The sequence below is a fragment of the Uloborus diversus genome, chromosome 3, assembly GCF_026930045.1.
Source record: "Uloborus diversus isolate 005 chromosome 3, Udiv.v.3.1, whole genome shotgun sequence".
In the NCBI taxonomy this organism is placed as follows: Eukaryota; Metazoa; Arthropoda; class Arachnida; order Araneae; family Uloboridae; genus Uloborus; species Uloborus diversus.
In genome coordinates this window covers 189,600,223-190,176,938 of record NC_072733.1, presented here as the reverse complement: position 1 = coordinate 190,176,938, position 576,716 = coordinate 189,600,223, and the positions used below count along the sequence as shown (strand labels likewise).

General features: G+C 32.8%; 4 protein-coding genes across 4 annotated transcripts; 3 read left to right on the top strand and 1 right to left on the bottom strand.

Moving 5' to 3' along the window:
• Positions 1 to 10,448: 10,448 nt before the first annotated feature.
• On the top strand, positions 10,449 to 55,416 carry LOC129218467 (multidrug resistance-associated protein 1-like). Its single transcript, XM_054852746.1, has 18 exons — positions 10,449 to 10,565; positions 10,704 to 10,788; positions 14,522 to 14,715; positions 17,486 to 17,662; positions 18,629 to 18,796; positions 22,910 to 23,109; positions 24,051 to 24,198; positions 27,129 to 27,224; positions 28,958 to 29,072; positions 31,535 to 31,679; positions 32,453 to 32,618; positions 33,340 to 33,539; positions 37,562 to 37,688; positions 38,133 to 38,234; positions 45,764 to 45,910; positions 50,617 to 50,775; positions 51,989 to 52,155; positions 55,218 to 55,416. The coding sequence occupies exons 1-18, from the start codon at positions 10,536 to 10,538 to the stop codon at positions 55,414 to 55,416; spliced, it is 2,625 nt and encodes an 874-aa protein (XP_054708721.1). The 5' UTR covers positions 10,449 to 10,535.
• A 94,512-nt stretch (positions 55,417 to 149,928) lies between these two features.
• Positions 149,929 to 173,060, top strand: LOC129219097 (ATP-binding cassette sub-family C member 3-like). Its single transcript, XM_054853417.1, has 5 exons — positions 149,929 to 150,032; positions 151,150 to 151,324; positions 159,683 to 159,937; positions 161,621 to 161,705; positions 172,990 to 173,060. The coding sequence occupies exons 2-5, from the start codon at positions 151,190 to 151,192 to the stop codon at positions 173,058 to 173,060; spliced, it is 546 nt and encodes a 181-aa protein (XP_054709392.1). The 5' UTR covers positions 149,929 to 150,032; positions 151,150 to 151,189.
• Positions 173,061 to 173,972: 912 nt separating this feature from the next.
• Positions 173,973 to 254,779, top strand: LOC129218466 (multidrug resistance-associated protein 1-like). Its single transcript, XM_054852745.1, has 19 exons — positions 173,973 to 174,096; positions 175,235 to 175,319; positions 176,772 to 176,965; positions 185,624 to 185,800; positions 191,782 to 191,949; positions 192,047 to 192,231; positions 193,888 to 194,023; positions 199,703 to 199,798; positions 202,220 to 202,340; positions 204,066 to 204,210; positions 206,070 to 206,235; positions 208,984 to 209,183; positions 211,866 to 211,992; positions 234,643 to 234,744; positions 237,419 to 237,562; positions 241,148 to 241,306; positions 245,224 to 245,390; positions 254,338 to 254,532; positions 254,618 to 254,779. The coding sequence occupies exons 1-19, from the start codon at positions 174,076 to 174,078 to the stop codon at positions 254,727 to 254,729; spliced, it is 2,700 nt and encodes an 899-aa protein (XP_054708720.1). The 5' UTR covers positions 173,973 to 174,075; the 3' UTR covers positions 254,730 to 254,779.
• A 3,149-nt stretch (positions 254,780 to 257,928) lies between these two features.
• Positions 257,929 to 552,952, bottom strand: LOC129219096 (ryanodine receptor-like). Its single transcript, XM_054853416.1, is given in 121 exon segments — positions 257,929 to 260,382; positions 260,384 to 260,419; positions 263,308 to 263,359; positions 263,532 to 263,632; positions 264,581 to 264,645; positions 266,335 to 266,442; positions 266,992 to 267,040; positions 283,416 to 283,547; positions 283,648 to 283,794; positions 285,126 to 285,186; positions 286,967 to 287,079; positions 288,576 to 288,618; positions 288,721 to 288,851; positions 295,423 to 295,668; positions 296,220 to 296,306; positions 296,395 to 296,500; positions 298,628 to 298,683; positions 298,765 to 298,897; positions 302,720 to 302,953; positions 303,382 to 303,585; positions 308,060 to 308,154; positions 308,732 to 308,830; positions 308,977 to 309,133; positions 311,538 to 311,595; positions 312,551 to 312,654; positions 314,794 to 314,873; positions 317,587 to 317,652; positions 322,186 to 322,256; positions 323,845 to 323,926; positions 324,519 to 324,623; positions 324,771 to 324,842; positions 324,941 to 324,997; positions 325,221 to 325,309; positions 326,163 to 326,317; positions 326,395 to 326,471; positions 329,556 to 329,635; positions 332,113 to 332,212; positions 339,084 to 339,149; positions 341,776 to 341,830; positions 341,942 to 342,054; positions 342,471 to 342,564; positions 344,141 to 344,253; positions 346,387 to 346,530; positions 346,605 to 346,664; positions 347,349 to 347,513; positions 350,717 to 350,851; positions 353,021 to 353,108; positions 354,684 to 354,754; positions 356,941 to 357,119; positions 357,459 to 357,574; positions 357,997 to 358,050; positions 359,486 to 359,621; positions 363,385 to 363,521; positions 365,786 to 365,812; positions 367,498 to 367,579; positions 371,249 to 371,487; positions 371,966 to 372,076; positions 372,264 to 372,391; positions 372,570 to 372,774; positions 378,486 to 378,609; positions 378,736 to 378,811; positions 381,419 to 381,490; positions 382,343 to 382,459; positions 385,011 to 385,100; positions 386,860 to 386,938; positions 387,713 to 387,876; positions 389,346 to 389,486; positions 391,414 to 391,504; positions 395,513 to 395,733; positions 397,499 to 397,659; positions 398,728 to 399,114; positions 400,205 to 400,444; positions 400,767 to 400,896; positions 406,299 to 406,425; positions 409,523 to 409,671; positions 411,087 to 411,211; positions 412,251 to 412,524; positions 416,781 to 416,879; positions 420,616 to 420,776; positions 424,020 to 424,135; positions 425,502 to 425,654; positions 426,819 to 426,956; positions 429,124 to 429,321; positions 429,914 to 430,107; positions 433,831 to 433,995; positions 435,702 to 435,879; positions 435,983 to 436,688; positions 439,250 to 439,303; positions 441,432 to 441,517; positions 441,894 to 442,242; positions 443,029 to 443,106; positions 443,414 to 443,513; positions 444,484 to 444,604; positions 445,231 to 445,315; positions 446,199 to 446,278; positions 446,780 to 446,853; positions 448,908 to 449,070; positions 449,569 to 449,646; positions 451,126 to 451,229; positions 452,267 to 452,371; positions 453,161 to 453,371; positions 453,526 to 453,718; positions 455,003 to 455,241; positions 456,081 to 456,214; positions 457,017 to 457,135; positions 457,633 to 457,740; positions 459,668 to 459,803; positions 459,885 to 460,074; positions 461,293 to 461,414; positions 462,976 to 463,023; positions 463,116 to 463,238; positions 464,344 to 464,500; positions 464,626 to 464,700; positions 468,117 to 468,210; positions 469,948 to 470,053; positions 471,170 to 471,282; positions 472,633 to 472,708; positions 473,467 to 473,544; positions 473,780 to 473,878; positions 482,079 to 482,183; positions 552,807 to 552,952. Coding segments are annotated over 121 exon segments (15,192 nt in total). The 5' UTR covers positions 552,864 to 552,952; the 3' UTR covers positions 257,929 to 260,295.
• Between the last annotated feature and the right edge of the window lie 23,764 nt (positions 552,953 to 576,716).

The window sequence follows — 576,716 nt, the reverse complement described above, 5'->3', positions numbered from 1 at the left end:
GTCATATTAGTAATTTACCTCATGTGGCAGTATCTGGGACCATCATCTTTGGCAGGAATGGCTGTGATTCTAATTTTAGTGCCAATAAGTTTTTACTTAACAAGACTTAATGAGAAATATGTAGTAAGTATGATTTTCGTACGTATATTTCCAAATCTCATACTTAAAATTAACCAATCGTCTGCTTTGGAGACATGAAAATAAGGTTTCGGTGCTTTCACTGCAGTAAAATATTTTTTTCATGAGACGAATGATTTTACAGAATCTGAACAATTTTCTTTCTTCTGAAAATTTTATTAACAAATCAGGTGTGAAATATAGTGCAGACTATCTAGAGAAGTTATGGTAGGGAGTAAATAAATTTACTCATCAATGTTGTCAATTTTTGTCTGTTCGCATTCCTGGGAAATAGCAACATCAAAAATAAGGAGAAATTAGACTTAAGTCAGGATCATTATTTTACAAAAGTTTAATTATATTCCTTTTCATGCATATCAAATGACTCTCCTAGAAATCAGCATGCAAAAGAAACATTACATTTTTATAAAATAAAATGCAATATGGCACAAAATACGGTTGAACCAGCCAAACAGGAAAATTCTTTTATGAATTTCTTTTGGGAGTGAACGAATTTATAACACCCTGCATATTCTTTTTGATTACAGGTAAAGCAAATGGCGGAGAAAGATATTCGGTTAAAGTACATGAATGAAATTCTTGGTGGCATCAAGGTATCAAATCATTTCATTTTGAAATATTTCAGGAAAAAGAGTTTTTGAATTTATATTTAAATAGATTGTTTTTAATTTAACTTTGTAAGAACCAAAATGTTTGTTTTACACATTTCAGTGTTTAACTTTCACCAAATGAAGTCAAATACAAAAAAGATAAATAAGTAATTAATTAATAAATAAAGATGTGTAAAATAGTAATCGAAATTCAAAAACTCTTTTTTCCCATTATTCAACTGCATGAACTTCTGGATAGAATTAATGAAATTGACGGCTGTAGTTAAATCTTAATAGGCTCTCACTACCCACCATTTTGCTCCTCCATTTGGAAAATATACGAAATAAAAATATGTATTTTTCTTTATGTTTCAAAACATAAATGAGCGGAAGTTGTTTGACTTCCTTTGCTTTGTACTTTAAAAAATATGAGCTTCAGCATAGTTTTCAAAGGGAATCTTTAGGACTGGTTTAAGCCAATTTTGCTAGCGGAGTGAAGTTACAAAGATCAAACTTTTATCATCCTTATATATTATTTCTGTAACCTGTTTTTGGTTTCTACGCGAGATTTTCCTCAATTCTTGATCGATTTCTTTGATTTACACCTTATTTTAAAGCTTATCGTGCAGGCTACTGACGAAAAATAGACTCACGGTCTAAAAATTGTTTTTTCGGGCAAAAAAGTCACATGTGAGGCAATAAGAAGCAAAGAGATGTAAGTGGACATTTTCAAGTTTTTGTGTAAAACGCGTATAAAGATTACGTGTTAGGTAGGCTTTCATTGATTTTTTTCCTAAATCATGCTATACAGCAGCACCTAACAGGGCCACTAGTACCATCTCTTGCCCCAAGACAGAGGAGGGGTTCACCTACCATTTGTACTGGTTATTTCCAAATTTTTAATTTTGCCACTTGCATCCCTTTGCTTCCCACTACCTCATATGTAGTTGTATGGGCTCTTCATATCCCTACACAGTGGCGTATCTAGCATGGGGCTACCATCCTGGTGAAGATATTCATTTGATTAATAGTGATGATCTTTGCGATCTTGTACGGAATCTGGCACTAACTAAAGGCCAAACTGAACTGTTAGGTTTTCGTGTGAAAGAATTTAATTTGCTATCACCATGTACGAGAACTCCACAACTTCGACACAGACACAAAGAACTCGTGCAGTTCTTTGCAATAAGTAACAATATGTGCTACTGCACGGACATCACACTGAAGCATGGCGACTGTTTATTGGTTCCTCCAAGGCAAGTTTGAAGACTGTATTATTACACAATGGGAACATGTATGCATCAGTACAGGCTGGATATTCTGCCCATTTAAAAGAGACGTACGAAACCATGTTGCTACTTCTTGAAAAATTCGCTATCGCGATTGCAATTGGAATATCTGTGGTGATTTAAAAGTAATTACTATTCTCATGGGAATGCAATAGTACACCAAGTACTGCTGCTTTATCTGTGAGTGGGACAACAGAGATAGGAAGCACCACTATATGAAGAAGAATTGGCCCATCAGAGATAAAATGCAGCCGGGTAGTAAAAACGTCCTTCGTGTGCCGTTGGTTGAGTGTGAAAAAATTATTATGCCTCTTCTTCATATAAAGCTGGTGCTCATGAAAAACTTCGTGAAGGCACTAGACGACAACTCAGGTGCTTTTGACACCTATTTAACAAGTTTCCAGAGTTGAGTTATGCGAAAGGGAAAGGAGTTATGTTATTCATAGGTTCACAAATAAGGAAGATCATTGTGGACAATCACTTGGAAGACTTACTCAGCAGCACTGAAATACATGCATGGTTAGCATTCAAGTCTGTTGTAGTCAATTTCCTTGGAAATAATAAATCTACTGAATATGTAAATATTGTGCAGAAATGCATTAGTGCGTACAACTCGATGGGTTACAACATGTACCTCAAGATTCATCAACTCACATCTCGACTTCTTTCTCGAGAAACCAGGTTCTGTCAATGATGAACATAGCGGACGTTTTCATCAGGACACCTCGATGATAAAGTCACACTATCAGGGTCGATGGAGTGCATCAGAATTTGCTGATTACTGCTGGATGCTTCAGCGTAACAAGCCAAGTACTCAGCACAAACGCAAGTCTACAGCTAAGAAATTCAAACTAAACTAACTTTAAATTAAGGAACTTTATGTTATACTTATGCATTTATTTGTGTATTATACCTTAAACTAGATGATGCTATATAGTTTATGATGTGCTCTACTGTAGCTTGTCTGAGAGTTGTTTGCCTTGATACAATGCTAAACATATATAAATGGTTAATGTCAGATATCTGAAAAACTGTGGGTCATAGAGACAAACGGTTTTCATATTTGTAATCAGCATGTCTCAATTGTCTTAAAACAGGTGTTGGATGCCAAGATATCCTCCGAAACTTTTTTTTTTTGTGTGATCAGTGTTATTAGTTAAAGATGTTATAGCGTGAAAGATTTTTTTTTATTTTTATCTTTTATTTATTTATTTATTTATTTATTTATTTATTTTTTTTTTTTTTTGTACATTTCAAAGTAAAGCACAGAACCAGCAGAAACGATGCTTTCCCCCACTTACTTCGAGGTCTTCAACAGCTTTCTTTGAGTTGAGTTTAGTTTAAAAGAAACATTTTGCGTGTGTTTTATTTATTATCCTTTTTTTTATTTAGCTTCTGAAATTTTATGCATGGGAAATTCCGTTTTCAGAAAAAGTCACAGAAACCAGAAATACAGAAGTCAAATTTATTCGCTTTTCTCAGCTGTGTTATGGAGCTACAAGTGCTATATTTGCATACACACCATTTCTGGTAAGTTTATTTTCATACACATTTTTTGGTTGAAAATTAGAACATCTTTCACTGGTTTGGAATACTCATTTAGACTATTCTATTCGGAAGAGTGTCTTACATAATCGCAGTAGTTTTTGATGATTGGTTTAGAACATTCATGATTTGAATTTTAAAACCCAATTTAAGTCATAATTTCTAAACCACTGATGTCCAGCTTTTGCTAGAAATAAGCTTCTGACCAAAAACATCATTTGGATCCAAGGAAGTGGTATTTTCGATCTGAAAATATACATTCTGTAGCAACAAGAAGGAATTTTCCAAATGAAACGAAATTATACAAACGTGAGGACAACATTCATGTAAGAAAGTTAAAACAAAATGAGAGCAAAATTATCATTTATAAGACGAAAAATCTGAAATGAATGGAAGTTTTAGCGGCCTGCTGGACCACTTATAGCATAAATGCAGGAAGCGGTACTGGTGAGGATTGAGACTTTAAAGTACCGTACGATGTCTTACGTCATCTCATTGACCATTTACTGTAAAGGCGTCACTAATTCGATTTTAACTTGTCGACTGTTCAATTTACCGTCCAAAGCAATGCCAGATATGTTCGATCTGTGACAAATAAGGGGATCAAACTGGCCAGTGAAGGTGATAATATGGAAGAAGAAATCTTCTGACACCCTCACTGTGCATGACCGAGCGTTGTCCTGTAAAAAATGGCCCCTGAGCGCCCTGCTATAAGTGCCAACGCGTGTGACTAAATCAAGGCACAAACGTACCTTTCGGCTATCGTGGGGTTGTACATTAATATTAGTACTCACCATGTATCATATGCCATGGCACCCGATAGTATCAGCCCAGCTGTATGTGCGGTGCGTCGCTGAAAGCAAAGGCAGTATTAGGGCTTTCACACTGCCGCCCCCCCCCCCTTTGGAGTAGTGTCGCGTTCGACGGAATTCGGTTGCAACTGACTCTATCCGGATCGTCTTTAAAGTTTGACCAAGGAGAGATAGCGGATGACCTTGAAGCAGAAACATCATTTGTATTATTTGTAATAGGTTCTTCGTTACTATTTTACAACAAATAGAATCAGCAGAACGTGCCTCTTACTAATCGGCACTTTTTTTTTTTTAAACTGATTCTACCTATTACAAATGATACCAATAATGTTTCCGCTTCAATATCAATCGCTATTTCTTCGTGGTCTAGCATTAGCGACGAATCCAGGTTCAATTTCGGTAATGATGAGAATCACGAGCGCTTGTGGAGACCCCGTTGTGAACGTCCTAATAATGCTTTTGCTTTTCAGCTGCACACCGCATTCATATCTGGGTGCTGTTCTGGGTGCTACTGTATACGAAACATAGTTTCCCCTATCCAAAACACCATGATAGCCTAGCGGTACGTTTCTGTCCTGCTTCAGACGCATGTATTAGAACTCATAGCGTAGCTCGGAGGAGCCTTTTTTTTTTAGCAGGACAATGCTTGGTCACAGACAGTTAGAGGACTTTATTTTCCACATTAGCACCTTCTCTGGCCTGCTCGATCCCCTGATTTATCACACATCGAGCATGTCTGGGGTTACTTTGGAGTGCTTATAAGTTTGATTGAAGTAGCGGCTCCTTTACAGTAAATGTGGAATGATATGACGTAGGGCACCGTACGATAGTTTTAAGCATCAATCATCGCCAGTATCGTCTCCAGCATTCATGCTAGAGATGGTCCAACAGAGCACTAAAACCTCCATTAATTTGAGATTTTTCGCGAAAAAAATGATCATTTTGCTTTTATTTTGTAATCACTTTCTTGCATCGGTCTTGAACTCACGTATAGTAAAATTTCGTTTCATTCTGACTACTCCTTCTTGATGCGTCGGTTTTTTTATTTGTTTATTTTTATTTTTATTTTTTATTTTATTTATTTATTATTATTATTTTTTTTTTTTTTTTTTTGCTATAGAGTGTATACTTTTTTCTGTAGTTAATATCTATCTTTGTGTGACAGTTAACTCTTTTTCTTGACAAATTATTCTGTTTCATTTTCTTTCTAACTTTTAAGTACTTTGCATCTACAACGGCGTTGTTATTCCATACCTTGTGAACTCTCATTCTGTACATATTGCCAACTTTCCATATTTTCTCTCTCATTCTTTCTTTTTTCCTCTTCCTCTACTATTACTAAACGCCTGTATGTGTACGCTTGTTAACCAGGGCTGCCAGAGCTTCGGTTTTCCCCGAAGATTTTGGGTTTTTGGGATTTTGCTTGAAATTCGTTGGTTTTGGGCTTAATTCAGGGAAACGATATATATATAAGTAAAAAACGAAAACAACGGGCATAAAGTACAAATATAGTAATAAAATAGAGTTAAAAACCTATTTTATAAAATAATCTCTAATAAAATAGAGTTTTAACTCTATTCTATTTTATTACTTTATTTTTACTTTATGCATGTTGTTGTCGTTTTTTACTCACTACATAGATCAAAGTTTTCGACTGCTTTTTTACAAACGATATATATGTTAAATTAAATATTTTTGAGATAAAATATAATATGCCCATTATAGATGTAACTTTTTGGCTAAGAAATGTAGCTGCGGCAAAATTAAAAGATTGCTTGGGAGGACGGGGGGCGGAGTCGATCCCTCTATAGCTATGGATGTCATTTCCTTGTACTAATTGTATAATTGCATCAAAATATAAACTCTTCTTGTTATTATTATTTTTATTATTATTTTTTGTTTGCAGCAGACGATTTTCGCACCATTTTTTTTAAGTAATTGTTACGAAGAAATAATTATTTAGAGATGAATTTTAGTATTTTTGCTTCATTTTTACTTCCTTTTACAAAAAAGGAAGTATTATATTCGCAAAAACATTTTCCCTCAAAAATCGACCTTAATTTCCATTTTGATCACCCTCGAATGAATGTTGAGTTTTTTTTTTTTTTTTTTTCGACTCGACCACACGTGGATAAGTCAGGGTGGCGACAGATCAGGGAAATCAGGGAGATCAGGGAAAAATCAGGGAACTTTATTAATCAGGGAAAAGTCAGGGAAATATCAGGGAATTTTGAAAAAATAACAAAAAATCAGGGAAAATTGATTTTATCAAGAAAAAAAATTTTTTTTTTGCTTTACAAAATTAAGTTCTCTAATTCCCTATGCATTTTCCGCCAATTATCTGTTCAAAAAAAAGAGTAAAAGTAATGAGGTGCAATTATACACTGCCGCATATTTGCGCATCTTTTTTCCTTAACGTCAAAATATTGAATCTTACTTATTAACCACAGAATGAACTTCCTAAGATTGCTTCTGTGTCTGTTAGGTTGTTTATTTTACCTAGCTCGAAATTTCCTTTCACGCTTTCAATGCTACGTAAAATAAACAACCCTACAGGCAAAGAGGAAGCCTTCATTAATGCCTTAGTTCCTTTGCCTTTATTCCATTGTCTCGAAGTAATTAGCATACTGTAATCGCAATTTCAAGAAGAAATCTTTGGTTTTTGAATTAATACTACAAAAGCTTAAAAGTTATTGCTTCGTGTTTTTAATTTAATTGCTAAAATTAAACTTTCAATCAATTTTTTTTTTTTTTTTTTTTTTTTTTTTTTTGCCGTTATACTATTTGCAGTCACCATAGATCATAAAGGTTTTCTTTTCTTCAGTCTTAAATGATACTTTTATTTTATAACCTAGTTGTATTCTTCTTTTATATGTTTTGAAATTACCTAATTGCTTTTTTTCTTTTTTTTTCTATCATTTCAAAGTTGTTTGTTACAAAAGCAATCTAAGATTTTTTTCGCTACATACATTTGAAATAGAGTTAACTTGTGTACTTAAGTAAATATCTTTCTTTTTTTTTTATTGTTCAAATGCTGTATTCATTCATTAAAACCTATGTTCTTGATTAGAGAAAAGCTCCCTATGAATGGATGTCAAATGGTTTCATCTTTTTTGCATAAATATGTCAGTTAGTTATATAAGAATAATTACATTACTTCTATTCTTCTTAAAATTCTTATGCTAAGTGGTTTCTGGAAGTAAAGTGTTTTTTTTATTTTAATTTTCTATATTCTTTCCATATAGAAAAATTTAATATACTATTTTGTAGGTTTTCCCCCCCAAAAAATTTGACTTAATATGTTTTTTTTAAACAATTTTATTAAAAAAGTAGCATCTTTTAAAAATATATCTTTAATTCAACAACTTAAAACGTTTAAAATACTGCATTTTATACAAACATACAATGGATTTCAAGTAGAGCAAAGAAAGAAAACCATTATCATTGGTAACGTAAATCAGGGAAATTTGGTGAACTTAATCAGGGAAATCATGGAAAAGTCAGGGAACTTTTTTTCATAGTTTCTGTCGCCACCCTGTAAGTGCCTAAGAACGTATAGACACACGAAATATCCATTTTTACGATTCCCGAGTAAGTTACAACGTGTTTTCTCGTGACGTCTGTATGTAGGTATGTATGTATGCGCGTATGTGCGTATGTATGTCGCATAACTCAAGAACGGTATGTCCTAGGAAGTTGAAATTTGGTACGTAGACTTCTAGTGGGGTAGGGTCTAGTTGTGCACCTCTCCTTTTGGTTGCATTTGGGTGTTTCTAAGGGGGTCTTGTACCCCTTTTTGGGGGGAAATCATTGTTAATTTCGATGTAAACTCAAGTGGTGTAAAAATTTGGCGGACACTTGGCGATATATCGCCAGTTTTTTAGTCGTCAACTTGGCAACAAATTTGGCGATTTTTTTTGAGCAATCACGATTGCTTATTGCTCTTATTTGACTGTTTTGATGTCCTATCATTTTATTTTCCCACTGCCACCCTCCGCACATCACCGTCGACCGGGTCCTCACGATGCTGCTCCTATAGCGAAAGCCGTCATCAAGTTGCCTCCATGTCCTACACGCATGCGCATACATACACAGCTACACACACGCACACATACACACACACGCATACATACAGACACCTACACATACACACACATACAAACAACTACCCACACATTCATGCCTGTACACAGACACAAACACATATGCCTACACACACATACACATATCCCCCCCCACACACACACATTCATACACACAATTACCCACACACTTATGCCAGCACACACACAAACACACATGCCTACACACACATACACATACCCCCTACACACATACACATACCCCCTGCACACAAACACACATACCCACCACACACAAATACACACGCTTACATACACACACTCGTGATTGCGAAAAACATAATTTGAATTCAAGATGTCGAAATTCAAATTGATTTTGTTTTTAAATTTGGTTTCAATATGGCCACTGTTGGTGATATTTAGAGAGTAAACTATTGAATCACATTAAAATTATCGATAATGGGAAAATGACATTAAATACTAGTGAAAGGAAGTCACGTAAGGCACACATCAGCTCGTTTTTTTAGAGATTAATAAATATATTGCAAAAAATTAAATAAATTTTAAGAATCATTATTAATTACATGATCTTAATGTTTTTCCTAGATCTTTGGAATTTTATGAGTCCAATCTTAGGTTTGGCAAAATATCCTAATGGCAGCCATGTTGTTTACCCTTAACTAGTTACTTGATTCTTTTGTAACTTAACGGTCAAGGTGGGGTGTACGCAACATTATATTCCCTCTGAAGTGAGCAAAGTTTAGTCAATTAAAGTGGGAAAATTTGCAATGGTTTTTGTATTATTTATTTACGTCAGTACAACTGAAACAATACCGTAAGTTACATACATATACATGAACAGTATTATAATATTATTTTAATATTACAAAGCGTTTCAGTGCAAAAAAAAAAACTAAAAAACATTAATTTGAATTTTGACATCTTGAATTCAAATTATGTTTTTTCGCAATCACGAGTGTGCGTATGTAGGCGTGTGTATTTGTGTGTGGGGGGGTATGTGTGTCGTGTGTAGGGGTATGTGTATGTAGGCATGTGTGTTTGTGTCTGTGTGCAGGCGTGAATGTGTGGGTAGTTGTTTGTATGTGTGTGTGTATGTGTTTGTGTATGTGTGTGTAGGTGTATGTGTGTGTATGTGTTTGTGTGTACATGTGTGTGCGTGCGTGTGTGTGTAGTTGTGTATGTATGCGCGTGTGTGTAGGACATGGATGCAACCTGGAGACGGCTTTCGCTATAGGAGCAGCAGCGTGAGAAGCCGGTCGACGGTGATGGTGCAGAGGGTGGCGATGGGAAAATAAAATGATAGGACATCAAAACAGTCAGGTGAGAACAATAAGCAATCGTGATTGCTCAAAAAAAAGCAAATTCTAGCTTTGGAGGCTCCTGTCTGTTAGTAATAAATATTTGTTGTTGTTACTGAAACCACCCGAGATATCCAGTCCGAGTAATATAATATTTCGATCTGAGGCTAGCTTCTGCAGCTTCCGTTTGATTAGCACCATCAACACACGATGAATGATCAACAGCAAGCACCATCTACTAATATATTTCGACATAATTGATCCAGACGGAAAAGCCGAACAACATCAGATTCAGTACCTGAGAGATTTTGATTTGTAATGGGAACTTAGAGGACTTTCTGGCCAACGACAGATTTCATGTGTATCAGTCATCACTATCATGGAATAGTCTCCGACCTGATTCTTTGACCCTTGAACTACAAGCTCGTTGCCTCACTCATCGGGCGACCTGTAATACATAGTCAGCTTTGTATCGTACTCCGTTGTTCTTCCTTCATGAATTATGACGTTTGAATAACTTTCATAACAGTTAATTAAAATATAACGTTGACTAAGACTATTTCTGACTTTATGACCGTTTTTTAGTAAACTGATGAAACTGATTAAAGCCACAATATATGTACACTTGTTTTATTTCTTTCAGATGACACTGACCAGTTTTGCTACTTTCATACTAGTAAATTCAGAAGATGTTTTAACTCCCACTAGAATATTCGTCACTTTGTCACTCGTCGAACAGCTTAGAGCTGCTCTCTTTGAAATGCCAGATGCTGTATCCCAATATATACAAGTCAGTTTTATAATCCTCATTTCGTTATTTCTAATCCTGTTTGGTAATTTTAAAAACCTATTACTTTTTCATATTTTGAGATTACTTTAAATAATCGTGCAATATCAAAGATAATTTAAATTATATTGATTTCCATAGGCTGTATCATCAATAGAGCGATTGCGAAACTTTTTTATTGCTAACCAACAAGATTCTCAAGTAGTTGGAAACAACACAAGAGAAGGTAATTATCAATAGACTCAACGAATTATTTGTATTTTTATACCAGTTCTCATTTTTAAAAAAGTATATTTTTAATAACGCTTCCACTTTAAAGATAAAAGCGTTTCTATATAGTCCACCCTCTTATGTCGTTATGTTAAAATTACTTAAAATTTTGTCGCACTTGAAGTTGATTAAATAGAACGAATGAAATACAAATAAAAGAGTCGATGTTTAAAGCTCAATGCATGTTAATTGTAGCATAGAAATTAATAGATTAATTCAGGTATTAAGCAACAATTATCATCAGAAAAACTAGCTCAGCAATTGGAGTGGGCATACTGCTACGAACCTTGGCACTAACACATGAAGTGGCGGTGATTCTGGGGGCAAAGGAGGAGACATTCTCCCCACCCCCATCTTTTATGGTTAATTTTTTATTTTATTTTCTAATTTAGAAACCAAAACTAGAAATTATAAAAATGCAAAAAAATTAAAAGTGTTATTAAATTATCATTCCATGGCGCGAGATTCATTTTTGGTGACATTATGAGTGCTACTCGGGTATAGTAGTTGTTTTGTCCTAGGGTAGGTATAGGACAAAATAACACCTGTAAAAAAATGAAAATATCTTATTAATAAGGGATTGGGCCTCCATTTGCCTGAGTTACAGCTTGTATTTGACGTGGGACTGACAAATAAAGGTCTTGAATGTAGTTCATTAGAATTCGCACCTATTCCTCGTGCAAGACCCGCCTTGAGCTCAGATGGAATACGTGGAGGAGAAAAACGCTCACGGACTTAGTTCTCTAAAAAAATTAAAAAAAAACCCAAAGGTTCAATTATGTTCAGATCAGGGGACTAGAGACACCACTTTAGATGTTTCACTTCATTGTACTGCTCATATATCCATGTTTGAACTCAGTGGTGCTTGTGAATAGGGGCGTTCTCATCTTAAAACACCAGACGTTCTCCCGGAAAAGGGTGTGAAGCATAAGGGGAAGTTGGTGGTCGGCGAGAATGATTCGATACTGTTCACCTGTGATTCTCTCCCTCATGGCAACAAGAGGCCCAAAATCCACGAGAAGATATTGCTCCCCACCTTCTCACAGGACCCCCTCCATGCTTCACGATAGAAACCAATCTGTCAATATGATATGCTTCAGCTGGTGTTCGCGGACGAGCACATGTCCGGTATTCTAGAATAGTGTGAATGATGACTCGTCAGACCCTATGGCTTGATCCCATTGCTCCCCCATGTCCAGTTTAGGTGGTCTCTGTACCACCTCTTACTAGCATTTTGCGTCGAAGCTAACGGTTTTGAAATAGCTATTCTGCCATGAATGTGGGCAGCATGCCACTCCCGTTGAATAATATTCATTGATTACGGGCTCTGAAGGTTTGTGATCAATACGGACGTTATCTGCGGCAGTGTATAGCTTGACAGCAAAGAGAAGGCGGATGACCTGGAAGCGAAACCTCATTTCGCATCCTTTGTAATAGGTAGAATCAACCAGAAAGCACCTAAAAGTGAGAGTCGTTCTCACTGATCCTATTTATCCCAAAATAATAACAATCAACCTATTACAAACGATACAAATGATGTGTTTGCTTCAAGGTCAGCCGCCTTCTCTTCGCGGTCAAGCTTTAGTCAGTCTTGCGTTTTCGGTGTAAAATCCTTTTCAACACGCGTCTATCACGATCCTTCAACTTCGACTTTTTCCCACTGCTGTGCTTCGCAGAAGACACCTTCCCCAGGTTTGTATAGGCTGTTATAACGCTTGATAAAGTGGCCCTTGAAACATCCACAAGACTGGCTGTTCTGGACACTGATGCTCCAGCGAGACGAGTTCCAATTACCATGCCTTTTTTGACGTTGGAGAGGTCGGACATAATCACGCTTTGCTAAATACAGATTTTTTGCATGCAACCCTCACACTGCCAAATGCTTGGTGGATATCTTCCCTACTGCCGCGACTTGGTATAGCTTGACCACGAAAAGAAGGCGGATGACCTTGAAGCAAAAACATCATTCGTATCATTTGTAATAGGTTGTTTGTTATTATTTTGGAATAGCTAGCATTAGCGCGAGGATGCCTCTTATTATTCTGTGCTTTCTGGCAGATTCTACCTATTACAAACGATACAAATGATGCTTCGCTTCAAGGTCATCCGCCATCGCTTCGTGTTCAAGCTTTAGCAAACTGTTGCAACACGTTTCGGTCATTTATCCGGCGGTCGAACAAAGACTCAATTTTAACTGGGTGTTCCTATTATTTTGTCCTATACCGGTATACGTTTTGCAGGCGGATGCTTAATCGTATGAGAAGTTATTAATCCTAAATTCAGCGATCGTTGTAGCATGAAAAGGAAGGTCTATCTAGAGTTTGTCTGAGTAAGTCATATGCCATTGTGACATATCAGCCAAAATACTGTGGGAAAATGTTGAAACCACATCAATATATTGGGACAACTAATAAATGAATAAGCTTATTCTTCAGCAAACATGTGACACAGCTGAATCACACTGTTCAACGTACTCGTACATGCAACTCGATCTTTACTAGTCAATGTTTGTAATACCGTAACGCATCACAGATCTCGTTGATGATTTAGGTCTTGATACAACATAAATATACAACAAAAAAAAAAAACACGAGTCAACACTTAAAAAATTAGTGCTTTAATGCAGTGTATTATTTGCATTCAGTAACGTGAATGCTGGCTACTTTGGTCCACATTTTGGAACTTTTTTCACCTTATCCCAATAATTTTGTTATTGTTCCTGTTTCTAGGCTGTGGTAACCTATTTTACACATCTAGGTTTTTGTTAGTTTCATTTTTGAATAGTTATCTTTTTTTTATTTTTTTGGTGTTATTATTGTTTTTTTTTTTTTTCTTTTTTGGAGGTGGGGGAGGGTAGAGGGCAATATCACTCTTGCGTTTGGGTTACTTTGATCCAAAGTGGTCTTTCCTATTTAAAATCAATGTATGACTAACAAGAGCCAAGAAAAGACTTGCGTTCATACGACAATTTATTTATTTGAAGAAGAAAAAACGTATTTCATGAAGTTTCAGTCACATATATTTGTTTTAATTAAAGTTAATATTCCTTTATAATGTAAGTTTGGATCTAGTTATATTCTCAAAAATTGCCGACGGAGAACAATAGTTTAGGATCCTTTGTTTTTGAGGTTTAATAACTTTATTAATAGTATTGTATAGCAAAGGATCTTTAATTGTCGGCGACTTCCAAAACTTCCCAGTGCGCTCCATGCACTCAGCAATAGCTCCTTCTTCTCTCACATCAACAGGTAAAGTAGAGAAGTAGCAGTTAGAGCTATCCTTGGAAACCTGAGCCCATTCAATTGCACAGCAACAAAATTCCGTAAATTTTCCAAAAAGTTTCCGAAAAATTCCAAGAAGTAAACATAACTGGACCGACTTCTAAACTTCCATTTCCTCTTTATCTACCGTAGTAAAAATCATGTCACAGTCTTCTGATGAAATGATATTGTAATAGCTTTCTTTTTATCCGTTGATGAGAGTTCCCAGTTTTTTCTTGTGTTTTACCTGCTTCAGCTGTTCCTTTCCTTTTCCGAATCTCTGTCAGATTTGTTGAAGTTTTTATGCTGTGCCAAAGGGCGTTAGCGTTGACCTTTTGCATAACGTTTACATTGAAATAGATTTTTATTTAGCAATAATTACCCTTATTGCGTAGATTTTAGTAACAGAATAGCCTTTTATGTCCTTAGGTGAGATGCTTGCTCTTTCCAAAGCTAGTTTATCTTGGTCACCAGAGGCTGAACCCACACTAGAAAATGTTGACCTCAGTGTTTCAGCTGGCAAACTTATCGCAATTACAGGACCCGTAGGATCAGGAAAGTCTTCCCTGCTTTCAGCTATTTTGGGAGAGTTGTACAAAACTGCAGGAACTATTGATTTAAAGGTAAAAAGGAGATAATTATCTTAAACTATCCATGGAGAGTCGCTGTCAATGACTTATTTCTTCATAAAAATTAATGAAAATTTCAGATTATTCATCAAATAGTTATTTATTATGAAAATTACAGGAGCAAATATTTATTAACTTTGTCGTCAAGACAAATTATCTAAAATATGATTTTTCTTCTGTATCGAACTAACTTTACTTCCGATTTAAATTTGTTTTTTGTTTTTTTCCCCACAGCGTAATTTCCGTACGTCTAAAGAGTAATTATGTGACTAATTTCAGCAGCTTCTGTTCATTAAATATTGTTTTTCCTTTAAGAAAAAAAATGGTTCATGATCACATTTTTGAAGAAATTCTTGTAATTATACAATACATGTAGAATGCTTTTGCAAAATAATCTGACGTTATGTAAAAAAAAACAGATTGAACAGTTGGATGAAGCCCATCGGCATTACACTAGAACACTTTTTATATTTTAGGTAACAAACAAAGAGTTAAAATTAGCTGGTTAGTGTAGATGGAGTTCTATTGCACTTCTAAAAGATGAACAGAAATAGATCCTACCGTGCTTATTGGTGTAAACTTTTATCAAACGGCATTTCAAAACCGATGCTACTAAGCTAGTTTATGGAATATGACTCTCCCTTCCCGTTCTGATTGATTTTGCAGCATATAACTGAAGTATTGTTTGCTGTACAGTTACGAAGCATGTGCCAACGCTGCTGCCAACAAGTCTTTAAAATGCTCAAAAATTTTGTTTATGTTGCTTCTTTCTCGTGGCTTTGTTCGAAATGATTTCGGTAGCATCAAACTGCAGCCCCTACGTTTTCAAACCAATAACTATTTGTCCAGAAAAAAGAAGCATTTACTTTTCAAGGTAATAAATAAATAACCCCGTTGATGCTGATCGAATGAAACTAACATTTAAAGCTGTTTCGATTGATTAACATCCAATTGGGAATCGCTCTTCATTCTTCTGTGGTTGATCTAAGTACAAACCAGTTCCATTTAAATGTCATCTTACTAGGTATCATTCCATAAAAATCCTCATTGACTTGTCCGATTGAATCTGAATTAACCTTCACACAACACTCAAATCTGTTTTTGTGCGGTTTTTTATTTGTGCAAATTATTATCATTATTTTATTTATTTATTTATTTATTATTATTTTTTTGTCGGATAAGAAAATTTAAATCAAATTGGAACCTAATTGACGAGGTTATCGATAAAATGTGTGCGAGGTAGATTTTGAACCAGTTTACTACAAGAAATTTCGCGTACTGTCAGACTTCGAGGGATAATAGTTAAAAGAGAAACTAGGGAGACTTGATCCAATTTTTGGTTTTTTTTATCTTCCTTTTTTTTTTTTTTTTTGTAGAATAGAACGAAATAAAAATATATGTTAACAGTTTATCATTACGCATATTATTAAGGCTAAAAATAATACAGTGAAAACTGTGTAAGTTGACCACTTGCGGTGCTCTACTTTAGTGATCAACTTAAACAGGTGATCAACTTACAGAGGTTGATTTATATGATAAAGATTGATTCCGTGCCTGAAAAAAGCGGTCAACTTAGACAGGTGGTCAACTTCACAGATTTTACTGTTGCAGAAATCTAAGCAGAAATGGTGTAAGAAAATTATATCCCTCAAGTCTGTATATGGGTCAAATGTCCCTAAATCTGGGAAGATTTAACCATTTAGGGAGACATGACCCACCTTCATGAATGTAAGAAGACTATAGATACTGAAATCAAAAACGCAGGTCTGATGGTGCTTTTTGCTTTAATAAGTGACACTTGAAGTGAATGAACAAATGTTCACTCTTTAGGTGAAGTGTTAAAAATTTTTTTTTAATAAATTTTACTCCACATCGGTAGAAAAACAGAAGTCGAACAGAAAACTTAATCAGCTCAGACCTAAACAATAATTCAGTTATTTTAATTTGTAACAAATCATTGGGCTTAGAGATTATAGGAATATTTTAGTTATTTGTCAAATAAAAAAATCAGACCTTCATAGTCACAATACTAGAATTATTGCTTATAAAGTAAAATCCTTGGGGCTTAATCACAATATTTTAGCTATTCATAAACAAAAATTCATTGAAAAAAAACTCAAATTATTCTTTGGGTCAAGTCTCTCTAGTTAGCTTGGGTCAAAGCTAGTTCAACCAAATAAAATCATTTGGTCTAAATCACCGTATTTTAGCTATTCATGAAAAAAAAAAATCATTGAAAAAGCACCAAATTAAGCAAAACCATCAAATTAGTCTTTTGGTCAAGTTTCCCTGGTTAGCTTGGATCAAAGCTTCCTAGGTAGCTTTCTTTTGTTTACCTTAAATTTTCAGCAACTTACTGCATATCAATATATGCCTAAAAAAGTGACAAAAACATACATTCTTTTAAAATTCATTTCCCTCTATTCTAGAGGTTAAAATTCAATAGAATCCAAAATCTTCAAACTTTACTTGAAAGGTGCAGAACCATCCAACACTGAATTTCTTGCAAACCACGCATAAAAAACTTTTTAATTGTGTACCTAAAATTATTTTCAAAGCTACTCGTTCAATTTTGAGCGATTCTTTTAATGCGTTTTCTTTTATGCGGTCCCCTTCCATCGCACAAAAACATGTTTTAGTGTACATTTTACTTGAAAGAGAATGTTTATGTGTTACATTATTATTTTCGTTCAATTTTCAAAAATTAAATTTTTGTGCTACTTTTTCTTGAAAAGTTAACTATATATTGCCTTCATGTTCTTAGGGCAGTATTGCATATGTTCCGCAGCAAGCGTGGATACAAAATAGAAGTTTAAAACACAATATTTTGTTTTTAAAACCAATGAAAGAAGAGTTCTATAACAAAGTTCTAGACTGCTGCTGCTTAAGACCAGATCTTGATATTTTGCCTGCTGGTGATGAAACTGAGATCGGTGAAAAGGTATGATTATTTCCATTGAAATACAACATACAATATTAACTTTGCCAATATTAAATATCTTTGTAAAGCTGCACATTTATTTTATTTTATTTTATTTTACTTTATTTTATTTTATTTTATTTTATTTATTTATTTATTTATTTATTTATTTATTTTGACATTGAAAAAAGTCCATTTTTACCACAAATTATTAAATAATTTCTAGTTTCTATGCTTGCAGCAAAAAATTTATCTATAAATATACAGTGTGAAAGAGAAATACAATAAAAATATAATTCGTGAAAGCAGTTTTTGCACTTTAACGGACAATTTTAATAAGAAGGTTAAGTTTATATTTTATAGAACTATATTATTTTTTTTAAATCATGCTTTCTAAGGATCTGAAAGAGAATGCATACATAATCTGCGTTTCATAATATCCGTTAAAGCATTTATTCAAATTAGAGTACAGAGCTAAATCAACTACTTAAAGGAAAATCAATACGTGTCAGTGTAAATTATGTTATAAATTTAAAACTTCCAAATCGTTATCACCATACGGCTTTTCTGTTTTTTCGTAACAATATGATACTTTTGCATATCAGTAAACAAATACTAGAAGCATCTTAAGAGTACCCTAAAGTAGTAGTTTTTATTCATACTCTGAACTAAGTGCATAAAAGTCAACAAAGCCAGACTTATAGGTTTTAAATTTATTTGCAACATAGTACGTGTTTTCGGGCACATTCTTTTATTAAAAAGGAAGAGTATTAAAAGAAAAGAATTTCTAAAATGGGATGAGTGTCAATAAAAAATTGCGACTTTCAAATTTTCAAATGAAATTCATATAAAAAAAATCCATTTTTGCATTTTCAATTGATAACTGTACATTAAACCGAAACTAGTTTTTAAATGATGTTTTCTCATTCACAATTGAAAACTTCCTTTTATATTTTCATTCATTTTTTCAATGTTTTTTACTGTCAGGGAATAAATTTAAGTGGTGGTCAAAAGCAACGAGTGAGCTTGGCTCGAGCAGTGTATCAAAACAAGGACATTTACATCCTAGACGATCCACTGAGTGCTGTTGATGTTCACGTGAGAAAAGCACTTTTTGATGATGTCATAGGCAGTAAAGGACTGTTGCAGAACAAGGTAGCTTCATCTGTCATATATAATCAAAAAAGAAGCTATTCTAAAAGCATTTTTGCAGGGGTGCTCACTTAGGGGGAGGGAGAGGGGTCATGGCGCAGACTGCGCCATTGAAATTTTAAGGGGGTAGTTGTTTTGAGGGGTATTTTTCAATTGCTTTTTGGGGGGTTCATGATATTTAGGGGGGTGCGCCCTTGCTCTTAGGAGAGGAGCGCACCTCTGGTATCTGTGCACTTTTATAGTATCATAAAAGGAAAATATAAAGCATAGAAGGAGGGGCAAAACTTGAACGTTATGTGAGTATCCATTAAGTGTGTACTTTAGCGCTAAGAGTGGAAGTGAGGAGTGTTTTTCTTTTTATTGGAGTAGTTTACAAGAATATTAGTTTTGATAAGTTAAATACATCTGCCACTGTGTTGTCACATTGGTTTTCCAACATATGGTTAAGCATGCTTGTTTTACACAGTTATGCAAAAACTAAGGGCGAGACGGTTTTCTCAATACAACGTTGTGCAAAAGCTTTCCTACTCAACAGAAATACCAGAACATGCCTGAGACGTAGGATCATTGGAAACGTAAGCAACAATTTCTAAAAAAAAAAAAAAAATACTCAGTCATGAGACTGCCGACAGAAGTGAAAACTGAAAACTACGAAATAAATTTGCTAGTTTTGTGCGCGCGCGTGTGTGGGTGTGTATTTAATTTTCATTTAAAATTAATTGCAATATATTAAGTAGTGTATATATAATAGAAGTACGAGGATTGCTATTTATATTTCTGGCCTTGGCAATATTAACAGTTGCTAAGCGACCGTGTACGATTCCAAACCGAAATTTGATGTTTTAACCATAAAATCTTCAAAACAGTTTGCCATTTTTATCGCAATTTGTTGTTTACATTGAAAATGAAACTGGAATTGAATCGTGAACATTTTCAGGCGATTATTTTCAAAACATTCGACGAGGAATAACAAGACAAGAGTGCATCGATGAATTTAATTAGTATTTACACAAGGTAAAGCACCACCTTACAGATCTGTAAACAACTGGAGAAGTAATTTGATCGCAGTCAGCGTTCACTCGAGGATGAATTCTGTGAAGATCGTCCAAAATCTGCTGTTGTGACAGAAAATATTGATACTGTTCGTGAACTGATAAAACAAGATCGTCATATGTGAAATACCGTGAGATTGAAGCATCTTTGGGCATCAGTATGACAAGCATCAATAAGATATTACATGGACATTTGGCTGTGAAAAAAAAATTGTTCCCGTTGGACCCTGCATATTCTGACAAATGCTCAAAAGAAGGCTCGTGTCGATTGGTGCATGGATATGTTGAAAAATTTCGTTCAAGATACATCAAAAGCAGTGTATAACATCTACACAGGTGATGAGTCATGGATCTATGCATATGAGGCCGAAACAAAACAGAATTTGACTGTATGTATACAACCAAAATAACCAAACCAAATACAACGAAAGTTGTTCGTAGAAGAAGCACATCGAAGTAAATGGTTTCTCGTTTCTTCGGCATTACCGGTCATGTCATGGCAGTGACGTTGGAGCAAGGCAGAACAGTCAATTATGAATAGTACGCGACCATTTGTTTCCCAGAAGTCATCGGAGATATTTGTAAAAAGCAGAAGACGCGGCGAATCATTATCCATCACGATTACTGCGAGCTCACATGTATTGGTTCAAACAAAGGAATTTTTGACCGTCCAAAACATCGAATTAATACCCAAACATCAAAAATTAGTTAAGAGGTCAACGATCTTCGACACCCCAAGAAGCGGTTAATGCTTATGCACATTTTGGAGTTACTTCAGTTGGAATGGAAAAAATGCTTTGAACATTGGTTCATACGCATGCTAAATAACATTGATCTATATGGAGAATATTTTGAAAAACAATAAAACCAATTTTAAGCATATAGCTATCTGTATTTTAATCGTTATGCCAGAAATATAAATAGCAACCCTCGTATATGTAATTGTAATATGCATAAAAATACTTGCTTTATATAAGTACATAGTTATAATTTTCATTCAAAAATTGTTGTATTGCGTTTATAGACTTAGCAGCTGAAATATAAACAGCAACCGTTACAATTAGCTGTCCATTTGCAGAGTGACAACGACAAACACACGCATCACCGATATCAGAAACAATATTGTTTTTCCCTTCTCAAAAGATGTCCAAATTATCTAAGACGTTTTCACTTCAAAGTATCATATAAGCTTTAAAATGCTTTTTCTAGAAAAAAAAAGCACTAACCCGGGTGAGGATCGAACTCACGCTCCTTGAGATTACTTACTCAGGAATCGGATTGTGAGACTCAAGCGCTGCTATTAGTGCTATATAAGGTTAGCAATTTTCAACGAAAGCGACATAGTAAAAGAACTGAGAAAAGCCGCGCATGCGCTGTATTCCAAACGTCGGTGACGGTGTTGCAAAATAAATGTTTTTTCCTCACCTGAAAAATGCTCAACGCGCCTAAAGAAGTTTTCACTTTAAAAAAAAAGAAAGAAAAGAAAAATAGCATGGATCCCATTATGACTAAAGGCCGAAACAATCATGCGACAGGTGTCTAGCAAGAAACATTTACCTATCTTCTCGTGACTGCGGTGTAGGTTTCATTTCGTTTGCCTATGCTCAGTACGACATTGTCAATGAGTTTAAGGCAATGCTACCCAAGTCTTATTGTATCGCCAATCATCGTTCCAGGATCGCTACTGGTGGTAAGCTACGTGCTCCCAACCGTCCCCTTAGAATGCCCTGTATACGACTATTCTCGAGGGTTATTTAGATCCGGAGACCTTGCAAACCAATAAAAGTGCTCAATATCCCCACTCTCTAACAGCTTATCGACAGCAATTGTGCAATGCCTCGGTGGTTTTAGTCGTTAAAAATAACTGAGGATAGTACCTCTAAAAAGACGGATATAAGGAAGGAATTTGTTACAGTATAAGGCCCTAGCGATTGTACCTCTTTCGAAAATGTGATCGTCTGTTCGGTTAGCAAGCTTCCTCAAATTAGAACTCTGCGACCTCCTTTCGATGATGTTGGAGGGTTTATTGCGAGTTCCCTGCTCCCTCTAGGTGTGCGTGTTCAGAAACCGTACTGAAAGACTAAATTTGTTCTCATCCGAAAAGTATTCTGCTCCATTGATTATCTGTGCAATTCTAGTTGTCCCGGAATCACAGAAAACCCGTTCTCGATGAGCAGATGTTAAAGGTGCACACCGTACAAGTCGTCATAGAAACAAACTACCACTATACAGGATCCTGGTCATGGTAAAACGCAAAATTGGTCGTCCAGTCTATTGCATCTGTGCGACGATTTATCCCGCCGTCTGTTCCGTGGTCATTCTTTGATGTAGGGCAATATATTAGTAATTAGCTGCCGTAGTTGCTTGTGGACTACCACCGTTGAACCGTCGAACTGCTCTTCTTGTAGTTTGAAGTGCTTTCCAAAACCGTTTAACAGTGCTATGAGTATAGTCTCAAGCTTCATAACCATATGTTTCACACTACAACCTTCCTCAGTCTTACCAATGATTCGACCTCGAATAAAATCACGTAGATGTCGTCTAATACAGATTCCCACTCAGGCAGCGACTTAACGTTTAAACTGATATATGTGTCATTCTTTGTTAAAGTAATGTTCTTGTAATGATTTTACAATGCCTTATCATATGAATCCCTTTGCAGATTTTTTCTTAGAAGAAAAAATACAAGTGTACTTGTGAGATATTTATCTTTCGGGAAGTGCTTTGCTTCGCTTTTTTTACTAAAGATTTAACTAAATGTAGCAAGCAAACAAATACGCATTTTAAAAATATGGAGGGAGACCACTTTTACACTGAGCGATACATATATCGTCTAATTGCGTCCCCAAAAATTATGAACTCTCAGTCTGCCACCGTACTTTTTATCGTACTTGCCTTTTCCTTCAGATGATATGCTAATCTATCAGCTTCGAGCTTAATTTTGCTTAAAAGGGAAATATTTTAATAAAAATCAATGGTACTCTTATATTAGATTAAGTCGATGACTTCGTAGTTCAATCTGCCAATTAAGTGCATCATTACTGTAGAATAACATATTTTACAGACTAGAATCCTGGTAACACATGACATATCTGTACTTCCTGGCGTCGATTTGATTGTGACCATAAAAGATGGAAAGATTGTAGAAACCGGGACATATTCTGAGCTTATGAAAAATGAAGGAGCTTTTTCAGCCTTCATCAGTGAACATGCTAATCCAAATTCAGCGGTAAACACTGCTGAACAACCGAAAAATTATGGAAGGTAACTCATTTATCTTTTATATACAGGGTGTGGCAAAACTAATGGTCCATACTAAAAGCGGTGATAGACCTTGCCAAAATAAACAACTTTCACAATGCAATGTGTGGTCAGAAAGCAAGCGGCAGGCCGGGAGAGGATACTTTGTTCGCAGAAATGGGGAATATAAAAAAGACTAAAAACAATAATATGAAGACAAAGATCCTTTACTTATAACTTTATAACTACGTTATTTAGATGGATGCAAGTACGTAACTTCTTCCAGCAGGTAGTGCCCGATTTATGAACATGTACCAGCAAGTGGACGCTCATCGCGTAAGCAGAGGAACTTTCCCGAAAAAGCGCTACAGATCTTTATGATATGACATGAATATTCTAACGTGTCCGTTGTTCAATGCATCGCTGATATGAAACTTGTTTTGCAGCTTGCGGGCACTCATTTGAGCATTTGTAATAAATAAAGGTTCTGTATCTTCATATTGCTGTTCCTGATCTTTATTGCATTCCCCATTTCTGCGAATCAAGTACCCGCTCCCAGCCTTCCGTTTGCGTTTATGTCATATCATAAAGATCTGTAGCGCTTTTTCGGGAAAGTTCCTCTAGTTATGCGATGGGCGTCCACTTGCTCGTACATGTTCATACATCGGGCAACACCTGCTGGAAGAAGTTACGTACTTGCATCCATCTAAATAACGTAGTTATAAAGTTATAAGTAAAGGATCTTAGTCTTCAGATTGTTGTTTTTACTCTTTTTTATATTCCCCATTTCTGAGAACAAAGTACCCTCTCCCAGCCTTCCGTTTGCGTTCCGACCCAACATTGCATTGTGAAAGTTGTTCCTTTTGGCAAGGTCTATCACCCCTTTCAGTATGAACTATTAGTTTTGCAACCCCCTGAATAATTATAGCTTATGGGCTTAGCTCTTATCTTTATTTTTCACATAGGTCATTATCTCGATTTGCTTCAACGGACTCGGAGAAATCCAAGAAGTCGCTAGAGCGATCATCAAGTCAAGATAAAAATGTAAAAGCGTTGTTAGAAAAACAGGACATGGCAAGACTTATAGAAGAAGAAAAAATGGAAACTGGTGGAGTAAGATAAGATCTATTGATGTTTACAACAAGTACAGTTAGTACCAGATAATTATATAGCATTGTCTATTATGTTTCTTTTTTGAACGATTCTTCATTTCGAAATATGCTTATTTTGAATTTTTATCCTAATTATGAAGCAATTTTATGCCATGGGACTTTCATTTAATAGTTTTGTCAAATGGTTTAAAGGTTAAGAAAGTGGTTCTTGTACCACTATAGAAAATGATAGCTAATCACAGCTTCGTTTTAAAATGATTTAATTTCTAATAACAACATTACTTATGCAACAGTAGAACTTCTTGTCCTACTGAAGCCCAGTGGCTCAGTGGTAGCTCTTCGCGCTCCTACCACTCAGGCCCGAGCTTTATTCCCGGGTAGAGCATGTCGACTCAGCCGTTCATCCTTTTAGTGGATCGATAAAATAAGTACCAAGCGTACTTGGGAACTAAACCCTAGGGGTTCCGCGTTCGGATGACCAACTAACCGGAACATCTGCCTAGCACACCACAGCCCTTGATTCGGAAGACTGAGATGGGCACAGTAGGTTTTGGACCCCAGTTGACAAAAAATGACATTATTTTTGATTGCTAAAAGCCTGTAGTATAAATAGTAGTTGTAAACAAGTAGTTGTAAACATTTAGAGGGGGTCAAGGAGGTTCCATTGTCCTCCTCCTTGATTTTGCAAAGCTATGTATTTACATGTAAGTGGGTGCGGTTGTTGTTGCTTTTGGTATAATTTACACTTTAAAAGCAATTCAGAAACGTTTCTGGAAAATAATGGGCAGCTGATGCGCCGAACTTCTGCCCGTAATGTATCTTGCAAAAGACGGGAACGTTTTCCGCTAAATGTCGGCAACCTTTCTGAAATTATCCTTGAAATTTTCTGAAGAATTTGGAAATCTCGCCGGTTTAAACCAGTCATGTCGCGGGATCCTTCAAGAAAAATTACTTAGGTTTATGGTAATTGATTAGAACCTTCCTGAATTACCAAGAAAACTCATGAAGCATAAATCCAAACATGGCCAAAGCTAAGACAGAATTACAAGTAAGAACCAAGCATCTTCCTTCCCTTGCAAAGCTGCATTTATCCGCCGTCATTGGGAGCATAGTCAATCGAACTAAAGCCGGTTCACTTAAAAAACACGCTCAGTTATTCTTTAAACTAGTAACTAAAAATAGTTTTCACAACAGTGAAAAGTCTGCATTAGCGCAACTTGTAGCAATTTAGGAAACTTTTCTTTTTTGCAAAAATACTTGATTTTACGGGAAAATAGATGAAAATCTGAAATCCCAAAATGTTCCACGGAAATAATCAGTGACCTTTCGGAATTTTTTTACACTGCATTACATTGAGTAGGGTGATCTAAAAAAAAAACGAATGTCGATGTTTCAAGTCGCACACCCTCTTATATTTTTTATTTTAGTTCAAAACGATTATAAAAAAAGTTTAATATAATTTGAACTATTGCAACCCGCGCGTGCCAATTTGCGTCCGAAAGTGTTTGTACTAGACTGAATCGATTTTTTTTTCTTCTGAAGTTTGAAATTTCATGTTCATAAAACGTTGCTCCTATAAACGTTGCCACTACTAACGTTGCCACAAGTACAATGTACCACAAAAGTATTTATCCAAATTAAAAAATACTTAGGTGTTTAGCAGGAAAACTAAAATTTGTAATTTTCTTCAAAAAATTGATTTTTTTTCTATATATTTATATACAAATGTGAGATATATTTTATGAAGAAAAAATATTAACAGGAAACTCGGTGATTAGAGCTAAATAGAAATTTTTGCTCTCTTGCAATATTTAAGTCTCCCTTATATTACTCAAAGTATGGATTTTTTAAAGTTCAAATTAAATGTTTTATTTTAAATACATTTTTTTATTATTCATTTGCAAATATTAATTTTAAAATGTGCTCACTTTTGATTTTTGAACTTGATATTTTATTGAGATGTATATGTAATTTTTTAAAAAATAAATCGAAAAAATCCATTCTTTGAGGAAAATCATTAATTTTAGGCCTCCTGATGGGCACCTGAATATTTTTTAATTCGGATAAATATTTATGTGGTATATGTGGGGCTATAGAGACATCGTTTTATCAAAATGTAATTTTGAACTTCCAAAAAAAGAAAAAATATATATTCAGCCTAGTACACAGGGAGGGCTGGTTTACACTTTCGGGCATAAGTCGGCACGTTTTGCCGTTGCTCAAATTATATGAAACTTTTTTTACAATTGTTTTGACCTAAAAGGAAAAATATTAGAGTTTGTGCGACTTATCAAACATCGATTTTCGTTTTTTTTTTGGGGGGGGGGACACACACCCTAATATACACCCTGGAAAAGTTCGAAATGTCGAGGCCTGGTTGTATCGCTCATTTATGAGTAAAGTGTTTTATTTTTCCTACTTATTTTGCAATGTTTTAGCAGTAATTTCTGTGCCTATTTAGAGAAAAAAGGATAGAATACTTAAAGTTAATACGCGAAAGTTGCTTGTAACAGCTTTAAAATAGCTCATTTGAAAATCCTAAGCTTGATAGACTTTCGATTGTAATAAAATGTTGAAATGCAATTTAAAATACACATTATTTTCAAATGCTATATTTGGAACGTCTAGTTTATGTCTGCAGTGTTTATTATTTAACGTATTTTTAACACGGATTTTTTAAGACTCAGTTGTGAGGAATTTTATTATTTTCGTTTTTGCCTGGTAAAAGCAAAAGTAGTTCAACAGTGATACGCAAGGGGTTTTTTTATGCCATGGAATTGCTTCACTTGTGCTCTGAACATTATATCTATATCTTAAAATATCTCTAAAAAAAAATTATTGTCATCAAAAACTATTATTGCCAGAAAATGTTGAGTTCTAATCATATTACTACATATTGAGTTTTCCCTAATTCATTAATTTTCCTTATAGGTAAAACGAGGAGTGTATTTAAGTTACGTTCGGCACTTTAGCTTACTACTTTTCATCCCAACAGTATTAGGGTTTCTTTCGTATGTTACTTTTGAGGTAAGTGAATTTTCACATATGAAATGTGCTCCAAAAAAAAAAAAATCATTTTAAATGCGTTTCGAAAATTTATCTTAACGGTGTTGATAAATGAAATGAATTATATATGTCACGGTAAGTGTGATAAATCCGGTGATTTTGTAAAATCCTCGGTGATTATTCACATTCCCTACTAAAATTGGTAAATCTGATCAATTATTGAACATGAAGCAATATTTGTTACATTTACCGGTGAATTTATATAATCCCCGATTCGTGATGGGGAATTTAATAAAAGTCGATATTTAGCCGAAATTCGTTCAGTTGCCGCAACTACCTGGCTTTTCTATGGCGTTTGGTGTCTCTACGCAACGATTGTTCACAGACTCTTCGTCTTTATGTCATACGTACTTGTCTGCGTCTGTGTATGGATTGACCTTGTTAGTGGGATTTTTAATTTCCACTTTATACAGTAACCTTTCATTAATCGATGCCCTTTAAAATTTTTTACCGATTAATCCGGACAGTAGGAGAAGGGGAGGGGGAGTAGAAAAGGCATTCTAAACAACCAACTATTTACCAACTAATTAACCAACTCATCAACCTACATCAAGGAAGAATAAATGGACGAATTACTGCGTTCCCATAAATTCGAAACTTGTGACAGTTAAATGTATTCTGCCAATCTGGCCTCTGACTCAGTATTACTTATTTAGCAAAAAAAAAAAAAAAAAAATGCTTTCAATTGAATATACTCTATGCGTTTTGAGTTTTTTCTAAATATCTGTAAAAAGATGTCTCTATTTTATAAAGAAGTCAACTAAAATTAAAAAATGAAATTGTGAAATCAATTTAACCGTTTGGGAGGGGCTCGAGCTCCCTGGATTTCCCCTAAAATCCGCTGCTGTCTGACATGATACCATCTGATTTCCTATCATTCCGAACAATATGTGACAAACAAAAAAAACTTGAAAATTTAACCGATATCCAAAATGCCATCTCCAGATATTTTGCCCAAAAAAAATTGCGCGATTAATTTCTATTCATCTGGGATTGAAAATGTATGCACTACACAGCAGAAAGTTGTTGATAACGGTGGTAATTACATTTTTGATTAAAAATAAAAACGTTAAAAAAAATATTTGTTTGAACAAAAGGATAATAAAATCTGGTATCCCTAAAATTAAAATGGATAAACAATAATCCAAAGTGTCGGGAAAAATTTGTAATATTTTTATGAGAATAACTGTTTTTTGTTTCCAATTGGGCTGTGTAAGAAACCATTCGGCCTTTACCAGACTTAATGCGCTCCCCGACAAGGCATGAGTCCTTCACGTGACACCATCAAGGCGCTGATGCATGACACAAGAAGTGTTTGACGCCCAGTTTCCACCAGAGGGAGGCAAATAGGCTCTTTTTGATACGAAACTGCACTAGGAGTTTAATTTTGCCGTGGGAATTCAAAGCCAAACGAATACCCAAGGCATCTTTTATATGCCTCATAATCGCACGAAATGAGCGCTGATGATTTTCTGCATTTCGAAAATCCACCGACTGGTCACCTCAGTGTAGACCTCAGGTCAGAACCGGGTTCCAGGTGTAGAAGGCCAGCGCTTTATCATCACGCCACCAGCCGGTAAACATTTTTCAGAGAAAAATTTCTCTTAAATAAGGCGTCCATTCAGAAGTTTTCATCAGTACTTTTTTTTTTTAAATTAATATTATCTTGTAATAGTTCCTTTCTCCAAAATTAGGCTGGAGCAAATGTCTGGTTAAGCAAATGGAATACTGACGCATTACAGAATACAACAAACACTACAGCAACAACTTGGAGACTTTCAATATATGCAGCTCTTTTATGCGGGCAAGGTACTTTTGAAATATTGTTTCACAATCACATTTTCTTGTAATCCACTAATGAATTTCGACTACTTTTTCTGTCGTGTCCGTATATTCATGTGTTCCTACGAACGTATAGGCAGCCCAAGTATCCATTTATACATTAACACGAGGCTTCTTGTGATATCTAGATTAACGTATGCATGTGTGTTGGTACGCATATATCAAGAATAGTTCAGAAACGGTAGGATGTAGAAAGTTGAAGTTTTGCATGTAGGGTCTGCATGGGATTTTCGCCGTTCCCTTTTATTTTCTTGGAATCGGGTGTTCCACAAAGGCTCTTTATTTGTTTTTGTGGAAGAAATATATTTATTTTAATCCAAACTGAAATAACTTCATAAATTGTCTACCACATTAGCAATACATCGTTCAGTTTTGTTGTGAATTGCTCGCCACCAACTTCGAGATAAGTAGCGAATAGAACCGTTTAGAGACAAAATGAATTGTCAAATCCGCTGTGGGTTTGGCTATATTGATGATATTAATCGAGATTCTCATTATAACCTACGTTAACACTTTCAAAATTTGTTACACGAATCTTTATATGCACTAGTTCGTTACAAGCTGGGGGGGGAGTAACTATCTTAATAATTTTTCTACTCACTCTAAGTCATTATTATAAATGAAATTTTGTTCCTTTTACACGTCTCACTTAGATTTATTTTTGTTATTTCAGAATCTCAGACGCCAACAAAAAAAATCAACATTTTTACATTTGAAAGTGTAATTTTCTTATTCATCAAATCATTATAGGCACTGCTCAATCACATTTATAATTGGGAGGAACTGGACACCACTGCATTTTTGCTGATATAAAATGAGAGAAAATATTTCTAGTTCATCCAAGAGAAGTAGCATTTTTAGACTCTTACCACTACATCAACTACAAATATTTTTTCACATACTAGTGTATTTGTGCCTAAATACAGAATTGTCCCATTCCTCCCGACTCTCCCCTAGTAAGACGTTAAAGACCAAGAGCTGGCTACACAAAAAAGCGATCATAAGATACATAATAAAAAGTTATGCATAGGGAGAAAGTACATACATAGGCAAGCATTTATCGCCTGGTCTGCCAGGGCGGGTAAGGGACCGGGCGGGGGGGGCGTTTGGTCAACGAATTCAAATTTTCTGCAGAAAAAACTGCATTTTTTGTTTAAGGTAACCACTTCAAATCTTTAAAATATCTTCAGATTATTTTTAGATTTCTGCAGAAGTAAATCAGCAGATTTTTTGAAGAAAACTCGGCACATTTGCTTACTTCTGATTAAAACTAGGCTTTTTCGCACTAAACAAAATGTGATGCTGATACGATTACATTAGTTATGTTGATGTATTTACATACATGTATTTTAATTACAATTATGTCATGAGATAAATGTATTTACACGTATGTGGGCTTGTTTTCTTCCTGTACAGCAGTATAACAGACAACACGTACTACAACATAATAACACATAACAATTGCATAACACGTATGTGTTTCGTGTGAAAAAGCCTAGTTTTAATCAGAAGAAGGCAAATGTTCCGAGTTTTCTTTAAAAAATTTGCAGATTTACATCTGTAGAAATCTCAAAGAATTCTGAAAATATTTTAAAGATTTGAGGTGTTACTTTTAAAAAAAATGCAGTTTTTATGCTGAAACCTGCAGTTTTTGTGCAGAAAATTTGCCTTCTTTGATCACCCGCCACCCCGCCCGGTCCCTTACCCGCCCTGGCCAGACCAGGCGATAAATGCTTGTCTATGTATGTACTTTCACTGCAAGCAATTTTTTTTAATGTACCTTATGATCGCTTTTTTTTTTTCTTTTGTGTAGCCTTGGTCTATTTAGTAGAAGTTTCCCCTGTTGCTGTTGAGTTGACCAGGTTGAGTCAATGAGAAATTATTTCACTTTACAGAGTAATTATTCTCATAGCCTCTTGCCAAAACTTTCTGTATCTTTTTGATAGCAGCTTTAAAGAGTACACACCTTCAAATTCTGCAAGTTCTTAGGTAAATTGCATGAGGCAACGACATTAATTGATCCTTAATTGTGGAGTTTTGGGAATTGATTACTTACAACCAAATCAACACCACTATAGCGTGACCTAGCAATTTTAATGACAGTCAACGAAACTGCCATTTCGTTCTCACTTGCTACTCTTTTCTAGCCTCCTAAATCGTCCTTACTCAAAAGAAAAAGGAAACTTAAAGAGAAACGACAAGGATTCAAAAGAGATTAAAAAAACAATCTGCAGTTGTTTTCAGCAGCATTAGCCTTGAAGAATAAAAAGAAAGAGTTTTGACATTCTTCTTGATCTTTATTTGATTAATTATCACAAGTTTGAAAAGCAATTAAAAATATGCTCTTCATTGCTTTAAGTGGGAGTAGTTTTGTTAAATGATGCCATTCAAAAGTCAGACGGATTCAACAGTTTTTTAATAACTTTCAGCAATTTCGTATACTGTCGCCATCATAGCTCTACTTTTTGGCTCAACAGTAGCAGCAAAGTTGTACCACAAAGAAATGCTGAACAGTGTTTTAAGATGCCCGATGTCATTTTTTGACACCACTCCATTAGGACGCATAATGAACAGGTACGCAAAATTTCTGTTAACTTCTCCTCTCGGTTATTCTGTAATACAGTCAAATCTCATTTGTTTATTTTCTAAATCCTAAAAGATAAAGCAATGATATAGTGGCTTAGAAAAGTTTGAATTTGCCAACTTTGAAGCCATTTTCAATGAAAATTAAAACTGTAAATTAAGAATTTTTTCTTTTTTTATTAGAGTTTAGTTTAAAAAACTAAGGAATGCATTAAAAGAAGGTTAGAAAAATCAGTGGAATTAATCTTTTAACATGAAGTCTCAGGTTTACTGTACATCAAGAAAGAGGTGGTGGTTTCGTTTCCGTCAGTCAAACCCGGGGATCGAGCTCAGGTCGTCTTGATGAAAGACAGCGGTCCAAACCACTAGGCCACATGGGTTTTCGCAAATAAGACTTTGCGTCACTATCCTCAGTAAGAACTTTTGTCTCAGGAGTTCTATTAAAACTGAGATCGTTAATTAATAATATAAATGAAAACAAAAGTAGCATTAAATGAGAAATTTCCTAATTCATCTTAATTTTTCTGCAAATATGCTATAAAGTTGAAGGGAAAAAAATCCGAAAAACACCCCCCTAAGCAGAAATTCTATTATATTCTTGATATTTTTGACCTGTAATGCGTGATTTAATGCTATGAAAATGTTGAAAAAATTAGGATATCGCAATCCATAATTAAATGCAGTAAAGTAACGGACATTATCTATAAATAAAATTAAAATCTTGCAAAATCCTTCTATTTCAAGATAAATATTTCTTGTAACAGATTTTCTGCTGATATGGACATAGCAGATATGCAACTTATTTATGTTCTCGAAGGCTGGTTTGATTGTTTGTTCTTCGTTACTTCTGGCTTCGTTGTCATTGGAATATATACTCCAATATTTTTGACTACTCTCTTACCCCTTGGTGTATTGTATTATATATTACAGGTAAGTGAAAACAACGCTTAATTAACTGAATTTTTTGTAGTTTTATAAACATTAGCTATGTAATGCGTAACCCAACGATGTACGGACAATCTCGAGTACTGCGAAAGTCCCTGGTGGAGGAAAGGAATTTAGTCAAGTGTCACAAGTCCAGCATTATCTCCTAAAGAATGCAATTAAAAAATAAACCTATTAAAATGCGGTCATACAGCAGTTCGCGTCCGCACTAAAATTTGGTTTTACATAACATTCAGTGAGAAGCAAAGGGATAAAAGTGGACTTTTTAAAATTTCAAATAAAACACGTGTTTAAATTTTAGATCCTAGGTAGGCTTTCATTGCTTTTTTATAACTCATGCTGCATTGAATACGAATTTTAAATTACTCATTTCGAAACATTTTCCCCTTAGAATACATTTACTTCGTCAAAGAAGTTTATGCTAGTTACACAGGAGTTGAAATGCATCTTTTACTTTCTTGAATTTAAAATTTGCATATAAAACGTACTAATGAAATGTGTATATAATGTGACATATGTCTACAAATATCGTGTATCTTATATAAAATATATAAAGCATAAATCTCTTTGGTTGTAGGAAACCTTGAGTATATCATCCACTTTATTACACAATGAAAATCTTTATCCCAGCAGACAACTTGTTTACTTTGCATGTGTTATTGATTGTTTTATTTACATAATACTAATAACAAACATAATTTTACAGAAATTACACTTAAGTGCATCAAGGCAAATCAAGAGACTAGAATCAACAACAAGATCTCCCTTATATAGCTATTTCTTGGAATCGATTCAAGGAGTTTCCTCTATCAAAGCATACCAGGCTGAAAAAGAATTCATTGAAAATTTCGATGAGATTTTAGATAAACATATAACTTGCTACTTTAACACACTTTCTTGTAATTCGTAAGTTATATGTTTTCATGATTTGAATAAAAATTCTTTTTTTTTTTTTTTTTTTTTTTTTTTTTGTTTAAATATAAAGCTTATAATTTAAGATTATTTTTGATATAAACCACTTATTGTGTAGTTGAATGTGTAATATTTCACTTGGATCACAATTGATTTCAACTGCTTTCAGCTGTAAAGTGCCCCCTAAGGACATTAAAAAATGTGAAATTCATGTCACAATATTTTGATTTGCTTGGTCTTGGTGACAGTTGTCTTTACAATTGTCGAGTAAAATAGTTTAAACTACTCCATTTCTTTTATTCGATGTATTTCTCTAATTTCGGTAATTCAGTGTGTTCCATGTCAAATATGCATTATGCCTTTTACCTCGAAATACGTTTACTTTTACCATGTCCTGACTTTATACAAATAATGCAAAATAAAGAATCATTTGACGCAGTATAGCCCTCAAGGGCTCTTGCGCCATTAAAACTAAATAAACCAACCAATCAAATATGTATTAAAACACATCGCTCGTATGGAAAAAGAGTGCCACAATACGAAATGTTTATTTATTTATTTATTTTTTCGCTTAAAGGACTTCAAATGACGTTCTCTTCTTTGTAAATTAGACAGTTTTTTTGTTCTAATATTAACCACTGGAGAGCATAGCACATTTACCTTTCTTATAGCAAATTTCTTGAGGAGTTAAACTTCAAACGCTTCTCCTGTAAAATTTCATTCCTTTGTATTGTGGCACTCTTCGTCCAAATGAGCGACATATAGAGACATGGAATGTTGAACCTGTAGGTCCGGCTATTAATTTCCAGGACTGACGTAACTGCAAGAGAACGAAAAGCCGGAAGATGTCGCTAATGATTGCATACTGAAGAGCGTTTTCTTGTGCATGCACAGTACAATCGGCTCGGCACCATTCTGAAGTAAGTAGTTCTCGTGGAAAGGGTGCATTAAAACGTAGCTCTTCAATTTCTGTTGTCACCATAATGCGAACTTTTTCAATTGCTTCCAACGTGCGTACGGACTCGACCGACCTGTATGTGGATCATCATAGGAGCTTTTGCGCCCGTCCCGAAAGTGTTCAAACCATTCAAAAGTTCAAGTAAACTTGTTTCAACATTTCATATGTTTCTGCAGCTGTCTTGCCCAATTTGAAGCAAAATTTAATGTTAATTCTTTGCTCCATTTTCCCTTCGACGATAGGAATTTGAGAGCTACCTTTTAATGCGTTTTTCCACAAGAACCACTTACTTTAGAGTGACGCCGATTGCACCGCACATGCGCAAAGAAAACGCTCTTCAATATGCAATCATTAACGCCATCTTCCGGCTTTTCGTTCTCCTACAGTTACGTCAGTCCTGGAAACGCCGGACCTTATTTATTTGGGTGCTGTAAATTTTGCACAGAAATATAATTTTAACTCTTTTAAGCATTAAAAAAAAAGGGGATGAAAATTTTAGATTATTTCTTCCATGACTTTTTATGCAGCTTTTTATTTACCTCAGCAGCATTTTTTTTTTTTTTTTTGTAAAGAGTACTCAAACCTGTTTTTGCGCAATCTTTTTTTGTGCGAGGTTTTTTTTTTTTTTTTTTTCGTGCGGTCTATGAAAATTTTACACAAATTGGGACTAGATTAACTAACCTATCTTCAAAAACGAGTGCTTAATAGTATAATTTTGAGCGATTTTTTTATGCGGTTTTTTTTATGCGGTCCCTATCTACAGCACAAAACCAGTTGAGTGTACTGTATCTAGGAACACAGCAGGCAGTGAATTAGTAAAATTTTCAGTACCAGAACGCTAGTGAGAAATGGTAATTCCTAACAGAGGCCCAACCAGGAAGTTGTTTAGGGGGTAAATCCCCAGCATTAGCTTTTAAGCCATATTGTCAGTTCTAGTATTGTAATATATTAAAATGCAAAGTCTGTTACGTCCCTCTCCCCCAACCCGAAAGAAAAGTTTCTGTTCAAACTACTGAGTCGGATCTGGAGTTTAAAAATGGCAACATATTTTACAAAATTGATTAACTGAAAGAGTTGAGGCGGGTGACCGTAAAAGGTGTTTTTCGAATGACCCCATCACTGTACCTAGCGTAAAAGAAAGAACTACAAATATTGTGAGGACAGTTTTGGCTTTTTAGCTCGTGAAATGATGCAGACAACTTTTTTTTACAAGCAGTTGCAATATTATAGGAGATTCGTTGGATCTTTTTCGTATAACGATATAATTGCTCAGTCGAGGATTAAGAATTTGAAAACGGAGTTACATGGGTTTTGTAGCCAAAATCACCTGAACTTAAGTTGTTCATCATTATGCCAACCTCTACAGCTACATGGCATATGGTAAAGGATCATGAATGGCTGTGGCAAAGGCCTTTAATTTTGCTTTGTAAATGGCTGCATATTGTTTTTTACTTAACTTTTTAAAGTTGCACTTCTTATAAAAAAAAAAGTACGTTTAATATTAATTTTCCAGTACGTCAAGAATGAGGCCTAAATGTTTTCTAGAAAAAGCAATTTTCTTTTCCTTGTGTAAGGAATGTGTAAATCAAAGTCTTATTTCATATTGTACGTATAGGTTAAGTTCTACTTGTTTGAAGATTTTAAAATTTTATTTTGAAATCCCACTTGTTAATGAAAACTACACGTGAATTTAAAAGAAAAAAAAGCTAATTAATGGATTGCTAAGTATTTATATCAACATGAAGTTTAATTGGAAAATATTGACTCTCAAATAATTTGTATCTTTTAGCTTGAATAGAGCATATAAGTTATAATATAAAACTAGATAACCGACAAAATATTACGTTTTTTTTTGCATGTTAAATTTGTTTTCTAATTTCTGTTAACATGAGCATGAAAAAAAATAGAGCTTTTCCGTTTCGAGAAAAATATCAAATTCATATCATACAGTATCCTCTTACTGTCATAGTAGGGGAGGTAAGGCAAAATGTATTTGCAGATCCACCTACCTGGCATTATTTTAACTATGTTCTTAGACATGCAGTTGATTTCAATCAATATATAGTTCACTCTAAAGATCAAGAAAAATGTTAATACAAGTCATTTTAAACTTTTGTACTGATAGCGTATCATATTATGCTACATCAAAAAGTTTTTGCTTGAATAAAATAAGAAACGTTTTGTTATAACCATTACAAGTGTTGATAGAGGCTTACTGATGCTCAGTGTAGTATTTACTCATTTAATATCAGGTTTGCTTTGATTTGAAATGTATAATACAATTTCTCAAGTGCATTCTGGGCAAAGTGAAAAAAGATAAAATGGAGTAATTTATTTCATTTATTCATTCATCTATGCATTCATTAGTTTATTCATTAATTAATTCATTTAAGCATTCATTCATTCATCTATGCATTCATTAGTTTATTCATTAATTAATTCATTTAAACATTCATTCATTCATTTATGCATTCTCCTATTTTTTGCTCATTTATCTAATCATTCATTAATTCCATTATGCTATCTTTAATTATTTCTTACATGTATTAACTCAATCATTCATTCATTCATTTATATATGTATGCAGTGGAACTCCAAGAAAAATATTTTAAACAACCAAATAGAAAATATTTCATCATCATAAAAATAGTTTCGTTGTCTCTTTTGGCCAGGTATGAGCAAATTGATAATTCTCAAATTTTGTTACTAGGTAAATTTACGTAGTAACAAAAAAGAAGTAGTAGTAAAAAAAACCTTTCAATAGAAGTTCCATTATAAAATACATTGTTCTCTATGTACTGTAATTTTCAAAATAAATTTCTCATATGTTCATTTTGAACGAAAATTATTTATCTACCTTGTGTTAATTTTAGTTATCTACTTACTAAACATGGTCCCTTATTCCCTTACTTATCAAAAGCTTTAGGAGGAGGATTTAAAACAAAGAAAATTCTTCCACAAATCTGTCATTTTACATGGCAGAAACAAGAGCATTCACTCACCTGTTGGAATGTGTTTCAATTTTACGAAAATACATCACAATCGTTTTCTTTTTCAGGTGGCTTCATTTCTGCCTAGATATACTGGGATGTACAATGGTTCTAGTGGCAACATCTCTTGCAGTATACCATCGCAGCTACTTGGGAGCCGCTGTTGTGGCGTTGATGATAACTTACGCGCTGCATGTAAGAAACTTCTCCAATGCAATATTTTTTTCCATTAAAAATATTCCACAGTGTACTCTACTTTTTCGGAATAAGTATTTATTTTCAAACTCATATTTGAAAGCAAATTCTAAACATCTTTATCTTCGGATTCACTGAGTGAAGACTTTAAGAAATGAAGAGTGAAAGTCTATTTATTTTTAATACAAAATGTGCTGAAATTCTTTTGCCAATCATACCGTGGTGGCCAGATCTATAAGAACAACAAAAAATTGTACAGGAAAAAAAGTGAAATTAAAGCGATCACCTTCTCTTTCTCAAAATCTAGTTTCCAACCAACTGTAACCAAGATTTGGTGAGTTTTTCTTTGTCCTTTTTCGTTTGACCACCACTGTATGTGTCTAAAAGCTTCTGGTATAAAGCAAAATGAACAGCTTGAATACAACTGTCTTACTGTCTTTTTAGATGAAAAACGCAACAGCATGGATAGTGCGAATGAATACAGACCTAGAAAACAAATCTGTTTCAATAGAGAGAATTGACGAGTACACGCATTTGGAATCAGAGGTAATATAAATTCCATGTTTTTTCCATGATTTGATTTTATTTTGTTTGTTCAAAAGCCGCCCGGAAAATAAGTAACAATTTGGAATTTTTTTTTTTACACAAAAAAAAAGGCAGCCATGGGCCAACAGAAGTGAAATCTATAAAATATATTTTTTATGTTTGTGTACGCGCGCGCCCGCGCGCGGTGTGTGTTTAATTTTCATTTAAAACTAATTGTAGTTTCAAAAATTAAGATTTTATAACTTGAGGCATGTCAAGTAACTCGGGGTTCATTTCAAAAAAAAATCAGATTTAACTTTTTGAAATGTGATTTAAATTTTAAAAAAATCCAGTTTTATTTATTTTTTCAAATTTGTATACATCATTCATATTCAATTTAATGATTTTTTACGCCCTGACCATCATCATTATTATTATAATATTCCAAAGCTGATACTGTAGGTTTATGGCAACTAAAATAGGAAATTAAAAACTTTGATTTGAATCTATTTAAATATCTTTTAAAGTGCATCAACTGCAGTTTTATACACCGTTGTGCTAAGAATGTAATCATTGGACATCGTTAAATTCTCTATTTAAAAATTGAATTAATGGTAGATTTTTATCATCTGCAAAATTGATGTTGAAATCACCACTCAAAATCATTGGCAAATCATCAAAGCTCTTGCTGATTTTATCTTGAAGTAATGCAAAAGCGTCTTTAGAATAAATAAGTAAATTTTCATACGGAAATTCTCATATTGCGCTTGCAGACTCATCCGGTGAAATATAAACCGCAACCATTTAAATTAGCTGTCCATTTTCAGAGTGACAACGGCAAACACAATGTCTAACCGATATCAGAAACATTGTTTTTTCTCTTCTCAAAAAATACCCAGGACACCTAAGGAAGTTTTGACTTCAAAATATTATATAAGAGTGGGGACTGACCTCACGATCGGCAGCTTGTTCGGTTCTTGAGACTGACGCGTTGCCGATTGCGCCACTGAGCCTTGGGTTCTTAACGAAAAAAACGCACGTAAAGGAGCAGAGAGAAGCCGCGCATGCGCTGTATTCCAAATGTCGGTGAGGTGACGATCTTTCGGTGTCGCGAAGTGGATGGTTTTCCCCCACCTCAAAAATGCTCAATGCACCTAAAGAAGTTTTTACTTCAAAAAAAAGGGGGTAATAACAGTAATAGTTAAGATGAAAGAGCATCTCATAAACTTTTTTTCTACATAGTTGCCACTTGGGATAGATATTTGTCGAAATGAAAAACTGACTTCCTTACACTCTTTTTTTCTTCAAAAATTGCCACCAGTGAAGAACGTCACAAATGAGAACATTAATTTTTTGCATCGTCAACGCTGTCAGTGCAATTGCTTCTAAAATCACGCTTCAAAGTCAACATGAAGTGACAATCAGAAGTAGAGATTCTGCTGACCAAAACTTAATTCGGAAATTGAGTTGGGAACAGTTGGATCACCCACCATACAGCCCAATCTCGCATCTCCTGATTTCCCTTGTTCTTGAGTTTGGATAAGTAATTTTAGAGGCTATTTGAATTTACATTAAAAATGAAACAAAAAAATGTGCTCCCAACAGTGGCTGTCTTAACTGGTGACATCTTTTTGTGAAGAGGGTTAGAAAGGAAAAGTTGGTTTCGCGCTACGACAAACGTCTGTTTTAAATATGGTGACAAATTTGTAGAAAAATTAAACATGAAATGCTCTTTCACGTAAAACTAAATTTTGTTTCAAAATAAGTGTTTTAATTTGCATTTTTCAAATAGGTGCTTATTTTCTGGTAAGCCCGCGTTAGTAGTATTTGCCATCATTGCCGATTTGCTGGTTCATCTTTTAAAATATTCAATTAACCTATGGTTGCCTATTTTCTTCATTTTATCTACATTCGGCATCATATGACTAAAAGTATTGTTTCAAAAATTCACATTTTTAAGGATTTCTCAAGAAATAAGAGACCAACTGCTTTGTAACTTTTGTCTCATAAAAAGTATGCTCTAGCTGTCATTTTCCAATAAAAGTTATATTACCAATGCATTTAGGGGATCAACAAAAAATTGAGGTCAACAAAACTGATTTTCGGTCATCGTTCACCGTAAATAGCTGAGCATAAGCTCTAAATTTCAGAAATTGGTTTAATTACTATGTACAATTATTTTACGTACTTTCGAGAAAGTATCACTGATATTCATGAACTCATAAGCTATTCACATTCCTTTCAAAACTAAGAAATTTATTTGAAGGTTTTTGACTCATGAAACGCAAAGTTTTCCGTCAAAACTTACCGAACTTTCGGAAAACTTGACAGCATACAAGAAAACTAAAATTTGAATTTAAAATGTCGAAAATGTGATGAAACATGATTGTTTAAAATAATTTTTCTTAGCACCATGCGCGAAACATAGAAATTTATAGTTTTCAGGCTCATCTAGACCCGAACTAGATTCCCCAACTCATAATAAAATCCCAGTTCAATATCTTAAAAACTCAGAATGTTATCTGCGATCTAATGAGCCGAATTTCAATAATTCTTGGACAGGCGACGAATTGTGAGGGGCCGTTCACTAGTTTGTAACATTTGCTTGCAATCCTTCAGAGTGATTCATGACAAAAACAGATTACATTTGAGTCCCGACTTACGCGAGGGATGCGTTCCAAGACCCTTCGCGTAAGTTGAAATTTCGCGTTGTGGAAAAGGGTATGTGTAAAAACTTTTATAAACATACCTATACGATTAAAGACACTTGTAAATACCACCTCAAACTGTTAAAAACAATTTCTTAACTATACATTACTGTTTCTTAAATACAAAATTGAATTTTTATTTATCGTATTTAAAAAAAGTTTTATTTAACATAAAAAACTGCTACGATGCACAAAATCAATGATCAATGGGAAAGGAAGACGTAAAATAAACCACTACGGTACGTACATTATGTAGTAAGAAAAACAAATGCACTATAGTTGTTGAACTTTCTCTTTATCTTTCTATCTTCACAAACTTGAAACGAAACAGCGCTCTTAGGTGTCATTATATTTCATTAACTTTCCCATATAGAATGAAAAAAATAAATGGAAAATGAGGAGTATAAAGTTATTTCTATAAGCGATGTTCAGACTATAGTACGGTGTGGGAACTTCCGCTCTCAGTGATGCCAAAGGGATGAAGGTCACGAAAAAACCGCGATTCCATGCGGAAAATTTTCGCGTTGTGGGTGAAAAATTCGCGTTAGGAATAAAATTCTTTACCGGGGAAAAAATCGCGTTATAGCCATTTCGCGTAATTCGGATCACGTTGTAGCGGGAGTCGACTGTATTTGTTTCGACTCATTAGATCGTTGATAAATTTCTGATATTTAAGATATTCAACTGGAAGTTTATCATGAGTCGAGGAATCTAGTTAAGTTTTAAGTTATCAAAGTTATAAATTGCTTGCATGCGCAGTGAAAAATCGCTTGAAATGTCCATATTTTATCAAATTTTCAACATTTAATTTAAATTTTTAGTATTTTACTTCTCTTATATGCAGTCAAGTTTTCTAAAAGTTTGGTAAGCTTTGATGGAAGTCGTTGCGTGTTATGACCCCAAAAACCTTCCAACAACATTGGTAGTTTTGAAAGATATTCTTATATTTTCGTGAATATCAGTTATACTCACTCGAAAGTATTTAAAAAATTGTGCATAATAAGGAAATTTCTGAAATTTACAGCTTATTCTCAGCTATTTACGATGAATGATAATCACAAAATGAAAGCAAAATGAACATTTAGTACTGGAAAAATCCCAAATCTTCTTCTTCTTCCTGAAAATTCTCAGGAGAAAATAGTGTTGAGGGCTGCGTATACAGAGCGCTTTGCCTCCCTTTCGTATCATATATTGAATTAAAAACAGTTGGGATGAGGCTAATCTTTTTATAGCCGTCTTTAATATAATGAAACTTGCTAAGAATTAAATTCTTTTTACAATGATAGATGAACCAATTGAATTAACACGAGTACATTGTGTGAATAACTGAAGTAAACTGACTAAAAAAGAAGAACAAAGAGAGGACGGGATCAGAAGAAGGCGAGGATAGCCCTTCCGTATCTTGGATCCTTATGTAAATCCAGACTAAAAATGTCATTTAAACTTAAGTTATTAGCCGTTATAGTATTTATAATGAAGTTCCTTTGTTCAATGTTTCTGCTTTAATTCCAAATTACGTGCTCGGAATTTTCAATTTTTCGGCAGATCTCGAAGATGGGGGTGTTTGATTTCCTTAGTTTAAAAAGTTTTTCTTTAGTTAAGAAGGAATCGGTTAGGATTCTATTTGATTTTGTTTCTTCGCTTCTATTTTTAACCCACTTATAATTTCCATTGATATAATCAGCTTTTCAGCAAGGCAACAATCCCTCACCTCCACTGCCCAAGAAACCTCTCTTCTACAATAGCTAGGCTACGTACTGGACATTTCAAGGGCATGAAGATTCTACCAAATAATATTAAATCCTATCCCATCTGCAAGCACTGTCCCTATTCACAACTAACCCCGGACCATGTCTTTAATTGCCAGACCATTATTCGCTCCCTCCTCCAACTTGGAGCACCACCACATGAAATCCTTTACAGTCATCGGGCTCCAGAATTAGCGAATCTTGTTTTTAAGACTTTTGGAGCCATTTAAACCTTTCGCACTCTGCACTTCTTTGGACACGACGACAACAACAACAACAATTTTCATTGATGGAGTTTACAATGTTTTTGTATTTGGAAAAATATTTTGATCCCTCCCATGTGATTTGCAACTCCTTATTCCTCTCTTTTTTTTATATGATTTCGAGTGTCATTCCATTAACAGATATGAGACATAGGTGTTTGGGAGCATGACTCTACTTCTTTGGCTAGATGGTTAACCTATGAATATTTATTAATATACGAAGCAAAACATTAAAATTACAAACAACTCGATGGGTAAAGTATTATTATTTTTTATCTTTCGGAAACAACAAATAGCCAGTCACATTTTTACTACATTCGAAAAGCTACGCTTAAAAAACAAACTTAGTTCAACAGATTTTGCATTTAACCGTGCGGTTAATTGATAAACACGTGCTGCCATCTGAGCCACAACAGTTCAAACAGCCTGCAATAACAAAAATTGTATAAATTTTCAAAAAAAAAAAACACTTCTCCTCAATATCTTATCTTAGATATTATTTCTGTGGATTATTTTTCTGTCGGTATGCGAGATCTTTCTTCTTTCTTGAAGAAATTCCCCCCTCATATTAAAGCTTACCGGACCGGTTAATGACGAAAAATAGACATACGGTCTAAAAATCAATTTTTTGGAAACGCCCCTTGCTGCTGCAAAACCTTAATCGAAGAGTTTCTTTCTTTCTTTTTTTTTCTTTTAAGTTTTGACTCCGTTCAAATAATTAAGCATATTATATCTATACTGATAATCAAAAGCAGTATAGTTTGAACGCGCTAATCTCGGGAACTACTGGTTTGAATTGAAATATTCTTTTTCTGTTGAATAGTTCATTCATTGAGGAAGGCTATTGGCTATATAACATTACGCTATGACTAATAGGAGTGGAGCAGCAATAAAAAATGTTATGAAAACGAAAAAATTTACGTTAGTATAATATAAAATGTTTGGAATGAAGAATACGAGTAGCCATGGTGGCTTGACCTGGAAGTGTGGGCTTTGCGATCCAGTGGGGGTAGGTTCGAGTCAGCCATGAGACAAATCTCGAGAGTACTTTTCAGAGAAAATCCTAAACGATGCTAAAAATGGTTCTTAAAAAATATTATATACGTATCATAGTATTATTTTTCTTAATAATTAACTAATAATATGAAGCTAAAGAGTTTGTTTGTTTGAACGCGCTAATCCCGGGAACTACTGGTTCGAATTGAAAAATTCTTTTTGTGTTGAATAGTCCGTTTGTTGAGAAAGGTTATAGGCTATTTTTTTAATGATAACTTCTTATGGGAGGGTAAACCGATTTGTGACATAACGCGCGTTACGGCGCAACTATCGTCTGGCATTCCTTTCGCTCGCGCATACAACAGAAGCGTGCATGGTCGGAAATATTTTGTTTCTTCACTCTTTGGGTCAGCGTTAAGCGTTAAGTGATAGTAGAAAAAGTAATGAAACTAACAGAAGATGGGGAGAGGGGCATGATCGTCCCAACATAACGCAATCTCCTAACGAAAGGTGAGTTTAATAATGCAATATAGTACCAATAACATTGTAAACAAAATATATTCAAAACAGCATTTAATCTTTAAATTGATTTTCAAAACAAAAACATTTTTGCGATTAACTATACTAAAAATATCTCGCTTTATTTACGGTTTTGAACGGTGATAAGGTGTACATATTTTAAACGAACTTCCTCCCCGCAGACTCCGCAACGCGGAGTTGGGGGACAGCCGAGGAAACAAAAAATAATAAATAAACATTTAATTTGTGCCTCACAGAATAAAATCTAAACTGACTTTAACTTTAAAACAGTCACTTGTTAAAAAGTTAGTTATTTGAGGGGGGTCTAATAAAGTGTGCGGTTAGGGTCCCTGGTGATTTTTGCAGGGGGGGGGGGGCAGAATGATACTAAAATTATTCCATCTTTTGAACGTATTGTGCAAATAAAGCGTCAAAATATAAGAGCAGGAGACGTAGCAGTTTATCAGAATGATCTTGATTGCATAAATATTGTCACTCCAAATATAGGATTACATGATAATAATGCTACAAGCTTTAATACGGCTGCACTAAACGATACTGGTGAAATGTGTATAGTGGAATATTTCAATGAAGCAAAGAAACAAATTATTATTGCCAACATGTATATATATATATATATATATATATATATATATCTGAACAAAAGTATTTCAAGTATTATTCAATTTATTCATAAACAGTTTTTAAATTATACACAAGAAGATTCTGCTTTAGTTACTAAAGATTATTATACAATTACTTTAATTTCAACCGGAGATTTTAATGTTAATTTTGCTTCTGATCGAGCTAAAAATTTACTATCGTTTCTACAATCCAAATTACAATTACAAATGATTAATAAGTCAGAAGAAGCCACTACAAGTCACGAAACTGTACTTGATGCGGTCTTTGCAAGATTTTTAGCTAACATACAATGCATAAATTTCATTGCTTATTATAGCTACCATAAGCCAATGGTTACTTTCATAGGATTAAATAATGATAATAATTTGAAAGTTATCACTTCTGCCGAGCGTCCCGTGACGCACATTTTTTTATTACATTTTTAACTTTGATATTTTTGAGCCATCTACTAATACCTTGAATAATTTAAAACACCTCTTTGGCTTTGAAATGATCCTTGTTATGTTCAATTACAAAAATAATGAACGAAAATTTCCACTAACACTCACTTATTTTCTTTTTTCTGTTAAGATTTTATTCTGAAAAACTGAAAGCATTCATGACTCATTGAAATTATAGTTTTACTTTCATATCATAAAAAGTTTGCATGACTTACAGTTATTGTTTTTTAGGCAGACTGGAGTATTCCCGAAAATGAACCTCCTAGCAACTGGCCTAACAAAGGCGAAATCATTTTTGACAATTATAGCACAAAGTACCGCAAAGACTTAAATTTAGTTTTAAGGGACATAGACTTTCGTGTCAACTCCAATGAAAAGGTAAGAGAGGTTCTTTCTTCATTTAATGAATTTTTCATTTTTATAACTTATAAAATGAGAGGAAAAATTTATCAAAGTGAGAAGCGCGGGAAAAAAAAATGTGCAAATGAGGTTCTACTTGCATAGGTCAGAATAAACGTAACTTCAAGCACCGTCTGAAACAGCTCTAAAGATTTGTAAAGTATAAGGACAAACCCTTTCTTCGATTTCTCAGCATTGTTAGACTTCAGGTCATTGCTTGTATTTTTCTTCTGCCAGATTTATTAACAGATGCTCTTCGGTCTATGACCTGGATCTTTAGGAATCTTATCACACTTGGAAAATTTCTCATTCTCTTGTAAACGTACTTGAATCGAATATTTCAGAAAGGGGGGCCTCCGTGGCTTCATGGTAGAAGCTTCGCTTCATATGCCGGAGGTTGCGGGTTCGATTCCCGCAGGTGCCCTAGGTGTTATTTTCCTCTCGATGTGCTGTAAATCTTTCTTGTGTTGTCTTATCTGTTAATAAAGAAGTTTAACCTTTCGAGGCAATTGCAGCAATCATTCCGTAGTTGTTGATTATGGACACAACAACAACAACATTTCAGAAAGGGCATAAGTCCCACTAATGAAACTTTTCAGGATTAAATAAAATGTGTTTATTTCATTCATATATGAACTAAATTCTACAAGAGTTTTTATGACTAATCTAGCCACAAGTAGGATCATTACCTTACTTAAATTACGTTTCATTTCGTCACTGAAATTAATTTAAATTTTTTTAAAATTTTTGACTTATGGCATTTCTGCAATTAATAATCTGAAAGACTAGTTTAGAGTGATGAAAATGTAAAACAAGTGCAACAGATTTGTTTCAAACTGTTTTATGATAATTAAAACAATAAAACAAAGTGACAGAAATAATTAGTGAAGTCCGTATGCATCATAAATTCATTATCTGAAGAAAATAGTCTTGTTTTTTCCTCTTTCTCTCGTCTTGTTTTTGTGAAATAATAAAATCTGGTGTAAAAAATAAATATAACTAACAAACTGAGAAAAAAACTAAAGTTTCACATGTGTATGTATAAAACCATTCATATTCTTTAAATACATCCTCAATGGAAATCTTCTTTCATCCTTCTCTTGTATTGTGTTCTGTACCAAGTTCAAAGTACATATTAATATGATTATGTTCACAATTGTACTGAATAATCATCTTGACATCTGTTACTTCTTCCTACATTACGAAAATTTTCCCTTTCATTTCTTAATATTGACAAAGGTAGTTCAGCAGACAAGCGTTACTTTGCAGTATGCTCTTGAAAACCGTCTATAACATAACTAGCCTGAAACCGTTTCATTGGTGTTCTATCAAATATTTAAACATCGTGAATGTTGAGAATTGAAAACATTTGTCAACTAGTAGAACCTTTTTTTTTTTAAATCTCAATTTGGGAGATAAATCCTCTAAAAAAATGAAGGGCACCCGTTTTATCAGTTACAAATTTCATTGTTTTCAACATATTTGACGGTGAATCTTGATGTGATTTCAGAATTTCACAAATCTGTTTAACATTCATTTTATTGTCCCAAAATCCCGATCGCAAGGATTAAACGAATGTCCTCTCAGAGGAAAGTCATCAGCAATCTTGTTTAATTTCATCAGTGTTATTTCTAGAAAAAGTTTCCTGCAGTGTTGTTCTTATTTTGATTAGCGTATACCTCACTGAAAGTGTAGTTTCTTAGGATTCCTACACTGGTAAAACTACAGGTTGCATTTGGCATTTTTCAAGGGTGAAAAGCTTGTTCTCCAGCGGCACTCTTTACGGCGCCGAAATTGCACTCTTAACACGGGCGAAAAACCGGCACCCTTCACCCAGCGTGCACCGCGGTGAAAAACGGAACCCTATGGCAGAACATTGGCACCCTCTGTTTCCTGTTGCTGAGCCCCCCCCCCCCCCCCCCTCGGTTTTGTGTGCATTTCCGTAAACAATTGTATACATTATAATTTATTATTTTGAGTTATAAAAACTACGTCTTGGTACATTTTCCACATTGAATAGTTCTGAAAATGATTAAAACTTGTACTTTATGGCATTTGATCACATTTCAACTTTCGAACATAGTTTAGAAGTGTTCATGACTTAAATTTGTCTGCCGTGCAGTAATTTTCGTACATCCACTTGGATTGCTCAGTAATTTTAATATGTTATTGACATTTACTGCAGCACGATCGTACCGAAAATGAAGAGCGTAGGTATATTCAATTATATTGCAATCATGGAGAAATAAAATCGTTTCATCACGTTCGAAATTTTAATCAAGAGCACCATATTAGTACGTACGTATATATGTTTCGACATTTGAATATCTGTATTGAATATAAAAGAGCACAAGTCTTTCGATAAATTAAAAGCCAAAACAAATTCTAACGAGTTATTCATTCTTACTATTACTAGAGTGACGAAAAAAGCTCAGTCATTTGCTTTAAGCAATAACGCCGTGGAAAGCTAGTTAACTTACACACGAGATAATAAATAAAAAAAATCAATACGGATAAGAAATTTCTTTTTCTCAATCCGCTTTCCTTTTTTTTTTTTTCGTGCTTTTATGTTTTTGTTATTTGCATCATCGCAATTAGAGTTTCCGTTCACTTGCTAAGTGCATCACATTGCTAACAATAAATCTCTTAGTTAAAAATCCACAAGATTGTTGACAATACAAGCAAGTAAAACCACATAGTCAAAATTAATAGTTGAAATAACTTTTTAAATATCATCTAATTTAAGCGTTTTGATTATTAAATGTTACTTATCCGGTGCTGGTAGCTATTTTTAGGTAAAATTTATGCATGATAGAAATAGCAAATGTACATAACGGCTAACTGAAGAATCAACGTACCTTTGAAACGCTTTTAAATATGTTCGAAAGCCTTAAAAGCTACACTATGATCAAATGCCTGTACTTACGCGAAACTTTGAAGAGTAAATCGCAGAAACTTATGAGTTTTAATCCAATTTCGTACTTCATTCAATGGGAAAGTGCATGTGCGTAGTTATTCTTGCGTCCGCCATTGATTGTGGTTGAATGATGTCAAAGCGGAGAGCGCATGCGCCAGCGTTTCACCCATGCATTTAGGAGGTCCGCTTTCCCATTTATTAGCGTCATTCACCTTGATCACATTTCCTAGCCTCTATTGCACCCTGAGGTCCCGTGTTTTCACCCCAGGGAGCCAAATAGTTAGTCAAAGGCACCCGTAGTTTTGACAGTGTAGGGTGTCGTTAATAAGATCCCTGAGAAACTAGCGAATTTCATTCCAATACTTTTCTGCCTTATCTCTACCCAGGTCATAATTTCGAATCCTGCTCCCTGACACCCCCCCCCCCCCGTACTGATGAACCTACCATTACCGTTATAACACTAGATTAAAGGAGTTATTTGTTTTTACTTCATTTCGCCAACAAAAAACTAATTTTTCTATGATCTTGCCTTATACTCACATTGCGTCTTACTATTCCTTCCTTCGCGTTTAGTGCAGAAAGAGCATGAAAAGTACTTTTGCCTTATGCCCTTTCTGCACTAAACAAAAACTGGCTCCTAAATAAAGTGCTTTGTTGTGCAATGATTGACTTCTCTTCTTCACTAGTCGATTTCTCTTCATACAAGTACAATAAAACCACAGCTAACTCAATTTCGTAAAAAATGGGACCTATGTGCTCTTTCTGAAGTATTCGATTCACTTTTTCCTGGACTCAATTTTATCCTGATGCTTGAAAGCAAATACTGTTTATAATTGTGACCTCTTTTTCCATTCCTTGGCCTTTTGATTGATCGCCTTTGTCTCTTGTCCTCAAATCTCGTAAGTTGACTTTTAATATCCTTGAGCATTAACTATGTCCCTTGGTTTATGATTGGTTGTGTTTCGTCTAGTACCATGTGTTTTCATTATTTGACTTTTAACTCAATTGGAGTCGGACTCAATTGGTATAAATAGCAGTTAGGTCTATTTTTTGTGATTTTTTTTTTTTTTTTTTTTGAAATTTTTACAAAAACAAAAAGTGAAAAAATCACATTTCCACTATTTTAACCAAGTTGCATTTACATATCAATTCAAATATTACAAAAAGGAAGCTCCCTTTTTTTTTTTTTTTTTTTGAAAAAACAAAAATATTTTTGAGCTCCCAACGTTAAAACAGTTTTTAATCTGTTGTTGGTTTGAGATGGCAGCTCGCTTTGTATATTTCTCCAACAATCACAGAGAGGTAGGTGCTCCTGTTGCTAGTCGCAGTTGATTGAACTTAGCAGAATGAGTACTGTAAAAATGTTCTGTGTTTTTCAGTTTCATATGAATGCAGAGGCTTGAAAACGTGAAGTTCATTGTTTTTCTACAGGTAACCGAAATAAACTGTCCTATTGGCTAGGATTAGCGCGACCTGTTTTCGGGATTTCAATATGTTGCGCTGAGTTGGAATCCTGTCATTTAGTATCGAGAAATATGTTAAAGGAATTATATTTCCATAAAAAAAAGCCGACTCTTCTTACCGATAAATACAGGGTACATTTATATTTAAATTGATTACACAGTAACTGCATACATGTCCTCTCCCCTCCCCCCCCAGATTGGAATATAAAAATATATAAATGGAAAACGATTTTGCAGTTCGCTATTGTAAAACATTACTATTATTATAAATTATTATCCAACTTTAATAAGGGATTTTTTTTCAGGTTGGAATAGTAGGACGGACAGGCGCTGGAAAATCATCAGTTACTTTGGCATTATTCAGAATTATTGAACCTGTATATGGAGCTATCTTTATTGACCGGACAGATGTTTCTAAAATTGGATTGCACGCTTTAAGATCCAATATAAGCATCATCCCTCAAGTATGGAAAATTTGATTACAGCTTAAGCTACAAATTTCATTATGGGATTATATATTTATTACTTGTTGAAAGTTTGAGTATTCTGTTGTCTTTTACAAAAAACGGTGATTGCGGAACGCTTTTACCTTTCAACTACAATTTTAATTTTTTATGCTAAATGTGCGTGTTTTTTTTTCCCCTTTGAAACACAATCAAATGAGAATCGCCTTTCATTGTGAACTTATTTTAAAATCCACATTTTTATTTTTTATTTATTTATTTTTTTTTTTTTTTTTTTTTTGAGTACATTCACAAGATTCGACATCAGTTCTTTTATGCACTTGTGGTTGTATCTTATTCGAAGTTCCAACGCATTTTTTTCATACTGTAACGGTTCCTCAAAACAGTCGCTAATTTCGTGATGGTGTTTTTAGTGGCCCTATTGTATGAAGGATTACAAAGAAGTTGTATTTTTTCCCATAATTCAAGAAAACTACAAGCAAATGATTATTAAACGTTCAAAACTCTTGTTTTGCAACGAAACAGATTCTTTGAATGTTACGTTCGTCACGATGGAATAACCCGTGTAGGGATGTGAATAGCCCACACAACTACATGTGTGACTTTTGTCCTACTTAAAATGTTGTATCCAAACTCTAAGTGCAATTACCTTTCCATAAGTATCATTACTGCTTAATCAATGGTGTAGTTTGATGAAATAATCGATTTTTAAAAAAAATGCTAATCGATTCTTTAAAAAATGCTTGTATGCAAATCAATTGAATAAAAGCTTCTTTATGATCATTCCACGAAAAAGTCATCCGCTTGTCCCGCCCGTGACGGTTCATATGTTTCATTAAAAAGTAACAATTTTAAACAGTAATGCCGAAATATTTGGCTTAATATATCACACACAAGTTTGTAATTTGTTAAGCAGAAAAAAATTGTTCATAAATATTTTAAAGTATTATTTTAAAGAAAAAAATATGAGGCGTCACGTGCCAGAGAAAGTGACCGTTTTTCGTGGAATGGCCCTTAATGCTTTGTAGTTATGCTTGGCTAACAATATATATATATATATATATATATTTGTAACTTTGACTAGCAATTCATGTTTTTCTTTAACCCGGATTTCCCTACTTCTCCCTAAATAAAAACTGAATCATTATGTGTAATTTTTAAAGAACATAAGTATATAAAAATAAATTTTCGAGTTTTGAATTTGTTTCTTTAGGACCCTGTTTTGTTCACTGGCTCTCTAAGATTCAATTTAGATCCAAATAATGATTACGATGATGAAGAAATATGGCGTAGTCTGGACAGCTCTAATTTGAAAGATTTTGTATCTAGTTTAAACAAAGGTTTGGAACATGAAGTAGAAGAAGGTGGACTCAATTTAAGGTAAAAAAAAATCTGACTTTTTTTAGCACAAATCACTGTAATTAAATTGAAATACTAACTGTTTGTCACATCCATCGTTACATTGAAAATGCATTAATTTTTATGAGCAATTATTTAACATTTATGTGCAATATTTCGGAATAAAAGTCTAAAAATGGAATATCTTAAACAACAAAATGTAGTTACATAAATGTTAAAAGATTTTCGAATGAACTGTGTTCACTGTTCTTTCCCCGAATTATGTTTATCACATTGCTCACCGTCGACAAAAGCGGCACAGCTGAAAAATAGTTTAAAAAGAGAAGTAATTGATGATTTAAAATTAATTTTAATGCTCCTTATAGCCACAAAGCTAGTTTTCATAACTAGTGTCTGATGGCGTAAAGACGATATCATCATTAAGGTTTAATAATTTAAAAGAAAATAATTTCATTTTCAACTTTACAACACTAATTTATATTACAGAAACCAACCAGTAAACATACCACCATAAAACATCTGTGTATATCGCAGGAATTGAGCATAAAACATCTATATTGCAGGAAATAAGCATAAATCAGATACAGTAGAGAACCAATTATCCGGGAAGTTCGGGACCATCGCTACTCCGGATATCTGAATTCCCCGGTTTTCTGGATCGCTAAAAAGAGCTATTGGCCGATTGTTTGTAAAACTTAAATTACTATAATAAATAGTTATGCATATTAAAATAAGAAGAAAACTTCATAAATGCTTATAAATATTGAAATATTAAAAACTAATAGTGAGAGAATAATTTAAACACCAAAAAACTCAAGTTATTCGTAATACCTGAAACCCTCACATTCTGTTTGGAAAAGAAAAAAAAATCACCACTTTTCAATGTTTTAAAACGAAAGAAGATGTAAGGAAGGGCAAAAAATAAGTTTTTGAACCTAAATGTGCGATTTTTCTACTAAATTTGCTTTCATGATCGCGTTTTTTTTTTAATTATTATTATTATTATTATTTTTGTAAAGGTTTTGTGTTTGCGATTACGGTAGTTATTCATAACTAATACTTTTGCATTTTGCTAATACCAACAGAAATTTTATTTATGAGTTCTTGCAGCCTTATTAGTATTGCGTTTAATGGATTTCTAGATTTCACGATCAGATAACTCTCCGGAAAATTCGCGAATCTGGTTTTCGGTGTTTCATACACTTTTGCGACGTCACTTACGCCAAACGCCTTTAATTAGAGGCCATTCAATAAAATACTCAATATTCAATAAAATACTCAATAAAATGCCATAATAAAATGCGACAATATCCATTTCCTTAGCTTTCAGTTAGAACAAAACACTAAAAGTTCATATTTACGAATGTACTTTTTAATTCAAGAAAATATTTGGGAAGTTTTGCCCCGCATAAAGGACAACCATTTGAAGTTATTGTTTGCAAGCAGTTTCCCGAGTTTTCCGTGAGTAATACGGTGTTTATTAAGAAATCGTGCATATTCTTTTTGGTATTTCAGAAAAAATGCTTATTTTTTCAAAAATTACCAAAATGGCGGGAAAATCGGGAAAAAGTTGCCGGTATTCTGGTTCCGGATAAAAAGTTCTGCACTGTAAATCTAATATTGCGTATAACTTTGAACTTATCCTATGCTTTTTTTTAATGTGTCACTTTCGCCGGTATGCGATATAAGATTGACCTCATGCTCACGTATTAAATGTTTAGGAGTCTTCACAGCTTGATCAAACTTTTCAACTCTAAGTTGTGCAGCAATTTGTAGGTCATCCTAATTACGTTTCCCAGTGATTGCGTAGCCCCAGTCTTGATTCAACAACTGCATGAAATTCCTCAAAACTTGTAATTACACTAGACAACAAAGAAATTGCTTCTTAAGGAAAATGACCCAATTCTGAATGAATGTAACGAGCTGAACTAGAATATCAAATTCGAAAAAGGCAGAATGGCTCTCGTTGCAAAGAGATGTACATTTTGGGTTAGAAAAGTGCGCTATTGAAGACATTAATACACGTTTAAGAAAGATTGTTTCACATTGCATCACCTCTTAACCATTATTTCTGATCGGTATCCACAGACGAGATCAGGAAATTGGTTGCGCAATATCAAGCAAGAGTAAAATAAACGAGACACTTGTCACTTTGTGCATAATGTCATGTTGCGTTTTACGAAGCTTTCTAGACTAAGTATGGAAGAAGTTTAAGGGGGCCAAAAATTAAACAGTTCTTCAGAGACACCAAGATTAAGAAACTTCTTTTAAGTTTAAAAAACAAAATAGCTTTAAAAAATGTTTTGTCAAGTGTCAACAAACTTCCTGAAAAGTGCCAATTGACTAACCACAAGGATCTGGTACTGGATTATGGACTTTTTTCTTATTTTCGGTAGAAATACAGTCTTAAAAATCCACTTCATGGGCTCTCACTTGAATTTCTTCCTTAAAAACTGTGGGCAGTTATGTCTGTGATGAGCATGATAAATTTTTTTGTAAGGACTAAATAATTGTTTGCCTAAATAATGGAATCAGGGGAATTGGTCAAAGGCAATACTGGCTAACTGCTGTTCGACGCTCATCAGAGATGCTATCAACAACCGTTATAAGATACAGACCAAAATAAGTTAGAAAAATAGAACAGATTCAGAGACTCCAAATATGAATCAGTTTTTGTTGAAAGGGTGTAAGTCAACTTACGAACAGTGTTGACTGCCAACACTGTTCGCCAATTGTGTACGCCAATTTAACGAAAAGTGACCCATATGTGCAACAAACATACTTTTCTAAACATCGTATGCATTACAAGACAAACGTCAGCAATACAACTGTTTCTTTGCTTTTATCGTGCTCAACATGTTGAATCATGTTAGAATTGACTATTTTCATCTAAGAGCGTTTGCATAATTTGGTGCCTAGTGATATCCGCAAGCAATCATTAGAAGACTTGGTTTGGTTTATGTGCACGAAATCTCGTTTAACTCAAACTGAAAGTTAGTAATTGCTCTGGAAAAAGCAGAATACTAAATATTGATTTAATATATGATAATTGCATTCTCACTAAAAGATGTGCTTATTTTCAGCGCTGGACAAAGACAGCTATTTTGCCTTGCCAGAGCACTTTTAAAGAAAACTAAAATTCTGGTTTTAGATGAAGCAACCGCAGCTGTAGATATGGACACAGACCAAAGAATTCAAAACACTATTCGAACAGCTTTAGCAAATCATACAGTACTTACGATTGCTCACCGATTGAACACAGTAATAGACTATGACAAGTGAGATTTTAAAATGCTTTATTTGAATTAATCATTTGCATATTTTTTACTAACTGTTGCTAACTTAATGTCATGACTGTAATTATATGAGTATACATTTTTCTAATTGTGCGGGCTGGCTGCCAGTGGTGAAAATTCAAAATTTCAATTTTGTAAGAGATTAAACTAGAAATTTGAAGTAAACTCGAGTAGAGAATAAGATTTAACGCATCTTGAAATTTTGATTTTAACCCTTGTAGATAGGGTATACATCTTGAGAATTGGACGTCTTCCTTCAAACGTTGCATTATGTCTATACATTAAAGCTTCCAATCCCGCACCGAATTCAGTCCCACGAGATTTCTGGATTGTAACGAGCCAATCCCGTGGGATCCCGGGATTATTCTTCTAAAAATTAAATTTTTATATTAAATAGAAAAAGTTGTGCTTTTTAGGAAGGACTGTTTTTATTTGAATTAATAGTCTTGAATTCCGTACAGCAATTTTAAAGCACTACAAAATCAGATCCTAATTAGCAACAAATTATCGTTTGGTAAGCAAAAGTGTGCCGCTCGTATGAGATGGTAAAGGATTTTCGTTCTAAAAATAATGCGCTTGATGAAAACACGTGGTGTGGCTCCACTGCAATTGGTTTTACTAAATCCAATTGATTGTGGACAGTTAGAAAAAGATCCGCATTAACATTATCACCTTCTGAAATACATTTTTCCTTTCATGTGCTGGGTTTTAGCTCAAGAACTAAAAATTTTTTGACAAAAACGATGCCTCTTGGTTGTGTGTTTTGCTGTATCCAATTTAACTTGCATTGATAATACTTGTTATTTCATTAACATTAGCCACTGTATCAGTGAATTTGCATCGTTACAGCAAGGGGTGAATACTGCTTGATTTCACCATTCCACCAAGTCGTAGTCTCAGTTAAAGTGCTTGATACTTTCGCTAATTTTACCCCTCACTTTAAAGAGAAATTCAAAAACATGAGCAGTAACTTACTGCACTGTCCTGCAAGTCATCCTGTGTTCACGCAGTTTTCTGTTACCCCTTTTAAAGTCGTCTTCCTTCTTTGGAGGGCACTTTTTGAAACTTAAAGGTTTTGAGTGCTATTACTAAAGCTTGCAGAAGTGCTCCAACATTGCATTCAGGCTACTCCAGCGGGTTTTGGAATATGTATTACATTTTCTCTATTTTATCTAAAGCGTAATTTACTGGATTTTAAATTTTACTGATGATTTTCGAAAATTCTTATACTTTCTACTCATTTTCTCGATTGCTGAACGTATGAAAACTGAATATTTGAACGAGAATACCAATTCATTCTCAAAAAATATACTCTATTTTTATTGTGTTCTTAAATGGTAAGTCCATCATTTGTCATATGAGACATAGTTTTTCTTACTGTTCTTACAGCTATACGAGGAAGAAGATTCGAACTTCAGATGATGCTTGTAAAAACAGTTGTTTTATGAGCGCCAAAAGCTGAAAAACGCTTAAATGGAAAAAAAAAAAAAATTCGGGATTGAGCACAAAAATTGATCCCGCAGGATTCGAGATCGGGATTTCGGGATTGGAAACCCTACTATACATATGGCTTTATTACTACGTATATGTATGTTTTTTATGGTACTGTTTCGGTTGTATTTAAAAATACAGTAATAGAAAAATCATTAAAAATTTTCCTTCGTTAACTTTCTAAAATTTGTGGAGCATAGAAGTATGGGGTTATGCACACCGAACCCCTTCACTTACGTTACAAAAAAAAAAATAATAAAATCCCCTCGCCAATTTAGAGTTGTTGCATCCAGTGGCATACCTATGAGGTCTTGCGCCCCTGACAGATTTCATGGATGTTCTCCCGCCCCCACCTTAGAATTGATATTTAATAAACCAATGATATTAATGTTCGTTCTTCTTGAACCAAAGATAGGGTACATTTTTCAGGTCTATTTGTAAAAGGCCTTTTATTTATTTATTTATTTATTTCAAAATGCATCATTTTTAAATTTTGTTGTTTAAACAACCGAGGAAAATATGTACTATAATTGCAAGTTACAAATTTATTGAAAGAAAGAACTTGAAAAGAAAACGTAAACTAAAAATTAAAATAAGTAGAAAAAATAAAATATTACTTGGAGCCCTGTTCCAAGCGGGGTCGTAACCAGAGCTGTGGAGTCAGTCGGAATGGAAGAGCAGGAGTCGGGCTGATTTTGGGGTGAAGGAGTCGGAGTCGTTCGAAAACGTGCCGACTCCGGGCTTCTTTTTTTTTCTTTAATTTTCACTGACTCTCTTTGCATTTTTTAAACAACTGACTACCAATTTGTTTGATTACATGTATAAAGGCCTACTAATAAGAAAATAACTCAGTGTGGCAACCAGCTGCCTTGATTGCTTATCGAACTTTCTGTAACAGCTACTTATGCCATCCCCTAGTTCGCTTGTTTTTTAACTGTCTTTAACTGATAGCAACTGTCAGCAAACAGTTTTGTTGTCTAACATTTTTTAAGTAATCACTTTCAAATAAAAATCAAATATATTTTTATTTCGATCTTAGTTATAAAATAATAAAAGAAATGTATATCGCTTGAGCAAATCAGGAAGCTTCTGAGGGTGCTTGGCACGAAAGCGCGAATCCAACAGATCCGATGAAGTATAAATGTTTTTTTTTTTTTGAATCTAAGGAGACTCTATACATATATATGTGTGTGTGTGTGTGTGTGTGTGTGTGTATGCGCTTGATTCTCACTGAAAAGTACACAATAAAATCAGTATATGATTAATTAGTTGCAACATTCAATAATTGTAGTTAATCTTAAAATCTTCTTATTAAGGTTAATTCTAAAGCTGCCAATGAAATTAAAATTAAAAATTGAGCCAAGAAATGTAAGTATAATAAAAGCTATTCGTACAAAGCTGTATACCGCAACATTTTGTGCAAAATTTGCTCCAGACGTACATGTACCCGACCTGTCTCCGCAGTATAGTGCAATATTTTCGTTGAAATTTTAAAGATGAAATTTAAGATTAATTAATGGGGATAATTTTCAGAATTAAAAGTATTCATATTTTTATAAACTCTGAAATTAACTTATCAACTTGAGGTGTCACTCACCAGATGGGTGTTACCCGGGAGGAGGGGGGCGCCTCCTCTCACGAAAAGTTTTTTGACTCGGCAAAAAAGTTTTTTTTTCCTTTTAAGTTACAACTTTAAAAAATTGAAAGCACAGGATCTGATCAACATCTATTTGTTAAACATTTAAGGGGAGCAAATTAATCATTTTCACTTTTTTTTTTTTTTTTGAGCAATCACGATTGCTTATTGTTCTCACTTGACTGTTTTTGGCGTTCGTTTGATTTTTCCCACCGCTACCCTCCGCACCATCACCGTCGACGGTCTCCTCACGATGCTGCACCTCTCCGTCTCCAGCCGTCTCCAGGTTGCATCCATGTCCTACACACACACGCGCATACATACACAACTACACACACACGCGCATACATACACAACTACACACACACGCACAAACACATACGCACACATACACCTACACACATACACAAACACAAACACACATACAAACACTTACACACACGCATACATACAGACACCCACACATACACACACAAAAACATACACACACACATACACAACTACCCACACATTCATGCATGCACACAGACACAAACACATATGCCTACACACACATACACATACCCCCCACACACACATTCATACACACACATACACATGGTGGGGGTATGTGTTGTACACACAAACACATACCCCCCACACACAAACACACACGCCTGCATACACACACTCGTGATTGCGAAAAACATAATTTGAATTCAAGATGTCAAAATTCAAATTATTTTTTTATTTATTTATTTATTTATTTTTTTTTTTTGAAAATGGGATTTTTAAGCAATCTCACTTTGAAAACCGCAACTATATTGGATAACTTGATTTTCAAATTGAATTTCTCACTTTTAATGCATCTTAGGTTTACAATCAAATACAACGCGAAAATTTAATAAAAGTGAATTAATATTTCAATCTCTGTTTAGCGGGTTTTCCTTCTTCCCATGTGGAGGGGGATTTGAAAAAATAAATAAATAAATAAATAAATAAGCCGGAGTTTGGGTCGGAGCCGGACGTTTCAAAATCCAGGAGTCAGAGTCGAGCATTTTTCTTCCGACTTCGCAGCCCTGGTCGTAACCACAGAGAGTGTTTCTGAGCTTCTAGTTCATGAAGAAATCATTGCTTAGTCTAAGAATCATCAATATGAACCTTATGTATAACTTTCTCCGAGTGTAATTCATAAGTATAATTTTCTCCGAGAAATAGGGGGTCCTGGGAAGAAACCGCCGGAAATGCTCCGAAATTACAGTTTTTAAAATGCAGTTTTCGACATTCATTGATAATGTCAATTATTGGGAGAAAGAGAAGTTCGAAGGCGTCCCCCCGGCAATTTTTCAAAATCGAAACTCCTACAAAGCGCTATTGTTGATCACCTTCGATTAAATTTGGGGGAGGGGGGTTCTGGGGTTCTCCTCCAGAAATTATTCTAAATTGTAATCCTAAAAACGCAGTTTTAGACAATTTTTTGCAACGTCAGGGACGTGACCTTTTCTTGATTTTTTCGAGAATGAAGCCTTAAAAGCGTGATTGCAATCCATTTCTAGTAATGTTAGAAACTTGTTTTTCGAAATCCAAGCTTCATGAAACGCAATTTTAGTCGAAATTCAATGATGTTTTTGTTAGTCGTTTTTGGGTATCTTCGTCGAAATTTTTTTGAAATTGAAGCCGAAATGTATGAAAATCAGTAATGATGGTGGTAATAAGGGGTAAAGAACGCTCAAACGAGAGGGCAGGCAAAGACTCAATAAGAGCTCCAAGAACGCATTTGTAAATCCTCATGTACCATTGACAGATGGCTTTGCAAGCATTATACAAATCATGACAGTACTGTACTACAAAACGTGTTGAACGAACTGGATTACGGATCAGATTTTTGTCATGCAACAAAAGACTCACACATTGAATACTTTATAACTAGAGGAGGAACGTTTTGCTTTAGTTTTGCATGTCACTAATTTTAATACTTGCAAATAGTTTCGAAAACATCAATTTTTAAAATTGGTCAATCTTTTGTGTCAGCCTTGCATTTAAAAAAATAAGTTTTTACTCATTAATGTACTTGTTTGTTGTTTTCGCTCCGGACATTAAGTTAAATTATGTTAAAAACCAAATTGACATGCAAAAATATCCCTCAACCGAATATCCAGATATTCAGAGTTTAATAAGGTAGTGAGTTGAAATATCTTATAACAGAATCGAGAACTTAAAAGAAAAGTCTGAAATAACGACTTTATCTGGCCAACATTTGTTCAAACATCTTCTTACCTAATTCTTTACATTGCTGATATTTTTCTTTAAAAATTAACCAAATTAAGATACATTTTACAAAGAGAAGAAGCTCGGACTTTTTTCTTTCAAACTATTAGATTGATCAGTCTTGTCATTACCTAATAATATTTATACTAGTACTATTTTAATAGATGTAATGAAACTATTTGCATCGCAATGTTTACCTCTTTGAAAACGCAAAAAAATTTTCTTAATTTGTTAACGAATGTTCATTTTTAATTTTAGGGTGATTGTCATGGATTGTGGAAAAGTTACCGAAATTGGAAAACCCGAAGACTTGCTCCAAAATAAGGAATCGGTTTTCTTCAGAATGGCCAAAGATGCTGGATTGGTGTAGTCCTTTCTATAAATTATCTTCAAAAGAAATGCGTATATTTTGTAAACATGGCTTTCTAAAAACCGAATGACAGTTGTAAATAAATTCGTTTCATTATTTATGAATTTTCCTTTCAAAAGAAGCTTTATGCAAGCAGATTTGGGATAACCAAATGCACGTTTGTGTTAATGCGTACATAACATTAGAGTCGCGCTAATTCGGTACTTGATAATCCGAGTGTATCATGGAAATTTTGCCACGGCTAGCCGAAAAAGACACGAGCGAAAACAATTGCTTGCGCATTCCCGATAACCCAGAATTTTTTTAACTCTGCCATTTTTCGGTCCACAATCGCACTTGGTAAGGTTTTTGGGACTCTACTGCACTGAATTTTTCATGGATATTTATTTTAAAATACATATAAAAAAATGTGACGGTAAATTTTCCCGTGCACTTTACTTCTAGTTGCATTTAGAAAATTTAATAGCTTTCCCTTCTTTCGAATTGTTGCTACAATTCTACACATTTGTACCAATAATGACTACAGTTTATTTATGATTTTGTTTGAACTTTTTTTTTTTTTTGAAGATTTCAGGGTGAAGTGCTGCAAATGAAAAACATTTATTGTCCGTTTATCTAGAGAAGGCACTTGAATCCTCTTTCGTCTCATGGAATCCGATGATTGTATTTCGCTGTTTTCGGCAGAAGGTATATTCGGATCATAACATTTTCCTGTAAAAGCAGCAGTTTTTAAAATGTAAGATTAAGAATAACTAAAATGACAACAGACAAGCGATGTAAAGAACACTCGGACATTTTTGCACATTAAAATGCACGCCCAAGTTAAGGCTGTTTGGCAGTGTAACTTAGAAGTGCGAGAATTGCTTACCGATCACCCCCGCGTAAAATGGAACTCTGCGTTCGATTAGGCGGGGCAAAGTGCTTTTCTCCTGAAAAATACACTACTTACCAAGCATCTCTTCCTTAAATCAGTACCGTAAAACGTAGTTAATCAAAACAGAGGTGTGAAATGGAACGAAACTGCCCAATTATAAAGAAATTCCCATAAATGTACGTTTGTATATTTTCCTAGCCATTTTTAGGAAGGTAATATCATGAGGACAGGTGTTCAGAAATAAAAGTCATTCTGGAAACACAATTGGACATAACAAGGCCGCACGTGTAAAGTCAAATAACCCAATGTTTATATCATTTGCAAACAGTAGACCTTTTCGTGCTCTAAACCTAAGGAAAGTAAATTTCGTGAGGTATAGACTTGTACAACAATCTCAAGAATTCTTTGAGTTTCTCGCGATGTTACCTTAAAACGGTACAACTTTGTGCCAAGGGAGCAACAATGGGCCACTGTTGCCATGGTGATGATTTTGCTCTCTAGTGGCCTCTATGTCGAACTTATGAGATGAAAAAAATTCTCAGGTAGTGTAACCATTTAGGTAGTTAAAGACGCTTTATCAGAGATTGCCATTGTTGTTGTATACCTTAAATAACTTAGTCGATCTTAGTGCCTGATTCGATTCACTCGTGGAAGAGCCAAAAGTCTCCTTTGGGCAAAGCACTTATGCTGTTTTCCAAGATCTGGTAAGTTTAGATTTGCTTTACTATTTTGTCAGTGATGAATTAAGTCGCTTGTTGACTTAAAACGTTTCATAGTTTTTACAAGCGCTCAACATTTATCGAAAATGGGAATGTTGGGATACAACAATAGGCCACCTACTTTTCATGGTTTTTAGTGGCTTGGGGCTTCATTTTATTCTATGTAGGGATGCTTTCGTCATATTTTGAGTTGTATATTGTAAATAATAGCAAGAAAATACAAAAGGAAGTTTGGGGGCTGTCTTATCTTCGCTCGTATTCATATGAGTTTTTGCAGAAGGTGCTGACTGAAATCCGGACTAAATATAAATTGGATTATTTAGTTTGATCAGATTTGAAATGTGAAATGTGATTTCACATTTCAGTTTTCAAAATCTTTGTTGATCTCGTTTAAAACTTGTCAGATCTACATATTTTCTGAGGAGAAGACAAGAAACTATTCGCAAATCGCAAAATTAATCGTCTGAACTTCTAAAGAGGACACACATTTTTAATCCTAAAAAATCCCCAACTTCCAATCATATTTGCTCTAAAAAACTTCAGTATTAAAGTTCTCGGAAAGAACCTCATAGCGACTCTTTGACCAAATACGTGTACCCATACGATGATGAATATGTGGGAAAAAATACAAAATGATGCCCAGTACCTGGATATAACAAAAAACGGAGAAGGAGGCAAGGTCACTTCCAGCAGATGTCATAAACTTCAGCCAAAATGAAAATATTCAAACATCTGCTTGTTTCAAGAACATGATTATTTTTATAAACGACAGGAAGAACTGAATTTGTATAAAATCTTTACAATTCTCAATTCAAACACATTTTTCTTGCAATGAATTTTGATCTCTGTTAGGTTTTAAGTTTTTCCTTGAATTTTTGACGTCATACCTTTACTTGCATAAAGAATAAAGATTAGCATCAGTTTGTAATTTGGCCAATAAAATCAGAAAGGTCAGTTTGCTTTCTGATGAATGGCTCAAGAGTGTGTGAACCGTGGATTTTTGAAACTAATTTCGTACTGATTTAGGGTAAAGGCACCAGTAACAAACATGATTAAGACATAGCTCTCAGGTTAACTCAATTTTCTGAGCCTTTTAATGTATTTAGACTTTTAAGACTACTTTTCTCTCATGCAACTACATCTCAAATAACGTTTTGTTGCCTTTGCATCCTTTGATTAGTTGATTCTATTTTTAATTGCTCAATTTCCAAAAAAAGTCCGACCCCCAGTAACAGACACAGAAAACTCTCATGATACCCAGCAACAGATAGGATGGGGAAAGGATGAGTAATGGACAGAATTTCCCTCTTCTCTTCAAAATGTGCAAAAGTTCTTTATTTTTAAATCTAAAACCTCATTAAATTCAAATGAACATGAAACACCGACAGACCTCGAAGTGGCTGTTCATAGCCTTTCACCAACCCTAAATAGGTGAAAGAGGCAATGCTTGGTAAATAAATGTTAATGAATGATAGCACAGCACCCTTAAATCTGAAATTATTTTCAGTGATAAAACCATCGGCTAATATACTTTGTACAAAAGTATACAAATGTAGCGACTAATTTGGGACTCAATTTTCAACCTAAATGAAGCGACAAATTAGGGGCCGAGAAAGTAATTGATTTTTGACTCTAGATAAATTCTAAAATTAGTAATCTTAATCAAAAAATAAATATTTTTGTGCTGAAAAGTAAAAGGATAAACAACAATGTTAAAAAAGCACAAGTTTTCAAAAAAATGAAGACACGTGCTTCCGTGTTACAAGGAGTGGTAACATGGAAGCACGTGTTACTAGTACGGATGTGTCTGCCGATAAGCAAATTGACAGATTACAGAGATGATGATTAATTTTAATACTACCAATTTCTCTATCACATTTTTTCTCTTATAATTTCGACTGTGGAAATAGTAGTTTATTTCTAAGAGACGATTTATTTTTCTCCACTTTCAAATTTTCCCAAAATAACTTTAAAATTTCTTCCAATTTCTTTGATCAAATTTTCATATTATTGTTAATAAAACTTCATTGTGTTAACTATGTACGAAAATTTTAAAATATTAGGGGTTAGCTTCTGGTCAGCATGCTAATTTAGGAGAACGTTAAGTTTAATTAAAATTTTTTATTATATATAGCCAATTAATCCAAGACTTTTATTCTTCATAAAATTTATAAGGTTATCTAAAGGCACTATGCTAAAGGAGAAAAGTATATACACGTGAAAAATGTTGCAACGTTGTATACATATGAATATTAATTCAAAATAGAAAAAAAAATAATGAAATATATAACATTGCATCAACTATTAGCTTGTAAAAAAAATAATAATAAAGTTTGTACTTAATTTTTGTTAATCAAATATTTAATAATAATAAATTTTTTTTTTTTTTTTGTTGAAATCAAAAATTAATAATTCAAAGAGTAAGTTGTAAAATGTATGATGCAATCATATGTATGGTTAGAAGGAACACAAGAACGGAAGGGAAAAAAAAATTTTTTCATCCAAAAGCTGGAGTCAATTTATCATGACATAAACTTAAGAATGATCCTTTATCATTTCATTCAGTTTTACGCATTTTCTAAACTATTTGTTTTGTTTTTACTCTGTACCCTTTCAGGCTAAATGTTAAAGTAATGTTTGCAGAAATATACATGTATTTATTGTTAGCAAATGTTTCATTATAGATTCTTGTTGAAGATTTGCTTAAAAAAATATTTTGGAAAATATTTCTTCCGCCGATTGATCGGCAGATTTTGACCGATTATAAGTAAGAGGTTCTACCAATTAATCGGCACATCCCTAGTTACTAGGTAAGGTATTTTCGGTTCAGAAAGGTGTGAGCTTAAGTAACTTATTTTATCCACTTGCGTCAGCTGATTGCAAAGAGCTATAAAATATTTAAATATATATGTTACTGAGAGTTGTAATTTCCGAAGTGTTCTTTAGTTACATTTCGTTAATAACTTCAATTTATTTAAGCAAAAGCAAAAACAGCTATCAATGGTAAATATTAACAGTTATTTTCCTAATAATAAATATTTTTAATGAGTCAAAGAAGTTTGTATGTTATGTCCCTATAAACTGCTGCAGGGCAATTCCACGAAAAGTGGTCCTGACCCACAAAAAAATTTCCTTTCATATAATATAGAAACAAACCTTATTTTTTGACAGAAAAATATCTACTTTTTAATTCTAGCATCAATTTTGAGTTTAAAATATTTTTATATCAGATTTTTTATTTATTTGATAACATTTATACGAAGTAAAAAAAAACGTATTGTTAGTAAAATAAATGTAAGAACCATTTTTTTTTCACTTAATCATCAATTTTTTGGGGGAAAAACTATCAATATCATGAGCACCAGACGCTTTTCTATAATTATTTCTCAATTATTTTTAATAAGTACTTTTGATAAGTTTTTACCCCCCCCCCCCCCCCCCCCCCCAAAAAAAAAAAAAAAAAAAAAAAATATGCAGGTCACTTTTTATTGGTCACACACGTAACGCAAAAGGAACAAAAGTTTTCCTCCAAGGTCAAATTGGGGGACTAGAAGAAAAATATCTCGTATCATAAATTAACTTGATACATAATACCTGCAACCAGACTTTCATCTTCAAACATTCGGCAGAAAAGTTTTAACGAGACTTTTTGAAAGATGTCACACACGTAACGCTCCTGAGTAGTTTCCATTATGAAACCATTTTTACGGAAAAAGGTACTTTACATAATTCAACTAAAAATATTGTGTGCAGACACTGAAACCAAGACTCAATGAGTGTTAAAAATAATTGTAATAATAATAATAATAATAATAATAATAAATAAATAAATAAGACTTGTTTATTTCATGCCCAAAGAGCAATTTAAACTAAGTATTCGCAATACACATACTTTAAGATCAAAATTACAATGTTCTATTTACCTTAAATTGTATTAATATTTTTTGATAATTTTTGGTTTTTGCGAAGAGAAGGGAATAAATTCTACAGATGATTTAAAACATTCCAAATAGTTTTGAACCACATAAGTAAAAGTTAGAAGTTCGTGATAGTTTATGAGCTTGACATTACTATTTAATTCGTATACAAATTAAAATTAATTTCACTTCATTCTTTGTTTTGTGAATATATCCTTTCAATTTAAGTATTTACTGGCTGTGTTGCCCGGCGTTGCACGGTCTACCTCGAGAATAAGAGTTTTGTCGAGTGACGCATTTTCTACAATTAAGCTTAAATAAAAGAAAAAAATAGTGTACAACTTCCCGTCAATGTGTAGAAAAGAGCAATTTTATGCCTAAAAATTTAAATTCAGACGTCTTAGGGTTTTTTTTAATTCAAAAAATATTATTATTGTTTATAATAGGCCTAACTACCCCGTTTCACGGATTTTCTAGTTAAAAAACCGCTAGGGGGGGGGGGTTCGAACCCTCATAGGGGCGAAAATACCCCTGTGTGAATTCTTGAGCATCAAAGGACTTCAGTGCCAAATTTGGCAAAGATCCGATGTAAACTAAATTTGAATTAGGAAAACCCCCGTGGGGGGGAGTCACAGCCCCCCTCCCCCTCAGGGGGACAGAAATTTCCATGTGAGTACCTGAGCACCAAAGAACCTCTGTGCGCAATTCGGCAAAGATCCGACTTAAACTGGATTTTTATTAGGAAATCCCCCTCAACTGTGTGTGTGTGTTGCACGCCGTCACACACGTAACGCTCTAATGTCACACACGTAACGCTAATAAAATATGTTTTATTGCTATTGTATGAGCTGTAGAAAAAACATATTTATGGAATACTTTCTTGGTATACTTAGACACATGCACAAAAAAATACTGTTCATTTACCTTTGAAAACTTCACAGGAAATTACAAAATAATATGAGGTACAGCTTATTTTCTGATTTTCCGAGTCATACACGTAACGCTGCATTTAAAATTCAATTTAAAAAAAAATTTGAATTATCCTACGAAAAAAACACTACCACCTAAAAACTCTTATATATGTTTCGTAACTTCAATAGAAATTATTGAGAGATTTAAAAAAAAAATATCATATTGGTTTTTATTGTTTTTTGCAAAGAAATGGTGTTAAAAAGTCACACACGTAAGGCTGGAATGGCCCTGCACAGTTACCAGTCGTATACTATAACGACATTATATAGCTTGATTTCAAAAACAGTTTCCACCAAGACGAAGAGAACATTGATTTTACTTTTTAGACATCTGTAAAAATGTGTTACGTATTTTTTAAACAAATGTGAACGCTGAACATATTTTAACTTTCCTCCACATTGAAAAAGAAGGAAATACTGAATCATTTTTCCATTTCTAAACGTTCTTGTGCAGTCCGGAAATGCTTTCGTTCGTTGACTTATTTCAAGTCACTAATTAGTAAATTATTGGGCATAGCTTCCGGTATAAGTATCTTTATTGATAATAAAACAGAATGTCTCGATTTATGTTTGGATGTAAGTCTCGCTAACTCCGTCCCACGGCCGTTTGGTTGATGATGAAGTTGGGCACAAAATCAATTAGGTGCATGTGGATGTGCAGTTCGAAACGCTTTTCTTCTCCTTAAATTCAATTTTTTGTTCTTTTTTATTTCAAGTTTCAATCGAAAAATGACATAAATTGGCTTTTCTATGTGAAGAAAGGACAGCATCATTTCAAATTTTGTACCACTGTAATAAAGCCCGCAAAAAGTACCCCAGTTGAAGAATTTCCCAACAGGCCGAAGCTCCAGGCACTTTAATTAGAAAAGATTAACAAGTTTGAGAAACTAAATTTAAAGAAAAACTAAGTTCCTTTTTTTCCCAAAGAGTACATTCAAATGCCCGCACTTGGGACAGTACCCTTGGGACGCTCTGAGGAATTTCGTTTTGAGAACTGATACACCTGTCAGTATTCGACCTGTAAGAAATGAATGTGGTTGTCATTTGATGTAATATGTATGAATTAAACTTTAATGCTGTAGCTTTATGTGTAAGTTGAATAACTTTGAAAATTTCGACAAAATATGCGACTTTCAGCTATGGTTACCTACGCTAACTGAACAACATTAGTTTGATTTTTTCCACACTTCATCTGCCAAATTCATTTCTGCGTAGCTAATTCAGGTCAACTTATTTATTCATAAATTTGAGAAAGAGCAAATACGCTCTAAACTTGGAACAATGTTCCATGTTTGGATACAAAGGCATGAAAAGTGTGCACGAGGAATATAGAGGAAATAATTTGTATAATTGTTTTAAGAAAAAACATAGTTACATTTTTTTTTTAATGATGACTATTCTGATGACGATAAATGTGTTATATCGTTACAGGACAAAAAACTTTGTCATTGTTAAAAATTCATAGATGAACAAAAAACGTTTTGCCTGCGTATTGGTTGGGCTTTCCAAAAATACTTATTTATGCTTTTAAATGTAGAGGGGAACGCGGAAAAATTACATACAAAAGAGTTAGGAATGCTAGGGAATACAATTAATGTTTTCTAGGGCAAGTATACATTCTGAAATTTGTGAAAGTTGAAACTGTATTATTTCCAGCAAATGTTATTTTTTGTTGATTTAGTTGTAAATATACTTCTTTAAGAGTATAATTGATCTCCCAAGCTATTATCTATCGCTACATACGTAAAAGCACAATCAAAATGTTAAGTGTCCCATGTTAGAGGCCGGTTCCCTCCTCCGTTTTTTTTTTTTTTTTTAAACATATATCTACACATCTATACCTTGTCCTAAGGTAAAGTAGGGGAATGGTGGGGCAAAGCGAAATGGTTAAGATGGCTGAGTTTTTTCTAAATGAACAAATCAGAAATTTGTTTTGAAAATTACACTACATTAAGAAAGAACATAGTATTTTCATTTTTGGCATTTAATTTGAGTCTTCAAAAAAAAAGGGGGAAATTTTTCACCTTTTTTTTTTTCCATGGGGCAAAGTGAAAAGTAAATATTTTAATAATGAAATATTTTCCATTTGATTATAAAACATATTTTTGATCAAAAGAATCAGTAAATAAATGGATGAATGAATAAATGAAAAGATAATGAAACAAAAAACGAATGATTAAATTAATAAATCAATTAATATATGAAGAAAAATAAATGAGCGAGTAAAAGAGTGAATGAATAAGAAAATAAGTGAATGTATAAGTGAATTACTAAATAAATTAATAAATGAAAACGTAAGTGATTTATATTAAATGATGAGTGAACAAATGAAGCAAGCTATTTCACTTTGCCCCGTATGTACAGTCTGACCTCTATATATCGAAGTAGCAAATTGCCGGAAAAAAATTCGATATATAGAAATTTCGATTTATGGAAACGATCTTATTTTATCATAAAAGTATCCTAAAACATTAAAATAAAAGCTAATTTTCGTGTATAAAACCCAATTTAAAATTTATACGAGTATCGGATTAAATGAAAGTTAATGATTAAAAAATTATCAGAAATTACATTTTTACGCCAACCATACATCTTCGTATTCTTCGGCAATTCAACTTGATCGCAACATTAGGGGATTTTCGTTTTAACAATGTGATCGAGAGAAAAGTAAAAAAATCAATCTGCTTAACTTGAATGATTTTTGCTGAAGCTAAGAAGACTAGAAATGATAATCAACAATCAAAAGGGATAATTTGAAACTGATTTTACAGCGTTACTGTTTATACTAAGATTTGAAATAAACTTGAGGGAATTTAAGAACTTCAGAACGGAACAACGACTTAACTACACACCCTTCAACCCCAGATTTCTTATGAGTTCCGTAGCAACCTTTAGTGAACCTAATTTTCTCCTCTAACCTTCATTTTTCACGAGACAAACAGTCTAAAGTGGAAAAAAATCTACGAATGTCTCGAAAAAAATTTCGATATATAGAGATTTTTTCGATACATAGAAACAATTTTTCTATATAATGAACATAGAAATTTGTTGGGATTTCGATATATAGAAAATTTTGATATGTGGAAGTTCGATATATGGAGGTTCGACTGTACTTGACTAATTGTACAATTTATTCAAAATACAAATAAGCTTAGTATTAACTAAATTAATACTGCATTGAAGGTCTCAATTAACATTTAAAATGCTAATAAGAGGAACTTTATCATCCTATAGTAACAAAAGTAATTTTTGACTCACAACAAAATATTACAATATGAGTATCAATTTTTTTAAATTGCCTGTGTTAACAAATGCTTTAAACTTTGGCGGTATTTTTTTCCTGACTGGAATAGACTTCATATGGTACTACATAGTTTAAATAATACCAGATAGGTGGCGCTAAAAGCAGAATAAATATATCACCATTTCACTTCGGCCCGCTATTTCACTTTGCCCTATGTTCCCTTACTAAGGCTCTTCCTAAAAATAGGATTTTTTGTTCAAGTTGAAAATATATGACCAATGTGCAACTGAAGTTAAAAGTTCGAAACTTTCCTAAGTATGGGCATTTGACTGTACGCGAGCTATAAACAGCAGAAGAGGAAAAGAACACGTCTTGTGAAAACAAAGCGATTTTAATAAGAAAAAACTTGAGACTTACATTTCTGAAAATATTTGGACAAGCGCTTCCCTCTAACATCAAAAATTTCGGTTTTAAAAATACACTTACGTAACATTTCAGTGAGATAACCTCTGAACCCCATCTCCTATTCATTTCGAATACTTTTTTCAGTTAAGAGCCCAGAACCCCTTCCCGTGTCTCGTCCAAGTTTCCTGAAATTTCGAAAAAATTAGAGTAGGGAGAAGGAACTGGTTTTTATTTTTCTTTCAAAACATCGATCGAGGACAGTCCCTGAGCCCCATCTCTTACCCTAATGTCAAAAAAGGTTTATACTCGCGTTAAGACATAAAATTCAAAAATTTCTGCTGAGCCACCTGCATCTTTTTTCCCCCTAAAACTACCAAAGACCGTCAAAAATTGCGTTTTTAAAACAACAGTTTCAAAAAATTTCCAGGAGAAAATCTCCGAAACCCCTATCAGATGAGGTAAAACCCGAGTAGCATCAACTCATCGGCCGATCATCGGCCATTCATCGAAATCCGATCAAACTTTGATCGGCCGATGATCGGATTCCGATGAGTTTTCATCGGAAATTGCTCCAATATGTCTCATCGGCAATAGTACACTGTTAAAACTACAGGATGCATTCGGCACCTTTCAGGGGAGAAACGCTTGTTCACCAGCGGCACCCAATACGGAGCCGAAATCGCACCTCTAAATAGGGTGAAAAGCAGGCACCTTTTAAAAACTAGACAGCCGGAGTGAAAAAAAGGATCCTTCGGAGAGAGAAATGGCACCCGTACTATAGATCCTCCTTCCCCCCTCCCCCGTATTGTGTGCGTTTTTGAATACAGTTGTGTATTTTTATTTTTAGTTTTGTTTTGATTTATGATATTCTACGTTTTGGACATTTTTCACATTGAACTCGGTATTGGAAATGATTAAAACATGTAATTACAGCATTTGATCATATTTCAGAGTTTTCAACATAGTTAAGAAGTGCTCATAGCGTTAATTCATCTGATCGTGCTCTAACTCAGTGTTTCTCAACCTCTTTTGACCCACGGGCGCGGTAAAAGCAAATGAAAAACTTTGCGGACCGGTGAAATCTTTATCGTTTTCTTAAAAAATCATAAAATAAATAATATGAATAATAACTCTGGGGTCGTTAAAAAACATGTGAAAAAATTCAGGGTTCTGATGTTTTTTTTTTTTTTCTTACAAAACGTAATGTTAAAAATTAATAAAACAATAAATATCTACCCCTTCACTTGGTATCAAAGATCTGTCACAAATACGTTACAATTTAAAAACGAGTAATTATTTAAAACATGTGAGAAATTATACATTTACTAAAACATGACGTATTCCGAAAATGAAGCATAACTGTACTTATGAATTATTTACATGATGAGCCAAAAATATTCAGGGATATTACAAGTATGGAAAAACAAAATCGTTTCATAAACGTTAATCAAGTGTAACAAAATAAAATGCACATAAAGTTTTTCAACAGTTAAATAAAAACCAAAAGAGAAAGTTCTAACGCTATCGAGGACCGCTAACAGGAAATGATTCTAACACTTGAATGAAAAAGCAAAAGAAAAAAAGAGCTAGACCGAGAGAGATTTTTTTTTTCGCTAGCTTTCTGTTATAATCTACGAAGCAAAAGAAACATTTTTATTAAGGTTCTTTTGGTGATTAATAAAAGCTGCTTATCGAGTATTCAAGAAAATAATGACAGATATTTTTAGTAGCGTTTTGAATGATGGAAATTTCACGATAGTAACGGTAAACGGGAACTAGAAGACTAACGGTTACTGAAAAGCAATAAATGCACTTTTAAACACTTAACTATGTTTGAAAGCCCTAAAAGCTACAAAGTGATCAAAAGCTGTACTTACTTGTAATTTCGGATAATTAATCCTAGAAAAGTTGTGTTTTAATCCAATAGTGTACTTCATTCAATGTGAAAGACACACAAACGCAGTCATCATTTGTCCGCCATATTGAGGTGGTTGAATGTATATCTAAGGCAAAAAGCGCATGCGCAATGAGTCTTTCTGCGATTGCATGCTGTTTTGGCTCCTCTGCTCTATTTTCTGGCCTGCGTTGCACCTTCAGGCACTATGCTTTCACCTTAGAGGGAATATTTTCACTCGTCTGGAACTCCTGGTTTTAACAGTGTAGAATCCGATCATCGAAATCCGATGAATTTTGCTTCCTATATACCGATGAGATTTAGGGCTTCATGCAAGTGAAATGTTTGCGGGTTGCGAGGCCGCAATTGACGTCATCTGCGATTTGTGCCATGCAAGCTGTAACAAATTCAGCCTGCGCCGCTGCAAGTTGCAACTCAACTCTGTGGGGAGAAAAATTCTCGCCACAAGTATATTTGCGAGCGGTTTTAATGTCGGACGTGTTGTAGTGTGTTGCTCCTCGTATTTTATGAACGATGTAAAAGATCCAATTCAAATGAGGAATATGGATTTGGTTAGTTGATTTCAAATATCAAAAGAAACAGCAAGATATATACATAATTAATTGAGAATTCTGCTCGGGTGCATTCAAACAAAATGGGCTGCAAAAGAGTATGCTAGTAATACTTTAAAATCTACATACTCTATTGCTGACCTTTTTTGTTCAATAAAAGCTTAAATTGTAATGACAAGCAGGTAAGAATTGCCCTTCTCCAAGGTATTTATATTTTTTTAAAGTTCTGCTTCTGTTAACCTGAGTATTATAAGCTAGAAATGATCAGAATATCTTGATATAGTTTGTTATTTTGGCAAAAAACTTCATTAAGGAATGAAATAACTTTTGTTTTTAGTTACATGTTTTGTTTATTAAAGCCGATGGATTTAATTGGAAATCAAAAACAACCAACTGTACTCTTAAGTACAGTTAGAACTTCAACTACTAAAAACTCTTTTAATCAACATCTTTTTTCCTCGAATTTTACTTGAGTAAATGTTCATAACACTCAATAATTCTGGTTTTAAAAGTTCTATTAAATTCGAAAGTTTTCCATTCAAAATGTAGATTTTTTTTACAATGTTTATCTCTGGTTTTGATTGGTGTTTTATCTAGATTTTGAATGCTTGTATGCAAAAACTGATTAACTTCTTAAAACTTAAGGTACATTTGAATGAAGCGTTTATTGAAAAGAAGCGATTTCCTTTTAAAGTTCTCAAATAGTTTTTTTTATTATATCATGAAAAGTATTGTAAGATAGTCTGAGAATATTGATGATTCCAAATTTAAGTGAATTTCAATGCTGAAATAGTTTTATTTCAATTTCAAAATGAATTAAAGTTAAACTAAGAAATTTATCCAGTCCCATGCACAAAACCTGAAACGATCGGGCTAGGGAAAGCTAAAAGTATAGTGCCTAGAAAGAGTGCCTCTACCTCTTTCTAGGCACTATACTAAAAGCGCTTCTTCTTTTTCCCGCTGGTACAGAACAGGTTAACGTTCATTAGTCACCATTAGTGTACACTAAGGTTCTTCAACTGCCTTGCATCTTTACCGTTACGAGTTCAATGCGTTATCGATCAGGAACCTTGTTTGCGCTAAAGCCCCCCACAGAGGAGGAATTTTTGTGGACAAGACTGATATTGGGCCACTTGTTTATGCTCTAAGTAATGTAGATTTAAGAATTAAAAATCAGTTAAGTAGTGCAGATGTAATAATCAGGTTTCAACTTCTCAGGCTTCAGTGACCATGGAAAGTTTGACGTTATTGGAACACTGTTAAAACTACAGGTTGCATTCGGCACCTTTCAGGGGTGAAACGCTTGTTCACCAGCGGCACCTAACACGGAGCCGAAATTGCACCTCTAACTAGGGTGAAAAACAGGCACCTTTTAAAAAATAGGCAGCCGGGGTGAAAAGAATGAACCTTCGGAGAGAGAAATGGCACCCTTACTGTAGATCCTCCCCCCCTCCCCCGTATTGTGTGCGTTTATGAATACAGTTGTGTATTTTTCTTTTTTTAATAGTTTTGTTTTGATTCATGATAGTCTACGTTTTGCACACTTTTCACATTGCATGAATTCAGTACTGGAAATGATTAAAACTTGTAATTACAGCATTTGACCATATTCCAGAGTTTTCAACATAGTTAAGAAGTACTCATTGCTTTAATTCATCTGATCGTTCTCTACATCAATGTTTCTCAACCTCTTTTGACCCACGGGTCGGTAAAAACAAATGAAAAACATTGCGGACCTGTGAAATTTTTATCCTTTTCTTAAAAATAAATAAAATAAATAATAATAATTATAATAACTCTCGAGGCGGTAAAAAACTTGTGAAAAAATTCTGCGTACTGATGAGTTTTTTTTTTTTTTTTTTTTTTTACAAAGTAATATTAAAAATGAATAAAACAAAAAATATCTACAGACTTTATTTGGTATCAAAGAGTTGTCACAAATATATTTAAAGTTAAAGACGAGTTATTATTTGAATAATCATAGTTAAGTTAATGATCATTTGTGAGAAATAACCGCACCGAAAGTAAAGTGTAGATGTACTTATGAATTATTTACATGAACAGCCAAAAATATTCTGGGATATTAAAGTTACGATAAAACAAAATCGTTTCTCAAGCGTTCAACATTTCAATCAAAATAACAATAAAATAAAATGCGCATAAAATTTTTCGACAGTTAAAAATTTAAAGAAGCTCCTAACACTATCGAATAACCACTAACAGGAAATGATTTAAACACTTGAACGAAAAAGCAAAAGAAAAAGATAGACGGAGAGAGATTTCTTTTTTATTTTTTGCGCTCGCTACAGGAAGCACAAGAATCATTTTTATTTAGGTTCTCACTTGTTAATTATTGAAAATATCATTGCGGTTACTATTTCGGTGATTAAATGTTGCTTATCGAGTACTCAAGAAAATAATGATAGATACATTTAGTAGCGTTTTGAATGATGGAATTTTTACGGCAGTAACGGTAATCTGAAAATAAACAACTAACGGTACTACGGTATCGTAACGGACTAACGGTAACTGAAAAGCATTAAACGTACTTTTAACTATGTTTGAAAGCCCTAAAAGCTACAAAGTGATCAAAAGCTGTACTTACTTGTTATTTTAAAGAATTATCCTACAAAAGTTGAGATTTAATCCAATAGTGTACTTCATTCAATGTGAAAGACGTAGAAGCCACGCGTAGTGCAACCTATCATTCGTCCGCCATATTGAAGCGGTTGAATGGTGAATGTATGCCGGAAGCGCATGCGCCAGCAAGTCATTTAGCGATTGCTTGCTGTTTTGGCACCCCTGTCTACGACTGTCTGCTACTTTCGCACCTCTGCTTTACTTCCTGGCCAGTATGGCACCCTTGGTCACCATGCTTTCACCTTAGGGGGAATATGTTCACTCGTCTGGAACCTCTGGTTGTAACAGTGAAGGGTGTGTTAAGGAATAAATAGGAATGTCTAAAAATAGATTGTGCATTTGTTAAGTTAAAATGCATACATTTATCTAATTTCAGTCGATCATCGGTGATTTTTTTTTTTTTTTCAAGTTGAAAAGGCCGCTACATAATAGGCCCTGCTGATAATTAGTAGTTTATCATACAGTCGGACCCCAATTTAACGAATTAACTGGGACTTAAACTTTTATACGTTAAATCAGGGTTATTCGTAATATCCGGGTTTGAAAATTTTTTTTTAAAAAATGCACTTACCTTACCTAAACCCCGAATAAGCAACTGCGCAAAAATATCCATAATTAGAAAGTGTACACTTTTTATTCAGCATTCCACGACTTTTTACACGCTAGTTAATTTGAAATTTTAAACTATCAAGGAATAGATGTTTGACAATTTCCTTGATAATTGACTCGAAAGAGTTCTCTTTCGACTTTATGGAGAGAAGAAAATACTTTTGCAGCCTGCTGCATGAGATATATGTTTTTAGTTTCCAGGCCATGTAAAGCATTTGAAAAATAAGTTTTAATGGGGGTTTCAGTATTTCTTTCTGTATCAGAAGCACTATTCCTTGGTTGCTACCTCGCCCTCCCCGTCAAAAATTGACGATTACAAGAAGCCTTCTGCTTCGAACAATATGGATGTAGCATTTGGAAAACAATCCGATATTTACTAGCTCAAATTACCAAAGAAAAAATTTTTCGGCTGTGAAAAGAATTTGTTATTTAAGGGTTTATTATTTTTAAATAGGGGTTTTTGCCTTTATATTAGTCGGGGGAAAAGAAGAATTCGTTAAATAGAGGTTTGTTAAATTGGGGTTCGACTATATATATAGTTTGTTCTAAAACCATCCGCCCTCTTCTTGGGCGCACCTGCGAATGAATCACTTGAAAAGCAAACCACTCTAGAGATTTGTTCAATTACTCAATAAGCCCCTCACATGAAACTTTTGTACATCGCAATTCCCTGCTCCAACTCTGAAAAAACCGGTTCGCATGTGAAAAGAATTTGTTCCTGAAAAAGCGCCTATACCCATCAAGTAAAAACTCGATCCTTGTCGTGCATTCTGAGACACACCTAGCATTTACTCTGGTAGGAAACAGAGAAAAAAATTTCCACATTTACATGGAAATAACCGGAATGCGATATAAAGCATGTTTTTTGAAGTTCCACGCAAAATGCGGCAAATGGTGCAGTTAAAAAAGAACATAAGTAGAGGGTGTTCTCTCAGATATTTACCTAAAATATTCTCACTTTTTAATTTAAATATTTTTTAAATTTTAATAACTCAGAGTTTGAACCTGTTAGAATCCTCTCATCTTTACTTCAAGAACTATCAATGGCGGATTAGCCATGTCGCAATTGTGAGAGGACCTCACGAACAATTCACATGATAAATGCATTAGACCTATGATAAATAACAAACACCCCACCTTGTAAACTAGCACAGGGACACATAACCAATGTCTCTCATAAACCCACCCATATGATAATTCATTGACACCTTTTACTCAAAAGCATATCATTTAACTGCCATTTACTTTTGCGGCGGTAAATAAAACACATGGTTGGTTGATTAACTATATCGTTGTTCCAGTGGAACACTGATGCAACTGCAAAAAGTGTTGCTTTACAGTAGAACCAAATATACATAAAACAACCGCATACAATGAAACATATTTAAGTTACTGCCCTGGTGGCTGAATGTTGCAAAACAAATCTGCCAGTGTTCCTCCATATGAGGTGGCCACGTTTGGACCCATTGACGACAATAACTCATTTTCAATTAACTTTGCAGTTACGTCAGTTTTCCACCAGAACAGCGATATGTCAAAGCTTGAAAGGTTCATCAAATGGTAACTGCAGGGGCTCATTACTGAATAGGCCATGGCCAAGGACCCCTACTTTTTAAGGGCCCCAGATGGCTAAAATTGTAAGGTTTGATAACGGGGGGAGGGGCTTGTCTGGGCTAGGAGCCCCAATATCTCAACCGGGCCAGGTTAATTTGTAGAATGAAAAAGAAAATAAAAAAAATCTGTCAATGAGCGTGACGGGGCCAACTCTCAATAGGTGATTCTGATAAAGATTTTTTGCTAAGTAAAAACAATATGATACTGGAATACATTCAATATATTTTCAATCTAGGGACTTATATCCCAACTCGCACCTATGGATGTAGAGTCGTGCCTCGTATAACACGGTTAATTTGTTCTGTGTAGTATCGAAATCGTGTTATACGAGACTTTTTTATAAATGTTTTTTATTCATATTTTAACCTAATTAATCATGTACATATCATAAATCATGTCCGGAGTAACAGGCTCTCCAGTTTCTCCGGATCAAATGTGTAGATCAACTACATTATCACATGATATCAGGGTTCGAAAATATCCAAAATATCCAATATTTTGATATATATTGAATATTTTGATATACAGTCGGACCTCCATATATCGAAGTAGCAAATTGCCGGAAAAAAATTCGATACATAGAAATTTCGATATATCGAAACAATATGTACCGGTCAATATGTACCGTATTATATCAAAACCATGTTCCGTGTTATATCGAAGCCGTTTTATACGAGACCTGGAAATAATGTAAATCAAGGAATGTGTACCGTGTTATATCGAAACCAAGTCATAAGGTGCAAATTTTATAATAGCTGCAAATTTCGGCTCAATAGAACATACAAATGAAAACTGGTAACCAGAACATGCAAAGACCCACTGATTTAAAAACAACGAGTTGTTATAAACGATAAAACTTAATTATTTTAAATATTTCAAATTAAAATTGTTATGCACAACAAGAAAGCAAATTTATAGCATAACAATTGAATTGGTTGATGTTCCTGGTGTAGATACTTGCCGTCTTCGACTTTAAGTCGCGCTGCAATTTCTTCCTCTTTGTCATATTAAATCATTCCTGTACGTATACAGGGGTGTCCAAAAACATGGCACATATCAAAATTTTTAAGGGGTATCTTTTTCTTTACAGAGCCTTTGTGGTATTCAAGGATGGACACACAAGAGGGCGGGAGGTATGGTAGGGGATAAAATTCAGTTCACTCTTCCAGAATTTGTTTGAAATGGAGTTTGCACCTCGAAAATAAAAAGTTTAAGACAATCTTTTGTGATGTAAAAGGGTGAGTATCTCGGAATTTGAAATCAATCGCAAGGGTGAATCTAGAAAATGTTCAAGGAGGGAGCGGTTGATTTTTTAACTAATCTCTTTGTACGTATCTGACTTACACTGGAGGGGGGGGGGAAGCACATAAATTTTATTTAACACAACAAAAACATAGAGATCCAAGCAGGTCTCCAAACTAACTCATTTTCTTTTCCGTTGAAAGAGGTATTTTAAAATTGCGTTTTAGAACTTCAGTTTTGTAGAAACGCTTTGAAATCCCTTCTCATAATATGATCCAAGGTTGTCTAAAACTGCGCCTTTTTGGGTCTTCAGTTTCCAAAAAAATAAAAACTATCAGAGGAAAGTCACTGCACTGACTCCTTCCCGAAACAATACCCGAGATGTTTAGAATCGCGCCTATAAAACAAATTTTGTAAAATGCCCGGGGAGGGTCTCCAAACTACTCATCCTAACATCATCAAAACCGTCTGAAATTACCTTTTTTAAACTTCAATTCCGAAAAGTGTCTGCGAGGGAGATTCCTTACCTTAACGTCATCAAGGACTGCTGATTCTTGTGTTTTAGAACTACAATTTTTTAAAATTGCCCGTGCAGTTCCCTCAAGGGGGTGGGGGCGATCGCCTCTCCCTTGTGACACACTGACACATCTCAAAAATAAGGTTAAAAAATGTGTTTATTTTGTGGTTGTCTTGAATTTTAATAGAACTAATTAAAATGCACCAGGACATCCTACAAATCAAAATGGACAATTTTTGACTTGTGGCAGTGTTGTATTAGGTATGCGATATACTGTATCAAGATGCAGTTAAACTCTCTTAAAACGACCTGTGTTTATAAAGAAATCACGGCTACAACAAACATTTTATTCGTTAAGTTTGGTTTGCCATCTAATTACATTAAAAAGTTCACGTACAATAAGTACATTAAATTGAGGGTCTCGGCTAAGGCAAGCGAAATTTTCTGACCTCTTTACTTAAAATCTTTGTTGTTCAATGCTGTAATTTTCTTTTTTGGAAATTATTCACCATTTTGTTAGGTAGTAAAAGTCCCATTGTGTAAAGAGAAGAAAATACTAATTATTTTACATAGAAAAAAAAGCCTGTACATTTTTTTACCTGTGCACATTTTAATTTACTCGCTGATAAAAGTGTTCATCTTCCATTGTGAATTAAAAACTTATTCCGCAATTGTCGATTTTCATTTTCCTTTTTCAAAAACATTCATTTATAAGAAATAAGAATTTTTTTCTGAACGTACTAATAGTAAGAGTTTGGTGTGCGTATCATTAGTAATGTTTTTTAATACATGTAAGCAGTTCTTCGTTTTTCCACAGTATCGCTCATTCACAGCTGTTGCGAATCATGGCTAATACGAACAAATTCGCAGATTTTTTACATTTCGTATTAACCGAGTTTAACTGTACTTTCAATCTCTCTGATACCCCTAAAAAGGTGAACAGGCAGGGCCCGACCAACCAAAAGTGATACCCAGGCTGTAGTAAGTAGTGGTATCACCATTCACCAGAAAACCCGTAAATTTTCAACGTAGCTGTTGTGTTATAGAAAAGCAATCGAGCATTCATACTTATAATCTCACAGGTAGAATGAAAGTGGCACTAATATAATTGTATTCAAATTTAAAAAATACCCCTTTCATTCTACTTGTGCAATATATGTTGCACACTTATTGTGGTACAAATTATGAATTCATTGTATATTGCTATCTTGTACATATAAGCTAAGAAAAGCTTCACACGGAAAATTAGTGCAAAGTAATATTTATCCATGTTTTTTTTTTTTTTTTAATCTCTTTTCTACCGATACCTTCATAAAGTTTTTAAAGGATATCCTTTTTTGTGTTTATATGGCAACTTTAGGGAAGAAGAGATAATCATTTTAAATTAAAATGAAAATTAAGAGTATTCTGTAACATAGCTAGATCTATCATATCTTGTCAACATGGGATAAATGCAGCTGCTATACTTAAAAAGAACTTATTCAGTTGAAGTATAGAATTTGGAAGTATATTGTAGTCTTTGATGAAACTTTTGAAGAAACAATTTTCTGTCAATATGTACAAGGAATAGAATTCAAAAAGAAATACATATGAAATTTCCATTTAGCTTGAAGCAAATAAAACTGAATTATGTTCATTTATACCAACACACTGAAAATACCATTTCAACAGAATCTTAAATACAGATCTGAAGTTGCAAATTTTCGGTTGGACAAAAATATGAACTGAAACATTACATAGCTTTGACATGTCAGGGTAAACAATCAAATCATGCATAGAATATAACGATAACAAAGCTTTCAGTGATTGTTACAAGCTAAATAAAACATTAACTAGTATATCAAATTTGAATTCAACCCTAGATCTGTGTCCTTCGAGTGTAAAAATATAAATTTATTTTATTTTCTGTACCTACATTTAGAAGTTAGGATTACTGCTCGAATGAACTTATCTCTTTATCTCGTTAGTTTCAACATGTATTCAAATATGCTCCTCTAAAAGAATAGACAAAAAAAAAGTTGATTCCTTCAAGTATTCGGTGGATCATGTTGTCAGTTGTTGAAAAAATTAAAATGATTTAGAATTTTAGACTGAAAATGCGTTTTTCAAATTTTGCTCTAATGCTCTCATCTGCGCGGCAACCATACAAATTTAAACAGCATTTCGCGGCAGCTGGAGATCACGTGATCCGTGAGTATGACGTCACGTGAGCAGAACCCCATTGGCTGAGAATCGTTTTCATCGGTCGTAGTTGCCGAGTTGGAGAAGAGAGTTGCGAATCTGCGGCGGTGTTACACTTGCATCGGATGGTGGCCGCAGGTCGCTCGCAGTCCGCTCGTAATCCGCAAATCGCAACTGCGGAGGCTGTTTCACTTGCATGAGGCCCTAAAATTATTTTACTCATTCAGATTTCCCCATTAGCTGGTGTGGCATTAAAAAACAAGTTTTGCTCCCTGATTCCTTGCATTATTATTACAGATAAAGTTGTCACATTGAACAAGAAACATTTTCGATTGCACCGTTGTTCTTATAGCGAACGCAAGTAAAAAACTAATTCGCACTTGTTGCTATTAACGTCGATCTAAATACTGAATTCCGTTCTGTTCTTGTTCTTTGAGTTAAGAGTTCCTTTAAAAATGTGCTCACTCATAACCATACTGAAAGGAATCTTCCGAAAGCTTTTTAAACATGGTTTTGTATCACACCTTAAAAATACAGCCAGTAACTGCCGTCAACCTCAAAAATCTCTCCGCCCCCCTCTTCTTACTCCTAGAAAGCTGAGGGGGCTGAGAAAGTTTTACAAATTGATATGTAGATCTTAAAAATAAGCAAAATAGGTTTTAGAGATGAAAATTTTATTTAACTGTTATTAATGGCAAGTAACAATTTTGATGCATTTGAATTTAAAACAAGCAGCAAAATGTAATGCAAAATAGATTCCCCATTTCCCCAAAAAGCCCACGCAGGGACAAAATTCCAAGAAATTTTGAGGGAACTAGACAAAGGAGAAGTACCTTTTGATAGATTCTAAACAGGTATTTTTTCAGAATGTACATCTAGTTCATTGATACAAGGGAAACCAATGTTTTGGAAACTGTAGCGAGAAATATTTTCTCATACTAGGGAAACATTAAGAATCATTGCAATAAAGCACTACGCCTTACAGCGCCACCTCATTTCGTCCTCCCTTCCCCTGCCCATTTTACTTTATCAATTTTCCCTTCAAAATATTTTTTGTATGTTATACTATATTGTACAAGAGCAATATATATGCATATTTTTTCTTGTTCCATTTTTTTTACTTGAGTAAAATGCTTGTTTTCAACACAATGCATTTTTTCTTCAATCTTATATTTACACTTAGTCATTTCGGAGGGGGCCTGGACCCCCCTCCCCCCCCCCCCTTGGCTACGCTACTGCCTGTCCCATATTTTCTGTTCTTAAATCTGGCAACCCTGATCACAAAAGATGAAATGCCATTCAGTGTTGCCATTTACGGTCCAAAATATTTAATTCGCATCTTTACTCACGTGTATTGGCAATGATATGGTTGATATCAAGCGTAGAGCACAATTGTAATTCGCTTCTTGATTATCATAACGTGGAAATGCGGTAGAAAGATGCGCCATAGTGCATCATTTGTGACGTCATAAAGATCACGCCTTGTTTGAAGAATCGGACATTTTAAAAAATTAATTAAAAATAACTGTTGGGAAAATGAAAGTATTTTCTGAGTCCATGTTATTATTATTTTTTGCTTATTCTATCAATTTCAGTGACTTTTGACTGAAGGAAACAACCTCATTATTATCATTCGGTAAATTTTATCTGACGATTTGGAAAAATTATCATTATTCGGCAAATTTTGGAGCTCCTTTCGGCAAGTTGAGAGTTTCCGCCTCACAAAAGTATAACTTGAGAGCGCCCCTGCTCTCTACCTTCGTTACATTTTGTTTGCATTAAAATCGTATCCTTTTTAACTGTTGTGTTATTCAAGAAGAAAATGGACAAGCTACTGAAACTAAATTATTCCTACTGATTTTCGACATTTCTATGTTTTGCATGTTAATTATGCGCATCAGTCACTTATTCCTTTCTATTACTTAATTTGAAAATGAGAAACTTTAAGTAATTCCTTAATATTACTGTTATTAATTTCACTGACTTTACTTTAACATTTCAAAAAGCCGTTTTACAAAATAATAAATACTGCTTGTGAACTTACTTTGCCCATAAAAAGCATTCAGTTAAGTGTTAATATACTTATAGTAAAACATTCGATGTTTCAAAATACCGATGTTGCAAAACATCGATGTTTTGATCGATCTATAGGTACCACTTTAAACATCGATATCGCACCTCTAATGCGTAAGATCTGATCGCCATTGCGATTATTTTCCGGGGGGGGGGGAGGTAGAAGCAGGTGCGCATCCATGGGAGGTCATGGGAGTCGTCACCCCCCCCCCCCCCCTTGTCCTAACTAAAGATAGCCTAAAACTGGATTTTGGAGATTTCTATTTTGAAAAATATGAAGTAAAAATGCATTTTCAAGATTACAAATTTGAAAGTTTCCCGGGGGTAAAGTCTCGAACCCCCTATTGTTTTGTTGCACATTAGCCCACTTAAAATTTCGTTACCCACAAATAAAGTTGTTGCATAAATTTGCATAAATTTCAGGTTTTCATTTTTTTTCTTTTGTGTTTGTAAGGGGGGAGGGTGACACCACAAATTACCACCCCAGGTGTCACCCATGCTAGGTTCGCCACTGTGTACACTAAATACCAATTTTATCAGAAAACAACATATATCACGTGTAGAAACATTTCATTTTCAAAGCAATCGATCCCCTTTCATGACGGCCTGATCCGAGCACTCATGAGGAAGATTTCGGAGAAAGATCAAACTCGTTTTAAATCAGCGATTGCATGCTGATTTCGCAGTTTAAAAGCCCCGTTTTTCGAACTGAACTTATTTCTGCGCAAAAGACAAATTCTGTAATAAGTGCTAATTGTTACATGGGTGTTCATTTATTTTTTGAAGCATATAAAATTACCTTATGCTTATTTATCTTCAATGAAAATAGTAGACTATAATTGGCCATTCATTAAATACGTAAGGGTCCCGAGGGGGGGGGGGGGTTGGAAAAGCCTCTACGTACCCTTACTTGGGGGGGGGGGAGGTCAAACTCATTCTTACGTAATATTTTCAAGTCGGTATTTCACATTAGAAATTGTGCGGTCAAGTGATTTGGCAGATTATGTTCCATTTGCGTCTGGAAGGTAAGAAACGTGGTAAGATAAGATGTTTTTTATTTGTTTTACAAAGAATTTATAGTGTAAAATATAATAAGAGTCGCGTTGTGTATGTCATGTTTTATTTGTAATTAATATTACATCAAAACAAAAAAATGTTGAAAAAACATTCAGTTTAGATTCTAACTTTTCAGCAACTATTTCTTTACGCAAAAGGTTTAATTTGATAATGTGAATTTAATAACGATTCCAGTGATGTAACGATTCCAAGGTTTGTTATTTTATCATTTTGAAAAACGAAATGGAATCTTACGTAAGAATGGGGGGGGGGTGAAAAATCTTACGTACCTTACATTGGGGGAGGGGGGTCAAAAATTGCCAAAATCATCCTTACGTAATTAATGAATGGCCCCTAAGTATTCAATAACTGCACGTCTCTTATTTCTCTTTTCTCTACTAATAATAAAGCTGAAAGTCTCTCTGTATGGGTTTATGTCTGAATTTAAGCGCCTATACCGTTCGGCCGATTTTCATGATATTTAGTACAAACGTTTAGTAGGAATTAAAACTTCCTCACCATTTACAATACGCTTAAAATGCGTTTCAATAAAATGTTTTTCGAAATGCAGAGCACAAATTGAGCAATATTTATCGAAAACTTTATCTAACCTGGGAATTAACGAATTCCACTTTAGTTTTTCTTTATCTGCTGAAGCTTTAAAAAGCGTTACTTTTTCCTTGAATGTTTTATATCCACTTTTGCACCCTGGTACGAAACAAGATGAAGCTTTATTTCTTCTAATGTTCAACTTTGATGCCTCTATTAAAAGCTTTAAACGCTGTTTCATGAAATATTCACAAAATAAAGGTAAAAAAGAGAAACGCGGAACTAAATTGTAACAAAATCCCGCGTCTACTCATGTAAACACCGCGAAATTGAACGTGCACCTCGACTGCACTGCCCTCTAGCGGTTTTCATACAATTTGTCTTCAAGAATCGTTGGGAAAAAAAGCGCCGGTTTCGGCACAGGTCGCTACTCTTTCTAGGCACTATAGCGAAACTGAAGGAAAACGAAGCCCGTAATCCTCCTTTTTTCCCCCTTTGATTTTTTAACGCTTGGAGAAAGTCGTCCAAAAGAAAATAGCCGAGGTGATGAGATTGTATACCACGAACAGTTATAAAGAGGGGTGCCCATCCTCCCTCCCAAGTTCAATGGCACAAATCCTCCCCCCCCCCCAAAAAAAAAACCTCAACCCTCTTTTCCTTTTTAAACTTTTGGCTCACTTTTTTTTATTTATTTTTCTAAATATTATTTACTTATTTATTTATTTTTAATAATTATTATTATCATTTTTGTTCAGAAAAGTTTTGTGCAACGCCAATGACACACACACATACTAAATAAATAAATGAAATAAAATATAAACAGAATAATATAAAATATATTATTTAAATTAAAAATAAATCAATAAATAAACTTAAATAAATTTTTAAAAAATTAAAAATCCCCCCCCCACCCAAAGAAAAAAACTTTAACGGCGCAACTCGCGCCATATTCCCCCCCCCCCCTGTGGTGGCGCCTGGAAAATAGCTTCATGCCTTAGCACGCTAAAATAATGAAATATCCAATCAACGGAAACGGAAATGGAATAAGGAATGAGTCATTATTCGGACACCGATAATACGTGATAAGAACATAGCGCCAAGAAAAAAGGCTTCATTTTGACTCCGCGCGAAGTTCATGTCGGTCGTCTTTCACTTCATGAGCTAGTCTAGCAAGATCAGGTCTGAAGATCCATGCATTCAGTACAATGTCAAGGACAGCTTTGCCTTGAGCAGTGTCAGCAACCTTTTATTCTCCTAATAAGATTGAAATGAATACTAGTGTGAAACAAGTTTACAGTTTATAAAGCGTGAAGCATTGATATCATCTTGCAAAAAGAAATAAAATTTGAGATGAATTATTCTGACAGTATGCTGTGCCCACGCGATAAATTTTGGGTAAGTAACATTCAATTCATTCACTTTCTTTCTTCAAGCCTCAAGATGGCTACAATATGTTCTGAAATAAACCACGTACTAGTGAAGAACTTCTATGCATCACTTTCTTAAAAAATCAAGCAGGAGTAATTGTGTGAGCAGTAATTGCACAAGCTGCCAGAAATCACTTTTTGGATGGGATTTTTGGTCATAACATCCCTAACATGTATAAAACTACCGTATGGGGAGGTGTTTTGGCCCCAAATATCCTTCCCCTGTCTGCGCCACTGCACAAGCTGCCCAACACACACTGTTTTCCAAACAAAATGGAGATTTAATAATTAAAGATTTTGCGTCGCATTGAAAACATTTCTTAATAATCATTGTTATTTCAATTATATCTAACAGTTAATAAAACACAAGAAATGGGAATTTCGTAAGTTATAGAGATAAAGTTGAAATCATCCAATAAATGGGTGTACTTTTTATTCTTATTTCCATATTAAAGGTATTGTTTACTGATTTTCTGATTTTTAGGGCAATGCACTGCATACGTGAATTTTTAATACTATATTTATTCGCTTTCTGCTCTGAATATTAGTTCAAGTGCAATCATTCAACTTATTTAAGTCATGAAGCCTGAATTGTCGCATGTTGTAACACGTTCAATACTATCGCCAAATGTTGGTGATGTTTGAAATCGTGCCAAAACGTCCTGTCATTTTGCAAAAAGTTTAGTTATGGAGTAGGAGATGAACTCGCTACCCCCTAATAGAGTCAACCAAACCTTACATTCTTAATTTATGGGCGAAACATGGGGAATCTAGGGAGAATATCTCAAAAAAAGGTGGGGCGCGAGTTCAATCCCTGAAAAATATCAAAACTTACTCAAATGAGAATTTTGACACTACTCTTTGTAGATAAATCGGGGGTTCTACTAGGGCAGGGTTTCTTTTTTCTGGGCGAAGGAGGACTCTCATTCTCGGTAGTAGCGGATCCAGGGGGGGATAGGGGGGCTATACCCCCCCCCATGAGGTTTGAACTTACGCTAGATATAATCGGAAGTGTTAGTACTGCAATACGGATTTTTAAGACTGCAATACTTTTGCGAGTTTAAATAATCATTATAAGCGAATTAAATAAACCACTGTATATGTAGTGGCGTATTAATGGAAGAGGGGGAGGGGGGTCTAGGGGACTGAAACCTCCATTCGGTCAACACTTAAAAGCTGATTAAATTATGATCTGCAATGATATGGAAAGGCTTGAAAGAAATAGTTTCGTTCTGCAATCGGGGGTTTTTAATTTGAAAATTTATTACTTTCAAATTAAACCAGTCATATATATTTTACTTCATTCCCAGGGTAAGAGGGCTATAGCCTCCCCCTCACATGAAGTCAAAACCTACTCTAGACAAAACCGTAATTTCGAAGATTATAAATACTTTATATTTAAATATGCATTATACTTAAATGTGTAAACTATGGATGGTGGCGTATTAATGATGGTTTGGTGGGCAGGGATGGGGGGGGGGGGGCTAAAGGAACTGTAGTGCCTTCGCTCATTATGTCAAAATTTACAACATATTACAATATGATTCACAGTGGCATGGAAAGGCTTGGAGGAAATGGTTTCGTCCTGTTATCGATTTTTTTTTTAAATCTGAAGTTTATTTTCTTTTAGATTAGCGGTAGCCACATTTCACTTCGTTTCCAAGTAAAAGGGCTATATCCCTCCCCCTCCCTATGAGGTCAAAACTTGCGCTAGATAAAACAGTTTTCGGAGATTTTAAATATACTGCAATAATTTTACAAAGAGAGTCTAAAATAGTTTTTAGGCCTCTAATTTCGGAAAATTTTCAGGGCAGATCCCCGCTTCCCTCTAATGTCGCCAAAGAGTACTGAAAATTGCATTTTTAGCTCTCAAATTTCGAATTTTTTGGGAGGAAATTGTCTAGCTTTTTTCTATTTTCAATTTACTCGAACCTTCACGCCTAACTTGGACAAACATAGAATAAAATGGTATTTTGGCGCTCCAAATTCAAACTACTCCTGGTGTGGAACTTATTTTCCTTATCTATTTTTATCTAGCCTTCAGGCTTGAAACCTTTCCTTGGGAGACAACCCATTCCATCAAAACATAACCTAAAATTCTGTTTTCAGAACTTCAATATCAAAACATTTCGGAAGACAACCTCGAAACCTGACGATTTTTCTAGCGTCGTCCAAGTAAGCATAAAATGTGTTTTAAGGACTTCGAATTCGAAAATATTCTGGGAAAGATCTCGGAAACCTCACCCCTTTCCTAAATTTACCATAAAAGAAAGTATAAATTTATCTCCTTAAGATTTCAATTTCGAAATTTAGCCGAAGAAAATACCTGAATTCTTCCCTGCACGCTTAACGTCCTTAAACGCTACTGAAAATTGCGCTCCTAGGACTCCAACTTTAATAAATTTTCTGGGTTCCAGGACTACACTTAGTTTGAAGACTTAAGTTGTTGGAATATTTTTATAGAGAACTTTCAAACCTTCCCATTTCCTAAACGTCACCAAACATAGCCTAAAATTGCGTCTTTCAGACTTCACTGACGAAACCTTTCCAAGGAGACCGGTCTTCTTTCCTAAACGAAGGAAATGTCAGAATTAAGTTTCCTTCTGAAATTGCGTAAAATTCTTTCTTGAAGACTCAAATTTAAAAAAAAAAAATCTAAAGTAAATCCCCAAAACCTTCTTTTTTTAACGTTTCCCAAAAATAGTTTATAATTGTGTTTTCGTGAGTGCTACCACGAAAAATTTCCAGAGAGAGCCGTTGGACCTTTCCCATCACATTAACGTCATTACAGATAGCATAAAATTTTGTTTCTTAAACTTTTATTTGCAAATTTTCGAAAGTGCTGCAAATTTGATAGCTAAATATCGCTAAAGATAGCTTGGAATTGCTATAGTTCAAACGACTCAGGAAGGAACCTTAACCCCATTTCACCTAACGTTACCACCAAAACATTCCGAAAATTTCGTTTTTGACATCAATTTTGCATGTTTCTACGGGAGGGTCCTGACATTCTTGCTGTTACCCGAATGTATTTTTACCTACCAATGTGATAATCTGCTCAGCTTTATATGAGGTTCTTAGCCTGATCATAGCTTTGACTAACCCCAGAATGATGAGCACAAAGCTAGAGCGCAGCTGCAGTCTCTGGATGCTGTAACTGACCTTTTCGGTGTTTGCTTGCAGTTCCGCCTCAGCTCCTGCTATTTGTAGCTTGATTTCCATTTAAGGTGCTCTTAGTGTTTTCAGACCTTTAAAATGTTCACGAAAGTATTTATATTCTCTAGTATACTATATAAGCTTTGTTCATAGGTAAAAACCTAATACTTTTTTGAAGTCCTAAATTCTTCAGGAGAGGGATGAGGGACCCCTTGTAGATAAACTTTCACATTGTTCAAACGAGGATGTACGTCCCTCTCAGAGCAATGCCTCCCTTCCCCCAGATTGAGTGTCCGCAAAAACGAAGAAAATGACCCTCTAAAACAGTGACTCCCCACTTGAAAATAGGTTACCCCCCCCCCCCCCCCCGGTCGAGTTCTAGATTCGCCATTGGTTCTCGGTATTTGTAAGTTTAATATAATGTACAATGACGACGAGGTTTTCCTCACAAGTGGAAATGGCTTAACATTTTGTTACTAGAGGAAACATTCCTGAATGTTTTAGCTTTATGAAAAACTATATAAATTCTATGGCTTATCTAATATACCACGAATATTAGGCAAAAATTCTGAATGAAAATAATTTTACAGATACGCTGAGTAAACTGAGCAAGACCATTTCCTTTTAAAAGTAAAAAGTAGGTATATTTCACCATTTCTTCAATGTGTTCCATGCTCCATTTAAGAAAACAAGACATTAACATTAACGAAAATTCAACTACACAATTTAAATGTTGCAAAAACACCCATTTTGAAAATTTGAATACATTTTAAAAAATTGACTTTTTTGATGTAGACATTTAAATGTAACTTGTAACAAAGATACAGCTTAATACATGCAACGTAAAAGAACTTGAGAGAGAAAGCGTTTTAACAATAAGAGAGAGCTGGCACGGTGGGACAAAAGTACAGCTCTTTTTTTTAATTTCTTTAATTTAGTTTTAAATGAATTTTAGGTGCAGAACAAGATTATGGAACTAAAGCTCACACAATTTCTTTTCATAATGTTTCCTCAATATATTCATTTTAAAAAAGTTGAATTTTGAAAGTTGTCCCATGTTGACCAACTTGGAAACAGAGAAAAACATTGGACGTCTTCAAAAAATTATAATTCATTACTTTGTCTTTTTAAATCATCTCACAAGCCATACTGCCGTGCTAAGCACAGATGTGGTATCTGCAGTAGAGCTCAAAATGAGAAATTGATGATTAAAGTTTTACAACTCGTTTCTTTGATTTATGACTTAATTAAATGCTCAACTTGCGGTAGTTGTTTCGTAAATAACTTATCTAAAAACCGTAAGAGAGTATTTTCGTAAAAATCTTAATTTAAAATTAATAAATGTAGTTACGAGAAATTTTCTTTTCAAAACCTTTTTATATACTAAGTTATTTTCACCGTAAGTGACAATTACTAGGCATTTTTAGGAGTATCTGCACAGATACGACAAAAGTAGCTTAGAAAAACGTGCTCAATGTATCATTAAATAATACTGAAAACATCTGCTTTCTTTGGACTTGGCTGTTTCACTTTATTTTGTTAATACAAATCTAACAGAATCTACCTTCTGAAAGATACCATTTTCAAAACTCCAGACAATTAAAACTGTAATCCATAACAATTTTCTGTTTTTTATATTCAAAGAATGTTCTTTTTAATTCGCAACTCCAATGAACTATAGGGGGCACTGAAGTCACTGTCTAATGGCGGAATTGAAAACTAAAGCAAACGCACATGGTAACGAAGAAAATGCTAAAAGTGTTGTGATTTTTGTTCGTAAGTATGATTTTTTCGCTTTATTCTTTTTAAATTAATTTTCAAAGTCTTGTGGATATTCTGGCCCACGTAGAAAGAAATGAGAATTCAAGAAGCATTACTAAACGTCAAACATTAATGCAAAGTACGTAGTTCATAGTTCTAAGCAGCCATTTTCACGATGTTGAATTCGATATTTATCAATTCTTGATAAAACTAAATAATAATTGTGGCCTGACAAGAATAACAATTAATGCTAGAAAATTTAATATGACATTACAAATTATTACCAAAAGAAGATGATACTTCTTTGCTTTGCTTTGGCTAGCACTTGTTTTCCATTTGTATCTGAGTTATTTCTCTTGAATTCCCGAATCGGTTAATTTAAAAATTTTCTGTTTCGATTTTTCTAATTTCTGAGTTACGATTTAATTGTGTCATGTTATGCAAATCATCAACAAAATTCTCACGGATATATGGTGGTAGTTTTCTTTTCAGTTGATTGACCATTATTTCCTTTCACTTATCGAATTCTGTAATCTTACTACCATTTTATTCCACTCATGATAAAAATTAAAAATGGTTTAACTAAAAACGCGAAATCTCGCCAAGGCTACTTTGCTCGCACAATACCAAAACTATATAACCCTAAACAAATTTGGCGATACCTTTCAGCTGAGAATAAAAGGAATAAAGTAAATTCTTTCTCGGTTATTCATTTTGTTCTACGATAATATATTCAAGAAAATATTTTGCATACTGTCCATTCCAACTAAATGCTGCTGTAAAATATGGTAAGTTTAATTAATTTAAGATTGAAAAAAAACCCATATTCTTACGAATTCATACAAAACAATAAAATTTTTTACCTTGTATAACGTTATCCAAGTTTGTTAATCCAGTATTTTCGCTTTTACCAATTATTAAGGAAATAATGAAAACTAACATTATTTTGAGAAGCTCGAGAATACTACTAAGTGACGAATTAATTTCTGTAGCTGAAAGCAAACTAAGACACATCGATTGCGTTAATAAATACTCAGAACAAACTGCCTGTGTTTACGTCAACAGACACACGTGGAACGTTTCATTTGCAGTTTTGTAAATCACCGCAAGGTAGCGTATTCGAGCGCTGGAGTTCCGAATAATGTTTTATTTTCTAGATTCATTTTTACCGAGCATAGAGATAATTTTGGCAGCAGACGATACTTAAATAAAAATATTACTGGCCGTAGAATGAAATGAGTTTTTTTTTTTTTTTTGCATGAAAGAATTAAATATGAATGTTTTTACATGCATTTCATTTTTAGAATTTGCATTTTAAAAAACCATTTAAATAGAAAAAGCTGAATATTTACTTTAACAATTATGCAAAGTTGTATTAGTTTTTATTATCAACCTGTATCAACTATTCAACGGTAAACTAATTTTAATATTCTGTATTACAATAAAATACTACATTATTAAATATGCTGCTTTACTAAGGTATAAAGGTCGTATCTACAAATTACTAAGGAAAAAAGTGGTAACTGCGCAGATACCACTTTAAAGACTTAGTATTTGTCACTTACGTTCAAATTGCCTTAGCAAACTAAGCAAATTTGCAGTTACGACTTTTTTCTTAAAGCTTTTTTTAATATTTCGCGTTCACAAATCGCCAAAAAACTTGAGATTTAGGTAAATTAAATTACTAACTACTACCTGGTGACAATACCTCAATTTTGATAAAATGTGCAGATACCACATCTGTGCTTAGCACGGCAGCATAGGTTTTAGTAAGTTCAAAGTGTTATTACACGTTGCGAAACGCAAAAACTCAGAATAATGCATTCAGATTACAATTCATAATAAATATTCATTAGTAATATTGTAATACTATCGGCAGATAATTGGGCTAGTAAATGCACTCTTAAGATGTACGTAAATGTCATCGAAAATACAGTTTAAATAAAACCGCATTAAAATCAATGACCGTTAATAATCTAATTTTAAATCTTGATGTACTAAAATGTATTAACTTTGCATTATTTAAAAGGGGTTACTTTACAGTGGACAATGTTGGACGTACAATACGATTAGGACCGGATTTATGTTCTCGACATTATGTACCCCCCTTAGTGTTGTGTGCGAGAGCACACAACACTAAGAGACTCACGGCCCGAGAAACTAAAAAAAATTAATTAAAAGAGAACCTATACTTAAATTTTACATAAGAAATTTTTTACAATGATTTAGTAAAAATTTGAAGAAAAATAGAAACTAACATATATTACGTTAGAACTGCAGCGAATCTTAATTAATAGAAATAATTTACTAGGAGCCACCAAAATCAGAATTCCAAGCATTTTTTTAATCAGAAAAAAATGTTGTATGTACAGAAAGCATTAAGAATCCTCAAAGTTTTAAAATATCGTAATGAGAATCACGACAGTTCTAAAAATTTCCAATCTGAAAAAGCGTGTGAAGATTTTTTTCGCCTCCAAATTAGGGAATTTCTGTGAAAATTTCGCTTAAAAATGAAATTAAAGAACAAAATCAAGTTTTTAAAAAGTCAGCAAGGTACACACCTCCGTTGTTCAAACGCTATTTGTACCAAATTTCAGGACTGAAAGTGAGCCAAAATGGTCGAAAATATGAAACATGAAATAAAATCGCAAAACAAGTTTTCAAAAATGCACAAAATGTGTTTTTGTTGCAATATTGAAATTATACAATTCTTAATAAAAAGTAAAATATCATTCATGCAAAATCCAGCACTTATGAGGACAGCCAATGAAGTTAACGGTGGTGTGGTTTGATCATTCAATAACAAGGAAAATAAAATCATTCACGCAATTCCGAGGACCGTGTAATAAATTATTTTAATTATCAAAACTAAACATATGTAAACAAATCGTTCAAACTACAGTAGGGGAAACTAGGGAGGTTTGATCTATAGGGAGACTTGACCCATGAGGATTTTTTCCACGAAAAGGATATTTAGGAAAATTTTAGTCATATTATTGGTTGATCAGTCACACAACAGTATTTTGCAGGGATAAGCCATTTGAGAATAATAAGTGGTTTTCAACAAATTCAGTGTTAAATGATACTACACCTAAAAAGTAAATGTTGAAGATTTTAGAATTTTTTAGATTTTATCCTCCAGTTTTGAGGGAAATGAATTTTAAATTATACATGTTTTAGTCGCTTTTCCAGCTATCTATTGGTATACAGTAGTTTTATCTAACTTTAATCTTAAGTTGCTAAAAATTGAAGGTAAACAAAAGAAAGCTAACTAGGGAGCTTTGACCCCAAGCTAACGAGGGAGACTTGACCCAAAGACTAACTTGATGTTTTTGCAGTGAACTTTTTTTTTTTTTTTTTGAATACATAACCTATTGTGATTTGGGCCTAATGATTTGATTCATTCGCTTCAAGTATCACTTATTTAAGCAAAAAACACCATAAAACCAGCGTTTTTGATTTCAATATCTGTGAGTCTTCTTTCATTCATGAGGGGGGTCATGTCTCCCTAGGTGTCGGGTCAGTCTCCCTAGCTCTAGGGACACTTAACCCATTTGCAGACGTGATGAATAAAATTTTTTTGTACCATATCTACTTAGAATTATGCGATTGTGTTTAGCCATAATAATGCGTAAAATAGCAAACTATTTATGTATATTTTTTATTTCGTTATATAACTATTCTACAAAAAAATTGAAAATAAAAAACCAAAAATTGGGTCAAGTCTCCCTAGTTTCCCCTACAGCATACTGAAAAACAAGAAAAAATATTTAAAAAAAAAAACAGTACAACACCTAAAAGTTTACATCTGTGAATAGAGGAATAGCATCAACTTCGAAAGGACGGATTCAAAGCATTCAAAATTCCCCAGAAATGCTTGGAAACTGACCGAAGTATTTTCTGGAAAACTGTTTTGATTAGTTTAGATGAACGAAAACCCAATGAATGTCGGTTCATCACAGAACGAAAAAGACTTGAACGTTAAAATAAATGGAATAAGATTAATTAAAGAGGCAAAATGAAATTGTACAAAATCAAATAGTTGAAAAGAGAGCAATAATCAAGGATATATTAAACAGAAAACCCCGCAAATCGGGCTAAAACATAAGCTTGTAAGAAATACAGAGCAAAAGTTGAATCTTTAACCAAATTCCATAATGTGTGAAAACCCTTTCAAAACTAAGATCTACAGAGGGAAAACAGTTTAGGATTTTTTTTAAAACTTGGGTTGAAATTAAAAGATTTGTTGAATCTTGAACAATATAAAGTTATGGGACACTTGTTTTCTTGCTAACCTGACTTTTAAATAAAATGAGTTGAAAAAATAAAGATAAAAATATCCACAAAACAAACCTAAAAGTACAAAAACCGGTAAGTTATAGTCCTTAAATTAATAATAATTATGAAGACACACATTTCAGCAAATGAATTCAAAATATAGGTAGAAGGATTAAAGCAGCTCAAAACAAACAACAATAACTTGCTTAAAAATTCGTTACTCGATTGTGGGGGGAGGAGGGAGACAAGCAATGGTAGTGGGTGGTTCAGGGCCCTGCTGATTTTTTTCGGCGGGAAGGGGGGCTATAGATCCGGGCCTGAATAGAAAACTGTCTTACTGTACCCCCAAAGCAATATTTTTAATCAGGAGTCAAATTTGCGCAAAATTTATTAATGAAATAAAGAACATTACATGCATGCAATAAAGAAATTTTCAGCTTAAATTAATGCATTGATTTTGACTATTGAATAATAATTTATACCTCAACTTCCAAAAAGTAAAACTTGCATGATTTAGCCAACATTGATGGCAAAGATAAAAAGAACTGCAGCTTCCAAAAAAGTTGAAATGTGGCAATGGCCAGTAGGGTGCGTCTTATTTTTGAAAATGCTATTTTTTCATGAGGCACCCTCTCATTTTGTTCCTTTGGATGAAAAAAAATCACATATCTTAAAAATAAAAATTGAATAAAATTAAGAGGTTGCTACCATTACTGCAAAATTTGAAATCTTTTTTTTTTTTTTTTTTTGCATTGATTATTATAATATTTATTTATGTTATCTTTTTGTCATTAATTTTAATTAGTAATAAATTAGATTTTACTGACTTTAAAATTATTTCATATTTTATTAAATCATGTTAATTAACTGTAGCTACAATCAACTCTCAACCTCTTAACTAACTGTTGGTTAGCAACTCAAAGAAACACAAGTTGTCAGTTAAGAACTCAAAAAGAAAATTAAAAGAGTTTTATTTCTATAATCAAACGCAAAATTATAGGAATCCATCATTAGATTACTTGCTCTTGCTGATGATACTGATACTTTACGCAAGATTTCACTTCCAGGAGAGAAATTATTTCTAACTGAAAGAAAACTAGGAGGACAAGGCGATATTGGTAACAAATAAATCTCTATTTAAAAAGGCAACTGAACTTGCGTGAAAAGAAGAAATTTTGAAAGTAAGAAAATCATGAAGAATCTAAATCAACTGTAGTGAAAGTTTTTTTTTTTTATTTTGCCTTTGTTGTAATTGAATGTACTTTGACTGATTCTGAATCTGAAGAACAAGATTTTGCAATATAGTTTATCTAGATTTGGCCTTTTGTTGTTGAAAGGTATTTTCACTTACAAGAAGGAAATTATTGCTTCAAGTAATTTTATTTGACATCTATGTGTCATTTCTGAAGAGACAAACTCCAAATTGGTCTCTTTCTTAAAGAAACCTAGAAGAACAACTCCTCCAATGAAACACTGAACAGCAGATGTTGTAGAACTAAAACCAAAGGGAAAAAAAATAAAGGATTTCATTACTAACATTCAGATTGTTCACCACAAAGGTTTTTTCAAGTTTTTTTGAAGAGATATTATCAAATAGTTTGGATGATGAGTAGCAATCAGAAAAAGGCTTGTATATTTCACATTACTAGAAACAAAGGGGGGAAAATTACAATATTGGTGAATGTAAAAGACTGTAATTGTAAACCAATGATATGAATGGCGTAGTGGAACTTTTGCATGATTTTTGTTTGACATTATTATACAGCATAGCAACCATGAAATGCTTATTATTTTTTGTATGTATAGGAAATAAGTATTTGGGTTATGTTTCTACCTTAACCAACCGAATTTCATGTTGATGTCAAATATTGCAATAGAAAATTGGGAATATATTTTTACTTTATTTTTTCACACTGAACACAATTTTAATCGCTGGTAGCAACCTCTAAATTTTTTTCAAATTCTATGAAACTTTTAAGTGGGTGTTTTTTCATCAAAAGGAAGCAATTAAAGGGGTGCCCTATAAGATATTCAAAATTTTTTCAAAAAGTGCATTATCAGACGCACCCTAATGGCCTGTCTCCACCGAGTTGCAAACAGGTTAACTAAAAATCGGCATATTTTTAAGTTTTTAGTATTTGAATAAAAGGAAAAATTCCATTTGTCCCACTGTATCCCCTAAACAAAAGAACTCCGTTCTCTCACAGAAACTCTATACCTCGGGTATTATATCCCCCAATATTTTAAAAAGTAAGCGGGTTGTTCTTTCTCCCAGTCTCCGATAGGCTTTAAAAGAAAGACGGTTAAATGCAAAAAAAAAAAAAAATAAAAAAAATAATTACCCGATGCAATAAACAACAAAGGCTACATCTCTACATAATCACTTTCAGTGCTGAGGTATTTGTCATACTTATGGACAAGCTTTGTATATCCTCTTCATAAAATGTTGCCGCAAATGATTTGAAGTGAGTTGTGACGACTTTTTTCGAGCCGGTTGTAATTTTTGAAGCGTTGCCTCTCAAATCGATGATTCACTTATGGTGAACCTTCTATTTTCCATTTGAACAAGGTCGTCTGTTGCAACAAATACTTCCTTGCTCAGTGCCGGATCTGGGGGGCGGGGGGAGGGAGCAAGGCTGGGCCATTGCCCCGGACAACAACTTCTGGAGGTGGCAAATAATTTCGGAATAATTTTGGTGTTCTTTTCGTTGAAACTAACGTGTAAAAAATAATTATTAAATAAAAACAAAAAAATCCGACTGCGTAAAAACCAAAAAAAAAAAAAAAAAAGTATTACTGAATAACTACTCGATTGAAATAGTTTTATAATCGATACACACATAAGACAAATCATAAATTCAAAAGCGGAATAGAAGAATCAACAGTCGGGGCCCATTCCTATTTGACCAAATAAGGAACCCCGTAAAATTTGAATTGGCCCCGACTGTTGATCTTTCTATTCTGCTTTTGAATTTATGATTAGTCTTATGTGTATCTATTATATAAAACTATTTCAATGGAGTAGTTATTCAGTAATACTTAATAAAATTCTGAACTACTAGGCTTATATTTTTTTTTTCTTTTTAGTTTTTTTGGTTTTTAAGCAGTCGGGTTTTTGTTTTTATATAATAATTATTTTTTATTTTACCCTTTTTAGTTAATTTTCATTGACTTAGTTATTATGATCATAAGACGGCAAATTTCGCAATCTTGTCATTTTATTGAGAAAGTTAATAGCGTGAGGATTATTAAGTAACTTGCGGTAGTCTAAACTACTGGTTGGTCTTTTTCACGAATTTTAATCGATAGTGTTTAGTTCTTTGGTGGTTTTATGTGCAAACATAGATTGTGCATCCTAATATACTTCGCTGAAACGATTCATGCTTGGCTTTCTAACCTAAAATTTGTTTTTTCCAAGGAAATGTGCCAACCGCCTTGTCTAGGGGTCAGAGTAGTCTAACTGCGATAAGAAGGTCCCGAGTTGGAATCCCGGCTCGGGCATGGTAGTACTTTCTCTCTCCTGCCCATGTCCTTTCTTTGTGTGAATGTGCTGTTATGCTGTGAATGGTCGCCTACCCTATAAACGGGTCCTTATGGCATGCCGTCACCTCCGAGCAACAGTAAGATATATCGGTGTTATTTCTGGGATTAGGTATCTTACTGTTGCTCTGAGGCGACGATGTGTGTGCTGTGGAAGCTTACTTCACCCTAATTCACGGTACAGTTGAAAAGGTGAAGCAGCGCACTCCAAATTGTCACTTGCCTGCCTAGCTAGCAAACAACCAAGACATGTGCGTGTGGGGCTAGTTGTTCCTTTTTTGTTGGGCAAATTGTTCCAAAGAAAAACTAGCTTATAAAAAAGGACCAGCTGGCCTGAAGGAAATTCTTGCCCCTGTTCATCTGCATCAGCAATGCAGTAAACGAAAACAGACACTATGATACTAATAAATATTGCATGCAGATATTTTTACCGTAAAAGGCAGAATGTCGATCTTCACCGATGATTTCACCGGAAATATTCGGTCTTTCTTATAAAAACAAATAGAAAAATATAAAAAATTCGAAGATCAAAATATCTTTCATACTTTGATATCTAATTTCGACTTAGATCCCATTACTTTGTTTGACGATATTTGTAAATTAGAAAAGTTGTGGGTAAAAAAGTCAATTTCATGCAATTTCTCTATTAAATGATTAAATATATAAACAGTGGCGGATCCAGACTATGGATTTGGGAGGGGAATTTTTTTAGAAATTATGCTCAACGAGGGTATATGAAAGGTATATGAAATTACAGTAGAACCTCGTTTATCCGTGCCTCGTTCGTCTGGATCAAATTTTCTGAAAAAACATTTTTATCTTTACATAAATAACAATTTTAAATTACGCTTGCAATAACAAAGCTAAAATACACCAAACGTTCGCGTTTTACATGAAATACACCGCCAGCTCAGTCATTCCAGCCCAGGACTGCAGTTTCGTGCTTCTCACTCATCGTACTCATCAGCCCGGCATAGGAAGTGACTGAGCTGGAGGTGGAAAACCTCTTAAATGTAAAGCTCCTGTACAGATTTTTCAATAAATTACGCTGGTCCAAAAAAGAGACGGTCCTTGAGGAAAATCCAAAACTACCGTAAAAAATCGCGTTTTAGGTTTTTTTTTTCTTCTTTTGATAAAACGTAAGTGGAAGACTGGAGCAGTGATTTTCTCTCGATTTTATTTTTTTTTTTTAAATTGAAGTCACTGATGACGTTATAGAGTCGGCGGCTAAGTTTGGAGAAGGAGCGCAGAAAAGTGACTCTCTTCTAGAAATGTTTTAGAAATTCATTCTCTAAAAAGGCATTTTTAAGGTTATTCGGGGCGATATTAGGAAATGGTGTGGTAATCGGAGTTTTCTCTCAGAAAATTTGCACAGCAAAGGGACGAAAAGTGAAGTTTTGAGCTTTCTTTATTCTCTTAAAGGAGGTCATGACACCTTTTTGCCACCATTCTTGGACTCTATTAATACACTTTAATTTGCTACTTGAAGCCAGAGTCCTGACTGGGCTACCCCAGATCGAGCAGTGGCTCAGACTCAAGGTATTTTGGAATATTTTTGTGTAAAGATTTCCCTCAGTGATAATTCACATTTTTGATCATTTACTAAACCATCTTTGATAGGGTGGTTTAGTTGTGACATTTATTACACAGTCATCTGAGACAAAATCCTCAGAATCGTCTAGGATTTTGGAAAGGGAACGTTCTTCCGGTTTCCCCTTCGCGGATATACCCCCACCCCCAGTATAAAACCCATTGTTACAGAAGTTTGTTGCCATAAAACAGTAACATTAATAGTCATTGTTATGGGAATGTTGAATGAAGGCTTCTCTGAAGCATGTATCAAGTTTATTCCCTGTCATTGCTCTATAGGTGAAGGCAAACTTAGCTTAGAAGCAATGTACTGTTCACCTCTGAGACGATGAGCTATGGCCTTGAACAAGACCATTTCTTTCAAGGCAGAGTAATCAGTAAGAAGAGGAACCGTTAGGTGCATAGTTGGGCTACCATTGCAACCCTTTTATTGGCGTGAAAATCCTGTACCGCTTGCTACTTCTTACCTGAATTATATTGTTCGCCAAATGAGCAATAACACTGCATACTAAATCCGCAAGTTCTTAAGCTGTTCTTCCTCAGCCCTGTATCAACAAATGGAATCGTATAATCCCTGGGCTTAATTTGCCAGAGGTGGACAGTTATGCTGTGACTAAGATCTGTGTTGCCTTCACAATGCTACAGGTTAGATTTGCGCCAACTATAGATCGTTATCACCTATGCCAATAATAGATATTGAGGCTAAGTAAGTAGATATGGAATTGTGTCACAAGCAACTTGTATGTTGTGAAACATAAATTAGTTTGGGAAACCGTTTATATTTAAATGGTTATAATTAAATTAGCATACAAATGAATCCCTGAGAGGAACAGACAAATTTGTAGTGCCAATCGCCCAAAGTTTAAGGAGTGTTTAGTTTTTTTTAGTATGGAGCATTTTATGTAAAAATAAGGTGAAGTTTCGTGATGCTCTAATTCCGTACTATTTCTAGAATACATTTACACTAAGAAAAAAAAATTGAAAAAAAAAATGACTTCAAAATTGCTTTGAAAAATAGTTTTATTCTTTGAACACCATCGATAATACTTTTACTTTAATAAACGTAATTTTTGAAGTTGGTGAATCATTAATAGCCATAATTCAACTACGACTATAAATTTAACCGGGCCCAGTTTCTACAATACCACACGCAGACATTATGAATTGATGACTGCATGTTTGAGTAACGGTATAAATGTTTCGTTCCTAACTTAGGATGATTTTCGTAAACTACGAACGAAGTATGATTACACATGGTTTTATTTTTGTTTTTTGCACCAACTTCAAAAATTACGTTTAAAAGTATTATCGATGGTGTTCAAAGAATAAGATTATTTTTCACTTCCTAGAATATGTTTGAAGTTGGTTCTTTTTTTTTTTTTTTTTTTCAAAATTGTTTTTTAACACTTTCAAAGCCTCTGGCACTGGAATAAAAGTATAGATTTCAACGAGAAAAAAAAAACCCCACCGATCAGGTATTTTGACGTGAGAATTTTTGATTGAAAATTGTGATGCTTTCATAATATTAAGTCAAATTGAAGCAAAAAAAAAAAAACATACATTTTCAATTAAAAAAAATTTGCACTGTAATTTGGGACATAAAAAGGCAAATTTTTACTAAGTTTCGTGAAAAAAAAAAAGAAAGAAAGAAAATGTGGGTGCATAAAAATAAAAATCAAAAAATTGGTTTTCTGAATTTTCTGCATAAATTTTGAGGCTACGTGAATGTGTAATTACAAAAGTTGTAGATCTTTTTTTCCCGACAACTTTGCTATTTAAAGTTTTCTATGAGACTCGTATTTTTGCCAGAAGTTGTGATAAACCGTTTACACCCTTTAAAATCCCAGAGGTGGATACAGAAATAATTTTCGGAGGGGGCACAAGAAATTAAAAAACTCACCTCCCCTCTCCCCCCTCCAAAAAAAATTAAATTTTTCATATCGAAGTTTTCATGACTTTATTTTCAAATGTCTGTTTCCCCCCCTCTTTTTTCAGGATACCTCAAGGCCAATAGATATACTTTTAAGTACATAAATACTATTCACTTATAGCTTTGAATGTGGAAGTAAAATCTCTTTAACATTTCAAGCCAAATAAACATTAAACACTAGATAATTTCACCGAGAAGCTGTAAAATGAGCGGTTTAAATTAGGAACATTTTCATAATGATCATGACACGAGGACAAGATAATTAAATAAACCCGTACCTCATTTAAGTTTTTTAAATTATATTTTAACTACAAAATATTGTTTAAATAAGAATTTTTATTAAAGAATTTCAAAGCATTTGATGATTTGTTCTTAAAAATTTAAACATTACATTGGTGAATGCCTTTGAATCTGAAACCTGTCATGAGAAAGCCATGTTTTATATCAATAGAAAGCTCTAGTTTTTAACTTTACAATGGTTTTCAAATTTTTATTCTACTGTAATTAAGGTAGAAGTTAAGTCATTTGCATGTCACAACTTTCAGTTTACTTTGCACTTTTAAAGTTTATAACAGCCCTGTATTTCGTAACATTTTTGAAGTAGAATTAAGAAAATTGGCAGAATTACTTATCTTGTCGCATATGTCCTTCACAGGAAATTTCATTAAAATCGGAAATGGTGAGGAGGTCAAGGTGACTGACCTGACATATGGAAATCCACAATGTAAAACATCTGAACATTCTTGATTTTTTTTTCCAGTACCTTGCCATTGCGATCCCAGTCTAAGTTTTGGTGTGGTTGAAAAATAGTGTTAGAGCTATAATTTTTATTTATTTATTTATTTATTTTTTTGAAGAAATTCTGATGGGAAATGTTTTGAGATATTCAAGGTCAAAAGTCACGGTGAATGACCTTGAAACTTAAACCTGTCGTGAGAAAGTTATAGTTTATATTAATAGAATGCTCTATTCTTTAGTTTTACAATGTTTTTGAATTTTTATTCTACTACTAGCCGCCTGCGGCGACCAGCTGGTCCGCCTTTTTACGCCATTCGCCTTTTTGCGCCAGAGTTGCCGCCTTCGGCGGCTGCTTAGACAATTTAGCGACGGTATTAATCAATGTTTTTCTCTTTTTTCTCAATATTATCATTCGCCTTTTACACCGATGTTGCCGCCTTCGACGGCTGCTTAAACAAATTTCGTGGCGGTATCAATCAATCTATATCTATGTATATCATTAGTAGTTTGAATAAAATATTTTCTAGATCTATCTCCAGTTCCGTCGTTTGGAATATTTTTAAAGGAGGGGGTACGACGTACTCTTCATGCAAATTTTGTCGAAAAATAACAAAAAGCACTTCCACTTTTATGTGAAAGCTTTGTTTCTTCAAAGTCATGGTGTGTGTGGGGAGGGGGGCCCTGACACCCCGTTGAAATTCCTTAAATGACGGACATGCCTCTTTCTTGCTGTCCATCTGCTATATCGAACTCTATATTTGTCTATCTATCAATCTATACGATCTGCGCATATCTACCTCCTGACAGTACAATCTTTTTTTATTTATATAAGTATTAATTCGAAAACAAAAACATTTTTTGTCCACTCAACCTCTATCTATCTCTGTATCTACCTAACCTAACCGCCAATTCGTAACAGAAACGAAGATCATGCAAAAAATCGCGGACTTTATTTATTTAATCAAAATAGCCCTCAAAAATAAAAGCTCTTTCAGTAAGTTACCGCCGTACAGCCAGGGCTAAGTTCCCCGTAGTGTTCAAAAAGTAGCGCTTGCAAAAAAAAAAAAAAAAAAAAGGGTGAAGAGAAGGCAAACGATTTCAGTTGGATCACGTGATGAGGTAAACTCGGAACTCAGCCGGCAAGCGAACAGCGCGCGTTGTGTTCTGCCATTAAAAAAACTGTAAAAAAAAAACTATTGCGTATTTTTCAAAACTTTTTTCTTCTGAAGGGGGCGGAATGTTTTTACTATTACCGACTAAAATTTTAGAATTGAGGGTTCAATACTTGTCGCAGGATGGGTTTCGAAAAAAACTAAACCCAGAAAAAAATGTAAAATAAAGGTTTTTTCAAAAATCAATAAAAAATACAAACATTGCTCTATCTTCAAAATTTTTTCAATCATCATATTTAAAACTAAATTTCCTACTTTATAGTACAAAAAATATTTGTGTGGTGCGATTGGTTCGGGGTCTGTGAGGTAAAAAGTACTAAAAAGTGCAAAAAAACGCGTAAAACAATTAATAACTTTTTTTCTAATAAAAATATCAAAAATCGAAGCCCGAGGTGCACATTTTCAGCAAAAACTGCACCTGTGTACCAAATTTCATCTTTCTAGGCCTTACCGTTTTCCCGGGATGCGCGCCACAAACACACACACACACACACACAAACATCTTGTTTTATTATATGTATAGAAGATAATTAGGAGAGAAGTTAGTCATTTGAATGTCACAACTTTTCGTTTTTTTTCGTACTTTTTCAGTTTCTTTAACAGCCCTGTATTTCGTAAAATTTTTAAAGTAGAATTCTAAAAATTTGCAGCATCTTGTCATATGTGTCCTTCACACCAATTTTCGTTAAAATCTGAAATGTTGAGTTCAAAAATTTATTTATTTATTATTTTTTTTTTTATTGATTTGACGTGGAATTACTCACATGCCGTTTCAAATAATATTATGGTTTTGCCAAGAAACTATCATGTGATTTATTTCATATTGCATTTTTACAAGCTGGGAAAAAAAAAAGATTATTTCGCAAATAGCTCCCTGGATTGAAATGACTTTTCTAGACACATCTTCACACAGTTAAAAAAAAAATAGTCAATAACTGATCCCATCAAAGAAGAATAAATAGGCGAATCACGGTATTACGTTCCTTTGAATTCGAAACCGGTAAGTTAAATTGCCGCTTTGGTTTCTGGCTCCAGTATTACTTCTTTAACGCAAAAAAACGCTATTATTCCTTGTAACATTTGTGTATTTTGTGTTCTTTTTGAATACCTGAAAACATTTCTTTAGGTTATAAAGAGAGGTCAATTACAAAAAAAAAAAAAAAAAGGAAATAGTTAAATTAATTTTTCTTTTATGGGGGTGCTCGGGGTCCCCTGCCAACCCCCTAAAATCCACTACTGCCCCCTCCACTTTCCCAACCTCAGGTCGCCCGTAAAATATTTTTCCTTTACTTTTTTACTCAAATTATTGGCGCTGGCCTCTAATGTTTTTGCTGTTGTAATGATTTTGATTTCTGAAATTTATAAGTTTTCAAAAATCAACAGTCAATCTCTAAATGGGAGACTACTGGTGGTGCTTTTACCCGGTGTATTTTGGCATATCTGTGCGCGTGTGTTTACAAAAAAAAAAAAAAAAATTATGGGTCGCCATACTCCTCCCTCAACATAGTTTTTTTACATCGTGAAGGCCTTGAGCACAGGGTTCAGAACGACATTATTTGATGTTATATACAACAGAATTTATTAAGTAAACGTGCATACTTTCATCCCATTTCTTCCTCATTATTGATTTTATTTATAATTGTATATAATTACTCATTAAGTTTGGAATAACTACACAACATATTTCAGTTGTTTTGGGGGAATAATTATGAAATGCACTTGTAAGGGGGCCTCCACCACACCAACCACTTCAAGTGCCTATATGGGACTCCAGATCCTTTTTTCCTATCCTGAATCCCCCCCTCCCCTTAAATGAACATCATTGCTATAAAATGGTTTTTATTTCATCCAAAACACATTGTCACACTTCTTGTTATCTCCTCCTTACCTCTAGTAGCAAACTGTCACAATTTCACGATCTCCCCCCCCCCCAGAGCGTGAGATAATTTGTGGATGAGCCTTTAATGGGATTTAGCCTTTGTTAAGAAGAGGAGAGGCCTATAGTTTTTGTCTCTCATTTTATTGGTTCAGAAAAGCGCTAAATATAGTGTAATGTAATCGTTGAAAACATTATGGAAATTAGCGGGTACTAAAAATGACGTTCGGTTAGGGACCGAAAGATTCTGAAAGCGTCAGGGTGAAATAGTGCAATATCTTCGCTTTTCAGTATGATTTTCTTATCGTTCATGCTGCCATCTAGTGAATAAATGTACGAGTATCGATAAAAAATATTATAATATGAATAAGGTTGCAAAGCCCTATTAATGGAGATTCTCCTTTCTTTTTTTTAGTATTCATTTGTTCTTCATAATTAGCAAAAACATAAATATTCGAATAATTAAAATGGCTAATAATTTTGTTTACGGTGGAAAAAAAATGAAAAAATTCTTTTTCATTTACGTGCATGATTATTTAAATTAGATAGTGCAATCTTATAAAGGAAAGAGAAGAAGAATGCATCATTTTTGGCTACTCTTGGTATGAATGGGTGAATAAATAAATTTTCAAATTCAGTAATATTTTAACATGATAAAATTCAAATTGCCTGCAATTGTTAGTAATAGTAAAAATATTCAAATAGACAAGAATAAGGTAGCATTACTAAAGGTTTTTTTTCATTTGTGTTATTCTGAATAAGTACATTGCGCATTCACATGAAATAGACTTAATATATTTAACAGCTACGATTCATGAAAACAGTAATTTAAAGTTGGACGAAAAAATTACAAACATTGAACGTTCTTGGGAATTATGGTATTTGTTACATTTGGAGGTTGTAAAATTAATCCTCTGAACAAAAAAGTTCATGTAACCTCAACTGATGAAAGTATTCAGTCAAGTTCGCAAAAAAGTATTTTAGAAATGAAAAAAAAGCATTAAAATAGAATTATTTTCTTTCTATTCATTTACTTTTTACAATTAGCATTCATATGAATTAATGCCAGGTGAAAAATAACTACTTACAATACAATAAAAGTTATTAAACTAGTTTGTTGATAATCATATTTTTAAAAAATGAAAATGGTGCTGAAAAATGTCTGTTATTTAAAAGTGAACAACGAAAATTTTTGAATGAAAAAAAAAATGATAAAAATGAAATTAATTTGAATTTTGACCTCTTGAATTCAAATTATGTTTTTTGCAATGACGAGTGTGTGTGTGTATGTAGGCGTGTGTGTTTATGTGTATGTGGGGGGGGGGGTATGTGTGTTTGTGTGTAGGGGTTATTTGTATGTTTGTGTAAGCATGTGTGTATGTGTTTGAGTGTGTGTATGTGTGTAGGTGTATGTATGTGTGTGTTGTGTGTATATGTTTGTGTGTGAACGTGCGTGTATGCATGCGTGTAAGTGTAGGATATTGACGCAACCTGGAGACGGTTTTCGCTATAGGAGCAGCATCGTGAGGTGGCCGGTCGACGGTGGTGCTGCAGAGGGTGCTGGTGGAAAAATAAAATCACAGGAACGCCAAAAAACAGTCAAGTAAAAGCAACAAGCAATCGTGATTGCTCAAAAAAAAAAAAAAAAAAAAATCAAATTCGTTTACAACAAATTTAATGATGATCATATCAGTTAAAAATATGAGGTTCAGTTTCACATCAACTACAGACAAAAACCCTCAAATATTTTACTCTGCAAGACTCTGATATAATAAACACATTTCCTATGTTAAGATTCTATATGAAAATAGTTTTATTGAAAAATGATAAAGGTTAGAAAGGACTACTTAACATCAGGGAATGTGATTTTTTAATTTTTTTTAGTCAAAAAATTCGAATATTTTTATTCAATTTTTTTTAAGTCTTGAAACATTTGTAGATATCAATTATCATTATTGATCTTTCAGTGCAAGTTCAGAGGCATAGTTCATAGCAAACTTTTATCATAAAATGTTTGTACATTGTGCATAGCAATCTAGAATTTTTCCCCCAGTCCCTTCTCTCCCCTTTTTCACGCAGCTTTCAAAAAGAATTTTCTCTTTTTATTAAAAGAAAACTGTCACACATGATGATAGAAGTTTTACAATGACAATTAGAAATCCTTGCGAACAAATTTCGTCACCACTAGGTTTCAACTCTAGCTGGATCCCCCCCCCCCTTTCCCCAGCTACTACCACCAATCATTCAACTGTACTTCTAGGAAACATTGGTACTACTATATTTCCTAGAATGATAACTTTTATACTTTTTTCAAGATAAATTCTTAAAATTTGACAATTTTCTATGTTTATCAGCTCAAAGTTGACTCAAGTTCTAAAATAAAATCAATTGGGGGTGAATAAGGCAATTGTTAATTAATTAAAAAATTAATACTTAAAATGAGTGAATAAGTAAGCGAATTCAACTATGTCACTTTGCCCAGCATGCACTTGACTAATTTAAAAAAACGTTTAAAAAAAAAGTTCTTGACTGACAATAAGATATTAAAATATGAGCACCATTTTTTTTAATCCTAATGTTATCATTTTTTAGTACTCAATGTGTTCATAATTTGGAACCGTACACGCTTATATTGAGCAGTGTTCGTTGATTTAAATCAGTTTGATTTAAGTTATGATTAAAATCATGATTTAAATTAAGTAATTTAGAAAAAAAAAACCCGTTGATTTAAATCAAGAAAATTTTTTTAACAAAATCATTGATTAAAATCATTTGATTTTATTTTTATTAATTAAATTTGAATTTTTAGAATGTATTGCTCTCAATGTGCATGCATTATACAATATTAACTTCAACTTGCTAAACTACATATAGATTACTCTTGCAATATTGCTTTTATTCCAAAATTACACTTCGGAAAAAAGTATATATAAAAAATTGCATTTTTTCTTATAACACCATGACTTTAAGTAAAGTAATTAAGTAAACTTATTAAGTAAAGTAATTGTTTAACACAGTATTTTACACTAAAAATGTACAAAATGATGGAAACCTTATCATTTAGCCAGGGGTGCCCACCAAGGGAAGGGAAGGGGTCATGCCGCAGACTGATCCATTGAAATTTTTAGGGGTGGGGGGTGTTTTTAGGAGTATTTTTCTCAATTTTGGGGAGCTCTTGATCAGGGGGGGGGGAACTTCGTGACATTTAGGGGGGGTGTGCTCTTTCCCTTTAGGATGAGGGGCACCCCTGATTAAGCAAAGCGTAAAACAAAATCGCATCTTGTCTAAACGTTATAACGTTTTTATGAATCTTCAGAATTTATTGAATATTTAGAGAACTAATGCTAATTTTAAGAGTAAGCTGAAAGGTTCATCAGTTCAGACTGCTTTATAATCAAGTTTTAAAAATAGCCTTACTCACCCCAATTAAATCTATTTCAGAACTTTTGTCGACTCTAAGCTGATAAACATAGAAAACTGCCAAATTTTAAGATTTTTATCTTCTAAAAGGTATGAAGCAGGATTGGTGGTAGTAGCTGGGGAAGGGGGGGGGGGCAGAGCAGCTAGAGTTGAAACTTAGTGGTTGATAATCAAAATTTGTTCTGAAGGATTTCTAATTGTCATTGTAAAACTGTTATCATCATGTGTGAGAGTTTTCAGTTTAAAAAAAGAGAAATTGTTTCTTGAAAACTGCTTGAAAAAAGGGGAGAAGAGACTGAAGGAAAAATTGTAAATTACTATGCACAATGTACATGTACAGAAATTTTATGATAAAAATTTATTATGGACTATGCCTCTGGACTTGCACCAAAAGATCAAAATTAAAATTCTATGAACCTTTTTTTTAAATTTTAAACGCTAAATTTATTTTGAATCATGCATTATTTGTGTTTAAAACTAGTCTACTTATACCTATTATTCAAACATAGCTACTGCTATGAAATGAAAATAGCTAAAAAGTTGCTGTTTCCCCCATTATGTGGGAAATATATTATGTTTGTAAATGTAAAGTATGGTTGGTTGGGGTAAGTGGGATTCCTTTTGAGAATAGTTCGTTTTTGAAATCTTATGCATAAAGTTTTGAAGCAAAAAATTTTAAACTTATTGTCTTATTTTATCTTACATATTATTAGTAAACAAAAATTCTTCATTATTTTCTAAAATAATGCTTTAAATATTCTTAACGATTATATATTTTAAAAAATCGGATGGGGCTCCCACTTACCCCACAGTAAGGGCAGGGCCGGCTCTAGTAGTTCTGTCGCCCTAGGAGATATTGACTAGTGCTGCACCCCTATCACCCCCATTGAATAATAATAATCATAATATAAAATAATAACATGGGTTTTGCATATCCAAGCTGTGGTACACACTTTAAGTTGTCTTTTTCATTAATAAAGTAGTGCATCTTATATCATTGAAACGGATGTTAATATTTTCAAAAGACTTTTAAACCACGCAATTTGCCGCCCCTAAAACTAAATTGAATTTTTAGTTATATTCCGAACTATGCTTTGCATGTCCAAGCACTGATACACACTCTAAATTATTTGTACTTTTAGCCTTGAAGCAGTGAATCTTATGGCGCTGAAACAGATTTTAATACTTCGAAATTTGCTGCCCCTAAAATCTGCCACCCTAGGCGGCCGCCTACCCCAGGAGCCGGGCGTGAGTAAGGGGTAAATGGGTCCCCCCCCCTTTAATTTAAATTTAAATAAAGCATATCTAAAAATGCGGTAATGCGGTCTTACATGATAAAGTATGTACATTTTTAGTGTGAATCTTTTTTTTTAATGCATCCATTTATATAAGATATTTACTGTCTTTGAAATCTGTATCACGGAAAATTTTAAAACGAAAAACAAAGTAATTTCATTTGTGAATTCTATTGAAAGTCTATAGGGACATACATTTTACTTTTACGAATAAAGGTGTGTTTATGAACGGAATACAGTTGATTAAGATCAATTTGAGTAAATTTGCCAAAACTATAAGTTAAATAAAAAAATTGGAAACACTAAATGACTGCGTCTTTGTAAAGTTGGCTAAGAAAAAAAAAGAACCATCATCGTTTCATCCTCAGTAATTATCCCAACATCATCTGCACAATGCCAATAAAAAGTGTCACTATTTCTATTCGTTCTTGAAAATACAACACTTTTTTTTAAAATTTGTATCATCAACTTTCCAACATTAGACCTACTTAAATCGAAATGATTTTCTGTCATCTCCGTTTCACAAATACATAATCACCAGCTTTAGCAGTTTTTAGCTCAACTATCAATTCCAATACTAACTCGTCATAGTTGTCTTGTATTTCGCCAATACAAATACTTAATCAGAGTTGCTCTTTATTTTGAAATCCTAATTATTATAGGGGAGCCCAATTACCCCATTGTGAGGGGGTAGGTATAATGCCCACTTAGTAGATGGGTATAATACCCACTTAGAGCAAAAATGTACAGGGTAAGTGGGACCCCTCCTCTTAAACACTTATTAATATTTTATTCAAAAATTCTTGTTGCTGTATGAACTTTAAGTTATACTATAGGTGAAAAATTAATTATCATAAAAAATAATAAAAACTAACCTGGAAACACTTCTTTGAAAAATGTTGCTTAAACTCGCAAAAAAAAAAAAAAAAAAAAATCAGAATTATTTTTTTTTTTGACTAAGTGCTATGACTTAGAAAAATTTCACGAATCCCAAATATATGTTATACCAATTACTGTGATGAAATTTAACATGATCTGTGGAAAAGAGTTTGAAAGAGTTGAAGAGAGTTTGAAGAGAGTTGTTTATCCCTATTTCAGTTTTAGGGGGGGGGGGGACCCACTACCCCCAACCAACCCTAATATACGAATGTTTCAAGGTTTAAAAAAATCTGAATGAAAAAATCCGAGTTTTTTGATTCAAAAAGAAAATTAAAAAATGTTAAATGATGTCACGTAGTCATTTCTAATAACCTTTATCATTATTACAATAAAACTATTTTCATATAGAATTTTAACGTTTAAAATGTGTTTCACATATGAGCGTCTTGCAGACTAAAATGTTTGATTGCTTTTTTTTTTTTGTATTTGATGTAAAACTGAAACTCATATTTTTAACTGATATGTTCATCATATTATTTGTTTAAATTTGTTGTAAACGAATTTGATTTTTTTTCCAATTAAAAATTTTTGCTGCTCACTTTTAATTACCTGACATTTTTTCAGCAACTTTTTCACTTTTTAAAGATATGATTATCAACAAACTAGTTTAATAACTTTTATTCTATTGTACATAATTATTTTTCACCTGGCATTAATTAATAATGAATACTAATTGTAAAAAGTAAATGAATAGGAAGAAAATAATTCCATCAAAACTTTTTTTTTTATTCAGTTCTAAAATATTTTTTACCGAAGTTTATTGAGTACTTTCATGAGTTGAGGTTACATTATTTTTTTTGTTCAGAGAATTAATTTTACATCCTCCAAATGCAACAAATTCCAATTCCCAAGAACGTCCAATGTTTGTCGTCCAATTTTAAATTACTCTTTTTATGAATCATAATTCTTACATATCCTACGTCTATTTCATGCAAATGCGCAATGTATTTATTCAGAATAACCCAAATGAAAAAACGTTTAATAATGCTACTTTATTCCTGTCTCTTTGAATAATTTTATTATTACTAACAATTATAGGCAATTTGAATTTTATCATGTTTATATATTACTAAATTTGAAAATCTTTTTATTCACCCATTTACACCAAGTGTAATCAAAAATAATACATTCTTCTTCTCTTTTCTTTATAAGATTGCACTAAAGTAAATAATTATGTATGTAAATGAAAAAGTCTATTTTTCATTTTTTTTCCACCATAAACGCTAAATGTAACCTTTTTAATTCTTCAAATATTTATATTTTGGCTAATTATAAAGAATAAATGAATACGGAAAAAAAAGAAGAAGACAACCTTCATTAAGAGGGCTTTGCAACCTTATTTTATAATTAATATTGATTAATAGTCATACATCTGTTCGCTAGATGGCAGCATGAACGATAAGAAAATAAAGTAGAAAAGCGAAGATATTGCACTATTTCACCCTGACGCTTTCAAAATCTTTCGGTCCCTAACCGAACGTCTAAAAATGTGCCGGGAGTTTTGATTGTTAGCTAATATGAGTTCTTACAGAGGAATTCTGCAGTATTCTTCGGGAGTTGATTAAAAATGGGAGTTGTATTTATTTATTTTTTAACCAAGTGCTGCAAGTTTTTATTTGCTCTGTGTAAAAGCTAGGAAAAGAATGAGTTAATTTTGGAATGAAGCCAGGTTGCAAATAGAATCGTAGAAAGGACCTGTTAATATTACGAACTAAGATGAATGAAAAAGAATTAAGTTGAATTGCAACTATCAATGAAACAATGATGTCAAGTTAACAATCTCTTAAAGAAAAATAATAAAGCTGTAGAGGAAGAAAAATTCACAAGAACTGAAAAATACTATTCTATTTTTAAATGGTATATTTTTCACTTTGTTATTATTTCTTGTAATCATGGGCAATGTCATTATTTTTTAATGTTCATTGAAAAAGTTATTTAGGTGTTTAAAAAGTTAATCAAAAAATTATTATATATAAATTAATTAAATTATAAATATTCAAAAAACCTGGAAATTATATATATAGGTACAAAACAATAAACCTAATTCATTCACTTACCGGCAATAACAACAAAAATCTGAAGAGCAAGGGATGCCGAATGCTTTACTATAAAGAAGAGAAGAGGAATAAAAACTATGTTTTACTTGTGTGTTACTATTGGGCAATTCCACCGTTAGAGACGTAACAATCGCAGACTTTAAATACACATAACTTCAATTTGGTTTCATAAAAAGCTACAATTTTGTTTCCTGTTGTATGGTTTGGTGTTATTTATGCTACCAAAAATTTGGGTGCAGATTACTTGATTACGAAAAGTAACAAAAATTTAAAATTGCCTGTTACGGTTGTAACTCGGAAAACAGCAAAATGTATAAATTGTGATACAATTGCCAATATTCCTGTAAATTATTCATAGATTTCTAAAATTTTCTTTGAAATACTTGTTCTAGAGATTTCAAGCTTTCTAAAACTATAAAGTTTTTATGGACATTGTTTGTAAAATTTATGATGGAAATCAGTATATTTGTTATGGACGTAATAAAAAAGTGTTGTGGACGTAACATGTCTGATATGCTAATTGCACAAAGCAAATAAAAGCTTATATAGGTAATAATTTTTGTTAACAGAGTGCAATGGTCTAGATTAACACATTATTTTGACACTTTAAGTTATTCTTTAATAGTTTTCAAAGATTTGGGGATGTAGGGAGCAGAACCCTTGCATATACCACCATGTAAATAAATATAAAAACTAAATTGGTGCTTCATAAGAAGTAAAATTATCCAAGGGGAAGTTAAGCAAAAAAAAAAAAAAAGTGTAGAATAATTCAGTTACAGATAAATTTTTCAAATTTTTAACATAAACATTGGGGGGAGGGGGGGGGGGAGGGGGAGAGACTTCTATAAGCCTAACTTTTGTTAAGTTGTTTTTTCCTATGAATCTATGAGTTTTTGGGATACTTTTACAGTTTGAGAAATTTTCTCTATTTCTCACCAAACATATTAACTGTCTAATTTCTTTTAAAATTTAACAGTTGCCTTTGATTTCGATCGTTGTTAATAGAATTGGCACGTTTTTTGCCAAAGGGGGGGTGGGGGGGGGGGGGGGAGTCAAAACTGTCATTGGAAAAATATATTTTTGCCAACATTTGCCTAAGTAAATCTTAATCTTGCTTCAAAAACAGATGTGCTTTATCTGAGGATCAGATGTAGCCAGTTTAATATTTAGTACTTTTAACTCTTAACCTAATTATGTGTTTAAATTTAAGTTTGAATGCTGTAAAATATTCAATTTATCAATGAAACAGTAATCTAAATATTAATTTTTTGTGGAGAGTAAATCGCAATAAAGTAACTCAGTAACTTTGCTTTAAACTCTATTTAACAACATGACACATTTTTATCTCTAAGTTAATTTTTAATAAAGAAGTCCTATCAATTTAGCTATGGCGTCAGAATGGTAGAAGTTTGAAGAGAAAAACTATGATAAATGTATGTAATATAAATTTGAAAAAAAAAAACTTTATTGATGAAAATTAAGCAGAAAAAAATCCTTTGGATTTCATCATGTTAAATGGTAGAGTAATTTTCACTAAAATCTACTTGGAGAAACACAATTTTTTGTGTCACATATATATATATATATATATATATATATATATATATATATATAATATATATATATATATATATATATATATATATATATATATATATATATATATATATATATACTGCTCAACATTGAAAATGCAACACCAAAAAGGAGTGTACAGAAATTTATGCAAATTTTAGAGTAGATTTACATCACTGAGTTATGTAAATGATGTGAAATGCACAACTCTCCGACGCACGTGAAGTAAGATATAAGGGAAGGAACTTGCAGAATGAGCAATATTCGTGTCGTTATTTCTGACTTGAGAATTATCAAAGAAATTTTGCTTTTGTCTTGGAGGATACATGTAACAACGAAAGAATGCCAGGCCGACGTCAACCAAGGCACTTCCAGCAGATACACTATTTTACGAGGGGTATGGTTTATCGGACTGAGAAGGGGAGGTTGGTCCGTACTTCAAATCACAGCCGATACCCACATGGATGCAAGCACGGTGCATCGGCTGTGCCGAAGATGGTTTGAACAATGAAATGTGGCAAGATTGAGGGGTGCAGAGGGGCAGCCAGAGTGACGTCAGAACGGGCGCATTCACTGACAAGCTGTAGCAGACCCACAAGTCACTTGTTCCTCGATTCTGCAGCAGGTGCAAGATACCCTGAATGTTCCAGCCTCAACCAGAACCATTTCCCGTTGTTTGATCACATGTGGTCTGCAACCACAGCGTACCGCTAAGAAGACTGCCATTGACCCCACAACATAGACAGCAACGTTTAGTATGGTGCCAGACTAGAGCGACGTGGATGACAGAATGGCAAAATGTCATGTTCTCAGATGAATCCCGCTTCTGTTCATCCAGTGATAGTCGCCGCATACGTGTGTGGCGTCGCCGTGGAGACAGATCTAATTTGGCAATAACTGTGGAACGTCCCACCGTACAATAACGTGGCATAATTTTTTAGGGCGCAATTGCATACAATTCCATATCACCTCTAGTTCGTATTCAGGGCACTATGACGGCACAACGATACATGGATAATGTGCTGTGGCCGGTGGCAAGCCCTTACCTTCAAGGGCTACCTAATGCAATTTTTCAGCACGATAACTCCCGACCACACAGTGCTCGCATCTGCAACATGCTCTCCAAGGCACACAGATGCTTTCCTGGCCACCATACTCTCCTGACTTGTCACCAATCGAACAAGTGTGGGATGTGATTGGACGCCGTGTGCAGACTCTGTCCCTGCTTCGTTCAGACGAAAAACTGTGGCAAATAGTTGAAAGGGAATGGAGAGCCATCCCTCTGGACACCATCCGCACCCTTATTGACTCTATGCCTAGACATGTTTCTTCGTGTATCGCTGTCCGCGGTGGTCCTAACATCCTACTGAGCCAACGCTGTTCTCGCTCCGTATTCTGCCTATCATTTTGAAATTAAGATACTTTATTATTCCTTGCTGTCTCTGTCTTTTTTCCAAATTTCATCACTTTCTGACCACTCTTTCTTGGCATTGCGTTTTCAATGTAGAGCAGTGTATATATATATATATATATATATATATATGCATATATTTTTAACTCTTTAAATAAAGTGCATTGATGAAGCAAAGTTCGAGAAATTAAGGAACTGTCTCTCTAGAATATTTTTATCCAAGTTATTCAGCATTAATTGCTAGTGTAGAATTATTAACACAAATTCAATTTATTGTATGATTTGTAGGACAAAAAATCTTACATTGAGAGGAACACATACATGTGTATTTCAATAATTTAAAAAAAAAAAAATAAATATCCACTAACATTTATAAAAATTTGTTTGAAAATTAGAGTATCAGAAGTTTTGTTTATATCATGTTACATGTCATACATTATATTTTCACTGCCCATCTGTATTTTTTTTCTATTTAATTGGAAGTATTACATGCGTTACAGACGTAACATTACTGCTTTTTGTTACGTCCGAAACAAAAAATGTTACATCTGTTACGCCATTTTTTTTAAAACTAAAGAAATTATAATTTTTTAAACTATGTTAAACAATTACTCTGATGAATTGCTAAAAGGAAAAAAAAAGGATTTCTTTTAATTTTGATTTTTTAGGAAGTAATGGCAACTTTTGCTAAATTTTTGTTACAGACTTAACATTAAAATTCATTTTTTAAAAATTTAAACTGCCTGATTTCATGCTGCAAAAAAATTAAATAAATGCATGTTTCTATTATCATGTTAATAGTTTTAAACTGTATTGCAATTAATTTTGTTTATTTCAATTTTGTTATTAGAAATAAGCATTTGAAAATGTGGTATTTTTTCTGATTGTTATGAAGACCCGAACATCATACTTCCAACTAGGAGAAAAAATTTTATTTAACTTTTTTAAAAAATCATTGCAATATTCTGAAAATACACATTTTAAAGCTTTGCAATGATACATAATATAGCAACATAACTACAATATGAAATTTTGACCTACTAGTTTCACTTTTCATTCACCCTGTACAAGTTTTTGTCTTCGTGCGTAAAATAAATCTGAGAACTAGACATTTTTGTGAATGGTAACGGATGTACTATTTTTGGAAAAGACTTTCAATAGAAGGCTAGTGTTGATTAAAATTCTCTGATTTACTACATCTCACAAGTAAAAAAATATTTTTCTTACCGATTAAAGTGTACTATGATCCAAAAACAATCAAAACATTTAAAGAATTTTTTTTTATTATAATGAAAAAAAATATTTTGTGTCGGTAACGGACGTACCAACAGTGGTAACGGATGTACCCTTTTTCAAAAGATTAATAAGAGTGAAAATAATTGATGAAAAGGTGTGTGTGATTAAATCGAAATTTTAATACAAGATTTTAAAAATGATTTTGAACTTGGTTGTCAAAAATTGAAACATTAAATGAATCCATAGTATCAACACAGTCATAATAATGTGGTAGTATGATGCAATGATAATATTCAGGTCCGTTATCTATAAATATCTTACTACTTTCAGTTTTCTTTAAATATTTCACCTCATACCCAACATCCCCTCACGTAAGATTCGTAAGCTCAGCTATGAATAACAGTTCTTTGCAATTAGTTGCAGTTTTAACATTGGCAAAATGATCCTAATTTTTTAGTATTAGGATCATTTTCAGCCTCTTCACAGTCGGCTCTGTTTAATTTCCACTCCTTCATTTTATCTATTCCTGAAGACTCATCAGGTACAAGGATTTGATAGTCTTTTATAGATTTATGTAATGTAGTCTTAGGGTATTAGGTACAACGGCTGTTGTCGAGCCAAGTTAAATTTTTATTAATGTTTGGAATTGCAACATACAGGGCATAAAACTGGTCAGTAAAAGTCAGTTAAAATCAGTATTTAAAAAATTGGTCAGTATAAGTCAGTTTTTGCAGAATTTAATCAGTAAAGTCAGTTTTTTTTTTTTTTGTTTTGCAAATTTACCAAATAATTAATTTCAAGATAATATTCCCCGTCAATTTTGTTTTCGTTTTCTGGTAAACTTTGAAAAAACGCAATAAACTGCAAATATAGCAGCCAAATTTCGCCAACCTGGTAATCTGTTTTACTTGATAAAAATCTTTGAAGCATTCTTTTATTGGATTGGAACAATCTAGTTTTATAGAAAACCTAGCTACCACCCCTCCCCCCTCCTTGATATTGAATATATTCTTTGAAACATTTTCCTGTTTTTGCCCAAAGTACAAGGTAAGAATTGTTTGTTGAAATGAACACTTGTTGCATTTATTTAGAAAAACAGAAAATAGGGTATCTCATAATTTTGATGTTTTTTAGCATAGGCAAGTGGTGCGCCAAAAAAGTTGGGGGTCGGAAGTGAAAAGCCTCCCCAAAAGCTGATTTTTTTTTTTTTTTTTTTGAAAATTAGGCTATATTTTAGATGTTAGCATTACTTTACTGATTAAAATACCTCTAAAAGTATGGAACGTGGCCTCAAAAATCAGGGTGTATGGAAAATCAAAACTTCCAACTTTCAATTTAAAGTTGCATTCCTATCAACTAGCATAGGAAAAGTCTATTTATTTGTCTTTTTAGTCCTTTATTTCTGTGGAAAAAAAATCAATCCACTCGGTAAACAAACACTTTTCAATCGCATGCAAATTTTTTATCCTGAAAAGTTACGGGGGGGGGGGGGGGGGAAGGATCCTTTACTTTTGGAAGTGAGGGGACAGTTGCCTCCTTTGTTCTCCCGTACGAGTGCATTTTGATTTTTGATTTCATGATATTTATGATTGAGAAACAGTTACAAATGTTAATATGAACTTGTGATTCTTTTACCCTTAATTATTTCAAACACGTGGTTTTCCATCAAAAGTATCAAGTTTTGCATTACCTATGGGGGGGGGGGGGAGTCATTTTGATTTTATGCTTGGTCTATTGCTCCTTTAAGGTCCTTGGTCAAAAAATATTAGCTTCCATTTTCATATAATTTTCTTACTAAATGTTCCCACACATTTTCCATTGAATTTTTGTCTGGACTAAGCGATAGGCAATCCATGACATTGATACTACATATTTGTTGTGTTAGGCACATGAGTAGGTGCTTTGTCTTTCTGAAATTTGCAGAGTGGTAATCCCAGCTAATCCTGCATCAAAATAAAATGGCCCTCTAATATTTGCTGATAGTCATCGGAGATCATGCCAAAAATGCTCGTCTATTGAATTCAAAAGCATCTAAAAGTCATTACTTTATCCTCTACCTTCCCTCTCCACAAAAAAAAAAAAAAAAAATTTGCGTCTTGAATCATGCCAGTAAAATTTTTATTTATCGGGCCCATCGAAGTTCCACTTTTTCTCAGTATTAAATATTGTTGACAGCCATCTGCACCAATAGAACCTCATTTTCTTTGCCGGGTTTAAATGTAGGGTTTGTTGTGGTATTGGATTTAATTGACTAACGTTTTCGGCGATTTGTAACAAGAAAATGCTTTCTCAACTATTAGCGAGTATTAAAGGAACATCTTATTCCAATACAGAATTTGCTGGGCGGACCAAACTGTATTTCAGCAAGAAAAAGCGCCTACTGATTCAACCAACCCAACAAATTTGTAGTTCAACATGAATAATATCACTGTCATGGAATGACCATCGGTTAGTCAAAACTTGAATCGATTGTAAAATGTGTGGCAACATCAGGCACCAAAATTATTATGAAACTGGAAGCCAATATTTTTCGACACAGGAATAACTTAATACTTACGACGGAAAACCATGTGTCTGAAGTAACTAAAGGTAATGGAAGCACAATTTCATATTTTCATTTGTAACTCTGTTTCTCAACCTTGAATATAATTCATAAATTAAAAAGTATCTGTAATTATAGGACACCCTATTTTCTAGTTTTCTTAAGAAATTTCACACATGGTGTTTTTAAAATAAGTTACCCTAACTTGTGTTTCACGTACTGGTTATCATTATACACATATGTGATAAAAATCCTTCCATTTGTATTTTTACTCTGAATTGTATTTTATGTTTGTGTCTATATTTTTGGAACAGGGTGCAGTTTTTGTACATGCAAAAATATTTACATATTAATGATTAAAACAATCTTATAAATGTGTTCAGAGTTTTATTAAAAGATGTTTTTAACCAAAAATTAACAGGGTTAAGTGTTATTAATTTATACATTTTTTCCACTTTGTATTTCCTGATTTCAGAATTTTTGTTAAAGTTGTTTTCCACTGAGTTTTCAAAGTAAAAAAAATGTGAATGAACGACTGCTCTCAATCATTTATATATTTTAAACAGTTGAAGATCTTTTAATTTACTTTTCTAGTTTCAGAAAAGTTTTATTCATTAATCAGGGTTCGCTGATATATATCAGTCGATATATATCACGATATATATCCGATATTTATTTTGAAAATATCATGATATTTTGATATTTTCCATATTTATTTTTTCAACTATGGTATTTTCAATGTAAAAATGAAATTAATCATAGTATCATTGTTCATTCATTATTAAAAATGTCCAAAAAGTTATGTACTATATTTTTATGATATATTAATACATAATTGTGACAAAGTAGTCCTTTTTTTATTTTCACAAAATTATTAGTAATGTAACAGTTTTATTCACATTAAAAGTGCCTAATTAAGTATTAAACATTAGTCAGAAAAAAAGAAAATTTCTTATGACTCATATAACTGTAAAAGTAGCTAACAGAATAAAAATGAATAAAACAGCTAATGCTAAATTAAAACAAATAAAATTCATAAAAATTAAATTAAATATTAGGTATCATATAAAAATAATAAAAGAAACCTTAATTTTAAGTCTACATATTGTAATAACAATATAAGAAAATAAAGAGTGATTTAAGGATGCATTTACTATTTTGAAGACTTTAATTTGTGTTGGTTGAAAATATCGAATAGATATCAAAATATCCGATATATATCAAAATATCGGATATTTTCGAACCCTGTTCATTATACAATAAATATATGAATTAAACTAAACTTTCAGTCAAAATTTGTACCAATACATTATGTTGCTGCACATTACAGACAAAGCTAGTATATATTTTACTAATTATGATACTCTTTTCTCGTTACTCCAAAGTTTAATTTTTTAAATTTTAGTCAGTATAAGGTCAGTATTTAGTAAGTATTGGTCAGTATTTTATAAATTTTGGTCAATAAAGTCAGTATTTTTTACCCTCCTAACAGTTTTACCCCCTGAACATATTAATCATGCATTTTCGGATTGTCCTCCATTGCAAGTGAAAAAAATTCTGAAGCAGCAAATCTAAGTGTCGAGTATTTTGAGAACTAGCCCAGTAAGCACTTGTAATTTTCTTTTGACTTTTAAAAGTTAAGAAATCCACCTGTGATACAACTTTTGTTCATGTGCACTTTCTTTACAAATTTCTATACTTTAACCGTGTTTACCATACACATGAATTAAGGATGGTTTTAGTTGCTTTTTCAGTAATTTGAATTGAAAATGGTTTAAGAGCGAGAATGTCTAAATAAATATTAAAACATTACCAAGATAAATAACCAACATTTTTTACTTTTTTAAAATTAAATCAACAAAAACATTCTAAACGTACTTTTTTTAATATGATCGTTTTATTAATTTTTTTAAATTTGAAATTAAATTATAGATGAATTAATAAAAACAAAAATTTTTTGTATTTAGAATATACAAATAATCTAAAACCGTCTAAAAACGGAAGATCTAAAAGTGCATAATTTCGGTAACGGACGTACTGGTACATCCGTTACCATTGATTTACGAAATTATTTTCATCAAATAATAATTATTTTTTAGTATAATGTTATTCAACTGAAACAAAAAGTAAGCCTCCGATTTGGGAGTTTTCTGCTGAAAAATAAATTAATAGCATCATTTTAAACCGAAATTAGTAACGGACGTACAAAAGTAATTCAGAAAAAAATTCATCGGCATTTTTAGACATATTAAATCTATTGTTAAAAAAACTTTTTGAATTATTCAGACCCGTTGAACATTATGCAAATAAAACAGGTGAAAAGAAAAAATATATTCGATATTTTCCTTTTTGAATATGGTTGTCTAACTTATTACTCTTGTGTACTGCTGTTTCTAACCAATTGATAGAAGCCTAAACATGAACTAAATCTATTGCAAGTATAAGCATTTTCAACAGATTTTCAAAATCTGCAAGCTTTCACCTTTAAAATGAGGTATCATTCAAGTTTTTCCGAAAATTTGAATTTTTGAGAAAAAGTTTTAATTTGAGATGATTTTGCCCGGTTACAGTACCCGGATGTGATAAATCACATTCTGTGTGGCCAAAATTTAAACAATAAAATATTTTTTTCTCATTTAGCAACTTCAATATATTCCATCAGTTGTATTAAAATGTTTTATTCACTTGAATTATTTTCTAAACTTTTATTCTTTATAGTAAAAACCAGAAACACAAATTCCTGATTTTTCTGAGAATGACCCATTTATATTCCTCCTTTTGCTGTGAATTTTTTTTCTTTTTTTTTGACTTTAAAGTTGACTTATTGATGTACTATGTCTTTCAGATTATAATCCATGGATTTTATTAATTTTTTTCTAGGGTAATTATATTATTTTTATTATCTTTGGGCAAGTTATTTAATATATTTTTTTTGAAGTAAAAAGCTATTTAAAGGTGGTTTTTCAAGCTTAATCCAAATTATTTTATTTAAATAATTAGATATTGCTGCTAATTTTAAAAAGAAAACAAAAATGAAGTTGTGTACGAAATGTTATTATAACTAATGTTCATTTGTAAACATTAATTGGCCAGAACATTAAATGTGTTTTTGGTCTCTCATGCAAAATTTTAAAAATTGAAGCTGATTTTGGTGCCTAGCACCTTGAGTAGAAGATGGTTTTTAGTATCAATATGTTTAGTGCTTTGTTTGGATGTTTCCATATGTTGCTATAAATATTGCTTCCTAATTAGTGACATGTTTCACTAATGCTCAACAAATTCAGTGATATAAAACAAAAGTACTCTGAAAGTTTTTCTCTTTTTTTTTTGCTTTATAGGATCCAAAAGTTTTATGGGATGCAGAAGTTCCAGATTTGACAGAGTGCTTCAAGACTCTTTTATGCATATTTTTACCAACTTTAATTTCAGTAATCTTGGTCTTGTTCGATATTGTTCAGTCCTTTAAGCTGAAGGATGCATTACCATATCCTTGGACGCTCCTGACAGTAATAAAATTGGTGAGCATATTTATGTGACTGCAAGAAGTATGAACTAGCTCATTTTTATCTGAAATATTTATTCACAAAATTTTTTTTGCTTGTCCGTTTCAGTCATTTTAGAAATCTTGGAAAAGTTTTTGTCAAGATGATTATAAATTTATGAAGACAATATAATTAAGCTGTTAAACCTGATTTGAAACTAACATCATGCTTTTATGTAAAAAAAAAATATGCTGTCAAAATTTCCATTTTATAAAAATACCTTGATGTTATGCTAAAAGAAGACTTAATTGGGTAATAATTTGCTTTTGTAGGTATTCTTCATTTTAAGAATAGTATTCCTGTTATACATTTCTCAAAGAGCGTGGCACCCTCTTCATTTTTAAAAACACCTTGGGGCGCCCTGCCAATGGACGTATCCAGAAGGTGGGGCAAGGGATTGCAGTCCCTCCCCCCTTTCCAAAATAAAAAAATATTTAAAATAATAAAAAAAAAAACCTCGTCTGAATTAACAGTTGCGTCAATTTTTAAATTTAACAATGAGTTTGTCTGTAGTAAATTTGTCATAGAGTAAAATGTATGCTTTTATAGGAGTCCATTGAAAAGAGAAATTTATTGGTGTTTAGTTGGGTTAATACCACTATCATTTCAGAATTACATTGCTTCTAAAATCTTGGAGGGAGGGGGGAAATAGACCAGTTCCCTAATTTCCCAAATGATGGGCCCGTCCAGGTGGCCTTGAACTTTATTTTTTCGGATAGCAGAAACTTTCAATTAGCTAAATGAAACTCCAAATTTTGCCGAGTCATTATAATTTTGCCGAATGGAGCACCAAAGTGTCGACGAATGATGATAATTTGCCAAATATAGCTCCAACTTATGCTGAATGAGGAAAATTTTGGGAGAACACAGTGACCTCCCATCGGGGCTCCCCTGGGCCTGCCCCTCCCCCCTCTTCCATGTTGAGCTAGATATGCCCTTCCCTCTCTAGAGCTGAAAAAATATGCCCTGCCTTTTATTTGCCGCTGTGTAAGTCTTTCCAGAATATGAAGTTTTGAAACTAATGTCATATGCCCCCATCTGGGTGACTTTTTCCTGCTGGCGCCAACAAAGCGTCGCCAAGAATCGAATGTACGACATGTTTATTTTGTCAAGTTCACATGTCGTTGATATTTCTCAGTGATGCTTTTTTTTTTGCACCAACAGGTTAGTATAAAGTGGATTAAAACAACAACAGCCAAGCATGAAAACATCGTGAATGTAAGCTTCATAAATAGCCAAAATCTAGAAACTTTTACCGTAATTAAAATATTCCACTACATATTTTTTATGTGTAATTTTTTTAATGTATAATTTTTTGATAATATTCCACTACATAAATATTTTCATTATTTTGTAGCTAAATTAACATCCAATTCTGCTTTGTGTTTAAAGTTAGGCACTTAGCACCTTGGCTACTTCCATTTTCTGAATTACCAAATTAGGCGACTGCGTTTCTCATGTGGCTGATATGTTGAAAAAGAATGCAAACCTGGCAAGTCCACTCATCTTTTCTTTCAAAAAACGATGTTCCCTGAACACCCCTCCACCAACCTTTCTTAGTGGGTTGTCTGTCAATCAAGGAGTTCTTTTGCGAAGGAAAGAGTTCCAAGAGCATAGGAGAAGAATGGAAACTGGTTTTGATCCAACCACACTTTAAGTCCACAAAACTGTAAATTCTGTGAGGTCTCTCCCACCTTTATGAGAAGGCAGTGTTTATCCTCAGGCGTTCTTCCAAAGCCATAAACTGTCTTCCACCCTGTTGTGTTAGGTGCATATTTCCAGTGGATTTCTAGTGAACTAAAGGGAAAAAATTGGCCACTGAGGCAAGTTTTTTTGAGTCGTCAATTTTTCAAACTAGGTGGCCCCTGGGAGAGTGGCGACAGCTTTTATACTAAAGCTAGATTCAACTGTTTTTAACTTGTAAAAAATATTGTTTTAAAGTATATGAAGAGTATACCTTACAAGTGAGAGTAGAAAACTGAAAATTATTGCATGGAATTTATAATTTTAAAATTGGAAAAATGGTTTTGGCATTGAATTTGCTTCCAAAGAAATTGCAGGTTAGTAGTTGCAAACACAAACTAAGTAGTTTTTCATTCTTTTTCTCAAATGAGAAATAATTAGAACATTCTAAAAATAATTTCTGTTAATAAGTATGATTCTTTGGTGCATGTTATTTTACATAATAAAAATATATATATATATATATATATATTTTTTTTTTAACAGGGGATCAGCGTTATTCTAACCCTTCTATCTATTATGGAATTTGGATTCACTTTATTCGAAATAATTAATAACTCCATTCATCTTGTGTCTGTACTTCCAAGTATCTGCAAAATTTTGGTTAATGTAAGTGCACAAAATAATGTCATTTAACATCAAAGTTTAGTACATATTTGTTTGAATGTTTTACCTTATTATTGTGTACTTGTTAAAATTGTTTTCAGCTATAAATTTTTCTTTCAGTCAATATGTTTATGGTATCATTTTTTATTAACACTATCAAAAGACTGACAGAAGAAACTTCCTCATTTGATTTCCCTTAGTAGAAATATCCTCCGTCAAAATTGTTTTCTTTCCTTCATCTCTGTTGTGTTCGCCTCACTTCTTGAACCTATTATTTCTCTTATATCCCATTAACATAGTGGCTATGTTTCATCAGTACAAATGGCGTATTACAGTGAGCCATCTCCAGAAATGTTTTGCTCTCTGTTTTCGTAGTTAACATGGGAAATTGTCTCATTTGCTTTAATTGTTCACGAACAAGTTAACAAAACCTTTGACCTTTGGTCAAATCCTTTGACCAAAGACCTTTGGTTTCTCCTATCTTTGGCCAATTGGCTTCGCTTCCTGTACCAGCCTCCTCCTCTTTTGTCTGCTCCTGTTGCCTTTTTGTGCTCAAGTTACTCCTTACCCCCCCCCCCCCCACTGCAGAGCTGGTAAGTTGCAGACTTGCACCCTCACCTCCTCAAGCAGTAACGTTGCTGGTTTTCTCCTTTGTGCCAGCATCCAGAGGAGCTGGAAACAGGGAGGTGGTAAAGAGTTGACACCAGCATCACTACACTGTACGAGTGCAATGCTAATTACAACAAGGTTTTGTCCAGTTCCTCGAGGGGACCGTTTATACAAATACAAATGTGACAACTAGCAACAAGCTCTAGGCCCAGCTAGGCAGGTCCTAGTCAATTAATTAGTCCTCAATGATGATCAATGGCCCTCTTAAAGCTATCCACCCCCTTGCTCATTACCACCTCTTCTGGTAAGCTGTTCCAAGTGCCCATTACCCTACTAAAGTAGTAGTTTTTCCTGATTTCCAAGTTAGCCTGAGATTTAAATAGCTTAAAACAATGACCCCTCGTCCTGCTTTCCGTGCAAAAATTTAATCCACTAACATCTTTCATTTTGATAAATTTAAATCACTGAATCACGTCCCCTCTGGCCCTCCTTTGCTCCAGGCTATACATATTAAGCCTATTAAGTCTAGTATCATACTCTGAATCTGAAAATCCCCTTACTAGTCTAGTTACCCTTCTTTGAACCCTTTCCAATACAGAAATATGTCTTCAGATAAGGCGACTAAAACTGAACAGCATACTCCAAATGAGGTCTTACTAAATCCTATATAAAGGCAGAAGAACCTTCTTAGATTTGTTTGAAATAGATTTTGAGACATAATGCAACCCATTTTGTCGCCTTTTACAATATGCATGGACTACGTTGGGACTCTTCAGCTCCAGTCATGAAATGGAGGTGTCGAATGTTTAAAAGGAGGAACCGAAAAACAATCTCTGCAGAGTCCAAATGTTTCACACAATTCAAAAACGTTTTTAACTGGAGCAAATATTCCAATAAAGCGATGCAACTCAATTCTTTTAGAAATATTACTACATAAAGTCTGGTGGGGTAAAGTGGTCATAAAATCTTAGGTTTTCAACTTATGTGAATAATAAATACAACAAATTCTTTAAACATTTAAACTTTTTTTGTTTTTCTTTTACACTGCATTGTTAAAGAACACAGTACATTGAGTTTTAGGAAAATAAATATTGATTTAAGTAGTTTTATAACACTTTCTTTTCCCTTTGTATTTATGACCACTTTACCCCATGGGGTGGGGGAAATGGGTCATGGCATGGGGTAAAGTGGTTAATAGTTAAAAATAGATGCAAAACCATTATAAACAACCCTTATATTTGTATATTTCGGTTAATTTTATAGTTACAAGTATATGCACAAGCATATGTGTGTATACACAAGTACATACGTGTCATGTAAACATTAGTAAACACTTTCATATATAAGTAGATACATGCATACACGTGCCTACTAAAGTATATACATGTATACACGAGTATATAAGCATGTATACGTGATTACCTACAGGAGTGTATGCGTGTCTACACGAGTATATACGTGTCACGTGTACGTACGGGTATATACGCATGTAAACGAATATCATATGCGTGTATGCACTTGTATCTCAAGTACATATGTGCATACCTGAGTATATAGGTGTACAGTAGACTTATACATGCATATATAAGTGTACATACACACATATACGTGTATACACGAGTTAATTCGTGGATACATCCAGTGCGTGTTTGTATTTGTCTACTCACATATATATATTGTGAAGACTAGTATATACGTATGTATATAGTCGTAACGTATATACGGCAAACACTATTATGTACCTGTATAGATGTATATACGTACATTTACATGTATACACCAGTACATGTATGTATACACGAGTATATAAGCTTATATACAGTGTTATATAAGAGTGCTTTGTGATTGCGATGCACATGTATTACAGCTGCAGGCTGCAAATTTCATCAATCGCTTTAAAACTTTCTCGAGACCCAAAATGTTGTGTAAAATTTTCTTTGTGTAACATATATATATATATATGTATATAAATTTGTGACTTGTTTTGCATCCATCAGTTTCTGGCTTTGCATGCATGTACGCGTCAGCATTGCGTTTGTGACCATATGTTCCTTATGTGATTCTTGCTTCTTATCCTCCCCTCTAATACATTTTAATATTTTGCCCAAAAGTTTAAACTCACCCTGTCTACTTGTATATCATATGCTCGTATGTAAGTGTCTACTCGAGTACGTACGTGTATATTCGTATCTTCCCGAGTATATAAATGTTTATATATATATACTAGTATAAGCGAGCATATACGTGTATAGTCGAATGTATATCTGAATAGATAAAAAATATTTGCAGATACCCATATAACTATTTATAAGTGCATTTATGTGAATACGTCTATATACGTGCCTACAGGAGTATATGCATATGTATATACTCATATATTTAACCCTATTTACTGAAAAAACAATACATATTAAGTGAAATTAATATTTAATTTATATCTGCCTTATACTTAACGATTAAGTGACATTAGAACAATATTTGTTAAGCCTAATATTATGACCACTTTACCCAATCTTACTTAAATTGTTCTAAAAAGTTATCTAAAAGAGATTCAGCTAACTGCTAATGAGTAAGAGTTCTTGAGACATGTAGGAAGCTTCCTATGCAGTCGATCTGTTCATAATTCCAACAAACAAAATTTCCCAAGGAAGTTAAAAGAAGTGTTTAAATTTAAAAACTTTTCATATTCACACAAACTATATTTTTTAACAAATAAAATTTTGCCAGTAGTAAATTTTGTATTCAAAATATAGTTTCTAACTGCCCTACTCTATAGTAAAATTTTCACATTTATTCGAACATTTATTTCCAAGCTATCAACATTTATATTTGATGAATGACCACTTTACCCCATTGACTACTTTCCCCCACTAGACCCTACTAGTTTTTTGTGAAACCTTAAAAACTACTTGCCACTTCTATTCAATTGTATCTGATAATGTAGTACTTCATCTAAACTAGAACCACAACATAGCTTTTGGTTTTGAATTATTTGGTTTCATAATGTACATTTATCAAATATGTCATCAATATTTGTAGCATAGTTTATAATTTGATCAATATAACTTGTATAATCTCTTCCTAATCAGACAAGGCAATTTTAATTCATTAAAACCACTCTCTTAGCGACTAATAATCTGTTTTCTAGTTTGTACTATGTTTTCAGAAAAGATAAATCATGAGCTACTATTTTATTGCATCTCTACGTCAAGGTTACCATTCCTTTAGATAACAAAAAAGTGTGCAGAGATAGTTTATATTGTTTTTCTAATAGCTTTCAATAAGGTACCACATGTTGCTCTTTTCAATGAACTTGCTGATATAGAAATAGGAGGATAAATTTTCTTTTATGTTAGCAATTAGTACAGCACTGCAAGTAACACAGTTAATGAAATTCTTGGATTTATCAATGCGTGTGCTTAAAACAAATCTTAAATGCTTCTTCTGCCTTTATATAGAAGTTTGGCAAGACCTCATTCGGAGTATGCTGTTCAGATTTGGTCTCTTCATCTCAAAAATGATTTCTTTGTTGGAAAGGGTTTAAAAATTTGCCATGGTCACAAAATTTTCCATGTTTCATTTCAAATCAATTCCTCTAAGGTGATGGATCACTGGCTGTAGGCTACTGGAAAAGACAGAGTTGTCTTTAGATCTGCATCCAACTGATGAATAATTATTAGAGTTGGTTTTATCTTACTTCGAAATGCTAAGCATTTAATTTGTTCAAAAATTCTATTTAAAATGAAATTTGTAAAAAAATATCCTTAATTTTTCTTAGATTTTTATCATGTATGAAGTTTTTTCTTATTGAATTTCAAATTAACTTTATTCATAAAACTTTTAGAAAACTGTTTTTGTATTAATTCTGATCTGTTTTTTTTTTCAGTCTCTTGTTTTATTTAGAATCATTAGACATAGGTTTTTAGGATTGAAAATCTCAAACATACTATTTCTTCTTTGGTTTATTCAGACTGTATGTGGAATCATTTTGCATAGGTCTTCGGTTGTCAGTGCATTTTATGAGGTAATTTATCTTTTAACTTTGCAAAAGGTAATGCCTTTTGAACTTTGAAATTATTTCTTTTGTTTTATAATTTTTGCTATTTTCTCTAAAATTTCTCAAGGTTTATGGTAAATTTAAATAATTTTATAAAGTTATTAAGTAGACATGAATGAAATCAACTAAAGGGCGTTTCCACATGACTCACGTTACCGTTTGATGAAGTTTTACAAAAGTAAATGGTATATATATTAAAGAGATACCATAGATGACTTAAATAAAGCTATTTACGGTCATCTTGGATACAGGAAGAAGCTAGGGATATTGTTATTTTAAATTTCATTACAAACGGATGGTATTTAAACCTGAATTTAGTACTGTGACTCATGTTACAAAAAAAAGAACTCAAGTTTTGTTGATTACTAAAAACATAAAATTTCTGCTCTTTCAGAATAATAATGTCTGAAAAACCTTTTTTTTTGGAATAAAATACATTTCTAAGTTATGATGTGCAAAAAATTTCATTCATTCTACAGTTGTTGAATAGGTTAATCAATGTTTTAACCGTGACTCATGTTACAATGTTTCGTGACTCACGTCACATTTCTCACTTTGGTCTTCGACATAAATGTCCTCAACAGTTGATACTAGCAAGATGCAAGCTATTATGCAGCTTGAGGATTTTGTGTTTTCCAGGGAGGAGGTTTTATTTCATTTGAAAAAAATTAAAGTAACTCAAGCTCCGGGACCAGATAATATTTATCTAAAAATTTTAGTTGAATGTGCAGAGGAATTAGTGGATGTTATTTTAAATATTTTCAATACTACTTATAACTCAGGGACAGTGCCAGAGGACTGGAAACTGGGTAACATAACACCGCTTTTCAAGAAAGGGTCTAAAGGTAATGCTGGGAATTATAGACCTGTAAGCCTGACTTCAGTGATTTGTAAGATTTTCGATACTTTGATCAAAATCAATATTATGAATTTCTTAGAGACTAATAGTCTGTTGACTAGTTTGCAGTATGGGTTCAGGAAAGGTAAATTGTGTGCTACTAATTTATTGCATTTCTACGACAAGATTACCTTGACTTTAGGTAACAAAAAGTGTGTGGATGTTGTTTATATTGATTTTCAAAAAGCTTTTGGTAAAGTACCGCATGTTGCTCTTCTCAGCAAATTAGCTGATATAAGAATAGGAGGAAAAACTTTACTTTGGGTTAGAAATTGGCTGACTAGAAGGAAGTAAAGAGTAATTGTGAGGGGAAATCATTCGAAATGGAGTGATGTTTTAAGCAGAGTTCCTCAGGGTTCAGTTTTAGAGCCTCTCTTGTTTATTATTTTTATGAATGATATCAATGAAAATATTTATGGAAGCATGAATTGTTTGATAATGTAAAAGTTATGGGGATTGTTGAAAATGAAGAACATGTAAAACAGCTTAAAGAGGATTTAGATTATATTAATAAGTGGGTGGATAAGTGGGGTATGGCAGTAAATGTAGGGAAATGTCAAGGGCTACACTTACTTAGGTCATGGAAATAAGCGTACAAGTTGTCGTTTACAGGGTTCAATCATTAGTCAGGCTGAAAATATTATTGATCTGGGTGTTTTAATAAATCAGGACTTCAAGTTTAGTCAACAGTGCAGCATTGCTAGTAACAAAGCCAACAGAATCAGTGGCGCACACAAGGGAGGGGTCCAGGGGGTCCGGACCCCTCCCATTTGCATTTTTCTTTTTTTAACTGATTATGATTCTATGTACTTAATACACAAAATATTTCCAAACAAAGAAAACAAAAATTTCAGTTCTAATAATAGGGAAAAAAATCCTCTTGTTAAGATTTTTTAGAAAATGTGTACATTTCTTGTAACGAATTGCACAAGCGAGAGATCTTTCTCGACTTTGGAGAAGGCTAAAAACATACTTAAATAGTACTATGTATATTGAACGTTTAATGTGTTTTTGTACTGCTGAATTCAAGCAATGTCACCATCACACACTGAGGAAGTTATAAATAAAATTGAAAAATGAACTAGAAAACTAAATTTTATTCTACGATGTTTTGTAAACCTATAGTGACTGTAAATGAAAACAGAGTAATAATAATGTTTTTAGTTTTGTAATTACAGGTTAAAATGAGATTTTTCTTGTTCTTCAGACTTGATGCTTCTTATACTTGAATTTGGGCATCTGTTTTCATTTATGAACAATGATAAAAGTAAATACATTGCATAAATTCGTTTGCTTTCTGGTAATTTAAGTATCTGTTATTAATATTTGTTTTATTAATTAGTGCTAATTATTTATTCAATAATTTATTTTTTACTGTTTTTGTTCTCAAGAATCAATAAAATCAAGTCAATATGTTTGACGGCATATTGGGGTATGATATGAAAATGGGACTTTTAACTATGGACCCTCCCCTTGCAAAATTTCTGTGTGCGCCACTGAACAGAATGCTTGGGTTTATCAATAGATCTATTTCAAACAAATCTAAGAAGGTTCTTCTGCCTTTATATAGGAGTTTATTAAGACTCCATTTGGAGTATGCTGTGCAGTTTTGGTCACCTTATCTGAGGAGAGATATTTGTGTATTGGAAAGGGTTCAAAGAAGGGTAACTAGACTAGTAAGAGGACTTTCAGATTTAGATTATGATACCAGACTTAATAGGCTTAATATTATTATTAAGCCAGGCTTAATATTAAGCCTGGAGCAAAGGAGGATCAGAAGGGACATGATTCAGTTGTTTAATTTTATCAGGATGAATGATGTTAATGGATTAAATTTATGCTCCGGAAGCAGAGGACGAGGGGTCATTGTTTTAAGCTATTCAAATCTCAGGCTAACTTGGAAATCAGGAAAAACTACTACTTTCGTAGGGTTGTGGGCACTTGGAACAGCTTATCGGTAGAGGTGGTAATGAGCAAGGGGGTGGATAGCTTTAAGAGGGCCATTGTTCTTCATTGGGGACCAGTAAGTTGACTAGGACTAGCCTAGCTGGGCCAAGAGCCTGTTGCTGGTCGTCACATTTGTATTTGTAAAGATATTACTGATTTCAAAAAATCTATTTTTGTAATTTTTTTTTTTTTGCAATTTCACTTGATATCAATGTAGGCTAATGGTTAATTGCCTATTTTAATGAGTCAATAAATTTAAAAAATTGATTTTTAATTAAATATTTATAAACATTAAAGAATGTTAAAGCTTTTAATAAAACCCACTTTTGAAAAAATAAAATTCAGTTATGCTGTAGAAAGAACTGTGGTACAAGTGTAAAGTATCATCTTGAATTGATAAAAATTTGAGTTTTTAGTGTATTTATCAACTTAGAGGATAAAGTAGTCTTTCTTTGTTTTCAAGCCACTTCCAGTATTTTCGTCTTGTTTGCATCATAGTGATTTCAAATTCTACCTTGATCTTGATATACACTAGGAATTTTTACAGATTGCAATATACACTATCACGTTCCAGCTAATGCCAATTACATTTAATATTGCATAATGGTTGCAATAATTGTTAGCTGTTAGAAGTGATCTCATCAAAGAAATTACTTTTATCAACTACGACTGATAAATAGTGGATTTTAAACAGCTCAAATAAGAATAAATGAGATGTTGAGCTAGCATTTCAAAGTTTTCCCACATTGTAACTAAATCTTATCTACCTCAAGCTAATCTGGTTAATCCAGTCCTTTCATAAAATTCTTAAATTTAGCTTTGGTTTTCTTGGGATAAAGACTTTTCTTTGGATGAATTCTCTGGACACTGAAACCTTCTTCTCAAATCTATATTGCATTTATTGATGAATAACTTTCTCGCAATTACTGCTTTGAAGCAATGAGAGTTGAACAAATTTTTACTTTTTTTGGAATATGCCTCTCTTCTTGTGCACTTGTTGAGGCAATTTTAAAGAAGTCTAATTTAGCAACTTTTTCACTTGAAGTTTTCTTTCTTTATATTTGAGTTTATCTTGAATAGCTTGAGGCAACTTCTTTAGTTTTCAACTTTCATCTCCCTTTCCTCTCTCGACAATGTTTCTGTTGATATGCATCAGTTTTTTTGGCACTATTGCTGACATTCTGCTGCTGATGCCTTTGTTTAAAAACTTCTTTTTTACGGTAGGAAAAGACAGAAGTACAGAAGACAGAAATCTTCATGCAGAACACGTAATATAAACAGATATAAGCAATTTGAAGGCAAAATTATTGACTCTTGCAATAATTAAGACATTATGAAACTATAGACCGAATGAAATTATGCTAATTTATTAATGTCAGTAGTATTATTAATCACATATATAGGCATACAGGGTGTTCCGTTTTTACCTGCAAGACCTTTATTTTTACAACCGTTAGTCCTGGATGTATACTTCCAATTGCAAAAATGTTCAAAATCAGATGCAGAGTTAAGGTATTGAAAGTTTGAAGTAAAAATAAAAGTGAGTCCAAAAATATAAAATTTAACTTTTTAAACATGCTCTAGGTACCCTAACTTACATTTAGGGAAATAATCTCCATCAAAAAATAATTCCAACACAAAAAGTTTGAAGTTGTTACGACCAATATTCACCGAGATATGAAATGCAGCGTTTTGCGACTTACACCACTTTTCACTCGCCTTCAATAGCACCTTTTGGGGGAAAATATAGCGGTTAACAATATTAAAATTATATGTGTGTATAGCATGTGGTTTTTCAAATTGTTCGAGGTTTTGCAGTGTGTTTTTGTGTATCACAGCAAAACTTTTGCATTTATTTTTGAGTAGCAATAAAAAATATAAATATCTTTTATTTTTTATTTTTACTTTGACAACCTGTCATTCTTCTGAAAGGGCGATAAGTTCCAATCTCATCTTCTGTAGGTTCCCTTAAAAGTTTAAACTGGAATATCTCCTCAAGTTTTGGTCACACAAATGCCAAGTTTTTTGTGTCAGTCATAGTTTTCAATGGTGATCATTTCTCTAAATATAAGTTAGGGGACCTACGGTCGGTATAAAAAGTTAAATTTTGTATTTTTTGGCTCATTTTTATTTTTGCTTCAAACTTTCAGTATCTTAACTCCACATCTGATTTTGAACATTTTTGCAATCAAAAGTATGCATCTAGGACTAATGATTGCGAAAGTAGAGGTTTTTGCAGGTTAAAAGGGAACACCCTGTTAAACAGAACACTTAAAGGCTAACCTTTCATTAGCCCCTAAAATAACATTAGGGTACATTATATACCATTAGAAAGTTAATGTTATCTTGTATTGGCTGTGACACACAATATGCGCGACTCACGTTACAAGATAAATATGCTTATTTTTAAACTATAATATTAAAAATATTTAAATTGATCTATAATTTCTTTTTAGTTACATAAATGAGTCGAAGAAACAGTAAGATTGTTTTAATTTACGATCTATAAAATTAATAAATATTAAAGTCGATAATTCGACTCACGTTACACATAATTCAATGATTTTACAATCAACTCCTTTCAAATACTTTTAGGAGAAATTTTAAAATACAGTAGAAGACCATTATAATGCACACCTTGGGACCAGAGCTTTTGCGTTATACAGGTTTTTGCGTTATATAGATCATTTCACAAATTTTGAAACTAATATTCAGAATATATCTATATATTAGCACTTCAGAATGAGTTTTATCTGCAATGAGTGTAAAGCACCAATATTACAATTAGTTAATCACAAATAAATATGTTTCACAATTGAAATCCTGCACTTCTGCTAGCTTCATGGTTTGAATAACAGCTGCATTTTCAAGAGCCATCTGGTATTTTCTGTATACTATGAGTACTAATTTTCAATTTAAAAGCTTTGAAATAAGATGGAAAGATAAAAAACTTTCAAAATTTAATTTGCCTAACAATTTTTATTTTTGCAAAGCAAAACGGAGGGATTTTTTAAACTTCAAAACCTATTTACTTCTGAAAAGTAGTGCGGTTTATAGAGAATTGCATTATACAGGTCAGCGTTATAACGGTCTTCTACTGTATGCTACAATAATTAGCTCCTTATGGAATGAATTTCTTGGAAAAAGGGTAAATAGTTGGCAGAAATAGGCTAAAACATTAGAAACATGCCTGTTTAAAATTGCTTGTAACGGAGAGAGAATTCACTTGAATGTAAGCTCATAAAACAAGCCCTCTGATGGAAAAAAATAGTTCTCCAAGAGTTACCAGATTCTAACTTGTAAACTTCAGTTAATACAGAGAACATTAAAAAAAAAAAAAAAAAAATTAGAGCATTTTTTCAAGATTTTTGTTTAACACCAAGCTCCCATGTTTTATGGAATTGCCCTAAAGATGTTTTTTTTTCCAATCTGTAAAGTGAAAATTTCAGTACATGAAGAAAGAACAATGTATTTTTTAACAGAATTTGCATGGAAACATTATTTTTCATTTTTGGCAGTTCATTTGTACCTTAAAAAAGGAAAATTTCTACCCTTTTTTTTTTCATGTGGCGAAGTGAAAAATAAAATATTTTTCAAGAGTAATATTTTTATTTGATTAATTAAAATGTTTTTGATGAAATGAAAGTGTAACTAAAAGAAAACATGAATGAATAAATTAATATCTGAGAAAAAATAATTGAAGAAAGGAATGAATAAAAAAGAATAAAAATGAACAAATAACTAAATGAATGAATTAATAAATGAAGGAATACAGCAGTGATGTAATAAATGAATAAGTAAACAAAATGAACCATTTCACTTTGCTTTCCGTACCTAGCAAATTGTATTAAGCACTGAAAACATGCCTAATATTTACCTAATTGCTACTATAGTTCTCAATACTTAAAATGCTAATTACTAAAGCTTTATCATTTTATTACCCCTAAATTATTTTTGAAACCCACATATATTACAATATGTGTTGTATCAAAACTGAAAATATTTTACTATTTCACTTTGCCCTGCTATTTATTTCACTCTACCTCACATTTCTCGACTTTTCTGCTAAGGGAAATGTTACTTTGCTGAATTCTTTTTATATGAGAAATTAATATTGAATTACTGTTTCTTATTAATATGGAAGTTTTAATCCCACTTTTTTTTCTTTTCAGGGGCTCCCAGCTAAAAGAACTGATCAATTTGTCTTAGATATGATATATTATCCTCTAATTTATTGTCAGTTTATCTTATCAATGTTTTCAGTTAAAACGCCACAGGAGGTAAATAAATGCTCAAATCCTTCTGACTTTATGTTTTTTTTCATTTGAAGCAAAATGTTTCCTTTGTGCTAAATCTTGTAAGGGTAAATCCATGCTTGAGTATACAGCATGTGACATTTTTTTTTCATTTATTTTAGTGCTGATTGAAAAAGCTGTTTTATATTTAAAAGCATGCAAATTAATTCTTATGTAAGATAGATGGGAGTATAAAAACCTGTTATCTAAGTAGACCTAAGTAACAAAAATAAAATTTAAAACATTCGTTGCTGCTTAAGAATGCACTCGTAGATAGGTAACACTCATAGATGGCACTTGAAACCGGTCATTTTGCTCGCTTGTTTTAACCAGTTATTTTAAATCTCCCATAGCTAGGCCTTATTACCTGCACCTACCTTATATTAAGTTTAACTCAAAAGCATTCCACAGGTAGTTTAATTCAATTACCATAAATCAAAATTCAAGATTATGAGTTACACTACAAGAGTAGAACTAATTTTTGGTTTCCATTTTAAAACTGTTGCTTCTGACTGCCATGTTAGTGAATGCTTTGTTGTTGTGTACTTTTTCTGATGTGTTCTAAATTACAGAACATGAAATAAGAGCATTTGTAATAAAATAAACTCATTTTGAACTGAATTTAATCTGTGTGACTTCTACTGTAAGTGAATTGTGAGACTAAGTTCTGAAAGTTCTAAGACTATCTAAGTTCTGCATGAAGTAGCCATTTCAAAAGCTTGGTGGTGCTGCTACATGCATAATAAAATCTTGTTAACATTCAATTAAATGTGTTCAGAATATATCCCATTTATATATGTATACTCCACCTACAAATAAATAGTAGACTTTCTTTTAATTTAGGAAAACGCCGCTTTTGCAAGTACTTAGTTTATTAGGTGCCACTGTTAGTCAACGTAAGAGGCAGGGCCGATCCTAGGGTGTCATCTGCCCTCGTGCAAAGACCTAATGTGTCGCCCTTCAAGAGTAATTTGCATATTTGACTAATACTTAATATCCTTATTCATCTTTCTTTAAATTTCTTTATCAAGTTCTAATTGGGGGAAAAAATGACGGATGAATTCATAAAAAGTAAGAAAAGTCTAGTGCTAAGGAGCTCCTTAGGGATAATTTCTATCTTTGAAGAAAGTAATAGGTATACCAAAAATTACTGGTCGTGAACGCATTTTAGTCTGTCTTCGGTGACATCACAGAAGGACAGAGGCGCGGCACGGGGAACGACGGTGGAGGGAGTGCCTCCCCCTCCCCCAGAAAGTCGAAATAGTCGTATTAACAATACATATTTTATATTAATCTTTGGTTGTGTAAGGTTGCAAGGAAAAAAAGTCGGGAATATTTAAAATCAAAGTAAAAAATTTCAAAATTGACGTCAAAAATCTCAAGTTTAGGAACTTTTTCGAAATTTTCGGGGAAAGTGATGTTGAGGTTCTTTTCTGAAATTCTTCCAAACTTGAAGCTATTTTTGAAGATTTTAGTTTCGGAACGATCGCTGCTCACCTCGAAACTGGTGAAGAAATGTACTTTGATTTTTCAATAAAAATTTGGATTTCAGCATAAATATTCAACTTACATTGTGAGAAATTCTTGAGAAATTTTGCTTTATTAAAACTGTATGCGACCTGCGGCCGCCCCTCGCTTTGGCCGCTCGTGTGCGGTGCAAACGCTGCACACCTGCTAGGATCGGCCCTGGTAAGAGGCAATGAAATTTAAAATTGGAAAATGAGTCGTGAATGTTTAAAGATTGAGAAATACTTATGTACGTCACGCTTAGAATGTGAGTGGCATAAGTACTCCTAACATAGTTTTGAGTAATTGAAGGTATTTAAAAGAAAATCTGCACAAAATCAGGACTGTTCACCTTGACTTTATACCAAAACTTGCACCCATAGTCTTGACCAGGTACTTCCAATGTCTCAGAATCAGTGCTGCAAATGAAACAAGGAGATTTTTGATAAGGTGCAACACAATGAGGCCTATAGCCATTCTTTTTCAGCGAGGAGATTGTTAAGTAATAAAGGGGAAAACTAACATGAATGGACTTAAAATGTTCAATGTAAAAACTGAGTTGGGTCTGCTACAACAACAAAAACACAGATTCCCACCTCATTCCCTACTATGTCGAGTGTCAGGAACTTAAGTTATATCTCTGAGAAGGCTTCTGTTGTGATTCTCGATAAATTTCAATTCAAGAAGTACTAGTCTGAATTACATATTACATTTTCTAATACTAATTGAACTTTCTGGTCTATTTTTCTCAAATTTAGAAATAGTTTCACTGGTAATAATTTAAAGAAATATGGCCCACTTTTTTTTCTTGTTTGACAGACAGTATCATGCTGCAAATTATTTTTTCTAATTGGCTTTATATGGCCAGCTCCCATCTGGAAGCTCCTGACCTAGAGATACTGTTGCTTGTTGCCTCTTTTGTTTTTTATTTTGTATTTGTGTAAATTAGGCTATGCTTCAATTCACTAGATTCTCTTTAGAGGATATTTTTAATAATCCACTTTTATTTCTGGACTTTTTGAATGTTTTTAGACTGTGCAATTTGGTCTAGCTTTGCTTGGTCAGATGGGATTGGTACCAGTACTACGAAGTTATAGATTGCAAGAATCAAAACTATTTATACTTTGGCAGTTTTTTTTATTTGACTTCTCAAATTACATTTGTTGTTTACAAGGTTTGTTGAGCAAGGCATACACACATTATATGAGGGGGGGAGGGGGGGGGGGGTCCAAGAGATACTTTCCCTATATGAAGTTCTAGAAGCCTACCTGCCGAACTAATCAAGCCAAAGTTTATCACATGGTTGTTTAAAGGTATATGCTGGAGAATTTTAAACAATGCAGTGTTTAGGGTTACCATGAAAGAAGTTTGAAATTTTTTGTAGCACTCTTTTTCCTTGCATAAACTGATCAGCATAGTAAAAAACCTCAAATGGTGCTGCGACAATTTGTGTGAGACAAAATTGCCAGCTTTTAAACCATTAACGAAAAAGAGCATTATCAAGGACAACTTTGCATAATTCACGGGGATAGACAGAAATTGGAGACCAATTGCAGAACAATGTGTGCGGCTAAAATGTGTCTGCAAGCAACTTTCCTTACATGTCAATGATTCCAATTGCTTTTGTGATTTTTCAATGTGCTGATCAATTTCTGTAAAAAAAAGAAAAAGAAAGTAGACATTACTATTCAACAAATTTGAAATTCTCTCATTTCAACCTCAACTGTGAGCTTTGTGTTGGTTAAAAGCATCATAATATCCAGCCAGTGGCATATCTAGCATGGGTGACACTTGGACAGTAATTTGTGGTGTCACCCCTCCCCCCCTTCAAATAAAAAAAAAGGTTTTAATATTCTAGGAAAACATAAAATCCATACATTTTTCAGAAAGAACTACATTTGTGTGACTACAGATTTTTAGGGTGGGTTAATGTAGGAAGGACAAATAAAACTATGAACGCATTTTATATAGCTTTCCCTAGACACATATGTGTAATAATTATGTGTAGACCCATTGCGAGGTCTAAAAAGTAAGGAGGTGCATGAAATTGATGGCCGCAATTGTCGCAAACACAGGGGAAAATAATGGGTTACAGTTTTTTGGTTAAAGAGGAACTCAGTGCTAGGTCTAAGTTTTGACAATATGAATCTAATCCTGAATATAATTTTCACTCCATGATGTCTTGGGTGGGGATGAAGAGGTTCTTGGGGTTCTCCCGCCCTCCCCAGATAATTTTCAAATTTGTAGCCTTAAAAATGCATTTTGGTATCTGTTTTTTATTGAAAACTTTTGATTCCACTTTGAGTGACACCCGAAGCGGACCCCCCCTCGCCCCCTGGCCACACCACTGTATCCAGCACATACCTTCAAACAACATTGTCTGAAATTTTGACTTGTCAGATAGGCTGCTACTGTTTCATATATAGGGAAAGTCTCTTTTGGACTGCCCTGTATATTTGCGTATGCTATGTAAAACAACTTGCACTCTTGAAAAAATATGTATTGGTGGTGTCTAAATTTATCAATTTAGTATTGTGTCTAATTTTAAGTTTTTTATTATGTTTAGGACAGAAGCGCATTTGAAACAGAGACTTTTTTCTTATTCAGCTTATATACATGGCTTGATGGGTAAGTATTGTTTATTCATGCTTATACCTCATTTTCAGGAAATCCCAGTTATAAATTATTTCTAAATAGGGTCCAATCTAAAACTTCTTGCTATGGATTGAGATCTATCATTAAAAATTATTTTGTAATGGGGCTGGGGGAAGTATTTGTAATGATGAAAAAAAAGCCGAATTCAAGTATATGTTGTAAATTGTGCCTGAGCTACTTTTTTGTATAATTTATCTTGTTTAAAATTTTTTAGTCATTGAAATATGTATTGTTTAACTCTTATACTGCAACTTTTTTGATGGTGAAGCAAGTTTACATACTAATTTCCTTATGCATCCTTCAAATGCATTATCGTATTTCTTTGTGTCATTGCTTAATTACTGTTGTTGCATCTTTAAGCAAAGCCGTAATGATCTTAGTACATATTAATGTAGGAAATCGTTTTGAAAGTGTTTAATTGCTCAATTTAGCATTTTAATGCTGTTAATTAAAAAGACTGAACAATTGTGGTGTATGTAGTAACTAAGCATCCTTCTATTATAAGCATTATTAATTCTTAATCGGAAATGATATTGAAATTAAGAGAGGTGTAGCATTTGCAAATACAAAAATTAGAGCACTGGTGGATGATAATGGTATCAAAATCCAAAGAATGGGGAAATTGCTGACTTATTTAATAACTTTTTTCAAATGTGTTTTTAATAAAAATTGCATTTCATCAGTTGATATGAGTCAGACACGAGCTAATTTACTGCTTGAGGACTTTGTGTTTTCTACAGAGGATGTATTATATAATTTGAAACAAATTAAAGCATTAAATGCTCCAGGACCTGATAATATTCATCCAAGATCTTAGTTGACTGTGCAGATGAATTACTAGACATTATCTTAAAAATTAGACAACACAAGAAATATTTACAGCTCTTGGAGAAGAAATAACACCCAGGGCACTAGGGGGAATCGAATCCGCAACCTCCAGCATATGAAACAAAGCTTCTACCATAGAGCCACGGAGGCACCTTCAGGTTTGGTCTCCTTATCTTAAGAAAGATATCAATTTACTGAATCGGGGAAAGTAGGTTCAAAGGGGAGCTACTAGGTTAGTAAATGAACTTTCTAATTTAGATTATGATTCAAGGCTTAGAATGCTTAATATGTATTGTCTTGAGCAAGGGAGAGTAAGAGGTAACATGTTCCAGTTGTTTAAGTTTATCAGAATGCAAGATATTTATGGGATACATTTCTGCACAGATAGCAAAACCAGGGATCATTGTTTTAATCTTTTCATATCCCTAGCTAATCTTGAAATCAGGAAAAATTTCTACTTCAAAAAGTTGTTGATATTTAGAATACTTTACTAGAAGTGGCTGTTTCTTGCAGTGAGGCAAATAGGTTTAAGAGGGCCCTTGATATTCATTGGGGATTGACAAATTGAGTAGGATCAACCTACCTGGGTCCAGAGCCTGTTGCTGGTTGTCACTTTTATAGTAGTATTGGTATGTATAGTAGTATTTGTAGGTAGAATTTTGAAACAATAGCAAGTTGCTTTCATTGCATTAGATTTAAAAACGGATAGGTCTGAGTGGAAAACTTTGTGACAGTGATGAATCCAAAAGATAGCAGTCGTCAGTTCATCTCAGCAAGGTTCGGAAATGCAACTTGATGTAACGTAACCTGATAAAATAGCGTTGATCATGTATATATATATGTTTAAAAAACTAGTAAATTAAAAAGTCATGAAGAGATTAAAGTGTATATTATGAAGATATTTAAGTTCAGAGTAAAAAATTAATAATGTAAAATAAACAAATAAAATTGTAAAACCCCTCTCCTGCAGACAAAAATTTTTGTCCCGTTAGTGTCTGCTTTAGAGAGTTTTTACTGTATTTGTATATCGCCAGCAATAAGCTTTAGGACAACTCGACTAGTCCAAATAGTAAAAGATCCCACTGCAAATTTCTACCACCATTTGTTTTTTAAACAAGACACAATTTTTATACACAGTCAAACCTGGTTATCACATCACCCTTGGGGCTGTCAACAAAGCGTCATTATAGCGGGAGTGACGTCTTAACTTGAATAGTTTAAAAATACCTTGAAACATCATTTTAATAAACTTACATATGTAATAAATTAATAGTTTTTGTTATTAATTAGATTCAACTTTTCTAATTTTGAATCAGTTTTTCCAGACTTTCTATGAAATTGATTTTAAAGTGAAAAGAGATTCTGACAGCTAATCCCTACTATTCGAACATTGAAAAACTCTGTCTATTTCTTTCTATACTTTAAAAGTTTATTTATCGTCAGTCTACTAAGTTCAATAATGTTCTATTCCTCTCTGGGGGGGGGGGGGAGAAGCTTGCAATGATCAATTTCCATTAAGTGCTACTGCTATGGTTTCTCTTCTTTTGCTACTTCTTTAGTTTTAAAATCTATTTGCTTTGGATTCATTTCTATTGTTCAGTTAACTTTCCCAGATGTTTTTATTATTTTACTGAAAAATATTTCAATTGTAAAGAAAAATTTAATCCTGTCTAAGCAAACCAAAGTATTGTGGAAGCCGGAGTTTCAGAGTAAAACCCCGACAGGAAATCCAAGGCCACTTAACATTAAAATTATATGCAAGAAGTTCGGTACCTTGAATAAGTGATACGACAGCCAGAGTGTCGTTTAATCTGCTAAGTAGGTTTAATTGTGTTACTAGTTGCGCTGCACGGTCTACCTTGAAAATTAAAGTTGTGTCAAGTGGCGCATGGTTAACAATCAGGCTACTATTCAGGCTCTAAAAAAAAATTATGGTGTAAAATTTCCCATCAACGTGTAAAAAAAAAGCAATCATATGACTCAAAAAGGTAAAATTGACTTCTATGTATTATTAATATAGGGAAGAGTGATGGGTACTGAATGATTATCGGAAACATTGGCAAGTGGCGTAAAGGGTCATTAGTGCTTTAGTAAGTTGTCAGGTCAAGGTATGTAGTCACACCGAATCTTATACTGTAGAAAGAGGGCTATAGAATGTAGAAAGACTGCTATATGTTGCGTGATTTGTTATTAGGCACCCAATGTTTTTTCACCGTTTTTTTGGTTGAAAAAACATCTAGCTTGAATGCTCTTTATTAATGACAGCCTGATGAAAGGTGCGGTTTAGTTTCCTTAACAACATGGTGGCAACATATGAAACATAGGCATACAAAAGCTCACAGTGCTTACTAAGATGTATCCACAAAAATGCCTATTATGTAGGTTATGTAGAAGATAAGATTTCAAATTATATAAGCATTACTAAAAATAAATGCTTTACTAATTTATATATGATTTCTCTTTTTTCCCCCTTCATTATCTAAAATAACTCCAGCCGTGTTTATTTTGTTTGGAAACTCATTCTTTGTTGGTATCATGCATGTATCATTGTGTCACATGGGAGAATTCCCACTGTCTGTTATAAAAATATGTAAGCTACTTATTTAGTATGTCATCTGTGTAATTATGTCCTCTGTAAGTAAATTCCTACTAAAATGTATTGATTGCTTTTGATTTTTAAATATTTGCTAGCACCATCCCTGGACTTTCCAGTTTGAATTTTTGATGCAATTCTTGTTCATTTAGTTGTGTGTGTGTTTATTATTTCCATGTAAATTTTGAACTCAAATTTTTGAGATGCCTTGTCCTACAAACAATTTGTTCTCATAATAAAGTTCTACCTTACTAAATACTTTGTTTTTCTAGAATAATTTTCAAAGGCACAAGAAAGAAACTTTTACCATCTGATTTAACAGCATTGCCTTTTAAACTGAAAGCTAGATATTTGTGGTTGAAGTTTGAGCATGAATGGAAGAAGACCTACATGAATGAGTATCTATACATATATATATATATTTGTTTTTAAATATATTTCTCTTGACTAACCTGTCCTTCATTTTATTCATACTCTTGGTTTGATAAAACTAAAAAATAGATTAAAAAAACTTTGAATAAGGCAAATTTCTCTGGTCTTTCAAGTTTACTTTAAGGTTTTTTTGTGTAATAGTGGGGTTGTAAGCCTTAAATTTTTCTATTCACCATTTGGATTTCATGGCATTTATATTTACTTTATTTCTTTGAAAACTGCATTATTTTCCTAAAATATGTTTCATTTTTATTCTTCACAAATATCCATTATAAATCTTTATTAATCCTTGTAAAAATGAAACCTAGAAAAGATTTATTTACTTAGTCAAAGTATTTAAATGGTACAATCAAACATGTATCAAAGTTTAGAAAAAGGAAAATTTATAAGTTATTTTATGTGTCTAGAACTTGTTGTCCCTGATTTAATGTTGAATTCTTTTTATGACCTTAACCTAGATGGAAGTGTAAATTTACCTGTCCAATATATATTAGAAGTCATAGGCCTAAAAATGATATTCCTCATAAGCTGAATAAATAATGGTAAACTTTTTCAGCTGTGATGAATGTTTATTTCTTGAAAATTTAAGATTATCTGTTTCAGTAATTTATTTTATCTTTAGAACAAATATTAATTTTTCAAAATCATCACTGTCATTCCCTTGTCGGTTTTGCATTTGCTCCTACACCATCTAGAACAATCCATATCACCCTTCACTAAACTTTCATCTGCAGGTGAATAAGTTTGACGAGAAATTTGATAAACAATAAACATTTTTTTTTAAAATTAATACCGTGATGCACATATTAGCACATTTTTTTTTTCATTATTTTAATTGTTAAATTTGAAATTGATTTAAGAGTAGCCCATACCAATGTTGCATCAGCCTGAGAGATTTGCTTAAAATCCCCCCCCCCCCAAAATAGTTTATTAAATTTAATAAACTATTATTAATTAAGTTTAATAAACTATTATTAATAAACTAGTATTAATTAAGTCAACAAGTCACCTTTTATAACATACATGATACCTGTATATGGAGTCGCCTCCTGTGGGTTTCCTGCAAAATGTATGAATAATATCTCTCCAGCAAATTTACAGTTGAAAATTTCACTCAAATCTGTATAAGGTCGAGTCGTTTGATAATAAGGATTTAATTTCTTTGCTTGCTTGATATTGATGAGATTTTTGCAGTATATCCCTAAGACCTTAAAATATTTTTGTTAAAGTTGTGCTCAATTTTAATTTACCACCAGTCTTTGACTGCAATGAATCTGAATGCAATGAATCTGAATAAATAAATAAATAAAATCTAGTTCCCTAGTAGTATTCGGGGGGGGGGGGGATTGTGAACCTGTGGAGCTTTTCCTGAAAATAAAATTGTAGCAAATGATGAGTTCAAAAACTTGTATAGTTCTATGAACACTTTAAAAAAAAAAATCTGTCTTTTTAGAATATGGCAGTAAGATTTTATTGTTTGAGGTCCACTTTTTGCTGACTTAACATCTTATGTGTTAATATGTTAATATATTATAAACTAAGTTTATATAAAATGATGTATATCTTGTGTTCATTTAAGAACAACAAAACAAAAGAAGCAGTGTTAGATAGAGATTTTATGCTGTCCAGCTTTGTTTTTCTGGTGAAATATTAAAACTTAACTTTTTAAATTTTGTTTTCTTTTCCTTAAATTTTGTAAAATATCAAAAGTTTTTGCTGCATTTTTTATCCTGCTACAAAACTTGATTTTCCGTGATACAACTTTTTTTATGGAACTTGATTTTCCTTGTTCTAAAGAGTGCTGCAAATCTGTCTGACTGAGTATGACTCCTGCAGAATGTGGTAAATTCTTATGTACTAATATATAATAGCAAAAATATGTGCTAACACCATGTTTAATTCCTTGCTTGCTATCATCAAATGCTTGTATTTGACAGGTTAAATAAATTATATTCCTTACAGGGACAATTTCTGTGGATCTGAAATTGAAATCCCCAGTGCACCTTGTCGCAAACTACACAAATTGTCTTCAACTATAATAAGTGCTTTTCCAACCTGGATTTTGTGTCATTTTGTGCTCAATATTTTATTTACTATTACACAATTTCTGCCCCCTATTTTTCTGGGGTAAGTGTTTCATTGTAATGTTTATTAAGTTAGTCTACTACTGAAAACTAGTTGAATCAAACCATTAGCTTTTTTGTGGCAATGTTTAGGAAGGTAATGCATTTCAAGTAACTTATAAAACAAAAATATGATTGCTATTATTGTCTTTATCTATTCATTAGCAGCTAATGGACTTGTAAAATGCTTTTTAATGTGATGTAATTCGTGTGGTTATATGTTCAGATGAATATTCATTTTTTTCCTTTTTTGCCATATTGTTTTGCTTGTTCCATTTTTTGTGCAATTGTATTCATCATTGTAAAAGATGAATTGTATTAATGGCATTAGTTTAGTTTTTTTCCATGTGTAATGTGATGTACAAGATCATGTACAAGGAAAAATAAATAGTCTAAAGGTATAACATACAATTAAATATTAATAATTAATTTATATTCATACTTGGTATGAATATAAATTAATTCATACCAAGATTAACAACCTTTTTTTTTTCTTGTCTCTTTCATTCTCAGCATTCAGAAATGCTAAAAAACAACTCCTGATGTTACAATTTTTCTTCAAAAACCAAAGTGAAAAAAAAAATGTAGCTAAAAAAAATTGTAGCTATGCTATGAACTAATAATAATAATAATAAAAACATACATTCTTGATAAACTATAAAAATGCATTATAAATAAGATGTGTACCACACAATGACTCTCTTTGAAGACAAAATTTTTTTTAAAGTGGTCCATGGAATTAAACTATGTTCCTAACTAGGGTTAGTACTTTCTGACATTAAATTAGAAACAAATTTGAAAAGCAATATGATGACTTGAAATAAGTCTGATCTCTTTTACAAAAGCAGTATTACATTTATTAGTTGAAAGTAACCATTCAATGCTATTTCAAAACGTAGTTCAAGACAATATTACAATTCATGTTTTGTACTTAATATGGAGATGATTTTAGTATTTTTTTAGAATTTTATTTCTTTAAATCTTTCACTATTTAACTTCAAGTTCTAAAATGAAAACTGCAAAAGCTCGAAATCCATTTTTATTTGAACTTCTCATCACATATTGAATATTGCTGGATAGTTTAAGAAAGTAAATACATTTGAAAAATCTATATCCTTTAGCTTTCTTTTGGAAACTTTGTATGATAGTAATTACCCTTGGATGCCTTATTTGTTCTGTGGAATATTAGCTTTGTCCCTAATTTTGAACCAGTGGGTTTCTACTGTGGCAACAATATATGCTGTGATGTCTGCTTTGCAAGTGAAGTCTGCTTTAATGTCTGCAGTGTATCGAAAGGTACTTATTTTGAAATGAGTCTTATCGCTTTCAATGTATATTATTCATGGTGTTATGGCTTGTACTTTTTACTTGCTTCTGATATTTGAATGCTAATCTATATAATTTCTCTACCACCCACTGAGATTTCATTTAATATAAATGTGTGCAAATCACTTAGTTTAAATTATTACAAAAGCAAATGTCAATCTTATAATATTCCATAGCTTAGAGAATTAATTTGATCATCTGTTTTATGTAGATAAAGAGTTTGAGCATATTATTACTAACTTATTTGGTTTTTTACATGCCAATTGCACAAACCACCATTAATTGCTCTGGTTACTAAAGCTAATAATTGATATTGTAGTTACTTTCATGCTTGTTTGCTGTAATCTTTCCAGGATGTTTCTGGCTGATGTTTTGCCTGATATGTCTCAGGCATTTTCAGAGCATAAATTCTAAGGCAAATTTTTTACCATATGGATCTTAATCCTAGTCCTCAAGAAATAGGGCACCAGTTTCAGATATGATGTCATATGATGTTATTGTTTCTGATTGGCCTACATAGTAGGTTGGATTATATATATTTATAAATATTTTTGTGTATTTACTCAAGAAGGAAAAAAAAGAAACTTGAAATTAAAGAGCTGTTAGATAAGCTAATTTTAAGTGTTTTATCGTCAATATTTAAACATAAAATTTGAAAGTAAAGATAAATAAATATTGCATTTATATATATATATATATATATCAATAGAACAATAAACGGACAAGGTAACAACACAGATAAATGATAGATGAAACCAGTACTCTTCAGCTGTGGAAACTTCATCCTATGGTCGAAAAACCAGAAATTTAATACTAAAACTAAGAATAGGATGTGCAATTCCGAAAAAGTCAACATTCAATATTACATTGGGCAAAAACACCACATGTAAAAAATGAATGCAGATTTTTGGAGCTAAGACTTAAAACTAAGTACTTGAGTTTCGTCACTGACATTAGAAGCCAAGGCTGTCAATAACGTCCCTCCACCGTACCGCCAGCAAAAATCAAAAGTCTAACCTATGTGTCCAGGTGTAAAAGTAAAATCCGCGTCCATCGGGGCCATTTCCGTGCCAGTCGATAAAAACATTCAATCCAATGAATATAAAAACTAAATAAATGTGTCATCCATAAAAACAGTTCCAAAGACGTTCCAGGTCGAGGGAAAAACTTAATTCACAAAAACATCATCAACTGGAGTCCAAACATTTGATTTACTCTAGAAAAATCATACATGTGACAAGTAAGACGGTTACAGTAAAGCGAAGTATTGGTTAAAGGCAATGCTACAGAAAATATTTTTTTACGAGATTATCTGGGAAATGGTTTTCAAGTGGTTTATTTTTAAGTAGATTAATTTCTTGGTTGAATGCTGTAATCGTGTTGCAGATTCTTTTGATTCTGATGGCGGTATGGTGGAGGGACATTATTGATATCCTTGGCTTCTAATGTCCGAGACGAAACCCCAGTGCTTAGTTTTAGGTCTTAGTTCCAAAAATCAGCATTCATTTTTTACTTGTGGTGCCAATGTAATCTTGAATGTTGACTTTTTCGGAACTGGACATCCTATTCTTAGTTTTAATATTAAATTTTTGGTCTTTCGACCATAGGATGAAGTTTCCACTGCTGAAGAGTACTGGCTTCATCTCTGTCATTTATGTATGTTGTAACCTTGTCTGTTTATTGTTCTATTGATGTTTATATTTATCTGGCTTATTTGTTTGGCTGCTTTGCGCATATTTGGGCTTCTGGTTTATGGTACTCTAATTTTTTCCTCTTTAATACATTTTCAATATATATATATATATGTGTGTACTACATAAACTTTGTAATCCTTGAAGCCTTTGTCAACAACTACAAAAAATATTCTAAGTAATTGAAATATTATAATTCATTATGGTATATTATATAATATACTAAATATACTATAAAATGTTTTTTTTTTTTTTGAAAAGGAGATTATTTTTTTGTTGACCAGTAAAACTCTCCAATGATTAGTTAAATTTTTCTGTGGACCACTCCCAGTCAGACAGACTAGTGGTTGAGAACTAGGGATTGCAATCCTGTATCCCGCACTGAATTCTATGCCACTAGTCCTGTGTACCTCAATCCAGCAGGATTGAAATTCAGGAACTAAAGGATTTTTTTTTTTCATTTAAAATGCTGGGGGTCTTATACTGATGTCTGAATCGCGTTCTTTTCTCCTCTCCTCCTCTTCTCCACTCATTTTACTCTTTTCTTCTATCCTTTATTTTAAGAGACATGATGAAGTGCAATCTGCCTGTAATATTTGATGAAACTGATCTATTCAGTGTTACCGCACTCGCAGCACACTATGAATTCATTTTGTTATTCTATAAACTCATCATTAAGTAGTAATTGCACATTAGGAGGACTATTAAACAATTTAAGAGAAGCATAATCATGATACATTAAACAGAAATGCACTCCTAGAAGTGATCAAAGTAAATGTTGAAATCCATCTCTGGTTTCTCATCTATTTCTGAATCATCAAGGAATTTCTTGCATTAGAGGATTGCATACAGAAAAAGCTTGATTTATACCAAGTCAACAGTAGTTTTTTGAGGAAGAATTCGATCAGAAGGTTCTGTGACTTTAAATACTGTATGTTAAGCAAAACTTGGCAGTCAGAGTCAAACTTAAGTGAATGTTTGAACTTAACTTATATTCAACAGAAAAGAACAGATGCAAGAGTGTTTTGCTGTATATCATAATAAGAGACAGCCCAATTATCTGAATCTGAGGGCAAATCCTAACAGTATTTTTGTGTCCCTAAGCGCAACAAAGTGAAGAATATTATAAAACTCACTCTACATCTAGGGGAGAAAGAAATCAACTTTCATCATAATATTACAAGTTACAAGATGAGGAGGGAAATGAGATCAATGACTCTAAAAAGAAAGAGATTGAAGCTGATAGACCTGAGATATTATTAAACAATGCTCTAGTTAGTTACTTAATAATTTTAAGATCATAATTTTCATAATTATTTTGAAATTGTCTTACAAATGTTGAAATGTCATATTGTTTTCAAGCTTTTGGTTTTATCATACTTCTCTCTGTTTTCAATTGTAACTTATTAAATTAATTCTAAGTTTGAATACAATTGAGACCTCTCAATCCTGCAGGATTAGTAAGTCTCAATCCCTAAATCCAGCAGACCCAAAAACAGTTTATAATTGCAATCACCATTGAGAAGCCCCGCTTCATAGTATCCACAAGAAAAAGTAGATGTCTAGCATCAAAGACAATTTCAAAAACCAATGTCTTTCATTGAGACTACAGATATCCCCCCCCCCTTTAACTCTCATAACTCTTTAGGTGAAAATATGTTTTAAAGTTTTTTTTGAGCAATCACGATTGCTTATTGCTTTCATTTGACTGTTTTGATGTGCTATCATTTTATTTTCCTGCCAGCACCCTCTGCAGCATCACCATCGACCGGCTCCTCACGATGCTGCTCCTATAGCGAAAACCGCCTTCAGGTTGCATCCATATCCTACACACACACGCATACATACACAACTACACACACACATACACAGAAACACATACACACACTTACACCTACACACACAAACACATTTACACACGCACACAAACACATACACACCCATACACACACAACTACCCACACATTCATGCCTGCACACAGACACAAACACATATGCCTACACATACCCTGCCCCCAAGCACACAAACACTCATACACACAACTACCAACACTCATGCCTGCACATAGATACAAACACACATGCCTACACACACACATACCCCCTACACACAAACACCCCACACACACAAACACACACGCCTACATACATACACACACACACTCGTGATTGCGAAAAACATAATTTGAATTCAAGATGACAAAATTGAAATTATTATATATATATATTTTTTTTTTTGTATCAAGAGTTAGAATACTACCCTTGAAAAAAATCGTCATCTAGGACGGAGTACCCTCTGGACTACTACCTTCTATGCCTTTAATGTTCAAAAGTGTCGCAATAACCCAGTGCAGAAGCAGATGAATTCTTTTTTGAAAAAAAAGGGATTATTTCCTTTTCCCTTCTAGCTCTTCTTCTTTTCAAAGTTTCTTAACATTTTTTGACTAATGAAACCAATGACACATATTGTTTCAAAATTGTAATATTAAAAAAAAAAATTGTGGTGAAAGGCTGCCCTTCTTGTTTTGCACCTTTAGATATGGCACTGCAACTGGTATATCTTTAATGCACTATATCAGGCTACCGAGCTAACTCATCCTTGTTCTAGCATTTGGAAAAAGGAGTGCTAAAGTATGAATAGAAATAATATCAGGAATGTAGTTGGTTTTCCCATTGACCAGTGTACCATAAAGGGAGATCTTGCTGTAATATATGTCAGCAAAGTGTTCAAACTGTGAGGTTTCCTTTACAGTAAGGAAATAGTTTCTTGAATCATATGTGCTTGATTGTGAAATTCTTTGTCTTGGATATCATATAATCGAATCTTGGAACATTTGTGACAAGCCTATTATGTGCTTGCTTAGTTTTACTTCTGCTACAAATCTCTTTGATAAACTTTTGATGCTTAGTACAATTAATCGGTGGTTGCAGTGCTTGGTTCCATTGAGCCCCTCTTTTTCTCACTCTATTGCAGTTTAAAAGTTTAAGCTAACTAATTTTTCATTCCAAATTAAAGTCTCAATAACTCCTGTCTTCGACCTTGGAGTGGTTTGAATGCTTCTTCGGATTAGCCAATGGGAGATTTCCTTTGGAATTGATACCCAAGCTGTTGAACTTTCTTATAGGTAATGAGAACACCAATGATGGAAATCTTTAAGTCTTCTTTTTTTGTAGTGAAAGTGATGGTTGGATAATTGCTGTTAATATGTTCACAAAACTTATTTGTAGTGGTGGCGATTCAGGGGGAGGGGGCAAGAGGGAGGGGCGACTGCCCCCACACTTTTTTCATTATCAAAGATTGCCTCATCGTTAAGATTTCAATTTCAAAGTATTCTGGGTGAGATTACCTGAACATTAACTTGACCAAATATTGTTTAAAATTTCAGTTTTAAAACTTCAATTTTGAAAATTTTCAGTGAGAAAATCCCTAAAGCGCATTCCCTCCTTCTATTAAACTCAACCTAAATTTGCATTATAAAGACTCCTGTTTGAGGGAAAAAAATCAGGAAGAGAATCCCCCTAGATAGCATAAAATTGCATTTTTAAGACTCCTATGGACCCTATTCACGGTTTCGCAATGGTCCCATCAGCTGTCCGTCTGCGAGTATTTTGACCAACAACCTAGTGTTAGTGGTATTTGAGGACTACTGGACTTCATAGGCATCATGAACAGGCTTAGGGCTTATTCAGACTTTGGACTGCATGAAAAATGCCAAGAAAAGGGAAAAGTAGAAAGAGAATTTGAGTTTTCACCATGCTTCTGATGAGGAACCAAAGAGCCTTAAACCCATAAAAATACGATAACAAGGATAGCATTTTGTATTAAATGAATTGTTCATCATTCTTATACAACGTTTCTTAGTTAAAAACCTTAAAAGCCTCTCATTTTTAAGTAGAAAGAAGAGCTAATAAGCCGCATAAATGAAAGTGTTATTACACGCTGTAGTACCCAATTTTTGTCTGCTTCAGTTCCCACAATGCACTGCAGTGAGTTTTTGACCCGCAGTGACATCAGGTAAGTAGGGTCCTTTTTTGGGGGGGGGGGGGAATCCGAATATCTTTTCCTGAAGTCCCCAAAGGAAGTTCAAGACTGAGTTTTTAGGATTTCATTTTCTCAAAAAAAGAAATACTGGGAGAATCTCCGAACCCTTTGTTCCTCCTTAAGTCAAAAAAGAAGTTTGAAATAACATTTTAAATGGTGTTTAAAAAAATGTTTTAAACTTTGCAAAATGTCTGTGCGAGAACCCCAAACCCCTTGCTCTAAATTTGCTAAAGACAGCTTTAATTTGCATCTTTAAGACATCATTTGAAGATTTTTTTAACGGGAAGAGCCTTCCTTACCCTTACATTACCAAAGACAGTCCAAACTTCTTCGTTTTTGTTATTATTATTCTTAATTTGGCTTTATTTAAAAAAAAAAAACATTACGAAGACAACCCTGGAAACTCCTCTCCATTCCCCAAACGTTCACAAAACTCTAGTAAAACGGCGTTTTTAAAACTACAATTCCAAGGCATGTATGCAAGAGAACATCAGAAGCCCCCCCCCCCCCCACTCCCAGTCACTGAAGATAGCCTAAAATAATCTGCGAATCCCTAAAAAATTTTTGCCCCCACACTTATAAGCCCCACTCGCTGCCTCTACTTATTTGGCTCATCCTCACGATGGCCACAACTAATAAAATAGGTTGATTTTAATCTTATTATAACCTCCGACAGGGTGGGATGTAATTTCAACCTTATTAAGATCTTTAGGACAACCTGACTGTCAGAGTAATATGAACTCATTATATAGCCTTGGTTCAAACAGATAACCCAACATATCACAATAGCAGAACCTCAGCCTGACTGACCTAAAGAACTTCTCAATGGATACAAGAATTCGATGCAATTGCTGCAAGAAAATTTTGCATCACGTGTGCTATTGTTATTAATCTCTCTTATTCACTACTGTTTTATTTTCATCATCAAAAAAAAAAAAAAATAAATAAAAAAAATCATGTTTTCAATGTGGATAAAAATCAAGATCCACACAAAATATTTTGTCAAGACTTTTCTTTTGAATTCATTGGTGCTTAAAAGCTGAGATGCATCATTCACAATGTTGAGAAAAATCCTGGGTGTATACCAGCATTCAAGCTTAGAGAACTGTCATGATTTTTATACAAGCCTTATAAATGTGATATAGATGCTTCAATAGTTACCTCTGAGCTGGCAGAGCGGTGTAATGGTTAGACACTGGTATCTTATGTCTAAAGGCACCTGGCTCCAGTTGGCAGATTTTCAAGATGCAGAACATCAACAGTGTTCATGTTGTATGATTATGCAGCATGTAAAACATCCTTTAAGTACTCATTTGACTCTAAATGCTCTTGGCAGAATTAAATTCCTAGTGCAGTTTTTCATCCAAGAGAGCCCAGGTGCTTCTATCTGGTGGAAAATCTGGGCATCAAAAGTTCTTGTGGTTATGGTATCTGCCAATATTGGTGCTACATGAAAACATAAATGCTGTATTGGAGGATTGCATTAGGTCTGCAAAAGGTAGTGCATCTGATGCAGCCTTATTAAAAAGAAAGAAAAAAATAGTCATCTCTGATTTAATGGAATGTTTAATAGACTACGGACAACATTGGCTGACGCTATATGTTTATAAATTTATTTGTAGTTAAACTAATTTTTAGTACAATAAATGTAAGTGTTTCAAACATACAGTTGCTTCTTTTTTGCTTCAATTTTACATTTAGATTGACAAAATAGTATATTATGAGACCCTGATTTTGGAATCCTGAAATCCAGCCAAAACCTGGAACTTTTTCCTTAAATATTAAAAGTGAAACAATGAAAGTAAAAAAAAAAAAAAAAAAAAAAAATTCCCACTTTTTAATGTTCAAAATGTTTAATGTTCAGCAATTACTTTTTGAAAATAAAGTGCCTTCAGTTCAGCTTCTTTTAAAATGTTTTATCAATGCCAAATGTTATGCGTAAATAAATGTTTTGCTGTAATTGTGCAGCAACCTTTTAACATCCACTTTTGGTTAACAATATATTTTTTTTCCTTCTCATAAATATGCAATGAACAAAAGTACAAAATTATTTTTAATAGATATGATTTATTTATTGTATTGATCGGCACATTGCATTATAATAAAGCAACATCCCTTTACTATACCCACTTCAAATTGTCTCTTACTTTTGTTTTAGCAAAATGAAATGTACTTGCATTCAGATTGATAAAAAAATAAAAGAAATTTAGCACAAACATTAGCAAAAACAGATCTATTGTGGCAAATACTCCACAGCAAGAGAGTTTTCATTATTTTTTGACTCAAAATCCAGAAAAGTTCAGGTCCTAAGCATTCCTATTCAGGGTCCCAAACTGTGGTAATGATAAAAGTTTTGTAAATTGTTCAAATATTTATTGCAAAGTGCTCTGCAAGAATGCTAGGCTTTTATTTACCAAAAATATTGAATTTTTGTGATTTGATGTGTGTGCAGCATGAAAGTTAAAGCATTGTATGTGCAGCATATGTATGTTTTTTTTTTAATTTATCAAACTTTATTTTATATCTATAAAACTACATGCTATGCTTTTCTGTTTTTGTAATATTTTTTTTTTTAATTTTTAAATTCTTTTGTAGGCACTAAAAATGTCCTGCACTACTAAGCAGTTATACAGCAGTGGAGAAATGGTGAATCTTATGTCTGTGGATGTAGAGAATGTTCACCAATTTGTTAAGTTTTCCTCACTCATAATGGAAATTCCATTAAAATTATTGATTGCTTCAATTTTTTTATGGAATACTTTAGGAATCTCATTTTTGTCTGGATTAGCTGTGATGTTTCTTGTTGTGCCTTTGAGCTACATAAATGGTAGAATTTTGTCTATGTTGCAAGTTAGTATCAATTTTAATCTTAAGTGTGACATCTATATATGTATACAAGGACTGTATTTTTTAAATAAGGTTCTTTAAGAATGATAGGGAAAATTGTTCATGATCAGCGCAGTGCTCGTGAATGATTGCTCCCAGCATGCTTTGCGCAGGTTTATATAGCACTTGCAACATATTGTCCGTCTGTGATCTGAGCTGTAGATGTTTATGATGTATTGACAATTGAGTTGCCGGTCTACTGTGAGAACCTATCTGCAATTTGATTCTTGAGTGCAATAAACTTAGTAGCCATACAAAAGAAGTGTCTTCTGGAGTGAAGTTTTTTTGCAAAAATGTTAAACTGCATATCTTTGCACAGCAGCAAGATCACTATGTCTTTTGGATAGAAGCAATAAACTGGATCATCCACCTTACCATTTGTAATTTGGAGCCCTTGATTTTCACTTGTTTCAGTAGGTGTAATTAGCAAGAGATGTATTTTTTGGATATTGAAACACTAGTTTGTTAAGCAGTATGTGAAACATTTGAGGAAAAATAGATTTGATCCTGTCTAAACATGTTAAAGTATCATGGTGACCAGAGTTTCACAATGAAACAGTCCTGAAATCTGGGGCCACTTAACATTTGAATTTTGTGATATGAGTTTGTTATTTTGGAAAAGTAATGTGGCATCCATGTGTTGCGATACTGAGGGTTCTCTGACCAAAATAAATGCAGGCTGTAAAACATTAATATTGGCACAGAATGTATCTGTGTTCATAGCATATAATCCAGCATAAATTCCAGCACAAAATATATGAAAATGACTACCATTGACATCTATGTGCTGTTGTTTTCAAATTGTGAAACATGCATTGCAGCTCTGGTTTAACTGTGAGGATTATTACCTGGCACTTTAATTTAATCCATAAGTAATAATGACTGGGAAAGAGATCAGGTGATATTGGAGGCCAGGCCATCTGTCACTAGCTGTTCTCTCCTCACAACACCGCTTGCATTCTTGACAAGGTTCTCCAAATGGTTCGTGTTATTACTTAGCCCATCTACAAGTTTTCTGCAAAGTATTTTCCAGTTTTTCTGGCTATCTTAAATCTTATATATTCTGAGTAACTTTTATTTTGGTTTCCCTATATATGTATGCTGACTGCTTCTTGTCATTTTGTTGCATTTACACATTTTTTTGTTTCACTCAATACCAAAGTTTAATTTAAGGTGATTATAATTTTGTTAATGTTTAGCTCATGTATAACCTGAAAAAATTGCTCATAACTAGTTTGATATAAAAATTACAAATTAATAAGATTATGTCTTATCAATCAATAGTGACTGCTGGCTGAAACACTCTGTAATAGGTACCGTTTGATAAAAATGAGTATTCTGCACTCAGTGGTAAAAATAATTATGGTCTAAATGAGATCATGATGCTCAACATGTTCCTACCTGACTACAACCTATTGTAAAGTAAAAATGATATTATAAAATAAAATTTGAGACAATTTTGAAAAACGTAAAATGTTTTTTTCAGAACATGGTTTTTCTTTCTGAAAATCAACTCAGAAGTATAAGTATTATAAGAACAACAGATTCATGTTTTAGTGTATATTTTATTTTACATGGAAATTCGAAACTTTACTTTGATTGTTGGTGTGCCTACAATTACAAATCTGGGTTCTAATTATGTTGCAGCGCAAACAGATGACTGTCAAGGATGAACGACTGAAAATTATGGATGAAATTATTCATGGAATAAAAGTAAGATTTAAAGTACTAAGTAAAGTGCTTAAATTCCTATTTTTCTAAATTCTAATTTCTGTATCTTTTTTTTTTCTGACTTATAAAATAATTTGCAAAAAAGATATTTTTCTACTATTTATCTTTAATTTCCTCTGTGTTAATCTAAGGTAATGTAACTGTATAGTCCAGTAAAATAGCATTTTTTTCCCATGGAAAATATTACTATCCTAGGTTTTTCTTCTCAAAAAGCTTTGGTATGCCTTCCTAAATGACACCTTAAAATTTCAATTACAGCAAAAAAATTTTGCTGCTAGCTACACCCCCCCTTTTCTGCGGGGGGGGGGGGGGGGAATTTGAACTTGGGTATCCAGGCAAATTAGGTATTGTTTTATGTGGAATTTTTAATGCTGAAGCTAATGACAAATAATAAGGCTTCTAAAAATAAGAGATGATCTGACACACTTTGAGCTATCTGTGAGATGCCATTTATCTGTTTATTATCATTCATTGATGGTTGAGTTTTCATTTTTTGCCAATAATTATATTGAACAGTGTGTGGCTTAGAAAGAAAAGATGATGAATAAGCAGTGACTGTGCCAATATAGTAGTATGCTTATGTTTACTGGAATCAATAGGGCTTCCAAGGCAGTCACGGGGGACTAAAAAAGCGACTACTGCAATTATTTTGAAAAGTTGCAGACTGTGATGACTATTTTAGCCCAAATTAAGACAAAAACGACTATTTTGTATCAAAAACTGTTACTATATCATTCTAAAAGCAACTGAAATGTAAAAAATAAGACAAATGTTTAAAAAAAAGGAAGTGTAAAAAAAATTTTAGTTTCAAATATCGTCGCCCAAACTTTCTAATTTCGAACTCGCTCAGGTCTGCTAAACTACGCAAAAAATCGCCAAATGGGTTACAAGGGCAGATTCAGGGGAGGATCAGAGGGACCCCCTTGTGACAAGAATTTTATTATAATTATTATGAACCTTCAAAATTTTAAATCCAAAAAACAAAAAATAGTGTGTGGAATCAGTTAACCTTTTTTTGTTTGGTCCTGTAAGGTATTTCTTTTGAAGATTCATTGCGTTCGTTTACTCGGCTATTGTTATTTTGAATATTTTGTTCACTTTCGAAAGAAGTCATCTCTAATGAGCTTAACGATTATTCAGAGCACTCTTCCACCTTAAAACACATGAATGTGTGCTTTTTCCAACCAGCTGTAGTCTTGTATATTCAAAGCTTACGGCAATGTGACCAGCCTGTCTCCCTAAAGAAAAATGAGTTTTGATAAGAATTTGAGGGAGAATATGAGCCCCCAAACACTTAGCAGGGGGGGGAGATCTGAAAGGGTTTTTAAACTCATTTGAAAGGGGGTGTTGCCTTATAGCCCATGAATGGGTGCCATGTTAAGGGGGATTAACATCCCTGCTCAACTGATACTTTTTCTACATCAGAGGTTAATGCTGGCTATTGTAACTTAACCCCCTTTACGAAAATTTCTGGGTCCGCATTGATGAACTACACTGCCTTTTATGTATATCGCCAAGGATAAGTAATAAAACAGATTTTTTTCCTCCTGGCGCCATCAGGCACCTAATGCATATTTCTTGCCAACAAGAATAACAAATAACATGAATAACCTCATGAAGGGGAATATAAGTTTTAGTTTTGGTGGTTGGCAATTACAACCTTGTACAGGAGTACTTGGTACAGAGGGAAGTGGTTTCGATTTCAGAAACAAATGCATTTAATCTCATTTCACAAATGCTGAATAAATAGCAAAACAAAGTTTAAAGGAACAAAGTAGATATTTTTTTTAGATATTTAGGTTACTCCACATCAGCACTTCCCAAATTGTTCTGCAGAACCCAGGGGGTTCATAGAGATCCACAAAATTCTCAATCTTAATTTTCCAATCATTTTTTTTAACTTAAAAAATCTACTTAAGGAATGAACTTTCAAAACTTAAGCTTAAATTTTAAACTAAAATTGAATCAATTATTGCAGAAAGGGCATAAGTCGCATTTTTTTAAAAATTGAGTTAGCTGTGGTTTTCCCATATTTGTATATAGAGACATCGACTTGTGTAGCAGGGAAGTCGATTTTTGTACAACAAAGCACTTTATTTAGGGGTCACATTTTTCATTTAGTGCAGAAAGGACATAAGTCTCGGACTTATGCCCTTTCTGCACTAAACGTAAAGGAGGAAATAGTAAGACGCAATGGCAAAATCCTAGAAGAACTAGCTTTTTTGCCGAAATGAAGTAAAAACAAATAACTCCTTCGATCAAGTATAATTTCGGTAATGGTTGGTTCGTCAGTTCAGGGTGTTTAGGGGGGGAATTCAAAATCACGGAATCAGAATGATATTCGTTATTTTCTCAATGGCTTTATAAACATCACTCTAGAAACTGCAAAAAAACTGTATGCTTTCAGTGAGATATACGCTGGTCAAAATAAGTACAACACTGCTGAAGACTTTTTCTAGAAATAACACTGAAGAAATTTAATAAGATTGCTGATGACGTTACTCTGAGAGGACATTTGTTTATCATTTGCGACCGGGATTTTGGGACAGTAAAGTAAATGTTAAACATATATGACAGATTATAACCATGTGAAATCCAATCTCTTCTAAGTGAAATCCTGAAATTACATCAAGATGCATCCTCAAATCTGTTGAAAACAATAAAATCTGTAACTGCTAAAACAAGTGCCCTTTATTTTTTAAGTGGACTTATCTCCAAAATTGAGATTTTAGAAAAAGATTCTACTGGGCGACAAATATTTTCAATTCTCAACATTCATGATGTTTAAATATTTTATAGAACATCAAAGGAACGGTTTCAGGCTAGCTATTTTATAGACGGTTTTCAAGAGAGTATTGCAAAGTAATGCTTGTTGGCTGAACTACCTTTGCCAAAGGAAAAATTTTCATATTGTTAGAAGAAATAACAAATATCAAGATGATTGTTTAGTGCAATTTTGAACATAGTCATACTAATATATACATTGAACTTGGTACACTAAACTAGACAAGAGAAGGATAAAAAAAAAGATATTTTGTTGGATGTTTTAATGTTAGAGGTTGTTTTAAAGTTAATTTGGCTCACCATTTTTGACACTTTTCGGTTTTCTTTTTAATTAAAGAATTTTGCACCTTTTTTTTAAAGTGATATGCTTCCAAAAAATTGGGGAACCTAAGTTGCAACTTATTTAGCTTATTGATGAATCCTAGTGCTTTTATCACTGTTGGATTTATCCTATACCCAGTGGTACAAGGAACTGTTTACTAAATAAACAGAAAGTATCCCTCTCTTCTAAATTAACTGCTCCATTTAAGTCAAATATTTTGTCCCAAATTGGTTGCTATATTTTGAAACTCTTGTACTAGATATTAAAACTGATAATTTTATTTTAATATTTTTCAGAAACTTCAGGATGCTATCAAACAACAACATTTACATACCAGGCATTCCCTCTTGAAATAAACACCAAATTAGTTTCATAAATTTAGAGTTTATTGTGTTAAGCAAAGCTCCATTTTTTAAGGACTCTTTCCCTAATAATTGCATAAAGCTCTCTTCTAGCCGGACGATTTACTGATTGTAGTCCCAATGCCGTGCCGTCCCTATATGCAAGGTCGTGCGGCGCACGACGGCGCCAGAGTCAAAAAGGCGCCAAGCTTTGCCAATCAAAAATGTTCCAAATGGGAGGGAAAGTTTCCAAACCAAATAATATCAATAATAATAATAATAAAATTGAACTTTTCATTATATATATAAAAGTAGCTGTGAAATTATACTGCTCATTAAAACAAGCAATCCTCCTTGCTGCCTATCTATAAGGAAAAATTATTCCTTTTTCCCGTCTAAATATGCTATTCAAAAGCGCAATCTCTTACACTGAAAACATATGATGCTAATTAATCCATACATTAGCAATTTTCGTCATATGTGGAGCCATGAATGGTATTTCTATAATTTCACAAGGTTGAGCATACGAAGCAGCGCAAGAAATTTGCTATTCCCTAGTTTGGTTCTTGCGATGAATATGCTATATTATAATTCGTGGAATATGTCTTTTTGTGATTTTTAACTATTGTTCGTGGTAATTTCACTGCAGCATGTTATCATACATTAAAAACTACGATAACCACATATACATATTATTTACTTGTGCGTAATATGCATATATTGTAGTTAATAACTTAGATTAAGCTTTTAGTTCCGAAAAGTAACGACTTGACCATAATTACTCAATTCCTCCACCCCATTTTTCTTCAGCTATTTGTGTACTAGTGGTACCTGCACGGCTTTGCCCGTAGTAGAAAATTAAAAGGTCATTTGGTTCGCAGGTATATTTACAAATTTTGAATGATGAATTTCTCCCCAATTTGCTATATTTATTTGCTTGCCCCTGTTACGGTTCCACGTTATGATAATTTCGTAATTTATTCGTCCACATTGTGATAATTTGCTCGGTAAAATGTTCTTAAATTTGGAAGAGAAAAAGAACAAAATCGAATTTTCAAAAAACCGCTTCGAGTTGCACCCCAATGCTACAAACTAATTTTGTATCAAATTGCATGAAAATCGGCCGAACGGTCTATGCCCCTCACAGAGATCCTGACAGACAGAGATCCAGACATCCAGATTAAATTGAAGAAATAGCTTTGGACAATGTGTTTGTTTTATATATTAAATTCAATGCCTTGTTAACGATTTCGTATTTTAGAATTTTTCGTTTTACCCGCAAGTTTCAGGCTCAGGTTTTAAGGTGGAATATTCTCTACAATATTATCCTTCAATTTATAAACATAATTAGTACCCTCCTGTTCCGTGCCTCAACCAGAAGGGGGTAGGGGTCCACAGGCACCCCTCTGGTTGCACCACCCCATGGCCTCCCAGCCCAAGACTTAGTTGAATGTTTTTAAACTAAGATGAATTAAAAATATTTACTATTGAAGGGGGGAGGGGAACGCGTCTTTGGAAAACAAAGTGATTTTAATAAGGAAAAAATAATAATATTGCGGTAAAACTGTAATTTCCTTTCAGCTAATTGGTCAGCTACTCCCCCTCCGTCCTATTTCTTTTTTTCATTATTGTTTTTATTTTTTCTAGCACGAAAAAATAAGTTAGAATAGCCTCCGAACCACTTCTCCTAATGTCCTAGAATACTGCTTAGGTTTTTAGGACTTGAATTTTGAAAACATTTCCAGGGGGAAGCTCCAGAATTTCCTTCTTGTAAAAATCTTCAAAGTTGTCTACAATTGCATTTATGGAAGTTAAATTTCGAAAAATTGAAAAGGAGAAAATGGGTATTGATTTCTATTTATTTTTCAAAAAAAAAAAGATCGGGTAGAATCCCCGCGTTCCATCCCTCATTCTAACGTCAATAAATATGGCCTATAATCGCATTTTAAGGCTTCAACTTTCTTAAGTTCCCGCGGAGTCCCTTGTACCATTTTTTCCAATAACACCATCAAAGACCGTCTAAAATTGCGTTTTTCAAACTAAAAGTTTCAAATATTTTCCGGGGAGAACCCCCAGACCCCTCTTATTAAAAGTTTTTTTTTTTTTTTTTCAATTTGTGCCCCCCTAAAACTATTTTCTAGTTAAGCCACTGCTCCTGTCATGTTTTGACATTCATAAAAGTTTTATTAACTGTTCATCACTTAGAGATTAGATAGATATTCAAAGTGGCTTTATATAACTTAGATATTAAAATATTTTCTTCTTCCAAAACGCATTATTAGCATATCAGAGGAGCTGCTGAAATCGGAATAACTTCGAGATATAAAGTAAAAACGTACACCATATTGCGAAATTAAATATTCACACATTATTTTTTGTATAAATTAAATGCCAAACTTTTTTTTTAAATTTTATATTTGTCTACAAAATCTTTCTCCAGGTATTAACTATATTTTCCTCGAACGCCAGAGCGTAAAGGCGCTCAAAGGACATTTGCACGACGGCGCCGATCAGGCTTGGCGTGGCCCTGTGTAGTCCTTCAAAATGACTGTGGCTTAAGAGTATGCAAGCTTTAGATTTTTGAGACTAATTTGGCAATGATTTAAGGAGGGAATATCAGTAAATGTTATTGGATTGCATAGCAGTCTGAAATCTCTAAAAATGTTCATACAAAATCATAAAATTATCAGTATCAAGAATCAGTACAGAAGTATTTACAGTAGATCCTTATCTTATGCAGACTTGATTATACAGTTTAAGATCTGATGTCATTATTTTGTTTTACGTGGATGAGTTTTGATTTTACACAAATTCGGTGTTGCATACAGTAAAATTTTCCATTCCTTCAAAATCCAAACTTTTGAAATTGCCGATAACATGCAATAAAAGTGATGCTAATAAGTGAGCTTGGGCCCTTGGAGAAATTTTTTTTATGATTGGTTCCAGAGCTCTTTCCAGAAGTAAGGATACTAAACTCACACAATTCAAAGCTCACAGGAAGAAAAGGTTTTAGAAGTGACAAATGAGGAAAAAACCAAGGAGGGTACAGATATCAATGGCACACAAGCAAAAACTTTCACATTGGAAACTTTTGAGCCATTCCTTGACAGTGGCAAATGATCTTTCTGATTTGTTAGTGAAGGAAGATCCCCTCTTGGAAGTAATACGAGAGATCACAGATGCGGTTATACCCTGTAAAAAAACTACTGAGAAAAATTATTAAGATCTGCCAAAAGACTATCATAACCAGCTCTTTTTTATAAACAATAAGTTAATTCATGTTTTCTTCACGCACATTGTGCGTATGTATTGAAATAAATGCCCATTAAACTTATATATTTATCTTAACACTACTAATAAGTTAAATTTCATAATTTAATTTATGCAGTATTTTCATGGAACTTCTAAATGAAACGGTCTGCTGTAAAGGTTACAGGTAATTTGTAATGGAAGGGGAGTAGCATTTTTATTCAATTACTCTACTCATTCTTTATGCTATCTTATGTATGTTATCTTAAAACATGTTCTATATGTTACCTTAAATCAACATCTGCAATTTCTTTGATGTAGGTCTTGAAGCTTTATGCATGGGAAATTCCATTTATGCAACAGATCAATGCCATTCGTCAAAAGGAAGTTAGCTACATCAGAAAAGCACTATTTTGTTATGCTTTCAGCTCATTTTCATGGGGTTGTACACCTCTTCTTGTATGTAATATTATCTTATTTTGAGACTAGTATATAATACTTTATATTTACTCATTGCCATAGCTACCCATAGTGTGCGGTGCTTATATTATGTGTGTATGGAGCCAGGAGCAAACAGACTTGGTTGTTTGCCTCCTGGGAGTAAAAAGTCAAAAAATTACTAGTTAGCCATTACTTTGAAGATGTGAGAAAGACTAATGAAAGTAAATGAAATGCAGAATAGCATAATCAACTGATATTGATTTTCTTGTACATATTTGTAAATGCATTTCCTGTGTTTTCACAAGAATTGTGTCATCATTTAAAGAATTTCTTGAAGTTTGGACTTGTAACAATATATGTACATATATATATGCAAATGATTAGATTTTCAACATATTTGTGTAAAATAGGTGACGGTAGCACCACCTACAGTGCAGTTAATTAAATAGAATTGCAGGTTTCTCACACACAAATTACTTCTGAGCATTGTTACCTGGGGGAAAATGTTGAAATAACTCCTGTATGAAGGAAAAATACTTTCCAATATGTATTTGAGATTGATAGAGGTTGAATTGTGGTTCACTGATATTGCAGTTTATTATATTGCAGTATTGCTTTAGGCGTCGGCGGAGATACTAAGACTGCTGAATATGGAATTGCCGGGTTCAAGACAGTCATAAGAAACGCTGTGCTATACCTCAGAGGTACACTGTTACTAACAGCAGAGATGACAATCATTGTGACCGTTGGACCTAAAGGGATTGTACAGCCATGTTGTGAGCCTTGAATGATGAAATGCAGTCATTGGCAAGACAACAAGAGTCTGCACAAACATTTTTACATCATTAGCGGCGATGGCTATGGCTTTGTCTACCTTTGACGCTGCATCACAGATTGAAGTGCCTTCTGCTGTGTGATCATAGACAATCCTGGAAGCAGAAATGGCATCACATTATGCTTTAAGATGAATTCTGGCTGTGCTTACAACAACATGATGGTTGCTATCATGTTTGGCAGCATCATTGAGAACACACAGTGCCAGCATACCATGGGCGTCGCGGCTGGGGGGGGGTCCAAGGGGTCCAGACCCCCCAATATTTGAGGACCGGACCCCCTCAATATTTGAAAATCGAACCCCCTCGATAAATGTCAAGACGAAATTCATTATTTTGGGGAAATTATTTTTGCTTTGAAGATTTTAAACAGTTGCATAAGACATAATTTACCATGTTTAATTTATATCAAATAAAACGAAATGAACATCGAAAAAAAATGAACTAAAAAAAAAAAAAACAAAATAGGAGATGTGTATAGTGAACGGAAAGTGAACTCCAATGACAAACCATTGCTCTGCTCTCTGCGCACACTAGCTTCAGTGGAGGGTGCTAGAAAGGGGACACCTTCTCCCGAGTGCAATGTCAATCATCCATAGTCGTGTCGCCGGCCTCCCCATCTTGAAAACCATTCCAGCGTATTTGTTGCTATTTAGAGGGAAACAACGGGACAACTCTAAGATACTGAAACTAGATGGACAACTCCCCCCCCCCCCCACTTTTTTTACCACTCTCGTGCTAATAAGTCAACAGAAATCAGACAGGGATCTAAATTTCTGCCCCTTTCTTTCTTATCTCGTTTCTCGGCACTTCCAGGTTTCTGTTTCTCCGATTCGATTCAATTTATAGCGATCCTGATGTTACCCAAACAAAATGAGACACCATACCTCTTTGGCGGTTTTTTGCAGCTGACAACAACACCAAGGCTAAAGGATGCACAAAAATTTAGAAGACCAAGTAGCTAGTCAAAGGTTAAGTTTGGAGTAGAAAGGGAAAGGAGAGACGTGTCATGTGTTTGACATTATTCAACACGTTGGTTTCAAAGTACCTTACCGAAGCGCGGTTTCTCAAATGTGTTTGCGGCATCTCAAACTTGACCAAAAAAGCGTTACATTACAGAGAAAAAGAGGAGGAAAATTAACGTGCTATTTCAAAAGCAAATCGTAAGCCAGCATAACGATGGATACTGTGATGTCGCTTCCGATATACCAACGAAAAAAGAAGCGCAAGATGACCAGGGAAAAAAAAACAGAAATAAAAGGAGCTTCCCTATTGGGAAACGTTCCGACAAAAATAAAGATAATTTCATGTGGTCTTATGGTCTCCTTGAGAGTAGGTGACCTGAAGAGCGCTCCTATTTTGGTAAAAATACTTTTTTTACATATTCGATTACGGCTATGGAGAGAGCCGAGTTGGCTTGAAACGAGAAAATGTAGCAAACCTTCTACATCAAATGAACCTGAGCAATTTTTAACTACTGAATCATCCAATCATCATCAACATGTACGGAACCATCTTCCAAAGGTCAAAAGACCGTGATAGATAAGTACCATTCTGTTTATTGTAATACATGCAGGAGCTCCCCGATTTTATACTATTCAAATGGGGTTACTTCTCGATTTTCCAAATGAAATTCCTAATTACCCACATCACTACATCTAATGAGAATATCTTTTTAGTGCAATATTTCACAAAAAAACTACTCGAAATTTGAAGACTCGTCAGACAAAATTTTCTGGGAAAGGAAAGTTTATGAAAGTTCACAGTGACCTCCTATCGAGTAGCCCCTGAATGCCTGCTAATCAGGTATGCCTTACAGTCAATATTTTGACATTATGAGTCCTATCGGAGCTAATGCGTTCAACTTCCTCCTTTTTTTTTTAAATGTTTCATCTTTTATAAATTTTAATGGAATAAATAATACTCCTTTTAGTTATTAAAGCTTAACAGAAAATTATCCATTAATAATCCTGCTTTATTGAACAAATTTTATTGAAATAACCATTTTAAAACTTATTGTCACGTGTCAGAAAAAAGCAGTTCATTTCTCTCTTTCCCATCGTCCGCTGATCAGAATTCAATTATACACCAAATGCTGTTTGTTCTCTGTGTAGGCCAGTACTTTTCAATCTGTGGGGTGTGCCTCTCAAGGCAGGCCTGTCACTTAGAGGATCAGGAGGGGCATTTTCCTCGCTGACTTTGAGAAATCAGAAATTAATGTATTTACATGGGCATGGTTTTTGCTGTTTTTTTGGTTTTATATGCATTGAGTGTATGGAGGATTCAACAAAAAAGCAAAATTTTGGTGCATTTGTTACAAAAAACCTGAAAAAATTAAGAAAATACTTTAAAAGGTTGCATTATTAAAATACGATATCATGAGAGCTTAATTATTTGTGTCTTATTTTATTTTTGTAGTTGTGTTTTTCGTAGGTTCGTGAATGTCATAACGGTGAATTATATACTTTAATTTTTTAATTAAAAAACATCAAATTAAACTCCTTCGAATCCAACTTGTGCCAAGAACTTAGAACTGCAGGGTTTATCACTATGTAACATAAAAATTTAATTATACAGTTGTTGCGGCTTATATGAGTCACATTTTGTTCTAAACAGCTCTGATTCCATAAAGCGACTGATTCAATAAAGCTGGATTTCGTTTTTGATGATTTCATTCATTAATAACGGTTAATTCAACTGTCCACTGTTTCAAAATGTTGAAAATTTGGTGCGGCTACTCTTGGTGTGCCGCCCTTCGTCGTGTAAAGCTGAAAGAAGCTTCAGTGCGCTGAGAAAGCTGAAATTGTATCTAAGGTCGACTATGACACAAAAGCAGTTGAATCATGTTGCTTTATGTTACGTTCACAAAAAACATCTTGGACGAAATTGATCACAAAAAACAGCACGGATATTCGTATCCCATGTGTAGTCTAGAAAAAATGTATTTGTTGGTATTTAATTTTTTTTTCTTATTGTGTAATATGTAAATCAAGATGTACCCGTTTAAAAGTATTGTATTAAATGTAAACTCATTTCTATTTGATGTCAAGTTTTTGTCTCATATATATATATACACACACACACACACATATACATATATATACACGAATTTTTCTTAATGCAACTTGAAAATGACAAGAGTCAGAATGGTCCCCCCCAAAAAATCTCAGCTGACGATGCCAATGCAGCATACATTAAACTTCATCATGCTGGCCCATAAGCTGAAGTGGTGGTATGGGGAGTCTGTGGCGCATTACTTGGACACTTATTGTTCACATTGTCATTACTTTGAACAGTAGACTTTTTTTTTCTTAGTGTTATGGCCCATTGCTCTTCCCAGTAGTCAAGCCCTGCAAAATGCTGTGTTTCATGAGGACAGTGCCTGACCTCATGTTGCTGGTATTGTATGCTGGTCTTAGTACACAAAATATTCCGATGCTTCCCTGAACAAAGCATACTCTTTATATTTCACTCATAAAAAACATATGATTAATGATTTTCAAGTGATTAACTTCAACCAAGTATGATATTTATAGTTTGAGTGTGTCTCAGATATTAATGTTCATAAAGTTTTTTAAAAGTTATACTTGGAAAACGCATAGCATGTTTGTGTTAAATCAACAAGAAAAACTTAGTTCATGCGTTTTTTCTGTGACAAGCCATTGTACAACTTAATTGATGAAATATGCCAAAGATCTAAAAATATCTTCTGTAAAAAGTTTATTTTAAAATGTATAACTTCAAACATTTAAAAAGAGAACATAAAGTATGTTAATTTCTAGAAATTTTAACAGAAACTTTGTTTTATTATATGTACAATTTTATAGTTTCATAGATGGAACCATAATTTTTTTAAATTCATAATTAACTTTTAGTTTTGTGTAAAGATCTTGATTTTTTTTCAGTTGACTCTATTATTGAGTATTCTTGTTTTTGCATGTTTCTGATGCATTTAAATATTCTTAAACTGTTATTATTTTGGGTATTTTGCAATAGTTAATATTTCCCTTTACGTTTGATGAAATCAGTTTTGGTGGAAACAGTTTCTCTCTTTATGTTTTAATTTTTGCAATCAAGTTCTTCATTCTCTGCAAAATAGAAATGACCATTATTGTTATTTTTCTCTGCTAAGATTGTGAATTTATCTTTCTCTAAATATTTCTAATCAAAAAAATCTATTTAAAACTGTAAGATCTTTAATTTGTAGGTAAAAGTTGCAGATGTGCTATTAATATTATTATTTTTTTAATTTTTAAACATTTATTTGTTTTCCAGATTGCTATTGCTAGTTTCACTACATTTGTTTTTATTGATGAAACTAATACTTTAGATGTGAAAACTGTGTTTGTAACACTCAACATATTGCTTATCATAAGATATACTCTGTTTAGAATTTCTGATATGACATCCTGCTATGCTAAGGTAAGCAAACACAGAATATTACCTACCAATCTTTCTAAATCTGTTTTTATATCAGTCAGGGTGTATACATCAAGAAAGCATATGAAACAAAATTAAAAATATTTTTCTGTACATGTTCTAAAATCATAAGTTCATTCTGATGAAGGTTGTTTGAAGTAGGTTTGCCAGTTAGATCAATGCTTATAGGTGACTGAACTATTTAGCAAAGCTTGATGTTAAGAGTTCTTTAACTGTCAAAATTGAATAAAAAAATTTTCATGCCAAAAATTAAAGTTTAAAATGAGGCATTATGGGATTTGTGAATCTCCTCCCCCCCCCCTTTTTTTTCTTGAATCTAACTACTGTTTCAATAGCTATCTCTTTCACTAACAGACAATCTGTTAACCCAAGTTCCATTCAGTATGTATTTCATTTAAACAAGCTATTGTTTTTTTATTGTCATGTTTATAGATAGCTTGAATTATGTAGGAAAAATCTTTTTCAGAGGTTACCGTATTTTCTTGTGTGTTATCCGCGGGCAGCCCGTAATCCGCAGGTCCTAAAATTGGCCTGAAGAAAAAAAAAGCTTTGTATAATCCGCAGCGGCGTATAATCCGTAGATAATACGATGTGGAAAAAAAAGTTTGAATTTAACATACCATTTGAGCAACTAAACTAAAAACGTGAAAAGGTAATTACTTTGAAGGCATAATCAAAATTAATCTAAAATACAATGATTTCATCTTGAAAGCATGATTATAGTATGCTAATTACTTGAAAAAGAGTTAAGACAAAGGAGCAAACCGTCTAATCATGTGCAAATGGCTTCCTAATTCAGTGTATTTTTGTTTATTTTACATAGCCTGAATTGCATAAGTGGAACATTCAAGCAACATAAAATAATCAACATACAGGCAGAAAGCGAGAAGGAACATGGAAGCTTTGTAAAATAAACAACATTCAGTCGCCGTACGGTCTCTATCGTTGAGTCCTACTGTAAATATTGAGGTTCAATGCGTTGGTGGTAAGAAAAAAAAAATCACAGATAATCCGCACCTCATAAACTTTGCCTGTTTTAACAGATAATCCGCGGATTATACGCAGGAAAATACGGTATTGTGATTTTTTTCCCTAATAACAATATTTGAATTTTTAATAGGGAAATACTTCATTGACTCGTCTGAGGAAATTTCTCTCATCAGAAGAACGTGAGATGTCAGTTGTTGGAGAGGAGCCTGATGAAGGTAGTATTTTTATGTTCACAAATGATAAAAAATCTATAATTATCAGACTATTCTATATATTTTAAACAGGTTTTGTGAGATGTACTCTTCTTAAGCAAAAATATATAGAAGACATAAAAAATTCTTAATTCTTTAGTAATGAAGTGAAATACTTACCAAAGAAGCAAACTTTTTTCCCCCGAATATTGTTTCATCTTCTGTTTGATTATTTGAATTCCTTTTTGAGATACTGGTTTTTCTTCACTTTTTTTTAATAGGCATATTCTTCATTTTTCTTTTATATACTATCCAATCAAATTTAGCATAGAAAATCGGGAAACTGTAAAATGAAATAAAAATAAAACCAAATGAATCACACTCCATAAGAGAAAACTGATATTTATAGTTTATTTGATGTGGTAAAATCCTTATGAAAGCTGTTAATTGGTTTTATGATTATAATTGCTCTAGAAATAAAATGGCTGGAACTTCAAAGAATAAACTGTTTAAAATAATTGTACAGTTTTATATAATAAACTTTGTTTAAGACGTTTGTACCTCCAAAAGTAAATTTTTACCCCCACTTCCTCCTAGAAACTGGATGTTCACCTTACCATGTAATCTATGCTAGAGCAGTATTAGTTCAACATAAATAGTTTTTAATAAAGGGTGTTTTTTTAGAGGTAGAGAACTTTAGGTTCAAATAAAACACAGTTAAATGTTGTTAATTGCAATGAATGTTGCTTTATTCGATAGATGATTTTTTGCTATTTTTATTTAAATATGATTTTTGGTATATGGCCACCTCGACTGGCTCGGAGAAAGTCCAATTTTCTCACTTTTTGCAGCAATAGAGGCCGTCTGTCAGTAATAAGGTGGCAAATGTTCTCTTCCACGGTGTCCATCGTCTGTGGCTTATCGGTGCAGACCAGAGACTCCACAAAAAGTAGTCGCGTGATCTTGCAGGCCAATTCATGGGTCCATTCGGCAAAATTATTCTTCACCGAACGTTTCTTTCAATAAATCAATTGTGACATGTGCTGTGTGGCATGTTGCACCGCCTTGTTGTCTATTCATGATGAAATGGCAAACTGAACATAAGACAAAACAAGTGACAGCTATCAAAATGGCACACATATAAAACAGGTATGCCAACTTAAAGTTCTATACCTCTAAATAAAACACCCTTTACATTTAGCATTAAAACTAGCAAATATTGTAACGTTCCTTTGTTCTTTAATTAATCATGGTTTAGAATTTTGTTACACCATAATAAGATAATTGCTAAACTTTACATGTAAACATTGCATGTATAAACTTTGAAGAACATTGTATTTTGCACTATGTCATCATTTAGATACTTTTAATTCTTTCAGCTATTATTTTTTAAAATATATTTGCTTTATGGTTATTTTGATTTGTTATTGTTACAGAAGCTTGCTGGTAGTTTTATATATTTACTTCAATTTCTAGGGAAAGTAATATCGATAAGGAATGCAGTGTTTGCTTGGAATATAAAATCGGCTCCAGAACTTCAAGGCATAAATTTGCATGTTGATAAAGGTTCACTTACTGCTATTGTTGGTACTGTTGGAAGCGGAAAATCATCTTTGTTATCTGCACTTGTGGGAGATATGCATAAAATTTCAGGGTCTATTGATGTAAAGGTAAAACTAAATGTTTTTCAAAATTATTTTTTTTTTTTGGTAACTTGATATAGATTCTCAAGATGCTTTGTTTTTCATCGAACAAGATCACTTTCACTGAAAATTGTAGCATCTTAACCAACGTATTTACATATTATTTTTGAGAAAATGGGTCACGTACAAAAGAAATTTCAGCCATTGAGTTACTAAAAGGAATTCCACAAGAAAATAAAAAAGAGAACTAAAGATTAACTCTGTTAGCTTAATAGGTCTTTTTTCCTCCTCCAAAGTAATACCCCCGAGTTTTGGTTTCCCATTTGGCAATTTAGATTGACATTAACTAGTTTTGGTTTACATACTGTAGACTTTTGTTTTGCAAATCAAGTTCTTTCAATATGCCCAAACTTTTGAAAGAAATAACACTGACAAGTTTATTTAAATTTAAGATTGTTGTGATTGTGATCCGTTCCAGAGGAACATGAACTTGATTCATTCATTGCCTTGAATTCAGTTTTTTTGTATATGTTTCTTTTTTCCAACTGGCCTCTCTTTTCCCCCCTACTCCCATCTCATGGACATTCACCTTTTTATGCACAAGCTCTGATGGGCCCATTAAGGCCAATTTATCCCGTTAGGGCCTTTACTGTAAGCAAAACAATTTTTAGCGTTCCCTCTGAATTTGTTTCATCTTCCTCAAAAATTTATTATGAATAGCTTTATTGTGCAAACCACTCACAAAAACATCTCTTAACATAATATTAAGCATTCCCTCCTCATAACATGGAACTGAAAAGTGTTATAATTCTGCCAAATAATCACTTACTGTTTTCCCCTCTCACTGCTTGCGATTCAAGAGTACATGTCTGGTAGGAGTAATTAGTGGTTTGGGCTCAAATGATCTTTAAAGATTGTTTTTTAAGCAACCAACCACAGTTTTTATTTGATGGATTATCAGGCGTGAGCAGATTCTTTAGCAAAATTTTGGGAACATACTTAAAATAAAAGTAAACCCACATGTGTTGTCAGAAAATTTTTGCACCTTCAAATATGCTTCAAAGTGTTCAAGAAATGAATCAAAACATTCTTGATCTTCTTCAAACTTTTGAAAATGTAGTGAAACTTTAGAACTTTAATTTAGTTCCCCTTCTGGTGTAACTGCCAATGTTTCCCTTAAAATCTTGTTTTGCTCAATTAATGATTGAACTAGTTGCTTCATGACAAAATATTATCAGAAAATATCATTATTAAACTTTTACCTTGGTTGACTTCGGGTTTACCCTTATCCATTATGTTCTTCCAAAGCACTTGGTGAATTTTGCAGTAGAACTTCATTATTTAATGGCTTCAAATAAACATTTTATCGGCGCCACTGTGCTGTAAGTTGAGACGAGGAATTTTTAGGAATAGTAAAGTACTTTTAATTACACTTGACAAACATCACGGTACACGCAGCTATTTACATTGTAAAACAGAGCGTAATGATAACTGTTGCAGTTTCTGCTAGAAGGTTACATCAATCATTTTGATGCTTTTTTAGTTCAGATATCGATACATGACAAAGAGCTGTTGGACCATCTATTAATATTTCCTCATCAGATGTGCTTTCTACAAAAGTATCACTTTCACTAGTTCTAAGGAATACTTTTGCAGAATGGCATGGCCTTTTTGTTGTTAGACCGTGAGTTTAAAACATGCCTCACATAAAGTTGGCAATATTCACATTGAGGAAAATAAAAGTACATGTTTTTAAAATAAAAATAAAACTGTTCCATGCATGGGAAAATATTAACTATTATCTTCTTGGTTGTTTAAAAATAGATTGAACTGATGTTTAAAAAGAAAATAAGTTATAAATTTATTCTTAAGTAAAAGTCAATAAAATAGCTCCTTGTCCTCAAACGTATTAAAATTTAATGTAAATGTAAATACATTAGGCTTGCTTCCAACTATCAATATACATAGGACTTACATATTATATTAAAGGTGTATCAGAGAAAAACACACAACAAGATGACAGATTGAGATACATAAATGAGAAAATATTCTTTTCTAACATTTTCAGTCTCACAGAATTCCTAATGCAAGTTAGTGATGACAGAAGGAGGTATTTAGCATTGATCCTGAATGTACTGTTGGTAATTGGTGGAATTTAATCTTCTTAATCACAATTTTTTTCTACTGGCACTTTAATGCGCCATCATAACTAGATTGCTTAAAAGAGGATGAGTATAGTGCAAAGATTTTTCGTTATTTATTCATTTATTTATAAATTCTAAATTTTATAGGGAATATTTAAATATTTTCTTCGCATTTTTGTGGTGTGAAGTTTGCTAATCTCATTGACATAAATAGTTAATCTGAAATAAAATTATAAACTATTTCCTATGGGTCATTCTTCAAAAAGTGTAACTTTTCTGTCACATGTCTTTTACAGTAAAAACTTTAAGGAACAATTCATTTAACAATGCTTTTTAATTTCATCAAAAATATATCGATTTAAACCTGCCAACAATTTTTTAATAATTTTTATTATAGTATATTTTTGGTTCGCAACATGTGAATTCTCACCTCCGTGGCATATCATACACCTTGTGTGACTGTTTATGTCGCTTAATAACATGTTTAATTAAACGCATATACTTATTTATTTATTATTCCTTTCACAAGTATCTCGAATACTAATTGTTTCAGTATACTTAATATTTAAATATTGTGTTTTAATTTGTTTTAGTAGGATAAGGAGTCATGTCGCTCAAATTCTCACCTCCATTACCTAAACACAAAATGCCATTCCTCATTAACACATGGCAGTAATGACATCAAAATTTTTTTTCCTATGATACAAGGGATTTCCATGATACCTTTGTTTACTTTAAGCCATAAAGAAAGTGAGATTTTTTTCTAAAAACAAGAAGATAGATTTTGTTTTAAAAACTAAGTCTGGTTACTATGACTTCTCACCTCCATGAACTAGAACTTCAGGGAGGTAATTAAATGTAAAAAATGAAGTTAACATGTTTTCATATGCTTCACATGTGCAGATTGTAACATCGAAGAAAAACGAGCTGATATGTGCATCACATGACTTCCTTTTACTCCAATTTAATCTCATTTTCCCATTATTGGCAATTTTAATGTGATTCAATAGTTTACTCTCTAAATATCACCAACAGTGGCCAAATCAAAACCAGATTTAAAAGAAAAAAAATCGCCAAATTTGTCGCCAAGTTGGCGACAAAAACTTGAAGACCAAAAAACTGGTGATGTATCGCCAAGTGTCCGCCAAATTATAACACAAATTGAGTTTACATCAAAATTAACAATGATTTCCCCCCAAAAAAGGACAGAAGACCCCCTTAGGAACATCTGAATGCCACCAAAAGGGAAGGTGCACAACTAGACCCCACTAGGAGTCTACGTACCAAATTTAAACTTTCTAGGACATACTGTTTTTGAGTTATGCGAGATACATACGCACATACTCACATGCATACGTACATACAGCCGTCATGAGAAAACTCGCTGTAATTAACTTGGGGATCGTCAAAATGGATATTTCGGGTGTCTGTACGTTCCTAGCGTCATTCACATGTGTTTGAGTAAAAAAAAAACCAACATTTATTTGGGGGTGAGCAAAATAGAAATTAAGGCCAATTTTTGAGTGAAATGTTTTTTTTTGTGAATACAATACCTTTTTTGTAAAAGGAAGTAAAAATATTTCCCTGAAAAATGTATCCATTTGGCCTATATTAATGTAAAATTCCTTACCTCCGTGAATCTCACCTCTGTGACAGACCTCAATGTCATTATTTCTGAGGTGAAAATAAATGATGGAGGGAAAATACATCGATCTTACGCATTATACCAAAATTATAAATTTCGTGTATATTCTCAAATTTACAAAATACTACTTTTAACACACATTTGAACTAAAAAGATAACTACTTATTAAGTCATACTTTAATTAAGAGAGCTTAGATTCCACTTCTCATTAAAATAGATGATTGTTAACACAATTAATAAAATTACTTCTTTGATATTAAATTGGCCTCGATTTTTAAACATTCATAGTTTTTTTCCCCCCCCTGAACAAGGGTTTTTTTTTTTCCTGTGAACAAGTTTTTGTTTTATTTATGAGTAAAATTATTTGAACTTAGCTGGGCCATGTTTAATAGTTACTTCTAATAGGTAACACTTTCATGTAAGAATGAAAAAAAAAAAGGAAAACAAAAAGTTTAGGACTCGACCAATGCATCGGCGCGAATGGTTCAACAATTTAGCCATCAGCATCGGCGGCCGATGTTAACTTGCAGGAAACATCGGCCTTAAAAACATGGAAAAGCCGATGGAATTGGCCGATGTTTTCGAAACAAAAAAGATCTTTGCTGGTTTACTTTCACTTCAGTATGAATTTCTATTTTAGTCACCCCTGAAAGAGTTTTAATACTGCATTCAGGTACCAAACAAGTTAATTATTGCGTTGTTTCTTGCGGCTGGATGTAGGTATGTATCTCTCATAAGTCATAACTCAAAAATGGTAAGCTATAGAAAGTTAAAATTTCGCATGTGGGGTGTGCGTACGTTCCAGTCGTGCACTTCCCTTTTTGTTTTCGATCGGGTGTTCTAAAAAGCCTATTTGTTTATTTTTTTTGTGGCTATTAATTACTTATTTCAATGCAAAACTAATATAGCGTCTCAGACTGATGATCATTTGGTGATACTCTCTATAACAAAAAAAGTTGACGCACCAAGAAGGAGTGATCCGATTGAGACGAAAATTGGTGGATAGGAAGACAATTCACAGAATATTAAATGATTAAGTTCTTAGAACAATTGAATAATTTATGTCAGAGTTACAGTAACAAGTTCAATAAGGTATTGACCCGCCTCTAGCCTAGATACAAGCTGAAGCACGACGTGGGAAACACCGATAAAGCTCCCGGAGGTTGTCCTGCGGTATTTCCAGTCAAATTCGCTCCAATTGTCGGACGAGGTAATCAACATTCCTTGCCAGATGCAATCGCCATCCCATCCTATCCCAGACATGCTCGATGGGAGAGAGATCTGACGATCTGGCTGGCCACGGAAGAGTTTGACAAGCTTGCAGACAGTTCATAGCAACACATGCCGTATGTTACCTGGCATTGTCCTGCAGAAAACCAGCCGAGGGTACTGCAAAAGAAAGGGCAACAAAACAGGTCTCAGGATGTTGTCGACGTACCACTGTGCAGTAAGTGTTTCTCTAATTACGACCAAAGGGGTCCAGTTAGCAAAGGAAATGGCATTCCAGACCATAATGCCTTGTTGACAGCCAGTGTGGTGTGCAAAAGTGAAACCAGGATCCCTCCTCTGCCCTGGGTATCTCCCAACATGTCTTCGATGATCATCAAGACACAGTTGGAAGCGGGATTCGTCGCTAAAGACTATACATTCCCAGTCGGCACCATTCCAACCTGATTGAGCCATGCACGACTGTAATCTGGCTCGGCAGTGTGTAGGCGTCAGTGGCAGGTGGGATAACGGTCGGCGCGAGCGTAGATTTCGTTGTCCCAACCGTCTGTAAATGGTCATGATGGACACTGGTGTTTGTGTTGAACGTCTGGTGGTGCATAGAAATGAAGAAAGCGCTGTGACAGCTGATCGTATAATCACTCTGTCATCACGATCTGTTGTGACCCTAGCTCGACCGCTAACATCTTGACGCTGAACTCTGCCATTTTCCACCCATCCTTGCCAGCATCTTCGAATCCCCGCATCGCTTTGACTCAAATGACGAGCGATTCTCCGATTTGACCAACCGGCCTCTTTCAATCCAATGATATGACCTGGTTTAAACTGTGACAGTTGCTCGTAATGAGCACGAACCATGCGGCGAGGCATTTTTAAGTTGTTGAAAGGTAATCTGATTCGCAATCAAACCAAAAGTTTTAACAACTGTTGAAGAACTGCTCTTTATATACATCTGCTGGATGCGCAGTTTTGATGCACTGGAGATTAAACTATTCATTCATTGGACACCAAATTTTAATCATTTGCACATCTGGTCAAAACAATCATGATACAAAATTTGAAAGCAATCGGATGACTGCTTCTTGATGCGCCGTTTTTTTTTTGTTATAGAGTGTATATTGCCGAATTGTAGACCATGGAAACAAATATGAGATGGCGAAACCAGTTTTTGTGTCATTTGTTAGATTCCCGTTGAACCGACGGTAATTTTTAGAACATTTGCGTGCCCCCCCCCCCTCTGCCTGTATTTCTGAAATTAAACTCTAGTTGCACTTCCGAGTTGTTCAAAACTAACACCATTCATAAAATTCGAGATTTTTTTTTCAAACTTAATCTATTCTTTAGGAAGAATTTAGAGCATTAATCTAAGAAATTGATTAAAGACATTTTGAATGATGACATAATTCAGAAATCAAAGGGACTTTTGAATTTTTTTTTTTTTTTCGGAAGTGCTGAAGTCGATTCAGAAACTCTTCCGAGGCGTTGGTGGTAGCGGTTCTGTACTAAACAAATGAGGCTAAAGTTGGGAACGAAGTTTAATGTTGTGAGTTACTCTAAAACCAGCGGGTGACCCCCGCCCCTCCCTCGTCGTTTCAAGCATTTCTTAAATATTTAGCGATTATTTATTTTGTTCAAGAAATGCCATTTTGCGTATTTCTCATTCTTGTTTCACCTTTATTTCGTAATGCGCCATCATTTTTGCATCATTAATAGCGATCGATTTTTTTCTATTGTAAGTAACTATTTTCATGTATTTTTATAAAATCAATAACGAGTTATTTTCGTTTTCATCATATTTTTAATCATATGTTATAGAAAAGTTTCAAGGATTTTCTATTAAGCAATTTTTCAAATTTCAGCAAATTATTGTTAAATTGAAAAAATTAATTTGAACTTGTTTGTAGTGCTTCATAAAAAATTTTTAACAATCAAATTGTTCAATATTATGTGTGCAAACATCAGATCAAGTAGTATATGTATTCAGTTATTATTAACTTGGAGTAAATATTGAGTTTGTTTATTGTAGCTGCGTTTTAAGAACCTCACTCTTTTCATGGCTATTTCTTTTTTCAGAAAAAATTATGTCAGCTTTTATGAAAAATGCAAATTTTTCTATTCATAAATTTTAAATAAGTATAAAAATATTCCTATTATGATTTAATATTGTAATTTATCTCTTACCTTTTTTGTTTAATTTCATGACGAAAAAATGTCTACGAGCAATCTTTCCACTTTAATTGCGTAATTTGTTGACAGTTTCATATTTTTATTCTCAATTTTTTTTTTTTTTGAATGGTTAAACAACATAATTTAAAGTTTTTTTCAACTATGTATAGTGTACATAAATTATTACAATATTGCTGAAATCTTAGTTATATGTTCAATTAAAAAAAAAAATAGTTGGTAATTAAACAGTGTCTTTGTTTTTCTTCTTTTTTCTTTTTTTTGATTGTTGTTCTTCCTCTATCATCATACAACAGTCAAAAAAGAGAAGCATAACTACATCCTTATAGATTGTACGTAGTACGATCCTAAATTTCGGAGACAAGCTGTATAAAACTTTACCCAGAATAGTTCACATTACCGAAGCACATCCACTTTCAAAGGGTCACCTTGAGGGACTATGTACTTCTTCCAGTGTTCATATTACTTTTGGAAACACTCCTGGAAGCCTTTTTTGCAACCTACTATGACGCAGCCTTATCTTCTCTTAACGGAAGAAAGCGGCGTCCATGTAAATGTTTTTTTTTGCTGGGAACAGGTAAGAGTCACACCGAGCTAAGTCCGACGAAACGTTATGTTATTTGTTTGTCATATCAGAGCATTGCTCAAACAAACCTTGCATCCTCAACATGAAAGTCGCCTTCTTCCCCACAATGAAGTTAAAGCAGCAGCGCAAGAGGCCGTAAAAGAGGTTGCGAGAAATGGCTGCCAGGAGTGCTTCTAAAAGCTATACAAACGTCGGCAGAAGTGCATAGTCGTTCAAAGTGATTATTTTGTAGATAGATGTGCTTCGATAATGTGAACTATTCGGGGTAAGGTTTTATACTGCTTGTCGTCGAACTTTTAGATCATTCTACGTACGTATGAGTTTTCAACTTACTATTTCATAATGTTTCTGAGTGACGCAAGTTTATGCGTATGAAGACATCACAAGAGAACTTGCGATAATTAACTGAGGAGGTGTTCAAAATGGATATTTTGGTCATCTATATGTTCTTAGGTACATATGCGTGTACAGATGTGCCGAAAAAACTTGTGAAGTATAAATTGAGTGATTGTAGAATAGAAATTAGGTCGAAATTTAATTTTTTTTTGATTAAAAGTTCTTATTCGTAGAAAGGAAGTAAAGTGAAATGAATAAATGATCCTTTAAATCTCTGACAATCTTATCATTTTTTTTCCCGTTAGATTTTTTTTTGCCAACGGCATCGGCCATTGGCAATCGGCCATTTGGAGGAAAACAATCGGCCATCGGCCATCTTTGAACAATCGGCATCAGCCCATCGGCCAAAAACTGCCATCGGTCGAGCCTTAAAAAAATTTCAAAATTGAAAAATATTTGCATTCAAAAGTTACATTTTCTGGAAAATGACCCCTATATGTTTCAAGTTGTTTTATGTAGTAAAACTTTTATGTGAGCTGATATCTGATCTGAATATATTGTAGGGTACATTAGCTTATGTTCCCCAACAAGCATGGATTTTGAATCAAACATTTAAAGAAAATATAGTTTTCAATAAAACAGTTGATTTGGAAAAGTATGAATCTATACTTCAGTGCTGCTGTTTATTGCCAGACATTAATCAGTTACCTGCTGCTGATCAAACTGAAATTGGAGAAAAGGTATACAAGTTTTACTTTTCTCTCTTTGGCATAATTTTCAGAGGTTTGTTTTGAGATAATATAGAAACTAATTTGGAAAAATAGTAGATATTATTGAATTTCTAAAAATGTCTTCAGTTTTTTTCAAACTTTATTCTTACAATTTAAAATGTATATTAAGGTGGGTCTTTTAATATTTTTTTAAAATGTTATCGGGCAGAGGATTAAAAAGGTGCTAAATGATCCCAAACTAGTATGTGTAAAATTTATTACATTCTGATAAGACTTTGCTTCCGGTGAATGAAGTTCGGATTTCCTAAGCCAGCTAGGATATGTCTCATACTTTACTTACAGAAACCAATGGTCAAACTTTTAATTTGCACCTGGTTTAAGTTCACACCTGCCATTTTAGGTGTTAGTTTGCTGAAATGTGTGAACCAGAGTCTGGAAATTACCTACACATATGCATGTTAATTTAGCTATTTTAATATAACTTCGATTGAAATAAAGTGAGCCAGATTTATTTTTTGCTCCTATGCCCAACATTTGAAATCACGGATCACATTAGGTCTGGTTGGAAGTGCAAGTTGTTTGGTAATTCTTCTGATATCAACTGCAATATGTTGCCTACCTTTGAAGATATTATGAAGTACTAAGAATGAAACCATCATAAGCTAAAATCTGATAAAGATACTAAAAAAGAACCATTTTACAAGGAAATAAAATAAATTAATAGGAAAAAAAATTGAAGGATTTTGGTCAAATATTTCCTGCCAACTGTGCAACATAAATGAATAAGAGGTGCTAAAAATCTACCTCTTGAAATGCAAAAATCTTTTGAAATCCTATTCAAAAATACATAAGAAAATAATTGGAACCGCTTTACCTAGGTAGTAAACTGCTATTTGACATTTCATCTTGTAAATGCAAAGATATTAACTAGATTTGTCCGAAAAAAATAAATAAAAATACACAAGGGCGCCCATATGCAAAATTTTAAGGGGGGGGGGGGCTCAAATATTTTCCTCATGGTTTAGCAGGATATTTTCCCCTATAGAAACAAATTTCAGTACAGATTAAAGTTATTAGAGCTTGACATTTTTATTAACTTATTCATTAATGGCTGGAGAAAAAATGTTTTTACATTTTTGCAAGGAAAAAAGTACTAAAAGCAAGGAAGTTCTAATTTCTAAGGGGGGCTTGAGCCCCACTTGCCTCCCTATATGGGCGCCCATGAAAATATTTGAGAGAGAAATATTGCAGATTCAGCCTCAAGATAAAGTGAAGACAATTTCAATTTCATTGTTTCAGCCCATCTATTCTATCGAATACGAACAGTGAGAATGAATTCAAGGTATCTTTACAAGCTTCAAACTTCAAACGCTTAATCAATAAATTTGCTGCTACAAACAATGCGGCTGACTTAAATTTGTTTTCATGGACATATGGTAGATATAAAGTATTAGACAAGGGTGGCGCAGCTATTGCTTCAGCTGTTCTTTACCCCACCACTTCAGAAATTATTGATGAAAACATGCTTCATCGGAAGCCCAAAATAGCACGAAAATCTGCCCTGGCGCGAGACAAAGCCTGGCAAAATGTCTCATGTTCGATGGCTAACTTGTTCTAATCAAAGTTTGTGTTTCAGTGGAATCTCCTTAAAATTTTATAATTCTTACAATATATGTTGTCAATAACTTTAATATGGTTATAGCTTGTTGTATGCTTTATTCTGGTTTTGCTATCAAAAGTTACCCTTTATGTAAAGATGGGGCTCGGCACTTGTTCAAACTCATCACCCCAACTAGATATTTATCCACTCAGTCGAAGAGCAAAATAGTTCCTGTAATCCAAAAAACTTGTTTTCGCATATTCTAAAAATTAAAGTTTTGAACTGCTGACAGACTTGCAACAGCATATCTGTGAATTGGCAGCCTGTTGAGTTTTAGATGCTCGTAGTGTTCAGCAAAATCAACTCAAAATAGACTCCGACTTTTTCAAATTCTTGTTAATTTTGATGCTGAATCTTACATTGGTTTTATTGACTGGAAAAATGTCTCTGATCCACCAATACTGAAATCAAGCTCTGACAAAGATATTCAACTGTTTGTTTCAGGCAGAAAAGAACTATCTTTACTACGCCTGCCATGCCACACACAGGCTACTGAAAGGCAGTTAAAACTGACAGAAGTTTCGACTACATTGTGCAAAAAATCTGAAAGCGAAACCTTAATAAAGAACTAACTGGAGTCCCGGAAATTTAGTCAAAACTTGATAGTGAGAAGGACTTTCAAGCTATTTATTGATGAATATGGGGGAGGTTTTTTTTTTTTTTTCTTTTTTAGTCAGCCGGTTGCGATTGGCATTGAAAATTTTGGTCAGCAATTGGTAAGTGGGGGCCCCTAATCTACACTTTTAAACAAAATATTTTGTGTTTCATATTGAAATCTGGGAGCAAAACTTCAAGTAAAACTATGAAAATGATTTGTGTTACATTACTAGTAATATTTAATTTTAGAAAATAAAGAAAGAATTAAAATCAATATTTATAACTAGCTTGTATTTATGTGCAGAAGTCAGTCATAGTTTATAAAAGGCTTAATTTTTTAAGTCTTTTTAACATTGAATTAGATCAGCGGCTCCCAACCTGTGGGTCGCTATCCAAAACAGGGTTGCAAAGCATTTTTCATAGGGTAACAACGTTGTTCCTACTTTTTAAATGTATTTACCTACAGTATTCTAAAACTTTTACATCAGAGAAAAGTATAGGTCGTTTTTATTTTGATTTGTAGTTGCATTAATTACTGCTGTGAAGTATCCATTCTTCATTGAAACAGAAACTTCATTGCAACAGTTATAAACACAATGCTAAAGTTGCTTTGCTTTTGCCAAGCTCCACTGAACACTCTTGAGCAGATATTTTTTTTCTTTTTTTGTGGCACTCAAAACATGCAGTAAGTCTGTTTAGAAAACAAGAAGTTTCTTCCATTTCTATGTATTTCAGTATCAAAAAGCTGTATTAATTAGCTGCACTGTATGGATTGTTAAGTTTTTAGTTTCAATCAGCCGACTTAACCTTCAAAATATTTGTTGAAGTCATTTTGGCTTGGATTCATTAGTAAATACTTTCTTTCAATAACTAACTTAACTCAGTTTAAAATTTTTATAACTCTTTCTTATCTTAGTATTAGTTAGACCTGTAGAATGTTCACCAAAAGTTCTATTGTTCTCTTCTGATTTGCATAAATGTACTAGATCTTCATTGTGAGGTAAGTTATAACTTATCAAAGCCAAGATTTTGTGTTTTGAAAATTAATACTATTACTTTAAAAGTTGTACAAAATAACTTTTACAAAATTACTGATAAAATTATTGAAAAAAAAAATATTATAATAAATATCCAAAAATATAAATTAGCAGTTCATTTAATGAATTTTGAAGTTTGTTTTAACATTAAGAAATTTAAGTCCATGGAGATTAAGCATAAATATTCAAAAGAATCTGATGAGTTTTGGATTTTCAGAGGTTACCAACAGTGGCTTATAGAGGCTAATGTTTACTGTAGTGTTGTTGACAGTATGGAATTGCAGAAGGTGTTTCAACATTTGAATGCCACTTTTAACATGCAAAAAAAAAAAAAAAAGACTTGAAATTCTTTCAATGTCAATTTCTGGATTCTTGCATGAGAGTGTTGAACCAACAGCAAAATATTTTTAACAAAATTTGGATTAGTGCAGGCGCTATAGAAGAAGTTCTTTTGAATTTTTCTGAGCAGAAAACTTTTCACACAAATTATGAACTGCTTATGAAACCATGGTAATTGAAGACTAAAAATTAGGTCTTGCAGAATCCAGCATCAAAAAATTGTGACAAGTATCAGTATTCAAAAGTAGTAAAAATTTCAATCAATGTATAGAAAGATATTTTAAAGGAAATTAAATGCTCCCCAGTTTTATTGATTTAACTTAATAAATAGACAAATTAATATGCTCATTGCTCAGTTACCTATTTTGTGAGTTATGTCATTCAACAAAAATTATAGAAGCGTTTTTGTGTCGCAGTGCAGTTGAAACTACTTAAAGAAACAAAGAACAATTTAAACAAACTGTCTAGTTTTTTAGAGTTAGTGCATTTAAATGGAAAAAGAAATGTATTGAATTTCAGACCCCGTAGACAAAATGCAAAAACTGGCTTTCAGGCTTACTGTAAAAATCATGCTATATTATGCATTGTTCATTACTTACTGTAGTCTCAAGTAACTTGAGTTACCATCATGCGAAGCATATACAGTGCTTGTATGTATGTATATATATATATATATATATATATGTATGTATATATATAAATAATGAAGGGCTCGGGACAGAAATGTGACCAGCCACAAAGAGTGACTTTTCGATCAAAATTTTTGTTTTGCATAACTAAAATTGAAATAAACATGACAATGTATTATGTCATTTGGAGAAAAACATAATGCGTTTCATATCTGGTTTTAGTATTTCAGATTATAGAATGTATGCCTTTAAAAAATTCTACAAATATGTTTTATAAGTTGAAATTGTGGGGGGCCTACTGAAAAATTCACATCATGTAGCATATCACATTGTTGCCCCGAGCCCTTCATATGTAGGATACACATATGGGGTCACAGGATGTTCAGTTGGCACAAAAGGGGGGTGGCAACCTGAAAAAGGTTAGAAACTGTTGAACTAGATAATAAATTTAAATACCAGTAGTTATTATTGTTTTATTTACATACTTTTCTTTACTATATTTTTATTTAAATAAAAGAAAGAGCATTTTCTTTCTCTGACATTCCTTCAGCATGTTTGTCTGCAGAAAATATGTGAGCAGTAAGATTTCAATTGTAGAAACAAAAAATTGTATTTACTTATTCTTTTATGCTGAATGACTCTTGATGAAATTTTAAGATTGTACTAATGAACATAAATTGTATTCTATTTTTTTATTTTTATCTGGTCCTGGATTATACCATTAAAGTATATTTCATTATTATTATCACTGATGTTGACAGTAGAAAAAGTATTTCAATCATTTTTCAAAGTTGTAATCTTAATTGGTGATATGAATATCTCTGAAATGTGTTTTCACAAAAATAACTCTTGCTCGTTTAGGAATTTTTTTTGTTTGTTTTTTCATGTACTTGACTTAAAAAATGAATTTGAGTTAAGATGCATTTCTTCTTATAATTCAACTTTACTTTAGTATGCATGATTTATTTACATTTGAATTGGTAAGTAGAAATAATTCTAGCAGTGTTTTGTAACATGTTGCTGTTTAGAGTGCACTGTTGTCTTTTTGTAGTTTCCTGCTACTTTAATGATGAATCCTGTAACCTTTTGTAGCTACTATTTTAAGTATCAGTTTCTCTTTTTTTACAGTATGCAAAAACTCTAGTTATTCAGTGGAGATACCACTTTTCTCTGAAAAGTATCCCACCTCTTTTTTACACAAATGCCATTTCTGATATTAAAGCGTTTCTTTTCTTTTCTTTTTTTTTTTCTTTTTTTTTTTTTTTTTGGTTCATGGAAACTCCTGATGTTGTAAACATTTAATACATTCTAAAAGTAAACAATTTTACTGCATTTTAAAAGTTGAAAAAAAAAATGCTTCATAATGAGTTCTATCAGTTATTTTATTTATTTCTGTATTTGTATTTTTTGCAAGTCCCTAAACAGATCCTTCATCAAATTCATGATTGTAAAGCTGACGCTTAATTTTACTAGATTCTCTTTTGGAGCAGTGTGCCAATTTCAAAATGTTTCCTACCTGATGTCTTTTTGCTCCCAAGTCAACACTAAGAATATTGTGAAGAAGTTACATTAATGAGTTTTCTATGACATTTTTACAACAATAGTAGTTGGAACAATTAAGTGATAACTTTACAATATGCTTCATGAATTCTGTATTAAGTAAGCAGTAATAGATCATGAAAATTACTGTACATTAAATACATATGGTTGTGGTAATCTTATTTGCAGGGTATAAATCTTAGTGGAGGTCAAAAGCAGCGTATTAGTTTAGCTCGTGCTGTTTATCAAGATGCAGATGTATATTTGCTGGATGATCCACTTAGTGCAGTTGATGCTCATGTTGGTAAAGATCTCTTTGAAAATGTCATAAGTAATTCAGGAATTTTAGCTTATAAGGTCAGATACTTTTTTTATATCAAATTTGAATGTATTTGAATTGGTGAAAAGAAAATTAATTGAATTAAAAAAAAACTATTGTTCATTCTCATTTTAGACCAGAATTCTAGTCACTCATAATGTATCCGTTCTACCACTTGTTGATATGATTATTGTCATGGAAGAAGGAATTATTAAAGAATGGGGAACATATGAAGTTCTCAAAGAAAACAGTGGATCATTTTTAGATTTGATCCAGGAACAAAAAAAGGAACAAATATATGAAAATTCCGAAGAACAGATGTTAGTATGAAAAATATTTTTTCTTCTTTTTGTTGTTTTCAATGCTAAAACACAGTCAATGACATTTTAAGCAGAATTGAATGTTTACTTTGTAAAAGCAACAAAGACTAAAATCTACAAAAGTTTGTTCTGTTTTGTGCATCAGAGATAGTTTCATTGCCAGATGGCCCTCTGTTTATGCCACTGTAATTTTATAAAAAAGAATTTATAAGATGCTTGACTAGCAAAACATTGTCTAATTCAATAATGTTTTGATTTAAAATGTTTAATAACCTTTTCTTGCACTTGTTTTCCCTGTTTTTTGCAAGGAAAAAAAGATAAACACTAAAGTTTTCATAGTGTATATTTTTATTTATATTGTATAAAGCCATAGTAAATAGCCAACACAAATTAGCAATATTTTTAAGTGATATATCTGTTAAGATGCAAAAAAAAAAAAGTATTACACAATTAGCAAAAAAAAAAATAAATAAATAATTAGAGTAAGGCCATACTTGTACTATTTCTTCTGTTCTTTTGGTTTATATCTTCCTCACTGACATAGACTTCTCTTGTTACCCAGAAATGACTGCTGTCTTTAAGTTAGTTATATTTATGCTGTATTTTGTTTTTACATTTCACTTGCTGCAGAAACTTAAACTACTATGATTTCTCCATAGTTTTTACAAGTTACTGTGGACTATGCAAATGATAAACTGTTCTATGAAAAAATCTGATTTGTATCATTTTCTGATTAGCTTTCCACTTACCTAATTGATTAAAAAACGCTTTAAAACTAATTTCTTCCTTATTGATAATCTATGTCAGAGTCAAAGAAAAAGCCATGAAACTATGTACATACAGAGCATTTGTAAGTTGTTTCTTAATTTGAGAAATGAGGAAGTGTCACTGCGGATTTGTTTCGTTTTCTTATCAGAACTGTTCAAATGTTAGGATGTTTTTACTTTTATTCTCTTACACGTTTTGATCATTTTACTAATTTCAGAAATGGATTCAAAAAATTGTGACATTTCATGAGTGTCACTATTAATAATCTTGATTTTTTCATAATGCAGTATAATATCTCCTGTAAATGAGCCAAGTAATTAATATGCGATTGTATTTCTTACTGAAATTTGCCTTTAAGGGAGCTTCTTTTCTACTTTTCTTTTAATTTATTACTAAGTGTAGATTACAGGTATTATTAGTAATTTTGCAATTGGATAATTTTCTTTTTTTATTATAAGAAGCATCAGCGTGATTTAAAAAATATCTATAATAATCACTGATTTTAATGTTCTACTTTGCTTTTTAATTACACATATAAATATTTTATTTGTAAATTTCTATTGTAAATAATTAGGTTTTTGTCATAAGGTACTCAATTAGAGATAGGTTGCAGTATTAGTATGGTATTATAGTGCTTTGAGTGCATTTATACTATTGTTAATTTACAATCCTGAAATAGCAAATGTTAAAGTATTTTAATTCTTTAAAGAGCTGCTACTATTTATTCTTACACTTTAATTCATGATAAAAGGAAACATCAAATTTTTTTTTAAATAATAATTTATCAACCAATATTTTTTTTAATTAATAAGTGGGTTTTAAATATAGATCATTACCTGAATGCAGGATATTAAAATTTTTAGGAGTGAATTTTGTATCTTTTCACAGGATAGAAGGTTCAGATTGCTGTGATCATAAAAACCAAACTTCAAACTTACTGAACTTTGAAGCAAGCTCCCTTCATGCATTACCTGAACATCAAAATGGTAAACTTATTGAAGAGGAAGCATATGAAATAGGTCAAGTATGTATTTCATAATTAGATTGTTGGACAGAAGAAAGTATTTTATAAACTTTACCTGGTAGCTTTCTCCAGATATGCATACACTATATGACCAAAAGTAGTGAGACACTCTCAAAAAGTCACAATTTCAAAGATTTCCCTAGAAATAAGAGACCAATTGCTATGTAATTTTTATCTTATAAAAGGTATGCTCCAGCTGTCATCTTCCAATAAAAGTTATGCAGTCGAATCTCCACATTTTCTTTATGTCGAAATCCTGCCAAATTCCATGTCTATTACATTGAAAAATTGTTTCTGTATATCAAAAAAATCTCTGTACAGCGAAAAAAAATTTCAAGACATTTGTAGATGGTTTTCCAGTTTAGACTGTTTGTCTCATGAAAAATGATAGTTTGGAGAGAAAACTACATTCACTAAAGGTTGCTACAAAACTCACAAGGAACATGGGGTTGAGGGGTATGTAGATAAGGATATGTTACGTTCTTTAATTCTTAAAGTCCATCTAGTTTGTTTCAAATCTTAGTTGAAACCAGTAATACAGTAAAATCTGTTTTAAGTTATCTCTTTTGTCTATTGATTATCATTCCTAGTCTTTTTAGCTTCAGTGAAAATCATTCAAGTCAAGTAGATTGATTTTTTACTTTTCTCTCAATTACGCTGTCAAAATGAAAATCCCCTAATGTTGCGGATCAAGTTGAATTGCAATGAATGAAGATATATGAATGTGAACAAATGTCATTTCTGATAAATTTAGTATTTCCGCAAGCAGAGTGCTGCTATTATGAGAAATCAGAAAGCTGTTATAAAAGTACTGAACCTTACAGGACACTTTCACTCAAAAACATGAAACAGCGTTACAGTTGGTTTTTTAGAAACTATGCTGCACTCAGTAAATGTTTCACGTTTAATGTCACGAAAATTTGCTGTAAATTTAATGTTTTAAGAGTTTTTTTATGATAAACTAAGATTGTTTCTATACATTGAAATTTCTATATATTAAATTTTTTTCCAGCAATTTACTACTTTGATACATGGAGGTCCAATTTGAGGAAAACAAACATGATTTTGTGATCATCATTCATCGTAAATAGCTGAGAATGAGCTGTAATTTTCAGAAATTAGTTAGATTCTTACTGTACAATTATTTTACATACTTTCAAGAAAGTATCTCTGATATTCACAAAGACATTTCTTTCAAACTACAAATTTTGTTTGAAGGTTTTTGGCTCATAACATGCAAAGTTTTTCCTCAAAGCTCACCAAACTTTCAGAAAACTTGACAGCATACGAAAGAGGTATAACACTAAAATTTGAAATCAAAATGTTGAAAATGTAATAAAATATGGTCATTTAAAGCAATTAATTTTTCACTGCACATGCACGAAAGATAGTAGTTTATATCTTTCACATAATCTAAAACCCAACTAGATTCCTCAACTCATGATAAAATTCCAGTTGAATATCATTCCAGTTAAAAAATTCAGAAAGTTATCGGCGATCTAATGAGCCGAATTGCAATGATTCTTGGATAGACGACAAATCATGAAGGGTTAAAAAAATTTTTTTAAATATTTCAGCATTTTTTGATTTAGCTCTGTTTCCATCATATTTTAATATGCATAAATTTATTTTTATAATTTGGGTTTTATAAACAATTGGATTACTTTTTTTAAACATCCAGAAAACCCTGAAATCCATGTCGTCTCATCAGAGCAACAGTGAGATATCTTATCCCAGGAATAACGCTAACATATCCTACTGTTGCTCTGAGGTGATTACATATCCAATATAGCTATGATCCAGAACATTTTGGTTAATTGGTTGCCTTCTGTACGCAGACATACATATAGTTTAGACTTATATAGATATCATTGTATAGTCCTAATAGAAAAGTTCTTATTGAGCCATCTTGTGAAGTATGAAAAAAAGATTAAATTGACATGCTTGATAATCATTTTTAAATTATCCAAATGAAAGCTAGGTATAACCTCTTCATGTTAAAATGCTTACTAACTTCAAAATTGTGAATATAATGCTATATTTTTAATGGCAAAAATTAACTAATTGTGTATTAACTAATGCTCTAAATATTAAACTTGAATGTGTTCCGTGTTATGACAAAAGAATTTTACAAACCTCAAGAAACCTCATTGTTTACTAGTCGAAATTAAACACAGAGATCCTTACTATATATACAGAGACTTTATATTTTAAGGGGAAAATAAGTATAAGTATTATAATGTGTCAGTTTTAAGTATTTACTGCTATGATTTCGTTAACCTTTTTAGGGGGTTTGTTAAGCCTTCTAACCTGTCATTGATTCTAGGTAACATACCATTTGATTGGCTGCAAAATTCATAAAATTGATTTTATAATGTTACCATGTGCTGTAGAATATAGTTTGCACTCTGAACTAATGAACTATAACTGAAGAAAACTAGATATCGCTACCTTTCGCAAATTTAATGACTACTAGTAGTTACAAAACATGCTGTTGGTCAGCCCAGTAGGAAACTAGGGCCCCAGCCCATGTGGAGGGAGGGAGGGGGTCCAGTTCAGATTTAGAGTAGTATGAATTTAATAATTTTTTGGGAGGAGGGGGGCTCAGTGACCAAACTGACAATGGGCCTGCCTTGGCTCTCAATGGCCCTGTCTGTTTGTGGTTTTTGTATGTTGTGTTGAAATATTGAAAAATTAAGTTATGACTTTATTATGTTACAATGTTCTTGATCATTTTTTGGCTTTCTTTTTTTTTTTTTGAATGACAGTTAGTGTTGGGTTAGTCGTCCTGCTTTTGTAATTTTCATCATAAATAATAAAAATAAAAATTATAATTCTAAAAATCTATAAATCTGGGTTTCTAAGTGACAAAGGGTTAAGATTTCTTGCTCTTACCACATTAGTGGCATTTTAGGGTTTCAGATGATGGATAAAGTCTCTAAAATCGCCTCAAATTTAAGCACAACAAAAGACCTACTCAACACTTTCTACCAAAGTTTTGAATATCTTTATAAAAGCTTCTCCAGGTCACACTTTTTATCAAACTTTAATATTATTGATCAAATTTTTCTAATGATGGATTCTATAATTCATAAGAAAATAAGAATCATATTCATATTTTCAGCAATGTGAAACATGTTTTTCTCGTTAGATTGGTTCCTTGTTTCACATAAAGATCAGGCAGTAACCATTGTACTTTAGATGCAGTAAGCAAACATATGTAAAACATTTTAACATTATAAGCTGGATTTTTCTCAATTTTCAGTGTAAAGCAAAAGCTGATCCAAATAACACAAAAAATGGAATACATGGTTGAATTTAACGCTTACGGTAATGATCAACAAGATGCCCCCCAAAAACCAGAACTAAGACAGAACTTCCAACGAACACCAAACAAGTCTTCATGACATCCAGAGACTATAGAGTTTCTCCTTTATTATCAATCTTCAATAGCCTTAGCAGAGCTGAAAGTAGAAAATTTTACTTAGAAGCTGAGTATATAATTACACTGGTAGCTGAAATTATTTTAGCACAGAAAAAATTCAGAAGTAGGGGAGACTGGGGTAGTAGTGACATTTTTGTCATTTTTGATATTACGGTAAGATTTGAACTGATCTGATACATTTAATGCATCATATCATTTGAGTAGACCTTGAGCAATATATTTATAAAAAAAATTATCAACATTTTAAACGTTTTTCATGCTATAAAATGGAATTTGCATAGCCTCTAAGTTTGTCCCAACTTGCCCAGTACTGGGGCTAGTAGTGACAAGCTTGAGGCACATTGTGACACACAAAAAACCCACACATATGCGTTGTAACATGTACAAATTATGTATTAAATGCAATTAAATGGGATAGCTTAGGTTAAGAATGAAATAATTTTTCATTTATAATGTTCTTAACACAAAAATGAACACCTTTATGTTTTCAATAACACTTTAAAACAAAATGAAAATAAAATAGTTAAATTGTTAACACTTATAGACTTTGTTTTAGAGACACATTAAAAAACTGTTTGTCAGAAAAGCTAAAACGTAGACCAACACTAATTTTTTGCCATATTAATCTTTGACTCTGCTTCGGCTACATAATTCTTTCAATGTGTAGATCCATATCCTACAGGCCTACCTATTTTTATAACCACTCATTATCATTGCTTGTTTCAACATCCAATGTGCTGTAAAAGCAATTAAAATAATTTTTCTTTTTTGGTACATTTGACATGAGACCAGTTTTTAAGTGCCATGCATTGACCTAGTCTTCTGCGGGTCTGTAAACTTTGTATTGCTCCAAGAAAACTAGACATAAACAGTTTTTATCATCTTCAGAGCTATCTGAATCTCCCTTCTTCATTTTTTAAATAACCTTGGTGTAAATTTTTGTGCACTTTTTGGCAGTTAAAATTTAATTTCTGTACAGTTAAAATTTTGTGCTTTTTTCTTCAATTTGTTTCTTGCGTTCTCTTGCTTTTTGTTCTGCTCGAATTTTCTCTTTAGGTGCAATTGCTAGAATGACAGGTTTTTAACCATTTACAAGCGGAGTGCTTGAACCTTTGATTTCCAGTTTTATATAGCCGTCTTTTTTTCATAAAACGTACCGCTATTAGAATGCTAATGTCAACTGTCATAGACTCATCTAATTCAATGACATTTCTCACTTCTGAAGACTGATCTGAATTCTCAACTGTCACAGACTAAATTTATCACTGAAGTGCTGGTAACAGCTTCATAGTTATTATTTTCACTATCATTTTAGTCATCACCGCTGTCATCTCTGACGGATAATGGACCGGTGGCAAGTAGTGACAGTGTCACAACGTGCCTCCTTAATTCTGTCACAACTGGCCCCGTGTAACGACATTTTGAACTTTACTCAATAGTTTCTGAAATATTATCATGATCAACAAATGAAAGGCATAGAATAACAGCTCAAAACATAGGTATTTAAATAATGTTGGAAAAGTTTTCACACCTCAGTATCCTTAGTGGCAATGACAATTCCAATTCAAATCACAAAATTTACTTTTGCTGTAGAAAACACGATAGATATTTTTATCTTGGAAACAGTTCGCTATATTTCCAAACACAAGACACTGAGACTGTCAACCTGCTCACTCACATGTCGCGACAGGTGTTGAAACCTATCCCCTCAGTCAGGAGGCTCGATGGCACAACTTGCCTCAGGCACAACTAATCCCGGTCTCCCCTACATGTTAATTTTCTCTCGAATCCAAAAAGTGAAATCCACGCTTCAAATGATGCAGGATTAAAATTTCTTACCATGATTCATCTGTAAGAGGTCCACAAAAAAGTTGGGTCTCAGACACTAAAAGGGAAGATAAAAGCTAGGAATATTTGGCTACAAGTTACCATCCCATAGCCAGAGCTAAAGTAGACAAGCAATTACTGAACTGCTCATTTGCATCATCCAGAGGCTGCAGTCTCATGCTTATTACTATCATCAATCTGGAATAGCCATTAGAGTTTTATGTATTATTAATTATTCTTATGTGCTCTGAATTTACTCTGAGCTATATATCATAACTATGGTTTTAATAATAATATTAATATCAAGATATGACATGAAGTTTGTATTAGTACAATTTTGTTATATGCATTTGTATAAATTTTATTTTATACTATGCCTAATAAATGACTCCTTTTTTAATATAAAGGTGAAATGGATAACATACTACAACTACTTAAAGTATTCAAAATTTTATTATCTTCTTCCAAGTATATGCTCCTATATGGTATACCAAGTATTTGAGGTAAGATATTTACTTCAAAACATATTGAACTTGTTTCTTGGTCTCATGAACAACCAAATAAGGTTTGAATAAATGCTAAGAACATTAAGTGCTGTCCGGAAATGATGTCACACTTTGAAGGGGAGGTTTTTTTTATGAAACACTGACAGTTTGTGGCCAGAAGGAAGGAGAAGGTAACAAGAAGTGTGACATCGCATATTTTTCTAACGGTATGCTTATGAAAAGCAGCGTGACAAGTGACGAGGGGGATTGAGAAAAAGTGTGACACTTTATGACACAAGAGGGGAAGGGGGTCAGATTTTTGAAGAAAGCAGCATCATTTATGAACAGCTCCTTATCTCTTATTTTCTACCACTTCCCAGCTCATTTTATCTTTGGGTTATGTTCAAAAAACGTTTTGCATATTTTTATAAATGCGGTTGGGGATTAAAAGGCACCCATCCCCAAATAAGGATCATCCATCAGCAAGGACTAGTGTTCCCGTCCCTTAACAAAATTCTTAAAGCACACCAGTAGCCTAAGCAAAATTCAGCTAACACCAAATGGAAATGTCATGAATCTCCCAAGATTTGAGCAAGTGACAACAAAGGTGTTAGAACCTATAGACAGAAAACACTTTGCAATCACTCAGGATATGAGTAACATTTTTCTCATGAAAGAGGCAACCCTACAAGTTGGATCATTACTGACACCCATTATAGTAAGGTGCAATGACCAGAAAGAAGACCAATAGCCTTCCTGATACTACTTCTCTTCAGACTTAACAGCTTTTTTACCCTAATACTAGAGAAACCCCTATTTATTTTCTTTGCCTGAGGTTGCCCATCCAAGTTACACCAGTAATGGTACTGTTTTTTCCTAAAAATGTCAATAAACAGCCACCCTAGCGAGATTCTTTGAAATCCCTGCTGCTGGTTCAGGTCCAACAAAAGGAGTATCAGAACCTTTCCTTGCAAAGTATTCAGCCATTTCATTACTCTTCCTACCTGGGTGTCCAGGTACCCAGCAGAGAGCCACCTTATTCAGCGTTACAAGAGTGCACAGCTTATTATAGCATTCCCAAACAATGTGGGATATCATTACAACGTTATTTAACGCATGTAAGGCAGCTTGACTATCACAGCAGATATGAGGCAGTGAGAAGCAAAGGGATGTAAGTGAACATTTTCAAGTTTTGAGTAAAACACATTTAAAGATAGCATCCTAGGTACGCTTTCATTGAAATTTTTTTCTAAATCATGCTGTATAGCAGGAACTACCAGGGCTACTAGTACCATCTCCAGGGCCGGATTTGGAAGTGTGGAGGCTCCGGGGCAATGAAGGAGTGGAGACCCCTAATCAGGGTTCGAAAAGATCATCATATTTTCGAAAATATCCGATACTTTGATATAAATCCGAATATTTTGATATATATGTTTTTATCCGGTATTTTCGACCCGTGAAAGTTAGGATATTTTGTAAAAATTTTATTGTGGGGGCCCCTTTGTTGTGGAGGCCCCGAGGCAGTAGCCCCGCCTGCTCTTCCCTAAATCCAGCCCTGACCATCTCTTGCACCAAGACAGAGGAGAAGTTCACCTTCCATGTGTACTGGTTATTTCTAAATTTTCAATTTTGCCACATACATCCCTTTACTTTTCACTGCCTTATATGAACTCATCTGTTCCTGTAGCCTGGATTAAAGCGAATTGTATAACACATCAGATAGCATAAACCTCAGCCTGATATACAGAGGTAAATCTACCCAAGGGGCATGACTATTCAGTACCATTGCTGGGACAAAAGGTCCCAGCCCCTGTGTCATTCATTTTAGAAACATCAGTGTGCCAGATAGTCCATATTTTGTTGTGAAAAAAAGGAACATTTTCCTAATCACCCTAAGAGAGAAAGGTGACTTGATAAGGCCTGTCAAAAGCATAATCTCTATGCATATAATCAGTAGGCAGGCCAGAAAGAAGATATCAAAGCACTCCCCCATCAAAGTGCTTCCTGGAAAGATATCTATAGTAGTGTTTCCAGAGACCCAAACACCTTAGTCTCTCCATGCACAAAAAAGCCTCAGCTACAATCTGCATATAAAGTCGACATAAACCAAAAAATAGTGCCAGTGCTGCAGTAGGTTTGGTCCTAATAATATCAGTCATGGCTAAACAGAACTTAGTTTTGATCTAAAGTCATATTAATTTCCAGCTTTTTTTTTTTTTTTTTTTCATGGTCTAGTGACTATTCAGTCATTATGTGATAAAAGCTTTCTATGAATGTATTCGTTGCATTTTGGAAGATATATAGATATATAAGAAAGATGTGAAAGAATAAGAGGCTGTGATTTAGCAGTAAAAACAATCTGTTAAGTTTTAATATGTATGCATGGAATTCCTTTAGAAACAATTTGTTAATAAATCTTACATGCTTTATATTTTAAAGATTTTCCTTACTTACTCGCTGAGTATATGGTCACCAGATGATAGAGACTCGGAGAATAATAATTTCAATTCCAGCAAGTATAAACATCTGTATGTGATCCTTCTTTGGGGTTTATTACAAAGTAAGTGCATTCTTAAGAAGGGGAATTTTCAAATGCAATTTCTTATGCTGTGCTTAAATTTTGAAAAGTGTGCATGTCAAGTTAAATGTTCCTATTGCACCAATGGTTTTATTTTCATTTTTGTTTGTTGTAAAGCACATTGTAAGTAACTACATTGAAAGGAATTTACAGTACTTTTAATAAAGAAAGAAAAATATTTGTGGTGCAAAACTATTACATTAAATATTTTAATGCTTTCTGTGTGGATATTGAAAAGGTTTTTGTGATGATGTTGGAGCTGACATTCAAGCATTTCAATAGTGTATTTTCAATGCTTCCAAAAAAGGAAAAATAGTGTTTTTAATGTTTAAAAAAATTGAATGAATGAGGCATTTAGGTCCCATCCAACTGGTTAAACCACAAATAATGGTAGGTACAGGGGATCCTGGAGTGAAGAGTGAAAAGTATCAAAATCAAAACTCAATCCATGATTCATTCCATATTTCAAATGAAATGCTCTCTATCAGATCGAAAACCGCTGCCAAAAACCTGTTTTATTTCAAAAACCATTTCAATTCATGCTTCTACCATCAGATAGTTCAGTTTTTCTTTAAAATATTTTTTCAATGCCCCTTGTTATGCGTAACAAAGCGTTTTGCTGTAATTTTACAGCAATCTTTTTAACATTCACTTTTGGTTAACGATAATTCTTTTTTCTTCGCATAAGTATAAAATACAAAGCTTATTGATCAAAAGTGCAAAATTATTTTTTTAAATACTGATTTATTTATTGTATTGATCGGCAGATTGCATAATAATAAAAAGCAACATCTGTATACTAAACGCTGCTGCAAGGTATCTCCAATATTTGTTTTAGCATAATGAAGTATACTTTCATTTAGACTGTACAAAAATAAAAGAAATTTAATGCAAATATTAGCAAAACCATAAAAAATGACAATTATGGCACGACAGGAGTTTTCACAACTTTTTGAGTCGGAATCCAAAATAAGGAAAATTTTGAAATCTGGAAAGGTTGTGGTCCCATACATTCCAGATTTTGGGTCCCAAACTGTTAATATATTATTTTCTATCATGCATGTTATTAATTAACTGTTTTTACTACTAAATTTTTTTTTTCAGTTGATTTCGTACCCTTTGTCGTATTGTTCTTGCATCCATACGTTGGCTTCTTTCATGTTGAAAATATTGGCTCTTTCTAATTTTAAAGTATCTATCTATGATAATTCGCAATTTTTGTTCTTTGTTAACCTTGTTTTGACCATTTATGATAAATACCAAGTTATTTAGTTTATTTCAATCAGAAGTAGGCGAGGTGAAATCTAAAGAATGCTGTAGAATCTTAACTGCTACCAAACATGACTGGAGATTAAAAAATAAATGCCTTTGTGTTGAAATAAAAAAGTTAAAGAACATATGAAATGCATAAATTGCAAAAAAAAAATGTAGATTTTGCATCTTGTGTATTTTATGTATGGTTTTATGTAACTGGAGAACTGGAGGTATCCCACATGAAACTTCCTTCATGATTTTTGATTTTGAGTCACATAAATCTGGAAAATAAATAACATGTAGGTAATTTTACTTTGAAAAAAAAGTTCAAATGTATCCATCTATTGACTTCATATGCAGTTATTTATGTTTAGATTTATTTTATCTTTTGCTTGTGTGCTATAAATTGTAATTTCTAACATCCTGATTCAGTATCATTAATTTTTTTTTTAGTTTTTTCCGTTGTATCTGCAAACAGCTTTTTAGCATTAGCTGCTGGTGAAGCATCACAGAAATATCAGGAAAATTTGATCTACTGTCTGCTGAAATGTCCTTTATCATTTTTTGATTCTACGCCACATGGTCGGATTATGAATAGGTAATAAATGCTTCTTTTATATTTGATTCGAACCTTATGAGAATTTACTAATATACAATTATATATTACTTCTTCTGCTTAGTTGCAATTGTGATTTAAATTACATTGTGCAATCTGTTGACTAACTCGAAAGCCTTTTAGAAAGTTTCTTTGTAGAACAAGATAATTTAAGAACAGTTTGCTGTATGTTGGTTGTAAGAGCAATTGACTGATCATTTGATTCTAAAAAAATCTTTTCATCATGATTATGCTCAATAACATTACAAAATTTTAAAATAAAACTGCCACAAAAAAGGGGAAAAAATGCTGATAAAATTTTAAAATTTTTTTGATGCCTTGAGACTTGATTTTGCGGGAAATAACTCCTTAAAAATGTTTTGTCATTTATCAATTTTCATCTATCAATTATCTTCTATTAATCGAGTTTATTTTACTTGCTTTTACATTTTTAGTCTAATGTGTGCATATAAAATTATCTTCATATTGTATTTTTATACAGTAACCCGTTGTATTTTTTTTTACAGTAACCCCTTGTTATATTGGAAGGGTTTATTATTAATATGTAAGCATACAAATCAGAAGGAGGGGAAGGGAGTCATAGGTATGGACATTAAGACTTCAGTAGGCTGTAGGTTTTCCAGGCCTCTCCCTGACACTTTCTTGAAATTGAAGTCTGCAAAATGCAGTTTTAGGCCATCTTTAGTCATGTTGATGTGGGTCATGATCCCCTTTGTATCCAGGTTGGAACCAGCAAGACCTAGCTGTGATTATATTTCTATGCTAGGGTTCATGATGTTGTCTAATGTTTTCCTATAGACCAGGTTTTCTCAACCCTTTTGACTCTGCATTCCCTTAAGAACACTAATGCAAGGTCCCCCCACCCTTTGCCATACTTTGTCCATGCAAGTAGCACACTAGCAAAATTAGAATTTTAAACTAAAGCTTTCTAAGATGACTGAAACTGGTGATTAAATGAAATTATAGATTAAGTTTGCACATAAACTTTAACATTACTGCACATAACTTGGTTTTGAAGATTTATTAAAACACATAAAATTATAGAGTAAAAGAACTAAATACAATTAAATTTGAGGTAATCAAGGATGTAGAAGAGAGAACCTTTTCTAATGCCAGTCATTTTCAAAACATTAATGGGAGAGATGCCACTGTATGTCCTTGGAAATTTTCTTGATATTTGGTTATAATTGTGACAAAGTGCTTCTTAGGTCACTTTTAATGCCTTGCTTGGTATTATGACTTCATATGTGCCAATGCTGAAAATCCAGATTCACAGAGATATGTGAAAAAAAAGAAAAAAAAACTGCTCTAAGAACCTCAACAACAAGAAAAGTGATAATGTCTAAATTTAAATTTTATTTTGCACATTGGTTACTTTGATGTTTTGTTGTCTAATGTAAATTTTGTCTTCTTAGCATTAGTTGTTGTGAATAAATATGTTTTTTATTTTACTGTGTTTTCACAAGCTCTACCTAAATGAAAAGTTTGGTTAAATACTAATGCATAAAATGTTGCCCATTCTTTTAGAACCTTCCTTTGGTGTAGAACTTCCCATCATTGATTCAAAAAAAAAAAAAAAACAGCCGCAAAATGAAATTTTCTTTCTTGTTATCTATTTACATTGTCATAGCAATGCATAATATAGTCCTATATTTCTACTTTTTTCTTATGCAAGTTTTTAAAGAATGATAGATTACATAAATACAATCATACCAACTTTAGAATTGTGCAAATAACAAAACTTTTTATTTGTGTAGATATAAAGGTGAATTATTTTTGCATGCACTATTTTTTTTTAATTTTTTAACCTCAAGCATAACACTTTGCTTCTCTTTTCTTAGGTGCAGTAATGATCTAAATGATATTGATAATGCAATGCCAATAAGTTTGGATTGTTTCTTAGTGTGCTTTTTCCTGTCATTTGGCACATTTATACTTATTGGTGCAGTTATACCAGTTTTCTTAATTGGCTTATTTCCTATTGTTGTTATATTATATGTTACGCAAGTGAGTACTTTGATATTAATTTTTGTACTAATGCATTTTTTTTATGAATGTCAAAGTAGTATAAATATTTTCTATCTTTTAATTAAAGGGTTCTCCCTTCTTTCCCTGGCTCACTTATATTCACATGCTCGCTCAATGACTGCTGTGTTCGATTCATTTTGAAAACTACTCTTCTAAAAAAATGAGACAGAGAGGATATGACGATCCTTTCTCATTTGGATCACAAGCAGTACATAGTTGGCATAAATTGAGATGCCAGGGATATAATTGGAAATTGAATGGAACATTAACAAAGAAACGAGCTGATGTGTGCCTCACATGATTTCCTTTTACTCCAATTTAATGTTATTTTCTCATTATTGGTAATTTTAATGTGATTCAATAGTTTACTCTCTAAATATCACCAACAGTGGCCAAATTGAAACCAAATTTATAAAAAAAGAAAATTCGCCAAATTTGTCACCAAGTTGGTGACAAAACTTGGCGACCAAAAGACTGGCGATATATTGCCACGTGTCAACCAAATTGTAACACCACTTGAGTTTACATCTAAATTAACAATGATTTCCCCCCAAAAAGGGGCAAAAGACCCCCTTAAAAACACCCGAATGCAACCAAAAAAGGAGGTGCACAACTAGACCCCACTAGGAGCCTACGTAGCAAATTTCAACTTTCTAGGGCATACCGTTCTTGAATTATGTGACATACATACGCATGTACATACAGACGTCACGAGGAAACTCGTTGTAACTTACTCGGGAATCGTCAAAATTGATATTTCGCGTGTCTATACGTTCTTAGACACTTATCCACGTGTGATCGAGTCGAGAAAAAAAACTCAACATTCATTTGGGGGTGAGCAAAATGGAAATTAAGGTCGATTTTTGAGTGAATTTTTTTTCGCGAATACAATATTTCCTTTTTTGTAAAAGGAAGTAAAAAGGGCTTATTTAATTTATAATTGGCTCAATCAAATTTATTTTTATCATTAAATAAATAAAACATACTGTTAATTTAAATGTCAAACAAATAAAGTTATTTGCTTTTTAAACAAAAAATTCAATCGATAAATTACTTTTGGAGGAAATGAAGTTTGCAGAACGTGAAATGCTTTTAGTTCTCTTCTGTAAGATTTCTAAAAATTGATTGAGCTGTTTTTGATGCTAAACACCTCAAATAGCCTAGCTCTTATGCAGTCATAAAAACATTGATGTATGTAAAGACGAGGTCTTCAACAATTTTGTGAAGAAATGAGGAGAAATGGGTATAAAATGAAAATGAAGGTAATTATATATTGCCCCCCCCCCCTTTTACCCTCCTTTTCTCAGTTTTGAATTTACTGTGATATCTATACAAATTAATTATTTTTAAGCAAGTGATAGAAATGAATAATTACTGAACCATTGAAAACTTTTATATACACATTAAATTATATTTTCACATTAGAATTGTATTAGAAAAGAAAGCAACAATTTTCAATATTTTTCAAAAAAAAAATAAAATTCTGGATGCTCTGCAGTACCAGGGAAATGTTATTGGACTGAGAAGAGCAGGTTGATAACTTTGCCACATCAGAGAAAAGGTTCCTAAGCCACCCCCCTCCCCCAGAAAGTAAATTTTGGCCGTGCAAGTAATACATAGCAGTTAGTGGGCCTCAACAGTGTTTTCTACTAAACTGGTAGACCCTGAAACTAAAAAGGTTGGGAACCGCTGATTTATGAGGTAATTTGTTACCATGATTATAGTTTTGTCAAATCATTTATCATGAAATAAATTAATTATCCATTTAATTGCAATTACACATAAACCAAATCAATGATTAACTATATTATTATTTGCTTTTGGAATAAATTAATTATTATTTTTTAAATTTTAAATTTGTTTATAATGCTTATTGATTATAAATTTACAACGATAAATGGAAATGTATTTTCATTCAACAAAATAGAAAAAATATTTTCTACTTTAAATTGCATAAAATTTAATATTACTATAAGTTTTGACCGAATATTCAGTATTTGGCAAGATATGGTATTCAGTGCATCTCAAAATTCAGTCATATTTTTACTGTTACTACCATAGCAATAATTAAACCTGGAATTATTAAATTTGTGCGAAAAATAGGGGCTTACAAGTTATTTTTTTTATTTTAATGAATGAGAAAGTATAAAGCAGCTTGCTGTTTGATCTGGCGGTGTATTTTAAATACATACTTGTTTACCTTATTAGAAAAAAATTATCGATCTTTAAAGGGGAGAAGCATGCAATGACATGTGGTAAAATGTACACAGGTTTCAAAAGCTTGAATTTAATATCGTCTGTAAATATTTTTTTTTTCATGCCACATCTAATATGATTTTCTGTATAGTGAAATCCTGTTATAACTAACTTCAAGGGACCACAAGTTTTGTTTGTTGTAACATTAATTTGGTTGCAATGGAACTCAAATAATGCAGTAGAAATAATATTGGGACTGAAAATTTATTTTGTTGTGATGGGATTTTACTGAATCAGAAAAAGTTTTCAAAGTAAATTATCTCTTTGGGGGGAAAAAAAGAATGATTTGACTTGCAAAATAATGTTCATTTCTGATTATTTTCTGAAGTAAGTGAGCTGTGTACTGTGGTGCTTACTGATTTCTTTCTCTTTTATAAGTCATATAATCAAAAAAAGCAATATTGCAAAAAAAAAGGGTAAAAATTGCTAGTTCATGTTTTGTAATGTATTTTTTGTTTTAATGTATTTCAGAAAGGCTTCTTGATGTCATCGCGTCAATTGAAGCGTTTGGAATCTACTTCAAAGTCTCCAATTTATAGTCATTTTAAAGAAACAATTCAGGGAATTTCAAGCATCTATTCTTATAAAGTTGTTCAAGATTTTATTGAGACTTTTGAAAGAAAAACAAATGCATCTGTTACATGTTACTACCATTGGATTTTAACTTCTGAGTAAGCTAACTTGTATTGAGAATATCTATTAATCTACACATAGTAAAGAAATGTGGCACAAAGTGATATGTTTTTCAAAATAAACAAATAAGAAATTTATTTTGAAAATTGCAGCATGTTAAGAAAGTACTTTTTTTTGCAGTAGATGTTATACTGAAATGTTAGTGTTGATTTTTGGCATCAAATTTCTACCTTCAAATAAAATTGAAAAATTATTTTGCCTCACACATGGGTTCATGGTTTGAAATGAATTAATGTTTTACTTGTTTACTTTGCCGAAAACATTCAGCATTTGAATAGGCTTGTGCTTCTTTTTTTTCACCAATATCTGTATTAATCAAAACTTGTGTCCTGAATTTTTTGACTTTGCACTTTAAAAATGATGGCAAAATTAATAGATCTGCTTTCAAAGACCCAAGACTGAATGTAAATTTGTTTTCATAATTCTATCTTGCTTTTATGAACAAATAAGCATTTAAAACGATCTTTTCCAAAGATTTAAATGATTTTGATTTTTCTTTTCCAGAGGAGCATCTCCATTTCAAGTCACATGCAAGACGTAGTAATTCAAAGCTAAAGAGCTTGTTCACAAATCGTAATTTTGCATCTTAAATATAATTTTGCATTGAAGAATGACCCCTTTTCTTTGAAAGGATGTGATGCCTTAGTGCAATTTGAGATAAATTCACTGTACTTATATTTTAAACTGCAAAATTTGGCTTACATGAAGCATATTTCTTTTACCGTTTTATGCCTGTAATAGGCATCAGGTATATACTTGTAGAAAGATGTCCAGATGTAGCTTTGAAAATGATTGATTTGGCTTATTATGAAAAGTGTGCTACGGACCCTATTTGCTGTTGAATAACATCAAGTGCATCAATGGTTCTGAAAGAATATCTGAGCAAGAAATAATATTAAATTAAGAAGTTAAAAAACATCTGACTCAAATGAATATAGCTAATAATACACTTAATCCAGTCTCCTTTCAAAGTTATGTTTAGGAGCCAAGATGACACAGACGAACGCAAATGCATATGTTTCATTACGCAGTAAATAAATAAATTTGTGCCAAGGAATAACAGGAAATATCCAACTTTGTTTAGCACAAATAAGCATTACAGAATACACGTGTTTCTGGGTTTCAAGAAACCCCTTTTTCAATTCAAAGGTGTGAGATTCTAGATGTAAAGACACCCAGTAAAAGAGTGTGTTTACTGGGAGTCTTTACATTTAGAAGCTCACACCTTTGAATTGAAAAAGGGGTTCCTTGAAACCCTGAAACATGTGTAGTGTGAAAGCTGCTTATTTGTGCTAAACAAGGTTGGATATTTCCTGTTATTCATATGTTAAACATTTAACTTCCTCAGTTCGGGTTAAAAAGAATTCATACATTGTCAGATTTTTACCCTTGATTAATTTTTGAAATTATCTGTTTATAAGTATAGCACAAGATCTCTTCTGCAAAAAGATAACTTTAGGTGCTCTTTTTTATACCTTTTGCTTTGGGATACATGTTTTTTTTCTTTTTGCTATTTTCTATGCCTTCTTTATTAGAATCATTCTTATCTGGAATTGGTGCTTAGAGTATATCAACATCGCTTATGTTTTCGTCATTCAAATCTTGAATGTTGATTTCAAACATTGTTCCAGTTTGAATGAATTCAAAATTTGCTAAAGTTGTTTATCTTCTCACGAAGTAAAAGACACTGATCATTGTTATATTTCTGTAGAATTCTAAGTCTATGTACTTGCAGAAAAAATGATAAAAATGGAAACTTATCACAGTTAGCTTGAAGTTTCAGACTGACTCGATCGCTGCACCATATTGTAGATAAATAAAATTTCAGTGATATTCCAAAAGCTAAAATGTAATTTCTGGTTTATCAACTATAATATAATTGCAGTTCGTGTTAGCTATTATAAAATCTATTACCCTTATAATAACACCTGTTGCCATAGATAGGACAAAAAACTAAATAAAAGCATTAATTTTCATGGATGAAAGGTCTTAGGAGATTAAAAGAATCTTTGCTGTCTGAAGAATTGATAATTTCTAAATTGAGTTTAAAAAAATTGTTGCTTTCTAAAATTCTCATGCTTTTGGATTTTTACCCTAGTTAAAATTTTTAACAACCAGAATAAACGCAGTAATGAATATATCAGTTGTTAATGTTTCTCTGTAAATTATTCTTTTTTACAAATGTTTGAAATTTTGACTTATTTTGAAGTTAGGTATGATTTTCAAGTGTGTTTTTAAAGGGTTTCTAGTAATTTAAATTATTCATTATTTCTGACTCATACAAGTTTTTTTTTTTTTTTTAATTGTTTGTCAATCTTGAAACTTTTACACTGCCTTCCTTTTATGCAATAGCTTCTGTATCCTTGCAAAGTTTTCATTTATGGCTATGGAAGATTTTAATTGATGGATGTTCCTAGAAATCAAAGTTTCTTTAAGTTATTCATTTTCTCATTTTATAAAATTTGTCTGTAAGATTTAATTTATGTGTGTATTTCATTTTATAATTTATGGTTTCGAACTCAGTTTATATGTTCTTACTTTGTAACTGAATTTTTCTTTAAAATATCATAAATTGAGCAGCAAATGTTAACTGCCTCTTTTTGTATTACTTCCATGTAGTTCATTTCAGAATATATCTTTATCAATTCAATTTGTTTTAGATGGCTGTGTATACGCATGGGATTCTTTGCTGTGATCATTATTCTAACATCGGCGATTCTTTGTGTGCAAAATCGGTTTAACTTGAATCCATCAACAATAGGGTTAATACTAATATATTGTATGACGGTATGTTTATATTTTTCAACTTATATTTTTTAGTATAGATTCAATTTTTGCTACTACAATACAAAACAAAATAAAATGGCAGTATGAAATCATAAATTTGATTTTCACATGTATAATTTTCATTGATTTATCTTAAAAGACTTTATTATCTTCATTCTCTGCCTTTTATACATTTTTTCAGATTATATGTTTATTCATGTAAACAAATACTTGTTAATAATTAATTCCTTAAAACAACCGAAGTTGTTGATGAAATAGGTTAAAAGTTTAACTCTTTCTTAACCAAAACTATAAGGCTACCTGTAACTATTTAAAGAAAAGCTTTGTGTGTGCTTATTTACTTAAAACAGTTATAAATGTGATTCTTTTTGTGCTGGCAAATAAGGAAGAAATTTCTTAGGAAGAAATAAATATGAACCATACACACATTACAACAGAGTACTAACAATCCCCGATGGCAGGTCACCTGGAAGACTAAAAAGAATACCTTGACGACTAATCCTTTCAGAACAAGAATCTTTTAGAAGCCATGTTATCATGTTATACAGAATTTTCCTATTAAATGTGAGAAATAATTTTTCTTGCCCTTAAACATGTCTCCGGGCTCCTAAGGTTTCACAATTTTTGTCATTCTCTGTATGTATATATAAGTACAAAGGAAAGCTGAAAAGTTCTCAGCCTGCCTCAGGAACTGAGTTACAAACTCCAAAATTGTATATGTTTCTTGCCTGGGTGCTCTTGTCATTTGTTTTTATAAAAAGTTTCTCAAGTTGTTCTCTCAAGTAATTTATTTACACGAATTTTAGCAGTGGGAGTCCTGCATGTTTCTCTTTAAAATGGATAAACTTGAATATTGTGCAGTCTAAAATTCTTAATTTTGCTTTGGATGGAGTAGCCTCTTAAGAAATTTACCCTACATTGAAAAAGTTTACCTGGACTCTACTTCTTCCATATCAACCGTCAAAAAATGACCAGCTGTTCCCCATGACCCCCGAAGATGACCCATGTGAGTCACTGCCAAAAACCGCAACCATAGCAGAAATCATCAGAAAAGCGCATAATATCATGTCTGAGGATAGACAAATGAAGATGAAAGAAAGCTAAGGCTGTGCGGATATCAGAAAAAGGATGTTAAACATCTTGCACAAAGAATCAGGGGTGCACAAGCTCGGCGCAAGATGGCAGCAGCATCTGCTCAATGCCAATCAAATGCAGATTTTTGTAGTCATGTTTCAATCAATTCAATAGCGATCAAGCATTTCTGTACAGTAATTTGTCACTATAGATGAAACATGGATTCACCACTACAGGTCAGAAGCAAAACAACAATCCAAACAGTGGGTGAAAGTCAGAGTTCAGCGCCAAAATAGAGAAGTCCATCCATCTGTCGGGAAGGTTTTGGACAACTTGTTTTGGGGTGCGAAAGGGATCCTGTCAATTGCTTGCCTTGAGAGGGTAAAGTAATTAAGAGTCGGTTTTTATAAGAGTCAGGCAGGTCAGATACGTGCCATTTTTGATTTCGCTAAAAATTCTACAATATAATGATTTTAGAAGACATAGCTTTTCTTTTCTTCCAAAAAAATTTTTTGTAACCCACGAAATTCCAAAAGTTGGTCCCAACTTAGGATTTTTCTCAAATCGACATTTTTTAATATTCAATTATCTCTGCGCATTGAGCATCAGCAAAAGTAATCTTTATGATTACAACATGATATTTAGTGCCTCAAATGAAATACATCATAAATTTTATGGCTGACTTTCAGTGGACCATGGCAGGGGTGGCTAAACTGTGCCGAAGAAAGTAAAAATGTGTCATGTTTGAGGCATCCTGGTTCCATGCACTGAGGTTCAACCATAGTTTTTGCGAACAATTTGTGTAATGATGTATATAAATTATTAAATAGGCTCATTAAATGCATAGTTAAATGCTCACTGCTGCGAAAAAATAGCAGTTTTGTCATCAAAATATGATAAAAGTACTTTTTAGGGGCCTGTATCTCGGTGCACTGAGGGTCAGTATAGAACTCACTGCCTGCATTTCAAACTAGATAATGTGTATTTTCTTAATCAAGTGACAGAACTATGGGCGAATTCTTTTCAAGAACACAATACGTATTTCAAAACAGTAAAATGAACTAACATATCCAGGTTTAAAACTTTCCTCCAGGGACTTCCACATACAATTTAAAAAACTAGTATGAACAAAAACTTACCATAAAAGAGTTACAAACTTGCAAATAGACTGATTATGCTTACTCACATACTTTATACTATGATAACTGGAAGCAAAGTGAAAAAGAACGGTTATTATTGCGGTAAAAATGTAAGTTACATTTGTAACACTTTTTTGAAGGTGTTTTAGATATATTTTTAATTATTTTAATTAAGATAGCTTTTTTTCGTTTGTATTTTACGTTATAGTACGTTGACATTCGTTTATTATCATCGTTAATTATTTTCTCTGCACTAAACTACCATGATAGCAAACAATTACTAAGGAATATTTTATCACTTAAGGCTGTTGTCCCAAGAGATTGGCGCCAAGGGAAAATCAATCTACTCCCGTAATCAAAATCAACAGCAAATAGCCTCCCGATCTTTGTTGCATACGACGTGATTTTCAGTCTAGAATGGATTGAGATAATATTGTAGAAAAATTTTGCGTTTTTATAATTTAAATTAATTTTAAATGAAAATCTCGCTTGGCGACGGTTTCAGAATAGCAACCATACACGCACTAAAAACTGAGCAACTTAGCTTCCTACTACAAATCCTGTAATACTATTGGGAAAAAAAACATTCATCGATGATTCATAAGACTTTGAGGGTCTTAATAATAATTTTTAAAGTTCATTTTAATCAATTTTTATATTTTAAAGTGTGGATGTTTTAAAAACTTGTTCAATCTACGGACATTTAGTTCCAACTTCCTCATGCAGATGTCGCTGAAGTAAGAAATCTGAAAAATACCAGTGTCTGGCATTTTTCCTAATCAACTCTACCATAAATCACTTCAGCTTTCTCCCCTTTTTCCCAATGCGAGCCACTTGTGAGTTCCTCCTTTCTTCATAGTCTGATAACGATGTTTCCCGAGGGCCCAAGGAATCGACACCCCATCGAGAAGGGGTTGAATGCGTTCCTTTTGCTAATTTCAGCTTTTCACTGAGGCATTTCGCAATTTTTGATTTTGTCGGTCTGTATTTTGTTGTTGTGAATGCCATTCTCTAATAAAATGAAAAAAAAAGTAATAATAAAAGCGATTTTTTGGCTATTTTGAAACGAAAAACATTTATATATGTTTTTTTATTTTTATTTATGAGATAAATGAAAAATCATAGTGTATTCGACTATGTGTGAGCAAAAATTTTTAATTTACCTAAATCTGTCACGTTTGCTGTAATTGTATAGTTTGGTTTGAAGTTACCGGTTTATTAACGACTGCTTCGGTTTAGTCACTTAATAAAGAGGATTTCTTCTCTGGAAAAAGCAGGCTCCATCAAATATCTGTTGTTCGATCGACACTCAGAATAATTTCTGAAATTTCAACTTTTCATCATTGTTTTCCTAAATATTCTTGACTTAATATCTCAATAAGAAATAGTATATGATTTACACAAACATCGTATATGGGCCATAAAAGAGAAAAACGAAAGGTGAAAAAATGTGCAGACCAAATCCAAGAAGCTTTCCTGTTTTGAAAGTTTTAGGGTTGTGACTATTTTTCAAAAAAATGAGGAATCTCATTTCAATAATGGTTTGGAAAAGAATTTGATACTGTTAAATTTATTCTTGTCTTCCTTTTCATTTTCTTTTTGATTTCCCCTCATGCAAATTGATCATTAACTTAATTTCATCTAAATATTTAACATTTATGACTCCTTTTTGCTCAGTATTTCCGTAATAATTACCTACACAGCACATAACAGTAAATTTTAGTGGGGGGGGGGGGGGGGGGGGGCTTTTCATATGTAGTCAAAACTTACAAGAGACTAAATAGTCATCTGCAATGGTACGGAAGGGCTTGGAGGAAGTAATTTATTTCTGCGATCGAGGTATTTTTATCTGAAGTTATTACTTTCAAATTAAATCAATCAAATATAGATTACTTTGTTCCAGGAAGGTTTCACTCAACTGGAATTGATAATTCCTCAAATGGATGGTATTCGAGGAACTCTGCAGTTTATGCAGTCAATATGCATCACAGCTCGCAAGATGAGTATATACTTATCATACAAAGCGGAAAATGTTTCACTCAACTGGAATTGATAATTAAACAATTCTCGAAATTCATTCTCTTAGAAACGGTTTATTGGATATAAAGTAAATATAAAATCAAAAACATATTTCACTTATTATTGAAATTTTTTTATATGCAATTTGATGACTAATGATACAATGAAAAATGTGGCGGTGACTATAAATAAATATTCATACACGAAATAATAGGAACTCTGCAGTTTATGCAGTCAATATGCACCACAACTCACAAGATGAATATATACATATCATACAAAGAGGAAAATGCTTCACTCAACTGGAATTGATAGTTAAATAATTCTGGAAATTCATTTTCTTCAATAAAGAAACGGTACATCCGATATAAAGTAAATATCAAATCAAAAACAAAATTAACTTAATATTGACATTTTCTTTACAAGCAATTCGATGACTAATGATAATGAATAAAGTTGCGGTGATTATAAATAAACATTCATACTCGAAATAAATTGCTACATTTTGCTGAGGAGCGCCTCAAATCGATTGTACACAGTCAATATGCATCACAGCTCACAAGATGAATATATACATATCATTACAAAGCGAAAATGTTTCACTCAACTGGAATTGATAGTTAAATAATTCTCGAAATTCATTTTCTTCAATAAAGAAACGGTGCATCCGTTATAAAGTAAATATAAAATCATAAACATAATTAAAATAATATTGACATTTTTTTACATGCAATTTGACGACTAATGATAATGCATAAAGTTGCGGTGATTATAAATAAACATTCATACTCGAAATAAATTGCTACATTTTGCTGAGGAGCGCCTCAGAGGGATTGTATACGAGGAACTCTGCAGTTTATGCAGTCAATATGCATCACAGCTCACAAGATGAATATATACATATCATTACAAAGCGAAAATGTTTCACTCAACTGGAATTGATAGTTAAATAATTCTCGAAATTCATTTTCTTCAATAAAGAAACGGTGCATCCGTTATAAAGTAAATATAAAATCAGAAACATAATTAAAATAATATTGACATTTTTTTACATGCAATTTGACGACTAATGATAATGCATAAAGTTGCGGTGATTATAAATAAACATTCATACTCGAAATAAATTGCTACATTTTGCTGAGGAGCGCCTCAGAGGGATTGTATACGAGGAACTCTGCAGTTTATGCAGTCAATATGCATCACAGCTCACAAGATGAATATATACATATCATTACAAAGCGAAAATGTTTCACTCAACTGGAATTGATAGTTAAATAACTCTCGAAATTCATTTTCTTCAATAAAGAAACGGTGCATCCGTTATAAAGTAAATATAAAATCAGAAACATAATTAAAATAATATTGACATTTTTTTACATGCAATTTGACGACTAATGATAATGCATAAAGTTGCAGTGATTATAAATAAACATTCATACTCGAAATAAATTGCTACATTTTGCTGAGGAGCGCCTCAAATCGATTGTACACGAGGAACTCTGCAGGAATACAGATGGGTGAGTGCTATCATCTAGTGCAAGGAAAGTCAGTTTCTACTGGGAGTTAATTTCAAATTCGAATGTAACAACTTACCCCGGTCTCCCCTACTGCTCTGGGGCACGTTATAAAGCGATTCACATAAGATCAATATAAATAATATTTATAATGTGTCAAGGGCGTATATAAGGAAGGGGCTGAAGGGGCCCGGGCCCCCTCCAAAATCTTTAAAAAAATTTAAATAAAGGTAGTTATTTTTGGTTTCAGTTGCTCACAAACAATTTCCAAACTTTTAGCTACAAAAAAAAAAAAAAGGAATAAATAAATATGATAGTGATAACTATTATAATACGTTAGATCAGAGATTTCCGAACTGGGTGCCGCAGGAAGAGGTGTCCATGGTAACAATAATATGTATATAAAACTAGATTAGGATGCCTTGAGAAAATTCAAATTCTTCAAAGGCTGCCGCGAATCGTTAAAGTTTGGGAATTCTGCTTTAGATGGCAACAGGCAATGGTGTTCAGAAGGGGTCAGGGGATCCGTACTCCATACTCAAGAAAAGAATGTGTCTTGGGAAAGCGAAGTTATTTTTACAAAAGAAAAGCAAATAATATTAAGGAAAAATCTCAATTCTTTCAAAATAAATCTTTAAATTAAAATGTTTTTAACAGATGCAGTTTATAGCTTAGGAAAGTAAGTTCGCTTTCTTCGTCCGCCCCCCCCCCCCACACACATTTTTTTTCTCCCTTGTCTTTCTAAAAAGAAGAGTTTTTCTAAATATTTCTCTTCTTAACTCTCGTCCCCAGCTAGAAATTTAAAATAAGTTTTAGTTGTTCGGTTGGACTAATAATGGAAATGAATGTTCTAAAAATGCATTTATTTAGGCGTTTTTCATTCATTTCTGGAGGAATATCCCCGAACCAATCCCTATTCACTAAGGTTACTAGTTACTACCGAAAATAGTCTAAAATTGTGCCACTCCTTACCTCAAGACGTCTCCAAAGATGACCTGAAATTGCGTTTTACCTTTCAGGGGAGGATTCTTGAACTATTCCTTTCCAAAAATTACCTAATGTTGGGAAAAATCTGAATTACTTTTGAAAAGAACCTTAAAATAAAATTTTCAAAAGTGACTGACTGTTGATCAGGTAATTACGTCCAACACCTCCTATTTCTTTACCCCTTCCTCCCCATTTTTTTTTCTTTTTCCTAAGTCTTCAAAGTGCTGCACTTCGTCAGCCCTCTCCACCCACTAAAACCACTAAAGAGCTTCTCAAACCTCGTTTTCAGGGCTTCAATATCGAAAAATTTCCAGGGGACAATTACCAAACGCCTTGTCTGCCAAAAGCATCGAAAATCGTTTAAGATTACTTTTATGGAGCTTCAATTTTGAAAAATGGCCGAACCCCAAACATTACCAAATATGGTTCACAGTCGCGCTTTTAAGATTTCAATTACGAAAAAAATTCGGACGAGGGTCCGACTGCTCCCGTAAGAAATTTGAAAATGAAAAATTTACAATTGCGAAAAATTTAAAGTCGAGATCATTTAAATCCCTCCACCTAGTATAATTGAATATCTCTTCGTTTTTCAGGACTTGAATTTCAAAAGAGTTTTTGGGGAGAGCTCCAGAACTGCCCTGCCCGTAAAATTATCGGAGTCAGTTTGAAACTGCGTTTTTAGAAATTAAATTTGGAAAAATGGGCTTAGAGGTGATGGATTTCGCTCTATTTTTTTTTAAAAAAATCAATCCGGGGCAACTTCAAAAAGTCCTATTCCGCTCATTACACTAACTTTAACAAATATAGCCTATAATGGCATTTTTAAAATTTCAATTTCTAAAAATTTCCGCAGAAGGGCTCCGAATTCTTCCTCCCCGTGGCATCGCCAGAGACCGTCTAAAACTGCGTTCTTAGGACTGCAATTACAAAAAAATTCTGGGGGAGGACCACCGATCTATTCTCCCACCAGAAGCGAGATTTTTTAAGAATGCCCGCCAAAAACTATTTTTTGGTTGCGGCACTGTATGACAGTATAAAGAGGACAAACAGTATGAAGTCTTTCCCCGCATCGAAAAAATGAAAAGATAAGGGCACTGTTACTCACCCCTCAAAACAATAAAATTACAAAAAAAAAGTGGGAGGGGGAGCTATTCTTGGTTGTTTGGGCCCCCTCCAAAATAAAAACATACATACGCCACTGCAATATGTATATTCATTTGCAATTATCAACTAATACAGCATGGTTATCTATTTATTTATTTTTTTCCATGGCCCTATAGTTTCATAAAACATGTTTTCTATCATTCTTTGAAGTTTTAAAGCAATTCCTTGTAATGGCACGCAGATGAATTACTGAAACATGATATAGACTTGAGTTAGACTTATAAGGGAAAATATAATGATGAAAAATGGGGAGATAAAGAGTAACCGAGATTTTTCTCGAATGCTACGCATGTTAGTATGTTTCACATAAGACAGCATCTTTATTTTCAGAAGGAAGAAAAAAACTTTTTTGCTGTTTCATTGTTTGCTCAAAAAGACATTTTGAATTTAGAAGGAAAAAAAAACACGATTACATTCCGAATGAATTCTGTTACTTTTTGAAAAAAAGTTACGTTTACATGCTCTTTTGATCAAAACTGTGTTTTGGAATCAAACCTAGCTTAATTCTTTAATATCTATATCGCTGAATCTTTGATGAGCACTGAACTTTAATGTCTTGTGCGTTAACCATTTTATCAGTCGCCATCTTTATTTATAGCAGCATCTTTATCCTATTATTTTTTTCATCTACGAATCAACGATTTGAATAATTTACTCTGTTATTACGTTAACTCACTTGTGTTCTTACAATTCCTCACTGTTCAATGGTATTTCATTAGTAAATTGTAACTGGAATACATTGCAAAGAGTCTAAAGTTTCCGCTTTTGAAAACTGCATATTTGAAAAAAAAAAAAAAGTTTAAAAAATTTTTGATGACTCTTTTTTGTTCTTCGGTTTTTAATTTAGCATGTTTCCTTTATTTAAAAGCAATCAGCCTTTTTCGTTCGTCATTCATTTTTATTTATTTTCGAGACTTAATATTAACAGAAAACAATTTAAATATTAATAATGTAAAAAAGAAAATAAACGTCAATCACTCAAGAAACCAGCACTGAATAAACTTAAGTATAACACTAAAATCCTTGTCAAACTCCAATCTTGTTGCGACTTCTGGATAAACGTAACGACACTTTCTGAAATTGACACCCTCTTTTCGTCTTCACTTACTGTTTTACGCTGATCAATTACCATGATTGAAACACATTTGATTTTCATAAGATGTGTGAAAGTAATCATTATTAAATGACGAGAAAAAATTGTAACTTTGAAAAATGAAAAAATGCTAATATTTTTCTTTTAAGAACAAAAAAAAAAAAAGAATTTAAAAAAAAAATGTGGTTAAAGCAAAATTTGCGGCCCCTGAAAATTGTGGCGTACTTAGGTCTATTGGGAAATTGGGCCCTGGTATCAATACCTTTCAGAAAAACTAATTCCCACAAATGCATCCATCACAAATCGCGCGGAAGCTAAAATTTGACCATTTGTTGCTCTTCAACTATATCCGGAGAAATGTTGAAAGAGCAAACCGGTCTTCGGCTTTGCATTTGCCTGAAGGGAGAGGGGTTCGCGTTAATAGCTCCCGCGTCGGAGCTATTAACGCCTAATTACTCCCCTCTGTGTGAAGCTGTTTAGAAAGGGCCTTTATTCCCCCCCCCCCCTATAAACCGAGTGAAAATCCGCGCCATCTACATTTGAAAGTTGGCAAATGAAGATAGGAAAATTGTCCCTTAAGATAAAAGCAATGCTTTTGACATTATAAAACAAGGTTATGGTAGCCTAACTGACTAGTGGTACAGTAAAAAAATGAAAGACAAAGCATTGTAGCTTGAGTACAACTAACTGGATGCGTTGCTAACTCTCATGCAATTTTTTCATCTTGAAGTGCATTTTATGAGTCTGAAGAACCATTGGCCATAGTTATGTCACTTGTTTGTGAAAAGACGTACACTCTAGTTTGAAATGTAGGCATCAAGTTCTATACTAACCCTCAGTGCACTGAGATACAGGTCTCTAAAAAGTACATTTTTCATCATATTTTGATGTTTTTCTTTCACTTTTCTTCTAGTTATCATATTATAAAGTATGTGAGTAAGCATAAGTCCTCTATTTGAAAGTCTATAACTCTTTTATGGTAAGTGTTTGATCATACTAGTTTTTTAAAGAGTATCTGGAAGTCCCTGGAGGAAAGTTAAAACCCAGATATGTTGACTAAATTGAAAACTGAATAGTTCATTTTACTCTTTTGAAATACGTAGTGTTCTTGTAAAGAATTTGCTCATAGTTCTGACACTTGTTTGTGAAAATACATATAGTCTAGTTTGAAATGCAGACATCCAGTTTTGTACTGACCCTCAGTGCACTGAGATAATGGCTCATGAAAACTACTTTTTAGCATTTTTGGATACAAAAACTGCCATTTTTTGGCAGCGCAGAGGGTGAGCCATGCAACTAATGAGGGTACCCAGTAAGCAAAATATCTTGCCTCCGTATTGCATAAAGGCTGGGATCAAAGTCGTCCTATATTTCCTATAAATCCTATATTTTTCAAAAAAAGTCAAAAACCATCCTATATTTCCTATGAATCCTATATTTCCAAAAAAAATCCTATATTTTTGATACCCCAGGGGAATTCTACACCTTATGCATAACGAGTTATGTGACTTTTCATTGAAAGTTATGCCCCGCTTCATCAAAAAAGAAGCTCTTAAAGGGAAAATTGGCGAAAATTTACTTGAGTTAGATCCAATAAAAGATTTGAAGTTTCATGTTGATAAAACGTTGCCTGGATAGTCCCAAATATACCACAAAAACATTTATTCAAGTTACAAAATATGAAAGTATCCTGTACTTGGCAGAAAATTTATAATTTTCTTCAAAAAACTAATATTTTCTATATCTTTTTTTTTAAATCAGGTAAATTTTTAGAAATTATAAAGCTGAAAAATATAAACAAAGTATGTAATTAACATTAAGTAGGAGATTTTGCTCTCGTGCAAAATATCTCCCACATCGTACTCAAAATTATGGGTTTTTTCATATTTCAGTTAAATTTTTAATTTTAAATATATTTTTTTATTCATTTGCAAATATTGATTTAAACATGTGTTTGCTAATAATTTTTGAAATTGATTTTTAACATAAATTCATGTATAATTTTTTTAAAAATAAATAGAAAAAAAATCAATTTTTTGAAAAAAGGCTTCCTGCTGTATAACTTAATATTTTTTAATTTGGACAAATGTTTTTGTGGTACATATGGCATATGGGGCTATAGAGGCAATGTTTTATCAACATGAAATTTTGAATTTCCAAAAAAAATTTCTCGATTCAGCCTAGTAGGAAGTGCTGGTTCACAATTTCAGACGCAAGTCAGCACATGTTGGCGTTGTTGAAATTGTATGAAAAATTTTACAGTTATTTTGACATAAAAGGAAAAATATAAGAGGGTGTGCTATGTGAAGAAACAATTTTAGTTTTTTTTGGATACACCCTAATGTACATCAATGACGAAGATATTCCTAAGAATGTAGCACTATCCTAATTTGACCACACTTGTTAAGGCTGTCCTGATTTTCTCTCATGGCCAAACTTCCGACAAGAGAGGCTTAACAAAAGAATTGTGACTAGTGACAAACCAAACATGAGTTTAGACACAATGGTTGCTCTCAGAGTGATAGAAGACTCAGGAAAACACCTTGTGGGAAAAGATGTTTATGTAAATAAAAAAAATGATCCAGCTGTGCAAAGCAACACACTTGAAATATAAGCAACAGAAAGAAAATAATCTGGAAGGAATAAGAAGGAAAAATATAAAACCTAAATCAAATGATGTAACAAAAAAATTTGTCTTGGGATGAACTGATATGATTTAAGGAAAGTATTAATTCAGCTCAGGCAATGATAGATGAGGGGAATTCGAAATTAAAATTTAGGACTCGAATGTAAATGCATGATTGACATTGAGGCTCGGCAAGCCGTAATAGACACTGGTACTAAAAAATTTAACATCTGCTCAGAAACAGCCAAGCAGTTCTATGTAATTTGTTGCTAAACCATTTTCAATTTAAATCGAAATGAAGTGTTGTTTCCCATAATATTATAATCGTTTTTATTTATTTATTTTTGTGTATGAGAAATTTAAATTTTTATATTCCGACAGTAAAGAATCAAAAAGGTGTGTCTAACAATTTTTGTGTACATATTTTTTTATCAGTAGCACTAAAAGGTAACTTTTTTATGATGTGCATGCAAAATTAAATCATTTTTTTAGTGTCCTATAAATCCTCTATTTTTTCAAACTGTGTCCTATATTTTTTTTTTTTAAAATGTCCTATATTTTGTCAGTTGGTCACTTTGATCCCTGCATAAAGGTTGACATGCAAGAAAAATCATCTTGCATTAATGCTGCCTCAATATTGTTATGTTACTCCATTTATGCTGTCAGGAGGCTGCCACAATATTGACTGACAAGGTGTATGCAGCGTAATATCAGGAAAATATCAAGGTAGGCTGCTTTTGTAATGCTGCATGCGTATTGATATGACAGGATAATATCAAGATGTTGTCATGACAGCATGAAATCAAGGTCTACGCAAGATGATCTTGCTTTTGTAATCTTGCATACGTATTGATATGACAGGATAATATCAAGATGTTGTCATAACAGCATGAAATCAAGGTCTAGGCAAGATGATCTTGCTTTTGTAATGTTGCATACGTATTGATATGACAGGATAATATCAAGATGTTGTCATAACAGCATGAAATCAAGGTCTAGGCAAGATGATCTTGCTTTTGTAATCTTGCATATGTATTGATATGACAGGAAAATGTCAGGATACATTGACATGACAGTATGAAATCAGTATGTTTGCAAGGTGTTTTATCTGTTTATTTATTTGTATTATTTTCACTTCAAACTCGAGAATTAAATTTCATTCTTTAATTATTTCTGTTGTTCTTCAAGACTGATTAGTTTTTTAGCCTTAGAATATTTTCTTAAAGCTGACATCTGATCGGAAATTCATATAAAGATATTAATAGTACTCGCAATTTAATTTAAAAAATGAAAAGTTCTTCGTTTTGCGTAATACTTGACTTATTTTTTTTAAATTCATGCTTCTAATTGTATTATTATAAAGACATAAAATACTTAGTAAGGAATAATTGCGGAAGTTTTTATAGCACATTAAATAGTAAAGATAGCAATAAATAAATAGATACAATGAAGTACATTTCCGAATGGATGTCAGCATTGAAAATATCCTCTGGACAAAACATATGAATTTATCTTAAAGAATAACATAAATAATCATTGAATAAAAATAATCTTACTCGTGAGATTGAAGTGATAATACGAAATTCTCGGCTGCTGATCCTTTGTTTCAAAGTCTATAGGGACGGTCTTGGCCATTTCTATCATTGATCGCACATCGTCTGCGATATGGCTTGTCTAGTACTATATTAATAAACAAATGCCGTTATCAGTCATTCATAAGTTATTCCTAAAACAATACTATTCCACACTAATAACTAAGCAACCAACTTAGCTAAGCCTAAAGAATTCAACGCCACGTGCAGCGTGGAGCTCTATCGAAGGTCAAAGGAGGAAGATAACAAGCCAGCAATGCAAGGGACGCTGGGTATAAAGAACTGTGCGCATACGCAAGTTTCAACAAAGTTTCCCCTGTTCTATTGTGTACTAATTACCTTGATACCGGCGACAGCATGAAATCAATACCATCTTGACGGCGTCAGCATGTATGCAATGCTGATATTGTAAGGTAATATCAATATTAGTATTTTAAGATGAATGCAATGTTACATACGTGTTGTTATTTCAATATTGCTTTTTAATCTTTATGCAACCTTTATGCAGTATGAAACACGTCAATTTTGACGCAGCCAATATAATATCAAGATCTGTCAAGGTTGTTGCAAGAAATTTTGCTAGTAGGGTATTGAATGATTTATATATATTCTTGCACAAATTACGTACAAAAACCATGGTTGAGCCTGAATGCAGGGAACCAAAGGGCCTCAAACATGACACTTTTTAATTTTTTTCGACAAAGTTTGGCGACCCCTGAAAGGCTGCACTGAAGGTCAGCCACAAAATTTACGATATATTTCAATTTAGGTACTAAATGTCATATTGTAAACACAAGACTATTTTTGGCTGATGCTCTATACCGTCCATCTTGGTTTTCGACACTAATGCTTTCTCTATGGGAAAATCTGCTAACAATTCCAAGCATAACCCGAGACATTATTGGAATATTTTCATGCAGTTTGTTTTAAACAATGGCTATGATGCAGAACTAGCGATGCGCTTTTTTGTTTTTTCTGTGATGATTTCAAAACATTTTTTATAACATTTTAAAACTTTAAATGACTATTTTCACACGTTTGAAATATGATATAGAAAAACTGAAAAAGGAGCGCAAGAGATTGAACATTTCTCTTTAAAAACATATTTTGAGTTTGTTTCTGAGACAATTTGTTCTATTGATATTCTCCATGGAGTAAAGCCTTGTTTTCGAAAAATTGAAAAACTGCAAAAAACACGCCTTCCACCAGACTACACCCATTTCCCCCACACACCCCACTTTGAGGGACCACTTTCTCTTCTCCCCCGGGGTCTTTGGCTGCTTCTCCCCTTTTCCCCTCTGCCTCAATGGCATCCAATAAATTACTGGATCCCTACTAATGACCATTCATTCTTTGTCGTTTTTTGTGTTGGTCTTTTATCTCTGTGACTCGACGACATCCGTTCTAAAAAGAAAACCCTTTTTTTCTTTATTCGAGTTCTTCGATAAGTTTTTGAAATTATTTAGATGATATATTTTTCAATGCTGTTTTAATATAAGTACACCGTTTGAATGTAGAAGTTATTTTGTTTAAAGAATCTGTGTAAATTACTGCATCTTATAATGGGAAAAAATGTGAGTCTTCTCATTTGATGATTCATATACATATTTCAAGAATTGTCATTGCTTGAACTTTTGTCTTAATCATTTGTGCATAACCAAGATCAAAGAGCTCTACTATCTTAATTCACAATGGTTTTTTCGAACTCTTTTAATGTTTCATGTTAGATAAAGTTTTTTTTTTTACAATATCAATTTATCAGTCATTATAACTGTGAAAAAGAAGGAGATTGCGAACAAGAAAGTTCACTATGGTAATACTCTCATCAGCTAGTATATAAGTGTACAACTATCTTTTTCCCAGATCAATGTTTTTTTTTTTTAATTTTCATATTATTTGGTGTTCCTCCTATACTCAAGATGGAAAGGGATCACATTTGATTAATCCAATTTTATATATATATTCAATTTCATGCATTTTATACTCCCCTGTGACACTTTGGAGCCCAAGTGAAAGTATTTTTTCTAAGAATCAACAAAGTCATGACGAATGCAGCACCTCGTATCAAAATGCTTCTACTTTGAAGATTGTACATATTTCAAGAATTATCATTACTTTTACTTTCGTCTTGATCATTTGCGCATGCATACAACCAAAGAACTCTATTCACAATTTACAATGCATTTTCCGAACTCTTTTGATGTTACATCAAGTTTCTTTTTGCAAAGCAAATTTGTCTATCTTCGCAACTGCGTGAAAAAGGAATGAGACGGCAAATAAGAAAGTTGAGTGTGGTGATACAGCCATCAACAAGTAATTTAGTACCTCACAACCTTTTTTCTACGACCAATGTTTTTGGAATTTTCATATTATTTTGTTTTCCTCCAATACTCAAGGTTGAACAGGATCATATTTGATTCATTCAATTTCATGTATAAAGTGATGCATTTTTTCAGCCCAGATGGCTATTTAAAACCCCAAGTATAAGTATTTTTTCAAAGAATCAACAAAGCAATGACGCCTGCAGCACTTCATATCAAAATAATTCTCGATAGTTTAAGAAGTATCATTAGTTGAACTTTCGTCTTGATCATTCCTGCGTGCTAAATCAACGAACTCTATTCACAATTTACAATGCATTTTCCAAACTCTTTTTCATGTTACATAAAGTTAATTTTTGCAATGCGAATTTTTCAATCATCGTGACTGCATGAAAAAGAAATGAGACTGCGAACATGAAAGTTCAGTATGGTGATACTGTCATCTGCAAGTATAATGTAGTACTTCACTAACCTCACAACCTTTTTTCTCCGGTCAATGTTTTTTTTTTCATATTCTTTTACTAATTAAATCTAATTAAAAACTGCAGGGAAAATACTTGTACAGGGCATGAGTGTTTTCGAAAAATTTACTCTTTATGCTTTTTTATTAATTGTAACATTCATCAAACTAGCAATCAGCAAAACCTAACTACACAACTACCAAATGTTTTTATTTTATGCTCACACCGACATCCGCCGAAATTCTTCGACATTTATTTAGGAGTAAATATTTTCGATGCTTCTTATAACTCGGGGACAGTGCCAGAGGACTGGAAGCTGGCTAACATTACACCGCTCTTCAAGAAAGGGTCTAAAGGGAGTGCGGGAAATTATAGACCTGTGAGTCTAACTTCCGTGGTTTGCAAAATTTTTGAAACATTGATAAAAATAAAGATAGTAAATTTTCTAGAGACTAATAATCTATTGACTAGTTTTCAGTACGGTTTCAGGAAAGGAAAATCTTGTGCAACTAATTTATTACATTTCTATGATAAAGTTACCATGGCTTTGGACAATAAGAAGCCTGTAAATGTTGTTTACATTGATTTTCAAAAAGCTTTCGATAAGGTACCGCATGTTGCTCTACTTAGCAAATTAGCTGATATAGGAATAGGAGGGAAAACTTTCATTTGGGTAAAAAACTGGCTGACCGGAAGGAAACAAAGGGTAGTTGTAAGGGGAAATTATTCTAATTGGAGTGAGGTTTTAAGCGGGGTTCCTCAAGGATCAGTTTTAGGGCCTGTTTTGTTCATTGTTTTTATGAACAATATTCACAAAAATATTTCTGGGAACATGAATTGTTTTGCTGATGATGTCAAAGTTATGGGGACTGTAGAAAATGAAGAACAAGCAAATCAGCTGCAAGAGGATCTAGATCATATTACTGAGTGGGCTGATAAATGGGGTATGGCTGTTAATGTTGGGAAATGTCAAGTGCTACATTTAGGGCATGGAAATAAGTGTACAAGTTATTATTTGCAAGGTTCAGTCATTAGTGAGGCAGACAAAGTTACTGATCTGGGGGTCTTAATAAGTCAGGATTTAAAGTTTAGCCAACAGTGCAGCATTGCTAGTAACAAGGCCAATAAGATGCTTGGGTTTATCAATAGATCTATTTCAAACAAATCTAAAGAAGTTCTTCTGCCCTTATATAGAAGTTTGGTAAGACCTCATTTGGAGTATGCTGTTCAGTTTTGGTCTCCTTATCTTAAGAAAGACATTAATGTATTGGAAAGGGTTCAAAGGAGGGCTACAAGGCTAATAAATGGACTTTCTCACTTAGACTATGATTCCAGGCTTAGAAGGCTAAAAATGTACAGTCTTGAGCAAAGAAGAGACCGAGGGGACATGATTCAGTTGTTTAAATTTATTAAAATGAAAGATGTTACGGGGCTGAAGTTTAGCACTGAAAACAGGACAAGGGGTCATTGTGTTAAGCTATTTAAATCTCAGGCTAACATAGATGTTAGGAAAAATTATTATTTTAGCAGGGTAGTGGAACCTTGGAACAGTTTACCAGAAGAGGTGGTAATGAGCAAGGGAGTAGATAGTTTTAAGAGGGCCATTGATCTTCACTGGGGATTGTAAATTGACTAGGACCAGACTAGCTGGGCCCAGAGCTTGATGTTGGTCGTCACTTTTGTATTTGTATTTTTCTATGATTATTTTGCTTTTCTTTTCAAGAATAGTTTCAGCAATTTCTGTAAAAAGCAAAGCAATCTTTTATTGATAAAGTTATAAAGATCATCAGTGTTCCGCTCACCCCCTCCCACTCAATTACATATTGAAAAATACATAAATGAATGAACTGAACGAATAAATATAAAACAAATAAATGATGATTATGCCGCCCATCAATTGCAAAACAAATGCAGAATTCGATTTGAAGAGTAAATGTGGAGAATTGTCCCGCGGTTTCAAAGTTTTCAAGTAAAAGTGAGAAGGGTGGCAGGAGAATGAATTCTTTTTTCCCAACCCTCATACTCCTGAGTCCTTTCCGCTACGCCGATCTGTTGTCATGGTGGGAAACAGGCCGGAGGGGGGGGGGGGGGGACATGTTCTGGAACAGAATAGGAGCTTCTTAGCTCTCTGCCCTCGTTCGACCACAAAGGCGTACCGATGGGGACAGCTTAGATTTACAACTGTCCTTTCAACAACTCAATGATTGATGCTGTCCATCATGAAATCTGACCAATTAGCAGTGCAAAAAAATAGAGTTAGACCCATAGACTAATAATAAGAGTAGACCGAGCTATGGCAACCCTTCTGCTGCTCATAAACCAAACCATGTGACTGGTGGATATCCTAGCAACAGCGGGCGTTAATCGTAGCAGACGATCAACGCCAGCGCGAAATAAAATAAATAGAATTTATGGAACACGGAAGAATGATCTTTTATGGAGTCCGATTTGTAAATTTGTTATTCTAAGTTGTAAATATTTTGTTAATATAGTGAGTTTTTCGTTTAGATAGTATTGTGCATTTTCTTTAGTCAATTTCAATAACTCTCTAAGCAATAAAAGATGCAAGCGACCAAGAAGAATCAGCAAACGGTAAGATTTTTACCTACAGTTTCAATTTAAGATACCGATTAGTACATTTTTGCGTTAACGCAAAACGTTTACGCCATTTCGTTCACGCCAACGCTGACAGCTCCAAATGAAATAAAAGTTACCGAAAACTGATCAAAAACTATTACTAATGTCAAAATAATGCATAACTAAAAGAAAAACAGTTCAATCTCTGCACCTGGAAGTTTTTTTTTAATGAAAACACATTGTCTTAAAATACATGTCGAGTGCCAAACTATGGATAATGCTGCCATCTAGCAACCATGCTGCCAAAGTCTTCGCCAAGCCCTTCCACTAGTCACATGATACATCTATGAACCAATTTTCTTCATCAGCAAGAATGATAAAGCTCGGTCTACTTATTATTAGTCTATGGTTAGACCCTCCCAGATACACCCCATGTGTTGCCACAGATTCCGTAATTTCGCAGAGTCTAATTTTACGGAGAGCTTTAGAAGAGCCTTAATACACAGAAATAATCACATTTTAAAAACGCCAATTTGGAAAAAACCTCTACGTTGGGCTCCACTTTGTGAATTTTTACAGGTCCCGAAAAAAATTTTTGGAGCAAAAGAAAAAATATGGGGTTTTTTTTCTAAAATTTTTAAAAGAATCCACCATAAAAATTTGAGCAAAATTAAATATGGCGTATATTCGAACACCCCATTTCTGCCCGCTTCTTATAAAAACTGACTCTTAGGCAAATATTACTCTTACCTTCTTGACTAGATAGGTGCCTAAATTCTGGAGAAGAGTCCTGGCTTGAAGAAGAAAAAAAAATATTTCACCAGGAAAACGCACCAGTTTACAAGGGTGCGTTGGCGATAGTTAAACTACAGAATTTGAGATACTATTTGCTCAGCCATTCCTTCTGTTCCCAACTGGCACCCTCAAAATTCTGTCCTTTAACAAACTTGAAGAAATTTGTTTCTGAGAAGGGGCTTGAGAGGGGTGAAAATGAATATTTTTACAGCCTTCTAGATTCTTGTTTCCGGGAAGTAATACTAATAATTGAGAATGGCTGGACTAAGTTTGTTAAAGTCAAGGGATATTATGTAAAAAAAATAAAACCAATTTTAAATTGAAAATTGTTTTTCATTGTGAGGCCAAGAACTTTTCCCCTTACTCTTGTATATATATATCACCTGCTATAGGCTGATTTATACCTACAATGAAACCTCAGTAAGCTCACCTTTTAAGGGACTGTAATCAACTGGTCATCAGATAGAATTGATAAACAGAGTAAAAATTTAGTCATACTATTCCTATGATATTGTGCACTGTATATGTAAAACTAATTTAGTTTGAAATCTAACTGAAGTCGGCTCTCGATAACTCGAGGTCCCAAGGGACTGGCTAAAACGTTCAAGTTATTGGTAGTTCGAGTTATGGGAAGTTTCCACTACAGTCTCAAGAGTTTGGGACCCAATGAAAGCTTCGAGATAAAGGAATATTAGAGTTATCAAGATTCGACTGTATGTTCATGCTGTCAATTTGCAATTTTTGACAGAAAGAGTATTTTTCTGAATTTTTGTTTTACATGAAAGAGCTAGAAAGCACTTTCTGCACTCAGTACACCATTTAGCATACTTGAGCATTTTCCTATTGCAAATATCTTCAACTGGATCAGGGTATGCTTTTGAAGTCCTTTTCTTTTGAAATGGTGTGATTTTCAGGTAGTAGAAGTTTCAGGAGTAGGTTTTCAGGAAGTAGTACCATCTCACATGATACTACTTCCTCTTCATCAACAGCTTTCTTCACTTTTTTGACTAAGCAGTGCTACTGACAACATAGATTCCTCAATATTTCTTCTAGGCAGAATTCTACACAGGGTTGCTAGTTTTTTTCCATTGAAAGAAAAATCTTCAAAATCTGCCCAGTCAAATTCTGGCATGGGAGATGCTTTAAACTCAACATCTTGCTTTGAAGTCGTGATACATTTGGCTTGATTGAAGCAATTCTTTATTTTCTCTGGCTGAGCTTTGTTTTAAGCCGAGCTTTTTCCAAATGAGTGTCCATAACATTGATAGATACAGCTCATGAATTTGCAACCACAGGGGTGCACTTTCACAATAGCATTATTTTGGAGTTGAGCTTGATAATGTATTTTAAATGCCTGAATGATGCCTTGGTTAAAAGCTGGGTTTTAGCTGTTGTTTTTAGGCACAGAAATTTTAATTGTAAGTGTCACATTTCTTAGACATTTCACTTGTGAGTAAATGATTTCTTTTCACAACTGACTACAACTGTATTTATGTCGAGGACTGCATACTAAGTGCCTTGCCTCCATTATTTTTTATACCGATAGATGGCAGTACCATCACCGGATCGAACAGTTAATGAGAATTTAGAACTAGACCAGGAGCTAATAGCTACCTGGTACTAGCACCCCCAGAGGTATCGTTTCACTTGGAGGACACTGAGACCACGAGCATATTTAACGTCGCCCAGTCCCCTTTAATGACGACGGTGGGTCTTGACCATCGAGGTTCGAACTCAGGGCCCTCCGGCCCCGAATCCGACACTCTACCAATCGGGCTACCACGGCCCCTGAGTAAATGATTAGGAAGGTTTTCAGTAGGTGTCAAACTACAAAGTGTAAATTAACTTTGTGAACAACAGCCAGTACAGTTTTCTGTGGTCACAGAACTATTCACAAAGTTGTTCAAATAGAGAATTTAACTGACATTGGAAATAGATTATGAACGATCAATCTGAAATTTTGGTAAACTTTGGATGGTCAATATAGAGAAGTATATGCTTCATTTATCATGTAGATAACTTAACATTTTGAACCAATTTTTTTTAAAAGGACTAAAATAAGGATAAGATTCATGGTTTTTGACACAAAGTGCAAGTCTTATTCGTATATTAATGTCTAATGTGCAATTCAGTTCTAAATTTCAAAATAAAAGAAGGAAAATTATTACTTCAATTTTGTTTCTTTTAGATAAAAAGAATCTGCATCTTAAGGTTCAAATTATATTTCATTCAAATTGACATAATATTATAAAAACGGCATTAGTCAACAGTAGTTTTTTTTTTTTTCTATTATGGTAAATTTTCATTACAATAAAATTGTTTTTAGTTGAAAAATATGATTAAAATTTTTTTGGCAAGAAAAGTTCCACCAAATTAAAGCAGAACTATGTAGCCCTCCTGTGAGTGGCAGCTTGCCAGTCAGTTAAAAGGAGATCTTTCCACTTATTCAAGGTCCTAGGAAATTGAAACATTGTATGCTTAACCTCCAAAACCAAAGGAGGATCTCATACAATCAGCACATCTCATACAATCAGCACAGTATGAACAAATACATAGAGGGATCAACGAAGTCAAATTCAAAGAAGTGATAAAAGTATCACAGTGAAAGAATAAATTGTGACATGATAGTGCTAATAGTGCTCAACCAAAGCATATTTCATAATCCTTTTAGCTATTCAAATAGCTTTGTAGATAGAGTAGAAAAAATATGTGCTTAGTTACTGGGCTAGTCAAGTTATCTACATATTAAGTTAACGTTCTACTGTATTTAAATTTCAATAAATTTTAGCTTTTTTATCTAAATGATACTTTATATACTACATTACATATGCATTTTGGCTGTCCACCGATAGAGTTGCTGCATGAAAGAATGGATGCTCGCACATGAAGAATGCATTAAGTCAGAAAATAATGAGAAACCATTATGCAGTCCCATTAGAAAACAGAAATATCATATAGTTGTGTGTATTTAACCAATAATTTCAATTCAGGTGTTGAGTATCAAAACCAGGTCAATGCACTTTTTTAAAGCACTCACTGATTGAGCTGTTTTTCAAAGAAGGCGTTTTTTTTTTTTTTTTTGACAGTAGTTTTTGACCTGATTGAATTAGATACGATCCAAACTACTTTGTAATATGATAATATCCGTGAAGAAGTATTAAATCATGAAATAAAAATACTTTAAAAATTGTGTATTGAGCTTATTTTGTTACTTTACATCTGAATTGCTTTGATCTCGCTGACAATTACTCTTAACATTTGTAAATGCAATCTAAAATTATCTTATAGATGTCTTCTGCTCTGAAATTTTTGATTCTGAATGGAACTGCTTTAGAAAATAGCTGTATATCCTTGGAAAGAATAGATGAATATTCAAATTTAACTCCTGAGGTATGTGATAAAAGTTTTAAAAATTAATAAAAGTCAGATGAAACATAAATTTTTAATTTACATTGAATAATTCAATTACTTTTCTTTACATTTCATATACAAAGTAATTATAAATTCCAAAATAATACTGTTTTTCTTTTTCATTTTGTTGCAATTAACACTTGGAAGCAAATAACTAATCTTTTTATCGAAATTGAATGCATAAAAAATTTATAACATCCCTAAATTAACTCAATATTATTTTTAATGATCATTATTCAGTGTTTATGATTATTCAGTAATTATTGTTCTTTAAATGATATTAACTATTAATTACATTTGAAATGCAAGAATGTGATATGCTGCATGATGTGAATTTTTCAGTAGGCCAATTTCTAACTTTTAAAGAACTCTACAGATTTTTTTTTTTTTTTTTGGTTTTATACATTCTATATTCTGCAATACTAAAACCAGATATGTTTTTCTTCAAATGACATAATTCATTTTCATGTTTATTTCAGTTTTAGTTATGAAAAACAAAAATTTTGATCAAAAAAACACTCATTTGTGGCTTGTCACATTTCTGCCCCAAAAATATGCTTATTTAAAAAAAGTTTTTATTTGATGTCCATGTGAAAAGTCCATGTGAAAATGACCAAAGTTGCTTTCTGGCAAATAGACTCGATTTTTTTTTCAAAATCATAAATTTTCACAATTCTAGAATATGTTAAACAGAGAATATGTTTTACTATAATAATTCAGTTACATTATCATCTATTTCATTGTTTGGTTCAAGATTATTATAGTACTTGTAGTGAATCGGGGAAATGAATGGAAGGAGTGATTTCAAATCATTAAATTTTTTCTCATTTGTTTTGAGGGCCGCCTTGTACTTCGGTTCAAGTGAGTGAAGTTGAATATCAACAAGTTGACCAATTCTGATGAACTGCACTTTGTTGAATTCTCAATTTAATGAATGTTTGATAAGCTTGATGTGTTCTTGGAGGTGAAACGAAACGCTAAAGCTGATGAAAAGTAAACTGGTGCCCTACAATGTTCAATGTGTTTCCAAGTTTGAAGAACCACTAACCTGTATAAAAATGAGGACATTTAAAGAGCAATATTATGACATGCCACACTATCCTCCTATAAAGTTACAACAATATTGACTCCTACAAACAATTGTGTAAAATTCTTTATGATATTATTAAATAAGCTCTTAGCAGGAAGAATTTCCACTCAAAAACTCAAAAGACTTTATTTGGAAAAAAAAAAGAATTTAAGATACCTTATTTTGCTGCCAATGATATGAAACTTCTGGAGTACAAATAGTATGATTAACCACTAATTATTTTATGAACTTACCTGTTCTGAAGCTGATGAACCATGATTTGAAGGTTGATAATCTTTATCTTCAACACTTACATCCAAAATCTAAAGTAGAATCATCACTGTAATCGTTAAGTAATTTCTTTGAATTCAACGAGTTCTTCTGAGTACATGACATGCCCTTCCCAGGTTCCGCCATCTTAGCAAATGGCTTGTCATATTCTTCATCAAAAACTGCTGACGTTTCTTTGGAGCAATAATATTATTTGATATTCAGTGGTGCCAGGTGTCGAATTTTCACAAAATAAAACAATTAATTGCCTTTTCATTTGAATCATCCCCTCTCCTGCACTACCTCTTTATTTCTCTTTTGTTTATTTTTCCTTTTTAATAAATTTCCCGACTTTTAGAAATTGAGCTTAATCATGCAATGTTTGGCTAAGTATTAGTTGACTTCACTTTTCACTGCATTATACTTTGCTGCTGTGCTTTACTGTGGGAATTGATTAGATCAGAGATCCCCTCCTTCACTCACCACTTACTGCATTAATCAAAATTCTTATCTAGTAAGCTCTCTTCAACTCTCAGTTATATCTCTACAGCAAGTTCTGCTATATAGAAAGAACTGACAATATTTTAAAATCCTCCATATTTCTTAGCTTTCATTCCCCATTGTTTTTAGATCCTGGAGTTGTCGACTAAATGCAAAGATAAACTAATGGCTTAGAAAGAAATTTTGAATAAATTCAACTTATCTTTGGCTAGAAGTTGCTTTTCTTTCTAATATTTTTAGATTACAAAATTTTTACATCTTTTAAAGATAAAATTTTTTATTGAATTTTTACTTTTTTTACTTGATTTTTAATCCTTAAATTAATACAAATCGTATCTTTGGGGAGTACTAGTTTTTGAACAATTTGTTTTTATTTATTTTTGAAGTAATGTATTTGTGTAGTGAAAATGATTATCTCCTGTGAAGCTGAACATGATTCTGCTGTCTGCTATAAATATCAACTTTAAAGAACAATAAATATATTATTTACTTGATTTTTGTAATAGTCCAGAGAAGACCTTGATTTTTTTTTTTAAAGTTAATTTGTTTGTTTATTTTGAAATTTCAGCCTAATTTGTTGTTTTTAAAATGCTTATTCTGTAGTAGGAAGAAAAATAACTCTAGATATGCTTAGCAAGTTTATTTTTTTTAAAAGAACTTTTTCATGCATAATACAAAAGGAGAATGTAAATTGTACTTTTAAATAAAAGTAATGCATTTTAAATAGCAACATGCCATGATTTTTTGTTTTAATTTCATACATGATTTTTTGTTTTAATTTCATACATGATTGTAAGTTTTGTACTGTTGCAGGCTCCTTGGGAGAAAGTACTGAAACCTCCAGAAACATGGCCAGAAGCAGGCTGCATAAAATTTCAAAATTACAGTACTTGCTACAGAAAGGGTTTGCCATTAGTTTTGAAAAACCTGAATTTTGATATCCCTTCTGGTAAAAAGGTAAATGAATAGAGAACAAAATCTCTTTAATGTAATTTGAAAACTTAGTAGAAGCTTTTGTGAACCTTTGAAATAATATCTCTATAGTTTATGTTGCATTTACTAAATAAACTATTGAAGGATTTAGTACTTACTTTCTTTTTGCTGAATAAAAGTTAAAATAAATGTAGGAATGTTTTAAACGACCTCTTATGCTTGTTCTTTTATTGTCAGATTCAATTCACACCCTAAAAGACAAGTAAGGGCACCACTTTTTTTTCCTTTACGAATGTCTCACTTCTCTAGTTTATTTATTGTTATTGTTGTCAAATTCAGAATAAATCCTTAAAAAAGTAAATTAGCAAATTATAATTAATAGTGTTTTATCATTTTAACTCCATGTTGATGAAATCATCTTTATGGGCTTTCTTCCATTAATTCATTGAAAGCTGATATAAAGGTCATCAGGCTGATCATGGTCAAGCACTTGGTTGTCCCCCCAAAAAAATGAAAGTTTTTTTTTAAAGTTGCACCCCCTCTTATATTTTTCCTTTTACGTCAAAACAATTGTGAAAAATTTTCATATGATTTGAACAAGGGCAACCTGTGCCAACTTGCAACTGAAAGTGTTAACCAGCACTGTGTCACCAAATCAAAAAAAAAATTTTTTGGAAGTTAGAAATTTCATGTTAATAAAATGTTGTCCTTTGTTAACATGAGTCCACATGTGTTGTTTGTCCACATGTACCTCAAAAATATTTATCCAAATTAAAAAAATATTTAAATGTTCCGCTGGAAACGTAAAATGTATAATAATTTTCTTCAAAAAATTTATTATTTTATGTATATATATCAGTTCAGAAGAAGGCCAGGGAAATGTCTGCAACCAGACTGTCTGCAGCCTTAGACACACTGGACCTACACTTAGAGGCATGGTCTGGGGAGCAATTTTCTTTAACAGCAGGAGCACTCTCCTGGTTATCCCAAACATACTGACTGCAATTGTGCACGTCAGTCTGGTGATTCAGCTTCTAGTACTGCCATTTATGAGTAGCATTCATGGGGGAGTTTTCCAACAGGATAATGCTGGCCTTCATACTGCTGTTGTAATGTAACGTGCTCTACAGAGTGTTGACATGTTACCTTGGCTTGCGAGATTGCCAGATCTGTCTTCAATTGAGCACATACAAGATATTATTGGACAACTGCAGAATCATCCCCATCCAGCACTGGCCATCCCAGTAATTCACATAACAAGTACAACAGGCATGGAACTCTATACCACAAAGTTATATTTGGCTCTTGTATGACACAATGCATGAACATTTGCAGACTTGCATTCAAAATTCCGAAGGCTGCATCACCAATTAATGTAACAACATTTTACATTTGAAATGCATTTTCTTCTACTAAAACTAGCCTGTGATCTTGAAAATTTAATCAACTGAACATGTTAACTACATATTTGTATTGTCCCAATTTCATTACTCTACTGTTTTCTTGGTATTAGGATTTTTTTTCCCCCATCAGTGTATGTAAGTTAATTTACACAGCAATGCATCAAGACATTGAATAAATAAAATAAAAATGACTTGTTTTGCCAAGAAATGAAAAGCAAAGTAAAGCATAGGAGTTGTTACTATACAGTAAAATAATTATGTAAACATTTTATAAATTGAGTTTTTTCCAATATGCCTCTTTACAATAGTGCTTCTTCTGTTCAAAAGAAAAATGAGATATTTTATTTTATAATGCACTGAACTTTGATGGATAGTGGAGAGCAAAGCTCAGGTATTTATTAGAGGACAGAAAAGTACTTTCTCCACTAAGTACACCTAGTCCCACTAAGTACTATTAACAATCAGCCAGACAAATACAATATTACATTAATTTCTAGTAGAAATGCTGTGATGAAAAACAATGATTAGTTCTCTCAAGTATATCATGGTTAACAAATACACAAAAAAAAAGAGCCTATTAAAAAGAAATATTAGAACAAACTTGTGTATATACTCACATACTCCTAGATCCCTCATTTTGCAAAGTAAAAAAATAATGGGGGAGAAAAACTGAAACAAAAGAATATACATCGATACTTGATTTTTAGAGGAAATTTGGGAATCTTTTGCCGCATTTTTTGTTAACCAATTCTTTGCAAAGAAACTAAAATTTGTAAAACTTATTAATGATCTAGAATGTACGCTGCTTGCATATGTGGGGAAAAGATTTGTTTTTCCAATCACGATTTTTGTAAAGGTATCGTTTTTGGGAATACAATTTCTATTGACTTTTTACTTTTATTCTGAGTTATCACTAACATACAGATTTTTAAATTTTTGCTCTTCCTTATTATATTCTCTTATTAAAAAAACTTTCCAGTTTACACTCCATAAACTACACACAAAAAGGGAATTTCCCTCATTTCTCGAACAGTCCTGTTTTTACTGAAATTTAAAGCTTTTAATTAATAATTAGAGTCTATAATTGTATCCAAAGGAAAGGTGTCAGTTTCAATTTCTTTATTATGGAATTGGGAATAGTTAAAGGAATTGGGCTGAAATGGGGTAGTAAAAAAAAAGTCAATCATAAGCGCTGCATGGGGCAGAAAAGCTGTGCACTTCCAAAAATTTAACTTTTAAACTCCTAAACAAAGTATCATTTCTTCTGAAAATTAGTGTACTTATATGAAAACAAAACTAGCTTTCCTAAGCTATAGAAACTAGTATTGCTTGCAGTGGGGTTGGAGGGGGGGTCAGTTCGCCTCGGGTTTCACCCGTCTGAAATAAAACATCCAAAGTGGAAATTTTTGTAAAGATATGATGCTAAAATGCATTTTTAAGACTACAAATTTGAAATTTTTCCGGGGGGGGGGGGACTTCGGATCCCCCCTACCACCCCACATCATGGAGTGAATATTGTACTTAGGATTAGGTTCATATTGTCAATACTTGGACCAAGTAGGACTTTCTCTTATACCAAAATACTGAGCCCTATTATCTTCCCTTGTGTATGAGATATGTTTGAAATAACTAAGGGGCCATCAATTTCATACACCCCGTACTTTTTTGACCACTCGACAGTCTGCACATATGCGTCTAGGCAAGTTATATAAGAAAAGGTTCATAGTTTTTATTTGTCTTTTGTACATTAGTCCACTTAAAATTTAGTTATCACACAAATGTAGTTTCTGAAAAATGTATGAATATTATGTTTTCTTGTTTACATAGAATATTAAAACTTTTTTTTTGTTTATGTTTGTATACAGGGGGGGGGGGGGTGAAACCTCAAATTACTGCCCTGGATGTCACCCATGCTAGATTAGCCACTGATGGCTTAAAGCATAGCAACAAGTATACCATCTAGTGGGACTGTAAGCCTTCACTTAAAATCAGTTTCCAAAATATTGTTGTTATCCTTATATGACCCCTTCTCTTGTATTTTCATAAATAGCGTAAATATGTGTAATCGGATAGTTTAATGTTCTTTCTAGAAAAGTCAAAACATTTTAAACAAAAACTCAAAACCTGACAAGTTATAATGATTTTCTAATACTGATGATGTCATCCAGCTTTGATTATCCCTCTTAAAGCATTACCATTTTTCTAGGTTGGAATAGTTGGAAGAACAGGAGCTGGAAAATCATCATTAACTCTTGCTTTGTTTCGAATTCTTGAGCCATATGAAGGCTCAATTATAATAGACAACATTGACATATCAAACATCGGCTTACATGATTTGCGCTCGAAATTAACTATCATACCACAAGTAAGTTGTTTTAAGTGAGTTTTTGATTGTACAGTAGAGTCTCAAAAATCCAAGGTAGTTGGGATAGAGTCTCAAAAATCCAAGGTAGTTGGGGCTTATGCTGCTTTGGATTACTTAAAATTCCAATTATCCGGAAAATTCTTCCAGATTAAAATTTAAGTTTTGGGATTGCATATGGAAGAGCATCTTTTTCATCCTTGCACAAAGAAAAAGAGGTAATGTAAAAATTTATCAGTGAAATTTAAACATAAACTTAGTTTTTTAGTTACCTCTAAACAAATGTCGACTTTTTTTTTTGTTTTGACTGGTACCTGTTTATGTGTGCAAATTTGTAGGCAACCAAACATGCATTTTGACAGTGCCTGAATCCATTTCGATGAGTTGTCATTACGTCTGTATCTATGTGCTTGAGAGTGTATGTCTGGAACTCGCATAGCACAAAAACATTTAGTATTAGAAGGTGTACATGACTTGTGCAGTGTCAAGTTGTGAACGTTCTTTTTCAACTCCAATCAGTTATTTCGAAAGGCATGTTTACACGTTTTTTTGTCGCACATTAGTGTAAGTTTTATCTATCAAGTTATTATCTTCACAGCATCTCCCAATCCGTAGTTTGTAGTAGATGAATATGACGTGTCACTTGGAAAGTGTTGTTGACACCAACTTCTCAATGCATTTTTTATTGTTTGCTGTAATAAGTTTGACAGTTGCAAAATATTTCTATTTTTAGATTTTAATGAAATCATTTTTTTGGAATGGAAAAATGTAACTGAACACATTAAGTAATCACCTCGAATTAGGCAGAACCTCTAACTTTTGAGGCTTGGATTTTCAAGATTTTACTGTATTACGTTATGAAGTTTTGCATAAAAGGTTGTTATTTTAGATCTTTAAATTTTTAGCTATTTTAGAGCTATTTGAAGATTTTTTTTTCTATTGTTCATATTCACTACATCATTATTTTATGATAATCCATAAATAGACTACACAGGTACTAATTTAAAAAAAAGACTGACTATATATATACAATGGAAATACATTGATTATTAACACATAGTTTTAAGTATTGAACCATTTCAAACTCATACAATGCCATGTGTTTAGCATTTGGGTATTTGAAGTATTTAGTACTGTTTGCCGCCTGCCTTGTCTAGTGGTCAGAGAAGTCTGACTATGACAGGAAGGTCTGGGTTCGAGTTCCGGCTCGGGCATGGACGTACTTTCTCTCTCCTGTCCTTGTCCTTTCTTTGTGTGAATGTGTTGTTATGATGTGAATGGTTGCCTACCCTATAAACGGGTCTTTATGGCATGTGTGTACTGTACAAGTCGGACTTCGCACCAAATTACGGTACAGTTGGAAAAATGAAGCAGCGCACCCCAAATTGCCAGCCTAGCTGGCACACGACAACAACAGCAACAGTACTCTGTTTGTATGCATTTCTACTATTATTCAGAATGCGTATTAAAATCTTGCACTGGTAAAGAAAATTTATTTGAAGAGAACTGTTTCTGAATTATGTATAGTATTTTCTACTTTTTATTTTGATTGTTACCTCAATATGTCTTTACCACAGCATTAATACACTTTTACAAAAGCACTTTTTGTATTTTCTAGAAGATTTAGGCAATATTCAACTTTTTGCCAGGCATTAGTGCAACTAAACTTTACTTCGAGGAGGGGGCTTGGTCACAACAGCCTTAAATGGCTATAAACTGCCACTTTAGGAGTTTCAATATCTGATAAAGTATTGGGATCTGGGGAGTTGACCACATACCCCCCCCCCTTCCGTATTGGGGCCAAATATTTAGTAAAGCGACCATTTTGAAACAAAGGCCACTATTTTAACTAAAATACAGACAAACTATTTTGCAGTTAACTTGTGAAGAAATGGTGACCATTTCATTGAAAAAGCAGCTAAATTGAATAAAACATTGAATTGTTTTCCTTTTTCCCTTGGGTGAAAAAAATTGTAAAAATTGGAAGTTCGCTAACAAGTCAATCCCTACTTCTGGAAAAAATTGGGACAGTTTTGGCGCATTTTTTAAACTAAGCCTTTTAAAAGGTAGAAAAATTAAATGGAATAAACATGCATATGAGTGGAAATGTGAAATTTTCATAATTTTGTATGAGAAGTTAAGTTTATGCAATTGGATTTTTTTTTTGTAAAGGGTTCATTTTTGCTATTGCGATTTTTGTTAAGAGTTCCTTTTGGCAGCCACATTTATTGTTAAAGTATTGTTTTTACTCTGAATGAATGTCAATAATGTTTTGCTTTATAATTTTTTGTAGCCTTACTACATTTGTTTTTCGTTAAACAATTACTAATATCCAAACGATTGACACTATATTTCTAGGGCTTTTTTTTTGCAGTCTTTTACTGCTTTGTTTAATTAATGGTCAAACAATGTAAAACTATGTCAATATGTGTTGTAAAGTTACTAAAGTGTTTACTTAAAGGGGTTTGGCTAAATTTGGAAAACATGTTTTTGAATTCCTTTAAATACTTAGAAATTTTGCCCCACATATAAGTTTAACCCCTGCTTTGAATCTGATCTGCAGTAAATTTTTTACTTATGTACTAGTATATGCAGTATAGTTATTTTGAATAATGCTTTTTGATGATTTTACATAATGAAGAGAGAAAGTATTGCAGCGACTGTCTGGGGTTATCTTGGGGCTGTGGCTGCTTCCTCCACTTCTCTTTCCAGAAAATACATAGAGATGATATGCAAAATCATGTTTTTTTTTTCTTTGCAGGGTTTGAAAGAATCTACTGGCTGCTTAAAATTCTAAATTAAGGGCTTTGTTAGAATAATTATTAGTTAGAATGATAAGAAGTTGTGGCCTCTATATATTTGTAATTTCATGTGAAACGGGTTGCTACAAATTGAAATAAAAAAAGAACAAAATCAAAAACTAGAAATAGAACTAGAGGGAGAGATAGAGGGGGTACATATAGGTGCTTAAGTCAATCCTTCTAATTAGCTTTCTGTCGAATCTTAAAAAGTTAGTGGAGCAGTCGTAGATCTACACAAAATACATTAAGATGCTGTTTCTTTTTTACTTGTCAAGAATATTTCATGGAATTAAAATTCTAATTATATAATAATGAAACAGGCATAAGTATTTCAATATGTTGTACGGATATACCTTAAAATAGTAGATGTAGGAAAGATAGAAATATCTGATGCATTTAATCTGAAAACATTTTTTATTTTATCAACTTTTTTGTTTTGACACATTAAAAAAAAAATAGCCTTTTTCTTTTAAAGAAGCATTATCTCTAATATACGCTTTCCTTTTACATTTTTGTTATTGAAATAAGTTTGATACAAAACCACGTTTGATAATTTATATTGCAACCACCATGACACAGGTTGCGCACATCAAACAAGAGCTTCATTTAACATAGTAGCCCTGCTTGCATACAAGGTTGCCAAGATATGTTTATTTATCAAAGTATCATGCATTTTACAATGGCATAAAGATTATTTTTCGAAATTTTGGGAAACTATTTTAGAAACAAGTTTCTATATCTGACAATTATTTTTAAGAATATTTTTCCTATAACAGCAACTATTTTTAGTTAGGAAACTTAGTAATAGCCCTGTACCCATTATTATTTTCTTTGATGTGTGTCAACATTGGGGATCAATGTGCAAATACACAGTTCCTTGCAAATCAGATAATGCACTGATATTTTGTTTTAAAGATGTCTTAAGAGAGAAAAAAAATAAAATAAATTTTCTTGATCAGTGTAACACTTTATAACACTCTGTATATCGGTTAGCAGGCATAGGTTTGCCCTAGTCTTTCTACAAAGCAAACTTTATCAATGTTGTCATAGTCTCTGCATGAACTGTCATTCTTCTCTTTTTACTTTTTTTAATCTTTATCGAGCTTTGACCTCTTACAGGACCCTGTATTGTTTATTGGAACTCTACGCTTAAATTTAGATCCAAATGGAAAGCATAGTGATGATGTTATATGGTCAACCCTTGAAAAAACACATCTTAAAGAATATTTTATGTCTTCTTCAAAAGGTTTAGATTTTGAAGTCTCAGAAAATGGAGAAAATTTAAGGTAATATAATATTACTTTCTTAGTGAAATTTATTACTTAGAAAATCCATTTTTCATGTGTGACATGGCTAGGGATACTTACGGAAAATGGATCGAACTTTTAACTGTTGCTCTCTCAGTAGATTGTGATCAATGCATGACTATATTGGTACTCATCACAGAATTAGGGCAAGAATCCTTTTTCACTAGTATTAAAGAAAAGTCAGGAACAAATAAGGGATACCCTGCTTCTAAGAAAAATTAACAGATTTATTTATTTATGTTTTTTTTTTTAAGTGGTGTACTCTGCTTGGTAGCTAGTTCTGTTAAATATTTCAGTGGTTAAGAGACTAGTGATGTCATATGCCTTCGATCCACTTATTTGTTTATCAACTGCAGTTCATTTCAAAGACTTATAAATAAAACTTTGGCTGAAATATTGCTCCAATTTTACGTAGGACTACTTTTAACAGTATTCCATATATGTAATAAAAATATGTAACAAAACAGAAGTAACTTAGAAATTTCAAAGTACAAAAATCATTAGCCGAGCTTAGCCATAATGAAAGTTGTATAAATTACATGGATTGATACACATCTGTAATTAATTACAATAACCTTTGAGTGATTTATCAAGAAAGAGATTTTTATTACAAATCTATTCTTCATGCAATTTAATTCTAAAGAAAGAAAAAGTAATTAAATTAGTAAACTACGAAAGTTTTAAAAAAATCTGAATTTTAGTTAAAATTTCTAATAAGAAATTTTTTAAATTCTGGCATTCTGGCAAAAGTTATGAAGTCTACAAGAAAATTTTGATGAATCACTGCAATGAATTATATTTTGTAGTTAGCATTTGTATTAGTTAAATTACTGAGATTATATTCCTTTTAAGAGAAAGGTTTTAATACTAAAATTTGGCCCATGTGGTTCTCCAGAGTGATTAGAGTTGCTGTAAATTATAAACAAGCTACTTTTTTCTTTGACTTAAAGAAATGGTCAGTGTACAGATAGGTTCTAGTATTGTAAAGCAATGCATAATTTTAAGTATTTGTTAAATATCCAAAAAATAGATTTGCACCAATGTCTAACAGAGAACATTGACAGGAATCCTAAGAGATTTTTTGCTTATGCTTATTCTAGAAAAGTTTGAAATCATTCAATTGAGCTACTAGTCCATAAGAATGGAAAATTTAATTTAAAACGATAGGGATATTGCCCAACCTTCTAAATGATTTTTCTTCCAATGTTTTTAACAAACACTCTCTTAGCAGTTGACACCAACAAGACACAAGCTATTACACAGTTTGAATATTTTCTGTGTTTTAAAGGAAGGGTGTTTTATTTCATATGGAAAACGAGCTGATGTGTGCATCACATGACTTAATTTTACTCCAATTTAATGTCATTTTCTCATTATTGGCAGTTTTAATGTGATTCAATAGTTTGCTCTCTAAATATCACCAACAGTGGCCAAATTGAAACCAGATTTTAAAAAAGTAAATTTAAAAAAAATCGCCAAATTTGTCGCCAAGTTGGTGATAAAACTTGGCGACCTAAAGACTGGCGATATATCGCCGTCATCCAAATTATAACACCACTTGAGCTTATATCGAAATTAACAATGATTTCCCACCGAAAAGGGGCGAAAGACCTCCTTTGGAGCATCCGAATGCAACCGAAAAAATAGGTGCACAACTAGACCCCACTAGGAGTCTGAGTACCAAATTTCAACTTTCTAGGACATTCTGTCCTTGAGTTATGCGACATACACACACATGCACATACATATGTACATACAGACGTCACGAGAAAACTCGTTGTAATTAACTCGGGGATCGTCAAAATGGATATTTTGGGTGTCTGTACGTTCCTAGGCATATATACACGTGTGGTCGGGTTGAAAAATACACTCAACATTCATTCGGGGGTGAGCAAATAGGAAATTAAGGCCGATTTTTGAGTGAAAATTTGTTCGCGAATACAATACTTCCTTTTTTGTAAAAGGAAGTAAAAAATCAAAGTAAGTAAAGCTCTGAGACCTGTTATTATTTATCCATACCTGCCAATTCTTCCGGTTTTTAACGGAAGACTTTTATTCTAATCTTCCAATTTTCTGGCCCGAAAACAAAACTTACTTTTTTCGCATTTTCCAGCTAATTTGTTTTTTCTATGATTTTTAATCCATTCCACAAAGAATTTGCTTCTCTAAATTGTAATAATGGTTCAAACAACAAGTTGATATTCGCTAACTGCGCTCAGTGGCGCCGACTCCATGGGGCTTGAGGGGGCTCGAGCCCCCTCAAAAAATGTTTTGAGGGGCAGAGCCCCCCCCCCCAACAATTTAAGAAAATTTTTAGCTATTTTATGCTTTCTAAACTCAAATTTGTCTTAGTATTTTTTATTTTCCTTGTTTGAAGATAGTTACCTTGTAAAATACATTCCGTAATGAGTTAAAACAAATAATTATTACGTTAAAAAGCAGGTTAACTGAAAACGAGTGGTGTGGATAATGATAGTGTTATGGTGCTGCGAGCACTTAGAATTTGTCCCAGTTTGTGAACCTGCGGATTAAGTCTGTCCAATCAACAACGGGGCAGAAGCGATTGAACAACTTGGCTGTTCTTCATAACCACTGAGATATTTTGGATGAATTGAACATTCGATCAGTCATAGACTTCAAATTCAGTAATCTAGTCAGGCGGTCAACATTAGCACCTTTCTAAAGACAGCCCTTATATTGGTGTTTAGATTAATTTTAAAAATCTCTATAAAATAGAGAATTAACTACATTTAGAATGTTAGATTTAAAATTTCAAAATATTAGTACTATTTTATTACTGTATTACTATAGTATTGCATTAGTTATTTTCAAATACTTAAATATTTTTAGGGTATAAGACCCTATAAAAACCGGCTATTTACATACTATATTAATTTTATTAACTAATATTAAACAAATTAACTTTGAGATATTATCTTTATTTAATGAACTCTGCGCCTTATTCAAAGCAAGTTTAAATTAGCTATTTCGCTTATTAATCAAAGTACAACATCAATATTTTATGATTTATTTTTTAATGATAGTTTAAGATTTATTTAAATATAATTTCAATCTTTTCATAGATATATATTCCCTGTTCTGTAATAGTCTAAAAACAAAATTATTATACTATAAATTACATTAACTTTTTACGAAAATACCGTACAAGTGTTTTTTTTCCCATTTTTCAAAGCCAAAACATGTGTCGAGTTAGCGAGAGTAGAGTTTTCGGGATTCTAATGTTGATAATTGGGGAGTTTTTTAGCATTTAAAATTTTTATACCTGTATTCAATAACCGTGTACCCATTACACTGTACATTAAAAAATACCCCTTCAAAATGCTTCTAACACCATTTTTGATGATTCTCATGTAAAATGAGCCCTTGTATCAAAATATGACCATTGTTTTCAACCATCCCCCCCCCCTTTGATATTGCGCCCCCTAATTTTATTCTGTTTTCGGCAGTTACATAGCAATTATTTATATTTGATAGGAAAATCAGAATTGTATTAACTATTATTATTCTTCTGAAGGGTTAGAGAAGTGTATAGTTCACAAGCATGAACATTTGTAGCAAGTTGGGACACTCAAGCGAGCACTCCCCGCCCCCCAAAAAAAATTCTAAAAAATCCTCACAAACTATTTTTTTTTTTTTTTTTGATAAAGGTTCATTTTTAAATTTTTTCACTTATTTTCTTGGTGTTAAACCAAAGTATTGGACTCACTTCCCATGCCCAAAATTTTTTTCCTGCAGTAAAAAAAAAAATTAATAAACACTTGAAAACATTGCACATTACATACTAGTCACACTGCAGATTGTAGACGCAAAGAAACTTTCTGTATTATTGACGTTTATTCCAATTACATTTACAGATATAATTAAGATTTAAAATGCAATAAAGTATACTCATAATATGGATTAATATATTTTTATATTTCAGAGGGTATTACACTCATTGTTTATCACCATTGGATTAAATGCTTCGAAATAATCAAAACATTTGATCAATCGTATCAACGTCAGATTTTGTTTTGTATAAAACATTATTTGTGACTTTTGGTTGCTCCAGAGTTGCTTTTGTTATTATGTGAAGTGGAAAACAATATTACGGCTTTTTTTCTTTTTGTTGATGTACAAACATATTGTTACATCTTGAGTGATACCGAATTAGGAACTTCGTATCTCTCAATATGTTGACAATAATATTTCAGTTGGAATATATGATCTGTCTTTTTGTTTTTGATACACCTTCGAATATCAGACAGCATGACAGCAAAGATTGAGCAGGATGGAGCAAAGATTGACAGTGAGGATAAAAATTACATATAATATTTTTCGATGCAACGGGCCACATGTATGAGCCCCGTGGATCAGAGTGAGGGAAAATTTTGGTCATTGACGCTAGAGTTAAAAGAATCTTTAAAACTTTTATTAATCTAAAATAATCTACCAACTAGATTATGCAAATCCATAAACATCACAAAAACTTCTATTAATTTGTCTTTGTGCACAATTTCAAACAATTGCCAAATGTTACTACTTATTTTGGAAACATTTCGGATTAGAATGTTTTGCATCATTTTATGGTCACTAAAAGTATCTTAGTATTTGGCAACAATACCTTTGACAAAAATTAGTAACAGACAATTTTGCAAAGTAGGGGGACTATTATCCAAGGTATCCCAAAATGATTATCTCAAATTTGGTAATATTTTCAATTGCAGCATGAACCCACAATGATTGAAATTTCCCAAAATAACTAAGATAAGTATAGGGGAGTTATGGGCGGCTACATTTTTTAAAAACAGTTTGTACTTCAATAGCCTTATAAAGAAGGTTTTAAACTCTATGTTCAAAAAAAAAAAAACTTGATAAATCTTTTTAAACAAGGGAAGTTTTAATTTCATATTTTGTAAATTCTTCAAATTTGTATATGCTTAAATGTCATGCTTTCGTTTCGAAATGAAAACGATTTTGTTCTTTATCCTTATTGCTATTTTACTTTTATGCGTAAGGACGAAGCTCGATTTTTAATCACACTTTGAGTTCTTTCAGTTGAAACAGAAAACAAATGAAAGTAGCAATTGTTTCTCATAATTATTACTGACCCAGGCAATGCCGGGTATTTTTACTAGTCTGATATATTTATGTGTAAGAGATTTTTTTTTTTAAATAGTTTTGGCTTATGAATTAGAAATTCTCTTTTTTTTGCATAGACTTTTAATAAGATTATATTCCCTTAAAATGTAAGTAATTTATTTTTGGATAACAAGTAATTGCTCATAAATACATAAACAAAAATTTTTTTAGAGCTTTTGGTAAACTTAATTCTGTTGATAGTTTGAAATGTACCTTTAATGCCAAAATTTTTTCAATGATTACTTTGAGCTTTGAACTTCTTGTCTATCAGTTTTGAAATGAGCAGGTATGAAAATTGTTTTGTTTCATTTGTAATTAATCTATTTTTAATTTTTATGAATATTTACAGTGGTTCAAAATTATATCTTTGGTTTTTAAACTTAAATCTTCTTTTTTTCACTTGAAGAAGTTGGCTGGTATGTTTATTCAAAAATATTAGTTGAATGTGCATTGAAATTAGTGGGTGTGATTTTCAATACTTTCAATGCTTCTCATAACTCAGGGACAGTGCCAGAACTCTCTACCTGGCTAACATAAGGTTGCTCTCAAGAAAGGGTCTAAAGTTATTACAGGATATAGTAGATCTGTGAATCTGACCAGTGATTTGTAAAATTTTTGAAACTTAGATAAAATCTAGATTCTGAATTTTTCAGAGACTTATAGTCTGTTGTATGTTTTCAGGAGAGATAAATAATGTGCTGCATTAGTCGGTTATTGCATTTCTATGACAAGGTTACCATAACTTTAAACAACTAAAAGTGTGTAAATGTTGTTTATATTGATTTTCAAAAAGCTTTTGCTATGGTACTGCATGTTGTTCTGCTCAGCAAACTTGCTGACATGGGAATAGGAGGATAAATTTTAATTTGAGTTAGAAAGTAGCTGACTGGAAGAAAACAAAAGTTGTGAGGGGAAATCATTCTAAATGGGGTGATGTTTTAAGTGGAGTTCCTCAAGGATAGGTTTAGTCCCTCTATTGCTTATTAAGTTTATGAATGATATTGGTGAAAATATTTCTGGAAACATGAGTTGTTTTGTTGATGAGATCAAAGTTATGGGGATTTTAGAAAATAAAGAACAAGTAAAACAGCTGCAAGAGAATCTAGATCATGTTACTAAGTTGGCAGATAAGTAGGGCAGGGGTTCCCAAACTTTTTTGATTCAAAGACCTTTTAAAGAATTTGAATTTTCTCACACCACCCTAGCCCATTGCTCATAAATTAACAGATTGAAACTGTTTATACTTAGCGGCACCTCTTGCTTCTTCCTTTCTGCACCCACTTTGAGATATCCTGAAGTAAGGAATGGCAGTTAATGTTGGGAAATGTCAAGTGCTGCATTTAAGCCATGGAAATAAGTGTGCAAGTTGTTATTTGCAGGGTTCAGTTATTAAGTCAGGCAGAAAATGTTATTGATCTAGGTGTTTTAATAGATAAGGGTTTCCAGATTAGTTAACAATGTGGCATTGCAAGTAACCGAGCAATAGAATGCTTGAGTTTATCAATAGATCTATTTCAAAAATAAAAAAGTTCTTCTGCTTTTATATAGAAGTTTGGTAAGACTTCATTTATAGTATGCTGTTAAATTTTGATCTCCTTATCTCGAGAAAGATTTTTTTTTTTTTTTTGGAAAGGGTTCAAAGAAGGACTACTAAATGAGTAAGGGGACTTTTAGATTTAGATTATGATACCAAATTTAAAAGACTTAATATATATATCCTGGAGCAAAGGAGGGGACATGATTCAGTTGTTTAAATTTATGAGAATGAAAGATGTTGATGAGTTAAATTTTTGCCCGGAGTAGTCGAAGTCCAGAGCAGAATAGTCCCAACATAGTCCATGTGTGTTATAAAAGGCAACTAAAATTGATACCCAATCTAAGGTGTGAGGCACCATGCTGATGAATGGATGGCATCTGAAACGGTCTACTCAAGGAACCGGGCAAAACCTCATTGTAATTTGCCTTGCACTCTTACACGGTGGTTGTGCAGGTGTTGACCTTTTACCACCGTCCAGTTCCCAGCTCCTGTGGAGCTGGATACTGGCTTGAAGGAGAGAACCAGCAACCTTGCTGCTGGAGGAGGTAAAGGGTGCAGGTCTGCAACCCACCAACTGGTGAGGGGGCATATCTACAACCCACCAACACTGCAGTAGGGAGGCTGGGCGTACTTGTTTATGCACAAAAATGCAACAGGCTCAGGCAGGTTAGGAGAGGCTGTTACAGAAGGCGAAAGCCACTGGGCTAGCCATTCCTGAGAAGGTAGGAGAAACCAAACGTAATCGATTGGAGGTTTCAACTCCTTCTCCTGCACAAACTGCTGCATCTTAAATACTAAGAACTGGTCAACCACAGTCCTATGCTCAAGCAGTGCATATGTTTAAGATGGCTGCTGTGAGAGAAACCTTCCCGTCAGTGAGGTTATCTGGCGATTAAGTTGAACATATTCAGCTTGTCTTTCTAAGGAGGACATACTTGATTCTCTCTGAGGATCACATGCCAGAAATGCAATAAGTAACAAAAATAGTATTAGGAAGGCTTTTGGTCTTCTTACTGGTTTTTACATTTTAAAGTGACACCTTACTATAGTGGGTGTTAGTCATGATTCAATTTACAGAGGTTACCTCTTTAAGGAGGAAACTGTTGCTCACACCCTGTGTGATTGTGAAGTGTTTTCTGCCTATAGGTTTGAACACCTTGGTCATCATTTGCTTGAACCATGCGAGATTAATGATATTCCTATTAGATGTTCGCTGAATTTGACTTCAGCTACTGGTCTGTTTTAAGACTTCTGTTTGGAGACTAGTACAGTAGACCTCTGGTTGTAGTGCTTGATTCGGTTGAGCCCCCGTTTCATTCATTTCATTGCCCTGAAAATACAACCAGGGGTCACCACTTTAAGCTATTCAAATCTCTAACTAACCTGGGAATTAGGAAAAATTACTACTTTAGTAGGGTTATGGGCATTTAGAACAGCTTACCGGAAGAGACTGTAGTGAGTAAGAGGGTGTATAGCATTATGAGGGCTATTAATCTTCATTGAGGACCAATAAATTTACTAGGACCAGCTTAGATGGGCCCAGATCAGTTGCTGATCAGCACTTTTGTATTTCATGATGTGAACCAATCATACAAATACAAAAGTGACAGCCTAGCTAGGCTGTTCCTGGTTTATTTATCAATCCCCAATGAAGATTAAGAGCCCTCTTAAAACTATTCACCCCATTGTAAGTAACAGCTCCTTCTGGTAAACTATTCCAAATCTGAACAACCCTGTTAAAGCAACTAGTAATTTTTCCTGATTTCAAGATTAGTTTAGGATTTGAAAAGCTTAAAACAATGATCCCTGGTTTTGCCATCTGAGCAGATTATTAGATCATGAATGTCTTACACTTTAATAAATGAAAAAAAAAAAATGATTATGTTCCTTCTTACTCTCCTTATTTCACATAAACTGGGCTGTAACAATGTTTACTGAACTCATATTCTCATGTGAAAATTTCAGAACAAAATAACTTCTGTTCATGTTAGAGAAATAAATTTTGCTCGAAGAACTAGCTTGAAAGATTTTTTTATTAGTAATTTATTATACTAAGTATATTTCAGCTAATATTGATTTAGTAGTAACATTTGCCTAGTTTATGGCTGGTTTATGCAATGTAACTTGCTTAAGAAATAACTTTAAAGTATGCTTATAAAAAAGAGAAAAAATTTATCTTTATATATTCATTTTATCTGTCACTTGTTAATTCTTTACTTTCACCTGATTCTCTGGATTTTATTTTAGTGCTGGGCAAAAGCAGCTGATTTGTTTGGCAAGAAGTTTGCTAAGAAGTTCGAAAATATTGATTTTAGATGAAGCAACTGCAACAGTCGATACGAAAACAGACTCTCTAATTCAAGACACCATTAGATCAAGTTTTAAAGATTGTACTGTAATTACCATAGCTCATAGACTCAATACAGTACTGGATAATGATATGTATGTTTTCATCATTCAAATATTTATAAATAATGCATTTATCACTTTAAATAATAAATTTAATTTGAAACCTATTCCTTTGTAGAATTTTTGTGATGGACAATGCTGAAGTGATTGAAAGTGGAAAACCTTCTGAACTTCTGAACAGTAATTCTGTATTTTCTTCAATGTTGAGTGATGCTTCCTTTTCTAAGTAGTGATATACCATTCTTATGTACATAATTTAGTGTAATTATACTTTGTTGTTGATTTTGTCTGTTCCATTTTCTTTCATTTAAGTGACATACTTTAAACTATATTACATTTGAACCTTTGTTGAAACTTCACATATAAGTTATTTTACTAATCTTATTTTCTTTTAAGCATTACATTTAACTTAAAATGTTTCCAGATTCTGACTGGTGCTGGAGCTTAACTGTTTCAAATGTTTGAAACACTTTAAACGTTATAAGGTGCCACTCATTTTTAAAATAACTTTTATGCGTGTTTGGAAAAAAATAGTGGCTGGTAAAGAATTCTATATAATGGTGTGGCATAGTATAGCTTGACCACGAAAAGAAGGCGGATGACCTTGAAGCAAAAACATCATTTATATCATTTGTAATAGGTTGTTTGTTATTATTTTGGAATAGATAGGGTTAAGGAGACCATGCATCTTACTATTCGGTGCTTTCTGGCAGATTCTACCTATTACAAATGATGTTTCGCTTCAAGGTCATCCGATTTCTTTTCGTGGTCAAGCTTTAAGAACACTTTCCCAAATGTATGTCTTGAGTAAATTTTGGTAAACAAAGCCGAGTCACCAAGAAAATATTCATGGACTCTTAAATATTAAAATGTCTAATGTAGCTCTGCTTACTGTTGAATTAGTTTAAATTAGTAGAGCATATTTTAATAACTTAAAAATTGTTAATATATATAATCAAGGTATATTATATAATACTGAGAATGTACTCAGTAAAAGTGCAGTTAATCCTATTAGTTGGTAGTTTCTGCTCTTTAGTTTAATAGTTCTTCAATTGAAAACATTTCAGTTTATTTTCTCTAAAGAGCTTTCTTATCAGTGATAGTTCTGTACCTCAGAGCCAGACTGACGTAAGTCACATAATCACTACTTTACAAAAGAGAGGAAAAAGGTTTATCTGGCGCATACAAAGGCTGGGATGCATGCTCTTTTGACACTGTTAAAAAAGTACAAAGGATTTTTGTTTTTAAGAATTACTTTGCTGTGGCTCAATATGGAATAGGATTCTACATACAATGCACTAATAAACAGAAAATCAAAATTTTTGAACTTGCCCTAGTCTGACTCAGAGGTACAAAGTTGTTCTTTAATTCTTTTCTTAAACTTTCTTTTAAATATTTTTTGTTGAAAAATATGCTTTGTCCAGGGCTAATGTTGACAAATTTGTGTTTGAAGAAAAATGATGAGTTTAGACTGTTGGTGAACCTGCACTAGGGTGGTTCTTAAAAAAGAAGATTCAAAATTTTTATATTGCACCCTCCCATTTTGGCTTTTTATCTTAAGTCCTAAAGTTAAGACTATCATAAAAATTTGAGACAAAAAATTCTTAGGAGTCATTACTGAGCTTCAAAGTTATGAAGATTCAACATTTTTTTCAAAAATTGAAGTAATGTTTTCATTGAACTGATAAATACATAATAAAATTAAATACCAACTACTGAATACAGGAAATTTACATTTCCCTTTTTACAAGGTCAACTCATATTCAGCTTTAGGAAAAGATACTAGCTTAGCAATAGCTAAAGTTGTTTATGAAACAATTAGAATCTTTGTAAACTCATAACCAAGTCAAATGTCTGAGTTTTGAAACACTTTTTTAGTAACAACAGGAGTGTTTATTGACAAAAAAATAATCAGTGTCTCTGGATTGCTTGACATTACACTTTTCTTGAAATCATGCTAGGGCATAATTAGTCCAGTAGACATGCATCAGACCTTCTCACATAAGATCCGGTAGTTCTGTTTTTTGTTTTTTTTTTTTTTTTGCTGAGACGTATGATATTCGTCCAATAAACAATCCAAGTTTGTGTGTTGTGGCATATTATCTGCTGCGGCAATACTATGCTCAAGGCTGACCTGCCTTGAGCATATTATTGCCGCAGCAGATAATATGCAGGAAAATACAGTGCAAGGAAAGTAACATAGTTGTTAAGTTTTATAGAATTCGCACTACTATCAGTCTTCATACTTATTTAACTTATTTGTTTATGCTCAGTAAAAACTCCACTCAGCTGTATCGCATGACATAATCTGCGATCCCATGTTTTTGCTGGCTGGAAGACGTTGCCTGTATTGGATGTTTAGGCAGATTTTACACGTTCTTGGGCATGACTGGTTTCTGCATTCTGTAATTGGAAGGATGGAGCCTGATGACGTTGGCATCTTATCTGGCATCAGTATGCTTATATGAGAGCAATATAAGCAAGTGTTTGACTGTTGAAAATTGCTTCTTCTGTTTCAGTAGCAAGTTGCTACTGGGACACCGGCTGGGATGTTCTGCCCTAAGTTTCGACATCAAGTCTGTGTTTGTCTGAGAATATGCCGCAGATGGTACTTAGCTTAATCAGCCATTTGTGTTGATATTCCTCCTTGGTTGTTGAGGCTGCTGTCTTGTGGACTTAACCATTTTGTCTCGTTAGGTCTCGTTGTTGTTGGTCTGGTAGGCAGCCATTATATACCACTTGTCAATTTTTCATTTTAGTTGCTTTTATTACAACCCCTGACAAAGCTGAGTGAATGAAGTCAGAGTGGCAAATCTGGCAACACTGGAACTACTTCCTTGCACGTTTTTCCAAACTACACTCTGCTACTTTGGTTGTCAAAAATCTATAGCAATAGGTACCTCATACTAGTGGCTGGGACATGATAATTCATTTAGATGGATGGAGGGAGGGGGTGGCATAGCAAAGAATGCGCCAGTAAAACTTTTAGGGGGAGAATTTTTTTTTTTTTTTTTTTGAAGGGTTCTGGTTCTCATTCTTGGGAGGGGGGGGGGGGGTAGGCTCTGTTGAAAGATAGTAAATAATATAAAGATTTGTAATCTATATAGCAAAGAATAGACATACAGTGATGAGTGTAAAAGACGACATTAAAACATTTTCAGTCTACTTTTTTTTTGTCAAAGAGCCCTGCATTGACTGGCATGTAGGGAGTAAGTGAGGTTGACCAGCATGTGGAAAAACTCAAGGCTACTTTGTCCCCCCCCCCTCCCCCACCCTGAAAAAAACCTGAAAATGTTTTTTCAGTCAAACATGCAGATGTTTCAAGTTAAACAAAAAGCTGGATAAAATTAATGAGTATGTTGTTAATCCAGGTCATTCATTACAGATTTAGTTACAGTACAATAAAATGATTGACTCAGAAGGAATCACAGCAATTATTTATTTTTGTTAAAATTTTTAAGTTTAAATTCCAATAAGAAAGGTATGTTTATTTTTTATATTCATTGAATAGCACTATGAAATTCATTATGTAACAACAAAATATTTGAATTTTAGGAGCAGAAATGTTTGCTTCATTTTTATTTACTTTTTTTAAAGTAATTAATTAAATTTTTCTTTTCAGAGTAATAAAAAATACCATTATCAATATATCTTTAAACAAAATTAAACTGTTTATTACTAAATTCATTTTTTAAAGTTATACACATATTTTTGTAACCTTGTTTTTCCAGTAATATATAAGAAAAGATCCTGCAAATATTATTGAAAACCTGGTGAACCTCAAATTTTGTGGCTTTCCCTCTGATGCTGGGCAATACAGGAAAAAATATTACAATAGTTGAACTTAATTTTAATTACCATCAGTAGCTTTTATCTTATTTTTCTAAAACAACTTTAAACAAAACAAAATTTACATAATCTTGCATGCTTCAGTTGGTTCAACAAAAGAAAAGGGTATTCCACTTCTATAAATTACATCAATTTATTCTTTATCTTGTTCATACAAGAACCTTGTTATTGGAGGTTAGTTGCAGGAAAAGGATTTTACTTTATACACTGCTCGACATTGAAAATGCAACACCAAGAAGGAGTGTTCAGAAATTTATGCAAATTTTAGAGTAGACGTACATCACCGAGTTATGTAAATGATGTGAAGTGCGCAGCTCTCCGACACACGTGTCGTTATTTCTGACTGGAGAATTATCGAAGAAATTTTTTTTTTCTTGGAGGATACGTGTAACACGAGAGAATGCTAGGCCGCCGTCAACGAAGGCACTTCCAGCAGATAGACGATTTTACGAGGGGTATGGTGATCAGACTGAGAAGGGGAGGTTGGTCCATACGTCAAATCGCAGCTGATACCCACATGGATGCGAGCACGGTGCATCGGCTGTGCCGAAGACGGTTGGAACAACAAAATGTGGCAAGATTGAGGGGTGCAGGGGCAGCCAGAGTGACGTCAGAACGCGTGGATTGACGCATCGACCGACAAGCTGTAGCAGACCCACAAGTCACTTGTTCCTCGATTCTGCAGCAGGTGCAAGATACCCTGAATGTTCCTGTGTCAACCAGAACCATTTCCCGTCGTTTGGTCGCACGTGGTTCGCAATCACGGCGTCCGCTAAGAAGACTGCCATTGACCCCACAACATAGACAGCAACGTTGAGTATGGTGCCGGGCTAGAGCGACGTGGATGACAGAATGGCGAAATGTCGTGTTCTGAAATGAATCCCGCTTCTGTTTATCCAGTGATAGTCGCCGCATACGTGTGTGGTGGAGACAGATCTAATCTGGCAGTAACTGGAACTTCCCACTGCAGGACAACGTGAAATAATGGTTTGGGGCGCAATTGCGTACAATTCCATATCACCTCTAGTTTGTATTCATGGCACTATGATGGTCAAACGATACTTGGATAATGTGCTGTGGCCGGTGGCAATCCCTTACCTTCAAGGGCTACCTAATGCAATTTTACAGCAGAATTTTTTTTCAACGCCAGACCACACAGTGCTCACATCTGCCAACATGCTCTCCAAGGCACACAGATGCTTCCCTGGCCACCATACTCTCCTGACCTGTCACCAATCGAACATGTGTGGGATGTGATTGGATGCCGTTTGCAGACTCTGTCCCTGCCTCGTTCTGTGGCAAATGGTTGCAAGGGAATTGAGAGCCATCCCTCTGGACACCATCCGAACCCTTATTGACTCTATGCCTAGACCTGTTTCTTCGTGTATCGCTGACCACAGTGGTCCTACATCCTACTGAGCCGACGCCGTTCTCGCTCTGTATTCTGCCTATTAATTTTGAAATTAAGATCATTTATTATTCCTTGCTCTCTCTGTCTTTTTTCCAAATTTCATCACTTTCTGACCACTCCTTCTTGGTGTTGCATTTTAACTGTCAAGCAGTGGTAAAAACATACCTGTCATTGATGTTAAAAATGTTCACGAAACTTTCAGAAAATGCTCCTTTTTTTTGCGTCACTCTCTTTAGTTTCACTATTTTCTCAAAATGATGAGAAAAGTAACCCATTAAATAATTCAATAAAACAATGAAAATATGAAAAGTAAAAATCTTGCTGCAAATTAATGAGTGAAGTGTATATTTGCAAAACATCTTTGTCTTTATTTTCACATTCTGTACATAAATAGCCCATGCGATTCGTTTAGTATTTCAGAAATCGCAAGAAGTCAACAGTCCTACCAATCTTTCTATTCTTCTTCCTCGATCGACTTCTTTACAAAAATCGAAATCTTTAAAGATTGTCTTCATGTAATGATCCCATTCAACATTTCATCGTAATTGACTTTTAGCTTGTGCCTCCCATGAGTTCATCTTCATATTGCTTTCTGAAACAGTCACCAACAGGGAAGAAGTCCCAACATCGCTTTTGGTAGAATTCCCAAACATAAGTTTCCTATTGGATAAAAAAGATTATTTTAAAAGCTTCCAAATTAAAAAACTGGACAGCCTCTTTAAATTTACAAATATATTCTGAAAGTTTTTTTGAAACAATGCCGAAATGGGGTTTAAAAAATCAATTTTTTAAATCCTGGCGTAATTGTTTTTTTATTTAGATGGTGAAATTTATTAACACGTTGAATGCTGTGTAGGTCACTGGGCTGTAATTCTGGTTCAGATCTCACAGATTCATGGCAATTAACATGTCAACATTTTGAAACTTTCCATGTGTAGGGAATAAATATTTCAATACGGATCTTCTCTGCACAAACAGATTTTTTTTTTCTCTAAAATATTTCTGTTGTAACTTATTTGCTAAAATATAATCTCATAGCGTACAGTACCAGAGCTGATGAAAATTGGTTCGAACCCCTAATAAAAGTACTTCCATACTAACATTTTCAGAGGTAATGCTTACAGAAAAAAAAAATTTTGAAAGTAAACTGTAAAACTCATGCATTTATGCATGGCATTATGATGAAGGATGCATATGCATTATGCATATGCATACTCATACTCATGCATATGCATGAGTATGAATTTAAATTTTAAGAATATGCAAACCTATACAATATATGTTTATTTAGTTTCCGAAAAAACGATCACTTTTTTTTAATCCCTATAAATTGTTACTCTTAAATGTTTGAATGTTTTCTTGCATGGTACATAAAAAATACTGTTTGCTCATGATTGAGATCTTGCTGGTAGCTAATATTTAATATTGCTTAGCAAAGAATAAAGCTATTTTTTCTAACTTTTTAAAATGAGTAGTTTAACAATCAATTGCTATGAAATATGAAATGATGTGACTTCAGTTTTCTTGTTTTTAAATATTTTCAAACTGTATAAAGAAAGTGTTTCCAGAAATCAATTGATCCTTTCACATCTCATTTAGTAGCTGTCGGGCAGAGCGGGCCGAGGCGCCCTCAAGCCTGAACACATTTTTTTATTTAATTTTTTTTAATTAATTAATATTTTTTACTATTTTGTTGCAATTTCCTTTTTTCGCTCACAAACCTGTGTGACTTCCCTTCGCTTTTTTTTCTTTTCTTTCAACTCGTAAACTTGTGTACCATTTTTTTTTCTTTTCCTTTCTTGTTATTTTCTATTCTCTCTGTCTCTCTTTTTTTTTTTTTGCACCTTTTTTTCTCGCTTTTTACACCTTTTTCACCTTTCACCCCTTTTTTTTCTTGCGCCATTTCGAGGCCAAGGTTGACGCCCTCTTGCGGGACCCAGTCTGCCCCTCGTAGCTGTATAGATAAGAGTTTTATATTTTTTCAGTGTTTTCAAAAACATAAAATTCTTATGTCAATTTCTATTACTAAATGAGATGAATCAATCAAGTATATTTTTAATGTAATTAATCTAAATAAAATCAGATTTTTTTTTTGTCAAGTGTAGTGTCGAAAAGTCTTCTTAAGTTCCCTCTCCCCTCCTTATATCGTGCTTGTCTCGAGAGAAGTGTGATATGTCCGAAAGCGCAATATAACCTAGGTCATTTAAACTAATAATATTTCTAGCATTCAAATGATTAATATGTGTGTCTATAATATGTTTTTTTTTATAATATTTTGGCTGCTTTAAAAAGAAAACAAAAAAAGGATGTAAAAATTTTCAGCTCTTTCAAAAACGTGAAAAAATAATTTAATACATTTCAATAGCTTTTTAGTGAAGTAATTATTACTTTAAATGGAACAAATTCATTACACTCCTGTTTTAATAATGGACAAAAAAAGAAAGAAAACAACAAATTTTCCTTAGAAGTATGATGCTTTACTACTTACGTGGACTAACAGTTAAAGAAAAATTTTATTACCTTTTTTTGAGGGGGAGGCAGAGGAATGGCACAATATATCTGAATGACCAATGTAACAAGGTGTTACTGTTATTCATACTTTTTTTTAATCTTTTCCTTTGAAAATGCTATCTAAAATATTGCTATAAGATTGGGTCATTTTTTTTAACCTTTAAAAATTGAAACTGTATGAACTAATGCATTCATATGGATTTAAAAACCTGTATCTAATGATAGCATTGGGAACTGATTGCTCCACATCTATTTCTCACTATGTTGTGAAACATTTTGATAGAGGATTTCAGTATTGCACAACAAACTAAATATTCTAACTCTTAACTTTTTTTTCTCCCTGATGGATTTAAACATTTTTATTTTTTTATGTACCTATATGAAGGTGGTTTGTCATTTTTTCTACAAAACTATTTTTCCTAAACATTTTTTACATATTATATTATTTGGACCACCAAAACACATTTTATGCTTTTAACTTTTTAAAGTTTTTTTCTTCATCTTTAAAAAAACCTATTTGAATTTTGTAAGTTTTTCTTTAGTAGCATGTTTCAAAAAGTATTTTCTAGTTCATTTTTCTCTTATCCATTTTTTGCATCAAAACTTTCTTCATTTCGTTTCACTTTCTTTTTGAAACATTAAAAAATGCTTCTAAGTTTTTCTTTTTTCAAATATTTTTACAGCAAATCACTTCTTTTTCTTAAATCGATGTTTCATAATCTTAAAAATTTTTGTGTTCATCCCACTTTAACTGTATCTTCCGTTTTGCAGACCTGTTATGAAATTAATTTTCAGTTGTTGCCTCAATATTTAAATGTTTACATGAATCTGTAAAGATGAGGTATGGTTTGAGACTTTAAATTTATTTACTATTCTAGGAATTGATGATTTTAAAAGTTTTTCAAACTTGTTACTTGCTTGAAATATATTTTTTTCTTTTCAATAACTCAAATGCACATAAGTAGATAAATGTAACTTATGTACGCATAGACCTGAAAGCATATATTTTGATATCGTTAATTTAAGATGATACTTACTTGACCAGTATATTCTGTATCTGGCTTATTGATTAGATGCATTAAGAAGAACCTGAAATGAAATAATAAATCTGAAGAGCAATATAATTTTTCATCATAGATTTTAAAATGCTAGCAAATTCAAAGCATTAACAAGGCTTTATAATTGTTTAGTTAACATCTTATCTCATTATTTTTCAGATTTTTCAATTATTATAATTTCTTATGTTGTAAAAATTACTTACATGTAATTTGCAAGATTGTGCTCTTTTTGTACATGCGTGTCAAAACCATGTGGGACTTTATCAAAGTAGTCTTTTCCAATGCCACATATGAAACAGTTTGACTGTAAAAAGAAAAAGAAATTATGCAGTACAAAAAAAAATAATAATCCAGTTTATTAGTTATGTCTTGCAGGGGGAAAAAAATTGTTTCATTTCCTATTTGACAATGTGCTAGATTTTATTTCTTAAGACTTTTTTTTTAGTGGGGCTCAAATTTCAATTACTTTCCTGAGCATTAGGTTTACTGAATTTTTAGAAAGATTGCAGACTAATGATTTAGACTAAATTAATATTGAACCCTTCAGCTTTTGTTAACTCCATTGTGTTTAGTTAGATTCAGCGGCTATGAGTTTATTTTTTTTTCACTGTTTAATATTGATTAGGTTAAAGATTTTAAGTATAAAACAACGCCATATTTCATATAACTAAATAATATAATTTTGTTTAATGCATTTAGATCTTTCATACCAATGTTATTTCATGCAATGGAATAAAGGAGTTTAGTTAAAGGAAATTGTAAGTTTAATATGCAAATAAAGTTGAAATGATTGTGAAACGTCATGCACACAGTAATACAAATTGCATCACTCTGGTTTAAAAGCGATAGAGTTTGAGAAACTTTCTCTTATTTGTCTTTAACTCACATTGTTTGCTACATGTGGTAGAAGATTCCCACCTATCTGCCTACCTTCTTGTTATTTTATCTTGCACTCCATTAATGCTTTGATTACTTCAGTTTTGTTCTATTTTTAAGCAATATGTTCGCAAAAATATTCCCTAACCAGATAAATATGCAATAGGTAAACCATACATTTTTGAAATTGTTTCAGTAACTGATTTTGCATGAGAAAACTAATTGCAAAGAACATCAATGTTTTTAAAATGCATTTGATTGTTTGATGCAAGTTTTAAAAGTTTTATTCATTAATTTAATAACGAGAAGTGAGTTGATTCTAACATGAAGTTGTTTGCATGAAATTATAAAATAATACTTGAAGTGAAATACTCACCTCCATGTCATCCACTACACTTTGAAGTTGGTCTCTCAACTCACCAAATGCATCAATGATCAAACCTGAGTTAGGAAAAATTTATTAGTTGTACAATGTGTAAATATTATATAATTATTAACACAATTTTTTTCCTAATTTTAAATTTTTTCATTAGCAATTTGCGTGAAGTCATTACAAAGCAATTGTTTCCGGGGAAAAAAACCAAATGAAGATGGGATAGAAAAGTTTTGAACAAAAAAAATATTGATAGACTTATTTAAGTTTCCTTCACACTAATGAAATAAAAGAAGGGCTTGGGGGCAGAAACGGGACAAACCCCAAGGAGTAACTTTTCGAACAAAATTTTTGTTCCTCATAACTAAAATTGAAATAAACATGACAATGGACTATGTCATTTGGAGAAAAGCATAGCTGATTTAGGTATTGCAGAATATAGAATGTATAATATGTTTGAAAAATTTTACAAATATTTTTTATAAGTTTGAAATTGGCCTACTGAATAATTCATATCATGTGGCATATCACATTCTTGCCCCGAACCCTTTAAATATATGATATCCTGATTATAACACTCAAAAATTGCAGTTTATCTTAACATCTTCATATTTTGCTTAATTCTAAAATTTAAATAAAAAATTTGAGAGAAGGAATAGGCAGTATACAACTTTGTACAAATAGCATTACTATACTGCCTATATTTTTTCTTCTCAATTTTTAATTTGGACCTCTCAATTTGACTGGCTGCTGTAGAATTAAATTAAATATAAAGATATTATGATAAACTGCAATTTTGGAAGGTCGTAAATAAGAAATCGTGTACTTATTTCATAATTTTAGTAAAAACCACGCTGTAGGTTTGCACTTGGTTTTTTTAGAGTGTAGTTTATAGAAATAGTCTTTAGATTTAAAAAATAAAGCATTTTTATATTAATTTTTTTTAATTGAATTAATTTGAGGCGAAACGTTTTGAAAATTAAAACACATTTACCTGTTACCTATTCATATATATATAAATTTAAAAATCTATTCACTTTTGCTGAAATAAATGTGCTGCGCATTACAAGGTAATACCTTAAATTTACCGCTAATCAGCTCTAAATTTGCAAGTTTGTATGCTCGAATTCAACAACAACTTTGAACGGACATAGTTAAAAGGAAACAAGAGAAAAGCTGTCAAAAACCCTTTTAAACTGCAGACTTGACTTGAATCAAATAAAGAGTCACAAACCTGCGTTATTTGAATAGTTCCAAATTCCCCAGAATTAACAAATCTATGCATGTTTACGTTCAGCCTCGAAATTAGTTCGTTAACTTTATTAATAAAATTCACTTCATAATAATTATTATTTTTCATTGTTTTTGGCATCAATAAAAAGTGGAATCAGCTAGCGTTAGGACAGGGAAAGTAACTTAAGAAATGATCTTTAAAAAGCCATTAACACAGCCTTGTGTTGTGATATCACAATACTTTAAATCCTGCAATAGTGATAGATATTATGTGTTATGTTTTCAAAAGAAGAAATCATGCAGAAAGGAATTTTTTCTTATAAAATTCAATTTCAATCCCAATAAAGGAAAACTTTATTCCTTGTAAATAGTTCCTAACACAAGAAGTCATTTTGATGAAATTCGTTATGGAGATACTTTTTAATATTATGTATTTATTATTAATACACCTTATATAAGGAAATCCCTTTATATAATTTTTTCCCCATTAAATTTTTGAAGTAAAGATAATGTTTTGTGATTACCTTGAATGATAGCAAGCAAAATGACAATGACGAAGAAGAAAAAGGTGATATCAAAAAGGATTCTGTACGCTTCATAGTCGTCGCCATCTGGAGGCTCAATTTCATCACCTGGAGGGAAAAAAAAAAATATATAAACTATATAAAACTACTTAAGTTTATGTATGCAAATATAATTTTTACCTAACTTTAAACATAAGAAAATCGTTGTTAAAAATAAAACTGTATTTTCTCTGTAATTAGATAGAAGAAAAATAGTAAAATTTGAAAATAATAAGAATACTTACAAAATCTTTCATCGCAAATGTTTTAGTCTGCCTTTCGAAACAAAATTGAGAAAAAATGCTAGCAGGTGCTCGGATTGTTGCTCAAGAACGTCCAGTTTTGTAGGTACAGTGAAACCTGTGTAAGTTGACCACTTGCAGTGTGCACTATTTTAATGGTCAACTTAAACAAGTGGTCAACTTACAAAGGTTGATTTATATGATAAGGGCTAATTCCGTGCCTGAAGAAAGCGATCAACTTACAAGGGTGGTCACTTTCACAGGTTTTACTGTATGAGGAAACGGGTTTTTTGAAACAGGACACCTGTTTTTCTTTTAATTAATGTTTCCAAAAAAATAGAAATTGATTTGAAAGTAGAAATTTTGAGACACTTACCTATGCCACCACCAGCTCTCACACCTTTGTACAAGTGGAAAACAAAGCACTGAAATAAAATAGAGTATGAGTATATATTTTTTCCTAAAAATACTGATTTGTAAATGTAAATTGGTTAGTAAAAAAATATTTTTGCCTTTTCTTTCAGCAGTAACATCGTTTCAGATTGAAAGTTCAATACAGAGCTCTTATGATTTTTGAAACTTAACGTGGAGCGCTAAAATTCCATTTGAAGTTACAGTACTTGTATATTTGATGAGAATAGTTTAAAGTACAAACAGTGCTAAACAGTTTCCTTTTTATGCATTAAAATTTTCTAATGTTATCACCCCATGCGTTATATTTTACATCTCAAGCGTTAAATTATATAAGGAAAAGAGAAATGCACTTCGATTTTGACTCCAAGATACCTACACGTTAGTATCATTTTCGGACGTGCGCATAGGAACTTGCTATTTTTATTTGGCCATGAATATTAGATGAAAAACGTCAATACACTCTCGAGTAATTTTGTTTCATTTAATATTAATTATTTCATTTCTTAATTAAAAGTTGCAGACTGAATTAAAAATTATCTATGGAGCTCAGTTTGAGAAGCTCTAATCTGTAATAACCTCTAAACCAATCAGCTTTATATCCTTTACATTTTAGATTGGTTTCACTCTAAACAGAACTTGCTTCTTAAGCACAGTAAAAGGTTCTTAATTGTTCCTTAAAACAACGTAAAAGAAGGAATCTATACATATAATAAAAATAAAATGTTTGTGTATGTGTGTGTGGCGCGCATCCCGGGAAAACGGTGAGGCCTAGAAAGAGAAATTTGGTATACAGGTGTAGTTTTTGCTGAAGTTGTGCACCTCGGGCTTCGATTTTTGAAATTTTAATTAGAAAAAAAGTTATTTAATGTTTTATGTGTTTTTTTGCACTTTTTAGTACGTTTTACCTCACAAACCCCGAACCAATCGCACTACATAAATATTTTTTGTACTATAGTGTAGGAAATTTAATTTTAAATATGATGAATAAAAAATTTTTGAAGATAGAGCACTTTTTGTATTTTTTATGAATTTTTGAAAAAAACTTTAATTTGGATTTTTTCCTGGGTTTTATTTTTTTCTAATATCATCCTGCGAGAAGTATCCAAGCCTCATTTCTAAAATTTTAAGTTGGTAATAGTAAAAACATTTCGCCCTCTTCAGAAAAAAAAATTTCTTAAAAATACGCAATAGTTTTTTTTTTACAATTTTTTTAATGCTGAACACATCATGTCTTTCCACGCATCGGTCGAAAAAAAGCGTTCTTCAATCTCTTATGTCTCTGAAGTCACTATTTGGATTTCGATTCGATATTTATGATGGAATCTTAATCGCAAACAAATGTTAATCTTTTTTTTTTACCTATATAGCTTACTTCTACATTTTATGAAGTGATGACCACGTGTTTTTCCGGCAGCGCTTGCTTTTTTTCTTTCCTTTTTTTTCTTTTATTTAGGGATTGCATTTATTTCTTTTTCAATACCCCCCGCCGAAGCTGGACGTTTTGCTGTATCTATATTAAGTTACATTGCATAGTTGTGCGCATTTATTTCAATAAAAACAGCGAGATTTTTTTTCTTTGTCAAACGCTACTTTTTGCACACTACGGGGAATTTTGGAGATAACTTTTTTTTTTTTTTTTTTGCCCTACTTAAATAAAAAGAGCGGTTTTTTGAGTGATCTTTGTTTTTATTAGGAAATGGGCGGGAAGGTTGAAATAAATGGAGATGGATAAGAAAATTTAGAGATAGATCGTAAAGGTAGATAGCCGCCGAAGGCGGCAATCTTTGCGTAAAAATGCACAAAATAGCACAAAAAAAGATAGATGGATTGATTAATACTGCTGCCAAATTTATTTAAACAGCTTCCGAAGGCGGCAAATTTGAAGTAAAAAGGTAAATGACAAGTTAGCCAAACAGCCGCGGTAGGTGGCTGCCTGCATAGAATGGCGAATGCCGAGGCCTTCGAGATAAAAAGGCCATCCAACTAGCAAATGACGTCATCGTTTGTCGATCCACAATGATATTGGGAAGGGTGCACTTCGATTAATATTTTGGTTAAATAAAACTATTTGGTTTATTTATTATTGTCTTCTGTTATTCAAGTAGCATTACAAGTTCTACTTTTTCATTTGAAAACATAAAAAGGAACCGATAATCATACATTAAAAAATACACTGAGCTTAATTAATAGTCTTACAAAGTATTCAAATAACTAAACACGATTTTATTTTACAATCATGTTAAAACAAAGTGATAAATAAACACAGTTTTATTTTTCATTAGAAATTGTTTTTTAACTAATCGCATTTTAAGTACTCGTATATTGTATTGAAACATTAAGAGTAGGGGAATAATGAGAGTTCTGCAACAGGAGGCGGTGTTGCGGTGTTAACACCGCCTCCCCCTCCCACTCTTCCTCCCACCGCGGTGTTAACACCGCCTCCCCCTCCCACTCTTCCTCCCACCGCCTCCTCCACTTCCTCCCCACCCCCTCCCGACCTTGGGGTTGACCCTCCCCACGACCGGGGCCGCCGCGAGAACCCGTAGAAGGTGACGAGGGTTTTTCCCGCGTTTTAGATATTTTTCCCGCGTTTTCGGACTTAGAATATTTTGAACTTGTTGTCATGACAACCAGAGTTTTTAGTTTTCGGTTGGCAACACCTGTTGCTATGCTTTAACTTATGCGGTGTTTAACGTTCATGGCGCCATCTATTGAGAGGTTTATTTTTATTTTTTTATTTCTACGAATTTAATTATTTTTATTTTTACAGAGTGTTGAAGTTGGGAATCGAACACCCAAACTTTGAGTTAGCAAAAACGTATGCTAACCACTATGCTATATTTTTCATTACTCTTTCAGTCTTAATGTGAATCTGTACCATGACAACGAATATTACAATTAAATTAATTTTAAAACCATCAGTTAATTTACTCTTTAGTACTAATCATGGCATATCATTAACTGAATTTCAGCTCATAATTGAAACTATCATCATTATTATTATTATTTTTCATAATAACAAAGTTTTCACTTAAGTAAAGATTTATTTAAATACAACCCATTCGAGATTTTAGATTTATTTCAATGCTTTGTGGACTTGAAATATATTTTAAACTTTGATTTTCTTTTTCATGCATTTCAAACTTTATCCTTTTTATTTTTTCTAACTTGTTAAATTTTCTTTTTTCTTTGTCAAATTTACAAATAATTTTTCTAACTTGTAAAAATTTCGAAGAAATAATTTTCTTAACTAATTTTTTTTTTTTTTTTTGACTTTCATACAACAAAATATTTTTTCTTATTTGTTAAATTTTCTAAGAAATAATTAACTTAAATATTCTTTCATACATTTTGAACTTTAACGTTTTTTCCTGTCATTTAGCACTTTGATTTTTTTTTTTCACTATTTTAGCGTTTTTCAATTATTTTCAGTCTTTAACTATTTTCTTAACTTTTTAGTCTTTAACTAATTTCAAGCATTTCAGACTTAGATTATTTTTTCGTGATTTCGATTTTTTTTAGTATATTTTAGAGTTTGATCATTTTCTCGCTTGTTTTTACTTTATCGTTTTTTTTTTTTTTTCCCGATATTTTTAAACTTAGAAATTTTTCACAAGTAGTGACAGGAATCGAACCTTCAAATTTTTCAAAACGTTATCATGTCTTCAATTTTTGCAATCATGTCAAACTTGCAATCAATTTACTCGTAGTAGTAATTAACACTTATCATTAACAAATTTTCTCAGATTTTAAAAAATCAACTTAATTAATTTTTTCCAGTAAGCAAATTGCGCACTCAAGTTACATTCCAACACTGCATATATGTTTCAAGAGTTTCATTGAATTTATCACATTCCATTTAATTAACTCTAATAATTACTTTTTCATTAATACTTAACTTAATCATTTTATCATACATTTATTCCAGTTACAAAATTATGCTTAAAAGTTATTTATTTTTCTTAGCACAAGAGATTTTAACATGTTCCTACTAAAATGCTTTTCACTCTAGTTTGAGTTTACTAAAATAGCAACTCATTTACGATTTAGATTCATTTAATCGTCTTTGATTCTTTTTTCATTGTTAATATTTTACATTATCACATACGTTATTATTTTTATACATTTATCCATTTAATTTTCCAAAATCTACAATCAATTTACTCTTCGTATTAATTAACACTTATCACTATCAAATATTTTCATGAATTTTAAAAATTATCTTCTTAAATAATTTTTTACTGTAACCAAATTTCCCACTCAAGTTATATTTCATCACTACATATGCTTTTCATGAGTTTCATTTAATTTATCGCATTTCATTTAATTAACTCTAATAATTATTTTTTATCATCGATATTTAAGTTAATCATATTTTCCTTTATTTATTTTTCATGCAAACACTCTTGATGGAATAAAACAAATTTTTAAACTTTCATGAATTAAATCCCCTCTGACTATTTTATTTTACTTTACCATACTTTACTATTTTACTTACTGCGTTTTACTATTTATCATTCATTACAGCTTTTCCAAAATATTACTTTACAACCAACTAATTTCATTAACAGAATTTTCATTACAATTTATAAATTTCACTTTTATTTAATTATTTTTACCTACGCTAAAATAAAACACATCACATAAAAAAGTTAAACATCAATGAAGAACCCGAGAAATGTTAAAATTATAAGTCAAGTATCAAAACTTCATGTCAGCAAATTTTAAAAATAGACTTACCGAAAAATAACTTCTACTGAAATTCATTTCAAAACTTGGAATCAATTTACTCTTAGCATTAATAAACACTTATCATTAAGAAATTTTCATGGATTTTAAAAATCAACTTATTTAATTTTTTCCAGTAAGAAAATTTCGCACTCAAGTTACATTTCATCACTTTATATGCTTTTCAAGAGTTTCATTTAATTTATCACATTTTATTTAATCAACTCTATTAATTATTTTTGATTAGTATTTAACTTAGTCATTTTATTGCATAGTGTTTTACTTTATTATTATTATTTTTTTTTTTCATACAAGCACTCTTGTTAGAATAAAACAAAATTTTCAACCTTCATGAATTAGAATCACTTTGGCTATTTCATTTTCCCAATAATATTTTACTTTAACAACTAATTTCTTTAACAAAATCGATATCATTTATTTTAGTCTTTATCCTTTTCGAACGATACATTCAAATGGACAGCTATACGTTAAATTAAGAAACTTAATCTAAATTTTGACAAATTAAGTTATAGCTAAATACTGACTAAAATTAAGTACAAAAGACTAACCTTTTTGGGGTGAAATCCCTCAAGTACCAGCTATCGCGAAGTTATTTAAAAACAGTGAATGAAATTGTAATAAGTGGATTGTTAATTATAACTCAATCTCACAAAATTACAATTACACGCATGTTTTATTTGAAATCACTGCATACGGCTGGCTGCCCATCGTCGATTTGCAGAACGCATGCCGTGATATCGCAAATCAACTCGGCTGTTGAAAAAAACTACCGTAATGCTACAGCACTTCGGATCGTCCACACTCACCGAGACGAATTGAGAAAATGACTTTATCAATATTGCTATCTACCCCTTTACCGATAACAGATAACAAACCCCACGTGCGAGTATTATTCACCACCTGGCCTACGTCTTTCAAGTGATGTCACTGTTTCTGACCAATTAAAATTAGTTCACGTTTCTCAAATATCAAGCACATAGATCGGCAATAGCCTGATGTCTGGTTTTCCAAACAAAATTTTAGATTTTAATTCGTAGTTTCGAATTAATTTCTTTTTCATTTCAAACTTATAAAAAAAAATTTCCAGCTTGTAAGAATATTTCTTTCAAAAACAGATTTTTGATTCAAAACAGTATTTTTTCAAACTTGTAATATTTTTCTACTTAGAAAATGAAATCAAAAATTTTTGTTTTCTTTAATCATATAAAATGTTTTTTAAGAAATAATTTCTCAAACTTGTAATATTTTTCCACTAATTAAAAAAAAAAAATCAATTTTTTTTTTCAATCATATAAAAATAAATTTTTATTCTTACAACAATAAATTTTTCCGCAAAAATATTTTTTTCAAATCAAAATAATAATAATAATAATATTTTTGTAACATATTGTTTTTTTTTTTCCTTTCAATCTTTTTTTTTTTTTTTTTTTTTCAAAAATTTTCAAACTTACAAAATAAAATTTTTTCAACTGAATCTTCAAACGAAATGATTTAATTAAATTTAAAACTCAATATCACTTTACTCTTAGTATTAATAACCAATAGCACTTAACCATTTACTCTTTGCACTCTAAGTATTAATTAACACACACGCATTACAAATAATAATAATAATGTTTAAGATACTTACAAATCATCCACTCAAGCTTTCAATCACGTGTAATTGATCATGTCAATTTGCATGAGATGCGAAACCGTCATCGACATTCGGTGTGATGTGAAAACCTGCTACCATCTTAAAATTACTCGTAGTAGGTCAGGATGAATTTGGAAGTCAAAGTGTTGGCATTTTCTAAAAATCTGAATACTGTGTAAAACAACACAATTCTGCTCAAAAGTTCATGTGATATTCTATGACGTCAGTAGCAAGAGATTTATGTACACTTCTCATTGGTTAAAGTGAATATTCATTGGTTTATAGTGGATGTTTGGAGAATCATTTTCAGGGTGATTCTGAGCTTTGAAAGAGATCGTGAAATTTTATTCTATGTACTTAGGATTTTTCTTCACCAGCTAGTGTTAAAACCTAGTTTGATTTATTTTTTAAGTTCACAGGAAGTTGTTTTAGTATTGTGACTCCTAATCCTATGAGAGTTAAGAATGACTAACGCTGGTGAAAATCATTCTGAAACTTTGAAGCCTGAAGATGAACAGATGGGATGCAACGAACATGAAAATGAACATTGAGGCTTCTCCACAGCCTGATGATATGATACACTTGGGTGATTGTATTTTCACTTTAGGTGAATGCTTTTCGGAAACGTACACGCGTGCATATTAGAAGATATACGTGTGGGAAAGATGGTATTTTTCGACCAACTATGGATGGTATTTCCTTAGAACCAGATGTGTGGAGATCAGTTATTTCAAGCCTACGTAAAAATATAAATCAAAAATTAATCGAAGACCGTGATTTCGTTTTTGTTATAAAAAAGGAGAGTCGAGTGCGAATGGTAACATCTGTGTTAGTGTGCAAAGATTGTTCAAACTGAAACGAGAAGTGTTCCAGTTGATGCCTGATAGAGTTCTACTTTTGGAAAGCCAGATTGACAAATTGTGCTACGCGTCCCCTTGTATCTCACGTAGTGTCAAAGACAAACTTATGACTTATACTCTAAAAGAGTACATCCTTTCGGAAATTGAGAAAAAATATCCCTGTGATTGTCGATGTGATAAAATCAGCACATATACATCACAAGAAGTTCGTAAACTGGCTGATTCTCTACGTAAGTGACTATTTGATGAGCTCATATGCAACATAAACTACCTTTCTAAAAAAGAATGTGTGGATTGTAAAAATGGATTCATTTTTTTACATGAGAGTGCATGAATGTGAATCATTAACAAGGGGTCGAAAGTTCGACACTTTTTTCGAACGGGTTCTTTTTAATGTTAATTGGGAAAACTTGACTCGTGACTTCGTTACTTTGAATGTTGATAGTCCATGTTTAAAATGTCATGTGTCTGATTTATTTGATGCAATCGATGTTAAAAATACGCTTGAAAGTTTTGAAGAGTTTTACTTAAGGATGAAAGTTTTTTTAATTGTCTTTTACTGTGTGTGTGAATAAATTGTGTTTATCATTTTAAAAGAGACTTGTGTTTTGATTGAGTTGTTGAATATGGTTGATGGATTATACTTTGAAATCACTCTTACATATATTTTTTATATGCACTTTATTGTAAGTAATCTTTATACTATCGGTGTTGTCTTCATCTTATTGTATGGTTTTGTAATTAAGACTGAATGAAAATATAATTTTTGTAATATTTCTATAGTTTAATGCATGCGAAGGACTTCAAATAATGCTAAGTGGAAAGTCAAAATTAGAACCGTAAAGCTTAAACATGACAATGGTTTGAAAACAATACACAGTTATATTCACATACACAAACTCGTAAGTATCAATACACTTACATTAAAGAGAAATATTAAAGACTTATAAATTCTCATATGAGATAAGAACGCTCTTTCTTAACTTAGTTGGTCACATGATCGATAAAAGATCCTCACCTATTTGTGATTTGTCATGAAATAATATACATCGATAGATATGTTACTAAGTGTGTAATAGTTTTTATTTTTCTTAAATTCAAAGTTAAAACCAATTTGTTAATTGTAGGATTATATTAAGTGCTAAAAAAATGCGATATTTTCGCTTATAATTTCGGTTGATAAGTAAAGTTTTATTACAAGTTCCCTCACACGAATGAACAATAACATGCTAGATGGATATTTGAAAGCTTGAGTGGATGATTTGTAAGTATCTTAAACATTATTATTATTATTATTTGTAATGCGTGTGTGTTAATTAATACTTAGAGTGCAAAGAGTAAATGGTTAAGTGCTATTGGTTATTAATACTAAGAGTAAAGTGATATTGAGTTTTAAATTTAATTAAATCATTTCGTTTGAAGATTCAGTTGAAAAAATTTTATTTTGTAAGTTTGAAAATTTTTGAAAAAAAAAAAAAAAAAAAAAAGATTGAAAGGAAAAAAAAAACAATATGTTACAAAAATATTATTATTATTATTATTTTGATTTGAAAAAAATATTTTTGCGGAAAAATTTATTGTTGTAAGAATAAAAATTTATTTTTATATGATTGAAAAAAAAAAATTGATTATTTTTTTTTTAATTAGTGGAAAAATATTACAAGTTTGAGAAATTATTTCTTAAAAAACATTTTATATGATTAAAGAAAACAAAAATTTTGATTTCATTTTCTAAGTAGAAAAATATTACAAGTTTGAAAAAATACTGTTTTGAATCAAAAATCTGTTTTTGAAAGAAATATTCTTACAAGCTGGAAATTTTTTTTTTATAAGTTTGAAATGAAAAAGAAATTAATTCGAAACTACGAATTAAAATCTAAAATTTTGTTTGGAAAACCAGACATCAGGCTATTGCCGATCTATGTGCTTGATATTTGAGAAACGTGAACTAATTTTAATTGGTCAGAAACAGTGACATCACTTGAAAGACGTAGGCCAGGTGGTGAATAATACTCGCACGTGGGGTTTGTTATCTGTTATCGGTAAAGGGGTAGATAGCAATATTGATAAAGTCATTTTCTCAATTCGTCTCGGTGAGTGTGGACGATCCGAAGTGCTGTAGCATTACGGTAGTTTTTTTCAACAGCCGAGTTGATTTGCGATATCACGGCATGCGTTCTGCAAATCGACGATGGGCAGCCAGCCGTATGCAGTGATTTCAAATAAAACATGCGTGTAATTGTAATTTTGTGAGATTGAGTTATAATTAACAATCCACTTATTACAATTTCATTCACTGTTTTTAAATAACTTCGCGATAGCTGGTACTTGAGGGATTTCACCCCAAAAAGGTTAGTCTTTTGTACTTAATTTTAGTCAGTATTTAGCTATAACTTAATTTGTCAAAATTTAGATTAAGTTTCTTAATTTAACGTATAGCTGTCCATTTGAATGTATCGTTCGAAAAGGATAAAGACTAAAATAAATGATATCGATTTTGTTAAAGAAATTAGTTGTTAAAGTAAAATATTATTGGGAAAATGAAATAGCCAAAGTGATTCTAATTCATGAAGGTTGAAAATTTTGTTTTATTCTAACAAGAGTGCTTGTATGAAAAAAAAAAAATAATAATAATAAAGTAAAACACTATGCAATAAAATGACTAAGTTAAATACTAATCAAAAATAATTAATAGAGTTGATTAAATAAAATGTGATAAATTAAATGAAACTCTTGAAAAGCATATAAAGTGATGAAATGTAACTTGAGTGCGAAATTTTCTTACTGGAAAAAATTAAATAAGTTGATTTTTAAAATCCATGAAAATTTCTTAATGATAAGTGTTTATTAATGCTAAGAGTAAATTGATTCCAAGTTTTGAAATGAATTTCAGTAGAAGTTATTTTTCGGTAAGTCTATTTTTAAAATTTGCTGACATGAAGTTTTGATACTTGACTTATAATTTTAACATTTCTCGGGTTCTTCATTGATGTTTAACTTTTTTATGTGATGTGTTTTATTTTAGCGTAGGTAAAAATAATTAAATAAAAGTGAAATTTATAAATTGTAATGAAAATTCTGTTAATGAAATTAGTTGGTTGTAAAGTAATATTTTGGAAAAGCTGTAATGAATGATAAATAGTAAAACGCAGTAAGTAAAATAGTAAAGTATGGTAAAGTAAAATAAAATAGTCAGAGGGGATTTAATTCATGAAAGTTTAAAAATTTGTTTTATTCCATCAAGAGTGTTTGCATGAAAAATAAATAAAGGAAAATATGATTAACTTAAATATCGATGATAAAAAATAATTATTAGAGTTAATTAAATGAAATGCGATAAATTAAATGAAACTCATGAAAAGCATATGTAGTGATGAAATATAACTTGAGTGGGAAATTTGGTTACAGTAAAAAATTATTTAAGAAGATAATTTTTAAAATTCATGAAAATATTTGATAGTGATAAGTGTTAATTAATACGAAGAGTAAATTGATTGTAGATTTTGGAAAATTAAATGGATAAATGTATAAAAATAATAACGTATGTGATAATGTAAAATATTAACAATGAAAAAAGAATCAAAGACGATTAAATGAATCTAAATCGTAAATGAGTTGCTATTTTAGTAAACTCAAACTAGAGTGAAAAGCATTTTAGTAGGAACATGTTAAAATCTCTTGTGCTAAGAAAAATAAATAACTTTTAAGCATAATTTTGTAACTGGAATAAATGTATGATAAAATGATTAAGTTAAGTATTAATGAAAAAGTAATTATTAGAGTTAATTAAATGGAATGTGATAAATTCAATGAAACTCTTGAAACATATATGCAGTGTTGGAATGTAACTTGAGTGCGCAATTTGCTTACTGGAAAAAATTAATTAAGTTGATTTTTTAAAATCTGAGAAAATTTGTTAATGATAAGTGTTAATTACTACTACGAGTAAATTGATTGCAAGTTTGACATGATTGCAAAAATTGAAGACATGATAACGTTTTGAAAAATTTGAAGGTTCGATTCCTGTCACTACTTGTGAAAAATTTCTAAGTTTAAAAATATCGGGAAAAAAAAAAAAAACGATAAAGTAAAAACAAGCGAGAAAATGATCAAACTCTAAAATATACTAAAAAAAATCGAAATCACGAAAAAATAATCTAAGTCTGAAATGCTTGAAATTAGTTAAAGACTAAAAAGTTAAGAAAATAGTTAAAGACTGAAAATAATTGAAAAACGCTAAAATAGTGAAAAAAAAAAAATCAAAGTGCTAAATGACAGGAAAAAACGTTAAAGTTCAAAATGTATGAAAGAATATTTAAGTTAATTATTTCTTAGAAAATTTAACAAATAAGAAAAAATATTTTGTTGTATGAAAGTAAAAAAAAAAAAAAAAAATTAGTTAAGAAAATTATTTCTTCGAAATTTTTACAAGTTAGAAAAATTATTTGTAAATTTGACAAAGAAAAAAGAAAATTTAACAAATTAGAAAAAATAAAAAGGATAAAGTTTGAAATGCATGAAAAAGAAAATCAAAGTTTAAAATATATTTCAAGTCCACAAAGCATTGAAATAAATCTAAAATCTCGAATGGGTTGTATTTAAATAAATCTTTACTTAAGTGAAAACTTTGTTATTATGAAAAATAATAATAATAATGATGATAGTTTCAATTATGAGCTGAAATTCAGTTAATGATATGCCATGATTAGTACTAAAGAGTAAATTAACTGATGGTTTTAAAATTAATTTAATTGTAATATTCGTTGTCATGGTACAGATTCACATTAAGACTGAAAGAGTAATGAAAAATATAGCATAGTGGTTAGCATACGTTTTTGCTAACTCAAAGTTTGGGTGTTCGATTCCCAACTTCAACACTCTGTAAAAATAAAAATAATTAAATTCGTAGAAATAAAAAAATAAAAATAAACCTCTCAATAGATGGCGCCATGAACGTTAAACACCGCATAAGTTAAAGCATAGCAACAGGTGTTGCCAACCGAAAACTAAAAACTCTGGTTGTCATGACAACAAGTTCAAAATATTCTAAGTCCGAAAACGCGGGAAAAATATCTAAAACGCGGGAAAAACCCTCGTCACCTTCTACGGGTTCTCGCGGCGGCCCCGGTCGTGGGGAGGGTCAACCCCAAGGTCGGGAGGGGGTGGGGAGGAAGTGGAGGAGGCGGTGGGAGGAAGAGTGGGAGGGGGAGGCGGTGTTAACACCGCGGTGGGAGGAAGAGTGGGAGGGGGAGGCGGTGTTAACACCGCAACACCGCCTCCTGTTGCAGAACTCTCATTATTCCCCTACTATTAAGTCTTTAGAAGTATTCAAATAAATAAATGAACTTTCATTTTACAATTACATCAAAACAAAAAATAATATTACTATTGTATTTGAATAAGAATTAAATGAAATTTTAAAAAATAAATAAACATTTTTACTTAAGTAAACGGGAAACAGGACTGCAATATGTTTCAAAGACATAACATCAAATTAAAGTACATAATACCAGATTATTAATGTTAACTTAGCTGAGCAAATTTATGCTTTTAAAAAGACGTGAATGCTTGGGTGCCATCCCCAAAGTAGACGGTGCCCTACCCCCTTCAATTATGAAACCTTCAAAAAAAAAAAAAAAAAAAAACATCTCCATCTCCCTTAAAATTTCAAGGGCACAGTTATTTATAACTATAGCCGTTGAAAAGCTATCATTACTATGAGACTATGATTCCGACCCCCCCCCCCCCTTCGGTGGACACTCTCGAAAAATTACACAGGAATTCAACTTGAAAAACGTTAATTAAAGAATGAATGACACATCATGAATACTGTATGTTGTATATCAAAAAATGTATTCAATATCTAAACAGCCTTTTTTTTTTTGGAATTCGGCTACTTTCCCATTTTTAGCTTTTTCTGCTGCTAATGATTCTTGTGTGTGTGTGGGGGGGGGGGCTTTAATTGTTCATCATTTTAGGCTTTTGAAAAATTATTTTAAAAAGCATTAATTGATGACAAAGTAATATTTTTCAAAAAACTTTTCATAGAATGACCATTTTAGCAACTTTCTTTAATACTTAAAACCTCATATATGTTAAATTTAGATCAACATTTTGCTAAGTATGCTCTTTTAGGAAATCAATGTGACAGTTTTGTGACAGGGGGAAGGGAGGGGATAACAAGAAGTGTGACATCACGCGTTGTTTATAACAATATGCTCATGTTGAACAGCGTTACATGTAACAAGGAGGAGGGGGGGGATTTGTTCAAAAGTTTGTAACATACTTTATAGACAGCCCTTTAATTCAATTTATGTTACAGTTTCAGAGTTCCTGAAAGCTTATTAACAGAAAACCCAAGGAGTTCAAAAAATATGTAGTTCAAGACATTTTGCCCTTTTTAAGCATAAACAAACAAGCATAGAGCATTTGGCAAAAACACGTTGTGTATCCACTGCTCAAAATTAATCTTTCGCAAGCCCAGAAATTATGAATACCGTTAACTTAACCACAATGTGTGCATAAATATCATAAAACCTAAAGACAACAGTGAAAAAAAAACCATATATATATTTTTTAATTTACGCACAGAACCAGCTTGTTTGAATAACATTGCAGGGGCGTAGTTGGGGGGAAATGTTTAAGTATCGAACCCACGACCTCCGGCGTTCAAATCTAATCTTTTATCTCAGAACTACGGAAACCCATCAAGGAATGTTTTTTGATCAAAATAACACATGCTAGCGTATAAAACAATTTAATCGAAACCGAAAATATAAGATTAGTTCAGTTAAAAGCCTGTTTCAATAAACTTGTTTACATTTTTACTGAATATCAACACCAAGTTACGCTTCTGATAGCAACAAGTATATTCGCAGAAAATTTTGACATATGTATATTGTTAGTTTGGAAAATCCATTTCGAATAAATGCGTGTTCAAAGTTGAAAAAATAAAGAAATAAAAAGTTGCAAGTTAACCGTTTCAAATATTAAAGCAGTATGCTGAAATTACAAATTACAGACAAAGATATCGGAAAGGAAACTGACAATTGTTTGTGTAATGGAGGAAAACTTAAGAAATCTTAACTGCATAAAATGTAAATTTGTTTATCTGAGAAAAGAGTACTTACCTCCGAACTTTAAAATTTATTCCATGAGGCGTCCAGCTTTTTGCTTTACATGCAGGTTGTTCGGCAGCGGAACTCGCTGACTCACTTTTCACTCAGCAGATACTTAAGGCTTATATTATACATATATTTTTTAATTGCCTCTACATTCCGGTACGTGGGAAGGAAGAGATAAATCCAACAGAATTGTATTCAAAAATGTGCATCCGAAGTTACATATTTCCTATTTCATCTATATCAACCAGAGCAAGCAACACTACTGGTAAACTGCACTGTTTTTAAGTTTCGCGCCAAGTTCAAAGATCGACTACTGGTGGCGTAACGAAGCGGGGGGGGAGGGGAGTTGTCTGGCCTGTTATCACGTGGGTCTCGGTGGCGCGCTTACCGGGAAAACGGTAAGGTCTAGAAATTATTCTATTCAAATTAATAATAATAGTATAGATATAGATTGATTGATACCGCCACGAAATTTATTTAAGCAGCCGCCGAAGGCCTTACTTTACCTTGGCGTAAAAAGGCGGACCAGCTGGTCGCCGCAGGCGGCTAGTAAGAAATAAAATAGCATGTAAAGTATTTATCTATTTTTTTTTCACTATCACAAAAATAATATATGCACCCAAACTGAAACGAACTATTATCACGAAACTTAACATGTATGTAATGTATGAAGAGTTAAGCAAATGATTAGAAATTCAGAATAAAAGATAATTTTCAAGTTATAGCATGAAAGAGGTTTCAAATCAGTAAGTAGTGTAACCAACTCGGGCAGCAATGTAAGCCGAAACATGGTGTGACATTGAGTCAAGTAAGTCGACCATGACCCCTGCAAAAGATCATGGCATCATTTTTGTGACCGGCCCGTTGCTTCACCAGTGTTCCAGGACGATTGATACATGTGCTTTCAATGTATGTCTCAAACGTGCTGTATTTGCGAGAGGTCTGGTGACATGAAAAACCATGGAACTACGTCATATCCTTAAAGACATTGTTGGGAGTGTCACATAGCATGTGGACGACCGTTGTCATGCTGGTAAATGGCCCTTGGGTGACTTGATAGTACTGACAGTGCAATCAGCGCAAAAATGTCTTCCACATAACTACAAATCAGAATAGCGTTTTGAAAGAAGACTACAGGTGATCGCGTAACCCAACAATATACACCTTATGTTATAGCCGTATGGCACTCAAAACAAATGCCGGACCCGACCGCTGGTCTGACTAAATCCACCTGCGTCTACGTTGGTCATCAGTACTGAGATTGAATCAAGATTCATAACTGAAGAACACATGCCTTCAGTCGATTGCACTTCAACTTACCGGAGTTCGGCAAAAATCCTAGCAACACCACCTATGATGTGGGATCAGTGGTAGGTGTCCTAATGGGCGTTGTCTCTGTATAGTATCATTGGCTAGTCGTCTCCAAATGGTTTCCCTTGATACCACAGGATGCCTGAAGTGTTCTAAAATGCGTCAAATCAATGTTGCAGAAGTAACCGCTCTTATGATTGCTAGATACTCGCCCTCATATGTGTTCCTAGGACACCCTGCTCCGCTGCAACGCTTCTCTGATTTATTGTCGCCAACACCGAACAACTACCATATCAATCTGACTGAGTTAGTAGCCAATACGCCTGTTCGACCAACCTGCTTTTCTGAAGCGTACTATATGCCCCTTCTCGAAGTCCGACAACTGCTCATGCAGCTGCCGCTTGAGATTCACCTCTAGTCCCAATAGTGTCCATCTGTCTACAGACTCTTTCGAATCGCCCTACCGCACGATTAATCACACTTTGAAAGTCTCCTAGTTGTAAATCTTATGTTCACATATCGCGTAAATCATTTGAATACCTTGTACCAGTCCCATCATTGTGGCTCGATTTCTTCTTGGTGCATATATTTTTATGTGACAGTGTATAGTATGTATATTAAAGTTTTCTACCTAATATATAGAATCTATGAATGAAAAAAGTTATTTATTGGTATTGAAGGTAATGTAATAATGTTATTGCCTTACCGTAAGCATGTTGTGGCATTTGTGGTCAACTTCTTCATCCTCTTCTTGAACATAAAATTTGCGGAAAAAGTTGAAGGCAATGACAGTGTAGATATATACAATAATGGTTAGTAGCATTACAGTCAGGACCAACTAAAAGTACACAAAGTTTTGTTTTATTTTAATCCCTTTTTTTTAACTATTACAAGAATATTTTTATTTCTGTAAAAATTGGTTAAATAATTTTGCTTACCTGCTTGCCGTTGTGAGTTACGGACTGCAAGATAGTACGCAAAGTTTTAAAACCAACAGCAATGTCGAGTAAATGAGCAGCAAAGAAAAAGAAGTTGAAATTTCCCATCACCGAAAAAGTGAAATACCAAGTGTTGTATAAAAAGGCCTGCAAGAGAAACAAGATTTCTTGATCTATAGTTTTTGAGGAGAAAAGAACATTTTCCTACGTAGCAATGATCCATCATAAGTCAACCCTATACAGATTACAATTGTATTTGATTAGCTGTCACTTACATTTGAAAGTTTTTTTTTTTTAATGCATTTGAACTGCTTATTTCATCTACTTCATATTATTAAATGTTTGTTAAAAGTGTATCAATTATTTCTAGAATTGATAAAAAGAAATTTCTTTCATGTAACTTCATATTGCGACGCTTATTGCTAAACAAAATTATGCTGGAGAAAGTGCTTTTAGTGTAACTTAAAACATAAGCAATATGGCGAGCATCTTCTTTCATTGATTCTATATTCTTTTGTTGAAGAACATTGGGTGAACATTGTTCCAGGCAGGTGGAATAATGCATGACCTCTTGTTCAATTTTCTTTAATGTGTAAATGTAAAACATAAAAATAATATCGCACTCCTAGATGTAAATGTCAAATGAGTCTTTAAAATTCAGTGACAAGCCGTAAACTTAACTTTTCTCAACTAAATATTTCGTTGCATTACATCATTAAATGAGAAAAAACTAAAAAATGGGAAGAATTGGTACATTTTAAAAGTGAAATATCAATTTTTAAGACATTTTCTTTTGGAAACATATTAAGTCTTTGAACTAGTGAAGCACATCGATTCAATGGTGTCATAATAGCCTGATTGGTAAGGACTCGTAATTGGAGGGCCGCGAGTTCGATGCCGGACGGTCGAAGATCCTCCATGTTTGTTAATAGGGACTGGTGCGCGTTAAATCTGTTGGGGTCACGGAGTCCCCATGTTTCCATTTCAAATCAATACCTTTGGAGAGCTATTCTCCGTTTTTTTTTTTTATATCTAGAACAGGAGAGAAGTTCCGTTCCTGTTCTAGATCTAACCACAGAGCTGACGGCTCCATCCAACACGTTAGTTCACGTTTAGTGGGAGGTAAATGGCACCCTAGAACATAGTGTGTTGTGTAGTGACTTAGTATATAAGATGCTGGCTAACCTTTGAAATAACCCTGGTACGATTGCGAAGCGCGGAAGCTTTTTTTCTCATAGTGTATTTTCATGAGAAGAATTTAAAAATCTAGTTCAATAGTTCACGAAGCTATTGATGTTTGTTCAAGCACCATTACATTGGTGAAACCTATCACCAATTTAGATATATGCAAGTTTTAACCAATTTTTTGGTGAAATATTAGACTATATATTTTCAGCAGCAAAAAATTTGAACTATTTAATCAATACTTCTTTACAGTTTTAATAACACATTAAAAACTTTAGTGAATTATAACTTACGTTATCTGTTATTGTGACTCCTGCCTTCCATATCTGATATTTCCAGTCCATACTTGTTAACCTAAAAAAATTATAAAATGATGTCATAATTGTAGCTTTATAAAACCAAAACAGTTTCATGTCTTCACAGTTCTTGAATATTTTTTACCAGGAAAAATTCCCAATCTTTATTATTATGAACTCTAAATTTCTGGAATTACTGGAAAATAGTTTTATTCAAATTCCTTTGATTAATACTCTCTTTTAGACGATTCAGAAACTGGTATAGAAGCTTTTTTAGCTGTAATTTCGTCCTCCAATGTCATTCAGCCTTATTCTCGTACGGGCCTAATTTGTTTATATGGCGATTTCGACAGGGTCACTTAACGAAATCATGATCAAATTTGAAAGGAAGCTATTCTCCTACTTCGATATCGAAATAAGACGACAGAGTGGTGTAATGGTTAAGAACTCTCACACCCAAAGGCGCAGGATCAAACCTGGCTCCAGTTAGTGGATTTTCAAGATGCAGAAAATCGACAGCGTCCATGTCGTTTGTTTATGCGGCATGTAAAAATTCCCACGAGTACTCGTTTGGCACGAAGTATCTCTTGGCAAAATAAAATTCCTAGTGCTGTTTCGCATCGAATAGAGTCCAGGTGCCTCAATCTAGGGTGTCAAAATTCTCATGGCAATCGCATTCCACTGATAGTGATGCTATGTGAAGAGTTGCTATGCCGGGAAGCGAACTAGGTTATCTGCATAAGGTAGTGCCTCTACCGCACCCCATTAGAAGAAGGGGGGGGGGGGAGAACAAATTCATGCCGGAGAATAAAAGTCAAAATATACTTTTGAAAAGTTAGTTTTGCCTAAATGTAAAAAAATAATAATTTTAAATAAGAAGACTTCTGCTCAAATGTTCCTATCATTTTCACTCTCAGGATATTTTACTATGATTTGCAATATATATATATATATATATATATAGATGTTTTATGCCCATGGGTATCCTAGTGGATAGGATTAGTATTCAGAATAAGAATGAGAAAATGTGAATTTCTTCAAGATCTAATAAATTAAACATTCGTATATTGACGCAGAATGGTTAGAGAAATTTTAAAAAAAAAAGTACCTTTTGCTACAATTTGACTTTTTTGATTGGGGGGGGGGGGGGGTTCCATGCCTCCTGAAATTTTCTACGCATTAACAGGAAAGGAAGGAGTTATACCACACACTTAAATTTTTTTTATGGGAATTTAATACCAGCAGTGGCACCTTTTCCTTGCTACCCATCATCGCTCGCTAACAGCTTTTTTTACGTACAAGAATAGCAACACGTGAAGTTTGCTTTTCTGAATCAAATAGCGAAGTTCAATAGCAAACCGTTTTGACAGTGAATTGCTGTTCGATGCCGAAAGACGAGAATCGGCCATTGTCTGTCATATTCTTAATGGTGAAAAAAAAAAAAAGTAGAATTTAGTCGATTGGGTTTTTAATCTATTTTCTATATTCTGCTATTCTGTCTATAAAATTTATTAACAGAGTATGCATTGATGTAGGAGCCGGAACGTTATGAGATCTAGCTGTACAACTAACCTAACTGTACCTGGTTTTTATGAAATGAAAAATAACCGGGGATCCTACATGACACCCCCCCCCCCCAAAAAAAAAAGTATTAATATCCATTCATAAACAGTAAAACAGTGTTCTGTGACGTATAAAACAATGCACATTCTGAAGACAGCCTAGTTTTCGATCCCGTCTCTCAATTCTGGTGTTTTCAGTATTTTCCATAATTTTTAGGAACCCCATTATAAATATTAATTATCAGTTTAATACACAATACGTATGCTCATACTTACAAGCCTAATATTCCAGTACCTTCTTCTTCTTGAGAGAATGCATTGCCTTTATCCATCCCTATTAAATTGCTAATTGCATCATAGTCGTAAGTTTCGCTATACTTTTCACGAACCTATTGAAGAAAAAAGAAGGTAAACAAGCTGCTAGTTATATAATGCAGCTAATTATTGTTGGCGCTCGTCCTCGGACGAGTCCACTTCAAAACTGGTCATAAACAAGGAAACATGTATTGCAATGATCAAGAGTTGCCGAAATAAGTATTTTTCTTGAAGCGTCGTTGTTTGTTTACAATAAGAAGTGAATTTCAATTGAAAACGAGCCTAACTCCTAGGTGCACACAGTGGAAGTCCTGATTTGCTTATCACGTTTACTACCCTCCCATTTCCTATGAACTCGGTCTCTTTTACACGGCCATGGGGCGCAAAAAGACTGCACATCATTATTATATGTTAAGGATTTAATAAATAAAAATTCATAAAAACAATAGTTGTCTTTTGCTTCTCTATAAATTCAAAGAAATGTTTTTCATTGAAAGTGTTTGTAGTTTTCTGAATCGCCACCTTTTCACAAGCCAATAATTTGCCCTCGTTCCGACTCGGTAATATACTCGTATTACTTTCTTTGTCCTCTGCTAGACCTCATAAAAGAATTGTCTGCAGAAGTGAAAAAAAATAAAAACCATAATTTGAATTCTGAAATTTTGAATTCAAGTTATGTGTTTCACAATCACGAGTTGCTACAGGACCCTACTCATTGGAGTTATTTATTCTAGAAACAGTTCCTGTTCCCCCAAGCCTGCCCATCCTCCTGGTCGGTTACGTGTGTATAGTTGTGTGTGCGTGTGTAGGTTTGTATGTATGAACGTAGGAGTGTGTGTATGTGTGTAAAGACGCGTGCGTGTTCGTAGGACATTCACGCCACCGCCTAGAAGCGGATTCCGGAGGCCAGAGGCTGGCGGGTGGTGGTGGTGCTGCAGAGGTCCCTGGTTCAATCTGAAAAAGGAACCGGACATCAAAGATGTTCAAATGAGAACAATAAGCAATCGTGATTGCTCAAAAAAAAAAAAAAAAAACTATGTCTCTGTCGTTCATAAAACGGTAAGCTTAACCAATTCAGCCCACGCATGTGCAATCGTTCAGAAATTTTAATCGTTTACATATCACTGAGCATTCTGTATTTTTCCTTTCTCATTTGCATGACTCCTTCGCGATGCTATAATTTTCACAAACATGAGTGTAGTTCTCAAACAGTAGGGTTCTTGTTTGGGAAGATGTGGAGCATATACTTTTTAATTCCGTCAGAGTTCACGTCTATGCTCTGATAAAATTTTGAAATAAAATTGAACCACATTCAAAAAAACATCAAATAGGTTGAGAACTGTTTCTTGAGACCACTGTGATACACCGCTGTGATCATTTGCATGAAAAGCAATTATTTTCTCTGAATAAATCTTGGATGCTGCTCCTGGCTCACCAACGCAATGTTCTAACTGAACGCACCTTTAAAATATTACCAGTATGGAAACGGTAAATAATAATGGAAATCATTTACTATGATTTTATACTTTTTATTTATAATTTACTTCCAAAATTTGAAAATAAAACTTACCCTTTTTTTGACAAATTTGTCCCAATAGTTTACTGGAAATGATCTAATAAAAGAGAAATGTAAATGTATTGGAAACTCAAAATTCTTACAAAAATTTGTTTTAGAGCACATCCGATCTGATTTTACCTTAAACTGTAATACTCACTTTGTACTGATGACCAATTTGTCCCAGTGGCCTTTAATATCATCCTCAGCTGGTTGTTCCGATATGTAAAGACCGTCGAATTCAACCGATCTTGCAATTTCTTTTTCTCGCTTAAATATAGCTAAAGGCACCTATAAACCCAATTAAAATGCATCATTTAAATCATAGTTACATTTTTGAAGCATTCATTTACTGATCATTAATGAAATGTATTTTAATCACGCATTAATTAAGAACCAATTCAGTTTAAATACTCAAGACTTTAATTGAAATCTTTTGTGATAATAAATCGTGTACATATTGTTGGATGATATAAAAAAAAATCACATCATTGATAAGATGAAATCTTAATATCATTCACAGAGAACTAATGTCTCTGGTAATGAAAACAGATAAGATAGACAACTTAAAAATTCAGCAAATAACGTTGAAACATTTTTAACGTTAAAGTAGGTTTTGCAATAGAAATTTTGTGAAATACTTCTCCATAAAAACTAAAACAAAATGAGAAATATGGCCATGGGTGCCACTTTTCATCACTGAAGACGGAATTCCGTCTTTAAAAAAAAATCGACGGACGTATTTCCATATTTTTTTTTTTTTTCTTTGAAATTTAAGTGACATAGTCTGTAAGGATCAGGCAGGTTGTGATTGTTGACATTTTTAATTTTCTTAATTTTTGCAAATGTTGTTCCTTATTATGAATGTAATCTTTGTGCAAAATATGAGCTTTGTCTGCCTTATCGTTTTTGGGAAATTATTTTTTTGTTAATTTAGGGGGCGTGGCACATTTTTGCGTGTTTTTCAAATTTGCAGATTTTAAAATTCTTGTTGCTTTGAACTCCCCTATAATTACATGGATTTTTAAATTCTATACTATTATATGGTCTTCTTAGATACTATTACAGCTGTCAAATCGGTGTCACTACGAGGGCAGCGGCCACAAACTCCGTTTAAAAATGACCGAAAATGAATTTTTTACTACATTCAATGCCAATTTTCTCAAAGCAAGATGACACCAACGTTTTTACATAAATTCCTAGCTACACTTGCATACATCAAAAATATGTAATAAAATTGGTGTCACTATAAGGGCGCCAGAAGATATTGGAACTTTTATGTGATAAATTTCACAAAAATGCAAATGTTTGAAACCTAACCACTACTCTCGCCCTCATAGCAGAGATCTGAAACTAATTAAGTTTGATAACCAACATGTTCGTCTAACATATGAGCTAAAAAATCGGTGTCACTCCTTTTACTTTCGAAAATATAATCATTCGAAATTAGTATGTTTTGGAGTTATTTAAAAAAAAGACTTTTCTAATTCGGATGGCTTTTTGCACGGTTTGTTTTAAACTTTAATTTAAAATTACAGTAGTGACACCTAAAATAATATGTTGCTAATGCTTTTTATAAAAAAAGCATTAGAAACACAGTAAATCGATATTGGTACAGATGAACGTATTGTGTAATGTGAATTAGGCTAAAATAGTCGTACTAATATTCATATTTTTTCAACCATACTAATTTTTTATCTGTTATTTATATTAAAAATGCAACTATTTATAACATAATGTTTTAAATAAAGGGTGTCCCAAAATTAACGCAAGATTTGATTTTGTTGCCATTTGTGCAAAATAGTGTTGGCATCTCTGAAAAAAAAAAAACGATTGATAGCTGAGAGGTTAGGGTTTAAAAAAATGGAGCGTTATACGATACAATAACGCGCTTTCATTATTGAACAATTGTTTCAAAAATAATGAAAGTTGAGCTGGTCAAGCAGTTACTGTTATTGGCGCTCGGTATCGCAACACGGTAATGCACGGGTGGTTGTGGGCTTGTTGACATAGACCTTTGAATTCAAATAACCCCATAAGAAGAAATTTAATAATGTTAAATCACACGATCTAGGGTGCCAATTCTGATCACCGAAATGAGAGAGTACGCGACCAGGAAATGCCTTATGCAGTAATTGAAATGTTTCACTCTCTCTAGCTGTATGGTACAATAACACCCTATTTTTACTAACCCTAAATTCTCAACTGTCAAATTGTTCTTTTTTCATGGCTGCCAACAATTTATGGAAAAAATGGTGGCAAATTCAAATCTTGCGTTAATTTTGGGACACCCTTTAGTTATGAACATAATGTATTATATAGCGAGCATTCAGAATCTGAAACATAATTTGAGATGACTTAAACTAAAACAAAGAAAACATAAAAAATCAAATCACCCAGTTTCAGAAAGACGGTCATCTCTTATTGATATCTGGTAATTTTGTAGCATTAAAGCTTGGGAAAACATGGTATCCCGGAGAAGTAGTAGAAGTTGACCATTTGTTAATCTGAATACCTAGCCCCCTCATAGCAGAGATCTGAAACTAATTAAGCTTGATAACCAACATGTTTGTCTAACATTTGCCACTAATAAACTTAGTGTCACTCCTACTACTTTTGGAAATATAATCATTCGAAGTTAATACGTTTTGTGGTGTATTTTTTTCATTTATTATTATTTCTTTAAAATTTATTTTATTTGTTTATTTATATGCATTTTGTTAATTTAATCTTATCACTCTCAGATAGTGTTTTTGACCATATTTATTTTTAATTTATTACAAAGAAGTAACGTTTAACATAAACAGCTTTGGGCAGTAAGAGCGTCTTTATCTTGAATAGAAAATGCTTGTTTTGATATAGGTACAGGTGGATCTATTGTGCATAATATGTTTAGATTATTATACCAATACTCGCCTTTTTTCCAGTCAAATAAATTTATGTATTTCAATCCTTCTCGCCATGCATTTGACCTTTTTCTTGCAAATGGTCAACTTCTACTATTTATACCGGATCTCATGTTTTCCCAAGCTTTAATGCTACAAAATTACCTGATATCAATAAGAGATGACCGTCTTTCTGAAACTGGGTGATTTGATTTTTTATGTTTTCTTTGTTTTAGTTTACGTCATCCTCAAATTATGTTTCAGATTCTGAATGCTCATAACGCTATATAATACATTATGTTCATAACTATTTAAGACATTATGTTATAAATAGTTGCATTTTTAATATAAATAACAGATAAAAAATTAGTATGGTTGAAAAAATATGAATATTAGTACGACTATATTAGTCTAATGCACATTACACAACATGTCCATCTGTACCTATATCGATTTACTGTGTTTCTGATGCTTTTTGTAAAGCTTTTATTATATATAAAAAGCATTAGAAACATATTATTTTAGGTGTCACTGCTGTAATTTTATATTAAAGTTTAAAACAAACCGTGCAAAAAGCCATTCGAATTAGAAAAGTTTTTTTAAATAACTTCATATCATACTTATTTCGAATGATTATATTTTCGAAAGTAAAAGGAGTGACACCGATTTTTTTAGCTCATATGTTATACGAACATGTTGGTTATCAAACTTAATTAGTTTCAGATCTCTGCTATGAGGACGAGAGTAGTAGTTAGGTTTTAAACACTTGCATTTTTGTGAAATTTATCACATAAAAGTTCCAATATCTTCTGGCGTCCTTATAGTGACACCAATTTTATTACATATTTTTGATGTATGCAAGTGTAGCTAGGAATTTATGTAAAAACGTTGGTGTCATCATGAAGGCGCTTTGAGAAAATTGGCATTGAATGTAGTAAAAAAAACTCATTTTCGGTCATTTTTAAACGGAGTTTGTGGCCGTCACCCTCGTAGTGACACCGATTTGACAGCTGTAATAGTATCTAAGAAGACCACATAATAGTATAGAATTTAAAAATCCATGTCATTATAGGGGGCACTTAAAGCAACAAGAACTTTAAAATCTGAAAATTTGAAAAACACGCAAAAATGTGCCACGCCCCTTAAATTAAAAAATTTAATTTCCCAAAAACGGTAAGGCAGACAAAGCTCATATTTTGCACAAACATTACATTCATAATAAGGAACAACTTATGTGAAAGTAAGAAAAATTAAAAATGTCAATAATCACAAATGCCGTAAACTGCCTGATTCTTACAGACAATGGCTCTTAAACAAAAAGAGCATTTTTCGTGAAAATATTTTTTTGCTGAAAAGAAATCTCTTAAAATAATACATATAACGTACAGGCTAGGGCGGATCCGGAATTCTTTCGCGGGAGGGGTTGATTTTTATTATTAACCCTTAACTACGTATCCTGGTTTGCACATGTTGATTACAAGTGCTTTGGTCTTCAGTTCCGAAACATTTTCGCAATGCAACCACCCCCCCTCCAACCCTCCCGAACTGTCCACAAAGGTTGTCTAGAATAAGGTTTTTTGAACTTGAGTATCGAAAACTATTCTGTAGAGTTGTTTTAAAGAAATGATTCAAATTTTTTTGAAAGAGCGAAATATTTCCTGCAGATACAAACTACAGTCAAACCTCCCAATAGCGGACACCGTCAGGACCAAAGTTTTTGTCCGTTAACGGAGAGTGTCCGCTATTGGGAAGTCTGAATTTACAATGGCATTTTAATTTTGTATTTTAAACCTACACATACAGTACATAGTTCTAAATTAAATTAATGAGTATTGCTTTTATAAGTGAAATTAACTAATAAGTAAATAATCCGCTGAATCTTTCGGGAAAATAAAATAGGAAGGCATTTGTAAATTGTTTCCTTTTAGCTAAACAAAACCAGTCAAGCACAATGGAATCAGTCTCGCTGATTTTCAGCTCCTTTTTTGTTTAAATCGTAGCAAAATGTAGCGCAATCGGCTACTTTTAACTTAATCTGGCAATACTAATGCCGATTCCTTATCAGCGTCTGGAGGGAAAGGACGCGACGCCGACGCTCGTCTCCAAAAATCTAGTAGGAAGGATGGGGGGGGGGGGGGGGGGCGATGCCGTTTAGTTGCACGAGAGCATTTTTTTCTCTCTGATGCAAACTGATTAAGTAAGGTACTGTGAAAACGGAGAAAGATTTTTTTCTTCTATTTTTTTGTTGGAATTTCGTGTATGAAATGAAAACAAAACTTTCATAAGCTTCGACTAAAAAGTTCGACTTGAATGGCTACTGTTTTCGTAGAAAAAGGGGTGTTAACCCTCTTATCGGTACTGGTTAGCCCCAGAACATCATAATGGAGTAGAAAAAATGCTTGCCACAAAAGCAGTGCAGAGCAAAAGTTTACCAGACACAGAAAAATAAAACGAAACTCGGCTGATTTATTGTCCGCTAACGGGAGTGTCCGCGAACGAGGAGTGAAAAACATCATACGCCTATCTCGAGGGTCTGGATTCAGAAACTGTCCGCTAACGGGGAGTGTCCGCTACCTAGGAGTGTCTGTTAAGGGAGGTTTGGCTGTATATCTAACCAACAAATACTTATCTGAAATTTTCTGTCAATACGCTGTCTCGTTTAGATCAGCAATTTTAAGAAAAATAGTTGCAATTTGTTTTGCGATGTATACGTCGCCTAATTTACAATAGTACACTTACCGCACTTGTAGCAATTTTTGAAACTAAACTATTGGTGAGTGAAGACAACATGTAGAAGAGATTCTAAGAGTTCCTGGTATTTCCCAACAATTGTGTAAATGTGCCATCTTTTTGAAGATGACACTAAAAAAAGGTTTTTTTTTTTTTTTTTTTGAAAGAATAGTTATGTTACATTTTCTTCTCCAGCAGCTCTATGAATACAAAGTAACCGATTTCGACTAGTTTTACTTGTCATGTGGAAGGTTACTAAAAACATATATTAATGAATTTCACTTTCCTAGCTATATTTGATGTGCAATTTAGGTATTTCCATCTATCCAGTAAGTGCTATTTCCTGGGGTAAATGGAACTACTAAGTTTTTCCTTCTTCCTAAGTTTTTTTCAAAGATTGAATTTGTATTCATATTACTTTTTGTGTGTATTTTACAGAAATTCAGCGTACAGTTAAACTTTTGAATGATTTATCTTTTAAATGGTTTCAGATTACATTTAGAGGATTTATCGAGTCGCATACGTCCTACCGTTTACAGATTGGTATGAACCTAATTGGTGTAGTAGTATGTCTTCCATAGAACTTTCTAAGCTTCTAAACTGATTGTGTATAATGGGATTATTAATCTACATCAACTTCATGGGGAAATAAATGGGATATTTACATTTATCCTCTTTCTCTGTGTAAAAGGAAACAAGATTTCATGTCCTAACACAGTCATAAAATCAAATTTTCATACCCAGTTACCCTCAGAGAGTATAGTCTTGGACGCCCCCCCCCCCTCCCCCAATGCAGAAAATTCTATGCTCATCTCAATTCATTCAAAAGAAAGTGAAGGGTCTAAAGTTGGAACAGTGGTACTCTTAATGTGTGTGTCTCCTTTTGCTCCAACTGACCCAACTTACTTTATTTTAGCACTAGGGTGAATAACACCCATTATTGCAAACATTAATTTAAAAAATATTTTATTGATAAAATTCTCAATACTGATATATCAGAAAAGCAAATGAAATATACTTCAAAGAGGATAGGTCGAGCTTCTAGAAGTAAGTATTGAGGATGAGATCTACTAAATATAGTATTAAGATTAAATATTTTTATTCTCATGGCCATATGTAGTTAAAGTGTAGGTTTTAAAAGAGGAGCATTGTTTTTGTTTTCTCTCTTTATGTGGTAGAGTTTAAAATTAACACATTTTACTAGATAAATAAGTTTTACTGAACTCGAAAAAAAAAAAAAAAATTACCTTCAAATTATAGTATGCTATTAACATGCAGAATGAGATGATGGAATGACTTAATGCTAAAAGTCGAATGATAGGCTCCAAGTAGAATACTTTTTCTTCGATAACCACCCATTCTTCTAAGTCCTCATCATCATCTCCAAGAATAGCATCGTCATCCAAGCCACCTGTTGTGTTTCCGAAAATGCCGTCATCTGAATCTTCCTCTTCACCTTCCTCCTCTTCTTCTTCTGATCCAGGAATTGTAACCTACAAGCGGAATTCAAACAACATGTAGTGTTTAAAACATTCGATACTTTTAATAATATTTATGTTTATCTATGTGTGCATTTGATGAAAAAGCATGCTTTGGGGACCATGGCAATTTTCGAATTAAACTGCAGTATGTTGAGATTTCAATGGTAGATATATTATTGATAAAATTCTAACGAGAGAGAGAGGAGAGGTTAGAAAAGTGTATTGAAATATCAGATAGTGATTGAAATAATGTTTAAATGATAAAACTAAATTGATGATAAACTATTCTTTGATGGGAACGCTTATTCTGGTTTTTTAAAACTTGAGTAATCAAAATACTATTTGTAAATGCTCTTTTTGATTTACTAGAATGTGTTTACTTTGTTGTACTGGACATAATTGCTTAGGATAAGCTAAAAACTAAGTGACCTGAACGTTCTGCCATGTTTGATTCACTTCAAGTAGAGCAAGAAGCCGCTATATTGGCAGATAGGGTCTATATGTAATTTTCACACTTTTAACTTCTTTATTTAGATGAAATCTTGCAACAAATTAATTCTTACCTTATAAAATAACAGGATGAAATTGATTGCAAACGCCATTACCAAAGCCAAGTATTTCATGGTATAGAAGTTTCGAGCAAGGAAACTCTACGAAAGTAAAAAATAATATTAGCTTAAAATAACAAATACTTACACTATGCATAATTTTATCGCTAAATGAAACTTTGATTCATACCACAAGCTTCCTTCCATATTCACTAAAATTAATGGCAGCAACTGCAGGGGTTTCCGTTGGTTTCACAGGTTCTTGCGTCACCATCATAGCAATTGCAGCTTGAGCTCTAAAAACATGCACGAAGCGTTAGCTTATAATAAAAAAACTTAACTTTAAATTAATTATGACATACGATTGAGTAGTATGAGACTTTCCACGCATATGAGTCACATTTATATTTTCACAAGTAGAAAAATATTTTTTTAGTTTAATGTTTTGCTCATGCAGGGGTAGGATAATACGTATTTATTACTTTTAAGGAAAAAGAAGGGCTCAACATTTTACCTTGGCTATGTTGTTGTGATGTGCAAAATTATTCCCATGCAAGTAGTGACACTTAAGGTTTTCAAAGATAAACGTATAAGCTTTATCAGATGATAATGTTTGCCTTAAATAATGGAACTGTTCTCCCTCAGCCATCAACCAGTGGTTTACTATTTCTACATAACAAAAAGACTTTGATTTATGTGCAAAAAAATTTGGACCTCCAGGACCTTTCAGTGGTAATATTTCAGTTACCATTTTCTCTGTATTCAATATAATGATACTCTGGTCATTGCATAAAAAGTTACTAATTATAAGAAAAGTAATGGTAACTTGTACAAAATACCTGGATGACTATGTTACATTTCATAGTCATCCAAATGATTCCTATGTGAGCCATAATAATTCTTCCAAACATCGAAAAACAAACGCAACCTGTTTTCGGTTAGTAAGAAAGTTTGATATGTAAAATTTGTAAGACATTTCATAACAGCTCAGCACAGTTTACTTGCCTTTAAACCCTGAGTCAAATTATTATTACCTATTGCAAAATTTATAGCAAAACCATTTTTAAACAAATGAATGTAAGCCATATTAAACATTTTTATCTCATTATAACGTTCAAAAACTCTTTTTAAAACTCTCGTTTTAAATTTAAAAATTCCCCTGAAGTCGAAACTAATGCTAGTTCATTAGCTAAAACTACTATCATCTGCAAGTTAAGTTAATAGCACATCTGTAACTTAAATAAAAATCAATTTCATAACGTCTTCGTAGCTAAAATATTCAAAAGATACCAACCGGTTCTGCTTAAAATTTCAATTCATACAGAATAAATTGAATGAAATTTAACAGCAGTTTATGTGTAGATTTTGGATGTAGTACTCCCATTTCTAACACTTTTGTTTATTTATTTTTTTTCAGTTCAAGCTACTGAAAACGAGTTAAAGAAATTATGTTTCATAGCCATCTCCTGCATTAGAATACGAAGCATTAACGTTTATATATGTTCTTAGAACGTTTGTGAGCGGCCAGAAGTTAGGATTTAAGATCGGTACCATCCCATCGGGTTCCAATAATTCCGTGGAAGCGTTTTTATTTAGTCGCTTTCATTCTAATGGAGATAGTCAGGAATTGTTGGCCTTACTCTTATGGAGATTTTAAGGGTATATTGTTTTTACTATGGAGTTGTCTTTATTCTCATGGAAATTTTACAGGTGCTGTTGATGTTTTCTGTTGTATTTTCCTCAGAACAGATGTTTTTTATTATTTTGGAACTTTTTCCCTAATTCTGACAAGAAGCTATTTAGGAACTGTTATCGTTAGTCTAATAAGGCTTTTTAGGAAGTATTATCCTTATCATAATAAGGAATTTTTAAGCATTTCATAATTTAAGAATGATTTCTGTATCATAGTTACAAAAACTGTGGTTATATATTTCGGCGAAACAACTGTTCGGTCAAAGCAGGGGACTTCCTTCCCTTTTTTGCTGAGAGGCTGGGACACATATCCTCCCACTGCTACATGACGTTCTCTGGGACCTCGATACAACTTTCGTCTAGAACGAGAAAGAAAAGAGTCGCGGAAGCGAGTATGTGATTATTTTATATTGCTAATTCTTTACTACCAATTTTATTTCCTTTTTTGAACTGATTCTATGGAGCCACTTACAATAACTCATCTTTTAATAGCCCCTTGGAAAAGGTTAAATGTTTACTACTCGCAATAACGTGGTGGGATCCGCTGGTATTGGAAAACTTGACACTTGAATGAGGGAAATTTAGTAAAAATTGATACTAAATCAAGTATAGAATAAAAATGGATATTGAATGAGATGCATGAAAAGTTAATGTCATTAGCAATAAGGAATGAACAAATTAGAGAATAACATAAGTGTTAGTGTCAAGATTGTAATGAACTTGTCTCTTACTGTTCAGACTGCACAGCTACTTGTTTGGCATCGGCTTTAGCTTCCACGTGATTCACCTAAAAATGAAATTATTTAATAGATGGTATAGTCAATCGCGACACATGAAAAACTTATGTATAAAGACATGATTTTCTAACCTGAGGAATTTCTTCTGTTGGTGCCTTATCTGGTGTCTTCTTTCCATCCCCTTCACTAACTGCTTCAGGATCTGACTGATCGATACTGGATTGAGGAGTCATTTCACCTTTGGCTTGTTTTGACAACTGCAACCTATCAATCAAATGAAAAGTTTCTTTCACCATGTTTGAATTAAGATATTCTTTCTTTTGTTTTGGAATTTTTTTGAGATGTCTACAATTCAAATGCAAAATTTTATGTCAGGAACAACTTAAGGGGCATGTTTAGGTTACTGTTTTGTAAACAGACGGATAACTTAAATATTATATCTGAAACACAGAGATATGTAGATTATATTCGGTGGTACTTTTTTCCCCCTTGCTTTTTATACCATAATAACTCTTCAAAAATATTACGATTAACTAAATTTGACACGTGCTTATAGATAAATTGTTTTCAAGCACAAAACACTTATTTTTCTAGTTGCATGTCTAATTTTGCACATTTGCGGCGTTATTGGAAGGTAATGGAAACTATCGTCTAACGTTGCCATATTCCTACAGGTATAATCGCAACATAATTGGTGAGAAAGGTTTGGCTCGGTACACCAGCCCAACCTTTTGTCAAATTATGTCGAGACACAAAACACGCTCTGGCTTGCCTCATGTGTACCAACGGCTTGCAGACAGCCTCAATTGGTAATGACTCAAATCTGAAATACATCATTCATCTGTTTTGAAATAATAATTGATTTCGCCGTGCGCATAATTTGTTTTCCCGACACACCGGTTTTTTCAACTCAGTGTGTATAAAAACAACGTTTTGAACTTTAAGTGAATGTACATAAATTATTATCTTTAAAAACAGCTGCATAGTTAAGTTTCTAATTCGCCATAAAACTACTGACATGAAACTATCTTAGATAATACATTTCTTAATGAAAAGCAGTTAAGAAAAAATGCAAAAATTAGTGGCTATATTTCGTGAGCACTCAAGCCATTTTTTTAAAAATAGACTAGTAGTAAATAATAACGATATTTGTGTATTACGGATTTAAACTTTGGTTAAAGCCAGAAAAAATTGTAAAATTTGTTTTGTTTCGGAGATAAATGAATAGCCTCAAAATACACCGACCTCCGAAACCAAAGGTACAACATGTTTTCTGAAGTTCACCTTAAAAAAAATGAAGTAGCAATAAAATTTGTATTTCATATGAATAATAACAAACTTGAGAAAACTTAATGCGAAAGGGAGGGTAAGTACTTTTATTTCGCAGAAAAGAACAGGAGTAATGAGTGAGAGAAAAATATGCAACTATGTAGATTTCGTGTGTAATTGTCGTTGATTTTCAACTGTTATCACTATTGTTGAAAATAATAGAGTCTAACATTGCCTTGGGTAGTAGAAGTAGTTAGCCCGATTCGATTAAATGTGCATGCAGTCGAATGAATGGAAATGGGGAGTCAGAATCTGATGCTGCTTGTCGTCTCAATATGTCTTGCAGTGTGGTCCAACGACTTTGGAATCACTATCAATCAGAAGATGTGTCTAGAATACATATTCCAGGCCAGCAGCAAGATATAACACCTGTAGAAGACCGTTTTCTAGCTCTTTCGGCCAGAGAGAAACCGCTACTGTGCCATAGCTGGTTGTGGACCACCTCTTTGTAGCATCAGGGAGAAGAATTTCTGCTACTACTTGCGATGTCACCTGCACAACACAGATCTCAACGGACGATAGAGAAGGGCTCGCTTGTTGGGGGCAAGAGAACACGTTTCCTGGAGAAAACGGGAGTGGGCTTTTTTCCCTTCAGAAACGAGTTCAGATTCACATTGGAGAGCATTTCAGAAGGTTTTATGTTCAAGAGGAAGTAAGGCACTAATTACCATCAATCCAACATTGTTGAAAGACACAGTTACACCATTGTTACACCCCATGTGCTCTATGAAGGAACTCTGACTGACTATCGGGAGGAGATCCTTGATTCATATGTCCGCCCCTATGCAAGTGTTATTGGCAACGATTTCATTCTGAAAGACGATGATGTTCAACTGTGGTTGTTGTGGACTATCATGAGGGTCATGGTTTAAGCAAATAGAAAAGTCGACACAACTCTGGGTTTGAATCCAATGAAGCATCTTTAGGACTAGCTTAAAACACAGGTTGCCGTTTTAAGTCCACCTCCAGGATCGTTACATGAGCTGGAACAGGGCTTTTTCCGTGTCTGGTCTTCATATTTCGGTGTCAAATAACTCAATTGACAGCATGAGCATTGTATGCCGCAAATGCATTTAAGTAGGATGTGGACACATTCCACATTGAGTCTTTTTCTGTAATGTTTCGATACTACACAACGACAGTCTTTATTAGATAAAACGTGATGTACTGTTTTCTCTTAGAACGGATTTTCCACCAAGATACGTTTTCTGTTTCAGTTCATTTTTGCAAGAACTCGAGCAAATTTCTATGGCGCATTTAATAAATAACTGTAAAATGCTCATTCCCTCCAATTTTGGTGTTTCTACAGTCCCATTTATTTGTAAATTAGACGCCAGAAAACAGGATGTACCTTAACGTTTGGAGGGCAGTGTAAAAGTTGAGCTTATTGGTAATCAATCAATTATGCAATACAAAATAAACGAGCTGATGTGTGCATCACATGACTTTCTTTTACTCCAATTTAATGTCATTTCCCCATTATTGGCAATTTTAATGTGATTCAATTGTTAACTCTCTAAATATCACCAACAGTGGACAAATTGAAACCAAATTTAAAAAAAAAAAAATAGCCAAATTTGTCCCCAATTTGGCGACAAAACTTGGCGACCAAAAGACTGGCGATATATCGCCAATTGAATTTACATCGAAATTAACAATGATTTCCCCCCCAAAAAAGGGGCAAAAGACCCCCTTAGGAACATTTGAATGCAACCAAAAGAGAAGGTGCACAACTAAACCCCACTAGGAGTCTACGTACCAAATTTCAACTTTCTAGAACATACCGTTTTTGAGTTATGCAAGATACATACACACATACGTACATACGGACGTCACGAGAAAATTCGTTGTAATTAACTCGGGGTTCGTCAAAATGGATATTTCGGGTGTCTGTACGTTCCTAAGCATATATCCGCGTGTGGTCGGGTCGAAAAAAAAACTCAACATTCATTGGGGGGTGAGAAAAATGGAAATTAAGGCCGATTTTTGAGTGACAATTTTTTTTGCGAATGCAAAACTTCCTTTTTACTTCCTTTTACAAATAAGGAAGTATTGTATTCGCGAAAAAAAATTCACTCAAAAATCGACCTTAATTTCCGTTTTTCTCACCCCCGAATGAATGTTGAGTTTTTGTTTCGACCCGACCACACGTGGATATATGCATAGGAACCTACAGATACCCGAAATATTCATTTTGACGACCCCCGAGTTGATTACAACGAATTTTCTAGTAACGTCCGTATGTACGTATGTATCTTGCATAACTCAAAAACGGCATGTCCTAGAAAGCTGAAATTTGGTACGTAGACTCCTAGTGTGGCCTAGTTGTGCACCTTCCCTTTTATTTGCATACGGATGTTCCTAAGGGGGTCTTTGCCCCTTTTTGGGGTGAAATCATTGTTAATTTCGATGTAAACTCAAGTGGTGATATAATTTGTCGGACACTTCGCGATATATCGCCAGTCTTTTGGTCGCCAAGTTTTATCGCCAACTTGGCGACAAATTTGGCGAGGTTTTTTTTTTTAATTTTAAATTTGGTTTCAATTTGGCCACTGTTGCTGATATTTAGAGAGTAAACAATTGAATCACATTAAAATTGCCAATAACGGGGAAATGAAATTAAATTGGAGTAAAAGGAAGTCATGTGATGCCCACATCAGCTCGTTTGTAAAAGGAAGTAAAAAGGCTGTTATGAAGATATTTTTAGAAAATATGGTCAGAAAAGATTATTTCGCTATCAGTTTAGTTGTTACTCACTTTGCTTCCCCTCCGGCTTCATCTTTTGTTATTTCCACGCCAAATGCGTGTACAGGTCGTTCTCCAGTGTCCGGCGGCGCTTCTATAGGCGGTAGTTCCAGTGGCGGTGGAGCTTCTATAGGCATTATGGCTGGTTTGGCCCAGATATCCGGCTTCAAATCTTCAACCTCTTCCTCTGCTCCTTCAATCAGAGCCTGACCACCCATCAAAAGCAATACAACGTGGAAAATGCTCCTGGAAAATTATAAAACTGTCGGAAACCAGTAACCATACCATGTAATAAGTTTTTTTTATGTAGTTTTCAGACATGAGTTAGTACATACTTTTTGTAAGGATATTTATTACTTATTTGGAAAAGAGTTCAATGCGTATGGGTTAGCCTACGCATGTATTATCATAATAGCTCATTTTTCGTCGGAAAGTGAACTCTAATCCTGGGATAATTTCTTTCAAAAATTTAGTACTTTGAGTATTCTGTATTAAAACAGTTTTATTTTCTGGGTATTATGAAAACATCAATGTATTTAATAACATTTCTACAACAAGAATTTTTTTAATGTTTTCGAAAATAAACAAAAAAAAAAAATGAAATAGAATAATGTTAGCATTCTCTTTAGTTTCATTGTAAAATACAAGTAGAGTCAGAAATGTGATTAGAATACCTGCTTGTCGAGTAGAATGTCCAACCAATATAAAACACAGTGTAGAAAAGAGTAAAGAAAAATCCTTTGACCAGCTCAGGGAATGTTTTTGTTTTCATGATTGCAATTTGCTTTTTGATATTTGCAGGCGTTAGGTACGACAAAACTCCTAATACTCGATTCTTCAAGTAATTTAGACCTTTCTTAATTGGATCAAATGCTGACCTAAAAGGAGAAAAAAAAAAAAAAAACACACGGCTAAAGTAAAAACAGATTCTAAATAGTTTATCTATGAATACAATTACAAATCTTGTCTGGATTCAGTTGGAACATAGTTTTTCTAAGTACCAACAGCTTAATGTAATCACTTTAGGACGTAATGAATTTGATAACAATACAAATGACAACAATAAAATAATTACGACGTTAAGTAGATTTCCAATCTAAGCCACACAAACTGAGTTTCAAAATAAAATTAAAAAACTGATATTTATGTACTGCATATTTCCAATAGAGTCTAAAATTTACAGAGGAAACCGAAATTATAATAATAAAATAAATAAACTACGTTGGTGCTCAGAGTTTTAAAAACTGATTTTAACTTTGAGACGCTGCGCTAAATCGAAATATGAAATTGGTTTTTCTCTACCAGCTCTACTTTTTTTGAGATTATGCTTATGTCATACTCAAAATGTGCAGTTTTAACTCCGTTTTGAACACTTCCAAAGCAAGTATCGAGTACTGAGACATGCATTGCGCCTGACATATTTTGTCTATTGTCAGTTTGCAGTCCAGTTATTTCAAGAAAAATTCACTAGAAATAGCAAACATCTGTCAAGTTTATAACACCTGCTTCAACGAGTTCAGGTGAATTTATGAGTTCTTTCTTTGCAAATATTTGATTCGCGCAATGTGTGACGAGTTGGATCATTGCATACAATTTTTGCAGGGTCCGAATAAGATATTGGAGGACCATATAAGCTAAGCGTTTTTTCGAGGCCCTATGAACTCAAACAGTAGTGTCACTACGAGGGGGAAGACCACCCCGAGTGACACCATCTGACGTGTGACATGTAATGTAGATTTGAGAGTGTATAAAAAATATAAATACTAAAATTTTGAAATTTCTACCAATGTGTCTTAATCTATCGTTTATATATCAAATTTCAACGAAAATAGAGCCCAGTATTATAAAAAGGGGTCGGATCATGATATGTCTAAGGCGAATTTTTCCTAAAATGGATTTGTAATTTATACTTGTTACCTCAAAAGCATAAAAAGTAGTTGTTTCTGAAAATTTTAGGAATTTCATGTTGACATAAAGCATTAAAAATTTCTTTTTTTCGAGGGGGGGGGGGCGGTCGAAACCATAAATAACCACCCGGGTTATTTATGGTCAAACTTTATAAGCATTAGCATTCACGGAGAACCGAGACTCTGTTGATTTCAAGTAGGGATGCGACATCGATGTCGATGTTTTGAAAACATCGATGTTTTACTTTCGATGTTTTTGAAACATCGATGTTTTGGTTTCGATGTTTTTTCGATGTTGATGTTTTTGTATTTTAATTGAAAGTTATAGTGAAATTTGCTCCAATTTTCTCGCTCGGTAAATAAGTTTACTTATGGAATCGCTCCCTCCCCCGGCCCCCGCAAAAAAATCATTTTTTCGCACACATTTTATAATATCTATAATATCAATTATTCTGTGTAGAAAGTGATTTTTGGGAAGATCATTACAAGACGGTAGAAGATAACTGGAGTGTGAGGAAGAGGTCAAAGCTATCGGAAGAACTCGACGCAGGTAGTCTGGTGCCAGAACTTACAGTCTATTTCAAGGCTCCAGTTCTTAAACTAAGGGGAAATCCTATGTATTACTGCGGTGAAAATTATAACTTTAAAAACTCAGAACTGTTAAAAATTGTGTTAAAGTACTGGGCAGTGATGGCAACCTCTATTTCATCGGTCTGTCTGGTGAAATAGTCAGTGAAAAGAGAAATGCGCTGAAACACCAAATATTGAGGGTTACATATCGACTACCCCAATAAGTCGTCCCTCTATTACTTACAACTTGATTTCAATTATGTCGCACAAACAGTACAACACCTATTTCTTGCTCTTAATAATAATTGTAAGAATTAATTTTGTATTTTTAATACAATTACTCAACTCTTTTTCATCGCTCAACTGACGGTAAGTGCTATGATACATATTTTCTTAGATTCAACTAGTTTGTATAAAGTGTTGCATGTCTTACTATCATTTTTTGTTTTATTATATTACCAAGATGTTGCGAAATTATTTCTTTTAAATTGTATTCATGACTAGCAGTAATCGCACAGCGATGCCCGTACTAAAAATTTAATGGAAGTCCGTTGAATAAAAAAATTTGACGCCCACTGATGTGAAATGATTTTTTTTTTGCATAAAATGCGTACACACCTTTTCAAAAAAAAAAAAAAAAGATTAAAGTTTTTTTGGAATTTAAAACTTTTCGTCTAATCATTAAATTAGATTAACAGTTGCTTTAAAACTCTATTTAGTGAGTGAAGCGGTTTTTACTGCAATTTAAAATATTTCGCCAAATAAACAAAAAAAGACATCAAATAATATCTTTCAAATGAAAAAATAATTCCGCAACTCTATTGTTTATCACCAAACTCGCCCAGCAACGACGCTATCGTAATTCATCCGTCTAACGAAAAAAAAGAAAAATCCCATGGAACATTTAAAAATCGTCAGAAAAAAAGAAGAAAATATCGTACATTTCACTCGACTAAAAACAAATCAAAAGTTTCTTTTCTTTCAAAACAAATCGCCAAAACAATGCATTACATTTACGGATGCTTTAAAACAATAATCCTAGACTGGACTGCTCAGCGCCTAACGCGCCAAGCGACCATGCTACCAGAACCCAGCCCTTTTGCGAGTGAAGCGGATGTTTTTTCTTTGGCAATAATAAATGTTTCGCCAAACAAATAAAAGTGTAAAATCACATTAACAGTAGCTTTCAAATCCTTATATATTAAGAGCTGCGCTGCCCGGTCTACCTCGAGAATAAAAATTGTGTCAAGTGACATATATTCAACAATCAGGCTTAAATAAGAGAAAAAAAAAGCACCATACAAAATTACCCTTGCAAACAATGACGACAGATATTAAAATACTTTTAAGAATTTAAAATGCGAAAGATGGATTTTAAAAGTGCAACCATGGAAACACGAAATAAAATAAGTTTAAGAAATTAAATGCAAAATAAGGAAAGAAACAATGGATTCAAAAAGCGTAACCGTGGAAACGCGAAAATAAAATGGTTGACAACCTGAATCAAAATGACAGTTTTCGAATTGGATTTAAAAACGCTTGTCACTTTTTTTCCTTTGAAGATAGAAGCTAAGTGTTTCGACCACAGGTCGAGAGAGATCTGGAGTAAAAAATGTCGATTTTTCCAATGGTGTCAAAAAGAGATTTAATGAAGAAGTGCTTAAATTTCAGCTAAGCCAAAAAAAGTTCGAGCTAAAAACGCAAATTACTCCCGCCGTAATTAAGTTAGAGTATTGAAACAAATTGTTCAGAACGCAAAAAATTCTATCCTTTTCAACGATATATAATATTAATGTGTGCAAGTAATTTTTTCACTCCCATATTCGGGAATTTATGTGTAATTTGGGCCTAAATTGGAATAAAATAACTATTTATCGGATGTTTTCGAATTATAGCCTATGTCACTCAGTAAGAAAGCACCTTTCATATAGTGAAGGAATTTTTCAAATAGGTGCAGTGGTTCCGGTGATTACCTCGAACATATAAACACACAAAAATCCGCCCTCTCTCTTTATAATATTAGTATAGATTTGAGTTTCAGTAGTTTCAATATATTCGTTGGGTACGTATTCGTTTGTATTGCTTAAATTAGACGCAAGGCCAATAGAATTCATTGATCTATTAAGAAACATTTGTTACAGATTATCATATATGTAAATCTGTAGTGTAGTACATTCAAAAATGTATGTTGTATATTGATAAAAAGATCAATGTTTTAAAACATCGATGTTTGGAAACATCGATGTTTTTTGGTCGATGTATCAATACCATCGATGTTTTAATTTCTAACATCGATGACGCACCTCTAATTTCAAGGGTGTTGAGGTGCTCACCCACTCGTTCAAAATAGTCGTTAGTGAGCAAATCATCCCACTCCTTAAGTGTATCACAGAAGAAAAGGTAAATAAATAAAGGGGAAACTTAAATTTGCTTTCCTTTTTTTAAGCAATAGACCATAGAGGAAAGTGATTGAATTCTGCGCACTTACATATTTGATACATTTGAACTACGTAATTTATGCCATGCAATTTAGATCATAATTTCTCAAAATATTACATTGTTTCTTTTTTGTAACGATCATCAACGATTTGGCACCATCGTAGTAATAATTTCTACCATAATAAGTTCAAGTGCTATTTCGGTTTCAAATGGAATCTCTCAAGTAGTCCAACATTACTTCTCGGATCCATACTTCGTTAAAAACAATATTGATTAAAATTATTTTGTACTTTACTAACATCAAAAAATATTTTATACATAGTACTTTATCAATTCATCAGTTTTCGAAATTAAGAAATCGACTATTATGTACATTAAAATTTAGAAATTGGAAATTATGACGCATTTTCAATTTTTTTGCCTAGTCTTCACTTACGGTGGTTCATCATCTGCTCCAGGGAAGGGATATGCCGACGCATGGCTTGGTGCTTCTTCTTCATCTTCCATTGAAATACTACTTGCATGTTGCATCTGAAAATGTAATCAATGCCTTTTCGCACTTTTATAAAACATTAAAACTCACAATATACAATATGGGAAAAATATTTTCTAAAATAAGCTATAATAATAATGTTTAGCGCACGCATGCGCACAACCAAGCCTGGCACTACATTTGTATTCTAGAGGTCCCACTACATGATCTAAAAGCAGAAAATTCAACGGTTTGTTTTTTACGATGTTTCGTACTTTTTCAATTGAATATCCCTTTGTCATCATAACAGAGAATGATACTGACATTTCAGCTACCATTTTCTAAATTAAATTTAGATTGTTTCCAACGCAGACTTGCTTTTCAACGAATGAAATATTTTCAGTACAGTAAAACCTGCAAAGTTGACCACCCTTGTCAGTTGACCGCTTTTTTCAGGCACGGGATTAACCCTTATCGTATAAATCAATCTCTGTAAGTTGACCACCTGTTTAAGTAGACCACTGAAGTAGTGCACCGCAAGTGGTCAATTTACGCAGGTTTCACTGTACATTGTTTTTGAATGCTTTGAGAAACTTATAAAAAATTGAATACTTTGACAAAATGAATGAAACAAACCTCAAAAATAGCGTCCTCACAGAAATTTACAAATGCTTCCAATTTCCCTTTGTCACCTCCTTCAGTTACAATACTGTAGAAAAAGGCTCGCTTTGATTCCTTAAATCAATATGAAAAATAAGAGGCATAAGTATAGTTTCTAGCATAGTAATGTATAATAAATGTCTTGAAATGTAAATAAGATAAAATTTTAGTGGAACTTCGTTCATAAAAGTATTAATCTACATGGAAGACTCTTAAGTTACCTTGATTTGTGGTTTTTCCCACTGATCAATTGTAGATTCCTTAATTTCAAAATAAACTCGCTCAATTCGGTTAGCACCACCCAAAATCTCTATTCTTCCAAGGAAAGGTTCAAAGTAATTTAAAACACTGCTGGCAGTTTCCAAAAATCGGGATAACCTAAAAAAAAAGAAAGAGAGAGAGAGATATGAATAAAAGGGGAGATAAAAGGACGAAACAACTTCAGATTACATCTAGTTCGACTATAATTTTCATGTTGTATTTTTGCTTCACCTGTAACCTATTAAATTCAATACAACTTTACATTATTTGTATTTTTATTTTGTAAAACATATTATTTTGTTATTAAGGTGTGGTTATATAGCACGGATGATAGCTTGATTTTCCTGACACCTGAGAGAACAATATGTAAACTGAATTTACTTCAAAAAAAAACAAAAAAAAACTATGGTTTAGAGAGCCCTTATATATCGACTAAAACGCAGGCTCATTGGAGGTATTTTCAAATTGCGATAAGACATTATCCCAAGCTAGGGTATCACTGCGGATAAAGTCTTTGACCTAATCCTTCCCGGTGGAAATCAAGTTAGATCAAAAGTTGTATTAGAGTAATTCCATTCCTTTGTTGCACAAAACACCCTTCAAATGATCCAAACATGTTCGATTCTTGTTTCAGTGAGGTACATCATGAAGAATGTAGACTATAGTTCTATAATATGCAGTTACATTTTGAAGGCTTCCAGAAACATTTTTTAAACCATATTTTTGGCTCAGTAATGGACATATCTTCTTAGACACGTACGTTACAGAACAAAAAAATATTTAAATCCTGTTTCTGCAAATCTTGAAAATATAATTGACTTATATAGACGTTCTTCATTAAGTTCATGTAATGAAACAAGAGTAGCATTTTTGAACTATTTGTAGGGTGTTTTGTGCAGCAAAACGGATGTTTAAATTGGTTTTAAACACATTAATGGTTAGGAAAACTACAAGGTTTTAAAAGTAAAATCTTGTATATTTTGAACCTTGTAAACAAAGAAATGCAAATCTTTCGTCTTTGAGGACATCACTAATGGCTTACAGTGACGACGGACTAATGTGGCAAGATTGTCTTCAGCACTTTCACTAGCATAAGTTGCGTTTGTGTTTAAAAGAGCTGTTCCAGAATGAGTATTGCTTTTTATTTCCTTTTACAAAGGAAAGGAAGTATTGTATTCGCGAAAAAAAATTCATCCAAAATCAGCCTTAATTTCCATTTTGCTCGCCCCGGAATGAATATTAATTTTTTTTTCAACCCGACCACACGTGGATATTTGCCTAAGAACGTATAAACACCCGAAATATCCATTTTAACGATCCCCGAATTAATTACAACGAGTTTTCTCGTGACGTCTGTATGTGTACGTGTGTATATGCGTATGTATCTCGCATAACTCAAAAACGGTATGTTTCAGAAAGCTGAAATTTGGTACGTAGACTCCTGGTGGGGTCTAGTTGTGCACCTCTCTTTTTGGTTGCATTCGGATGTCACAAAGGGGATCTTTTACACCTTTCTGGGGGAAATCATTGTTAATTTCAATGCAAACTCAAGTGGTGATATAATTTGGCAAACACTTGGCAAGGTATCGCCAAGTTTTTGGTCGCCAAGTTGGTGAAAAATTTGGCGGGTGTTTTCAGAAAATTTGTTCTCATTTTGGCCACTACTGGCGATATTTAGAGAGTTTAACCTTAAATCACATTAAAATATCCAATATTGGGAAAAATTATCTGTATAAAACTTTTTTTTTTTTTGCTTCAGTTCGCAACAAACTTGGGGTAGAAATATTTAAAGTTTCTTCGTTTAGTCCAAGGCACAATTATCATTAAATTGGCGTAAAAGGAAGTCATGTGATGCTCGTCTCGTTTATACAGCTGAACCGATATGCTAAAATGTATTGATAAAAACTACTGTGATGCAAGAAGGTGATGGACCAAAAAGTTAGTAAGTTTTTCACACTTTGGCTTTTATCATCTTTGAAGTTATTTTTTTTTTAAATTTGTAATAATGACAGGACATAAAAAAATCTTTGTCCTGATTATATAAGGGAAAAGGGACGGCAAATTCAAAACAATTTTTCTTTTTGGAAAACCTTTTACATTGCAACTGATACCTATTTCAAAGAGACATAATATATACTAAACGGAGCATTGTTATTCTGGAAAAGTATATCGAAATAACAATAATAAACAAATGAATAAATAAAAGAAAAAGAAAGAAAACTTATAAAAAAATAATGTCTCTTGGAGTCCTTCTATGCAATAAAGCAATGTAAAAGCTATTTTTGCATGAATTGCTATGTTGATCTAGGTGATCCCAAATCATTGAGAAAAAGAAAAGGCAGCAAAAATTGCGGTTTAACTTGCGATTTAACTTTATAATTTTCAATAAAATAATAAAAAATGGCTTCAAACTGTTTACTTACTGTAGACCATTCATCGTCTTACATGCAAGCTGAACTTGGAAGATATGAACCCACAACATGCATTTTATTATCATGCATAGTCAAAAATATCAACTTACCTGGGATCACTTGGCATGTGCTCTGAGAGATTTGTCAGAAGGACCGCTAAATTGAAACCTATTTAAATAAAATTTATTTTTTAATTTATTTTAGCGTTAAATTAAAAAAGCCTTGACATTTGAAATATCAAGGTTGTTATATATATTAACTGGTTTGAAATAAGAATTTAAATTTCCCGTGTATGAAATATCAATGCGTACACAGGTATTATTTATATATCGCACCCAGGCAAAGAAAGTGACCCAACTCAAAATTTTGAAAAACTTTACTAACTATTGATTTAAAATCTAAATTTAATTCTAAGTTAGCTTAATGTAAAGTTAGTTTACATAATTGGTGCTTGGTGGAGTAAAAGCGATGTAAGCAATTATTATACATCGTTAGATTTTCATAATTTAGAAGAAATATTTTTGAATTTTAACAATGCATTTTAAATTTAGACAACAAAAACTAACCAGTAAATTCTACAGTATACTTTTTTTGCTGTTGCGTAAAACCTTGATTTTCTCCAATGCTGCTTTTTTGAGTTGTGAAACTTTCCTTGCCGCTGTGCGATATATGTGTGTGTATAAAATTTAAATGTTTATCTTTATTCGTTCACTACAACAATTTATCTAACGAAACAGGCAATAATATATATGCAAATATTCATAATACGAGTTAACAGTGCATTCGCATCTGTGACTTCGTAGTATTAATTTTCACAATTGCTTTTTTTTTTCGTACAAAATATATTTGCAAATTATAACTTCATTTTATTGTTGATATTTTGAGCTATTTTTGGATTACATTTTGTCTTTTTCAAATCAACATGAACTTATTAGCATTTCAAGCATATGAAAGTAAAAATGTGAGTGGTCAACAATACTAGCTAGTCCAATTTTCCACCGTCTCTAGTTTATGTTCGTTGTACGCGTCTCTATCATTTTAATAACTTAATTTCAGATTTTTATACACATCTAAAAAATCACTTATGTTTATAAATCATTAAATATTTATTTGTAATACTGACCGATATCTTTTGCAGGATTATGGAACCGCTCAGTAAACTCTCTGTAATCAATCAAACCATCGTGGTTGGGTTCACAGCATCCCATCAAATACTGAATTTCATCTCTGCAAAATGTAAATAGCATTAGAAATGAATTAATTTCAATTAGTTGAAACATATTTTGCACCTTATCTTTTTTTAATTTAGAGTTTTATGTGTTTAATACACAATATATTTTCCGTAGGTAAGTCGGTGAAAGGAGTCGAACGTTAGACATAATAGTGAAAATGTATTTAGGTAAAATGTGAAGATCCTACTTCTTAGACGCGTTGTGTAACTAAATTCATCTCTTGCAGAATTTCACGCATAATTTGTATTATGATTTTTGATTTACATCCTGCAAATATATATGTGTCATGTATAGGTTTATCAAAATGTAACTGATAAGAAACACCAATAAAGATTTAAATATTTTCTGTTTCCTTATAAATCTAGTTTTTGAATAAGCAAAAAATTAATCTTATTTATATAAACCTAAGATTTTCCCATAAAATTTTCTTTGAATACAATTGCTTTATTTCATAAAATTCTGTTTGACCTACCTAGACCCTCCCCCGTGAAAATTGAAACGATTTATCGGCACAAATTGCCACTAAAGAATAAAGAATGCCGTTGTCAGCTTTTGACGAATCTTTATATTAATGCATGTTATTAATTGACACCACATGAGCAGCAGATTTAAAATCAAATCGCAGAACTTCTAAAATATTTTTTTATTTCTTCACCTTTATGTTGATGCGGAGAAATGAGATTTCAGTAAACGTAGAGTACTTGATATATAGTTTACCACTGAGCAAAACAAAACTGAGGTTTTTCTATGATGAGATGGATTAAAAGTGAAAGTATATAGGGAGGAATAAAACTGACTTTGAATATTTTGACGTTGTTAACAAAGGAGATCTTCATAGTGGACAACGATAATGCTCTTGATTTGATTTACCAAACTGATTAACGGATAGCAGCTTCGTCTTGTTAAAGATCGCAACAATAGCATTTTCATTATTCGGAAGTAGGTATTTCATCTCAGCATGAATACATCTTTTTTGCAATTTTTGGGATAAGTTTCTATTTGCCAGAGTACCGGCATCAGTTTTTCTTTTGTTTACATCTTCGATAACAACCCAAGTATACATTTTTGTTATTTTATGGTATTACAGTTGATTTATTTTTATGAGTGATAATTGATAGTTTTTAGCCATCGTTAAACATTTACAGCAAGGAGGCTCGTTGTCATTTATTATTATAAAATATTGCCTTGTTTTTTTTACCCCGAGGTTTTACAAAATTATTTTGTTATCTGGTTCAGTTTACTTTCGAAAAATTCACTGTAATATGAAGCACGAATTTCAAAATTAACATCTGTGCTGATCTAGAAACTTATTTTGTTACTCACTTGAATTTGTTTTGTTTGGGATTGCCTTAAAAATCATGCGTTTCTCATTTCTAGTGATTTGCTAAGTTCATGTAATTGACTTTTGGTACAAGCATAAAAGTAAACATAGGGGACGGTGGTCCAAAGCGCATAGATTTTCGAAGAATGCTCAAAAATTGTAGTTTTTGGATTTTTATCGCAACAATTACGGTTTTATTTCCTAGCAGGGTTCTTGAACTTTAAAATAAAAAATGGTTTTTGCATTATTTCAAACCTAATTATTTCAGATTAATAGACTAATTAATTGCCATCCTAAAAACTAACTTTTTAAAGTTATACCTATCCTATTGAAATAGAAAATCTAATTCAGCACACGAATCAAGAAATTATAAATAAATATATGATTAAATCCCATATCCGCTTTGCCCAAAGGCACTCTTTTTATTTCAATAATTATGACCTTAAATTAAAAAAAAAAACACAAGAAATGACTATCGTATTTTATAGGTAGATGGTGTCAGAATAACGTAATATTATTGACAATCAAAAAAATAAGCTGGTCTTCGACTAATCACAAATTACAAAACTTTATTTTTTTTTATAGAAATGTATAGTTTTCTTAATTTTTAAGCCTAGTTGCGCCATGCCGCTTTACTGCTGCTTCGCTGAGACTGATTAAAACTCGGGATTGCTCATGTAAACACGTCATACGTATGTATCGCCACTTACACACCATGGGGGGGGGGGCATAAGAAGGCCTACCTGCTTTGGGTCACCTTCCCCTATATTTTTAACGTTATCATTGTGAAATTGAGTTTTATTTTCCACTTACGTCGTGTAAATCTTTTGCTGTTCCATAGCTTTCTGGAAATCTTTCGGCGTAATCCAGCCCGTGTTTTTGGAATCAATTTCCTAAAGCATTTTTAAATATTCAATAAGAAACACATAAATTTAAACAAGTTTTTTGAAATGAATTAGAAAGTTTTAATTTCTTGAGGAAAATTTTTAGATCAATAGTTACAGAGTTTTCTTTTTAATACAGCATTAATTTATATGCTTATGTATCTACTCTAGATATTATTATATAGTTCTTAGTTTATAAAGTTTTTCAAAAGAGAAAAAAAAACAATTTTTAAAATTATTTTATTAAGTTAAATTTAATCAAGCGTATATTTCGATACTTTTATCTAGCGATATTCAATTAATTCGTGCTTTAAAGCCACATTTCAATAGATTGCTTTTGGCAGTCTCGTCGAAAAACAAATGCTCACTCAAAATAATAGTTATGATTAGTTAAATTGTAATTAGTAAAATTGAAAACCCTTTAATTAAAAACTATTCCTTCTTTTCATCTAATACCGAAAATAGCAATACCGAAAATAGCAGTATTTTATCTGAGAAAATATCTGTATTATATAAAATTGCAATATAACTCAAAATACCGGTATTCGGTATTCCGGCATGCCGGTATTGCAATCACTTCTGGGAACAAAGCTGTTGACTTCTTGGCAAAAAAAGCACGGGGCCTTCCAGAAGCATTTGAAAACTCTATCCTTTCATTCGGCTAAACTCTTAATCTGAAGAACATAGCTTACAGATTTAAGAAAAGTGTGCTGCGTGCTTCTGCTAATAAGTCTTGAACGTCCTTGATAGAGGGGACGCAGAGCATCCCCGACTGTCCTAGAAGGGCAGCTGTGACACTTCTTCGTCTTTCTACAGGACGCGACTGTTTACCTGCTTATTTGCAATGGCTTGAAATTCGGGGTTACCCATTTTGCCCCTTTGGACTCTCAGACTTGTCACAACTCGAGTCTTGGTAAAATTCAGTAATATTGGAAGACCAAGAGAACTAATGGCTTCATAGTTAATCTTCTGGGCATTTGTAATAAATAAATAAATGTTACATGAGGCAGTGAGAAGCAAAGGTATGTAAGTGGACATTTCAAGTTTTGAGTAAAACACGTATAAAGATAACTTCCTAGGTAGACTTTAATTGATTTTTTTTCCAAATCGTGCTGTACAGCAGCACCTACCCGGAATACTAGTACTATCTCTTACTCCAAGACAGAGGAGAGGTTCACCTACCATTTGTACTGGTTATCTCCAAGTTTTTAATTTCGCTACTTACATCCCTTTGTTTCTCACTGCCTCATATAATACTTGTACCCTAAAGTTTTCGTGAAAAATACCGATTATAAACATCATTTAAGTATTTTGTTCAAAATTGTTGAATGTCCAACAAGCTTCCGCAATTAAGAGGTATTTAGTTATTCAATGCCATTAATTTCTTGCTTCGAAACCGGCTCTTTACAGAAGTTCATTGTATTTCAATGATTTCAAGTCACCAAACCAAAATGACGATTTAGAAACCGCATTTTTCTAGGAAATGTTGAAATGTATAGTTCATGAAAGAACAGTTTTTTTTCTTACCTCTCGACATCCAAAATTACCCATTTTGCCCCTTTGGACTCTCAGACTTGTGACAACTCGAGTCTTGGTATATGCATGAATGATGATTCTGTAGCGCAAATTAAGCTGCACTTTCGTTAGATTTATCAAAATTTGGAAAAATAAATAATTTTATGATTGATTGGTGAGGATATACTCAAAGTTAAACGAAAAGCAAGTATGGAGAAATAATAAAACTTTAATAAGCCGCCATATTTCAAGAAATTTTTTCTCTGAACGAACAAAAATGTAATCAAGGAAATCTGCGTCGTTTTATTGAGTATTTAATAATAATTTTGATGAATATGCATAACAGCAGACATTTCAACTTATTATATTGCTTGCACAAGTTTTTACTTCACATTTATGCAGCAAGCAAAACTATCAGAGGAAGAGTTTTTCATTTGAGCAAAATCATGCATACGAAAAACAGAAAACAAACCTCATTTAAAATTTAAAAATATATTAAAACCACTGTCCAAAAACTATCTCGAATTCCGTTCAAAATTACTGAGCACAATGAATAGTTAAAATATGGATCCTAACGTACTTCGTACTGCGAAAGATTACCACTTATATCTATATTCGTTTATATGATTTCACTTTCATGTGTTATTCACATGTAAAATACACGTGAATAACACATGAATAAAATACATACAAAAATGTGCAATGTAACAATGAAGAATTTTTGTTTTATTTCAGAGAAGCTATGGCAACCAAGTTCAGAAGCCATTGTTGAGAACCTCTGTTTAAAGATCTACCTATAGGACATTATTTTAGTGTTCTTTTTCTTCATTAAAACTCCAAGTATCTGCACTTGAAAAGTTTTAACTTGCTCAAAACGTGTACAAAAAAATTAATAATATATCACTTTTCGAGATTTTAACAAATTGTAAATATATCAAAGAAAATCAAACGTTTTTTATAGTTAAAGCATAATTACTCTTATATTAAGTATGCATGACGTATATTATCATTAAACAAATGACGACTAATTGACAATTAAGCTGAGGATCATTGTTTTTGATTTCTTTGTTAAGAATGTACAAGGTTATGAGCGTGCCAATAGTCAATAATAAATTGTGTTCATGGTAATTTTTTATCGCTATTTCCGTTAATTTTACAATATAATTAACACACTTCCACAACTCAGTGAGTAATAAAAATATTTTACCTGGAACGTTGCAGATGATGTAAGTTCTCGCAGTTTCAGAAACATATCGAAGAATTTGAGGATAAGCTGTAGATAAGATTAAGAAAACGATGTCCAAAGTCTCTCAAAATCAGCTGGATCGATTGAACAAAACATCATGGCCACTGTTGCTGTCAATGTTTTAACGCACTAACACGATTTTGCAATTTGCAAGCTTTAAAGCAAATGATTTGTATGATGTAGTTAGAGTAAATGCTAGCGAAAAAACGGATGATGAAACAGTGGCTATGATTAGAAGTCAAGGCGGTAGTAGTTTTTATTAGTTGTGAAAGCTGCAGTTTTCTATTAGTAGTCTAGGCGGAATTTTCTAATTAGTGATTAGAAAAGGAAAAAAAATATTATCTACATACTACATACCGCTATTGTTGGGGAAGACACAAGAGATGGCAGCTTGAGAAACATGTTGAAGAAGCGAAGAATGATCTGTGGAGGCACGTTTTATTGTTTATTTTAGGGTACAAACACATAAAAATATCATGCACACCAACGATATAGTTCATTGCAAAATTCACAAAAAGTTTCAAAAAATGTGAAAAAATACACCATTTAAACTGTGGTGACCAAAATGGAAGTTGGGATTTTAAGTTTCCGAATCTGGATACAGCAAAGTTTCATTTAAATCAGGCCTGATTGAAGGAATCCGGGTTTTATGTTGCCAGAATGAATTTCCCCACTAAGAAATTTAACGTAATTGTTTTCATATTTTGACAACTTTGTTACTGAAGTGAAAAATTTCGTCACTTTTAACTACATAAAAAGTGTCCATCTCAGCGCTAAGTGAATGTAAAGATGTAATGTATGAAAACGAATTGAATGAATGTAATAAAGGAATCCGTGTGACGTTACAAATTGAACAAAAGTTGAATATATACTGGGTAGTTTTGAACTAGATCATCTGATTCCAATGGATATTCCATTTAAAACATCTCTCAAAACACTGCACAAAAAGAAGCTTTACGTGGACAAAAACAGTGGCTAAGAATGATTAGGTTTCAAAAAACGTATTTGACCTTCGTTATTGTTGCTTGATTCAAAACCGTTTTATGTTTAAAAACTAAAAACAATAATCTTATTAAAAATAGTCATTTCATTTTAAAGATAAAAAAGCAAAACTCGAAAAAGTCAAAAATCCTAAAAATCAAAAACCATGCAGTGGAAAAGGCGTCACAAAAATATTTTGAAAACTAATTATGCACGCACAATGGTAGTTATTCACATCAGATTAATAAAATAAAAACAAAAAGACATGAAATTCAAAAACTGATGTTTATTAGTAGACATAAAAAAGTGGTTATATTTTCAGTATTTTTAATTAGCCCACTCTAGTTTAGCAAATTGTCTTCTATTCTAAGACATGCAAACTACTGTTCTAACTTTGAAAATTAGGATATCTACTCAACATTACACCACACCTTGACAAACAAAATAGTGAAATACAATATAACAGTAAATAATTTTAAACATTTGAAAAGAATGGAGGTTAAGAGTACGTAATAGTAGCTTTTTTTAGTACAACATTCAGATATGAAAAGATAAGGCCTCAAAAATTGCGCTGGTTCATATTTTCAGTTGAAAAAAGAAATCAACTTCATTATAAATACTCTTTACAAAAGGTCTCAAAAACAGGTAAGGTTGTGCTGGATAGGATCATCACATACGGTTTGCGAAAATTCCTCTCATCAACCGATCCACTACTTTTTAGAAAATCTTAAATAACAGCGGCAGTCATTCATTGTTCAGAAAGAGAGCTACTTGGTAATAACATTAAATTAGAAAGCTTACATTAGTAAATTACAGAAAACCATTATTTTTTCAAAAAACTATTATTTTTTCACAGAAAAAAAGCATGCTGACGGAACGAAATCTGCCTTACCTGATGAATCGAAAGCAGTTGAAAATGTGTAATAATGACTATCTTTTGAGTTAGTTGTAAGTATATTTATCAATACGTTCTACTTGCATTAATTGCAAAAAATAATCTTTAACGCGCTCTCCCTCAATTACGTATTCTTATCCTCTTTTTTTACATAAATTTATTTATTTTCAAGCACACAGTTTTCTTTTCGAATGATTGACAGTATTATTATTATTTTCGTTACATATTTAGGGAATTAAAGGATCATTTGACGCTTTTTAACTTTGCATGGATGGACTCTTTCAACGTCTTCAGTGTAAAAACTCATTGCGAAAACGGAGAGTGCTATGATCTGGCTCTGTGTAAGCTCTGCTAAATTAGTGTCAACGTTTATTAAGTAATTTTTTTTTCAAATTTTGGTCAGATGTAACTCGAATACATTCCACCGAAACTATAAGTTTGCAAATCAAAATACGCCATTAATTTCAACAGTCTAATGATTGCTTGCAGAGAAAGAGGAGGTGAATATATGCTTGATATTCAGTAAAACCCCGCTAATCCGAATCTATTGGAACCGGTACCTGTTTGGATTATAAGAACTCGGAATAACCGAAATTCCGATTAAAATGGAAGAGAAATATTGATTGATCCTTGAACTATTGCATTAATTTCTTCAATGTGCACTAAGTTATACGTGCTGTAGTTTATTACTTAGTGAATCTAAAAAGAAATTTATTTTTTAGGTGAATTGAAAATTTTATTTAATTTTTATGAGTCTATAATTTTATTTATTTATAGCATTTTTTTTTTTAAATTTCATCTTAATAGCTTCGGATTACTCTTTCGATAATAATTTCCTAAAATAAAATAGGTTCTGATTTACCAGAAATTTTGGATAAGCGGGGCGAAGTATAAGAATCATGATATTATACTAAAAACTTGTATTGTCACAAATTTTGTCTGATTTATGGCAGTTGAAAAAAAAAGATGCGCATTTTTTTAAAAACATTACTGATAACATTTTGCTGCCGGAGTCGAACTTATTGTTTTAGCTTTAGAGGAATGGCATACTTCAAAAATAAATAATTAAATTATATCTGAGCTAAAAAATATTAATAAGTCTTATGATAGATATTTTACGTCACATTCTTTAATAAAGCACATTGAGTGAATATTTTGACTAGGGAGTGAATATTTTGTTATTAGCAACGTTTACAGTCAAAAAAAAAAAAAAAAAAATCTGAGACATTCTTTAAAAAGTTTAAATGTTACTCTGAGCTCTGATTGCTTAAACAGATAAATTCAAAATTTTTTTATATTTTTATTTAGATTACTTTTACGTTGATAATCTAGTGTTGTAATCTTATTGTGATAATTACTAGTGCACAATTCTGCTGTACTTATTTATCAGTATCTTTTCTGTAGAGTTTTGTTCCTTATTCTAAAGATATTTAAATCTTTAAATAATTGAGAGAAATTGAAGCAAATGATTACAGTATTTCTAATGAACATTTTAAAAAGAAAATTGAGTATACAAAAGAGTGCCAAATTTTTGAATACAAATTGGGGACAAATCGGCGTTGTGGTTTCCTTCCATTTGCAAAATACCATATAACTCAGCAATTTCTCATAAAATTCAATATGCAGAGTATAATTCAAAAGTTTCAGGACTGGTCTCAGAACCAGAAATATATTGGACATTTGAGTAAAGCGGACTAAAATTCTTCAAAATATGATCCTTTAGCATCAACACAGCGCTGCCAGTGCGTCATCCATTGTTCGTAGCCCTTCTGGAAGTCCTCGGGCGACATGCTGTCAAGGGCTCTCGTCGAAGCTTGCTGGATTGTTTTTTCCCGTCGATGGAGTAGAATCGCTTCCTTTTCAAGCCTGTCCTGATTCGGGGAAGAGGAAAAGTCACTTGGAGCCAAATCGGGGCTGTAGGGTAGCTGCGGCAGTGTTGTCACGTTGAAGTTGACCAAAACTTCTTCGGCGGCGGGCGCGTTGTTGTGGTGGAGAATCCAATCGCCCTTGATCGCCGGTTGGACCCGATCCCTGAAGCGGCGGGGTGCTCTAAGTGCTGCTCCAATTTGATATCTCCCACTTTTCGACCAAGGTCAATGACACGCACTCACGCAGCAAGCGATACGCACTCTCCAGTGATAAGAAGCCGAAGCCAACTGCCGCAGCTTCCGTTCGTTCACCGACACCCCCCCCCCCCCACTACTTCCCCAGCATGTCCGCGTGCGCTCCCCTCCTTGGAAAAAATCAGTCTTGAAACTTCTGAATCATACCTTGTATGTAGGAATAAATATTACGTTAAACTTTTGAAATGTCGTTAAAAAGCGTTTTATAAATTTTTTTTTAAAATGTGGACAAATAAGGGCAATTTACTTAAAACGAAGTTTTTATTGACTATTTTTTAAGTTTGAGGACAATTTTTGAAAGTGCGATCCACTGAATTATTTAAATTAACTTTTTTTAAAATTTACCTCATGTTCTGCAGATCAGACATCTCATTAAAAAAGGCAATTTGCATCTTAAAACTTAAAGATGTTTTCTATTTTCAACAAAAATGTACTAATGCATCATTAGAAAACTTTTAAGAACTTAATTTGTTAATTGTTTTACAGCACTTTAATGCAATTTTAAAAAGTAAAAATTACTGTTTGTATTTGTATCAACCTAGTTAATTTGAGAAAAGTTACCTCTACGTTGCTTGCGGATTCCACAAGAGTGTCTACCATCTGTTTTCCGATGGTACCATTCATGACATTACCTGTAATATCACAGTAATTAAAGCTGATTAATAGTAATTGCATTTAAATACAACATTTGGCCAAAACATTCAGTATCTGAGAAAACATGTTCGACAGTCATTTTTCGCGTAGCTTTATTTGTTCTATGCCCTCGGTCACGAAAACTGAGATGGGCAACAACGGGCCTTGGCCCGCATGGCCTATTGTGCCACTGAGTTTGGTTTATTAGTTTTATAACAACAAATTTCGACTCAGCGGGTATTAAGATATTATATTCATCTACCTAACGGTGTGCTAGCTCTAAATCTGTTCTTCATCGATATTTATCTGAACGACATATTGCTGGATGCATACTAGAATAGATCCATGTGTCATTATTCTTTAAAAAACATTGGCAGATAAACACAGACATGGGTTGCTGGTAAATTTCTGAGTGAACAGTTGAGTGTTAACTGAGTGAACACTTTGAATCAAAGAGGTGTACTTGCCAAAATTAAAACTTTGGAGATAACCAGTGCATATGGTAGAAGAAACACTCATTCGCTTTGGTGCGAGAGCTGGCAAGTGCTGTTGGAGAGCATGATTTAAAGGAAAAAAAAACATTTTAATAAAAGTCTGCTTAAGGTTTGAACTTTGCACACCTTTTACCAAAAACTTAAGAATTTCTTCTTACATCCCTTTGATTCTCACTGCCTAAATAGCATACTTGTTGCTTGACGCATGTAAAAAAGAAAATGCAACCGCGATGTAAGACGGACGGCAATGGCAGATCAACTATGAGTGACATATCTTTGATAGGGTGTCAATGCGACATTCCAATGATAAAGAGTTCTTCCGGAATGGTTTTAATTTTTTTTTCTAATTTGAAACATGTCACTCTTTTATCGTCCATATTCAATGATATATTTAGAAAATTAGATTTTTTTTTAATTAAAAACCTAAAATTTACCGACACAAGAAATTCCGAAAATAATACAAATGCTAGTGATTTTTAACAAAATTAGTATCTGCTAAATGATAATGCTTTGAGTTCAGCTCTACAACATGCTATAAAGCCAATGCTTGGCTGCGTATTGACGTATCTCTCCCGAATCTCTATACCATGTCTTCAATAATGTGTACCGATTCTTATTTTCCAATGCTCAATCGAATTCAGGCACATTTTATAATGCGCAAAATTTCTATTTAGAAAGCGAACTTATGTATAAAATGCATGTTTAGCTCTCACAACCCAACTAGTTAATTTTAACAAAATGATATATTTAAGTGTTTTAACTAATAGTATAGTTTCATGATTAAGTATTCATGGGATAAATATATTCTCCATGTATCAAAATTCTTCTCGGAAACTGCATAAATAAATATTTTAAATAAAACTTGCTAAATAGCAAATAAAAAACTATCTTATTTTAATCTATGCAATCTTAACTTTTATTTTCGTTGTATCCATTTTACGTCACCTTTTCTGGTGTTTACTAATTTAAGTAATATTTTCAAAAATCGGAAAAATTGATTTAACATGCTCAAAATGTTTTATGAGGCGTAAGTAGTAAAAATATACAGTTGTAGAATCTTATTACTGTTTTCTTTTTAAATATTGTTTCTCACCTTCAAGCATACTGAGCATCATGATAACCATTTCTTTTTGCAGTTCTAAAAGCTCTTTCAGCAAATCTAACTGGCTGGCATTCTATAATTTAAAAAAAATGTTAGATTACAAAACATTTAAAACCGTATATGTCAATCTGAAATATAAACACAAATGCCTCTCAATTTGTAATACACCCACACCTGTTCTTATGCGGTGGATAGGGATTGCATTGAAAAAAATCGCACACAAAAAATTGTTCAAAACTTCACGAGTACCTATAGAAAGTTGTTTTCGCAACACAGTAAAAAAAAAAATTTGCTGTGGATAGGGACCGCATAAAAAAAGCATCACATAGAAAAAAAACCCCAAAAACTTACAAAATAACTAGGAATTGCTTCTTTAAACGAAATCAAAATAAATCAAGTGATTATAATTTTGACGAATAGTCGGGCAAAATTTCCTGAATAAGGAAATTCGGGGGGGTCACAGTGACTTCCCATCGGGCTGCCTATGTCGTCACTGGAAGATAATACCTTGCACTCGTTTTGAAAATAATTTCTTCAATTGAGCCCAATCTGATTGAAATTTTCATATACCGCACAAAAGCAGGTTTGAGTGTATTCTGAAAAACATGCAAAATGAAATATAACTTGGTGAAATGAAAAGGTAGCTAAAGAAACAATTATGTTACCTTCGAAAGTTTATCCTGCATGTGGGCAAAAAGAAAAAGGAAACCACCTACAGCGTCCCACAATCTGCTGTGGGCTAAAGCTTGTTGATTCAATGAACAAGGACCCTAAAAAAGACAATTCATGTTTCAGTTCTCTGAATTGTAACTCTCATGCAGCCTTTTAATAGAACAATCATTATTTTTTCAGTTAGAGTTTTCGGTATTTTTTAAGCAGCCGAAACAATACATTTCTAAAAATTTACCAGAACTTACTTGTATAACCTCTGTAAGTGTATTGAAAACTTGCTTTGCTACAGTAATGGCTTTGCAGAAGTTGTCTTTACCCTTGAATGAAATTTCACTTTGTTTATACCAAACCTTTTTATTGAACTTGCAATAAATATAGTTTTTGATATTGTATCGCTTAAAATTTTCAAACTTACCGGTTGATCAATAATTTCTTTGCTCGAGTAATACCAATAGAAATCCATTATGGACTCCTAGAAATGAAACAATAAGTCAATCCAATTTCAAACATAGGCGTACCTCTATAAGTCATCTCATCAAATACACATTTTATGCAATCTCAATATTGATTAAGTGTTGTAATTTATTGCGTAAACTTCATTTACGCAGTTGAGTTACAATTAAAACTCATAAAAACAAAAATAAAAGTGATTTTAAAACGGTGAAAAAATGAACGCAATATAAAAACATCTCTACCTGAAGTCGAAGTAAATAATCGACGGTGCTGATGACGACATTTACTGTTGTTGTATTTCCTGCTTGAGTCCTCAAATAATTCTGAAAATCTGCAAGCATCACAAACATATATTTATTTAGAATATTATTTATTTATTTATTTTTGTGTTTCTACTGATTATGCTATTTGCCCATTATCTTTAAAATTTTGGCTTTATTTCGGAAGACAGTTTTTAAAGAATGCAAAATTACACATGTGTGATTTCAAAGCATGTCAAAACTCGTAATCAACAAAAAAAGTCTCAAAACATGAAATCAACAAAAAACCATTAGAACTCTTAAAAGGAAACGTAAAGCTGCTGTCACGTGCAGAACAAAAGAAATTATTTTCTACACAATGGCTCACTATTTGTTTCTTTTTGAAACAACACTAAAAAAAACCTAGCAGGAAAACAAAATAAATAGTTTTAAAAATCGCAACAATAGATTCGGAAGATACTTTGCTAGAATTGAGAAGTCTAAAAATATTGTAAAAAGTGTGTCCCGCAGGTGACTGGTCAACTTCATTGAAAGAAAAAACAATTAAAAACAGATATTGGAAAAAATTCCTCAACAAATCACGTTAGAGAAGTTCCTTCACAAGGTCAGCAAATTATTTTAACGTTAAGTCTTAAATAAGTTGTATGTGTATGAAAATGAAACGAAAATTACCACACTTCGTAGTAAAACTTCTAGTGGTAAAAACTTCTACGTGGTAAAAACTTCCGGTATTTCTCACTGAGTTCAACAATATTGACTCATATCAGTGATGGACTACAGAAATTAGCCGGAAATACCACATATTTTGTTGTTCAAGTATAAAGTTAATAAACTCTTAGTATAAGTCAGCGGAGTTTACATTTCATGTCCAGTACAGAAAGTATTTGATATTGTTTTTGTTTAATTTAAAATTCGTTAACCTACCTAAATTGTGCCCCTCACAAAGCAGCTGTAGAAATCGGAAAAGAGCACAGGTGAAATCTTTGTCGTGCATATTTTTCTCGCCAGCAGTTCCTTCAGAGCCTACTCCTAATCCTTCCGCCTTTTGTGTCCTTTCAAATGCATCTAAATCCAACACGCTGTACACAATACGTGAACATTAATACATAGTAAAAAAATTCATTTCTTTAAAAATAGGCGAAGAAACAAATGTTACCTGCAAGAATTCATCAAGGCAGCAACTGATGTAAAAAATCCTACATCTTTTTTCTCTTTCAGATGCTTTAGCATGCGCTGCAAAAGAAATATTTCTACATGCGTATTTTGAATTTGAATGAAATAATGAAGCAGACAGTGAACAAAGTTTTTATGCAAGTGTTATCTGTCAACTTCTTTATTTATGTTACGATTTTATTAACATTACACATTATTATGTAATGTTAAAAAATTTGCTGAGAAATTACAAGTTTCTTAGAACTGATTATTGGTAAGATATTTTTACGTAAGTATTTTGAATTTCATAAACCTTCGCTGGAGAAAAGTAAATCTGGTAAAATTTAAAATTGTAACACGTTTAACGTAAAAATTAGATTATTTTTTTGATAAACTATCAGACTGTGAGCCTATTTCCAGAGGCATATTTTATTACGTTTGCTTATTTTAGTCACTTAAAAATGTTTTCTGAGGAACCTGTACTTTTGTATACTACATATATATATATATATATATATATATATATATATATATATATATATATATATATATATATATATATATATATATATATATATATATATATATGTGTGTATGTATATATATATGCAAGTCTTGAGATCCATTTATAATAAAACCAATCCGCATTTAATCAAGAAATTTCTGTACTCAAGAATATACTTTTAAATAATAACTTCTCTAAAAATCTGGTTGAAAATATTTTCTTAAGTATAGCCTTCGATGAACATTTCGCTCCTTTTGAAACCGTTTAACTGTGTAAATGTATGATACAATCGTGACAGTTGAACATCGGATTGGTTTTATTATAAATGGATCTCAAGGTAAGATTATTTTGGTTATTGGCAGGTAGTGTCCCGTGGATGGTTAATTATTTCGGAACATGTTTTTCTAATTAGTCGAGGCGAAACCCTCTGCTTTTAATTTTAGGTTTGAGCTATTGTTTATTGTTTAACATGTGGTGCATTTGCCCAGTGTTACTCTATATTGCATGTATCCTGGAGCTTAAACACTCTCTTTTAGATCATAGTTAAATTTTTTGGTCTTTTGACCATATTTATTGAATCCTCCACGGCTGATGAGCTCTGGATTCATATTTTGTCTTTTCCTATTAAATAGCTGTTTACAATTTTCCTTTTTCTCATCATTATTTTTTTATATGATTTGTTTAATATTTGGTATTTGGCTTGCATACTTTATATTTGCTTGGCTTTTTAGTTTTGCTACGTTGCGCATCTATGGGCTTTTGGTGTGGTCTTTTCAATATTTTTCACTTTTATTATAATTATCTATCTATCTATATATCTATCTATCTATCTATATATATATATATATATATATATATATATATATATATATATATATATATATATATATATATATATATATATATATATATATATATATATATACACACTTGTGCAAAAATTAAGGACGAGTTTTTTCAATATAGCTTTGTACAAAAGCTTTCCAAATCAACACATTTAATACCGTAAGATCCTCAATACGTAAGGACATGTGTAATGTAAGCAACACTTACTAAAAGAGAAATCAGAGGGATAAAAAAAAGCTTTATTGAAAAAGTAGCATGGAGCGCAATGCGACTGAAGGCCGAAACATCCCTGTGATGGGTGTCCAGCAAGAAACATCCGGTCTTTAGTAGGGGATATGATCTCCCCCGACTGCTAGGCAGGTTTCACAGCGTCTGCCCATGCTGAGAATGAGGGTGTCAATGAGTTGTTGAGGCATTGCTGCCCATTCGTCTTGCAGCGCCAATCGAAGCTCCCGAATCGTTACTGGTGGTAAGGTACGAGCTGCCAAGCGTCTGCCTAGAAAATCCCATACATGCTCGATGGGATTGAGATCCGGAGATCGTGATGGCCAATTCATACGTTCAATATCCTCACTCTCTAAGAGCTGTTCGGCAGCTACTGTGCGACGACATGGTGCATTGTCGTCCATTAAAAGGAACTGCGGACCCATAGCGCCTCTAAAAAGACACACATATGGAAAAAGAATCTCGTTACAATAACGGGTCCCGTTGACTGAACCTTGCGTCGAAGATGTAAAGGTCTGTACGACTACCAAGCATGATGCCTCCCCAAACGAGAACACCGCGACCTCCATACCTGTCCCTTTCAATGATGTTCGAGGGATGATTGCGGCTTCCCCGCTCTCTCCAGATGAGTATACGATGAGAATCGCTACTCAGACTGAATCTGCTCTCATCTGTAAAGAGTACTCGTCCCCCATTCATTGTCTCTCCAATTCCAGTGTTCCCGGCACCACAGAGAACGCCTTCTCCGATGGGCAGGCGTTAGAGGTACACACCGTATAGGGCGTCATGCAAACAGACCACCACCGTGCTGTCTTCTGGTCACGGTAAAACGCGATATCGGTCGTCCAGTCGCCTGTGTCGTGTGTCTAGCGATTTCTCCCGCTGTCTGCCGCCTGTTTCTTCTGGCCTGCAAGACAATATACCGGTCACCTGCGGGTGTGGTTCCTCGTGGACGACCACTACTGAACCCCCGGATAGCTGTTCCTGTAGTTTGAAGTTGTCTCCAAAGTCGTGAAACGATGCTGTGAGCACAATTCCGAACTCTGCAGCCACACTTGTCACACTTCCCAACTTCCCAATGATTCGACCTCGGGTAAAAGCATCCAGATGTCGTCTAACAGATTGATTATTCGCCATTTCTCGCTGAGCAGCAACTCGGTGTGATTTTAACTGCTATACGTCGTGCAATCTCTTTGCCAGAAATACTGATCTTACGCCGACAACATGCTTTATACTACTCAGACACTCCCCCATTTCGTCTGCCTGCATATCTGCGCATGTGCTACCGTACATCACCTTACTTAATCTCCTGATTGGTCTTTCTGTCCGCTCTGCCTCTTCGTTCAGCTGATATGCTAATTTTTCGACTTCGTCCTTAATTTTTGCACACCAGTGTGTATATTATATATATATATATATATATATATATATATATATATATATATATATATATATATATATATATTAACATGTGGTTTTCTAACTAATGCACTTTTGAATTTTGAGCTGTTCAAATAAAACCCGCTTTAAAAAACGTTTCACTATACATTCAGGGTACTGCCTAGCTATAAGATCAGAATCGTGGTTACCTTTTGGATTTCGACGTTTCCTCCTTTTAAAGTTGAAATTCCTAGTCGCAATGTGTTCATTGTCATAGAACTTTGTACTCCTAAAAAAATATAAAAGCATTCGGGTCATTCCATAGTGACTAACGTAACATTCGCAGCTGGTTTTCAAACTCTTTTTACTTACACCGGGAGTAAAAATAAATGTGTTTTGGTTTAATATGCAGATCTAAAATTTACAAGGTGACTATTTCTTATTTCTGCCAAAAATTTGAAGCAAAATAAACGCTAGCAGGTGTTTTTTCACCAAAAAAGGCATCGTGACTAACGTAACATTTTTGCAACCCTGAGAAACAATGCTTATGTTACGAGCTAATTTTTTCTGAAACTTACGCAGACATTTAAAGTTGGAGGACATATTTGTAAGAGGTAAACAATCTATTTTTAAAATCGTACTACAGATTTGTTACAGACGAATCTTTTTTGGCCCTAAATGGTACTTTTCCGAAAAACTGTGTGTGACTAACGTAACGTGACTAACGTAACCATCGAATAACAAGCAATGAATGCATATAAAAAACTTTTTATAATTAATTTCTTGCTCTTATATTACTTTTACACTTTTTAGGAACCTTCTTTGTGCTGTATTATGGTTTTTTCTTTATTTTTTTTTTCTATATTAGTGTAAGAAATTGAATGGAAGGATTCAGTTCAATTAACTCAATTTGAATGTGCGAAAAAAAATAAAATAAACTAAAAAAACTGCTTTTATAAACTGAATAACATCATTCTTGGTCTAATTAAATCCTAAATATCTCTCTTTTAAAAAATTAACTTTTTGCAAGTTGTAGTTTCACTGAATTCTAGTATTCTGCTGATATACAAGTTATCGTTATAAGAAACTCCGTAGTACTTTTCAATGGCATATTCTTTTTTAAGGTTTACTGATTCATCGAACGAATAGTGTTGTACATCCTTTTGAAATGTAATATTGAAAAAAAAATATTCGAACGTTTTATCAGAATGCATTTAATTCCAGATATCACCGCAAATGTATGAATTTCTAAATGATCATTCTTGCATTTTCTGAAATATATGACAGCAGCGCTTATTGTCACTGCATCATGTAACATCTTCAAATGTTTTCCAACGAACAGCCGTTACTTCATTTTAATAATAGGTGGAGATGTATTTTCTAAAAAAATAGAGACGTTCTTCATTGTTAAGACTGTATTTCTATTATCTGAATTCTTAAGCTTGGATTTTTGTGTTGAATGCACATTCAGCAGAGTACTCATTTTGCTTTACTCACTTTTTTTTTCTTTTTTAATAATTCTTTAAATTGGAAGTATCTTCATAAAGACCTTTAAAAAAGTATTTTTCTAAGTAAACAGAAGGTTTACAATGTAATATTACTGGTATTTTTCATCCTTTTTTTTTTAATCAATATAGAATGCCTACATATTCAAAATTTTAATGAAAATTTACATTAAATTAAATAAATTTTAAATATTAGCAGCCATTTTTAAAATGTTACGTTAGTCACAGCTCAAATGTTACGTTAGTCACACTAATTATTTTACATCTACTGATACTAAAATGAATATTTTGCACTTTTTAAGTAGATATGACACAAATGTAAGAAAACAAAAAGTGCTGTTTGGTTCAATCATCTGGTTTAGTTTTTAAGTAGAAAATAGTACATTTTCGTGACTAACGTAACGTAAATATTTTCAGTGAAATAACCAAACTAATTAAAAGACTTATCTTATAATGCATGCAAAAAGAACAGTCAATTTTATTGGGCCAACAACTATTCATTTAGAATAAACATAGTTCTTTTAAAAATTTGCAAAATTTTTTACATTACACAAGAAAACGTAGACGCATGTTTTTTGCACATGCTAAGCCTTTTCTACAATCTCGCACGTTTTGAGCCAGAAGAAAAACACCGAATGAAATTTTTGCAAACTGTTATTGGATTTATGTACTAGAAAGTATGTTGAATGAAATGATAGGTCACAATTAAGGCTTTGTGGAAAAAAAATTTCTGAGGTTGAGGTTGACATTTCTGTGGAATGACCCATCCTCATTATTTGTTTTTTAAAAATTGACAAACAAACTGGCATATGTTTTCATGATTTCATGTGTCACAATGTGACTCTTGTGAGATGTTGCAATTCTTTTAATTGTGACTGGCACCAGTGTGACTCACAGTGACGTCCTTATGACTATGCTGTGATATGTTGTGCTCTTCTGGTTATCCATGCAAACCTTACATAAGATAAGCTTCCATCATTTTTTCAATTTTTAAAGTTTGGAAACTGCAGCTTCAAGAGTTGCATTTCTCCCTAATGCAATACTAAGTTCTAAATAGTAATTATAGTAATAGTTTCTTAAAGGGTTCCAGATGCTCTTGTAATTTATGAAATCAAGGGAAAAATAACACAACATAATACGGTGAGGTTATTCAAATATCTAGAGTAAAACTTTGAGAGCAATCATTTATTTAAAGAATCATTTATCACTTTTAAATAATTAAATGTATTATAATTATTTCTTAAATAACTAAAAAAAATACCTTTGCATGCAGATATATACAGCAGTACCATCTCGGCGACTCCCCTATCTGCCAATCGTGCTTGTTGAAATAGTAACTTCTGTTTTTCCATTTCTTGCTCCTATGTGTGAAATGTTAATTTTAATCGACCATTTTTCTAACATCAGTTAAATTTTAATTAAGATTCTTTGTTTTTTGTAAGACTCGTTAGGTAAAAAAAATAAGAAAAATGAACTATGAGGAAAGGTAAAAATTGATTTTAATAAGAAAGCTTTTTTCCTTTTATACATTGAACTTGTATGAAAATATCACCAGTGAGCAAAATGATGAGAAAAAATTGATAAATTTTAGTGAAATATTATCTATAATTACTTTTGAGTCTTCTGGTTACATGATTATTTTTAAGATTTTTACTTATTGTCTTATGCGTTTGGAGAGAGATGTGCACACTAAAACCGAAATAAAACACACACGATACCACTATTATTGTTTGTTACTATCAGAAATACCAATTTTAATTTGCATTTATGAAAAGCCTTGAGGGAAGGAATACTTGTAGAGATTATGTAGCGTTTGTAACAATCACTTTTTATAAAAGAATTAATGGTCCTGTTTGCTACACAGTCTTCTCAAAATAAAAAAACTACATAGCTTTGTAATGTGTAATTTTAACTGATTTTTGTAAGTGTAAATTTAGTTATTTTAGTTTTAACGAATTCCTTACATTCGGCGAGTCATAAGGCCATGCCAAATGCCATGAATAAAATGTGCACATGAGTGATAGCTTGAGTGATAAAAATTGAGAGCTTAAAACAAAATATAAGCTAAAAAAATAATAAAATACGAATCAAGTGAAAAATATCTATAAATTAAATGTGCTACACTGGTGATAAAGTTCAAAAATTCCTGTGCTAGTTTAGAAGCTAAAATGGTGAGAATTGAAAGAATTTCATTTCAAAAATAACGTATAAGAAGGTTTTCTTTGAATTCACAATTAGATGTACGTACCAGAATGTGGGCAAATTTTTTCTTTCCATCATTGCAGCATGAAAAAAATGCTAGATAAAATGTACAGCTCCATACAAAAAAATCTTAAATGAATATTTTTCACATAATAAAAAGTTGCACTAAGCTGTCCTTAATCAACCGTCCACCTCACTAAGAGCGTCGTGTGAGAAAGAAGGATGCTCATTTAAAATAAATGGGAGTAATTAATTTGTCAAAAGAGGCAATAATATAAATATATGTTTCCTTGTAAACAAAGCCTTTGTGACTATTGGTTGAGATAAATGAAAAAGAGTAGTTTGTGTACAGAAATAGATAAAATGCCCCACTTTATGAAAATAATATTCAACTCGAACTTTTACTACTTAGTGCTGCACTGTTAAAAATTTTCCGGAAAATTTACGGTAATTGTTACTGGCATCCATGTTGCCAGTAACTATTACCGTAAAAATCAAATGTTACTGTAAAATTTTACGGTTTCCTTGGTAGGCCGCAGCAACCAATTGGCGCTGGGATCGCTTATTTCTCCGGTAAAAATTACCGTAAAAATCGGCGATGCGTTAGCCCGCGATTTTACAGTAACAATTACCAGAAAATCTTCCTGAATTTTTAACAGTGTGCGAGTGTTCATACCAAATGCTGTTTTTTGCAGACATTATGAAATTTTAGAGATGAAAACTGGAAAGATAAAATGTAAAAACGTTTTTACATGACCAAAAGTGAAATATGATAACTGTACATAGTAAGTACTATAAATTGTGAAATGTAGTTCTTATATTCCCAGCTTTTTACAATGCAGGATGATCAAAAAACATTCTTTGATTCTTAATTTATTACTGATCCCCTAAATTCATGAGCGTTTTTTTTTCGGGGGGGGGGGGGGTGATTTGAGCTGAAGTACACCATTTTTATGACAAAGGCTGCAGATAGAATTGAATCGGTGAGAGAAAAAACCACTCTAGTCACATAAATTTGAAAATACGTTTTTCATGGAAACAAGCTCTGGGAAGCAAGATGCGTGATAACTGTACAAACCATGACACTCGGGTTGGTAGTTCGAAAACGTACTTTTAACGTACAGAACGTTTTTTTTACAGATTTAGCTACCACCATTCAATTTTTGCAATAACCTTCCATTGTCGTTGTTAGCCTATATTCCTGAATACTGTATATTTTTTTGATTTCCTGATTTCTTATGATTTTGAAATTTTTTGTAACGATGTATGGTTAAAACTGGTCGATTGTAAGAGCTTGATAATATTTCGAATTCCTGTGTAAAATGTAAAACAAGCGTTACTTTATTTCTGGTGAAATCATGAATAAATAATATGAACTTCGAGTGTATGATAACTTTTTTCTCCAAGTCTAAAAACCAGTTGCGTGTAAAAACAGCGTAAGCCCAAATTTCATTTTAAATTTCTTGAGCCCGATTTTAATAGAAAACATGCAATTTTTGCACTATAGCAACCCAAATGCATGTTATGACGGAGGAGAAAAATTGCTCGATTATTTGAAAATTTGGAGGTGTAATGACGTTTTTTCTCTCTCCCAAAATATTTGAAAAAATTTCGTAGTTTTTGCACTCACCGATTCTATTCTTCTGGTATTTCTCGAGAAATTCGAAATTTTTTTTTTAGGTATATAGTGTAGCTTGGAATTCAGCCTTAGCTCCGGCTATAGAGTGATAATTTGTAGCTTTTAAATTTGAATACCTTTCTCGTGTCTGTTCTTGAATTTTATTAACTATTCAAAGGTTTCTGAGAACTGAAAATGTTGTGGCCTCCTGGGGACATGTAGTTGATAAAAGTGTAATATTAAAGTTATATCCCTGTATCCATGAGAAATTCGAGAAGAATATGTCTTGAATAAACTTACTTTACTCCTGATACACTGGTTTCAAAAAGTTAAGGTACAACCGGTTTTTTGCGTCTAATTTGCAAATGAATGAATGTAGAAACAAAAAATTTAGAAGATATGTGCATTAAATAGTTTTTAATTGAATGCGTCATAGAAATTGATATAAGTGTGTTGCAAAAACGATTTATAACAAAAAGAGCAATCTTTGCGGAAAAGTCCATTCTTGAAGAAAACAGAACATCACAGGGTTATGTAGTAAAATGTCATAGAAACAATACAAAAATAGGTTCTAATAATAAACGTGTCCCTCCCTAACTTGAATGCATTGGGGGCATCGATTTTCCATGCTGTTTATTAAGTTGTTGGACACCGGAATAGGAAGCGAAGACCAGGAACAGAGTGAGCCTTGTGCCAGCTCATGTAACGACCTTGGAGGAGGATTTAAAGCAGCAATCTGTTTGCCGAGATAGTCCCAAAGATGTTCTATCGGATTCAGGTCTGGAGATCGAGCTGACCATTCCATTCGTTCCAAACCATGATCCTCAAGATACTCCTCAACAATCCGATCTCGGTGAGGTCGTCATTATCGTCCACCAGAATGAAATCATTGCCAATAACACCAGCATCTGGGTGGACATATGGATCAAAGGTCTCATCTCGATATCTCAGACCAGTCAGAGTTCCACCATGGAACACATGCAGGTCAGTGTGAGAGATCCCTGCCCAAAGCATGATTCCACCACCTCTATAACTGTGCCTTTCAACAGTGTTGGATTGATGGTATCTAGCACGCTGTTCCCTCCAGATCAGTAGACGCCCTGAATCACTCTCCAATGTAAATCTGAACTCGTCTGTGAACAGCATAAAAGCCCATTGCTGCTGGGTCCAGGAAACATGTTCTCTTGCCCTGCATAAGCAGATTTCTCGCTTTGGTCCGTTAAGGAGAACACACACAACATGTCGTCTTGCATAGAGACCTGCATTGTGAAGACGATTTTACACCGTAGCAGAAGAAATTCTTCTTCCTGATGCTGCAAAGTAGTCTGCAACGATCTGCGGCATAGTAGTGGTTCGTCTTCTTCGGGTCAAAAGAACTAGAAAACGATCTTCTGCAGGTGTTTTAGCTCGTGATCGTCCTAGAACAGGTCTTCTGGACACATAATTTTTGGATTGGTAGTATTGATCCCAAAGTCACTGAACAACACTACCAGACAGATTAAGACGTCTAGCAGCATCATCCTGCGACAATCCCATTTCCACCCATCCAACTGCCAGCCACCTTAACGAATCGAATAAACGTTATCTCTGAGACATTTTCTAAACTCTATTGACTATTGTCACCGAAACTGCCGACAACAGTTGGAAATCAATACACTTGCACACAAAAGTATGAAAGCTTGATATTTGCACATTTTTTCTCACTCATAAAGATGCGTTCTTTTCTATAAAATAAAAGTGTTAGCTATCGTTTTTTATAAATGATTTTAAAGTTCGTTAATATCATTCATGCAAACTATGCATTTAATTGTTACTGCCATTTTTGTATGGTGAGCTTCGAAAAACATGTTGTACCTTAACTTTTTGAGGCCATTGTATATATGATACATCTAGTACATAGGTATCCTCAGAATATCGATGAAAAACCACTGATATCCATAAGATATCTAATGCATATTTTCGCAATCTCCTTCGGGAGTCAACTAGCAGCTACCCTTTAGATCTTTTGTGGATACTGAGTATATGTGGGGATATCTCGGGGCTCTCTCGTGGATTCGGCTATGTTTTAGAACTTGCAAGATGTTGTTGATATTTTACAGATGTAATTTGGAGCTGCCTGGTTAACTGGATACACTACTAACCTCTATACTTTCATGATTATATTCTACTTGATTATTTCAGAAGAAAAACATTCATTTAAAAAATCAAGCTACTTTTGATTCGTGCAAATTCTCCAGCAGTCGGTTATAGAAGTTCAGTGCTCAGCTATGTATGGATCCAGTGGTCTGCCATTTCATTTTCATTTATCTTGTGGGATACAAGTGAATGAATAAAATTTTATGTGAAACTTATGACACAATCATTATACTCAATGCTGTGGATGGGGGGGGGGGGGGGGGGGGAGTGAGGGGACACCGTCCCTCAAACTACTTGTTTTTTTTTTACTGTAAAAATATTGCAAAATGGTTTTAAACCACCTTTTCTGATGTTAAGTTTCCCCAAACCCCAAGGTGAGTTCCCCAAATAATTTTTTCTCCAACTACAGCACTGATTATACTTAAAAAAATATTGCAGTATTAACAAAAGAAATCTGCGTTCTTAGAATTTTCGTAACTTTTATATTTACATTAAAGAACTCTATGGATTAGATATTTGACTAAAGGTAGTAATAAGAATCAGTACCAATATTTGAAATTTCCCTAATGCGATACCGGCCTTCTGACCCTTTAGTAAAGCATAAAAATTTAGCACAAGGAGTAATAGAATGGAGAATCACAAGTTTGATACTCATTGGAATAATTTGAGCTAACGTAATTGTAGAAGTAATACTTCTTACCTGAATTACGTGCTTCTGAAATGTTTAATAATTTCCGAACACAGAAATTAATTATTCGCTTCATTAGTAAAATAAAATATAAATGAACGTAATTTCATCTTATTTAACATTTCAAGCACGAAGGTAGTTTATTAAATTATCATTTGCTTCATAGCATAATATTTGTAAAGAGCAACGATTAAATCACAGTTGTCAATTTAGATACTGAAAAGGTCAGTATTAAAATCCAAATTATTGACGCATCGGCTGACTGCATTTGCAAAACTTGCTTCAAAAACTCCTGAATTAAAATCAGCATGAGAAGCAATCTAGTTTCGAACTCACGAATTTCGAGAAAACCTCTAGGCACAAAGTTTAAACATTTTCTTCAAAATAAAAAGCCTGGGAAAAGAAAAGTTGTGCTCAACACAGCTGAACTGTAATTTTATCTCAGTACTCTAGTTTACTTTGTATTTGATTAGCATTAAAAAAGCCAGTTTAAGAACGTGGCTGACTACTTGGGAGTCAGCCAAATACCCCAGACAAAACAGTATCAGTACTCAGCCTTCCATGGTCAACTATTTGAAATGCAAAAGAAATCTATACCCAGTGGTCGGCCCACCTCTTTAAACACAACTTGATCTTAGATGTTTGTTTTCTCATTGAAGCCTTGGATTATACACTCCTTTAAAATTGAAGCCATAAAAATTTACAATAGGACGAAAAACAAATAAGCAGTTCGCATACAAGAACGAGCACACTGCTTAAAATACAATTATTTTTGACTAATGCAAGAAAAAAAATATTTACAGCTCATTGCTATTGGCTGATGATTGATGATAAATAAGTGCACGAGGAAATACCGTCATATCAAATTTACTGTCGCAGGCGGGGCCTCTACGATTATAAGGGCCCTAAAGGGGATACAAAAGTGCACTTGATAAATGTTTTACATATTCCTGTGGTAGATAGACTAAAGGGCCCCCAAAAATGCACTGTGACGGATCTCCAAGCCTGTAAATCCGCCAATGCGCCATATTTAATTTTAAATTAGATATGTACTATTTATAGGATGTTTTGTGTCCTTGTTACCGACTTCTAGAAACTGACAGAGCACCGGAGCACTTACTCTAAAATGTCTTTTATTTGCACTAAATTTTCAAGTTCCCCATAAATGGCAATATTGGACACACGACCATCTGTATTATGTGAACACGGGAACACAAGCACGCAGAATTCGAACTTTCTCTTACATCTTGAATGTATCTTGACCGAAGGCCAATTTTTTATCATAGAATTGGTACGAGGCTTAACCTTCTCTTTGAATTTAGACTTTCTGTAGTTCTAAAAAAGCTCATTTACATAATTCTCCAACGTCTCTATTTTTCTAAAAACTTACTCTCGATAGCTAATGAAGAAAAGAATAAAAACAATGATTCCTTTCAGAAACTGTTAGAAACAAAAATGTAACTGCACCACAGGTAACTTCTAGTCATTCATAACATATGTAAAATAAATTCTCAATTTCAAGAGTAAGACACCTTTTTTTTCAAGTAAACAAAAAAAAAACTTTGAGAGTAGATTTAATTAAACTTACATGGATCGAAGGGCCTTCTTCATCACCTCCTTCTTCTTCCTCTTCTTCATCAGCTCCTCCACAGCTCTAAAAAAATATGAAAGCAGCATCATTTCATTTTGCTGCGAAATCCAAAAACTATTTTTTGCAAGTATACAATAGTTTTGTATATTCACGGTTTCCCTGGGTAAAACTTGGTCCAATTTAAACTTGTTATTTTTTACAACGTTGTACCATTTTTAGTTTTGTGGTTACTCCAATTATAGATAAAAAAGTAAGAAGAGTACATTCAAGTCATTTAGTATATCCTTACATGATTTTTAAGCAAAAATTCGTCTTTTAGATCTTTTAGGAATTTGGTTTGAATAGCTATCTTGTTAACGCGTCAAAATAGATTGATTTTACAGCTTTCCCCTTTCACAGATCACACCATTACAAGTACGTTTTCCGCTTTGTACAATAATTTCTGAACTGTAAAACAAGCGATTACCAATAACTTCCACAACTTCAGCTCAGACCAAGGTTTCCAATCACAACATAAAACATCAACACAAATAAGTAATTCCACAAACAAGTAATCATCACAAGTAATTCGGAGATTCTCCATTGACATTGAATTTATGTATAAATAATTATCAAATAAAAACAAAAAACTCGACTGCTTAACCCCCCCCCCCTAAAAAAAAACTAAAAAGAAAAAAATATAAGCCCAGTAGTTTAGAATGTTATTAAGTACTACTGAATAACTGAACCATTGAAATCGTTTTATAATCGATACACACATCAGACAAATCATAAATTCAAAAGCAGAATAGAAGGATCAAGTCGGGGCCCATTTCTTTTTGACCAATCAAGGAACCACGTAAAATTTGAATGGGCCCAGACAGTTGATTTTTCTATTCTGCTTTTCAATTTATGATTTGTCTTATGTGTGTATAGATTATAAAATAATTTCAATGGTGTAGTTATTCAGTAGTACTTAATAACATTCTAAACTACTTAGCGTATATATTTTTCTTTTTAGTTTTTTTTATTTTTTATTTTTACGCAGTTGGGTTTTTGTTTTTATTCAATAATTACTTTTTATTTTACACTATTTAGTTAATTTTCATTGACTTAGTTATTATGATTATAAGGCTTCAAATTAACCAATCTTGTCATATTATTGAAAGAGTTTATATCGTGAGGATTATTAAGTAACTTGTGGTGGTCTAAACTACTGATTATTAGTCCCTCTAGGGATCTACCTCAGCTTAAAGCTACATATGCTTGACCTTTAGTAAAAATGCGCGAACTTAAGTCAACCACAGCTATATAAACATCCTGCATAATTCATGATGAAGCGAACTTGGAAACGTTGTCAGTCAAATTTTTCTCACAAAACTAAAAAAGCCCGTCCAGAAAGTACACGTCGCAAATATCAGCTCCCCCCCCCCTGAATCATGACAAAAACAAATGCAACATGTTACAGATGAAAATCTAATTAGTAGACTTAGTAAACAAAAAATGCGGGCAGCGACAACGCTACCTGCGTTTGTCGCACGCAAGTAGCTAGCGACACGATCCCGAACTGACAATATTGCGGCAGGTTGTTCATATGGTGAATTTTGATTATTGTCATGGGTTTAGTGACACTCCTAAGGTTAAGACAAATCGACTGACTTAAGAATCGTCAAAATTGGCCAAGGCGTTTAGCTTCTACAACGGCACATAGGAACAAACTTAAATACATACATACGTACATAGCCTCATAAACACATAACCCTCCTTTGCGTCGCGCATGCGCAGTCGGGTAAAAATATGTACAGGGTGTTCCGTTTTAACCTGCAAGACCTTTATTTTCGCAACCGTTAGTCCTAGATGTATACTTCCAATTGCAAAAAGGTTCAAAATCAGATGCGGAGTTAAGGTATTGAAAGTTTGAAGTAAAAATAAAAATAAGTCAAAAAAATATGAAATTTAACTTTTTATACTGGCCCTAGGTCCCCTAACTTATATTTAGGGAAATAATCTCCATTGAAAAATAATTCCAACACAAAAAGTCTGAAACTAGTACGACCAATATTCACCGTGATATGAAACGCTGCGTTTCGTGACTTACACCACTTTTCACTCGACGTTTTGGGGAGAAATATCGCGGTTAACAAGTGTTTAAAATTATATGTGTGCATAGAGTGTGGTTTTTCAAATTGATCGAAGTTTCGTTGTGTGTTTTTTCGTATCACGGCATAACATTTGCATTTATTTTTGAACAGCAATGAAAAATATGAATACCTTGTTTTTCTTACTTTGGCTACCTGTCATTTTTCTGAAAGGACAATTAGTTCCAATCTCATCTTCTGCATGGTCCCTTAAAAGTTTGAACCGGAATATCTCCTTGAGTTTTGGTCGCCTAAATGTCAAGTTTTTTGTGTCAGTTATAGTTTTCAATGGAGCTTATTTCTCTAAATATTAGTTAGGAGACCTAGGGCCCGTATAAAAAGTTAAATTTTGTATTTTTTGACTCATTTTTATTTTTGCTTCAAACTTTCAATATTTTAACTCTGCAACTGATTTTAAATATTTTTGCGATTGGAAGTATACATCTAGGACTAACGGTGGCGAAAATAAAGGTCTTGCAGGTTAAAACAGAACACCCTGTATGTACCCCATATTATGAAATACCGTCCTTTTGAGTGAGATTACCCTATTGAAAAAAAATAAGATAACCTACCTTACTAAAGATGTCTGCATAATGCATGTACAAATCATCTTCACTCATACTTCCGCTGAAAATGAAAAACAATACACAAATTGAAACAAGTGTCATACTTTCACTTAAGATTTTTAAAATTAGGAAAGAAATAATTGGACATAAAAGCTAATCAATCAAAGCACACCTTTGTTCTGTTGTAGCATTTCGACAGAAAGCAACTACCAATTGACTCAATGGATCAGGCTTTTCTTCACTCTCTTCGGATTCCTTCTTTGTTTCAGCATCTTCAAATGATTGCTGTTGAGTTTGAGGAGATTGGAAGTTAATATCGGATTCTATTTGGCTTTCTAAGAGTTATACAACATGGTATTAAAAAAGCGCGTTGTACGTTTGAACATTAACACATTTAAAGTTTTAAGGATACAAATCACGCATTTTTTTAATGTGTCTTAAATGATATTATGAAAACTATCAAATTGAACTCCAAAACGTATATCATTAATAGGAATGAAAAAAAAGAACAGGAGAAGGAAAATGCGCAAAGGTACATGTTGGTCATGTACGTTTGAACGATTATTGACAATTAATGTCAATAATAACAATCATGTGCGCCCTTATGAGCACTTATAACAATTATGAATTTGTAATTCATGTCAGGAACAGTATATTACTAAATAGTTTAATAGGCTTAGTAAAGGCAATATGTTACACACCGTTAAGTTTTCAATGAGCTGTTCTTGTTCCGTATTTTCTTCTTCTAGCCACATTTCTGTGTAAATTTGGAGGAAAATGTTGATCGCTCGGTGCCTGCGTAAAACAAAAAGAAAATCTGAATAACCGTTCATGTCAAGTAATTGTAAAAATGTGTCCTTTGGCGAAACGAATTTATACTAATAAGAAATATCTAATTTTCTGTAACTCAATGATTATATTGAATTATAAAATAAAAATTCTAAATACTGATTCTTGAGAAAAGATATACTAGAAAGAAAAGGCAATGCATCATGCTATATGAAAGTTGTCAGCTAATTTCCTATTAAGAAAATGCAATCATACACTAAATTAACGATACATAAGCAAAGAGGAAATCTACACGTTAGCAGTGTTTTCAGACGAGTAAAATTAATTAGGGAAGCAAAAAGCATAAAATGCAAATCGAGGTATAAATATTTAGAATTACCTCCGTAAGTTGTATAGGGGAACACTACGAAGACAGTTAATAGCGATACGCTTCTTAGAGGTTGACAACAACTTCTGCCAGGCTGTTCTTGCTGGACTAGGATTATGGGCCTAAGGAATTACATGCCAACAATACAAAAATCACACGATGTTTCAGAATTACAAGGAGAGAAGGTATAAAAATAGTAGATTCGAGACTTCTCTCGTTAAGATTGTGTTATTAATGACGTAAGGCATGCTTAATAGGAACAAATATTTTGCAGCGTTACGTGATTGTATGTCTTATGAATGACTGCTTCAACCAATGTTGTATGTTCAATATTGAAAGGGTACGATTGCATAAAATGAATTAGTACTACTGATATTTTAAATAACCTCAAAATCCTGTAAATAAAGAATTGAAAAACCGCACTCAATCCTATAAATAAATAATTGAAAAACCGCACTCTGAAATAACAGTTACTAACGTAAGGGCAAAAGAAATTTGAAGTTCCTTAGCAGCTCAAAGTAGAGGAAAAAAATGACTATAAGGATTTTTTGAGTATAGCTTTTAGTAGATATAGATTTCCACTCTTAATGTTTTGCGGACAGCGAAAATCTTCGAGTTTCTGTTAAATAAGTAAATTGTTAAACCAGTAAAGAGACTGACAACAGCAATTTTATTCTGTTTTTTTCAATAGTCATATAAATGGTGTATTATTTACGATATTGGTCATATTTCGTGTTTGCTCGATCGAACAGTTGGAAAAATGCAATATGAATATACGTGCAATTATGGCGCAGCATTAAAAAGAAAAAATTTTGGACAACCTTTTCAGGGAGGCCCATCTATACTGGTTAGCGTGTCATCTAATTTCTCAACAGCCAATGGTCGGCGTTGGTTGAGAAGAAGAACATTATGATACAGCATGTGCAACATTTGTTGCACACTTGGAAATTTTATCCTACATCTTTTTCCATATTTATGATACCCAAGTTAGCAATTTTATAGGCAGTTAATCGCAATATATATTCTTGGCAATTTCTGCCCATTACAAATCGTTTGATTGAATGACAGTTCTTTCACAAAGGTTAAGGAGTTCAGAAAGTTAGATCACACACACATAGAACACACTTCTGAAAATCATGTTATAGCCTACAGTTGAATACACTATTATATTATGCCATGCTTTTTCTTTAAATAGTTCATGCTTCTGTATTTTACCTTGGAAGACTATGAAGTGACGTCATACGGAAGCAAGCTATCACAGCTCGCTTTCTTTGCATAGATACTACGCTTCGTACAAGGCCTTTCATTTGGCCTTGTGGATGGTCAATCTGTTTGAAATCAAATTCAGTGTTTGAAACAGACATTTAACTAAAAGTAACTTAAGATTATAACATTGTTTTCCTTATTCAGTTAATATTTTGCATTTTCTTGGAAATAAATAGAGTTATCTTAAATATATATATATATATATATATATATATATATATATATATCAGACTTGTGACGAGGTACAGTTTGACTTTGACGTCATGACGTTGAATCAACTTTTTAAAGCATAGAAAAATGTTTCGAAGAACATTACTGATATCCTATTAAGTTAAACTGAAATCAATCTTGGAGGTTTAAGAGGCCGACTTACGGATTTGTTTATGGAGCTTCTCTGCACAATTGAAAGCTAAGTTCGTATGGTTATGATTTTTTTTCCTCACCTTTTAATGACCTTCTGCTATATACTTTATCGACATAAACTGTTTTCCAAAAATATAAGTTAGCAAGGAAAAGAATGGCAACAAATGAACTGTTAATAAAGAAATTATTCATATTATTTTAACTAAAAAAAAAAGAAACTTCTTTGATTCCCTTGTTGAAAATCAATTCTTGATTTATTAACGCAAACATTGAATACTTCGTTTTAAGTTCAGCTCTTATTCAGCACTGTAATCATAAGGAATACTTCGCTTCAGTCAACCTGATCTGCATAGACCCTCGTAGGATGACCAACTGGCTTCATTCCATGCTAAAAATATTCTCTTTATATTGGCTTCGTTTTTCTTTAAATTAACAAAAAAATGCAAGCTTTAAAAAGAAATGTAGAGCAGTCCAAAACAGTTTGAAATTTGTTTTAAAAAAAAAAGGTTTAAAAGTGTTATGAATTCGTAATAGTTACTTTCTTCCGTATCAGGGAACCCCAAAGTGTGTGCCGCAGGGAGAAGCAAAGGACTCCATAAAGTGTCAATGATATCTACGTGTGCATATATAATGGAAATACACTTGAGTGGTGTGAGACAATTCTAAATCTATAAAGGGTGCCGGGAATCCGAAAAGTGTGGGAACCTCTACTCTATACAATTCCAGAAAGAATACGACAAAAATATTTTGCGTTTGTTCACTAGTTAGACTTGTTTATTGACTAGATGTTGCTTCTTTTTCCTTTAACCCCCATTCCATCGTAAAAACTTGAAGCAAAACCATTAAAGTTCTCCCATTTTTTCATATTAGCTAGACACATAAGTAAAAATATTTTAATGCTGCGTGCTAAATACAAGGAGAGAACCGAGAGGTATGGGACAGCTACATTTATACCGAAGTAAAATGCAAAAAATATCTCTAGCTTGTCCAGTGTATGTAGAAGCTTTAGAATACGGCTTGATTCTAATCTGCTACATTTATTGCATGCTACATGCTAGAAGCAATATTTTACACTTTACTTCGGCATGAACGCAGCTGTTCCATTCCTTTCGGCGCGCCAACCCATCCCTCCCGGTTCTCCCGAAAAGTTTTCAAAGATAATATGAATTTCTGAAAAGGAAATTGTGCCTAAATGCTCCTTTGCTGACTAATCTATAACCTAACTTTTAAAATTAAACCGGAAACAGTTTTTTTTAAATTACCACAATTGAAATTCACTGTTTCAATCATGTACCGCACACATAGAATAAAAGATTCACTACTCAAGATAGATTAAAATTTATTTTGTGCTGTTGTTGTGATGTTGCACCTATGTACTGCTAATTATCCGTATACATATGTGCCCCTTCATTCTACCAATGTTATATGTAAGCAAAGAAAATCAACGGATTTACTCAATAGAATCCGATTCATATTTCAGTTAAAAAGAAGCCTCATTTGTTGTTTTATACAAGTTCAGGATATAGAAATTTGTAGTTCAGGTTGAAATATGCTGAAATTAATTTAATTATTTTGAACAAAAACAAGCTAAAAAGCATTATAAAAAAATCGCAACATTTTTGCTAAAAATCCGTCTGGGTTAAAGTTTGCTCAAAAGAACTTTGATTTTGGCTGAAAATAACAATTCGCCGTCATTAAGTATTTCAAAGTAAAATTGTTTTTAAACAATTCACAAAAACACGCAAAACTATAATTTTGTGACATAAAACTTGAATAAAATTACTTCATAACTATCATTTTCAACATATATTTCTAAGAAATTGTGCTCTTACCATGTGAAGACCGTAAAGTACTTTTGCCATGTCTATAATTTTCTCCACAAGTTCATCTGGAGATACTTTCTGTGTACTTTCGCGCTTTGTACCGAGCTTGCTGTATAAGTAGTGCTGCCAGCTCATCACATCACTTGGATCAATCTGCAGAAAGTAATTGATTTAGCGTGTAGAGTGAATTTTATTGTAATAGAATTTTACCAACTGTGATAACTTACCTTATCAGGTAGAGTCAACTGAAGTTTAATATAATCGAATATATCATACTCCTGAACTTTCTGCAATAAAAACAAAAGATAAAAAAATGAGTTTAGACAACTTTTTTGTGCTATTTTAAAATTCTTTGAATGTTTCTACTTGGTAAGTGTAACAAACATAATAAAATTTATTTTTTTTACAGAAAAAATACAAAAATGTTCATTTTTTTAAACATCTATGATGAATTTCTAACTTTTAAATGACCTAGCAATGAAGATTCGTTGTTAACTTAATAAATGTAAAAAATATCTAATACATAAGAACTAAATAATCATTCAACGTATAAGGAAGTAGGAGGCCTATTTTCCTGTTAAGTGTATGAAACATTTTGGCATAACGTATTTTTGTAAATGAAATTTATATGAATATTTTTTTAACCTCAATTTTATTTTAATTCCGATGTTATACAGACAAATTTCAGATAGTTTCTTTTATGATGTTTTCTGTGAGATACAATTTATTGGAACTTGTAGTTTTTCAAAATACAGACTGGAATAATTATGTGCAATTAGACATGCAGTAAAAAATACATTTTTAATAGTAAAAAGTGGCTTTAAATTTTACATTCTGCTCTGGTGTGATGTCTTTGGAATTTGGAAAATCGGGCTATATGTGAGTATGACACCAATATGGGACAACATATTATATAAAGCTTTTTTAAATTCCTATTTTTTTCACTGAAATAACAAATATATATTTTTTACCCCTTTAAGAAACATATCCTTGGCATGCTGAACAAGTTCTTGCTCTCGTCCTGCGAAAAGGTTCAAACCAATAGGAAGTAAACGCTTCAAGCAGGCAACCATGAGACTGGAGGCAAGTTCTTTTTCTTTGTCACGCTTTACGTCTCGATCTCGTTTCTTTTTTACCTAAAAGAAAATTTTAAAGTCTAAAAACTGCTGTTCAGACTGAGTAATCTGTATGCTATCTTGAGCTCTGTGAGAGCAGTTTCAGCTTTTACAAAATCGTGACATGTCTGTTTTTATGTTCAAATTTCTTGGACAGAGTTACGTTTTGGAGTAAAGTCATATTTTTAAAAATTAGTTTTCGTTTTTTTTTTAAATACAGGGTGAGCTCTGAACGTAATGTCAATGAGTATCTTAGAAGGCATTGATTTATTCAACACAGGCTCGTCGTTTCAAATTTTTCCAGTGAGGTGGCAAAGGCTTAACATGTACTCAATTTATATTATATCAAAAAAAAAAAAAAAAAAAAAAGCTGCCTCATCTTATCTGCAAATATATTACTTTCTCAAAGCGAGAGGGGAAGAAACTGCCCCCTCCTGACCCTCCCCTCTTAAACGATGTGCCTGATACAACTGTTGAAGTAAAATGAAAAGTTTTGGAATATATCTTCCAGAATAATCCATCTAACTCAATAGATCGCTTCCCACGTGATTTCTGGTATTGAAAAAGTTTCGGTTGACCTTTTCTGGATTATTCTTTCCAGTCTTGGTGTATGCCTCTTTGACTTTGAAATTTCTCAAATTGATGCCCTTTCCGCTTAGTGTAGGTCAACGAGAAGTTGAGGGCAGTTAAGTCAGGATTGTAGAGCAACTGGGGAATTGTTGACGCTCTAAAATGTGGGCCAAAAGTAACAGTTTCGCTCATTTTTCACACGTGAGGCTTCTCCACGGATGCCCATCCCAACCAACGGCAAAAACGCACCCCCTCCAATACTGTGAATCATCCCCCCCAGTAACCCTGTCAAATTCCCCCACTTAAAATTTCAATGGCGCAGTTTGCGCCATGGACCCCCCCCCCCCTCGATGCACACCCTTAACGTCTATCAATCTCTTCAATTCTCTCACAACCTCATTATTTGGAAAATCCAATGTCTGTAGCAATCAAAGAACACTCAAATTATTACTTGTTACTCAATCCCTGCAAGAAGCTACCATTCATCAGGATAATGTGCAGCCGCATGCTGCTGAGGTTTTATGCTAGGCTTTAATACAGAAAATGTTCCGCTTCCCTGAGCAAAGAGTTCTCTAAATATTTCAATAATCCAATAGAAAACGTCAGATTACTGGCTATCGAGATATTAGCTGGACACCAAAAGTCACTCACTACTATTGCTTAAACATGCCACTCAATCTCTGTTTGACGCAAAAATTCATGCGTACAGTGCTGTTTTGCTTGCAAGTGGTGATTGCTTTGAGTACTGATTTCTTAGGACTCAAGCTTACGATTTTTGAAAATTTAATCCCTTGTTATTTGTAGTGTATACTGTATACATTGTTCGACATGCAACGCCAAGAAGGCGTGGTTGCTAATTTATGCAAATTTCAAGGTAGACGGACATCATTCAGTTAAGCAAATGATGTGAAATGCGTAGCTCTCCAACGCACGTGAATTAAGATATAAAAGAAAGAATTTTTAGAATGGGCAATATTCGGGCCGTTATTTCTGCCAGAAGGATCATAGAAAAAATTTTGTTTTTGTCCTGGAGGATATGTGTAATAGGAGAGAATGCCAGGCCACTGTCAACGGAGGCACTTCCAGCAGTCAGACGATATTACGAGGATAAGGGGATCGTATGGAGAAGGGCAGGTTGGTCCTTACGTCAAATCGCAGCTGATGGCAACTTGGTTGCGTTTACGGTGCGACCGGTTGTGGCGAAGATGGTTGGAGCAAGGAAGTGTGGCAAGTTTGAGGGGTACAGGTGCAGCCAGAGTGATGTCAGCACGCGTTCATTGACGCAGCCACCGACAAGCGGTGGCAGCAACGCAAGCCACGTGCACCTCCATTCTCATGCATGTGCAAGACACCTTGGATGTTTCCACATCGACCAGAACCATTTCATGTCGATTGGTTGCAAGTGGTCTGCACTCACGATGTAAATTAAGAAGACTGCCATTATAGACGTCAACGCTTGGAATGGTGCTGCCATGCTAGAGCGACTTGGATCTCGGAATGGCAGAACATCGTGTTCGCAGATGAGTCACGCTTCTGTTTTTCTAGTGATAATCGCTGCGTACGAATGTGGCGTCGACCTGGGGACAGATCTAATCCGGCAGCAACTGTGAAGCTCTCCACCGCTCGCCAACGTGGCATCATGGTTTGGTACGCTATTGCCTATGATACCACGTCACCTCTAGTTCGTATTCAGAGCACTATGACAGCCCAACTATACGTGCAGAATGTGTTGCGGCCGGTGGCAATCCCTTTCCTTCACGGGGTGCCCAATGCCATATTTCAGCAGTTTAACGCCCGACCACACAACACTTGCATTTCCCAACATGCTCTACAAGGTGTACAGATACTTCCGTGGTCATCGTACTCTCTTGGTTAGTCACCAATCGAACACGTGTGGGTGTGGGATGTGATTGCACGCCATTTGCAAACTCTGTCCCTGCCTCGTTCAGAGGACGAGCTTTTTGCAAATGGTTGAAAGGGAATGGAGAGTCATCCCTCAGGACACTATCCACACTCTTAATGATTCTGTACTTAACCGCGTTTCCTCTTGCATCGCCGTTCGCGGTGGTCCTACATTCTACAGAGTCGAAGCCGTTCTCGTTCCTTAATATGAATATCGGTTTGAAATAAAGATCACTTATTGTTCTTCATTGTTGCTTGATTCTTCTATTGTTGCTTGTTTTAGAGGTCCAAAAACATGAAAGTCACACAGTGAAAGGCCTACAGGGTGAAAGAGTGCACGGTGGATGATCCAGCTCCAGCGTTTCCCACCGAAACTACTGCAATGTTGTCTTCACTTATTGTTTTTGCCAAATTTCATCCCTTCTGGACTACCCACTCTTGGTGTTGCATTTTCAATGTCGAGCAATGTATTTGTTTAACAACTATAATTTTATTATTTGCATTTCTTCCTCGCGTAGCAATTTTTATGTCCAATAGTGTATAAACCATCAACCTAATTTTATCTATTTAATTTTTAAAAAATACTTTACATCCGCAGAGTTTTTTTTATGAACACCCCATATTTTCTCCTCATTATTGTACTTCATCTAATGTTCCAATGACACATTAACATGTAAGAAACTAAATCTTATTCAACATTCAATAAGGACTCATTAAATGCAATCACACATTTCTTAGAAAGTAGTACATACCTTTTTAGACGATGTCGCTGTTTGTTGAACATTTTGGACGCTAGCTCTACCTCTGCCTGCTGCAGCAGGCATGATTAGAGTCATGTTGTCTATTTCGTGTTGAGAAATGAAATTCTGTTCCTCTCTGCGGAAGTACTGAAATTTAAAATAAGCATTAAAAGTTAACGTAAAAAATCTAGAAAAAACTAGATTTTATTTCAAAAAAGAAAAAACAATACTTTGATCGAACTTTTGAATAGCGCCAATGGCTGGTATTCAACAAGGCAACTGAATTATAAGGAGCATTCAAAGGCTAGTTACTACTTTAGGCTAGTGACCACTTTTCAACGTGGTCACTAGTCTAAAGTAGTGGTTACAATTTTATTAACTGGAAAATAGTAGCCAAAACTGTTGGCCCATTTATCCCATTGCAACACTAATTCCCACTGCAACACTGGCGGTCAATTCTATCTTAGAAGAAGCTAGTAGGTTGCTATCGTATCCAGGACTGTGAACCCAGTCGCACACTTCGTCGTTCATTGTGATATCCACGATATCCGGTGTATCATCTGCGAATAGCTTGTTTTAGAGGTCCAAAAACATGAAAGTCACACAGTGAAAGGCCTACAGGGTGAAAGGGTGCACGGTGTTTCTTCCAGCTCCAGCGTTTCCCACCGAAACTACTGTAATGTTGTCTTCACCGCATTGGCCGTATGTGGACGCCTTTGAACAAACAACATGCGTGGTCGCTTAGATTTAATGGCTCGTCTATAAGGCTCTGTAAAGTGGCTTGATAACGCTGGGGTGGTTCCACGTTTCGGGAACTCGACAAGCAGTGGGCCCATGGAGTGGACCTCCTCCCCCTGAGTGGGCCCTTGTGGTCAAAAAAGGACCTGTATCGTAGTGGACGATGACTTGTGTGACCAACCTTCTCTCTAATGCACTGTCTAATGTCTAATATGAAGTTAGACGCACTGACCTATTTTCATTTGAATGAGCCTTATACTACTGCTTCTTGTTCTTGTTACGTTAACAGTTTGTTGCCTTCAACACGGCCATGTTTTAAAATTCCCAGAAAATGCTTAGGTTGAATTCACTGTTTTGTGGAGTGAAGAAAGTGGATTTTGATAAGAATCCACGGAAACATGATCTTAGCTTTTAGCTTAACTCATTGTAAACAAAACTATATATGACTGAGAGAGGAAGTATTTTATCTGGTTCTCGGAGTTCCTGCAAGTATTACTCTGCAGTGGGAAGGTAAACGGTGGCATCTGCAGAAATGAGTTTTTGAGACTTTCGAGGAAACGCGTTTTAGATTCCTTGCTAACAATAGGAAAATGTTGGAATTTGACGTTTTTTTTTTTTTTTTTTTCATGTTTTGTTTTCAGCGGAAACCAAAGAAACAAGCTTTTACAATGAAGCTAAAATTCAAATGATGACAAAAAAAAAAAAAAAAAACTTGCAGATTTATCCTCCTTCCTTCCTACCTGACCTTTACCTTCCCACAGTAGTGTTTCCCCTTGTAATACAAGCTTAAAAATCTCTTTCTTTTCCAACAGGGATGCGTATTGGTTGCTCACAATTTGCAGACCCAATGCATTCCTAACGGGCTTGCATCCGTTTATTGATGTGGCACCTCTATTGGTGGAGAGCCATTACCACAAGACATTTGACACCCAGTTAACTACCATATGAAGGCCTTTGGGCACTCATTATGTGAAACTGCTCTTCTAATTTAATTTTGCCGAACAAAATCTAGCCAAATAAATACTCACGTGATCTTAAACATGTCGCATAGTCATACAACTTTCTGTTTCCTTAAAATCTACAGATTGGAGATGGGTTTGAACCAGCGCCTTTAAGGCTCCCTTATACAATGTCAGAAAATCAAGAACCGTGAAATTGATTTTTTTAGAAAATGTACGAATCGCGTGTTGGAAAAAAGGGGCCATATTCTGTATGCGTAATGAGAGAATACTTTGTGGGGAGAGCACAATACATCAATAGTTGACTTGCGCATTCTGTAAATCTAATAAGAACGTTTTGAGATAAGAGCGTTGGCGTTCGTGCTGTAGTTCTGTAGGGAAAAAAATGGCACAGAAAAGATGAAAGAATCTTTTCTTTTAGAAGATGGCTATCAAGTTTAAGCACATTTCTGAAGTAGTGAAAATATTTTAAGAGTTTTAAAGTTACAAATATCACTAATTTTTCAATTAGTACCAAACCCTTTTCAAAGCTAGTAACATTTTAAACCAAAAACAAGTCCAACACAGTTTTCTCGCAAATTTCAAACAAAATATTGTATTGAAAATAAATAGTATTTACCTGACTTTTTGACCACATGTTAAATATTTGGGCCACGTAGTTATAGACAGCTTCAGCTTCCTTAATATTGTGCTTTAACCAATGTGCTCTAGATATAAAATTTTCAATATTGAATCAGCTTTATATATATATATATATATATATATATATATATATATATATATATATATATATATATATATATATATATATATATATATATATATATATATATATATACAGGATGTATTAGTGCAGCGTTTACAGACTTTTAGAGCAGATAAAGAGCACCTAGACGATGGGAAAACAAACAGCAATGCATGGTCGGAAACGCTTTCCTGACACGATAGTGACGACACAAAGCATAAGAAAGACAAGACACGAATAAGAGGAGAAAACATGTTTATTATTTTTAATACAGCTGGTTTAGTTTTTGTCTGCCTACGTGTTAAGTTTTTGTCGCTACGTAAACGGAAGTATCAGACGACGTTGCAGGCGCACACGCGGTTTTTGTTGCCGCGCTCGCTAAGAAGCTTCATTTCACCTGCCGACAGAGTGGTAGTAGGATGGAACGCTTATACGAATGCTAAACTCGCTGACATAAATCTACTCCTTCGGTTTACGTAGCGACAAAAACTTACCAGCATTTTTACTGTACTAAAAATAATAAACATGTTTTATCCTCTTATTCGTGCCTTGTCTTTATTGTACTTTGTGTCTATCGCGCTATCTTTGTCACTATCGCGTCAGGAAGGCGTTTCCGACCATGCATTGCTGTGTGATTTCCCATCGTCTAGGTGTACTCTGTCTGCCCTGAAAGTCTGTAAAGGCTGTACTGATACACCCTGTATGTGTATATATATATATATATATATATATATATATATATATATATATATATGAGATATAATTTCATAACACTAAAATTATAAATGTTTTATCAGACCTGATAGAACATGATCTTATCCTTCTCAGGATGATCTCAGTACAGTTACTGAATTAATACAAGAACGAAGTATTTTTCTTACAAAGAAAAGAAATCTAAATGTGTGTTTTAATGCAATTTTGTTTAAGTATACATTTAAGAAAAGCATAATAACTGAATTTTTTTAGTGTAGGCTTTAAGGTACCAAATACTTTCGTTTTTTCACTTTATACTGTAATTTTTCTGCTCTGAATTACAACTAGAAAAATATGTTAATAAGCAAGAGTAATAATAAAGATTAGTAGTAGGAATATTTGTCTATACATATTAAAAGCGATACCATCCTCTCTTTTGTCACTATCATTGCATATTACCAAGGAAAACGGACACAGTCAATATCCATGAGTCAATTTTGCATTGATGTTTTACGAGGTTTTTTTTATTTTTTAAACTTCTCCTTTAATTAATTACAGAGTTTTAAAATCCTATCTTTCAGGAGCTTAATTTGGAGTTTTGTTAAGATTAGAATTGTCGGTCTTTAATTTTTACTTTGAATAATGACTTTTATGTAATCTAGGGAACTTAGTTTTAAATTGAAGTTCAATTATTGCTTGAACTAAGCTTTATATATAATTAAAAACTATTTTGAAACTACGTAAGAAAAAGTTTTATTGCAAGGTTTAAATTTTTCGTTTAACTGAATTTATTAAAAAGGTTAACATAAGTGTTTTCGTGGCAAGTTGATCGTGAAAATTATACCTTTGCAAGTCTACGTATTTTATAAGAAGAGGGTAGAAGGCATAAACATCTCGCACCAGTAAGCTGAATTCCTGAAAATTAAGAAATGCATTCATATTATTATATAAGTCTTAATTGCTGGAATATATTGCAAAGGGTAGTAACTTGTAGTAATTAAAACGCACGATATCTATCAAATTCATTCCAAATAATAAGAGTTCATAACAAATCCTGCTTAAAAAGAAAACTTGTCTTGTGGTTATTTTATATTTTGTCTCATGCAACAAAAAAAAAAGGGTAAAATAATTTTTGCCTTTTCAATGAAAGCAAATTTTGCTATGAATAAATATTATTTTGCAAGAAATAATCTCTACTTATTAAATATCATGTAATAAAATAAAGTATACATCATTTTATAGTAAAAAAAGAGTACAAAATAATTATTTTTAATTAAAGTAATTTTATAGTTAATTCAATTGACTATGCATTTTTATAATCAATGAAATAACTATCAGGAATTTTCATACAACTGCTGGTAATATATTAAAATTTACGAAACATCCGAAACAATAATCAGAAATAAAAAAAAAAAGCAATTTTATTTTTATAATCAATAAAATTACACTAACCTACCGGAAAAAAAGGCGAATGGAAAAAAAAAACCAACTGGCAAGTATCGATCCCGTGAAAGCGAGATTAAAGCGATCCAAAGCGTTACCACATACTCCACGGTGCACTCAATCTAAATTTATGATTACTTTTATATATATAATACACTCCCTTCCCCTAAATCTTGCAGCTTAGTAGCCATATGAAAACAGATCGGGATCAGGTAAAAAACAAACAGTGAAATTTAGACAGAAAAACAAATCTCAGTTTTCCGATCTACTTAACATGAGCTTTGCAGCAATTATAATAAGTTGCATAAAGATAACCACGATGTATGAGTCAGCGATTGACCCACAAGTCTGGATGGAACTTCAATCATTTGAGCCGTTGAGAGCAAAAGTAGTTGGAGTCAGTTTTTTTATAATTTGTATTTACATTTTCGAAAATTAGTTTTAATCTCATTCTACATCATGCGAAAGTGGCAGAAGTTTAAGTTCAATCATTTGCCGATAGCCAGCTATCGTCAAACGGAACAATAGTAGTACTTAGTGCAAAAGTAACTGCAAAACTACTGAATTACCGTAAAAACGGATGACACTAGTACAGTTTTAGTACATTTCTGTATGTAATTACTCAACATTTCTTCGAAAAAAAATGAAGTTGCGTTATCATTATAGTTTAGGACCTGGGCTTTCGATTCCGACCCTGACATAATTTGGAACTTTACCCACACCCCCTCCAGAGCAGTTTTTATTTGTATTATTCTCATCCTCTCATTGCGGGTGATAGTGGTACAGCACATGTTTCAATGTTTTTATATAGGTTTTGGTGATTTGTACTATACTATACCTCTCTTATATTTTGATGGGAGAGTTGTAGATGTAAGTTATGCTGAAAATTGAACTTTGGAGAATCAGGTACATCACATAAAATCGAGATAAAACAATAGCTTTATTTTCTTTATGATTTTTGGAAATGGATATCAAATCTTACCTTCTTTCTCAGGCTATTCTCAAACCTTACCTTGCTCCAACATTGTTGTAACTTCAAACTCACTTATTTCTACACCCGTGACTTTTCCTGGGTTCTTTTTTCCCCTGTCAACCCAACTCACCTTCCAAAATTTTAACTAATTACTGTACCACACCCACCCTCCAAATTGCAAACTTTACACATTTGTAACTGTAGCAATATCAAAATATTTTATTTTTGAATGAAAATTGGAGGTTACTTTATTTAATATGAATGCGAAAGGTACTAACGAAATCGTGATTCCTTCTGCACGAAAATTCCACCAACATAAATTTTCGAGCTACCTACAAACACGTAGCACCAGCTGCTCCCAACAAATAAATTCACAATCCCCAGGTTATTCGTCTGGCGAGCCGTTTTGACAGTGATAACAACTCTCTCATTACCAGAGAAGGTTGCAAATTAGTTCCTATTGAAACTGGGATATCCTAGAGTGCACTACGAGCGCTTATTAAGTCAAAACTGGGGTATGCATCTTTCTCACCCTCCAAACCATTTTCACCCTCTCTTACGGTACTCAAAATCTTGTTTTATTGACTTACGCAACTTTTGCTCTCCATCAGCTCATTTAAAACAGGGAAAAATCTTTTAAAATTTCCTCAAACAGACAATGTCTTAGTTTCAACAAAAATCTTACGTCTTGCAGTTGGCCTTCTACTTGCGATGTATCTTCAGTTGCAGATTTTAAATATCCCCTCAAGGTTTCTTCTTTATGGAAAACCGCCATGGCTCTAGTACCAATCTTTTCTGCTAGTGGAAGCACAGGGTCAAGCAATAGTTCTTCCGATGAGTTAATCACAATTTGCCCTGCATGAGCTGTAAAAAACCTCAGTTATTTTTTTTTCAAAGCAAAAAAATATTTTCGGAAAAGCGTCCGTTTTCTGAATTTTTATTACTTTTCAGATCTATTGAATATTTGGACTAAAACAGTCGTCTTTAAGTACAACCCTCACGAAATAATTAATTACATAAAGATTTACTTAGGCATTTAATTTCTCGTACCATAAAGACTCAAAATTTTAATACCTAAAAGATCGGTTAGGTACAATAATTAGACGTAAGGCATACCTCAAAAAAGACATTTAGAATTACACCAACTAAATAAATATTACATTTGCATAAGTTCCTGATCCTTAAAAATTAAAATGAGCTTACCAGCAATATTTACCATCCAGGGTGCATTTTCCTCGCCTGCGGTTCGTTTGATCAGATTCAGGATATTTTTCAGTAAGTTATTCAAGTGTTCACTCGTGACCATCGTTACATGGTTTCTACAAAGCAAAATATATTTTACTGAATACAAAAATCAATTCCAAGGGTTTTTGAAAAAAAAAATATATGAAACAATTTATTGCGCAGAATTTATATTCTGAAACAGTAAAGAACTAGAATTTAAAAACTCTGTAGATTCTTAAGCTAAAATTTCAGCTATGGAGACAAAATTTACATTCGATTCATTAAACTCATTTATAATTAAATATTTCACATTAGCTAAAAACCATTATCAAAGTTCTACAACAGTTAAAGCTAGAAAGTACAAATTTTTAAGTAAAAAAGGGGTTGGGGAATTATATTGTCAAAAGCATTTTTCTTACCAACACCGCTGATACGAAGTAAAACAACCATTTTATACTCTTATTATAACTACTAGATTTTATTCAATGTCCAAAATTACTCAATATCTTATACTTACCCAGATTCTACGTTAACATTATCTGGTCCCTGGCTCCACCAAAACGGTAAATAACTAAAAAGTAAATTAGAACTTTAGTAGTTTACGCATGTTGGGAAAAAGAGCGTACATTCAAGAAATATATTTTCAATAAAATTAAAAAACTCATACCTTTGTGATACAAGACACAAGGCGCTTCAGTGTTGATATGAGCAAAACGAATGGTGTGAAATGCAATCCTTCAAACGTTTGTAGTTTAACTTAAATATTAGTTGAAATCTTTATTTGCCTGGAGAATGCGATTTCAGAGTGGAATTTAAATTTGAAGGGCTCGGGGCAAGAACGTGATAAGCCACACTTTTGAAAAAATGAGTTTTGTTCTAAATGCTGTGCTTTGATAATTGAACTAAACATGACAATGGATTATGTCATCGTCAGAAAAACGTATCTGGTTTTAGTATTGCAGAATATAGAATGTATGATATTGATAAAAATATTTGTAGAATTCTTCAAAAGTTGGACATTGGCCTACTGGTGGCATATCATATTCTTGCCCCAAGCCCTTCATTTATATTAGTGTACACTGAACAAAAACTTCCGTGATTTAATCGCAAACTCATTCTTCACGCAATCTCTGATAAGAGCATAGAGAGGTAATAATTTACATTAAAATCTCGCATACACTTCAATTAAAGTACATAGTTAAAAATCCCTCATTTTCCACAAGTTTTTTTTTTCCATTAATTATTGAGATAACATTGAAATAAATGCACAAAAAAGAATAGTTGAAATCTTAAATCTCACAAAATTGACAGACATGTATGTTCGATAAGAAAAAAATGATGGACATAAGTTGTCACAGTGAAACCTGTCAAAAGTTGTCACATAATTGATAATTTAAATACTCGTAAACACACTTAAAAACAATGAAATGCCGTTTACATATGCTTGAAGGTTAACTGAGTTCCCAGAGAACCAATGCTATATACACACGACGCATTAAGACTCAAAATGTCTAGCTCAAGGAGATAAGTTTTTATTGAACATGCTGATATAATGTCTTGCAGAAAATTAGACAACATATCTCATCCCGGAAAGGAAAGTGACAACTCAAAGCTTAGGTTAAACGTACTAACTATTGATTTAAAATCTAAATTTAATGCTCTTATTGCCACAAAACTCGCACAGAGCTAGCCCACAAAACTGGAACGTGGTGGCGTAAATCGATGTAATCAATAATGACACATCATTAAAATTTCATAACTTAGCAAAAATATCTTTGAACTTTAAGTATGTATTACTAATTTAGACAACAAAAACTAACCAGTAAACATCACAGTATATAAATGTTTCACACGAATTATAATATTCGACACGAAATCGCTTAAAACTACTATTGCGTAAAACCTTGGTTTTCTCAATGCTATTTTTTTTTTTTTTTTGAGTTGTGTTCCTCGCCAAAGTAGGCATGCATTTTATGAAAAAAGTATTTTTAAAGAAGTATTTTTACCTGCAGAGAAGAGGAATGATCACGTCTATAACTGCTGGCGTTTCACTATACTTTCCACCTCCGTTAACAAATTTTTCAACTTGCGACATGAGGTCATCTAACGTAGGCATACTCTGTTCTAACTCGGCCATAACAGCTGCAAAGAAAGTTTGGCGTAAATGATGTAAACAACAAATCTGCTGAACATCATTAGAAATCACATTTGGCGCAATGCAGGATATAAAATGCTGCTCTCCTGTAGTGATAGGGAGCACATATGGGTAATTTTGGGTAAGAACACTCGTGTCTGACGAAATGTTCCATAAAAGACCATAATATCAAGGCTTCTTAGAGCCTCAAAAAGACAGGAATTTGACACAGATTTCTAAAATCACAATTTTTTTAAATCTTGCCAATCTGTGAAGAAGAGGACTGTGTGAAGAGACTCTTAAAAGTTCTTGGACTAACCAGACTCTTGCTGAAACGCTAAACCTTTATTTTTAACCGACTTCAAAATAAAAAGAGGTTATGATTTCGTCTTGCGACTTTTTATGTATGTTTTCGTATTGCTCCAAGAGTACTGGACCGATTGGAAAAATTATTTTTTTGTTTGGAAGGGTATACTTTCCAGATAGTCCCATGTTAACTTTGTCCGGATCTGATGATTGGTCTCGGAGAAATCTAAGAAACTTTAAATTTCAGAAGTTGTGGCTACGTTGATCAGCTTTCGTCAGCTGCACGAAACGTCACAGGGCACGTGGTTTTGGCGTGAACGGTGCATTTTTCCAAGGAGGAATCTTGTCTTGAACAATATTTAATTCTCACGCATCGGGATGTTTGATTTTAGCAGCGCCAAATGTTAATTTTAATTATAGTCCTACTAATGTATTTATTACTCATGTAGCAAATCAGTAACTTAAATGTATTTTGCTACGAAAATAGTTGAGTTACTTAATTTAATATTTAAAAAAAAATTGCTAATAAATAACTTCATTTATTCATTAAAGTTTTTTTTTTAATATTTCAGTTTTGAAATATATTTAGTGCTCAATTCAAGGAAAATTGAAGACAAAAATATCCCTCTCCCCTCCCACTCCGACGATTAAATTTATGTTCCTTAATAAAAATATCGTAACTGGTGTCCGTTTTCTGAAGTTTGACAAGTATTCTAGATTTAATATTTCATGATGCTATCAGTTTAATTTGCAGTTATGGCAATACTAATTAACAGATTTCGTTGGCATTTTTCTATGTACTATTCCCCCCCGATTACTAGAAGACGTCTGGACAAGCTTAGGAAAATTCTTTTTCTGTTTGAAACGGTATACTTCTCCCGGTTGTCTAATGGTCTTCAAATCCGGATGAGGGATCCTAGAGAAATTGAATGAACTCTTCAAATTTCATACTCGCGCTTTGTTGTTTTAAAATTCATAGCGTCTCACTTAGTGAAACGATTTTTATAGTTTTTTTGTTTAATGGATAGAAGGGATCTAACTTAGGTCCCAAAACTTTGCTTCACCATATTTGTTATTTATAAAAAAGTTTTTTGCAAAAAACAATAACCTTCATTTAATTTCAATATTAAACCGATTAAATATAAAATCCATTTTTAAAGAAAGTGCCAAAAAGCATTAATATTTATCAGGGGTGCCCCCTTAAGGGTGGCGCGATGGGGGTGTTTTGAGGGGTATTCTTCCTTTTTAGGAGGTCTTGCTTTGGGGAGTACCCCCCTAAATATTTCCCCTGTATTAATCATTAGTAGTCATATCGCAAGTTTTGAATAAACACTCCTCCGAAGCAAACAGGAATTTCATTTAGCATCATTGCTCTAGTAGTATTTTTTTCTTCATATATACAACATCACAGTGGGTACTCTGTTTCTAGTGTGCTGTTGATCTATAACGGAGCCAAGTAAAGATAAATGTGACTTTTTTCGCGAGTTACGTGACACGTATTATTGTGAAATATAAAATAGTTAGGAAACCATTGACATATAAATGGTTCTAATTAAATTAGTGCACAAATAAATCCTGGAGAGGAACAAAGATCAGTTTTTAGTGCCAACCGTATAAAATGTTACGCGTATTAAGATTTTTCCTTTTTTTAACCGACTTCAAAAAAGACGTTCTCAATTCGTCGGAATCTTTTTATGTATGTCCTCCGTAAACTCAAACACGCATAGACCAATTTGTAAAATTCTTTTTCTCGTTTGAAAAGATATATACTTCCCAGGTGATCCCATGGTCATCAGGTCAGTATCTGAAGATTTGATCCTTGAAAAATCAAGAAAACTCTTGAAATTCTATGGGCACAGTTAAAGCGATTTCTGCTGTTTTTCAGTGACTCTTGATTTTTTTTCGGAAAGCATACATTGATAAAGGCAAACTGATGATGAAGACAATTTTCCTTGTAAATAATTGTGCATTTGAAAAAGCCTTTCTTTCTTCACAGTCTTCGGAAGTCTCCGAGACGCTGTGCTCTATTTATTTCTCTATTTTACTCATTTTAGCTGTTTTCAGACTCCTGTGCTTGACGCTATCTCATTCGAGATGTACTTAAGAAGTGTACCACGTACTTTACCCTACGTACTTATTTTATATTTACACCACTAAAAATCAAAAATTAAATTATTTTCAAATAAAAAAAAGAACAGACTTCAAAAAACAAAGAGGAACTAAAAAGTAACTGGTACTAAAAAGTAATTTTTGTACTGGAATTGTAAAATAAATTTGATTTATACGTTTGGGTAGGAAATCGTATTTAAGTATGACCAATTATTTTTTCCTTTTCAGTTCTTCTTTGTTTTTTGAAGTCGGTTCTTTTTTTATTTGCAATAATTTACTTTTTGCTTTTTTAGAGTAATCTCTGTCCTCGTCAAATTCAATATTTTTGAACTTTCTTTGGAACAATATTTGGGACTTCATAGTTTATTCCCTTACACTACAGCTATAGAAACACTGGTAGTAGATCGTGTCGAGTTATTTGTTGACGCTGTGGCATACATGCACTGCAAGCTCATTAGTTTAAAGCCCACTCAACTATTTTTTCCACTTTATACGCTATATACTACATCCACAATGGCATTTTCCTATAATGACCACAAAAATTCATTACCATTACTTTCGTGATAGTTAACGCTATCCTACGATAAATATGTCAATAGTTGATGCTTTTATATATTTCTGTTTGGTCATTCACGCACACACAAATTCGACCATCTTCATTAATTTCTTTCACGATTTTTAGTAATTAAATACGCAGTTTAACAAGACGCAGTGACTTTACTTAATGTTCATTCCTATTCTTAAACTTCAGTGGGTTTAAATTTCGAGCTCAGAGCAACTTCAATTCTTCAAATGAAATAAATGTAAAATGAAGAAATATATGTAAAACACAAAAACAGCTTTGTCACGTTTTAAACGCTCTTCTAAAATTAGCGCACAATTGTTTGTTTGCCTCTTTATGAGCCCGTTTAAAACGAAAACCTCTTCAACTTATTCAGAGCAGTTCTTTGTAGATAGGTAAAATGCGGGTCAAATAATTGAGGCTCATTTTGCGACTCATTAATTTTCCATTATAAAAGAAAGAAAATCACTCGATTGTAATTATAAATCTTTTATTTTTAAATAAAATTTTTAAAATATGAAATCTTTTTCAACAACGTTTGTTTTATATTCTTTGTACAATCGTAAACTATTGGTGACGTTACTTTAAGCAACTGAATTCCTTCAGACACATTTGGTCTTTTTTTATACTGTAAGTAAATAGTTTTCTCCAAAAATTATAATCAATCAGCTGTGTTAGCAGTACAATTCAGAGTTTAAGGGAATATATTTCAACTTTAGATCGCTGTCATAAGTAGAGACTTCATTTCTTAAAAAGGGTCGTTTTTGATGTTATGGGTGTAAATTCGTGCTTACCTTGAGCTTCTAATGAAGTTTCTTGAAGTCGACCATGAATGGAATATTGATTGTGTTTGTTTAGCATAGGTTCTAAGAATGCCACAGGAAATGTTCCAGCAAATGCACCTAAGCAATTCCCAAGAGCAGGTCGATGCCTGAGGAAAAAAAAATGAAAATTGAGTTATGGAACTTTACTGGGATATTTTGGTTTTACCTAATGTAAAGTCACCGAATATGGGGTACCTTTTGCTTGTGTCACTTTCAACTGACATGTTTAACAGAAAAAAAAAAACAATATTGAGCTTAAAATTAAGTTCAAAATTCTGGAATTCAAATAATTTCACTTTAAAAGCTTAAATAGAAAATATTAGCTATGATTTTTTTTAATGGGAAAAGGTTTGTTTACACAGGATGCCTCTTACTATGGGGTACCGCAAAAACAATACCAAAATACAACTATTTGCATTTTATAAATATACTATTTGTAGTTTCAACAAATAACAAACTTTTGCGCAGTCTACATTTCCGGCAAAAAGCAAAATCTTTATATTTCGTTGACAATTAAAAACTTTATATGCAAAATTCTTGTCATGATTTTATTGGCATACTATCTAGTGATTTAGGCGCATACCGAATGTTCGGCCACAATTTAGGCCAAAGTCATGTCAAGAAGTCTGCATATAAAGTTTTTAATTGCCAGCAAAATGTAAAGATTTTTTGCCGGCACTATATATGAGTCTGTGTGAGGTATTTCCGACACAGAACTTACCCTCAAGCCCCCAAGTATTTGAAGATGACCTTACGCAATGAACGCAAACAACACCATTTTTATCTTCACTTAAACTTCTCCACTCTTACTTTTCTGAAGAGCAAGAAACTTGCCTCCCCTAATATTGCGTATTTTGCTCGATCATGCATCCTACCCAATTATGCGACTTTTTCCTGGATGATTTTTATTCTAAACCACATGCGTTAATTATACTTGAACTTGTATATCTATTTCAAGCTGAAAAAACTTGTTAATACAGAAGAAAACGATAACTTGTAAAGTTATAATTTTTAATGTATCAGTACGGTTCAATATGATTATTGTATAGCGCTGTGACAAGCATAACCGCCGCATCTGCAGCTCACACCACTGTTTCTGGTCGTAACACAAAGCATCAACTCTTAGACAACTAGTTCCGACATTCTTCGTAGTTTTTAAGTGCATGTAGAAACACTTAAAACCCCATATTACTAAGTACCGTCACATTAGGTGACTTTGCACTATGTTTTGTCACAATAATTAACAAAAGCATTTATTAATGTATATTGAGAAAGGACGAATGCTTGTTTATATAGCGAAAACAATATTAATTGCAAACTATATTTTGCTGAATAACTTTTCTGTTATTGACTGCATTATACTGCAATTTCCGCTGAGGCAACTTGGTTTTGCGATTAAAAGCAATTTTTCTTACAGTGAAAGTGTTTTTTATAATTATCCTAGAAGATTGTGAACCATTATCTTTTTTTTTTTTTTTTACTTTTACGTATTCCATAATGTCGTACTCTCTAACTATGGCTTATGATATAACTACGCTTAAGGATAAAACTTACTTAATCAGTTCAAAGAGCAAAATACATTAATTTTTCGGATATATTGAGCACCGCAATCCCAGGACTTAGAATATCGGGATTGCAGTCTCTGGATGCTGTTGCGAGCTGTTCGTCATTCGCTTGCAAAGAATACACATTTTCTTCTAAAACAAACGTGATTCTTATTATGATTCTTGGAGATTTTTAAACATTGTTTTTTTTTTTTTTAATTTTACTCTCACGTATTCAATGTACTTTCTGATTATGGTCGAGGTTATAACTACGCTTAAGGATAAAACTTATTTAATAAGTTCATAGAGCACATTACTTTTTATGATCTATTAAGCATCGTTTGCATAGAGGTAAGAATATCGTAAACACAATGCTTCAAAGTTGTGAATAATCTGTATATTGTTTTCGTTTATATGCTATATTCTTTGCTATGATTTAAAAATGCATTGCAACAAAAACATTTTATTGAAAAAGAAACGTATCATACCTGAAAACAGAGTTTTCAACTTAAAAGAGCAGTAATAAGTGAACCGACTTTTTAGAGTTGTGTTTTTCGCAAAGAAAATTTTGTAAAGGAAAAACTACTTTAAGAATTTATGTTTCACAAATACTTAAAATTTTTACTGCATTTCAAAGGACTAAAATATTCAGCCCGTGTGCGGTTACAAAAAGAAAAAAAACTCATAGGTAAATAAATTATGTTTGGTACCTAACAATTGAGATTTTTAAGAACTGAATCAAATGTTTTGAATTAATACGTGTGGTAATCACAAAAGTTAATATTTAAAATAAAATAATAGGAAATCATAAACGAAAAAGTATGTACCTGCCCATTTCAGTTTTGATGAACTTCCTAAAAGCAATGAAATAAAAATTAAATAAAAAGTCATAAAAGTGTAAATAAAACTAAAATAATTCAAAACATAAAGCTTAAAGCAAAACACATAGAAATATATAGTGAAGGCTTAGTGTGATTGTAGACCACTTTTATTGATAATAACTAAAGTAGAAGTAGGGAAAAGAAATGTTCTGCGATTTAAATGCACAGTATTTTAAAGAAAATTAAAAATTAAATTCATGCCAGAAATTAATAATGATTTGCCGGTTGCAAAAAGAAATGGGTATATAACGGCAAACCGTGGAAATAATTGTATTTTACCTAAAGTTTCTTTAAACATTTAGGTAAAATACAATTATTTCCACGGGTTTTCTTGTAATTAATATAAACTGATAAATAGTACAAAAAAAGGCAGAAAGAAAATGTTGGGAGGAAATGTTATTAATACAAGATGAATTTAAAACTGACATTCAACGGGTATTAGTATAAGAAAATTCAAGATGGCAAAACAGTTTAAAATGTCACAAAAAAACAGCTGGGCCACAAACCCACGTAATGTTATTAAAGAAGTGTTGATTCTTAGTAAAGTGGGAGAATTATAGTACAAAGAACTGTTATTAAAGACTTGTTCATCCCTAGTAAAGCAGGAGAATTCTTGCAGAAAGAACAGTATAAGATGATACAATGCTTTGTTCATTTATTGCAAAAGCACCTGATTCTACATCAGAGTGATTCATGTATCGCAGATACATGAGATTATAGCTTGAAAAATATAATTTAAAAAACTATGATAACAAATTAAAAAATATGCAGAGTAAAATGATAAATATTACAACAATAAAAGTACATCAATTCAATGGAGAAAAATTATCTATAGATACATGAACTGCTAAACAATTCAGACACTATATCGTCGCATTAATGCAACAGTAAGATATCTTTGCGTTATTTCTGGGATTAGATGTCCTACTGTTGTTCTGAGGTGACGATATGTCAGCATCATGGCTTCCCTGGCACATAGGTTCCCTTCGTTCAATGAAAAGCATTTGAGCGGATATTCTTTGCCCACCTCTACATTTTTATTACGTAAATTACACCTGGGACTATTATAAATACCAATGCGATACAGGCGTTTAGAGAGGCAATCGTGTCCAGTCTAAAAACGAATTATTGCAACAGCAATTTAGAGCTGGGAGAATCTGAAATTTTATAAAATATACTCCCCCTGGTTTCTAATTGTTATTTCTTCGTGAAATTTGATGTTGTGATTTTTTTAAGCATTCCTTTTTATTGATTTAAAAGTACTTCGCAGCTTTTTGACTGTAAACGTTTTGTTCTCTTTTAACCGTTTTTTAATTGGCGAATTTATTTCTAGCGATTCCAACTTGATATAATACTCATAAAATAGGAATTTAAGTGACATGTGCCGTTCTGTGGGGACTCACGATTGGTAGCATTTCTCTAAAATAGTTCAAAGTGTTAATTAAAAGGAAAACTCAGAATTACAGAAAAACATATTTGATGTGAAATCATACCCAGAGTTATTAAGGTCGCCTTTGTATACGTAAAATATTAGCTAAACACTGCAGCATTTTCCTAAAAGTGTTAGGTATTAGTTATTCGCGATACTACGCTCAAAACTGCTAGCCTGAAGTTTTAATAGTGTAGCAGATATAGCCAATCTAGTTTTGCTTACTCACCTACTGTTGCTTAATTCTGCCTTTGTTCCTAAAGTGAAGAGACTGTTCAAAATTTTATAACAAGCAACTTGGACTTCATTTACTAGAAAGAGAAAGAAAACACATTAGTTTAAATACTATCCTCATACATATAATAGCGAACTCACTGATCGAGTAACGCTCCTGACGTCACTAACAAGGAAATTCACGCCACGGCATAATACTTTGATAATATTTTTTAGTAATGATTTACATGGGAAATGTTTTATTTTGACAAGGCTGAAATGTATCCAGTAACTTTACTGGTTTACTGGTAAGACTTATTTTACGAGAATGAAGAAATTCAAGTATCAAAATATCAACAAGCAGTCAACTGCTTCGTTCAAATGTAGAAGCAATTTTCATCCGTCATTCTCTGACGGGCGATTTTCCAGTTTTAAATTAATGTCTACTAATTTAAAACATATATATTTTTAGTAAGTGGGCTAGAATAGTTTGCACTATAGAACCTCTCAACTGCGGCCCACCGAGCTTTTGTAATTGGCGCGGTACAGATCAAAGTTGAGGCTTATAAACCATTATATGAACATATTTTTTACAAGTTGTATTTGATAAAGTTCTTTTTCTCTTCCGCGAGCAGTTGAAATTCGGTTTAGGCCAGAAAGAGACCACCAGTCAAATGAGTTTTATGGAACACTCATTAGCTTCGATTCATTTTTATGTTGCGGTTTGTGTCAAAAATTTGTCATGAGTATTACCCCACCCCTTTCCCCTCTCTCCAAAAAATTAGTCCTTATTTCTCCAAAATTTTAATTTATCATATCTTGATTTTTAAAAAAAATTACCAAGGAAACAATTCGCACAAGTTTATAAAATAATCACATTCAAACGGCATATAATATTAATTATTTGATTGTTTTATTTAGAAATCAAAACTTTTTATTGAATGGAGAGACAATATTTTCTTTATCTTGGAAAAGAGAGTTTTCAATGAATAGTTCACCCATCGAATTTTAAATTTTCACGCAAGATGAAAAATATTTGACGATTATAATGTAATTGAGGTCGAGTTGCTCACTCTCCAAAAATTACTCAAGATCCTAGAAAGTTCTAGAACACATAATTGATTGATACGTCTGTTAGAACGCTACTGTAGATAGTACTTAGTTTCTTTCTTCGTGATCTATTTTTCTTTGAGCTGATAAATGCTTGTGCATCCAACATCGTAATATCTAACATAGTGAACCGTTTTAATTATTTTAAACTTTTTTTATAACGATTTTAGTTTTACTTCATGACGAAGGTTCTTATTTCAGAACAAATCGGTAGCATTTAGCTTCGGATTCACATCATAAGTCCTCCCTCAAGCAGTTTCCGTTTTGCGGAATTTCTGTTAGGAGACCGTTTGAAGGAGTGCGGTGCTGGAATTAGGGTCTACATCTGCAATTATTTTCTTTCAAGAAAACTACACCATTTAAAAGGCAATGTAATAAAAAAACTACCTATCAGGCACTTTACTCAAATGTAATCTAGCATATAGATTGTTTTTAGGAACTCTAAAACTGTGCTGGGTGTTTCTGAACTCTTGGGCAAAACTTTAAAGGGTGATGGTACAAATCAGGATAAACAATAAAATGTCAAAATAAGCGTCCCAAGTGTCTTCCGAAGGAGATAGGTGCCATTAAAGTTTAAGGTCTAAAATGTCGAATGATCATAAAAAAAACGGTCGATACGTTTGTGGTTTTCGCTAAATCAGTTCTTTCATCAGTATTTCTTGAAATCTTTCTTTTTATCAGTATCTTCTTGAAAATAAATTTTGAAGATGTAGTTTAAAAAATGCCGATAGAGGGGGCTTTAGACTTTGGAGTAACAAACAACTATTGTTTACAGATATTTTTGAATCGCTTTTTACCGAAATTTTCAGCTCAAAATCTGAATCATTTAGCGTGTTTAAGTCGCACAAACTGAGATGTGTTCAGAAAGTGAAATACACTCAGTCACCAAAAAAAAAAAAAAAAACATTCACCCAGAAGGAAACGAAATATCTTCTCGAAACTTAAAATGCATGTGGTCTATAAGAAAATAAGGAAATGATTGCGAATTCAGAATAAAAGATTGTTTCATCAAGAAGTTATGTCACAATAAAGGTTACAAAACCGTAAGTAGCCTTCTCTAACAGCGATACATGACAAAGCACGGCGTGGTGCGTTGTACGGAGTGAAATAGGTTACCTATGACCACTGCGACTAAATTGGGATTCATCGTTGAACATAACACGCCTCCTGTCTGTCACAACCAAGCTAATGAAGTGCAGCGAAAATCCAATCGACAAAAATCCAATCCATTGCAATGGACGAGAGTTCGAGATGCCAGCGTCTTCCAATCTACTCTGGATTGTTTTTCTCGATACCATGAGTTTTTTTGGAAGGCGTCAAACGGAATGGAACTAATATTAGCGACCTTGTTGATGTGGTAGTGGCCGATCTTATGATGTGCGATCTTCGTGCTCATTTCTGTTCCTAGAATACCTTGACCGACCGCAATGGAGCGATTCATTTACTTTCGCCTACACTGAGTTACTTCCCATATCGCTCCGACACCGAGGTGGCTGCAGATACGCCCATACAACCAACCTGCTTCTCTGAGACCTACAGTACGTCCCTTTTAAAAGTCCAACAAGTGTTCATATACCTCTATAAGGTCGTCCTAGTCACAATAGCGTCCTTACAATTCGATAGTTTCGTTTGATGTGCCATTTGACACAAGCTTTCCCACTTTCAATCGTACCTATCTGCGCATCTTGTACGAGCATAGCGAGCTTACCCCTTTCCCTCACTTGCGACAAAATTTAAAAATCATCTCTTACCAAACTGCATTCCTGCCGCGTTTGTTGGGTGCAGCTCAATTTATTCTTGATGCATACATTTTTTGTGACAAAGTGTATTTCAACCTTTGAAGACAGTTGAGTTTTCGCTATTGAATCACTCCCAACATTTCAGATTCTAAACTCAAAATTTAAGTTTAAGTCCAAGCATTAGAAAACATTTAATGAAATTCAAAAATAGCGGTAAAAATAGTCGTTCGTTACTCCAAAGTCTAAAGCACCCTCTATCGGCATTTTTAAAACTTAATCTTCAAAATTTATTTTCAATAAAATATTCATAAAAAGATTTAGATGAAAGATTTAAGATCATTTGAAAAATTTGTACCCTAAACTTTCATGGCGTCTATATCTTTCGGGAGACGTTTGGGACCCTTATTTTTTACATTATATTGTTTAAACGGGTGATAGTACATATCAGGTCAAAGTTTTGCCCAAGAGTACAGAAACACCCTGTATAACGTAACAGGTCAGATGAAATTGAATTTTCACCAGGATGGACACAACCGGAAAAGTGGGCCATATTAAGTAAGAATGAAAATTTTGTGTTACAACCAAACTCATCTTCAATTCGCAAGATATTTATTTTGTTGCCTTTCGTAATGCTCGTCTTAAGCTAAAGAAACGTTTGGGTCTCTGCCAAATATTCCTTTGCGGCATGTTGCAATACAAGTTAAATGCATATTCAGTCCTTTTTAAAACACTTTAACGATTAACTAAACGTGCTTAATTAGCTATCTAACAAAGGCATCATTTAATATTTTTCTTTTAATATGAATTATTACAAAAAGAAAAAAGTAATAAAAATAATTTCAAACAATTAATACTAAGTTTTTTTTGTATTTATTCAAAGGATTATTATGAAATAAATGCAATCTAATATATACTCACATATTAAATCGCTTCCAAATTCATTGGCACCCAGATGATCATATAACGCTGTTAGTACAGGCAAAAGAACTAGTTGAATGTAATTTAGTGATGATGACGTTTTCATCGTAGTTCCTCTTAACTGACTGTATTTACCCAGGGATAAATTTTGAACCAATTGTGCGAGATCATCAGCAGCTTGATTGAAAAATGTCAACATAGATGTCTTTACAAAATCAGGGCAGTTTTTGGCTATTGTTCTAGAAAAGCATTACCGTGTGCGTTAGTAGACATAGCTGAATAGCAATTTTTTTTTCTAACAAAAAATATATTTGTACCAATTACACATATTAAGGGAAAAAACATTTGTACTAATCTGTAAACTTGTACACTAAACAGGTCTTTAATAAAATTTGATACAATTTTTTAATTCAAGATCTATGCTATTTCTAACGTTTAAGATGAATTGAAGGTTCACCATAACACGAATAAACGTTTTTTTTTATTTATATATTTCAATTATGTAATACATTCATATATTTAAATTCATTCATATACATATATCAATTAATTCATATATATTTCAGTCACTACAAACATATTTTATTAAAACGCAAAGATGTTGTATTTTGCATTTTAGTATGTATCTTTGCAATTAATAATTTTTGACATTCAAAACATTTTTCAACATTAAAGCAAAATGTATTTTCCAGTTTTAAAAAAACTTCCAATACTCACTTTGCATCAGTTGCTCTTATTAATACTTGCAAACACTTCACGGATATTCTTGCATCGCTACCGAAAACACTCATCTTTGAACGCAATATTGCAGCTAGCTTGCAGAAAAGGCTAGAAAATGACAAAGAAAAATATAGACGACATGTGATAGTTGAGAAGCAATTTCAAATAATTTATGCAATACGTGCAAAACTCCTCAACCTGCATTTAATAAATATTTGCAATACAGGGAATATTCTTTTTAAATATTATGTAAATAAATAAATAAATAAATAAAAATAAAAAACCTAAAACTAACCTGGCTACCATTTCTTTTTCTTTAACTGTCGATATTCCAATATTCGTTGCTGCTGCAGTAGTAGTTGCTGCAGCTAGGAAAAACGTTCGTTGCGAAGAGAAATATTTTTCCATTAAAGGCAACACAACCTAAAAGGTGAACATGAATTTTTTCAAACGGCAAAATTTAAAAGAAATGTTTACATTAAGTAATAGTGTAATCTGGTGTTAGTTAGCCTTAAGGGCATGAAAGCCCAAGAGAAATACGTTTTCAACTTTTGAACAAGTGAGCCAATGAAACTTAATACAATGATATAAAAATACTTACTTTGCTGAAGAATTTGACATCTCTTGTTGAAGTTTTGAAACTCATTCTTCTGCTGTAATTTCCGCTTGGCTTTAGCAGTTTCATACTCACTGCAACAATATCCATGTACTGAATGAGTTTCTCAAGCAAGGATGAAGCGAACCGTGTTTCTTCAGCCACTGGGGTGGAAGGAACTCCTTCGTCGCCTGCAATTTTTCTTGCAATTCTATTGGAGTGGGCATTATCAGCAGTATCGGAAAAGAATCCCGGCCTATGATTAAGTTACAGGACAAAACATGCGACACCGCAAAATGTCGTTAAGAAGACAAAGGGTGGATTAGGGAAGCAAGCCCATTATTGTTTAGGGTAATAAGAGGGAAATTAGAAACATGTAAATACCAACAGCATCAATAGCGAGTTATTGTAGCACAAAATGGATAATGGTTCAAGAAAACAAATTTGTGTGCAAAAAAAAGCGAGTGATGAGGATGTAGTGTTAACAGCAAAGACATAACACAACACAAAACAAGTCGGGAAAGAAAGAAAAGAAAAATTTAACAGTTAATCAAACTTGAAGGATACATGAATAAAAATCATTCAAATTTCATTTATAGCTATTTAATGTGGGAATATTAGCATGAGAAAATTGATGCTTTCCAAAAATTAGATTTTTTTAACAAAAGAAACATGAAAAGGCGTACACCATGATGTTTTTAACAAGAACTAGAAAATATCTTGTAGCTTACATATTCGTGAAATTTTAATTTCATTTTGAAATAAAAATACGATGCAGAGCTTTTCATGGATTTAAGTTTACTTGGATGCTTTTCACATCATGGAAACTTTGTTTTCAGTACCTAGTTATTCATTTCATTATTAGAATTTAATTTCAAGCTCTTGAAATCCTATTAAATATCTATAGTTGAGTCAGCTAAAACTGTAACTTTCGTCGCGTAATATTTTCAAAGTATTGTTATTTTCTGCGTTTTTTTTTGTTTTTCAATGAGCAAATTTTGGCATGTGAAATACTTTCTTGATGCATCACAAGAGGGATCCCTCTTGAATATCAATATTAACAAAGCACTAATTAATTACTATGGCTGAAGAGTCTAAAAATCATGTTTTATAACAATAGTAATGATATATGTTATTACCTCTAAATATATATATATATATATATATATATATATATATATATATATATATATATATATATATATATATATATATATATATATATGTGTATATTCTCTATTTAATTCAATACTTAAAATTTCATTGTAAATGTTTCCTTTAAAACATTGTTTTCGTTCGGTTCTAAGGGATTTTCACAGAAAGCCTTACGTTAATAGATTGGTTCAGTTGTAAGCAATTTTTATTGCAAATACGCTTGGTGATACGAATACAATACAATTTCCTGCCTCATAAGATTGGATTTGTAACTGGACACTATGTAACTTTAATTGCTAACTACAAAACTGTTCCTGGTTGGCTATGTATACAATATAGTTGAAATTCTTCCTTTGATTTACACGCTTAGTCTTGAAGCTCATTGAAACTCGACATTTAATTATTAACAACCGACGTTATAAATACTGCTTTGAAAACCCTTTAGAGACTCGCTTCCCTGCATATTCATCTAGAACTATTAAATTTACACTTTAAAAGTGTACATAAAAGGAATTTCATAGCATATATTATTATTATTCTGATTATTTTATAAATTATTCACTAAAAACAAATTCTACTTAGAAATAACTCATCTAGTTTCTAAAGTGCAAAAATTTGGAAAGCATAAATACATGCAAGATTTAAGGTGGATAAAAAGTAAGCATTTTATTTAAAAGACATGCTCTAAAACATGCTCTAGCGTCATGCTTTGTAATCACTAATCACGATGCAAAATCTGGAGATAAATTGAAGTGGAAAAAAATTATGTAACGCCTTCAACTACGTTAGATTTTTTTTTTTTTTTTTTTTTTTTCAATTTCATCAGCAAACCTTGATTCAACATTTAAAAAATCAAAATATGTGCAGTACAACTTGAAATTCATTTCCAGAAAGAATGTTTTTGTTTTAAATATATATGTATTACAAAAAACTGATTGGTTTAAAAAATATATGAAGTGAAAGAGGATGTGAGTCTTCATTAGTGCATTAAATATGTTTGAAAATATTTTTTCAAAAACTTCAAAATGTAAAGGCTTTCCCCTAATCGAAGACCTTAACAAACTGCAACATTACCGAATATTAATCATCATGACTGGAGGCAAAAAAACAATGGCTTTTGGTTATATTAAGCTTTGTTACTAACTTTCTAATACATCACATGGTTTATTTACAACAATAACAAAAAAAAAAAAAACTTTTGAAAGATATTTTAACCGATTGCATGTTTATTTCATAAAAATTAATTTTGAAATGCATCGAATTTTGTGCTTGTATTTGTGTTTTTTAGAACGTTTTAGGTTATCTTTAAAATTGAGGTACTAAATGTAAATATTTTTTGTATTTTTAATTAGCGACGGCTAAGTTTTTGCAAAAAATGATAGTTTTTCAAGCAGCAGTTTTTTGATCCGACACGACAGTAATTTTAATTTTACGGTATTCGTATGTTTTGAGCAGTATCAAAAATTGCTAACTAAAGAAAAATACGCTATTGTGAGCAGGGAAATAGATAATTAAATAAATGAATAAATAAAAATGATGAAAAAAATAATGAACAAACTCTGTGCAGCTACATTTTTAATATTGTGCAGCAAATGTGAGAAAATAGTGAAAAGTTTTTAAAAATATTTCACTTATTTTTTAGAAAATGTTACATTTTGAAGTCAAGCATTGAAAATAATCATTTGTCTCTAATTGCGTTACTTGTTGAAAAAATACAAAACTATCATTTTGCAACCTGGTGGCAAAAATACACACCACTTCACACAAAAAGTATTTCAAAAATCTAGTTAGTTAAGTCGAAATAAAACTAATAATTATAATCTACAGATTCTACGTTTCTAACAAAGGAAAACACTTCTTATAGTAGTAAATATCTACAAATTTTCCATCTCTAAAAATACAAATTGGCATAACAAAACGTTTTCCGACTACAGTACAACACAAAACACTTTCTTTTTTAAACAAGAGTTGCTTACTAATTTTGCATTCCAGCTTGTGAGTTGTTCTAAGGAAAAGTGACATGTTATTACCAATCTCCTCTTTACTGCAGTATACAATTAGTAATATGGTTTTTGAGTTTCACTCAGATAATAGATTTTGGTTACACAGGGTATTCCTAACTGACTTTAACAAATAAAAAGAGCAATTACATTCCCCTGACAGTGCAGCAGTCCTTTATTCATTGTTGTGAACTGCGCGACACTACATTTTCTGCTGCTTTGAGAGTTCACTTTGACTCTTTATGATTTCAATAAATTGGTTTACAAAATTTGTTATTTTGTTGCCTTTTCAATATTTTGACAGAACAATTTAGGCGGCTCAACTTATGGATTTCTGTTACTTGGAGTAGAATACGATCCTAGATTCTTCAGTAGAAACTATTAATTTCCAGTACTGAGGTAACTAAGAAAACGAAAGGATGGCGCAAATGGTTGCATACTAAAGAGCGTTTTCTTGCGCATTTGCAGTGCAATCGGCGCCATTCTGAAGTAAGTGGTTCTCGTGGAAAGGAGCATTAAACATAGCTCTAACAATTCCTGTTGTCACCATAGTGTGAACATTTCAATTGCTTCCAGCGTGCATACTGTTAGAATTTTTTTTTAATTTGATTGTTTTTCGTACGTACATTTGAAAGTACATTTGCATATTTTCTTATATATTTTTAAAGTGAAAAGTATCACTGCAAACCGTGAACTGAATTATGCAAATGTTCTGTCCTTATAAGTTAAGGAAACAAGATTTTTTTTGCTTTAGAAGGTTATGCCGTTAATTTGGTTAGCAACAAAGATCGTAGATATGAAATTCATGTATGTTATAATATTTTCAATAAAAGATTTGCTTTTAAATAAGTGTCTTCTGATCTCAACAGACGGAAATTGTTATTTTCATGGTGGATGTAAGTTATAAACGCTATTAGCGGTAATATATTCTACATTTACGGACTGCGACTGACCTGCGCGTGGATTATCATCGACGCTTTTGCGCCCCTCCCGTCCCGAAAGTGTTTAAACCATTCAAGAATTCAAGCGAACTTGTTTCAGCATTTTGTATGTTTCTGCAGCTGTCTTGCCCAATTTGAAGCAAAATTTAATGTTAATTCTTTGCTCCATTTTCCCTTAGACAACAGGAATTTGACAGCTACGTTTTAATGCGCCTTTCCACTAGAACCACTTACTTTAGAATGACGCCGATTGCACTGCACATGCGCAAGAAAACACTGTTCAATATTGGAGATCCTATATACAGAGAGATTTTACAACGGTGCGCCGCTATCCGCCATGTTTAGTCCAAGTGTTGTCAGCTCGAAATGCTGCGCTGTGTGAATTTCTAGCTTTCCCACGGAATAGAAGACATAAAACCTTTGAAGAACAGACTGATTTTTTTCCCTCGTCGTATTTTCATTAAACGGAGTGAGCGCCAAGGCTGGCAATCCGGCGCCAATCGTTTCGTATCGTCATAGCGCGTACAAAGAAAATTTTTTTCTCAAATATTTGTTCATAAAGATAGAAAACAAACATATATTTGTGATCTGCACGTTTCATTTCATAACATCATAACTAGCTTCAAATTTTTTTTTCAATACAATGAACAGTGGTATTTGGGGTAGAAGATGCATTACGGTCTACGGGGAGTGAGCATATTTGGACATAAGATGGTCGCTGTTCCAAAGTTGTCTACTCTCTCCGTATTTAGGATCTCTATTCAATATGCAATCATTAATGCCATCTTCCGACTTTTCTTTATAATGCAGTTAGATCAGTCCTGGAAATTAATAGCCGGACCTTGTATTTGTCTTAAGCACAATCATTTCTCTTATTTTGTCAAAAGTGGATGAAATTGCTTCGTGTTAAACTGAAACCCAAAATCGTCGGTTCATATTATTTTTCCTTATCATTCCTCTCAGATGGCAGTTAGCTGAATTCAAAACGAGATCCCGGAAATATATAGAGCCATTTTTGTTTCATATGCATGATAGAGATATTTAATCTATTTATTTCCGTTATTGTAAGTATTTAAAAAGAGTAATAAACAATTAAAATGTGTCTTTTACAATGGTTAAATGTGTTGACTACAGCGAACCTGTTCTAAACTACTATGATTGGCACCATTTGCTAAAATGAAAAGCGAAATTGTTCTCCTTTGTTTTCTTTTTGAGAATTTTTGCCTACAACGTTTTTAAAATCATTTTTAAATAAAAATAACCTATTTTGTTGCCTTGAAAATTTATTACTTGAACTTGGTTTTTGTTTTAAACAAAGGCTTCAACGGAATAAATTCACGTATCCAGAATTTGGGAGATCTTAGCTACACAAAACACTGATATTTCTCTACTAATAAATACATTTTATTTTGCTGGGGTTGAATTTTTGTAAGTTTTAAGAGAAAACTTAGTTCATTGTCCAAGTGGAAGAAGCAAAATATTTTCGAATTCATTACCTTCGAACAGAAGTACTTTGAATTTTAGGGCATTATAGCCTTTAGGTTGCAAGAAATTTAGTGAATAAAAACATCATCCGGAAAATTTAATTTAAAGAGGTGAAAAAGTGTAACTAGCAGGTAATCAATAAGTAATAAAAACTTTTAAACAGGATTTTGCTTTTCGTAATGTATATATTGACCTTTGATTTCTAAAGCACCATGTCCTCTTAAAATGAATAAGATTCACGAATACACGTGCTTAAAAAAAGAAAAAATATACAATTTTAAACTTGCATTCGCTGTCTTTATAGCCACTGCTGTTTGTACAGAGAAGAAAATTTTACATACCTGTAGACTTTGTAACCTTCATACTGCAAAAATTTTAGAAATTCTTGCGACCGCTCGCGGTTTTTTCGTTTTTCCTTATCCGTCAATAGATCATATGGTACTAACTGCGGGTGAATGCCACCACCTGTCATGAAAACAAAATTACACACCACATTGGCGTAGAAATTAATCTGGAGAATGCTTCACTTTCTTAATACGCTAGCATTAATCAGAGTAATAATTTCAGTTGAAAACATGTAATGTTTTGTACCTAATGCTTCTAACTCTTCTTTCTTCTTTTTTGCCCACATATCATGAGCGTTCTCAGCGAGTCTTTCTGACATATTCTGAAAAAGTAAATTTTTTAATAATATATAATGATTTTTTAGTTCTATATGAATACACGTGCTAGTGACGCAATCGCACAAGTGACGCAATTTTACGCACACATTTCCACTTAATTCTTTGAATTGTAAGCTTTGAAGTTTAATTGTGCATTATAAATATGAAGTATCAACTAAGAGTGTTTTTGGAAAACTTAAATTTCTAGAGCGATTTCGCATGAAAAAGAGCCCAGGTGCCTCCAACTGGTGGGCAAACTGGGCGTCAAATTTCTCGCGGTAAAAGTATCCGCCGATAGTGATGCTACATGAAAGAATGGATGCTATTTTCGGGGATACGCCAGAGGACAAAATAAAATATGAAGTATCATCTATCTCAAAAGTTTTCTTGTATTTTAAAAGCAATGATTTGTGTGTGTTGCGGGCGTGATCGAACGGTATCAACCGCAACATGTACAAATCAATTTTTTTCAAGTTTATATAAATATATTTTAGAAAAGTGATGTTTCACATTACGATACATAATGGCTCCTTGCATTCGAATATATCACAATTAAAAACAATGTTTAAAATTCCAGGAGTAAAGGTCAAATATCTGCGCAAAAAGGTCACAACCGTGCAAATTCGAGGGATGTTCGGAAAGTAAGTTCCGTTTTGAAATGAAAGAAGACCAAGTTCAGTTACAGCAAAGAAATCCACTGCACCACCCTTACTCTACCACCCTTACACTGTTTTTCGGCATAGCTCCCGTGATTTTCCAGGCATTTGTCATAGCGTTGTACAAATTTTTGTGTATCCTATTCCTAGAATGTGCCGCCTGTTTAGTCAACCACGTGGAAACATGTTCTTTCAGCTTATCATCGCTGTTGTACCTTTGACCGTCAAGGAAAGATTTCAGATACTGATGAAGAATGAGAGAAGGATATGAAAGTCACAACGAACGAGTTCTGGGCAGTACGGAGGGTGGTCAAAAAAGTCCCAGCCAAAGAACTTCTACTGGGCTTTATAGGAGCCGTTTTGCTAGGACGATTTTGACCATCCCCATACCCCGTACAACTTCGACCTTGTTCTTGGCGACTTTCTTTTGCTTTGGCGTTTCCGGTCTTACCTCGGTACAGGGTGGAGGTCCGGAACTTCCTTTTTTTTTTTAATTTGGCGCGCAAAAAGTGCGGAGCATCACAGAGTGGTGAGGAGAGGCTCAACGAAAATATCTGAATGGGAAGTATCGTTACATCATGCTTTCAGTTGCCATCATGCTTTGGTCAAGACATCTGTGGAAGCGTATTTTTCTAACAGCCGCTTTATCAGAATGGGGACTTAAACTGGCCTGCACGCTCGCCTGATTTAGCCCCCTGTGACTATTTCCTGCGCGGTTATCTGAAGGCTCGGGTTTATAACGATCGTTCACGAATCCTCTCGAGGACCTGAAGAACCACATCCGAGCCGAAACTGCCAATTTACTGGTCGACATGCTCCAAAAAGTTGACCAAAACTTCCGAATTTGACTGAATTAGCGTATTGACAGTCGATGGCAACACTTACAAGATATGGTTTTCTTAACGCTGTAAAGCATTATCTCCCACTATGTGGAGATAATAATAAAGAATTTTTATTTATGTAATGTTTTTTAATTTCCCTTTAAAAAAGAAAGTTAACGCGCCCCACCCTGTACAACAACGATGATGAGATGAAAGAACATGTCACCTCATGATTTATTACACAGGTGGCACATTCTACGAAGAGGGTACGAGGAAACTTGTGCCGCACTATGACAAATGCATATAAAATCACTGGAGCTATGTCGAAAAATAATGAAAGGGTGTTACATTTTTGTGGAATAAATTTATTCGCTGTATCTCCACTTCTTCTTTTTTATTTCAAAACGAGACTTAGTTTCCTAACGACCCTTGTAGATTAAGCAAGTTAATAATATTGAATAAAATATGACAACGTATATAAAGTACAAATTTAGAATGAAAAAAGGTTAAAAAACCAGCAAACAGCTGTTTCGGCACTCTAAAATACAAGTGCCATCATCAGTGCAATTAAAAACGAAGACAGGTTCAACCCGACGAAAACACAGTCGAGGTGAACAATTGTTCATCATCATTGTTCGCCTCGACTGTGTTTTTGTCGGGTTGAACCTGTCTTCGTTTTTAATTGCACTGATGATGGCACTTGTATTTTAGAGTGCCGAAACAGCTGTTTGCTGGTTTTTTAACCTTTTTTCATTCTAAATTTGTACTTTATATACGTTGTCATATTTTATTCACTATGCAGTACAAAGTTTTCGACTACTTTTTATGTAAGTTAATAATATGATTTCATGGACATTTCTATTAAATCTTTTCAAAACTAAATTAACAAATCTATCCATAAAATCACGTGCGTAGGTTTTATCATATAGGGAAACTTAAAAAGAAAAATACTAACTACGTTTTAGTACATTCAATATTATTTACAAATACTGATTTTTTCTAATTGATTATGCTGTTGAATTGATTGCAAGATTATACATTAGTTTTATTTGTTTTTTATTTGCACTCTCATCAAATGGGGAAATAAAACATAACTATATCAAATAACTTAAACTACGTATTTTGTAAAACATACCTGCATCTCTTTGGTGAGTGTGAGGTTGGTCATATCCACAGGTTGAGGAGTGTATGTATGAGGGGATTCTGCCTGTAAAATAAGAGAAAAGTTTCACTTTCACTTGAAAATTTGAGTTATAAAATAATAAGAGCAAATTACCTTTTTTTTTCTTGAAACAATACGATAGTATCACAATGGAAAAAGATCGAAATCAGAAGCAATAGATAGAGCATGGTAAAATATAGTTTTGGACGTATACATTATTTTCCCTCCGTTATCGAAATATGATGTCTTGCAGTCTGCAGAAATTTGAAGAATGGACGCCAAATTAAGCAAGTTTCGGTGAGAAATGAAAGACATCTTCCATGCGCTTTGAAGATGGATGTCCTGCCCTTAGAGCAGAAATTAGTAAAGGAAGAGAGCAAGTCCAATAATTGGCTAAGCAAAAGCTGAGACAAAGACCCCAAGTCACGTGGTTCAACAACGACGAATGGATGACACATTTTGCGTGAAATTAACGAAATAAACCTGATTTCTTCCAATGTTTTGCTTTAAAATCTACCTCGTGACTTGGGGTTTTGCTTCACCTATGAAAGTCTTCGCTCCCTCCATTTTATCTCTTGTCAATGATCTTGCCACATTCATACTGTGAAGTTGTGATGTTCCTTCCATTTCTGACCAAGTCTTTGAATTTTCAAACTTTTCTTAAATTTTCGGCCGACATTAAGGCCTTCTGTCTTGATAACGGGGAGACGAGGGCAAATAATTTATGTATCAAAAGAAAAAAGTTTTACTTATAGGTAGCTCTTTCGTTTGCTGTCTGTTTTTTCATACACAATTCATGTGGATCCCTGGTTAGCATCGAGGCAAACATAACATACAGTTTTCTTTTCTATATTAAACTAAATTTGTACACAGCTACACATGGAAAGAGGGTCTTACTTGCTTAGAAGTTCTAGGCAGAGAGCTGCGACCTGCTTCCCCCATGTCAAGCTTCCATCCAAGGGCTAAAAGTGCTTTCAAAGATTCTCGAATTGGCTCTTCGTATCTTTCTTTCTCCTGCAATTTAGAAGCATATTTTAATGACTTAAAAAATCTTACAAAGTCTGATACCTTACCCCAGCTTCCCACTTTAAATAATAAAAGAAGGGCTAAAAAGAGAATTTGCTTTTGAAACAGCTGAGTTATTAGAATAATAGGAGGGAAAACACAGTTTCTGTGGGGGAAAAAATACAATTGAACTATAGAAATAAAACTAATGTTAGAGGAGGGCGGTTGCAGAGCAAAGACACGTTAAGCATTAGTTTTGAAATAAACCGTTTTGTTTTGAGGTTTTTTTTTTTTTTTTTTGAGTTTTGAAAACTTGAATGCATTATAAATCAGAATTCAAATACAACAAAATTTTGTAAGCACTTTAGTAATTTGAAACTAATTAGGTTAAAAGACGTAAGCAAAATGAAATTGGTTACTAATGTTTTATTCTCTTTAAGAATTATTTCTATAGAAAATAGCTTTAACAAAAACAAACTTTTTTTTTATTTTCTAATCACTTTTGTTCCTACAGTTAAAAAACCAAATACCAAATAATTGAACAAACAATAAGTTCAAATAAAGGTAAATCAGTATAGTCATATGAAAACGACAGAATATAAAATACTCTATGCTTTTTTATCGTTCTGAAATTGTTTTTAACCTATAATTTGTATCGTAAAGGGCAAAAGTATTCATACTGAATACACTTTTGAAGCAATCTGAATAATTATTTGATATAAGAATTGGAAGAATATAGACATTTGCATAATTATCGCTTGTAAAAGACAGACGTACAGTGGCTACCAAAAGTGTTCGTACACCTACGACTATCAATGAAATAGGACCCTATTCATTGGGTAGAATTAATATTTCCGAATAGATATTTAAGTAAAAGATCTATGATCAATTCTCAACAAAACTACATGAAATGTTTTTAAAAAATATTAAAACTAAATTTTAAAAAAAGTCAAAAACCAAAAAGTGCCGGAAATTTTATGTCACAAAAGTCTTCGTACACTTTGAAAAATGTCTATATAGTATTGAATAATCTAAATTTTTATTAAATTTTTATTTAGTAGAATATTATGCAGTATCAACAACACATTTTAAACGTCTGTGGGAATAGATTTCGTTCTTTTTTCTTTCTTTTTTTGCTTAATTTCGGAGTAAGTGCTCAACAACACTTTGAGTCTTACTGTTTCTAGCTCTTTTTTTCGTTTCAAAGGCGTATTTCCGTAATCTAGCCTCCAGATATCTCTAAATATGTTACATTAAGTTCAAATCGGGGGATTTAAGGGGTATTTTCTAAACTTTAGGACAATTTTTGAGGTACTAGACGCAAACGTTGAAAACCGTGTGCTTTTTCTCGTTATCTTGATAAAAAAACAAAGTTGTTTCCGATAACCCAATTTTTGACTAAGAGTTTAAAATTGGTTTTTGAAATATTTAAATGAACAGCATAATTCGTTATTTCATCAAATAATTCCAAACTATCAAGTCTTGATGCTGATATGCACTCTCACGCGAGTACACCGTCACGGTTTGATTAACTGGTCAAACTAAGTTCTTAAGATAAAGTTCCTAATTTATTTTTCTTATTTACATACAACAATTTAACCAAAAATGTTGAATTCATTTTTATCTGTAAGTAAGACGTAATTCCAAAACATTTTGAGCTTATTTATCATTGATTTTGCGACGAAAAAGCGAAAGCTTTCTGTTTTTCGCCAAGAAAATTTCTGCAGGAAGAGGTCCCATTTAATCCAGCTATTTAGAGAACTTGGAGAACAATTTTAGGTGAAAATTAAACGTAGAATTTTTATTTAACTCTGCAGAAAATTTACAGCACTCAAATGTGTATTTTTCTTAAATTTTTTAACTGTAAATCTCCGATCTCGCTTTGTCAACTTTTCTTACCTTGTTTTCTGTCCGATTCTTTTCTTTAAAGCATTTTATCAAGCTATTTACTATAGAATGGAACAAATGAACTAATCTAGAGACATTTCAAACCAATTTATCGCTACTGTGAGGAAAAAATTCAAATTTCGAATGGTGTCTGGCTTTTTACGAATACCAGTCATTTTAAGGTAATAAGCACAATATTAAGAAATAAATAAACAAAAAAATTAAAGCCAAATGACTTTTAATGGTCAACGCAATGCAAAAATAATAAAAAAACGACATATGATAATTTTAATCATGAATTTATTCTAAAATATTGGAGTGTACGATGACTTTTGTGGCGTATTACTTCTCTGTCTCTTCTTTTTTTGACCCATTTTAAAAAGAAGATCCGTCAATATTTTGAAAAAAACTACTGGGTTTTTATTTAGAATGACATAGGAATAACGTGAAACTATATTGGACTTCATATTCGAATTCAGTTTCGCCTTATTTTGGTTTTACTAAAAAAATTCAAAGCTTACGAACACTTTTGGGAGCCACTGTATTGTCACAAAGCAAATTCAAGCAAACACCATGAAAATTTCCGAGTTCTAAGAAAACAAACTGAATTATTTATTGCATAATATTTTAATTGTAACAGCAATCATATCTCGTCACAAAAAAAAAATATTACCCAATCTCCTAGTAAACTGTATGGCTTAAGTCGAGGATGTAATTTTCGTTCATCACTCCAATAATCTCCATACACCCAACTATTACCCATCTAGAATGGAAAAAAAGGTATTACTCAAACAAGTGTCAGTAACAAGCATGTCAGTTATTTTACAGGCGTGATTAAAAACATGATTGAAAAATGTTGTATATATTCTTGAATAAAGAGTGCATAGTACATATTTAAAAAAAGTATTATCCATAAACATCCTTATTTTATCAACAAGATTACAATGTAAGGCTTAGTTTTTCAAAAGAGCGTCATGACAGTAAAGTTTTCACTATAAAAACGCCTACTTCGTCATAAAAAATTATAAACATTAAAACGGCGTTTAGAATATACAAATAGAAATTTAATTGTAGACACCTGCTTCGGAGTTACAAAGATTTCCTTTCAGTATTAAGAAATAATCTTACAGATGAAAATACATCTAATAAAGGCCAAGAGAGATTTAATTAGATATAATGCAATCACTCAAATAGAAATGCGTAAGTCATAAGTTTACTTATTAGTTTAACAAGGAGTTAGAATAGTAAATATCTACGTATTATTTCTTCCACTATCATGGAAATCAATCTTTTCAAAAGACAAACCGTGCTGATATTTTTGTGTGTATAATCAAAACAAAACAATTTTAAAATCCCAAATAAATTTTATAACTATTGGTGCAGTCATGTAAAACTATCATAAAAATATTATTTTTGAAGTCATTGGAGTACATAGTGATCAGGAAAATGGTTATTACAGCTTATTCTTATTTTGGCCAGAATATGGCGGAAATCTGACAGTTTATATATTGGTAACAACATTAATACATTATTCAGATATTCACCCTATTCATTTGTGAAGTACTGTTTTATTTCCGTACGTTTTGCTGTTGTTGTCGTGTGTCATTTAGGCTAATTTGAGGTGCACTGCTTCACTTTTCCAACTGTACCATAATTCGGTGTGAAGTCCGACTTCCACAGTACACACATGCCATAAGGAACCGTTTATAGGGTAGGCAACCATTTACAGCACAACAACACATTCATATATAGAAAAGATTACGAAGAGAGAAAGTACAATCCATGCCCGAACCGGGATACAAACTCGGGACCTGCCCATCGCATTCAGACTTCTCTGACCACTAGACAAGGCAGGCGTTCAGTACATTTAGCAATTGTATCATTTGCAGTTCTTTTAATTGAGTGCTCTGAAGTTTTAGAAATATGAAAAAAAAAGGAAAAAACACTTCACGCATAAATGGCAATTTCTCTTTTCGTTATTAGTTGGCTGTAAATCTAACATTTTAAGACAAAAAATGGGTCCAGACAGCCGAGTGGTGAAAGCACTTGTTTTGTTAGCCGAAGGTTTTGGGTTCAATTCCCACGGATGCCCTAGCGTTCTTTACTCTCTCTTGTGATTTTAATCTTTCTTGTGTTCTCCTCTGCATAAATAAAAGAGATGTACTGCATGTTGTGTTGTTAGAAGTTCACCCTCCTTGTGAGGTAATGGCACTCCTCTCTTCCCCACAGCTGTGGGAAACGACAACAACAACAACAGCGAGACAAAATTAGTACATTTAAGACTGCATTATAGTACTACAGATCGGCCGCAGATAAAAGTTATAGAATTCAATTAACTGACAATCAACTAACTAATTTTCTACAACACAGTTTTATAGTTGATGGAATGGGTGTTAGCTAATAAAATTGAGTGTCATTAAGTGTGTAATTTCTATAACTCACTATTTCATTTGTAATTGCTTCAGTATGAAAAAAAGCAAAATTACAACGTAATACGTTCAGTATAAAAATATTAATCTTACCTTCCGACTTGCCCATGCGTCATGGTAGTGCTCAGCGAATCTAACAATCACATTTGGAAGGTCTGGTGCCAACTGAACACTATGAGATAAGAAACAAAAAAAGAGAAAAAAATTCCAGTAAATTTTTCATTAATGTAATAAAAATTTAATTTCAAAATAAAAATATTATATTGCATAGTATACAGCAAAAAAAGAGCATATAAGTATTTGCATTTAAAAAAAAGAGAGATTGTCTATGAAGATCTTATTTAAAAAACTTGAGTCTCCATAAACAGGCTTGCACGGAAAACTTTTAGGCATCATTATCGGAATTCTAGTTTTTCTGCTGCTGCGATGACATATCTGTTTAAAGCTGGTTTCTGACACAGTGCAAAAGAGACAAAAATTACCCTGTTCTGCAATTGCGCACTGATTGAAATACAGTGGACTCTATCTAAACACTCCCTAAGTGAACACCCTAATATTCTAAACACGTTTGGACCGTACCGGTGAATATACATGAATTATCCAGTTTATAAAATAAAGAACACTCACATGATCTGAACACTCTTGTTCGGTCTCAAGAGGGTTCAAAATAGAAAGAATCTACTGCGCTCCATCTTAGCACATTACACTACAAGGTCCCCCGTAGACTTCACAATGGCACAGAATAAGCAGGTTTGAAACCTGAGGCTTAAACCAGCATTAAAGCAAATATGAGCCATGACCTAAGCAAACAGCTACAGTTGCGATATTATCGCTTGAGCTACAAATTAAAACTGAAGTTCATTTTATCATACGAAACTATTTTGTGTTATGAAACCATGGTTGAACATTGATGAAAAAAATAAGAATGATGTAACAAAACACTCACGCATTTGTATTAATAGGTTCAGGCATGTAAGGTCCGTCAGTTGGTCCAGATTGTTTGTACCATTCATCGTCTCCACTTTGTGTCAAAGAGTAATCAGGTGGTAGAGCACAAGCAATTGCAGTTAGGCACGGTAGGGATTTGTTGAATAATTCAGGATCATATTCCTGCAGAGAAAAAAACAATATTAATTGATTAAGTTTTAAAGTTTTATTCTAATTATATAGTCTGGAGAGGCATAAAGATAAGAAAATAATTGAATATTTTTATGCATTGATATTTTACACACAAACTTTTAAGGAATTCAAAAACAATTATTATATCTGAATTGAGCTAAATATGTTGGGAATCGAATGTTATTGCTGAAAAAAACTTCATATTAATTGTACCTCTATATATTGAAGATTTACATTTTCCAAGAAATAGAAAAGTGAAAAATTAGTGTTAAGAAATAAATCATTAAAAGTTAGTTTTGCGTAACATATTGCTTGTTGGTACCCGTTAAAAGAGTAAGAAAATATGAGGAATGAGAAACGGCTAATTTGGGAGTTAAATCATAGTACAAACAAGATCAAATACAAACGAGAATTCAACTCTAGAGCTACTGTTAGTAATAAATCTGAGGTGCTTCTTTGAAAGTCTGTTGGTGGGGATGCCTAGAGAAAGGTTTTAGTGCTCGAACGCACGTTGGAGATTTAGGCTACCTCAGTACGCCATGAATGAGAAAGCGTCTGTTGCGAAATGCATCATTGTAAAATTTCTTGCAAAACAGGGCACATAAAACCTTCTAAAATTTTGAGACAGTTCTATGCATTCTTTGAAAGAAACATTTTCGCACACTCGAGTACTATATGAGTGGGCTAAAACATTGCGCCAGGAGGAGACACTGTAGGAAACGAACCTGATGAAAGGAGGCCACGTAAAACATCACTGCAGCCAACATTGATGCCATTCATGACATTATTGAAGAAGGACAGTTTATGCAGGCTATTACTGCCGCCATTTGAATGCAATATAAGTTGCATAACGCAACAAGTGACGCCGGAAATCAAATCGTTACGTCATTCTTCTCTATGAAAATGCAAGGCCGCATACTGCCACTTTAACGTCCGGAAAAGTTTGAGGATTGCAGGAACCCCATCAGGTTCATCAGACATCTCTGGAACCCCCCCCCCCTCGGGACACTCTAGCTTTATGGACCTGCAACTACCATTTATTTGGCACACTCAAACAAGACCTAGAAGGACAACGGTTTTATGATGATACAAGTGTTGAAGAATTTGAGCGCAGCTGGCTCAGCTCACATCTCTCTTTTTTCTGTCACGATGGTAACAGTAACTTGTCAACCGTGTGGAGAAAATGTGCATCACTATGTAGAAAAAGATCTCTTAACTATATATTTTTTTGGCTCATGCAATGAATTAAAAAAAAAACTTGTTCACATTTGATCTGCCCTTGTTTTTACTTTTATCTTCATGTTTTTCATAATCAATTTTATCCACGCTTTCAGTTTTTGTTAACTGTTTTCGGATACCATTCAAAATCTTAAATTAAATTAATTCTGAAATCAATCGTTCAAAATTTGAAATTAATATAAAATTCCTCTTTTTTGCAAAGAGAAAAGGGAAGCACATACCATTTTTGCGAGAGAATCAAAGATGTTTGTGAAGAGTATCATGGTCAATCTCTTTTCCTCTTCAGATGAAGCACCATAAGCACCTTGTCCTCCAGGAGCACCATAATACTTTCCACAACGTTCAAAATGCAATGTCAACAGCTGAAGTAAAAAATTAAAAAAAAATCCTTTATACATCAGCTAGTGACAGAATAACAACATTTCTACTTAGCGACTGCAAGAATTATTCGAGAAGGAAAAAAAAAATTGCAATCAATAAATAGAATTGCTTGTCCATCAAATCATATTTCTGCATCTTCAATACTTTAAGGATTCGTAACCCGAAATCCATACTTGATAAATGGGTTGTGAGACAAAAATATTTTAATTAAAATTGTCGATGGACAATTTTAATTAAAATATATAATTATTTTTTATGTCCTGAGTGCAACTTTTATATTACAGGAAATTTAAACTAAAATTATACCAAATGAAAAGAATTTTAGCTATTGATCATTCACAGAAATATTTCAAGTTTCGACACTACACATAAATTAGTTAAATTTAAAAATCTGTACTCTATTAAAATACAGAATGTCTCAATTCATTTGTTTCTCTGAAAATATCAAAGCCGTTATAACATTTTAATTAACAATACATGGCAAATATCAGCTTCACTGTCAAGTAATTAGTAAAATATTAGGTTGTCCCAAAAGTTCGTAAACATTTGCTAAAAATGGAATTTTTAGCATTTTGGAAATTTTTTGTTGTTCTCGTTATTATTTGGCAAGTAAAATTTCAATTTTTTGAAAGTGTTTACGAACTTTTGCGACACCCCCCTAGTACACTGTGGTCTGCATTTTAAAATTTACTTTTTTACCTAAAACTAGATTATTAGTTTTTTTCTATTCTGATGAAGAGTCAGAATATTTCCGATACTTTTCAAATTTATGAGAAAAAGCTCATAATTAAAAAAAAAACGCTATCTGATTTTTTTCACTTGAACCTAAATCACCCAGTTAATGTATTTTCATACTTCTGGTGTAGAGCTTTCTTAATTGTGTTCGAATTCATTGCTTAGCAGCGCATGATTCTAATACATTTTTATTAAAAAGTTAATGATTAGTGTGGCCTCTCTTAAATGAGTGAATTTTACTCAAGTCATTACTGGAAATTGTCCAAGGAAAATTATTTCCTGAGGAAATGAACATTTCGGAAAATAATTTCGATTTCATCATTAGGAAATCATTTACTCATTAAGTAATGATTAATAATCTAATTTTAACTCATGTATTATAAAATTATCTTCCAATCAATTTCCGCAGTTTTTTGTTTCGAAAACTGAGCTGAACAACTATCAAAGCTTGAGAATTGCCTCTATCCAACTCATCGAACATCTCTGGGGACTGATGATATGAAAATGAATATTGCTGTTTGCTAAAAAACAGGGGATGAACTGAAAATTGATTATAGAAGGAATGCCGTTATTAAATTGTAGTAAAACTCAATGTAATGATGATTTCTTCTTTTTGCTGAAAAACGTAACATGTAGATATAAAAACTATCTATTAGATACATCAAAAGAATATGTCATAACATTTCCCGTTTAAAACTAGTACGTAGGTTAGTATAACGCAAAATCATAGAAAATAGCTAAATTTTGAAAAACAATATTTTTTTTGTCATTGCCCTGCACCTACTGCGTTTTTTTTTTTTTTTTTTTTTTTTTTCAAATCAGTTTCATTCAAGGAATCTTACACTGTTTTAGTTTTGTGAAACTAAAAGAGTTATCGGTTTGAAACGCTACGCAACAAAGAGGAGAAAATTTCCCCCGTTACATTTTCATGCTACGTTTTACTGCAAAAAATTTAAAAAAAAAGAAAAGAAGAAGCAATAAAGGAAAATAAATATAGCTAATCCAACTAGGAAAAAAATAACCAATTCTAAATTAAACTATTTACTGATAAAAGTGCTTCTTCATTAACTTAAAAACTTTAGCAACTTTAAAAATACAAAATATTTTACAAAATATCTCCCATTTTTTTCCATTGACTGTGTTCTTAAACAATCACGTTTTAAAACCACATACCCTTAATGCAACAGTAGTATATTCAGTGAGTACAGAGACATCAACTGTTAGCTTTCTGAGCAAACGAACCAACATACTCGGCTGCATTTCACTGAAAGGAAAATAAGAAGTTTTTTACTGGTTTCATACATATGTTTTAACTTTAAATATTGCAATAAAACTTACGCTTTCGCTTATTGCATCATACAGTGTATTAACATGTTTTATTGTTACGAGTATGTGAGTCTTAAAAGTAGAACAGAAAACTTATACAGTTCATCACAGAAAGAGAATAACCAGAATAACGTATTATCAATACTTAAAAAAATACTGAACTGCCATTTTCCGAAAATCTTAAGTTGATGTCCTCTTCACTATTTTAGGAAGGAAAATAATTCAGGCCCTATGAGAGGCCATGTCGACCTAGTCAGAAACTAGGGGCCAGGTCCTTGGGGGTGGGGAGGTGACCCTAACCAACAAAAAAAGAAAAAAATGGAAGAAAGGAAAGGAAGGAAAGAAAAAGAAAGAAATAAAGAGGGGGGGGGGAATCTCCGTATAAGCAAAAACGTAAAGATAAAGTAAAATTTACTCTTTTGGTATTTGCAGTTGTGGCACTTAAAATAGAGTTAACTGTTTAATAGTAAGCAGTTGTGATTTTTGTTCTTTTTTTGGGGGGGAGGGGGGGTGGCAACAAAACTGACAAGGGGCCCGCTATGTCTCTCCCTGGGTATATGTTTTTCAAAATAAATAGAGGTAGAAGAATCACAGATGTTCAAAATTTACGTTTAAGAACGGTTCCTCTGAGCACAAAAGATAAATACGAAACTAATGAGAGCATATCGAAAAAACCCTTCATACCAGTAAAAAAATCAACTTACGATCATTTGGAAACATTCGCAATAGACAAATGCTTCCAAATTAATCAGTTAACTACTGGAGGTGATCAAGTTTCCGAGAGCTTCAATCGATAAATTTAATTAAGGAGATGTGATCTAAATTGACTAGTTCAGAGAGAGTGAGATTCCCACAAATAGTTTGATTAATGAGATCGTCCATGTGCTCCTGCATGTGCTATAAATAAACTTCAACTAATGATGCATTTATTATAAGGTTAATTTTGTTTTAATATTTTTCTTCTCTTCGCGAACGCGTCGTAAAAGTCAGTTCGATACTCAAATGAAAATTAATGACTACGTTGATGTGATAAATTGGTAAAAAATAACTTGTCTGGGATATTTCGAATAATAGTGCTGAAATATGAAATTTTGGGTTCAAGTTTATAAAGTCATTTTAGTTTAAATCTAAAATTAAGCAAAATTTATAACCCTGCATAGTTTTAATAGGAAAAATATTAATAGAAAAATATTATTTGTAAGCTTATTAATGCATTTCATCTTGTAATTTTTGCACGAAACATTCCTCTGAATGTCTAACTACAGTACCCTGGACTTGCTCAAACGAACTTTATAAAGTTGGAATCTTAGTTAGTATTTTCGTTTTAAGTTCAACTCGTGATGAGTTTATGTGCCATGAAAAAAGTAATGAATACTTAATATAACAACACAAAGTACAATAGACCAAGCCCTAAGCCTTCCAGTCTAAGTCAGAGTCTGACTCTTCCACAGAAGCGCCAAGTCTATCCAATGTGTAAACATTTTAACGTTTAATTGAGTGATTTTGATTTTTTTTTTTTTTTTTTGAAATTTGTAGTGTTCATTATAATAATTATCTTCGACATTTAATTGCTCACAATATATAAAACATTTATTTTTACGTAGTTGGTTCAGAGGGTTTCGCAAGCACATAGCGGATTTTGAATTTTTTCGTGACAAAATCTATTTTAAATCTAGCGATATTACGGGACCGATTCGCTAAATTAAAACTGCTCCTGAATCAATGAAAAAGTTAAAAGGTACAACGAAAAATCTATATAACTACATTGCTCAAAACAACTAAAGGATATTCTAAGTCTTTGTACAAAAAAAAAGGTATTAGCAAACATTTTTTCGCATAGAATCGAAGAAGGGAGTTGCAAATGCAATTTTTTCTTAATTTCAAACATCGCAGTATGCAAATTTTGAGTTTGACGTCGAAGACGACGTTTTAGCGTCGGCGAATGAGACTTCGCTCTAAACTTATTGTAAGGCAAAGCAGAAAAGAATGATCGACATTCAGTAAGCGCATTGTTTCGATGAGTGCGATGCTTCAACGAACTCATTTAACGGAATCAAGCTTCTAAAGTGGTTGACAACTAGAGGGGAGCCAAACACAAGCCAAGGCAGCAGAAGCTATTGAAGTTTTGCAAAGTGGGATTTCTAGGATATGGAAACGTTTTTTAGAGACTGAAAATGCTGGCCGAAGATCAGGGCAAGGTTGCAGACGATCAATAACGCTCAATGAAGACCGTTATTTAGCTTTAACGGCATGGAGGCACCGAAGTAAGAATGCCACTCCACTACAACGACATCTTCGCTCGGGTACTGGCACCACAATTTTGACATAAACTGTCTAAAATTGCCTTCACGCTGTAGGTCTGTATGCTCGTCGACCAATGGTGTGTGTCACATTAGCTGCGAGACAGCGTCGGTCTACAGAGGGTAACAGAGCATGTGAATTGGAGAAGAAATTACTTTAGCAATATTCTTTTCTCTGACGAGTCCCGTTCTTGTCTTTATACAGATAATGGCGTATTTTCATCTGGAGAGAACGTGGCACTAGAAACAATCCAGCGCTCGTGCCAGAAAGTGTGAAATTTGGTGGTGCTGGTGCGATGGTGCATGCTGGCATCTCTATTGATGGGCGTACCGATCTGCATGTCATTCCGAACGGAACTCTGACCGGTCGTCAAAGTAGGGATGAAATCCTCAGACCTATTGTAATCCCTTGCCTTGCAGCAATTGCAGGTGACTTCATGTTAATGAACGGCAATTGCAGACCACATCATTCTAACTTGAAGAATGATTTTCTTTTGGAGGAAGGAATCGTACGAATAAAATGGCCAGTGTTTTCTCGAAATATGAACCCAATAGAACATGTTTGGCACATTCTAGGCAACAAGTTTCCGGACGCCTACCACTTCCACAAACTGTCCAAGAACTGGAAAGAGCTCTTCAGGAGGAGTGGGGCAGAATACCCCAGCCCCTCATCAAAAGCCTCCTTGATTCCATGTCTCAGAGGTGTTTTAAACTACTGGCCGGGGGGGGAGGGATTTTCTTTTAAGGAGACCCCAATTTTTTCTCGCTTTTTCTCATACGCACAAAGTGCGTTTTTTCCCTTTTGTACCCAAAAGTTTTTAAACAATTATTTTTTCTGCCATAGAAATGTAATTTTTGTCTCACATAGTTTACCAGGTATGTCGATAATGTATCAATCATCTAAAAAGTTCTCCACGTTCAAAATTAACCCAAAACCTCAATACGTATCCTTTAATTGTTTTTAGCAGTGTATTAAGAGAATCAGTAACTACCAGAGACTTAGTCTCCATTTTGTAGATTCGATAACTTTAGTGGTTTCCATTTGGGTAGTAAAAGAGAAATGATAAAACTTCCGTGGACCAAATGGCACAAGACGTTATCCAATCTGCGTATTTCCTAAATCGGACTCGACATACGGCGAAAGTAGGTGAGAAACATAATGTAAGCAACGTAAAATGCCATTATAAATCTAAACAAGCTGTTTCTTTCTTGATTTTTAATTCAAGCGTTTGTTAGTCCTTGTCAATTTTGGCGAGAAACATAAGACTAAGAAACACTAATTGATATTGTAGTTCTGAACAAGCTGTCTTTAAGTTTTACATTCAAAAGTTTGTTAGTCTCTGTCAATTTTGTGTCAGAATTCCCTTACTGATATATGTACATTCAGAGGCATATCGTCAGATATTAAGCGTAACGAATATCCTACGTGATTTCTCATTTCAAGTGAAGATACATTATATCCTTTAAAAATACTTCAATAGTTTCTTTTAATGAAATTTTTCTGAACCCATTTTTTCCTCTTAAATAAAGCAGGATAATAAAAGCAAAAATTTCAGAAGTGTACGCACGACCAACTGCAAGAACCAAATCATTTCCTAATGTCGCTGAATTGAAGGAATCGGAATTAAAATTTAAAATATACTTACTGTGTTAAAGCTACAAGGAAATCCGAAACACCTTCTCTTTGACCTTTTGTTAGGATTTTAACCTTAGATAGTCTATAAATTGTATGAAGAGTTGCATCCAGTAAGCTCGCGTAGTTATCAGCATCTCCAAAGTAATGGCAGTATTTTATCAAAATAGGCAAGACAGAATTTCCAATGTAACGATTTAGAGCTAGAGCCATTTCACTTTCAGAGCCATCAAACTGAAATAAAAAGCATGAAAAATTAAACTTTTTTTTTTAAATTAATAACAATTTTATTAATTTTCTATAATAAAATAGCGACCCTATTAATTACCTTTAAGATGTTTTACATAGCAACATTTTACATAGATAAAAGTCTCGAGTCTTATTTTTAGAATAAACAATTTACGCAATAATTCATTGACCTATTCATCGACCTTTAGAGATATTCTTGAATCAATGTTTAATAAGATCACTAAGTGCATCTTTTAACTTAAAGATTTTAAACATGATTTTTCACTTAGTTTTTAATCACATTTATAGTTCTGTTTACATTAAGAACAAACAGAAACCAAAATATCTATTAATTTTTGGTTTGTTTACAGAAAATTACACTGATTATTTAATGAATTTAATCTGATTTCTTGATTTGTTATTTATTTATTTTTTGTAGGCTTTAGTATTTGTGAAAAAGAAAACAAAATCTTGAATCTTCTCAAAAATCTCTAGTTTGGACAATGGTAAAAGTATATCATAAAATACATTTAAGATTGGAAATAAGAAAATAACATTTCTTTTCCAAAAGTATTAAATTCCAACATTAGTACAATATAATAAGACTGAAAGTTACCTGTTGACTCTTTAATTGAATTATCAAAAAAATATTGCGCTGAATTATAAGAACGCAGCATTCTTTCTTGAAAGTTTTAAATCGAATTTTCTCTGAATTTATACTTCACCGCTTAAAGTAGTCGTTATTACAGTGATAAATGATATGTCTGGTTTCCTTAAAGATTTGAGAAGTAATTTATTTCCGATTAGTAGTATATTATGTACAGCGTCAAGTTGATATAATATACTACTTTCGGCCCCGTTTAAACGAATACCGTCGGTTCCAAGAAATGTTATTCGATTAAGCGGGGTATTTGATTAAGCGGGGAAATTTTCTTTACCTATTCTGGTTGACAACTTTTGTCTTTAAACGTAATAATAAATCAATATCTTTGTAATAAAAGTACTTAATGTTTTTGATAAAAGCAGATTAAATAAGCTAAGTAATACTCAAAATAGTATAAATATTAAGTGTATCTATTACAAGTACGAATGAAAATTATAAATATGTAACTTGTATACAACTTGAGAAATTAAATCTTTGTTTTGGATTCCTTGCTCAAGGTATTTTAAGAATACTTTTCTATCTTCTTTTTTCCCTCCTCAATCTACGTGTTTTAAATAATTAATATTTAGCAATTTCTTATCGTCTGCAATGTTTGTATTCCGGTGTTTTATTTAATTACCGACTGTCTGCTGGGAATGGCAAGTATAAAAGAAATTAGCTTTTATGGAATGTGAAAGTTGTTTTTCCATCCCGTTGTTGCCGGAATATACTATTTTATATTTTTACGTCAATAATTATTATCATTTAATCTATTTTTAACGTATTCAAAAATTTTCTCAGCAAAAATATTTGCGAAAGCTGATCACTAGTATTCGATGACTATCCGGGGAAATTATTCGATTAAGCAGGGATCTCTAACATAGTGCCTATGGAGAAATATTCGGTTCCAGGAGGTTTTATTCGTATAAGCGGGGTATTCGTTTATCTCTTACCCTATTAAGAGGGGCTGACAGTATATGGACCATATAAAAAACTTCGCACAATTCAAAAAAAAAAAAAAAAAAAAAGGTGGTAGCATGAAAATTATGATGATTATAGGATGCGCAGTTTCTCTAAGCAACATAAATAAAATATTTATATTCACTTAAAATGTTTCTAATGGTATACCCGCTCAAGCATTGTTGCTGCTCGAAGATCTGGCAAGAAAGCGTCTTCTAACAATCTGAAAAACGTTTCTTGACTTTCAATACCATACACTCGCTCCAAGAACAGAACGATGGATTGCTTGTGATTTGGTTGCAGTCCGACTGGCATGTCGCTGTCACCTTCTAAATTGTTTCAAACACAAAAAAAAAAAAAACATAAGTACAGCAGTTTTGATTTTGTTTATGAATATAAAATAATTTTAATAATGCATTATATCATCGCTAAAAAGACGAATGGACGTATCTCAAAAAAAAAGAAAAAAAAATGAGTTATGACCGCCACAGAAATGTCCAAAGTCGATTTTATAATGTTACCAATGGGCGTATCTGTACAATAAATAGTAAAAAAAGTTGCAGTCCCTCACACTGGTGGCGGTTCCCACACGATGTAGTAAACTGGAAATCTTGAAATCGGTTTTCTGCAAAATGCTTAAAAGTGAGATACGTCCATTCGTCTTTTTAGCAACGATATGTTCCATTAATCCCTATTAATAAAATATAGGTTCATTAATAAGACAATGCAGCTGTATTGAAGTATTTCCACGAAAATCTTCTATGACAGACTTCTACTATAATGACAAAAAGTTTTTTTTAAAATAATAAATTAAATGGGATCATATGAAATAATAAATTTCTGTTTGGATAGCAAAGAGTGAGCACTTTTCATTGTTAAAAGAGAAAAAACGGTCCAAGTAAGAATTATTGAAAAAAAGGAAGGGTTCGAAAACTTAAAAACTACGTTGATTAATCTAAGTTGTCAATTAAAAGTAAATATATTATTAATTACTGGAAAATTCATCTCAATTATTTATTCTATTTATTGTCAATTAAAAGTAAATATATTATTAATTACTGGAAAATTCATTTCATTTATTTATTCTACTTTTCTGTAATTAATTTGTATTTTGAAAGGCTTTTGTACTTTATCAGAAAACATGCCATAGCACTTCCAGAGAGTGGATGCCTCGTTTTTCGCTAAATATTTTATCTGAAGTTAAGACAATATTCTCATTTGAGAAAGAAAAACTTGAATCTGCTTTATGAAAGGAGATAAGAATGTATTTTCACGGTATAATTACGAAATGAATAAGTAAGTGAAATAAAGGATAATTAAAAAAGAAAAACGTAAAGTCACCCTGATTATGATTGTATGTATAGCTCATCAATTTAATGAATTAAAATATTAAATACCTTGTGGTGTTAAAAGATTGTACCGCAAACTGAGAACTCCTTCTAAATCTTTCATAGGTACTAAAGACCGAAGGATGGATCGAGCTCGAATGCAGTCATTCTTTCCTTGAGCAATTGCTGAAGCTTCTGGTGCACAACGACCTAAAAGGTCTACAAGAACGCAATAAAAGTTCAAGATTGCACATCCCATATCAATATAATCTTCATCTTCCTCTGTTGCTGCTCCACTAGCCAGTTTTTCAGCAGAAATCTTTTCAGACATTTTGATAGCTTCTTTGATGGCTGCAAGAAGTCCTGGACCTTCACCACGGAGAGCAGGTCCCAAACATTCAGGACGACGAATCAGCAAGCGAATAACTAAATTGGCATTCTCTTCCACGCTTTCTCCTATTATTTAGGGAAGAAAACCTAATTAGAGATTTTTTTGTTACGGTGCTCAGGTTAATGTAGTTAATTCACAAAACCAACAGTTACCAAGCTTTTAATACAGTTAGTGCGTCATAAAATGTTTACTTTTTTATTAAGCCGAAACATTAAATAAGTTTCAGAAATCATTGAGAGGCAAAATTTAATGATTAGATTTTAAGACAACTAAAACTGTTTAATTTTCCCTTGTGTAATAAATCCGGAACTTTATCAGTAAAAATAGCAAAATATTTTGCTTTATTCATTTAAACACGAACTGCGTTTTGAGCAACAAAATAAATAACGAACTGTTTCTGAAATATCCAGAATGCTCTCTGTCTCTCTCTGAGTAACTGGAAATTTTTATGTATGCTTTCCTCATATATTTAATTACACTGACTTATCAGTTTGAACAATACACCACTATCATAAGTATAGAGAAACCCGGGGTGGAACAGGATTAAATGTTGAATTTTAAATTTACATGGTCATACAAGATCATTTAAAACACGAATCAAGTTGTAATCGATTGTTTATTATGTTTACTTCAATATCTTACAAGAAAAAAATACAACTCGTCAAGGAAAATGTTTTTAAATATTCATACAAAAAAAAAAAAAAAAAAAAAAAAACAGCAATTTCTCGTTCTGCCCCGGATAGCAAAGTAGAACGAGATCGGCCAATTATACAATGATAACGGTAGAAAAAGGTAAATTTTTATTAAATTGGTAATTTAAGATTGTTCACAATGTTCACATATGCTGCTTCATAATCATCGCTGTCCAAACCCGAACAATAGTTGTTTATTGCTATAACAAATTATGTCTAGTATGCAAAGAGTACATGTGACTCGATTACTAAAAAAAAAGGGTTAATACTCCAATATTAACTCAAGATTAAGAAGAAAACACTCCAATTTCCACTTAACTTTCAAAGTCAAGTGACACAACCTAAGTGTTACCATTTAAACTTTCAATAACGTAATTGCAAAACTTTATAAATATCGTTACTTTCAATGACACATATCTTTTTTAATAATTTTTTTTTATTCCTAGAAACAAAACGTACTCACCGTTGACCCACACACAAAATCTCAAGAAATCAAGATAACGTTCTCCCTCCACTGGATCCCAACCTACATCAGGATATCCTCTATCCAGCAATTCTTGATTGGATTGCAAACCACATCTCGAAAGATAAATAGCTATCTTTTCCAAATAATGTTCTCTAAGAGCCAAGGCAAGTTCACTGTTTTCCATTAGTGATGAATAAGCCACATCGAGAGGCGTTGAGCCTCGAAGAGATGGACGCGCTATTAAGAAAAGAAGCCAATAATGATTTTAAAATTAAAAAAAATAATACATTTTAAATTTAAACAGGCGTTAACCACAGAAAATTTTCAAAATTTACAGTAACAAGTTTTTAATATCAATAACTACAACGTCGAACATTAAAAATGATTTTGAGAAGCAGATAAAAAGATAATGCTAAAATATAATGCTCAGTATTTCCGATTCAGAGTTACTGCTCATGCAATATCATTATCCATTTAGATCTTTCATTCCGAGGGACAATTAAAAAAAATAGCTTCTTAAACTTTTTACTAGATCACATGGTAAGAATCTATCACTTACAAAGGAGGATGTTGCTGTTCTCCAGAAGAAAACCCAAGTGTTCAAACATGGCTTTTTGATTTTGCCTTCCTGTGCGACAGAAAAAGCATAAGAATCGACAGCAGGCAACAACCATCTCGTGAGATGTATTCTGAAAAACATAATAACATTTTATCAAAAAAAAGAAAAACTGTTCAAAAAATTTAATCATTCACAACAAAAGTGATTAAAATTGCATTTTTAAATTTTCCAATTGTAATTGAGAAAGCCGTAATAGCTCAGTTGGTAGAGTGCTTATTTTAACCCGATGGTCCCGGATTTAGGTTCCTGTTCAGATAATTTTTAAATGCTCCAGTTTTTTAATTGAAACTTGAAAAGTTCCACTTACTATCGCTGATTTACACTCCTCCCATTAAGACCACATTTAAAGCTACAAGTAGGGTAGGTGAGGGTAAAGCCCCGCGATTTTCAGTTTTTATACCACCACGGTCAATGAAGGACATATTTTCCCATTTTTTTCAAATTAGAGTCATTGCGTGGGTTATTACCTATAATCCTTCCAAATTTTAGCTATGTCTGATTAGTAATAATTGAGAAAATTACAATTTAGTGGGAAAACAAAATTGCGGGGTTTTGCCCCACAAAATGGGATAAAACCCCGCAATGCGGATCTTTACCCCACTCAAGATGAATGTGAATAAAAAGGGTGACTGCTTGATAAAAATACTTGAAAAACCTCCTTGAATCATTGGTTTATTGTTATTCAGCAGTACCAAACTTAAATATCTGATACGTTTAATCTTTTTTTCTTTTTTTTAAACTTTGTCACAAAAATATTTTCTTCTCCGCCAAAGGAGGATTAATTACCCGGGAAAAAATGACAGCCGCATTATAAAAAATAATTTAAATGCCTGAAGCTATAATTTAATTGAATATCTAGTACCCAGTGTTTTAAGTTAACAGTACACTAGGTTGAGTTTTCTAAAAATGTTATTTCGTCGTGGATGGAATCGTGTCCTGCTGAGGTTATGACAATTTATTTATAACGTCTTCATTTCCAATGACTCTTCCTGTGTCTCAGTACATTTGTAGGCTTCTAGGTGTTTTATGTAAAAAAAAAAAAAAAACCCTCTACATAACCTCCTCCTTCTTGTCATATTGAAGTTAGCTTGGCCACATTGTGCAGGGATAAGCTTCGAGTTATTCTCTACAGTTTCACTCGAAATTATAGGGAAATTTGTTTCTTCTTCAAAGTCCCAAGCTTTTGTTCCATTTTTCAGAGATGTCTTCAATCGATATTTTTGAACCTAACTTTAATGTCTACCATACAGAATGAAGAGATTCCTGCAATTAAGTTACGTGTTTCATTAAGCTCGACATGTATCATCGTTCTGAATTGTTTTTCTTCTGAAGGTACTAGAACAAAAAATTAAACGTACGTAAACGTTCAAAAAAAAAAAAAAAAAAAGAGAGAAGAAATTATTACATTAATGAAAGCACATTTGAATTGAAATGAATGTAAGATTTTACCTAACAAATCTTATCCAAATTAAAACCTCATGAGTAAATGTCCACCAACAATTAATTTTTTAAGATGAATAAGCTGTACAAAACACATGCTAAACAAAGATACTAATAATATTTCAAAAAAGAGACAATTTTAAGCCGAGTGGAGAGAATCCTTGACCTTTTGGAGATGCGGGGTTTTACCCCAAAACAACTGCTGGGATTTTCCCCATTTTGTCACTCTCTAAAAAACGCCCCATGTTGCTTTTAAGCAGCCATTAGAATAACTGTTTTCACGCGAAGGTGAAGCTTTAATGTACCTGTATTAACATGTAATTCATTGATTCTTCTTTTCAAATTCTACATTTTACAATGTTCAAATAATGTATTAGAAAAGTTAGATCAAAGTAGTAAAAAACAGACTTATCCCCCTTTATCGTCTCTGGAGTGCCTAGTCAGGACAAAATTTCATTGATCAATAGGTTTCCATAGGACAAACCCACCACCTAGAGGTAAATTTCTTACTCCAAGGTGATCAAGTTAAAATGACGGTGCGGGTTTTTACCCCACGCGGGGCTTTACCTCCACCTACCCTAATAAGAAGTTTTTTGTACCATTTATCTATATGACTTCCTAGTTAAAGATTATGACTTGGTATCAATTTTCTTCAGAATTGTGTGCTTTACATTTAGTGTACGTAGAAGTTTAACAATTAAAATCAAGTTTTTGATCTTGAACACCGTTAACCTCTCAGGGAAGATGTACATTATAATTAACTAATTTTAAGCGAAAGTGTTGGAAGATAATTCAACTCTCAAAACATATTTTCTGCAATCCAATTGCCCCAAAAATTAGCTTTTATACCATTTCTCAATAATGTATTTTTGAGGGAACACCATTACCTCCCTAGAGAGAGATAAAGAAACAACTCATATTTTGGTTATTTTTTGAAGAATTACACTTAAAAAAATAATAACTCGATGAATTCGTTCGGTTCAATTGCTCACCAAGAATTTTTAATCATTTTTGATTCCTCGATTTCATCAATGTTATCAGGAAGGGTGAGAAAATTTCCAAGGTTCGACTATAACTTCGCAATTTCCTTCCAGGAATATAATAGGGGTAACATCTACACAGTATCTAACTTATAACACCATACACAACGAAAATAATTTTTCTAAAGAGAGTTCTAAAAAAAAATCTTACTTTATTAAAAAACAAAAGAAAAAATACTTGATTGATCAAGTTTTATCGAGCTAAGTTTTATTTACTTAAAATACACCAATCAGCTCAGTTATTCCATCCGAGGACTGCAGTTTCGTGCTTTTTAGCACTCATCAGCCAAGAATAGGAATCACATGAGCTGGAGGCGAAAAACCTCTTAAGGGAGCCAAGAGAGCCAAACAAACTGGTAGCTAATGTAGAATTAGCACCCCAGATGAGTGACCGCAGCAATGGTGCGGTTCAACTCAAAGATTGATGGCAAAGCATGGTATTTTGTAGTAAGTTACCGCCCTTTTAGGGCGGTAGGGGAGCTAGGGGCTTGATGTAACGGGGGTAAGTAGTAACAGTGCTTTTTCACTAAGAATTTGAACTTTATTAACCTATTTTTTTTGACTCATTATTACTGTTATAATGTACCACGTCACGTCATCACCGCCAGTGTCCCGCCAGGCGACGCAGTGAGTGGGTGTGTGCGAGCCCTCCGTTATTGGCAGGTAACGTATTTTTTGACCTTCGTACATTTTTGGTTAGCTTTATTATTTTTGACTAAATAGAGCTTTCAATATTTTATTTCGTATTAACATTTATCTATGTATGATGTATTATCATAGTTTTCAAGGTTACAAAGTTGTTTGAATAGTTAACACGCTAAATATGAAAAACTATGATTTGGGGTTAATTGTAACAAAATCTCGGGGTATGTTGTAACATGTTACAACTTGCCCCATATTGCTGTATGTTATTTGTAATGTAATAAGGGATTTAAAGCTTCCGGTGTTTGGCCTTTAAATGTAGATATTTTCCAAGACAGTGACTTTGCGCCCTCTTTTGTCACTGATCGTCCAGAACCCACTGAACAATCAGAGAATTCTCTAAATGTGATTGAAAATTTATTGTTGAATCTCGAAATTGCAAACGAACCAACACCGAGTTGCTCTGGTCTAAACAAATTTTACCCATCGAAAATTAGACCATTACTAAATGCACCATCATGGAAAACAAATATAAATAACAGGCGTAAAAGGAAGTCCACTGTTTTGACAGACAAATCTGAAAAAGAAGCTTTGAGAATGGAATATGAAGAAAAGATGAAAAGAAAGCAGAAAAAAGATGATAAAGAAAAAGTAAAGTTAAAAAGCAAAGGTAAAAAATCTGCAAACAATAAAGATGGACTAGAAAGAGTAAAGAAAAGGGTTTTAAATTCGGAATCTGAACCTGAAGAGTGGTATTGTGTAGTTTGCAGCGAAGGGTACCGTAATTCAAAAGGTGATTGGGTTGAATGTATTGTATGTAAGATGTGGACACATGTAGGATGTGTCGGAGGAGATACTATTTTTTTGGTTTGTATTAACTGTAACTCAGATGAAGACTAAATTCATTGATTAAGAGACTTATGAACAGACTGATTATTATAAGATGTAAGAACTAAGAGATAGGAGGTTTATAATTTAAGTTACTGTGACTTCGAAGTGCCTAGTTTGTATATAAGTACCTATGGTAGAATTTTAATACAAAAAAGGATTAATAGTTTAAAACTAAAATATTTAAGTTGTTGATTACCTAAAAAAATATGTATTTCAGTTAATTATTTAATAGTAGATGCATTTGACAGAAGTATCTTATTATTTTCGTTAAATACCTAATTATTTGTTGAAAACAAAGCAAAATGTTAAGAGAATATATGATTAATGGTGTAAAATTCATGTTTTTTATTGTTGTTACTATATGCCTCAATAGATGTTACAACAAACCCCAAGTACGGGGTAAGTTGTAACACTTCCCTTTTTTTAGAATTTTTTTTTGAAAGAGATGCCTATAGATGTGATGTTTTTTCAATTAGACTCAATAGAAGAATAGTCAGAGTAGCAATCAAAATTTATTTAGTGATAATTTAACCAATACATCTCAAGATATGATACCATTTGTAAAAATTGTTACAACAAGCCCCTCGCTCCCATACAAAATACCATGACCTTACTACAAAATACCATTACTACAAAATACCATGCCCGGATTCCTATTCCGGGCCTATGAGTGCTAAAAAGCACGAAACTGCAGTCCTCGGATGGAATAACTGAGCTGGTTGGTGTATTTTAAGTATTTCTGCCTTAGCCCTGGCTTAGGGCGATAACTTACTACAAAATAAGTTTTATTTCTTATTAGTATTTAACAGGGACTTTTCAGAACATTAATTATTCTACTAAGATAAATTGAAACCTTTGGCTGCAGAAAAAGTTCTAAGAATTTACGCAGCATTAAAAGAATGCAATCCTGTCTTAATTTCAATCTATATATTGCATTCCTTGTATTTAATTCCGTTTACCTTAAAAGCAACAAATGTTTAGTAAAATTAATTTTAAACGAATATCTGTCTCACAAGTTAAGATTAAGTGATTTCAGAGGAAGGATGTATGTTAACATTTGATCATTTTACACCATCTTACTTGATGGAAAATGAATTTAGCTGAGCTGTTATTTTGATAGTAATCTCGGGATGTGCAGGAAGTTTTCTGTAATGTCAAGTTAATGAAAAATCTTATACACAAAATTTCCCATGAAGCTTAAAAAATTGCTCAACTTTCATAAGCCAAAAAAAATTAAAAAAAAGCTTTTCAGTAAATGAAGTATTGCCAATAATAAAATTTTGAAAACGAAGCTTAATGATTGTTAAAATCTAAAATAAAAATTTTACTCATTCCTCCATTTATTTCAGAGTTATAACTTTTATTTGATGCATGAGCACTTTACCACAGTGACCACTTTACTTAACCTGACCTTAATTATTATAAGCTTTACATGTAGAAACAATATGATAAAACTTACCGGTCCAGAATCACTTTGAGCTCTTTTCGCAAGAGTGTTGATCATCACTTTCATGACATTTTCGTGAACTCTTAAAATGCGAATGAGATCAGGATGCTGGAAGAATACGCGGTTGCTGACCATTGCCCTAAAGGAAAATAAAAAAAAAGAATAAAAATACGGGATTTCACACTACAGAAATGTTTAGCTTTACAATTTTGTACAAGTGTACTTCGTAAAAGGCTTGTAAAACTTCATTAAACATATGATTGTACTCTAAAAAAGTCTCACATTTTATCAGTATTTATGATTTGGCAAAATGTAAACAAAATGAACTATATACTACAATGCAATCTAGACTTTTCAAAAAATTGATTAAAAATAAAAGTTACTTGACGAGTGTGCTCAAAATAAAAGTGGGAACAACCCACAGCTAAAACTTACACAGTTAGTGAAAAAATAAATACGACTTTCAGTTTAGGAGATATTGTTTGGTGATGAGATAGTTAGTTATTTAGCTTTACCACACCTGATATTTTATCAACTATATTAAAATCCGATCATATCTATGTAAGTATGTTGTTTCAAGTCCTCGAGAACCAGGGCCGCGCCGTCCGTATGTGCGAGGTCGTGCGGGGCACGCCGGCGCCAGAGTAAAAAGGCGCCGAGCTCTACCTATCAAAAATGCTCTTAAAAAAATGGGGAGAATCTCTCTTACCAAAAAAGAAACAATAAAACTGAACTTTTCATTAAATCTAGAGCCTGATCAAGCCAAAATTATGCCCAGGCCCTGGCACAATTTGGTGCCCCTCTCACAAGAAAATCTCCAAATTTTTCAAGTGGAAGTTTCCAAAAAATGGAAGAAAAAAATTACCCTGTTTTGGTATCCCTAAAATTGTGGTGCCCAGGTCCATGGATCTGCCGGACAGTGCGTTTACCGGGTCCTGCTTATATCCAATTGTGGCGGTGAAATTACACTGCTCATTAAAACAAGCAATCCGCTCGCTGCCTACCCAAAAGGAAAAGTTAATGCCTTGTTGTATCTAAATATGCTATTCAAAAGCGCAATCTTTTACTGTGGAAACACATGATGCTAATTATTGTATACATAAGCATTTTTTCTCCTAATGTGGAGCCGTGAATGCTATTTCGGTATCTCTACAGTAATAGGCGCCCGTATGCAAAATTTTAAGGGGGGGGGGGGGCTCAGATATATTCACCATGGTTTAGCAGGATAGTTTCCCCATAGAAACCGATTTCAGCACAGATTAGAGTTATTTAAATTTGACATTTTTAATAACTTATTCATTAATGGCTGGAAAAGAAATGTTTTTGCATTTTTGCAAAGAAAAACGTATTCAAAGCAAGGAAGTGCTCATTTCTAAGGAGGGGGGGGGGGGCTTAAGCTCCCACTTACCCCCTATATGGGTGCCCTTGTCTACAGTACATAAATCTGAGTGAGCATATGAGGTGCAAGAAATTCATTCCCCATTTTGGTTTTTGAGGTTATTATGTTGTATTGTAATTTGTGAAATATGTCCTTTTTTGATTTCAAACAATTGTTCGTGGTAATTCGAACAATGTTATCATACATGGAAAAATTCCGTAAGCCCATTTGCATTATTTTACTTGTACGTAATGTTTATATATTGTAGACATCAATTTCGGTTAACTTTTTAGTTCCAGAAAGTAGCGACTTGACCATAATTGCTGGATTCCCTCCCCTCCTTTCTTTTTTTCTTTAACTATTTTCGTTTTTAAAGAGCTATGGACAATGAATTTGTTTTAGATACCATATTCAATGCCTTCTTAATGATTCCGTATTTTAGAAATATTGGTTTTACCCTAAAAGGTTTCAGTTTCAGATTTTAAGGTGGAATACCCTCTCTACTTCAATTTAGAAATATGAGTACCCTGTTATCATGTTTTAAACAGGCATAAAAGTGTTTAATTATTCATCAATTAGAGATTAGAGACATCTTTAGAGCGGCGGTAACTTTGAAACTTAAAATATTTTTTTTAACCAAAACGCATTATTAGCATATCAGAGGAGCTACTGAACTTGAAATATCTTCGAGATATGAAGTAAAAACATACACTGTAATCCAAAATTTAATGCACATCTTTACAGATTTTTTTTTAAATAAATTAACTGCCAAACTTTTTTTTCCCACTTCATATTTGTTTAAAAAAACCTCATTCCGAGTGTTTACTATATTTTCGCCAGGCGACACTGCATAAAGGCGCTCAAAAGACATTTGCACGACGGCGCCGATCAGGCTTGGCGCGGGCCTGTCGAGAACCGTAGCGGTTTGAGGTTCTAACACGGAATCAAAATATTTTTAATTTTACGGGAACGTTTTAAACCCGATTTTACCTTTGCACGACTTTAATTTAGCGGAGATAATAATTAAAACGTCAATTCTTAGAGACGTTTTATTTTCGGCAACGCTGCTGGCATCATGCCGATAAATCTGGTTTGAGGAGTGGATTGAGTCAAGTTAGCCGCTTGCCAACATTGCGTGCTGCCAGCAAAATTTGTTTAAGAGGCGTTTTTTGACACGACGATTTTTTCATCTTTTCCATTAAAGGAATGAAATTTATGTTTTAAGAAAGTAAATTACAATTATTTCGCTAACTTAAATTGCCTCAAACGGTACGTATGAGGAGAAGCCCTCGAAGATGGTGTACCCCAACCCACTGCAGGTGGGTCGTGAAAGCCACCGTGTTCGCCATAAAAGATTAGACTACACTATTAAAATCCGACCGTGTATGTATGTAATTCTTCTTCTATTTTCTATCACAGACCCCAACCAGTTTCACGTAAAACAAATGAAGGAGTGCGAACTAAGCGCCTTGCCTTCAATGTGTATGTATTTATACATGTATGCGAATACTCGCTTCTTGATTGGGTGTTTGGTGCCAGGGACTACTATCAAGGTCAAGTGAAATCCCGCAGACGTGTAGATTAGGCTCTGCATGACCTTGATGAGGTCATACATCAAACTTTTTACGTGACACTGTTGACGTCATCACTATGTGAGATACCACAGGCGGCTGGCGAAAATCAATTTTTTTAATTAGAAGCAAATCCCAAGCTACATTATTTGCTAATTTATATTTGATAGTGAGTTAATTCTATTTTCACTTACGACTTACGCTTAAGTTCAGACTTTATTGAGGTTTATTTGTATAAGAAAGGATTCAAAAAATGTAAGCAAAAATTACATGTCACTGAACCTTACCATAAACTATTCCGCATTATTTCTTCCTCTTCCGGACCCATTTGTACTGGAAGAAGTGCTCGAACTCGTTGTAAATATCCCAGAAGCACTACAACATCGTCTTTGCTGTTGGTACTTATCGTATAAGTATTTTCCATTGCGTTCATCATCTAAAATCACATTACGCATAAGGAATGTTTTTAAAAAATAATAACAAAAAAATAATTTAAAAAAAACGTGCATTTTTTAAAAATATTAAACAATTTTTTGGTAAGCAAAAAATAGACATCGTATTTACTAACAAAATTATAATACTTTCTCTGACGCAAAACAATGCGAAAATCTTAAGAATCTGCAATATAAGCACGTTGTAGGGTTAAGATGCGAAAAATTTAGAAAATTTTTCTACTCTATCGGTAGTCATAAACAATATGGGGCCTTTCCACAGAAAAACGATCATTTTGTCCCGCACATGACGACTGAAAATAATGCTTTAAAATATTTATGAACATATTTTCCCTGCTTAACAAATTATTAACTTATGTGGGATTTAGCGAAAAATTTCATCATTACCCCTTAAAATTATTACTTTTTAATTAAATGTATGAACCATCACATGCGGGACAACGGGTTGTCTTTTTCGTGAAATGGCCCTATAACCTATCCTGCCCAGATATAGGTACTGGATCAAAAAACTCTCCTCTTTTTCTTTCTTTCTTTCTTTTATTTTATTTATTTTATTTTTTAAACTGTGGTTGCCGGGCCGCTTAAATTTCCGATAGAATTCTAAAAATGCAACGCTATTTTAATTTTTGTTTAAAAGGTGACTACCTGCCAAATATAAGACATATTTAATTTATTTATCAACTTAAGCCTAAAAGCATGGTTCCAACTTTAAATGAAGGCATAAACAGCGATCCTAATGCAAAAGACAACTTAAGGTATTGCCAAAATTATAAGCAGGAAGAAGATTCAAAGCATTATGCAGACGATCTAAAAAGTTTCGAACTACCGTTACTGAAATGAAAATAAATGGATGATACGATTTCAACAATGCTCAGTTATGTGATAACTACTTACAGTTTGAATATGCTTGTTACAAACAACATTTACGTTCCTCAGTGACTTTTTGGTGAGGGCGTATATTGATACTGTATGATTTTTTTACTTTTGTTGTAACAAAGACGCGCTTAAGAGCCCAAAAACAGATTTTTGCAATTGCTCTTTTGAATTTTATGCATAATAAAAGTTGATTCATATATTCAGAAATATATAAGTAGGTGACGGTCTTATTCATTGACTTGTTATAGATTAATAACTTAAAATTTCTGATCATTAAATATAACACCATAAAAAATATTTTAATATATAAACTTAACTTCCCATTTATTCCTCTACTGTTAAATATAATTTTTCCGAAATTGTTGCGGAATCAAAATAAGCAACAAAATATTTTTTGCCTTAAATATTAGCAGGAATTAAACTAGTAATAAGTGTTTGAAATGCCGATTACGGTAGTAAGTAAATACATGTACTTTATTGATTTGTACGTAATAATGAAATCCTCTAAATGTCGAACACATACCTCTCCTATACCATTAAATGCTCGAAGTAGAAGATGAAACATTTGCCGCACAAGCTCTCGATTTTCAAATTCAGTCTCCTCAGCCCATTTGACTAATGTTATCACAATTTTCTTTTGCAGTAATTCTAGAAATAGCAGAAAACAGCACATCAAAAAACACATTGAAATGCCATTCCTTAAACTTAAGCAAATGAGTTGATCATTGAAAGTGTTTTGTCTGTTCAATTAACAGCCTTAGTCTCTAGTCGTTAAGGCAGCCTTCAAAAGTATAATCAGTTTGAAACTTCATTGGGACAGTATAGTTGTTTAGTGCTACGAAGGTTTTTTTTTTTCGGATTGAAAAAGAAATTCTGCGTCACTACAAAACATGAGTATACTGCATATTTTTCAATTTGTGTCTTTCAACTTTTCTTTTATTTTTCTTTTTGAGTTCAAAAAAAGCTGCAAATATCAACGAGATTCAATAATTTTTACTCCATCATAAATACAAAAAATAGACGTAACATGCAAATTCGCACTAGCAGCAGGAAGAACCAGCGAGGTTAATTCAGTTAAACTTTAATCGAAGTTTTCCGTCATGTTAATAAAAGAATCTGAAAAATGCTTGTGAGTACAGCAATTAAAATTCTGAGCCTCATTTTAATAAGACTGTCCAAAATATCATATTTAGACAAATATATTTTAACGTCTTTATAAGCGTATTTCATGCATTTGAAATCGAAAAAAAGCCTCAAAAGTTTAGGTAAGTGAATTTTCAAGCTTTTAATTTCAAGTAAAAAAAATCCATTGTGAAGAAAGGGGAAAAACCCATAGAAATTGTAACTTTAAAATATTACATTTGAATGTTTTTTTTTTTAAATATAAACTGCCAATTGCTCAAAATCTTAAAAATCAAAACAGACGCATTCCTACTTTTCCTTCTATCTCTTATTTCATCCTTCAATGCTTCAATTTTATGGAAAAAAACACTCCAACAGGTTTTACTGTCTTCGCATATTTCATTCCTCCTCTGAAGCAATTTTACTCTTCTAAAAGATGTGAAGAACTTTTACTCATTGAAAAAAAGAAACCTAGCTTTGTCTTTGTATTTTGATAGCATGAACTTGCCAATATTTAAACGCAATACTATTAAATAACGTTAGATGAGATAATAAACTTACTAACCTTCTGCTCTCGGGCCTTCCTTTTCTGTAGTTTCAGTTTCTTGATCTGCTGCTTTTACCATCTTCACAATGTTCAATATCCGCTGAGTCCATGGTTTGGATGGTTCTTCAGATTTTTCTTCCGTTTCTTCTTTCTCTTCGGAAGAACAAAAACCTTTTATACGACTGACCAACTCCTCATGGTAATTTACCAAGGTTTCACGCAAATCTTCCCCACAAGAACATTGGTCTGCTTGATCTTCTTCTAAGTTTTTGAAGCACAAGATTGCTCTCATCTGAAATATTGATTTTATTTGTACTTTTCAGAAATAACATAAATAAAGCAATTATCAATTCTGTACCTGGGAGGTAAATGGTGCTATTTTACAAAAAAAAAAAAAAAAAAAGTCAGGAGATGAGTTTAAAGTTTTTCTTTTATGATGATTTGTATTAGGGGAGACCGGGGTTAGTTGTGCCATCGTCCTAACTGAGCCGATACTTTTCAATACCTGTCTCTTCATGTGAATGAGCAGGTTGTTGGTCTCAGTGACTTGTGTAAGTTTGGAAGCATGCTGCTTCCACTGCTCTGGAGTAATTTAACTGATGTAACTGGTGTAAAACACGTCGCTTGTAAAAGATTGCGCAATGGTAAAGTAACTATAGAATTCATTATTATTATCATTATTATTATTACTATTATTATTATTATTAATTATTAAGTATTATTATTATTAAGTATTATTATTATTAAGTATTATTATTATTAATTATTATTATTAGTATTAGTATTATTACTATTATAATAATAATCATTACTAGTCGACCCGTGCGGAACTCCGCACTGTACTTCGAATCGTTTCATAAGGCATTTCGCTCTTTAAAAATTTCAAAGAAATAATATTATGAAGAAAAACCGAAAAAAGTAAGCGCAAAAGAGAAGGCATGTAATTTGAAGACATCAGTAACAAAACCTCGTTAAATACAACGTTGTGATAATTTGCTCATCGCTCCCCTTTTGGTTATAAGTATTTTCAATGCAAATATAAATATCATTAAAAGTGTGGCTGAGTGACACGTGAAAAATCAGTAATTTTGCATGTGAAAAAACAGGTTGTGGCAAATAAAGTCCTGCCCATGTGAGCATCTGATCGAAAAAAAAGAAACATTAAAGATATATTTAGTAGCACGGATTCGAACTGGCACCATTCTGATGAACAGTACGACGCTCCAACAAACCTAGCGACTGTGCCTTCCTTTTCGAATGCTATTCATTGAAGTAATACGTAATAAAACACAGTAAAAAAGTGTTTCGCCGAAAAAAATAATAAGATTATGCGTCTATGTTTTGTTATTAGCCAGCATGATACGATTTAAAATTAATCGTAAAACATGGAATTTGATTAAAGAATGAAGAAGATCTCACGTAGCGATTGAAAAAAACATTCTAGAGAAGTAATAATTTCGGTTGAAAAAATAAGTGTTTTTATTTTTGAATATTCAACATTTTACCATAGCAGGCTTCTTTAACCTGTACGGCTTAAAAGCCCGCACTTGTTTTTCTTTTAATCGAACACTTAAAATTCAAAACCAAAACCAGTTGAACTGAGTCCGTTTTTTAAGTGTAATTTTTCGAACGTAGACAAAATGTTTTTTTTTTTTTTCAGCCGAAAGCAGAGGAGTAGAAAATGATTTCTTACTAATGAAGTTGATAATAATTTTAATGTTTTATATCGTATTAGAATAAATAATTAAAGATTTACTGGTTGAAACTCGTAGTTTTAATTTGGCATAGTATTTTTTCATTTGTACAAAAGTTCGAACACTGCTATTAGAAAAATCTACATTTCAGCATACAATGAAAATGTTTTTCTGCTCAAAAAGGATTGCCTTGAGGTATATCTAATTCGTTTTTTATGCTTACATTATGCTCAGTGGTCTGGACGAAGTCAAAGCTTAATGAAATAAAGGGAAGAAACACCCTTCGATTAGCAGTCAACTTATCTGAATGATAACTGTAGCCTGCATAAAGGAGTCGAAACACCAAATAGCATTCCCACTGCAATTTATTTTATTACATGTGTTATCTGTTGTATGTTATGAGTACATGTAATGCGTAATATTACTGTAAATTTGCTAATATGTCAGACAGTCCGAACTGGCCCGAAGTTCATACAGTTTATAGCCGAACGCTCTACCGAAAAAAAAAAAAAAAACCACAGGTAATTTTAAATTTTTTTTCTTGCCGAGAAGTGTTTTTATTTAAAAAATTTTTTTTACAATTTGTTACCGCAGGCTGTTTGAACCGTTATGACTTAGATGGCAGCACGTGTTCATCATTTAACAGCACGGTTAAAATACAAAATAATTTGAACTAAGTTCTTTTTTAAGCGTAGCTTTTCAAATGTAGTAAAAATGTGATACTCTATTTTTTTTTTTTTTTTTTTTTTTTTTTTGCAAAAAGAAGAAAAATATATATATTACCCTTTAAATTGAGGTAGTATTTTTTTAATTTGTACAAAGAGTCAAAAACTCATTAGAAGAATCTGTATTTCAACATACAATTTATTATATTTTACTGAACAAAAAACAATTCCAATATAGTCTGAAATCTTAAACCTGATACTTATATTTTCTCTTACATTATGCTTTAATTTCCTTCCCGGAGCCAAAACTTGAAAAAAAAAAAAAAAAAACCCTCACAATTGAGTATTAATTTAGCTCCATGTTGCACCAAGTTTTCATAACAGCTAGGAGCGTTTCTACCTCATGTGTCCCCTCATATTTACTATTCATATAATGCGCGATATTTTTCTAATTTTTTGATGCAGATTGCCCGGACGTGGGCCCGAACACGCATTCACCTGGTTACGAAGAGAATGCTCTGCCGATCAAGCTAGTCAGCTCTGTCGGTCATAGCGCAAATTAAAGTTATAAGTTTAACTGAAAACCTCATTCTGGTTCTTTAAAACAGGTTTTTCGGCTGAAAAACACAATTTTTAGACCGTGGGTCTATTTTTCGTCAGTAGCCAGCACCATAAGCTTTAAAATAAGGCGTAAATCAAAGAAATCGATCAAGAATTGAGGAAAATCTGGCGTAGAAACCAAAATCAGGCTACAGAAATAATATATAAGGATTATTACTACTATTATTATATTCATTTACTTCACCCGTCTTTTTAGTGGACATTTATTTACAATGACTTTTGTCAATGGTATTAGACAGTTCGAACTTAGCGCTAAGTGTTCATCTGCACAGGTCACTCCTGCCCACATTTTATCCTGTTTGAGGCTCACCAGACGGGACCTGCTTGGTGATCCTTTACTGGTCTTGGACTTCCTCAGGGTGAATGGATTCATGGACCTGATCTGGCTCTGGGGATCTCGGGGATGAGAAACAACAACACTATAGCATAACATCTCACGAATTTTGTGTAAGGTTACACCAGAATTGTCTGCATGCTCACCGAGAAATTTTAGCAAAAAATTAAGCTTTCCTCTGACTTTCGTGAACGGTTACTCATTTTTAAGTGTAAATTGACTTATACTTCAAGTTAACTATTCGATGGTTTAAACTATTCAAATATATTAAATGATCAGGTAATAATGTCTTTCTATACGATTTAAATTGAAAGTATAAAAATGAACTAGTAGGTCACAATACTTCAAATTTCGTTATAACAGTAAAACAACAATTTCATAATAGAAACCCCTCGTTTTTTTTCTTTGCTGCTTTGGCTTTCAATCATTCGTTTATTGAATATTTATCACGTTCATGCTTTCTCACAATCCATATACACGGATTTAAAATTTATTTCGATACACAAACAAGACATTTTTATAGCACTAAGAGAGGAAATAACACACAAGACATCTGAGCGGATACGATCTCACAACGTCAATCTCACAACAAGCTCTCAAATCAAGAGTCTTATTTATTTTTTACCATATTCAGCCGCGAAGGCCCGTGTTCGTTTCACTAATAAGAGTTTACGAGCTTTGCGTCAACGCCAAACTTTACGCATGCGCTTTGAATTCTACCTCATTTTTTAAAGTAATTTTGGCCCACAGAGCAAGATTCCTCCAATAATTTGAGTGTTTGAAAAAAAAGATATGACTTACTCAAGAATTCGTGAAACGTTACACCCATTAATACTGGTGAATTTGCACTAATTTTTTACACTGCTTTAAACAAATAACTTTCTCTAAAAGTTCTTGCGACCATGCGATCATATTTATAGAACAATGTGTGTTCATATAATATGGCAATGAATTTGTAAATTATAGTACCGCAGGTAGTAACTTGATGTAATAACAATTCGACGTTATTCAAAAAACAATGATCAACAAGTACCAGACAATAAATTTTCAAAAAATGTATTTTCAAAAAAAAAAAAAACTATACTTTTTGAGCCTTTTCCAGTTTGATCAGCATCATTTAGATAGAAAAACTTGTCTGATAATGTATCTTCGATTTCGTAGTTTATGGCATATGTTTAGGTCAATTTGATTTCAGTCGAGAATTTCCGTAAAATGAGTTTTGAAAATGAGTTACCTGTTCTTTAGGGGAACATCGGAATTCTCTTGTTTTCCTTGCAGCAACAGCAGACGGCATATCTGATTGTTTAATTTCAATATACCTTCGCAGCTGGTCCTGTTAATGAAAGATCAATAAAAATCAATGTATATATTTTATGTTCTTTAAAACTGATGTTATTTTATGCTAAAAATGGAAATATTAACTTTATATATTTTTCTTCTTTCCGCTTATTTTCTTATAGATTTAGGGAATGTTAAAGCAACTCCGTGTAACTTTTTTCTTATTCTGGTGACTTTGAGAGTTTTAAGGTTGTGTAGTCCGTACATCTTGAGACCTAAGCATATTGTTTCCTGGAACCTAGTTCTAGTTTTAGATGCAGCAAATTAGTTGTAAATCGTGTGCTCCTTAACTACTTTCAAAGTGTTGTCATTTTTCTGTAAAAATATGGAACAGTTTTTGTTAATGAAAAATGTTTTTTCACACAGGGAGTTATTCACTATCACCACAAGTTTAGTAAAGCTGATAGTGAATATATTTAAAAGAACACATGAGTTTACTTATTTATTTTTATTTTTCACTGGCTCTTTTTCCGCTTGAAAACTAAAAATAGATGTCTTTTTGATATCCGATACTTTACCTCCCGACTTTTGGGCACCGATGCAACGGTCCCAAAATATTGCTTTATTGGAACTGCTTTTAGCTATACTAGACCAAAGTGGGATAGACCAGGGAAAAACAAATTATAACTGGAGAGCCTTCAGTCATAAAATATGGATGCTGCTCCGCAGCAAATATCCTCACAAGTTTTTGAGCATCAGTCGAGCTTCGGTCTAGCATGCAGAATGAAGAATCTATTTTTTACCAAATCGAGTAAATATTGAGTTGAACGTTTTGAAGCTTATCTATATATATATAAATGAATGTTTGTCTGTATGTCATTCATGAACTCAAAAACTACCCGGCAGATTTGGCTGAAACTTTCACCGTTTGTTATTTTTGGTACTGGGAATGTTTATAGACCAGTTCGAAAAAAATCCGATCGATAGTTCCTTTTTTATTCCAATTTAAGTCACAATCCATTGGATAAATACGAATAAAATTATCGACTGCAGAAATTAATTCGCGTGAAAGACCTCATTGATAAGAAGTTAGCTGTTGCCATTTTTCTTGAGTTTGAACAAATAAATTCTTTCTTTATTGTTTTATGGCTTTTCATGCAACGGGGGGATTTAAAACTTTTTCTATTTGATATTTTTATCGATTGATTGATCTTGCAAACTGCGTGAGTACAAAATTTGAGTATAGTCATGGCTTCACTTGATACCTGGACCGATTATTATGAAAATTGCTATATATATATGTATTTTTCCCCGGAGAAGGTGCATAATATGCTCATTAAAGCCACTCGCCACCAGGGGGCACTGCAGAGTAGCAACTTGTGCCCCGTTCAACCGATTGTCATGAAAATCAGTATAATGATGTATTTTTTTGTTGTCGTAGCAAGGCGCGTCGGGTATAGCTAGTTGTGAATAAATAATACTTAATTAATAAAGACCAAATGTATAAAAATTAGCAGAATTTTATCCTTTTTTGAGAATTGTGTTTGTATGAACTGAAGTGTTATTAAATTTTTTTTGCACGATAAAAATAAATCCAAACTTGGCGACGGGGCAAGTTTACGCGTTGGCGTCTGAGCACCTTTACGCACGTTCTTACTGTGTCTTACTTCTAAACATGCCCTGACGGTTTTTTCACTACGAACTGTCTCAAAACTTGGTATTTTCAGGCTATTTAGTTTTGAAAGTCAAAATTTAGTTTTTAATTGAGTAAAAAAATTCGTATCTAATAGCTTACAATCATATAGTGCTGTCTTCACGCCCGTTCAGTTTTTACTTTATACACTACTCAGTTTGAAATACATTTGCTTTACTTTAACGATTTTAAGACATTATGTTCAAAACCCTAATAGAAACACAGGTCAAAATAAATATGCGTAAACGTGCCCCGTGTTTGGTGCATGTTTACGCAACCGACTCAGACTCAAAAATAATTTTTTTAAAGGTTAAAAACACAAACTGAGCATTAACTGAATGTACCAATTTTGACTCCATTAACTGCTTTATGAAACCGCAATGTCTAAAAATTCGTAAGTGAAAACAAATATTTTGAAAATTCATTGAAAAAAAATCCGCGCAAACGTGCCCCGGTCTACACTTATATTCAATAGAGGAGAAAAAATATTTTACGTCCAACTCATTCGATCTTAATTTTAATGCTCCATTTCAAAAAAGGAACAAAGATTGAAATTCAATAACAGTTCTAAGATTTTGTCTAAAAAATCAAAATAATTTCCGGATTATCATTAAATGATTTACATGAACAAATTAAAATTTACTTGATATGTTGGTGCAATTATGAAAAAAAAAATCTATATAAATAAAACACAGAATATCTATGTGTGTGTGTATGTTCCCTATACAAATCCACAGTTTGCGTCGGATCTCGACCAAATAAGGCAGGGAGGTACTTTGACACCCAAGATGGAACGTAGAGCGGGTTTTCCAACGTCAAAAAAGACCCGAACCGTTCGAGTTTTAATTTTAGGACCGGAATAAGGCATTAGATGACTTTTTATATCCGAAATAATTATCCGATTTTCTTGATTTACGTATCATTCGAAAGCCAGCGAAAAATTCGCCTGAAGTAGATTTACTTCCTTTAAATTTCAAAAAATCTAAGGCTGCAAAATCACCGGGAAAAAAGTTATGAGCATTTTTAAGCCTAATGGAACATCCATATCAAATCGGAAATGTATCGTTTGCCAATGAGCTCAGTTTAAATTAACGTGAATACAACAATTTTTGATCTGTTGTCATTTTTTTCTTCACTGTGAATAAATAAAATTCTTGCTTCTGCTTTGGGGTAAAATTTTCTCCTTTGGTTATTGTTTGGCTATTTTTTTACTTTGTTTCTTTGTTTTTGTACTGCCAGCGGAAAATAATCAAGGATTGTAGTTACATTAACGAAGGGTTGCGTTTAATTTATTCGGGACTTGTACATTTGCCGTTAACAAAATTTAAGAATCATTACTTTGATGGGAAATTTTACAGTTTTTTTTCCTTCTGTTATTTAAGCGTTATTTTTGAACAAGCGTTACTTGACCAAACTTTTATTTTCGAGATGGAACGTGCAAGGAAGGGCTACGCAGCTAATAGCAATTAAAATAATCTTATATAGAGAAAGGGAGCGTAAAAGAAAGCATGCTTTGTTAAATAACAGTTATTAATAAAGTTTAAAGCTTCATTTTTTTTTCTCTTTCTACTTTTCTTACATTTTTAATTTCATAGCACTATGCGAATCAATTGGCTCAGAGCTTCTTTTTAAGCAATAAAGTTATGTGCCTTTGTGAATGTTGGAATATTCAGATCCTGATAAACCTCAACGTTTTGGCTGGACCCACTCAGTTGCTTTTCCCCGTGCTTTAGAAAAGCTGGCGGTGGTCTTGACAACAGCTTTCGTTTAATTTTTATGATTGCTACTTGCTATCCGAATTTCTCTAATATCTAATATATTTTTAAGAACCGAGTAACAATAATTGATTCCTTTATTTCAGAAACCAGTCAAGTGCCAAGCTCTAAAGTTTGTAAAAAAGATATTTTTACCATTACATTAAAAAAAATTGATAAGGATTACAATACTTTAAATATTTCTTTCAGTAAAAAACTTTTAAACCCCTTTTGAACAATTTATTATGGTGATAAATCTTCTTAAAATTAAAAATTAGAATGTGAGACTGGTTTCTGAAATAAACGATTCAATTACGTTACTGGTTTTAGGCTCTTGTACTTACGCTTTGCAATTCGCTAACATAATCATCGCAGTAAGCTAGCATAGATTCAATTCTGTGTCTCAGTTGCAAATCGAATAAATGATGCAAGAGGTAACACATTTGAAGTTTTACGCCTTCAGCCAGGTTCATAGTCAATAACCCTCGAACTTGATTTTCGTTTTCTGTAATAAAAAATAAAAGGCTTAAGTACTATGTTGATTTTGAACTGTTTTTCGAGATCAGCATTAAAAGCATTAAGTTTACAACCATCCAAAGGATGGTCTGTTTATATCTCACTTTGACAGATTTCAGGAAAAAAGAGATCAAGTTCAAAAATTTATGATTTCATTGTTTTTATTTTCATAATTAGAGCACCACTGTAGTAGATTTGTATGGTTCTGAAATTTGCTTATGTTTCCTTGTAACGTTCAAGATATTTTCATCACTTCTACGACCCAAAACTGATCGGCTAATTCCGGCGAACTTAAAACTGTAAACCTATTAAACTACTTTACCTGGTCATTCAATCATTCTGAATTACTTGATATATTGTAAATTTTCATGCCGTCGTATGTACATCAATTTTGTCAATTTAGATGGACAAAACAAAGAACAATTGTGGTTTTGAAGACATTCTGTGTTACTTTCGAAATTTTCAATCCAACAATTTGAAAGTTTAAATGTAGCATTTTCTTCTATTGAGATAGTAAAATATTCCATTCTATTCTATCACGTACAAGAAGCTAGCCAGCTTCACAAATATTAAAGGACTGTGAACTTTGTGCTTTACCTTCGCTAACAACACTAGATAGATTTAAGTCAAATAGAAGAATTCTACATTCGTGTCGCAAACAAGAGTAATTTTTACAGCAGAAAAAATAGCTTAATTATTCTACTCACTTACGCAAGAAAGTTAGTTAAAACGGGAGCAGTCAAATTGCTCTCATCACTTTATCCAGCAATAGCGGTCAAAAAAAATCTTTAAAAAATATTCCATTATTGTGTTCAAGTTCAAAAATATATTTTAACATAATTTGTTATGAACAGAACTGAATTCATCTTCATGCCGATCGTAGACAATCCTGAGATCTGCCTCCTCTCCTCTCCCATAAAAAAAAAGGAAGAAAGCTTCTACCTTGACTTTAAGAACTCAACTAAAAACTCTAAAGCCTACTGTGTGGCTTGACGCCGGTTCTCCCGCGATACCTTTTCAGTTAGTTTATTAATGTACAGTCAACTCTCGATAACTCGAAGTCTCAAGGGATCGTCTAAAACCTTCAAGTAATCGGTTGTTTGAGTTATTGGAAGCTCCTTTCCCAGTCTTCTGAAGATTACTTTTTATTTTCTTTTTAAGGAATAGTGCATAGTGGCTAGGCCGTAACACTGATATTTTGGACAAAATTAATTATAAGTATACTACTTTAAAATATCTTTACAGAGAATGAACTTTATTAAGATACTTTGGAAAAGGAAGTTATTGAAACAGCTTACACTTTTTATCGCAGCTTAAAACGTCATTAAGTTTGTATGTAGCAGGCCCAATTTCTTTTCTCTTGATTTCAGTTAAGACTGCTTTAAAATGTCATTTTGTCTTAGTAGCAGATATTTTGATTCATCCAGAAAATTAAGGCTACATTTTTCAGTTTTTGCTAAAATTTTAAGTTTCAAATTTTAGCCAGCAATGAAATTCTAGGTCGCCAGCCCAATCGGCTACTTTTAACGTAATCTTGCAGCACTATTCCTTTTCCCACATGCTGATAAGCAAAGTAATGTGTTTAAGGCAAAAAAAAAAAAAACTTTTTTCTTGTTTTGGCTGCATTTTTACACATAAAATCGAAACGAAACTCTCGTTAAAACTTCGACTTAAAGGGAGTACATTTGAGACATAGAGACAACTTTGTGTTAAAAAACACAAAAATATTTTGGGACCAAATGCAAACTTGGAGATGAAGGAATATTCGAATTATCAGTCTTGGAGTTAGCGAGAGTCAACTGACGACTGTAATTGGGAAATATTTCATTTTGTATGAAAGGATGTATTATGGATGAAAGTATGAAGTATTTAACAATAAAAAAGAATTTTCCTACATAAAAAAATACTGATTTTTTTTCTAGAATAGGGAAAAATGTAGGAACAGTTATTTTTTTTCTCCTTAGAATTGCTGCTTGTTCTGCATTATTAAAGGCTCAGCAGTGGTTGTAAAATCAAACCCATGTGCTCTGCTTGAGCCACCTAGCTTTTTAAAAATTAACAGACATTAATTATGATAAGATACTCTTTTTTTTCATTGATGATATTTTCAGTAGATAAATCATTGAAATTTTGACGATCATAAAAAGACTTGAGTTCGACTAACATTTCATGCCAGGTCAGCAATTTTCTACAACGAAAGTCAAATCCTTTCATTTAAACATTATTGATGCGTTTGGTCTCACGCTCACATTTAACACCAGTTCGTTCGGCAAGTTTTTGAAACGAAATTAAGTGATTATATTTAGACTTTGCTGCAGAGTCTTTGATTCCGATTTGAGTCGCAATTCCGCAACTTAAAGCACAATGAACTTCCCATACGTGCATTTATCAAAAAAAAAAAAGCACTCTGTCCTGAGTAAGTTCTAAAAATAAAAATAAACCCGTGAGGTTCGGGTCTACAGAGCTAAGTCTGACTTATCCAAATCTCTAAAGCAACAACTACTTTTTGAAAATATATTATTTTAAAATGTAATTTAACTAACTTAGTTTGCGGTAATTACATTTGCAATGTAAAACGACACCATACTCGGATATCATCATGTATCGAATCAGATACCGAGGAATAGTTTAATTTTCCTTGCATAGCAATGAATACTTTTTGCCTAATCCATACCGTATGGCAAAGCAACAAAAAGTTAGTAGAAAGCAGTATAAGCTGTACAAGTACTTGGTTCAACATAATTAAATGAAAAACATTAAGCTATTAGAAACGGTCGTATTTCCAATGGCTTTCGCATTAGCTATCGGTTATTTTATTACTTAATTGAGTAGTTTAACTTCCACAGCAATAGTGTATCGCAACATACGTATTTTGATGTTGGTGTAATCATGGCTGTGGAATCGGAGGGAAAATGACCAACTCCAGCTCCAACTCCTTTACCCCAAAATCAGTTCGACTCGGACTCCGCAAGTGCTGGCAGAGTTGCAGATTTTGGGGGAAACTGAAAGACTCCGACTCTTGAAATTTTGAACCTTCGACTCCCGACTCCTTTACCCCAAAATTAGCTCGACCCTGACTCCACAGCCCTGGTTGTAATCGGTGTGAATTCAATATTTAATTCACTTAATACTTGAAATTATAAAACGATTTAATGAAAATCGTAATATACATTTTAGACAAACTAGAGATATGATCAGCGTTATAGAAATTATAATGACATAAAAATCTTACCGGCGTTGAATTCTGGGTCGAAATTTTCTGGATCAATTAAACGCAAGAGCCACTGAAGTTCTTCGTCATTTATAAGACCAATAAGCAACAATTTGTCGGCTAATTTAATGATTGGCCTGTAAAAGAAATTTTAATTCAAATAACGTAAAAAATAATGATTTTGCAACCAACAGCAGTCAGTTCTACAGCAACAATTTGATCCGGATAAATTAGATTTAGCAAGACGTAAAGTTATCAATTTTGGTATTTCATCACCTAACTCTAAATAATTTTCGGAAATAAACTGCTGAGATTGCAATAAAATATGCTGGTAAACTACCATGCAAGAGGTTCAGACTGCCATGTCACTGTTCATTAAAAAAATCATAGTGAAAAACATCATAAAATCAGCAAAAAAAAAAGTTTTTTCATCACAATATTTTTCCCTTGTAAATAGATCCAACTAAAGTTTCAAAATCATTTATAAATGATATATAGGACCTTGTTGATTTGTAGAAAAACTTCGAATACATTAATTGTTTTTTGAAATTGTGTTCATTTCAAATTGGGTAATTTGCTGATTTTTTTTTTTTTTAAATGGTCGATTTTGGGCAGAATTCTAACAGGCTGTAATTGGAGGGGGAAAATGCAATTTTAGGTAAAACCATTTTCGGATATTTTATGAGTCAATTAAATGTAACTGCTGTAAATCTTCAAAGAAAATATCTGTGATGCTCACGTGACACTTCTCAGCGCTACCTGCTAGATTTTAAATACAATTACTATGTACATAAGATGAAGGATTAGCTATCAAAATCCCATGAAAAGATATTTATGACCAACCCCTTTTCCCAGAGAAAATTTTAGCTTCTAACCCTATCTCTCACTGTCTTCGAGAAAATGCTGACTGCAGTAGTGAGTCTTAAAATGATTAAATCTTAGAAACAAGGGCTATAACAGCTATATCTTCATTGCGTTGTGAAAGACAACTGTGAAATGTAATTCCTAAAATCTAGTTGCGTGAAAGTTTTATTACCCTTAGCTTATTGAATATGTGTCGTACACACCCCCTAAAATTTGCAGAAGTAGGGAATATAAAATTGCTTTCTGATTAATTCGTAGACGCTGGAATTTTGCTTTAGGATTAAAATTTAAGCAACTTACTTTCAAGCGAGTTTAGTTTCAATGGAATAGGTTGTGTGAGTCATAACGGAGTGAAGAGGTTTATACTGTACAAAGAGTATCAGGAAGTTTTTTTTTTTAATTTCAATTATAAATTTTAATTGAATAATTCCCTGCTGCGTCCAAATGAACTGGTGATGCATATATTAAATAAGTAACAGATTTTCAAATGTTCACATTGTATCCACAACATCAGTGATTAAATATAATAAATAAACAAGTTTTATAATATCTATTTTAACTCTTCAACGTGAGACAGTTAAAATAACTTTAACAAAAAACGAAATGTATACTAAAATAACGAATAAAGTATGTACTTACACAAAAAGATTCTCATTGCTTCCTCCAATTGGATCCCTGTTTGGTCTATTCCCTTTGCACACAGCATCATTTAAAGCGTCCATAATAAATTGCTTCAAATTTTCCATTGGAAAATAAGGTGTACTGAGGTCTTTTAATGAGACTATCTTTTCTCTGAAAAAACATTGAGATTATTCAATTACGTAAAAAAATAAAATATATTGCATTTGGATTTAAGTAAAGTTATACTCTCCATCCCGAATTTGTTGCTACATTCAGGTCAAAACGTTTGCCCCGGGATAGTTACTGTAACTGAATACTTTTAAACCAAATATTAGAACCGATGATTTTATGATTTCATTTTAACATTTTTTAGTACAACTAACAAAAATTACTTTGAAAAGCCTTCCCCTTAAAACAGTGCTAAATTAGTTTAAAAAAATCCAGGGTTCATAAAGTCTTAAGGCACACCTCATTATGTGAAGACTTCCACCAGTAATCGCATAAAACCACCTTCTAGTTAATGCATCGTTTATTAATTAGAAAGCAAACTGGTAGTCGAGTTCTTATAAAATGGGGCGTGGCTTAAAAGTGTGGGAAATCTGGATTTTCGGAACCGATTTGGTACTAATTTATGAAGAGAAGGAGGGAATATTTGGTCCGTGTAAATATTGCTAATTGATAGAAGAGCACCCTGAAATCTCGAAAACAGATTAAAACAAGACCGTAAAATCATCGGTATCAACAATCAGTACCAAAATATTCAAACGTAGCAACTAATTTGGAACAGAGGGAATATGATATTATTATTTAAAAAAATAAATAAAAAAAAAACATAACAGACGTTGCTTTTAGGAAGATTTTATAAAGTTTATTACTAATGTCTTCCATTATATATATCCATCACTTATTGATTTTATATGAATATCTATGAATATTTCGTGGGACGAAACAAATCTTAAGCTGATCGAGTAGTTAACTTAAAGGGAAGTAGTTTAAAGAGAAAACATGAAACACTCCCTTTTAAGGGGAAGAGAAAATCTTCGCAAGGACGGGTCACTTTCTTCATTGTTACGTGGTATTCGCATTACCCTTGACACGATAATCCAACGGCGATTATTTTTTTTTTTGGTTTAATTGTTAACTAAGCAAAATTTTTCTTCCCCCCAAAAAAAAAGTGAGAAATAGCATTCTAACTCCAATGAAATTCACCGGAGCGACGAACTGTCATGTGTCGATCAAATAAAAACCGGTTTCTTGTTGACGATTGAAATAAAAAACTTGATCATTCTCTATACATGTCCGCTCTAAGGTTGCGAACAAAGATATTTTACTTACGCAATCGGACTCATAGTCATTTCCGGGCGAATGGAGGAGTACTGCATCGTTGATAAGCTATGTGCAGAAGCTGGTTCTTCGTACATAGCACGGAGATCTGGACCCAAAGGTAAAATGAATTCATTCTGTGTTAAGCTCCTGAAAGATGTACAAAAAAAAAAACTTATTATAAAGAAAACTAGCAGTAGTTGTAACTTCTACGTTATGGTCTAATGATTGTTAACAATTGCAGTCGAGCTGAATTTTCGATACTAAAACAGGAAATTAACAATAGTATCTTTAAGAGACTTTTCCGTAAAGAAAAATTGCTCTTTAATTTTTAGTTAACAGTAGATTCAGCCTGTTTCTTCTCTTTCACATTAAATGATTATAGAAAACATAAATAATGATCTAGTTCTTACTCCAATTTAATGAAGGCAAAAAAAAGAAAAAAAAAAGTTGTGCATGACTAGAAATGCAAATGATATTTTTTTCTTTTATTTAAGGTTCTTTAAGCTTATCTTCATATAGCTGAAGTCTCTGAGCCTTTTTATTAAGAGTACGTTTTACTTTTATGTTCCAATATTACAGTTTTTCAGCCTATATGTGGAAATGAAACTTTCCAGCTTTCAAATGTGCGATATTTTTTCATGGTTTATTTCTCTAGAAATGTTTTGTAATGTTGTACCTAAAATCAAAAGAAATGCGAATCGAAAAAGCGAAGAACTACATCGAAATATATTTACCAATAGTGGCAGATTTATAACTTTTCTTTTTAGTAAAAGAGTAATTAGGCATTTGAAGCAAATTTATAGGACAAAAGAAATCTGTCAACGATTCTAAATTTCTATCATCAAATGGTTTTACAGAGCAATACAAAAGTATGAACTTTGAGCGAAATAAGACATATTTCCTAACTTATACATGTTCAGAGCTTTAAAATAGTTTAAATAAATGTTAAACTTTATGTTTTTTTTCCCAATTCACGTGTTAAAACAACTCATTCTATACACGGCGGAAGATAATGTATTACTTCGCAGATTAAGAAAGAATAAAGCAGTCAAGAAGAAAGTATAATACTTTTTTTTTCGCGCATTATATTTCTGAAACGAGAAAAATCTCAGGATAAGCAATGCTTTAATAAAAACAATTTTACTATGATTAAGCTCTTTTGCACAATATTTTGGATAATAATTCGTCTAAGAATGTTGCTATTATCATTAATTTTCCGTACATTGAGAAATTTTCTTCGCTGTTCTAGTTTTAATATATCCATGATTGAAAAAAAAAAACAATCATTTCAATAATAACATTGCTTCCCTTAGTATGTTTTAAACTGAATATGAATAATCCTAAATGATAGATTTACTTTTAAGGAACATAAATAAATCATTGTATCTTTCTCTTAGGCCGCCCAGTAGCATGGCTGGTATAACACAAAGTTCCCAGGCAATGGCCTCAGACTGGAATCTTTGTTGCGGCATGGGTAAGGTTGATCAGTTAAGTATATCTTTGCTTTTTTTTTTTTTTTGGAAACATTCAGGCGATTCCGACTGCAATATAAACGGTAGGTCTCACACTATGTGCTCGGTCTGTCAAACCGTATAAAGGGGGATTCTAAATTGTTTTTACAAACTAAGCGGGGTGACAGTACCCAACCAAACGACCAACAATTACATAGAAACATGGAATCGCATTCTGATCAGGGTGGCAAAAAAGAGAGAAGTGGAAGCGAATCTTTCGAGATTAAGCAATAGAAGTAATCACCTCTGCAGTCATTTTGCACATGTGCTTACGCGGCATATCTCCTAAGATTATCACGAATTTACTATATTCAAATATCCACTGAGAAGAAGCAGCATTTGGCTCTAGTTAGTACAAGATAAAGGTAATCAGAGGAAATGTTATCCTTTAAAAACTGCACAACCTCACCGGTGACACCATCGCTACGATACGCGTGGTCAGTATTTTCAACACTAGCTATAAGTTTTTCACTAAATAATAAATCTGATTGCGCAACTTTTGACATCGTTCATTCGCTCCAATACTGCTGTAAGTTCAAGTTGAAATTCTAATACTCCTCATTTCTGCCTCTCAGAGTAGAATGCGACCCAATGTTCTTATGTAAATATTGGTCATCTGGATGGGTAATATCACCCCTCTTAATTTGCAAAAGCAATTTCGAATCACTCTGTAGAAAATAGTAAGTCGTTGGATTACGAGCAAAGCATCACTTTATTTTAGTTACTTAAAACTATTTCATGTTTAAATATAGTAAGTTTAGCTGAAAAACTGCTAGATTTTGAGAGAATAAATCCGATTTTACCTGGCATAGGCGTGGAATTCCAAATGAAGTGCTATAAGTAAATCTGTAAAAGCTGTCCTCAGAGGTCCAGACATGTATTCTGATTGAATGGCATACATCAGTTGCTTTTCATCAACATGACCACAGATAATATGAGCAGCTCTGTGATTTCCTTGGAAGCATAGGGCACCATAAAGCGCCAGAGTATGAGCGTGAAAACTACAGAAAACGAGTTTTTGAATAAATACATTTCCAAAGCCTTAAAGAAATTTGCATTAAAAATATACATTTTTTTCATAGGGGTTGTCCACAAAGGATGTCACGCTTTGAGGGGCAGGGGGCTGTGAAATTGCGAATGTTCGTGAGAAGAGGCAAGGAAGGATGACATCACACATTTTGGTTGAAATAAAACCCTTTTTTACAACAATATATTTGTAAATTAAAGCGTCACGTGTAACAAAAGGTGGGGACAGGTGTAGTAAAGTGTGACACTTTCCGAAAAAAGAAAAGGTGGATGGGACAAATGTGTTGAAAAAAAAGTGTTTCATCATTTGTGGAAAGCCCATACTAAAACTAAATGAAAAACACTTCATTCTATAAGAAAATTTTACACGTAACAGATAATTATATTACATGAAAATCATACGTTCAAGACAACAGTTATACAGTTGTATCAATTTTTCTTCTGCAATTGTAAGTATGCACCTAAGACCAAGGGTTGAGAAAATAGAGGTACTGCAGGTTAAACGGGAATACGCTGTATAACAAAACAGTTATATACATAAAAAGATTTAGAAAGGTAACTCCTAACCTCAATAACTTCTCTCGCTCAATAAGCTCCAAAACATCTATACAACGATCTTCTTCTGGAATGTGAACGGCTAACATAGAAACAGGATCTTCGCAAAGCATACTCCAACCACGTATATCAGACAACTTCAATGCATGTGGTTTTAAGTTGATGTTTGGAGCGCGAGCCCATTGGTACGGTTGCAAACATTGGACCTAAAGCAGAAGTAGTTGTTATTACCAGGAGAGTCTAAATTGCCGTAAGCATGGATCTTTAGTCATTATAACAGGTATTAGGGGAATGTGGGGCAAAGTGAAATGGTTAAGATGACTGAGTTTATTCGAAATTAACAAATCAGAAAATTGTTTTGAAAATTACAGTATATAAAGAAATAACATTGTATTTTATGATAAAACTTGTGTTGAAACAGTATTTTTTATTTTTGGCAGTAAATTTGAGTCTCCAAAAAAAGGTGGAAAATTTTCACTTTTTTTTCCATGAGGCAAAGTGAAAAATAAAATATTTCTCTAATGAAAAATTTCATTCGATTATAAAACATAATTTTTGATCAAAAGAATCAGCGAATAAATGGTTGAATGAATAAATGAAAAGATAATGAAACAAAAAACGAATAGTTAAATGAATAAATCAATTGATATATGAAGAAAAATAAATGAGCGAGTAAAAGAGTGAATGCATAAGAAAATGAATGAATGAATAAATAATTGAATCACTAAATGAAGGAATGTAATGAATTAATTAATAAATAAAAATGTAAGTGATTTAAATTAAATAATTGAGTGAGTAAATAAAACAAACTGTTTCACTTGCCCCATCCACTTTGCCCCCTATGTACTTGACGAATTGCACCAATTTATAAAGAATACAAATAAGCTCTGTGGTGTGGAAAACCGGTAGCACTAACATAGTGCCACCAAAAGCGAAAGTTCTCGCACGTGATCAAAAAATAACTAAGTACATATGCGCCACAAAAACCCCCCTATCATCTAATCCACTCCCAACAGAACAAAAACCAACATGTGTAAAGATAACACAAGCACAAAAACAATAGTAACACAGTTTCGAAATTACGATTTTTTAATGTTCTTCATTATCGGCTAATAGTTACATCTTTTTCATTACACAAAATCAAATTTAGTTTAAAGAAATTAACTCTTTTGAATTATGCAGTGCAGACAAAAGCAACAAAAGAACCAAAATTAAATACATCACCAAAAATTATCCACAGATTAAATGATATCCAAGTTCACACTTTCCAAAAAACCGAAAACCCACACACACCCAGCCATCAGCTTATCGCAACTCTCAATTCCTTTTCAGAGCTTAGAGCAGGAATTAAAATAGAGGGATCCAGTCCAATCATTGGCTTAGCAAAAGCTGACCCGAAGACCCTAAGTCAAGTGACTCAATAACGACGAATGGTTGGCACGTTTTGCGTGAAACAAGCGAAAGAAATCTGACTTCTTCCAATGCTTTGCTTTAAAATCTATCATGTGACTTGGGGGTCTTGGTTTCATGAATGAAAAAGTCTTCTCTAACTCCATTTTATCTCTTCTCAATGATTCAGAGTCACAACTGACTACAACTGTATTTATGTCGAGGACTGCATACTAAGTGCCTTGCCTCCATTATTTTATATACCGATAGATGGCAGCACCATCACCGGATCGAACAGTTAATGAGAATTTAGAACTAGTCTAGGAGCTAATAGCTACCTGGTGCTAGCACCCCCAGAGGTATCGTTTCACTTGGAGGACATTGAGACCACGAGCATATTTAACGTCGCCCAGTCCCCTTTAATGACGACGGTGGGTCTTCGACCATCGAGGTTCGAACCCAGGACCCTCCGGCCCCGAATCCGACACTCTACCGATCGGTCAACCACGGCCCATCGCAACTCCCAAAACTCCCTCTTTTTCTTATATCCCCATGTCAAGATGTTGCCAATAAATAAAAAAAACGTATCAAACTGCGAATTAAAGAAAGTGACTGGTTGTACTATTCGAACAAAAACTTTTTCCCAATAAAAGGAAGAGTTGTGCGGTGAAAGGTGAATACCTGAAGGAATCACAATGTCGTAATGTAAAGCAATGTCAACACAAGATTGGTTTGTTTACATACAACGGTGAAACAAATCGCAATTTCCTTTCCATAGACAGATGAAATTGCTTATCGAATATACAATGGGGTATAACGATACCACAAGCTCAATATTAACTAAATTTTTGCTGCATTGAATGCCAGGAGGTCTCGATGTTTCAAAGGATGATAACAAGAACTTTATCATTTTATAGTAACAAAAATAATTTTTGACTTACAACAAAATATTACAATATGAGTATCACTTTTTAAAAATTGCCTGTATTACCAAATGTTTTAATCTTCGGCGGTATTTTTTTCCTGACTGGAATAGACTTCATGTGGTACTATATAGTTAAAATAATACCAAATAGGTGGAGCTAAAAACAGAGTAAATATTTCATCTTTTCACTTTGCCCCTGTCCCCCTACAATTTAGAAGTAAACGGTTGCAAACCTTGGGTGTATAGCAATAACATTTTTGCTTTACGCTGACTGGGTAATAATTTAGTGTAAGTGTTTGTAAGAAAATACTATTTTCGATAAAAGTTTTACAATAACTATAATATGTACGACAACTAGGTGATAGAATAATGGACAAATGGAGGAATTCAAAGCTCAAGTGTATCAATTCCATTTTGATTAAATCCGCTTTAATCCGGAACGCTTCATTCATGAACGTAACACATTGCACCCTGGCAACAAAGTGACGCAACTCAAAATTTAAGAAAAACGTTCTAACTATTGATTCAAAGGTTAAATTTAATGCTTTTTATTGCCACAAAAGTCGCACAAAGTTTGCTTACATAACTGGCACGTGGTGACGTAACAGCGATGTACTCAACAGTAACATATAGTTGAGAATTTAGAAGAAAAACTTTCGAATTTTAAGTATAGGTACATTATCAATTTAGACAACAAAAATTAACCAATAAACGTCACATCATAATACTTTTGAGCGTATTGTAATATTTGAGACATTGTGTCGCTTTCTTCGTTGAGGTGTGGTATCGTTGCCGAAATCTACTACGTTAAAAGCTTAAGTGAATCAAGTCGAAATTTACTAAGTCCACTTTAGCTGAGCCACTTTGGAAGTAATTGCATGCATCAATTGCTTGCAAAACAGCGGTGTCGTTATAGATTCAAGGGTTGATTCGTAAAAACTATAGTGACATAAGAGTTTGACGTTTAAAATGAAATATATTTTTAAAATCAGTGCAATTATTGAAATATTTTTGTCATTTAGATCTAGTAACACCCGCTAAATTTTTTTTTAAATCGAGTCTAACCTAAAATATAATGTTATGAATATAAATTAGAATGTATCATTTTGAAGTATCAACTTTACAAAAAGTTCGCTTGTATATAAAAAATAATGGTTTGTACGTGTTACGGGCGTGATCACGCGGTCACACCCGCAACACGTACAAATCATGTATTTTCAAGAACAATTTCATTTAGAAAGTTGATACTTCAAACTGTGATACATAATGGTACCTTGTATTCCAATACATCACAATTAAAAGCCAAAGTTCAAAATTACAGGTAAAAATGAAAATACCATTCGTAAAAACTTCAGCCCTAAGCAAATGGACTGCGTAAGCTCTAAAATTTTCTTGTATATCGAAAAATTTATTAACTTTGAATTAGAATCTGAAGCACAACTTAACTGAATTTTCATAACTTTATAAAAAGTGTCAGGACAAAAACTTACGAAATTAAACTCTTTCAATTAAAAGTAAGTATATCTTCTGTTTTATATAACTTTGAAATTTCAGTACAATTGCTGTGAGATGTTATGTCTTGAAATAATTGTTGCATGAACAGTATTAAACTGACCTTTAGTCTTGGAGGACACTGTGGTGTGAGATGCCTTTCTGTGCTACGAAGAACAGCAGAGGATAAGGGAAGTGTGGTAGGAGTTCTGCCGAGCTCAAACTGTAATACTTCTTTACTTGTAGCTTCGAAGAAGACAGCAGGGAAAAGTTTGGTACCGGGCTCAACCTAATAAAAGCAAATTTAGTTTCAAATATAGTCCCGGTATAGTTTCATTTATGCGTTAAATAATTACGCGCAAATTCACCAGACTATTCAAATGCATGTCAAATAATGGGTTGATAAACCTCAATCGCAGATTGAAGTCTTCTTATTGGTTGAAGGAAGGCTGTGACCGGGGATTTGGCTGTTTGACGGAGGGTCGAATCGCATGGTGAATACAGGCGTTGGTGAATTACCAGGCATAATTTTGCCCTTTACGTACAATGCCATCTTAATTACCGTTTTAATGAATCCCAAAGTATACAGTTGTCCTTTTCTAATTGCGTCACGTAACTGTGCGGGTTGAATTAATACTGTTTGAATTTGAAAAGAAAAACAAGCTAAAGAACAGATACGAACACTTAATGTTGCACCTACAATACAATTTTTAAAAAACGATGATGTGCCAGAAATGTATCAATCATTGCACTACAGCACAGAAAGCGGACCACTCATTTTCAATAAACAGCTCATTTACTTACTGCTCGGTTAATGACGACAAAACGGAAATGGGTAATTAGATTATTAAAAATTTTGAATTTAGTTAGCCAACTTTATAGTGCTCAAGAGTTATTGTCAATGAACGAAAAACTTCAAAAATAAGGGGATAGAAAGAAAAACTTGTAAAAATTCATTGTGTAGGTTTGAAAAATAAACTTTTTTTTTAAGTGCTATTAAAATTGTGCTGGGTTAGCTCTAAAGAATGACCGAATTTTTAAAAAATGTATTTTTTAAACTATAACATGTATTAAATAATTGATACAGTAATTTAAAGAAAATTGTAACAAGATTTTTTTCAATTACAAATGTGCAATATGTAAGCCTTTTTTCACGAATAACAACTAGTATGCAATCCAGTTTCTTCCACAAATTTCGTAGTATCAGACTGATGGAAAGTAGTGTAACAAGGTTTAATCGCACAAAATTGCAGATTACTGCAGACACATGTTTCGGCGTGACAAGGAAAGCCTTTTTCAATACAAAAAAGTTTGCTTGTCTTGTGAACGAAAAGACATCCGATAAAAGCCAAATCGTTGTTCGGCGTCGGATATCTTTTCATGAATAAGCTCGCTATTTTACATTTGAAAAGGCATTCCATGTAAAGCCTAAACACGTCTCTGCAGTAATCTAGAATTAAGTATAGTTATTTCTTATTTTACTTTTCAGGCACAAAGGTAGTTTCTTAACTAACGCACTGATGTAGTAATAATGCTGTAAAAAAGCGTTCATGAAGTTCTTGCTGTGTTGTCGCGTTGCCAGCAATGGCTCGTAATGCTGCAAAAAGGAGTTTTTATAGTGTTTTTGCTACTGATGGTTGATAAACATTCTTTGACATAACCACATAAAAAGAAATCACACGGCGTGTAGAACGAACTGGATTACAGATAAAATGTTTGTCGTGTAACAAAAGGTTCACGAATTGAACAGTTGTGAAGTTTCCCAAGCGTTCAACGTGTGAACCTTTTGTTACACGACAAACATTTAATCAGTAATCCAGCTTACTACAACCTCTGAAAAATAAACCTAGTACACTCGTATTTTTTATTAATTTAGTACACCAATTATTTTAATACGTATTTTAATTTCTGGCCCTTTTTCTGCTAAGTTTGTGTTTTTAATCATGTTGATATATGTGGTTTATCTTGAATATTTTGAAAATATATCTTACTTACTTTAAAACTGTAACGAGTGGGTTGTCCTTCGGCAGTGAAAAAAATAATTCCCATTGAAGTATCGACGTGACATCCAACAACCATTCCTTGATTAGAACTTCTTGAGCCTCCTTCTCCTTGCGTGACGTCGGAATGAAGTTGTCCAGCACATACCATGTAACAATCTTGACGGTCCATTCTAATATAATAGAACACAAAGAACACACAATGAAATTTACGAAACATAAATGAAAAGATTTGAGCTAGTTAGATACTCATGATGCACTTAGCGTCATGCTTACATTTCTTGGTAGGCTCCTTCGTCAAACCTTTGATAGACGACTTTTCGTATCCTATTTGTGTCGAAAGTTGTGTCAAATTGTTTATACGTTGTTGTGACCCATCCACAATAAACATGGTTCGGCTCTTGCCCTGGGAAAATGCGAATGCCATAGAAGTACTCGTCAACTAGATCCAAAGAACTCGAGTCCAGATAGTCACTTCCATCTTCTGGAGGGGAAACTTCAGTTGGAATCCTTGAAAGACGACGAGGAGAAGATGCTCTTTCAGCAGCAGTAGGACTCAAAGCTCCTGGTCTGTCTGGTACTGCTGGAGGAACAAGTTGAGTTGCCGATGCTCGAAGGGATGGATCTCGTATAGTTAGGCTAGTTCCAGATGGTCCTTCCATGCCCTTACCTCTTGCCACTTGAGGATCAGTGTATGCTTCAGGTGGTGGTTTCTCATCTTTCTTCTTGAAGAAACGAAACGGAGATCTACCCCTACGTTTTGGTCTATCTGGTTCCATTCCTGCAGCATCACTTTCCGCACCACTTTCTGCACTCATTTGCTTCTTGTGAAGATCTTCACTTGAAGTGGCTCGAAGTTTGGAAGGATCTGTCATATCTGGTACAGCCAAGTTCATTGCCATATCCATGGAATGTCGTTTGGGCATAGTGCCTCGATGGTCGTCAGTTTCAGCTGCGTCTTCAGAATACCCTCTTTGTAAATCTGTTCAGAAGATAATCAATAATATATACTCAAAGAAAGTTATTGTGAATATTTATCATTTATACAAAAATAAAGAGTAGAATGGTATCTATCCCGACTGTTGATTGAGGAAAAAGTTATTAGACAAAATTGTGCAATAAATATTTCATACACGTACCTCAATGTTTCGGAAAAGTTTTTTTCTGCACATAGAAACGGAACTAAAAGGAAATAGCGCGTTTTTACGGAACAATATTTATAGGCATCGTAAATACAGGTTCTGTTCAATAAGTATCGGGACTGGTAAGCTGTATCCTTAACGGAGCGATAGAGGACACTCCGACCGGTCGGCCTTTGTAGAGGGGTCCTTCACCAGTCGTGCACACTTTAACCATCGACCTTAGTAGTAAGGAGACCGGCCTTTCAGTCGGAACCGTCCACACTATTGTAACAAAGGGTCTTGCGATGAGTAAAGTGTGCGCGAAGCTGGTGCCGAAAGTCTTGAGCGAGGAACAAAAAATGTCGTGGGTGGAAATTTCACCTCACCACCCCTAAAGACCAGATCTATTTACAGATCAGACCTGGCTTCACCAGACTTTTTCCTGTTTCCGCGAATGAAAAGGGAGCTCAAAGGACATCCGTTCAACTCCATTGAGCCGGTTCAAGAAGTGACGACAAAGGTACTCAACAGTCTTCCAGCTGGCTTTTGGTCAGTGGCAGACGCGCAGAACAAAGTGTATCGATGCAGGAAGAATGTATTTTGAAGATTACAATCTGGCCAATAAATACAAGTAGCTTCTAGCTGGTTACAGTTACTTATAAGTTCTGTCAATTTTGATTTTAAGTAACACTGTGCTGACGATTTAACATGTTTAAATAGATGATAGCATTTTGTACATAAGCATGAGTCTGTTAAATGAGTTAAATTTGTCTAAATCAAACGTAAGTTAAAAATAGAAAAAAAAAATACTATAATATATTTAAGAATGCTACAAAATATTTTGCGAATACTACAATTTGTTTTGGTAATTTCAGTGATTTTTTCAGTATTATATTTGTTGCCTACATTTGCACCTTCCTTTAAAATACCGTTTTTAAACGTTCCTCTTTAAATAAAGCATCTAACTTCAAATTTTGCTTTAGAAAATTGTAATTTCATTCGCATGCATTTTAGATTTCAGGTATGATCTTCATTTTACGCAATTTATTACTGTACTAGCTGCGTGCCCGACGTTGCACGGGCTACTTAAAAAATGAAAGAGATGTCCAATTGATGTTTTTGTATTACTCTGACATCAGTTTCTAAAGCGCTAAGGAGTAAATAAATACGCCCAATGCAAGGTTTGCAAAACACCAGTAGAGCATATTTTTGGAAAAAATCTCTTTAAAGTTAATCATAGTTATAAATGATACAAGTTATGAATATTTTCAACGCACAAAAGATGAAAATATATGCATTATCAACCATAATCTGTGCTCAGGGTAAAATGAATTACATCTGATAGACTATATCTCAAATATTCATGTACAATTACAATCGGCTTTTTATATACATGACACATAATGTGTCTTCGATTACGTGAAACTAAAGCACCAAGTATTAATAAATACCAATAAGCATTAATTTAATATCAAGCCATCAGATTCCAATTTAGCTTTAGTTGAAATCCTTAAAAACAATCTTTTTTGTTCAACTCTGTTTCACAAAGAAATTCAAACAATCTTAATTTAACATATTCTTTTAAAGATATTAACTGTATTTTAAAAATAGAAACAGGAAGGAAAAAGAGAGTTATTACAATTCGAAAACTCACCCATGTGATGGGAAAAAGTCCAACAAAATAAACATAATTAGTCACACATCCTAAATGTACCAAAATATGAGGCCGGTGAATGATAAACTTACACTACAATCAATAAACATAGCTAAAGAAACAACTTTCATATGCTGAAAAGAGCTAAGAACGTTGAATGTGAAAAATAAAAAAAGGACAGACGATAAAATAAAGGCTATGTCCCAATAGGGCAACCAATTTTAAACTAATTTAAAATGAAATTCTAGATGGAAACGTTATTTTAAGAATTGGACAGCAGCCAAAAAAATCTCTTTTAAAACAATTATTAGAATTTTACTTGCTCACGCATATGCAAAATGGCAACAGGAAAGAAATAAAAATTCCTGAATAACGTGATGTTAATTAACGTTTTAATTAATATCTCCGCTAATTAAAGTCGCACAATTACGAGATGGGTCCTATTGTTTTTTCTTTAGAAAATTTCGAATTGATCGGTATCTCGTTTGACTCTCGATTCGCAGCGGTTCTCGAGAAGATCGATCTTCAGACAGACAGACAGACGGACGCGAACAGATTTTAATATATAGTAGATTGTGGATTTGTAATTAATGTTTTCAACATATGCTCTTTTATAGAAACATTTTTTTAACAACTTCTGCAAATTGTAAGCAACTTCTGTGGTGTTACATATATTTGAAAATATATTTTATAGAAAAAGTAAACAACAAACTGTTTACTTCACAGGAAAAAGTATTTAAAATCAGCTTTTTACTAATTTTAACTTACCTTTAACATCTGATAGACTAAACCCACTTTTTAGCATATGGTGCTCCAAATTAGCTAGAAAAAGACAAAATACTTTATTAGCTCAATTTGATTTCCAAAAACGCTGATTTTTAAAAAAAGTAAATACATTTTAGCATTTTTTGTATGAATTTAAGAATTTTAAATATTTAAACTGACGTGTCCACGCAAGATTTAACTACTTTAAAAAACGAAAAGGGTTCAGACTCAAAAGTTTTTTCTGGCTATTAATATCAGATATAAGGTCAAATTATTTTAAAAAACAAATGCAATATTTTCTTTATAGAAAACGTATCTCCGTAAGTACGGAGAGTTTTCACGCTTAAAATGTTGATGTTTTCACCTGCTGAATTTATTCATATCATTTGCGTTGGGACCCTATTTTTCGTTTGCGCAATTTGCCATTCATTGCCGCTGAATACTACAAACTATGATACCTAATAAATGCTCTGCAAGACCATTCCATGAAAAATCAGCCATTTTCAAAAACTCACGAATTTTGAAACTGAATATTTCCGCACCTCTTACAGCAAAGTACATATGAGGCAGTGAAAAGCAAAGGAATGCAAGTAAACTATTTTAATTTTCGAGTAAAACGCGTTTAAAGATCAGATCCTAGGTAAGCTTTCATTGAAATTTTTTTTCTAAATCATGCTATACACAGGGCCCGATCAAGCCTAATTGGTGCCCAGGTCCTGAGTAGATGTTGGTGCCCCCCCCCCATGAGAAAATGCACACCATAATAAAGTCAATATTTCATACTAGAAACCTAATATACTAGAAACTACATTTTGAAACTTACTACATTTGAAAGGAAACCTGGGATTTGAATACCAAACACTTGATGGTCACCACACTAATCACAGTTAAAATTGCCTTACCTTAAGACGAAAAAAAGTTAAAAAACAATTTAAAACTGCAAAAAAAAAAAAATCTTACTAATTTTGACATCAAGCTTTAAAAAGTCTTCTTTCTGGCCTTAACAGAGGCAAATGTGTTGATCAAATAATCGAAATCTATGTTTGATGTCACAGAATTTTTAATGATCAATAAGGAAAACGCCTGTAAAGTACCCTGAGAAACGCAGCTTTTCAAATGATTTTTGATTCTTTTCAAAAAGGAAAAGGAACATTCACTGGAAGAACTGCTGATAGGCAAGGTAAGAAGAAGCTGCAGGGCTGAATCCACATTCGGAAATGTATGTGTAATGTTTAATGATCTTATCCTTCTAAAACATTCTCCAGGAACATTCAACATTCCCAGAAGGGTTACTTTTTGCAAAAATTTGAAAGTGTGTTATTCTTCTGGAAAACGTTCATACATGTCATCTGAGTAATTATTTTGAAATTCCGGAGCTAGGGGACAACGACTTCTTTACGCGAAATGTTTTTAACTTTATGAGGTTTTGAGCTGATTTTTAAAAAAAATTGAGCCTCCTTTCCCTTAAAGCTGAGAAAAAGTAAAATAAGCTTTTAAAAAAAAAGTAAGTAAGTGAATTTAGGCTAGGCTATTTTGGTGCCCCTAAATTTGTGGTGCCCAGGTCCGCGGACCCGCCGGACCGTGCGTTAATCAGGCCCTGGCTATACAGCAGCACCTACCAGGGCTACTAGTACAATCTCTTGCCCCAAGACAGAGGAGAGGTTCACCTACCATTTTTACTGGTTATCTCAAAATTTTTAATTTTGCCGCTTGCATCCCTTTGCTTTTCTCACTACCTCATATGCAATAAAGCTGACGATCTTAAGGAATTAAATGTACTCGTACCTCGTATAGAATTGTTGACGAACTCACTATTTAATAACAATAATGATTAGAAAATAGAACTGTGCAATACATTTTTTACAAATTAATCGCAATACCTTCTGGCAATAGTGCATTTAAAATTAAAAAAAAAACCTACTCACGAGGATGGTAGAGTATTGACCTGGCTATGATAATTTTGATATTCAAACTAAAGTAACTAATTTAGGTCTTAAGTTGCAATTTATATCTTAAGATGCAATGTTGTATGAGATGTAAACTTAAATTGTTCATACAATTATGGGTTCTTCATATAACTCAAGGTTGTGCCGTTTTCAACCTTTTTCTAAATTTTACCAATCTAGAATTTTTCAAAAAAAAAAAAAAAAAATGCATTGTCAAATATGACTTCAAAATTTTTTACCTGGATGCCTTAATCCAGCTCTGGCTGCTAACTGACCTCTTTGTCGTCGTCGTATTTCCTCCCAATTTTGGGCTTTTCCCAGCTCGCTGAAATTAAAAGAATGAAAAATTGATTTCTGAAAAGTAAAAAAATACAATTACATAATTGAGAAGTGTAAACTTAATAAAAATTTTAAGCTCTATAAACGTTTTGGATCAATCTAGTCTCTAGCATTTATTGAGATTTTTTTTCAGTCATGGTCAGGCTCAATTTCGGGAAGTAAAACACTAAAGAATCATATTCCTAGATCATTTCTAAAATACTCCGTCAAAAATATATTTAAAGAGCAACATTTTTAAATTTCACCTCAAATACAAAAGTTTAATCAAATTTAAATTTTGTGTGAGTATTTGTTTTAGGTTGTAACAGAAACAGAGAATTAAAACTTAATAGGTATCTGAAAAAAAAAGGAAAAAGACTTACTCAATGTATTCATCATTGCAAGCTACTGGAAGGCTTAATCTTACGAATTCGTAATTAACTTTGTCGACAGTTTCGTACAGTCTGTGAGAAATTTTAAGAGCGGGAGGAGTATCCGTACCAGGAGGAATTCTCGTTACATCAATCGGCGATTCTGTCATATCATCAACATTTGTAAAGATGGCTTCATCCTTATTATACCAGAAAGTCATATTGCGATTCATGTTCACGCAGAAAGGCTCAAATCCTTCTTGCAAACCACAAACTGTGAAGTATTTCAGGTGATTAACATCTTGTCCAAATACTAGTTTGGCTTTTTGTCCAATACCAAAGGTAAACGCTGGAACGAATCCTGAAAAAATAAAAACAATTTTATTGAGTAATATTAAGATGATTTTCTCATAAGATAACCAATTTCAATGCAAACACCTAAACTAGCCACCGATCAGAGTTATAATAAAACTGGATGACTTAAATGGGAAGAATGAATTGCAATGTTCAACATTTAACACCTTGGGGAGCCCATGTAGTCTATCCTTCTCTTTAAGGATCGCCTTATCAAAGCACAAAATCTATGATATCTAAGCTTTATTATATTCAAATTATAAAATTAATGTTACTTCAATATTATTCAATTTTTATTTACTCACATTCCAAACATCTTAATGAGTAACAAATGTTAAGTGAACTTTTTTTTCAGTCTCCATAAATATGTTAAATAAATAATAAATAAAAGTGACAATAATTTGAATTATAACAATTTAATTTTTAAAAAATTAAGGACTTATTTATTTATATTCATTTTTATGTAGTAAACCGTCTGTGAGAATTAAATCTGTTATAAAAATTAAAACTGCACTAAACTTTTGGATTAAGCAGTTACTTGCCCCTGACAAACTACCAGGAAACATTGGGGCTCCGCGAATCCCATATTGAAAAACTCGGCTATACAACAAGTTTATTTCAAACTTTTACACATATTTACAAGTTTGAGCATCAATTTTGGCAGACTACTGGTTGCTTATGTTGAGGCTTAATTGATAAATATACTACGCAGAGTAAAGCTCCTGACTGCAAAGTGAATACATAATACATGAGATTCAAACTAACTCCAATGAAACCGACTGAAACGTAATACCTTCATCCGGTGATATATCACTAAAAGCTGCTTCTCCTCCCATAGCGTCTAGCAACAGTTCACCGTTCAGCGTGTAACCTAATTATAGAAAAAGTGAAAAGGTTTATAACATTTTGCATCAAATGGTTATTTTGCTATATTTATTATAAAAAATGCCAATAATCATGTATAAAGCTACAAAAACTAGTCAACCTAAGTACTTTGTTTTCTTTACGTGCGTAATTTTTAGTTTACTTGATAAAAATAATAGCACAATAGTCATTATGTATTGTGTATCTATAATATATAAATGCTTTTTTTCGTTCTTTGCCCGCATAATTGCTAAATGAGATAGCTAATATGAAAGTTAAAATAATAATGTGTTCATAACTATTGTATTACTTACTAATTGTTCGATCATGCAAATCTAAGAGACATCCTACAACATCTCCAACTTGCCATTGTTTTCCATAACCTTCAGTTCCTCCTCCATGCTTTTTGCAACCCTGTATGAAGAAATTAGAAAGCACACAATTTCAAAATTCTATCGGTTAATGAATTGATACTTTTAATGCTTCCATTGAGAATTACAAAGAATATACTAACACAGTGCACATTGAAACACACGATAGAAAATAACAGCACACAATAAAAAATTACAGCACACAAAAGAAAATAACACACTAAGGTATTTTCTTTTAAGGAATATTAACTTGGTATTTTTCTTTCTCACTTTAAAACACTGCTTTTTTAGCAGTAGATCACCGGCGTATGTTTTAAATCATTTCAGGGTGAAAGAAAGCAACTAATTGTCCCATTAAAACTATATCTAACTAAATTGTCCAAATAAAATTTAATAAACTAATTAACACATTTTTTGATACACGTTATCTTAGGATATACTTCTTCTAGACAAACGATTGCAGATGAAAATTAATCCTCAATCAATTAGTTCCCTGCCTCAAGAAAGATGAAAATTAACATAGATATAAAAGTAAAGTTTTTCCGCGTAATTTCGAGGTTTAAAACTCTAACAAAAATTTATTTTTTGAACAATAGCTTTGTTTGAGGCAGAGAACATCTGCTGAACTGTGCAACCTATAATGCTACTAAAATAATTATGATTATTTAATGCCCGATCTACTCTGCCCCTCATGCATTTGACTAATTGCACAAAACATTTAAAAATAAAAATAAGTTTAATATTGATAAATAAATACTACACTGAATATTAAATGGTCTGAATCAATATTTAAAATATTAATAACAAGAACTTTATCATTTTATAATGAAAAAAATAATTTTTGACTTACAACGAAATATTACAGAAAGTACCAATTTTCGAATATTGCTTGCATATTATCACATGTTTTGATGTTTAGAAACAACTTTTACCCCCACTTTACCCCATATTCCCCTACATGTATGTATATATGTATCAAAAGTAAGTAATATGAAATAATACTGGAATCATACCAAGTGGCCGTCGTAAGCCCAAGAATGTTCATCACCTCCTAGTTCAACTGAAGGTACAAAAGACAATGTGGCCCAACCAACTTTCATTGATCCAGGGCTCATGATTTCAAACTCAAAATACCTGTCAGAAAGTTCAAATATTTCATAAGCAGCAGAAATAACATTATTTTTTAAAATATAAAATAAATGTTTTTTACATTCTCTCAGAAACATTAGTACGTACAGCTGTATCTTAAGTGGAACGAAAATTGACGCTGGACTTCATTCTTAAATGTAAGTAAACGCCGGGTAAGCTTTCGACTATGTTCATGCTTTACTAAATATGGGTTTAGAATGATCCAAAAAGGGCGTAAAGCAAAAATAATGTACAGTTTTTTATATTTTTTTAAAGTTCGATGTCTTTTTAACAACGTGGGTCTTTTTAAAGAAAACAATGAAAATATAATTGGAAGTACTTTTATGTTGCGAAAATATAGAAATGTATAGTAAGAAAAAAAAGTCCGCACTATAAGGTGAGATAATAAGAAAATAAAGAAATTGCTCAAATTATTTTTGTTAGTTGTATTTTGATAAACAGAAACTGTTTTGCTTTAAATATCTAAATTATATTTTCATGTATAGTGAAATATTTATCTATATAAGCTTCAATATAAATAGGAATTCCGTATGAACAAAAATAACAGTATTACAAAATTTATGTACGAAAGTAGGGATAAATTTTTCACCATGTAAAAATTCAATTCTTACCATTTTCCAGATATAACAGCGTATGTGGATTCAGCTCGGTATGTTCTTTGATCGTATTTAACTAAATCTTTCTTTCCAACAGCGCCTATAAAAGAGTCAAATTAGTGACTAATTTGTAAAGAAAGTAACAATTATTTCAGCGCGTGGAACCCCGTTATTACATTGTCTGTTTCATGCGTTATCCGACTTCCGACGTCATTTTCTGCTTGTCCCTGAACAAGGTTATACTGATAATGGTAAAATATCCCGGATTTTACGTTACCCGTTTTCAGAAAGTCCGCTTAACAAGGTTTTTCTACGAACGGATACAAATAATTTTTCCTCTATACTACACTCACACAAACTTTTTTTTTAATATCTATTTTTTCAAGTTAAATTGTTTTATAGCAGCTTGAAGCCGCTGTGACATTTTTTTGTTCTGTCTAATTGTGTATTGTCTGAAGGAGGGATTTCCTCTGATCGTCCAATCTCCCTTCATGACGACTGCGGACTAGAGCTACTGACACTCTTCTTGACAGTTTTCAAGAAGTTGGCGACGCACGTATATTATCGCATCACATCACGAATTTCTTCAATATCAGATTTATTACCCGCCTTCGATGATAATGATGAAGACGAAGAAGAAATAATCGAGGGTGTCCCCACAGCTGATAAAGCGGTTCTAAGCATAAAAACCATAAAATTTTTATTTGTAAATGCCAACTAAGAGTAAATGTTTTTTAAAAAAATTTAGTATAGATCGGGCTATAAAGGAAATTGTATTGTCTAAAAATAAAAAACAAGTAAAGATTACAGTTTTTTTTCCACTACCTCATTGAATAAGAAACAATTTTTAAACAATATGCTTAGATTTTGAAGACAGTCCGTTTTTACGTTTTCCCGCTTGGAACGTTTTTTATCACTGGTCCGACAGAAAATGTAAAATCGGGTTTCCACTATCAGAATTTTATAGGTTCAATTAGAAATACCTTCTAAAGCTTCTGTAGATGGTGGATCTAAAATATAACCATAGGTCAAGAGTGTTCGAACTGTTTCACTTGCAGTATCCCTGTTAAAAAACAAATAAATGAAAGGTGCATTGCGCATAAACATTTTTAATGGCATAAAATAGGAATTTTAGTTCAGGAAATACCAATATATTTATATTGAAATATCTTGTTTTTATGACTAATATTAGAATAAAAAGTGTTTCTCTTAAATGGTAGCCGAAAATGGTTAGTTCAATCAATCCGTGATGTTATTAAAATGCCAAGTATTGAACCCGCACCCCCTTCATTTATCGACCACAATCTTTGCTATTAGCCTGTGAGCTGATTTCTACCTTATTTGAAATGCAAAGGCATCTATTGGCATCACCTCAGAGTAATACTAATAACTGCTCTGATGAGGTGCTTGTAGAGGTGGTCTCGCAATTTGCGAACTAGTTTACTAACATTAAATTCTGTTTTACAGTCTTTTTTAAAACTATTTTTGAATTTTAAATGATAGCAGGAAAATAAAATTTCCTCTAGCATTGTCAAAGTTTTAAAATCGCAAAATTCTTTCATACCTGTTAGCTTTCTTGATAGCATCGTCGACATTTTTATAAGGTACCAAATGTGGGCTGCGCTTCAGCATACTGTCCTGTAAGAAATGGACATTATTAAATATAAAGCAGTTCAAAAAACATATCACACTTAAAAATTATTGCAAATTGTAAAGAAAAAAAGTGATTACTTTTAGAAAAACAAATATGAAGTTCAGAAAAAAATCAGCTTATGTTTGGACTATGTATCAATTTCAATGATTCATTTTGAGTTAAATTAAAACATTGAATATTTTATACAACTCTGTTATTTAAGAGGTATAAAAGTTTATTTTTTGAATATTGATACAGTAGATAATTATTTTCCTTTTTTTCATTAAAATTAATTTAAAAAATATTTAAGTGAAACATCGTAGTAACTTTTAAAAAGAGAGGGAGAGAGAAAGAGAATCTCAAAACTTTTCTTCAAAATTGTAATTCTTAATTTAACTTTGATCTTTGAAACATCTTTTTGATTTATTCAGTAAATTACCGCCCATTAGCCAGGGCTAAAGCAGAAATACATGAAATACACCGCCAGCTCAGTCATTTCCAGCCGAGGACTGCAGTTTCGTGTTTATTAGCACTCATCAGCCCGGCATAGGAAAGTGACCGAGCTGGAGATGGAAAACCTCTTAAGAAAGCCAAGAGTGCGAAACAAACTGGTAGCTAATATAGAATCAGCAGACCAGACGAGTGACCGAAGCAATGGTTCGGTTCAACTCGAAGATTGAACGCGAGGCAAGGTATATTCAGTAAATTACAAAATTTACTGAATATACCAAGGTAATTTACTGAATATACCTTGCCTCGAGTTCAATCTTCGAGTTGAACCGAACCATTGCTTCGGTCACTCGCCTGGTCTGCTGATTCTATATTAGCTACCAGTTTGTTTCGCACTCTTGGCTTTCTTAAGAGGTTTTCCATCTCCAGCTCGGTCACTTTCCTATGCCGGGCTGATGAGTGCTAATAAGCACGAAACTGCAGTCCTCGGCTGGAAATGACTGAGCTGGCGGTGTATTTCATGTATCTTTTTGATTTGCATTTTTAAAATTTTGCCTAGGATTCGAAAAAATGCAACCAATTGATTTGAAACTGAAATAAAGAAAGGGAAGATAAAAGCATACACAGTAGAAGTCCATCAGTGTCAAAGCGTTCGTATCTCTCACTAACTTTATACAAAAATTAATAGCAACCCGAGTCTGGGCAATAAAACATACTCTTCCACCAATAAAATAAATTATCGATACAACTAGCCTGTGTACAATGAATCTGCATGATATAACTAGCACTTAACTGTTCTGTAATAAATTTTCAAATAATTTTAATGTAATGACTGCGAAGAGACATTGATAGCATGTAGCATACGCATCTCTCAGCACTATTTATATATGACAAATGATACAGCCCACAGAACGCCTATTGTATAAATATTTATCAGCAAACTGACAAGTAAAAGGCACAGCAGGGTGGCAACTTGGTGACCTCTGACATTCCAGCAAATGCAAGGAGCGACAGTCTGTATTTTGTACTTTGTACCCCTCGTAGTAAGAGATAAGTGCATGAACATGAGCGTACATGGATATAAAATCTATCAAATTATGGGAAAATAACAAAATGAAATATTTTTGCAATTTTACCATAAATTGGAAACAAAATAAGGAAAATAGCAAATAACTTGTAAAACGCAAAAAAACAAATGTAAGTACTTCATATATTTGATAGGTATCAATAAGTTCTATAAAAGTAATTTTCTCTATTTAAAATAAAATGTACAGAGAGCAGTCATGATGATCATGGCAGCATAAGAGGTATTTATGAAGAAAAAGCTCCTGCTAGTTAATTTAATTCCTTAATGTCATTGATATCACTGTAATGACGATCACACCATTATCTTTTAAGCAAAAAAGTTTTTGCCTTCTTTAGAACATACTGCGCATCATTACTATTTTCCCTGATCAATAGAGTTTACGAAACCGTATTCTATAGGACATTTTGACCCTCCTGATGGAGTACCATTAGCAATCTATACGGGTTGCGACTTCCAAGCAGTATCATTCATAATTAAAGTCCAATTTGTTGCAAAAATAGAAAATAAAAATCAAGTCTTTACCTCACTTAGTCCATATGTCCATCCTTGGTGTATACGTTCTTTTGCCCATACGTTATGGGTGTTTTCAGCAAGTAATTCAACAAGCTCATCCATTTTTTGATTTAATGTAATGGCGTGTAGATCCAGGGGAGCTGGTTTATAACCATTAGATTGCAAAAATGGGCTAAAAAATAAGAATTTAGTTGTGAGATAAACAGAAGTGAACTCTCCCAATATACATCTTAATTGTTGTAAGACACTGAAAGGCTGAAAAGGTTAGAAGTATAAGAAGAAAAATTTAGCTTAGCAAACCGCTTAGAGTTATAAAAGGCCTTTTTTGTACTGCAATAATAATTTTTTTTTCATTTTATGGTTGAAATATCTTTTAGTTTTGGAATTAATTTCATGATGCGATAGATGTTATAATACTTACAGAAAAAAATATTACTTTTTTAGGACGTGACATTAGCAAGAAATTTATTCCTTGATACCACTTTCCAAACACTATTTTCCTAATAAGAGGTATATTTTACAGTACTCTTAAATTATAGAGAATGTTTACAAATAGTCATTTTTTATTATAACTAAAATTTTGAACTTTAGTTTGATATCTGGGTACAATTTTAAGGTTCTCAAAGAGAATCTATCGTTTAAAAAATAATATAAATCTTTTCTTCCTTACTCATTTGGAAGTTTGATGCTTCTTATTCTAGCAGGTGGCTTGTCCACTGTGATATGATAACCTAAAGACATTATTGTTCTGAAAAATACAAAAAATTAAGCCTATTTTCGAGTGCAGAAAACAATTTTACACCACAAAGAAACTTTTTTGAATTTTTTTAAGTTTAAGTAAGTTGCATACAGGTTTTATTAATATGTACAATTTGTAAAATAGATAAATTTATTTTGTAGCCAGTAAATATTCAATTACAGCTTTTGAATATCAAGTGAAAATTCAGCAACTGACGAAATAATAGCATCTAGTGCAAAGATTTAAACCCTTATGACCTTTAAAACAAAATCTACTGAACTATAAACCATCAACAGTGACTAGAAATGCAACACGCGTCCTCCAAATTAGTTGAAAGTTTTAATTAAAGTGGTATGTACAGGACCACCGAGACCCAAGGCCCTTGTCAGTTGTCCCTCCATCCCCCATCTCAAGAGCAATGCCCCTAGCTTGTGACCATGCTGCCGTGCCCTCTTGTCAGCTATGGGTTTGAAATGATTCACCTTTTGGATACACAATCTTCTTGGAAATATGAATAAGGTTATCCAAAATCATTCTTATTTCCATTTAACTCGTCTATTTTCGTAAAAGCACATAGCTTTCCGTACTGTAAAAAGAAATTCTGAAACGCTCCTGGAAAAATAAAGAGACAGCTAATGGGTTTATATTTTCTACCAGTAGCACATCTGGCAAAAAACAGAAATGGCTCTCGCTAAAAGTCACTAATCTTTTTTGAAAAATTCAGAGGTCTTCCCATAAAAAGCAAGTCACATTTCTGGAATAAATCAAAAATTTCCAGAGAAAACTTTTGTAGTTATACCTTGGCACCTTCATGATTTCCCAAGAAATCTAATCAAATAAGGGGAAGTTTAGGCAGAATTACAAACAAAAACCGAGCAGAGTATTTCCCTGTAATTCTTGCAAAGCTACACTACCCAGAACACTGCACTTTGCAATATAGTTTAAGGCTTAGTCAATCTGGAATCGCTGTAAACTAAGCTACAGGTGAACCACCTAATGAAGAAACTGACTAGATTTACATACAAGTAGCTAAAAATGCTTTCCCATCAGTGAAATCTGTATTTATGAAACATGTAATGATTCAGGAAACTTTTTCGCTAAGATTCTTGTTTTTTACAGGAAACTGGTGTAAACCAGTGAAATCCTGGTGCGTTGATACTGTAATAATTTGTTACGTTTCAAAATGTTCTTACAGTGAATCTTTAGAACAGCATTACGGTATAGCTCTCAATACTGTAACTGGATTCGATTAGGCGAACTAAAAAATATACCAGCTATTTCACCATTAATTCATTAATTAATGTTGAATTGTTATTTAAACATCAATTAATGTTGAATTGCATTGTTCTCCAAAATAATAAACGGACATAAAATTTCATGCAACTATTCGCAAAAAATACTAAACATAAATAACGTAGAAAAATCAGTCACAACACTCCGATTACATTGTTGTTAATATATCAGGTTGAAATATAAAGTTTTACTCACTTAAGAGTCTGCAATGCTAATGTTGTGTCGTATCGTTTTTCTGCCATTGGAAGTCTATCGAAAGAAGTCAGACATGGATGTTTTTTCCGAGCATCATCTCTTGCCTATATTTTACAAAAAATGCAATGTATTTTATTTCTCTTAAAAACTTATGTCAATATATTTAAAATTTGATGTAAATTTACCAAAAATGGGTTTTTCTCATTTTCATAAAATAAAAACAACAGTTAAATATTTTATTAATTATTAATCTAGTTAAAATATTTATCTATTTATTTACTTGTTTCCACAGTTAGCCACAAAATATTCGTCATAATACGTGTCTTCGTTGAACCGACTTGTAGAATCAAACGTAAAGGTTTTTCGGGTCGATAAGAAAAGCACTATAAACTTACGACCAAAATTCTATTTACAAAGCATATACAAATATCTATTTACGAAGATAATATTAACAGCACAACTTACGACAGCAATGGTAATGTACTTCTACTTCATAATTTGGCAATAATGGTTGGTTCGAAAGAGCCACTTTAATTAAAGGTTTTGAATGGAAAACTTTTTCTTTAACTTTAAACCTACAAATTTCCGAAGTATAAAGGAAATAAAAAGCATTATTTATATTTTAATAGTGCATTTATTTTGCAAAATTGATATTTTCAATTAGGAAAAATTAAAAATTGCTTTCACAAAAAGTTTCGGCTAAATTTATCTCAGTTATTTTTTACGACATTACTACACCGCAGAATTCTTATAACGTGTAAAAAAAAAGGTTAAAAAATAACGGTTTAAATCACCTTTAGATGATTTTCATCCCAAAAAGCATAGCGGTTAACATCGTTAAGGGTTCCATTTAAACTCGAATCAGAATAAATTTTATTGCGTTCCTTGCGTTTAGTTACGTTGATTGTTCAATTTTCTGATGACTTCACCAATTTTTTTGCTTATTGTTTTTTCTATTTACTTCAAAATAATTAAAGAAAAAATATGAAGCTTTCATTTAAATATCCACTTTATCATTGCCTTTTCCAAACTAAATAAGTATAAAACAAAATTATTTGCAGAAAATTGCTTCCTTCTATATACATATGTGTAATTTAATTTTGATTTAATCCCTACATTTTGAAACAAGGCATTTCCTTACTTCTCCATATAACCACCCAGCACCAATTTTGTTCATTGCCCATACTTCATGAATATTCTCTGCTAGCTTATCTCGAACATTTTCAACATATCCTGGAAGGGTAACCTAAAAAATATTCAAATTATGAAATTAGAAATATTTTAACACTTTAAAAAAATTCTTGATCATAGATTATTTGTGCATTTATTGCGTACTATTAATTCATATGAAGCATACTGAATGAATAAAGGCAGCATTTAAGTTTTTTTTTTTTAATCAGAATGATATTTTAGACTACACACTAAGCATCTTATGATATTTTTTTTTAGAAACGGATAACGTATTTCTGAAAACCAGATATTAAAATTTAGCTTCAATTATGTGATAAATAATAAGTTATAACATTTCAGACAGTTATTACTAAAGAACAGTAAACTCTTAGAATAACATGATATTTTGAAAAATAGCAATATTTAGGCGTTTAGTAACTGTTCAGGCAAAAAATTTTAGTTCTGACGAAATAAAAGAGAATTCCCTATTACAAGTTAATGTAAAAAGAGTTTTAGTTGATTTGAAAATTAAACTAACAGGCAAGCATTGTCTCAATTTCAGCCAAGAGAGCCCATAAAAGAAAAACATCTCTCTCAGCAGTTCAAAAGAACGTAAAGCACTGTTAAAAATAAGCCGACTCTTTCATAAAAATGTGATGTATACTCTATGGGCAAGATTTTCAGTTAGATAACAAAGCTAAATATTTTCAGTATACAAGTTACCAGTAATACTTCCTCTGTGGTGTTTTATAGCTGTTTTTAATGGAAGAGCAAAGCGCACTGCATTCATTTTACTGTAATGCTTCATTAAAATCTTTCCGGAATATTAATTCTAAAATAAAACAGGCCTAAACTAAAGACTTACTCCTGTGGTATCAACTGGTGCTGGCACAAAAGCTGTATCATCTAACTCGAGCATTGGGCCAAAAATAACTCCTTTGCTGAGCTCTCCAAACTGGAAACAGGGATCCACCGTTAAGATTTGTTTTGGTTGCAAAGATTCTACAAGAGGGGAGTGTCCATCTGGGGGTCCGTAGCGCAATCTTCCTTGATCACCGCCCATTATAAATCGACAGCTAAATATAGAAAATTATTTTTTTTCCTTTGCCTTAACAATGAAATTGAAATTGTATTTAACATTTCATTTGTCTGGGAATGAAAGTAATAAAAGTAAGTTTTTAAAATCAACAGTCAATTAGTTTTTTTAATCAATAAAATTAAATATCTTACCTTAACTTCGCTGAAAAACTTATAACTGGATAGAACATGCCGTCTGTGTTGAAATTTTTGAAACAACCTTTTACTTTAATACCATTAACCGTAAAAGACATAAGAGGAACATTGAGGTCTAAAACGCAGCCGATAACATCACCCTTTTGAATAAAAGGAGTTTCAACGTGGCGAACTTTGTTTGATCGTCCACCTATATTGGAAAACGAAAACAAGAAATAAGATGATTAAAAAGAGAATTTATAAATTTTCACTTTCAAACAATTTGAAATATGCACGTACGGACCATTTTCACTTTCTTATGTTTTTGTCTTTTTATATTTTTTCACGCATACATTATTACTGCTTATATAAAAAAAAAAGCTTTCATTGCATTTGTATCTTAATATTCAGTACACTATGTTTTGCATTAGTTTTTTATGGCATATGGGATATTAAGTGTTCCATTCTGTCCTGTTTTCCCTTATACTAGCACATATTAATTTGCATGGTACCATGTAATCAAGTAACAAGAATTTTCACATTCGAAGAACCAAGGTTATGCAGAGATAATTGGCAATACCATTTCTTTTTGCCCTTATTACTAAGCAAATAGTGATAATGATAAGAATAAATTATTAATAATAATAATTTTAATAACATTTATTTGTTGCTTTTTAGGTTTGACATGTCAGTTGTATTTTCAAATTAATATGTAGCATTATATGTACGTTGATATAGTAATAAGGCGAGTGCGCCAAATAAGGCCATGTAGACCAATAAGGGCCCCTTTTTGATGTCTTCATTTTTAATCTCCCCATATTTTGATGTAGTATCACGAAAATTCACTAGATCGAGACTTTATAGTTATAAGAAAACCTAACTGATGATAAAGCATCATCAACAAGCACTTTGGTATTATCAGGCCACAGTTCACGTGCCAAAGTACATGTACAGCACATCAAGGCTATCTGATACTTACTTTACAGTAAGTTTTGTTTCTTTATGGTTTACTGTTCATTTTTCTTGAAGCCAAAAATATGATCCTGTGCATTAGTTGACTTTACTGAGGACACCATGTTCCTAATAAGGCCAAATCACCTTTCTGTGTTAAAACAGCTAAAAAACCTAACTGAAACTTAAATTTTTAATGAAATTGTTTTTCTTATTTTTCATGAATCAATTGATAAATGTGCAAACTTCGGAGTCAATTGAATCATAAATGAGCGAGATCTTAGCCTACGAACCTTAGGGTGGCCTTATTTGGCGCACTTACCTTATAGTTTTCCGTTAAACATTTATTGAGAAATATTGTAACTAAGCTGTATGATATATTATTTTACGGAATTAAGTCTTTTATGGAATTCAGAAAGTTATTTCAGTAAAGGAAATGCAAAAGATTTAAATGTAATATTTTCATGGAAAATACGATATCAGTTTGAAAAAAATATCCTTACAGGAGGCTTTCCAAAAATTGTAATAAAAATCAATTAACTACCTGCCCACATAAAAGCACCATCAAATCCATAGGAGTAGATATCATCACCGACACCATTTCCACCCCATTTTAAACCTCCTCCAGGGTACGGAACGTAGCCTTTCGTATTTGCCCAACCAACTCGAAAATGTGGCTCTAAATGTGAAACGGTCTCGCAGTGATCCACCATAGCTTCAAAGTACCATCTTCGGAACATGGCGGAACCATCTACTTTTCCAACAAAAATGTTAGGATGCATGCTGAAATGAAAGAAAGAAAACCAATCACATCTTTAGCATCAACCACTAGTACAATCATAAAGGAGTCAAAAACCGATCAACACGTTTCAGAAGACTTCATAACTCGTAGAGAGATATTTTAAATAGCTACGGTGTTCTTTGCTGGATTGTTGCCACCTGATAGCGTAACAGGTCACGGAAAGGTTAGTGACATCACAGTGAGTCACAATGTTCACAAAACACAAAGTGGCAGAATTGCAGCGTCTCACATGAGTCAGGCTGTAACGTATTTGTGACATGTTCCCGTGACTTCCCTGAAACGGAGCTATATCAATTAATTTGTGACTAGTCACATTTTGACATTATGAAGACGTCACTGCAAAGCCACCGAGAACTGACATTCTTAAGTAACTGCAACCAGTTGATGACTTTATGGCGACGATTTGCCAACATTATGAGACGGAGATATTCTTAAGACCACAAAGCAACATTTACATAAGCATTTACTTTTTAATTACTGTGATATTAGATAGCACTTCTAGTGCAATTAACCAAACCGGTCACTGGGATAGTACGGCAATTCGTGCCAAGAAATAGGAAATTATGAAAAAAATGTACAACTATACCAATGGCACAGAGTTATCAGTTAGTACATTATACATAACAATATGAAGTAATCTTTTTGTGCTAATAAGACGCGGAAAGGAAGCCTTTAATGTACATATTTAATTACAAAAAAAGTACATATTTGAGTTTGCCAAGTCACCACTTGATAACCAGAAACAATACAACATGGGTTAAGCAAAAACGTTATCCAATCTTGCACAACATTAACAGTAAAAATAAAAACCTGCTCTCACCTGGCAACATGGTCCACAAGACGAGTTTGAAGAAGTAAACTTCTTCCAGGCAATAAATTATCACAGATATTGTTTTGACTGCTTCTTACAGCTACTCCGTTACCTACGCAGAGAGAACAGAGGACGTCTAATACCTAAAAAATGAGACACATTTAATAACCAATTAATGTTTTGTTAAAAGAAATTAAATACATGTGTTGCGTGATTTATTCAAAAACCTAAAGATCTGAAACTCAAGCTAAGCGGACTCACGAAAAGGAAAAGATCAATTCAAAACAGTTTTACTTGTTACGTTTCCCTAACATTTAATACACAAACAATTTAAAAGCTCATATGTTTCTCTAAAAAGTTAGATAACTTGTCGATAAATATGGAAGTCAACTTCAACACAGATACAAATTACGAAAATAATGACCAGCATCAAGCTCTGAGCCGACACAGGCTGGTCCTTGTCAATTTATCAATCCCATTGAAGATTGAAACCCCTCTTAAAAGTATTAATAGTATTACAAGTAACAGCTGCTTCCGGTAAACTATTTTGAATGCCGACAGCTGTATTGAAAAGGTTTTTTTTTTTTTTTTTTTTTTTTTTTTAATTATAGTTTCAGGATTAGTTTGGGGTTTAAAAAGCTTGAAACTAACCACTGACTTGGCATCTGTGCTGAATTTAATCCATAAACATCTTCTTGCAATCGATCATTTTCCAATTATAATAAAAACAATGATCTTCCCCAAACTGTGATAGTGTGACTTTGAATATCTCTGGGCATAAAACGAGGTGAGCTAAAATATTCTATCACGTGCAGACTGAAAATGACGACAGTTATAACAAATTTCATTAAACGGAATGAATCATTCATTGAACATGTGTAGCCACGGTCTGAACTATTGTATCACTTTCAGAACATAAATATTTGAGCTAAAATTTGCACTTACTTTCGGGTCTCGACCATGTTTCTCAAGCAAAGATATAATGACTTTTATATGGTCTTCTTTCATCATATTCAGAGCTTCAGGACTGTCAATCAAGACACAATGAAGTACATCTAACATACCTGCAATGAAAAAATTGACTTTAATACTTTTAAACATGACTATTATCGTTTGTTTGTCTATCGATTATCGTTATTTGTAAGTATGAGTCAAATATGACAGATTCTTCAAAACTCTTATTATGCTTTTTTTCTTTTTTTGTGTGTGTGTTCAAAGGTTGACCTGATGGCCAATGTTAATAGCACTTTATGACAAGCAAAGTTTTAAAAGAAGCAATGAGCTTTAGAAAGGTTTTTCAATTCAGTTATTTTGATTTCATTAATTCTTGATAAACAAAATATTTGAAATAAACCACATGTTCTCAAAAACTCACATATGTGATCTCCAAAACCTTTGTTTCTTATTTTTATTTATTGTAATATCAGATTTTTGTGAATAATCTAAAATTAATATCTGTATGCTTAAATGTACACAGTTAAATTTTATGCATTACACAACAAAATAATAATGACGCTCACACGCACAAACACACATCATACACACGCAATATATAACTTACCAGTTCCTTCTGCAGCTTGTTGGCTACCCAATCTACTAAAAAGCCAATCCAGCCTGTTCGACTGAGCAAATTGTGCGCAATTAGTATGATTTCCTTTAATTACAGCAGCTGCAAAGAAGAAGTTATAGTGTTATTATAAAATGAGTAAAAAAATTAATATGTATTGTCAAAAATGCAGTGTATAACATTAACCCGAATTCACAATGGCGTAAAGAATTTCTTTGCTTATGATTTAATTATTCTATTACCTAATGATGTATTTACATTTTTGTTTTGTTATTTGAAGCATCAAATAAAATCTATGGATATTATATATCATTAATTGCATTATCATGCGCTCTAAGCAAATTCCGAAACATTACTAATTATTTCCAGGATGCCGCGGGTTTCCATCAGTTTCCTGTGGAAAACAAGTATTTTTGTGAAACATGTTTCCTGAAAAGTAAAGCGTTACTTTAACGTAAGCCTCTCACAATCGTGAAAAACATTTCTAGCTACCAGTGTGAAGATTTATTCTGCTTCTTTATTTAGTGTGTTTCGCTTTCAACTCATTTAAGGCCCTTCTAGATAGACCGCGAAACCAAACGAGAGTTAAATGTAATCCCTAGACATTGGAACTTGGCAAGAATTGCAGGTAAATAAGCTGTTCGGTATTTGCTTGCAATTCTGTCTTAGTATTATTTGATTTAAGATACTTCCTGAAAAGTTAGAAAGATGCTAAGCTGTTAATACATAAACATATTTAAATGTTTCTCAGAAGTTGATTCACTCCAAAAATCTTACTGGCTTTTGTTGGCAAGATTTCTGCATTCTTCGGAAGGATTGCAGGCTAATTTTAGGAAGGCTACTGACTTTTCGTGGGGGAATCTTTTTTTTTTTTGCCAGGTATGTTTCTGCAAGAAATTATACGCACTAGCTGCTTCTTTCTACCTCATTTCTTACAGTGTATATTTAACACTTAAATTACAACTTATTCATTATAATACTGGTTACTCATAAAGCTATTTTTGGAGATACGTATCAATTTTCATTTTGTTCGGCTTATCAATACTACTCAATCACAGTCATTCTTGGCTTCTAAATCGTGGAGCAAAAATATACAGAAATCTGTAAAAATTTCCAAGTTAATATCTCTCATACATAATATTTTCTAGTTTTAAGCGAATAAAAATTATACTAAAGATGTGTTTAAAATACGCAGCTCTATCATAGCTTTTGCAGCTAAAATACATTCAGTTATGTATGTGTTTGTTTCCTCCACTTATTGGATTGCTGTACGAATCGTTCCATTTGGAAACAGATTTTTTTTTTATATACAGGGTGTCTTAGAAGGTTGTTGGGAAACTTAACATGCTGGTGTGTCATATCATGATGAACAAGATTTACATTGCAACTATTGTTCGCAATTCTGGCGCGACATGCAGACTAAGCCAGACACTGACGGATGCACAACATGTCGCACATTTATTGCACAAAGTCGATTTTACACAACACTTTAGTTTTCAAGGAAGACTTATTGCCGTTGTTGAAATTTGCTGCCTTCAGCTGTCATACACGCGTCGCAACGATAATGTACCGTTCGTCTATTACTACAATCGGTCCATTCTGACAAAGTTTCACCGATCGCTACGTTGTCGTTACGACGCGATTATGAAAGCTGGCGGAACCCAAGTTTTAGCAATAGCTTTAGCTTTCCTTAAAAGCTAAAATGTCGTGTAAAACCGACTTCGTGTAATAAATATGTGACACGTTGTGCATCCGTCAGTGTCTGTCTTTGTGTGCTTGTAGCGCGCCCGCATTGCGTTTGCGAACACATGATCCTATGTAAATCTTGTTCAAAATGATGTGACACACCAGCATGTTAAGTTTGTCAACAACCCCTGTATAGCTAACTGATATCGATATCATGTATTGTAAAGGAAAATGCTTTAAAGCTTATGCATCGGCGAAGACATATTTCACTTAGGAAATCCATACACTTCAGATCTCAATTGCTTCTTACTTTTATTATTTTTTAATATAAATGATAACTCACCTAATAATTGGTACAAATACCCTGAAATAGCATCCCATAATCCTGCAGCTTCCTCTCCAGTAAAAGCTGCTAAATATCCAGCACTAGATATCATGTTTATTTTATCTATGGTTTCCAAAATTAAATTCAAGATTCCCTGAAAAAAATTACGGAAATTAAAATTGTTCCCATACTTTTCTGAAAACATAAGAAATGTTTTTAAATCATATCAATTTACCTCCTCTTGAAATAAATCTTGACGGTTTCGCAGAGCCTTCAATTTGTTTTGCTTTTCTTCATGCTCAATGTCCTCTTCAGGTTGAGCAAAGTACGCAATAAGATCCTCTAAGCAAAATATGATTTCTTCCAAGTCTGCTGAAGTGAATCGAACTGCTTCACTTTGCTCTTTTTGAAGAGAATCTAAGCCACTAAGGAGCAAATAATTATTTTAATTGTTTCGTTTCCGTATCTTGTAGCTGATATTAAGTTTATTATTTTAGTTACAACTTTTTTAACTTCTACATGAATTACTTAGCAAATTAATAGCCTGTGTACAGCAGTCGTCATAGAAACACAACTCTCTAATTACCAACAGAAATGAATTCATTATGTGGCTGATTCCGGCGTAGCTAATTATTTTATTTCTCATTTGTCGAAATGATACAGTTGTTTTTACATGTCGACTACCACCCACAAGGTAGAGCAGCGAAGGCTAGCCGTCATTAGAGAGGCAATCAATTCAAATATCATTTAAAACATAATCATTAAACAACGTCAAAGCTCAAATGCATTTTTCATCCCTTAAAAGGATCCATAATTATGTGTAACATACCATTAGAATGGAATAAAAAACTTATTTAAAGTTAAAATGAATGATAATTGAAATAAATAAACAGAAGGGTAAAAAAATATTGCAATTTCATTTCTAAGAAATAAATGATTTAATAATAATTAACAGATAAATGTTTTATTGTTATTTTTTTAAGTCCTTCGGCTTCCTATCTTTATTTACATACTAGCTATACCTACATTGCGATGACCGAGCTAAGAATTCAAAGGAAGTCCCAAGAATAAATAAAAATCACCTCCCCTCCCTCTCTGAAATTTCATTTTTTTTTATCTAAAATGCATACATAACTTTTAGTCCTATAAAAGTTCAAAAAATCGCCAAAACATTAAATTTCCTTAGCAATTGCTTTAAAACGTAAAATAACCCACCTACTCAATTGTTTATCACCTAACTCGCCAAGTGACCATGTTAACGTAACCCAACCGATTAGAGATCCGATCTTTAATAAAATATGCTTAAACTAAAATCCCGCTCTCTTCCCTCCCCCAACAGAAAAACAACGTAATTAAAAAACAGAGTACATCTAGATGTTGATGTTAAGTGAAATTCCTCTCCCCCGTCCTACGTATGAAAAATAATTTAACAATAGAAAAGCTGTCGTTTGAGAAAAATAAAGTCACTTGAATAAATGCCCCCCCCCCCCAACCCATCTGATGTAAAGTAATAATTTTATTTAACAAAATGAGTCAACACCCTTTAAACACCGAAAAACCTTTTTTTGCCATGTATTTTTCATGCATATATTTGTATGATAAATGCGTGCAATTTTAGTTTCCTCAACTTTAATATTGCTTACGTTATGAATCTGTTGAACAGGAAACTGCATTTTCTAATGACTCTTGCCGTCCGAGATTCCTCTTCCTGAGATCGACTGAATTCCAAACCGTCATCCATCTTACCTTCTTCGGACATAATGGCCTAAAAAAATTTAAGAAGCGTAAAAATAAAGGATAAAATAACTAGGGATATTCTTCAAGTTAACGTGTGTTTAAGATTGATATACCTTAAGAATGCTGTGTCTGTTTGAGTATTTTAAAAATGCCGTGCCGGTTCTAGAGTTTTAAAAATACTGTGTTTCGTCGTTTCGAGCGTTTTAAAAATGCTGTGTTTGTCCGGGCGTTTAAAAAATTTCTCGTCAGTTCCAGCGTTGTATAATTCAACGTTTAACTCAAATATAATAAGCTGCGGTAGTAAAAAAAAAATTCTGGGAACAATTTTAGTTCACTCATTTTTTCCCATTTTGCTTTGCGTTGCAAATGTGTAACACGAAAAATCAGTTTTTAAACCTTCGCTCGAATAATCATTCACACCACTTTTACTTGAAAATTAAGTACGGATTAAGTCATTGAACTAATTGAAGTGGCTACGGTCGCGCCATTACCCTAAATACCTTTCGCAATTTCCAAAAGATTGTGGCTTTAAAAGGCACCAAAATAATTGTCAGAAAACAGCCAAAGTTTGGTTATAGTAATTTAAGTTTAAACCAAATAACCGCTAAAAGTACTAGACTTGAAAACGCGTGTTCCTGTCTTACTAATGTGATAACCCTCACAAGTAGTAAAAGCAAAAAGTCATTTGAGTGACAAGTTGACCGAAAACTTCTTTTATTGAAGGCCTTGATATCTTATAATTTAATCCATTGTAAGCATAAACAAGAAAAAGCATTTAGAATATACTACAAATGGCCGAGCAGTGGAATCATCATACATGTAACGTCAGTTCTTTAGGAGGCTAATTTATTTAGTCGTGAATATGATTCAAGTCGAACATTAGTCAATCCCGTTCACTGCCATCTTCGAAAACAAATCTTTCAGAAGAGTGGACCTAAATTGACTTAAATAGGTAAGGAATAGTTCTCCACAAAAGTTCAATTATCATTTTTATTCATTTATTTATTTGTTGTGCATTTTATGTTATATTATTTTACTTTTTATGAAACTCTAAGCCTGCAATAGATCAATTCTGAATTCAATGATCATATTGATTCCATGAATAAATAAATTATCTCTCAGATCATTGTTTCATATGGATACTATGATTTAGATAAATAAATCAGTCCATACGTTTACTTCAGACTTAGTGTTCAAAGTAACCCAGAAATATCTTTATATAAGAGATGAGTATGAATTTTAAGTTAAATCTTTTATCTCAGATGCATACTTATTTGTGAAATAACAGAATTTTCAAGCGCAGAACGTGCAAAAAACAAAACATAGTAGAAACCAAAAAGTTTCAGTTAACAATAAAAATCTCAAAAAAATTACCTTTACTAACGGGTCCGAACAAATTTTTTGATGATAATTTTGTAAATGTAACAATCATTCATTTATTGGTAAAATTGAAAAAAAAATTATCATTTTTTCATTCACTTTATTATATTACTCTTATTTCATTCAGTCAGACAGTAGGATACTCTGTATATACATAGCACAGTAGTATGCTGTACTTCTGAATTTTATACAAAATTCAAGTTGCTTACCTGTTTCTCTTCAACTTTTCCAACACCTCTTTTCTTCGTTTCGTATGTCTGGAAAAACAGATACATTAATGTTTAAGTAACTACCTATTATTCGATATCAGATTTCAAAACGTACTTCAAAATGCATAATGTCTGCTTACTCTATATGAAAGCCACAAGCCTGTTTCTTGATGTTGTAAAAAGACGGTGGTGTCACCATATTTAACAAGTGGCGATCCAAGAACTTCTTCTTCTTTTTCATCGAGTACAATTTTTTTGTCGTCCTGAAAATAGTTTCAAAGTCTTTTAGCAATAAAACTCATACTTGGAATTATGAAATACACTGAATATTTGGTTCTCATGACATATTAATAGAAAAGATCAAAACCTATTGCAACTTGCAGAAGCATCGTACTACATGTGAATTTATGCGATTGCCTTTGCGCGATGATTCTGACAAAAAATTGAGTGACGCTTAACGCTAATCAGCAATGAAACTTGCTAACACTTATTTCACTTATTTCACACTTAAAAAATATTTTCTTTGTGCAGTACAATAGCGCTTAATATAAATCTTTACACTATTATATGCCACTAAAATAACTGAACTATAAACAGAACAATAAAGAAAACAAAGAGTGACATTTAACAACTCTGGAGGAGATAAAAAGTCAACTGTAAACGGGAACTACATCAATAAGTCTGATTCTCTGCAATCCTCAATAGCTCCCTGGCCTCCCAATACTTGTCAGCTAAAAAAATACTTAATAGTGCGGGGCACAGTAGTAAGTTAAAAGAAACTATTCATTCAGTAGAAAGTTAATGGAACCATTAGGGAAAAGCAGCCAAAAATTTTTCTCGCGTAGCTCTGTTTCTTGAGCTGAAGAACAGGTGGGCTCCTTGCAACCCCAGAACAAATGTATGGGATTTTCATTGAAACTCGACTTTTAAGAAAGTCAAAGTGGTTCATTTTATTGTACCAGTACTAGTTTTAAATACTTGTTTTGTACCCTAGAGTGCTGGCAGAAAGTAGATTGTTGGAGACTGATCAAAAAAAGTATAGTGTATTTATGTATACAACTAACTATACATTTAGTGTATATATTACTTATAGTGTATATATAACATTCAGTGTAAATAATACTTTCATAAAATGAATGGAATTTCCTTTTATAAGTGTGTAGTGTACCAGGTAATATGTATCATCATGACTTAATGAGAAGGATTTACATATCTTATAACAATCCCAAAATTAATGATTAAATTAATTCTGTGTGTATGTGGAAGAGGAAAGTTCTGCGAAAGTCCAAATATCATTTCATGAGAAACTAAACAAAAGATATGGTGCGCTTTAATACGCTTAAAGTTGTTGTTTCATCTTTATCTTACTTTGTTTTGTCGCAAGCCAAAAGCAGATGCCGCTACTGATGCTTCATCTTTATTAACCAGACAAACTTCACGGTTTTCATTATAAGCTAAATATCTTCCAGTAGTAATGTGACGAACTCGCAGCGGATAACCCCAGTTTACAAATCCTCCAGCCCATCTGTAATGAAGGTAAAGATGTTAAATATATAATCTAATTATAACTACAAATATTATGACTAAATATAATTATGACTACAAATGAATATTGGTTACGAAATGAAAGTGTCTCATTAAGATACATACTTAGTTCTTATCAACTCCAACCTCCACAGAGATCTTGCTTGATTAAGTACAGCTCCTCCTTCGTAAACCACAATGCTGAAAATTGATTCATATTAGAAACGTAAGTGTTTGAAAGAGCATTTTCGTAAAAAAATATCACAAAAAGAGAACCATATCTAATTTCTTAAACAATTGAATCACAGGGTAGGATTCAAAAGTAATGAACCTTTGTTTAAAAAGACAAATTTATTGAGCTGATCGGGATAACAGACTAATAGTTTTCAAAATAGGCACCCCCTGCATCAATGCACTTCCGTAGGAGACATTTCCAAGACTCAAAGGCATCCCTAAAGTCCTGTTCCGGAATTTCTGCAAGGACTGCCTTGACATGTGCTTGATTGTCCTCGATGGAGTCGAAACGTTATCTTTGCAGCACTGATTTTAATCGTGGAAACAAGGAGAAGTCAGCAGGCAACAAGTTCGGACTGTAGGATTTCTTGGGAACTACAGAAACATAGACTCGGACCTTCTTCATTCAGAACTCTCGGAACAAGTTTCGCTCAGACTTTCCGCATGTGCAACTCCTCGGTAACAATGCGTTGCACTGTTGTCTCCGATAAGTCCAGTGCTTCTGCTACTTGGTAGAGACTCAAACGTCGATCCGTGCTCAAAAATTCATGCATTCGTTGCACAATCATGTCAATACGGGCCGACGACAAACGTCTAGACTGGGGTTCGTCAGTCGCCTCTTCCTGGCCCTAACGAAAGGCCATGTGCCACTTTTTGACTTGCGACTAGGACAGACACTCAGTCCCAAACGCCTGTTGAAGCATTGCGAACGTTTCGGAAGGAGACCGGAAGCAAAATTTGATCGCTTTGCGCTGCTCTAACGAACCTTTCCATATCGTCGTGACACGCAAGACATATACCGCTCCGAAAGCTGGGAAGCAACTGACCTGCGTTGTGCTGTAAAGCCAACCCTCCCCCCCCCTCCACCGTCGTCACTGTCAAGCAGAGCACTCTGCAGGGTGCTTACGTGCCAGTATAACATGGGGTTCATTACTTTTGAATCCTACCTCGTATACTCTGAACTAGGGATGATGTAAGATCGACCTCCTCGTAGTGCGCACTGGTAACGTAACGTCTTTGACGGATGAAAGATGTAATGCTTTTGCCATGCACAAATTGGTATTTTAGTGAGTCCAAACTGCCCACTGAGAGAGCAAGACGAAGTCGTGGAGAAGAAACATTTAGTAGGATGCTCGGCTCTGCGCGGAAATACTGAAGTGAAAAGATACTCGAGTTTGAGGCACCAGCTGATGAGATATGGACTTTGTCTTGCTGTGTATGTTCCATTGCTATTCATGTTTCTTTTTTGTAATACCAGTTTTGTCCTTTTCCTATTTCATATGAAATAAAAAAAAACTATACTGAACTAATTAAATTAACGTACACGTACTGAAAAAAAACACGAAATATTTATACTTCAAAATTTTAAAAAATTTTCAAAGTTCAAAAAAAAAAAAAAAACTTCCAAGTCATATATTACACAAACTGGCAGACAAGTCTTTTCAAAAGCCTTCAAGTAATCATTGATACAAAAAATTGATATAAGTGATATAAGTAACAGCATATGAAGATATACCTCAGGATTCTCCATCACTAAACTTTTGGCCACACAGTGTAATAATATGAAAGTTTTCCTTATTAAATTCGGGACTTTTTTTTTTAAATATGAAATTGTTTCTACCTTTTTGGTGTATCAAATAGACAATTACTTAACAAAAGAACGCTACGTTTTTCCACTCATTCGAATATACAGTAGTTAGAAAATCATTCAGAGTGGTCATATGCGTAAAAGAGGTACAGCTAATTGTGGTAAAAGACAATATTTCAATTTTTTAACATTAGATAGATTCCTTGAGGAAAAAAGACTGTTGATTGAGTTCAAAACAAGACTCGCTGACGGCAACTGGGTAGTAAAAATTTGACATTTGAGTGTTTGTTTATCGAATGAGAACCTGTTTCCATTAATCCCAACGTGTTTCCGTTTATCGCAGAGACTAGGGGATAAATCAAAACAGGGATGCCCTTTCTCATGTGCTTGATGTCGTAGGTAGATATCCACCACATACACAATCAGTTTAGATGGTCCATTGCATGAAACCGCCGTACACCAAATGTAATCAAAACTCATTAAAAAAGAAAAACCATACAAAAAATTAAATTTTACTCTAAATTTATGTAAAACACACACGAAAATATAATTCACACCAAAATCTAATCTTCCAAAAAGATAAGAAGAATGACAAGCTTAGTTGTTTCCAGAGTGCAATAGGTATGAGGTAGATGAAAACAATGAACACATGAAAACCAGCAAAGAGGGTGAAATTCTAGCTATACAAGTGTGGATCCAGGAAATGGATCATGGGGGACATGGCCACTTCCCTTTATGCAAATAAGTTCACCTAACACTTTTTAGCACTTATTTTCGTTACGAGAAATTACCAGGTAATAACCCTAGACCACTAATTTATACCCGAATGTTACTTATTACCCCACTCCCCCTCCCCCTTGATTTGTGCGCGCCTTTGTTCTTTTTTTTTTCTTTTAAGAAAGACAGTCTCCAAAACTAAAAGCAGGTTCCGCTCACAGTTGAGCAAATTTCCACGTCACAAATAAAACTAAATGAAACCGGTTACTTCGCATTTGTAGATTTCTGGAGATGAAGATGTAGGATAGCCAAAATTTGATACATAGCATTTTTCAGTGTTAGCTTCAAACAGTGAAGACACCTACGCTACACAGTTTTGTGGAAACAGGAGAAACTTCCGTATGTTGCCATATCTTCACTCACCAAGAGGTTGTGCTCAGAAATCACCGCAAGTGTGGAAATGGTTTATTTCTATTTCCCCATGTTCCATTTTACCACAACGGATTATATTTTAATTTACTACGAAGTATATATCTCTTTGATCTAATAAAAAGCGATGTTTTAGAATAGTTTTAAAGACATATTACCTAATTATGCACAAAATAATGCCTATAAAACTAATTGTTTTACGAGGAACGTTCCTCGTAAAATTAGTTTCGTCGTGTTTTCTTCGAAAGAAAGTTTTAGTACAGCAAAACACACAATTCCAAAAACAATAATAATGATAGTGGTAAACATTTTTGGCTTAACTCCACGTAGTCATGATCCAAACTTCAATTAGCATTTCAAGAAACCATTCTGGGAAAGATTGGTATTTGTTAGTTTTAGGAAGCATTCAACAGACTGAAGAGCTATCTGAAGTCGCTGAACCCCGACTTCAACAGGAATGATTTCTTCAAATCGATTTCACGGGGTACCAATGTTCTATATTTCAATTTCGGTGGTGACTAGATGGAAATACAACCCAAATAGTTGCATTTCATTTTGAAATTATGTATTTATGTTTGTAGTAAAACTCTACGAAAGCGCATTGCGTAACCTGCTTCTGGGACGTTTTTATAATAAAAAAGTAGCTTACTTTTGACCGGGTGCATCTGCCCATGTTGGAGGAATCGTTAAGCATTCATCGCCTCCGTGAAAAAACCTCAACACCTCTCCACCAAAGACGTATCCTAATTAGAATGCAACATATTAAATAAAATGAAGTTGAAAAAAATCATACAGTGAGATATATAACAAATGTGGCTTGATATTGATCTGTTTCTAATACAAATTCACCAGAATGCTTGAAAAACACATTCCAAACATTCAAGTAACTCTAAAATGGAAAATTTTGGCCCAGTGAGTGATTTAAATAGCTGATAGCAAAGGATTACATAGAATCATTGAAATGCAGGGTTAGCATAAAAGAATATCCCGGTTATAAAAATTTATATTTCATAAACTATTACACTTAGCACTATAAATGATATATAAAATAAAGATAAATTAAAAGTTTTTTTTCACTCACAAATGTTCGATGTGCGCGCCTTTCGTAACGCGACACACATCTGTAACACAGGTACATTTTGGAGTGTTTCACTGGCAATTTTTCGCAATGTTACACACATGTGATCTTTCACTTCTTGCAATGTTGTAGGCAATGGTGGTGTATAAACAATATCTTTGACGAAGCCTCATAAAAAAAAATCCCATGGGGTTAGGTTTGGTTATCTGGCTAAGCAACGCTTAAAGGGTAAATCATCATCACCTGCACGGCCAATCCAGCGTTGCGGAACGTCAGTGGTGCGGCAAAGTGTGTGGGGAGGGGGGGAGGGAACAACCATAGAGGTCTTGGTTTTAACATTGTTGCCAATCCCAATTACTACCAAAAAGCCCCTTCAATTTCTCGCTGCGCTAGTGCGGAACGTGCACGTTGAAGTAGTTACTTACGTTCAAAAAAACTTAGAAGGTTTATCTTTATTTTTATGTATCATTTATAGTGGCAAGTGCAATAGCTTATGACAAATAACTTTTTAAAACCGGGATATTCTTTTATGCTAACCTTGTATTATGTTTGTTCTTGTAATTAGAAACTTATCAACTTACACTCAAGACGTGCAATATGAACTTGAATATTGTGTTTAAAATATATTTATATTTTTTGTATAAGCGATATGGCTTTTCGATTAATAGCAGTCAGAGATGTTTTTAACTTTTCTACAAGTGCATTAAAAATACCACTCAAAAATGTAACTAAGCGAATTTTCTGGTTTTGAAGAACATTTAGCATCGTTTTAAAAAATAGATTGACGAAATAACATTTTAAATTTTTAAACCCAGAATCTATACTGCTATTGGCTATGTACATGCAACTAGAGTAAAAAATTTTAACAATTTCAAGTAAATTTTCAAGCATAGACAAGACCTGTTTGGTGCAAAGGCTCAGGAAACTTGAGTTTCTCCTCAAAATTTTCCAGGGGGTGTCCAAAAATTGCCAGAAAATTCTGATTTTTTTTTTAATGCTTTTAATTTGCATTTTTAAAGAGAATGCAACCATAAGAGCTAGTTCAATAAAAAACTTTGTTAAAGATTTAACTAATTCAGTGAATAGATATATCTGATTCAACAACTAACCATAGATTTTCAGGGAAACCATATAGAATTAAAAAAATTTCTTTATGTTGGTGGAGGCAGGGGAAGAAAACCTTTAATCTGAATTCTTCTGAGTCACCTTTGAAAGTAATGCTTTTGGCATTAGTAGAATTTAGAAAAAAAAGTACCTAAACAAAAATTAGAGTTCCCCGAAATGAAGCTCTGAGCATAGACATGTTAATCACAAAACAATTTTTAACCACACTAGGAATTTGCTTTGAAAATATTCAGTTAAATTATTAAGCATACATAATACATGGTAACAGAATACTTACCGACAGATTTAACTCGACTTGCTCCAGTTCCAAAAGGTGCTACAGACCAATGGGTCAAGTGAAAACTTGCATTTACTATAGTTTCGGTTCCTTCACGAGCTGTATGCTACAAAAGAGAAAAAAAATTAATCAGTGTTCAGTTTTGAAATGAACGTTTACAAGCTAAGGCATGACATTGAGAGATTTTACATAGCTTTTACTTTTTTTGATGATATATAGTAGTAGTTTTTGAGAGTTTGCGATTTTTTTCGTGATAGTTTCCTTTAAATAATACTTTAACACAAAGAGATATGAACGTTTTTTATAAGACTTTATATGACTGTTTTAATGACACTTTTCTAAAACTAAAATAAATAAAGTGCCTATAAAAACTACCGCACCACCATTATAGAAATGTTTATCATTTATCAGCTTTTTTTTTTCCATTAATTTTAACGTTGCAGAATCTAAATTTCCTTTTATGACATAAAATATAACTTTGCAGTTGGGTATCCAACACATAAATCTTTAATATTTGATATACTGCAATACAGTCACGTTTACGGTACCTATCAAGAAAGCTTTGCAAGAAGAAGTTAGAGTAATTAAAGTCAATCTTTGGAAAATTTTGAGCATTTAATAGTTTATTTCTATTAGTTTAAAAGATGCATAACACAGTTTTTAAACTATTAAAAGCAAAACAACTTTCTGATTTAATTATTCATGGGAAAAAAAATCTTGAAAACCTGTTACAGATTTTTTTTTTCTTCGTTTTTTTTTTTTTTTTTTTTTTTTTTTTTTTTTTTTTTTGCCCTTCTTTAGAATTTTTCACCGTTTTTATCCAATGACTAATTAAACTGTGACAAGCGAAAAAACTTTATTCATTTACAAAAAAAATATATATTTATAGTTTAGAACTAATGAGCTAAAGAGAAGTAGTTATGTAACTTTATTTCTGATGTGCAAACACAACTTACACTTTGAGGAATGCTTTGCTACTTTAAGTTTTCCGTTTTTTCAAATTTTACTGCTCAGACATATTTCAAAAAATCCTATCTGGGCTAATAAAATCCACTAACTACTCCTGAGTTTTAATTGTTGTCTTAAATATTTAATCTTATTTACTAAAAATTTTGCCAGAACATTTAAATGATTCGAATTTTCGACTTTTACATAAAATCATTCAAAGTGTTCTAAATTATGGTGGGAGGGGGAAGGGGGGGGATTTAGGGTTTGAACTTACCAAATATCTTTCTGTGGCAACGCTTACTAAAATGAGATCATCTCCTACTCTCACTTTCTCACCTTCAGATCTCTGTTTTGATGCTGGGTGGATTGTCCACCAACACGCTTCCCCTTCAAATTCAGAAAGACATAAAAATTGTTAAGAGACTTCTCAAAATAAAACAGATTTATTAATCCAAATGTGATAGCTTAGTTAAAGCTTCATCAGTTTGAAAACACAGTAAACACATTCAACATTCTCACAGTAAAGTTATCAGTCCACAATTGAAGTCAGTAAATGCTGAAGAAGGAAGATTAAACTGTCTTATCAAAGTTAACTCGTTTCCTATCAAAAAACCGTGTTAACTCCAGTTTTTTGTAAAATCATTCACGCACCAGTTCATTGTTACAATAAACTGGGGGCAGATTGGACTTTTTTAACACAAAAAAAGGAGCAGTTCGCCTATGTCTTTTTTTCCCCTCGAAAACAATGCTGTTGTTAATTCTGTTCCCACCAGGACGCTCATTCCAAGCTCGTCAGCTTGCGAGATCGAGATTCTCGCTCACGTGATTGCTTGTGACGTAGAAATGTCGCAAAGTAGTATTCTCATCTACTCGAACCTAGCCGCAAACTGAGTTCGAATAGATTAGAATACTACTTTGCGACATTTCTACATCACAACCAATCACGTGAGCGAGAATCTCGATCTCGCAAGCTATCGAGCTTGGAATGATCGCCCTGGTTTATGTCCTGTTTACGCCACAAGAAGAGGAGCGGTACAAATTCGTACACTGCCAGGTTTTCTGAAGGTCTTCTATTACGTGCTTGCTTTTATTTGCGTGTTGGTTAGAAGAAAACTAGTAAAACATTTAACAGTAGTTTCACAGTTTTAGACTCGTGTCACGAAATACCGATTTAACTCCCCGTTTCTATACTGGGCTGTGAGATGCTTGTTTATCATTATTAAAGATAGGGGGAAAAGAAAAACTCCTTTTTAAGTTTATTTTTTCAGTACTAAATGTAACGTCTTATTTTTTTCGTTTCTATTTTTTTTTCCAAAATATGAGTTGCAGAAAAAATGTCTAAAGTATTCTTATTTGTTGTTCAGTCGTTTTCTATAAGAAAGAAAGCTTAATTTTCGTTCAATGCGAAACTTTTTCGTTCTCATTATTTCTTTAAGGGCTGTCAATACCTACCTTATTCTTATTAATTATTTAGCTTCTTATTATTCTGAAAAATAAATATTTTATTGTAGCGCTTCCTCATACTTATTTCAGAAATCTAAATAATAAATCTATTATGTTTCAAACCATTTGTTAAATTAAAGTTGAATTATTTTACAAATTTTGAGACAAAAGCATTGAAGAATAAATATCAACTTAATTTTCAAGCACAACAAAAGTTTTATTCTGGTAGCATATTTTTAGGTAAGGAGCATTAAAATATGAAATAGCGTAAAACGAAATGCTAAACGTTCTTACCTTGACTGTGCTCTTGTAAGCCTACATCAAATGCTAGTTTGTCATTGGACGAGCTGGTTGAAAGGCATGCTAGATACTATGAAAAAAATTGAAAGCTTTAAAAACTGTTACTTTTATATGAACAAACTTTAGAGAAAAAAAAGCAAACGTCAAAGCAATAATACCATACGCTACTTTCTGCTTTTTGAGTGTAAATTGTTTTTTACATTTTCGATAATCAACACGAGTACTAAATATTTTCTTGAAAAGGCCAGTGACTTGAAAACTGTTTTGTACCATCGTTATAATAAACTAATTACACCTTTGAGTTTGGTGACACAACTGCAGTTATTTCATTTTGTCATCTTTTTAATAGAATTTGTTCGGTAAATGATTTTCATGTGTAATAAAAGAATAAAGAGCAAATTAGCTAAGTTAATATTTATAATTATTGCGTTTTGCGCTCTGTTCAGTCTAAAAAATTCTTAGTAATTAAACATCTTAGCAGAGAGAAGACTTTAAGTTCATAAAGCTTAAGAGAGCTATTGATTATTTAGACAATGCTTGAGGAAGCTTGTCGAAAAGTTAGAAAATAAATAAATTATTTTTTTCCATATTTATAAATACTGATATATTGACACACGTGTTGTTGTATTCGAACATGCTCGACCGATTCTAGTGATTGCCAAATAATTTCCAGGAACGAACTCTGGATTTTCGAAATTGCGGAAAGTATGAAAGTTGTTCACATTTCATGTACAAATTTTCCAGCATTAAGAACCTTAAAACCATAGCTGTCCATTACACTTATGACCTTATATTTCGTTTAAGACTAAATCTGTTGCTGAAACTTACCATGTTGCTGTTTTGATGCCTGAGTAACACTGCATGGCCGTAAAGCAACGTTCTGTGTCCAGATTGCGTGCTTTTTCCCTGTAAAAACGAAATTTTTATGCGAACAGTTGCATTAAAATACAATCAAGATCGTAAAATATTGAATTTAGGTAACTAAAGTAAGCAAAACCATGCTATAAGTCATAAAGCATTAATGAGTTTCATTAATAATATTTTTTACAGAATAAAATATTTTCTTATTCATTCAACTCGTTTTTTAGAAATTAGTTTGATTGCTTAAACGAAGAAGAAGGATAGAGTGTTGTAGTTTTACCGATTCTGATGACATTGCTGTAACCATCTCCTGCAATGCACGGACTGATAACGCTTGTTCGATGACAAAGACGCAGGATGACATTTCTGGTGGAGTATTCTAAAATCACAATCAAAAAGATAAATTAGATCAGTCATGTGTAACAAAGCCATCCATCACAATATGTATATTATGCATACTATATATATATATATATATATATATATATATATATATATATATATATATATATATATATATATATATATATATATATATATATATATATATATATATATATATATATATATTCATGATAAACAAATAGTATTTTTCTCTAAATCACAACAAAATCGTAGCTTTAGAGTTATTGTTTTATTTATTTATTTTTTTCCTGACTATTACATTTTGTTAAAATTGGTACGAGTTTTTTTAGAGCTTTAGTTGTCCACTCGGTAATCAATCCACTCCCTTACACTCAACATCTGTGTAACTTCAACTGTTTAGAAAACGTCTTTCTTTCTACCATTACTTATGTTCCTTTTACTTTTAGTTTGTGGAAAAGTACTCTTGCTGAAAACGAAGAGAACGCAATGAGCTCTTTGCTTTTTTTTCTCTCAAATAAATACAACTTCAAATCGCGAGAACTTCAATTTGTTGAGCATTGCGACAGTGTTCAGATGATTAGTGCACTCGGGTGGAATCAGAGTTTGAACTAAGTGGATGTCGATTCCCTAATAATTTACGATATTTCAATCTGAAAGATAAATGAAACGTTTGCATGAAGATATATAGAAATTTTGTCACAAAGACATTTTAATATAGGGTCTGGTGGGGGGAAGTGGTCAACGGGGTATGGTGGTCATAAATCAAATAAAGAGCTATATATTCGAAATAAATGAAAGAAAAAGGGGTAAGTTTTTTACTTTAGATTTTGACAAATACGAACTGTATTTTGAATTAAAAAATTTTGAAACTGGCAGTATTTTATTTCGTGAAAAAATTCGTTTTTCTTTTTCTTTTTTTTTCTTTTTTTTTTTTTTTTTTTGTGCGCATGAAACATTTTAAAATTTGAACACCTCTTTTAACTTCTTTGTAAAATTTTTTAAAAGTTTGGTTGTGCACGCAGCTTCCCGGATGTTTCTAAAACTCGTCTACATAAACAGCTAAGCTGTTATCATTTATATAATATTTTAGAACAACTTAAGTAAGATAGGGTAAAGTGGTCATAGGTTAAGCCTAACATAAATCCTCATCTAAAATGATGTAATCTTCACTTATAAGGCAGATAATCAATTAAATATTAAGAGTGCTAACCATTTACTGTTTTTAAGGTAAACTGGATGCAATACAACTGAGTTTAAATTTTATATAGCATATCGATTGAATTAAAGCAAGATTGTAATCCTATAATATTTGGCGGGGGGGGGGGAATCATGAAAAAATTTATTCAACCACAGCTTTCAGTTTATTCTAGTAGAATAATGTATGCCACTACCCCTTCCCCTCTCTAAAAAAATCTGTTAAGTATCAGTAAAAACTTAGAACTAGAAGTACTTCGCATACATTGAGTAAATAGATTAAACTTGATAATGTTTTCCCTTTTGTTTTTTAATTAAGGAATATTTTTTCGGAGCGCTGTAACACTCAAATATAAAATATTACATCTAATCTTGATCTAATATAAAATATTTCACTCGAGTGTAGTATTTTCTTATTATGTAATTTAGGTAGTTTAGACATTATTCAGACGGTATTTTTAATAGATTCCTAAAGACATAAAACATAGCAAAAATATTACATTGTTCTTGATTTATTAAAATTTATTTAAATAAAGTTAATTTCTTCGAAAGAACTAGGTGTGTTGAGCAATAAAAATATTTAGTGTTACTTATGATGGCTTTAAATCATTTTTTTTAACTATGATCACTTTACCCCACCCAAGATCATTAACACACGTGAAAAGGAAAAAAGCCATTAAGCTATTAAAATAATTTTTTTTCTTCCGAAAATGCAGTACAGCTTGTTCTTTATTAATGTAATGTAAAATAACCACAAAAAAGAAATGAAGTTTTAAATGAAATTCCTGTATTTATTATTTACCTAAGTTGAAAAACCTGTATTTTATGACCACTTTATCCCACCAGACCTTACTTATTTTGCGTATAAAATGAAAAAAAGTCTAAGTTAAAACTTGAAAATACGAAAAGAAAGCTTATATCAATAATAAATAATCACTTATCTTGAATTAAAGTGCTATTCCAGAATGTTTTACTGATTATACTGCATTCTTAAATGCTATAAATCTTCATTTTTGCGTTGAAAAGCCAAAACAAAGGAGAAAAGGAGAAGAAGAAGAGAGAGAGCGAGACATTTTTGCAAACTGTACAATAGAATTCTAAAATGGCTTTTTTTTTATGAAATCCTCAAATTTTATGCCAGTCAAAGAAAATAACTATGGAAAGAAGAAAGTATCTCCATAACCACTGCAAATGCACCGTCAAAGCAAATAAAAAGAATAAGTTTTCTTTCGCTAAATTGCATCTTCGTAATGACCAAAAAGAAACAAAAACTTCCTGGGGAAAAAAACCCTCCTGTGACAGTAAATGCCACACACGTATGCTTCGAAGGTTTGCAGTGAACATTTTTTTGATTGCTACTAGGAAAACAATTTTTTTCTCCCGCATTTTTCAGAATAAAGTGCAGTAGGGTTACAATGTATGTATATCCAAGGACATAAAATGCATAGAGTTTTTTTTTTCTTTGTAATGAATAAAACTAGGTGACTGAATAGTCTGTCAGAAGTAAATGATTAGAAAGTTGAAAATAATTTTTCTTTTTACCTAATGGTTGCATGATCTTTCATGTTTCTTGCTGGTTATAAATATTTTTTCTAGTTATGACAAACAAGAACATGTATATTTTAAATATTTTCATCTGTGATTCATATTACTAGTACTGCATAGTTAACTGTACAAAAAACTCAACATATTTTCACGTTTAAAAAAATAAAGACACACAACAATTTAAAAAACATCCTGATGAACAGATGTTGGAAAAACACGTGAGTGCGCTTGGTTTGTGTATATTGCATCACAACAAATTGGATCCATTCAATCGGCCTTTAACAGTAGTTTGGGGTTAGTACACCACAATTTAATGACAAAAAGAGTAGCCATTTTTAGTTGAAAAAATTATTTTTCATTAAAAGATCAATTCTTAGACATTCAATATATAGTTGTAAATATAGGGTAAATTGGTCAAATTCTGCTCATGATGGTAATTCTGCGCTCACGTCTTCCCGTCCTCACATAACACACACAGCCGAGTGTACGTTAAAGTTTAAGAACCAGTTTTTATAAGAGCCAGGCAGATCAAATACATGCCATTTTTGATTTCGCTAAAACTTTTACAGTGGTTTCTTTGAATGATTTTAGAAGACATATATTTTTTCTTTTCTTCCAAAAAAATTTTTTGTAACCCACAAAAATTCTGAAAGTTGGTCCCAACTTAGGATTTTTCTCAAATCGACGTTTTTTAATATTCAATTATCTCTGCGCATTGAGCATCAGCAAAAGTAATCTTTGTGATTACAACATGATATTAGGTGCCTCAAATGAAATATATCGTAAATTTTATGGCTGACCTTCAGTGGACCATGGCAGGGGTGGCTAAACTGCGCCGAATAAAGTGAAAATGTGTCATGTTTGAGGCATCCTGGTTCCATGCACTGAGGTTTAACCATACTTTTTGCGAACAATTTGTTTAGTAATAGATATAAATTATTAAATAGGATTATATTAAACGCATGCTCACTGCTGCGAAAAAATAGCAGTTTTGCCATCAAAATATAATAAAAAGTGTACTTTTTAGGGGGTTGTATCTCAGTGTACTGAGGGTCAGTATAGAACTTACTGCCTGCATTTCAAACTAGAGTATGTATATTTTCACAATCAAGTGACAGAACTATGAGCAAATTCTTTTCAAGAACACAATACGTATTTCAAAACCAGTAAAATGAACTAACATGTCCGGGTTTAAACTTTCCTCCAGGGACTTCCAGATACTATTTAAAAAACTAGTACGATCAAAAACTTACCATAAAAGAGTTATAGACTTGCAAATAGACTGATTATGCTTACTCGCATGCTTTATACTATGATAACTGGAAGCAAAGTGAAAAAAAAAAAAAAAAACGGTTATTATTGCGGTAAAAACGTAAGTTATTTGTAACACTTTTTTGAAGGTGTTTTAGATATATTTTTAATTATTTTAATTAAGATAGCTTATTTTTCGTTTGTACTTTACGTTAGTACGTTGACATTCGTTTATTATCGTCGTTAATTATTTTCTCTGCACTAAACTACCATGATAGCAAACAATTACTAAGAAATATTTTATCACTTACGATAAAAGCAATGCTATTGACATTATAAAACAAGGTTATAGTTTCCTAACTGACTAGTGGGGCAGTAAAAAAAAAATGCAAGACAAAGCCTTGTAGCTAGAGTACAACTAACTGGATGCGTCTTTAACTCTTATGCAATTTCCTCATCTTGAAGTGCATTTTATGAGTCTGCAGAACCATTGCCTATAGTTATATCACTTGTTTGTGAAAAGACATACACTTTAGTTTGAAATGTAGGCACCAAGTTCTATACTAACCCTCAGTGCACTGAGATACAGGCCTCTAAAAGTACATTTTCTATCATATTTTGATGTTTTTCTTTCACTTTGCTTCTAGTTATCACATTATAAAGTATGCAAGTAAGCATAATCCGTCTATTTGAAAGTCTATAACTCTTTTATGGTAAGTTTTTGATCATACTAGTTTTTTAAATAGTATCTGGAAGTCCCTGGAGGAAAGTTTAAACCCGGATATGTTGACTGAATTGAAAGCTGAATAGTTCATTTTACTGTTTTGAAATACGTATTGTGTTCTTGTAAAGAAATTGTTCATAGTTCTGTCACTTGTTTGTTAAAATACACATACTCTAGTTTGAAATGCAGCCGCCCAGTTCTACACTGACCCTCAGTGCACTGAAATAAAGCCTCATGAAAACTGCACTTTTTAGCATTTTTCGATACAAAAACTGCCATTTTTGGCAGCACAGAGGGTGAGCCATGCAACTAATGAGGGTATTGAATGATTTATATATATTCTTACACAAATTATGTACAAAAACCTTGGTTGAGCCTGAATGCAGGGAACCAGAGCGCCTCAAACACTGCACTTTTTCATTTTCTTCGACAAAGTATGGCGACCCCTGAAAGGCTGCACTGAAAGTCAGCCACAAAATTTCAATATATTTCAATTTAGGTAGTAAATGTCATATTGTGAACACAAGAATATTTTTGGCTGATGCTAAATACACAGAAATAATCGCATTTTAAAAAACGCCGATTTGGAAAAACCTGTAAGTCGGGCTCCACTTCACGAATTTTTACAGGTCCCCAAAAAGTTTTTTTGGAGGAAAAGAAAAAATACAGGTCTTTAAAAGAATCCACAATAAAAATTTGAGCGAAATCAAAAATGGTGTATATCCGAACACCCCATTTCTGCCCGCTTCTTATAAAAACTGGCTCTTAACCACGGAGAGATGGCGGATGACCTGGAAGCGGAAACATCATTTGTATTATTTGTTATTATTTTGTAATAGATAGGATCAGCGAGAACGTGCCTCTTTCTACTCGGCACTTTCTGGCTATTCTTACAACTAAAAATGATACAAATTATGCTTCTGCTTCAAGGTCATCCGCCATCTCTTCGTGGTCAAGCCTTACTGCCATTTGTATGGGAGCTTACAAGCTTACTGTGAAGAAGACGACGGCATTGTGCTTGTTTGTTTTCCATTTATATGGGAGCTTGAAAGCTTACTGCGAAGAAGACGATGACATTATGGCTGTGTTTTTGTCTGGGGATTGATAATTAACTAGAAAAATTTCAACATTTATTTCTTTTGTTGAAGTAAATTATTAACGTTGTGTGGTTGGTTTTGCGTATTTACATCAAATGTACTCGAATCAAGCATGTTTTATGGAAACAGAACAGGGGGGGGGGATGAATGGACAGCATAGAATCTTCCATGCATTGAGTATCTGCCTTTGCAAATAACTCTGCGCAATCTGAGAGTAATTCTGAAAGTAATAATTTGCAAGATATTTGAATGTTACTATTAGTACAGATATTTCAATGTTCGGTTTTATGCTATCATAACTAAATAATTAATTAATTTATCGCCTTTATTTTCAAAAACCATTAATGACGTCCACGATTTGTTCCACAAATGTTCGCTCCTCCCAAGTTTTTACTTCCAAGCTTGAGAATGTTTCAGCTTCAGCATGGATGTTCAATAGTAGCAGTTTATAGCTTTTCTAAGATTTGATGGATAAATTAAATTTATTTTATGATTGGTTTAAGAAATTTCCCATTTCACTGACCTTTGACAATCATTCCAGCTACTTTCCGTAAAAACCCGACGAATACTTAGTAAATGGAATAATCCTGTTATCTCTACTTCCTCTTACGAGCCATAGACTCAACCCCGAGATTTGATTTTTTTTTTTGGTCCTCTGAACCCTTTTTCCTCAAATGAATCAAATAGAATCGCTTAATAAAAACTAGTCCAATAATTTTTATCCTGATTTGAAAATAAAAGAAGTGGAAAATAAATAATAGTCGCGCTTATAAAACCTCTTTTTCTCCCAGTTAAAATAAAAGTCGCTATCCAATAAAGTAATCAATAGAAAGAACATTCTACGAAGCTTTCGCAGTTTTTTTTTTTTTTTTTAACTTATATTGAGTAAAAAAAGTACTTCTCTTAGTGAGGTTTCTCAATGTTATTCTTTCTTTTGCACCATACATTTCTATTTAAAGCTTTTTTTTTAGTAGAAAACAGCATGAGTTCTGCGTGACGAATGACAAAATTACTTTTTTTTTCTTTCTTTTTTTTCTAAATAGATTTTCGTAATGAAGTAAAAATATTTGAAATTGCAGAATTCTTATAAGATTACATAATTGGGTAATTCTATGTATTTTCATCAGCTTCTTGAATTCCAAATTTTTCATTAATATAGTAGTACAGTATTAACAATTTAGAAAGATCAGTTCTTCCAAATTTAAAAGCGCTGTTGCCATCATTTCATCTCTCGTAGACTTATCATCCAAGCTGAACTGTCATAATATTTAATTAGCTCTGCAAAGTGCTGTCATTTTCATTCCTAGAATCTTTGCTTTTATTTTCTTATCATCATGATTTGAAGCTTTTTGATTACCTTAAGAAATAATATTTACCCTTTTTATAATATTACTTGAGCACTGTTTTAGCAGCTTAAAACTTTGAAAATCTACTGGAAATGAAATTTGCGTAAACTAAAACTATTTATATGTTTTAAATATTTGACCAAAGGCACAGTCACCGAGTATTTAAGGTAACCAATTAAACACTTGGCCTTTTTATTAGCAAAAACTCAAATGCAAAGCGTTTGGCCTATTGTTAATTCCGTAATAAATTTCCATTTGAATCGTGAGACTCTACATTCTTTAGCTGCACAATCTCTTTGTGAATCCATGGGGGTCTTGGACGCAAGGAAGTCATTAAGTAAGTGGTGTACATTTGCTTCATTGGTGAATAATTCACTTCGAAGATGATTGCCGTGAGTAAGGAGAACGGCTCAAAATATCCCAATCAAGTCTGGTATACTAAGTCTGGTACTGAGTATAATATCCAATGTCGCTCGTGCCCAGAAAGTAACGAAATACAAGCAGCCATTCATTGGTTCTTGTGGATTTCTTGCCCGCTGCACACTCTCGCACTGTCTTGTGCTCTCGGGCAAGAGTGTGGAGTAACAGAAAGTGAGGAACTCCCTTTCTCGGACTGTACGACGACCTAAGCGGTGCAAATATGTAAAATTGTTTCATCAGAAATGTGAAACTATCTGGAAAATTTACCACATGTTAGACTACTGTCCTCTTATACGGCCGTCTTCAGGTCTCCATCATTCAAAGGCTGTGGTTTTATCTCCCACTTGACGCTTCAATTCTTCTCAGAAGGTGTTTAAAACATACGACGCACTAATTTGCATACCTGTTATCACTTCTTGCAAATAGCAAAGTAAAAACGACTAGTACTTGATTGCTTACCTTATAACTACACGCGACTGAAAACATCGACTTTGTAATCTTTCCGATTTGTTTTCTTTTTTTGTAAAGACAACGGTACATACTTTAAAAATAAACTGAATATATTCTTACTGAGACTACTTCTTGTTCATCTGTATAAATTTATATAATACATATAATTTCAAATACTTAATTTACCTTGTCTGCAATGTTCTCCAAAAAACAATGCCTGTTGCCAAAGCCTTCGGCAGCAAGGCATACTCTTTCTCCGGTAGCTGTACATTGCAAGCATACCATGTCATCCTAAAAAAATATAGATTTGTGTGTGAAATTTTTGTAGTACAATAAATTAAACATCTCTCGCAGTAAAGAAATTTACAAATAGCAAATTTTTCTAACAAATTCATGCTTTAAAATATATCTATTGTTAACATTGGTAAAATAAAATTTCTACTTACTCAAAAAACACACAAAATACTATAATCATTAACGTTACGCTATATTTAGATAACACTTTCAGTTTTATATTAATAAATTACCACAGAACATACTCAAAGTTGCCGGTTCATTTAAAGAGCTCTGATAAAAGCTTAATCAATATCATAACTTTCAAAGAATGAATCGTTTTACTTAAAAGCTATTACGAATATTGGACGGGAAGTAAAGTTATTAACAGAGTCATTATGACCCTTGAAAATTGCTGCAGCGTAATAACTGCAAATGATAAACTCACTGTGAAAGTATTTCTAGAATATCCATATTTAGAAAATGACTGGAACTTAATATTAATAGGCTTATTATCAATCTATCTTTTTGTCAAGTTTTGTTTCCGAAAAGCATTTTTTTTAACAGAGTAACATGACATGAAGAGATATCAACCGTGTGTGTATTTCAGTGACACATAGTTAAAATAATGAGAAATATAGAATAGTATGACGAAAGTACGCAGAAATATACGTGCTCATGAATAATAAATACATTAATATTCAATGATAAGCTATTAATGCGTCCGTTTTCGGTTTTAAGCTCTGATTAGTGATAAGAAAATTCAAACTCCGTTTAAATATCTGAAATCAAATGATATCCCACGTGAATGTAGACTGAGACTTACACTGAACGTAATTCTGAAAGTTGGATAGTAACGACGCAATAATGTTACTGTTAACATTATTAAATAAATGAAATATGTAAATAAAGGTAAATCTTTCAGTAGCTAAAATTAAATGTTGGATTCTGCTGCCTGTTGTTGAATAAAAGATGACTTATTGAATTTGAGTACTTCTGGAAGTTGTGGATTTAGATATAATATTATGAATTGCAAAAATCTTAAACTATAAATAAGTTTCATCAAATTAACAATGGAAGATTGAAAAACGGATTGTAGTGCATTAAATTACCAGGTATCTTTTTATATCTTTTTCATAAACAAGCGTTAAAACCGGTAACTTATTCGTTAAAAATTTCATTTCAGTTAATTAATATGCAAATGATCGCATTATTACGTACGCACTCAACAACGCTCGTTAATCTTTTCGTTATTTTCCAAGTTTTGAAACAAAAATTTTTTGGAGAGAAGCAGATTCGCATAATTTCCTATTTTTAACGAATTTCTACATGCGTTATTGATTTTCGTTTCGTGTAAATGCATTTAACGATATGTTATATGTTTTGAAATTTACTTTCCGCATTTATGGAACCAGACCAGTTTTTCAGAGTGATAATCAATTTTGAGCATAATAAGACATCGAAATTGAGTAGATTAATGAAACGTTAAAATAATATATTAGAAAATTATCTGCTTACATATTTTCAATAATGCTCTTTAAATTGAGATCAAAAGGTTTTAATTTTACTGTTAAATTCACTGCTTAAAAATAACTCGTCGCGGGATTCATTTATACCTAAAAAATGCTGTGATGTGAAATGCATGGAAATAAATCCACACGCAATTTTTCATTATTTTGTATATTCACACAAATGTCCTTTTTTTCTATGATATTTTATTTCCTTTATCCTTCCTATATTATTGATCCTAGAAATTTGCTCCTGATTGCTTTGATTTAATTTCTTCAAGTACTATTTTTCTCATTTTTCTGAGAATAAAATAGGAGTGCAACACAAAAAGCATTGGAAATAATTGTATAAAATTTTGAAAAGTTTCAACTTTATTTGACACATAATTTAATACAAAACGGTTGTTTTCGAAATATGCCAAAATTTATATCCTAGTACATTTCAAATGAAATATCAATAGAGATATCTTAAAAATATTTTAAGTACATCAGAAGGGAGAAAATTTATTGCATGGAATTAAAACCAATGTCCTTTCTTTTTTGAACAAATCGCATTTAACAGAAGCTTACTGCCTTCATTTATGTGAATGTTTTCAGTCTCAAAAAACTTCATTACTTCCGCATCTAAAGCCTTAAAGTCATTGATATTTAAAATAATTAATATTTCCAATAATCGTAGATAATGGTCAGAAGCAGGGCTGCGAACTCTGGGGAAAAAATAACCAACTCCAGCTCTGGCTACGACTTTGGAAATTTTATAAACTCCGACTCCTTTACCCCAGAATCAGTCCGACTCCGACTCCAGCTCCGGCTCTGCAAGCACTGGTAGAGTTAAGGACTTTGAGAGAAAATGGCCGACTCCGACTCTTTCCCGACTCCTTTACCTCAAAATCAATGCGACTACGACTCCGCAGCCCTGGTCAGAAGTAGCGTGCTGTAAGTAGCAAAACTACTGTAGTCGCAACATTTTTTCGTAGTTTGTGGTATAACAAGCTGCTTTTTTTTTTTTTTTTTGGAAATTACTGTAATGAGTGGTGCGGTATAGAAAAAATTTAAAAAATGCTCATGTGGAGCAATTCCTGGCATCTACTTTCAACGTCAGTTTAGTAAATAAACAACTTTCAAACCAGTGGTTGGAAAAACTACATTTTTTTTTTGTAGCGAACTACAACTACTTCGTTACAAATGTAGTGAACTACAACTACAACTACTTTTTGTTATGTAATGTAGCAACTACAAACTATTTTTAAAATGCAGCAACTACAAACTATTTTTAAATGTAGCAACTACAAACTATTTTTAAAATGTAGCAACTACAAACTACTTTTGAAATGTAGTCGCTACTTCGCTACTTTTTTTAAAAAAAAAGGGAAGTGAAGAGCATATACACTAGGGTGTCCTAGAAAAAGTTAAAGTCGATTTTTCAAGTCGCATAGTGTCTTGTATTTTTCTTCTTGTGTCAAAACAATTGTGAAAAAAAAGTTTCACATAATTTGAACAACGGAAATCCTGCCGACTTGCATCTGAAAATGTTCACAATTTTTAAAGGACCACAAAAAATCGTTCTTAAATGGAATGAGTCCTTAAAAAGAATGCTTTTAGCACTATAGGGGAGCATACGGGACCGTGAAAAGCCGTCTTTAAATAATTCTTTTTCACTCCTAAAACTTAAGATTTCACGAAACATCAAGAGTTTAGGGAACAACTTGCTCAGAGTTTACCACTTAAACTTTTTAATCGAAAGCATAAATGAGTCAAAGTATTAGAAATATAAAATAAGAAGGAAAGAAATTGATTTATATTTAATTTTTTGATTCCTTAAGCCATAGAATTAAAAAAAAAAACATAAATGATTTGAACATATCCCTATTCAAATTGATAAAAACAACATTGATGAAGCACTGCTGCAAATTATTGCTTACACTTGTTATGGGGATAAAAAGAGCCTTTTTCAGTTAATGATACGTTAATGCTTTTTTCACGGTGTTTTTATCAGTTTTTTTTTCCAGCAAAAAGTATTGTTTTATTTCTTACATTCGTGTTCAGTTTGTTAAACTCATCCTTAAATCTTAAAAGTAAAAAATATAAATGAGTTTAACATCTGATAAAACTCACTTTTTTCAATGTAAAAAGGAAGTAAGGTAACCTTGTTCACTCTCCTTGTTCAATTAAATACATCCTACCTGAAATATTATTAGTATAAACTGAAAGTTCACTTGAAGAATCTTCCCTTTTTTTCAACAAATGAAAATACAAATTCACGCATACATGGCTTTAAACTGTTTACATCGCTTTCATATGCCAACAGAAACCTTTTTGTGTAATCAGTTTCAAAGAAAATACATTAAAATATCAATTTCCTAAGTAATGAATACAAACAACGGAATAATACATGCAGTCTTTACGTCCGCTTTTAAACTTGGAACTCTACCAAAAAGCTAGCTGTAGAAAATCTCTTGTATTTAGGATTTTCTCTCGAGGATTGCCAAAGTAACGCCCCACATTAGGAACTAAAACAGCTGAGGAGATTTGTAAAAATGAAAATTATACTAAGGCGTAGAGTGAATAACTTATTATTTGACATTCAGTTTTTGATATTAGATTCTCCTCTGTAAAGTTGCTAGACATCCCCCTTCCACAAACTGATAAGCAAAGCAGTCAGTTAAAGGGGGGGAAAAAACTTTTTTTTCTTAGTCTGGCTGTATTTTCATGCATAAAAGGGAAAGGAAACTCGTAAAAATTTCGACTTGAAAAGAGTACATTCATGATATTGAGACAACTTTGTATTGAAAGCACAAAATTATTTCGGGACCAAATGAAAATTTCAAGATAAAGGAATATTTGAGCAACAAGGCTTCGAGTTACCAAGAGTTGACTCTACTTATTTAAGTCATTGATTAAAATAACTGAAGCCACAAGCTTTCAAAAAAATTTTCGAACATAAAATGCTTCAACTATTGACGTAAACTGAGGTAAGTACTTTGTAAAATTTCAGCAATTATTAGCGATACAAGTCTTTTTACGTTTCGTATCTCCAATTTTATGCTTTGATATGGTACTCTTCACATTGAAACCGGCAAGCTTACAAGAGACATAAACCGGAGATATCAGTAATACATTGCAGTTCCCGCTATTAAAATATCACTGGTCATTAAAATAAACCGCTTTATTGCAACAAACCTCAAAAAGAAATATATGTGATGTAATATCATTGAACAATTCTCGGTAATCAAATCAACTTCAACACTCTTACGGAAATCAAGTTTTTAATTAAGTGTTTCGAAAAGTGCTCTCGTAATTTTTAATACTTTTTTTTTTTTTTGCGCTCAATCAGGAATTGCTAATAACTTTCACTTGACCGCAGTTGATGTTCCATTGATTTTTGGAACTGGGTCCCTGCGAACACCACTGCCCATCTGCAAGCAGGTCCCCTCGGCCTCCGCGAGAAGCACTGTCCACTGGCCTCCGTTTGGGCGGTAGCGTTTATGCCCTACACTCACACACACGCAAGCGCGCCTACACAAACATGCACACACACGCCTACACATGCACACCTACGGAGTTTGTAAGAAAAATATAGGTATTTTTATTTGTTTATTTATTTATTTTGCTGACATGACTGTACATCATAACGTGTGCAAATTGAACATGCTTGATAGTGATGAGTCTGACCTTGAACACGCACCTAGCGCCAGTAGCCTGCGAGCGTTTGTTCGTGCTAGCTCGTGTTTGGAGTGGATGCCTATCGAGTGACTCGGTACAAGCACAAAATGAAGCGAAAAATTGAACAGAGGTAAGCGATTAAATGTTGTTTTGGACTATTGAAATCGGCTATGGAGACGTTGGACATAATTTGCCAAGTGTTCAAGGGTGAAAGCATTCACGAAGTGTAGTTTTTATGTGGCGCAATCATTCAAAAATGGCTGAGAGAATGAGGAGGCCGAACACCGCGTTGGACATCCGTCGACATCAAGAACCAACAATAAAGTGCAATGTGTACGTGAAGGGCTGAATTCTGACCACCGGTTACGTGTGCGCTTGATCGCAGTTCGTATTGACCTTCATAAGAGAGTGAGTGCACACCATCCAAGGTCACCGATTCAATCGGTGGTCTAAGGTAACCGATTACCTGACAAAATACGGCATCCTTACGATTCCCCAATCCACTTACAGTCTCGATTTAGCACCAGCAGACTATTTCATATTCCCAAAAAATAAATTCTTCCTCAAGGGACACCGCCATGGGACCCTAAGTGCTATCAAAGAAGCTTGCACGCATGTGATTAAGGGCCTTCCGATCCGCCTATCAAGGAGCCTTCGAGTCGTGGAAAAGCCGCAGACAAAAGTGTGTCGACACTCAAGGGATGTACTTTGAAGAATTTGGATGCATTATAGAAAGATCTGAAATAAATCTATCTTTCCGAAACTTTTTCTAGTACTTTTTATTTTATATAAATCCTGTAGACACACACATGCCACTACCCCAGATTAGGGACATGCTCGCGGAAGTTTGTTGTGTCCTGGATGCTGTTTTTGTCCAAAGAGAGGATTGTGTAAAATCAAGAGGGTCGGGTATGAATAAAGTAGATTGTGGGTGACAGGAGCCATTTGTAGAAACTGGAAACCCAGCGAGTAGAGTCCTATCGCAACTCGTGATTGCGAAAAATACGATTTGGTGAATTTAAGATGTCAAAATTCATGTTTTTTGTGTGTGTCTGTCTGACAGAACAGTTATTCCATTTCGCCCACATCAAGTGACAATTCACTTTCCAAAGTAAAAACACCTCCAGTATCACCAGAACGTTCGTTTCGTACCGAAATCATGTTAGTAGTTAAATGACGGTGTTAGGTTTGACTTGTATGTCATATTCGACGTACAAAAGCAGTAATATTATCACGGTATCATACATGTGTTATGCGAACGTTCTATCTAGACGCACAAAAAACGCGCTACTCTAATTACTACTTTTGTCACCGTTTATCATTTTTCAAATTAGGAGTAAATATCTGTACCTCAGAGTCAGACAGACGTGTCCAAAAATTCTATTATTTTCCGTTTTTTTTTTTTTTTTTAATTTTTATTTATTTATTTATTTACTTTTGTGCATTGTATGTAGAAGTCTATTCCGCATCGAACCATGTGAACGTAATTCTTAAAAAAACAAACCTTTTCAATGTTTTTACGAGGGTTGAATGACCTCCCGTCCCATTCTTTGCTTGCGCCAAAAAAAAGTTTTTCCTCTCTCCTGTAAAATTAGCACACAGTGACTTAGCATATTGTGACTTACGTCCTTCAGGCTCTGAAGTACGTAAGTCACAATATTACTCCCAGCAAAATATGATCGCGATTGATCCTACAAGTGAATTTTGTCAAAAAAAAAATTCTTCATTGCATTGCACGTGCATGAGTAAGCCAATATTTGCACACTTCTAAACTTCTTCGCTAATAATGCTGTTTTTTTTTTTTTTTTTTTTTTTTTTTTTTTTTTTTTTTGTCCGCCACTGTATGTCACGTAATGGTTCGAAGTGGGTTAAAAGAGAAAATTTAAAGCAAAAGCTTACGTTTCTCAAGCTTGATTCATCATATTTAAATATTTTCTATACAGAATCGTTATCTGCTATTAATTAACTGTAAAGTTAAATTTTATTCCTCAGCGTAAAATTTTAATTTATCTAATAATTTGTATAGTGATACACGAAAGTAATCTCCAAGGGGCTTTTTCCACATATTTAAAGAGAACAAGTCTTTTACACGAATCGGCTTTCATTACTTGGAGAGAAACGTCGGTTTTTCGTACGTTAGGGGAATTCGTAACAAAGATTTCCTAACGTGATTAATATACACTCTTACGGAAGAATCCAGACGCCTTTATTGATCAGATAAAGAGCGCATCAACAAGTACTTGACGCAGAATCTATAAATCAATCACGTTCTTCTTAAGCACTACTTCTGCTTCTCAGCGGGACTTAAGCAAAATTATTTCAAAGGCATTTGACTTTAATGAGGTAGAAAAGCAACGCAGTTATTATTTTATGCTTTTTTATTTGCATTGCACAATGATATAATTAAAAACTGAGGATTTTTTTTTTTTTTAAAGCAAAACTTTCAAGGCTGAAAGCGAACTGCTGAAAATAACAAATAAAAAGAGATCATCTGGACAAAGACCTAAAGCAAGACAATGAAGAAAGAAATAAAAAATTTGTTTCTCCCCATTTGAAGTTTTTACAGTCAAGGATCGCAGTTTTGAAGTGTGTTGCTTTTTATTTGAAACGTTATGCTTTATCATTTCATATTTTTATGCTCTAATGTATTTATTCCATGTTTCTAAAGGTTGAAATTTTGGTTACTTTAAGGTTACATCTTTTCAGACATTTTTTCACACTAATAAATTGTAATATTTCAAACGTTACACTGTAAAACACAAGGTAATAATCAAACATTAAATTAAATCCGCAGTAAGAAGTGTGTAGAATTGTAACAAAATAAAACATGCAATGTAAAGAATGCGAAATATGTATGGATAAAAAAGTTCAAATCATGAATGACGGGTACGAAATATCGCATTTTTCCATTGTTTGTGAACTCCAACAAACGCAGAAAAGGTAACATTTGCAAAAAAAAAAAAAATGCGAAGAAAAGATTTATCGCCTGCAAAGAAAGAGGAGGCAGAGGGTAAAAGAAGAAAGTTTACGATTTGAATTGAGGTTAGCCTTTCGAGTTCATTCATTACTCAAGTTCAATTTACATAAGAGTTCCGAACAAGCCCGTTTTTAAGTAGAAACATCCGCTAACTCTTGTTATAATTGATTTATATGTACAGCTGTGGTTTCAACGTTAAATTACAAACAGAATCGAACCGGCTTTTTTAATTAATATCTCCGTTAGTTACTCTTGATTTAAGTTCAGTCTTAAATGTTTAAACAACTTTTAGACATTTAAGTTTTGCTATGTTACTATATTTTGTTATTTTTAAGTTATTTATTATTCTTCCTTCTCTCTTGATTATAAGTTGTAATATGCTTTTGAGAATGTTAAATTAAATATTGTTTCCTTCATTTGAATTTGCAATTTGTGCTTAAAGCTTCCACTACTCTTCCTCAGTCCAACAGATACAGCATAAAGATAGGAGGTAATAAATCAGTTATATGAAAAACTGGTTTTTTGACACCTGGCTTTACCTGTAAATTCCTGAAGTTGTCGTGGAAAAAGCATAAAAATAAATATGCAGTATCTTTCAGAAGTTTTGAGATGACATATTTCTCTGGCCTTTTCTATTTGCAAAATTTATTTTTGATGAAAATTAGTTTTTGATAGCTCTGCTAATCCTACAAGTCGTACGACTAACAATGTGAGTGAAAATTGCAAATTTCAAACAATTCCAAAAGTAAATTTGAAAAATTGAAACCTTAAATCTTGAGACGGTATGAAAAAATTCAGTTTCTAGGTATGTTAAAATATGTTAAATACTTATTAAATTTATGGGATATTATCACTCAAACAAGATCTCCGCTTTCTCTGAAACTGAAGCAAATAACTACATGCAGAAAATGTTGGTTTAAGCATCTACACATCAGCTTTTAGATTTCTATTTCTTTATTTTCCTTCTATACGAGCTGTATGCAAATGACTTTCTAATTTCGATAATTTTGCTCATGCCTGCAGAATAGTATTACGTAGTCATATTCCCAGGATGTTGTAGAGCATAAGTCCATAGTTGACTCAAACAAAAACGCTAATCGAAGAAGCAAGGAGGGTTGAATGTATTTTTGGAAATACATTGCCACTATATATTTTTATATCTATTGTCTCAATAATGACCCTGATTTTTAAATGATTCAATAAAGTAGTTTTAATATAACTCTAAAGACTCTTTAAAAAACACTCACACACACGCACATATGCCCGAACTAGCAAAAAAAAAAAAACTTTACTCTCTTGCTAATGCTTGTAGCTATATGGGCAATTATCTAGAAGTGTTACTTTGCATCCCAAACTTTTGAATTTTTCAACTTTTCACAAGGGGTGAATTATGGCTTTTTTAGAAAAAATAGATGCATTTTTGTTAAATTGCAAAAGTTCGGGAAGCATCTTCATTTATCTGATTTATTTAGAGATATTGAGGGTTAAATTTGTAAATTTGACAAATTTTATTAACGATTTTTTTTTAGATTTCCTAGGTTTTGGTTCATGAATCAAATCATTAATTAGTTCTTCATCAAATTTATTTTCAAAAATCAAATCAAATACATTGAAAATGCTAAGGCATTGAAAAATTTAAAAATACTCATCAACTAATTTTTCTAATGATTTTTGATTAAACTTATGGAATAAAACATCCACAGTTTATAAAATTAACTTTCAAAAATCAAGCATCTTAATATTAGAAATTATTCAATTAATTGTTCCAATATATTTTTTTAAGTAGAATCACTCATAACATGATAATAATCCGTTAGCTGGCTTATTTACTTAATACTGTTATTTCTTCGCCTTTTATTTGGATAAGGGCAATAAAAATTAAGAACATATGGACATCTTGAAACAAGGAAGCCGCGAAAGAAAGTACAATAAGAATTCGGTGAATGGCCGTCGTAGCTCATTATCGTATAGATCCAAAAATATCTTTATATTGATTAAAGAAAAAGATCTGTCATAAATCATTCTTTTTTCTGACATTTTTATTAGCTAAAAGCCTCGTTGTTTTCCTCTTTTTAGACTTTTACCGCCTTCATTGTTGTTACAATACTTTCATGTTGTCCGTTCAGAAGAAACATGACAGAAAGTTGATGATCAAACTTTTATAATTATATTTTTACCAGATGGAGAGCAAGAAGTATGAAAAATATCAGGTCAACTCTATGATATTTCCAGCTATATGTTTTCAATTTATGCAGCGAAGAGATATTTTTGTTTAATAGCTGAATAAACTGGTGGATAAAAGCATGCCTAAGAATTTTTGTATTTACTTTTATCAGAACTGAACTCAATTTAACGTTTTTTATTAAGGTGATAAAAGGGAGGATAAATAATAGAAAACAAAAACATAGTTTTAAATTCAAGAAAACTCATCAGTTAAATTAAAATATTAATGTAATCAAAAAATGTGTAACTTTATTATTTCATCATTAAGTGAAACCTGGAGAAAGTATAAACTCAAAGGTAAAAATCCTAGATTACGGTTGAGTTAAGTTCGAATGAGTTAATTTAAAGCCAAAGCATGAACTAATGTTGCCATCAGTGATCGTTATCTGATTTATTTTTTTTAATTAACGACAAGCATTAAAATACACTGCTAGAAAAAAATATAGATTTAAAAAAATTTAACTTTGTTTTAAACATAACTTTACACAGTTTAGTGTTATTTTGTTAGAGTAGATGAATAACTAAAATAATCCTAAATTCAGAATAACTCATTAATTTAATAAAACAATCATTATAATCTAAACAAATTACAACTTTAATATACTATTATCATTACGTGAAACCTAGGCAAAAGTATTTGGTCAAAGAAAAATATTTCCTGGATTACAGTAAAACTGTATGAGTTAAACTCGAATAAGTCCGCTTGAAACCATAATATGAATCAATGTTGCCATTAGCGATTTTTAGTTAGCTGATTTTTTAAATTAATGACTAACTACGAAAATATGAATAAAGACTGCAAATTCTTGCGGATGAAATTATGCATTTCTGGTTTAATCATCACAAATGCTTTTTAAGGCTGAAAACTAAAACAGACAATTATAATTTCGACTTTTTTTTTAATTATGTCAAATGATAAAATACGACGTTAAAAAATTTTGGTAAATTGCCCTTTTGCTATATATATATATATATATATATATATTGTGACGGATCCGGTGCGACTTCCAACTTTCTTGAAAGGACGACACAGTTCTTGATTAAGAATACAGGAAATTTATTTACACTATGTACAGGGAAGATCGTCAACAACTGCTAAATTAATCATCAGCAACTAAGCAAATATCACACAACACCGTAAACTCAACGGTTACACACGTATTTACTTCCAAATACGAAAAACAACACAGCGAAATGCCTCGCAATAAACAAAGCTAATACACTCTCCGTACAAATTCTCAATCGAAACTGACTCTTTATCATGCGTAACGGTTTTTTTATACACACCGAAAGAGATCTCTCAACTATTCCAGAAAATGCTACACCGTTCCACACTTTCTTATTTCTTTTCATTCACAAATCTTATCAATGAAAAAATAGGGGGCCATATACTTCAGCCGAATGTATAGGGGCTGTATATTCATTACGGGAAACTATTTACAGGTTACGTTACTACAATAATTACTATTTACAGAATTTGTAACAATATATATATATATATATATATATATATATATATATATATATATATATATATATATATATATATATATATATATATATATATACCGTCATTTTCCAATATTGTTTTTTGTGAAGGGAAAATATTTTTCCTACTTATTTGATTTTATGTTCAAAATTGTTTGAAATTCTTGAATGCATGCTTTCCGTCTTATTGAGTCGCTGAATACCGTTTTTCTTACATTGAAATTCATAGGATTTTAAAATGCCTAGAGTTTAAACTCTTACATATAACGAGAGGTCAAAATTATGACCTGAAGAGATTAGGAAAAACCTAACCCCCAAATACAAGCCAAATGCAAATTCAACACATTTTCCCTCACTTCTTTTGAGCATTTAACTAAAGCAGCAGTTTGGCCTTGGGTTTTTAAACACCATTGAAGACCATAACTTTGGACTATTTGGGGCAGTGAGAAGCAAGGGGATGTAAGTGCCAAAATTAAAAATTGGGGGAAAATCAGCATAAATGGTAGGAGAACCTCTCCTCTGCTTTGGGGCAAGAGATTGTACTTACAGCCTTGGAAGGTGTTTCTGTACAGGCTGGTTTAGAAAAAACTTTCAATGATAGCCTTCCTAGGATTGGAACTACGCGTTAAACGCGCGATTTAAACGCGTTTTACTCTAGACTTTAAAAAGTCTACTTGCATCCCTATTCTTCTTACGACCTCATTTTTCCTTTTGTAAAAAGTTAAAACTTTTAACATTTCAAAATCTGCTGCATCGCAAACTAAAAATAACAGTATTTAAAGACTCAGCAAAATGCATTTAAAACAATTATATTTTTCTGAACATAAAACTGCTCATCAAAAAACTAATTTACGTAACTATGTATTTAACAAAATTGAAGCCAAACATTGATGAACTTTGTGAACAAAAACCCAGCCCTCCCGCTATTTCTTTCCTTAGACTTCTTTCAATTTTACGTCTAATTGATGAAAACATTGTAATAAAAAGGTCGAATTTCTCGATTTTAATTCAATTTATCAATTTGTATTTAAACTAACTAATGTAACGCATTTAAAAAAAAAAAACTAAACTTTTTTTATTGTAGTGGTTTGTATAATTAATGATATACAAAAACGGTTGAGTTAGGAAAAACAGAGAACACCGTTGTATAGAATAATATTGCACAAGCAGACGTCAAAAACACAAATAAAATACATTCAGCAAAAAAATAAGTAAACTTCACACTCTCCACACGAAACGTATCGCACGCTACTTTATATCGAATTAACCGAAAGTACTAAAAGGTAAACAGAAAATGCAAATGATCGTAGATAATTTGATTCGATTTTACTTTTACTTATAATGCCTAATATACGAAGAGTTCACTTATATGCATTACGTGTCAAACAACAGATGCCGCAAACATATTAATTTACAATCAATAATATCCTGGGATGCTTCCAGATGTTATCGTGGTGTGTGTTATGTTGGGACGGTATCACTGAATTTTAACGTTGTTCCAATTCGAGCAAGTACTTGCTTAAAATAGGATTCATTTTCACTCTATTGTATCGAGTAGGAGAAAGGGTACATCAACTGACATTATTGTTTGTTCATTAACTTCGTTGATTTGTTAACATATGCTTTCTTAAATAACTGGGTAGGATGCAAGATGATATAGTTATCTAGTTATGATTTAATATAATCAACAGTACGAATATTAATCAACAGTAATCAATAGTATGACAATTGGAACGAATGTTTTTTTTTAAAGAAAAGAGGAACATAAAAAAGGCTCCTTTTTTGCTGCTTTTTATATTTTACATTTAATCCTACTAGGTACTAGAGCAACAAGTTAACATAAAGAAACTCACAGAACATTTAGTAATAACAAAATACAATAAAATAAATAACAAAAAAGATAAATTAATTTGAATTTTGGCTTCTTGAATTCAAATTATATTTTTCGCAATCACGAGTGTGTGTGTGTATAGGAATTTGTATGTATGCGTGTGTGTGTGTAGAGGAATTTGTATGTATGCGTGTGTGTTTGTGTCTGTATGCAGGCATGAGTGTGTAGGTGTGTGTGTATGTATGCGTGTGTGTTTGTGTCTGTGTGCAGGCATGAGTGTGTGTGCATGTGTGTGTGCAAGTGTGTGCGTGTGTGTTGTGTCTGTGTGCAGGCATGAGTGTGTGTGTGCGGGTGTGTGTATGTATGTGTGTGTGCAGGTGTGTGTATGTATGCGTGTGTGTAGGATATGGGCGCAACCTGGAGACGGTTTTCGCTAGAGGAGCAGCATTGTGAGGCCGGTCGACGGTGGTGCTGCAGAGGGTGCTAGTGGGAAAATAAAATGATAGGCCGCCAAAACAGTCAAACGAAAGCAATAAGCAATCGTGTTTGCTCAAAAATGAAAAAGCATACAGAATTTCTTTTATTTTCTCGGAAATATTTCTACCTCTTTACGCCTTCAAACTGTTGATTTAATTTGACTCGAATTTACATCTCATGCATTTCCTTTGCCATGTACGATACGTCAATGAGTTAATTTAAAATCCGTGCGTCAAATATGCGTTGCAAATAGTTTTGTTTATTTCCGAATTGGAACTTTAAAAAAATACTTCCTCGACTTCGTGGTTTTCTATTACGAATTGCAAAAGAACGCGGTTTTATTTTTCTTTTAAGATTGTTTCCAGAATTTAAATTATCTGTCCAAACAAAGAGGAGGGAGGTTCAAGAAATGTTGTGTATTCATGTTTATCAATAATTAAGTTTTCAACATGCTGCTATAAACATTTAGGAATTCTTAAGAAATAGAAACACAAACATGATTACATAGAATCCTTATCAATACATAAAGTTATAAGCTTTAGAACTAAAATCATCCAGATAAAACTGGTACTTAATCACAATTTGGCTCAGATTATGCTGGCATTTTGCAAAATTTTCATTCATTTCATGTCTAAAATAATAAAGAAGCCAAGAAAATTGTGTTACTAACTGTGCTACTAACACAGAAGCTGAAATTGTGAAAACAAATTGAAAACTAGCACCATTTTGAATGTATTCAGTTCCTGTACCATTAAGTATACTGCCGTGCTAAGCACAGATGTGGTATCTGCACATATTATCAAAATTGAGTTATTGTCACCAGGTGGTCGTTAGTAATTTGATTTACCTAAATATCAAGTTTTTTGGCGATTTGTAAACGCGAATTATTAAAAAAAGCTTTAAGAAAAAAGTCGTAACTGCAAATTTGCTTAGTTTGCTAAGGCAATTTGAACGTAAGTGACCAATACTAAGCCTTTAATGTGGTATCTGCGCAGTTACCACTTTTTTCCTTAGTAATTTGTAGATACGACTTTTATACCTTAGTAAAGCAGCAAATTTAATAATGTAGCAGTTAATTGTAACACGGAATATTAAAATTAGTTTACCGTTGAATAGTTGATACAGGGTGATAACAAAAACTAATACAACTTGGCATAATTGTTAAAGTAAATATTCAGCTTTTTTTATTTAAATGGTTATTTAAAATGCGAATTCTAAAAATGAAATGGATGCAAAATATTCACTAATTCTTTCATGCAAAAAACGCATTTCATTCTACGGCCAGTAATATTTTTATTTAAGTATCGTCTGCTGCCAAAATTATCTTCATGCTCGGTAAAAATGAATCTAGAAAATAAAACATTATTAAAAAACACATTCTTTGAATATAAAAAACAGAAAATTGTTATGGATTACAGTTTTAACTGTCTGGAGTTTTGAAAATGGTATCTTTCAGAAGATAGATTCTGTTAGATTTGTATTACTAAATAAAGCGAAGCAGCTAAGTCCAAAGAAAGTAGATGTTTTCAGTATTATTTAATGATACATTGAGCACGTTTTACTAAGCTACTTTTGTCGTATCTTTCCCCTAAAAATGCCTAGTAGTTGTCACTTACAATGCAAATAGCTTAATATATGGAAAGGTTTTGAAAAAAAATTTGTCGTAACTACATTTATTAATTTTAAATTAAGATTTTTACAAAAATACTCTCTTACAGTTTTTAGATAAGTTATTTACGAAACAACTACCGCAAGTTTAGCATTTAATTAAGTCATAAATCAAAGAAACGAGTTGTAAAACTTTAATCATCAATTTCTCATTTTGAGCTCTACTGCAGATACCACATCTGTGCTTAGCACGGCAGTATATACCTTTTATCAATACAAAATGAATTTTGCATTAAAACGGAATTTCCGCTGGGAAAGAGAAATAGTTTCTAAATTTAGAATTTCATAACTTCTGACTATGACAGACTCAGAATGGCATTTCACAACTCAATTTTTCTGCTAGAGCTTTCAAAGAAAATCCAAATATCCATATCCTGAAATTATAAAAATCCTTTATCCTCCGAAGAGTAGCTCTTATCCATTATTTTTCATCAAATATTAATAGCACTACATTTTACTTCTCCTTAACTTGATAAAATTCTATTTATATCTTTTGAGAGGGTTATAATTTCGCACAGAGGTTTGTGTCCAATAATGAAGAAATATTCCGCTTTCTCTCTTTTCTTTTTAGACTCGTAAACCAAATCTTTAAAATATAATATACTTGTTCAGCTGGTTTGAGAAATCTCTCTCAAGTGTAATATAGCGGAATACAATATTATACGCTCATGATTTTTTTAAAGAGTCAGTTTGCTTAAAAACAAGGTGAAAAAATTCTATAGCTTTTTCGTCAAAAGCATTGTAAACGCATTTATTATTAAAGAATTCATATATATTCCTACATCTCTTATTTCCAAATTTCAAAGAGTGGCAAAATTTTCAGAGAGTTGACCGAAGCACAAGCTTTAATATTTAATTGTCTCCAAGTGGTGAAATTCGTACTATATTTAACTGATTTTAAGAATTGCTGTATTTTCTTTTAGAAGCATACCTCAACACGTATCTATTTCTTTTAAAGATGATTTCAATCGTCAAGCAAATTACAAATAGCATCAATTTTATTGCGCAAACTGGTGATCTTACGTTACAACGAAATCATATTGGTCAACGTGATACCTTTCGACGCACAAGTAAAAAGTACATTAAAGTAAGAAAAACAACGTTAAAAAAAGCACAAATTTGCCAATTACAGCAGGACACGTGTTTCGGCGTTACAGGGAAAGCCTTTTTCAATGCAAAAAGTAATGAGCTTATGGATGAAAAGACATCCGACAAAAGCCAAGAGCAGATAAGCATGCAGCTTAAAAGATAAAAATAGCGGATTAGCAAAACACCAATGAGGAAATTATAAACCGATCAGGAACCAATAGGAATGCAAGCAATGGCCAAGAGCTTTCTCTTAGGTAGGGAACCCAGAAAGAAAGAATTGGACAAAGATTAAGCCGAAGCTTAAACAAAACGAAAATGTCGGTAACCGTGAACCGCAAGAAAGGAAAAGCTGAATGGAAGAAAAAAACAATACGAAATAAAGTAAACAGAAAACAAATATTCGAAAAAAGGAAAAATAAAGATAAATAGAAGAAAATGGGGGGGGGGGATGTCAACAAGACAAAAAAGGTAAAAATAAACAAAGGAAAATAGATAAAAATGAATGGGGAAAAAGGGGGGGATAGGGAAAGGACAGTATTAAAGATATAGGAGCCAAATGTTGAAAAAATATGGAACTGCTTTAAGATCATTAACTAAGTTAGAACTGTTCCTCAAAATATGAAAAAATTCCCAAAAGTCAAGATCTGATGAATTGGGGCATTTTTGGATAATCTGATAAGAGTTAAAATCAAAAGAGGTATTCGAATCCCAACAATATTGAGCAATACTAGACTTATTTAATTGTTGTTTTTTCACATAATTTTGATGCTCTTTCAATCTAATTTTTAAAGCACGCCGAGTCTGTCCAATATAGGCAAGTTTACAGCTACAATTAATTCCGAAACACGTGTCTGCTGTAATTGGCAATTTGTGCTTTTTTAACGTTGTTTTTCTTACTTTACTGTTTTGCACAAAGGTATTCATTTATCTTAAAACGTACATGTATTTTGAATTTTAAAATAGGACAAATGTTTAATGTTATAAATTTCGTAGAGCTATTTAGCATTTTTGTATGATATGAAAGCATGATGTATTTTAAAACGATTATCCGTCCACTATTTTTTGACACTATTTATAAGAAACTTGCTGAGAATGCCCTCACTGTTAAACAAAAATTAGATAAATAAGAAATTAAATAAATAATCAAATAAAAAAATATATAAAAAAACTTTAACGTTTCACTTTTCACGTGGTATTTTCTCCTATCAATATCTCACCTTTCTGCGGTTAAAAATCTCATACATGGCTTGAAATGTTTTGATATTGATCAATTGACAGGAAACAGGAAAATGTAAGTATAAAGTGAAAATAATTAACTGAAAAGCATTGAAAGTTTAACAGATTATTGAACAGACGAAGAGCAAGGTTACGTAAAAAACATAGAGCAACAATTAGTTTTCAAATGAACAGTATAAACAAGTATGCCACTAAGTTGTGCTAAAAATGTATACTAATGGCAGACATTTGACAGTAGGGTGTATGACCACCTTTACTTTAGGTACAGACTCGTCTTAAGAAAATTGTAACAAAGAATTGAACACAAAACAAAATTAACACGACAAAAGTAGCTACAACAGAAATGAGTTGTTTTTATATCAATCGCCTAACAGGAACTATTTGTAGTCAAGCAAACATTTTACTACAGAACTGATTTCAAATTTTTTTGTAAGTAATGTGTAAAAATTTTGTTGCTGTAACCTCTCTTCTTCTCGAGCTATAGTCATTTTACTGTTTTTACTTCCTTTTACAAAAAAGGAAGTATTGTATTCGCGAAAAAAATTTCACTCAAAAATCGGTCTGAATTTCCATTTTTCTCACCCCTCAATGAATGTTGAGTTTTTTTTTCGACCCGATCACACGTGGATATATGCCTAAGAACGTACAGACACCCGAAATATCCATTTTGACGACCTCCGAGTTAATTACAATGAATTTTCTCGTGACGTCCGTATGTGCGTATGTGCGTTTGTGTGAATGTGTGTATGTATCTCGCATAACTCCAAAACGGTATGTCCTAGAAAGCTGCAATTTGGTACGTAGACTCCTAGTGGGGTCTAGTTGTGCACCTTCCCTTTTGGTTGCATTCGGATGTTCCTAAGGGGGGGTCTTTTGCCCCTTTTTGGGGGGAAATCATTGTTAATTTCGATGTAAACTAAAGTTGTGTAATAATTTGTCGTACACTTGGCGATATATCGCCAGTCTTTTGTTCGCCAAGTTTTGTCGCTAACTTGGCAACAAATTTGGCGATTTTTTTTCCGTTTTTTAAATTTGTTTTCAATTTGTCCTTTGTTGGTGATATTTAGTGAGTTAACAATTGAATCACATTAAAATAGCGAATAATGGGGAAATGACATTAAATTGGAGTAAAAGGAAGTCATGTGATGCACACATCAACTCGTTTTCTTCTGAAATAGAATGTACCTTATATGCACGTCAAACTAACAGAGTTTTCAAACCTCCCTCGTTAGAATATGAAATACAAGAGGGAAACCAAAAGCTGAAAAAGATAAACCTTCTCAGACTTGTTGGAATTCCGATGACATTTTTAATTTCAATGCATTTGAAATTGCATAGCGAAAATAAATAAATTATATCATATTGACTGTGTTTCAAAGCCTTTGTCCTCGTCTATTTATATTTTATTTTCAATTATTATTATTGTATCATCAATATTATGACTTTAGTATATCAGTTTTGTAACCGCTTTTTACAGGATTTACTGTGTTCCAGACTTTTCTATTGATATCAGAATTATGATCTATCTATATTTTCCGCAGGTTTTGGCAAATAAAGTAAATACATTTCTGTTTAATGGCTCTCTATTTTTATTTTCATATCCTTCCTATTATTGCACTTAATATAAAGTTTCTAAAAAGTTAGAAAAGCTTAATAAAAAATTAAAGTAGTATAAAAATTGGTTGGACTAGTTTTGTAATGCATATCTTCCTTAAATTGAATAACAGTAATTTTACTTACCAGAAAACCATATGATAACGTGAGAGGGAAAAAATATAAATAAGAAGCAATCGAGAAGGAGTATAGTAAAGCATGTCTCGGATACATAAATTATTTACCCTCGTGTCCCTGTTATCGAAATATGGGATCTTAAATCTGAAAAAATGCGAAGAAAAGTCGCCAAATTTTACAAATTTCTGTTAGTAATGGGAGCCCATCTTTCACATGCTTTTCAGATGAATGTTCTGCCACATGCAGATGGTGAAATCGTATGGTGCTTTCAATTTCACGCCAAGTCAGTTTTCCAGCCATGCCAAGCCAATTTCACTCCAAGCCAGTTGGAGTTGTGGGCTTTTCTTAAAATTTCGGCTGACTTTAAGATTTTATTTCTCGGTAACAAGAGGACAGGGGCAATTTTTTTGCTCCAAAAGATGTCTCAATATGCTCTTTAGACTGCTATCTATTTGAATTTTCTTCAGTACTACACTATTCGTATTGTTTTCGGGTTCGATGCATACCTTGAAACTAATACAAATTAATGTAATCTTGCACGGTTTAGTAAATTGTATAACAAAAAAAAGTTTTAAAATACTTATAAGTACAAAAACGCTGTACCGTTTCATTCAAATATTTATAAATGTGTCACGATATTCTAAGATCAAGTACAATAGAACCAAGGAATTGAAACCAAGTGCGATGAAATCGAAATCTGAAAACAACTTCTCAGATTGAATATTTTAATCCCAAGTGACACCTTAGATTCGGACTGAAAAGGATTTTGTTCTTATTTCTTCACCGCAACTGATTGCCAGTCTACTTCAATAAATATTTCTTTACCTTTCAATGAGATAGGACTTTGGAAATTATTCGACGCTTTTCTCTTATCATCGGATTTTAATGATTAATCAGCCCGCAGACGAGTATTTATCTCATTTATTAATAATTAACGCCTTTATATAACCAAGTGATATTTACCATTAGATAAAATAACGCCCTAATGTAAAATAACTGTGTATTTTACATTCATTTTACATTTTTTAGCTTACTTTTACATTTCTGCTACGTGCACATGGCAAGGGAGATACATGTTGGCCAGGCTCTCGAGTTAAATAAAAACAAAATTTTAAATTAATAAAATAAAGCTTTTTTTAAGCAAATGAGTTGCAAAAAATTCCAGATTTAGCTTTGATTTCTCGGTAGCACGTTTCTAATGAAAAACGAGCAGATGTGTGCCTCACATGACTTCCTTTTACTCCATTTTAATGTCATTTTCCCATTATTGGCAATTTTAATGTGATTCAATAGTTTAATCTCTAAATATTAAAAACGATGGCCAAATTAAAACCAGATAAAAAAAAATCGCCAAATTTTCCGCCAAGTTGGCGACAAAACTTGGCGACCAAAAGACTGGCGATATATCGCCAAGTGTCCGCCAAATTGTAACACCACTTAAGTTTGCATTGATATTAACAATGATTTCCCCCAAAAAGGTGCAAAAGACCCCCTTAGGAACATCCGAAAGCAACCAAAAGGGGAGGTGCACAACTAGACCCCACTACGAGTCTATGTACCAAATTTCAACTTTCTAGGACATACCATTTTTGAGTTATGCGAGATACATACGCACATACGCACATACGCACATACACACATACGCACATACATACAGACGTCACGAGAAAAGTCGTTGTAATTACCTCGGTGATGGTCAAAATGGATATTTCGCGTGTCTATACATTCTTAGGCACTTTTCCGCATGTGGTCGAATCGAAAAAAAAACTCAACATTCATTTGGGGGTGAGCAAAATGGAAATTAAGGGCGATTTTTGAGTGAAAATTTTTTCGCGAATACAATACTTCCTTTTTTGTAAAAGGAAGTAAAAAAACAGTTTACGCAAAGTTAAGGGATAATGTTTTTCTCAATGGTTGCATTATTAGACAGGATGGATGGTACCTGGATTGTAACATTGATGTCAATATCAATTCTACCATATCATTATTAAGATCTTTCAAGAAAATATTATCACAATTGGTCAAATTGGGATGTCAGTTAGCTGTTTTGATTTCTCGTTTACTTTGATTGGTTTTAATTCATTATTTTCGTTTTAATTTCACTGCCATTTAACTATTCAGGTTGTGTGCTAAATACAGTATCGTAGATTTTTCTTTCTTCTTTTTTACGGGGTTAACATTTAGTGCTTTTATTTGCGTACTGTTTAAAAAATTACTTAAAGTCGTGTTTTTTTAACAAGTTACTTCTTAATTTTGTTACTTTAATCTCCTTTTAGTTTGAAGAAGACAGCAGAAGTGCTTAGTTTTTAAATTTGTTTTTATTTTGATGACACTAATTCTTGCAACTACGAAATCTTTCTTTTTGAAATCCTTCTTTGAAAAAAAGGAACAATGGCAATACTATTTATTTTTATCACCCTTTTGACCAACATTTTTAATGGTTATTTTTTTTATTAATGTTATTTAAATGATGGGAATGCTTTCGATCAATGTGCGTTTCGATTAATTCAAAAATTGAAGAATTCCAAATTTGTAGACGCGTACTCGACTATACGCACCATTTTTTGAATGTTTATTTGTGTATGTGTAGACTTATAGCTAAATACACACGCACTTGATGTACTATTTCTAAATGAAGCGGTTTCCAATAAAGCCAGATGTGTGATATTAAAAATCTCCAGTTCCACTACTAGATACTAAGTATTTTTAGCGCACATGTTAAAAGAAAGTACATTTTAAAAAGTTTTCAATGCATTGAAACTACTATATATAGGTGGTTCCTGCCCAGGCGCAACTTTTGTTTCTCGATTTTCACTCTTACTTCAAATGATAAGCAAAAACTTCAAAATTAATAACTATTTAAATGCTTTTGTCCATGTTTCATGTCTGGTTACATTTAAGAGGATTCTTGGTTACTTTTCAAAAATTTCATTCGATGAGTAAAATTAAATTTTTATTGCGTCTGACTTTTTTTTGTTACATTTAAATACTTTACTTTTAAAGATTGATATGAGTCATTTATTAATTTCAGCATTTCTAATTAATAATCCAAAATTTATTATTATATTCGAAACCTATTAAATGAGGGAAGTCAAAATTTACGATGCATAATTATATTTACCGCATGTGTTTCATTACTTAATTTTTGTCTATTGCATCTCTACTTAACACGTAATTTTAAATATCAGAACTTAGTCGTCATTAATCATCTAGAAAACTATATCAAAGTTCAAAAGAAAGAAAAAAAGCATCGCTAAGTTTCGCTCAGGAATCCAAAACTAATACAAATTAAGTTAATTTATCCATTTTCTGTCAAACTGCACTTTTGTTTTCACGATACTAGAAAGACTGAAAAAAATATTGTTTTTTTCTACGTACTCGAGATGCGTAAAGATAAATGTTTTTCTTCACTGAATTTGATTGCAGCCAAGATGTTTTAAACCAATTTATCATAACGTTGCAACAAATAACTCTACTACCATTAATGCCAAGTCAAAAGCAACAGCCTGTTGTTAAATTTAGTTTCGTGGCAGCTGTGTTTCTTCCCTTAAATTTGCCTTTCTGCGGCCTCCCACAATACGCTATTTGTTCGTGACTGTTGCCTTACGTTGCTCAGAAAAGAAACTAATTGAGAGCATGGGTTAGTAATTGAAGTATAATAAAATATGTCAATTTGCTTCAATTAATCATCTTTTTATTTAATCTTGAAAAGAGTGATATTTGAATTTAATGTAGTGTTTAAATTGTATAATGTAATGTTTTTGTTTATACATTAGATTTTGGTTTTGTATGTACTTTCAAATAGTATTAGTACTGTATTTATGTTTCTAATAGAGTTCTTTTGGTTTTGGTGACCGTGTGACGTCATTGATGTTGAGAAATTTGGTTTACGTTGAAAATCGGGATAAAAAATAATTTCTTACTCATGAACAAGGTTTTGGATTTTTACGTGATTCAGTGACATTATTTCATAGTCATCAGGAAAAATGAAATTGCATTATTTTCCAACTTTACATTTTGTTTTTTAACTTTATTAAAACTAATCTCATACACTTGAGTATTTTTATACAGTTGTGCCTCCTTTAAGGGACATCTCTGAATAAGGGACAAGGGGCACCTCTATTTAAAGGGCACTTTTTATGGTCCCAGTCCCTTTGAATAGGAACCTTCGTGCATTTGCCTCTCATTAAGAGGCACTATTTCAGAGACAGTCACAGAGAAAAATTCCAAACTTACATTCATGCTTTCCCCTCAAATCAATTTTTTCAAACGGGCTAAGCCCCAACATGCCAAGCTTCGGCTTGTGTGCTGTCCGTGACAAGCTTCATATAGAAAATTTGAAATATAATCACTGTTTTCTGGGTTGTAAATTACATAACATGTAACAAGTCCATGTAACACATTATTTCGAAATTGTAATTAATGAAAATCAGTTACAAAACTTTGACACTACAAAATCTTTGCTCCAATTTCACCTTTTCACCATTATTTTTTCCAGTTTGAATAATTTTGGATTTTATTTAGTATATATAAAAGAAACACTTTCAATATAATTGACGGTAGATGTTATTAGTTTAGTTTATTACGAAATTATAACTTACTGCATGCATTATTTCATATACCTCCGAACAAGGGAACACATTGTCCGGCCCCCTTAGTGCGAGGTTCTACTGTATTAATACCTGTAGTTATAGCAATATTTAAGGTCATCAAGACTAGTATCCTACTCATGAGTTATATGATTCATCCGAATACATTTAATAAATGTTTCTGCTTGAAAGAACTTTAAAACTAATATTGAAATGCATGTGAACTGTAAATGCTGGTTTTCCAAAGGTTGCAACAAATACGCAACATTTATAAATTATTTGATTTATTAATTTAAATTAACTTTGAAGTGGAGAAGATTGAAAATTAACCCTTGTCTGTTACCTGTGACCTGTGATTTCTTTACGATTCATCAAAATATTTGGAAAATAGAAAGAACTTCCACATTTCTAATGCAAAAAGAACTTTATTTTAACTCGAAACTTTTCCACAGGTATAAGGTAAGGCAATGAAGTGATTACTTAAGGAATGTGCGTAGAAATCTTTGCGTTCATGATAAATTTGAAGCACTTTAAACTGAGGGATTAAACGGATTCTGAACCCACTAAAGCAGATGAAATCTCCGTCTCTTAAACTGGTAAATTCAGCTAGAATATAACACAGCTCGGAAATGAAATATCGCTCAAGTCTTTATAGTAATCAATTAATAGGAAGGCTGTTACCTAAAGAGGTAGCTATGAAAAGTATGATTTAAAATAATACCGGCTGCAAAGTTGAAAAGTATTGCTTATTTACATTTCAAAAATGACAAAAACTTTTTAAAGCCTATCTTGAAAAAAATTATTTATTATAATTTTAGATAGAAAAGAATAAATGAAAAAAACTGTCATTCTTCAAGCCTTATTGGGAAAAAAGGTTAACTGACATAGTGAAAAACAAAGAGGTGTCAGTGCCAAAATTAAAAAATTTCAAATTTCCAGTACAAACGGTACAAAGTACTCGCATTTGTTTGGAGGGCAAGAGATGGTGATAGTCCTTTTGTAGATGCTGCTATACAACATGATTCAGAAAAAAAAAATCTATGAAAATCTTTCAAGGGACTTAGCACACGTTTTACTCAAACCTAAAAAAAAAAAAAAAAGACTACTTGCATTCCACTGTTTCTCCCATTCCTTAATGATACAGCTGCATTCTTCTGCTTATTTGTTTTTTTTAATCTAAAAATTCGTGGATTAAAACAACCATTTAGAGTAGTTACCTTTCATACAGTTGTAGCAATTCAGATACCTATTTCGCAAATATACTTGATTTTCACAGGAAGCTGATGGAAACATGGAACGTTGCTCTAAACTAATATGTGACGTTTCGGAACTTTCTCACAATGTATTATAGTATATATTTTTAACATTACTTTATAGTTATAACGTTTGCATTTATATATTAAATTTCTTTTTATTTAATTAATTTTTCTTTCATAAAAAGGATCATCTTTCTAAACCAATTGCTTTTAACTATATTAAATCTCGTTATGTAAAAAATTATTACTAAATCTCGTTATAGTCAAATAATAATTCATTAAAATTCAAATCATATCTTCCGTTTTAGTTAAACTGAATCAAATTATTTAAAGAACTTAGTTAATGAAGAATTTGTTTTTAGTTAATAAAATTAACAATTAATTAAAATAAAAAGCATATCTTTCATTTTATTTGAAGTAAACAAAATTATGTAAAGAATTCATTAAAATTAATGGACAAAAATATACATTACATATTTAGCAGGAATTTTTTTAAACATTTACTAGTCGACCCGTGCGGAACTCCGCACTGTGCTTCGAATCGTTTCATAAGGTATTTCGCTCTTTAAGAATTTCAAAGGAAGAACATTATGAAGAAGAACCGAAAAAAAAGTAAGCGCAGAAGAGAAGGCATGTAATTTAAAGACATCAGTAACAAAACCTCGTTAAATACAACGTTGTGATAATTTGATCATCGCTCACCTTTTGGTCGTACATATTTTCAATTCAAACATAAATATCATTATAAGTGTGGCTGAGTAGTGACTCGTCAAAAAGCAATAATTGTGCATGTAAAAAAACAGGTTGTGGCAAATACAGTCCTGCTCACGTGAGCATCTGACGGGAAAAAAAGAAATATTAAAGAGATATTTATTGGCACGGATTCGAATTGGCGCCATTCTAATTAACAGCCCGACACCCCAACAAACCTAGCAATTGCGCCTTCCTTTTCGAAAGCTATTCATTGAAGGAATGCGTGGTAAAACACAGCAAAAAAGCTTTTGCCAAAAAAAAATAAATAATAATAATAATAAGATCATGCTTCTATGTTTTGTCATTAACCAGCATGATACGATTTAAAATTATTCGAAAAGCTTGGAATTTGATTCAAGAATGACGAAGATCTCACGTAGCGATTGAAACGAACATTCTAGAGAAGTAACAAATTAGATTGAAAACAAGTGTTTTTATCTATGAATATTGAACTATTTCACATAGAAGGTTGCTTTATGAGTTACGGCTTAAATGCCCGCACATGTTTCTCTTTTAATCGAACACTTAAAATTAAAAACCAAAACCAGTTGAACTGAGTCCGTTTTTTAAGTGTAATTTTTCGAACGTAGACAAAATGTATTTTTTTTTTCAGCAGAAAGCAAAGGAGTAGAAAATGATTTCTTGCTAATGAAGTTGATAATAATTTTAATGCTTTATATAGTATTCGCGCGAATAAAAAATTAAAGGTTTACTGGGTGAAATTCGTAGTTTTAATTTGGCGAAGTATTTTTTTCATTTGTACAAAAGGTCGAACACTGCTATTAGAAACATCTACATTTCAGCATACAATGAAAATGATTTTCTGCACAAAAAGGATTTTCTTTAGGTAAATCTAATACTTTTTATGCTTACATTATGCTGAGTGGTCTGAATGTAGTCAAAGCTTAAAAAAAGGAAGAACACTCTTCGATTAACAGTCAACTTATCCGAATGAAAACTGTAGCCTGCATAAAAGAGTCGGAACACCAAGTAGCATTCCCACTGCATTTATTTTATTACGTTTGTATGTTATGAGTACATGTAATGCGTAATACTAATATAAATTTGATATTCTTTCGGACAGCCCAAACTTCCCCGAAGTTCAGATAGTTTATAGCCAAACGCTCTACCGAAAAAAACTTATCAATTTAACCGAACAACTAAGTCCAGTGCTTTTAAGCTTTATTAAAATATGAACACACAGAAAAAGCTTTTTTTTTTTTTTTTTTTGCCGAAAGCGACGTAAAAAATGGAAAACTGCATTAGAACTTTGCTTTTAAAAAATGCGTAAGAACTACAGGCAGCATCAAGGTTTTGAAACGGCAAGGGGCGTTTTCGAAAACTTGATTTTTCGACCGTAAGTCTATTTTTCTTCATTAGCCAGCCTGATAAGTTTTAAAATGAGAAGGGAATAATATATAAGGTAAGATATTGAAGAAACATTTTTTTATTCTTCAAAATTTTTACAATTTGGCTGCTTGAACCGTTATGACTTAGATGGCAGCACGTGTTCATCATTTAACAGCACGGTTAAAATACAAACTAAATTGAACTATTCTCTTTTTTAAGCGTAGCTTTTCGAATGTAGTAAAAATGTGATAAGCTTTTTGTTTTTTTGCAAAAAGAAGAAAAAATATATACTTTACCCTTCAAATTGAGGTAGTAATTTTTTTATTTGTACAAAGAGTCAAAAACTCATTAGAAGAATATATATTTCAATATACGATTTATTTTTTTTTTCTGAACAAAAAACAATTCTATTGTAGTCTGAAATCTTAAACCTGTTACTAATATTTTCGCTTACATCATGCTTTAATTTTCTTGCCAGAGCCAAAGCTTAAAAAGAAAAAAAAACGTACAATTCCGAAGTAATTTAGCACAAAGTCACTTCAAGTTTTCATATCAGCAAGGAGAGTTTCCTTCTCATTTATTCTATTCCTTCATAGTTGTTATTCACTTAATTAAATGTTCATGTAATGCGCGATATTTCTCTAATTTTTTGTTGCAGATTGTCCGGACGTGGGCCCGAACACGCATTCTCCTGATTACGAAGAGAACGCTCTGCCGATCAAGCTATTCAGCTCTGTCGGTCATAGCGCAAATTAAAGTTATAAGTTTAGCCGAAAACCTCATTCTGGTTCTTAAAAACAGGTTTTTCGGCTGAAAAAACCAATTTTTAGACCGTGGGTCTATTTTTCGTCAGTAGCCAGCACCATAAGCTTTAAAATAAGGCGTAAATCAAAGCAATCGATCAAGAATTGAGGAAAATCTGGCGTAGAAACCAAAAACAGGCTACAGAAATAATATATAAGAATTACATAATGTTTTGTGTACGAATCATTTGATTTTTTCACCTTTTGAAATCATTGCTTTTGCGGCATCTCCATGCCGCAAAAACTGCATTTCCGAATATCATAGTAAACTTTATGGCTTATTACACTGAATTCAGGTATAAGTATCCCCTGACTGATCTTATTTCACTTCATTCCTGGTTCATCTTTTTTCCCTTCATTTTTTGATCCGATTTTAAGTATTTTCGATGCATAATTTGTAAAATCAGCAATCAAAATTTTCATTGCGTTAAATTCATTTCAATTGCACATTTTCATTTCTTCGTTTTCAAAATATCTAAAACTTTACAACAAATTGTCAATTCGATATTCTATCTGAAATATTTCAATGAACGGCGGACTATTTTAAATTTTATTTTTGGTTAACATGAATAATTCCGTTCCTAAAACGTTAAACTAAATAAAAAGAATCAAGATACAAGGTGGCTAATTAGCTATTTTGGAGAGATTATATCTAATGATGATTTAATTGCACGCGATAAAAAAAAAAAAAACTACAATACAATGTTTCGCTCCCGTTCCAAAGAAGGCTGCAGATATCCTATCCTCCCCCCAAGAAGTTAAACTATTTTTATCTTGTTAGTAGCATGGGCCAAAATGCGGGGAACAAGGGTATCTAACGCTGCGGTTGTTTACATTTAAATACAAAAGATCGCCTCACTTCCGCGCTATTTTTTTCCCTCTCACGTGTTAAAGTCGGGGTGTTTGGATGAGGAAAACTAACAAGGGATGAAAGAACTGTAACTGCTAATCAAAACCGGGTTTTTACAAGTGAATATAAATACAATCATTATCATCGGTTCAAAATAGTGGGAAAAATACAGTTGAGGCAGTGAGAAGCAAAGGGATGTAAGTGGCAAAATTAAAAAATTGAAGATAACCAGTACAAAAAGTAGGGGAACCTTTCCTCTGTCTTGGGGCAAGAGATAGTACTGGTAGTCCTGGTAGGTGCTGCTGTACAGCATGATGTAGAAAAAAAAATCAATGAACGCCTACCTAGGATGTTATCGTTAAACGCGTTTTACTCAAAACTTGAAAATGTCCACTTACATCCCTTTGCTTCTCACTGTCTCAATTCTTAATGTAAATACAGCACAGTTTTCGTTAAATGAAAAATAATATAGAGAACTAACAGGGCAGTGTCAGTTTTGTAAAGGAAAAGTCAATTTCGTATAAACCACTCTGAAAGTAAAGTTACATGTTTAACGGACATGGTGCCTCGTTGTAAACTACAATGTGATTGAAATGGGTTATCTGCTTAAAAAATAATTTTTAAACGAAATTATTTTTATTAACTACTTATATTTATTTAGCGAATAGAAATACAATCATTATCATTAGTTCTAAATAGTTGGCAAAACTACAATCCCTAATTAAATACAGCACATTTTTCGTTGAATGAAAAATATTGTAGAAAACTAACAGGCCAGTATCACTAATTATCTACTTAATGGAATTTTTAAACAAAATATTTGATTACAAAAATTTTAAATCCATACATTTTACGAATTATTTCTCATGAAAAAGTTATATGAAATAATTTTAAATGCTCTACACTAAGAAACATATTTGAAATAGTTTTAAGTATTACGTTTCATGAAAAACTTATTTGAAATATGTTTCAAATGTTATGTGAATCAAAAACTTATTAGAACCTTGTTTTAAGTATTTTCATTTACTAAAGACTTACTTGAATTTTTTAAATTATTTCACTTATTAATTCTTGCTTTTATGTAAGCATTATTGCGGAAGTAAATCTTCCTTTATTTTATAAACTAAGTTTTATGAAAGTTTATGGAAATATTTAAGTTATACTGTACTCAACATTTTTTAAAAACTTATTGAAAGAAAGTAAATATACATTGAGTGGATGAGTTCGCAAATGTATATAAATCTCAACCCAATAATAAACGTATTAACTAAAGACATACAATTTCTTAGTGAAAGTGCTATATCCTTTCAAATTGATTACCTCAGTGGATTTACAATCAAAACCTCACGTATTTACGACGAAGCTGAGAAACTTCGGGTATTAGCATGAAAAATCATTAAAAGAATTATTTAATTAGTTCAACGACAGAGACAGCTATTCTCTTAATTGTTCATAATAAACAAATAGAAATTCTGGCGTGATTCCCAAAGCAACATATCAATTTTGATCTCCTTCCCGCCTGCTTCATTGGCATCTTTCCAATGGAGAATCGCTCGGAAAAAACAGATAACTTACACTAAGGTTTAGAGAAAAATCAATACTATGAATTCAAGTAATGTTTAAAAAAAATAAAAACTAATAAAAATTAAAATAAAAGTAAACTTGCTCTATTTTAAAAATGCATATGAAAACTAATAAATCTATTAATCAAATTCGTTAAGCATTTTTGAAGTGAGGACGAATATTGCCCAAAAAGTGAACTCATTAATAACGGTTGAAATATTTTAAAGTAATACGGTTTTATATATAAATACCTCATGCTACTTTTATTCCAAATTAACTAAACAAAAAATTTACCTCAGACGTGAAATAGTGAAATAGTATAAGATTTTTCGGTCGATTTGTTGGAGTAAATTCAAAACAAATAAAATACAAGAGCGAAAATATCTGTACTATATTTTGACATTATGCTAAAAGTGCTCAAGCCGACTTAACTTCCATCTACATCGCTACCCATAACTACTAACCCTCAGCTACGTCCACCAATGAAAGGGATGTTCGTTTCAATGGTTTTATTGGAGCAAAAGTTTCAGAAATCTGAAAGTACCAGATGTATTCTAAATTGTAAGAATGGAGAATTTTATATTACCATCACCCCTCGAAGTCAAAGATGAAAAATTGTCAATGAGCGCTTTACATTCATTATTAACTGTTACACCTTAATGTCAACTGAAACTCATTCCAATTATTGGTTTGCTTGCATCCGTTATGACAAAACGCCAAGAAAACATTCTTCGTATACTCAAGTTTACCGTCAACAACTTTGTGTCATAAACTAAAGAGTTACTTGCTGCTGAAAGAGCAAGTTATTCATCTTACAACTTTTAAAATGTAAACGCGGCTGTAAACTTTTAAACTGTAAACTGGTAACACAGCTTCTTGTCTCTGTCTATTCTGTCTTCTTGTATCTATTATTTAAAAATTGGCACGCATATTATTTTTATCACTAAGGAAAGTACAAAGTGATATGCAAATAAGCGAACTGAATGAAAGTGAAGTAAAGTGAACTGAGTGATTCTTGGCTGAAGGTTAAAGAGAAAAGAACAACGAGTGGGTCACTATCTTAAGAATGTGTTGAACGATTTTACCAGTCTTTATTCGAGCTTTTACCTTTCTATGCTTTATTGAAGTTTTACCTTTTTATTGCTCTTAAAATTATATGTTTAAAAATGTAGATTGTTTCCTTTGCTGAGTTACGAAACTTGTGTGAACTCTATAATTGGATGCCTCACTTGCTAAATCGAGTAACTCCATAAAACAAAAAGTAGAGAAAAATTATGAAGAAGATTGTGTTATACATAAGAGCAAATAGGCCCTTGTGTTACTTTTTCTGTCATCACGTGGTCAGAAATGTACTGAACCAAAACTTTAATATAAATTCACATGCTAAGCATTGATAAAGCCCTATTAAAGCAGAAATGAGAATTTTTTAAAGAAGTTGAGTTAATCGATTTGGCACTTCAGGCATTCAATTATCAAGCTGCAACAAAATACGATAAATGGTGACTCAAATGTGATATAATTATCAGGACCAAGTAGCAATATAGAAATTCAGATTTCGTACTTTTTCCTTTTTCACTAATTTTCTTTTTCTCAACAAATTCAGAAGATTTTAGCTCTGCATTTTTGCAATGGAAGTATGCATCTACAGTACTGTGCAAATTAATTGGGACAAGTTCAAAAACATTTTCAATTGATGTTTAATTGGTATAGGTTAACTTACATGCACGATATAGAAATCTAATACAAAATAAGTCCTGTTCTAGCTTGAATTAGATCCTCTACAAAGTTTGGCATGAATTCTACTAAATTAGAACATAAATTTTTGATCTCGTCATCATTAAATCAAACTTTTATAACATTCTCAATCATTGTTTTATTTTTTGAGCTGTGCATTTACTCACACATCTCTTTATAATGCTCCACAAATTTACAATGGGATCTGTATCAAAATAATACCAGGCCAATCCAAAACTGTTAATTTCTGTTTTTGAAAACATTCTTTATTAGCATAGAAGTATGGCATGGAGCAAGATCTTGTTGAAAGATGCAAACACTACCAGCGAACGTTTGTATCACACGCACATTTTTTCTTTCTAATATAGAAGTGGTATTTTTATAATAGCTTATCATCACTTCAACTGGTACTATGCTGCGCCCAAAGTGGAGCACTTTGTGATATTCTGCAACCCAAAATAATTTTACTGCTACATAAATTCATGTAGTTTAAATTTACCTTCAGACGGTTATGGTTTCATGAATTAGAATTGAATTTACTACATTTAGATTTAAATTCAATGCGTTTAGAATTTCGACTATAAGTTTCCTATTCTGAAATAAGATTTTAGGGATTTTAAAACCTTGCTAAATGAGGAAGCACTTTTGGCGAGAGAAAAGACGATTTTGGGTAAACATAGGAGGGAAATTTCTATCACTTGGAAGTTATGTAGTTCGTTTTTGGAAACATTATGTAACAAGTGAAATACACCGCCAACTCAGTCATTCCAGCCAAGGACTGCAGTTTCGTGCTTTTTAGCACTCATCAGCCCGGCATAGGAAGTGACTGAGCTGGAGGTGGAAAACCTCTTAAGGGAACCAAGAGTGCCAAACAAACTGGGAGCTAGTACAGAATTAGCACAGACCAGACGAGTGACAGAAGCAATGGTAAGGGTCAACTCGAAGATTGAAGGCAAGGCTTAGTGTTTTCAGTAAAGTTACCGCCCTATAGCCAAGCTAAAGCAAAAATACATGAAATATACGGCCTGTTCAGTCATTCCAGCCAAGGACTGCAGTTTCGTGCTTTTTAGCACTCATTTGAGCACTTAGTTGAGTGCTAAAAAGCACGAAACTGCAGTCCTTGGCTGGAATGACTGAGCTGGCCGGGTATTTCATGTAATTCTGCCTTAGACGTGGCTATAGGGCGGTAACTTACTGAAAATTATGTAATAAGGTTATGAAAAATCAAAAAGAAAATTTCGTTAATATTTTTTCGCGCTAAAAGCGAACAATTAACAAAAATCGCAATCAAAAATATAGAAATTTAACTTTTAGTACGAAAGAAATGTTTTATTTGATCAGTGCTCAGTCTTACTGCAAAGAAAAAGAATGAATTTAAGGGTGAGAAAAAGTGAAGCTTTTTTTCTTTCAAACTTCACTTGTAGGCTCTTGGGTAGGGTTCGACGGTCGTGAATATATGTATGGTGCTAAGTATGTGATCGTTTTGCGGCAAAAGGAATGAGTGACTCACACCATTTTTTTAGATGTGGATACTACCTGATACTAGGTACATGGTAGCATAAATAATTTGGTGGCTCATGCATAACTTTGAGGGCAACGGTCAATTGAAAATGCTAATTTCGTTATGCAGACGATACTTTAAAAATGAAGATAAGCCTTGTTCTAGAATTTGAAATCAAATTAAAATAAAGAATAAGGAGGTGTTCCAGTTATCCCTCAAACTTCGAGTAAGTTCAAACTTTTGAGGGCTTTTCAATGTTGCAGAAATCAAACAAATATGACTTGTTTTCGATGAGATATTCGTAAGTTGATCATTTTCTGTAAAATTGGAATAAAAATATAAGATTTTTTTTATGAGGGGGGGATGAAAGGTAGCCTATGTTCTATTCTGCACCCCTGACAATGTCTATACAAAAGTTAATGATGATCGGTTGAGTAGTAAAGGCGTGAAAGAGTTACAAACAAACAAAGTAACAAATATATAAACTAAGTCACTTTCGCATTTATAACATTAGTAAGGATAAACAGAGAGAGAGAGAGAGAGCGAGAGAGATGGATATAGCTACAGAGCAATAAGTAAGTTTTACATAGCAGCCAGAATATCTCCCACTCTTCCCTCACCTTTCAATACGAAAATGTTGGTAAGATACTTCAAGCTATTAACTATTAACTCTCACTTATTTTTCTTCTAAGAGACGATATTAAGGAAAACTTTCGAACCAAACTTTTGCTAAATTGGCGTCTCAGATCCTTCTACCTCTTCTCCCCCCCCCTTTCAACTCTCGCAAACAGAACACGTCAGAAAAGCATTAGGGCTATTACGAAAATAAAATTGGTTCTTTGGAGACCAAGTTTTGCTTTTAATGCAATATTCCTTTATAATTGATGTTTCTACAGTGCCCAATAATCTGCTGCTATCAAAAAAGTCCTTTTTGCATACATTACTTTATTTCACAAAAGCGACACATAACCATTAAATCTTTAAGCAAATGCATCAAAAACATAATAATTATCATATTACGGTCAAAGTAGTAGACTATATGATGAGATAGAAATATATTGAAGCTTTTTATTAGATGCCAAGGTACACACCTCGGAGAGATACAACACTATACATGAAATACACCACCAGCTCTGTCATTTCCAGCCGAGGACTGCAGTTTCGTGCTTATTAGCACTCATCAGCCCGGCATAGGAAAGTGACTGAGCTGGAAATGGAAAACCTCTTAAGGAAGCCAAGAGTGCCAAACAAACTGGTAGCTAATGTAGAATTAGCACGGACCAGACGAGTGATCGAAGCAACGGTTCGGTTCAACTCGAAGACTGATGGCAAGGCAGGGTATATTCAGTAAATTAACGTTCAAGTACTGTCGGCGATAGTCTACAGAAAAATGTTAATGCTTGGCTAACTATTTAAGCTTTAAATAAATCAGGAACAGTATATTTGAACTGAGATAATTTTCTCGCAGCGGATATTATTAACGTTGAATTAACTTTTGGTTATTATTTTTAAGTCTTATTTTAGGGACCATCTTCTAATATTTCGTTGGTTTGGTCCGAAATATTGTTACAGTGCATTCCACTACAGTGTCCACACATAGACGTGCAATCGAACCTAGCTTTACGACAGATACAATTTGAAACACATAATGTTTTCAATTGCAAGATATTAATTGGAGAAGTTCACTTGAAGCAGAGGTAATCTTCATGAAGTTAGGAATCAGTCTGTTGCATGAAGTATAATGTCAACCCTACTCATCTGGGGGACGTTTAAAACCTAACCAAGTTTGAATCTGGTGTTGGCCCTAAAAACTCTGGTGAAAACCTTAAAAAGATGTTGACGTTTGAAGTTGGTGGAAGTTTTGATAAATCAAAAGTGGACTTTAGGGACATTTTTGCGATTACTTGCTTTTCACAAACTTTTATTCAAACTTGGTTAGGTTTTAAATTTCCAGCAGAAGAATGGGTTTGGAAATATATTTCAAGCAACAGACTGATTCCTAAGATCATGACAATTACCTCTGCTCCAAGTGAAATTCTCCTACTCATATCTTGCACTGTAGCTGTCGTAAAACTAGGTTTGATTGTACGTCTATGTGTGAACACTGTAGTGGAATGCATTGTAACAATATTTCAGACCAAACCAACGAACTGTTAGATGACCCCTTATAAAAAAAATGTAGTTATAATTACTTGATGCTTTTTTTTTTTTTAATGCAGCCTGTTTTTCAGAAACCAGTTGCAACATCGTCCTCGAGTTGTAACATTTCGCAAAACAACGCTTCACACTGATCAGTTTCATGGGCCGGATGTGACCCGTGGGCCGTAGGTTGGGCACCACTGGTTTATACTATTGTAAGAAGAGAAATAAAAAAAAAGGAATACTCCGATATCATCATTAGTTTTCGAGCTGTAAGCGTATAATCATAATACTGCTCTTGCAATATTTCGGACGGGTCGGGGGGGAGGAAACAATAGGGGTAGTGGCTTTGTGTTTTTTTAATGTATACTTTATATAGTAATATCTTGAAAAAAAACAGCTTTCCCCTATTTAGTTGGGACACGAAAAGCGTATAATCATAGTGCTGCTCTTGCAATGTTTCGGAAGAGGTGGGGAAAGGGGGGGAGAAAGAGGGGTGGGGGTCGGGACTTTGTCTCATTTTAGTGTATACTTTTTGTACTAACATCTTGAATAACATCCGCTTTCCCCAAATTAGTTGACACGAAAAGCGCATAATCACACTGTAAAAAATTTCCGAAGCGTTACTGAGTATTTCAGTGTAACGTGTCGGGATTTCAATGGTTTTTATTCACTTCCTGGAAAAATAAAGTATCATTGCCAAAAAGTTTTCTGAATAGCTAAAAGTTGCACAAATGCACACTTCTCACTGATGTAAAAAAAACTTTTTTAGCTCCCAGTTTAAAGAGTAACTTTGCGTATTTATAAAGTGAATCGGCTTCAGGTTACTTACGGCCCGTCTATGCTGATTATAAGCTTCCAGAGGAAGCGAATAAATATGGACTACGCTACTTTGCTAGAATTGCAGACGAGTAAAATTCTCGATACCTGCTTGCAATTCTGGCTTAACTTTGGCTATGTTTGCAATACTGCTTATGGAACTTCCTTAATAAATCAGGAAGGGACCAAGCTAGTACATTATACCTACCAAAGTTTATTCTAAAGTTCCAGAGACACGACTGGCTTCAAACGGGGAGATTTTTGAATTTTTAAGGCTGTTTCCGAGATAATTTTAGGAAGGTTACTGAGTATTAGCGGAAAAAGTTCCTGGTTTTTGCAAGATATGTGACTGGCAGAAATTGGGCACATCAGATGCCCATTATTTTCTAGGAGCGTTTCTGAATCGTTTTTACAGTGCATAGTACTGCTCTTGCAATGTTTCGGAGGGGGTGGGGAGGAAAGCAAGAGGGGTGGGGATCGGGACTTAGTACGTAATGTATTCTCTAAAAAAGTACAAACATCCTGCCAAAATTCAGCTTTCCCTTAATTAGTTGCAACACGAAAAGCGTGCAATCATACACTGTAAAAACGATTCAGAAACGTTCCTGGAAAATAATAGGCAGCTGATGTGCCCAATTTCTTCCAGTAACATATCTTGTAAAAACCAGGAACGTTTTCTGCTAAAAGTCAGTAACATTTCTGAAGTTAACCTTGAAACTTTCGGAAGAAGTGCGAAACCTCCCCTGTTAAAGCCAGTCATATCTCTAAAACCTTCAAGAAAAATTAATTAGGTTTCGTGTTAATTGGTTAGAACCTTCCTGATTTACCAAGAAGGCTCCATAAATATTGGAGCGACCATGGCCAAAGTTATGCAAGGAGGAACCAAGCATATCTCTTGCCAACAATTCCTGCCTTGCAAAGCTGTAGCTGTCCACTGACTTTTTCGCTCTCATTGGGAGCTTAGTCAATCTAGACAGACCGTAAGTCACCTTAGGCCGATACACTTAATAAACACGTTCATTAAATCTTTAAACTGGTTGCTAAAATATTTTCCATAACAGTGAAAAGTCTGCACGCGTGCAACTTGTAGCGATCAGGAAACTTTTTTGTGAAGATACTTGTTTTTACGGGGAAATAGGTGAAAACCTGTGAAATCCCGAAAGTTTCCACGGAAATAACCAGTAACGTTTCGGAATCTTTTTACAGTGTAGTACTGTTCTTGCAGTGTTTCTAAGGGGATGAGGGTGGGGGGGGGGAGAAAGAGTGGTGGGGGTCGGGACTTAGTACTTTTTTAAAGAATACATTATGTACTAACATCCTGCCAAAACTCAGCTTTCTCTAAAGTAGTTGCAACACGAAAATCGTATAATCATAGTACTGCTCTGGCAATGTTTCGGAGGGGGTCGGGGGGGGGAAAGCTAGAGGGGTAGGGGTCGGGACTCGGGACTTTGTATTTTTTTAGTGTATACTTTATGCACTAAAAACCTGCAAAAATTTAGCTTTCCCTAAATTAGTTGCGACATGAAACCTTTATTGACTGGGCTAAATAGTGTAGCAGTTAAAAAATAATGATGTTGAAATAAAATCAGAAAATGCAATGGTGAAAATGGTTTTCTAAATGACGAGAAGTAGCTAATGCAAAGAAAAATTCAAAATAAAGAAAATAAAGGAGCAAGAGCTCTCAAAAAGTTGATTTGCTGAATGAGTTCTTGAAAGGAGCAACGATGGAATGTAATTCTTTCGAAGAAAGAAAAACTGGAACAAAAGCGGAGAAAAAGGGACAGGGAGGGTTTTTTTTTTTTTTTTTTTTTGAAAGAAACGATAATGAAGTTTCGATTTAAAAAGGAGGCAATCATAAAATTAGGTAACACTATGCTAAATTTAATCTTCACGCAGCAATAGATTAAATATTATTGATTACTCAAATCAATATACTCTCCAAGTAAAAGAATACAAGTCTTTCTTATAAAATATTTATTACAAATAACTTGTGACTGAGGCAGGAAAATGTTAATTAGCTAAATTATATTTTTATTTCTGTCATAATGAAACAGTTTTTTGAATAATTTTACGAGTTAATATTTATTAGCTAGAAATATTATAGTTCGTCTTCATTTTATAAGACATTTCTGAAAACTAAGCTTAACGTTAGAATATTCTATTTTATCTATTCATTTATTTATTTACAGAAACATCTTGAGAATTTTTTACGCGTAACATATTCTTTTTTCCCTATATTAATTTGATTTGAGCACAATATATATTTTAAAATTTTGAATAGCGTTATTTATTGAGCAATCACGATTGCTTTTTGCTTTCATTTGACTGTTTTGATGTCCTACACTGTAAAAAAATTCCGAAACGTTACTGGTTATTTCCGTGGAACGTTTCGTGATTTCAGAGGTTTTCACCTATTTCCCCAAAAAATGAAGTATCTTCGCAAAAAAGTTTCCTGAATTCCTAAAAGATGCACGAATGCAGACCTTGCACTGGTGGAAAAATATTTTTTGCTACCAGTTTAAATATTGACGGAGCGTGTTTATTAAGTGTATCGGCTTTTGAATGTATATGGCCCGTCCGGATTGACTAAGCTTCCATTGGGAGCAAATAAAGTCACTGGATAGCTACAGCCTTGCGAGGCATGAATTGCAAGCAAGGAATATGCTTGGTTCCTGCTTGCAATTTTCGCGTAGCGTGGCCGTGGTTGCTCTAATTTTTCTTTCTTGGTAAATCAGGAAGTTTCTAATCAAATAGATTAAACCTATTTAATTTTTCTAGAAGGTTCACAACTGGCTTTAATAGGGGAGATTTCTTAATGTTTCAGAAAGGTTACTGACTTTTATCAGAAAACGTTCCTGGTTTTTGTAAGATATGCTACTGACTGAAATTGGGCACATCAGCTGCCTATTATTTTCCAGTAGCGTTTCTGAATCGTTTTTACAGTGTATGATTTTATTTTCCCCCCGCCACCCTCTGCACCATCACCGTCGACTGGTTCCTCACGATGCTGCTCCTATAGCGAAAACCGTCTCCAGGTTGCATCCATATCCTACACACACGTGCATACATACACAACTACACGCGCACACACACAAACACATACACGCATGCATACATACAGACACCGACGCATGCACACACACAAACACATACACATTCATGCCTGCACACAGGCACAAACACATATGCCCTACACACACATACACATACCCCACCCCCACGCACACAAACACTCATACACCCAACTACCCACACACTCATGCCTGCACACAGACACAAACACACATGCCTACCTACACACAAACACGCATACCCCCCGCACACAAACACGCATACCCCCCGTACACAAACACGCATACCCCCCACACACAAACACACACGCACTCGTGATTGCGAAAAACATAATTTGAATTCAAGATGACAAAATTCAAATTAATTTTTTTAAAATTTATTTCGGTTGAAAATAGTGGTTGCGCATGTCAAGGTAGTTAACAGACGTAAATAGATCTTTTAGCAGGTAGAAGAGGTTTCCTTTTGAGAAAACCTTATTCAATGAATGATTTAAAACAATGCAGAATGCCATTCGCATTTTCAAAATACTTTACAAAACCTTTTCATAAAGCTCATATCATCGTGAACATCGTAAAGCATTGTGCTAGAGTCATTGTAATTTGTTTCAAAAAAAGAATGCCGTTTTTGCTTTGAAAATATAAAATTAATATGGATTTATTAGGCATTTCTTTTTATTCAAATACAACTTATAAAGGTAAGAAAATTAACAAATCTTTCAAAAAAAAAGGAGCTTGAAAATATAAATGATGTAGAGTTTAGTTATTTCTATAGTTATGTGTATAAGAAAACGTAATACAATCTATACGAAAACGCTTTAAGTGGGATTAGTCTAAAGAAACTAACAACTAAGTCAGATTTAATTCTGAAGAAAAGTATCTATTTAGGATGTTAATTGTTACGCAATTCCTTTATTAAAACATTAGACCTAAAATCATGAGAATTATTAGACAGATACCTGTATACAAGTTCTGTAATAGTTGGAATGTTAATCATACTTTTTTTGAACTGATTTTTATTGTTCTTTCATATTTAGTCCTTTTCTCTATTTTTATTCACTAACTCACTATATTTTGCTTACGAATAAATTAAAATTTCACATCTACAGTTGAAGAAATATTTCGGAGAAGTATTAAATTGAATGTTTCACCTAGCATAATATTAAAAAGTGCTTTAAAATATTTTTAATTTTCAACTATTTTTTTCGTTTTTTTTTTTTTCCCCCCTCCTTTATTTTGGCGTCTCCGATAGAGGGAAATAACGAACGCAATAATTACTGCGACAAACCTTAACATAACATTCCGTTAAATTTTAGTTATTCAAGCACTAAAAAAATTCAGAAACGCTACTGGCTATTTCCGTGGAAAGTTTCGGGATTTCACAGGTTTTCACCTATTTCCCCGTAAAATCAAGTATCTTCGCAAAAAAAGTTTCCTAAATTGCCACAAGTTGCACGAGTGTAGACTTTTCACTGTTGTGAAAAATATTTTTAGCTACCAGTTTAAAGATTGAATGAGCGGGTTTATTTGGTGTATCGGCTTTGGTTCGATTACGGCCCGTCCAGATTAACGAAACTCCCGGCGAGAGCAAATATGTCCCTGGATAGCTGCAGCTTTGCAAGGCAGGAATTACAGGCAAGGGATATGCTTGGTTCTAATTTTCAATTCTCGCATTGCTTTGGCCGTGGTTGCGACAATGCGTCTGGAACTTTCTTGGTAAATTAGGAAGGTTCTAATTAATTACATTAAACCTACTTATTTTTTCTGGAAGATTTCCGAGACATGACTGGCTTTAACAGGGGAGATTTCCCAATTCTTCAGGAAGTTTCAAGATTAATTTCAGAAAGCATACTGGTTTTTCGAAGATATGTTACTGGTAGAAATTGGGCGCATCAGCTGCCTATTATTTTCCATCAACGTTTCTGAATCGTTTTTTACAGTGAGACAATATTAAAAAATATTCAATTCAAATCATTTTTCAAATCAAGAGACTAAAAACGTTCGTTTTAATGATTACGAAGAAATATTTTTTTCGAGAAAATTTAATGCAGAGGTTTGGTTATTATAAAGAATGAATTACATCGAGTTAGTCACAGATGCTGCTGAGGACGAATTCAGTTTTTTTCGGAACAAAATGCAAGAACAATCAAAGATTTGTACATTTTAAAAAGTCTAGTAGTAGTCCATAAATACAAAGAGTTGTACACTTTGTAGGTTTTCTTAACACATTTTTATTTAGCTGACCCTTTTATTAACCACACATAGCTTCGAAAGAAAAAAAAAACGTTCAATCAACGTCATAGATTTTAGAGAAAGAAGAACATCTAAGAAAAAAGAGAGAGAGAGAGAAATAGATGACCATACATACATATTTTCTGGGGTGTATTGTAATGTGACAAAAAGGACCTTCAACTTTATTGATTTTTAAAAAAATCATGAAGATCTTTGCATGAAATTAGATGCATATAAATCATATTTAACTATTGTTACTTAGTGTTTATTTTACGGGTATGAAAGTGTAACGTAGCTGACCTCATTTTCTCACTTATCCCAAACAATTCTGCAATTACTTCACGCACCTTTAACATTTATGAATATGGCTTCAAACAAAACGAGTTTTTGCTCCATTTACCACTGCCATGCAATTGACCGGATATTTAACGTAACATTGTAGGCATTACGGTCCGACATGGTGAAACATATTTTTAAAATTATCTATTTACTTTAATATATTTCTTTTTCATTAGCAGTGCATTATTTTTTTCCCTTAAAATCAGCATTTACTTATGTGGCAATCGACACATCAGCCTTTGTGTTTTATTTTATGTTTTATTTATTTATTTACTTTGGAAAAATAAATGAAAAAAAATCAATGTCGTGAATCACAAAATAGCAAAAATATTGCATATACATATTTTATTGCTGAAAGGAACCTCTTCTTCTATGCGAAAAAAAAATCGGGAGCTTAACAGCAATCCCAACCAAGAAACTTCTGGCAGTTTATTCTGTGAAAATAAACTTCAAAGTAACTTCTGATTAGCTTTATAAGCTCCGAAACACGTGCACAAAATATTTTTGCAATCATATGCTTTAAGAATACGATGCTTTAATAACGTTTCATCATTTATTAAATGAAACGTTTAGTAACTACAACCCTAGTCTTAACAGTCTCAAATGTAGTAAACCAGTTTAAATATTCGCTTTTGAAAGTTTGTTTAAATAAGCGAAACACCTTAGTTTCGTCAAATAAATTTCTGGTGATTTCATCTCAAAATCGAAAGTCGAAACTCGCTGCACTGGAAAATCTAATTCCAGTATTACCCCCCCCCCCCCGACCTAGAGGGAAGTTTTTTTTTTTTTTGGTTTTCCCCCAAACTTGATTCTAAAAGCGTCAGATGGCTGCTCTTGTTGCTCTCAAGTTATTGGGAAGATAAAAACCAAAAATAATTTTGACTGGGGAGCACGATGAAGACTGATATAGGTTCCCGGCTATGATTTCTTATGCATACGGAAGCATTTTGTAAATTGGAAAAGAAAACATGATTGGGTTTCGCAAGGACTGCCAGAATTGCAGTTACTATTTAATATGATTTCCCAAAACTTTTACGAAATGTCAAGGTCCAATGCATTATGTATTTTCAACATGAAGATAAGCGTGCAGGTTTCAGATAGCAACCCTCGATGAAAATAGAGATTTTTTTAAATTCATCTTAAATTTGCATGAAAGCTTTAGCATCCAGGTTGTGAAAAAGTTCCTAATGATAGAACAGTTTGAACACTTTGTCACAGCGACATTTTCGATGTCAAAAATGCTCCTTTAAATCTTAAAGCATATTTTTCTCAGAATGTTCTTGCTTGAGTTTTGTATATTATTCAAAAATTCACAACTCTCATTTTGCTACTTCGTTTTTTGCTGTTAATTCTACATAAACGGGAAGATCTTCTGTCACTAAATCCTAAGTGATTGACAAGTAAACAATGTTTTGCACAATTTAAAGCTATGTATTTGTATAAAAAATCTGAGCTTTTCAAGTATATTTAAGATAAAGCAAGATACATTACAGTCCCGAGAACTCGGCACTACATATCTCGGCCCCACTCCCGTAAACTCGGCAAGAGTTTTTCATTCCCGTAAACTCGGCCAGGGTTTTTTTCGGCAAGGCGAAAAAAGCCTCGAGCGCATACCTGTTTTGTAGCGCTCATCTTCCCGACTTCTCAGCATTTTCAGAAACCCAGCCATGCTATCGGTACGGGTTATGTAATTCTGTTATTACAGGGTGACAAGAAATAACTTAGAGACACAAATTACACTATAACTTTAATGCTAATGAAAATGTTACTACCAAACTTCAAAATAAATATGAATACATTATTTCGTCTAATATATTTACAAACTTTTAAATTGGCAAACCTTTAGGATTAATACAGAGCTTTAAACGTGTTACAAAATTTTCGGCTCTGAGCCGCAACTCACTTACTGATAGTTTATCCCATGCCTTGCATAAGGATTTTTTTGGGATGCTAAGTTTTATGAGGTTAAGCACCCACCCTTGTTTCCACGATGGATCAAACAGAATAATCCATTGGGTTCAAATCTGGGGAATACGGTGGCCATTCTTGAGTTCCAATGAAGTCCGGAAAATGTGTCTTGCACCAATCTTGAGTGCCTTTAGCTCTGTGTGCAGGTGTGGAATCCTGTTGGAAGGTCCATTTTTTGTTTTCAAAGAACTATTGCGACCAAGGTAAGACAACATCTTCCAAAATGCGTTTGCGTTATGTTTCTTGACTAGTTTTATCCCCTGATGAACAAAAACAAGTCATATTTTCACCTCTAGCACATATCCCACCACAAACCATTAGATTGGGGTCTTTGAAGCCGTTCAACAGTGCAAGGTCCTGAAGACAAGTTTGCTTGCAAAACTTTATAAAACTTCGGCAAGGGATGGGGTAAAATATCGGTAAGGGAGTTGCGGTTTAAAACCGAAAATTTTGTGACACGTTTAAAGCTCTGTATTAATCCTAAAGGTAGCCACTGTGAAATATTGTAAATATATTAGACGAAATAATATATTTATATTCATTTTGTAGTTTGGTCGTAATAGTATCATTAGCATTAAAGTTATAATATATTATGAGCGTTCAAGTTATGTCTTGTTACCCTTTAGTGTCAAAACATAAAGCAGAGAATGGCACATTGTAAGACCCCAATTTTGTGTCTGTGAGTGAATCGGCTTTTTTGTAATCATTGCTCAAAGTTAAGGTAATTGGTTATTAAAGGAATCTTTAAATTTTTCTATTTTAAGTATAACAAACAATGCACTTTTCAATGCACAAAGCTTTAGTTTTTTAATTGAAATTTGAAAAAGGGAAAAAAAAGAAACGCTGAAAACTATAGGTACGCTTTAGCCTGTTGATAGTCTAACTTCCGTTTTGTCAGTCAAATACAATATCCAATTACAGGAAGAAGAGCATTGGAAAGTTTAAAATAAAATTTGTTCATTTTTGAGCATTTTGATCAGCCGAAGTTAACCTGCGGCCTGCCGAACTTTTGTGAGCAATGTCAAACTTATTTTCGTGCCCGGTATACACTCTCGAAAACTTTTTTTTTTCCTTTTCGAACGCAATTGCAGATTTTATTGGTCCTGGAAAATACCATATGTTAGATGAATTTGGCGACCTTTTCAAAGAACAATTCATTTCTAACGCATGTTAATTTGCATAATTTTTTTATGTTGGGGCCCTTCAGAAATAGTTGGCATATGGCCCAAGAAAAAAGCTGACTACAGCTGGTCTAGATCACTTGCCTAAGTATAAACTTTAAAAACTGAAGAAAAACTTCAAAGAAGCTTCAAAAAAGCTGTTTGGTGTTATTCTTTTATTTGTCCTTTTTTTCCTGTTTAAATTTTGTTTTACTTTACTTCATGAACAGTTTTATATGTGACAGAATAATATTTTTGATGTCCAAAATATAAATTCAAGTGATTGGAGCTGTATTCGTCAAAAAAAATTTTGTTTTTCACCTCATTGCTCAATGATTCAACAACGACAAAATGCTGAAAAACAAAGTTATTTTTTTTCTACTTTGTTCCAATGACACAGAAATATCATTCTATAAAAATATTAATAGTATGCTTAAAAAAATCATAAATAACTAATTGTTGTTTAGTATATTGTCATATTTGAAAATTAACCATAAGAGGAGAAAAAACCTGTGTTTTGATGAATATGGGTGGCAAGTTGATTTTAATTATGCTTTTGACAACGATAAGTGGGCATATTTTAGATCTTTCAGAAAATTCTGACTGAAATATTTTACAACCAAATAACTTTCATATCGTTTTTCAAATCACTCCGGTTCTACAACAGCAACATTCACCGAAAGAAATTCCACGTCGTTTTTACGGACTTTATCGGTGGGGGCCACAGTAAAAATTCCCTTCTCCTTCAATGAAGTTCCAAAGACTCTCACAGATATTAAATTCTTCTTCGAACATAAAACCAAGTAACGCCTTGTACATAAAGAAAAAAGAAAAAGTTTCGTCCAATCTTCACTGGTCCTTCCGAAAAGCATCGCTTGGGAGGGGTGTCCCTACAAGAGCAGATGAGGAAATGGATCGATCTCCTGGCTTTCGGCCAACCAACGTCTGGCCAAAACGCTTTTGGGGTCTTCGTCGCGAAAAGACAAGGCTCCCCGATCAAGAAGATAAGCGGTTCTTATGCCACCTCAACAGACCTCCAGACTCCTTTGTCTTTTCTCCGATAAACAAACCAAAAACCTTTCATGAAAATTGATCTGAATGTTTAGTCATATAAATGAAGGATAAATCTGTCACATTTCGTTTGTAGGATTTCCGTAACAATTTCCTTAACACGTGCTGTTAAAAATAAATTCAAGGGGGATTTTGTTTCATACACATTTTCACTACAGATGAAACAAACTAAACAATTTTTTAAAAAAATCATCCCAAAACCGAAGTTTATTTATGTATTTGAACTCTAGGATTTTAAAGTTCAGAATAAACGAAAACCATGAACGTTTCTCAAAAAGGTTCACAATACTTAAAAATCAAATTTATTATAGCTACTTAATTTTACAAATTAATGTTTCTAGGATTTTTTTTTTTTTTTAAATAAACTGACCAGATTTTCTTAGATGTCGTTTTAAATACTAACCATTTTAGTAACTAAACTTTTTCATGGGTTTATATTCCCAGATCAACAAGCCGGATATATTTTATCAATAATCAGACACGTTTACTTATATTTTTTTTTACATTGCAGTTGTTTACACACCTCTTTGCGAAAATTTGGCTTAGTACACTTTTTACAGATATTCTTACTATACATTACTCCGGAAAAAAGAGCGATTTACAAATGCTGCTTTAACTTCCACTCTTTCGAGAAACTATATTATATATATATATATATATATATATATATATATATATATATATATATATATATATATATATATTAGGGTGGTCCTTATTTTTGAAGTTGTAGATATTTTACGCGACGCCCCCTCAATTTGTTCCATTATACTACAAATAAATGATCCATGCAAAATTTTAAGCCAATCCATGAATATTAACCCGTGCCCCTAGGGCCCCCTTTTTTGAGTTTCGAAGAAAAAATTGCGGATTTTCTCTTTTTTTTTTGTAAAAATATTCTTTCGTTTCATATTTAAAGTAATTTTGAACCTCAATAGATTTTGTTACTTCTAGAACAACCATTCTCTCACTTTCATTCTGCAAAATTTTACGTATTACAGATGGCACATGTACACCAATGGCCTTGGGACAGGCATACCGCTATTCGCGCTCGTTTCAAATTAAGCGGCAGGGGAACATTTCTTTCCACCAAGATGGACACAAGAGATTCTAAAGGCCATTAATGAATGGCCTTGGCCATTATTGAATGATCTTTGACAACAACACTTTGCCTCCTCCAGGCTTTCGGGGTGTTAATTTAGAAATTTTTCTGTGTATGGTGTGTTCTAAGTTCTAACAGGTGAAGCAAATAATGTCGCTAGGTTTGAATGCTATAAATATAAGTAATGGCAATTATATTTTAATTTGTTGTTTTTTAGTTATAAATATACTTGAATGTTTATGCATTCTTAAAATATAAATTTTGAAAAATCCTCGATTACTCTATCATAAAAATATACTATTTTCCATATCTAAAATATAAATTTTAAAAAAATTAAAGATCGGAATAATATAAAAATCTATACTTTAAATTGTCGCCTTTTTAATACATAGTCCTTTATTATCATCAAATTCTTCTTGCAATTCACAAGATTTAGAAATCGAAATGGGTAACTATCCTAACCTGTTGAACCTTTTTTATATATCTAGTCTGCCACAACGCAAAAAATCTTTGCAACTATTGATATCTGCTCGCATTTCGTCAATGTTAGACAAATGCTATATTAGGGAAAAATATGCTGTTCATTTATTAACAGTCTATGTAGATGCAGTAAATATAAATCCAAATGACCTTGTGATCAATCGTACATCCCTTAAGAAAGCAAGTAAAAATTTTTGAGAGGTAAAATCAAATTTCATGAATTTAAATTTAAATTTTTTATTTATTCACTGGGATACAAAGCTACATTCAGATGTAAGTGAAAAAAAAACGCCTATAGGCTTACCGTGATAGCTTCAGGTCCCAATGTTGAACAGAGACTCAGAATTCCTGAGATATTTCTTCAGTTGTATATGATATCTTAGATTATTGCTCTTTATTGCTAACTGTTCAAGCTGTATTGTTTGATACAACGGCTTATAATATCGACTGTATAAATTGTGCGTGTAATTTTTTAGAGAAAAGCTGAACGGTGATATATTACATTTGCATTGCCATCATCATGCACTTGAAATCGTATTGCAGAGTGTTTTTAAAGAAGTTCTTCCCTTTCTTAGATCTAGACTCGATATTCCATTATTCAAGCGCTTCAAAATTGTGCGGAAATATCTCCATCATTCAAAACTTATAACATTTCAATCATGTACACATACCACTTAAATTCTAAAAGATGAAGTTCATGACATATTATCGTTCGTAGAAAGCAGAAATGAGAAACATTCCAGAGAATTCTCATAACTTGTAATAATACTTCTTGGTGAAGTCGTACCTCTTACAGGGATATGTTTTCAGCAACCTGGAGCTTATGCCTGATACAGACGGATGGCAAAAGGAATTTATTGTTTGAATATTTATATATTTAGGAAACAATTCAAATTGACCTTACATGAAGAGAATGCCCGTAAATGCTTTTACATATAATGTAGTATGAAGATATTGTTTTACGCAGCAACCCAATCTAGGCCATTAAACTAATATGTCTGAAAAACTAGCAGTGTACAAAACGATGACAAACATGCAGTTAGAAGCAGTGATTGGAAAATTCATAAATCACTTATGGTATTTAGGGAATGAACTAGTAGCTTTTTTCGTATTGGATGAAGGAATTAACTTTGGAGGTAGGAAAAGACTACTTCAAAACAATGCTTGCTGAAAAGGAAGACGTGACTGATGACTGTATAAAAAATTTCAGATAACAGTAGATGATTTGGAATACTTTCTTAGTAAAGATCTCCCTCTTTATAGAATCAATTACAAGTCAATAAAACTGTTTGATAAGTTACAAACACCAAAAGATGTTTTCCTATTTGATCCTGATTCATGGCAAAATGAAGGAAGCTATTTAAAGGGAAGAGATATCTTTAAAAGGCTGAAAGTTGTGAAAGATACAACTGAAAGAGGAGCACAATTAATCGAAGAATTTCCCACTCAATTTACCAAATATGAGTCACAAAAGCAATTTAGTATTTTACAAACAGTCCAAGGCTATCGGGAACAAATTGCACACGTTTGAAATACATTGAGAAAAGCGTACGATTAAGGTAAAGTTTTCTAAAGCACTATTTCATTCTTATTCAATGTCAAACCTTTAGATGATATGAAGTAGTTAAAAAGATTGATTTTAGTGCTACCTCATTGTAAAAGTATTTTGGAAACCTAGGAGAAACGATGCAAGGGGTCTGAAGTAAAAACTCGAAGATTTGTATGAAAATTGTCAAAAGTGTTGAAGTTCAACGTCCTAGGGGCACGTGTTATTATTGACCGATCGAGTTCAAATTTTGCACCGATTACTTTTTATTATAGTGTCACAAAACTAGGGGGCGTCACTTGCTGGATTCCGAAAAAAAAATTTCCCATATAAATAAGGACCACCCTAATATATATATATATATATATATATATATATATATATATATATATATATATATATATATATATATATATATATATATATATATATATATATAGTGTTCCGTTTTAACCTGCAAAACCTTTAATTTCGCAACCGTTAGTCCTAGATGAATACTTCCAATTGCAGAAATGTTCAAAATCAGATGCAGAGTTAAGATGTTGAAAGTTTGAAGTAAAAATTAAAATGAGTCAAAAAATACAAAATTTAACTTTTTATACGGGCCCCAGGTCTCCTAACTTATACTTAGGGAAATAATCTCCATTGAAAAGTAATTCCAACACAAAAAGTTTAAAATCAGTACGACCAATATTCACCGAGATATGAAACGCAGCATTTTCTGACTTACACCACTTTTCACTCGCCATCAATAACACATTTTGGGGGAAAATATAGCTGTTAACAAGTGTTTAAAATTATATGTGTGCATAGAGTGGTTTTTCAAATTGTTCGAGGTTTTGTAGTATATTTTTGCGTATCACGGCATAACTTTTGCATATATTTTTGAATAGCAATGAAAAATATAAGTACCCTGTTTTTCTTACTTTGACGAACTGTGATTCTTCTGAAAGGGCGATTAGTTCCAATTTCATCTTCTGTATGGTCCCTTTAAAACTTTGAAATGGACTATCTCCTTGAATTTTGGAGGCACAAATGCCACGTTTTTTGTGTCAGTAATAGTTTTCAATGGAGATTATTTCCCTAAATATAAGTTGGGGGTCCTGGGGCCCGTATATAAAGTTAAATTTTGTATTTTTTGACTAATTTTTATTTTTACTTCAAACTTTCGCTATCTTAACTCTGCAGCTTATTTGCAACATTTTCGCAATTGGAACGGAACACGCTGTATATATATATATATATATATATATATATATATATATATATATATATATATATATATATATATATATATATATATATATATATATATGTGTGTGTAAGCTTATCATATTTTATATTATTCATCTTTATTTCCAAAGATTTACAAAGTAGGAATATTTTACAGAAGATCATTCAATTGGAGAGATATTTTTTAATTTTCTCTAAACAGAAAATTAAATACATTTTTACTGCACAGTTTTGTACCCGAGGATAAAAAGGAACTGAACACGTAGCAAACATCGTTCTAAAAACAATTGGACGAAAGCAATAACTTTCTTTCGTTTATCATTTATAGAAATTATTTTAAAAAATAATCGTTATAAAAAACTAAATTAATTTATTTCATTTTACAAAATATGCATACCTGAGAAAAAAAACCTTAAAAATGTTGATAAAACCCGTTCAAAATATACTTTACCGATTACTGACTAACGATTAAACGACTAACTTAGTATGTTAAATTTTATTCTATACTATTTGCGTTGTAGTATTAAATGATCAAAAACGTAAAACAGAAAGCACTCTAAACAGGAATCTTTCCAAATACTAAATTTACTACAGTTTTTACACAAATTTGCGTCCTAAGTTTTATATTGTAAGCTAAACAAACCAGGAATATATTTAAGACACGTTCTAAATGCTCATAAGATCTTATAATAAGACTTAAAGTTATTTAACTTTTTTTATACAGATTTATCTCTCAAAACTAGCAAACCAGTATTACTTTATACTAATCGTTTTAAATATTTGCCGCAGTTCACAATAAAAACAAAATTTATCACATTTTGTATGACAAGATGTAATTTTATATTAAGGGGAACACTTTTTTTATTTTTTTTTATTTATTATTTTTAGAAACTGGTTCTAAGTATTGATGGTCTGTCACTGAGTTTCGACACTAAAAATACTCGTTTTAATAGCTTGTTATATGAAAAATATTCTCCGAAATAGTTGTAAGATGCAGAAATTATTTTTAAAATAAGCTAAAAAAATTTAAAATAGTATTTATGTCATAAGATTTTCATGTATAAATAAAATAATTTACTGGAAAAAAAACAGATTCAAAGCATTGGATTAGACTTACACGTGGGGTAAAATTTCCGAAAAAGCTCCTGAAACTATTGGGAGAAAAATTCAAAAGCATTTTTAAAATTTTGGTCTAGCTCTTTTAAATGAACACAACAGAACAAGTAATGATAAATTATGATCTAATTTCAAAAATGTTAATTATACAAATCCACAGTTTACGTCGGATCTTTGTCACAGAAGTGTTTTGACACTCATGTATTCACGTAAGCGTTTTTTCGCCTTGTACGGAGGCAACCCCTCCCACATACGGGATTTTCCTATTACAACAGTTTACGTCGGATCTCTGCCAAATTTGGCAAAGAGGTCCTTTGATGCACAGGAGGAGATTTTCACCAGAAAATCCGTTTTAATAATAATGACTGAATTTTTGGAATAACAAAAAGTCAAAGATTTAAATGTTTGAGTAGTAAAATTGCTCTTTTCTACACGTTGACAGGACATTTTTCACTATTCTTTATTTTTTAAGTCCGATTTGTTGAACATGTGTTACTTAAAACCACTTTTATTTTCGAGGTAGAGCGTGTAACGTCGTGCAACAGAACAAAAACAATGCTCAACTCAAAATTTTTTACAGAAATCGTGATTAAATTTGCGATTGTAAATGTGTTTATTATGTTTCATTTTCCTACTTTTTAAAACGCTTACCTTCTAAAAAACCCGCCAAAACAAACGTTCCTGATTTTTTTTTTTTTTTTTTTTTTTTTTTTGAGAAGTAGGTGCTTATAAAAGAATTTCTCCGATTTGTTCACATTTTTTTCCTCCAACTGGAAAAAAGAAGAAAACGGAAATTTTTAATCATGTTTACTCGCGAGCTCTCTCAAATAGTCATCTTTTTTGCAATTGACGGCAAAATAGTCGCTTATGTCTGTATTTTGGCTCAAATATACGTAATGATAACTTTCAAAATAGTCGCAAGTAGTGTCCCTGTGATCGATTGTTTGCTGGGATATATGGAAGAAAGTGCTTGGATTCAGAGCACTAAACTTCAGAGCTCTAATGCCTAAATTTTACTAAAACTTGTCTATTTTTTCAACATGTGATACATAAAACATCCTCACCCTTACAACACAAAGCATCTGAGTCATCACGTGCTTTAAAACAAATTTAAAAAGCAAAAACTGAAACTTTTGCATTGCGCAGAATTACCCGACCAAATCGGGCAATTCTACGCCCACCTCCTCTGCCTGTGAAGAAAATATACGAAACTGAAATACAATTACAACTATTAAGTAATTAATGCCCGACTTGAAGCTGTAGTCTTTTTCATACATAGAAAACGCCTTTTAAGCTATTGAAAATAATTTGACCAGTTCTTATTAAGTGATTCTATTTGCTTCATTTGTGGCGAAGGTTTTCGGAAGACCGAAAAAGTTCAAATTCAAATCGAATGGTTGAGTCTATGGCTTGTATGAGGTATTAAAGATAACAGAGTTTTTTCATTTACTAAATATTTGTAGGTTTTCACGGAATAGTGACTGGCATGATTGTTCAATATTAGTCAAATATGATTTGCTTTTTTGACATAGTATTTTTGCCTAACTGCTAAAATCAATCATAAAATAAATTTCATTTATCCATCAAATCTTAGGAAACCTATTAACTGCTCCTATTGAACCTTCATGCTGAAGCTGAAGAGGCATTTAAAGTTTGGAGATATAAGCTTAGGAGAAGCGAACTTTTGTGGAACCATATCTCTGTTTAAACGTCGCTGTTTGGACGCCATTAATGATTTTTTAAAATGTATGCTGTAAATAAATTAAAACTGGTTCAATTATAAAAGCTTAAAGTCCGACATTAAAATATTAGTATTAGTATCATTTAAATATCTTGCAAATTGTTACTTCGCAGAATTACACCTCAAGGATTACGCAAAATTATCCGCAAAGACAGATATTTTCCATAATGTCTTTAAACTTAATGGGCCATTCCACGGAGAACGGCCATTTTCACCTCGCACTTAACGCCACATATATTTCATTAAAAATAATACTCTAAAATAATTCATTATATTTTTTTTTTCTACTTGACAAATTACAAACTTACGCGTGATTTCTTAAGCAAAATCCTTTGTTATTACGCTTTTAAAAGTATTACTTTTTAATGAAATGTAGGAACAGAGTCACGTGCGGGACAAAGGGTTGACTTTTTCGTGGAATGGCCCTAATAGGTGTTCGATCGAGTATATTTGCGATGAAAACGTAAAACCAATCACTCTACATCAATAATCAACAGCAACAAAAGAAAATAAATCTTAACTTTTTGCAGTTGAATTTTATTTTAACAAGATTGTTATTAAGAAACGGCAAGTGAAAATATTATCCAACATCCAGACAAAACAAACAAGCATAATGTCGTCTTCTTCTTCACATTAAGTTTCTAAGCTCACCTTCAAATGGCACGAACGTACGCACGACCATATTATCTGAGCCCAAAATTATCCTCATGCGCAAAATTTGACCACTACTTTGCTAAAATTTTAATCGCAGCGAAAATGAAAATTTAAAAGGTGCATTTTTAAGTAAGAAAAATTCACTCTCATTTCGATTTCTCATTAACAAAACTGAACTGAATTTTTTCTTCGAATACGTGACTTCATAAAATTGCGAGTTTCAACCCGTCATTTGAGTTAGTAGTAGAAAAAAGGATGAAAATGTTCTTTTCCGTAAAAAAAAAAACATTTTGAACATTAAAAGAAGAATTGTGGAGAATAGTAAAAGACTTGTAACTTATGGCGAAAATACATCAATTGCGGAAGTTTACTGTATCTTCAATAGTTTTGTGCAACCAAAAAAAAAACCCCAGAACATGCCGTTCAACGATTTTTTTTTTTCACAAAGGTCTATGTTTTTATGGTTGTTTTAAGTGACACAAAACGCTTTTACCACGTTTTTATTGATTTGGTTTGATTTTTATACGATTGATTTTTTAATAACTTTCCAACGAGCTAGAGACTTGAAATTTTGAACATAGATCAGAATCAGATGAAAAGACGTGAAAATAATTTATTATGTTTCAAAGTGTTGGAAATTTAGTTTTAAAGCCAGGAAATTGCATAAAAAGCTATTTTCTGTACGAATAAAATACTGTATTGTTTCGTGTTTGATACCATTCGAAAGCCCGTAAAAAACTACCCCAGATGATGTGAATTCGAAATACATGTGACTATTTAGAACTCTTGGAATAATTATATTTTAAAATGATTCCAAGTGAAATTATTTGAAGGTTATACTTCATTCAATGTAATACATTGTATTGAATAATTGTCGCTAATAATGAGTTTTAATGTAGCAAAATAAGCGTCACTTATTTTAAAATGACATTTCTTCATTTTATTTGGCGATGTAAATCTCTCTTAACGAGCTTGGCAGAAGGTATAAGCTTTGCAGTCCAAGGAGATAAATGGTGAAAACTAATTTGAAAAAATATCAAATTAATATATGGAAGGCATATCACAGATTGGTGAACTTTGAAAGTAAATACTGGAATATGAAAAAATATTGAGTTTCAACTTTTTAGTAGATATATGCTTTTGTTTCTGCTAGACTCATCCTTGGCATATTTTTGTAATCGGTTATGTGTTTCCGATTCATTCATGGAGAAATATATTTGTATGATATTTGTGTTTATATTACCACATTAAAAATATTCTGCTTGCATTGAACTTATGTTTTACATAGAAATGTAAATAACGCTGAATATTTTTAAAGTTACAATATAATTTATCGTGCAGTTTATTGTTTAAGCTCATTTTATCGACTGACTAAATTTATAGAACTCTTTCATCATTAATTTAACAGTCACTGTCTCATCGAAGCATTTAAAATCGATTGAAACATTTCAGACACGCAATGCTAAAAAGCATAAAATAATACAAAGTTTTACTATACGTTGTCTTTAAAATGAACTAAAAAGTACAAAACAACTTCTGTAAGTTTCATGCAGATTCAAAGCCCCATACAGTTTCAGAACTTTTTACAGATTGTATGAAAAATTTATGACAATGAGATTTAGATAGCTATCAAAATATTTGTAAGCTGTAAAAGGAAAAAAAATGGGGTGCATGTACTACATAAATGTAAAGGACAGCTATCAATGAAAGAATTACCTCAGCTTATTCTATTTGCAGAGAGATAAAATCGTAATCTAAATTATAGATGCATCATTTGTCTGTTGTGTGAGCCCCACATTTTTTTTTCTTTTAAAGCTTAAAAGTATTTTGATAGCTATTAAAAACTCACAATTACAATTTTCTTCCGAACAATCTGTAAGAAATTCTGAAAATGAATGGAGCTTTAAATCTACAAGAAGATTAGAGGAATTATTTTATACTTTGTAGTTCATTTTAAAAACATGGTGTATTAAAACTTTTTATTTCATAAACTATTAAATTCTAGGGACTTTAGTTTTTGAATTTCTCCTTCCCACGTCTCCTATTACCCTGGTTCGAATAATCAAATCATCCTAGTGTTACAAGAAGAGTTCAAATTATCCATTTCCTCTCTGACAAGAATTTATAAGAATAAGTTTTTCTTTTCCCAGTTTAAAAAAAAAAACGAAAGAAGAAATCTGATGCCATTACCGATAACTAGAGGTTTCGATGACATTCATACTATCAGAATTAAACAATCTCACTGTCTAAATGTCATTGGAAAATAATTCGGAATCTCTACAATTCAAATCTTGTCTCTAGCACACAAGAATTTATTCTTCCAGAAAATTGTTTCAAGTGTTAGTTCAAAAAACCTTCATAATTGTATTTGAAATAATTTTGTACAAAAACATAGTGTCTGAATATTTAATGCTGTGAATTTTATTGTGAGCTTAAGCATCTTCGGGTAATTCATTCGCAAAAGTGTACTCAACTCTCGATTACTCGAAGTCCCAAGGGACAGAGGCGAAAACAATCGAATAATTGGTAGTTCAAGTTATGGGAAGATTCCAAAACAGTTTCAAGAGTTTAGGACCTAATAAAAACTTTGAGGTAAAGGCTTATTTGAGGTATAAGTTTCGAGCATCGAGATCCGACTGTATTTAATCGGGACGGAATTTATTTTACAAAACTCGGAAAACAACTTAACCGTATGTAAATTAAATTATATTCAGTTCCTTACGCAACCATTATGCACTAAAACCCACAAATAAGTCACTTATTAAACGCAAATGCTTACAGTTTCGAATACGTCATCACTTAATTTCTAGATTGTAAAAAAAAAAACCTTTGTGATAAGAAATCCGTTGTACTACAGCAATTTGAAGTTAGAAATTTTCCTTCCGAACATCTATTTATATATACATGTTGCCTCTTCCATTGCTATTTACTGCTTAGAGAAATCCGGAGATGTGCTGCATCAGGAAGAATCTTGAAAATAAGCCAACTCAGGTCTTATACAACCCTTGTTGCTGAGTTGCCACGCGGAAAACTGATGATGACTGAAAATGAAGTCTTTCGAACTTAAATTATGCTTGAAACTGATGAAAAAGCGTTTCAATTCAACCATTATGAAAACGAATCAAGGTTGTCGTATCCAACAACAATTTGTGTCATTATAAGTGTCTCAGCCTTGATTCAAGAACTTTTTGAAAGCATGTTTCAAGCATTCGGTTTGCTTAGAAAATTTAGAGCACCGTAATAAGGCATCATTACAATGTGTCAATCAAAGGATTGGTTAGTTTTCTGTAACGTGGCTAGTTTATTCCTTAACTGTTAAACGGATTTCTCAACAGTGACTCGCATTTCGTGGTTACTTTTTCGTTTATTGTAAGAGAATAACACCTTTTTACGTATTTTTATTGCGATTAATTATTCACTTAATTATAAGTAAAAATAATGAAGTGGTATTAATTTAGTTAGAAAAAAAAGGATTGGCAAAAAGTAATTATCATTTGTAAACCTTGACAGTGTACCAGCTTTAAATAAACTCGAAAATTTATATCAAAATAAACAATTCTATGACTTGGTTTCAAATAGTTAAAAACTTTAAAAATCCTCATAATTTAAAAGATTCAGAAATTGTATAAATTCTCATAGTTCTAGAATAAACATTTTCTGATATGTAAAAATAAATGAAGTTTAATAAAGTTAAGAATAACTTATATGAAAATGTAAATAAACAAACATCTAAATAAAATGGTTTCAGAAAAAGTTTCACCTGCAGAGGACCTTGAGTAAAAGCAATTTAAAAGCTAATTTAACCATCAAAAACACAGTATGACTATTTAGTGTAGTAAAACAGTTTTCGTTTCTGTACTACAATATCACAAATCTCATCATGTAAAAAAGCTTACAAGTTGTTAACTACTAAAGGAAAATTTGTCATCTTTTTGCTTAGCCAATATTGATATTTTCAAAACATAGGTGTAAAGATTGTACGCTCATTGTCTTAGTGCTCAGCTATAAGTCATTTATATTTTTGTGGCAACTACAAAATACATTCAGAAACATTATTAAACAAACTGGTCATTTTGAAAAAAGTAAGTATTCAAATTTCTGCTTGTAAAAACACAAGGGTTTTTTTTTTGGGGGGGGGGGCTACAAGTAAAACTGAATGAATAATAAAATAACTGAAGGCAACTATTAGAAAAGATTATAAATATTTCTAGAAACGTTGCACTAAGGCGAGGTGAAAGGGTATGTTTCAACTGTTTTTTAAGTCTTTACACTAAGAGAAACGTGATGAAAGGAGATATATTTAATGCTTCTAAAAACTTTGAACTTAGCAAAATATGATGAATGGAGCATTTTAAATATATATCTGCATTAAGCAACACATGATGATTGGCATGATAAAACAAATATTTAAGGGCCAACAATGAACAGGGTAATTTTGGTATATTTTTCTGAAATTCTTTTACTGTCAGCATAAAACACTGAATATTCTATTAATGTTTTCGAACCAACCTAAATTACTTTTAGTATATATTTTTGAAATGAAAGCTATAAAGAAAATTTCATATACATTTTTAAAGCCGTAAATAAACTTAAAACAAAATATTTACACTATAATTTGACAGGAAATAAAAACCAATGGTGTGACAAATGAGGTGGAATTTTCGCAACAAAAACTGCTAAATTCGCTCTCGCAAAATTTTCTTGTTATTAAGAAATAAGCCTTCATAAAGCATGAATTTTTTTCTGAAGAAATTGGTTAGTACTAATTAAATTATATGATTTACATCCGAAAGTACAGAAAAATTGCCGCATTTGAAGCCTTCTGTAAAACATAAAAGGAAGCAATGTTTCAAAAACTTAATATAGTTTTAATAAAGCATTCTGCTGTTTTTTATTTTAATTGCGAGTTAAAAGACTAAATTAATTGTTAGTTGAACATATTTCTCATTTTATAACTTTTGGATAATTCCTGAAGAAAAAACTTTTCTATAATTCATTTTCAGCATGAGTTCATGCACTTGGCTTTGAAATTCATTGGATAGTGAATTTATATTGATAACTAGCTGTACCCGCAAGTCTGTGCTCGTACTATTAGGTTAAAAAAGAACTCTTCAAGAGTGTTTAAATTTCCCTTCCTACTCCAAAATTTAAAAAAAAAGAGATTCCGTTTCGTTAATTAAAATATGTACACATAATTTTACCTAAGCTCCAACCGTATTCCATGAAGTTATATAAAATCCTACTATACTGATGTTAACCGGCCATCAAAACTCCCTCTTTCAAAGAAAAAAGCATCTAATTTAAGGGCTCTTCAAAATCATTCAAAACCACCATAGCTAAGCGTTTAAAGAAAAATAATACGATAATAACTTACAACTATCCAATCCAAAACAAACTGCCAATAAAAAGGCAAAGAAAAAAAAATATCCCTAAGTTTAGGTTTATCGTCTAAAAATACTAATAAATAAAACAATCAAAGAAAATAAATAAAAATAACACTCTACTTATAATTTCAAAAATAGTTAAGTTTGGGTTAATGTTAAGTTTGAGTGAATGCATTTTATTGGCCATGCAACAAAGGATCAGAATCGAGTAAAAACCCCTTACCTAAACAATAAAGAATTTAATTGAAATACTTAGTGCAATCAGGACAAAATGAAAATCCGTGTCCCTCCTGAAGGAGAAATAATTTATATGTGCTGTAGTTTTAGTAAATGAAAATCGTCATCCCCCTCCCCCTCGAAGAAGAAATTTTTTTCAGTGAAGGGCAATTCCATAGAAATGACAACATTAAAAATGAAAAAAAAATTTAAATCACTAAATTTATTGGAATGATTTTATAAACTACTATCTGCATCGTTTCACGGTTTTCCTGGAAAATAAAAGCGATTTCAAGTGACACATGCTCAACCCTCAGACGTGAATAAAAGAGAAATTTATAATAAAATTTCCATCCACATTAATGACAACAGTTCCTAAAAACCTCGTTGCAGTAAGGACATTAGTCTCTAAAAATTGTCATTCAAATTAAGACATTAGTCCCTAAAGGAACGAAGACAACAACTTTGAAATAGGTTTAGCAATGCTTTTAAGAATCCCAATCCCTATCAAAATGTGCTCCGTACTGTGTGGGTTACTCAATTGAAGCTGAGGTCGAATGACATATGCCTGAAATTTTCTTCTGAATAACTAAGGAGAAATATAGCCAAAATTGTGACATTAAAATAAAGACAACAGCTTGAAGTATCGTCAACAGTGTCCAACATCTTTATTGGAAAGAAAGACAACAGTAACCAATGAGGGGAACACCCAAAATTTTCATTACTGAACCGACATTAACCTGAAAAAAAAAAACCTCATTAACGAGAGAGCAACAATCCTTAAAAACCACAATTAGATTGAAGACAATGATTCATAAATAAAATCAACGGTTTACTTAGAAACTTATGTCAGAATAAAGACAACAGTTCCTGAAAAATCCAATTAGAATGGTGACGATAGTCCCTAAAACTCTCGTTTAGAAAAATAGAAAATTTTCTTAAAGCCCCCACTGAAATAAGAAAATAGATCTTTCTAAACCCTTGATAGAATAAGGGAAACAGTTTTCCAATAAAGTAAACCATCGTTTTGAATACCTCCATCTCAATAGGGAAAATAGTTCTAGAAAAGACATTCAAAATAAAGGAAAATTCCGAAATCGCATCAAATATCTAAATCTGTGTATCCCTTTCCCCCTAAACTGATCCCGATGGATTCAACTGGAGATCCGATACTGGAAATTTTTCGAACTCACCACCGATATATAAATATACAGGGTGAATTTTACCTAATCTGCGAAACGAAAGGAGATGGTAGAGGCTAAGTGCAGCATAGAGCCACCCATTACCTTGGCCAATTCCTAAATGTAAATGAGTTTTAGTATATAGAAGAAAAATGAGTCAAAAAACAAATTTCTGAGAAAAAAATCGATTCCTGTAATTTCTGGAAAACCTACTGACAAAAAGAGTACGACAAAATAATATATAATAAAACATTTTTTAACGTAACAGTTGAATTTTTCAGCGAGCTACAATCTTTGAAACAGTTATAGTACTCAAAGCTCAATTGGCGCCAAAATATGTAATCGACCTTTTCAAAAAACTTGTTTGAGTCATAATCTGTAAAATCTTCCAAAAACTAGTCCACTCTTCTAGCTTTCAAATGATACCGCAGTAAGTCATGTTGGGGTTCAAGTTCGGCAGAAGCTAAGCCTTTAGTTTGAAACATTCTCGCTCTAGTCCCGTTTGTCAGAAAAGGAGACCAGCAAAGACGTCGCATTTCTTTTAGACAAGGGATCCCACCCCTAAGATTAAGGGCACACTCCCACTCCCTTAAATATCGCGAAGATCCCCAAAAGCAACAACCTCACTCCATAAAAAAAGAAAATTCCCCTCAAAACAACCCCCCTAAAAATATCAATTGCGCAGTCTGTGCCATGCCCCCCCCCCCCCGATCAGCACCCGTTTTAGAACAAGATCCCTCCCTCTTTCTGCTGTCATCTGTTTTTATAACAAAACGAAATTTTTACATAATTAAGATCAGATGTATATGTTTTTGCTGTGTTGTCTATCAAAATATGACCGGACGCATTGGGACATCGCGCCGCCTTCTTCGATTCTAGGTGCGTTTTTTAAGTTCCCGCATCATGCCGCAAAAGCTATTTATCTACGAGTGCAATTCTAACTGATAAATTAAAGAGCGTAAAATCACCTTTGAAAATGTGTGTGTGTGTGTGTGTGTGTGTGTGTGTGTGTGTTTTTTTTTTTTTTTTTTACTATAGCAAGAAGAAGTGCAGAGATAGTCAGATATTTAGTTTCGAAGTTTGTGAGAAAGTCATTATTTTTCCCTCTTGTTTTATTTTCGGGACTCTGAGAAAGTCTAACAAATCAATTCATTTTAGCTTGGACTCAGAATCAACATTAATGAATTTTCAAAGTGAATATCTCCACACTTATAGCTACTACAATAAAAACTAAAACACATTTTTAAAGGTAATTTTGTGCTCTTTAATAATTTAATAAATGATTTCAATCGCAAGTAAGAGGTTTTTGAAATATGAAACAAAAACTAAAAAAACGCACCAGAAATCCAGGATGGAAGGAAGAGTTCCCGCCAGCATATTTTTATAGGCCACCTGGAGGCCCTCTAATCGTGCCCTACATTCCTCTAATAGTAATAATGTAAAAAAACTATGCTTTGATTAAAAGAAAGATAGAGGCAGAAACTTTCAGAGGGATCTTGTACGAAAAGGACTGTGACACCTTTACCGGTCCAATGTTTAGACAAACACAGTTTGAAATGTCACAAATAAAAAGCTTAGTTTCTGCCGAACTTGAACCACAATATGATTTAGTGTGACATCGTTTGAAAGCTAGAAAAGAGGACTAGGTATTGGTAGATTTTACAGATTGTGACTCAAACAAGTGTTTTTGAAAAGGCCGATTACATATTTTGGCGCCAATTGAGCTTTGAGTACTAGAATTGTTTCAAAGATTGTAGCTCGCTGAAAAATTCGACTGTTATGTTAAAAAATGCTTCATTTTATGATTTTTTATCACAGAAATTGTTCTTTTTCTCAAACATTGGTTTTCTCACTGATTTTCCTTCTATATGCCAGAAGTCGGTTACGGTTAAGGATTGAACTAGATAATGGGTGGTTCTATGCCTCACTTGGGCTTCTCTATTACCCCTTTTCGTTTGTCAGATTTTAAAAATAAATCCCTGAACGAACTTCAGATCGTAATGTGGTACTTGTGAGAGCATCTGTACAGGAAACTCTAAAGTATTTAGCACTTAAACATGCAACCGGCCAGCGATTTCCTGATAGGGATGTAAGAAACCTGTACAGTGATATTCACAACGTGAATAGTTTTTCTAGCCGGGAAAAAGCATGTCAACCAAGTTGGAACAGAATGCGAAACTCTTGCTGAGTAATAATCAAAAAACCACCATTTCGAATATGCTCTTCCACATCACATGACGATGCTTACCGCACCATATCCATACTGCATTGTCCACCAGCATTGAGAAAAAATAAAATGAAGAGAGTGAAGACTTTCATTCATGAAACCAACACCCCAAATCCCATGATGGATTTTAAAGCAAAGCATTGGAAGAAATCAGGTTTAATTCGCTTGTTCCACGCTTAACGTGCCAACCATTCGTCGTTGTTGAGTCACGTGACTTGAGGTCTTTGGGTCAGCTTTTGCTAAGCCAACCATTGGACTTGCTCCCTCCATTTTAATTCTTGCTCTAAGTCCACCACCGTATTCTTACTACAACTTATACAGCACCATCTCCAAATACGAGAGGTTAATATGCTAAACCCTGAACCTGGGTATTATACAGAGGTAGAGAAAATGAATGAGCAGATACTAAACTTTCATAGTTTCTAAACACATAACACGATACAATATATATAGTTGTTGTTCTTTTAGTTTCAAATATTCATTGCGTGACCCTTTTGTTATACGACAAACATCTAATTTATAATCCAGTTTGTAGCATTACGCAGTCAATGGTTCCATAATGCTTCACAAATGCTTCTGTCAACGGTTCGTAATACTGCGCGAAGTTCTTGTACTATTTTCGCATCTGTCATTGACGTAATCTCACAAAAAGAAATCACACTGTATTGTGATGCAGTTCGTTCCACACGAAGATTAGATGTTTGTAGAGTAACAAAAGTTTAACATATAGATAATTTGAAACTGGAAAAAAAAAAGCTAGAAATGCTTTCTTTAATTTCGTGTCTCAACTATTTTGTTACGTATAATAGTTTTAATAATACAACTTTTTGAATCCGATTCATCTTTTGTGCTTACTCTGTATTATACTGCTGATATATAAATACGAATTTTGAGCATTAAGATAAATTTCAATATTCATATAATATACCAAATTATTTGTATAGTTAATGATGAATTCACTTTTATTTTAAATGATGAAATATAGTAGAGCCCTCCTTACTGTGGATGCTCAGGGTTATATTTTGTAAAAGTCACTCAGAACCCGCGATAACTTATTTACACTGAATTTAAATTAATAACAGCTCTACAGTAAAATACGAAATAAAATGTGTTCACCAAAAAAAAACTCAGCCATTACTTTGTAAGTTACAAAAAAAAAAGTGTGGCGAGATTTAAAACAAATTGAAAATTTAAACAACAAGCGAAACCGTGCTGGAAATGATGGTTAAGTTGAACCTGCTTTGAAGTTGTGGTTTACGAATGTCAGAGAAAATGATGTTCGAATAAACGCTCCGTTAATGCATAAAAAACTTAACTTTAAAAACATTTTTTCCAGCTTTTAAAATGAGCAAACAAGACTTTAGCATCGGACGGATGGTTTATTCGATGGAAAAAATGAACTTTGTCATTCTGCTAATTTATAATTTTAAACTGCGTTTAATTGAGTAATTGTAATTTTAATTTGCAGTTGTAAAAATAAACGCTTCTTAATTGAAAAAATCTCCATTTTGTGCGCCCTTGATTCCCTTCGGCTATTGTTATCAATCGGTTATTGTTATCAAATTATATCTGTCCCAAAGTGATCACAGTAAGCGGCACCGAATGTATATACACTATTATCAAAAAAAAAGGGGGGGGAACGTGAAGCAAAGTATATTTTAACCTTGTAGCAACACATGTAGTCTATGTCAGACAGAAAAAGGTTTGATCTTAATATCAAAACATATCAAAATACAAGCAATTTTCAAAAATTGATACTGATCTTGATTTTTTTAGTTAAAAATTATTTTGTTGTAATATAATAATAAAGTTCTTATTATTAACATTTTAAATATTAATTGGGACCTACTTTTAGTCGGCGCTGCATTTCTTTATTTAATATTAAGTTAATGTTTATTTCAAACGTTTTGTACAATTAGTGAAGTGCATGCGGCACCAAATGAAATAGTTCATTTCGTTTACTTATTCCTTCATTTATTAAATCACTCATTTATTTATTCATTCATTTACATTCCACAAATTCATTTATTTTCATTTAATATTTCACTTATTTATTCATTCACTCACTTTTTTTATTCATTCACTATTATATTCGCTCACCTATTTTTTCTCCATAGTATTAATTAATTTACTTATTTATTCGTTTATTGTTTCATGATCTATTCATTTATTCATTCTAACTTTTATTTACTCATTCATTTAATAAAAAAATTTTAATTATCAAATAAAAAATATTTTATTAGAAAAATATTTTATTTATCACTTTGCCTCATGGAAAATTAAGGAGAAAATTGTCCACTTTTTCTATGTAAGGTAAAAATTTATTGTCAAAAATAATGTTACAATCCAAGTTTTATGTGTTATTATTCTTTCGTTTGTACTGTATATTTTCAAATCAAATGTGCCGTTTGTTCATTTGGAAAAGGGTTAGTTATGTTAACTTGCCCCACATTCTTCCATTCCCGTGGTGCTTAAAATGCTTATCGAGGTATCCACAATTATTTTCTATAATTGTATTCTATATTTAAATCCAATGCATTAGTTTGTTCGTTTCAAAAAGGTAAGTTAACTATTTCGCTTTGGTCTACATTCCGCTACTTCCATGTTGCTTTAAATGCATATCGATATCCATTATTATATTCTATATTTAAAATCAATGTACAAATTTGTTCATTTTGAAAAAGGTAAGTTATATTGACAACTTCACTTTGTCTGTATTAGTTTGGAACATTAAAAACGCCATGGAATAGCATATATCTTTTGAAGCATGCGGAATAAAAAAATCCAATTTGTAGTTATTTTAACCGGACGTGATATAAGATATAAACTTACATCTTGCATCTCATTAAGAAAGAGCAAACTTTTCAATAACTTTACTTGCAAGGAAATGTAATATTTTCAGAAAATTTCAGTGCAATTTTTCAACATTTAATGATTACTTTATTTCGAATAACAAATGCATGCATAAACGAGAGAGAAAGAGATCCCCATGTGCAAAAAAATAAATAAACTTCAATTTTGAGAAGAGATCTTGCCAACATCTATTCCTAATTTGTACTTTCGGTGCTAGCTTATGTTTTTTTTTTTTTTTTAATATCTGGGAAAACGTATAGCGAGAGTAAGATAGGTAAGGAAATTCAATCTTTAGTCAATTACATTTTGCAACTTCCAATTTGTAGATTTCTGAGTCGGCGATTTACTTTGGAATTGAATGCCAATATTTTCTATTACCTATTTTCGAAGAAAACGATACGTTTATCTCGAATATTAATTAAACGTGTGAATAAAATAGCACACATGATGTTTTCAGAATTTTATTGTTCATCTTGAAATTACTTTTTATTTCTTGGGAATCAACTGCTGTATACATTATTAGCTACACATTTTTAAAATTGATGAATAAGGACTGAAAATGATTTAAATAGAGACTTAAGATGAAATAAGAATTTATTCGCTATGAACGTCAAATTTTTACTCAAATAATTCAACTTTACTTTGATTCAATTTTAAAGTTATTTGCCTATGAAAATTACCACCTTATCAGTTATTATACCAATCACTGTATTTGATGGGGAATAGTACCAGTTCTTCTATTTTTGTGATTGAATGCATGAAATGAGTTACAAATATCAGACTTCAAAATGAGAATAAATGACCTTAAGTATTCTGTTATTTCTCTTTTTACTGTTTAAGAAACGTCTAATATAAATTTAATTTTCAAATCTGAAAGTTTTCAATATTGATTCATGAGGGAAAAAACCAGTATAGTCTATTCATTTTCTGAAACAGTGATTAAATTCGAAATAATTTTTTAATTTACTTCTAATTTAAAGGACTTCTTTTAAATGTATTAATTTGCACAGGCAAAATGAAATGTGTCAAAGTTCATAAAAACAAAACATAAGAAATACTTCCATTACTGAGTCGATTCTTAATTTTTCAAAAAGAAAGAAGGAAAAATACTTTTGAGTTGCGTTTTCGTTAGAGGTACACAAAGAAGCAAACAAATACAACAATTGTGGCATGAAGTTAAAAAGGTCAAAAGATACGAAAATCTGGACTGCAAATGTGTGACATGTATTCAAGTTTTTAATGTAAAGTCTTTTATTGAGACAACGCTCAAAATTATGAACCAAGTTCAAAACCAAGTTCAAATGAACCAAGTGCAAAACAAAATTGATTATTTTTAGTACAAAAATTTTGCACTATTTTTCATTTTAATGATTTCCGTGCATTTTTGTACAATAAAAATGATTTAAGCTGTTAAAAATGGAGGAAAGTATAAGTGATATCATGTACATAACTGAAAAATGGGAAGTAGGGCTTTTGTTGTTAGAAATACTAATATGAAATACATAGAGGAGGGTGGCCCAAAGCGGGTAGGCATTCGTATGCCGCCGCATGGTGTGAAAGTGGCGATGCATACGTATGTGGTGTTTACCCGAATACCCCCGAGTTTCAATCAGTCCCAGCGAAGCAGCGGGGAAGCGGCATGACGTAACCAGACCTTAAATGCAAAAAATGACACATTTCGAAAAAAAACTGAAGGTATGTAATTTGTGATTAGTCGAAGACCAGTTTTTTTTTAGTCAATAATATTACGTTATTCTGATACCATCCACCTCTAAACTACGATGATCATTCCGCTTTTTTTCTTTTTTAATTTAAGGTTATAATAATTGAAATAAAAAACGTGCTTCAGGCAAAGTGGGTATACCCGCTTTCTGTATGTTTTGTTGGCAAATGTACTGACTTAGATTTTCTATTTAAGTAGGATAAGTATAACTTTAAAAAGTTATTTTTATGATGGCAATTAGCTAGTTTATTGATTAAACTATTTTTTTTAATGTTTTATAAACAAATATGCTGGCTTAGATTTTTAAATTAAGTTCAATAAGTATATATATATATATATATATATATATATATATATATATATATATATATATATATATATATATATATATATATATATATATATATATATATATATATATATTTCATAATGGCAGTTAGGTAGTCAATTGATTTAATCATTAATTACTTCATATTTGACTGACAAATGTACCAAATCACAATTAGTTAAACTTTCCTGCTTTACCCGAACGGCTTACCCGCTTTAGACCCCCATGTAGGGGAAAACGGGTTTTTCGAATGTTTATAATGTTTGAAAATAAATAAATATTGGGTCTGAAATAATGCATGAATCACTTTTTATTTTGAAGTTCAAAATCCCTTCTAGGAAACAAAACCAAAATTGTTACGATAAAAACCAAAAACTACCATTTTCGATCGTTCTTCGTTAACCTACCCGCTTTGGGTCACTCTCCCTTAGCATTTTTGCCATATTTAACAATAAATTATTATATGTTTTACAAGTAGACAAGTTTACATTTCAATTTTTACGCGTGAAATATATCATCCCCATATTACACCTGTTTTTTTTTTTTTTTTTTTGGTTTTTTGTTTTTTTTTTCCTTATTCCAATACATTTTTTACTTAAAATGTAATAGTTACGCTTTGAAATGTTTTGTGTTTCAAGAGTTTTAGATTTTCTGACCTTTATCAAAAAATAACTTCTGCTATATAGTTAAACTTTCTTAATACGACCACGGTTAATACGAAATTACAACTAAAACGAACTTTTTGCTCGTTACGTTTAGTTTCCAATTTAACTATGCTAAAAGTATCACGCATAATACGTACATAAAAATAAAAGTTTCGGATCAGATGCAAAAAAAAAAAAAAAAAAAGGCCGACCACGTCACTAAAAAATTTTGTGATTGAATACTGAACTTTTCTTGTTTTTCTTTTTTTACAAATTATTCTGTAAAGTTGTAGTGAAAACCCAATGTGTATCGAAAAATATACACTGAATTTTTTATGTTAATAATAAAGCCTAAACAACTAATTTACCTGCGGACATTTCAAATTTGCTTAGAGAGAAAACTATACATCCCACTTTTAGTTACAACCTGGCACTCAATTATAGATTAACATCTTTCTTTTCCAATTGTTTCCAGAAACATTCAAGTTTAAGAAGTAAGATAAATTTTTCCGGACATACTAATAATTAAATTACCATGCGTATTAGCAATAATAAATAGTTGTATTTCTTTTTAATTTATGGAAGCATTCCTTCATTTGGCACAATATTACTTATTCATGTTTTTTACGAATAACGGCTTTTTACGGACAACTTCGGGCAGTTTTGACAGTTCTTTTTAACCGAGTTCAACTGTATTTTTCTTCTTCAAAAATCTGTACCTAAGCCGTTTGTCTTGTTAATTAGCGATGTTATTACCTTTTGTATTTTGTAAAAGAGACAAGTTATAAATAAATTTAAGAATGTTGTGTGTCCTAATTGTTTTACATTTAACAATGCATCAAAATATAACACTTTTAGTACATATTTTTCCTCGTCCAATAACTGGACCCAAAACTTTTTTCTGTTAATCTGCAATATTATAGCACTTTGTATAAGATAAACTATAAATTTGAATCCGCTAATTTAGCTTTTAAATATCACAACACTTAAAAATCGTCCAATTTTCCCCACAAAAAAAATCACATCTTGACTTTTTCGTCGCATATTTTTTTACACTGACAGCTGTCCCATGAGAAACGCACACTCTTGCTCGAAATGATGTACGCAAAAGAGAAATCGAAACTCACCGTGCGCAAGAACGAGACATCATCCTGCTCAGAGCCACCTTCCGCTTCGTCAGACATGTCGGCTCACTGAACACCAGGAAGCGGGGCAATCCGGGCCCAGAATCTTCCCGACAGTAAAGTGTTATCCGCGGCTCCCGGACCCCTCCGACTGCCTGACAAGTTCTACCAAACGCTTTGGTCTGGAACGCATCCAGGGTTACTGCGCCACATTCCGGCCGAATGCTCGCCAAATCGCCCCGAAGTTTTTCCAGGGCGAAACTTTGCACCTCCACCGGCGGAAGATGGGGAGAAGATGAAGGAGGATGAGAAGTGAAAACCTAGAGAATTCGAATGCTTTCGCTGCTTAAAAAATTTATTTATGGCTAAAAAAGGGAGGTTTCCACTTCAAAAGGGGAAATTATAAATAATGTCACAGAAAACTGTAAATATAATATTTTCTTAGTATATTAACGAAAAGATCTACCACACTGCTGACATTAGATATACACAATAAAACCTGCTTCTGTACGGTAGATAGGGACGGCATTAAAAATCGCTCAAAACTTCAGGAGTAGCTAGAAGAAATAGTTTTCGCTACTCAATTTATTTATATATATACACACACACACACACACATATATATATATATATATATATATATATATATATATATATATATATATACGGGGAATAGCGACCGCGTGAAAAAATCACCCCATGTAAAAAATAACTCAAACCTAAATTAACACACGACAACTACTTGGTATTTCTTCACACCTTTTATTATCTGATTTAAAGAATATGCATGCGAACATTTTTTTTTTACGTTTTATTTATATGTGAGGCAATGAGAAGCAATGGGATGTAAGTGGCAAAATTAAAAATTTGGAGTTAAATAGTACAAATGGTAGGTGAATCTCTCCTCTGTCTTGGGGTAAGAGATAGTACTAGTAGCCTTGGTAGGTTCTCTTATACAGCATGATTTAAAGAAACTTTTCAATGAAAGTCTGCCTTATTTTTAACGTCTTTCACTCAAAACTTGAAAATGTCCATTCATACCAATCATAAACAAACACAAATGGTTAAAGTTTCTATGCGTTTTGTTACACTTTTTAACAAAACATATGTTAAGGAAACTTTATAATTAAAATTGGATTTCCATATTACTCAATTTTTCCTCTAATTCCCAATTACCTTTAATAACAATTTAAAACCGTAGTAACCTAATTTTTTACATTAAAACTTCCTATAGAATTTATTATCATTTATTAAACAGTTAAAATAACATCTTTCTTTAACATTTAAACAAAAGTCAGCATTAGAAATAAAAGCAGTAGACTGTCGGTTACATTTAAAGAAAAAATCCTTTGAGACATGTTTAATTAAATGCCTAAAGGCAGGAAATTCATGAAAATCTTTGAAACATGCTGATGTCGTAAGAAGTATTTAAACGTTGAAAATGTGCATACCTTACTGAAGTTCCTTGATGAGTTAAGATTTTTCCCTTTTAATGAGAAACTAATGAGAGGTTTGAAAAACTATTTCCAAAGGATGTCTTTATGTCCTTACTGATGTTAGAAAGAATTTCTCAGGCAACTAAAATACTACAATTGTTTGATTTGTTTAATACTAATTTGCATCAAACAATATTTTTTTTTAATTTAAATTAACTAATAATAACAGATTTGCTATATATTAATACTTCAAGATTTTATTTTTTATGAAAATTGCTTAATGCTGTATCACTTTTTATTTCTTTCCAGATCCCGACCGCTATGAAACTCTGAAAATTTGAAGAAAAGTTAAATTTAGTTGAACGATATTTTAAGTTTATTTTATTTTATTTATTTATTTATTTTAATTTATTTTATTTATTTATTTATTTATTTATTTATTTATTTTTGTGTGTCTTAAATAAAAATAAATTTAGAACCAGGTTTTAGGAAAATAGAATACTCCAAAGAGGATTGGCAGATCACGCAAACTCTGATACGTAGTTTAGTGAAATATTGACAAAATGTAAAGCATTTTACGAGAAACTAGTTCAGTTTTCTCCAAAATTATGAATAATCTGATCCTAAAGAATCCAACCAGAATCCTCCCAAATGTATGCCTAACAAATTTTTAAAATCTTATATTTTTCATTAAATGAAAATAGTTGAGCAAGTAAATTTTAAATGAGTAAAGTTTTCAACGGGGAAAAGCTGGACTTCATAAATACGTACAGGAAGAAAATAAAATGAATTGATTAAGTACGTCAAGAAATGGATAATATGGATTCATATTTCAGCTTAGATATAAAATACCACGTTTTGCATTATTGCCCCAAAATAACCAAATTCATTTCGCTATCTACTGGAAGGCAGCGAAACCATTTTGTCCTACCATTTTGAAAATAGCTAAGAAAAGGAATGAGTTTGAATTTTAATATTATTAACATAAAAACAGAATATATATATTGTTTAAATTTTAGTTCAAAACAAAGGGCTTAAATTTATTTGTAAACATTAACTTCATTAGTTTAAATTATTCTCTACGTATTTATAAACCACAATTGAGGCAGGGAGAAGCAAAGGGAGGTAAATGCAAAAGTTAAAGTTTTGGAGAAAACCAGTACAATTCTCCTCTATAATAAGGCAAGAGATAGTACTAGTGACCCTGGTAGTTGCTGCTATATAGTATGATTTTTTTTATTTTTTTATTCAACTGAAGTCTGCCTAGGATCTGAACTTCAAATCCATTTTTCTCAAAACTTCAAAAAGTCAACTACCTCAATTGTAGAGGGAAAGGTAACTGGAGCTTGAAGTAGAGGAAAAAGAAATGGATAATTGAAGAAGGAAAGGAAAAGAAAGATTGTTTGCTACTTCTGCATGTAGTAACTGTTTATAGTATAATCATAAAAGCATGATTATTTTGCTTTTGTATGCTTTCTTTTCGAATCTTTTTTACTTGTTTTTCCAATTCTGATCAAACTTTTTAACCAGCCTTTTTTTAAAAGAATTTATATAATGTCTGGTTTTAACTTTTGTCCGGTTTTGCCCCATGTGTTGAATGAAACTGCCATTTTGCAAAAATTGACAAAAGCAAAAATTGATCAATAATAAATTAACTACTATGTACACCAACACTTCAGTTCAGAATATTTCCTCTCAAAAATTGTAAGGAAGTACTATGATGACTATTTTTTTCCCCAAGAAATATTTCTAAATATCTTTTAATTTCACTTCAAATCTTAAAGTGGGGGTTTTAGCCCCCCTCTTCCCTATTCCTTTACCTTCAGTTTCACTCTAAGTAGATGTTTACTACTTAATGTGACATTTATTTAGCATTACAGTCCATATATCCCTAAGACGCAAAGGTTAATTAAGAGAAAATAATTCCTAACAAGTTTTTTTCGTATGATGGAAGGAAAATTTAAAATACGTTAAGAGTTTAAGCTTGGTGAATAAATAAAACAAGGAAGTAACTCCTGAACAATGTTAAGACAGGAAAGTAAATAATTACAAAAAAAAATAACCACCAAGAAAACGCTATTTTCTAATCTTTTTTTCTTTTTTTTTATAAGAAATTAAAAAAAAAAAAAAAAACGAGTGCTAAAAGACTTTTTTTTTTTTCATTTAATGGCAGAAGCGAAACATGCAACTAAAATATCGTTAGGCATAGAGGATGTATAGAATGAGAAAAACCATTACACTTACCCATACATTTCGTTCTTTTTATATCGTCGCCTTAGAGCAACAGTAAGATATCTCAGTGTTATTTCTGGGATTAGATATTTTACTGTTGCTCTGAGGCAAGGATATTATGTTTGTCAAGCATTTTTCTGAAACGTGTACGTCATAAAGTGAGTTAAACATGCAAAAAAAAAAAAAAAAAGGAAAGCAAGACAATAAAACAAATTAATAATTGTAATCAATTAGATTTTTAGTGAAAGCATTCGTTAAGCAATCGTTTTTCCCCCTTCGTTTTTAGACTAGCTCTTTTTTTTTAAAGATAATAAATAATATTTTTGGATGTCCCTCTTCTTAAATGTCTCACAATTTAAATATCTTTCCTTTGAATGTCTCTTATTTAAGCGAAATTTATTCAGATAATCTGTTTTCCTTTTTTTTTTTTTTTTCGAAAAACAAAGACTTAAGTTTAACAGACGCTACATAAAATTACTAAACTTATCTAATAATAAACATTGCAGCTAAATCCCGTTACAACGAGCTTCAAAGCTCCACAAACGTTGTTCGTTGTAACGGAAATATCGTTTTAAAGGAATTCAAGCAAAATAATGGCAATTTACACGGGGCTGAGCATTTATTTCGCTAAAATAAATATTTCGTTCTATTGGTACTTATGCAATAAGCTTTTACTGTATTAAAAAAAAAGTTAAAAGTGAATCATGCGCTAAAAATACTCTTGAAAATAAACAGCATATGTATCTTAGCATCAATTTACCTTCAAGTGACACTACTATGAGTAAAGAATTGAAAATTGGTCTTCAATTCTTTGAAATTACAAATTTCGCAGTTATTTCAACTTCATACGAAAATATATTTTTTTAATCCATCATTTCTTTTTCATTCTTTAGTCACAAATGTGTTTAAATGGACTTGGATTTAAGATGAATAAAATTTAAATCCGTTTGATTCTTCCATTTTGGCTGAAGTACCAAGCACATGGACCAAGTATAGTTTAAATGCAAAGGCCTGATTACTAGCTTCGTTGAAAATCCCACGTTGACATGGTAGAGGAATAGAAGGGCGTATCTTCGAAAAGGAGCGTCTCGCTTAAAATAGAAACCGACTGCTTAAAAAGTGATCTTAACCCCAAGCATCTTGGAGATGTCTACTTACGCATAAGCATTCTGGAATCTTCCTGTAGTCGATTGCCGTAAAACAAATGCTTTCCCTCTTCCTGCTAGGCTAGTTGAAAAATCATTGCTTATGTCAGTAATTTGCAGTGCCATCAAGACGTTGCTTACGGCATGATTTTTGACTGTTATGTAAAAGTAAAAGAGAACAAAAAAAAAAGGGAAGAATACAATATCAAAAACAGTCTCAAATTTACTCGTTTTTGTATTGTTTAATAACTTAATTTAAATTAAATTCTTAAAAAAGTAACAGCCAAAAGATAATTTACTTCAATGATGGACAGTGATATTATTACTTAATTTCGAAAAAAGTTCGATTGATGTTACAAAATTTGTCATTGAAATTAAATCATTAATATGATAAAATAATAAGTATTTCTCATTAGCTCTATGAATTGTCTGCATCTAGTTAAAATGAGATTAAATAGAAAATTTACAAATACAATTGAAAAGTAAGTCATAAAAAAGGGCCTATCAAAAGAGGTCTCATGTAAATACTCAAGCTATATTTTTAATTATATGAATTAAAATAAATAACTTATTGAATGTTTCCAAAAGAGTGTTTTTTTCCCCCATTTTTGTCCTGATACTATCTTACAAACAGCTTAAATAAATTAACCTCAGTAAAATCAAAATTAAATTAAGCCAAGTTAAAATTATATTAAAATAAAGTGCATAGAATCTTCTGCATATTTTGAGGTGTACTGACATTGTCTTTTTAATTAATAATAAAATAATGTTAACAATACAGATATCAACAAAATTAAGCTGTGTCTAAAATTGCTGTTGTCAATCAAACTAATAAGCAATCATTTAACCGTACTATCATTATGCTAAATAACTCATAGTGCTGTTTTCTGATTTTCATTAAAAAAAATAAGTTAAAATAACAAAAATATAGACAGAAAATAATTATTATTTGAAAAAACAATACAATGGAAGTTAGTAATAGAAATTAGACTGGATTTTGAAACAACACTTGTAAGGAAAATTTTCAAAAATAGATGCTGCGTCATTAAACTCAAAAAGATATATTTAATCAGAATTCTTTAAGTCTGCGGGTGTATATAAAAAAAACTACTTCAAAATGTAATCGTTTTTCTGCTTTGATCTATGACTCAATATTTTTTTCATTGTTAATATGCTTCTACGAGTGCACCTTCCGCAGTTCTGTGAAAATTTGACGATTTTTTAACTTCGCATCCGACACCAGCGCAAACCAGAATCGACCTTCTGGCGGGTGACGATTTGGTCATATCAGACCTTATATAGATATAAACTCTCAAAACTAAAGATTCTGGGGTTGACCCTCAAAACATCCTTTATGGTTCACCTGGGAGTTTCTTTCATAAACACCATTTTCGATTTTTGAGGTAAAACATGCTAATATGGTATTAATGGGGGGAAACTTGATGAGGTACGGTTCAAAATTAAGCAAATATTGTTGGATTGTTGGCCCGCCTCGCCTCCAAAATTTTACAATGCGGTCCTTGAATTTAAACTGTTGGAAGGAAGGAAAGGCGATTATAATATTGCTTGTTTTTCAGGAAAAGGAACTTTGTTCCGCCTTCGTCATGAAGTATCAGATGATTCTACGTCACTGTTTGTTCAGGAAAGCTTATAATCACTATCTTTTGCTCTTTCAATATTAAATTCTGTGCACAAAATTATCCACCTGTTCGCATAATAATCAGTCTTAGGTTCTAGTGTAGCGGGGGGGAGGGCGTGAATTCGCATCAGCGTTCAGAGGGGGGCGCGTAACCTGAAAGGTTGGGACCCTCTGGTCTAATCAGTGGTACCCTTGGTCATCGTCGTACGCCCATGAAATTTTCTTATTTAAGCGATCAGTAGCGCGGTTTTTGAGATTTTTTGGGCTTAGTTTTCTCTAAAGAACGCGAAAAGAATATATATTATTAACTAATGGCCAGTTATTTGATTTGTAAGCTTCCCGCTGGCTGGACCAAATCCATTCACGGGACGAATGTGGCCCACGGGCAGTAGGTTGAACTACACTATTGCATGCTATGCTAGCGTGTGTTACTTCAATCTATAGAAATAACAAAAATAATTTAACATACGTATGTCACTTCCTCCCAGATGAAAACTTGCAAGCTAATTGTTAATATACTTCGCTAAATAATAAATAAAGTCAGCTGGCAGTAACTCGAGGGAAAACTCTTCAGCTGGTGCATTTTAGTCAGGGAGATTAAAGGGAAGGAGATAAATCTTTACTATGCAGAAGTGGCAACGTTTGTTCACTTTTCCCAGAGGGCGCTGTATGTGCACCGCTCCCGTCAATCGCAGCAGATCAATGTAAATGATGCTAAGTTTCTCATTGTTTTAGAGGCAGCTATTAAAGCAAAATAAAGAAAAAACTGCTGGAAATTGGTTGTAATAAGGGGACAATATAGTGGACGATGTACGGCTTTCGTCTACAGGAAGTTAGCGCAGTATTTTGATGGAAAAATTTATTTTATTTTTCGTCACCAACTTGCCGAATTCGTCTGCTATTAATATTGCGCTGTGCGATGGTTTATTTTTTACGAGTTGGAATGTTTCTATTCCTGAAAATAATTGACGAAATGAGAATGTAGTAGAATTAATTACGTAAATACTTTTTTTAATTAGTTGTAAATTTCGTGACATGCTTCGAGAACTAATTAAAGCGAAACAATTTTTTGCTTTCACGACCTTCAACAGATAAAAATAAATGTTAATGCTCTATTCACTTAACTTCAAGCTGATATTGATTGTAATAATTTTGTTCACGTGTTTACTCACTGCTTAAACAGAATTGTTATCATTATTTTTTTTATAATTATTGCATTTTTTTCTACAACCAAATCGAAAAAAAATCGGGAACCTTTTTCATTTAAAAAATACACATGATTATTTTCAACAGAAACCCCCACAAACTATCTCAAAAAAGCGTTCCAAGGTATAATATTTTTGAATGAATAAGGTTTGTCGATTTTTTTTTCCATTTGGTTGTCGAAAAAAATGCAATCTGTTTAAGCAGTGAGTAAACACGTGAATAAAATTATTATAATCAATATCAGCTTGAAGTTCAGTGAATGAAACATTAACATTTATTTTTATCTGTTGAAGGTCGTGAAAGCAAAAAATTATTTCGCTTTAATTAGTTCTTGAAACATGTCACGAAATTTACAACTAATTAAAAAAAAGATTTACGTAATTACTACTACATTCTCATTTCGTCAATTATTTACAGGAATAGAAACATTCCAACTCGTAAAAAATACAACATCGCACAGCGCAATATTAATAGCAGACGAATTCGGCAAGTTGGTGATGAAAAATAAAATAAATTTTTCCATCAAAATACTGCGCTAACTTCCTGTGGACGAAAGCCGTACATCGTCCACTATATTGTTCCCTTATTACAACCAATTTCCAGTAGTTTTTTTTCTTTTTTTGTTTTAATAGCTGCCTCTAAAAAAATGAGAAACTTAGCATCATTTACATTGATCTGCTGCGATTGTCGGGAGCGGTGCACATACAGCGCCCTCTGGGAAAAGTGAACAAACGTTGCCACTTTTACACTCGCAATCCCGTAGGACATTTCTCTCCTTCTTCCTACTCCGTGATTTCAGTATGCGATAGATGCCCCCGCTTAACTCCTACGTCTTAACTGAATCGGTATTTTCAGAAAGTGCGTGAGTTTTACGGGAATCCATTGGGCTTAGCCCTTTCGGAAGTAATCGATTCAACTTTCAATGTACCAGCTGACCATTTTTCCACCGGAGTACAGCTAGCTGACTTGTGTATTTATTCATAGTTGCATATAAGCTGTCATCTGGCAAATTCTTAGCTGAGAGGAAATTATTGATTTTTTTTTTTTTTTTTTTTTTGTTTTTTTTTTCGACTTACCAGCTGACTGATAACCCACCGCGTTACGCCAGCTGACTTTTTATTTTCCTTCGAGATATTGTCTTAACTATAACTTGACAAAGTTTCAGCCGGGAAGAAATGTTTGACCTTTTTTTTTTTTTTTAAATGATTGGGAGGCTACCGCCACCCATCCCACCCACAGACACGCAGCTGACTTTCACGAGGCGTTTTGATACCATTCCCGGATGCCTCTCACCAATTATCGTCCAAGAGGAAATTCGTACCTGGCTCCCGGATTATAAGGGGTCTTGGAACGCATCCCTCGCGTAGGTCGAGACTCGACTGTGGACCGATATTCCTATCGGCAAAATTAAAATTAATTTCTTCAATTTTTTAATCGCATAACAAATCAAAAGAGCAAAACCACGCATATTTGCTAAGGGTGGATGCACATAATTATTCTTTACAGGAAAGAAGGCAAAAGAAAAATATTCATTATTTCGAAATTTATCATCAGTGTTCTTAAGGAAAACATATCAACAAAGAATGCACTCCGTAAAACAATGCTGTAATCCATGAAACGAAGTTAGAAGATTAAGAGAGTGGAAGTACATAGTGAAGACTTTTATACATTAATACATAGAGTAAAATTTCAAAAGAAAACATTCTTATGGCGTTGGAAATATTTCTGAAAGAAAGGTACTAACGATGGAATAGATGCATTTTAATGGAACTAGTAAATGAAGGGAGATGACAAATCACGAGATGTTGCATTAAAAAGCAAAGTTTAAATAATTTATAAAATATTTCTCAAGTTTCAAGAGTATTTTCTTCGTGGTCTTTTCAAAAGTCGTAAACTAGATTTAATTCTTTTAAAACTGGCAATATAATATTTCGCGTTTATTTCTAAGGCTCAATTTTTTTCTCCATCCTATTAAAACTGTACTTCGGAATAGCAACACAAAATGGCAAAAACATATCTTAAGTATTTTTGGATCAATTCTACTTTCAATTTCGAATTCAACAAAATTTTAAACGCTTTAAGAAATAATTGTTTCACGTTACATTAGGAATGTAGATATAATTTTAAACCAATTTAACTAAACCTGAATTACAAGAGACATTAGTTGCTTTAGCTAATCATGAGAACTCATTGCGCTATTTATCATAATGTTCAAGACATTGGTAAAAATTATACATCATAACTCAATACTAGGGTGCTGCATCATATAGAATGTTGCCGCACCAAAAATATGATTTCTGTCATAAGTTAAATTTGGTCAAAATCTGACGCTGATCGTTGCTCCTACAGATCGTAAATTTGAGCCGGGGGAAGTCGTAGTGATTAGGATATCGGATTCGGAATTAGAGGATTCCGGGTTCGATGCACGAAGCTAAAAAAAATGCATCGAGTGAATGCAGGTAACATGCTCGTTAAATCTATGAGCCTGAAAGTCCCGTGGTCGGCTGCTAAGCAGCTCACTACCGGTATAAGTGACTGAAGTACATTTCCTTCCCTTGCACTCTTTGCATACAAATGGTGGAAATGAGTTGATCGGTGGTTCGATGGTCAAGCCAACTGCAATCGATTTATATTAGGGACAACAATGGCCTTCTTATTAGGTGTACCTTTGCAAAAGAAGCCTCTTTTTTTTTGTATTGATTGGATAAACACCGAAAGGGCAAAGAGTCTCCACATTTGGAAAAAAAAGAAGAAAATCCGTAGACGGTAATGTAATGTGTTTATCCTATCTATCCGAACATAGGACAATCTATTTTAATGAAGTATTTCAAGACACTCGTAGTAAAAGTCATATCACACAAATAAAACTAATCTGAGTTTAGATAAAACACGAGAGGACTTGATTGCAAATATGCATGTGGTTGCAATTAGTTAACATCATTACACTTCCCGCCCCGCCAAGGAAACCAAACGTCAGCAGCCAACAGAAGCAAATCCACCGCCAAAGACGAAAGAACATAAAAACGACCAAGAACAAGTTGGGGTTTTTCACCCCTCTGTATCTCAGCCCCATGAAGACCCTCGGAGTTGATTTTTGGTACACTCAATTTCTAGTGGCCCCTGACGCCGTAAACCAAAATACAATCCCCTGGACCATCAGGGGGAGGAGGTATTAAAGTTATAAAATCGCTGTTCAAAAAAGTTTTCGCTTTCTTTGACAGCGCTACAGCCCAGACGAAAAAAGGAATCAAGCTGAAATTTCGCACACCCATTCCTTGTGCCTTACTGATGTGCCTTTTGTGCCATTTGACCCATCACCCCTCCCCTTCCCCCCTTTTTTACCCCCCAAATTGTACCTTCCCGAGTTCTATCACAGCCCCCCGGGGGGCTACGGTAATAATTTTTTGTATACATAATCTTGGGGGGCCATTGAGTACATATACAAAAATTCAACCCCCAGGGACATCATGGGCCAGAGTAATTGAAGTTTGAAAATCGCTAATTTTCCCTAAATTCTTATGTACTTACTCTCAGCTCATAGGGTTTGTTTATCTCGGACTGCAACTGCAAGGTTAGAACAGATCTAACAGTTATTCCAAAGTTGTCTTAGGAAATGAAATTCAATCAAGACTAAAACATATCCAACAGTTGCAACTAGACGTCAAATCGCAGATATCACAAATTTGCCACAGCGACTGCGCATGCGCGCAGACTTAGCTCATTGGGCTTTCTGTTTTCAGATTCTATGTTGTTTGTTTATACTTAAGCAGAGAAACAAATTAATGAATGAGATTAGAATGCTGTCTTCCCCCCCCCCAAAGTTTTGCCGATACGAAATTTCCTTCCCCCTGTTTTTCTGTTTTGATATATTTATGGAGGGAAGAAATTTTAAATGTCACCGTGAAACTGGTAATAAACTATTACAATATTTTACGTGACAAATTATATGAAACTGTACGCATATGAATACGGCACATATAACTTTTTAATTGAAAGCGAAAAATAGCACTTTTTTATTGGTTTGCTTATTTTCTAAATTAATGGATTTTTCACAAACAACACATAATGAATTGAAAATATATGAAATACGTGTGTGGATATCCGTGCTTTGCAGTAATTTGTTAGCTGAAAATTTTTTTGCAATTAATTTATGCAAGACTTTTAATGAGCTTAGTCCGCGCGCAACATGCGCATTCGCTATGGCAAATTTGGGATATCCGCGATTTGACATCGAGTAAAGTTGTATAGATCTTCTGACACATTCAAATTTAAAATATTTAATGGCCTAGTTTTTTTCTAAAATACAGACAAAGTAATAATATCAATGCAAAAAGATGTGATATCTCATCAAAAACAACCCTGTTGTAAAAATTTCCCCGCCAAGAAAACCTTAAACTTTTCTGCACAAAAAAGAAAACCTGCATCCTAAATCCAAAATCCCTCAGCCTTAAAAAGTTATGATATCTAGTTTGCTCGCCAAGTATCTGCCAAACTATCATCCTCCCTCTTCTCCTCTTTCATCACAGCTACTTCCATTAGAACCTCCTCCCACCTTCAACTCCTCAGAAATATGGATAGATCTTTTAAATTGTTTATCTTGTTTGGCGGGAAGCTTTTCAAAGTGAAGTGGTTGCTTGGTGAGCAAAAAGCTTCCCGCCAAACAAGATAAACAATTTAAAAGATCTATCCATATTACTGAGGAGTTGAAGGTGGGAGGAGGCTCTAATGGAAGTAGGTGTGATGAAAGAGGAGAAGAGGGAGGATGATAGTTTGGCAGATACTTGGCGGGCAAACTAGATATCATAACTTTTTATGGCTGAGGGTTTTTGGGTTTAGGATGCAGGTTTTCTTTTTTGTGCGGAAAAGTTAAAGGTTTTCTTGGCGGGGAAAGTTTTACAACAGGGTTGGTTTTGATGAGATTCTTAAACTACGCAGTTAAACAAAAGCATTATGACTTTTTTATGCGAGTAAAATTGGTTTATTTACTAGTAGCCAAACATAGTGGTTGTTTGTGGACTGTCATTCAACGATTAGCATTTGAAATGGTACTATAGTCAGACATATCACCAAAAACAATTTGCAGCACCACAACACTGAAAAAGCGGATGTTTGTGTATTGTTTTTAAAAACAATTTAGGGGCGAAAATACTAGTGCAAGAATTGTTCAAAGAGTCGAATTCTCAAATCACGCAAATCAATATTACCTCCCATAATTACAATACAAGCTCATCGAAACTATATATCCTATGGCTGAAAAAAAAGCGTCTGCTATCACCAGCTGCTATGCTCTAAATCGAACCACTCACTCAATTCGATAAACGAATATCGTTAACAGTCAACATGAAAAGAAGACCTTAATTTTATCAAACTTATAGAGTTGATTTAACTTCTCTGAAAACCGTCAAAACTTGGTTGGTTGTGGTTTGAAAGGGTGTGTATAACATATGTATTTTGTGGAATGAGGATAAACTGCGAATACGAATACGACAGATAAAACAGAACGAGTTTTATGAAATTATATCCCCGAAGCTGAAAAGAGAAGCTTGTTTAAATAACAAATTTACCGTCTACGTTAGTTTGATTGAACTTGTTTTGATACAATGACGAAAATTATCGACAAGAAGGTTTTCTATAAAAACGAGCATAAAACTACGTAGAGAAAGCGAGGCACAGTGTAACACCGGTAAGTGAGACAAATGGAGTTTTTCCTATAGTTCAAATGCTAAAAATTAAAACAGTATGCCATATTTTAGTTAACTTGTTTGGAAGACCAGCCACTGCAAGCCATTGTAGCCCTTTTTAATTTTCATATTACTCTTGTCTAACACATGCAAGTTTTCCTTTTTTGAATTTGGGTATAAATTGTTAGTCAAGAAGCTACATTGGCCGGTGTTGAACGGACTGCATCAAAAATAGAAGTTGTGTCAAGTGATGCATGTTCGGCAATCAGGCAAAGAAAAAAAAAATTATCATCAAATGTGTAGAAAAAAGCAATTTTATGACTCAAAATTTAAATTTCGATCTGTTTGGATTTTTTTTTTTTTATCCTAAAGCTTTAGTCATTTTTGTATCACCTAACGACAAGACCAGCATCAAGCTCAATCTTTTCACGTTGATGTATTAACTCTGAAAATTTCAGAAAAATATTAAAAAACTTAGATTAAAAGTAATTCTAAAACTAACGTACGTACATCAACTTATCAGAATGTCGCCAACCTATTGTGTTTCATAAAAGCTATAAAAACTGGCAGAAAGCGCAGATGATATTTTTTTAAACATAAATACTAAACCCACGTTTTTTTTTTTTTGTTTTTTTTTTTTTTTTTTTTGAATGTATCAAAAATGTTTTCATTCATTTTTCTATAAATAACTGTGATTACACCGTAAAAAAAATCCGGAAACGTTTCTGAGTATATCGTGCAGCTGTGGTTCATGAAAGTTTCAAAAACGTTTCTGAGTATTTCGGAATCCTCTTTCTGTAATGTCCAGAAACGTGTCTGAGTATTTCGGAATCCTCTTTCTGTAATTTTCAGAAACGTTTCTGAGTATTTCGGAATCCTCTTTCCGTAATTTCCAGAAATGTTTCTGAGTATTCTGTGCAGCTGTGGTTCATGAAAGTTTCGAAAACGTTTCCGAGTATTTCGGAATTCTCCAAACAATTTTCAAAAACGTTTCCGAGAATTTCAGAATCCTTTTCCGGTGATTTTTTCTAAAATATAATTCTTTATTATAGTATTGCATACCATATCAGTTTCAATTCTTTCATATCTAAGAGCAATAATAGAAGCAATTTTAGAATCATTCGTGGATTTTTTTTTTTTTAATTTCTAATGACAAATAGCATGGTTAACAGCATAACATATGCACAGTTATAAATTTTTGAAAAAGTATGAAATAATCTAGTAGTTTCATTCCTAATCACAAAATCGTCGGGGAATTGGAGTGGGGGTACCTTCTGAAAAGTGGGGATTGTTTGTTAAACAATCTTAAACTTCAGGTTTTCTCTCAATATTTTCAAGACAAAACTATCAACATATTATATTTTTAATGCAGAACTTAAAAACATATCTTGTATCAAACTTGATAGCTTTTATCTTCGGATAAAATTTGACAGGACTTGCCTACCCTTCGCGTTCCGGAATTCGTTCACCTCAAGTCAATTTCTCTGACGAACAAAGTGTACCGAAAAGTACCAACAGAGAAATTGATGAATTTAAATATGACACCAAGTCCCCCCCCTGCTGGAACCATTCGGGTTGATTCTTCTGTTCTTGCCCTTTTCCAGCTCATCACAAATATAAATACTTATTCAAAATAGGTTACTGATTTTATTTTTACAGTGTGCGCAAAATGCAATATATATTTTATTTATTAAAACGTTGAACTCTATTACATGATTATTCCATTTCATATATACGAGAATTCCCCCCCCCCTCCCACCATAAGAGTGATGGTGCACCCATAAAATGCTATGAAGCGCCCACCCCCCCTTGAAAAAGCAACCCCCTGAAAATGTCAATGGCACAGTCTGCGTGGTGAACGCCCCTCGTCTTCTCCCCATATGTACATTGTATATTAATAACATAGTTTTTTAAAAATGATCACTTTTAAAACAATGACATGAAATAATATTACTTTTTATTTTTCATGTAAATGCAGCTGTTCCATTTTTGCCACTGACTCATTCCTCCTGACTGTCCTTCATTAAACTAGTATGCATGCAGTAGGTACTATCCTGAGGAAGACAAATTATAGGGACTTGTTTCTTAATTTAGCCGAGGTAAAAAACCCCTACTTTTAATTTTAGGTTTAAGCTCTTGTTTATTGCATATAGTTTAGCATATGGTGCGTTTGGCCCAATGTAATGCATATATTAGAGCTTGAACACTCTCTATTTAGTAAGCAGTTTAATATCTTTTGGTCTTCTGACCATATTTATCGAATCTTCCACGGCTGATGAGCTCCGAATTCAACCTTTCAACTTTATTCTAATAATTGCTACTTTTAATTTTCTTTTTATCATTGCTATTCATTGCTTGTGTATTTCATATATATACAAAAATATATTATTGAAAAATAATTCTTGTTTGTTATATTTGCAGCTTCTTTCCCTTAAGGGCAGGTACATTGCAACTAAAATAAATCGTACTAATAAAGCTCTGCTGAGATAAATAATATTTCATGTATAATATAAATTATAAATCAAAGTATCATATACATTATAAGTCAAATACTTTAATATGGTGTAAAAATAAAAATACAAAATTATTTTATTAAGTCTTTTTTTTTTTTTTTTTTTTGCTTTTGGTAAAATTGAGGCTCGTAAAACGAAAAAAAATGAAGACACTTTTAAATACATATATGTATCTATTTGTTAAAGAAATTAATACACATTTAACTAATTTAAAGCGTTTCGCTAAGGCAAATATTTAAAGAGATATCGTCATTTAGATAATACTGAAGTACTATGTTCCTAATTACAAGAGATAGCTTTTTTTTTTACTTCATACAATCTAGCTACACTGTTTACAAGAGAATGAAAACATGCAACCTTAAAGACGAACTATCAAACCTGACAATTTGCATATTATAACATTTAATTCATAATGCTTGATACATAAATGTTCAACCAAATATTAACTGAGATTGACACATAAAAACAAAGTACACAATAACACTTATTTAAAGTTTTTTATAATCTTCAATTCATAAATTTTACAGAATAAAACTAGACACACTTGCACTTTAAATATGTGTTCTATGTAATGTAAAATATTTTCAAATTGCAATAGTTCACAACGAAAAAATGATACTGAGGAAAACAGTTTTTTTTAACGAGATTTATATGAACTAAATCTCTTTAAAGTAATAGAGTTGCAAAGCGACTTACCTATTCGTCGGTGGTGGTCTTTTGCAGGCTTTGGTCACCAAAAAGGTGATTTTTATGACAAAATAAAATTCTGCCAACAAAAATTACCCATTTGGTAGAAAGAAGAAAAGTATCCAAGAAAAAATTAAATTACCTACACAAGTTATGCGACGCAACGAATTTACATGGCGTCCTCTCGGCAGTTATTTGGTTTTTAATTTCAGTTTGTATTACTTCCGCGAGCATGCGTCGAGAAGTTGCACTTCGTACTTAAAAATAAGTGACATAGCTTCAAATTCAATCTCATGACGATACATAAGCAAGAAAATATAAGACTTTAAAATTATCTTCAGTGAATTCATGCGAGGAACAAAACTTCTACTAATCCCCTTGATGAGTGTTACTTCGCATACATGAGTCAGCATTTGTTTTCATTGCGTGCTTTCGAAAGTTTTAGTTTGGATTTGCTTCTGGACTATAAAATTGCCGTGTGAGCTGCGCATGCGTCGACTCTTACTTTCTTGCTAAACGGGAAAGGTTTTTGATAAGGGCAGAAATCAAAAATACAACTTGAATTTAATTTCAATTCCGTAATCAGAAACCGCAGACTTCAAAAAAAGATAAGGAACTAATGTCATATACCTCACCCTTGGCGACTTTTTCCTGTTGGTGCCAAGAAAGAGTCGCCAAGAAAACGATGTATGACGACATATGTCATACATCGTTCTTAGCAATGCTTTTTTAGCGCCAACAGGAAAATTCAGATAAAAAAACATGATCAAAGCACTTCAGAACACAATATATATAAAAACAACATAAAACCACAACAAAAAAACTAGAAAGTTTTTGTACAGAAAGGAAAATCACTAGAAAGTATTTAAAATGCTTAAATTAACAAATTACTATTACAGCTCACCAATGAAATATGAACCAATAGAAATAAAAGCTATTGTCAAACATGCATTTCATCGAACAAAAACTTTTCTCATACTCTGCTAAAAAAGAGCAAAGCTATTCAAATTGCGATGTTTAAAGTGGAAAACAACCCCAAAATCAATAACTATTTCAGCCCCCCCCCCCCCCAAAAAAAAACGCTTAGTTACTCAAATTTCGATGTATGAAAAGTAGAAATGTCTCAACGGAACATCCCACACAAAAACAATACACAGATACCATACATTAATTTGCTATCCAGACATGCTTTCAAAATACCTATTATATTTTACATAAAATAACACCTTCATATTTTTATAAAATGCTAGTCAACTTATTTTCAGAAATTTAGTACCTAAAGGAGGCACGTTTAAAGAATATGTCTAAATAATTCGTGGCATCGATAAGAATTAACTTTTTGAATAAAATAACCGTACTATTTTTGTAAAATTAATTTACATACAGTAAAAATAATGTAAAAACTACAAGAAACCCTCAAGATTTTGTAAAAACAAAGAATTTCGAAAGTGAGAGTTTTTTTTTTTTTTTTTGAATTCTAAAAAAAAGAACTTACCTTTTTATGGTATAAGCCCTCACACTCAATCTCAAACAAAACAACATATGACAGTGGCACCTTACAGATACACATCAAGCTGGAGCTTACTTTTAATTAACATTCAAGTTTGAAGAAACTGGTATTTTCTAATATTTATTCATCAAAAGACAACTACCGAATTTAAACTAACACAAAATAAGCTTTCCTGTAAGGTATATTGCACGAAAAAACAAGAATCTCTCATGCGTAAACCAAGTAAACAAGTTTGAACAGATCTAAGATGGCCTTCGGGTTGCCAAACACAGGTTTGTTTCGGCAGGGATGCCACGCTTAAAAAATTATCGCCTCATTGGCGAGAAAAATATTTCAATTTTGTGCAAAAAATCGGATGTCGCCAAATGGGGGGGGGGGATATATCACATCTGTACCAAAGAGGAGCATCGTTTTAGAATGTGAATGACTTTCTCTTCGATGAGATACTCGCAAATTTATTATTTTCTTTAAAATTGAAATAAAAATCTTCGAATACTTTTTTTTGGATGAAAAGTACCCTATGTTCCATTCTGCACCCCTAACAGTTAAGTCTACACAAAATTTCATGGTGATCGGTTTAATAGTTAAGACGTAAAAACATTACAAACAAACACTTTCGCATTTGTAATATTAGTAAGAATAATCAATATCAATGCATTAATTTAAAGCTAAAACTTTCTTAATTGCATGCATGTTTTGTTATTTAATTTAATTTATAAATTGTGTGCACCTTTTGACTCTTTATTTAAAAATGCTGCTTCGGGGGTACAGTGAGACAGCTATACCTACAACATTCTCCACTAAAAAGTAAATATTTTAGAATAATGCAAAATACATCTATGTTAGAACATCGAGATTTCAAATTTTAATGGGCTTTGATTTTAATGTGGTTTTAGTTAAACTGTATTTTAAATGACATTTACGTACATCTAAATGGTGCGTTTAATAGCATTTATATATCTGCAGATGCTATTACAATATTATTGCTAAATAAGTCTTATAAATTGTAACCTGAATGCTTTATTCTGAGTTTTTGTGTCTCCAAGCATATAATAATACTTCGAAACTACCAAAACCTAAGGCTTCTGGCGGTTCAAACAACAAGGAAGTGATATTACAATTTCTGGAAGGCTTCCGCTTGCTTTTCCAGGTTAAAATTAGCTTTTGACTATCTTTTATTTTCTACCCTTCCCATTTTGTTATCCTTTAATCTTTTGTGTATTCTTACTTCGCTATTTTCAGTGCATCAAACATTTTTTTGTAAAAAAAAGGTTTGAATTCTCAATTGTGCTTCATAAGTTTTTTTTTTTTTTATCCAGTCATTTCAAAACTGTTTTCATGCATTCTATGTACCACAACCTCAATTTGTATTAAATAAAAATGTAATGTCATAATATAGCAGATTCTAGGTGACTTTTTCAATGTCCCACTGTACCCCCTGCCTTGTGCCCCCATGTGGAGCACAGTCGAAAAACTTGAGAATCTTACGAAATTCAAATTTTTTTGAAAAGAAAATAAATTTTGAAACAAATCACAGTGATATCCTAAAAGTTATACAATCACGTTCTGCACTTAAAGTGTCTTTACAACAAAAGTTTCAGAAATTATAACGACACAAATGATAAATGTCCCACTGTGCCCCGCTTCCCCTATTCGTTTTACTTTGACATCGATTTGAAGAAACCCAATAAGTATAAATGCAGACCAGAGTTTTACACTCTTTGCATTAGTAGATGAGGCAAAAAGGCAGTTATATTTATAGTCAAACCCGCTTATAACGAGTATTATATTTGCTCAGTAATAGCCAAGTGCTCGTAAAATACGAATTCATGCAAAAAATCATAAAAATGCACACATACTTACGTTTTTTCTGTACAGTACTAAAGAAGTAGGTTAATTTTCTTTGAACTGCTTAACTGTCAAAAATGAAACGCTCAATTTTAACGATTCGGCAATCCTCGAGCACTATTTCGTTATTTTCTACGATCCTTTCGTCACCGAATCACGTGATATTTGACAAAACCAGAAATCTCAAATTTTTCACAAAATAATTTCATCCCGATTTCGTCACATTGCTGTGCATTCTGGGAGTTTTCGTTTCAGTCTTGTACTTGCTCGTTAAATTATTTTACGTCAGTTATTCTAAAGGATTCATAAAAAAGGTTAGTACTTATTAAAATTTGTATGTGCAATGTGCCTTCTTTTATGTATTGTTACATTTTTGTTCAGTGTTGTGTTTATTGTTGTATTTAAAACACATTAAAATTGAAAACGAACTGTTCGATTTGGTTTGGAGTTCTGCGTAAACTAACTTTGAGTCACGTCCACGTTAGGCTTAACTAGCGTTATTTTTTGTTTGCAAATGAAAATGTGTGTTTGTTGACATTTGTTTTCGAAAACGTACTTCCTTTATTTCCGTTAGACAATTGACAAAGATGACCAAAGCATTTTTACGAATTTAAACTTGCATAAAAATTCCACCGTATCTACAGCAACGCAGATAATAAATACAGCGCCTTGATAAATAGCATAGAAGTTTGAAGATTTTAATTTCAACGTTGAATATGTTACATGGTTATTTGTTTTCATTCTTCTTCATGATTTTTACTAATATAATTCGGGTGAACGAAGTGTTTTTGTTTAATAATTCAAAATTTTTTTACTCTGCATTTTCATTTTCTTAAACAAGTATACCGCCCCCCCCCTGCCCCCTCTCTAAGTATTGGTATTTTTTTCTTCTTCTACTATACATGTAATATTTTATTCATTACAATAATAATTTATATAGTAGCTCTCTCCCAAAAGTGTACGTAACACTTATCATTTTCAATGAAATATTGCTCTACCCATTAGGTAAGATTAATATTTTGGAATGGGTAAACAATAGATCTTCTATAGTTAATTCTTAACAAAACTACATGAAATATTTTAATAGCGAAATAAAATATGACTTTGAAGAAATTAATAATCAAAAAGTATTAAGAACTTTATCTCAGAAAAGTGTTCATAGAAAATATTTTTTAATAATTGCTTAGCAACCTTTTAAACAAGCCCATAAAAATCGAGGAAAAAAAGCACTTAATGCAATTAAAAATAAATGCAAACTGGCTATCAGCTTATGGTTCGGAAATGATACCCCCCCCCCCCTTTTTTTTTTTTTGTTAGGCTCGTTGACCGAACTTATTAAAATCGCATCCCATGTTGTTTATGTAATGTCATTCCCTTCTACAGCTGTCTCCTGTTTATGTTGTATCAATACTTCATTTTTTGTTGAGTCTGTTTCTTTCTTTTCTTCTGAATGGTTTTACTTGAAAAATAAAACATGAAGTAAAGTAAGTATTAATTTAATACAAAGCATTTTAAGTTACAAAGAAAATATTAATTTCCGTAAAGAACTATGTCTTTGTGCTTTGCAGCTAAATATTTTCAATATTTTTTCAATTTTTCCCAAATTTAAAATAAGTTATTGAAGGTAACCTTGATTTTAAAAAAAAGCAAGTTAGCAGCATGTTTGAAAATAATAACAATTATAAAGCGTTCTTGTTGTTTATTTTCACATTTAATACGCTAAATTCTATGTTAATTTGTATTACCTGATTTGCGATAATTATGAATTTTTCCATTATACATAGTTTCTACAGCTGAAATAAATGCAGCATTAATTTTATTGCCATATTTGCTGCCTCAAGGAATTATCACCAAAAAAAGGGGGATTCCCTTCAGAAGCATTTCATAGATGAACTACTAGTAAGTCCAAATTTAAGTTAGAGTAATGGTTTTTGCTGTAGACAAAGTGTCTATGTAAAATTTCAATTGAAAAATTGAAAGGAAAATAAAAAGTATATGATAAAAACTAGCAAACTTTGCTCGATACGCTAGTCACTATTTTCATTACATACCTTTGAATCTCTTACTTGCAATTCTGTCTTAGCGTTGGCCAATAGTTGCATTAATGCTTATGGAGCTATCTTAGTAAATCAGTAAGGTTCTAATCAATTATGTTATATAAAGTACCTAATTTCCCTTGAAGTTCCAGACAGGTAAGTATGAAGTATGTACCAAAGTACTCCAAAGTATGAAGTATGTACTGCATGCAATAATACACTTCCTGTATTAAATATAAATTTCGCCAAACAAGCATTCTACATAGAAGCAAAATTAATAAGACAAATAATCGATTGAAAAAAGAAAAACGTAAGCTTTTCCCTCAAGATTATCTAATTTCATTTTCTATATCTAATTTTCGAACAAAGATATACAAACTTAAAGTTGTCCATTTTATTGCACTATTTCTTTAAAATTTATGGTATTAGTTTGATAAAAATCTTTTTTTTTTTTTGGATTTTTTTTTTATGCGATGCAATGAAGAAGTAAATCCCCAGCAATTTTCTCATGAGCAAATATTGATGTAACTCTGTATAAAAGTAACCTATGTCTCATTCTTCCAGAACTCAATGTCTGCTGTGGAAGTAGCACTTCTGTATTCCCAGTAGGGCTGGACGATGTAGGAATTTTTACATCGTGATGCATCGCCAAACTTACATTGCGAATAGTTGAAGTAGTTTGAATTATTCTTCCCGCTATAGGCGACAAACCCCCGATTAGGGGAGTTTTCCTTGCAAAAATCCAAGCTTTTGTCAGAATTTTCCCAAATTTGGCACGAAAACTACCCTATGGGAGTTCACAAACATCAAAGGACAGATGTACCAAACTTGGAACAGATCCGACAAAAACTCACGCGGGGGATTCCATATGCATAGCGGGACTAAAACGGGGGAATTCTCGAGCATCAAAGGATTTCTGTGCCAAATTGGGAAAAGATCCTATAAAAACTGGTTTAAAAAAAAAAATACCCCAATAGCTGGACGAAAACTACCCAATGAGAATTCCTGAGCATCAAAGAAGTTCTGTGCCAAATTCAGAAAAGATCCCACAAAAACTTGCTTTTTATAAGGAGAATCCCAATGGGGGTTGCCCCCCCCCCATATAAGGAAGGTAAACTACCCTGCTTGAATTCCCGAGCAACAAAAGACCTCTGCGTAAAATTTGGAAAAGATCCCACAAAAACTTGGTTTTTATAAGAATGACCCCCTTTCATAGAAGAACGAAAATTATCCTGCTTGAATTCCCAAGCATTAAAAGACTTCTGTGTAAAATTTGGAAATGATTCGGCAAAAACGTGGTTTTTATAAGAAGCACCCCCATGGGGTTCCCTCTCACCTCCCCCCCCCCTCCCAATAGAGGGACGATAACTACCCTTTGAATTCCCGAGCAGCAAACACCTCTCTGCCAAATTTAGAAGAAATCCGACAGAAACTTGGTTATTGTAAGGAGACCCCCATGGGCGTTGCCCCCCCCCCATGGGAGGGACTAAAACCATAGTGTGTGCATTCCCGAGCATCAAAGGACCTCTGTGCCAAATTTGGAAAAAATCCGACAAAAACTTGGCTTTTATGAGGAGAACCCCCCATGAGGGTTGTCCCCCCCCCCCTCCATAGCGGGACGAAAACTGCTCAATGAGTATTCCTGAGCATCAAGAATGAACCTCTGTGCCAAATTTGGAAAAGATCCGGCAATTATCCGGCCGGTATGATTTGGGAAGTAAAAACAAGGGGGGAGGGGGGTCAAATGGCACAAAAAGCACATCAGTAGGGCACAAGGAATGTGTGTGTGAAATTTCAGCTCGATTCCTTTTCTCGTCTGGGCTGTAGCCCTGTCAAAGAAAGCAAAAACTTTTTTGAACAGCGATTTTCTAACTTAAATTCCTCCTCCCCCTAATGATCCTGGGGATTGTATTTTGGTTTATGTCTTCAGGGGCCACTAAATATTGAGTACACCAAAAATCAACTCCGGGGGTCTTCATG

Excerpts from the sequence above, each read along its gene's own strand:
- LOC129218466 (XM_054852745.1), top strand. The coding sequence starts at position 174,076 with ATGACATCCTGCTATGCTAAG. Across the intron at positions 199,799-202,219 it reads TGGTATACCAAGTATTTGAG|ATTTTCCTTACTTACTCGCT; the intron begins GTAAGATATTTA and ends TATATTTTAAAG. Across the intron at positions 209,184-211,865 it reads CATTGGATTTTAACTTCTGA|ATGGCTGTGTATACGCATGG; the intron begins GTAAGCTAACTT and ends AATTTGTTTTAG.
- LOC129218467 (XM_054852746.1), top strand. The coding sequence starts at position 10,536 with ATGCCAGATGCTGTATCCCAATATATACAA. Across the intron at positions 27,225-28,957 it reads TTTCGTATGTTACTTTTGAG|GCTGGAGCAAATGTCTGGTT; the intron begins GTAAGTGAATTT and ends CTCCAAAATTAG. Across the intron at positions 50,776-51,988 it reads ATATAAGCATCATCCCTCAA|GACCCTGTTTTGTTCACTGG; the intron begins GTATGGAAAATT and ends TTGTTTCTTTAG.
- LOC129219097 (XM_054853417.1), top strand. The coding sequence starts at position 151,190 with ATGCCTTATTTGTTCTGTGGAATATTAGCTTTGTCCCTAATTTTGAAC. Across the intron at positions 151,325-159,682 it reads TGTCTGCAGTGTATCGAAAG|GCACTAAAAATGTCCTGCAC; the intron begins GTACTTATTTTG and ends ATTCTTTTGTAG. Across the intron at positions 159,938-161,620 it reads GAATTTTGTCTATGTTGCAA|CGCAAACAGATGACTGTCAA; the intron begins GTTAGTATCAAT and ends ATTATGTTGCAG.